General features: G+C 37.9%; 2 protein-coding genes and 2 pseudogenes across 3 annotated transcripts; 1 reads left to right on the plus strand and 3 right to left on the minus strand.

Annotated features, from left to right (window-relative positions):
* Positions 1-9,539: 9,539 nt before the first annotated feature.
* Positions 9,540-65,712, minus strand: SLCO1C1 (solute carrier organic anion transporter family member 1C1). The gene is made up of 16 exons (XM_008140474.3): positions 65,680-65,712; positions 55,497-55,632; positions 51,316-51,469; positions 50,094-50,235; positions 45,771-45,903; positions 42,485-42,606; positions 36,622-36,768; positions 35,931-36,029; positions 33,921-34,166; positions 32,706-32,870; positions 26,475-26,670; positions 22,197-22,362; positions 17,096-17,280; positions 13,332-13,396; positions 11,363-11,480; positions 9,540-9,816 (listed from the first exon to the last, which is right to left on the minus strand). The coding sequence occupies exons 3-16, from the start codon at positions 51,442-51,444 to the stop codon at positions 9,594-9,596; spliced, it is 2,136 nt and encodes a 711-aa protein (XP_008138696.2). The 5' UTR covers positions 51,445-51,469; positions 55,497-55,632; positions 65,680-65,712; the 3' UTR covers positions 9,540-9,593.
* Positions 65,713-79,293: 13,581 nt separating this feature from the next.
* Positions 79,294-339,468, minus strand: PDE3A (phosphodiesterase 3A). 2 transcript variants are annotated; one of them, XM_054719231.1, is made up of 16 exons: positions 338,512-339,468; positions 181,031-181,081; positions 122,045-122,302; positions 119,754-119,908; positions 117,050-117,165; positions 108,839-109,058; positions 105,603-105,688; positions 105,088-105,242; positions 103,076-103,213; positions 96,729-96,840; positions 91,710-91,823; positions 91,376-91,575; positions 89,635-89,838; positions 88,809-88,964; positions 86,354-86,612; positions 79,294-80,118 (listed from the first exon to the last, which is right to left on the minus strand). In XM_054719231.1, the coding sequence occupies exons 1-16, from the start codon at positions 339,466-339,468 to the stop codon at positions 79,877-79,879; spliced, it is 3,423 nt and encodes a 1,140-aa protein (XP_054575206.1). In that variant the 3' UTR covers positions 79,294-79,876. The 2 variants fall into 2 exon arrangements, with proteins under 2 accessions (XP_054575206.1, XP_054575207.1); XM_054719232.1 differs by lacking the exons at positions 105,603-105,688; positions 108,839-109,058.
* Positions 252,552-263,137, plus strand: LOC129149889 (melanoma inhibitory activity protein 2-like; annotated as a pseudogene).
* LOC129149817 (cysteine-rich PDZ-binding protein-like) lies at positions 284,785-285,093 on the minus strand (annotated as a pseudogene).
* Positions 339,469-576,716: the final 237,248 nt, after the last annotated feature.

The following is a 576,716-nucleotide window of genomic DNA, read 5'->3' on the forward strand; positions in this document are numbered from 1 at the left end:
GATTCCCTCTAGTAGGGTAAAGCGGGCGTGAGTGTAGGTGACGTCCCAGCCCAGATGGGGCACTTTCTGAATTCCAAACCCAGGTTGAGAACGGCAAAGACTCCATTTAAAAGTGTACAATAACAAGCAGTCATCACAAGCAGAACTGCAGTAAACTACACACTTTCGAAATGGCCAGGGTTCTGGCAAGGTGGTGTGGTTGTTGGTGTTGTTGTTTTTTAATGTGTGTTTCTGAATAAGGCAAAACAGATGCACTTGTCAGCCTCTTGAATACTTTTCTGTCTTGGGACTGGAATCTTTCACCACCAAAGTATTTTGTTTATGAAGCATGGAGTGTGTTCCAATCACATTGGCCTTAGGCATGAAATAAATCAATGCCTGGATTTTTAAAATATGGATTTAATCCAAGCCAGACCTGGCCTAAAGCACTGTAAAACCCAAGATGGAGTTTTACTGATGTTGGAGGATGAATGTTAGAAAACTCAATTTATTAAAGAGTCTTATGTGTAGGTGCACCTGAATGACCTTGGTAGTAAAGTCCAATTAATTGTAAATAATACCTTAATAACACCTTTCTATAAAGAGCCACTCATGTAACACTTTGGGTAGAAAGTTCATTAGCTTTTTGTCTGTGACATTTATGCACACACATTTTTTTAGGGATGTACTGATTCTTTCTTAATAGAGACGAAGCCTTCAACACCTCCAGTTACTGTCCTGCCTCTCTCAAATCTGGGATATTTTCTTCAGTCATTGGGTGTCTACTCTGTTCCAGGTTCATTACAGTGGGGATAACAACTATTTTTTGACACAGTCTAGAACTTGCAGACAATGAATAAATCAGTAAGAAGATATATATTAAGGAGATGATAACTGCTATTGAGAAAAATAAATAAAGTTAATGGGATAGAGAGAGGGACAGCACATGCTATTTTGAAGAGGGCTATCAGAAAAGAAAGGGTCTTCGAAAGGCTGATGTTTGAACAAAGGGGGAGTGAGGGATCAAGTGCTATGGGGCAAAATGTTGCAAGCAGAGGACTGAGGAAGTGCCAAGACTTTATATAGGGGTTGCTTGGTGTGCTGGGGAAACAGAAAGTAGACTGGAGTGGAGCAGAGTGAGTACAGGAGGAGTGGGAGGAAATGACATCAGCGAGTTAGCTGTGTTTCGATTAAGCAAGGCCTGGTAAGGCCATGGTAACATTTGATATATATAATTCCAAAAATTATGTGCTATATCATGTGAGCATTTGAATGCTTTATTGGAGTTCTTCAGACCAGTTTTTATTCTAGGTTAGTCTACCTTGAACTTCACAGGCCTTGATTTTCAACCTAGTGTGGTCAATGACAGGTCTCACTGGAGAGATCACAGGATAAGAAGTCAGGGCGTCCATCCAGCAATCGAAGCTTAACTAGTAAGTAATTTGTTTTTGTGGTCTAGGAAACTTTTCACTTCTGTAGTCTGGATCCTCTAACCTGTTAATTTACAACTTCTGAGATCTCCTGTGGGGTGATGCTCTGATCACTAGGACAGCAGGGACTCTGTGTGCCTCAGTTAGCGCAACTGTCATTATGGAGTTATTAGCAAGGTATGAACTACCAAACTTTTTTATTCACAAGTCAATCATTTTAGCCAGCCCTGGGGTTTTAAGAAAGTTTCAACCAGATAAGGCAAATGAACAATGGACTAAGACTCCTGCTCTGTCAATAGCTGATTCTCTGACCTTGGCAAGCCAGGCTAATTTATATAATCCTTTTATGGTCTCAGATTATCCACGTATAATCAGAAAAAAATATTGATCTTTTGGATTATATAGAGAATTGAGAGGAAAAAATGTATATGCTAAAATGCTTTATAGATTCTAAGAAGTATTCAAAAGTAAAGGATTATATAGAAATGCTGCAAGATAAAATATATATCTAAATTGAAATTGAGTCTTTCTGGAAAAAAAGTGATTTGTATAGTGCACCAATTATCCTAGAGACGTAGGTAACAGAAAACTGTTCTGCATTATTGGTTGTGTTTTTTAGTATATCCACAATTTCTAATGATTGAGAAAATCTTTAAAGCATTTAACCTATTTGAATTTCTAATTCCATTCCATTCCATTCCATTCCATTCCATTCCATTCCATTCCATTCCATTCCATTCCATTCCATTCCATTCTCTTCTTGCCAAATTCTTTCTGAAGTGAATTCAATAAAACATATAGAAATTTCAGGAATAATTACATCAGGTGCTTTAAAAAAATCCTATTCTCAATTCCTAAATGAAGTTTATTTTTCCCATATCACTAGTTCATTCATTTATTCAATACTGAGTTTGTCCTATGTGTGAGGTAATGTATAAGATAGTATAAACTGATAAGAGTCTCTATCATCAAGGTCTCCACTAGTATAGCACATAGTACTATCGAGGTGCTGTGAGGGTGAGATCCAGGGAAAGCTGGCTAGAGGTGGCTGAACTAGACTGTCAAGAAGGAGTAGTACTATGAAGCTGTACAAAAGAGGGGTCTCTTACCCTTTTAGGACAGCATAGATGGGCCTGGAAAATATTATGCTAAGTGAAATAAGCCAATCTGAGAAAGACAAATATCACATGATTTCACTTATTTGTGAAATCTAATGAACAGAATGAATTGACCAACAAAATAAGATCTGAATCATGAAGGCATGAAATAGACTGACATACCTCGATGTGGGCTTGGGGGGGATGACAAGGGATAACCCAAAGAACTTATATACTTACTAGAGGCCTGATGCATGAAATTTGTGCAAGAGTAGGCCTTCCTTCCCCCAGCTGCCGGCCCCGGCTTCCCTCTGGCACTTGGGCCCGGGCTTCCCTCGAAGCCCTGGCTTCGTCCAAAAGGTTGTCTGGAAGGACATCTGGAAGGACGTTTGGTCTAATTAGCATATTATGCTTTTATTATTATAGAGATGCATAGCCCATGGACACAGGCAATAGGGTAGTGAAGACATGGGCGGGGGGACTAAGGAGGCACTGGGAAAAGAGGGGTAAAGGGGTGAATGGGAGATATCTGTAATACTATCAACAATAAAAAGTATATATTAAAAAGGAGTAGCAGTCATCCAGGTCCTAGCCAAGGATGTGATGCTACTGCTCCGAGGAGCTAATTAGAAATGCAGAATCTCAGGCCTCAAATCGGAACTACTGAATCACATCTGCATTTTAAACCAGATCCCCACGTGATTCATAGACACAATAAAGTTTAAGAAGCCCTAAACTGGGTAAAAGGTGAAAGAAGGAAACAAGAAAAGTATTGTCTAGGTAGACATAGTAGCAGGTATGAATAGCAGCTTTAGGAAATTGCATGCATTACAATGTGGCCAGAGGATCCAGGTGAATAATTTGAATTTGGGGTGTTGTGGGAGATGGAGCTGAGGAGACTGTCAGAGACCAGATCCTGAAAGGTCACACTTTATCAAAGAATTCAGAGGTTTCCTGAAAATGTTGGGAGTTGCTGGGTGATTTGAATAGTAGAATGTCATTAGCAGATTAAAAAAAAAATGTTTTTATTGATTTCAGAGAGATGTAGGGAGAGGAAGAGAGGAATAGAAACATCAATGATAAGAGAGAATCATTGATTGGCTGCCTCCAACCTGGTCAAGCCCGCAACCTGGTCATGTGCCCTGACCTGGAACTGAACGGTAACCTTCTGGTTCATGGGTGGATGCTCAACCACTGAGCCACACTGTCAGGGCCATAAGCAGATTTTAACTATAGATACATGACATAAATATCACTGGGTTTTGTAATATACAAGAAAAAATGGGCAAAAAACGTATCAACTTTGAAAACTGAACTATAATAATAAAAGCACAATATGCTAATTAGACTGGATGGCTGAACGACCTTCTGGATGACCTTCCGGACGTAGCTGAGGCAGCTGCCATGGCTGTGAGGGCAAAGCCCCTTGCACGAATTTCATGCATTGGGCCTCTAGTATTCTTATAATATTGAGTCTTCTCATCAGGAATATAGTTTGTGTTCCTCAGTAAAATGTTATCTTTAAATATATATATACTAGAAGCCCATTGCACAAAGTTTCGTGCAAAAGACCTTCCTTCACCTGGCTGCTGCCTCAGTTTTCTGCCAGCACCAGTTTTCCTCTGGCCACCCGCCGATCAGAGCGCCTCCTGCCAGTGCCGCCGGTGGAGGAACTCGGGTGGCCGATCGCGCTGGCGGGAGAAACTCTGATTGGCGGGTGGCCAGAGGAAAACTGGTGCTGGCAGCCATGCAATCAGCCACCCCGAGTTCCACCACCGGGGGCGGCGGAAGGCGCCAGCACCAGTTTTCCTCTGGCCACCCGCCGATATATATAAATATATATAAATTATTTCTCATTCTAGTCCTCATAGTTGTGTTATTATAATTTGGAATGTATTGTTCTATTTTATTTTCTAAAAAGATTATTTAATATTTTTCATTCCATTTCATGTATAAGTATAACAGATTTAGCTAAGTAGTTAGTTGCTTAATGTTTATGTTGTAAATAGCATTCTTTACCAAAGTCTGGTTTAGTTTGTTCAGCAGGCTCTCTAGATGTTTCTCAGGAGGTGATGGGAGTACCTGTGAATAGTTATCATTTGACTCCTCCTTTTCAAAGTTGACACTTCTTTTTTTAAATTGAATTTATTGGTGTGACATTGGTTCACAAAACCATATAGGTTTCAAAAGCTGATAACTCTTATGTCATTTTTTTTTGTCTGTTATAAAACTCAGTGATATTTATATGTACCATATATTTTATGGTGTCTGGTCTTAAACCCTCAATAAATTTCCAAAAGGATAAATTGAGTAGGCTACACTACCACATTATAAATGTGAGTAATCTGAAAATTAAAAGATAAGCTTAAATTGAAATATTCACACATAGGGATATTTTAAATCATTCTCTTAGAGAAATAGGAATTTTGAAGCAAATAGGAAATCAAGTAGAAACAATTAGAAAAACATCATTGGTACTCCAGCATGGCAAACTTTTTGTGTTATAAACAAAGCTGCACGTTAAAGTATATTGTTTTCATTACTAAGCTAGAACATACAGTTATAAGAAAACAAATTAACATTTTAGGTAAATACTGTTTTAAGCACACCTCAAGGAAACAGAAGGAAGAAAATAATTAAAGCAAAAAATAATCAACAAAGAAACAGAATCCAAAAGCCATTTCTTTGAAAATTCCAATGATATATGTTTCTGATAAACATAATATACAAAAAAGATAAACCCAAGTATACAATATCCTCTTTCTCTATAAAAAAACATTTTAAAAAAGCAACATAACTAATCAAAACTTTTCAAGGTATTTCTTAAAAAGGTTGAAAACATTCTTTCAATTGTTAAAGGAACAGATAATTCCTATGCTATAAAATCTTTCTCAAAAACATTTAAAGAGAAATAGTTTTCTAGTTAATTTTATTAAACTGCATAATCCTGATACCAGAAGCCAATAAAGACTGCAAAATAATTAAAAAGGAGGATAAAATTGTGTTTTCCAAATACTTTCTTGCATTGAAAATTAATTAGATCCAAGACTTGCTAATAAAAAAGTGGATTTATTGCCAAATAAGTTTGAGGCACACATCCTCTTTAGGAGACTGTCATTGTATATCATCATAGTAAAGATTCCGAGAGATTCTGAAGTCATATGAGAGCATCATTAACGCAACATGTTCTAAAATTGTTTAAACATAAAACATATTTTACATCACATCTATTAACATTTAAATACATTAATATACCTCTATTGCCTGATTCAGAGGAGGTACTCCTTAATAAGTTTTTCCCCCCTCTCTTATTCATTCTTTTTTATGTCTTTTTTATTCATTTTTTCAATTGCATTTTACATTCAATACTCATTCTTTTTTCTAATGGTGAAGTTTTATGGCTTCAACGGTAGATGGAGTCAATCTTAATCATAACCATTCAGGCTTTTCCTAGATCTAACGTTTACAGGGTCGACTAAAAATTTTATCATTGTTTCAGGCCTTTCCTAGATCTAATGTTTACAGAGTTGACTAAAAATGTTATCATTGTTGACAATGTAAAAGTAAAGGTAGAACTAACAGAAAGAGGGAGATGAACACAAGTTTGGACACTCGGAGGTAAGAGAGGGAACTCTAAGAACTTTATTTTTTAAAGTGAGAAAACACATAGTACTTTTCATGCTTATTAAATAGGAAATGGATAGAGGTATTGATGTGACATTTGAAGAACTCATACTAGTGACCTCACTGTGTGCGGAAGATAACAGAGGAAGAACAACAAAGGATGAGTGACATTAGTTGTAATCTATCAGAATCAATAGATAGTGCCCAAAATTAATAAATCAGAAAATGGTATGTGCATATTATTTAAAGATATGTAAGTAACCATCAGAAAAAGCTAACAAACCAAACTGGTTAGAAGTAATTGCTTTTGAGGAATAGAGAAGTTGGGGTAAAGGACTGTTACTTTTCGTTTTAAATCTTTTTGTACCATTTGATTTCTTTTAAAACATGGGTATGTTTTAGTATGCTAAAACATTTCTAATGTAGATATATAAGATTAACACTTAGTAAACTTAGAGGAAGACAGCAAATTTGGATATAGATTAACATAGACAGAATGTGGCTATTTGGATGTGATAAACCTCAGTTTAAATCTTTGCTCTACCAACTACTAGAACTTGTTGACAGGACAGTCACTAAAACTCTCTAAGCCTCAGTTTCTTCCTCTGAAAACTCAGAAATTACTAGTATACCTAACACATAAGATTCTTTTTATCCTTGAAATTAAGATAATGTGTCTAACGCTCTCAGCACATCAGGAAAGTGCTTAATACTGTTTCATTGAAGAGTTGCTATAAAAATTATAAAAGCAATTATTATTCCCAAGAATATGTTAGAGTCAATTTATTCTTTCAGTCTCCCTTTATGGATAAGCATATACATATGTAATATTTAAGTGGAGATTTCTTAAATGCTAATGGTCACAAATGTTCCTCCAGCTGTTTTTAGAAGTTTCAGATGATTTGTTTTTATTACCTGCTTTAGAGGCATAATGATGTAATGGAAGAACCCAGCATTAGTTTGACTGCCTCCACCCTGGGCAAATCATTTAACCCAATTTAAGTCACTCCATTTATAAAATGATATTGCTGGAGCCTTATTTGTCTGAAGGTTGTAGTGAATCAGATGTTCATTTGAGGCGCTAGTCAACTCTAGGGACCATGGCTGTAGAAAAAGGAAATAAAGTGGCCCATTGAACATGGAGCAATTGTGGGATCCCACATGTCAGTCAAGGCCTGACCTCTAATGTTTGGCTCTGGGGCTGAGGGAATATTTCTGACCTCTGAAATGGGTTTGGTTTGTTAAAAAAAAAAAAATCATGTGCTTTCTGAGGCATAATAAGCCTGCTTGCTTCTGTCAGATGAATTTACTCATCTAAAACATCAAGGTCCCGTTCAGTAAATTCAATTCCCCTCTTAGGCCACATGACTGAGTTTAGAATATATTTAATTCCACTGGTGAATTAATGGTTATGCATAAAATATGCTTTCTTTTCATTGACATTCACTGCTTTTACGAAAAAATATCATTTGATCATCCTTTATGCCAATTTTTATTTTTTTAACTTATTCAGGAGTAAATTGGATAGAATCCTGTTTAGAAATTTACTTGCAAAGTAGTTATTTTGCAGGATATTGCTACAAAAAGCTTTGAAAAATAAAGAGGATGTGGGAGACAGGATGAGGAACCTGAATTTTAATTGCACCTCTACAAAGCAAACTCTTGACAAGTGTACTCACTCACCCATTCAGTAAATATTTGCTATGGGTAAGATTGATATTCAGATGACAAAAAGGATTCCTGCTTGCAAGTTATTAGGGCAACAGCCGGTGTGAGGTAGGCCTGCTGGAAATAAAACATAAGTCTATTTTCATCTTAAAAATAGTAAAAATATGAAAAAAACCCTTGCATCACCAATTAAAATAAAATGACAAAATTAATAAATATTTAAAGGATATTTTTCTGCTCTTCATCCCCAAACTTTCCATCTCCAGCTTTTTCCGTTCATATTCACAGGACTGGTATATAAAAGAAAAATTAAAAGACCGCAAGCTGTTTCGTTTGCATTTAATTCTCCCAGCGTGTGAGTAAGGCTACTGTGTTTTTGAGCTGGACCTTTTTGTTGGATTTAGGCTCCATGACACGCCTCAGAAAGACTCCTTGTTTATTGTTCTATTTGTTCTAAAGGCTGCTGAGACTTGTACAATTTCAAGACTCCACTGGGGTAGACTCCACGTTAAGGTCTGCTTTTCTTGGGAGGGCCAGGCCCTCTTGTGCAGTAGTGATGGAGAAAGGAAAACACAGCACAGAATTGAGCTCAAGATTAAAGATGGTGGACTGCCATGGCGACTATATCTAGTCAGAAAAGCACCCGGAAGCTGGCAAGGAGGAAATGCCTGGCTTGACTTTTTCATTTGCAGAGAAACAGAGAGCTCTCTGGCAGGCAGTACTGGCAGCAGCCCTCTGCCCAGAAGCCCTTAGGCCCTGTGATAGGCCAGGGAGTACACCAAAAAGAACCACACCAATCAACCCATCCCTCTGATTCCTGTTATAACGCCTACATTTACTGTACACTGTCAGAAATTCGACTTGCAAATATGTGTTAGGATGACATCATGTGCATAAGTCTGGAGCTGCTTACATACATTAAGATATGAGCAGGATTGTATTTAACATTATTTTTTAATTCATTGAATTCATAGAAGAACAATCAAGCATATGAATTTTAATTTGATTACTTTACAACCACGGTCACTTGAAATGTTGCACATAAAACACAGGTAATGAATGGTAGAAGAGCCAAGAATCCAAAATTTAAATCCCCCAAGATCATTTGCCTCTGTACACTTAAAAAATATATATATATATTTATTGATTTCAGAGAGAGATAGAAACATCAATGATGAGAGAATCATTGATCAGTTGCCTCCTGCATGTCCCCTACTGGGGATTGAGCCTGCAACCCAGGCATGTGCCCTTGACTGGAATCGAATCCAGGATCCTTCAGTTCGCAGGCTGATGCGCTATCCATGTAGTCAAACCATCCATTCCAAAAGAAAGGAGAAGCTTAAAATGAAATTTTCTTTTACATGTTTTGACTCCATCCAACATCATCATGATTAAGGTGATATTTGAAGGATGCCAAGATATGGTTCAAATTTTAACAGTATTCTCTTATCCTAGACAAGTATCTCCATTTAAAAATTACTTTGCACATAGCTATTACACTATGGGGACAATTGTTCTACTAGGAATATAGCTAATATGTTAATGGGTATAAGGTAAAATTAAGCAGAATGACTAACGAATATAAGCGATTTGTATACACATTAAAAAGTTTCACTTCATCATGTATATTTTCTATAATATGATAATTATATTCATTATCAGATGCATTATCAAATACTTAGGATAAAAAGCAAAGAAGACATTTTTAGAAAGGATAAAGAATGTTCATGTTGATTAAACTTTGCTTGCAGAATTTTCAGAAAATAGAAAAGTTGGCTCAAGGCATCATTTTTTTCTACAGCCGTGTTTCCTTGCCTGGCCAGCAGTTGGGCTGCAGTAAATGATCACTTGTAGTACAATTTTCCTTGCTGATTCTTGTAGTCACCATTGTTCTTTCTCTCTTAGTTCTGAAGATTCTGTGTTTTGAAACATACTTTTTCTTCAAAGTGAACAGTACTGCAATACTTAAGAAAATGGACATTATTCCCAGCAGGAGAGTTAGTCCCAGATACATGTGTCTAGAAGAAGACAGAATCTCAGTCTTAATTATTGTAACTATCCAACTTTAAATACAATGTGAAAGAAAGGTCATAATAGCATTTAATAAATATTAATACCAATGAAATCCATCAATATTCACAAAAATACCATGAGAATGGTTTTTTTTAAGAATGCAGATTCAGTCATTATAAAAGGCCTTTCTTTGAACATATGAGACTATTTAAGGCAGTATGCTTGCATCAAGTAACTTTTTAGTAGTATTGTCATTTTCAGTTACTACTAATTTCCTAATCATTTACATCCTCTCTGTCAATTAGTTCCTTAGACCATATCCCTATTTGCCAAAAACAGTGCCAATTTATTGCAGGGTTGTCCCAGGGCAATTTTTAATAGTGCCCCCTTTCACTCTCAAAAGTGTCTGGGTTGGAATAATAAATCACGTGGTTACTCTTGAACCTTGCCCAAAATTCACTTCTACAGAAAAATTGCAAAAAGCCACGTTAAGGGGGAATCAGAGCTCTCAGTAGAAAAATAATGGCATAAGAATAAACCAGGTGTTTAAATCTATTTCTTCCGTGAGAAGCTTGGAGTTCTACATTCTGTCATAAGACGTGAGGGTGTGGAAGGACAGGCTGAATGATCCATTCGATCACCTTGTACAGACACTCACAGTCTCTGATTGAATTACACTGTCTTTACATTGAAATGAATATAGCCTTAGCAAATGTGGGTGAAGCTGAACTCTACTTGCAGATCAGGTCCCTTTCAAAGACCAAAGTACATTCTCACATGACATCAAAGCCTGTTAAATCAAACAAACTTATTTAAGAGGATTGGCTCACACATCCAACTTCCAACTTCCATGGCTCAGCACCAGGTTTCTTTCTCTAGAAAATGCTCAGATTTTAAATCTTTAAAAAAAAAAAAATCCCTCTTGCTTCTAAGCCATTGAAGCATTGCTTTAAGCAATAAGGGGACTAAATGTTTGATGAATTGGACTGAATGACGCCATAGTGAAAAAGCCATGCCCCCCAGCCCCATACACACTCACACTCAAAGAGAAAACCTTTTACTTTTATGCATTTCAAGTACTGGAATAATTGAACATCAGTTTGGCAATAAAAGCCGGATAGATTTAGAGCCAAATCCAACTCTGGCCCAGGGGGATGATAGCTGACGTAAATGGGACAGTTTGGCTCAGTGTGAAAAAGAATGGAAATAAACCCAAAATATGACCTAAATTTAAATGCCTCTGAGTTTCAGGGAATTACTCATTTGTGTGCATAAAGTTTCAGAATTCTACTCTATTCTGGAATCTTATGTCATATTTTTTTTTTTAGTGATTACTCATTAAAAATTGCAAGTTAAGATTAGGAATGGGGAAAATTAAAAGTATAGCCAAGTAATTAAATGGTAATAGAATTATTCTGTAAAACAGGCTCCTTGATTAGGCTATCCTTTTTCTTACAAGCAGTGAAATGACATAAGGAAGTTAGTGCTGATTGCCTGTGCAGACCTGGGAGGTGATAGCAGTGAGATGTGGGAATGAGTTTGATACGGTACCTAAACGCATGTGAATCATAAAATCTGCAGGATCCTCTACTTCCACATCTTTTAAATCCCCATTTGAGGCACGAAGTGTCAATCAAAACTCCAAAATATACGGGAGCTGGGATGCCTGCTGTGAGAAAAACAAATAATTGCTGCCAAAAATATATGCACATTTTTTTGATTACCCTAAAAATGAATGACTATCTGGAACCACTTCCTTTCAGTCCATAAATTACTGCTTTGGAGATACCAGGGCATCTGAAAGTGACCAGAACATGCCACCCCCAACATGCCTCAGGTATAAAGATTATTTTGAGCTGGTTATTTTGAGACACAGAAACACAGGAAAAGCTCTGAAGATAGAGCACGTTTATTTTTTCCTTTTTAAAGGGAAATTTACATTTATAAGGAAATATCCATTTGTAAGGGTATCTCCCTTCCTAGGAAGATAGGAAGAACTCTAGAATCTAGAAAGAATCTAGTGATTCTATTATGCATAAAATCCCATAAACATGAAGAGCAATTTGTTAAATATAGCTAACAGCCAATTTGGATTATTTGGTGTTTTAAATAAAATTTCACTCTTTATATGTATTGTCCAATTTAATAGGTTATTTACTACTTAAAAATACTTAGGTGATATCTAACTTCAATTGCTCTCAATAATGTGAAGAAAGGCCAAAAAAATCCAAATGCTGGCAAACTTCTGTATATGTTTTAAAATTTTCATAATAGCAAATTTTCAAACATTCACAAAATTAGAGAGGATGATATAATAAACCCTCATGTGATATCAATAACTTCAACAAAGCTTAATATTTTATCATTAATGTGTAGCCTACCTCCAGACCCACATCTCCCCTAACCCCCCAAAACTTTTTTTGTAAATATTTTAAGAGAAGTCTCAGACATCATGTCAGTTCCCTTCTATGTCTTTCAGTATGTATCTTTAACTGATGACATTTTTAATCATACCCCTTTACAATAACTCTTTAATCTTATCAGAGATTTATATTCACGCTATATTTAAGTCAGATCAGACAGAGAAAGACAAATACTGTATGATCTCACAAGTGGAATCTAAAAACAACAACAAAAAACAAACAAACAAAAAATCCCCAAACTAGAAAAAGAGATCAGACTTGTGGTTATCAGAGGCAAAGATGGGGGAGGGGGTTGTTTCCCCAATTTTATCAGGATTATATTGTATCTTCATATATTATACCCACTTTATGTTAAGATTTATATAAACCAAAAAACAGACTTTTTTTTAAAGCTCTGAGTTTGTTTTTCTCCCTGGTAATTCTTTTCTGTTAAATTACAGAGAAGCATTTAGGATTGTTTCACTTCCTTCTTACTAAGAACAGAAAACTTATTTGACTCATTCACATTATTTCCTATGGGTTTTAATTAATGTATATTGAAAAATCTAGTAGTCAGAAAAAAGTTCCAAGTACATTTAAAAAACTGCTTTGATTGAATGATCTGATCTTTCTACCAAAATGATATATCCTAGCATTGAGAGTAGCCCAAAATAATTCCTTCCATTTTAATAACTGATAAAATTACATTTAGGCTTTAGCTTTTCTTATTGATTCACATTTTGGCTTTTCTCTCAGAGGGATCTTCCTATAACAGCAGAGTTTTTTGTTTGTTTGTTTGTTTTGTTTTGTTCACAATAGATCAATGCTGGAAGAGACAATATCGCTACACAAAAAATGGCATTATTCTCACAGTTTCATTTTATTATAACATGGGCCCAAGCACTGGCTCTCCATAGATACTTCTGAAACAAAGGAAGAGAGAAGTCAAGGAAAGAAAGAAGGGAAGGGAGGAAAAAAGGAAGAAAGAAAGTGAAAAGAATAGGGACCTAACCACCTATATCATTCAGTTATGTGTGATAATTCTGTAAAAATATTTAGAAAAATATTCCAAATACACTTGTGATGGCCACCATACTTAAAACAGAGATTATACTTACCAAGAACTCTTACTGCTAAGGTGTAGATACCCAAGGCAAAAGATTTAAGTTGTGGCTTAATGCACCTGAAAGCAAGAAAAGCACTATTACAAATATATATGTGTATTCCATTAAAGCAAGTAATAATAATAGTGACAATCTACTTAGCATATGTAAAGTGATACTAGAATTCAAGTAGCATTTATGGCGATCCCACTAGTGTCCTAGCATAGGGAAGGCAAATTAGGCAAATTTAAAGGCAATGCATCAAGGAGTTTATAGTTAACATTCCTAGAAGGTAAATCAGCCCTACATGATATTCAAATGGTGTTGGGTAAAGTAAAATCATGTTTAATCAGAAAAATAATAAAGACACAACCCCCCCCAAAAAACTTCTAAGATAGTTCAAGAATTTGAGGTAACAATAAGGACTTAATAACCTACAATTAGTTTTTGTGGTTTTGATCTAAAAGCAAAGGATCATATTGATCTGGATTGATACAATCACAATCACTGTGGCATGTATTTGTGCTCAAGAGTGGACACCTGAAATTTTCAGCCAAGGTCAAGAAAATCTAAAGTAACAAGAGCATCTTAATATGACTGAACAGCTTTAGCTGATTGGTCTGTGGTTTTTCATAGTAATAACAATTATATAATAACTATTGAGTGTTAACCATGGTACTAGGTTCTTTATATGTATAATTTCATTTAGTCTCTTCTTTAAAAGAGGCAAAACCCACAACTTTTCTCCTTCAATCCAAGGACATCCATCCATCTCCTCCTTACGTCAAAATACTGAGTGGTTCATTTGAGGAACTGGCAGTAAGGAAAACTCTTCCTCTAGTAGCCTGATTATTCGTTTAGCCCATTAACTACTTGGCACAGTATAAGAAGATGTTGAAGAAATAGCCACCCATGAAGAAAAATCCTGGCCTGAGAACTCTGGCTCAATGATTTCCCATCTTTTCGAACCCATGCTCCCATTTGAAAATGCAAATATCTCATGTTGTCTTTTCCAAAAAAACATTTGTAGATGTTAGGTCCTATTTTCTATTTATCTTTCTAAATCAATTTCTATAATATAAACTGCAGGAAATTAAAGATGTATACAATCCTTTTGATTAGTTTTATTTTATAAAAACTAAATATTCATTTTCCTATATATTAGTTAATGTAAAATATAAAATCATCTAATCTATCTCATTAAAGAATTGTTTCTAATAAAATTTGATTTTTTTTGTTTAATAATTGTATAAAATTTGTAATATTTTTAGGTTAGTTTGATTAATTGTATATTAGTAATATTTGCGAGGCTAATTAAATTAGGAAGAAAATTTTCTCACAGAATACTTGTTATAAAACATTTTAAAATTTGAATTTATGTACATTATAATGGAGATCTATGAGAGGAGAGTAAATAACAAGTGTTTAAGTATCTATATATATAAAAGGCTAATATGCAAAGTGTCCCCTCGGGACTTTTACTGGGAGACCAGGAGTTCAATTGCTCGCTATGATGTGTGCTGACCACCAGGGGGCACCCTGGAGAACTTCGTGCATCGGGCCTCTAGTAAATTATATTACAACAGAAAGAGAGTCAATAGGGAAGTTGAATGACGATATAAATTCAAAAAGAAAGAAATATGCAACATTTTGACTATTAAAAGATTTTTCATATGATTTTAACCCTTTGCACTTGCTTGCTTTTTTCTCGATTCCTTTATTCTAATGCTAACCGTGTCGAGTCACACTCGACATCCGAGTGCAAAAGGTTAAATTAGGTGATATTGGTTTTCTAATTCATGTTCTTTAGATCCCATTGGTTACATTTAACAGAGTGACCTACATTTAAAATCATTATATTTTTAAATGCAAATATTTACAATATACTGGAAATCAATGCTTAGTTACTATTTGAACTTATGATAATAAGCTAGAGGCCCGGTGCATGAAATTCATGCACTCAGGGGTGTCCCTTAGCCTGGCCTGCACCCTCTTACAGTCTGGGAGCCCATAGAGGATGTCTGACTGCCACAGAGGTGGGAGAGGCTCCCACCACTGCTGCTGCACTCACCAGCCATGAGCCTGACTTCTGGCTGAGTGGTGCTCCCCTGTGGGAGCACACTGACCACCAGGGAGAGCTCTTGCGTTGAGTGGGATTGACCCGAAACTGGCTCTCCAACATCCCCTGAAGGGTTCCGGGTTGCAAGAGGGTGCAGGCCAGGCTGAGGGACCCCACTGGTGCACAATTGGAACCGCGGAGGGACATGGGAGGTTGGCCAGCCAAGGAGGGACCGTGAGAGGGCTCCAGGGTGTGTCTGGCCCATCTCACTCAGTCCCAATTGGCCAGACCCCAGCAGCAAGCTAACCTACTGGTCAGAGCGTCTGCCCTCTGGTGGTCAGTGAACATCATAGCGAGTGGTTGAGCGACCTTAGCATATCATTAGCATATTATGCTTTTACTAGAGGCCCTGTGCACGAAATTCGTGCATGGGGGTGTGTGTCCCTCAGCCCAGCCTGCACCCTCTCCAATCTGGGACCCCTCGAGGGATGTCTGACTGCCCGTTTAGGCCCAATCCTACTGGATATCCCTCTCACAGTCCAGGACTGCTGGCTCCCAATTGCTCATCTGCCTGCCTTCCTGATTGCCTCTAACCGCTTCTGCCTGCCATCCTGATCACCCCCTAACCACTCCCCTGACAGCCTGATTGATGCCTAATTGCTCCCCTGCTGGCCTGATTGCCCCTAACTGCCCTCCCCTGCAGGCCTGGTCACCCCTAACTGCCCTCCCCTACAGGCCTGGTCCCTCCCCAACTGCCCTCCACTGCATGCCTGGTTCCCCCAACTGCTTTCCCCTGCAGGCCTGGGTCCCCCACAACTGCCCTTCCCTGCAGGCCCAGTCGCCCCCAACTTCCCTCTGCCAGCCTGGTCACCCCTAACTTCCCTCCCCTGCAGGCTTGATTGCCCCCAACTGCCCTCCCTTGCAGGCCTGGTCCCTCCCAACTGTCCTCCTTTGCTGGCCATCTTGTGGCAGCCATCTTGTGTCCACATGGGGCAGCCATCTTTGACCACATGGGGGCAGTCATCTTGTGTGTTGGAATGATGGTCAATTTGCATATTACGCTTTTATTAGATAGGATTGGTTAAAGGGATGACCAGATGACTGGATACTTAGCATATTAGGCTTTTATTATATAGGATTTTTTAGATGCCCACTTGAAATATGCAGAGGGGTGCACAGTATTAAAAATTATTTCAGGGTTTTAAAAGCAAAAATGTTTGGAGTCATTAGCACCATATTTGTGGATTAGAATCCATATACAAACACACACAGATATGCCAGTTAGAGTAATAACATATAGAAAAATAACCTACATATCAAAATAATAAATATAAAACATTGTGGTATTAGATGAGCCTTTAAAGAGTCATATAACTACTACCATTCATAATTCAGTGAAACCACATTTAATCTAAAACACATTTAGTCTATGCTGATTAATATCAACAGCATTAGAAATAGCAGACTATTGATTTAGTGGCTACAGTGATGCAGGCACTAACATTTCTTTCTAGACCAATGGTTTGCAAACATTTCTCACTCGGAAAACTTCTATTCAACCACATTTTTGTATAAGAACCTAATGTGGGAAAAGTATGAAAGTGGAAAGAGGATGTAGGATGTTTCCTGAGAGAGCTATAAGAAATCATGATGATTCCACTGTTCTAGATGACTACAGCATGTCTTATATTAAAATTGAGGAAGGAGAGTCAATGTTCACCTCAGAAGCAATATATATCCAGGTATGCCACCTAGAGATAAAGTATAGGACGTGATGACTGATATTACAAGGAAATACAGAAACATTTTGGGACATTCATTATCTTTTTGGCATCTGCCCACCATGCCTGAGGAATTTCCTGATATAGAGGATTCAATTCCCACACAGGTGCAGTTATGAAATATCTGTAACAAGACAGAGAAAAGTCCAATTACTGAAGTTAAACTTAAATAAAGTTAAAAATAAATATTTATTTAAAAAGTGTTTTCAGTATACAGATATTATGCAAACAATAGGGAAATATTCTTCTATTTTTCTGTGTTAGAATATATCAAACAAAGCAAAATTTACAGAGATAACATTTCATTATCCAGACAGCTGATGGTTGGTCTACAAACTACTGATCCTACAGAATTATCTCCCAGCAAATCCTACTAAATCCAATTGTACCTTATCTCCTTCTCTGCCACTTCCAAGTCTAAACCATCACTATTTCTTGCCTTGATTATCTCAATGGTCTCTTTATGCTCAACTTATGTCCACTCTTATCCAACTATTGTGTTTTCCACACAGTAACCGAAAGGAACCTTTAAAAAAAGGCAGTCAGATTGCATCATTGTTCTTAGCCTTCCAATGGCTTCTTATTATCCTACTAGAGGCCCGGTGCATGAAAATTCGTGCACTCGGGGGGGGGGGGGATCCCTCAGCCCGGCCTGCATCCTCTCACAATCTGGGACCCCTCAGGTAGGGTCCTTGGGCCTGGCCTAAGATCAGGGCCTATCAGGGCTTTCCTTCCTCTGGCTGCAGGCAGCTGGCCCACCCCCGCTGTTGCCACTGCTTGCCATCTGTGCAGTGATGCCCCCCACTACCCTGCCACCGGTGGCCTCCCTCTGCAGGCAACAGGTGTGATGTGAGATGGCTTGGCTGGCCTGAGCCTCCCTCTGTGGGGCGATCACTGGACAGCCGCACACCTGCCACAGAGTCACCGTTGGTGGCCTAAGCCTCCCTCTTTCTTTGCTGGGGGGCGGGGCCAGCCCTACAAGGGGTAATCTGCCTACCTGACCACCCCTAACTGCTTGCTGGGGGACAGGGCCAGCCCTAGGAGGGGCTGTCTGCCTACCTGATCGTCCTTAACCACTTGCCTGCCTACTTGATGACCCCTAATCACTGGTCTACCTGCCTGATCACCCCTAACCACTCTGCCTGCCTGCCTGATTACCGCTAACCACTGGCTTGGGGGTGGGGCCAGCCCAGCAAGGGGCCGTTTGCCTACCTGGTTGCCCCTAACCACTTGCCTGCCTACCTGATCACCCCTAACCGCTGGACTGCCTACCTAATCACCCCTAATCACTCTGCCTGCCTGTCTGATCGCCCCTAACCACTTGCGAGGGGCCGTGGTGGTTCTGGTCTCTGGTTGTTCCAGTCATTGCACTTATGGTGGCTAGCCTTTTATTATATGGGATATAATAAAAGGATAATATTCAAATCAACTGAACTGCGGAATGACTGGTTGCTATGACACGCACTGACCACCAGTGGTGGGAGCCTTTCCCTCCTCCGTGGCAGTGCTAAGGGTCTAACTACCGGTGGGGAGTGGGCCTAAGCCATCAGTCAGACATCCCCTGAGGGCTCCAGGACGGCAAGAGGGTGCAGGCCGGGCTGAGGGACCCCCACCCCCAGTGCACGAATCTCGTACTTGTATAAAATCCACAATCCTTAAAGTGGCTTATGCATGGTGTATGACTTAGCCCCTGGATCCCACTCAGAACTGACTGCTCAATGATTTTTCCCTTCTCCTCCTGCTTCAGCCACACACATGGGTTTCCATCATGCCCTTGTCAAGCCTCAAACCCGGCGAGTTTACCCATGCTTCCTTGCTGTTTTCTCTGCTGGGCAGCTCTTCTAGGTGGCTCCAGAGATGGTATATACACCGCAGATCTCTGCTCAGGTATTTCATTAAAGAGAGCTTCCATGATCACCCATTCAAAATAATACCCCCATCTTTCCACCCTTTTATCCTCACTCCTCTTTTCCTCACAGTGCTTATTGCTCCCTGTTAGAACATTATATAATCACTAGAAGCCCGGTGCACGAAATTCGTGCACGGCGGGGGGTTGTCCCTCAGCCCAGCCTGTACCCTCTCCAATCTGGGACTCCTGGAGGGATGTCCGACTGCCCGTTTAGGCCCGATCTTGGTGGGATTGGGCCTAAACGGGCAGTCGGACATCCCTCTCACAATCCAGGACTGCTGGCTCCCAACTGCTTGCCTGCCTGCCTTCCTGATTGCCCCTAACCGCTTCTGCCTGCCAGCCTGATCACCCCCTAACCACTCCACTGCCAGCCTGGTTGATGCTTAACTGCTCCCCTGCCAGCCCGTTTGTCCCCAACTTCCCTCCTCTGCCAGCCTGGTCACCCCTAACTGCCCTCTCCTGCAGGGTTGATCACCTCCAACTGCCCTCCCTTGCAGGCCGGGTGCCTCCCAACTGCCCTCTCCTGCTGGCCATCTTATAGTGGCCATCTTGTGTCCACATGGGGGCAGGATCTTTGACCACATGGGGGCAGCTATATTGTGTGTTGCAGTGATGATCAATCTGCATATAACTCTTATTAGATAGGATAGAGGCCTGGTGCACGGGTGGGGGCCAGCTGGTTTGCCCTAAAGGGTGTCCCGGATCAGGATGGGGGTTCCCTTGGGGCATGGGGCGGCCTGAGCGAGGGGCCTGTGGTGGTTTGCAGGCCGGCCACGCCCCCTGGCAACCCAAGCAGAGGCTCTGGTATCTGGGATTTATTTTCCTTCTACAATTGAAACTTTGTAGCCTGGAGCGGAGCCAAGCCTGCTGCTCCCTCTGGGGCGGCAGCCATTTCTGTGGCAGTTAATTCACCTTCTACAATTGAAACTTTGTAGCCTTGAGTGGGTGAGCCCGGCCAGGGTGTGGGGAAAGCTTTGCTTCCCCTGTTGCCGCCGGCAACCCTGGCCTGCTCTCTCAAGCTCCATTCTGCTGCCATTTGTTTGAATTTGTTTACCTTCTATAATTAAAACTTTGTAGCTTGATTGGAGGCTTAGGCCTGCAATGGCTATGGAAAGCTTGGTTTGCTCTGTTACCTGGGAAACCTTGCTCTCTGTGGCTGTAGCCTTCTTGGTTTGGGTTAATTTGCATACTCGCCCTGATTGGCTGGTGGGCGTGGCTTGGCTGGTGGGTGCGGCTTATGTAGCGGAGTGATGGTTAATTTGCATATTAGCATTTTATTAGAGAGGATTTATTTTTAACTATGTATCTTCACTAGAATGTCACCTTTGAAACTGTCTGCTTTGTCATCATTTCACATCTACAGCCCCAAATAGGTTCTTCAGCATTCAATAAAAATTTGTTAAATAAAGAGGCACAATTTGAGGATATGACATCATTTATAGTGGTTACTAGGAAAAAATCTTCTGAGAAATAAAACTCAACTTAATTGTGGACAGAAAAGCAACTTTAATAACCTCTCATCAGTTTATTTCTGTAAATTCATATATGAATGTATACATATAAGTTGTAATTTTTATCATAGAAAAGTTTGAATTTTTAGATAAACAGTAAAATAAAGATGGCATTTCCTTTTCAAAAAAGAGAAGTGATAGAGATTTTCTTAATGTCAGGTAAAAAGCTTTTTAATCTTGACTGTCTCTCACTAGATATGTGAGTTTTAGGCATCCCTTGTATTTCAGTGCCACAGTTCTCACATGAGGAAAACAAATAAAATAATACCCGTCTACTTGAGGAAATAATGTTTAAGTGCGAGTTTGTTTTTAAAACACCTTTCTTAGTCCCTGGCATGCAATGTCTTCAATAAATGAAGCACTAATTAAACAACTGCTTTTCCTGAAGCAGTTGTTTGCAAAAAGTAGTGGCTGAAAGAAAAAAAAAATTAAAAGGAAAGAAAGATGAAAAGGGAGGGAGGGTAAAAACTGAGATTTCAGAAGGGAGGGTAGTCTTACTATTGCTAGAGACCAATCCTTTATGTTCTGAATAAAATGTCAAAATAGCAATAACCAGAGAGGAAATCAAAGTGTTACCCTGTGACTGCAGAAGTGTTTGCCTAAGCATTCTCCTATTGTTGACAAGCATGTGTAAAAAATATATGTGTGTTTATTTTCAGCCCTCTAGGACTGTCAAATACAGGCAGATCTCATCAGCCACAGTACAAAGCCATCTGACCACTGTGCAGTATACACAGCGGATATGAGGAAGAGTTTGTGTTTGAGTAGGAATGTGAAGGTGTGACTAGGGGGATGAGTCTGTTAATAATGAAGTACATAAAACCCTTGATTTTCTATCTATAGTTCCAACCTCATCTTCCTCTTCCATCCTAGAGGAACCCTTCATTCCAGTCACCAACTCTTTATTACACAAATTGGCTTGATTTCTCAGGAGGAGCAGTCCCAGAAACATCAACCTTCTCAAAAACAGATTCCTGACCTTTGGGTCTAGACTTTGTAGGCTCGCCTTCCTAACACTGGCCTCTATTGGTCCCGTCCCTAAAACCATTGGTGGTGGGGTCAGCAGACATGGATCCCAATACAGATCTTATTATATGATCTTACGATTTATACTTTCTCATTCAAGAATAATATTCCTTAAAAGCAAAATGAGAGAATTAGACTACATAACTGCCAAGCTAATCCAGCCCATTCCATGATTTTAATTCTTAGCCTAATTCTTTCAACAGCTCTAGTTTCTTTATGATGATAATATTTCCTATCTCCACCCAAGAAAACAAGGGCATAGATAACAGATCTCAGTGAGGAGGTGGGTGGAGGGGACTGGAAGAGATTAACCAAGGAACATATACTCATAGCCCATGGACACAGACAATAGTTTGGGGAAGGCCTGGGGTGCGGGGTCGGGGGGCAAAATGGGGAAAAATGAAGGTCATCTGTAATACTGTCAACAATTTAAAAAAAATGAATTAAAAAAAAAAAACAAGGGCAGAGTAAGAGCCAGGATTCCTACCAGTGTGGTCTCGATCTGGGTTGGCCCCTGAGCCCTACCCCCGTAGACTTGTATAGTTACGTATTGTTTCAGGCCCATGGGTACACACTTTAGAGAAGATTCCTTACAATGGTTTTGCCACTCCTGGTGGAGGTTTGACAGCCAGCAAGACAAGCTGATGCATATGTGATTCCATTTTCACCACACATGGGTTCCCACTTTGTCTCTGAACATTTGCATCTTGAGTTGCAATCTGAAAAGAGAGCTCGTTCATGATAAGAGACAGGTTTGGTTCTGAAAAGAAATGTAACAGTATAAAATATTACCTCTTAGCAGACAGTACCCCAATATTTTAAAAAATCAATGTTCTGGAGTGATATAAATGGCACTGCCAACAACGTTTCCCTTTTGGAAAAGTAATTCTCATTAGAAATATTAGCTTCTGATCATTAAATGTGAGTCCAGCCACTATGAATAGCATTCTTTTGAAAGTTATCTATAGAGATTTTGAACTCTACATAATATGGTTTTTTATTAATGTCTATTGCCTCTAGAATCTTCTCATATATTTCTATGCAAAGATGTATGAAAATGGCTACAAGGCAGAAAAGTAAACTTTAGAGCAATTTATGATAGTACTTAAATGCATTGTAAATGGAGTGTGTGTAAATTTCCTTCAGGGTTGTTTAAACATCAGTAGAATTGGCATTGCTAATGGTATGGTGAAGAAAACAAGATTCGGGAAGTGAACATTTCAATAGACTTTTGACATCTGTAGGAGCTGCATATCTTATTAGTGTATATCTGACTAATAAATGCATGGCCAATTCATCTAACTTTTCTTTCTCCCACATATCCTCCCACCATTTGGAGCTCTTTCAAATCTTTTGACTTTATTTCACATGCTTTTTTAAATGACTTACCCATTCATTTATTCATAAAAAATTTATCGGAAGCCTTCCAAGCACTTGTTTTGGGAGAAGATGACTAAAAATATGAATGAGACAATCTCTGCCTCAAAAAGCTGGCTTTTTAAAAACAGTTAACATGACCTAATTTTTATTATCATCTCTTATTTTTTTCCCTCTCTTTTTTTCTCTCTCATTTATTGTATTTCCCCCTTAATCTCTCCCAGAATTCCTTCTCCCTCACTTCTATTTCTTCTCACTTGAATTACTGAATCCTTCTATACTTATTCTCCTTACCCTATTCATATCTCTTTATTCTTCTATGGGTATACTTATACAACGGTATGTCTCTTCTATCTGTTCCTTAATTAGCATCCATTGGCCCTTCATAATTCATTTCTTCCCCTCCCATTTTGAATTTACTTATTTGCTTATTCTCTTCCCCCCCCCATTTTTTTTTTACAAAAAAAAAAAAAAGATCAGAAACTTAAAAACTGTCATGTACACTCATTGATAACTATTTGTTTTATTCACTTCTATATCACTAACACCAAAAATAATTCCTGGTACATAGTAGGCTAAGAAACAAGATTTTGGTAAATCAGCCAATTAAAAAATGGTAATCTATTTTGGAGAAAGAATCAATCATTTTGACCCTTCCCTCTGAAAGCTATTTCCTCTAATAATTGTAATCATAATTTCTTAATGGATGTAATATTCTATCAAGTAGGATGGCTATGGATTTGGTCACTTCAAATGTAAAAAGAGAGACCTCTGAGATGTCTCAAACAAAATGAGTTTTTAACTAGATCTCCTGACAAGTCATACAGGAATATTTCATTCTATTCCCTTCCATAAGGCATCACTTGTTAACTGAGACTGTTCGGTAGTATCTGAAAGTATAAATATGTGCCTCTGAAAGCCCAGAATCAGGGACTATCAATCCAGAGATCACAGAAGGATGGAGCTGAAAGGAATCTGGTTGAGATCTAGGACAATTTCACTTTTGGCAGATCAGAAAGTCAGGTCCACAGTGGGCAGATAATTTGCTCAAATTCCAAGGTTTATTAGTGACAAATTACAACCCTTACAAGTCTCTGGATTCTAAATTCTTGTCTCACAATAGATTTATTCTCATTATTGCAAAAGCAGCTTTTTTTCCTTCCACTACCTCATCTAAAGGTTCTTGACAATGTTCCTATTGAGTGTGCAGAATCACAGTGATTCAGAGTGATCCCTAGGGAGAAGGTTGTATTTTATAAAGCCAATTATTTTATACTAGAGGCCCCATGCATGAAATTCGTGTACGGGGGAGAGGAGGAGGTCCCCTCAGCCCAGCCTGCACCTCTCGAATCCAGGATCCCTCTCACAATCCGATGGCTCCTAACTGCTCACCTGCCAGCCTGATCACCCCTAACCGTCTCTGCCTGTGTTTCTCCATCAAGATTACCCTAGGTGATAAATTTAACCTACCTTCATTAATCTATACTAATAAAAGGGTAATGTGAAAATTGGTCAGGATGCCCTCACAGTAATGACTGAACAGCAGGCTGCATGGGGCCACCAGGCTGGCAGGGGCTTAGTGAGGGGCGACTAGCCTTAAATGAAAAGTAATAGATTCCACTTTGGAGTATTTATCTGAAGAAAATGAGAACACATACTGTAAAAGATATAAGCACCCTTAAGTGTATGGCAACATTATTTACAATAGCCAAGATTTAGAATCAACTTAGATATCCATCGATAAATGAATGAATAAAAAGAATGTGAGATATATCGGAATGTTACTCAGTAATGAAAAAATAATGAAATCTGTCATGTCTGACAATGTGGATGGACCTACAGGGAATTGTGCTAAGTAAAATGAGTCAGACAGAGAAAATAAATACCATATGACTTTACTTGTATATGGAATCTAAAAAAAACCCAAACTCCATCAGAAACAAATGAACAAATAAAACAAAACAGAAATAGACTCATAGATGAGAGAACAAACTGATGGTTGACAGAGGGGAGGGAGGTAGGGAAATGGGTGAAAAAGGTGAAGGTGAAGGAGCATAAAAGGTAATAAATTTCCAGTGTTAAAATAAATAAGTCACAGAGATGTAATGTACAGCACAGGGAATATAGTCAATTATATAACTAGAGGCCCAATGCACAAAATTCATGCATGGAGGGGGTGTCCCTCAGCCCAGCCTGCACACTCTCCAATCTGGGACCCCTTGGGAGATGTCTGACTGCCAGTTTAGGCCAGATTCTAAACCAGCTGTCGGACATCCCTCTCACAATCTGGGGCTGCTGGCTCCCAACCACTCACCTGCTTGCCTATCTGAGGCCTGAGGTCCCCTGTCAAGCCCTGCCGGGTGGGGCGGGGGGTGCAACCGGAGGTCCCCGTCAAGCTCCGCCAGGTGAGGGGCAGCCTGATATCCCTGTCAAGCCCCACCAGGAGGGGGGTGTGGCCTGAGGTCCCCGTCAAGCCTTGCCAAGCGGGGGGCACAGCCTGAGATCCCCTGTCAAGCCCTGCTGGTGGGGGCCATGGCCTGTGGTCCCTTGCCTGGCCAGGTGCCATGCAGCCTCAGATCCCTGTTGTTCAGTTGTGATGTTACCGCGTCCTGGCTAATTTGCATATTCCTCTATTATATATATAGATGACTTTGTAGGGTGACAAATGCTTACTAGATTTACCATGGTGATCAAATCATAAGGTATATAAATGTTGAATCACTATGTTGTACACCTGAAAACATATACTATTGTATGTCTACTATACTTTTAATTTAAACAAAAGAGTGATAAACTCTGGAAGCCAAGAAACTCAATCCCCCACCCATCGGGATGGCATAGGTCTGAGAGTATCAATAAGTTCTCTTGGCCAACTGCAAAGAACTAAAGAGAGCTGCCATGTGGGTCACTGGGTTGAGGAACAGCATTGTCTCCTAAAACTTTACCTGGTTTGAGTACAACAGATACCCCAAAGGGTGGCATGGAGATGTTCCCAGTTATGGTCATAGAAAAAAATACAATTGTTTCCATGAATGGCATATATATTTTGTACTAGGCAATACTGACCACTTTTACATATGCTCTCTTGCTTAAGTCTTATAAAACCTTAAAAGGCAGTAATTACTTTTATTTTTAAATGGGAAAATTGAAGCTGGATTCTATTAAATAACCCATACAATGTCTTTCACTAAGAATGGGAAGAGGCAGGATTCAAGCCTTGAATTGTCCACTATCAGGTTGCTGCCCTAAAGTCAGAAGTAGGTTTGTCATTTTTTATATTTCTTTAAGACATTCAAATTCAAAAGAGATGACAGATTTTGGTGACAATTATAACTTTCATGTCATAAATATCATCAGTTATGGAACAATAGAACAATTATTCCCTTTCCATGGTGATGATGGTTAAAAATCAAATTATCTTATTATGAAACTCTATGAAAAATTAATTTGATTAAGCAAGCCAATCTCTTCAGATCATTTCATGAGTGAACATACCCTTGGTAGGAGACAGTTAATCCTGCCACATCAGAGTTTTCACAGCCCAGGGCAAATAGGGAAAGGAATAGGAGGTATCCAAGGACTGATGATCCCAGGTATATTTTTGCAGCTCCATATACACCGATTCTGAATTTTTTCATTACTATCCCTCCAGAGAATATTCCAAGGGCTACCGCAGGTATGTTGATGAGCCCTGAGGAATAAGAAAAAAAATGTATCTATCATTTTGTGAATCTCTGAAAGAAATCTGAGTACACCCACACAAACTTTCCAAGCGATTATACAAAACTGTGCAATAGTTCATGACATACTATCAGGTGACTTTGTCATTTTACGTTACAGAAATATTCATTTACTATCATCTGCTGGCACATATCAAGAGATTTTGATGAATGTCCAGATTATAGTTTCATGATAGCACAGTCTCAGAGTTCTGATTACACAGTGTCTAGCATAGGGTGTGAAATTGATTAATACTGAATGAATCAATGAATCAATGTGTTTCTGGTCTAATCTTAGGTCTAACAGGTACAGTCAAGTAGAAACTAGGTGACTATTAATGTTCTTTAAGGTTGTGCATAAAAAATAATAGGCACAGGGAATGCAGAGAGTTTTTTTTAAGTCTTTTTTCAATTTTCTGGCTCCCCTAAAATTTGTTTTCATTGAGGACCCAACTCTTAGCCTTTTAATTTGGTATCCTTTCTAACAAAACAATATTTATTTGATTACTTTTATATTTATTATTTGCTTATGATGTACCAGCCACTCAGTCAAGCATTCAATATTTTATCTATCACATTTACTCTTCACCATAACCTTAGGAGGTAGGGATATTATCATTTTCACTTTAGAGAGCAATTGGTTTGTGGTCATGGTGACAACAGGTTGGAATACTGGGTGTCTGATGTCAAGTTCTATGCTTTCAATCACTACGTTATACTGTCTCTCCTTCAAGAACCTCTTTGGTAATCAAACAAATGTGGCTTAAAAACTACATGAGGAAGAGGTCTAACAAAGTGGTTGAAAGCTTGGACTTTGGAGACCTAACTGCCTGGGTTTATACTTCAGTTCTACAGCCTAATGGCTGTGTAACTACAGGTGATTCCCTGAACTTCTCTAAACCTGTCTGCTTACCTAGAGTATGGAGCTAGTAATAGCGGTTGAATGACAGGAATGCTTTTAGCACAGTATCTGATACAAAATATTATTCCATTAAGTTCTTCGTATTCCAGTCTATCAGATTCACAAAGATAAAATACTGTGATGGGGGGAGTGGAACACCTCTCCGTCAGGAAAGAGAGAGAGAGGTGCCATGTTGGTTGGATTTAAATTGGGAAATAATGCTAGAGAACAGAAATCTGGCACTCAACAATCAACTATTTCTCTACTATTTTAGAATTTCTCTTCATATTGTGTACACACCAGTCATTGATGTCCACCTTACCTTGAGCTTTAGAGAGAAGGGCAGAAGCTTGTAGAAATCCCGGACAACAAAGGAGGTTTGAGCACAGCATCTGCTGTGGCGAACAATGATCACGAGTCTCCTGCCTCTGACTCACAACCCGATGAGACATCATTAAATCAAAATTACAATGAGAAGCAAACTAATTTGCCTTTTCCCCTTTCTTTCTTTTTAGATTTATATATTCAGTCTCCTAAATAATTTCCTTAGAGTCTAAAATATCCAATACGTAACAATCTTTGGCTATGTATTGTATCACTTTATTTTAAAAATCTTTTCATCATGTACTAATAGATAATAAGGGCATTTTATTTCATCTCTTTTGCTTTGATTGTACATTAAGTTAACATTAAAATGATCACATTAGAAATCAACCCACCTTGAAGGGGCATGATCATGAAATTAGTGAAACTGCAAAAAGAGGAGAGGTTAATTTTTGCTTCCCCAGCTGAACAGAGGTTTGTGAGTTTGGCAAAAGGCTGAGATGAGCATATGGGCCCCTCAAGAGCCAAACATGAGCTAAGAGGCACCTGATTATTATTTTTTTTAAAGAGAGCAGATAATATAAAATAATACACTAAACCTGGTTACTCATGACCCAAGTTAATAAATGCTAACATTTTCTCCCAATTTTTCTGATTGTTTAAATAGCGAATATATAAAGCTGATTCTCTGTTTCAGGTTATGTCTTCCTTCCCAAGAACTAAGTGCTGTCATGATTTGCTGTGTATTATTTAAGTCCCTATTTTTATACATACATAGGACTTGGTTTTGCATTATTTCTCACAGGCCCAAGATTGACACAAAAAGAGGGTATATTTTTATTCTCTCTCTCAATTCTATTCCTTGAAAGAGGTTTATGAAAAAAAACAAACAAACAAAAAACAAACAAACAAACAAACAAAAAAACACCTCCTGAAAACCAGGCTCTGAACAAAAACATTCAGAGAATGTGCTTAGGATTTTGTTTTATTTTGCAAAGTAAAGCTCACACCTGGGACATAAGGCATCATAGCATTAAGAATACCCATTGTTTCTAGCTCCATGATGGTGCTGGATTTCATTGACCTTTCCCTTCCCTATCTGACCTATCCCTTGAATTGAAATGGGGTTATTCTCAGGGTATTGCTCTCTCAATATGGATTGTTAAAAGTCAGGACTTTCATCTCTTAACTGACCTTTTAAAGGGCCAGGAAGTTCCATGTGCTCTCTTGCCTCCAAGTCCTTCTGCACAAAATATGTACTTTGTTGGATACAATGTCCTTCCAAAACCTGACCCCTCTTCTCATAATTTCATCTTTTAATACCTTTTTATACTTTTGCTCTTGACTTACCCTAGTAGTATCAATACCTTCTCCTAGAGATATTTTTCTGATTCCAAGATCAGGGTCTTTCTCAGGGAGGACTCTGGGCTTCGCCTAATTAGCCCTGTGGTACCTCCAGGAGACTCATCTGGAATCAGGGTGCACAAGATAGTCATCAAAAAACTATTTTCCCCCTTAGCCTGGGGCCCTTTGCAGGGTCCCATGGGCAGCAGCCTTGGTACTTATCACAATGACCTGTTAGCTTGTCTGGTTCACACTTCTCACCCTCCCATCTAACCTTCAAGGCAAGAACTGTGCTCATCATAGGATCCTGTGTTCCTTGCCCAGATAGTTTTCCACAAAGTAAAGTACTACATAAATAAACTTAGTTAAGTAAACTAAGTTTATTCATTTATCACATTTCTCTGGATAGGTTAACTCTCATATTTCAAGATGACTAAATTATAAAAGATTCCAAAAAAGATAAGTAGGACATTTCCAAATAGACTATCTGTTTGATTCACCCTTTCAAATTCCCTAGGCATCTATAAGCTGTCCATGCTGGACCAAGTTGATGGCAAATTTCTGGAATATCAGATAAGATGTACTTCTTGCCTCATAAAGCTTCTTTTCTTTCATCTTTGGTATTTTAAGTCATTTAATGAAATAGAACTTTTACTCTGATTTCATCATTACTCACTTTTCTTTTTATACTTACATCATACAATGTGTTGACTTTAAAATAGTTATCATCTAAATATTCTAAATGAAAATACTAGTTTCGATTTACACTAACATCTGCAATTTATTTCAAGTATTTTCTTTTGCATTAATATATTTACCCAATTAGTAAAGCTAAAAGAAATTTCAGCTAATTTGTTATTATTTCATCTCACCCATTCAGAATAAATACCTATTCTTTGTTCCTGGCCTAAATGAGAGTTATGAGAGATGTGTTAAATGTTTTGAGATGGTCAGTATAATTAACACATAAACTGGAAACTTTGATTCCCATACAGATGTATGATAGCCTTAGCCATTAAGATGAAATATTAATGAGTTATAATAACAGTACTTTGGGATGTTTTCAGAGCTTCTCTCCTAGTGAAGTAAAATTCATATTATATAATGGACCTTCACATGACTAATATTAGTATACATAAATATTAAGATTTGAATTTTACAGAAGAAAAATGCAAGAAAAAAATTATGGGACCTTTCACACTCTTACAGCCATTTGGGTGCAAAGAAGTAAAGCTAGCTATTATTCTTGGGCATAATAACATTCTTGGGTAGTTTTTCTCACAAATTAAGATTATTTTCCATCATTTCACAGATTTTTAATATATCTTTACCTAATTCTGGAACACATCATACTACAATTATTAAATTTGCTATGCTAGCTTAGTCACCAAAAATTAATGTTTTCTATTGTAAGCACCTTTCTCCAAGTAATTATATTAATTTTTCCCTTTCTGTGTGATGCCTCTAAGATTATCATTACCATTGATTATCTATTGTGTCTACTGGAAATTGTCTTATTTAATTTTAAAATTATAAGAAATTAAGCAAAAATGATTACTATCTGTGTATTAAGAAGGAGAATAAAAGATAAAATCATTTGCATGGATGTAACTTAATAGTAATAGAGAGACTTAAATGGAAAATTCAAATGTCTATTCAAATTTCTTTCAGCCAAAATTGCAATGGAAAATTTTTTAAAACCCACAGAATTAAAAAAAGTAAAATCATTTTATCACATACTCTCTACTCCTTGAATTTGAAACATTTTTGTTGTTTATTTTTCTTGCAAAATTAAAGTAGCTAACATGAAAAATGCTATTTTTAAACTTTAGAAAGAATATGGCGAACATACAAAAATATGTAGAACAAAAATAAATTATCATTGTAACAGCTAGCCTTTGAACACATAGGGAAATTTCAGTTTATTTTTTCCTCTGTGTCATGTCAAATGCCTTCTCTGAGAGTAGAGAAATAATGTGCTTTCTTCTTGCCTCTCCCATATTTCATCACAGAAAGGATCATTATCCATAGCCCAAAGGAAAAAATGAAGGAGAAAAGAGAAAGGAGTAAGTCAGAAGAGAAAAAATGTTATATGACAGCTATGTAGATTTATGGTGCATTTTATATTTTTAAATCTTTATTTAAACCAAATGATGTATTTATTTTCACCATTCTATAGATTATCAAAATAAGTGTTAATAAATAACAAAATAAAATTGAATAATAAAATAAAATTATATAATAATTGAATAATAAAATAAAATTGATTTGAACTGATTAATGTTGAAAGTAAAAGTTCTGTGATATAGCTTGAATACTTACATTTTAGAGGAAGAATAGTCTAAACAGAGTTTATTAGATTAGCATCTGCTAAGTGCCCATTATTCCAGATTGTTACATATAAATTATATAACTTAAAATAAGCTCAGGATTCCCCCCCCCCCCCCCCCCGCCGACTCCCAAGTTTTCTTTCAGAGACAGACATAGAACAATTCTTTAAATATTTTAAAAAGAGTCAGTTATTTTAAACTATTGGAGTCTCCTATCATAAGGGGTATGTTCAAAAAATAGAATATACTTTAAGCCTTGAAACAGTACCATTAAATTAAAACTAAAGTAACTAATCCAGGTTTTCAAAGTATCCAGTTACTTGCAGGGTGGTATTCATGTATTTGTAGATTCTGGTTCTTCATTCTCTTTTTTGCCCTTGATTATCTTATTATTTGACTATACTGCCATGCTAGACACATGGCCCCTTTAAATAACTCAAATGCCAGGAACCAGAAGTCTTTTGACCGAGCGAATACAAACTTTGTTTTGTAATACTCACCTTTAACTGAATAAATGCCCCCTTTTTACAACTGTAGAGAGTGTTCAGGTAAAATGTCCACTGTTATGAGATTTTGGGTGCACTTGAAAGACATCTGTCCATTAAGAATCTCCAAATAAAATGCATGTGATCTATGTGATATTTTCATGGTCATTCACCCATAGTTGTGAACAATTTTTTTGTTAGAAAGTTGTACCACAGACTATCTAAATATTTTATCTTGCTAGATTATTTTTACTCACTTTAAAAAAATATATATTTTATTGATTTTTTACAGGGGGAAGGGAGAGGGATAGAGAGTTAGAAACATCGATGAGAGAGAAACATCGATCAGCTGCCTCCTGCACACCCCCTACTGGGGATGTGCCCACAACCAAGGTACATGCCCTTGACCAGAATCGAACCTGGGACCTTTCAGTCCGCAAGCCGACACTCTATCCACTGAGCCAAACCAGTCAGGGCTTACTCACTATTTTTTAACTTCAGATCTAAAATACCACAAATTACCTTCAGTCTAAATATTGGAACATTTTTTTCTAAAGGTACTAAGAGTTAACAGGATGCAGCTGGTAGTACCTACTGGAAAGAATGAAGGAAGATGAGCATACCGATAACAAAGTTGGCCTTGGAAGAGGACTGCCCGTACTGTTGCTCAATGTACTTTGGTTTGTATGTCACCATGCCAAATAAAGAATTGAACTGAACGGTGCTTGCACACAAGTATAAGAAGTACACTGGATTTCCTAAAAGATTCTTCAGCGATGGAAGAAAATCTATAAGACAAAAACAACATGGAGTGATTAAAGACAGTCACACTTGGCAGAAGATAGAGCCATGGCAGCAGGGCTTAGGTGGCCGAGTCCCGTTGCCATAGTATCAGCTGCAGTTACAGTGTGGTAGACATTCACACTACACATAGCAAGTCATTGGCACGAGTCAAGGATGAGAGCTGGCCAGTTCAGAGCTAGACGTAGAGCATGCTTCTATGGGCAAAAAAATCTATATCATAGTGCGAGGTATAAGCCAGACAAAAACAGACTCCTCTAACTGAAGTGGGTAAAGGGCAAGAAGAATTAACTACTCCCTCACTAAGAGCAGGGAGTCACGAGCAGGACATCAAGAACTTCAGTTTTCTGGTCACTTCTTCAAATTTGGGTCATGGTCACAGGAAAAGGCATATGAACGTTGTCTCTATTTAATGTATGGGCTTTAGTTTAAGAAACGAACTTTGGCATGCTCCCTTCTTCCTATTATGTAGCCAAACAGTGAGAAAGACAAAGGCTTTCTAGAAATGCAAATATTGCTCACTGGGACCCTTCCAGGTCCATTGAGGGAAACTACTCTTGCTCATGGATACCCATTACCACGTGTGGGGAATTCACTAGAACATGTGTGGTTTTGCCGCACACCACACTTGCTCCTTTCATCACTGGTAGGAGACATGCACTGATACACATTTCTCAAATGAGTGGATGGCATCTGTTTTAAAGGCCGCAGCCCTGAAGATTCACTCTTTTTTTTCTGCCCACCCAGACTGGTATGAAACAGCAATCCTATTGTGGCAGTTGCAAGGTCTCCACTGAGGAGGTGTGTGGATGGATATGTCAGCAAGGAAGGTTACCACGACTTTGGGTCGTGTTCTTCCATTGTTTTCTAGTAATAATGCTGGCTTTTAAATCTTCATTTCTGATTCCTACATAGTTTCTCATTTTTTTTTTTTTTATGAACACATGAAGGGGAGATGGGGTATGACTTATACAACCCCTATAAAGTCAGAACAGGAAAACTGAAAATGTTTAAAAATCAAGGAGAATCTGGCTCACCTCTTGCCATTTCCATTATTTTCGCTTTTTCTCGATGGGGTGCTTGGTACTCTGTGTGATCCCCCATAATAAACGTGGATTTCTCAGAGGAGGAACTGGAATCCTCTTGACTTTGGGGTCTCAGGAGACTCTTTGGTAAACACCAGAAAGGCACAGCTGCGAGAAGACTTACGACGCCTGCAACTAGGTAACCAAGCCACCAGGCACCTACCCACTGGGGATCCTTTGGGGTAATGGTGATGTGATCTGAAAAAGAGACAGGATGGCTGAGTGGCGTATGCAGCAAAGCTAATATGTTGAAACAAGTCTCGTGTGTTTTTTTTTTTTGTTAGTTTGTTTTTAAATCCTAGCATCAGCTCAATCACATCAAAATACCTAATCATTCATGCATTACTTTTTCTAACCTGAACATTATTATCATGCTTTTTGAAGGAAGAGGGTAGGGCATGATGATTTATTTTGTTGTTCCTGAGATTATAAATATAGAGTCTAAATACTGGAAGGGAACCAGGGGGTTCTAAACTCTGCTCTGGGGTTTTGCAGAGGGACCCCTGGGCCTGTGGCAGGGGGAAAGTGACCTGTGAGGGAGAGTTAGGAGGGTCCAAAACCTTCTGCCAGCTATGCCACATCAGCACTATTTCCTGATGTACAAATGGAAGGTCTAAGATTTTACTCAAAGAAAAAGTTATATCCTGCACCCTGTGGCCCAAATCTAGTCTAAAGCGCTATAAATGTTATTTTCTAAATGGCGTTTAATAATACTTAGAGCTATTATAGCCCTGAAGCAAGATTTGCACATGTAAATAAAACTATATCATCTCATAGAAACTTTGTTTGACACCACTTCTTATTGGACTAAAATGTGGGAATTGATACAGTTTTTTAACCAGTTATTTTTCTTAAATATAAGAACCTATAAGACATATTACTATACTCTACCTGCACCACCCTCTATGAGAGCAACAAAAAAAGCACATGTCTTTTGACAACTAGGCTCAATAGCCACTACATTCTACTCGGTAAAATGTTTCTATAAGTTTATCGCTACATCTTCGTTGCTTCCCCTTAACCATTTTCCTCTGTACCACTTATCACACCTAGAATCCCTTGTCTATATCAGTCTCTGTGACTGGACTGTAAAATTCAAGGAGTCAATAAACTCAGCTATTTTGTTCACTGTGATAAAATCATACCTGGGATAAAGTAGATGTAAAGTAAAATTTGGAGGTTAATAAATTAACAAGTGAATAAATAGATAAAAATTTTGTAATATGCCTGCATTTTATTTGATTAAAGAAGAACAACTAGTACAAGAGTTTTGCATTCTATTTTAACACAATAACCTCAAAGTGCAATTCCAGAATTAAAAAAAAAAATAGCATACTTTTTCTAAGTGCTTCCTTGGAATTCTTTTAAAAAACAAAACACAGAAATACTATATGTTTCTAGGGGGTCCACCTCGCAAGGAAAGAAATAAACTAATAGCTATGGAAAAATGAGGACCACATTTATTCCCTACACAAGTACTCCCACAGAAGAAAAGCTAGTCTCATGACATCTGCCTCTGCCTAAGAAAGATTTGTACAGTAAAGAAGGGAATTTTGGTTGCCAGAAGACTTTCAATCCTTGGTTTTTCTGGCAAGTCAATAAACACATTATCAATTGGTGTAACTATAATAAATGTTGATACACCTGAATCCAACAAGAGCCAACAAGTAGCCACCATGTGTAGTCATAGCTATGATGGAGTGCGTTTGAACTGGCTAACCGAAGTGAAAAAGCATACACCTGAATAACTAACCATGGGTCATCCAGTTCTAATTTCCACCTATTTTTCATATTCCATTTATTAATGTGCATGATGATTCCATCAACAATAAATTTTTTCATGGCCTATTTTTATTTTATGAAAGATTACTATCCTATCATTTTATAAAATGTCAAATTGCTATCCCATTATAAAATTGCAGTAAAACAAGTGAACAAATAACAATACATTCATTCCCTTACCTAGGTTTACAAAGCCAATGTCAACATACAGTTTGGCACATAATGAGCCTAACAGGAAGCCAAAGATCGGCCCTATAATTGCCACCGTCTGCACACACCCTGTACCAAAAAAAAAAAAAAAAAAAAAATTAAAAACTTAAATAATAAGGTACCATTTCTTTGCTTTTGTAAATTAATAAATTTTTAAACAAGACATGTGGAATGAGATCTGGTTAGTAACTGAAAATATTTCATCAACTATTTATTTAAGTGTACTCAATTTGTCAATTTTCAACCTCATTGAATTAGGAAATAAGTTCTTAGCTTTGGAAGAAGAATGAACACTTATAAGCCATTAATTACCTCTTAGTGAGAAAATAACACGAGGACTGACTCTCTGATATATAAATATGTCACCTACATGCTTCTGCAGTCCATGAAGTCTGTGAAGATACTTACACAAGGTCATATATCATTGCCTTGGAGCTCAGTTATTTTCCTTTAATTTGATGTTCTTTCCCTAATGCAAGAGAGTCCTCTATTTGAAGTTTCTTTGCTATTCACATCCTGACTGTGGACTTCAGAAAGGTGTGAACTGAATAAAGGATTTGGGTATGAAGTAAAAAGCCTTCCACACCCAAGTTTAGTCTATAATGGAGTTGAGAAAACCAGGTACCCTGCTTTCGGAGAAGATAAATGAAGTGGGCATTACCAATATAGAAAGCCGCATTGTCTTCACTGGCAAAATCATCAAGGTAGGTGATGCCTAGGGGCTGAATAGGAGTTTCTCCAATTCCACGAAGAAGGTTCCCCAGGAAAACATAAACCCACATGGAGGAGCTGGTGTCGATTTCACATTCTTGAAAGGAAAGAAAAAAAAAAGAAAAGAAAAAAGAAAAAGAAAAAGAAAGGAAAGCAAACAAGATGAATGAAATAACGTTACAATTAAAAGTTAAATATTTATTCTGCTTTTCTACAAGTTGTCCTAAAATTGGATTAGAATGTAAAAGTAAAATAAGACAGACATAGTTTGAGAGGCTTGAGCAAGATTGGGAAATGTGTTTCATAACTTCAATAGTTTAGGTAGTGTGTAAGTCCCCCAGAGACTTCAATCAAGAAACCCTATTGCTTCTTGTTCCTGTTCCTTCCTTCTTATTTTCTCTCTCTCTTTTTTTTAATATATTTTATTGATTTTCCACAGAGAGGAAGAGAGAGGGATAGAGAGTTAGAAACATCGATGAGAGAGAAACATCGATCAGCTGCCTCTTGCACACGCCCCACCGGGGATGTGTCCACAACCAAGGTACATGCCCTTGACCGGAATCGAACCTGGGACCTTTCAGTCCGCAGGCCAACACTCTATCCACTGAGCCAAACCGATTTTGGCTTATTTTCTCTCTTTTTTTAAATTTCATACTTAAACTAAGTTCTTGGAATTCCTACACTCCAATAACCTTCAATATCCTCCTAAGACAAAACACAAAAATTTGAACAAAGACTTTTCTTGCTTTAACCTTTAAACTTTTTTATTTTTTTCCCTGCAGAAATCACTTGTAATTTTATTGCTGACGAAGTTTTATCTGAAATTCAAAATTTTAGATGGCTGAGACTTCAACTTTGGGCAGCCTATAATTATAATTGTTTGATAATGAATAACAATCTTTAGAGATCATGTTTAGAAAAATTAAAAACCCTATAAGCTTTAGTAGTATAGCTATTCCAACAAAAAGAACCTTGGATGTATTTTTAGAGTGAAATTCAAAGCTAACAATTTTCAATGCTTTCATAAAAGCCATGTCTTAATATGAATATGTGAAGTTGGACAATTACTCCCACATCATAAATGAAATATTCGTTCTAGAGTTTAGTCACTTTAATAGAAAGGATATTCACCACCTCCAACAATCACCACTCTGAATGCTCCCTTTCTGTGAGGCACTGGGCTAAGTGTTCTGTGGGCATTTTTAAATCGAATTCCCCTAAGAATCCTATGAGGTAGGAGTTATTTTCACATATTAGTAATCCTTAAAACTATTTCTGCAGGTAAAGCATGGGTTACAAAGAACTGGGGGGTTTCCAGCCAATGTGGCTCAGTGGTTGAGCATCAATCCAGGAACCAAGAGGTCAGGGTTTGATTCTCAGTCAGGGCACATGCCCAGGTTGTGGGCTTGATCCCCAGTAGGGGGCAAGCAGGAGGCAGCCAATTGATGATGTTCTTCTCTTATTGATGTTTCTATCTCTCTATCCCTCTCTCTTCCTCTCTCTCTAAAGTCAATAAAAAACATTTAAAAAAAGAACTGAGGTGAACGCTTTCATGTAGTTGAATCTGACTGCAAGACACAAAAGAACTCTGTGCAGTCACGGAGCTTCCTGTCTTGATTCTGCCACTTCTACAAATGTAGCCGAGGGACCCTGGGTTTTTCACTTAACTTCTCTAGATTTCACTTCCATTCCCCAAAATATATTTTCTGAATATACTGCCAGAATGGGAATTCCTTTACAAAAATTGATTCTAATGTCAATTCTAGCCCTAACATTTATTATTGTTGTTCTAAGAAGCTTGTTTGGTAAGTCTTACAGATAAATGTAGACACCTTAGATCTGTGCTTTCCAATATAGTAGCCACAAGCCACCTGAGGCTGAGAAGGCTAAAAAGGGCTAATTCCAATGTAACCCTGATATTTGGGGGCTAGCAATTGGAATCCATGCCAGCAAGCTCAGTGTACATTCTTGATAACCTATAATTAAGTCACTACCTCCTTCCCAGATACTGGTCTTGCAGAACCTGTTACAGAGGCCATAAAACTGTGAACAGTGCACTGCCCCGGAGGGAGGGTTATTAACGCTGGCGCCAGGCCAAACCATCAGATGTGGCCTGGAGACCCCCAACACCTGGGGGGCCTTCTTGCAAGGCCCGCGAAAAGGACAGGAAGCATAATCCATATTTGCAGGACAAAGACCACAGGGAGATATAAAGGAAAGCCCCCTGCATGTTTCTTCACTCAGATTTGCAAAGTTATTCCCTGAGTCCGCCGGCGTATTAAACAGTGTCCCTCCTTCTCTTTTAAAGCGTTGCTTGGTTTTCTTTGGTCTTCTGCAACAAGGCAATGGAAATTTAAATTAATTAAAATGACATAAAGGTAAAAATTCAGTGCTCAGTCACATTAGTTCTATTTCCAGTACCTAATAGTCACATGTGGCTAATGGCTACTGTATTGGACAGCGTAGATATAGAGAATTTTCATCACCACAGAGAGTTCCGTGGAACGCATCTGCTCTAGAGTATTATTGGGGGTGGGGAACAGGGTCATGTGTGTTGGGAAGAGTCCTACATTTGCCCCACTAGCATCTTCAGGATGAGCCTTGTGTTCATCATATCTAATGCCCACATATGTCTATGACTTTAAAGAATTGAGTTGTGAGTCTTATACTCTGTGTCTGACTTAATAACTTGTCTCTTTACATTAAAAACATTTTCATTCCCCATCTCTAAACCTTATGTTTCTTTTTTAACATTAAAGGTTTAAATATTTCCTAATAGGCTATATTGTCATTTATATCATGTCTCTTCCCTGATTATCTAAAACAAAAAACAAAATAAAGTATCTTCAATGACTGACCATGGTATGCAGATGAAAACTCAAACTCTTCAGCTCAGTTTCTTGTCTCTTTATGTGAACTAAATTTATTATCCATGATATTCTTTATGTCCAGCATGTCCTCCCTGACATTCTCTCCTCATATTTCCATATTTCTTTTAATCCTCTGCCCTTCCCCTTCATTCAAACAGCCAGACTGCTAGTGTTCACTGCCCAGAAAAGAGATATCTCAAAAGAAAGCATTAATAAGGACATTAGAGGAGTGAATGGGTTTTAAGATATAGATAAAAGATTTGGATGGGTAGAAGGTATATAAAAGGAATTCTTCCATACTTTGTAGAAATCGATTCCAATCTAGGAGTAGGGAGTGAGATGGGGGGTGTTGGGGAATAAGAGTTGACCTATTGATGCTGAAGGAGTAGGGAGGAAGGGGATGCCTTTGCAGTATCTCAGAGACAAACACCTGTGGGTAGCTTTTTGGATTCCATGAATGAGAAGAACCTGTGCCACCATGAGCAGGCAAAGTCCAGGGAGGTGGTAAGACCCCAAACATGAACTGGTTGCACAATGTAGCTAAGCATCCCCATCTTCAGCTCCTCACAGGGTTTCTACCATCTACATTAACACAGAAGAGATGATCCCCATGTTCCCAGGGGTGACTCATACATATCATTGCTGTATAGTGTGCATCAGCCACATGGAACTCTATTGTTCTAACAAAATTCCCCAACTCCTATCTTGTGTGGAAAGTAGAATTATATCCATGTTTCTAAGACAATCACTCCTGCAAAAGAGAGAGCTGCTGGGCTAAAAGAACACAGACATGGTCACAAGATAACCCCAAGGTGACATGTATGACCAAACACCATGGACAGAATGATTAGATGTCTAAGGGCACCAATAACACCAAACATCCTCTTCCCATAACTCCCCCTTTTACTATTATGTAACCTCCTTATAATGTAAGCAGCCCCTGGGGAAAAGGGTGAACATTAGGGGAAAATTGACTGAAATTAAGTTTTTGCCATTCTGATGAAGAGAGGCTGAACATAGAAATTAAATTGAGTTCTCAGGAAAAATATATTTCTTTCATATCTGAGCAATGGACTGAGATTTATAAATGCTAAACTAGCTTTACCCTAATTTCATGGCCTGCCTTATTTGAAACCTCCAGAAGGCTTTCCGCAGTCACCAGCAAGTAATGTTCCTTGTCCCATAAGATTTTATTGTCTACTAGAGGCCCGGTGCATGAATTCATGCACAGGTGGGGGTCCCTCAGCCTGGCTGGCGACCAGGCCTGCTGAGGGGAGGGACCGCGGGAGGTTGGCCGGGTGTGGGAGGTTGGCTGTGGGAATACACTGACCACCAGGGGGCAGCTCCTGCATTGAGTGTCTGGCCTCTGGTGGTCAGTGCCCATCATAGCTCCCGGCCAGTTATCTGGTTGTCTGGTCAGAATGGTCTCTTAGGCTCTTATATATATACTAGTGACCCGGTGCACGAAATTCATGCACATTTAAAGGGGATTAGAGGAAATAACTTAATATTACTATTTGGCCTTTCTCTATAATAGAAGTGTCAGAGATGAAAGAAAATTAGTAAAATGTATATGAAAACCTTCCTCCTGTCAGAGTCTGGGGCACACCATGGGACCCAGAGTCAAGTCCCCGCCCACCCACATGCACCTCAAAATCGTGTGAGACCCAGACCCAGCTGCCCCCCTCACCCCCCCCCCCCACACACATTTGGCTAGATCTAGACCCAGCCAGTCCCACCCTTGTCAAGCCCTGCCAGGCAGGGAATATAGCCTCAGTTCCCCTGGCCCAGTGCCAGGATGGGGGGAGTGGCCTGAGGTCCCCAGCCCAGACTGGGGTGGGGGGGTATGCCTTGAGGTCCTCCATCAGCCCCACCGGGTGGGGGACACGGCCTGAGATCCCCTGTCAAGCCCCGCTGGGTGGGGGGCATGGACTGAGGTCCCCCATCAAGCCCCGCCAGGTGGGGGTGGGGGGCAGGTGCAGCCTCAGGTCCCCCGGCCCAGCACCGGGAGGGGTGCACAGCCTCAGGTCCCCCGTCAAGCCCTGCAGGGCAGGGGGTGCGGTCTGAGGTCCCCCGGCCTGGTGCCTGGGTGGGGGTGTGTGGCCTGAGGTCCCCTGTCAAGCCCCACAGGGGCAGGGGAGGGCATAGCTTCAGGTCCCTGCTGATTGCTTGTTAAGGCTCCTTATGGGAACTTGGCCTCAGCTGTGGGTGCAGCCATCTTTGTGACAGAGTGATGGTCAATTAGCATATTCCCTCTTTATTAAATAGAATAGATGCATTTTCTTAGGATCTCATCATATACTGCTTCATATTCTAGGATTTTTTTATGGCACTATAACATCTCAGTCTAAGTAGTAAAGCTTTTTTGTTGTTGTTGTTAATTCTCTCCAGAGGATATCTTTCCATTGATTTTTAAAGAGAGTGGAAGGAAGGGGGAGAGACAGAAAGTGAGAAATATTGATTGGTTGCCTCCTGCATGCACCCCAACCAGGACCCGGGATGGAACCTGCAACCAGGTACATGCCCTTGACTGGAATTGAACTTGGGACCCTTCAGTCTGTGGACCGACACTCTATCCACTGAGCCAAACTGGCTAGGATGTAAGTAGTAAAGCTTTAGACAGCAAAAATTATATAGATATTTTGTCCATAATAAAGAACATATAGTCGTTTTAAAAAATTTTTATTGATTTTAGAGAGGAAGGGAGAGGGAAAGAGAGATAGAAACATTAATGATGAGAGAGAATCATTGATTGACTGCCTCCTGCATGCCCCCTACTTGGGATCAAGCCCACAACCCAGGCATGTGCCGTTGACTGGAATCGAACCTGGGACCCTTCAGTCCACAGGCTGATGCTCTATTCACTGAGCCAAACCAGGTAGGGCAAAGTCTTTTTTTTAAAAAGCTTGCCTAGTCCTTAAAGTAAAAACAAAATAATCTTACCATTATTTATTTTGGATTGTGATTTTTCCATAACCGAGGTTGTTAATTGACTGTTTGATTCCAGGAGACATGGAGAGGTGCTAAGAGTGGAATTGGAGAAAGAATACCTTTCATATCTGTACCTGTATAAAAAGAACATTTTCTTTACTACAGGCTCATTTAGCATCATGCAAAAAATATTGCATGTATACTACATGACTCATTAGGGTACTTGTTTGAGTTCTCAGCTATCCCTGAATCCCCAAACCAAACCAGTGTTTAATAGCAGAGTTTTCTGAATATACTTCCAGAAAATCCGGTACATAGGTGTTGTACCCTATTTGAACCCATCAATTATCCATTGTAATAAATAAAATAAAAGTAAGAATTATTCATAGAGGTTCATTTTAATATAAAATGACTGTAAATCACATGCTCTCTTGGTGGAAAAAATATGCCTATTGAAGTTGGTTAGATAAGGAGACAAAGAAGTAATGGACAGGGGACCCAGGGTATAAATGCTTTTAAAGGAGGGATTTTAGTTCTAAAATGGATTCAAACCATGGCTGACACAATCTTGATTCTGATGCCTGAAATTCTATAGTAGCTACGGAGAGCTATATCTCTACAGTGAGTATTGTAAATAGTTTCCTTGCTTTCAAGTTTGCTCCACCAGAGTTATTTTTCCAAGCAGTAGTCAATGTGACCCTTTAAAATATGTCAGATCATGCCCCTCTGCTCAAAACTCCCACTGGTTTCTCACGTCATTCCAGATGAAGCTAAAGATCCTGCAATTGTTTGCCATGTTACTACTCAAGATGTGGTGTGCAGACCAGCAGCATCAGCTGAGTCTCAAGTCTACATTTTACCAAGAGCCTCCAGCAAAATGTCCATCAAAGTTTGAGAAACAACCTTGACACCTTCACCCACTTTCTTCTGGCTTATCCTACTGGGTCACAAGGTTCCCTACAGTCCACCCACGCTCCCTCCTGCTGCAGAAACTTTGCATTCACTGCTCATTTTGCCTAGACTCTTCCTCCCCAGACATCTGTGTGGCTTTCCCTTTCATCTTTTTCAGTTGTTCCCAAATGTCACCATCTCAGTGAGCCATTCCCTGACAATCCTATGTTAAATAGCAACCTGCTACACACATACTCCTTCTGTGCCTTATTGGGTTTTCTCTAACATTATCTGACTTACTATATCATGATTTGTTGGTTCATTGTCTATTCCTCATAAGATTTATGGAAGCAGAGATTTTTCACTACTTTATCCTTATTTCCTAGAACAATAATCAATATATATTTCTTAAATTCCTGAGTTAGATGAAGCTAAACACAGCCTCTTGGGGGCAGGCCCTTACATACATAAAGCTAAACACAGCCTCTTGGGGGCAGGCCCTTAATAATTGGTATCCATGATTAATATTATTTGTTGGACATTAAGGGTATTGCTGCTAGGCAGACAGAGCATATATAGTAGGTAGTCTTTTGGAGAACAAAAATTATATTTGGACAAGTACCCAATAAGTGACTCATCCTGTAGAAGGTTGAAAACAAGTTATTGTAATAATCCCCAGTAGATAGCAAACTTCATGAAGTGTGTGCATGTTTTGTTTCTTTTTTTTTTTTTTTCTTCAGTGAAGTAGTCCCATTACCTGACACAGCACCAGGCAAATGGCAGACACTAAATAATGAATAAACAAGTATATCTTTCAACATGTAAAAGGTGGTGCATATGAATCTCTTTGTGTCCCTTTGTCAGCACTAGCCTGGCTGCCTGGCTGGCTTTCTCTTAGATACACTCCTCGCAGGTGGATTGGAGACCCATTTCCTCAGTCTCTTCCTTTGCCTCTTCCTTAGACATTGGCCCACATAAAACCTTTGTAGAACCTCAGTAATCCAAGGAAACTTCTGCCCCTCTGGAAAGGAGGCCCGAGATATGTCCAAAGAGCAGGCAGAAGCCCTGAAGCCATGAATCTCTCTCCAAGTAAAAGTGAAGGTAGAGGGAAACCGCCCAAACAGGTAGGAAAGATCCCACACAGAGGATTCCGTGCACCACCTGTACAGACTGGCCACAGAGGCCAAAATCTGACTCTAGGTATAGGAGTGACCTGGGAGTCTGAGGAAAAGTTTGGACCAGATCATTTCTAAGTCTCTCCAGCTCTAAAATGTCACAATGTATTGATCTACACTGGGCGATAATTAAAGTATTAATTGATATATAATTTTAAAATTATTCTCTTGTTTCTACACCTCTTGGAAGTCACTTCTCTCAGTCAGCAATAGGTAAGCACAGAGAAGGGAGGTAACATGGATATGCATAAAGAAGTCAGAATACATGTTTTAGGAGTTCAGTGCTATAATATAAAACACCTAAACAGGAGAAAGTCACCAGGCTTTTTAAGTCATGGCCCATAGCTCTAAAGTAAAAAAGTATAAACTATGTTCTTCTACCCTATAGGTTATCATAAGGATGGAATCTATACTAATAAAAGGCCTGTGGCCGTCATGCCGTAACGCCGTCATGACCAAACGAACAGCGGCTCTTGCGGCAGGCTGGGCAAGGCGCGAGCTACGAGCAGCGGAGAGCTACCAGCGGAGATGCGCGGGGCATGAGCTACAAGTGGGGATGGACGGGGTGGCCAGCTGAGGCAAGCGGAAGCAAGCTACTCGCGCAGGATTTTGTGCATGCTGGGACTCTAGTGATATAATAAAGATGAAAAACCTTTGGAACTACTAAAGTTGTATGCAGGTACTAACAAATGTACTAACAAAGTCCCAAAAGTAGATTTCAGAGTTCAAGGATACAGACATCCCACTTTTATTGAGGAAGTGCTATGAGGTAATATTTGTAAATTGAATACTCATTTTGAGTTGATAACATATCCTTATGTCAATGTCCTGCCAGTCAAGTGTATCATGATCCAGCATATTACCTGTAACACTCACTCATTTCCCACTCGACACCCACTTGACATTTATCACATAATATATTAATTTCTTTTTGTTTATATATTTTGCATCCACAGATAAATGAAAGCATTTGAATGAAGGCATATAAGTGAAAATTTCCCTTTAATTTTGTTGACATCAATACATAGTAGTGTATCAAGGTTTTTTTCTTACAGATTAAATTATAAGTAAAATTGCAAGTGCTCTGAAATTTTGCCCAAAGAGGATATAATAAAAATAGGATAGAATTTATCAGGGGCCATTTTATAACATTTAAATAATTAATTGTAACCATAAGAAGAGAAATGCAGCTGTTGGTTACAGCAAGAACAGGATGATTGCATTTGACTCACTGTTCCATGAAGAACTGAGGCAGTGCAATGAGCAACGTTCCGACTCCCATGATCAGGCAGCCCGCTCCAATTATTTTTGGCCTGTGAAGTCTGGCTCCAAAGTAGCTAACAAATGTTATAACTAAGAGATTTCCTTGGAAGAAAAGAATAAATGTTCACAAGTTAGAGAACTTAGAAAAAGTCAGCAGAATAACTAAACGAGGTTAAGTCAATGAATGAATGTCTATAGCAAGTCTAGCCATATTTTGTTGTGACTAAACTGTCTCCCACCATCATTCCTATCATTTGACTTTCTTTCCTTTAAACTGAGATGACTGTTGAAATTGTCTTTTTACTCATTACTTCAATCACCTTACCCCTTTGTCAGAATATTTTAATGACCAAGCCTTCTACTTCATTTTCACACACCCTAATGATTTGTCCTTTTAAAGTGTTTTATCATTAGTCAAATTGTAGAAGGCATCCTTCAGCTGTTCTCTTAAATTTTCTTTGCTGATTTGGAAGTAAACTTGATTATTGTTTCTTCATTTATTAAAGTTTTCTAATAAAACTTCTTATAGTTTCCCATTTGCTCTTGAAACACACATCACATATTCTTGCTTTAGCTGAATATAAACTAGTAAAAAAAAAAAAAGTAAAACAACTGCACCTCACTTTAAATGAAATCAAATTATAAAATTCATATTTTTACAAATGATATTTAGAATTTGTTTATATCCTTGTTACAAAAAGATAAGATTCAAAATAGAAGTACAAATTACACTACACAAACAACTGTAGGACCATATCAATTATATAACTTCCATGTATATTTATAATACAAATTTTATGAAATATAAAATCTCACAAATTATACACAGCAATCTCTTTATAAAAAAATAATTAAGAAATATTTTTTGAAGGTTGAATTAGGCCTTTCTAAAATGTCTCTGAAGACGCGTGTGATGATGAAGACAACTGACTAACCATGCTTTAGGGATGATGTCCTCGTGCTTTCCGCTGCACAAAATTCCTGGAACAAGGTGGTAAGAAATATAGAAATATTAAAAATGCAGAATCTCGGTAGCTCCTGACAGTTTCTGAGTCCACGGATCCAAGGGCAGGCCAAGAAATCTGCATTTTTAATCCTAGCTCAAATGTGTTGGTGAAGATGGTTCCTGGAACATATTTTGATAAACCACTGTTTGGAGTATTGGATATCAAGGGGCTTTAAAGTTTTAACTATTTGCATTTTGAATATTTAATTTCCTAAGTACTAGAGTGCTAGATAGAGCAAGAACTTAGCAATAATGCGGCACTTGATTGTGATAGCTGATGGGTCGCCTTGCATTAAAGTCCTTCTTGATGTTTCCAATTTTTTTTTTTAGCAAGAGTGTTTCCTTACATCTGCAAGCAATCATCTCATTTACTACTGTTTACTCACATTGCCAGCGTTAGTCAAGTGCAAAAAGAACAGCAATTTTTCTAGCCTTGAGGACAATAATGATAGTGAGAAAAGTAGATTACATAGTGGCTCCAGGCTTTATGGCTCTCAGAAGATTTAACTTCCTTTTAATTTTCATATTAAAAAATATTGAGTATGAGATTTCTCATTTGACATCTAAGTATTTAGTAGAGGAAATTTTGTGTTGCATATATTGCTAATTATGTCTATATTTTTGTTAAAGTGTCACAGTAAAATCAAAACAAACAAAAGTTTGTTTTTAGTGTATAAATAATGTGTCTCCCTACCTCACCTCCTCTTCCTACTTCCCACACCACCACCCTCACAATAGAGGACTCAATGTTTACAGTCTGTTTTGTGTTACATTAATGGGTATGCCAAATACTGCATGATATCATTTCAGAATCTGTGATACGTAGATGAGTCTTATGTTCTTTTACTTAGTATCCTTTCTGAATTCTCAGAAGATACACTTGAAGAATAAATGGTGATAAATGGTCTTTAAAAGATTGAATTGGATATCAAAATTCTTTCACATCTACCATCACTAGCCTCTCAAAAAACAGTTCCACAGAGTTTTAAAAATATGTTTTACCAAACTTTCAAGTAACAGATTCCACATACACACAGCATTTTAGATAATAGAAAACTCCTCAACTCACCTTACAAGACTAATATTTTTTGAAATCAAGGCTACACAAGAATAATAAAAGACCAAATATAGTTTATACCAGGAGTACGGAGGTATTACAAAAAAAGAAAATTAATAAATTAACTATGGTTATTTAACATATGTAGAAAAGCATTCAACCTAATTGGCCACTCATTTATAATAAGAAAAGAATATCTGAGCAAATTAACTTTTAAGGCATATATATGAAAACCACAATCAAACATATTGCTTATCTGTAAAATTTTAAAAGCATTTTTATTAAGGTCAGATATGAGAGAAGGATGCCCATTTTCACTGCTTTTATTCACCCTAATACTGAGGCCAAAGAAATAAGGCAAAACCAATAAATAACAGATCTATGAATTTAGAAGGAATAGTATTAATCACCTTATGTTTCAAACAATATAACTGTCTATTCAGGAAACTCTACACCATCTATGGACAATCAATTAAAATGAACAAAAATTAAACAAGGTTGCTGCATACAGATAACATTTAGAAATCAATGTTGTATTGAGATGGTCTAACCTACTGCACACCCAGGCTGTTTGGTGTGGCCTATTGCTCCTAGGCTACAAACCTACCCAGCAGGTTTTTGAAGGCTGAATTAGGCCTTTCTAAAATGTCTCTGAAGACGCGTGTGATGATGAAGACAACTGACTAACCATGCTTTAGGGATGATGTCCTCGTGCTTTCCTATACTGAATACTGTACTGTACTGAATACTGTACTGTACTGAATACTGTAGGCAGTTGTGACACAATGGTAAGTACTTGTGTATCTAAACACAGGAAAGGCACAGTAAAAACACACTATACCAGAGACAAAAGTGGTATAGGGTGCTTACCATAAATGGGAGCTTGAAGGACTAGAAGTTGTTTTGGGGAAGTTAGTGAGTTAGTTGTGAGTGAATGTGAAGGCCCAGGACATTGGTGTGCACTACTGTAGACTTCACAAACACTGTCCCACAATCCCTTCCCCAGCATCAGCATCACCTGGGGTTTCTTAGAAATGCAGAATCTTATTTCCCTTCCTACAGAATCAGTACCTGCATATTAACAAGCTGGCCTAGTCATGTGTATGAACATCACCATAGAATTAGCACTAAACTTAGACATTTCATTCTGGTAGAATGATGAAAGATTTAAGTAGCAAATGCCCAAAAGCAAGAGGTTAACTATTCATTCTTTTAATTCTTTCTATGATATTCAGAGTTAAAAACTGGAATATGTAGTATGAATTCAAAAAAGCAATTGTTGAAGAGTTAAAATATTCCTTCGCTGTCCTGAAAGTTATCAAGTGAAGCTGAAATTGTAGCCATTGAAGATTTTACTATAGCATATACGTATCTGAGTCCCAGTTGGCAGTAATAACCACAGAGCTACTATTCTCCATTAACAAAGAATTAATGCCTCTTAGTTGATCAATTCAAGAAGCTGACTAACTGGGATTATATCTCTTAAATTACTTCTAAAACTTTGACTAAACTCAATTGGTCTTTTCAAATTCTAAGAGGTTGTCTACAGTCAATTGCTAACTGAAGACACCTGAGTGTAGAATTTTTTTAAAAGTATATTTCTTTATTGATTTCAGAGGAAAAGGGCGAAGGAGAGAGAGATAGAAACATCAATGATGAGAGAGAATCATTGATCGGCTGCCTCCTGCACACCCCCTACTGGGGATCAAGCCCGCAACCCAGGCATGTGCCTTTGGCCGGAATCGAACCTGGGACCCTTAAGTCCGAAGGCTGATGCTCTATCCACTGGCCAAGCCGGATAGCTGAGTGTAGAATTTTATTATCTGCTTTGCTCTTCTAGTCTTGTCAACAGAATTCCTCTCTCTTCTTTCTAGGCTACTGGGCAGAAACCCCCTTTCATGGTTTAACTTCTTCTTCAATAATTACAATGATTTTTCATACAGCCCATTTGGATTCTTCTGAATTTTGAACCACGGAGCTTCCAGAATAAATGACTTCTGTAAAGACACTACCCACATACTTTTAAACTCAAAATACTGAGAGCATCTCACCCTCTCCTCCGGGAAAGTCTCTCACTCTGATTGAGAACTCTGAAATGGATGAGTCGTATAATATTGAACACCTGGAATATATTGCTGGTTGCTCAGAGAGAACAAATTACAGTGAAGATGTCCTTCACTCAGGCCTAGAAGACCTTGTGCTTAAAAGCCAGGCATCTGCAATACCTACCAATTTCAAAACTTCCATCAATAACTCCCACCAGGGAGGAAGGGATTTCAAACCTTCTCTCTATTTGAGTGATGGTGCTCTTCAGATAGCCTTCTGACAGTGCTTTGGCAAAGTAAACAAAAGATAAGGCACCTAAGAACACCTGGAAAATATGACAGGCCACATTTAATCTGACTCCAGCTTGATACACAATTGGAAACTTATTAAACAAATAAATGAACAAACAAACAAAACCCCAAACCAAGAACAATGTAGCAAGCTTGTTATCATCGAACATTTTATTCAAGCATTTCAGCCTCAAGCTCATGTAAATTTCTAAAAAAAAATTCAATTTCTTTTGGAAATAACAGATTTTTACTCAGAATGTAAGTTGAACTCCTTTTTCTCTCTCCTTTCTTCCTCCTTCCTCCAAAGGACATTGAAAAGAATTGTGGCTTTGAAAAGAAAATTTATTCTATGATAAAGCAAAGAGAGTTTGGAGCCATTCATAGAGAAGAAAATAAGAAACCATAAACCAAACACTTAACATCTTATCACAAATCTAGCACCCATGATTGTATGATTCATAGTGATGGTGCATAAATTTTTTTTGCTATCTGGCATATGTATTTTGCTAGACCCAGGGGTAGGATATCCATAGGGTAGGTTATCATTTATATCAAAAAGACATATTTGTTGGTGGATGTGTGGTACAAAGAAAGAATAGGAAGTTGGAGTAAAAAAAAAAAAAAAAAGCACCATTTAACCCTATCCCCTCCACTGACTATACCATGCAGCAAGAAAGGCCAAATTTTTTATTTTTAAAATGGGAATAAAGTAGATATTTCATAGATTAAATATTATAACTGTGCATAGTATAATATTTGGTATCTGGAACATGGTAGATATTTAGTAACTATTCGTTTCCCACCCCCCTTCTCTCACTTTCTCTCTCTCTCTGTCTCTCTCTTTCTGTTAAGAACGGGCATGCAAATGGGCCAGGAAAGTAGTACTTAGCAATTTAATCTACATGGTCAGGCAGAGATTTCTTTCACTACCTGGCATACTGTGATTTCAATAAATTGCATCTAAGGTCATTTTTAAAGAAGGAAACACATTTTTGCTTCTAGTTATATTGCATAGAAAAAAACGTTTCTGATCAGAGAGCCAAGAGTATCAACTCCATTTAATTTGCTGTTATTCTTCTGTTCACTATTTACAGTTTTTAGCATTTGATTGTTACCTTTAGTTCACCACAGCAGGGCTGTTTTTTCTCTGAGGAGGAATATTCTGTTTTGAAGGAAGGCCTCTCAACAGGTTGCATTGAATTTTTGCAGAATAACTGGATATTTTCTTTGGATGAAGTGTCCATTATGAAAATGTTCCTTGACTCTGATCTGTCAAAGTTGATTTTAAAAGTAAAAAACAAAAACATTTCATTCAAACCCGCACGGTTTATTGAATAATATTTTTATTTCACAATAGATCACAATTCTGCAGACATAATTTGACCTGAGAGTACCTTATTGTACCACAGTAAATTGGCAAAGTTTTTCAATTAAAATTGACCAGGATGTTGGATTAAATAATCCTGCTATCGGGAGTTGGGTGCCAGCATTTCTCTCCAGGTTAAGCCTCATTATGGCAAAGAATAAATTTAAATGTTGCCTTTGGAATAAATAATGAGGCAGAATTTTGCTAACTTTGTGGTCTTGCCAGCTTAAACTAGAAGCAGTCAGGAAAGGAAGAAGAGGAATTCGGTCATTTGAATATTGCTTCATTAGAATTAAGTCTTTAAAGCCTTTAAATCTATCCTCTTAAGCAGAAGAGTCCTAGAATACCACATTGTGACTTCTATAAGTCCCCAACATCCAAAGCCTTAAAACATGGAGGAAAAAAAATAAGAAAGGACCAATTTGTGTTATCATTTTAGTTTGACAAATAAGGAAATCACAGTAAAATTTGTATCTCAGATTTAATTAGGGTGAACGTAGTCTCTGGCCTCCCTTTCTGTGTTTAATTTCCCACCCTTCCTGTCCTTACCGAGTCTTGGACATGTTCACATACTCTGAACCTATATTATCCCTGTTCATATCAATATTTACATATCAGATGCCCCATTTCTTTAGGATTCCTCATGGCTCGCTCAGTGACTGCCTGAGAAAGAAATCTAAGTGAAAGAATTCAAAAATAAAATAATTTCTGAGTCACCCTAATGTTTATCAGAAGATGCATTGTATATTAATAGAGGTCTTACATATTTTCATCATTCTTACTAAAGAAATAAAGTTAGGGGCAAAGTTCCAAGTACTGTGGTAGAAATTTAGGTTTATTCTGCCAATATGCATGTTACTGAGTTAAATATCAAAAGAGAGACCTAAACAATTTGAAAGTGGAAGGGATTCCTCCAGGGAGTGTGAATTGAGTCGAGAAGTGTACAGCAAAGGCCTAGTTTTAAAGCAATAATTATTAAACTTTTAGATTACTTGATTTCATGAATGTGCATAACATTAACGTTCAAAATACAGACAAAGGAAAGTGAGTAAAACAGAAAAAGATTTAAAAATCCTAAAAACGAAAGTAAATGAAGAGGTGGCAATGCTAAACAAAATCAAAAGACAAAAACACAAGGATACAATATTAATAAGATGGAAATATTAGGAGTATAAAGCATAAAACTATGCACAATGTAAATAATTAAAATCTTGACCAAATGGATAACTTTCTAGCAAATATTAATTATCTGTATTGATATAAACCAGAAGAGGAAAATAGCAAAGGAAGCCTTAACAAAAATACTCTAAAACTAGCTCTTAAACAAAAATACTAAGGACAGATGATGTAATAGGAGTGTTTGCCAAGAGATGTCTTTCAAGGAAAGACAGCAAATAATGGAAACAGATGATAATAGTGTCCATTCACTTGACAAAGTTAAAATTATCTTTATAATAAAATTTCATTAAGATAGCACAAAAAGGAAAACTTCAGACCAAATCTAGACATGCTAAAATACAAAAAAAACAGTAAATTCAAATTAATTAATATTTTATAATTAATATCTAGTTTTAAAATGTAATAATATTAGGAACTATATTCACCTAAATCACCACATTAAAAATTCAAACATACATTGTACACCTTAAATATATACTTTTTATTTGGCAATCATACTTCAAGTTGTAAAAGGAGAATTAAAATAGAAAAATAATAAAATCTCAGTTGATGCAAAACATCAAGTAACAAAATTCAACATCATTTCTGATTTTAAAGACACATTCTAAGAAATTATAAATTGAAATTCTTCATATCAACTATCAGATAACAATAACCAACTTTATATGTTGATTGGATGACTGAAACTACTTTTCCAGAACAATATTTTTCAAAAACAATGAAAACAGGGTCTGGGGAAAAATGGGGTTATACAATGTTAAATAGGTTTCTTTAGTACAAAACTACTGAGTACCTTTAAGTAAAATCCTAGAGAAACCCATTGCTTATAATGATTAAATAAAACTAACTAAATGTCCAGTAAATTATGGTATACTTATGCAATGAAATCTTTTGAAGCCCTTAGAAATTAGTGTAAAGAAGTAAATATGTACATATAGAACTATTTTTCATTATAGAGTTGGTTTTAAAAATACATGCTCCGAAACAGTATAAACATTCTATTTTTATAAAAGAAACACCTATACATTCACATATACAGTATATGCATAGAAACCAAGCTTAAGAAATTCCATTAAGAAAATTTTAACACTCATTATTTCTGGTTGGTGATATTGTAGATGATCTTTAAAAATGTTTTGTGTGTCTATATTGTCTAAGTTTTCTATAACAAACACCAATTTTTTATATAAAAATACTTTAAAATAATAAAAATATCACCAAGCAAAAAAAAAAAAGTATGAACCTGAAAGGTTTTAAAATATAAAATAAATAATATTAAAAGTACAGTTTAAAATGCAGTCTTCTTCCAAGAACTAAACTATACAATTCAAACTGACCTACTGTTTTAGGAGTCCAGATATATTATTTCCCATCAGCCAGTGACTGGGAAATGAAAAGAAATTGTTTAATAAGAAAATTACTATCACTTACATATTGAATTCCCTATTCACATGGGTTTGAAAACATTAAAAGGGTTACATTTAGAATATAAATGCTGAGGAGAAAAAAACAACCATTTTGAAAAGAATATTAAAAACTTAAGACACCGAAATAGATCGTCTTCTTACATTTGGAGATGTTGACACAAAAATCTCTCTAACTAGTCTCCAGGAGTGATATCAAAACAAGAGAACTATAGTCATCCTCGTTGATGCTGTGTTAGGGCAAAATGATATCCCACTTAAAATACTGACACTGAATAGCTTTAGTAAAAATATAATTTTATTTTGATGGCTAATTTGCCCTATCATCATCTCAAGTACAGCATGTTTCAAGGAGCATGCGGTTTTCATCCCTCTGTGAAAAGAGGGGGAAGAAGCTCAATGACAGGAACAGAAAGATCCTTGGGGCCTGCAGGTGCTCGTTCTCTTTTGCTCTTGATTTGCTATTGCAGACGTAGAGCAACAGCACAGATATTTAGAAAAAATTGTACTTGGGAAATTCTTAATTGTTCTTCTACCACTTAGAGAGATTATTCCAGGAAAGGGGCATGGCAAAGTTCTCATCCAACACCATGGGTTAAAGTAGAACTTATTCTAGAGAGGGAAAAATTAACCAAGCAGAGTTTCTTCATTGTAGTTTGAAAGAAAAAAAAAAAAAGGAATTCCCTGTTCCCATAGGTTTGAAAATCAATCCTCTGGTCTTGAACGAGCTCAAGTGGCCTTAGAAGGTTATAGTTAGAGTACACAAATGCCCTGATCCGGTGACCCACCATCCAGCAATCAGCTTCCAAAGACTGCCCCAAGTCAGAAAGGCAGCCACTTCCCAACACTCTTCTCTCAGTCATCTCACAGGAAGATGGACACCAAGATCCCTCCCTTCAGGAATGTGTGTTCTCTAGAAAGCTGATCTCCCAATAAAAATAACTGTGTCAGATTCAGATTTAATAGGTACTGTTTATGTGCCAGGTGATTTATATATTTTTGGCTATTTTTTAAAACTACTGAACAAGTTTAGCATTATCATTCCCATTTCATAGAAAATGATATGGCCCAGAACAGTCAAACAGCTTGTCAAAAACTTCCCAAGTAATAAACATCAGAGTCAAAATGGGAACCTAGATCTGATGTGTCTGACTTCTTTAACCAGTCTCGTCTCCTGTTTCCACCAGCTTAACAAAGGGGCCCAACACCTTCCATGGAAAAGTGTTATAGATAAGACGCTATGCAGAACTCAAGGGTTAATTAACCTCTCCCCTGCGAGGATCCGAAGTGATAGTCACAAAACAGGAAGGCAGAAACCAAATCTTACCTGGAGGTGGAGATCAAAGACAGCCACTTCCTCTCAATGTGCTCAGCAAGAAGCTGGACCACACTCCACAGACTGAGAGAGCAGACTGGGGTGGATGGGACAACAGCTCTGAGGAGTTTTGCCAGGTGGGGAGAGCCTGGATGGATACAGACGGTGCAGATTAGGAGGGAGAAGAGATGAAGGGCATGGCCTCACCCCTGGGCAATCTCTTTTCTTTCCTCTTTCCTCTTGGCCTCTTTTCCCTGGCAGTCGGCAGAGAACAGGCCAGGCTGGCAGTGCCACTGACGTGCATCTCAGCTCCCAGGGCACAGAAAGAGCCGAAGCCTTTGAGCCATTTCTTTGCAATTTGCTGCAAGTTTAAGGCCACACGTGATAAAGCTTTCTTTATGGGAGAGAGTGAAAAAAAGAAAAGACCACTTGTGATCCTGCTTGCTGATTCCCAGAAAACACAACTCTGCAGGGGGCAGAGGGTAAGGGAACAGAAGCAGGAGGAGGGAAGGAAGTTTGTAACAAAGATCCCTCCTTCTCCTTCCAAGAAGTTTTTAAGCCAGCTGCTCCTTGAGGATATCACTGGGATCCTGTAAAAAAAAAAAAAAAAAAAAAAAAAAAGAAGAAGAAGAAGAAAAGAAAGGTGGGGGTGGGGAGCTCCTGGGCTAAATCTCTGCACGGTTCCTTTTCCCATTGGGAATCTAGAATCTACAGGTACTATATATCAGGTCAGGATCCAGACTCTGCAGAGTTTTCTTCAGAAAGAGTTAATTCTCAGAGACATGATCCGTTACTCACATCCACAATTTCTGAGTCTTAAAAATAGAAAAAAACAACCATTGAATTTTTGGCATTTAATTGTTTATCCTATCTAAATTCCAAGGAAAGATATAACTCCTTGCACTTAGAAATTCTACAATTGTAATAAACTCTTTTCCCAAGAGTACCATTATAGGGGATTTTGAGCAGCATTAGCTTGCACTTGGCTTATTACTAATGAATTTGCTATCAGAATTATCCAAGATGTACCATATTCTTAAGTGACTGTGACTGTGGCCTGGTCACTTAACTTTTCTAAGTCTCAACTTCCTCCTTTGTAAAGCAGACATTTTATTTTTTTTAAAAAAAGAGAGAGAGATTCACTGGATTATTTTAAGGATTAAATTATATCATGTATTCAAATATACGGTTGGGGGAAAGCCTAAATCTAGGATTGGTTCCGAAGAACTGACCTGTAGCCTTATTCAAGTTCATAAGAGCTTTAATAGGAGAAACTTACACAGACGGGCAAAGCAGCTGCTTGCTCCCAGGGGTAACCAGTGGGAAGAATCCACCGCCCGCCTCTCAGGACAGGGTCTCTCTTTTTTTTTTTAAAGTATATTTTATTGATTTTTTACAGAGAGGAAGAGAGAGGGATAGAGAGTTAGAAACATCGATGAGAGAGAAACATCGATCAGCTGCCTCTTGCACACCCCCTACTGGGGATGTGCCCGCAACCAAGGTACATGCTCTTGACCGGAATCGAACCTGGGACCCTTGAGTCCGCAGGCTGACGCTCTATCCACTGAGCCAAACCGGTTTCGGCAAGGGTCTCTTTTTTATAGGCATTAATTAGTAAAAGAATATGGTGGATAGTCACATAGACCACCAGAAAGAACAATGCATTTCTTCTTTGTTTATTTTTACTTTTGTACAATCGAGTGACCAGACATTGCATAACTTAAACAATGCATTTCTAAGTTAACAGATAACATCGCGCAGTTATTCACACTCTACACATTCATTAACCTCCTGGCTGGGGCCTGATGATTATCTTTGGGCAGCATTCCGCTTTCTGGGTAGTCAGCCAAAACTGAGGCCACAGAGAGTTAAACAGTCACAGAAAGTTAAACAGAGAGTCCAACATTTCCTAGACACCTTTGCTTCTGGAGCCATATTACATCTCTAAAGTGAGTTCCCCTACACTCCACTCCAGATTAATATGGATCCTTCCATTCTAAGCATCAACCTTCCACAAATTCCCTCGGAGCCTTTGCACCACAATGGTTTGGAGTCGGAAGGCACAGCAACAATATAATCCATAGATGCCCAGTATCATTAACAAACAAACAATAATAATGCTGAACAGAGCCCCCTTCCAAGGCAGGGACGAAGACTGAAGAGAGAACCAAGTGGACAGAGGATCAATTCCTAATTGCTGAATAGTTGAGATTTGGTTGGTCATTTGGGTCAGAGCAAGGGATATGTCATGATGATTATCAGGAATATATATACAATAATCAGTACGTATAAGAGCGCATGTTCCTCCCTGGGCAGCAGTAAGTATATCTAAAGCCATGTGGTCATGCAACACTATTTTTCTCATTTGTGTTGTTCTAAAAAATTTATAGCATACTTGGAACTATTTTTTAAATATATTTTATTGATTTTTTACAGAGAGGAAGGGAGAGGGATAGAGAGTTAGAAACATCAGTCAGCTGCCTCCTGCACACCCCCTATTGGGGATGTGCCCACAACCAAGGTACATGCCCTTGACTGGAATTGAACCTGGGACCCTTCAGTCCGCAGGCCGACGCTCTATCCACTGAGCCAAACTAGTTAGGGCCATAGTTGGAACTATTAAGGGCTTGGGCAGTATGATTAGCTAATGGGTAAGCTGCCATTCTAAACTAACAGCAGCTGAGATTGGGAAGAAAAATGATAAAAGATCTATGCACCATGCCGCACACTATGGCCAGAAAGACAAAGAAGTTACAGGCACAAGCAAATATTAATCATAAGCTTCAGGCAAAATACAGGCTTTTTTGTCATTTGCCTGGGAGTGGTTTCTGCCCTGGTTTACAATGCCACACTGAGTTCCCAGCAGGGGATGGGGCAGTTGGAGGCACTGAGTTAAGGGGGTGGAATGATAATACTCCAAACCATCATGCCCTTAGTGTTTGGTCTGATGGGTTCTGCACCACCAGCTGACAAGGGGTTACTGGAAGCAACCAAGGAGTTATCTGCATGTTAAGATTTTTTTCCCTCCCCATGGGCTCCAATGAGCCCTAACCATCTGGAGGGAATCTGCCACACCCAAGGTACTTTTAGGTGACTGGTCCCTGACCCTAGGTCATATGGATCCCTCAACAATATGGCATTATGTGGCCTCAGTTTCGGAGTCCATTCAGCAGTCAAGCTCTCCAACTGAATCCTCATTGTTGTCAGTGGTCTGCTGGTTAAGAGCTGATATAGAGTAGGACGTGCTTGTCTGGTGTAGCTATCGAGTTCCATCAGAGCTTCTGACAACCTATGCATCCAACCCTTAAAAGAATGGATTTCTCTTAGCAGAGCCTGTTTCAACAGTCTGTCTATCCCCTCCATCAATCCAGCGGCTTTAGGAGTGTAGGGCAGATGGAAGGGCCATATTATATCGATCTCATTTGGCCCATTCCTGCACCTGGTAGCCAGTGAAATTAGTGTCTTGGTTGATGTTTGTGGGCCGTCCAGAGGTAGCATACAGTTGCCTAAGTCTCTGCATGGTAGCCTTAAGGGTTGCTTTCTTACTAGGATATGCTTGCAACAGGCCAGTGGCAGTAGCAATGCACATCAATGTATATCTGCAGTTCTGAGACAGTGGCAAGGGTCCTATGTAGTCCACTTGCCATTGCATGGCTGGTGCTCCTGTCCAAGATGCTATCTGTCCAAGATGCTATGGCAATTGTCTCTTACATTCGAGAGGACAAGAAGAACTCTCCTGGCATGCCTCCTTACTATGCGCATGGGTGAGTTCACGCCCATTTGTTTGGCAATTTCCCAGAGTATGTACCCCCTTGTGGCTAGTCTTTAGATGTGGCCAGCAGGCCACTTCTTGAGGGTCACTGCTTTCCTCTATGTATCAGACCTGGGTCCACTGATCCACCTCCTGATTTTCTGGAAGGGATGTAACTGTGGGCCAGTACATGGTACTGAGACCTCCAAGCCTTTTGTCCTTTCCCAGATCTCATTCCACATTTCAGCTCCCATAAAGGGAGGTGCAGAACTTCCTAGCTGTCCTCTTTCCATTGTCGTATTCACAAGGTGAGGCCTTTGTAGACCGCCCAGCTATCAGTCACCAGAGTGATAGGGCTTGATTCATGTATTAGTATCATCCAAGTCGCTTGCAGCTCTGCCAATAAATTGCTTTGCTGGCTTCCTCCATCCAGCCATAGCATGTCTGTACTCAGCTGTATGGCCACTGCAGTCCAGTGGGGCAGACTGCCCTTAGCAGACCCATCTGTGTACCAGGCAGTGGCAGGGATTGGAGAAACGACTCTATTAAACTCCCAGTAGTCCACAGTCATCACCAGGACCCGCCTGGTGTACAGACTAACCAGACAGGTCTGCTAAAGGGATTCTGGGTGGGACGAATTATGCCCACTCTATATAGTTCTTTTATCATATAGGTGATCTCTGCATGCCCCCCAGGTAAGAAATACTGTCTCACCAATATAACCTGCCTCAGTGCAGGGAGCTTCACAGGTGTCCATTTCACCTTTCCCCTGAGCATGGGCTTCATTGCTCACATCCCCAAATAGAACTCTCTGATTGTTGTGGATATTTTACCTAATTGAGCTAAGATATTGATGCCCAATATATATTCAGGTAGGGGCAAGATAAACATCTGATAGGACCTCAGGGGCAACTGGCAATCTACCTGCAGAGCACGAATTGCTCCAGCTTTATGGAACTACCCCATAACCATCTACAGCAGTAACATAGCCTGTAAATGTATGGATATAACCATAGATCAGTGTGCATTCTGCTCCAGTATCTACCAGGACCAAGACTTCTATTTATTTTGTGGTGTCCAGTGGATTGTTAGCTCTATATGGGGCCTCTGATCCCCATTCACCATCCTTATCCCTAGTCCAGATTCTCAGGCTCCTTCCATCAAGGGGGAGCTGACAGCACCACCTGGTTCCCATGGTGCAGTTCCTGAAATTGCTGTTTAGGCTTGAGTTTCTGCCACAATTGTACCAAAACAGCTTTAGGCTGTTTGTCAATTTGTAACTGGACAACCAATGGGTCTGGGCTGCTTGTCACAACTTAAGCCAACTAAGCAGAGACAGGATTGAATCATATGTGAGTGTTTATTCCCATACTGCCAGCAGCATGGGAGAGCAGCAGGTCATCCATAAAAATCTGCTCTGCCCCTCTCCACAAGCCAGCTGCTTATATTGGGTAGAGGGACAAGGATTATATGGGAAAGTAGGCAAAGCATAATGGTTACTGGCAATGTGGGCTGGGGTATGGCAGAGGGCAGGTGCCTCCAGGTGTCTCAGGGACCAGATTACAGGCCATAGGGGCTTGTGATTGCAAAGGGCAGATGCCTCTGGGACCAGGTTGGTTCATCAACAAGGTTGGTAATCTACACAGTTCTCAGAAAAGGAGGATGGACTGCATTCCTATAGTAGCTCCCATGTTCCAGGGCATATAACGCTCAGCCAGGTTAGAATGTGCTTTCTCTAGTCAGCACAGAACAATCAGGTTAACAGAGCATGATGAATATGTCTTATAATTATAGTTAGTCCCCAATATTCTGTTTTTGCCCCTAGCATTCCCCACTGCTATTTCTATCATTTCATATATATGAGATTAGTTTTAGGTGAAAAGTCTCATCCTGCTGGACTGCCTTTGCTTCTGTCTTGAAAGTAGTTCATGAAGATGGAATACAGGAAATACAGTATCTAAAAAGAAGAAGACACTGAATGCAGCAGCAAGCAGTTAGACTGTAAAAATAAACAGGAGATAAGTCAGGTCAGATTCTATAGAACTGCCTCTCTGACCTGGCTCAGCTTTTGATTTGTCCCATGTATAGTCTGGAAGTGGCCTTCAGGGCTTTTACCATGCTACAAGTCAGCTGGGTCACTTCTACATTAAGGGAGCCTACCATCACCAGCACAACAAAAATGGTTGAAGCAATATATTCAGCAGAGCTCCAAGGTAGAGATCAGCAGTCTGGTGCCACAGCTGTGAGAAGGTCTCTTTTGGTCTGGATCCTGTGATATTTCTGGGGCATAAAGACAGTCAGTCATCCTAAGGAACAAGGCCTCCCTGTGCTACTGGCAGGGATATATGAATAAACAGTTACCCACATATCAGAAACTAAACCATTAGCAGCTTAGCATGTCCATTACTGTAAGGGAGGGTGAAATGATCAGAACATTTCATATTGTGATTATTGGATACTGAAAGACAATAACTAGAACAGCCAGTAAAGCTACTGCAGCAACCTTTAGAGATAACATCTCTGCACCCTTTTCCCGGACAGTGGGTCCCAATGCATAAAGGTCCTTGTATGTGACTTTCTTCCCCAGATGAATAGAATGAGTATAATTCTGTATATTAGCAATAGGTGTCCCAACTCTTGCTAGGCAGGATATAAAGGTCTGTTCTACATAGGTTCCTCTAAAAAGGCAAAAGTCAGAGATATTAAAAGTATTTCTTTTGCTAAATATACCCACATATTTTCATCTCTTCTGAATGCAATTGTCAAGAGTGCAATTATAACAAATGTTGCCTTAGAAAGATGCCCTTGAGGTATTCCTTGAGCCTGGTCACCCATTCTTCCCTTTCTGGCACCCTCTTCACACTGGAGTGATGGCCCTTGCTAGGCACCTGGGGCTTTCCACCCTGGTGACCTTCTGTACCTGGCCCATTGTCCTTGCTCTGCTCATGTCTGTCCAACTGCCTATCTCATCCCCCCTCAAGGATCTTGGCTCTGAATCCTTTCAGAGAAAAAGGGTTCAGGTCTCTTCTGTAGTTGCTTCATGCTGAGGAGGAACAAAGTTAACCTCCAGTGCCAAGAGATCCTTGCTCTTTGTCAGAGGAATGATGAAGCCTGGGCATGGAAAGAGGTGAAAATGGTGTCTAGAGGTGTATTCCCTGAGTATGAGTAGGGCTTATAACCTGGTAGGGCTTATAACTGTGTTATAAATTTTAGTATTATTGGGGCAAGAGCTAGAGATAAATCAGGAAATCCAGTTCAATTCATAGGTGAAAAACAAAGCTTAGAGTCTAATATTCACAACTGTGTGTTATAGAATCTACTGAACTCACTAGTCTACTGAAAAACAATCCTCCCCTCCCCCGCAAAAAAAAAAAATCACTCTCATTTTTATTAAGGAACCAAATTAAGACCAATTTATTTACTGTAGTAAGTCTAGTTTCAATTTGGCCTGATTGTTTTGCACGAACATAATAAGAATAGCAATTGATCATAGGCTTTTTTAAACATCTGCTTTGCTGGAATTTCATGATTGAATTTTAATTAGCCCCTCAGGGCAAAGAAGCTGAGCCACCTAGTTGCCATCAGGTTTTCCTGCAATACCTATAGACTTGGGTAAATTCCTCACATTCTTGAGGTTTTTACCTTGCCATCTCCCAGGAAAACAACCTTTGTTCTTTACCTGGAAGGACTGGCATGAACCACATGACCAAGCAAGGTACCAGCTATTTCTCCAAGGTGCTCTTATTGGCTTCAAAGTCAGTTTTCTGGTGACATCCAGAGTCTGGGTATGTCTCTCTAAGACATGATATTCCAGTCAAAGTCTTAGTTAATAAAACTACAGTTGGAAACTGATCTTGTTGAATTTATGGAAAGAAACATATTGCCATGACTCACTCATCAAGAACTGCCAAATTCTGGAGAGATCAAGTAGGGAGAAAAATATATAATTTACCAAATTGATTTAAGAAAAGAAACAAGTTTCTTTATGTTTGGAGAAAAGAAAAAAAGATGAAAAATCAGCAATACTTTCAACAAAAATTACAAAGACCATATAATTATTTTCAGTTCATGCAGTCCCATAATCCATTTTTTAAAATTTCTTTATTGATTAAAGTATCACATATTTGTCCTCAACCCCCATTCCCATCCCACACCCCTCCCCACACATGCCCCCACTCCCCTGTTGTCCTTAACCGCTGGTTAGGCTCATATGCTTGCACACAAGTCCTTTGGTTAATCTCTCCCCTTTACCCCCACCCTCCCCTACCCTCCCTCTGAGGCCCGACAGTCTGATCCATGCCTCCTTGTTTCTGGGTCTGTTCTTGTTCATCAGTCTATGTTGTTCATTATTTCCCCTAGATGAGTGAAATCATGTGCTATTAGAAATACACTTATAAGAACCGAAAATGAGACAAGCAATAATGGTTATGGTGACAGGCAAATGAATCAGTCTGTAGTGAGTTTCTTTCTAGGCCAACAGTTCTTTTGAGACCCAATTTCAATGTCCAACAGTTCCTTATGTGTACATGTCAGCACTGACATTACAGTTCTGGATGGTGAACAAATGGTGGTAATGCAGGTCCGACTCTCTCTGGTTTGGTCCTGGGCAACCTGCAGTGATGCACAGCTGCTAACTGCTAGTATCCCATAATCCATTTTTGGTTTTCCTGATTTTTCCTGCCAGTACTTCTATAAATCCAGATACTCTATAAGTGCTAATAATTTTTATCCAGTTCGAAGGGGATGATCTGATTTTTTTTATTATCAGATATATAATTTAAAATAAGTTGGATTTTTTTTCATGGATCCCTCAGAAGATGTAACACTTTTGCAAATGCTTTATACTTTAGATCCATTTATCTAATTAAATTTGTTATTCAGATAACCTATAATTTCCTTTTAAGATTTTCTTCACAATCTTGCTATAACTTCCACAAACTTTTCTTCAACTTTCACAAACCTTCTTATCCATCCAGGAAAAAATACACACAGCTTTATAACTCTTTTTCCTTCAAAATACATCTCTATGCCTTCTATTATCAAAACTACACAATTTCTTTCCAATTAGTATTCTTAACTTGCAGAAACCTTAATTTTTAGGTGAGAAGGAAATAATTAACATCCCTCATATTAGCAATACATTCAGATTTTTAAGAGATATATTTCAAATAAAGTATGATACACATTAATTAGCAGATTCAAATCCATCCTCTAGATTCTCTGTAATAAGAAGTCAAAAGTAGGCAAACTCAGATTGCTACTTCAGCATCCTGTTATTTTAAAATACCTAGATATTTAATAATTTTTATTATTTAACCCAGCAGAACTCCAGAGGTTTAAGTTACCAAAGACTTAACTATTTTTTTTCCTTTACAAAGTGGGAGTGGCCCCCTGCCTTTAGGGCATTTCTGCAGCTCCAGTCCTTCCAGGAGAAAAACTTGGGTGGGGAGGGGGGGGGGGATTAGAAGGTTTATTTCCCACATTTTTCTTTCTGAATAGACTGTAACAACATGAAATCTTGCATGTAAGAAGAGATCTTATCCTAATGCAAAACAGAAACAAACCTTAAAGTAAATAGATGAATACTCTTCAAAAGGAAGGACTGGTACATTAGCTTTAGACTCTTATCACACACTAAGCCAGCACAACAAATGACCTTTGGTCTGAGTAGCGCAAAGACAAACAGCAGAGACAGAGGATTCCCTCTGTGCATAAAACAGTTGTGAGAAGCAAATTAAGTCCCCAAAAGATAAAAAAAAAAGCAAGCGAAGAACATCTGTAACCAAAGTTACATTATACACAGACAAGAACTCTCACTAGCTAAGCATATGGGTGGCTGATGCCTTGAGAGGGAGAGCAGGGAGGGTCCCCAAGATCAAGAATTCTGGGAAGTTCCTGCAATCCCTGCCACAAATTCAGCCTGCCACAAGCAGCTGGGGCCCCCAGCAAAGTGGGATATGCCCGCATTTTTAAACAAATTAAACCAAACAACAGACACAAAATTACCATCAACAGAGACACTCTCATATATAATATTTATAAGTGTGCACAACAGACAGATAACCACTGTGGCTTACCTGCACAGCCAGACAGAATACCAGACAGAAGTCCACCACGCAGGGCCGTGTCTCGACCCTAAGTTGATCAGGCTTGGGTGTGGAGACCAGGCAAGAACGGTGAGAGGCTGCTTGCAACCAAGAGCTGATCAGGCTCACACCAGATTGGGGTGCAACAGACAACAGGCAACAGACAACAGATGCTCCTCGTTATAGAGTTATAGAACATTCAATTCAATTTAGGTCTTAGGTGAGATGACAGGGATTGCTGAGGCTGCAGCTGTGACTCAAAACAGGAAAATTCCTGGCAGCATTACAAATAAAAGATTCCAGGCCTCAGCCCCGGGAACCCCTGGTCCAGGCAGCAAGTGGGATCCCTGGTACTCACCCCAGAGGACTCTCTGCTTGTGGTCCCACCGGAGTAGCTAGAATATGTAACCAGACAACCAATGGGTCTAGGCTGCCTGTCACAACTTGAGCCAATTGAGCAGAGTCAGGGTTGAATCATATATGAGTGTTTATTCCAATACTGCCAGCAGTATGGCAGAGCAGCAGGTCATCCACGAAAATCTTCTCTGCTCATCCCCACAAGCCAACTCCTTATATTGGGTAAAGGGACCATGATTACACAGGAAAGTAGGAATTACAGGCATGAGAAAGTAGGCAAGGCATAATGGTTACAGGCAATGTGGGCTGGTGGTTGCAAAGGGCAGGTGCCCCCAGGTACCTCCATGACCAGATTACAGGCCATAGGGGCTTGTGATTGCAAAGGGCAGATGCCTCTGGGACCAGATTGGTTCATCAACATGGTTGGTAATCTACGCAGTTCTCAGAAAAGGAGGATGGACTGCATTCCTATGTTAGCTCTCATGTCCCAGGGCATACAACGCTCAGCCAGGTTAGAATGTGCTTTCTCTAGTCAGAACAGGACAATCAGGTTAACAGAGCATGATTAACATGACTTACAAATTATAGCTAGTCCCCAATATTCTATTTATGCCTCTACCAAATTCTCTCTAATGGCGTGCCACTTTCATTGACTCCAACTACAGTTGTTGGTGGGAGACCCTGACCAGGCCTTTCTCTCCGCACCTGCCACCCTTCTTGCCTATTGCCCAAATATTAGCTGATCTTCTGGCTCTCTTAGTTTCTCCTAAATCTGCAATAGCCTGGGCCACTTGGTTTACCGGTAGTCTAACCATGGGGTTCAGAATCAACACCAGAGGTCCATACCACTGATTGGGGGAAGACTGTAGTATAGTATCTTTCATGCCAAGGTAAATAGCTCATTATCAGACCCCCAGACATGCTGCACATAAATAACATTCTTTATTTCTAGCTCTCTAATCAATTCCTGAAGTTCTTCTATCTACCATCGGGGTGGGGAGAAGGGCAGGTCGCCCACAGTCGGCCAGGCTCCCCGGCATGCACCCAGAGATTTCTGCCCTTGCCAGGAGGACGCCTTTGGCACACAAGTACCATAAGCACAGCATCCAGACTCCTTTCTGCCTGTACCTGTTCCCTAACCCTCCTAACTCAGCTGAGGTGTGTTCCCTCACAGAAGCTAACTGGCGCCTCTCGCAGGGAGATGCCCTGTAGAGGGCCGCCTGGGAGGCACCTGGGCATTTCCTTAATTATCATCAGCTGAACTCAGGGTTTAGGCAGAACCACGATCTGGGAACATGCTTCCCCAATGAGGCCGGACATGTTAATCAGTTCTGACTTCATAGCAGCCCAGGTGCAAGCAGGGGCGGGTCTAGATATGTAAATCCAGTAATGCTGGGGCCTAGTTAAGAATGCAAATAAGCTCCTTTGATCCTAAGTTTTGGTGTTACTTCCTGGATTTTGGGGATATAAGATAAACCTGCTGGGTGGCTCAGGGTCGTCGTCATGCCGCCTCTCCATGAGAGAGGAAAGATGGCGTCCCACCCAGCCCCAGCTTCATGAATCTATTTTTGCGTCTTGTTTTCTTTATTTCTATTATTTCTCAATCCCTGGCCTGCCTCCATTTAGGACCGGTTCGTTCATCTCTCTTTCCGCGCGGGACGCGGAAAAGGGAGATCCCTGCCATGTTTGGCCCCCGCTGCTTCAGGTCCCCGCAATCCCCCAAGTTCACTCCCTGTGGCCATAGCTGCTCTGTCTTAAACTTGGTTATCAGTACTGATCGTGCTTGTAAGTCTGGTATCTCTGTCATGTCCTTCTGTTCCTCCTCCTCTGAGAGAAAGAAAGGGTTGAATCCTCCATGGGGTCCCATGTCTTGGGGTCCCAATTTGCCCTGACCAGGACCACCCAGACCTGGCTGCACAGCACCCAGTTTCTTTTCGCACCTCTACAGGCTAAGGTTCCTACCTTCTTGTCACCATCACGAAGGCGTGGTGAGAGCCCTTCAGCTGTAGCCAGGCGGGCTTCCCATTCTAACTACAAGTCCCCTTCTAAATGGCGATTCCTAGCGGCCAATGCTCATGCCTCTTCCCAAGAGAACCCCCAGGCACAAAGAAGGGGCCCAGCTACCAAGGCCACTGTGGCCTTAACATCTTTCTTTTCCTTATCTATCTTCAGCCTCCCCCATCACTCTGCCACTCAGGCAGGTGTCTTCAGCCCGTTCCTATACCCACGCAGTGGCCCCCAATGCTTGTGCCAACTGGGCCAAAGCATGAGTACTTGGCCATCCTGGGACTTCCCCCAGCAGAGCCTGTTCTCCCCTCATTTCCCCCTGGCTTTCGTGGGTTCCTTGGAATCCTGCTCACAGCAGCAATTGTTGGGGGGAAAGGCCCAAAAGTCTAAATTCAGGATCAATTCCAAGGAACTGACATGCAGCCTTATTCAAAGTCACAAGAGCTTTAATTGGAGAAACTTATATACACAGGCAAAGAGGCTGCTTGCTGCCAGTGCTGGCCAGTGGGAAGAATCTATCCCCTCCCAGGACAGGGTCTCATTTTTACAGGGGATAACAGTAAAAACATATGGTGGGTAGTCACATAGATCACTACAAAGAACAATGCACTTCTAAGTTAACAGATAACATCAGGCAGCTTTCCACACTCTATACATTCATTAACCTCCTTCCTAGGGCCTGACATTTACCTTTGGGCCGAATTCTGGCTTTCTGGGTAGTCAGTCAGACCTGAGGCTGCAGAGAGTTAAACAGGGAGTCCAACATTTCCCAGCCTTTACTGCTGGAGCCATATTACATCTCTAAAGTGAGTTCCCCTACAAATACATTGGAAATAACAAAGCATTAATGACTAGACAGTATTATCATTACATATATAACTTCAGTTCACATAATGGTTTGGATCATGAATCAATATTCAGATATTATTATAAGCATATTTACTATGAAAGAAAAAAAGGGTGCAAGGAAAATAAAGAAAATAATAGGCCTTACAATAAAGCAACGGTGTGTATCCAAACTCTGAATGACCAAATAATTTAGTTTAGCAATCAAACCAGCCTTTGCCATCAGGAATAGTGAGTAAACATCTGAATAGATTTTATACTTTCAATGTGTACAACAGGCGGCCACTGATGCATTAAAGGAGAGACAGTATTTATTAGCACAAAGTGCAAAGGGCCTATTTACCTTACAAAAAAACCAAAAACAAAAACAAAAACAAAATAGTGATTTTCCCCTGAGAGTGTAATTTGGTCTATTCCCAACTTGTTCAAATTCACTCTCTAAAAAGATGCCTTTTGGAGCTCTACTGTCTACAGTTAATGTTACTATTTTGACTAACATGATGCTTATTTTTCCACAATATTCAGAGCTTCTCATACATAGTCTTGTATTGGCTGTATCCCACTTTCATACTCTAGAATAGATCAAGGGTCAGCAAAGTTTTTCTGTAAAGGGTAAAACAGTAAATTTTTCAGGTTTTGCAGGCCATACAATCTCTGTCACAACCACACAACTGCCACTGAAGTGTGAAATTAACCATAAATCAGTTAACAGTAAATGACTGAGCTTCCTAAGTGTGCTATACCAAAGTACCATAAACTGTGAGACTTGAAATAACAGAACTTGATTATCTCACAGTTCTGAAAACTAGAAGTCCAAAATCAAGGTGTTGGCAGAACTATGCTCCCTTTGAAATTTGTAGGGAAGAATTTGTCCTTGCCTTTTCTACCTTCTGGTGCTTGCTGGCCATGGATGGCATTCCTTGGCTTGTAGATCCATCATTTCAATTTCTGCCTCTGTGGTCAAATGGCAATCTTCTCTCTGTGTATCTTTCCTATTCTTAAAAAGATACTAGTCATATGAATTAGGGCCCACTCTAATGACTTCATAGTAACTTGATTACATCTGCAAAAACCCTATTTCCAAATATGGCCACATTCACTGATACAGGGGATTAGGATTTTAACATATCTCTTTGGGGGGACATAATTCAACTCACAGCATTCATATACTCATTTTGCTCCTTACCTGAGTTGAGTTTCTTGTACTCATTTTATTATTTTTATTTTTTTCTTTATTGATTAAGGTGTTACATATGTGTCCTTATCCTTCCCTTGCCCTCCCACCCCTCCCATGCCCTCCTTCATCCCCCTGGTATCTGTGTCCATTGGTTATGCTTATATGCATGCATGCAAGTCCTTTGGTTTTACTCATTTTAATCACTCACTTCCATACTGCCTCAATTATCTTGCTTATCTAGCAATTTGTTGTTTTACTTTGGCAAACCACACCTGGGTTAAATCCAACTTTCTGTCAACTCCAGGTTTACATCTATGCTGTTTTAAATAGTTGAAGAACAACTCACTAGCATGCCCTCAGGGATTCTTTTGAACTTTTGACCACCAGCCTCACTGGCCCCTTACAGGCATTGTTACACCTAATACCTTTCAACAACCCAATCATTTCCCTCTCTCCTGAATGACTTCTCAAACTTTCAACATTTCTTCCCCAACTCTCATTACCAGCTGATGACTTCGCTAGGGAATTCAGTGATGAAATAGGAAAAAATCAGGAGAGAAATATCACAATTTGCCATCACCACATTTACTATACACCTATATGGATATTCATATTGTCTGTTTTCAAATATAGACGGGAAAACAGTAGTTTTTTGCCTTCCCACTCCACCACACCTGTTTTTATCAAAGACTTTCACATGATTAAATCTAATGATTAATTTCCAGACCTCAGTTTAATTGCTCTGTAATTAGCAGAAATAAAGGGTATTGATTGTGTCCTTCTCTTTGACCTACTTTCTTCATTCATTTTTCAGAACTCCACATTCCCTTAGTTTTCCTCCTGCCTCAGTGGTCATTTGCTCTGAGTCTTCATTGCTGGAGTCCCCCACAGTTCAGTCCTTGGAATCTCTTCTTTGCTCTATTTATACTTACTCCTTCAGTGACCTCAGCCAGTCTTAAAATATCATCTACAAGATGAATGAGGTTAAGAAAAACTTTGTAGTCTGAAATTTGAATTAGGCATTTTCCATCTGAATTAGGCATTTTCCATCTGAATTTCCATCTTTTCTCCGCACTGAAAAGATCTAGAAATAATGCCCAACCAAGTGCTGTACCAATAAGCACAACTAGCACTGAAATAGCATATGGCTTCTTCATATGTGACTGTTACCAAGTGCAGGGATATAAGATGAGCCTGGAATATTTTGTCATGTCAAGAAGCAATGAGACTGTGAAGTCCAGATTGTGCCCAAAAGACTTAGGAGACAACTTGAATAAGATCCTAAGAGTCAATTATAAGAAAGTTTGACTATCAATAAGAATAAGTATAATGGTTGAAATACATAGAATAAGTTCGTGAATTCATATAATAACAGTACAAAAAATCATATGGTCAACTTTGGATGTTTCTAAGGTGCCACTTCAATACATTTAAAACTGGTATTTACAGGAAAAAATTATGCATTTATCCTGCCTTTCCTATTCATTATGTTCATTAGATTATTAAAGCATGAAGACAAATTGCTCTCTAAAGTTGTTCAAACACTCAGAAGAAAAATAATTTTGAGTCTGTCCAACCAAATATCTCATGTATTGGATACCCATACACTAACTTTGAAGAATAAACTGTAGCATAGTCCTAAGAAACAAACAAAAGTAAAATGTGATTTCTACCCCAAGTTCCCAAGGAGTTAATTTTTCAAATATATTGATTTCCCCATTGTCTATGAGGCAAAATCCCAACTCCTAAGCCTCATAGTTGGGATAGTCAAAGCTCCCATCACTCTAGTCCCAAACTATCCCTCCACATATGACCATGGGAATAGAAGCTCTCAGGAGTCATTGGAAATTGTAGGAAGGCCAATGATTGTCACACCATCGGAGGCTGGGTACAACCACTATATTTGGAAATGAGAGGAAAGCATGCCTTCAAAAGGCTGGATGGAGGACTTGGGTTGTACAAAGGCTACATCAAACACGATACCACAGAATTATATTTATATTATACATATATTCACATCATAAATCCACATCCATCATTTGTGACACAAGTCTAATAATCTTGAGTATATTTTTACTGTAATATTAATATATAGAGAAAACCATGAGGCACTTCCAGTAAATCTGGCAAAAAAGGAGCATCATTATAGTGTCTAAGCTAAAAATGAATAAAAATAAATACAATTTATCTAATATTTTTTCTGTACAGATTCTACTTTTTACGAAACGTGTATCAGCCATTAACTATGTCACTAAACAAACAGTATTTATAATAAGATGATACAAATATTGCTACATATATTAGGTGCAAGAGACAGTTGAGAAGACAGATTTATTTTTTAATTGCCAAATGATTACTTAAGTCCAATGCCTCACTCTTAGGTTTTTAAAAGTTGATACATTTGGAATGGTATTAATAAACATATTCAGTTGTTAAAAGTCATGAGAATTACATTCTCATGTACAAATGACATCCCTTACACTGTTACTTTGGTTGGTCGTTATTTGAAAATATTGCTTTTTAGGAATACTAAATTAAGTTAATACTCTCTGGTTTGTAAATATCCTACAAATTCAAATATTTGAGACATGCTAATTTCAACTTTCCAATGACAGTTTTATGCCTGGAAGAGGTAACAACTGGTCACAACAATATGCCTCTTCAGGAATCAACATATTTTAACACCAAAAATTAAATCAAAGTAAGCAAATCAATCCAAACAAAAACAACTCTGGAGTGAAATTGAAATTCTTTCAGTTGCATATCCTAATGTCATTAGGGAAAGCCAGGGAGAATCTGATTTTCATCATTTTGCATTGACAGTTTCAGGATATTTATAAAAGCACCGATTTTCATTTTGTAATTTGCATGATAAAAATCTCTAGGAAGAAATAGCAGGGGATGATGGGTTCAGTGATATTTATTTGCAGTGCTTGTCAACTAATAAATTGTCCTGTTGTAACAAAAATGCTATGAGTTCTGTGAGAATATACCAAGAAACGAACTACACTAAAAAATGAAAACAAACAAACACCAGTGAAGCATACATAACATGGTAATAATCCCATGCAAATATTTTACAGAGTATTAAAAATAGCGATCTTTAAACTAATGAACAAATATATACTAAAGTTCAAGCCACTTCAATTCTACTAACAGGTAATATATAGATATGTTAGAGCTATTATTTAAAGATAGTAAGACTATAGTACTGGATTATGCTTATAATAGCTAAAGCAAAGTATCTGACAACATGGGTTTAAAATCATAAACATAATCAGTTAAATTTTAAAAGAAAGGTGATGGCAATTCTATCAGCAACGAGTTATATAAACGAAGAAAAGATCTTTAAGCAATTACTTTTAATTTCACATTGAACCACCTGAATAATTTGTTATTCAAGAGGAGCAAAATTACTACTATTAAAAAAAAATCCTTCTTTTCAAAAGTATTCAAGCAGCAGTGTCAAAGCTCCAAGGGCTAATTCACATTCTGAAACATGTGTAAGTGCTGATTGTAATAAATGAAGTCAGGGTTGAAATATGGATCCATTAGGCTATTAAGTCCCTTTACTCCAGAGTAACTAATAACTAACTAAATTGGTTGTCATAAAATTGAGAGGTGTACTGGGATGATCCTTGAAGTTTTATGTAGTGTTCACTCCCAATGCACAGTTCTGCCTTATTTTTTCTTTTTTTCACTTTTTAGTAAGATGGGCTGTCCAATAAAACTAGGTGTGCCACGTTAGAACTTGAGGTGAAAGGCAACCTCCTTATTACAGCAGAGGAGAATTTCTAATTATTTTTTTCTTTACTAACTTTGAGTTAGAGAAGTAAAATTGAGGAGAAGCCCTATTTTTTCCCCCTATGCCTTTGACTTTATTTTTTTTAGACGACAGGAAGAATTCCCTGATTCCCTGCTGTAGTTTCTGTTTCATTGGAAATAGGTATTTCTACTGACATTGAAAATTTAATTAAAGCATTAAAGCTTTACAAATATTTTTAAGTACTTTTCTATTTATAAATTTCAAATTCCAACCTACCATTTGATCACTCTTGGCACATGAATGCAGTGGGTGTGGTTTATTGACTGCTCAGTGTTTCATCTGTGGAAGTCAAGATTAATGAGATTTAATTTTCCTTGGTAATGAAGATAAGTATTTAGGTTTTAAATTGCAGTATAATTTAGTAAAATATAACCTCTATTAATATACCATTTATCTTAAAATAAGCTAAAACATGATTAAGTTGGTGGATAATACATTCTTTTTTCTTAGGGTAACACAGAACTCTGAGTATAATTTGTACACTTAATCTAATTAAATTATTGGGAGTAAATTTCTCTATCACATGTATTTATTAGACTCTTCATAAAACATTTTTCTTCCTGAGTTAAAGGACATTCGAAAAAAATAAATATTCATCTTTACAGTTTTCTGTTACATAATACTAGTTCTGATTACATCAAAATATTTAGCATCTCTATATCATGGAATGTCATTTTGTGGGTTTCATTTAAATTGAATAATAAATTAACAGCTTTGGTTAAAAATAAATCAAATTTAAATATTTTTGAAAGTACATTTGATAATTAAATATTACTATCTGTGAAGCACTTTTATTGCATTATTTGCATGACTAAAAATGATTTCTTGGTATGAAGCAATGAGGAAATCTGAACATGGACATGTTCAGTATTTCTTATCAATAAGGAGAAGGCTTTTCTTTTGTGCTCCACCACTCTTCAGTGAAGCAGAAATCCACAGATACCAACACCTGTCAAGGTACTCTACCTTAAAAGTATAATATGGAGAATTTGGATTCTTTTTAGAGCGTTAGGCATGTGTCAAAAGCTAATTTTGTTTTCCATCTATATATTATTTTTATATAGTTTATAGTCTTACCTGCATTCAAGTAATTTATATTGGATCAGTATTTTTAAAGCAAATTAACATTGAGTTCCAACAATAAAACAAATCCTTAATCTTCAGTTTGTATCTTCAAACATGTTGAGCAACAAAATGCCCAGTTATTGTTTTTGTCACCATTGTTAACCTGCTGTTCGAATGATTTGATAGTCTGAACATAAAGATAAGTTTAGGTAAGGTGAAAGAACCCTTAAGAAAAAAGCAGCAGCATTTTAGCAAATGAAATTGTCTAAAGTCCATGGTGCGTAACACAGACTGAAAAACATGTTTGTGTTCTTCTCTGTGGTTCTTTAGTGTGAAACATACAAATGCTTATGGAAACTCAATTTAAGTTCTTTATCTAATGCATGGTTAGTAGCTTAATTTACTCAGTGCTTATAGTTTAAGTAATTCGCCCCTAAATTTTCAATAGGAATTTGAATGTTTCCTAGAGGAACAAACTGATATGAATATAGGACTGAGCACTGGTATTATTTTCCTCTGATTAGAAATTCTAAGAATAATTAAGTTTTGGAATGCCTTTTGCCTAAAATGGCTAATCTGTCTCCTATTTTAAAGTTTTCATTTTGTTGAACAAATAAGAAAAATGAACGGACAACATCAGCAAGTTCACAGTTTTACCTCATGAAAAAAATCATGAGAGAAATGAACGAACTAGAACAATGGGCATAAAGTATTTTGCTGCTTGTTAGGAGAGAAGGTGAATGAAAGAAACCCAATTTGGTTCAAAGTATGTAGATACTTCAGCTATCAATTTTATAGAGTTCAGCTATTAGCACTTAAAATTTGATTGATTTTCCCCCGCAAGCATTACTAATAATCTCTAGAATAAGAAATATCTTGATTTACTCTAGACCAGTGGTCAGCAAACTCATTAGTCAACAGAGCCAAATATCAACAGTACAACAAAAGATTGAAATTTCTTTTGAGAGCCAAATTTTTGAAACTTAAACTTCTTCTAACGCCACTTCTTCAAAATAGACTCACCCAGGCCGTGGTATTTTGTGGAAGAGCCACACTCAAGGGGCCAAAGAGCTGCATGTGGCTCGCGAGCCGCAGTTTGCCGACCACTGCTCTAGACTATGAAAGTTTGCAGAACTCTGTTTTACTGGAGTCTTCTGACAGTTTAAAAGGCAGTTTACTTCTAAAATGGCATATAAACTAGAAAATGCATTAAGTAGAAATCAGGGTTTGGTTGGAAGAAAAGGATGATAAGACCCTTATTGTGGTTTTCATTATTTTAGAAATATTGAAAATGAGGACAGTGGAGATCCCCATACTGACACAGAAGCACCAAAAAGACCTTCCAAAGTAGAATAGATAATAATTTTTTGATTATTTGCTTCTCATTAATCAAAAATTGTTCATCACACAAATAGTTCACATTTGTAAAGCAGTTATTTCAAACTTTAAACTTTATTTACAATGATAATTTTCATATCTTTATTACTTAGAAAATAATTTATGTTTTTCCATCATTTAAACAAAGTATAGGCCTGAGACTCATGCCTTTTGCACAGCTTTTTACCTTCAAGGAAAGTTCTCTGGGAAAGTGACAGGGACATCAGGAAATCGCGAACTAAGAGTGGCAGGGGACATGAGGAAATCGCAATACATACATGTAATATGAACAGTCTACATGACATGCAACCCCTTTTCTACAGTTTTACTGGGATTGCAATGATTGGAACTTGTTCTGGAATCCCATCAAAATGGGCTGGACATAATTGGATATTCTGTTTTTAGAAAGTGGATATTTTCTTAAACATAATATGAAGAAATTCTTTGTCAGATGAAGACCAGTAGATATATCCCTGTACAGAGCTACTGTCTTCATCTTCTGCTGAGAACAAAACCAGGTGTGATGTAAATGAGAAAAAAATTATACTTGGAAAAAACACCCTAATGTGGTGTTTTCACCAAAGAAACAATATTTTAAAAGTTGGCTTAGATGACTGGAAAGACATTCTATCAGTGTGGTGGAAATAACACTGATAACACTCGTATTATTACACCTGGTCTTTTCCTCCATGGAGAACTACCACTAGCATCAAGGTCGTTAGTTCCAACCTTTTCTACCATTGGTTTCATGGCTGTCCATACAATTCTCTTTTCCCCTAAATGGGCCAGAAATTCCTTCATAGGAAAGACCTGAGTTTATCTAATGGCACCTGGAAATAGACTCATATAAAAATGTAACAAATTGCAACAAATACACTTCAAGGATCTGGAGTTGGAAATGAACACAATAATACTGCTGTCTCCAGGAGGGGGAGAACTTCACTAGCAGAAATTACTTTCTATGTCCTTAGGCATCCTTTGGGATGTACTGGGTGTGTATGAAAGCCACATACTTGATGAATCTCTGTTCCTTTATTTCAATTTATTTTTGAAGAAAAATGACCAGTCTGCCTAGACTGATAAACACAACTCTGGAATGAAGAGGTTCCAACTTGCTTTGGCCATCATTACTTCATGTACTTTAAAACAAAACAAACAAAACAGGCAGTTCACTAAGACCTGTGCTCTGGCCTTTGCTTGGGGTCAAGCAGCTTGGACGAAGCTGCTCATATAAGGTTACAGACTCACATCTGTTCTCCTGCCATTCTAATGGCTCCACACCTAGATTTTTCCTGGGCTTATATTTATTTTAGGAAAGTATGGCATTTGGAGAAGGGGGGGAAAGATTAGTTTGGTTAAGGAATTAGATTTAAGCGGTATGTGAGTATAAATCCTTTTTTTCCTTTCTCTTATTTGAAAGGGAAGGAGAATAGTTAAGTTCATTGGGGAAATGTACTGACTCAAAATAACTTTTGCAAACATAAAGGCACGTAGGCAATACTAAGAAAATAGAAAACTCAGTAAGTCTTAAACAATGAAGACAAAAAACAAAAAAACAACCCCCCCCCCCAAAAAAAAAAAACAACAACAAAAAAGCCCCAGCAAATATCGTCATTATTTAGAGTCTGCAACAATTTCATTCTTTCAATATTTTCATACTTATTCGGAAATCTGCCTTGAAACCATGTTATTTTTTATTGTATTATCTTTGCCTTGTTTGATAAATGTCATGAATTACTGTAAAATCATTGCTTTGGAAGGGAAAAATAATCATTTATGAGAAACAAAGGCATTTTTAATGTAAACACTCTTTTCTATGATGTCAGAGGAAATAAAAAGTAAAAAATCACAATCAAGACTTACTTAGGAGCTTGTTTAGGTGATGAGCAGGTCTGTCTATAGTACTGAAGGAAGAGTTATACCCAAAAAGTGTTGGGAAGAAATGGACACCAAAGATAAGCATTCGGTGTTGTTTAAAAAGTCTTTCACTTGGGAGTCATGGACCCAAAAGCTACCTAAAGGTTAGCAAAAGTTACTAGTGAAAAAACATTCTTGCAGCATCCTCATTTAATTGGCACAAAATAACTGCATCAGATTATCATTTATATCAGAGTAGGTAGAAGAGCGGCCGTCCAAAGACCTCCATGCAAATGAATCATCACTCTCTTCCTGGGCTTGGAGATAGCTTCAATGTATAAAAATGGTGATTGAAATGCAACTTTATAAAAATGTTCCATTTTCCCTTTTTTTTTTTTAAAAAAAAGTTTACTATCTACAGAAACAAAAAAATCTTTATATTTACATCAAGATAACTATTCATGGCAAATATAATAATATGAAATAAAATATTGAAAGTGAGTATCAACTTTTTAAATAGAGGTTTGGCTCACAGCATAAACAAGTGTAGATAAACAAACAAACCAAAAAAAAAAAAACAAAAAGACTTTCAATAACAGGCCCAGTCCCCCCAAACCCTTCCATATTCTTCCCTGCCAAAAGAAGCATGACAATGGGCCAGATTGCAGATAGAAGCTACCCCATCACACAGCGTGTGGAATACCACGACAGGGTTGGTCAGTGGGCCCTTTGCCACCCAAAAGCCAATCTTCAACAGCTGCCAAGAATCGGGCTTTCACTGTGTCAACCAACACCAAACCCTAGTTTGAAAGTTTCCCCATTCATCCCTCACACGGTTTCTGTTTGCCTTCCTTTCTTTTTCTACCATGCACAGTTTGTAGCAGATTAAGACATGGGGATCACTGTGAAGAGCAATTCCCAGGTCTTCTCTGGAAAACCTTTCAGAATTCTCACCTGATGAAAAGGCTGGACTCCAGCTTGTTCCTAGGTGTTTATGCATAAAGAATGCCATCCCCTTAATGGTGATTTGATCTTAGGTGAGTGACAGGCATACTCGCAGACAAACAGCCCCTACACATTCAGTAGGCCAGTAGATGGGAAAATGCCTCAGTTTTCCACAGTTAAGGCTGGTGATGGGGAGCGTCCAAGCGTTGTTTAGCATCACGTGGCCCTCTCACCCAGCCCGTGAACACCCCTCCCTCTGCAGAGGGACCTTTATTGTAGCTACATGGAGGAAGGCATTGGGAATGGCTGCCTCTCAAAGACACTCCAGGGCGAACTTCCCTCCGTTTGTTCACATGTGTTGAGTCATCTGCTGGTGGAATTCTATAAATTACTAACCACAAAAATCTCTCTTTACATGCACACTAACATCCATACCCACAAACACCCCATCAATCCTCTCTCTCAAACGTACGTACACACACACACACACACACACACACACACACACACACACACACACTCACACACACACGATGTTGGTAGGGTGTATAAGAATTCAAATAATTCTCTGGAACGTTCATCCCTCAGTCCTAAGAGCAAAAGCTTCTTAGTTGTAACCTACATTTGCTGCCCTGTTCCCTGCTAAGCCTCACCATTTCCTTCATTTTCCTTTATTTTTTCTTTTACGATTTATTATATCACAGTGACCACTATATATCTTAATATGAATGTTACTAAAATGTGGAGCCAGTACTTCTGGCTTTCAGTGTGTATGTGTGTGCGTGTGTGTGTGTGTGAATATGTTTTACTTGTATCTACGTGAGAGCTTATATACACACACACATATATATATTTCTTCCTTAAAAAAAAAAATCCTTAGAAGCTGGTGTTGCAAGGTGAAAGCTTCTCTGAGCAAGAGTTTTTAACCATGTACCTCACTGTAAAAATAAACACATAAAATGCGAAGACTCCCCAAATGCAATGGCCATTTGCCCATCTTCTCGTATTTCTACAGTGTTGTGTCTAAGTGTTGTGCTGGCTTGGAAAGAGTCTGTGACAAGTCACTGGGTTTCGAGGCAGAGCTCATTCTATCCACTGTCACTGGTTTGGCTGTGGGGCTGGGGTCTCCTCTTCTCTCAGCTTCCCCTTTTCTTCTTCTTCTTCCCTGATGGCCTGGATGTGTTCTGAGGAATGCTGTTGGGGAGACTGGTCCGAGGACTGGCTTTCGATTCCCGCCAACCGCTGCTCCTCTTCAATGACTTTCTTCCACATCGTGTGGTTCTGCACGAGGTGCTGAGTTATTTGGCAGCAGATTTTCCTCCTTTTGAAAGTTTTCTTTCCTGAGAAAACACCAAATGAGACTACTTATTTGTGTTCTGAATACAACAGTTATTTCTTTTCACATTATTGATGGGAATTAAGTACCAAATGGATACAGAAATCTATCACTGGACTTGTGTATGGTAATAATGTCATTTCCGGAATGGGGAGAGAAGAGGGAGATGGTGATCACCATTAATATAGCATCGGGGCAGGTCTCTGAATGGCAGTTGATATTTGTTAATGTCAATACAAGGTTCTGTTGGTATCTTGGTATTACTCCCACTCCTTCAGACTCTCAAGACTTTTCACCAAAAGATAACTAGCATAACTTCTTGCTATGCCTTCCTTTACTTTGTTAACCAGTTCAACTCACAAGAGTCCACACAACTGATGTCTTTAAAGATGGTTTTGATGTTACAGCTCTGCTTCATGTGCACTAATAAGTTAATTTCAAACTCCTCTCAAAGTTTTCCCACAAGCTGGCACAAGCACACTTTTGCAGTCTTCCTCCATCTGCAGGCTGCTTTCTATCTGCACGTACCTGCCCTCTTTTCTGTACATACACTGAACGCTTCTACTTCCTAGCTGGTACAGCCCCTCCTTCTGAAATGCTCTTCTCAGTCACTGAAAGTTCATGTCCATTTCTTATTTTGAAATCCAGTCCCATTTCATTGAATTCCTCTTCTAAGTAAAATCTTTCAACCTCTCTCTCTCTTAAACTCTCTTGTCACTCTCTCTATGCTTCTCACAGCAGATAGTTTCCTGTTTTTTTGTTTGTTTGTTTTTAATTTCTCATGATCATTATCTCTTTTTCTGGAAACTACACATTCAAAATCATTTAGAGAGAGTGACCCTTTCTTTCAGTTACATAGTTCTGGAAAAGGCGATCAAATTCAACTTCCCCACCCACTTCCGACAACATAGCTGTGTCCCGGTGATTGGCCAGTGCACAGGTATGGAACCCAATTCAGGCCTATCAGAGTCCTTCCCTGGGACTTTTACTATTGGTGCAGCGTGAGCATGAGGTCTGGGAGTCAGGACTGGAGATATTTTCTTCTCTGCTAATGTATTTGGAATGAAGTTAACATAGAGCAAGATTGAAAGAACAAGCCGTTAGGCAGATGAGTCAGAGATAAGAAGAGGAGCAAGTTAGCTCTAATACCAGCCACCATTATGTTTACATGAGCCAATAATTTCCCTTTTGTGTATATATTCATTTGATTGAAGTTTTGTCACTTGTATCAAAAACAACGTCCTAAATCCTCGAAGGCACTTATCTTATTCTCATAGATTCCAGCTCCTTTATTAGACTCCAGCCTCTCTGAGGCAGCCTTGTGAAGAACTGCACAGATCTTACACAGGGCAAGGCTCAGCAAATATGCATTTCATAAACAGATTACATTTACTGTGTCCAAACAATTTAATGTTTTCAATATGGAAGTACCGAAGACAATTTTCACAGCATTGCATGTCTTGATTGAAGAAACATAAGCTGTTTTAAATACTTTGCATTGATGCCATAATTTACTATTGAGGCTTCCAATTCCTTATGCATTTGTTCAGCACCTAATCTGTACTACGTGTGCCACTGTCTGGTGATTCACTGATAGACAAGATAGATATGATACATGCCAGCATGGAGCTTTTACTCTAGCGGGGATCTATAGAGTGAACAAGTATCTACAATTATATTGAGTTTTATAAAGTCTTTGAAAGGTAACAGACTGAGAGGGAAATGCCTCACCTGGGAGGATTCTGTATGATGACGGTAGCTTGGACTAAGATGGGGATAATGAAAATGAAGATAGATAAATGTGAGACATATTTGTGAAGCTCAATCAATACAACTTTGGCAACTGATTAGATGTAGGAAACAAGAGGGAGGAATCAAAGACAACCCTGAACTGTCTGGCCAGAGCAGCTGAGTAGATGGTGGTATGATGTCCTGGGAAAGGAAGCGTCAGAGGAGGAGCAGATTAGAGGGGTATATTGAACATAAAGTGTCGGAGACACCTACAAGAGGAGAGGTAAAGTAGGCAGTTGACCTTGAGCTGAGAAGAGAGGGCTGTTCTCTTCTAAGCTTCCAGAATATAATGTAAGTCTCAGTATTTTCATCTGGGTGACCATTTTAGACTCAGGTGAAGAATTTATAAATTAGGCTAAATCCTACCATTAGATTGTAAGCTTCCCTATGGAAAGAAGCAATTCCCCCCTTTTGTGTGTATATCCACAAAGCTCCAGCCTTTTGTAAGTATTCAGTAGAAGTTTAGCAAATGAATCGTTCTCTCCAGTTTCTGTTCCAACGTTGCAAGTAAATAATGAAGTATTGATAAGTGATAAAAATAGTATAATGATATGAAAAAGTGGTCCACAGGAAATTCTGATCTTCTTGAGACTATATCAAAGAATTAACAGTACAAGTTATCACATATTCAGATATTTGGGTTTCCTTAATGAAGTACTAATGATTTACAATATATATTCTGGAAGAAAGAAGAAGAAAAAGAGTAGGAAGAAGAAAAGGAGGAAGAGGAAGAAAAGGAGAAGGAGGACAAAATAGTCACAATAGCAAAAGAGAAAAAAATTAAAAAGTCAATTGCTATGAGATGTGCCAAAGGAACTAGCTGTCTTGGAGGTCATACACCAGAATTTTTGTGTAAGTGCTAATGATTGCTACAATGGTTTCATTTTAATATACCACAGGAATTTCTTGTACTTTATAGGACAAGATCAGTTTTTAAACCACAGTTCAGAAAAAGGACATGAAATAAAATAATCTTGAATTACTTTTGAACCATATAGACACATTAAAAAAACTGGTTAAATGCTTAAATGCTAGGGAGAATGGATACAGGCAGTCTTAAGCAAGAATTAAAAAAATATATATTTACTTTACTCATTATTTTATTTATGAAATGGACCCATCAATCAAACCTATATTGACCACCTACTTACTGACATACAGTTTTCTGGATGCTATGGAAACAATGACCAATTTGCCTCAGAGCTTATACAATCTATAGGCCAGAAAGCCAAGAAGACAAAAAAAATGAAATACACATGCTATATTTTATAACAGACATACTCATGTGACCAAGATGGCCTTAATGGTCCCCTCAGCTTGAATAAACTTTAGACAGGGTTTTTTCAAGTTTTATAAAGTAAATGCTCTAAGAAAAGGGAGGTGAGCTTCAAACTGCTACTTCTTTATCTGCCCCCTTGGAATATATATTTCCCAGCCTCTAGCCAGTTTTATAACTTGGGAACATCATCTCAAGGATCTGGGAGCCTAACTTCCATAAGCACCAGTTAGCAAACACACATGGCCTAAGTGAGCAACTCCCTCAAAGTTCCTCCATTCTCTGTCACTAGTGCATCCCAGCCCTTAAAAACTCTCCTGCCTTTGTTTCAAGAGAGGTGAGTTCAGTTTTTCTTCCTTATTGCAATGGTTTTGAATAATGTCTTCCTTGCCATTTTTGACCAGTGTGTAGTCCAGTTTATTTCTGACATGTCAAACCATAGTGAACGAAAGACTCAACTCGTGGGGAAACAGGTAAGATTTTTTTTCAAAGGAAATGACACCTTTGAATGAGATGTCAATGATGAGACTTACTACACTGGGTGAAGAAGGGGCTGGTAGCATTCTGGGAAGAATGAGGGGGCATGTCTAGGGGCCTGAAGCATGACATAGACTTCTTCATTTGAGAGCTTCTCAACAAGGGAGATTTATTAATAATAAAATAGATTAATGCATTAGATTTTAAAAAGCAAGTCTCTAAAATACTCCCCTATCAGAGCCATTTACTTGTCTATTTCTACCTTGTTTATGTTGTAGTTAAATCCAAATCAGTTCCTGCTGAGAAATTTTAAAAGGTTAACATGCTTTCTATGCTAACCTTTCGAATCAAGAGAGCTACAGATGGCCACTGGCTCAGCACAGGATTGCATCACGGGCATAGGAAACACCCTACCATGCAGGGTGATGATTCCATCCGAGATTTATACACATTCATGGCAGGCCATTCGCAGGGAAGGAGCTGACACAAAGCTCAACTTTTTTCCTTTCCTTTCAGGTCAGCCCCCGTGAGAGCAGCTTGTTCTCTTATTAATGCTGTTGAACATTAGCAGTAAACCTCTCTGGAATTAAACTGAATGAGGTGACGTAGAAGAAAGTTTGTACCAAATGAACTTGCGTAGATTAGAGTCTGCAGGTGGTCTAAAGCATGCTTGTATTGGGAGCCAAATTGTTCGGCACTGGAACCTCTTGAAAGGAGAACAAAGAGCCTTTCATTGCTCAAATTCTAAATGCAGCTTAGTACTTCATTAGAAACCTCTTAGTTCGCTGTAGGAATCTTTCAGATTTAATTATGAGGTAGGAAAAAGCCTTCTTTCCCTAGGATACCATATTGAAACATTTTATTCTATGTTTCCTGGGAGGTCTCCAAGTTTAACAAATTGCTGAAGTTATCAGTGCATATTTAATTTAAGTCTAAGTTTCAGGCTAACTCCAGCTACCCATCATAGTCGATATGAATTCTGAAATTAAAAGGACAAGAGGAAATACACATGGAGTTAAAAATGAGGAGACTTGGGATTCTTTTCTGATTCCGCAGAAAACATCTACACCTTGGAATGCTACTTAAATTTTTGAGCCTCAGTTTAGTCTTTTGTAAAAGGAGGCAGCTAAACTAGATGATCACTAGTTCTCCCATTTCTAAAATTCCATTATGTCTTGTCTTTCTCTGACTGGCTTATTAAATGTGGAATCTAATGAACAAAATAAACTGATGAACAAAATAGATCCAGAGACATAGAGGCATGGAACAGATAGTCGAAACTCAGAGGGAAGGCGGGGTAAGTAGGTGGGTGGGTGGGAAGAGATCAACCAAAGAACTTGTATGCATATATGCATAACCCATGGACACAGACAACAGTGTGATGAAGGCCTGGGGCAGGGTAGGATTCGGGTGGAAGAGGGCAGGAGAAATAGCAAAGAGCCTTTGTTGAGAATACTTCACAACATGAAAAAAAAATAATCTGTTTTTATAGTTAATTAAATGGATTAGATTGGGTGCACTGTGCAGTCCAAATCAATGGCCAGATCTGAGCACTTCTCCTTGTCCCTCTTGCCACTAACTCAGTCCAAAGCCCCAGATCTCTCTCGGGCAATTTCAACAGCCTCTTAACTCATCCCATTGCTCAGACCCCTTTTCCTACACCAAACTCAATAATTTACTCAGTACAGCAGCTGAAACAATGCAGTTGAAATGTGAGTTGAATCAACAAACACTTCTGCTCAAAACCTCTGATGGCTTCCCAACTCAGTCAGAGTAAAAGCCAAACTCCATACTGTGATCTAAGAGCCCTACCTTCAAACCTCACATCATACAGCCCCCACTCTTTGCCGCTGCTCTCCCAGCGCTCCTGATGTTCCTCACATCATACAGCCCCCATTCTCTGCTTCAGCCACCCAGAGCTCCGGATGCTCCTGGAACACCCAGCCGCACCCGCCTCCGGACCTTTACACGGCTGCTTTCGCGTTCTCTTGGAATGATCTTATCTCTATCTTTATGAGTTACTCCTGCACTTTTTTCAGGTCTGTAAAAAATTTTTTAAACATCTGTCTTTCTTATTTAGACCTTCCATGGCCACCCTATCTAAAATTTTAACCTTTTAATTTTAATTTCATATCCCCTTACCTTTTAAAAAGTTTTAACATTTATCAGTACTTAACATACTTTGATTTACTGATTTATCTTGCTTAATGTCTGCTGACCCCACTGGAATGTAGGTCTAAAGGGCAAGGATTTATTTATTCTTTTGTCTGATTTGTTCATAGCTCTGTCTGGAAGAATGGCTGCCATAGAGTAGGTGCTCAGTAAATTCCTGCTGAATGAATGAGTGATTACCATCTCCCATTGCTTTACATGGTCTCCCCCTTACCAAGCCAATAATAGCCTATAGTTTCTGTATATGGTACCTGATATTTCTTTTATCCTGAAATCGTTAAGATACTCTGAAGAATAGGCTTCCACTATTTAATTTAATTTTATTTTTTACTTCATGACAGAGAACATGTCTTTGTATAAACGTGGTATTATTATAGATCCCATAATCTCTAATTTCTCTTTTTATGAGATTGAAGGGGGTTATCCATAATCAAATGCAGCAGATGATATTTGGACTCAAAAGTATATAATTCATAAAAAGCAGATGATTCATCTGAACCTAGAAAAAGATTTTATAACTTACTTGGAGATTCATTATTTTCATAGGTTTCCTCTTCATTTGGTGCTTCTTCTTCCTCCTCCTCTTCTTCTGGGTCATCAGTATCTCCTGACTCATCACTGCCTTCCACCCATTTCCCTGGCATCAGTCCTGCTGAATCATAGGAGTTGCACAGAGGACCCACAATGTGAGAGATAAAGGATTCCTGAAGGTTGGCCAGCTGGGGAGCAGAACGGTCCATGAAGGGGCTTATTGGTAACCCAAGGCTGGCCTCTTCGTCACCCTAAAAATAGGAAGTTATCCGGAAAGGAAAGTTTAAAATACAAGTAAAGTCAACATTTGCTTAGCATCTAAAATTTGCAAATACACAACAACCCAGATATTCATGTGTGAATTCCCTCTTTATTGCTAAGAGATTCCACCCCAAAAGATACCACTATTTTGATCTTGAGGCTTTGGCTTTTGATCAAGGGGAACTATATAAGAAATGGTTTAATGTCTCAGCAGATAATATTTCTTATCACATTAGTCAGTGTGCCTTATATTAGAGTATAAATCCTATATAATAAAGAGGTAATATGCAAATTGACCCTCACACCCTCGCACAAGATGGCCACCCCCATGTGGTCAAAAATGGCTGCCCCTATGTGGTCAAAGATTACTGCCACAAGATGGCTGGCAGAAGAGAGTAGTTGTGGGCGTTCAGGCCAGCAGGGGAGGGCAGTTAGGGCTGACCAGGCCGGCAGGGGAGGGCAGTTAGGGGCAACCAGGTCAGCAGGGGAGGGCAGTTGGGAGAGATCGGGCCAGCAGGGGAGCAGTTAGGTGTTGATTGGGCTGGAAGGAGAGTGATTAGGAGCAATCAGGCAGGCAGGCAGGTAAGTGGTTGGGAGCCAGCAGTCCCGGAGGGATGTCCGACTGCCAGTTTAGGCTCTATCCCACAGGGGCCCGATCCCACTGGCAGTCAGACATTCCCTGAGGGGTCCCAGATTGGAGAGGATGCAGGCTGGGCTGAGGGACACCTCCCCCCATGCATGAATTTTGTGCACCGGGCCTCTAGTATATCATAAAAACCAATGCTGGAAATAATTATCAAGCAAATACATATTCTATCATGTTTTCCTTTTTTTGCCTGGGCTACCAGAAATCTTAAAATATGATAGTGTTCAATTAAAGTTGCTACCTTATCCTAGCTTTTGATTGAATTATATCTTCTGTGATTATATGATTTCTAGATTCTTATTTACCTATTTATATAATAGAATCATTCTATACATGTTTGTCTTTTGAACAGTTTCAAATCTTTCTGGAAAAAAAATCAGATTGTCAACCATAAAGAAATATACTAGTATATTTACAATGTTTATGCCTATGTAGTGGGGATTACTATAAGTGAATTTTCCTTTTTCTTTATAGTTTTCCTGTATTTCAATATTTCAGGATTGATTATGAATTAACCTCATTCCTAGCAAAGGCAGTACATTATTTTCTAGAAGCACAAACCTTTTATCGTATATATGAATCTTGTGAATAATACCTGTAAAAGTTCTTTCTAATCTCTCTAAATATGTCCAGACCATTTATTACTTGTTAAGGTGTCTCATCCTATTTTTGGATGCCTTTAGTAATGCAAATTTATTTCTGACATTGACCTGAAATCTATCTCCTCATAACTTCTATAAACTGGTTATATTCATACCCTTTTTAGGGTAGTAGAGAGGAATCTAATGTTTCTTATAAATCAGATTCTGTGTCAAGTATTTCATATAATATATCTTCTTTAATCTCCACAACTACTTCATGGTAAACCTAATCCTAAATTTGTATGTCAGTCTTTTAAGTATTTGAAGATAGTTATTATATCACCTTTATTCCCCCCAGGATTAATATCTTCAGTTCCTTTAATGTCTTCATGTGCTTTTATGTCACTGATCCCTGTACTTTATCCATGCTCCACTACCTCCAGATTCATTTTAAGACTAAACACAATATTTCCAGTATAATCTGGAAATGTGGAGGGTAATATGGGAAAGACCACTTATGTTTACATTTTGGTGATAGTTTTTTGGTAGTTTGCTAAACCTCACATTAACATGTCAAGTAAAATGCCTGTTTTTTAAGCCTTTTCATGCACTGTGGTTCTTAACTCTCTTAGAAAAGTAAACTTAATTTGTTATATATTCATATATTTAAACTTAAGTTGGCTTCTATTATAATGAATTTGTAAAAGGACAATATTTCAGTGGTCTTTCCCATGTCTCTATTACTTCAACATCTCTCAAAATACTTGCAAATAACTTTATCTTAGAGTTTTCATGGTTATAATTTAGTCCATTTTTGGTCATCTTTTTAATCCTGTGATTAAAATTGGCCAGTGCATTTTCTAATGTTAGGGTGAATATGAAATAGATTTATCACACTTAAAGCTTTTGGAAACTTTGCAGAATTTATGAGCAGCCTAAGCATGGATGAAATCAGTTACCTGTTCATAAAATTCACTGACAATACCCTCTGTCCACTGAAGATGGAGCTCTTTACTTTTAGCTGGCCCATTGATATCAGCCAACTTTATACACATTTGACAAACTAGTAGACGGTCGTTTTCATTGGTCCAATCTATTCCAACATCATCATTTACCTGTTTGAGAAACAAAGATGGATGTGTTTTACCTCAAGGAAAGCAAAAGTTGACTAGGAGAATAAACAATACAATATTTATTGTTTTTTTTTACCATGTGGAGATCAGAATGCCAAGTGATGAGAATTTTTTCAGCTATTTAAAATAATGTTACTGCCTTGCATAAATTAATAGTAAAATAGTTTATAAAAATAAAATAACAAATGATGAATAATTATTAATTATGCAGTTGAAAATAAATGCTATTTAAATTAGCATGTTATCTATTACTATTAAAATAATGTAGCTACAAATAAGAAATTTTCTTGAATTAAAATTTGAGCATTTATGTTTGACATATGAAATTTTGCTTCAGAGTTTTGACTTTTCTACTGCCAGATTACTTATGTTCATATATCACAGACATGGGAGCAAATTAAGTCAAACAAAAACACAATGACAGAATTTCATTATTTTCCTGTATCACAAAATATAATATAGACAGCACCCCAATGTCTCAAGTTCCTAGATTGGGACCAATGCCTATTTATCTGCTTCTAGTTAAACATTTTATTGCATTTCATTTTCACATTGGACATATAAGAGGTGATAGCAATGACTCTTCAATACTTCAGCCCCTTGACATCTTTCAGTGTGGCCATGAAATGAAGACTGGTATAAATCTAGTTACCTTGGCATTAAATTTGGCTACGAAGTCAAAGTGTTTCTTCAAGTCAGTGGCCAAAATTGCTTCAATGACAAGGAAACGGAAATGCTTAAATTCCACATGGTCAAGGTTAACTAAGAAGTTGTACTCTGGCCGGGACATGAAAAGGTTCCATGCAGCAGCTGCATGATGATTCTCCAGAACTGAGCGATCATTGTAGAGCACCGCCTAGGCAAACAAGTGAGAGAGGGAAGAGTTCAATTTTTTAAGTTAAAAAAAATTACAAAAACAGATGAGAATATGCAATGCTTTGGGAATTTTTTTTTCATGGAACACAAATATGTAGTTTTGTGACTGCTGGTTATTAAGAATCACTTATGCTGCACATTGACTGTTGATTACTCTTCTTGGTTAAATTTCTTCCTTTCCTTCTTTCTTTCCTTCCTTCTTTCTCTTTCTTTCTTCCTTCCTTCCTTCCTTCCTTCCTTCCTTCCTTCCTTCCTTCCTTCCTTTTTCTTTCTTTTTCTTTTTTTGGTGAAATAAAGGTTATGTACTTGAAACTTTATTCCAAACACTTCCAAGTGAGAGGCTTAGTGCTAGATTTTATTAGATTTCTTTGCAGGACACAGGAATTTAACCATAGAAATATGCAAATATATTAATATACCTGAGAGGTAACTCAGTTATTTTTGCATCTAGAATCAGAATGACTTCCTCTTAAACATATATCTAATAAAGAGGAATGAAATTCCTGACAAGCCCATAATTTAAAACATTCTCACCCCATGATCAACCATAGGAAATATCACCCTTTATCTAGTAATTGAAGGTAACAGTATCTACTTGTTTGCAATTCTCTAATAATGCCCAGAAAAGGCCCAGAAGAAGAGGAAGTTGCCTTAAAAAATGCTTGAAGACTGTGTGATAGAGGATAGAAAACAAAAGGCATTAGGACAGAAGAACATTATTACTGAGGTATAAAAATAGGACAATTTGAATAGTAAGAAGCAAGAGGATTTGCATGACTATACAAAAAATAATGCTTCTGTTTAATGAAATAAGTTAAAGTAGGTAGTCAGGGGAAAATACAGGATATTTTTATTTTATTTTAGAGTAAAAGAAAATTCTAGACTATAAAACAGGAAGAAGCTTACTGAGTTTATTTGAATAGCTAATGATAATTAGATACCTAGTGATTAATTTTGACTTACATGTAAATATATGCTAAGATGTGCTTTTTTAAAGTTACCATTTTGGAATGCTAGGTTCAGGAAAAAATTTCCCTCAAATGAAATAAATTGATTTTTAATTCCGACTAACCAATAAAATACCTTAAGAATCATAATTGTTGTAATAAAAATATATTTAGAAGGAATGGGATTTATATACAAAGAAGCCTTGCATTCTTAAAAGTCCAAAAAGATTTGGTTCTCTAATCTTTTCAGTAAGAGACTTCTGTACAAGTTGGATTTTTGTTTTTGAGGCAGTTCATAAACATGAATTCAAGTAGTTTTTCTTCCTTAGGAAAAAATTGAGAAGGGATCTCCACGGGTAATCAAGTTGTATACCTGCCATGAATAACTTGGAAAAAACCATGTTATCTTTTCAAAGTTAGCATGGTCTCTAAGAACTTTATGTCAGGGCCGAATATAGTTCAGCTCATATTTATTTGGTGCCTATTATAAATCAAATTTAAAATACTGATTTTTTTCCCCCCAGAGAAATCTCTCCATTGAATTATTTCTCCTAATCAAAATAGAATTACCTGAGGAGCACTAGTTGCCACCAGGAACGCGTTAGTCCTTCCTGGGTGGTCATAGTCATGCATGGCTGCAGCCACATACAGTGCCATCAACTCTAAGGCAGGAATATTTCCAGACAGACATCCGTATTTATCATCCGGCACATTATACATTTTTGAGAATACATATCCCATGTGTCCATGTGTAAATCCACTGTCAGAATCTGAAAAGAGAATATGAAAGTAATTGAGACTTTGAAAAAGAATTAAATGATATAATTTATCTTGATCTCCTCAAAAAAAAGTACCCTATTGTTGTCATAGCTCACAAGAGAGCACAGATGTCCTTAGCACGTACCTGAATCACTTGCTGATCCATGATCATTAATCACAGTTGAGAGGCCAGGGATAGGTTGCGTAGTAAGATACCAAACAGCATGTAAGACGTCAGTAGCATGGATTCTGTTATGATCTATATAACCAATGCAAAGGAACAGTCATTCATTTGTGAACTTTGGGGCCCAAGGACTAAGAGTGCCATCTACTGGATAAATAGTTTAGTTCTAACATTTTAATATACCAATGAATGTCGGCCAAACATTCTAGGACAAATACTCTTTGATTACTCTTCCATTATTCTGTAATATCTATAGTAACAATAAAAAACAACAACACTCAATATTCTTTATGTGTGCAGATGTCTAAAGTATAAAAATCTATATCCAAAGCATACCAGAAACCTAATGTATATAGGAAACTCACTATGTGAAACAACTGTAATGCTTACTCTCATACTTATTTCCATGCTTCTGTATAAGACTGGGCAGTAGATTAAAGAAAGACCCATGACATATTTTAACTGGTCAGACCAATGACCTATACCACTCAATATCTCATCTCTGATAAATTGCATCCAAATATGATCTGTGAATAGAATATAGCAGCATTCTTCTGTAATCAAACTTAAAATACTATAATAAAAGTGAATCCACAAAGCAAAATTAAAAACCAAGATCAGTAATATTCCCTGATGTAGAAATTCTGATTTGGGAATAAAGTTATAGGAAATACCTAAAAAGAAAAATAAATACCTCTTTGTACAGTAATGTAGGGAGTTAGGCCATTTAGAAGAATAAAAACTATGGGGAAACCAGAATTTAATAATGTCATTATCATAGGAAGGGAGGGGTCTAGTTCATATGTACAGTTTAGCTTCTGTTGAACAGTGACCAAAGGCCCAGTGCTCTCTTTGCTCGCCTTCTTTTTCTGGTGCAATTCTCCTAAGTTTTCTCTTGTTTATCTAGCCCTCATGATACTTCATTGGTATGCTTTATTATAAAGGTGCTTACTTTATACATTTTATTTTTGTTGACTGACCATGATACAGTTTCCTTCTCCAATACATTCATACACCATCTAATGCCAGGGATCTGTTCTAAGAAATGCATCACTAGGCAATTTTGTCATTGGGAACATCATAGCGTGCACTTACACAAACCTAGATGGTATACCTAGTACACACCTAGACTGTATGGTATGCCACCGTCATAAAGGCAGTCTGTCATTGACCAAAATGTTGCTTTTTGGCATATAACTATATAACATATTACATCTCTGAGTAATATTGAACAAATGAGGAGAAAACAGAAGAGAACAAAAATGTTAATGGGAATTTGAGAGAAAGACCTGTCCCCTGGTCAAAGAAGAAAGAAGAAACCATGACATCTGTGGTGTTGGCCGCACACAGGGGATGTAGGTAGATGGTGATTATTACCTACAATTCTAGGAACTCTTTGAGTAAATCTTTAGGTGATGTGGGTAATTCAGGTGAGGGGCTGGGTGAATGCTTGAGAAATGTCTTTATAAAAGCTTTGATAGTACAATTGTGAGAATTATAGAAGGAAACATATTTTATTTATTTATTTATTTATTTGTTAATCCTCACCTGAGGATATTTTTTTTATTGATTTTTAGAGAGTGGAAGGGACAGGAAGAGACAGAGAGAGAGAAACTTCAATGTGAGAGAGACACATGGATCATCTGCCTCCTGCACCAGCCCGGGCCAGGGATCGAGCCTCAACCAAGGTACGTGCTCTTGAATGGGAATCGAACTAGCGACCCTTCAGTCCGCAGGCCAATGCTCTGTCCACAACTGCTAAGGCATATTTTATTTTGTTATATTTTTAATCCTCACCTGAGGATATGCTTTTATTCATTTTAGAGAGAGAGGAAGGGAGGGAGGGGAGAGAGAGGGAGAGAAAGAGGAAAAGAGAGAGAGAGAGAAAGGGAGAGAGAGAGACATTGATGTGAGAGAGAAACACTGCTGTCCAATTGCCTCCTATATGGGACAATGCTCCAATCAACTGAGCCACTTGGCCAGGGCCGGAATGCATCTTAAGAGTATATGATATAGTAAGCTTGTAATTAATGTAAATATCGTTCACATAAAATAAATTATTGCTGTTAGAACAAAATGGTGAATTAGCACAGATCACCAGTTTTCTCTCGATGATTCCTGAGAATATAATGACGAAGTTAAAGTAAAAGCTATGCTAAGTCCTTGAGGAGGGAGAATGCAGTGATGACCCCGTAGTGGAAGAAGATGGCCTCTTGGCAGAGGGGGCGATGGCTAGGGGATGTGTTGGGAGAGAGCGTCTGAGAGTTCTTTTCCCTACTGCAAGCTGGGAAAATTACTGTGTACCAGTAATTACCATCACTATAGCTAGTCAAGAAAACTTGTGCATGCACCCAAAATTTCAGAGTGGAAGGGGGAAGTATTGGGGTATTGGTAGAGCCTGTTTGGGTTGAGAGATAGACAAAATCAGATACAGGGAAACTATTTTAAAATCTAGATTCTTTAAATTTTGGTAAGGGTTCTGGGTAAAAATTTAAAAGTTTTCATATTTTCTTTCTTGGAAAAAATTTAAAGTATACTTCAAAGTATAATAAAATTTAGTTTCTAAAATTTTAGGTCATTGTCATATTAAAGTTAATTTAACTCTATTTTGGTTACTCATGTTTTTTTCATTTAGTTACGGATTTATTTAGCTAGAGTCGTTAGAAATATAGTTCTCTAGCAGTAAATATTTAAAAAGTAGACATACAACAAAATTTTATGTATGACAATTATAATTAATGATAAACAATGCTTTTGATTAGTATAGATTTACAACCCTTCCACATGCAAGGTATTATTATTTAAATGTGATCACCAATCAAGCTAAAACTTTCTTGTGAGAAGATATAAATTCTCTTTACGAAAAGTGGGGCTTCTAATAGAACAAGCAGGTTTATTATAACACATTCTTTTCACATAGAATGAAGAACCCACTATTTCAGGGGGAAAAAAAAACCCATTTACTTATAACATATAAACATGTAATAAGAAAGTGTAAAAACTAATTTAAAAATTTAGAATTTAGAAACTTCTTTTTCCACTTAAGTATTTGTCAACTTTCCCTATGATTTAGTGGTATTCTACCTATAGAAACATTAGTAATTATTATGTCAATTGCTCAGTGGAACTTGCCTGAAGTGGACTATGTCATAAAACTATATTTGGAAATACAACATTAATTTGTAAAGTTAGTCTGGTAACTAGCTGTTGTTTAGTGTTTTCGGTGGCTTCCTTTCTATAAAAGTGTATTTATGTAACTAGTTAACCTTTGAGAAGTCACTAACACATGTCAATCACTGGCATCCAACCAGGGTGGGCCTTGGAAATATTACTAAGAGAGTAAGACTTATCTTTTTTTTTTTTTTTAAATACATTCCATCGATTCTTTACAGAGAGGAAGGGAGAGGGATAAAGAGTTAGAAACATCAATCAGCTGCCTCCTGCACACCCCCTACTGGGGATGTGCCTGCAACCAAGGTACATGCCCTTGACCGGAATCGAACCCGGGACCCTTCAGTCCGCAGATTGATGCTCTATCCACTGAGCCAAGATGCAGATTGATGCTCTTCAGTCTGCAGATTGATGCTCTATCCACTGGTTAGGGCAGCTAGATTTATCTTGAGATCCTTTCAAACTACCCCTTTCTCATTTCTCTCTTCCAACTTCATAGTCCCATTGACCAGACTTTCCCCACGGGCCCAATGCTCTTAAGTACCTCTCATACTCCCACTGCTCGTCTCTCTCCTAATCCCACACATCTAATTTGTAGTTTTAATTCTTCATTCTCCTTTGCTATCACACATCATCAGCTTTGCATTTTCATTCCAATGCAGCATGTGCATGGCATCTTGAAAAACGACACTTTAATAATGGGTCACTAGGTCAATGTATACCAGTTTCGGGAAATACCTGTGCTTTATCCTCTCCATATAACTTTTATTTACTTCAGCTCTTTGTAACTACAAAAAGACATGGGTTCTAAAGTCCAAGGTACATAAAAGCAAATTTAAAACTTAAAAGTTAAAATATGATTTAAACAACATATTTCTAAGGCATGTTCCAACCCATATATTATGTTTGACTATTTTTCTTGCTATGCTTTTATTTTCTAAAAGTACCACATGCTTTCTACATATTTCCACAAGTTCACTGATTAGATTTATGGACATTTTCTCCAGTTTCATGTATTTTTTAGCATGTAGAACAATTTTACTTACGTGTTCTGATGCTACCTGAAGTGCTACATATTAACAATATAATTGAACATCTCCTTTGTGTTCCAATGTCTCATGGTTGTAGATGACAAACTTTCCCTCAGAATATTCCAAGTTCATAAGCTTGAACACTGGTTGTGTCCTTTCCTTGGGTCTTCCCATTTATTTCACTTAAAAAAAATGTTTCTAATAACTGCTCCACAACTACTTCCAGATGTTTCTTCTTTTCTATTTTATTACTTAGACCATTATCCTACCGTCCCTCTACCCCAAACCAGGTTTACCTTATATGGAAAAACTTCAATAGTTAGTGATTTAACTTTGCAGTTCCCAGAATAAAAGTTGAATTCAGTCAATGAAAGGCATACATTGGAAAATGAGCAATACATTGAACATTTAATGATTTATTTAGCACACACTTAAGTGGCTCTTAGTATATGTAAGGAACTATTATAATTGTTTTAGAGGTATTACCTCATTTTATCCTCATATTAATTCTATGAAGCAGATATTATGATCCCATTTTACAGATTAAGAAATGAGGCATACAGAGGGTAAAAAAGACCCAGGTTCTCCTACATGTGATAAGTGAAGAGTCCAGGATTTTAACACAGGCTATTATATCCTAGACACCATATACCATGTGGCCATAGGGCAAGTTTACAATATGTAATTCTGTGCTGGCTGATAGTGATTCAATATACCATTAACCTTAGCAAATTATATGAATTTTTAAAGTATTATTTCACAAATAACTTAGACTTACAAGGAATTTCCCGGTATCCAATCTCCAAAGCATGAAAGTAATTCATAAATTCCCTAACTGGAATTTTGAAAGCTTCAAAGAGGCCCATGTCTTCAAAAAGTCTGTATGATACCTGTAAGACAGAAAGGCAAAGACTTAAAGCACATTCCTGAGTGTGTATTAGACATAAAAAGAAAAAAGTCATATTATTTATGTCCAACAGAAACAATTATTGGGAACAAGATATCAAATTGATATTGAAGGCCTTTATGTGCTTAGCCCTTGAAATACCTGAGCACAAGGAGGACATAATTTATTTTTAAAGATAGGGACATTCGCCCAAAAAACAACCAACACAGAACGCAGTATACACTATAGAAACATATCAAAAAATTAAATTGCATGTAATATCATTAACTGGAGAATAATATTTACTACATTTCTAATTATATAGTACATACTATAAATGCTAATAAAAGAATGAGACAGCTTAAATTTATTCAGGTTATATATATAACTATATATAACAATATATATAACTATACATAACTATATATAACTCTCTCTTTAGATATACATGTGTGTGTATATATATCTATATATATATCTATGTCTATATCGATATATAGACATAGATATATATATGTATAAAAGTTTTCCAGAGAATAAAGAATTCAGAGTTGTGTATTAGTGAAGAATAAGAAGAAATAATTATGAAAAAAGGGTTGCCTTGAGTAAAATATATAGAGAAAAAAGATTTATTCTATTCAAAATAACAATGTCTAAACTATTTTTTCTAGCTTGTCCTCTTTCTCCTGTGAATATCTATTATCCACCCAATTCCTTTCACAGCTCTAGTGACTCAAATTAAGTAAATGCCTTTGGATGTAACTGGCATTTTTGACATGCAAACAATGAAGAAAAAAGAATAAAGGGGCAGAAGAAGGTATTGGGGAGAGAAGTGGTTATTTTGGTGGCAGAGTGGAATACAACAGCATTTAGAGCAGCCTTACCTCATGTCACAAAGGCACAGTGTTGGGTATAATTGAGGAGATTAAAAATAATTTTTCATTATTTTAATCTGTATTCCTTCATAAAATTACCTTGGATTGTTTCCTCTAAAACTTTTAATATATGGCTCCATAGTTAAATTCATCTTTTGTTATTGACTTTAAATCAATTCAAATTCAGTAACATTTTAAAATTATATATTCAATGTTTGTCACTATGTGATATATATATATATATATATATATATATATATATATATATATATGTGTGTGTGTGTGTGTGTGTGTGTGTGTGTGTGTGTGTGTGTTGTGTGTATTCCTTAATGGAGCTAGTAGGGCAAGGTAGTAGACATAATAAGATAGCTATATAAACAGTAGACATAATAAGAAAGGTATATACTTTGACAGAAAGTCATAAGTTATATACAAAAAGAAAAAGGGGAGCAGGACAGGGATAGAGGACTAGAAATACAGAAAAGGTATAGAAGTGTTTTTTAAAGTATGAGGGCTAGGGTAAGCATATTCAGGTGACATTTGAGCAAAGAATTAAAAGACGTGTGAAGTAAGATACGTGGATATCTAAGGAAAGAGTTTCTCATGTAGAGTAAAAGCCAATGCAAAGGCCCGATGTATACTTGCAATATTCAAGAAACGGCAAGAAAGCCAGGATGGATAAAGCAAGAAGGCCAGCATGGAATGAAGATAGGAGTAGACTTTAAACTGGGATTGGTGCAATCTTGGTGTTTGACAGCCATATTGACCATTATAAGGATTTCACTCTGCATGAGGTAGGGAGCCATTGAAGCTGGAAAGTAACTTTATTTGACGTACGTTTTAGAAGGAGCACTGTACTTGCTGGTTGGGAACAGAATATAATGTATATCAATTCTGTGTTGGGTTTTCTCACTTTGAACAGCAAGTATATTTAATTTTTAGCCTTTTTCTGTGTAATATAACATCCCCACTTCCTCTCTTTAAAAAATGCAATAGATTCCTCAAAAAATTAAAAATGGAACTTCTATTTGACCTAGTAATCCCACTTCTAGGACTATATCCCAAGAAAACAGAAGCACCACTCAGAAAGGATATATGCACCCCTATTTTCACAGAAGCACAATTTACAATAGCTAAGATTTGGAAACAGCCTAAGTGCCCCTCAGCAGACGAGTGGATTAGAAAACTGTGGTACATCTACACTATACAATTCTACACTGCTGTAAGAAAGAAGGAATTCTGACCATTTGCAACAGTCTGGATGGAACTAGAGAGCATTATGCTAAGCAAAATAAGCCAGTCAGAGAAAGATAAGTACCACATGATCTCACTCATTTGTGGAATATAATGAACAACTTAAACTGATGAACAAATATAGAACCAGAGACATAGAAGCATCAAACAGACTGTACAACCTATGAGGGAAGGCAGGGGAGTGAGGGGGTAAGAGATCAACCAAAGGACTTGTAGGCATGCACATAAGCATAACCAATGGACACAGACAGTAGGGGGGTGAGAGCATGTGCTGGGGGGCGGGAGTGGCCGGGGAGAGGTCAACGGGGGAAAAAGGAGACTCATGTAATACTTTAAATAATAAGGAATTTTAAAAATGCAATAGAAAGTGAAGTTTATAGTTTCTGTAATATTTCAAGCCAGTTCTTCCTTTAGTTATTTCCCCTTTACTATTGCTTCATATAATATTTGAGTTCTTATTTATAAATACCTAATGGATTTATTTCTGCATATTACTTCAATAATAACACTAATAAAAATAACAGCTTCTATGCGTATATATACATATATATACACACATATATATATATACTTATATATTTGGCATTTAATAAGCGAGAAGCCTACTTTAAATAGTTTACATATATTAATTATTTACATGTAATTAATCCTCACAACACCTTCTGAGATAGATATTAATTATTAATATTTGAAAACAGGAGAAACTGAGGCACAGAGAGGTGAGTGACTTGTCCAAGATCACACAGTTGACACATTATCAGATCACACAGTTGACACATTACAAGCCAAGCGGTTTGGCTTCAGATTTTGTACTTTTAACAGCTTAAAATCCTACCACCAATATTTGAAATGCAATGATTTTAAAATTAAATTTTCCGTGGGGTGGGGGTGGGGCAATGGTTAAGATATGTACACATATAATACCTTAATTAAAAAAAATAAAAAAATTAAATTTTCCTATTATTCTTTTTTTTTAACATTTTAAAGATGAATTACAAAATTAAGACAACAGGATATTTTACAGTATGATTTTAAAACAGGTGAATTTTTACCAAGAAGCTGCTAAAAATCAACCAGCAATAATCCAAACTCATAAATAAATAGCACCATTAACCAGATAAGATATTGGTGACTGAGAAAAGTGAGCACCATTCCAAAATCTGAATAATGTCCTTTCAAATTTATTAAAATAAACATGATAATCATAAAAAAGACAGGCAGGCAGTATATTGAGACTGAGAAGTCATTTCCACTACACATATGTCTCTTTTAAAGTCTTTTGAAGTGAGACATTTTCTGTGAAGTTTCAGCCAAAAGGTGATTTCTTGGAATGTTCAAGTTAATTCATTTCAGCTGTCCTAAATTCTTACTAAGGTGAAAAAAAAATATGCCTTTCACACAGTGAAAATTTCATGATTTTTGTCCTTATAAACTCAAATCAAAGGGGGAAAAAACTCCCATCAAATTCTATTTAGCAGTGCAAATGAAGCTGCAATTCCAAAAAGTTTACTGTTTTGTAAGTTGAAAAAATAAAGTGACATAACAAGGATCATGCAGTTACCTATTTATTTTATTTTTGAAAGGAGTGAAAAATAACATTAATGGATTTTGTCAAAATCTAATTGTTAATCATGTCTAATCTTTCTGATGGCTACTCATATCCAAGACTCTTGGAAAACACTTGGTGGAAAAGCTGATCAAGATCCACCCTGCCATCCTCCAGCTCACAGAACTTTGAGGGGAGATGGGAAGCTGCAATGATGCCTGGTACACTGTCACTGGTGCTGTCAAACTGGCTGCTATCATAACCACCTTTCTATTGCTCACACTCTCCATATGAAGAAGTTAAAGATATAAATGAGTGGGTGTGTTTTATAGGAGGCTAAAAAGCAGTTGAAATAAAGGTAAAAAGCCTGGACTTCCAATACAATATATCTGCATTCAAATCATGAATCCAATATGCCCTCTATGACTGCAGATGAATAATATTTCCTCTTTGAAGTCTCAATTTCCTCTTCTGTAAAATAGAGATTTAAAAAAAAAAAATTCCTGCATCAAAGTTACTGAGAAAAGTAAACTGTAAGTTTCGGGGAGTCTGTGATGTATGTACAACACACAAAACAATGTGAGATTTTTCTCTCCACACCAGGGAACACTGTCTAGTAAAAGAGAGAACTCCTGGCCCACGGCCACGTTTTTCCGGTGGCACCATGACAGGCATATTTGCAGGAAAATCACTCCCTCAGAGTCATAGTCTGCCACAGGTTTCAGAAAGTGGAATACAAAACATCCCAGGGGGAGCCCTGATGCATGAGGCTAGGGTGGAGTGAAGTAAAACGGCTGCCCTGAGTACTATTCAGCCATAAGAAAAGATGAAACACTGCCATTTGTGATAACAGGGATGGACCTTGAGAATATCATGCTAAGTGAAACAAGTCTGTTGGAAAAAGAACCATATGATTTCACTCGTATGTGGGCTATAAAACTGAGACTCACAGACACAGACAATAGTATGGTGATTACCAGAAGAAAGGAGGGTGGGGGGCAGTGAAGGGTAAAGGCGACAAAATAAATGGGGGAGGGAAGATGCTTTGACTTTGGGTAGTGGACACACAATGCAATATACAGATCAGGTATCATAGAAATATACACTTGAAACCTATATCATGTTATTAACCAATGCCACCCCAATAAATTTAATTTTAATCATAACTTTTTTAATTAAAAAAAGAAAAAAAGTCTACCCTTAAGCCTGTCCTTAAGATCAGCTAGCATAAAAATTGTTGCTTAGCATGAGGAGAAAGGGAGAGAAGAATGGGGCTAATAACTCCCAAGAAAAGAATAAGGCCATTTTAGCCTCAATATGTGCATGGCCGTGATGAAGTATATCAGGGGCAACAATTGCATATTACATAGACATTGTAATTATTCTAAGTTTCATATTCCATCAATCATTTTTAGTATACTTCTCTTGTCTGTAGCATAAATTGTCATTTAATTTTGACAGACATCTCATTTTCCTGCTAGAACAGGAGTTCCTGTAAGGAAGAAACACATTTTTCTTCTTGAAGACCAGATTAGTGTTTGTTTGTGGAACTGAGCAATAGAGGTAAAGCCCCCTCTATCTTCTTCCTTCAAACTTTCATGGATCAGGAATCTTCATCCTGAAGTTCCACACTCAGATATTGGCTGAGAGGTCCAAGCAAAGCCTGTCTCCAACGTGTGGAGTAGAAATCAGTGTATCAACTGGTTTGTCTTCTGGTGTTTTTCAGGGAATGTTTGTGCAACAATAAATCAGGGTCCTGAATTCTCATCTAAGCCTTATATTAAGAAGTTTGGTAGTCTTTCATATCTGTGCTGTGATATTTATTTAATCTATCAGAGTTCACCTAAGACATTTTAAAATAAGGTAATAAGTGTTATTGTATCATCCTGTTTAATTAAGAGTATATATTTTGATATGTGTTCATTAATTGGGTGAACACATTGTTTTGTTTTGATTATTGAGAAAATTTTCATTCTTAATTTCTATATTTTTTTCCTCCCTCATAGAAACAAATATTTCTTTATTTGGGAAAATTTGAAAATAGTCTAGCTTGTGATGCATAAAGGTTGTTTCCATATTAAAATACAGAGAACTCTCTTTGAATGTTCATAGCACTGGAGGGGAAAATATTTATGCATATTATCTTAGTTTTTATAAGATAGAAACACTGTAAAATTAAAAAAGTTTAGAAAATAGTCAATGGAAAGAATTACAATAAATTAGTGTTTATGAATAGGCAGCTTTCTTTTTTTGAGGGCCTGTGTCAGTTTTTCTTCTGCTGAGTTCTATGAATTTTAGGTCATTTCTCCATCTTGCTTGTATATCCATCCCCCCACCCCCCAAAAATACATATTTTAATTGTAGAATACAGTATTTTACTCATTTGAAGTTCCAATTACTTTTGTTGACCCATGACCACCAAATCTATAGAACGTTGGGTACTAAAATTTCCTTTCTGTACTCACGACTCACCACTGGTATCACGTGTGTACAGAGCTTTAACCAACCAACCAAGAATTTCTTTTTTCCATATTTAAAGTCATAGGTATGAATTCATTTCTTACTTGACTAAGAATACGGCCACATTTTCTTCCTATTTTTTCCACCAAATCAAAAATTGGAAAATTCCAAGTATTTAGCTGCTCCATGATTGAGTCCAAGTTATCCATGACAAGAGGTTCAGGAGCAAGAATTGGTTTGTCCTGGAATAAAGATGAAAATATTTTAACAATATACAGTTTTTCTATAAAGCATTCATGCTTTAGTAAGTTCAATGCAACAACTGAGTTTATTTGAAATAAATGACTTAAAACTTCAGGGTGAATGGGTGATCTTTAAAAAAAAAAATCAAGATGAACAAGACATTGGCCCCTAAGTAAGGAGAAATGGTCCTGATGCTGTTTCAGACCATTAGTTTTGTATTAGTAGGTGCCTGCCTGTGCTGGTTCATACATGCTACAGAAAAAAAGAAAAGAAAGAAAAAGAAAGATGCTTCTTCCATAAGTTTACATAACTACTGTGGAGTTCCTAAGTAAAGAGTCAAGGGTTTCAGAACATTTGGAAATTGTATTACATTTATCTCTTTATATGTTTATGTAAAATTTTCTGGGTTGAACATTCCTAGCTCATATTGGACTCTTAAAGAAAACTCATGAGTGAGAAGGAGGCGTTAATGATCCCTACTGAAATTGGTCAAATTTGTACTACTGCTTCAAAATTAGGGTTAATCCTGCGGAATGACAACAGCCACATTTTTTCAGGATTTTAATTTAATTCATGTGATGTTCAGTCTCCAAAGAAACATGTACCATATGAATGTATAGACATTTTATAACTGAACCCTTGTGAGGACATTCCTAAGAATACATCTATCAAAAAAAAAGAAAGAAACAAAGAAAGAAAGATAATGCAGATAAAAAATGTAAATTATTTTGATTGAAAATCTCTTTGATTTAAAAGTATAAATGATAAATCAGGTTAAAGAAGAACGATAACAGCAGTAGTTGATAATCACATGACAGCCCACTATTTGCTACCATTTTCTGCCTCCCCAAAATTAACCCGACTCAAATATGCTTTAATCTTCTTTAAATAGATCACCTTAAACACACAAAGTAGGTCATTATTAAAGGATATTTTAATGGGTAGCAAGTGTCTATGTAAACCTGATTTAATACAAAAAAGAAAACAAATATTGACTCAGTTTCTAAATTATGGAGTTGCTAGAAATACACATGCACAAAACAACAACCAGCAGATGTCCTAGGACAACTAACACATTTCACTTTATTGAATAATTGATCTTTATAAAATACTAGAGGCCCGGTGCAGGAATTTGTGCACCTCGGCCTGGCCTGCAGGATCAGGCCAAAACCAGCTCTCTGACATCCCCTGAGGGGTTCCGGATTGCAAGAGGGCACATGCCAGGCCGAGGCACCCCACTGGTGCATGATAGGGGCTGGGGAGGATTGCAGGAGGTTGGCCAGCCGGGGAGAGACTGTGGGAGGGCTCCAGGGCTTTTCCTGCCTGTCTCGCTCAGTCCCCATCAGCTGGACCCCAGCAGCAAGCTAACCTACCAGAGCGTCTGCCCCCTGGTGGTCAGTGCACGTCATAGTGACTGGTCAACTGTCTGCCCCCTGGTGGTCAATGCACATCATAGAGAGTGGTTGAGGAGCCTTAGCATATCATTAACATATTAAGCATTGATTAGTTGAATGGACAACTGACGACTAGACACTTAGCATATTAGGCTTTTATTATATAGGATTATTTTACTGAATGAAGTAATTCATTTTTCTTATGCATATTTACACTTTTAGATTGGGTTAAGAAATAGCTATAATCATTTGTGGAGATGAATACTTATGTTTTTATTCACTAAGAAAATAAATTATTAAGCAATAAGACTTAAATAGGAAAAATTATATTCATATATATGGAGAAAGCTATAATACATCTAAAATCCAAATGAGATATTTCTGTAAACCTAATGATTCTTGGATCTATATCTAAGCCAATCCCTATAATAGAGTCCAATTTCTCACGTAAACAAATGAGATAAGTGATATGGGGCTACCAGGAACATCATGGTCTCAGGTGTGTAGGGGCTACTAGCCGAAGCTTTCCTCAGCGGCTCTGCTGGGCACTCGGTTTCATCTTCATTCTGTACAATATCACTGCTATCACTGTTGTTATTAGTTTCATAATCAGAGGTAACTTGAGCAGTGTCATCTGGAATTGAAAGAAATCAGTCTGTTATGAAACTTGTAACAAAAATGGGGTCCCATTTAAAGTGAATATTCCTAAAATGCTTGTGGTTAATACAGTGTTCAGAGAACTATTGCCTTCATGAGCCTTTACACACCAAGAATATAGGATCTGTTGGGTGTAGATATATAGAAACATTTTGGACAGCTTTGCACCAAGATTTTACCCATGATTAACTCAAGGTAGTCGAATTATGGATGATTTTGATTTCTTTTGTTGTTTTTAAAATTTCTCATCTAAAAACATCAGGAACATTTCACTTGTGATCAGAAGAAAGTAAAGCAATTTCCTTTTTTGAGGAAGAGAATTCAAATAAAGAATTACCCGTTCTGCTTGGTGTCCGAATGGCTGTACCACTTCTCTCCAGGGGCCCATCAGCAGGATTGCCTTGGGAATATGGCCTGCCACAGCTGAGAAATATTGGAACAGCTGTAAGTATATCCTCTTTTCAAAAAAATTATAGGCATACACCATCTATCTACATTGATAGATAGCAATAATCAAATATTTCTACCTTCTACTTGTTTGAGGGAGAAACTCATTTAGTTTTATACATGTATGCTGATAGGCAGTATATTGTTTTCTTTCTTGTGAGAACATGATCAATACAAAGGATCAGAAGCTTCATTTGACTCTCATCCTTTTCCATAGTCTAGACCATATTGGAAGTGAAACTACCAGCAAAATTTTGTTACATTATTCAGAGAATCCTGGGATAGTCTGATCTCCTTATATAGTAATGATTTTGGAGATGTCAATGTGTATTTGGTCAAAAATATCTCCCCCAATAGAATCCCTCTGGGCCTATGTAAAAACCTCACTATTAGATTTATTGTTATGGCTGAAGACATTTTATGTCCAAAGAGCCCTTTAAGAAAAGATTGTACATGTGGAAATAAAACAATAATATATGATTTTTTTGCCTCCAAAGTTAATTTTTTATTTTTTTTTTGCAGATGGATCAATTACCTGTTAAGGCCCTAAGGAAATGATGAAGGCTGAATGTAAAATGACAGCATAGGATTCAAATTGAGAAAAACAAACCAAGGAGGTACATTGTGGGTAACTGAGAAAAAGAAGATGTCTGAGAGGTGGTACCTTCAACTGAGGAGGTTGGAGGATATAGGATACTTTTGCTTTCTCAACCATTTTGACTGTATTATAAATTTAAAAAAATAACCTCACAAATGGCCTGGCAAATTTCCCCGCTCACTCATCTTGTTTAGAGACTTCATGGTTAGGTTTTAATTCTGTATTTTGCTTCTGAGTTCCTTCCTTTTGCCTAATATTACAAAGGATCTCAGAGGGCTTCTGTTTGTTATTTAACCACAGATTCACTCAAAAAATAAAAGAAGTGAGTGATAGTTTATACTTTAATATAATTAATATCTCTTCCCCCCCCCCTCCATTGTGCTTACACTCGTGGTACAGATAAACACTTTCTAGTTAGAAAGTCTTTTCATCCTAACTTAATTTACTTTTTGAGCCTTGAAGGTAAGTGGAAAAACATCGCACTCAAAATATTTCTAATTATGAAATCCCATCAGGGAATCAAAAGAAAATGACAGGGCCAAAGGAAAAAGAAAGTAGATGCCAATGATGTGCTTACATTGTCCAATGAAACTTAGTAGAAGCAGCGTTTATTAGTTTTAAATTTTTCATTGCAAGATAATACTTAAAAGGAACATTTAAATTAGTAGTTCAAACATACTACCTTTTATGCCAAAAAAACAGCTTGTTGCATAGACATTACAGCAGCCAAGAGACTGGGAAGCAACGCCAAACCCTTCGAGTTCAGCAGGGGAAACCACAATAATTAGTCGTGTGTTTCTGGAGCTCTCTGGGCCTACATGGGTGGCTGCCTTGAAGGCAATAATAAAACATGGTTTGAATTATAGATTTATAAAGCCCAAACAAATAAAACACACACTACTGGATTTATAAACATTACTGAACAAGTAGGCAGTGAAATTGCCTTGTTTTTCTCCAAAAGCTTTTTTATAAAAATCCCATTACATTCTTCCTGCGAGGAATACAACAAATAGACTGTGATGAGAAAAGCTATGTGAGCGGTAGATCTTTCCTGGCCATCTCTCTCCTTTCTTTAGGTGACTTATATCACACAAATCTGGAGGCCACAGCTGATGTCCTTGATGCTGATATCCCACGCGGCTTCTTCTTGGCTTAGGATGCATACCCCCGAAAATGTTTCTGAAGGATGCTCCACTAAACACTAGCTCCGTGGGCAATTATTGGGTGTTAACCTAGAGAAATTGGTTCTGTGGTTAAATAAACAGACAATTCTAGATGAAACAAAAATCAAGAGGTTTTCCTTTTGCAGGACTTCTCAGAGCTTTTGATAAAGTTATGCATGTTGTGAATCACTAAAAGGGAAATATGTATGTTTTACCACAGATCATGCTTTTTTTTTTGGTAGGGGGAAAAGATGGGATTAGTATCCTACAGAAATTATTTTATTTAAAAAGCTGTCATAGAGAAGGCGGCAGAATAACTTTTGGTCAGTAGAATAACTTTTTACTCTGGCCATGGCCAAACAAACAAACAAAAATGGTTTTTTTCCTTTAAAAATATTTATAAAGAGAAAGGAAATAAAAATAAAGGTTATAAAAAAACATTCATTTAATACAGAGTTTATAAACAAAGGATCTGAATATGAAATTTGTGAAGCTCAAAACTGAAAATATTGATCAAATCTGGGTCTGTTGAAACATGTGATATTAGAAGAGCAACATGTAACTAATTTATTCAAACGGTTATCCTCATTAACCTTAGAAAAGACATAGCATTTTATTCAAGACATTCCTGTGATTATACTTAGTTTAAAAACACTCAACTCCTTTCAACTGAATGAAATATTGTAAAGCTTTAAGTTCAATCGTTCAAGATGAAGCTATTTCTGAAGAAGAACACTATGTTAATCTGTAAGAGGAGATATTTCTGTCTTAGTGACAATGTTGACAAAATAATTACTCTTGCCATGCTAGGCCCTTTTTTTCTAACCCTCTAGGAAAAGACAACACTTCGCAAGTCTATTCCAATATGGTAGATCAGCACAAGCAATTGCTTGTTTGCATTCTGCGATCCCTGTGTTATTTGCACATTTTTAAAGTGTTAAAATGGGAATTGCAAACTTAAAATAAAATGCCTTTAAAATCAATATAAAACCCTCCCTGGAGAAGAAGTAAAAAAATATTCCAACATAATATCAAATTATATTAAATTACCTGACATGATTTTTAAAAACATATGCTTTATGTATGTTCTATCAGTAAGCAGACAAAATATACAACTAATTATTGCATCTCTCAAGATTAGCTGTACGACCCATATGGACTCTAAACTTTCTATTAGTAGAAAACCACTGAAAAATTAAGTTTCTATCATACCTTTTTCAACACAGATCACATTATCCTATACTTCCTTATCAACTACTCTGGCAAACATACACATAGCCATGTGGACTGCTGGTGAGTGTTCCTAAGAGGAGAAGTATTACTGGTTTCACTATTAAGCTCCAGTTAACAATATACAATTCTTACCTGCTACATATAACAGGTGGCGTCAGTATCTGAGGAGACAGGTCAGGGGCACTCTGAGTGTAAGTTAAGGCCCTGTGCGAACCTAGGCCTGGTTTGGCAGTTGTCTCGGCAGATTCTAGAAACTGAACTGTAGAAATTTTGCTGACTGGACTGCTGGCTGGAGTCCCTTGGAGAGGTGAGGAACAGGGCGATGAGAGAGGCGAAATTTTAGCGAGGGCACCTGAGAAGAAAAGAAATCATTAAGTCACAAGAAATGTCTTTGGAATTCAAACTTGCAACTCTTAAACTTCACCTTGGACTCCTTTGAACTCACTAAGAGCCCCACAAGTACTCGGGCCTTGGGCTGGCCTCCCCTGCATGCCACCATCTGGAGACAGGGTGGACGGGGTGTATGGACAGTGGGGGTATCTTCACAGCATGAAATAAAAGGAATGAATCATTGTGGAGACAATTGGTGGCAATGTTGGCAAATCCAGTGAAAGCCTTGGTGGCCTGGAGTAACTTCAAGACAGAAGAATATTATTTTTGTTTCTTGTCATTCTAACACGATGATAATGGTTAACATTTTCTCATGCTTGCCTTCTCTTCTGCTGTGAAGTTTTTAGCAGCAAGAGGATCGGGAATTATGTTAAATATTAACATGTCTGGAGCAGAGTTTGGCAGGCATACAATGGTTAAAATATGTAAATAAAGAAGATACATTCATCAGGCATTCAACTCTATTAACCATGGGCATTTTTAGCAAAATGTCTAGTTTGGGTGTGAAATTACTTTGATCAGAGTAATTTCTGAAGAAGACATTTAAAAATGTAATATGCTCCCTTTAAGATCAAACAATAGGCCTGAAGTTTAAACTTTAAGTGTGGGTATTTGTGGCAAACTGTTTATTCCCAGTTGTGAGAATTTTACAGAACACTGAATTAGATTTCCAATGTTTGAGTATAGGGACGATGTCTTTTGAATTTCCTCTCTCATGTAGGGGAAGCAGCCCGTGTTAAAATTGAAGAAAAGACAGAAATAGCTTCTGAACAACTACCTATTTACCAATGCTGAACAATCTACTGTAAAGCAAATGAAATGAAGTCGTTAAAAGTTGTTTCCGATTTCTCACCACTCCGGGGAAATGTACAGCCAGCAGCTCTCACATCATAATATGTGTGGTGAACTGGCAGCTGGCTTAGTCGGCTTCCCGTGTTTAGTTCTCCCAAATGTTTTGTTTGTCACACCCACAGTTTTCCTGGCCCACTGGAAGGAATATGAAGCTTGCTGAAGAGCTTTTGTAATTAAGGTATTTTTTTTTTATTTCTTTTGTTTTGTTTTAATATCGTACTCTTCCTTCGATTCAGTGTGGAGGCCTGCAACCCTTCCTAGTCCTTTTCTCAGTATTTCTATTGTTGATTCCTGATCAATAGATCAATCCTGGCCTTTATACCTAACTGAAACCTCTTAGACTCAGAGAGGTAAAATAACTTTCCCAGGGTCACAGTGTTAGTAAACAGGAGAATATGGAGTGGGGACAGTTATTCTTGTAAAAGGTGGCTTATTAGCCATACCTCTGTCAGAGACTGCCCACGGGAGAATGCATTACCTACTAGGCAACATTTGTATTGCTCTGTACAATTACAAGCTTTATGGTTTTAATTTTGATTTAGACTCTAGTGAAAAGGCTTAGCTATTTTAGCAAAGATATTGACAAACTTTCATATCACATCGTCTCTTAAGCCAAAAGAAAATTAAGTTCACTATATATTTATCTCAGAATTTCTCAACCAACCTATCATTGTGTGCAGCAAGTGTGTTACAGATACCTGTAAAGTATTAATGGTTGCAATTTTTTTTTAAAAAAAAACACACAACTTCATTTGGAGGCCCCAGAATAAATTTAATTTTTAATATTATCTCTAATATTAGACTTATATTGTAAATTATATTAAAATCTAATGTAATTAGATTTTCTTATTATAATTTTAGAAAATGCAGGAAATAAAAATTTCAACAAGCTCTAAATCCCTTCTCACTTCTCCACTGCTATATAACATCGTATTCACATTATTACACATATATGTAAAAAAAAGGTTGAAAAGGACTAGTTTAATTTAGACTATTTGTTAGATTGCTGGCTGACTAAGTCACCAGATATATAAGAAAAAAGCAGTATAAGCATTAAGGAGCTGGATGGGGGTGTGATGTGTTATGAAGGTTACATATTCCTTGCTCATTCAAGGAATACTGACTGCGAGCCCTGTTCCAGGGGCTGAGGAGGCAGTAGTGAACAAAAAATGCTCTATTTTTATGGAGCTTCCACTCTTTTGTAGGGAAACAAAAATTAAAAAGGAATTAGAAGAAGAAAAGGCCTTAAAAGAAGAGGAGGAAGGAGAAGAGGAGAAGGAAGGAAAAACAAGAAGGTTAAGAAAAAAAAAGGAAGAGGTATAGGAGGAAAAGGAAGACAAGAAAGTCAGGCAGTTTTAAGTAATAGAAAGAAAAATAATGCGGGGTAGAGGACAGAGGACAGAAATGCTCTCAGTGTAAAATTTCAACAGAGATCTAAATGTCTATTTAGACAAGCACCTGGGGAAGCATGTTCTAGAAAGAGGGACCTACCAGAGGATCAGTGTGGCTTCAGCTTAGCAAGGAGGAAGAAGAGGGGCAGGGAACGTGGCCAGAGAGGTTGCTGGGTAAGATGGTACAGAGCTGTGGGCCAAGGCAAGGGTTTAATTGCCGTCTCAAAGAAAGAGAGACTCCTGCTAGGCATTGCCTTAGACATTTCCTTCATTATTTTGTTAGGTAATTGTGAGTTTTTTGACAAGTTTCTACCACTTTTTTTACAAAGCCCGTGGAAACATTGCACATTTCTGTTTTGACACAGCGTACTCTCTGAAGGTCATTTACGAGAAGAGTGACTTTTTTTCATTGCTAATTTTTAGTAGATGCCAGCTGATGTTCTCAGAGAAATGAAATTCTCTCTTAAAAATCCACTCAACGATTAGAGTTCTTAGAACTCATGGATTAACTAAACTTAAAAAAAAAAATAAGCAGACCTTAAGACTCCACATTTACTGCCTAGGATGAAATTTAAAATAAACCTTGAAACAGAGGAGAAGCACTTTGCTTCTGCAGAGCTGAGAGTCTATGTATTTTGAATACAGCTAACAAGCAAGAGTCTTGGCAACAGCCCTGAAATGCAGGGATATTTTTATTCTGTAGGTGAGAAGATAAGGTATAAACATATAAATTCCTTTGTTTCCAAAACCGAACTACTATTTCTCACAGTGTGCATTATCTTAGTTTACTTAAAGTTTTAAAAACAGAAAGAGAATGCCATAGGAAATGGGCCCATGTTTACGTATTAGTTTTCAAGTAGATGGAAAGATATAAGTGAAGATAAAAACCAACTAATCTTTTTAGAAAGGAAAGACTACAAATGAAATTATTTCAGACACAGGAACTGGATACTCCAAGGAAATGGAAGAAAGACCCTTTTTTTTCAAGTTTTCAAGAACAGATTGTTTTTTAAGGTAGTTTAAGTGTAAACGGGTGTAATGTTAGTGAACTTCATAACATTTGAAATCGCATCCACCTTTATGTTGTACACTCACACTTCTACGCACACACAACCTGGTAAAGGGATGAGATAAATATGTATTTATTCAAATATGCTTATCTTCATTTATACTCAGCAATTTTAAGAGATTCCAGAAAAGAGACTTAGCTCAATAAATACTAATCCTTGAGTAACTGAAGCTGGTCTAATGTGAAATACTTAAAACATTAAAAAATAAAAAAAATTTAAGATATAACTTTAAAAAATTCTAAAATGCCAAGTCCTTTGAGTAATTCAGTCTGTAATTTCTTGCTCCCAAGAGCATGAAAAAATGTGTATCAAGACACAAGGAACTTTGGGCAATCAAAGGGAGATGATAAACAATACTGGAAGGAAATTATTTAAGTGAATCCATCTGTTTTGTGCTGTAAAACTCTCTCAGCTTAATTTTAATTGAACAAGAAAGGAACCAGCATGTCTGATAAATACATGCCTCTTTTCCCTGCCCACAGGCAAATGGACAATCCTAATAGTTTTCCAAAATAGAACATGTATCTAAAGTATAGAGAATGCAAAAATAAAAATCACAAAGTCATAATTTATCTCTCATTTCAAATTTTCTATAGGAAAAACTCAGTCTAGCTTACTTTATGATTACAGAGAGGTCTGTAATCATTAAAATAAGATTATAAGAATTTCATACGAATTATAAGAACCTGGGAAGGGACTACTATAAACACATTAAGTATGAAATAAGAGGAATTTTAAGAGCTCATTAATGACATAATGGCAGCTCTACATTGTCAGTGACTCATAAATAGAAAAGCAAGATTGAAAATGCAAATCATATTTGAATCTCATATTTTATGCTTTAATCAAGACTCCTCTGTGATTTCATCCATTTATTTTATATTAGTAACTGTAAATAACTGGTTGTGTTTCAGCTATTTAAATTAATGCAGACTGATCAAGCTAGAGGACACACTGTTGAAAGATTTGTGCAAAGCACAGATTTCATTAGTCCCCTCTAAAAACAGGTCACTTATTTTTCAGTGGTTCTATTTTCTACTTTTTGCTTGCATTCTCCTACCTCTTTTGCCCATTGGTTGGTATTTTCCTCCTTAGACTCTATTCACACTTCGATTCTATTTCCTTATATTCTTTGCCACATAAAGGGACTTTACCAGGTCCCTTTCTACATAGTTTAGTTAAAACCAGCTTGCGTCACAGTCAGTTATATCAAACATAACACACCTAGTTAGCTCAATCAACCCAATACCATCATTAAAAGGAAACAAGGATTTCAAAGCAGAAGGACCTATCTGATCAGGGAGAACTGTAATTGAATTTCAGGTCTCTGATTCTTGATGGATTTTTCCCCCCTTTTGGCAGACTTTCAGGGATTTTAGTTGAATTAAGCATGCTTAACATATAGGCTATTTTATAAACATTTAGCTCTGCGGTGATAGCAGTCTAGAGATGCCGCAATGCAAAGTCCTCTCCAAAGTAATCATGATAGAAATACCTTATGCTCTTTATGCCAAGAAGGGAAAGAGATGTTTGCCTTGGCTGTGGCTCTAATTTCTACCATCTGCCTTTGCAATATCTTACATGGACATTTTTTTCCTTTGACACTTGGCCCTTTCTTATTGAGAGTAGTCATAAGAATTGGGGAGCAGGACACAGGAAGATGAGGCTGTTCCTCATGTCTGTTCCCTCATTTGTTCTGTTATTTCCAGTGAAATCACTAACCATAACTTTCAGCTTCCTTTTCTTTCTTTTTATCGAGGTATAACAATGTAACAATATATTAGTTTCAGGAATACAACATAATGATTCAATTTCACCTTCTTGAGTTTATCATGTTGGTTACTGTGACTTTAATTTTATTACCTAAATGAAGAAAAATGAGAGACAGAAAACCAAATCATTCCATTATCTTGTACTCAGTCAAGGGCAGTGCCAAAATATTTTAATTTTAAATTGCCTCAATTTGTTGTTCTAATTTTTTTCCCCAGTATAAAGTCATTAAAACAAAATAAAGAATTTAGGATGAATTATGTGAGCTTGGAAAATTTCCTTGACATTTCTGTGTCTCAGTTTCCCCATCTGAATCCATTTCCTGAGCTACACAATAATGTAGAATACTTAAATTCATGTTTCATTTTTTGAGTAACATATTATTATTGTTCAATATTTTAATTCTATCTTTTAAAAATACCCAAAAATCTGGAAATGCTATTGTTTATGCATATGATGTTTGTTTGATGGACTCATGGTTTTCAAATTTATTTATTCACCATTTTTATTACATCTTAGACCTCTCTGCTATTACTTTTATTTCTAGACTTCATCCATCGTAAGTTCCTGTAGTTAAAATTTGGTAGTTGGTAAAGTTTTGACTTATTGGAAAATGTCTTTAGTTCACTCCTATTCTTGTGAGATAGATTTGACATACACACAATTATAGGTTGACTATTAGATTCTTTAAGAACTTTGAATAAAATATTCTGTGTTCTGATGCCCTTTATTCTAGAAAGTTCTGCTCTCAGACTGACTGCTTTTCTGGAAAAGGTTATTTGACTTCATCTGACTAACTTTAAATTTTATTTTTGCCTTTGATGCTGTGTCGTTTCAGAATGTTGTGTCCATGTGTGAATTTTTTCCCCTTTATTCCACTTTTCCTCAGAGTTTATGTCCCCTGTTCTCTACTACAACTATGATGATCTAATTAGAAAGTCTAATTCCTTTTCTTATATTCTTTAAAATCTTTTACATTTTCCAGTTTCTCACTTATGTTGCACTCTGGGTAATTTCTTCACATTTTCTGCCTCCCCGTTTATTAATTTCCCCTTGAATACTATATTACGTCACTTAACATATCGTATTACCTTGATTATGTCTTTAAAAGTTATGTTTAGATGACCTTCAATGATATCTTCTCCCATTGCTGTTATTTTTATAACCTGTATTTTTCTTTAAATATTTTAAAATTAAATGAAATATTTTAGCATTTAAGTATCTCCACCCTTTTAGAGATCTGTAAAGTTATTTTCTTTCCTTTTTCTCTAGCTCATGTTTCTTGTGTGCTTAGTGATCTTGGTTGCAAGTTCCGATTTGCTTGAATTTGATATGTTGAAATCATATGGCCCTTAACTGGTGATGCTTTCCTTCAAAAATTATTTGCACATATTTTTATAGGGAGCCTAGGGGTCCTCCTGACCTCTGACCACTTTAGTGCCTCTTTATAAGTCTCAGGTTTAATGTGAAGTGCTCACATCCAGTTACTTCACCTTGCTGGAGTCCCACCTGAGTCTCCACAACACTGAGCTAATCTGTATCTGCCCCCAAGGCAACCCAATTTAAGTATCTTCCCACCTTGCCTGTTCCTGGCCTAGATGAAAGCTCCAGTCTATTTCTCAGGCCATTAATGACCTAAGTTATAAGATTTAATGAACATTTTCAAAGAGCAGAGAGGACCAGATTAGTTTTTGGAAAACCAAATAACCTTTAATGGTTTCACTCAGTGATGCAATTCCAGTAAAAGTATACTTGCTGGAGAAAGTGTCTTCCTAACACCAAATAGTAGAGATTTAAGCAACGTTGGTGCTTAAATGGTTTCAAGAAATAGTCACCAATATAAAGGGGGTGATAAAAGGGAAAGAAATCACTAAATTTTCTTTCTAGATGTAAAAACAGACAACAGAAATGCTCCCTTAATTTGTGTCTCTTATACTTATGAGTATATTTCTGTTGGTCTCTTGAAATATCAGTGGGATGTGAGTATTACTTCGCTAACCCTCATAAAAACATTGTCATTCTGAGAACTTCTGCTTCTGGCTATGCTTCTGTAGTTTGTAGTAAATTTCTGTTGCTTTGACAACAAATAGAAATGCTGAATTAAAAAAAAAAAAAAAAAACCTATCAAGGTGAGACAACTAATTTGGAGGACTAGGATTCTAGAAAGAACAGATCCTTAGCAGTGTGACCAAAATCCCATGAACTGTTCTTCCTTTCAGAGCATTATTTACTAACAATTAACCTGGAGCAAAAGGCTGAGAACCCAGGCAGCAGGATGCAGCAATTAGAAAAACAAGCCAGCAGAGCTATTAGCAATGTCATGAGGCTGATGACACAAAAATTGGAGTTTGGGGCTATCAAGACAGGCAGAGTTTGAATGTCTTAACAGCCCAGTGAGAAGGGGGTGGTGAGTGACAACATAAAGTAAGAATTTCTTTGAAAAATTATAATATGTATAGTAAATAAAGCATTTCTTCAAACTCCTATAAATACCATACTCCTGAAAAATAAGTTTCTTTTAATAGCCACTAAGAATAAAATTGAAATTTCATAAGTACATTATTAGCTCTGATATTATAAGATGAAGCTTCCAGAGATTATCCTCAATGGTGATATGTGATTTCCTATTCATCCAATATGCTCAAGATAGAGTAACTGGTATAGCAACCTTGAAAGCATCTGTTTCATCATATAAAGTGGAAATTTAGGTAATTAATTGGTTATTGAGGTATTTTTCTTTTTACAAGAGTCAAACCAAATATACCCATGTGCAGAGCATCCTCTGAATCTTATTTAAACACTTAAGGCTTAGTTCTCTTGGTGACTGCACATTCAGTGAATACGAACTCTTCTCTCAGCAAGTCACTTACCTGGGCGACTTGGCTTTTTAGCTTTCACATAGTTAGCTGCAGAAACGGCATAGGATGAAGTGAAGGATCTGCTTTTGGTGAGGGTCATCATCGTGGGGTTATTCCAAGAGTCAGAGCTACCAGCACTATAAAGACAGAGCATAAAGAAGAATAAGTAAATTGTTCATCAACCATTGGGGCAGAACTTGCCAAAACCAAACCATCATTTCCATATTAGACTTGCCAATCTGAGTCATGGTCCAGGTTCAGTGATAGAATCACCTTGTCCAAATGACAAAATAGGGCAGCTAAGCTCAATCTCTGCTGTGTGGATTTAGCAGTCACTCATCAAGCATATGGGTTAACAAAAGCACAAAGATAACTTTCCTACTTATCCAATTACTAGGAATCAAACACCTCTTTCTATTTATAGAATTACTAGAGGCCCGGTGCACGAAATTCGTGCACGGAGGGGGGTTGTCCCTCAGCCCAGCCTGTACCCTCTCCAATCTGGGACCCCTCGAGGCATGTCCGACTGCCCATTTAGGCCCAATCCCAGTGGACATCCCTCTCACAATCCAGGACTGCTGGCTCCCAACTGCTTGCCTGCCTGCCTTCCTGATTGCACCTAACCGCTTCTGCCTGACAGCCTGATCACCCCCTAACCACTCCACTGCCAGCCTGTTTGCCCCCAACTTCCCTCCTCTGCCAGCCTGGTCACCCCTAACTGCCCTCTCCTGCAGGGTTGATCACCTTCAACTGCCCTCCCTTGCAGGCCTGGTCCTTCTCAACTGCCCTTCCTTGCAGGCCGGGTGCCTCCCAATTGCCCTCTCCTGCTGGTCATCTTGTGGTGGCCATCTTGTGTCCACATGGGTGCAGGATCTTTGACCACATGGGGGCAGCTATATTGTGTGTTGCAGTGATGATCAATCTGCATATTACTCTTTTATTAAATAGGATAGAGGCCTGGTACAGGGGTGGGGGCCAGCTGGTTTGCCCTGAAGGGTGTCCCGGATCAGGCGGGGGTTCCCTTGGGGCGTGGGTGGCCTGAGCGAGGGGCCTGTGGTGGTTTGCAGGCTGGCCACGCCCCCTGGCAACCCAAGTGGAGGGCCTGGTACTTGGAATTTATTTTCCTTCTACAATTGAAACTTTGTAGCCTGGAGTGGAGCCAAGCCTGGGGTTCCCTCCGAGGCTGGCAGCCATTTGTGTTGGGGTTATAATTGAAACTTTGTTGCCTTAAGCAGGTGGGCCCCGCCAGGGTGTGCGGAAAGCTTTGCTTCCCCTGTTGCTGGCGGCAACCCTGGCCTGCTCTCTCAAGCTCCATCCTGCCGCCATTTGTTTGAATTTGTTTACTTTCTATAATTGAAACTTTGTAGCTTGAGTGGAGGCTTAGGCCTGGCAGGGGCAGGCGGAAAGCTTGGCTTCCTCTGTTACCTAGGAAACCTTGTTCTCTGTGGCTGTAGCCATCTTGGTTTGGGTTAATTTGCATACTCGCTCCGATTGGATGGTGGGCGTGGCTTTTGGGTGTGTCAGAGGTATGGTCAATTTGCATATTTGTCTATTATTAGGTAGGATGTTCCTCATAGGTTTCCTGAAGACTTGACAAACTAACTACTTAAGATGCAGAAGGACTTACATGAATTGTGTTCTTTATTATTTATCATTCTTGGTATATCTAAATTAAAAAATTAAGTGCTTGTAAAATCACTCAAAAATAATATTTTTGCAATATTTCCTTGGGAAGGAAAAGGCCAGCAACAGGGATTTAGCCTACAATTTCTTCTAATGGTGATACCCTGGGGAAAAAAGGATGATGATCAAAATCTCCTTGTAAACATGCGAATGATGAACCTGCTGTTAAACACTATACTATTTACTAGGTGAAAGATAATGGATGGTGAGGTTCATTTAGGGAATGCTTTCTGCAGGACATCCTTGGTTTGTCTAGGTTATTATCTAATCTAATAATAGACAAATATGCAAATTGACCGCACCTTCGCTACACCTAAGCCACGCCCACCAGCCAAGCCACGCCCACCAACCAATCAGGACGAGTATGCAAATTGCCCCAACAAAGATGGCAGCTAATTTGCATATCAAGACAGCGTCCAAAGAAGCCAAGAGCTGCAGAAGGGAGTAAAACTTCGAAGAAGCAAGCAAGCCGGGGGGGGGGGGGGAGGAGAAGGGCGGGGCGGAGGCGGGGCTGGGGGCGAAGGGAAACACGGGCTGGCTGGAGGAGAAGGTGAGGCGGGTGACAATGGCGGGGCGGAGGCGGGGCCGGGGGCGAAGGGAAACGCGGGCGTGCTGGAGAAGGTGAGGCGGGTGACAAGGGAGGAACGGAGGCGGGGTAGAGTGCAGCAGGAAATCCTATTGCAGGATTTTTCCTGCAACGGGAAAGCTAGTTATAAATAAATCTGGAAATAATAACCTATTGGTAGAATAGAGAATGTTACATAGAAATGTAATGAATGGGATCTACATTTTGGAGATGTTCCAAACCAAAACTTAATCTGCACGCATTGCTCAAAACACAATGTAAGCCTAATTATCTGATGTTAATCCCTGTGCTCCTCTGCATTTAAACCATGCATACACTTTTTTTCATTTCCAAAGCTGGCCTCCAACCAACTGTAATTGGTTGGGCCTCTCTTCCCCTGTAATTTACAATTCCTGTTTGGTAAGTAACTTCTCTGAGAGATGTGAAACGAATAGGAGCATTGCTAACCTTGGTAAAGGTGCTTCATGCAGTTTGATGCTGGCGCTGCGATCCCGCCGTACTGGGGCCGGCTCCAAAGTGGGTAGACCTGTGGCTGAGGTGGTGGTTGTCCAAGTTGACGAAACTCGTCTCAACAAACCAGGGGGCAAGCTCCTTCTCAGGCGCTAGGAAGAAGGAGAGTTGATTTTATTGCCAAGCATATTTTCTACCACTAACCTCAATATCATACAATGGAAGAAAATGGCTTTTATTTGGAAGCAAACTTACTAAACTATATTGGTTGAATATCACCTGTCCAAAATGTGGGTACTCAGATATGCAATAAAAGACTCTGGTCAAAACAAATGAATACTATAAAATAACATTTTGGAACATTCACTTCAATGATTACATGAATATAGGATTATTGGAATGACAGTCAACTACTTTTGAGGTAATTTTATAGTTTTATTAGTTCAACAGAATTTATATACCTATACACACATGCCATTTTAGTTATTATGAGCAGATTTCCCTCAAAAGTCACTTTTTTGGGGCATGAATTAATTTATATCATCTTGCACAACAGTCTCTACACCAAAGTGTTTATTAATTTAATTTTAATTTCTTGATGTACAAATGACAGGACATAAGAGTAAAAGAGTGGCCCTAGAAGGTTTGGCTCAGCAGCCTGCAAACTGAAAGGTCCCAGGTTCAATTCCAGTCAAGGGCACATACCTGGGTTGTAGGCTTGATCCCCAGTGGGGAGCATGCAGGAGGCAGCCAATCAATGATTCTCTCTCATCATTGATGTCTCTATCTCTCTCTCCCTCTTCCTTCCTCTCTAAAATCAATAAAAAATATATTTTTTTAAAAAAGAGTAAGAGTGTAACATAAAATGCACCACCTCTTTGTGGTTAATGTCACTTAGACCTCAGGCCGATGGGTAACGTCATCAGTACCAATTCCTCCTAGTAGGAGACTTTGCTGGTTGACCTGCAACTTTCTCTTTATTATTTCTTCTCCTTTCATATCCTAAATGGGGTATGTGGCATCATCAGCACTGAGGCAAGATTCTGAGCTCACCAGGATGACCACCAGCATGGTAAAGAGGGTCTTCACCTTAAAAATTAAAGTGGAGATATTCTGCTACAACTGTAGCAGCTATTACAATGGGTAGGAGCTCAAACCATTGGTCTAATAGACCAATCGTGTAAGCACAGTTTATAAAGATGCAGTCTGCTCTCTTGAGGATTTAGACATTTCTGAGAAATGAAGTATATGCCTCTGATACTAAGCAGTTTTCCATGCCCCTGAAAGATCTTAATTTGCATCTTAGAAGGTAATTCAATAGCAAGACAAAAGGTCACCCACTGTAAATACCAGGATTGTTGCCTATAAATCTGTCCCTGACTTCATATCCATTTTGAGAGCTAAAGGAATCAGTTAATCTATCTCCATTCATGTCATGCTGAGCCATACCTTTCTCAGAGAAGTAGATGTTGGAAGGAAACTATGTAAACAGCTAATGGACAAGGTTGTGTAAAGAACACATCCCTGAGCCAAGAGACACAACAGCAGGAGCTTGCATGTTACTGATTGGTCACCAGTTCAAGAGAATGGCTGCTGGTTTCCCAAATAGATAAAGGTGCAGGCCGTACCAGGGACCACTTACATTCTGACTTATTCATTTTTTTTTAGTCTTTCATATGATTTGTTTTCGACTAAGGTGAGGTCTACACCACATTTAGGATCTATCCTTTGTAGCTTACTTCTATGAAATTCTTAGTATATCTTCTGTGTAAAAAGAAAAAAAAAATACAAAACATGAAGACCATTTTTTACTTTAAATAATCCAAAATCAACTAAAACTGTTCTGAGTTCAAATCTTACTGGGTTGGGAAAGCCATTAGAGTACAATGAAGGATACCATACGAAGAATGCAAAGGGTGGAGAAACGGCGTGTTTCAGAAGGCAATGGATTTTACACAGAAGCCACACCAGAATGGGAACAGGGACTTTTTGTTGCTGTTGTTCTGCTATAATCTTATCCCACTCAACAGGGCCTGGCATATAGAAGTAAAAACTTCTTGAAAGTCTGAATAAAAAAAAAGGTAAGGTAAAATGGTGAAATTTTAATTTACAGAAAGCAATCAAGTATAAGGACAGAAGTCTTCATGTTAAACTTTCATTACTCTGGTCACCAGGATCAAGACATTTCACTGAGACACTGACTTAAATTAGCATATGGGTTCCGAGAGAGAGACCTAGAGGAAAAAGAAAACGTTTAAGCTTCCCATGGGTGTGTCACTCCTACCTACCTTGGGAATAGCCAGCTTGTCTTTTTCGGAGCTTTCTTCAGAATCAGAACAGGTATAGTTTTCACTGAAGGAAACGACAGGATTCACTCGGGGCTTGTGAATGGCCTGGAAGGTGAGCTGGGTGCTGAGCAGGTTGCTCACGGCCCGCAAGGATGTGCACACATTGGGGGGCAGAGAAGGGTCTGCCAGGAGGTCGGTAATGAGGCCGTGAGCCTCGCCCATCACGGCAATGTCCACAGTGATACTGGTTCCTGAAGACTGAGGCACCAAACAAAGGAACAGTCAGATACGCAAAGGTCTGCATCTGAAGGCACAGGGAATGGATTGGGCTTGTTTGCTAAACGGACTGAATTGACTCTTTGGGGCTACAGGACAGTAACATTCAAAACACATTTCTGTTTCAAACTTTGCCAAAATTTGCCATAGCTTCCACCATGTTTGTGTTCATGGCACACTTTTTTTAATGCTAGAAATTTTTTTTGGGGGGGGGGAGGTAGAATACATTTAAAGAGATTAAACACATACACATTAATTTTTAAAAGGCACAAAATTTCAGAGAACCTGAGAAAGCTTCATATTCATTATTCCTTATGGAGAGCTCAACATTTTAATGTATATTATCTAGCAATTTCATTTTGGAAATAACATTGTTAATATACTATACGATTTTAATTTTAGTAATTTCTTTCTGAAAAGACAAAACTTTAGCTTTATTAAGATGTAATATTTTAGCCTAGTTTGTGGTACTTATTCAACTACTATTAGAGATAAGCACAAAAAGCAACTCAATTTGTGTTCAAATTCACAAATTGTCCCTCTTCCGGTGGATGGTAAGAATAGACATTTTAGTTCTAGAATTCTGCAATACATTTATCATATTTTGCCAAACTGCCTATCAGACTGAGAGCCATTTGTGTGGTGAAGGCCTGGGTGTGTGTGTGGGGGTGGGGGGATGGGCGGGTGGGTGGGGGGTGGAGAGGGTCCATAGGAAGAAAAAAGGGACATCTGTAATACTTTCAACAATAAAGATAAATTAAAAAAAAAGAGAAATTCGTGTGTTTTTTTCCACCCCTCACCCAAAGATATTTTCCATTGATTTTTAGAGAGAGTGGAAGGGAGAGGGAGAGACAGAGAGAGAATCATTGATGTAAGAGAGATACATCCATTGGTTGCCTTCTGCATGCACCCCAATCAAGACTGGGGATAGAGCCTGAAACTGAAGCACGTGCCCTTGACCAGGAATCGAACTCAAGACCCTTCAGTCCACAGGCTGACACTATCCACTGAGCCAAACTGGCTAGAGCAAAATTGTGCTTTAAATTTTAAAAAATTAAATTACAGTGTTCATTCAATATTATTTTTTACTAGTTTTAGGTGTACAACATAGTGGTTAGACAACTGCATACAAAGTGTTCCCCCTGATATTTCCAGTACCCAACTGGCACTATACATAGCTACTAGAATATTATTGACTACTAGAGGCCCGGTGCATGAATTCGTGCACCAGTGGGGTCGCTCGGCCTGGCCTGTGGGATCAGGCTGAAACCGGCTCTCTGACATCCCCCGAGGGGTCCCGGATTGTGAGAGGGTGCAGGCCAGGCTGAGCGACCCCACTGATGCACAATCGGGGCCAGGGAGAGATGAGGGAGGTTGGCCAGCCGGGGAAGGACCACAGGAGGGCTCCAGGGCATGTTCAGCCTGTCTCGCTCAGTCCCAATCAGCCAGACCCGAGCAGCAAGCTAACCTACCATTTGGAGCATCTTCCCCCTGGTGGTCAGTGCATGTCATAGCGACTGGTCGACGGATCAACTGTCTGCCCCCTGGTTGTCAGTGCATATCATAGCAACTGGTCGACCGGTTGACTGTCTACCCCCTGGTGGTCAGTGCATATCATAGCGAACAGTTGAGATGCCTTAGAATATTATTAGCATACTAGAGGCCCGGTGCACGAAATTCGTGCACGGAGGGGGGTTGTCCCTCAGCCCAGCCTGTACCCTCTCCAATCTGGGACCCCTCAGCCTGTACCCTCTCCAATATGGGACCCCTCAAGTTGGACATCCCTCTCACAATCCAGGACTGCTGGCTCCCAACTGCTTGCCTGCCTGCCTTCCTGATTGCCCCTAACCGCTTCTGCCTGCCAGGCTGATCACACCCTAACCACTCCCATGCCAGCCTGTTTGCCCCCAACTTCCCTCCTCTGCCGGCCTGGTCACCCCTAACTGCCCTCTCCTGCAGGGTTGATCACCTCCAACTGCCCTCCCTTGCAGGCCTGGTCCTTCTCAACTGCCCTCCCTTGCAGGCTGGGTGCCTCCCAATTGCCCTCTCCTGCTGGTCATCTTGTGGTGGCCATCTTGTGTCCACATGGGTGCAGGATCTTTGACCACGTGGGGGCAGCTATATTGTGTGTTGCAGTGAGGATCAATCTGCATATTACTCTTTTATTAGATAGGATAGAGGCCTGGTACAGGGGTGGGGGCCAGCTGGTTTGCCCTGAAGGGTGTCCTGGATCAGGTGGGGGTTCCCTTGGGGCGTGGGGTGGCCTGAGCGAGGGGCCTGTGGTGGTTTGCCCCCTGGCAACCCAAGTGGAGGCCCTGGTATCTGGAATTTATTTTCCTTCTACAATTGAAACTTTGTAGCCTGGAGCGAAGCCAAGCCTGGGGCTCCCTCTGAGGCCAGCAGCCATTTGTGTTGGGGTTATAATTGAAACTTTGTTGCCTTAAGCAGGTGGGCCCCGCCAGGGTGTGCGGAAAGCTTTGCTTCCCCTGTTGCCAGCAGCAACCCTGGCCTGCTCTCTCAAGCTCCATTCTGCTGCCATTTGTTTGAATTTACCTTCTATAATTGAAACTTTGTAGCTTGAGTGGAGGCTTAGGCCTGGCAAGGGCAGGCAGAAAGCTTGGCTTCCTCTTTTACCTAGGAAACCTTGCTCTCTGTGGCTGTAGCCATCTTGGTTTGGGTTAATTTGCATGCTCACTCTGATTGGATGGTGGGCGTGGTTTATGGGTGTGGCTTGTGGGTGTGTCGGAGGTATGGTCAATTTGCATAATTGTCTATTATTAGGTAGGATTACGCTTTGATTGGTTGAATGGCCAACTGGACGACCGAACACTTAGCATATTAGGCTTTTATTATATAGGATATTTTCTATGTTGTACTTTATATTCCCATGACCAGTTTGTAACTAACAATCTGTACTTCTCAATCTCTTTACCATTTTTACCCAGTTTCTCTAAACCCCTTCCCTCTGGCAACCATCAGTCTGTTCTTTGTATCTATGAGTCTGTTTCTGTTTTGTTTATTTATATTGTTCTTTAGATTCCACACATAAGTGAAATTATGTGGTATTTTTCTTTCTGTGACTGACTTATTTCACTGAGCATAACGCCTTCTAGATCCATCCATGCAGTCACAAATGGTAAGATTTTGTTCTTTTCATTGGCTACAACTGTATATATTATATATGTACAACAGCTTTTTTATCTACTTGTCTATTGATGGGCACTTGAGCTGCTTTTATATCTTTGCTATTGTAAATAATGCTTCAATGAACATAGGGGTGCATATATTCTTTCAAATTAGTGTTTGGGGTTCCTTTGGATATATACCCAGAAGTGGACTTGCTGGGTCATAAGGCAATTCCATTTTTAATTTTTTGAGGAACTTCCATACTGTTATCCACAGTGGCTGCCCCAGTCTGCATTCCCACCAACAGTTGCATTCCCTTTTCTCCACATCCTCACCAACACTTGTTGTGTGCTGATTTATTGATGATAGCTATTCTGATGGGTGTGAGGTGATATCTCATTGTGGTTTTAATTTGCATTTCTCTGATGATTAGTGGTATTGAGCATCTTTTCACATGTCTTAACTTCATTTTTTTAAAGTATATTTTTATTGATTTCAGACAGGAATGGAGAGGGAGAGAGAGAGATACATCAATGATGAGAGAGAATCATTGATCGGCTGCCTCCTGCATGCCCCACACTGGGGATCAAGCCTGCAACAGGGGCATGTGCCCTGACCGGGAATCAAACTGTGACCCCCCTGGTACACAGGTCGATGCTTAGCCACTGAGCCACGCTGGCTGGGCAAGAGAGAGAATCTTTGATCAGCTGCCTCCTGTACACCGTCTACTGGGGATGGAGCCCACAACCTGGGCATGTGCCCTGACCAGGAATCAAACCATGACTTCCTGGTGCATGGGTTGATGCTCAACCACTGAGCCACACTAGCCAGGCATTAACTTCATTTTTATAGTAAAAAATAACTTGGCAAAATCAGAATCAGATAGCTGGAACTTAGAAATGCTGGGCTGCAAACACAAGTACTCTCATGCTTCAGCTTAAGTGTTGAGCTAGTACACTGGAATAAATACTGAACCTTTTCATCTTAAGTTCTTATGTATACATACCTGTATCTAATGTCTTATTTAATCACTAGAGGCCTGGTGCATAAATTCATGCACATGTGGGGGAGGGCACCTCAGCTCAGCCTGTGTCCTCTCGCAGTCCAGAAACCCTCAAGGGTTGTCCGACTGATGGCTTAGGCCCGCTCCCCATGGGAAGCGGGCCTAAGCCGTCAGTTGGATATCCTTAGCGCTGCTGTGGAGGTGGGAGAGGCTTCGGCCACTGCTGCTGCGCTCGCCAGCCATGAGCCCAGCTTCTGGCTGAGTGACGCTCCCCCCCTGCCCGCCCCGCCCCCCATGGGAGCACACTGACCACCAGGAGGCAGCTCCTGCGTTGAGCACCTGCCCCCCTGGTGGTCAGTGCGTGTCATAGCAACCGGTTTTTCTGCCATTCAAGTTGCATATTAGCCTTTTATTATATAGGATTGGGCCATGTTTTTCTCTGTGTGTAGGCCTAAATATATATTATAAACCAGTAAAAAAATTTAGTGTAATAGAAACAGCATTAGGATGTATAATTATGTACATTTCGCTTATGTACCTATATTGTTAACTTCAAAAATGTCCACAAGAAATGCCAGTGAACTAGGTTAACATTCCCTTGCAGAAACATGAATTTTCAAATGCATTTCCAATTATTATGTTTCTGAAAAACTCAGTATGATCTTCTGAAAGAGTAATATTTATTCCTACCCATGTCATTCTAATAAAGTTGAACTAACAAGTTGCACACCTTCCCTAAAAAATTGAAAATTTAAGTCAAACTTTGTTTCTAGGATATACATTTGTAGACTTTCTGACACGGAAATTAGCAGCTTATGCTCTAATAATTAATATTTAGAGAGGTTTTCTCAAAATGTTCTCAGTATTTAAAACTTACAAATCTGAAAAAGTAGAGCATGTTCACTGATAGAATTTTTTTTTACTGATAGTTAGAATTATAATTTTTAAAATAAATTATTGTTGAGAGAACAGTGTTTTCATAATTCTTTAATTTTATATCTTTTAAAGTAATAGATACATTTCTTATATACTCAAAAACATTAAAAACTTCAAGCTAAAATAAAAACAGAACTAAAACCTCATCCTCATAAGTTAGTCACTGTTAACATAAAAATTTAGGAAATAAGCACATTACATATTTCAATAATACTTGTGCTAAAGACTTTGTGAAAGCAAAATTCTTCAAGTGAAGGAAAAAAAAAAAGCATCATTCAAGCCAATAAGAAGTGTTTAATCATATCGGAATTGGCTAAGAAACCAAAGTGAATACTTTTACCATGGAAACTCTCCCCGCTATTAGTAAGTCAGGTCTTTACTTTATTGGCTTATTGGTATAACAGTCAAAAGTTGTATCACACATAAGACGTTATCACCACTTTTTGGCTCAAATAGCCAGAGGCTTCAATGAAGCATGAAATCTAAAACCAACAATCAGATCCATCTGCCAAGGAACCGCCAAGACTAACCACACATAAAATTCTGCAAGCCTGGAAGACAGACTGGCCACTATTTCAGCAAATAGCAGGCAAATAACAAGGATGCAGGCATGTCTAGGGAGTCACCATGCAGGGATTTTAGGGGAGAAGAGCTTTGGTGGATGGCAGAATTTTCTCACATACGATGTATAACATGAAACAATGGAGTGACTCTCACAGAGGGCAGTCCCACACCTATTCAACTTTCAATAGTATCATTAAATTTCTAAGTATACCAAGTAATACTCAGAAATATTTCGTTTAACTTATGAAATCTTCGATAGTGATAACAAACACTCAAGGTAAAGTTTATACGAAAGTTACTTTAAAGGAAAGTCTTAAGCTAACAGCCTGAAATCATCTTTGAGTGCAGTAATGAACTATACTAAGCATAAAACCACAGTTGAGTCTTTTTATGGAGCAGATCAAACAAATCTTTTCCGTTAAAGAAAAAAGTAACCAAGCAATAGAAAACATTCTACTTCGCAGGCTCTCCTTATAATAGAAATATTTATATTTAACATTTAAGAAAATGCAAGTATAATTTCCCCAGACACTGTTTAAATAATAACCAAATTTGGGTTGCCACCTTTAAATAGAAAATCTGGAATTTAAGTCTGATAAACAGTGGAGGCAAGTGCAGTTTTATATATCAAACCAAAAATAACTGATTTTCTTGGCTTTACCATTGATTTCTGTTAAATTAAGTAGGGGAGATGCAACTGTAAAGATTCAAAAAGAAAATAATGTATCTGAAAGATTTTCAACTCAGAATGCTTCCAAGTGCCCAAGTCATTTCCACCATAAAAAACACACCTGGCACTAGGCAATGAAATGTAGGTGTGGTGGATGTAAGAAAGACAACTGAAAATTCAATATAGTGGACACATAGTTCACTTAGTTTAAAACCAATTTCAGTGAACAAATAGTCAAAGAGAAAGTCTTGGTTCTCCATCAAAACCTGCGTGAAAGTCTGCAGATTTACATATAAAAGACCTTTCGAGAGGTACAGGAAATATATGTCATTTTTATAACTCTCTGCTTTAAAAATTTCTTACAGTAACAGACCAACTACTGGTCTTGACTGGTATATGAATTAGTACTTGGGATGCAAAAAGATACAAGTGCATATTTTCATCATGTACATAATTTAGAAGGTTGTATATGTGAGAAGCTGGAGAGCCAAATGATAAAGAACTAGGATACCAGAGTGAAATTTTTATTCATTCATCAACATCAAATTTTTATTTTATGAGGTAATACATGGGACTTTTCAGAACACAGGATCTTCCTGTGTTCATATTTCAGATTTGAAATTTGGGATTTTAGAAAATTCATCGATATTCTTGTTTCTCTAAAAGGGGGCTAATAATAATAATACCTAATGTGTAGTATTATCGACGATTAAATGAGATCAGGCACATATAGAACTCAGAATAGTGCTTGGCCCATAGCATATGTTTGATAAATAACTATAGTCAACATTATTATTATTATCATTATTATTATTGCATTGAAAAAACTGTGTGTACAAAGAGATGCATATTGTGCTTGCATGTTTGTCTGTTACTTATACTGGGCCAGTAGTTTATAAATGAAGGCAGCATAGAGATATGATTTCACTACCAACAACAACAAAATAAAACCACAAAAACAGCCCTAGCCGGCTTGGCTCAGTGGATAGAGCGTCAGCCTGCGGACTGAAGGGTCCCAGGTTCGATTCCGGCCAAGGGCACATGCCTGGGTTGCGGGCTCAATCCCCAGTAGGGGGTGTGCAGGAGGCAGCCAATCAATGATTCTCTCTCATCATTGATGTTTCTATCTCTCTCTCCTTCTCCCTTCCTCTCTGAAATCAATAAAGAAATATACTTAAAAAAAAAACAACCACAAAAACAAATACTTTCACTTCTCATTCTAGGTAAACAAAGGCATAAAGATTATACTAGCTAATACTTCTGAGATTAAATTTAGTAATTGTACAGAAGTCCTGCTTTCAGTTAATATGGTTGATTGCACTGGCATGATTTATATAACACAGCATGTGAAAGGAATTTTAAAAGCAGGCATCTTTGCTCCATTGTTGGAAGTGATTTTTTTTTGTCTTTGTTTTTTTTTCTTTCTTTTTAGTCATCCTGGGAAGCACCCTGGGAGGCAAACAGCAGGAGAAGAACATTCTCAGGGTGAAAAGGGAATTGGGATAAGAGAGGAATAAACAGTGTAAGGGATGACACATAAAGGGAGAGAGTCACTGGGACTTTTATTACCCAACTTTGGTCCTCAGTGCTGGGAAAAGATGCCTGATGGGTTTTTGGGAGCTGGCTCCCCCTACATGTCTAAAGTAGTTTGCCACCACCCAGCACCCTCCACATCTTTCTCCGGGAGGCTGTCTCTGATATTAGGAAGAGTACTCTCTTGGTCTTTAATGTATTTAGAAGAAGAGCAGGATTCAAGAAATGATCTTTGGTGGGTTACTGGTTCTGACCTCAGAGCCAGCAAAATTGCATATGTGTTTATACTTTCATAGGACCCATTTATAATTTTAGACTTGAAGTTGGTTGGGAAATTTTTAAAAAATGAAATCATGTGAAAATCTTGCAGTAACTCATTGTAGGCTGAACCTTGGCTAGATGCCATCCTTAAGGAAGCAGATGTTTGCTTATTTTAATTTTCTGGCAGAGAATAGGAGTTTACATTTGGATTTTCTCCTTAAGATAATATGTATGTACAGTAGGAGAAAAACATATCGGGCCCTTCATCAAACCGCTTTCCACCAACACCGCTGCTGGCCCCATTTGAGACGTGAGACACAACAAACTCGAGCAGTTACCAGAATGCTTCACTCCCCTCTCTTTTGATGTTCAAAGAACATTCCATATCACCAAATGGGATGCTGTACATGGCCTTGTGTCCTTCTTTATTTCCCTATAGTCTATCTGCCAATAAGACAAAAATTATTAAAACTGTCCCTGTTTTCTAAGTACCTTCCAGACACTAGCAAATTCACCCAATAGCTTAAAAAATAATTATCACAGAACACTTATTATTTAAGAAATAAAACATACTTATTAAGTTATGTACTTTAGTAAACACCCATATCTCCGAGAAGATAACAGCTGCATTGACGTTCAAACTGGTTATCTCTGTTTCGAAAGATGAGATGGCAAAGCTATGAGGAGTTTAGGTAATAAGCTGTTCACACGGGTGTGCGTGCAAATGAAGGTGGAGAGGCTTGGTTTAGTACAAATTGCTGTGCAAATAAAAAGCATTATTATTTCTGCTGGTGGAAGAAATTGGATTTTCTGATCGAGTATCAGTTTGTAAACATTATAGGAAAATTAAGCACCTCTAAAATTAGTATGAACTTGCAAGTTGATAAATTTGATCGTCTTTTGTTTGTTACGTTTTCATAATTGCTAGTGAACTTGAGGTTTATATTTGCTTAGTCTAAAACCAATTTCAGCGAACAACAGATGGCAGTATTCTGCCTTTGTAAAGAACTCTAATTGTCTGAACATCTTTTTGAATGAGTGCTGCTCTCTCAGAATTTAGATTTTTTTTCACAGAAAAAAAAAAACAACACCTAAAAAAAGAATAATTTACATAAGACTATTGGTAGAAAGTAATAGAAGTGTTTAAATTGTGTTATGTCTCTCAGGATCACTGTTTAAGTGAAACTAGGATCACATTAGCAATAATTCCTCTAAGGAAACATTTCAGTTCTGTCACCTTTCTCAGTTTTCATAAGATACACATTGTAAGCATGACCTCTTTTCATGCACAACTTGATTTAAATTATTTTCCATATGTAATTACCTATCATAAAACAAAAATCATTAAAACATGCATTCTAACACAATGGTTTTGTGAGCTATCAGTGGCATTGGTTGTTTTTTTTTAATTTAATAAATCTTTATTGTTCAGATTATTACAATTGTTCCTCTTCCCCCCCCCCCCGCATAGCTCCCCTCCACCAGGTTCCTACCCCACCCTCTGCCCTTACCTCTCCCCACTGTTCTCATCCATAGGTGTACGCTTTTTGTCCAGTCTCTTCCTGCACCACCCACTCCCCTCCCCTTTTCCCCCAAGAATTGTCAGTCCACTCCCTTTCTATGCCCCTGATTCTATTATATTCACCAGTTTATTCTGTTCAATAGATTTTTTTATTCCCTTGGTTTTTAGATTCACTTGTTGATAGATACGCATTTGTTGTTCATAATTTTTAACTTTATCTTTTTCTTCTTCTTCCTCTTCTTAAAGAATACCTTTCAGCATTTCATATAATTCTGGTTTGGTGGTGATGAACTCCTTTAGATTTTTCTTATCTGTGAAGCTCTTTATCTGACCTTCAATTCTGAATGAAAGCTTTGCTGGGTAGAGTAATCTTGGTTGTAGGTTCTTGCTATTCATCACTTTGAATATTTCTTGCCATTCCCGTCTGGCCTGCATAGTTTCTGTTGAGAAATCAGCTGACAATCATATAGGTGCTCCCTTGTAGGTAACTAACTGTTTTTCTCTTGCTGCTTTTAATATTCTCTCTTTGTCTTTTGCTCTTGGCATTTTAATTATGATGTGTCTTGGTGTGGTCCTCTTTGGATTCCTTTTGTTTGGGGTTCTGTGTGCTTCCTGGACTTGTAAGTCTATTTCTTTCACCAGGTGGGGGAAGTTTTCTGTCACTATTTCTTCAAATAGGTTTTCAGTACCTTGCTCTCTCTCTTCTTCTGGCACCCCCATAATTCTGATGTTGGTACACTTGAAATTGTCCCAGAGGCTGCTTACACTATCTTCAACTTTTTGGATTCTTTTTTCTTTTTGCTTTTCTGGTTGAATGTTTTTTGCTTCTTTGTATTTCAAATCTTTGACTTGGTTCTTGCAATCCTCTAGTCTGCTTTTAGGTCTCTGTATAATATTTTTTATTTCAGTCAGTGTATGCTTAATTTCTAGTTGATCCTTTTTCATATCCTCGAGGGTCTTGTTAAATTTATCGGCCTTTTCTAGGAAATTCTTTAAAAATCTTATAACCGTGGTTTTGAACTCTATATCCAGTTGTTTACTTTCTTCCATTTCCTTCCTTTGTGACCTGCCTCATTGTCTCTGCATTTTGGCTGCTTCCCTGAGTTGATGGAGTGGCTTTGTGTGCTAGGTGTCCTAGCAGGGCCCAGTGGCTCAGCCTCCCCAGTTACCTGAGGTGGACACTCTTGGTGTGCCCCTTTGTGGGCTGTGTGTGCAGTCTTGTTGTAGTTAAGCCTAGATTATTGTTAGTATCATTGGGGGAAGTTGATCTCCAGGCCAATTGGCTGTGAGGATCAGCTGTGTCTCCACTGGGAGAGTTTCTGTGCTCAGCTTGGATGGGGTGGAGTCTCAGGGCTGAGCAGACAGCCTTGGTTTCCCATCAGCCCTGCTCTACAAGGCCCCTGTGTCTCAGTGTCCCACGGCAATGGCTGCACACACCTCTGAGAGAAGGCTTCCCTGAGTTTCGCCCGCTGCCAGACAGTCCAGTTTCTCCCTGAATGAGTCTGGGTACTCAAAGTCTCACCCGGAACTAGATTTCAGTGCAGTTGGGAGGTTTTGTTTCCCTCCCAAACGAGAAAGCTAGCCGCGCGCTTGCTGCCCGCCCTCTCCGAGCGCTGCGAGTAAGCCAGCCGTGTATTCAGCCACCTGTCCTTTCTGTGTGCGTGTGTCTCTGCACCTATCCTCCACAGCTCCTCTGGGTCTCAGTGTCCTTTTATCTTTCCTTCTAGTTGTAGAATTTCCACTCAGCCAGCTTTCTGGTGGTTCTGGATGATGTCTGCTCTGTCTTCCAGTTGCAGTTTTGAAATTGTTGTGCGAGGCAGCAGTATAGGTGTTTACCTATGGCACCATCTTGGTTTCTCCTAAAGGTTTTATCCACGTTGTGTCACTTATCACTAGAACTTTCCTACCTTGTGATCAGGGGGCACTTATCTATGCTACTGATTTGCATCTACTACTGCTGATCTGGGAGATCTCTGCCTGCCACAGTAGCAGCCAAACTGGTCTCCATGTGAATTCTCTTGGGGTATTCCTTGCTCCATACACTGAAAGCATCAACAACAAAACAAATGAAAAACCACGGGAACTGTAACTTCAGAGAAACCTTGCATCTCCGACCAGTTCTCCGATGTATTCATAGAACCTCTCTGTCATAGAACTTGTGACAGTTTTCAATTCAACTTATTGGATGAAAGTTTGTCTGCCTCTCTGAGGCTGAGAGTGGAAGGAGGACAAAAGCAATGCTAATTTTCATTCACCAGTTTACTCCGAGCGCCTCGCTTAGGATCTGGTACTTTTTAGACACTCAGTGATATTAGAAATGAGTGAAGTTATAAGAACTATACTCCCAACCTCCAAAGATAATTAAATTTCCTCTCTCCCATTCTTCACCTTAAAGAACTGTAAAAAAAAAAAAAATTATAGTGTCCAAGATATTTCCTTAAAACAAATAACTGAATTTTCTAAAAGTCACCCTAAAACATTTTAACCTTCTAGCACAATTTTCTGTTCTAATCTTAAACTTAAAATTAAAAAAAAATATTGAGAATAGTTACTGCAATACTAAAGTCATGAATAAAAATTATATTTAAGAAACTGATTTTAGAATAAGTACTATTCAGAAAATAGTGAAACTGCCAAGGAAAAGTAATAATACTGGTAAAAGAAAGCAACATTACACAGGGTTCTATAATTTGGTACATATATGAAAAGAGTAAGCAGAGAATTAGTGTATAATGAATGAATATCTTTTGGGAAAAGAGAAAATCCTAAAAGACTGGAGGTAGAGAGAGAATGGCCTTTGAGGACAAAGTTCAAGTGAAGTAGAGTACTTCAGGTAGAAAAGGATAGGTCTGAGTACAGAATAGTGCAATAAGTAATAATGCTGCACTGCATATTTGAAATGGTAAGAGAATAAATCTTAAACGTTTTTATCATAAAAAAATGTGTAAGTATGTATGGCGATGAATACCAACTAGACTTACTGTGCTGATCATTTCTCAATATACACAAACACTGAATGTTGCACATTGAAAACTACAATGTCATGTCAATTATCTATATATATAAAAGGCTAAGTGACCGTCCATCTGTCTGATTGTCCGACTGTCTGGTACATATGACATGCACTGGCAATTTAAAAATAAACGTTGACTCATGCATGCATAATACATATAAAGCTCTTTCTGGTACCAAATGCATGCATTTCGATCTGTCATTGTCAATCGTGAATTTGGTTGACACTTCTATTATAGAGAAAAGGCGAATAGGGATATTAAAATATTTCTTCTAATTAATTTTCTTTCAATGTGCACAAATCCATGCACCAGGCCAGTAGTATCTAAAAAAACACACCAAATTAAAAAAACACACAAAAAAAACAAAGGAAGAAAAGGACGTGTCTTGAGATGTTGGAGGGAATGTATCATGAGAGGAACATGAGCCAAATTCAAGAGCTTTAATGAATGACTCAAAGCAATGAGAACCCTCTGCAGGTAGTGACATTATCAATGAGTGCAGGAAGGAGTCAGGCTGCCTCTAAGTTAGGGATCACAGGGGAAAGGATAAGATTTGGTGTGGATGTTGAGATATTCACCTTTTAGTAGATATGTGATGTTCATGGAGTGATTCAAGATGAATTATCAGGAGAGACATCTGGACTGGAAATACACATTTGGGTATGAATGAGACAGATATGGCCATTTCAAAAGCACACTACCAGGGACATGTATAAAGAAAAAAGATATTGTGCTGAGGGCAGAACCATAATCAATACTGACATTTAAGGGATAGGGGAAAGAGAAAATCACAAAGAAAAATGAAAAGGGACAATTGAAAACTCTGAGTGTAGGATTGAATGGGCCATGGAAATGCTTTTGTCAAGATGGGATGAGTCACCAGCAGTGACCAATGAATTTGAGAGATTAATAAATTCTGAAAATATCTATTAGTTTAGTATTGGAAGGTCACTGGTAACATTGGAGAGTGCAGTGTCAGTGAAGTACGGAGGCTGGAAGTCACACTGCAATAAATAGAGCAGTGACAGAAAGTCATGACAATGGAGACAAATATTTGGTGAAAACTGGCTGTAAAATGGAAGATAGAAATATGTCAGTACCTAGAGGGAAAACAGGCTCTAAAGAGCTGGTGAGCAAGTGAGCAAGCCTAAATGTTAAAGGGGTATCCCACTAGGGTGGGGCATCTAAAATGCAATAAAGCCCATGGGATGCTCAGTAGATCAAGGTTCGAGAGAAGAAAGTAAACAGCGGATACCTTTCAGAATGGGGGGTACTTTTCCCATGATAATAGAGAGAAGGAAGAACATAGATATGCAGGTGAGAAGTTGGAGTTCTTAGATGTTGGCTTTTATTTACTCTGTAAATTAGTCATGAGTCCCTTGTTAAGAGAGTGATGCAGACAATGTTGAGATTAGAGATACAAAGGAGAATGACTGTCATAAAATTACACATGAAAAGGCAAGGGAGTGAAAACAGGAGGGTTCTGCCAGATAGGGGAGAAAGAAAACTGGATATTGGGACTGGAGATCCTGGTGAGGTGGAAAAACAGGTGCAGAGCAGGTGAGGGAAAGAGCAGAAAAGCATGAGGAAGCATGAAGTCAGAGTGGGTTGGGATGTCCACATGAGAAAAATGGATGTCGGATTCCATGTGTAGACTAGTCACTCAGGCATGGAAAGTTTCTGCTTTCTATTAGTAGAAAATAAGGTTGAAAAGGAAATATCAGTCCAGATTTAGATGCCCATGGATGAAAGACAGATTTTTCTAATTCTGTCATTTGGTAATTGAGTGATGAAGTTGTCTGAGAAGGAAGAGGATGCAATTGAACAGTGCCCAGTACTTGAGGAAGGTTAGGTGTAGCATGGAAGTCAGATTTGAACAAGGCTATCACAACAATAAATATGCAAAAGTAGGATACTTGCAGCATGAATGAACTGGCAGGGCAGAGCGAGAGTAACGTTAAGGAAAATCAATCTAATCTAATAATAGACAAATATGCAAATTGACCACACCTTCGCTACACCTAAGCCATGCCCACCAGCCAAGCCACGCCCACCAACCAATCAGGACGAGTATGCAAATTACCCCATCAAAGATGGCGGCTAATTTGCATATCAAGACAGCGTCGAAAGAAGCCAAGAGCTGCAGAAGGGAGTAAAGCTTCGAAGAAGCAAGCAAGCCGGGGGGGGGGGGGGGCAGGGGGGAGGGGAGGAGAAGGGAGGAGCGAAGTCAGGGCCGGGGGCGAAGGGAAACGCAGGCGGGCTGGCGGAGAAGGTGGGGCGGGCGACAAGGGCGGAGCGGAGGCGGGGTAGAGTGCAGCAGGAAATCCTATTGCAGGATTTTTCCTGCAACGGGAACGCTAGTTGTATTTATAAAGCGATTTGATATTGGGACATGAAAAAAATGCAATGTATTTATTCCCGTAACAGTCTTTCCTTATTACAGAAATCTTTTAAAGTGCCCTTGCCCTCACAAAATAAAACGAGGATTGTTCCCTTGTGAGTGCATAAAACCCATATTGGGTTTGCCAATGTGTAAGAAAATGTTCTCTTTTTGATATACTATGATCACAGCCCGCCAGAATGTAAACAACATAAAGGATGAGTAGATGCTCTAAATAACCACCAATTGTTTCATACAAATTAAACATTTCATAAATACATCTTGAAACTCAATAAATTCCAGTTCCTACAACTAATCAAAGATATCATAAATTAAGCAATGTTTCCAAAGTTATAAATAGATCAAATTTCAAAACACTAGCAAATCATTTTTTTGAACTTAGAATGCATTTTCCAAAGAAATAAAGCTATAAACTGATGAAATTCCTATGTTGCCCCACAAAAGCTTATACAATCACTTAATAATAGTTACAATAGCATTATTTCCATTGCAAATGCACTCTAAATCAATTACATTGCAATATTTTAAAGAATAAAAAGTATGATATAAATGGTGTGATTGAGAAAGGGAATATGAAGGCACTGGGAAACATCCATTTTGCCTCATTTACTCAACAAATATTAAGTGAACATATATGGGGTAGGTGGTACTGTCTAGACCCTAGGGCTACGAAGATGAATGAATCTGGGCTGCTGCCCTCAAGCAGCATGCAGTCTAGTGAAAGATGTTCTAGGGCAGGGGTCCTCAAACTTTTTAAACAGGGGTCCAGTTCACTGTCCCTCAGACCGTTGGAGTGCCGGACTATAGTTTAAAAAAAAACTATGAACAAATTCCTATGCACACTGCACACATCTCATTTTGAAGTAAAAAAACAAAATGGCAAAAACACCCGCATGTGGCCCACGGGCCGTAGTTTGAGGACGCCTGTTCTAGGGACTGAAAGGGATCAGAGAGTAAAAAAGGAAACTGAGGGAACCCTGTGGATCAGCAATTTTCAATCTTTTCCATCTCATGGCACACGTAAATTAATTACTAAAATTTGGTGGCACACCAATAAATACATTTTTTGTTGATGTGACAAAAAAAGGTATAATTTTGATTCACACTGCACAGCTATTGTTATGTTGGCTATTGTTATTGTTTTTTCTTTGACAATCTAAGGGAAAAAGAAGTCAGTGCCCTGACTAAATAGTCAGGTATTGCATGGTTTAAAAATTCTTGTGCACCCAGGTTGAAAACTGCTCTTGTGGATGTATCACTATGGCCTTAGGCTATGAAAAGAGTGAAAGAGGCTGTTTCTCAAAATGAACAGTTGTTTCTGAAAATGCAGGACTCAAAAACACCTGCACCCAGCCATGAAATTTTTTTCCACACAAACTTTGAAAATGGCTGCCCTGAACCAAGGTGCATCCATTCTCATCACATTCCCCATCCATAACTCTCCTCCAAGCAGGATTAAAGAAGAGGAGGATCAATTCTCCAGAGAGGAGAAGCATGAGAAAAGAGAGGGACTGGTGGCTAAGATACGCACCACTCAAATAGAGAAACCTCAGGTTTCTTAGCATTTCCCTCAAAGCCTTCAGCCCTTACAACTCGCACAGCTCCAACACCAGGTCTCAACGTGAAACATGGATTTCTGGGCTCTCCAGCTTCCAGTTTTCCCAATAAAGAGCAGGGAACTTGAGATCTCCTTGCCTCTCTGAGTACTTGAGCATCTGCTTTTTGCTAACTGGTTTTAAGAAATGAGGCAAGCTTATCTGTGAACAATTTTGCATACAGAGAAGATGTGTGTAAATATTAAAAGTCTGCAATATCACTTCTTGATTTTCCAGAAGGCAACTCACAGCTCTACAAATTACATTATGAAGGCAATGACTTTGAAAGTCTGAAATTAGTGCATAAAAAGTTAAGTAACTTGCCCAAAGTTACATAGATAAGAACTGGCAGAGGTAGAATCCAAACCCAGGCAGTCAGGACCTCCACTATTTATTACAATGCTAAACTTCCATCTGTATTTTGAGTAACTTTTCCTACATATGATCACTTACTTTAAAAAAAAAATTTTTTTAATTGATTTCAGAGAGGAAGGAAGAGCTAGAAAAGTCAATGATGAGAGAGAATCATTGATTGGCTGCCTCCTGCATGCCCCCCCACTGGGGATCAAGCCACAACCCAGGCATGTGCCCTTGACCAGAATTGAACCTGGGACCCTTCAGGCCACAGGCTGATGCTCTATTCACTGAGCCAAACCAACTAGGGTGATCACTTACTTTTAATGACATGAAAATCTTTGCCAATTTGCTACATGCTGTTAGTTTTGCAAACTCTTCCTTCAATTAATCTTTATCAACTTAGACTTTTTATTAAAGGGGAACTTATTAACATCATAAATAAGCTGAGAATTCATGGTATACTCCTTTCTTTCACATCTTCTTTGAAAATTAAATTAGACTCTTACTAAGTCTTAGAGAAGTTCTCTAAGTTTTCTCCATAAAAAAATTATTCTTTCTCCTGATTTCCTATGCTTAAGACAACCTCTTGTAATATTTGTTCCTGGAAGGAAAAACTAATGGGCTCTTATGGAGACTTCTGTTGCTAATAGAAAAGCATCTGTCTTCATTTTCTTTTTAGGTGGTAATGAAAATAAAATTTTATAATGTATCTGTCTACAAGCCTGAGTTAATTACTTCAGTTTAAGAAACTGGTTTCAGTTATAATGTTATTATATTCATAATATATGAGACATTTAGATAATAAATAAGATTATCTTCAGGTCAGCAGACCCCAGTGGCTCACCAAGATATCTAATAAGCAGATTTTGGGCAGGAACTTAAAGGGTTTGCATGAGAAGCATCTCAAATTGATACCCTACTGTTCACATTTAGCAACAGTGTTGGAGGAAATCAGGTAAGAAAATAAGTCATTTGGTTATAATAATGAGTCAATCAACATTTATGTCATAAATTTGTTTTCTTCTTTATGGACATAATTTTAGTTCCATCAGTGCTTCCTATGCCATTAGGATATCAATGATGGCATATTTAAGAAATACAAATGACCAACAATTTGTTGAGATTTCAGCGGAGATTTTTCAACACAAAGATGTATAATAAGAAGACAAAATAACTTCAGGAATTAAGATTAGTAGTATAATTTTAAAAGATTAATAAAATTGCTGAATAAAAATGTGGGCTATTCCCCCTCAGCCCTGCCCCCTCTGCCCTGCCCCCTCACCTCGGGGGATAAAGAGGAAAGATCTAAGGAGAAATTGGTAGTGAATTCCACTTTAGCTATCATTTCAGTCCACTGTAGTTGTTTCATAAGGAGATGAGAATGGAAATATGGTACAAGAAATTTAATTAAAGTTTCCCATAGAAACAAATAAGCAAGCATTACTGAAGCAAACAAACATAGAATAGAAGCAATGAAAACTTTCATGTGCTGATTCTGATGGCAAACAAACTGAAGACTAAAATGAATATATGTATATAGTGAGGTCTAACTAAAAATAGCCTCAAATTATCTCCCTGCTAATTTTACTAGTTCTAACAAATAATTTTAACTTAATATAGTGTCTCTGTCATGAGTGCCACCTTATGCTGGCCCGGAGATTATAAGTTTCTCAGATGTCCATCAAGCAGGTCTCGTGACTGTTGGATCAATTGCCCAGGTTTGGTACTTGTACTAGGGAATATTGTAGCATTTTGACATTAAGGTGAATATATCCAGAAATACTGTGAAATGCCACACTTCTGAACTCTCTTCAAACCATGTGCAGCGGATGTTGTGATTGACTTCTACAGCAATCATGCTGATTTCATCACCAAAGCCAGGTGTTTGGTCAAGGATGGGTAGGCCTTCGTCTACGTGAGTCAGTGAATGAGACATGAGAGGGGCTTTGCTTAGTGTTTCCAGGAGAGGAAATTCCTCCCACCAGAAGGAAACAGTGCTGCTGCTAACAGCCATCTCTGGCTCATGAGTGGAATCAGCTTTCGGACGAAGCCAATCCTGTAACAGTATCCAAAGAAGAGAGAACAGGAAAACCTAGGTCAACGACAACATTATTGAGCCCCTGAATTCACTGACCCTGAAGCCTTATTATTATGAGAGACAATAACATTGATAATAACACTTCTTTGGTGCCACAGCTAGTCTGAGTAAAGTTTTCTTTTGCTTCTGGTTGGAAATAACTAATAGGGCATACAATTTTACCAAATATATATGTAATTTGTAGATACATAAGTGGTAATAAAAATAAAATTTCACAATATAGCTGCTTACAAGTCTGGGTTAATCACTTGAGTTTAAGAAACTGGTTTCAGTGATTGTCTTATATTCAGAATGTTATGAGATGGTAAAATATATGATTATCCTGGGTTCAGCAGGTACCGGTAGCCCACGGAGAGCTATGAGACCACCATGTGCTCAGAGAGAGGAGCGTTGGCTAGTTTCACTCTAGACAAGTGAGTCACTTGTAACACCAGCACCCAGCACACTATCCATATCTGTACCTTAATTTCAAATTTCCACATGCCATGGACCTTCAAAGTGACTTGTAGTAACCAAAATGCCATTCATAATATCTTCCTGTGCAAACATACTCTACTACACATGTACAGATTTTATGAGCTTCTAAAAGATAAGAATCATTTTATATTTATTTTCTATTCCCACAGCAACTTTAATGATGCTCAGCAAAAACTGTGCCTAATTAGTTTAAATGAATTTTCTCTCTCCGGTTCTTCTTGGTGGAAAATATACAAAAATTATCTAATCCTCTACTGGAAATTTTAATTTATCTTTATATGAATATCTAAATATAGACAGGATTTCATAATTCTTTATATCCTCCCAATTGTTTCAGTGAAACATTCTTCTTTTTATTACCTGTCCCCTACCTCTGTATTTTTTATATGATTTTTTAATTGATTTCAGAGAGAGGAAGGGAGAGGGAGAGACAGAAACATCAATGATGAGAGATGTTTCTGCATGCCACCTGCTGGGGATCAAGCCCACAAACTGGGCACGTGCCCTGAACAGGAATTGAAACTTGATCTCCGGATTCATGGGTCGACGTTCAACCACTGAGCCACACTGGCTGGGCAACCTCTGTATTTGTAACCTCATCCTTCTAACATGGACAGCATATTTCTTTTTTTAATTTGTGCTTTTCTTATTTGCTCTATTTTTTCTCCCCTTCTCCCTCCTCTCAGCCTAAGAACATTGTTAGCATTTCCTCTGATAACAAAATTTAAAAGGAATAGATGGGTGCTATCTATTCCTTTTAAATTCTAACCTCTTAGGTCACTGGAAAGAGAGCTCTCTTCTCTCTTAACAGCCTTTTTAAAGGTATTTAAGCTTCCATTCCTGGCAGCCTAATTTAGGTATCTTCCAGATAACATAAAACTCCCTATATCAAATGCAATCAGTTTCTTAAATATCTAAGGACAAACCTGACACTGTCTTCCTTGGCCCAGAGCCACAGACTCTCTCGTCTTGGCTCTGCCCTGGCCTGGCTTTCTGACCCTCTGAGAAGTAACTCTGCTTTGCTGGCTCCTTTTCTCTCCTTAATTGTTACTCCTTTTTATTGTTTTGTTTTTTCTCTTCATCCTAATCTATGCCCTTCTCTTCCAGCTCTCACCTGTGTTTCAATGCATACCCACTAAGCTGGAGCTTTAACACTGACCATTTCTCAGCACTTGGGCCTGTGTTCTTATCTGGTCTGTGGACAGCGGCACTCCAGGTATCTCCTGGGTACTCAGGCACAACTTTCCCAAAGAGAATACTTCATCCCCACCTCCCGAACTCTTACTTTCCTCCTCTACTTCCTACCATTGCTGACAACAAAACCACTCACCAAAACTGATACCCTGACTTCCATCTAGTTACTGCATCTGGAAACTTTTGCTGGAGAGTCTCTGTCAATGACTTCTTCCTTTAAACGCCTTCATTCTTGCCTTAAGCCATCTCTCATTTCTTCACATGAGAATGGCTACAGTTTCTCCTAATTTTCTCCCACCACAAACTCAGTTTTTCCACAATGCACACTTATTATGCTGCTCTGTGATTTTCTTTGATGGTTTCCCAGAGGTACAAAACAAGATTCAACTCCTTGGCATGCTTTTGAGTGTCTTAATATGTAGCCTTTAACCCCCTTTTCCAGTTACATTTCCATACACCCCACTAATGTCTCCCCCTCCCCCAACTGTCCTGGATTATCTCCTCAAATATGCTATCATAACCCCATGTCTTTGCTTTTGGTGTTACTTCCACCCAGGACTTCATTTCTCTGGTGTATGGGTATAAACAACCAGAATCCAGCTTTGACGATCAAAAACATTTTAGCTTTATGCCCAGACTGACACCAAATTAATCACTTCAGCCTCAAAACCTTCCTAGTACTTTGTTCCAACATCTATCACCATATTGTGCTATTGCTAATTGTTTGTGACTGAATTCTGTGCCAGATTGTGAGTTTGAGGGTGATTTTTTTAAAAATAATCTAATACTCAGCATACTGTAAGAACTGAAGAAAAACCCACACCCAATTATTAAATAAACGAGTTTTTCCTTCTAACACAATATGCTGTTCTTACAAACAGTTCTAAAAGTTTGGAGAAGCTCTATCAATGTAATCAGTCTTGAAAGTATGCCTTCGCCTGGCTCTTCTAGTCAAACAAGACCCCCTTCAAGTCCTCACTACCTCCTACAGAATAGCATGCCACTTAAGGCGACCGTCTGCCTGCAATAAACACACTCACATGACTGGCAAACAGAGTGCCATGAGCAATGAATAAAAAGAGAACAGAAAGCAGAGGGAGAATGGACACATGTCATTGCGATGCTCTCCCTGATTTTCATTCGTCTTTGACTACGTGGCTCACTGCTTATTTTCAGGGCTCCTTTGTATGGTTAGTATGCTAGCATAGGTGCACACTTGACAGGAAGTGGCTTTCTTTGTAGTAATGGCTCATTTGCATTACTGGAAAGCACTAGGACATAGAAAGAAGATAATAAGAGCGAACGGATTTTAACCCATTGCTAAAATAGTAGTATGGTACTATATACAGTCTATGATTGCATACATTGTTTAAATTCCTTGTACTTAGTGAAAGTTGACCATCTATACCTTCAAAGAAAGGTAACTCTGGAGATGCACAGTCAATCTTTCTGCCTCCTTAAAGCAAATACTATCATTTGAGCTTCCCATTGTAATCAGCAAATAGCATTTTACATGCTTGCTCTTACAAGATGATATTCTCTCTTCTTTCAGATTTGGGAAGCTAAAAAAAAAAAAAGCCTCTTAGTTAAGACTTTAAATAGATAAGATTCACCATTTTCATAAATACAACCCACCTAAGATCGTGAATTGATTGCCTTTTTGCTTGAGTGAACTACTGGTATCTGTGCTGCAATGTTAGGCATAAACTGAAAATGCTATAATGAACATTATGCTTGCCATGAAGCATTTATTGTAGCAAGGAATATTAGAAAGGAAAACTGGAAAGGAAGAGCTTGCTTCAACGCCACTTAACTGCTCCTAACTAACCAACCTGAGTTTTCAAAAGAAGTTGGCAGATGAAGTCCTGACATTGAGAAGGACACAGGAAGCTTAGGGGAAGATGACAGTAACCATTAACATCATTTATGTCTCCTGACACTGAAATAACACTTCCCAAGCAAACTTCTGATACTAGTGTCTTCTCTGCCTACAAATCCACCGGAGTCCCACAGTTTTACTAGTAGACACACCAGTCTCCTTGTTTATAGGATACCCTACCTTCTTCTTTATTTAATCCTCACCCAAGGATATGTTTTTATTGATGTTTCAGAGAGAGGGAGAGAGAAAAACATTGATTGGTTGCTTCTCGCATATGCCTTGACTGGGAATCGAACCCACAACCTTTTGGTGTATGGGATAATACTCCAATCAACTGAACCACCCAGCCAGGGCCCCTATATTCTTCTTTAATGCACATTCGTTCCACAGTCTCCACATCCCTGCCAACTACTATCACATTTCTCTACCAAAATTCTGTAAAAGAACAGTTAGTATTCAGTGCCTTCATGTTCTTGCTTTCCATTCATATCCCAGTCCACTGAGCCGGGCTTCTAGAACAAAGACTTAGAATTACAGTAGGTTTTCATTACTAAACTCAAAGGATATTTTTCAGTCCCTGCATTACAGGACTTCTTCATAAAAGTTGACTGTATTGGTGACTCTCCTTTTCTGAAAACCTCCCTTACTTCAGGTACCTGGACATCAGGCCCTTCTAGCCCTTTTCCTGAACATTCTTTTACTTCAGAAATTTCCCCCTCACTATCCTTCACTCTTAGCATTTAAAAGCCATTTCCCCAGGTTTTACCTCTTAGCCCACTTCTCTTTTCACTCTCTAGACTCTCTCTAGATTTGTTCACACACTTTCATGAAAACTATACCATCACTTCCTAACCCATTTCCCATCCCAAACCTCTGCCCAGATCCTTACCTGTTACAAGACTCCTTGGAGACAAGCCCACCTTACCTGACTCTCCCAATGGGCTTACCTGACTATGGAAACGCAGTCTGTGCCTCCAATGCCACCAAACCATTCACTCTAGAAACCCTTCTTTCCCCTTCCTTCATTTCATTAATCACTGAACCCTGCCATTTTCACCTCTTATGTAACTTGTTCCCTTTTTTTTCATAACTACTGCTCCAAAAACACTTAATTACTGTTTTCCACATGCTACCTTTAATCACACATATATTGGCAAATGTAATTCCCCTGCCCTCCACCTCTCACTACCACCTTCATGTGGATTATTTCTACAACTCCATTACCACCTAATTCTTCCAAAAACACTTTCTCTGCCCCCCCCCCTGCCCCAAGCTGGGTTAGCTACCCATCATTTGTACTCCTAAAACACCCTACTTACATGTCAATCATTGCACTTAAATTGCAATGATTTGTTTGCATATCTTTCTTCATCACTAGGCTGTGTATTTTTTTAAACTTTTTCTTCGGTGTTTATCACAGTGTATGGTATCCATGAGGTGCACAAAAACTGTTACCAAATTAATAAGTGCATCCAGTCATTCACTGATTTGTTTGCCCAGGTAATCTCTCCTATTCCAAAAGAAAAATATGAGTGCTATAATCTGTTTAGCAATGATATTTCACAGGAAAAATGAGTACATGAACATTCTGGTTTATCTATCAGCCTCTCCTGAGATAAGTGAAAATGCATGTTCATTAAGACCTGAATTCTCCGGGTGAAGTTAGCATCCAGGCCGTAAGTCTGAGGAAGTAAATAACAGCTTTACCAGCCCTTCAGCTAGACTCATGGGACTCAGCCCAGAACAGCCTGTCGTCACTGCTGCCTCTGATCTCTAACAAGGCACATGTCTTGGCCACTTGCCTCAGGCATGTGAAGGTTATGTCTGTGTCAGGATGAAGGTGCCCCTGTGGTTACTCCCTTGGAAAACGTAACTGCGTTTAGGATCAAAGCACGGAGATACCAGGCCATAAAAAGTCGTATACCAACTGCTTCTGATTGAAAAATGATGTCACTGTAGTAAGAGTTGGATGGTGGTTTGAGTCTAAGATAGCTTGACAATTGATTATCCATGATACTACATTTGAAACAAAGTCAATCTAGATGTGGTTTCACACTGCCTCCGAGCTGTACCACTGCCCAATGTACACCAGATATTATATTACCGAGCAATTGAAAAAGTATTTCATAATTAAGGGAGATAACAAGACAGCATTTTTCATAGCCGATAAATGAATCATGAGTTTGCTGTTTCAGAACTTTGGTGGGGACAAACTTAATATGGCAAAAATGACCATCACCTGGAGTCCCATTCAGGAACATATTGTTTTAATTCTAGCCATGCTCAGGCAAACCTCAGCATGTTGGAATAGTGATAATAAATGATGACCATTATAATATCAACAATGGCAACACTTATGCCTGAGACAAGTGCTCTGTACTTTCAAAGTGGACCGGGAGCTGGGACATGCAAAGTAGGACACGGCTGTTAACAAGACAACTGTCCTTGGGGAAACAGGAAATGCAAGCCGTAACAGACCTACCGTGGCCTGCACACTTTGAGGGTGAGACCCGGGTACAGATACCCTGTGTGAAACATTTATGTATGAATACATTTATATTCTTGGTTCTGTCTGCAATACACTGTGGTGCTGCCTGGTGTTAGAAGTGGTGATTTATATTTCTAATCTTCCTTTTTTAATCCCCATCACACTGCCCATTTGGATTGTGCTTCCCAATACTCCCTTTTTCCTAAGGGTGATTCTTGAAAGTTGGTTTTGTGTTCCCGGTTCCTGACCTCAGGTTACCTCTCAGAGTTGCATCTTCTCATGAACACGAGGGCCGGACCATACCCATCCCAGGGCCCCTGTCCCCTGCAGCTGAGAGGGATCAGAGGAAGGAAACCGAAAGTTGCTTGAGATATTCATGAGCGTCACCATCACCTCCTAAATACCTCTAAACCCCGAAGAAGAACCAGGAAGTGAAATTAAAGTGAGATGAACACATTCCGCAGCAGTTCTACTCTTACTGTTTATATTTGGAAAATATGCATGGCCTAGCCTGTGTATGCATTTGGAACATGGAATGGTAAGAGTGCCTCTACTTGTTTGTTTCATTTGCAGCATAACGGGGCACACGGAACACTGCTCCACGTTTGTCTGTCTCTCGAGTCCATAGTCTTAACATCCACGTGATGTGTTGCCGCTGACAAGATGGCAAAAGAGTTTTCACTAGACCGAGATGATCTGTCCACACTGTGTTCTATTAGCACCGCTAGTGTAGGTGTAAGACTGAAGGTAGGTGGTATATAGAAGCTAATTTTTAAGCATGTCTAGTCCCCAGCCTCCAATCCCCTGGGTGTACTAGATGCTTCTCATTTTAGCATAAGACACAGACCTACTGCCATCAAAACTTCTATCACTGGACCTGGCTGGCATTGCTCAATGGTTAGAGCATCAGCCGGTGCACCAAAGGGTTGTGGATTCCAATCAAGGGTAAGTAGGCAACTGGGTTGCAGGTTTGATTCCCAGTCCCAGTTGGGGTGGGCGCAAAAGACAACCCATCGATATGTCTCTCTTACATCCACGTTTCTCTCGCTCTCCCCCTCTCTTCCACTCTCTCTAGAGATCAATGGAAAAAATATCCTCAGTTGAGGATTAGCAAAAATAACAACAAAACCCAAACCAAAATGAATGTATACCTCTTAAGTGTATCATATAACTTCAGGTAAGAACTAGGAAGAAAGTGACCTGGGGAACACAGCTCTCAGCTCAATCTTAAAATGTCAGATCATTTACCATAGGTAATATGAGTTACAGCAACAATGACAAAAACTCTCTGGTATAAGAATTGATTCCCTACCCCCCCCCCCCCCCGCCGCCTCACATTCGCTGTGGAAATTGATTCATCCAATTAACTGTCCAAGAAATAGGTACATTGTAAAAAGAATGTATTGGATAACCCAGTGGTCGGCAAACTCATTAGTCAACAGAGCCAAATATCAACAGTACAACGATTGAAATTTCTTTTGAGAGCCAAATTTTTTAAACTTAAACTTCTTCTAATGCCACTTCTTCAAAATAGACTCTCCCAGGCCATGGTATTTTGTGGAAGAGCCACACTCAAGGGGCCAAAGAGCCGCATGTGGCTCGCGAGCCGCAGTTTGCCGACCACTGGGATAACCCCATTAATTATTAAAAGTTTGTGAAATTCCAGGCATTCAAGTAAAGTAAAACTTGAAAACTTCTTGCAGCGGGAAGGGCTGAGGTATGGAAGGACGGGCCAGCCTGGCTCAAGAGCGTGGCCCTGGGGCCAGTTTCTGAGAGCAGCTCCAGGTATTTCAAAGTTCCTTTCTGTCTTCTACAAATCGACCCACAGTTTTTCTAAAAGTTCCTTTTTTTGTCCCTCCAAAGGGTGTGGGGATGACACGGTAGCAGGGGGCATGATGATGAGGTCATAGCCGTGTATATATGCACATGTCTGCTGTACATTGGTTATTTCTCAGTCCTGGGATCAATTCACAGACCCTGTGTTTTGCTTTGTTACATTTTAATAGCCCGTCGTTACCATTTTAGACCCTTCAGGTGTTTGAGTGTGTTTCCAAGGCTGGCAGGATCCACAAAGGACCTTCTGCAGAGAAGATTTTTGAACGATCCCATTATAGTCCTAATTGAAGCTGAGTCGTTCATGGCTCTCTGAAGCTGACAGTGAAACATGCCATCCTCTGGGCATGTGCCCCTTATCAGAGCCACTTAAGGTAACAGCATCCTACAAAAGGCCCTCTGGGTCTCTAAAGGCACAGAGCCCTCATTACTCCTACAGCCAGGGAGAGCTTTAGACCACTTCTGGGAATGCAAATGAATGAAACCCCATGTGACAGCTGTAATAAAAGGCGCCTGTCTTTTAGCAAGGCATTCAAATGCCATCTGGCAATTTCGTTGACGTCAGCAGGCATAGAAAAACAACTGCCCACTGCTTTCCTCATCATTCTCTTCCACCCCCAACTTTGCTCTCCCCTCCTCCCTGGCAAAAAGCTCCAACTTTTAGTTACGGAGGAGGACGGGAGCAAAGTAACCTTTAAAAAAGATGATCTCTACTGCTCGTCTGCTCCGAAACAGCTTTAGCATCAGAGCAGCCGTGGCATTCGGTCCTAGCTCTCCCCATTCCTGTTAGAGGTTGTATAGATCGTTACATTAAAGAGAAAATTTAAAAGCCTTTTCTATGTGTGTTTGAGAACTTGATGTACGTTTATTCCGAGACTAGAGGTGTTAAAGAAAACTATTAATGTGACTTTTGATTCCACACATGCTCTCTTTGATCGTTGCAAATAAACACCCGGTGTTATGCCGAGAGCAAGCCTGCAGCCCGAGGCTGAAAACACTGGCTTGAGAACTTACATGTCATACACATGTTTTTCAATAGTTCATTAGAAGCTTAGATGGACAGTTTTTTTTTCTATGTTGAAATCATATGATAACAGTTATCAAGTTATTTTGCTTTCGATATATTCCATGAAAAATGTGTATTTTAAAATTATTGAACAAAAAGCGAATAGATCACTTGAATGTTTGTACCCTCATCAAGGAAACAGCAGAATTATAGAAGAAACACCATCCAACACAAATTTCTTAGAGAAGTCCTAATTAAAAACAAACAAAAACCTCCTCTAGTATTTGCACATGGTATAGAAGGGCATAGAAGTTTTAAGTTATTATTACCTATATTGGCTTTTTTGATTTGCAAGGGGGAAGTTGAATACTGACAATACCTAATCTGTTCCTAGAAATAGCCAAGCTCCACTAAAAGTAAAGAGTAAAATGACCTCGTTAGAAGCTGATTCATCAGCCATTTTTCAGGCTCCGAAAGGATTACTTGTCAAGGGAAAAGAGTACACATTTGAATGAGATCCTACAATTTTATCCATATCACTGGTACCTGCTACTTACTGGTAGCTAGTCAGACCATTATCAGATGAAAATGATCTCTGAAAAACAATTTTATATATTAAATGAAGGGTGTCTATTAAGTAAATACTAGCCAATCTTTTGGTAATTGTTAGATGCATAGTTTCCGACCTAATTCTTTGCCTTTCTTAAAGTTTTGCTTTTTCCCTTCTTAAAAAATCTTAAACATTCTAATATGAAAAGGAACACTGAACACCATTATTTTCCAATTATACTTTCTCATGAAAATCCATTGCATAAATTAGGTGAGCAATTTTAATGTACATATATAACTATGTCACTTCTAGGCCAACTTTTTTTTTCAATAGCTCCCTCTTATCTATTAACCTTTTTTTTAAAAAAAATATTTTTTTATTGATTTCAGAGAAGAAGGGAGAGGGAGAGATAGAAACATCAATGATTGGCTGCCTCCTACACAACCCCCACTGGGCATCTGCAACCCGGGCATCTGCCCTGACTAGGAATCGAACCGTGATCTCCTGGTTCATAGGTTGACGTTCAACCAGTAAGCCATGCTGTCCATGCATAAATTCCCTATTCTTTATGGGTTAAATTGCAATTCCCATTCTCCAGGAGTGCTTTGTTGATCCATTTCTGCTCTGCATTACAAGTGCCCTGTACACATAGCCTTGTTTTAACTTCTAGAATTATAGAAGAAACACCATACAAATTGCAATAGTCTATGATAGTCTATGAACATTTCCTCATGAAACTGTGAACTCCGTTAAGATTAGGGTGCTATTATTCACCTTTGTATCTTCAGTGTCTAGTATGGTATTAAGTATTCAATAGATGGCTGGAGAATGAATGAAAGGAAAAAAAGAAAAGGCAAGACAAGCACAACAAGGAAAGAAAAATACATCAACCAAGTCACAACTGAAATGTCATTACTAAACAAACAAACAAACAAAAAAGGATAAAAAAGATAAATTATGGCTGAAGGAAAACAGCTAGGATTTATTGAACATTTACTATGTACCTAGTAGCATGCTAGGCATTTTCACATATCATCCCACTTCATGGTAAACAAAACCTGATAACTGGGTATTATTACCACTTATATATAAAACAATTAGATTCGGGAGGCTTTGAGAATTAATAGTTCCTCAGCTGGCAAATGGTGGTGGCAAAATGAAGTGCAGGTATGTGGACACTGTAACTTTACAAGATATTTAATAACCTTTGTTGTTTTGCTTCAAGCAGAAGGGGAGATGGGAAGAGAAGGCAAGAAAATGAATAACCTATTGTTGAAGTTGGGGTGAATCTTGAAAATTCTAATAATAAATCTATTATGACATAAGATAAAAACTCAACAAAGTAGACTTAAAAAATACCAACTCGAGGCTAAGTCTAAACTACACTTCAGTCCCAGGACTCCGCCTGGATTTGTTAACAGCTCTCTGGAACAAAAGGTCATTACTCGCTGCTGATTTAGAGACTACATCTTCACGGAACATATAAACTTAGCAAGTTTTTCAAAAACACCTGTCACTTGGTAACTACTACTTTTTTATGAGCTATGCATATTGGTTTTAAGAATGAAAAATAAGAAATCCAGGAGGCCCTGGTACAATTGGGCAAAGGAAAATATCAATTTAGCAACAGGAGAAAGAATGAGATCAAGGACCTATTAGTAGATTTGTTCTTCTAAGCTTTTACTAATGAGCCAAAAAGTCTAACACACTTTCTAGAAAGTGTTAAATAAAACAGAGGCAAAGAGTGTTCTGAGTGCCTTACCTAATTATAACTGCTTTTAAGTGAAAATTACTTTTCTTATAACAGAGAAATTGAGAGAACAGACTCCACAATTGTCTAGAATACAGTTCACATCTTTTTAGGAGAAGGAAAGCAAGGACACAAAAGATGAAAATTACCAGGGGAAAAAAAGCATTCTGAATTCGAATGGCACACTTGAGACAGATCATTTGACAGAACAGGCCTTAGCTTGTCTGAGAACTAGTCTGACTTTGAGTCAACATAAAACATCTCCTACTCATGATAACGATTTTTGGAGTTATTTCTAGGATTGTAAAGTAAAAAAGAACAATAAAACTTACACACCAGTCTTACAGTTGGTCTGCAAAACAGACTATTTTAATCAGAAGTCTGGCATTCTGCATCAAGTTATGAATACTGGTTGCTAACAAGGAACAATCAATATGTGTAAAGCCTGTTGAGGTGAAATAGGAGGTTCTGATATTGGGGAGTGATGCTGCTACACTTTATGTAGATGAAAACATTCTACAGACATAGGAAACTTAAGGATTTCATAATCATATTGCAGTAATTTCATGTTCCACTGCCTCTGATCAACAATTTGGGATTCTCAGTGGCCTCATGTACTACTTGGTGGAATTTCCTGGGCAACTGACCAAAATCTATAATTTTCTGACAAAACCATCATGTGATTTTGAGTTGATAATACTTTATCCCACTCATATGGAAGTTTCTAATGTGTAAGTATTCCAGAGTGTGGTTTTCCAGGATAGCTCTCAAAAGCAAATTTCTGTACCTGCTAAATCAGGGGGGTCATCATTTGACAAGGACACTGCCATCTGTGTGACCTTGATAACCAGGAAAGATCTTTCTTTGGACTGTCTTTTGTGAAAGCAGCAAGGCTTCTACCACTTCACAAAGTACACGGAGTGGCCAGATTATTATGTTCTCTGAACGCATAATAATTTGGCCACTCAGTGTAGAGCCTATATAATAAAAGGCTAATATGCAAATTGTCCCCTCGACCAGCAGGCAGACTGGCCAACAGCCCATGTCCCCTCCCCATGGCCATGTTGGCCGGACCCCACCCATGCACAAATTCATGCACCGGGTCTCTAATATATATATTATATAAATATTATGTCAACATAATATTTATATTTATATATTTATTTATATTTATATATACACATATACACTGAGTGGCCAGATTATTATGCGTTCAGAGATCATAATAATCTGGCCACTCAGTGTAGTCTCTTTTCTGCACCAGTCATCAGAACATTAGCTGAGAATGGCCTTCACTGATCAGTTCTACTTCTGTCCTCATCAGTCAAACCTAGTTCTCCAGTGAAGGTATGCTGCTTCCTAGTTCTCCAGTGAAGGTATGCTGCTCTACTGTTCTATGTTATACTAAAATTAATATATATCTCACACCATTTATGTTTTCTCCTAATATTTGTAGGCTATAAAAAGATGAAACCTGTTTTTTTTTCATTGATCAATGAAAACAAAGCAAAAAAAGATAATACTAGGAAATTAAAATAATATCAGCACTTATTCAAGGCTTATGTCAGGAACTAGTTTAAGCACTTATATGGAATATGCCATTCAGTCCTAATGTCATCTGGCAAGAAGGTACTGACATCATCAGTGTTTTATAGATGAGCTAGTAGAGTTTAAATAACCATCCCCAGGTCACACATGTAGTAACTGGTGAGGCAGGATGTGATCCCAGGCAGCCTCTGACTCCACACTCCGTGTTCTCTTAACCATTAACCTCTATACTGTCTCATTGATATCCATTTTGGAGACATTTTTATCAATCTTCTCATTCTTAATGAAATCACCATAGGAGTTAAAGTAAATTAAGCAACTACTTGAGGACAGCCTAAAAATCACTGGAAAAATTATATAGCTATACTTTCTGATCTCCTAACTCACAACCATTTATTTATCAAAACTACAGAAATATGGGAAACTATATATATAGTTTCTATATTCAAAACTGTAAACCATTAATGAGGCAAGGTAAGGGTGAGGGGAGTATTTCAGAATATGAATTTTGGGAGGAGCTAAGGTTGGTAAAATATAAATATATAATAAGCGAAAGCAAAAGCCAGTTTTTAGACAATGAAGGGGGAAGAATCAGGAAATAAGTCTGCAATTTTCAAACTGTTCTACAGAATTCAAGAGTTTCTTAGGAGGTAGTTTGTCAAGAATAGTTTAGTTTCAGCGATTACTAAAATTATCTTTTTCTCCCTCCACATATTAAATTGTGGGAGAATATTATTTATAAATGTACTTCCTCTATATCCTACCATGAACTTCACTCTACAACAGTGCACTTGTTTTCAAGTGCAATCAAGGGTCATATTGACATAAATATTTCCACTTACAGATAGACAAGAGCAAACACAAAAATGAAAAAGTTTACAGTCCCAAACATATTGCTACAAATATCAACATGTATATTTGCAATGAACATTGTTTCAGATTTTAGCTGTACCATGCATGGGTCACTGATGACAAACCATTTTAAGTTTCATAATTTACTATGTAAGTACATACATTACCACTATAATTTTATTACTTCAATATTCTGAAATATTTAAAAATAGAATTCAATAATTAATAATAATTCAGAATGTATTATTTATAAACTAACTATTTCTATCCAAATGATTTTCTTTTATCTCCCCTTTTTTTTTTTAAATAGCAGATCACAGAGGGATATTTCCATTGGGTCTTATTTTGGAGGGCGATATCTTTCGTAAAGATAGTTAGTGGCAGAATCAGAGAACAGAGACTTGCTAAGAGAATGAAAAATTAAAAAACTCCCCCAAACTAAATAATCCAAATACACATTTTTTAAATGTAGAATTAAATCTTTCAAAGGAGTTTTTCTTCTTTATCATATTAGTCAATAAAGCTATGCTCAATTTTAAAATTCTGGTATTTCAAAATTTTGCTTTATATTTTACACTTAGGAACATATCTATATGCTCAATTCCAAAGGAAGAAAAAGATTGCAAGTTCCATTATGCTGCTGTGCTTGCAATGTCTATGGATGTGTGTAGTTAATTGGTTAAGCAATAAAGTCTAACAGGAGGATAAAAGGCAATAGATGAGGTGGCAATAGACATATTTGGCTCTAAGCTATGAAACATGTTCTGCCTGGTTCCCCATAACTTTCTTATACAATGACCTGTATCAATATTAAATTTGTTGCTTGATGATCCTTTAGCAAAACCAAACCAAAGCCCAAACAAACAAACAAACAAACTTTACCTCAAGGACATAAAAGTATGAAAATATTGGGTAGTCAACTTTCCCTTTGGCATTATATATTTTACCTGCTATTCTGGTTCAATTTAATGTTTATCAGGGTGATAAACTATTTCTAGTTTGCCTTTATACTGCTGGCAATGAAGTCCAATATTATGAGTACCTTTCATAATTCTCAAAGTGAATTTAGAAAGAACTGTCTTTGCTATTTTTACCAAGCCCAAATTAGTTCATTGTAAGGAAGGTTGTTTGAAAATCTCAGTAATAAACAAACCTAGAGGCTGTAATTTTCTTGATAGTGGAACCCTCCATTTGCTTCTGAAAGCAGTAGGAGGGCATGTCATTCTTCTTCCCATTTATTATTCATATTTCATCACTATCTTTTATGTGCTACAGTAGTTTTGAAAACGCCAGGACCGAATTTAGGAGGTTAATTTGTACCATTAGCTGTCACTTTTAAGAAATGCTTGCTTATTTGCTTACTTGTCAGGAAAGCAATGTGCGAGTGTGTGGAGAGGGGGTGGAGGAGCATTACTTTAATACTAGACGGTGCATTTATTCCTCTGATTTTGCACACATTATTGCTCTTAGTGTCGCACACAAAAAAGCAAGATATAATTTGCAGTCTAGCTCCGTGATCAATCGAAATAGAAACAGAAAAGAATCAGAAAGCCCCTGCCTGTCAAAATACACACTAGTTCATTGATCGCTGTGATGGCAGCACTGAGTTGACCAAATACTTTTGGACCTTAGATTATTTTTAATATTACCAGTGTGGTTACAGAGCTGAATTCTGAAACGACCTTTTCTTCTCTCCTACCCCCAATTATCTTTTATTCATCCTTCCAAGCCACTAGCTCCTATGAAATTTTCCCTGAAGATACCAACCTACCCTGATTTTTTTTCCCTTCTCTAACTCACAACCACCACAGTCAATATTGGACCATTAAAATGTTATATTGTTTTCTTCATTTTTGTGTGCCTCTCATGTTGTTTGTTTTTAAACCAACATTTTTAAGTTTTGAGGAAAGGAGCCATATCTTTGAACCCCAGGAATTACTCACAACTCTTTGCTCCCTCTCCACAATCCCCTATCCCCAAACTATGAACTCATTGAAACGGGCATAGACATCCCCAAGAGGAGGCTTATTATGTGATGAATACAACATGGTGCAGGGAGTTTAATTTGTTTGAATAGAGACATCTGTAGTGCCAACTATGTAATTTTAATTAGTTATATTTCATTTTTATATTTACAAAATTTTTATCTAATATGCATGGTCTCATTTCTTGGTCCCAAATCATAGTTTCTTCAAGCTTTTGCAGTTTCCTCTGTGAATGAATAAACTTCCTTTTCAGTAGGTGCTCTTCTTCCTGTCAAAGAGGTCTTTGCCCACCCCATTTCTACTTGGCCCCTCAGTTGCTTTCTCTGAACTATAGATTAAGTCTGAGATCCTTTGATTTTTAACAAAGCATTACCTAAGGTGCAACTTTGAATCATCGTATATACTGCTAACTGCATAATAAAAAGCTATTCAGAAACTGGCACATAAAAGTGGGATGTTCCTGTAAGAATCCCCTAATATATGAGGCGATGGGTTGGGTATTTGGTGGTAGATGGTGCAGAACCTGCCCTTAGAGGCTGGAAAAAGGTGACAGAGAGAATGAACATATGGTAACACTGTTGTCTCCAGTATTGGTGAAGTTAGATGATGGACCTAATGAATTTGTAGCTCTAGCAGAGAGATTGGAAAACAGGATGTGAGTAGCATGTGTAGGTTACTGTGAGCTGTAGCATTGGAAAAAGTAGGACAGACAAGAAATATATGAGCCGCACACAGAGAAGAAGAAAAGAAAATAGAAAGTGACAAGGACAGGGAAGAGGCAACTGCTTCCATTCTCAAATGGCAAAAGAATAAATTGAGAAGGCACTGATCCCTAAATGCCTCTGACAACTTAGACTTCATAAGGATTATTCAAGAAAGGGTCATCACACCCACTGTTAAACCTCTGAATGGATTGAGATGCCTTAGAGCAAAATCAAATTAAGGTGTAGTACTCAAAATATCCTTTCAGTGGGGTAAAATAATGAAGGGAAAAGAGTCCTAGGATCCTTTTCTAATGGAAAATCTCTCAGGTATTCTCAACAAAGCCTGATAGTGTCATATTATCAGTAGCCAAATTAGGAGTGAGAAGCATAGGCCTAAAGGACAGAGCAAATCTAAGATGCTTTATTATTCAGAACAACAACTGTAGATGTAGTTATTAGCTATGAATGGGATGGATTTAAAGCAAGGAGCTATGTTTTTTGAGCCGGTTATACTACCAAAAACACCCAAAACATTTTTCAGTGCCTGATACAACCCTTCAACTCCTAAAGCTCTACAGGTAGGAAGTGATCACATAAAGGCACCCAAGGAAGCAGAACCAGGGTCTAATAAAAATGCATTTCTCCCCAGGATAAGAGACCTTAAAATTGCTTCCCAGGATGATTTTGGATTTGCTTCAGATTAATCATGCTGTGTGACTCCCTTACTTCCCTTTTCAAATATGCTGAGCCTCTCCGTTTCCAATGGTGTGTGAGTGTGTGTGTACCTGTGTACATATTAGTTGTGGGAGGATGGGAAGATGGATAACCTGTGTCTACATTTAGAGATCACTGGATCAATAGGAGCCACACCCAATTCTGATAAAGAAATTACTTCACATCACTCCCTGTTATGGGTTAAATTGTGTTTCCCCCAAATCCCTTTGTTAAAGTACTAACTCCAGTACCCCAGAATGTGGCATTATTTGGAGACGAGGTATTTAGGATAGCTGTAATACAATACAACTAATGTCCTTATAAAAAGGGGAAATTTGAGGACAGTATACACACAGGGAGAAAGCCATGTGAAGATGAAGCCAGAGATTGGGGGAGAGGGGGTTGCATCTACAAGCCAAGGAGGGATAAACATTGTCAGCACACCGACAGAAGTTAGGTAAAAAGGCTGGAACAAATTCTCTCTCACAGTCCTCATAAGGAACCAACCCTGTAGACACCTTGATCTTAGACGGCTTCCTTCCAGATCTGTGAAACAATATATTTATGTTTAAGCCACCTGTTTGTGGTACTTGGTAATGGCAGCCCTAGCACATTAACGCCATCCCTGATGAGAAAAAACATTATGTATCATGCAGACATTGACTAGATGGAACTTTTTGGTTGTTTCTCTTGAGAACGACATGAGTATATTTTTCTTTCCCTGAATTAAGATTCTGCTAGGCTTTTATACACAGTACCTTTACCTGGAAAGTTCTCCACACCCCTTCCCTTGATTAACTCCCGATCAGCTTTCAAGAGGCATTTCCTGACTATCTAGTATATTTATATACCTTTCTGATAGACTCCTATCATTCGCAGAGCATGCTGCCAATACAGTGCCAACCACACTTCATTGTATATGTTTCATCTAGTAGACTAAGAACAGGGTAGTTTTGTTTTTGTGATCCAATTTCTAGTGCTTAGCACAGTGTCTGCCCAGCAATAGGCACACAATGTTGAATGAATGGTTTAATAAATAATATGTAGTGTGTTTTTTCAGGTATGCAAGAATTATACTTACTGATCTTATTTTTAATAGCACTTAACACAAAGCAGACATTCAAATACGGTTTTCTGAATGGATACTTACAGGAATACTGTGTAGATGTGTGCTACAGCATTAATGTAAAAGATAAGCCTAACAAAAATTACAAAAAAACTAATTGTAAACTTAGGTATGACTCTGAAATCCAAAACTAGAAATTGGAAAGTATGCATTCATTTAATTTTTATCAACTTACTCTTTTCTTTTACTCCTTTGTATAATTCCATATTATTCGTGCTGGGTTGCCGAATCCTCTAACAAGGAGACATACTCCATTTGAAAAATGAGAAAGTCCATCTGTCCTATAATCACACATAACTAAAGAAGGATATATAATATTTTCACTATCAAGGCCTTCAGGTAAGTGACAAGAAAATTGTTTTCTACTTGACAAATTATGTTCTTGTGAATTTCCACAAATTGAGCATACCGAAAATGAAGACTGTCTAATCTCATTTCCACTGTAAATGACTGCTAATGCTGAGAGTCAGTTCCTCTGTTCTGTTTATTGCTAGTAGAGGATTCAGTCCTTTCATATTATGTAAGACTAAGGCAATCCTTATTTCCTGTTTTCCAGATATCTTCATGTGTCTGCCAAACTACTCTTCCCTGTTTTTAATTAGTTTGTATATAGTGCTGTCTTTATTTCAGGATGTTCATGTCTTTATTTTAGTCAATTTTATGTCTATTTCCTGTTAATCAAACATTCAGTAGACAATGTTAAAATGATAATATCTGAAAGAGTACTCACAATTCAATTAATACCTGAAAAAAAATTTTGTCCTCAAATTCCTAACTTCAGAATAAGGTAATATTTTACTCCAAAACTACATTTAGAAAATGTTTAAAGACTGAAATTTAAGTAATTTTCCCAGTAACATTAATTGTATGGATAAGCGTAGTGTAATAAAAAGTTCAAATTAATATGTGGCAATAGTTTTTCAGTATGAAAACTTTAATTTGTGAATATATACAAATTTTAGCTAATTTCTCTATTTTTATTCATTTGAGTTTCATTGTCTATTAAAAAAACCTCTTCCATCATCAATTGTATAAAAACAGTAGAATTGTCAGATTATAATTTGTAATTTGAGTTTGTTAGGTCAAATCAAGTACTCTGGGCTTAAAGCAGATAGGAGGGTGAAAGAAACAGCCTCTCAGTAAAAAATGTATAAGCAGCTCAATTTAATGGGATCTTGTGACATTTTATTAATCAGAATGAAGTAGAAAAAGAACAGTTGTCACAATGTTGGAAGTCTGTAGATCCCTTACACAATATGAGAGATTAATGTGTTATATATTAAATTACATGTTATTATTAAATTATATATTTAATTCTATAGTATATATTATTAAATTAAATTATATTGTATATTATAAAAATAGATATTAATTAAATTATATGTATTATTAAATTATCTATGTAGTAAGGATTCCCAAACACTCCCCATCTATCAGGCCACATTATTAATAGTAGACAGAACATGGTGATTTCTGAAGTTGCCTGGTTAATCTGACAGGTGTGAGGTGATACCTCATTGTCGTTTTAGTTTGTATCTCTCTGATGATCAGTGACTTGGAGCAGTTTTTCCTATGTCTCTTGAATCTGTATGTTCACTTTGGAAAAGCGCCTGTTTAGCTTCTTTGCCCATTTTTTTAAATTAGATTTTTTATCTTCATTTGTTACGTTTTATGAGTTCCTTCTATGTTTTGGATATTAACACCTTACCAGATGTATCATTGGCAAATATGTTCTCCCATACAGTGGGCTCCCTTTTCATTTTGTTGAAGGTTTCTTTTGATGTGCAGAAGCTTTTTATTTTGATGTAGTCCCATTAGTTTATTTTCTCCTTAGTTTCCCTTGCCCTAGGAGATATACTGGCAAACATATTGCTATGAGAGATGTCTGAGATTTTGCTGCCTATGTTTTCTTCTAGGATTTTTTATGATTTCATGACTTACATTTAAGTTTTTTATCCATTTTAGTTTATTCTTATGTATGCTGTAAGTTGGTGGCTAAGTTTCATTTTTTTTTTGGAAGCTTACTTAATGTAAATTCACATTTTGCTTGATGCCATGTAAATTTAAAAGTTAAAATCCAATTTTAGTGAGGATATCTTAGTTTCAATTTGTTTTATAAAACATAGGATGTAAAAATTAGTATTCCCATGGAAATATCTGAGAAATACTTTATGGATGGCATTTTATTCATTGCATAAATTACTTAAGAAGTAGGCATTGAAAAGCAGACAATTGATCTTACCTATGCAATCAGATGGACCTCAGTAAATAATACATTAAATGACACTTATAGAAACATGGACAAATTTATCTCCATTTGGGAGCTCAGTTATAATGCCATTTCTCCTACATTAAATAATTCTGTGTAATGAGAAGCATAATCCCTCTTTACCCCAATAAGATTGTGAGATCTCACGCTGACTTTGGAAAAGAAAGATATGAAAAGAAAATGCTACCAACTGATAATTAGGGACATATTGACAAGGTGGCCTCGTCAGTTGGTTCTCAGTGGCCCAGGGAAGATGAACAGTACGTGTTCTGCCGGATCAGATGGGAGAGAAGAGCTAAGTCCTTCACACCATACATAGTGCTTGAATAGCAGCAGATAGAGGAGATGGTGGTGGAGGCAGATGATGATGATGGTGAGAGGATGAGGATGGCTTCCCACTATCACTTCAGTGTGAGTATTTAGTCTTTTCCAGATGCCCTTTTTGATCAATTTATTGTATCCACAGAGCAAGCCTACAAAGTAAATTTTTTCTCATTTTCCAGATGAGAAAATGATGACTTCCAAAGATTAAGCATCTCATTAAAATGACATATATGTTTAATGGTGGAGTTGGGCTCTTTATAACTTCAAAGATCATTCCCTTCACCACCACAACCTGTCTTTCATTTCAGTGAGTGTGGAATCCTGCTGAACTATACTCTACAATTTGTAGCTCCATGAAATTCCAAGGAAACTTAATTATAACCTTTTGCTCTGACAGATGTGCAGCTTTAAGAAGACGAGGAGGAGTATGTTTTACCTCCGTGAGCTGCTGCTTGTTAAATCGGAGGTTGTAGCACTTCTAGAGGTCTTCCAAAGTTCATATTCAGAGGTAATTTCTACCCCATCATAAATAAACTAACCCCCTTAACAGTCCTGCTGTATACGTGGTAAAGTGGAAAGGTTAGAGAACTACTCAGGTTTGAAATAGAACGTCTTCATGCACTGTACGTAATAAGTCTAATTTATGCAAGGCAGGCTTGGCAGCAGGAAAAAAGTCATATATTTCTGTTGGCTGAAACCACCATTTTTTTGTCAGAAAAGTAACTCTGAAATGTTTATTTCTTGCACATTTACAAGACTGTTTGAAAAACCCACGACTCAAAGACTGACCTTGCAGTTATTTAGATTTCTGAGATTCTGAATTTATAACCTTCATCACTAGGGCTTATGTTACTAATTAAAATTAAGACTGCACAATTCATTAAATAAAAATAAGCTTATCTATTTTAAATGATGGCAATTAGCATAAAAACTGAATTGTTACCTTATCTGATAAAGTATTTTGATGCCCTCAGGATAAATCAGATATAAACATATTTGGTGAGAGCTAATATGTCATAGTAGACTCAAAAGCAGGACTAAGCATCAGACACATATGGGTTTGAACACAGTCTTAGCTCTTTCTAGCTCCGTCACCTTTGGCAAGTCATATAAACTATTTAAGTCTGTCTCCTCAGTTGTAAGTGTAAAATGTTATCCAGAATTCTAGAATATGAGATTTCAGGGGCAAAATTTGTCCTGTTTTCCATAGAACTGCCTTGCCACTAGCACTGTATACCACACACAGGAGGTACTCAAAAACTTTAGCTGAATAAATAATTATTGACCTTTCAGAATTGTTTTATAGATTAGAATAAATTATGTGAAAAGTACATAACACAATATCTGGCAAAAAATACATATTCAATGACTGTTATTTTTTTTCTCCTGTGGTTTAACTCAATATGTTTTTAATATTTTATTTCAAATCTTTTATGTTTGTTACAAGAAGCAAGGAGAAATTACTTATTAAGTATGGAAAAATTGCCATCAAAGTAAAAAAAAAAAAATGGAAAGGCACAAACGTCTCCAGTTAAGCATATAATTCAAGATGAACCAAAACCAAATTTTGGAAAGATTTATATGATTATAGATGTAGGATCACCATCTTGATTGGTAAGGATGGATTAGTACCAATCAATTCAATACAATATGGGAGGGGGGAAGATATTGCATACTAACATTTCTGAGTTTTTTTAATATTACATTTCTTGGGGTGACATTGGTTAATAGGAACTTATGTTTCAGGTATAAATTTCTATGCTACAAGGTATGTATATTGCACTGTGTGCCCACCACCCAAAGTCAAACCTTCTTCAGTCACCATATATTAGGTCTCCTCCACCCCCACCTCCCAACCCCCCTTCCCTCTGACAACCACCACCCTGCTGTTTGTGTCCACAAGTTTCAGTTTTATATCCCACATATGAGTGGAATCATATGGTTCTTAGCTTTGTCTGAGTGGCTTATTTCACTTAGCATAATATTCTCAAGGTCCACCCATGTTGTCACAATGGCAGTAATCCGTGTTTTCTCATGGCTGAGTTTTTACTTCATACATTTTACAGTTAGCTTCCAACTAAAGCATGAAATACATGCTTGAACTGCAGAATTGGAGTTCAGTGGCCATGGTGGTGAAAAGTCTTTTCCGAAATACTAAAATTACTTGCATATCTTAAAAATAAATGACTTGTCTGCTGAAGTTGTTATTCTTTCAACAGATATTTATTACTCTCTACTATGGTATCAGGATGTTATATATTTTTCTGTTCTACCATAAATTTTAACATTAAAAATCTTAAAAACTCTAAGTATGCAATCAACACAGAAGGAAAGTAGGAGAAAAATGCAGAAGGAAGAACACTGTCAGTCTTTACAGAAATGTAGATTTAGTACTAGATAAAGGTTATAAAGGTTCATGCACTTCAATCTTTTACTTTTGAGTGAAAAGATTGGGTTTCTATTTGGAAGTTTAGTGAGGATTTCTACACAAATAAAATATTTTATATAACATTTTAAGATAGTTTTGTAAGACCTTATAAGTAATTCTAAAACTTTGTCTGCAAAGGTGTGTGTGTGTGTGTGTGTTTCTGTCCCAAGTCATACTTTTGTTAAAAAATTAACATGAAAACTTACCTAAAAACATTTGAGAAATAATCTGAGCAAGTATTTTTTTTCCAAAGTAATTTTTCATTTTTATTTTTTAACATGTAAGGAACGGTATTCTTTTTTAAAAAAATATATTTTTTCATTGATTTCAGAGAGGAAGGGAGAGAGAGAGATAGAAACATCAATGATGAGAGAGAATCATTGATTGGCTGCCTCCTGCACAAACCCACAATCTGTGCCCCTGGCCGGAATTGAACCTGGGACTTTTTAGTCCACAGGCCAATGCTCTATCCACTGATCCAAACCAGCTAGGGCTGAACAAGTTTATCATAAACTTGATTTCTGTTACTTTCTGGATTTCTTGCTTTTAACTGTTTATCAACTTTCCTTTTTTAATATAACTCCCGTTGACAATCATTTTAGAACAATAAGGTTATTCAGACCTTTTACCAGAGTAGCTCTAAAATTTGCTAAATATTGTTACCATTTATAATCAATAATAAGATATTTTTTAAAGTTCAGACTTTGTTACAACAGTTTTCATTTCTTCAAAGTGTGCTTTCTGGAATAGTTACTGGAACTCCAGGTATTAAAGCAAGACCACACGGTAACCAAATTGTGAAGTAGGTTAAATCCAAGTCCTCTGCTCAGATTTCACACTGTTTGCCCCCATTCACTCATTCACTGGTTCATTGTTTCTTAAACAACTTCTGAGTTAACAGTTATTATGGGAGAATCAAACAAGACATAGATCCTGACTATAACAAGCTTTAGTCTTGAGAGAAATTTTGCATGCTATTCTAAGTTTTATGAAAAATGCACGATGGATAAAAAATGTGTTATGAGAACACAGTTTATGCTTAAATACAGTTGTTACTCAATGTTTTAACTGTATTGAAGAAGAATTTAAGAAGATAATAAGAGAAGAAGGTACTTGTTACAGGCAGAGAAAACACACTTTTAAAAGCACAGAAGAGTAAAATAACATGAGGTCCTCTAAGGTATAGAAAAGTTAATGTATTTTGGAGAGAGAGGGATGATGTTAGTAGAAAGCTAGGAGTCAGAAAATAAAGACTTTGTGTCACTTTCCTGAGAGTTAACCTGTGACACATTCAAGTTTAGGTTTTAGAATAAGCATATTGTTATGAGTGTAGATTTAAAGTGCTAAATATCATGCTAAGTGAAATAAGTCAGATGGAAAAAGTCAAGAGCCATATGATTTCACTCATATGTGGGATATAAAATTGAAAGCAACAAATGAACAAATAAGAGAAACAAACAAAACCTCATAGACACAGACAACAGTATGGTGGTTACAAGCCGTAAAAGGAGGTTGGAGGATGGTAGTAAAGGATAAATAAAGGGGTCAAATATATGGTGACAGAAGATGTGACTTTGGGAATTAAACACGCAATGCAATATACAGATGATGGATTATAAAATTGTACATTTAGTTAAATTTTTTTAAAAAGGGCTAACAGGGCAATGTATGCAACTGTGCATGTTGTGCACTGCACAATCTAGGGAGCATCCTCCATGCAGATTACAATATGAATGGCTCTCCTTAGAGTAAAATAAAATATTGCCCTGGTGTCAGAAGTGGGGAGAAGAGAATCCAGCTTCAACTCTCAAGTCTTTTCCTCATCTTTCAACTCTAGTACTCAGTACCTTGGTTTCTTTGCTCTACTGCTTCATAAAATATTATTCTCATTATGCTTCATTCTTACTAATAAGTGACCAATATCAATAACCAAATGAAAGCTTCTATAATTTATAAATGAACTAGAGGCCCAGTGCATGAAATTCGTGCACAGGTAGAGTCCCTAGGTCTGAATGGCGATCAAGGTCAATTGGGGCCGTCCGGCTGCCGGCCGGGCCTCCCTTCCCTGGCTGCTGCTGTCTGCCAGCTGGGGCCTTCCTCCATTCCACACCACCCCCTGGTGGTCAGCGTATGTCATAGTGAGCAATAGAACTCCCGGTCTCCCCGTCAAACTCCCAAGGGAACACTTTGCATATTAGCCTTTTCTATATGTAGATGAGCAAGAAGTAATAAAAATGGATGAAGCAATGTCATCCCAATAAATTTAATGAAATAATAAAATAAAACCTTCCAATATAAAAGAAATTAATCCTTATAATAATAATTTGTGAAGTTGCTTTATAGGAAAGGAACCTGAAGGTTAGTGATCTTAAACACCTTGTCCAACTTCACTCAGCTAAAAGTAGATAAACATGGGTTGAGCCATGGTCTGTGTGATATTAAAGTCTGTGCCATGTCTAGATTTGTCCCTCCTTCAAGTATTTGAAATTCTGATAGAGGAGGCCAACCACATACATTTAAATAAATTGCAAACACTGGCATAATAAAATGCAAAGTATTTACAGCAAAAAAAGAAAAATCAGTTCTAATTCTAGAATTTCAGGCAAAAGTGAGACAAAGGAGATTATTTTAGGCACTGAAATCTAATCACCATTTCCTTTTAGTCTTTGATGTAGTAATATGGACACTCTTCACATCATCTGGGAAAAGTCTCAAAAGGAAGATTTTCTAGCTCCATTTTAAACTTTTGGCAATTAAAATCTCTGATAAACTCCTCAGGTAATGTAGAATGGGTACTGCCAATCCCTGAGAACAACTGCTTCAAGAGTGATCATTCTATTCCATGTAGAATACAGTCTAGATCTGAGCTTAAAACTTAAGGTTTACCTGTATCTGAAAATTTCCATCGAGTGAAGAGCACAATTACAGGACTCTTCTCTGTGGCACACTCATTTAGGAGATTGAGATTTTAGTATCTTTGGCTACTCATCTCTGTTCAGCAACAATCGGGAAACACACTCTCATGTATCAGGCTCTCCTATTCTAACCGACTTTCCTATATAATCATCATTTAAATAACTTCATATTCAGGAAAACCATTGCCTTATTTTATTTTTATTTCTAAATCAGCTTGAATCACCAGAAATGTCTTCCCCACATGCAATCAAAATCTGAACCTGACTTGTATGTACCGCGTTCTATCCATTTGTCCCAAATAGTATCTTATAGGACTATGTATAGAAAAATATCTTACTTCCCTTCTATATCCAAACACTTTTGATGTCATCACTTATTTTTCCTCCCAGAATTGTTTCTTTCCTCCCACATTGTTTCTAAGCACGCTTATCTTCTGAATGAGTGCATTAGCTTTTCAATATCCATCTTGAAATCTGACATTCAGAATGGACTGCAACCATTCAGGTGTCATCTGGCCAGTGGAGATTTTGTTGAATTAATCTTTCCGCTCTGTTTACCATAAATACTACTGCTAATAAAGCCCAAGACAGTGTTTACTGTTAGAAAAGCCATATGATTTTGGGCTTGAAATCAACCCAGATCTTTAAGCCTTACTTTCTGTTTCTTCATTTGTTTATAAACAAATATGCAGATACTGTTCATGCTGGAATTTTATAAAAAATTTAGGTGCAAAACTTTATTTTCTCATTTTAAGTTTCATCATATTAAATATTTTAACTGGAGTTAAATGAGAATACATTCAATATCCTTATTGTATTATTTTAGACATTAACTACATATCCCATTTTTAAATGCTAAAATGTAAGTGTATGTTTTTTTGTCTATATTAGTCACCGACAAAAATGTTAAACCATAATCGGTTTTCCAATTCTTGTTTTAGTCTTTGATTCTAATCTGTAAAAACTATTCTACGTATGCAAATTGAAAACCCTTTAAGGTTATGAAAGAAGAGATGAATATATCTATAATCTTAACTCCCACATAAATGATCAAATAAACTTTTAAAATAAAAATACATAGAACATCTTAGTCTTTTAAGCTTTAAAATAACCACTAAATATTTATATGTATTGAAAATAACACTTTTAGGACACATTGGAGCAACAGATGAAAATACTAGCTTCCACTTTTACAGTTTCCTTACATGAAGCTGATTGTAAGAAGGTGATCTGGCGACCATTCCTAAAACATGATTTCAAAATATTTTAAATCTGGTTAACACAGCTAACCTTTTTGGAATAGAATATTTAATGTTAATAAAATTTCTTACATTCTTTTCTTAATATCTTGATAGTAAGAATTTTTATTTTATTATAGGGTATGCTTCTAACTACACTCATGTATTTATGTTGATTCATTTTGAGATACACACTTGTTAATATAGTAGTCATACACTAGCTTGTTGCAAATGGTATTAAAGTAGATATTACATGAGTAGATATTTATCAATATGCTCTGCTTTAAAAACAAACAAACATCTTGTTTATATCCCTGAAAAATCTTTTTTCATATTATCTAGTTCTTTTCCATATTCTATAAAATAATATTTCCATATTTTGAAAATTCCCACATCGTCAAATACCATGAAATAAATGGAACTAAACATATTTCTAATAAGAAAAAGGTATATATTGTGAAAAAAGTTTAATAAGAATATTTCCAAGCAATCATCTATCAATTAATAAAAAATTTGAATCAAACATAGTATAATGTTAATATTTATTAATTTTAGTGGGGAGAATATGGTTTTTATACACTGTTCACTGTACTTTGCTGCTTGTTTGAAATATTTTATAATGCAAAAAAAGTAAGGTTTCAACGTTTTTGTATTTAATGTAACATAATATCTCTTAATTCAGCTATGTACATAATATGTATAATACAGTTTTCATTATGAGAAAAAACTTCCTATACTGCATCTACCAATTAAAATTTTCATGACTACCAGTGCACAAAATGATAAAAATAAAATGTTCTTTAAACAATTGAGAGTCAGATACATTATTTATATTTCTATTATTCCTTATTAGTATTTGGTAGAAAGTCCCTCTAGATAAGAATAGTTAACATTTTTTTAAAAATATATTTTATTGATTTTTCACAGAGAGGAAGGGAGAGGGATAGAGAGTTAGAAACATCGATGAGAGAGAAACATCGATCAGCTGCCTCCTGCACACTCCCCACGGGGGATGTGCCCACAACCAAGGTACATGCCCTTGACCAGAATCGAACCTGGGACCCTTGAGTCCGCAGGCCGACGCTCTATCCACTGAGCCAAACTGGTCAGGGCAAGAATAGTTAACATTTTAAAGTAGTTTATAATGTCCAGAAAGCCCTTATAAGAGGGCTTAACAATAAGTGTGACCTGCTGCTTTGCTGAAAGTAAATCTAAATGCTTTTTTTATTCTTGCTATAAAGATTTGTCAGGAGGAAATAGTAACACCCATGATAAAATGAAAGCTTCCCTTATTCATGCATAGGCACAGAAACAAATTCAAGTCTAATGGAGTACATACAATGTAATCTTAGTGATGCATTTAAACATATAATGTTAAAGAAGATATTACTATTCCTTCTTATTTTAAGCTTGCACTGAGTAAGTAGCTATCTGTATTATAATAAGAAGAAAGAAAAAGAAAAGATGCTTTCTGAGGATATTTCAGTTTGGTATAATTATTTATCTTGTGAAGTTAAAATAATGCATTTTCCTCTCCTGTCTTTTTCCATAAACAAAAGCCACAGTGCCAAGACCCAAACATAAGAAATGGTAAAATTATATATTTTTCTTTTTTTTTGAACAGAAATAGCAATGCCAAGTTCAGTTTGTTCCATTGGTTTTAAGCCAAATAAATGGCAAAAAATAGTGAAAAGCCTGGTCTCATCATGTGTCATAGGTTTCTATTAAAGTCCTTATATAAATTTCAGATCCCTGTGCTGCGTGAGACACCATCACTCCTGTACTTAAAAAGCCCTTGTCATGAGAGCAAGGGACCAGAGGGAGGGAGGAGTCACAGTGGACTTGAGAATGAGAGGAACACATGTTCTTATATGGGAAACTATACGTTTAAATTCTACCTTCTTCTTAATTCATATCAACATGAGAAGTTTGCCTCATACCCTAATACCAGTTTAGAGTTCACCCTGTAATATGGCATTATAGATATTAAAATGAGGAGCTCTCACTTTACCTGTATACTTAAAAATAGAAAGCTCAAATGCAGAGAAATAGCATAAATAAAACAAAAGAAGCTTGCCCGCATTATTTATACTTTAGAAGTCACTTCACTAAGTCCTAGAAGGTTTCCACATTTCTATATTGATTAATAGAAACTTCTCCAAGACACACTGGTTCTTCAAAACTTACTTGAATAAATTAAACCCCAAATTTATAAATTCTAACATGTTTTCATGAATTTTACAAATATTTATTAGAAATCCACTCTGTGCTGGGTTGCCACCCTCAGCATAAAATAAAACCGACTACTGGAATTATACTATTTAGCAAAACTTAGTGAAAGTCATGTTCTATTTCTGTATCAAGAAGAAAACCAAAATGTCCTGGGATTAGCTTTCACAAACTTACTTGGTGCACTAGAATAGTTTTCAAAAATCATAAAGACCAAAAAATATAATAACCATGCATCATATGGTCACATTTTTGAAGTATGAGAGAATTGTCAACAAGTTATGGCAGAGAGTCACCCTAATCATAACCAGGAGTAATGAGCAGTAAAACTGGGTTTACGACATAACACATCGCCAAATCACGATGCTCAGAATCAAAGGGCTTTTATGTATGTTTCTAACTTTCTCAACATGGCCATGAAGGTCTTGTCTTTATCTTGCTTCATGAAGTCATCTTCTCTATTTACTAATCCTTTCCCCCTGAGGTCTCTTCTGTATTATCTTTGCTAGATAACTTCTGTTCATTCCCCTGCTCCCAATCCTGTGAGAACTAGAGCTTTTACATCTGTTTGCACTTCTCCATCTTCCTGAGTGATCAGGTTGGTTTACTTTTGAAATTTCTGCTCCATGTTTGTCTCATCCACAATCGCATTCTGAGATCTTTTTTTCCCTCCAAAACTTTTAAAATTGATCTTTTAAGTGTATATCACTGTCTAAACAACTTTCTGTGGACTTGGAGTTAAAATGATTTGAAAAGTGCATGGTTACAAAATTCTAAAATGGAAATAGTCGTAGAGTTCCAAGTATAAACTGTCACCCAGAAGCATTTAACGATGGGGCCACAGAATTCAGTAAGAAAACGATTTTGATTCAAGTCTGATAACTTGTAGACTTCGAATAAGAGCAAGCTTTAACTTATAACACTCAGAGTTTTCCAGAAATTGGTCACTGCATCAGGCATCACCACATAAAAGCAAAACAAAACAAAACAAAAACAGAAACACCTTTATGATCTGGAAAATCAAACCTGACAAGAAGCTTCATCTTTGTGATTTTTGAGATCATTTCAGTTCACTCATATCTCTAATGTTGTCCAGGATTTTGCTTTGTAATTATCAGTACCAGTCACTTTACTAATTTTCCCACAAGGGCTACATTCTACGCACAATAGGACAGTCATTTAATGCCGAAAATGGAACTGACAAGCAATCTTCATTCTCTAATGTAAAACTTTGTAAAAAATCAGATTTGATAATATAAAATCAAGTGGGGGATACCATTAAGTAACCTTTTATCTATCCTGTAGAATGAAAGTAAAGAAAAATCCCTATATCATAAATAAGACTGTTATATATTAGAAATGCATATTTTACATATATTACGGGACATATTACTAAGAAATTAAATAAATATATTCACTACCTCCAGATTTCTGAGTTGTACCAAGAAGGTAACAAAAACCTGCATCTTGGTGCTTTCTGGTAGTATATCAAAACGATGTCCACAGTTACCTTAACAGATCAACCACTTCCTATTTCCATTACCTTAATTTACCCCTTCCAGTTAACTGGCCTTCTAACTGTCATGGGACCTTCTTCACCTCACTTGACCTTCACCTGCCACTCTATCTGATAATTTGTTCTAGTCAGTATAGCCTAGTCTTAGATTTTTGTCTCTTATTAAAATCATGATATTCAGCACAATCTTTTTTCATAAGTTTTATCTATATTAGAATAAAAATTTTAAAATCTACCCCCAAATTTTCCTTTTAGAATATCTATATATATAAAAGCCTAATATGCAAAGTGTCTTCTCAGGAGTTCGACAGACCGGGCATTCCATTGCTCGCTATGACGTTCACTGACCACCAGGGGGTGGTGTGGAACAAAGAAAGGCCCTGGCTGGCAGCTGGGGAAGGGAGGCCCTGGCTGGCAGCCAGAAGCCACTAGGGACCCTACCCGTGCATAAATTTCGTGCACTGGGCCTCTAGTGGTTTTATAATTAATGAACAACAAGATCTTCCTGTATGCCAAAGACTACATAAAATCACCCACCACACAGTAAAAATTATTTCCTTTTGTCAGATATTGCAATTCAAAGATAAAGTGAATGTTTCAAGTTAGCATATCTTTCTTTTGTTATTCTAGCAAGTGGAAAGCAAAACTTAGAGCTGCAAGATCAGTTTCCAGAACGTCTATACTTTATAGGAACTTAAATGCAACATACTTTAAATGCAAAATACTTGCATTAATTTTCTTAATGTTTACATCAAAATATATTAAAAAGAATATAATTAAAGCTGCAAATGCAAAAGTGGTCAGAAACAACTTGTGGCTTATAGTGCTAGAATTATTATTATTTTTATTTTTTTCAGAGTATACTTCTGTGCACTTAGTAAATATGACTATTTCTTAAGCTATTTACCGCTCCTGCAGATAGATACTGGTCATCTACTAGGTGTACTGGTTAATGATGGAATTTTTTTAAATAGATGGAGTTACACATATGTTGATATATACGCGATTTGATATGTATGCTATTTTGTTGTATTGACAACAAGCTTCAAAACTGCATATGTCAAATTTTCTGAAGGTGTTAACATCATAGATATTTTTTACACTTAAAAATGTTGAATTTTGTGCCAAAAAAAAGAGCATTTGCGGGAAGTTTTAATTCATTACTTTATTTTGAAGAAAAGTGATGCTGAATACTTTGGGAAGCTTATGGTGAACATGCTCCATCTCAAGATACTTGTGAATGCTGGTTTAAATGCTTTAAAAGTGATGATTTTGATGTGAAAGACAAAGAATGTTCAGGTCAACCGAAAAAGTTTGAAGACCAACAATTACAAGCATTATTGGATGAAGATGCATGTCAAACTCAAAAACAACTTGCAGAAAGATTAAATGTTGCTCAGCAAACAATTTCCTATCGTTTACAAGCAATGGGAAAAATTTTAAAAGAAGGAAAATGGGTGCCACATCAACTGAACAAAAGACAAATGGAAAACCGAAAAGTCATCAGTAAAATGTTGCTTCAATGGCATGAAAGAAAGTCTTTTTTGCATCGAATTGTGACTGGCGATTAAAAGTGGATTTATTTTGAGAATCCCAAATGCACAAAATCATGGGTTGATCCAGGTCAACCATCAACATCGACTGCAAGGCCAAGAAAGAAGACAATGGAAAGAAGACAATGCTCTGTGTTTGATGGGATCTGGAAGGTGTGGTGTATTATGAGCTTCTAAAACCAGGTGAAACCATTAATACTGATCACTACTGACAACAAATAATCAATTTGAACAACGCTTTGATCATGAAATGACCAGAATGTTCCAGAAGACACGGCAAAGTAATTTTGCTTCATGATAACAAACTTAACATCACACACTTCAAAACCAGTTAAAGACACATTAAAAGATCTTGCCTGGGAAGTATTAACCCACCCGCCGTATTCACCAGACCTTGCTCCTTCAGATTACCACTTGTTCCGATCAATGGCACACACACTTTCTGAACAGCACTTCAAAACGTCCGAAAGAGTTGAAAATTGGGTCTCTGAATGGTTTGCCTCAAAACAAGAAAAGTTCTATTGGGACGGTATCCACAAATTACCTGAAAGATGGGGAAATGTGTAGCTAGCGATGGACATTAGTTTCAATAAGCACTTTTGATGTTTCTCTTGAAATTATTGTGTTTTCTTTGATTACAAAATCCACCATTATTAACCAGTACATCTAGTAGAATGCTTATTTCACTTCTTTGTTTTGTTTCATATAACGTACTGACTTGGCAAAAGCAAGCATAGGCAGTGCATGTATCATATTAAATGATATCCACAGTCCCCAAGAAAAAGTCATTCAATAAATATTAAACATGTTTACTAATCTATAAGCAAGGGGGTGCATAAATGCTAGTGGCAACTCTTGCTTTTATTTATGTGGAGTTGTTTGATTCCTGTTCATTGATGCGATTTTAGAGGGACCAGAGCCTTTAATAAAGAGTGATTTATTCAAGGTCATCCATCAGTTCACCTGAATCACGTGTTCTGTGCAACCACTTCCTGGGCAGAGTCACGTTCTCTCTTAGGCTGCTCCTCTGAATCACTTGAATGCTTCAAGTATGGAAAGAGTGCATTTTTCCTCCTAGTTTTCTAGGACATGTGTGTACTGTGAGTAAACTACCTCACAATGAAATGAATATGCTCTGTAAAATTACTGCTTGGTAGATATAAAGATGGAACCTGAAAGCTTGAAAGCATAAATGCTTGGAGAAGCATTTGTCTATATGAAGTGTCAAATCAATCAGTAAATATTTACTTATTATCTCCTATGTGAATGGCAAAGACAGTATGCTGTACTCTCAGTAGTTCTCAACCAGAAGCAATTTTTTTCTCCTCGGTACACTTGATAATGTCTGGAGATATTATTCATTATCACAACTGCAGGATGGGAAGTTTGCTGGTGGCATCTACTGGAGAGAGACCAGGATGCTTGAAAGGTAATAAACCCCTGGGTTCAGTTGTTAACGAGAAACACCATTTTCTCATCTCTGAGGACAAAGGCAAAGAGAAATGCCCTTGCATCTCTTGACATTGTGGATGCTATGGACATTTTCTAAAATATTCTTCCCAGGACAAGTTTTCCAAGACTGTGTCATGTAAAGTTTGTCAATGAAAATTAAAGACATAACACTAAATACAACTAGATTAAAAACAATTTCAGAGAATGAGGGGTGGATAGTAAATAAGATTGTCCAACAGTTAGATCTGCTTAATGGGTTAAATTAAAAATACCTAGAGTAGAATTGAATGAACAAGATGGGTATGGAATTTTTTTATTTACTTCATATAACATAGCAGAAGGTTGGGTTTTAACAAAAACAAATAACCAGGCAGAGCACGTATCATGTGAATGATGTCCAGAGTCCCCAACACAAGATGGTTTTTCAATAAGTATTAAACTACCAGGTCCTTCCTTTCCTGCCACTATTGTATGACATTACAAGGCCTCTCCTGAGATGTGTAAAGCCCAGATATATATCTGGTGTGTGATCCCTGTCCATACAAACAAAATTCAACCACATTTCGCAATGCAACAACCAAAAGAAAAAAATAAATAAACTTTCCTTGGAGAGTCACCATAAAATGAAATTATTATTGCAACAATTTCTAAACTAGTGGTAACAATTGTTAGGTTAATATATGAAAAAGTGAAAAAGGAGAAGGAAGTGCAAGTGAAAAGCACTATGTTTGTGGAAAAAGCTGCATCTAGGGCATGAATTATTCGGCATTTGAGAAATGTAATGATGGACTCCCATCCCACTCACATTAATCCTTGGAATACATTTCTGGGAAATCTGGGTGGTTGTATTTCTAAATGTATTAAATGCAGTTAACTTTGTTAAATATATATGGTGTTATTCTAGGTAAGTCTGGAAGGCATTTAAATTCCTCTTCACATTCTCCTATCAGAAACAAATTATTTAACCCAGGAAAGAACCGATCTGTCACCAAATTAGACAGACCACTAAGAGGCAAATCCTTAGGTTCATCAACTTTAGGAGCTAGTTATCAACAGACTCATTCTCTTGAATACACAAGGAGAAAGGATACTGAAGTATAATAACTCCCCATTGAAGTTCATCCTTGAGATTAAAAATAGTGCTGCAAAAGCTAACTTATTTAGGTAGGTGCTTCTATTTCTAGTTTTATTTGGAGACTCCAGTAGTACATGGTAGACAATGAAAGCCATGTTTTTTAAGCATAATGACAGCCTACTGTATCTAATAATATTTTCCCCACTAGAATGTTCAGCTATTTTCTTCTCTTGTGCAGGCAATAATTCAATGAAAAAGTTGTTTCTTCAATAAGAAGCCTTAAGTCTAGTTGATAAGGCCTGGCTGGTAGTCAGTAAGTCATCAATAATATACTAAATGACTAAAGAACCGACTAGTCTCTAACTATGGATAAATAAGGGCCAGCTGGTTCCTAGTACATTAAAATGTTAGGAAGTTTAGCCCTAACCGGTTTGGCTCAGTGGATAGAGCGTCAGCCTGTGGACTGAAGGGTCCCAGGTTCGATTCCGGTCTAGGGCATGTACCTTGGTTGCGGGCACATGCCCAGTTGGAGGCGTGCAGGAGGCAGCTGATCGATGTTTCTCTCTCATCGATGTTTCTAACTCTCTATCCCTCTCCCTTCCTCTCTAAAAAATCAATAAAATATTTTTAAAAAATGTTAGGAAGTTTACAAATTCACACTTTGAAGTAATTTTTCCTCACAAAGACCCTCAACTAAGTTATAAGTAAATTATTGGCTCTGTGGAACCTCCCCAACCCCCCAGCCCCAGCGCTTTTAGCTTTTCAAAGGAGAGAAATTTTCTACTGCCTCTCTCAACTTCCCACTGGAAAACTTTTCCTCAAGAATTTAAAAGAAAAAAAAAATTCCAACTAATTGCCTTCTGAGAATTTCTTCCCCTGACTTCATTTGGTATTACTGGGAATGCTGCCAGATGAAGGAGTTCTGCATGCTGCTGGAAGTTTATTTATCCTTTAGCATCTTCCCTAATTTGGATGATCTACTACTTGAAAGAACATTCTTTAAAAAAAAAAAAAAGAATCAGTCTGAGGGATGTGAGTGAGCTGACAAATTATGTCATGAAAATTATTGAGAATAGAGTAAATAAATGCATTTGAATTTAAATTCTTACTGAGTCGAAAGAATAATAAGCAATTAAATGTTAGCATTTATTTGAAGCAATATAAGTATTTTTTTAAATCAAAAGATTTGATATGAAAGGTACACCTGCGTATCCTCTGTGATAATGCACATATGATATAATTTAGGAGGATTAGGTCAAATCTGACAAAATCTCTTATTTAGTAAACATGTGGGGGGGAAGCCAAGAGAATCTTATTCTCTCCCGGTAATGATTATTTTTTTCTCTCACTTATTTTTTTCTTCATCCTCTGAACTTAGGCTGACTTTAGATAAAGTTATATGCTTTTGAAGGTCAACGTTGTTTAGTTCATTTTTGACTCCTCCAAGGCTCAAAAAATGCCTGGCACATATTGGTGTTTTTTTTTTTTTAATCAAGTAAAATAGGTTAAAATTTGCCTTGAAGTCCAACCCCTCACATCTGTAACAGCTGTCTGCTCTCTACTAGGTATTTCTTAATGATCGGACATCATGCCCCTATCACAGTTTGCTTATATATTTCATATCACATCTGCTAGTCTGAATTGCATGCAAATTATACACAAGGTGGGGCAAAAGGAGGTTTACAGTTGTGAGTCTGCAAAGAAGTTTATTCTTGCCATATTATTTATTAATTATTGTATTAGCTCCCATACCAACAACCGTGTTTAAGTATTGCTCTGTTTCCAACCATAACTTGTGAGCTTCCAGAAAGCAGTAACCTTGTTATTCAGTCTTTCTTCCAAGTTATATCTACAATAGTGCTCTACACACAGTCAGTGCTTAAAATCTGTCTTCACTGAAACTACACTGCGATGGAATTGGAGCAAGGCTTTGGGGTACTAATAACATATTAAGAGATCCATGTTCAAATTCCTGTCTGAAATTCCTTTGGAATTACTAAAAGACTTTAGATTAGACTTATGGTTCAAGGAAATATAGCAAGATTAAAAAAATCAATCATCTAAAACTCACATCAATGTATTTTTCCCCCCATGAAAATTACAATTAGATAAGAAGTTATTACTCAGTGCTTAATTTATTTATCTGAAATCCCCTCCCCCCAAAGTTTTTTGTTGTAGCTGTTATTGTTTTTATTTTTTGGTGAATGTTTTGCTTTTTACCTTGATAATTTTTTTTTTTCTGAGTTGAAGTAAAGTGAGGCAAAGGTGTACTACATTTGGAATAGTTATTTAGCTAGTTGAGAGGTCTAAGAAAGACCTTGATGCTGATAATAGTAATTCATGCAAGAATGTTCTAAGTGCTTTTGCTGTTTTGAACCATTTCAACCTTTCAAATATAATGAATGTTATTTATGAACATATTTTGTGAGTGTATGTGGAATTCTGAAGTTTTATAGCTATGTGCAATACACTGAATTTTTAAAAACTTTCATTCTGGGTTTTTTATGTATAACATTAACACAGTGTTGTACTTTTATAACAATTTTTTTCAATTTAGATTTACAAGCCAAACCTGAAGACAACTTATAGTCAAATAGGTCATAATAAGAGTAAATATTAAACACGTTTAACATAACATTACTTTGAAGGGACATGTCATGAGCAAGTAACTTGGCATGTTTGAATATCAACATGTCTTTGATGGCATTAACTAGAAACCATGGCAGCATTTCTTACTTGTGCTCATCTTTACTCTTTATTGCTTTAGAATCACAAAGTTTTTAACATACATTAATTTCATCATTTCATTAACGACTTTGCAGTAAATTCTGATTTAAAATTCTATATAATAAAAGCCTAATATGCTAAGTGTCCAGTCGTCTGGTCATCTGTTCAACCAAAAAGTAATATGCTAATATGTTAAGGCTGCTCAACTACTCGCTATGATGTGCACTTACCACCAGGGAGCAGTTGACCAGTCGACCAGTCACTATGACATGCACTGATCACCAGGGGGCAGACAGTCGACCAGTCACCATGATGTGCACTGACCACCAGGGGGCAGATGCTCTGACTGGTAGGTTAGCTTGCTGCTGGGGTCCGGCCAATCAGAATTGAGTGAGACAGTCCGGACACGCCCTGGAGCCCTCCTGCGGTCCCTTCCTGGCTGGCCAACCTCCTGCATCCCTCCCCAGCCCCGATCGTGCACCGGTGGGGTCCCTGGGCCTGGCCTGCACCCTCTTGCAATCCAGGACCCCTCGGGGGATGTCAGAGAGCCAGTTTCGGCCCGATTCTGCAGGCCAGTCTGAGGGACCCCAGTGGTGCACGAATTCGGGCATTGGGCCTCTAGTATTACTGATATGGACAGAGGGAGAGTTGCTGCCAGAGAAAATGGAGAAGGAGAAGTAAGAGGTAGGAAAAGCAAGGCATCCATTCTTCTGGGTAATACTAATGTAACTGGATTTACTAGTCAAATTGATAATGAACAAAAATAAAACCACAGCCATTATAACAACAACTGGAAACAATGGACTGACTTGGTTTTATTTTCCCAGGGGCCTAAATTAAATAGTTAACCATGCAAACTTAATCACTGCACAGGTCCACATCAGTGCTGTCAAACACCTGGGAGAATCTCACATTCCACAATGAACTTTCATAGACAGTATTGCCCATTCAACTCTCTTTTATCCATATTTCTTAGTGGCAAGTGCAAAATGTGAGCAGCAGAGGTAAACATGTCCCACCTACTTCATTTTCATTTGGCATGGTTATCATCAGATAAACACAGGCTGCTGTGAAATAAATAATTTTTATATTTCTTCACAAAATATCCTGGGAGGAGAGAGAATTTTCTGAAGCTAAAAACTCAGCCTTTTATTCTGTCAGGCAAAGTAATTATGGAAGAAAAACAAATCCACATTGTCTAATTAGGTCATTAAAAAGCATAAATGCGTCATGGAAGCTTTTCTCCTTGCCTAAGACATCAAGTAAGACAATGAAAACAGTCTGGTAATATAGAAAGGTTTAGAATTTGTTTCTTTTCAAAATAATAGGCCCTTTCATCTTTCTATTTCCCTACGATGAAGACAGTTAATTTACAGACAAAATCTGTAATTAGTTCAGGGTTTAGTCTGATTATATTTCAAAATATTTAACCAAACACAGGAAGATAGAGAAAAGAAGAAATACATAGAAAAATTATCAAAGGAAGTGAATAAAATCAAGAGAGTGAGTTGCTGATCAAAATGTGTTTGGCAGAGACAAGATGCGTACAAAATCTGCATTCATAAAAACACAGCCAATCTGGGATACCAGAAAGCTCTGAGGAGGAATACACTGGCCTCTGCTTTTGGGATTTGAAACCAGACTTTAATTATAGCTAACTTAAGCAAAAACAAATGCATGATTATTTTGCCTCTTCCTCTTTCTATTTCCTATTATTTGTTTGAGTTTTAGAAATCTCATGGTTCAAAGTGTTAAGAAATAAAATGCAAAAAAGAAACGGAAAAAGAAAATACCCTACCTGTGATCCTCTTGGCCCTCGTTTGTGGTCCCATTCTGAATGCCCCATGAGCTGTAAGATAATATAATAATTATAGTAAATTAAATTATACTTATTTTACATGGCAAATATTTTTACTGTTTCTTTAAAGAACAGGCTTTTGAAATGTATGTTTTAATAGTAATGTATTAAATAGTCATCATGAATAAATGAACATACATGAAGTAATAAACTTCTGGTTTAACAGGTAATATTTCAACTGCTAGTAGTTTTGAAGATATTTTAATATCACGTTGTGACAAAAAGAGTGTGCTAATGGATAGCTTTACAGCTCACTGTAAGGAATACCCTGAACAGACATTAAACCATGTTAAGCTTTATTTACATACTAGAGACTGGTGCATGAAATCGTCCAGTACACTCACTACTCATGAATAATCCTGCCACTAATAATCTAGCTCACTAATAAGGTAGACTATACATCATGTTTATATAGATTGTTATCTCCATATAACAGCATGACTTCAGTAGATGTAATGACAAAGAAACTATTCACAAAGCAACAAAAAATAATATACCTTAGAACATTATTTAAAAATGTTTTATAAGCATTTACAAAAAAATGGTGAAGAAGTCTGAATTCTAAAAAAATTTCAAGTGTTCAGTTCTACCTAAAGAAATTTACAGGTTTAACTCAATTTCAACCAAAAGCTAATTGTACTTTTCAAGAAAATTTAAAAAAATACCACAACAACCTAATTTTATCTGAGAGAAAAAACTTATGGGAATCAGAAAAATATTAGAAAATATAAAAATATCATAGTGGTCATTAAAATATATTATAATATTTACCTGAATTATGGGATAATGATTTAAGACTCAAAATATAAATGAATGAAATGTATTCATCTCATTTTTGTAATGAACTCAAGTACATGTAGCAAAAAATATGAAAAAGAAAACTAAAAAATCAATGGGTATTTGATGAGTTATTCAACAAATGAAATATTCAACAAATAATATATTATTTGGACTGAGCCTTATAAAATATAAACAAATATAAGTTCTAGACAGATAAAAATATTTAAATTTTAAAAAGATGAAACCATCAGTATAAAATAGAATAAAATCCAGGCATATACTACCTTAGAATGTAGAAGGATTTTCTAATTTATTAAAAAAACACAGAGGATCAATAGATCCACTATATAAAAATCTTCAAATGTTATCACAAATGCCACATTGATGAAATATCTGCAGTAAATGAATAATGTATTTCAGTATATTAAGAGTTCAGTATATTAAAAATTCAAATAAACATAATCCTAGTAGATAACGGGGAATTTACAGATAGGGACAATTTACAGGATAAATATTAATAGTCAGTAGACTCATGCTAAAAATGTAATTTTATTGGAAGTGAAAAAATTCCATATAAATATAGACTCATTTGCACCATCATTTACTACAAGATAAATTTGTTAATTAACAAACCAGGGCTTATAAAATAAACCTCCTAAAATTTACTCTAAATCTGACTTTTACCTTTGAAGCATAAAACAGTAAAATTGGCCAAAATGTATCTATCAGAGATAATTATTTTCCCAGAATTATATAAGAGAGAAATGGGAGAGATTTAGGATAAAGGACTATATCCTATTACTAGAGGCCCAATGCACAAAATTCGTGCAAGAGTAGGCCTTCCTTCCCCCAGGCTGCATGGATTTGTGCACATTGAAAGCAAATTAATAAGAAGGTGGCTGGTGGAGTGGGACTTGGCAAGACGGGTTGGACATGCCCTGGAGCCAATCTCCTGTGGTCCCTCCCTGGCTGGCCACACCTGGGGTGGTGCCACGGCTCAAAGGGCATCTGCAGAGTGAGCGGGGTCCCTCCAACAGGTGGAGACCATCAGCCTGGCGGAATGACGGGGCCCTGCAAGGAACTGGGCTCCTTCCTCTCTGGTTCCGGGGTGCGTCACCCAAGAACTGCTGCTGCCAAGTCACCGCAGCTCAGCAGCTCCTGCGTTGAGCGTCTGCCCCCTGGTGGTCATTGTGTGTCATACCTACCAGTGGGTTGGATGGTCGGATGGTCACTTAGCCTTTTATACATATAGATATTTTAATATCATTATTATATTACTAGAGGCCCAATGCATGAAATTCGTGCAAGAGTAGGCCTTCCTTCCCCTGGATGCTGGCACCAGCTTCCCTCTGGCACCTGGGACCAGGGCTTCCCTCTGGGACCCAGGCTTCTCTCCAGCCACCAGCAGGCACCCAGGACCCAGGCTTCCCTTGCAGCCCCGGCTTCGTCCGGAAGGTCATCTGGAAGGATGTCAGGTCTAATTATCATATTATGCTTTTATTATTATAGATGTTTTAATGATCTGAGTTGACCCAGCATGTGGTAATATTTTTAAATGTATACTATTACTACTTTCTTCAAAGGAATGCAAAGTTATAAAAATTTGTATGTTAAGTAAAATATAATCTAAAAAGGAATGAACTCTGAAATGATAAATGAGATACTGGAACGTTCTTATTCAACAGAAATCAATAAGGTATTTTTCCCTTTGCACTTGAGGAAATCACACAAGGGCTTTAACAGTTAAACTCTAGTTTGAATTAAAATAATTGAAGCCAAAAATCAGCATTAATTATTTCAGTTGGTGTATGTGGTTTGTTATATTATTTTCTGTAATATGTTTTTTAAATGCAAAGAAAGAGGTGGTGCAGCGGGCTGGATAGGATGTCAGGGTCCTCATACCTCTCCATACCTGGCACAGATGGGATGCTGGGTAGAGAGTGGGGAAGTGAGGATTCGCTTCATATTAGTACATGATAGCATATGAATATTTATCCTATTTGCATATGGAATTTATTTTGCTGTCATAAGAACACTGTTCTCAGAGCATGGACCAAAGACTAAAATAGGCAGAATGTTTTCAGTATTCCTTAAAAAAATATAAACTAATATAAAATAATATTAAATGTAAAAATATATATACTTTTGATTAAATGAAGAAAATGCTTAAGATGGTAAATTCTCTGTTATGTATATTTTGCCACAATAAAAAAATATAAATGCAAACAAAAGCTGTACCAGAAAAGAAAACCCTCATAGTGTGGTTAAACTGCCTGACTTATTTAATATGATAGATTATTTAAATTAAAATGAAGCATTTGGGAACTGGTACATATTTCTGTTAAAGCAGAACCACAGGGCTAGTGTTTTAGGAAGTACAGAGACGCTTCTCTATCCCCACTCCCTTGACTAATGATTAAGACAAATGAAAATAATTGGTCAGTTATAATTAACAGTAAAGAGGAGAGTTTGCACAAGGAAGTCAATGAATTTCAGAATTAAGCGCAAACTGAGGTCGATGTTGTATCAATGAGAAAGTCAAAACATCCTGTGAATCAAGCAGGTAGGATTAGTATTAAATTGCAGATGACCAAAGTAGTCATCTGACATTATCATGGGATTAGATAAAAGACATAAATGGGTCACGGACAATGAGGAACAGAAGTTGAAATTGTGGAATTATTATTTTCTTTTTGCAATTGAATTCATCTGGGCTAAGCTTTTAAGATCAACGAGTAGCAGCATGATATCTAGACAATTCTGGGAAAAGAGACAACATTTATTAACATGACACGATACTGTTTCTAGAGGAGGAATAGTTATTATTTTAAGATTAGTTATAGAAAGGTGCTAGAGATGTAAAAACAGGGGAGGGTACTGACACTGAGACTAGAAAAATTATTAAAAAAGAGAAAACTGAAATATATTCTGGTTGATAAAAAGTATATGGCTGCTTAATTCAGGAAGAAAAAAAAATGTTTGTCTCTCACCATCTATAAAAGATACTCTCATAGCTATTTAACTATGATTACTCCTCTGGGTAATGACATTTTAATAAGCATCTTACCAGAAGGTTTGGGGTATATAGGTCACCAAGGTTAGCCTATATATGGCAAACAAAAATCTTTCCATCTGAAGAAGAAATTCTCTTAAAAAAAACACACCAAAAAACAACAACAACAAAAAAACACACAAAAAAACAAAAACCAACAAACCAAAACCCACTATCTTTCCTCCCTTCCTCATCCCCCCTTTAATATCAGGATAGGCAAAAGGAAGACCCTTATAATTATTCATAGGAAACAAGTATACTTCCTTGAAAAGAAATATAATCTGTTATATAAAGCATTTTGAAAATCCTAACTTCCTTGACACTGTCATTTTTATCCTTATGGAATAAATTCTTCTCTCCCTCACTTTTATTTTTAATAATAAATTTCTACATCACAGCCTTCGGCTAACAGTATGTTACACAGTACCGAGTGCCAAGGAAAACAAAACTGCTGCCAGACGCAAAATTTAAAAAGTTCACAAGAGAAGCGGAGGAGAAGGCAGCATGGAAACAAAACGGTTCCATCCAAGCAGAGATATTTTTAATAATAGCATGAGAAACGAAGATAATTGAAAGTATGTTTCTGTAGGTAAAATATTTTCCTTCCTTGTTTATACAGTTTTCCCTCTGCTATTTTCTCCTTTGTTTGTTTGTTTGTTTGTTTGTATATATTATTTAAAAATGTCTCTTTATGGGCATCTTGGAAGAAAACATTTACCCTTGCTGTCATCGAAGAGATGAAAGCTGCAAGAGAACTATGACTAGTAAAAATTTATTCTTTGATGCACTTAAAAAAGCAAACGGTTTCAGATATGAAAAGGGGTAAGGATGTAGAGTGACGGTCACCACTCTTGTTCTCCCATTATTCTCAGGAAAACGATTCTCCTATTTCACGTGTGGAAAATTACTAAAACACCTTTTTGAAAATGTATAAAAATACATATAAAGATATAAAATTTCTCATACAACTCCCTCTTTTTATTTCATCCTATAATCAGTAAATAAACATTTATTGTATGACTATTATGTTCAAGAAACTGTTCTAGGCACAACCTATGCATATCAGTGAACAAACTAAGAGCCATCTCTGTTCTGCTGGCTCTTATAATTCTAGTGAAGGGAGAGCAAACATAAAGAAACAAACATAGAATGTACCAAGTGATGATAAAATTGTAAAGAAGCTTAAAGTAGGGGAATGGCGGGTAAGGGCTAGGAACAGAACTAATTTATATAAGTACTAGACCCCCGGTGCATGAAATTCGTGTACTTGGTATGTATGCGCGGGGAGGGAGGGGGTGGTTCCTTAGCCCGGCCTGTGCCCTCTCACAGTCCAGGAGCCCTTGGGGGATGTCTGACTGACATCTTAGGGAGCGGGCCTAAGCCAGCAGTAGGACATCCTTAGTGCTGCCACAGAGGTGGGAGAGGCTCCAGCCACCACCACTGCACTCACCAGCTGTGAGCTCAGCTTCTGGCTGAGCAGCATTCCCCCTGTGGGAGTGCACTGACCACCAGGGGGCAGCTCCTGCTGAATGTTTGCACCTTGGTGGTCAGTGCGCATCATAGCGACCAGTCATTCTGCTGTTCGGTTGATTTGCATATTAGCCTTTTATTATTTAGGATATCAGGGTAGTCCTTTCTGAAGGAGTGGTATTTTAGCAGGATATTGTATAAAGTGAGAGTGCCAGACATACAGATATCTGGAGAACAGATAGGCCAGGCTGAGCAAACAGAAGATGCAAAGACTGTGCGATGGGAGTAGGAATGATACTATTTTTAAGCCAAAATTTTAAAAAGGGCTGGGTCTTTTTAGCCATAGGTATATTATTATATATTTTGTATTTATTCCCTTTCACTGGTATAAAATTATCCAAAAGTGAATCATTAGCTCCACTAATTAAAAATTACAAAGTAGCCCTAACCAGTTTGGGTCAGTGGATAGAGCGTCGGCCTGCGGACTCAAGGGTCCCAGGTTCAATTCAGGTCAAGGGCATGTACCTTGGTTGCCAGCACATCCCCAGTAGGGGGCGTGTAGGAGGCAGCTGATCGACGTTTCTCTCTCATCGATGTTTCTAACTCTCTATCCCTCTCCCTTCCTCTCTGTAAAAAATCAATAAAATACATTTTTTAAAAATTACAAAGTACTTTCTAGCAATAAACTAATGGACCAGGGATTCTCCCTTCCTCAAACTCTTGCTCAATTTCATTCAATACAACAAGAATTTGTGGAGCATGGACCGCACTCCTTATATTAGTCATAGTTCACAGCACACTTTTGCTGGCCCTTTACATGTGTTTTGTTTTCAAAGTCATAAAATGTATCAGAGCAGAGGCTCGCTTTTAAGACCACTTACTATGCTATGCATGGAACTTTCAATTTGATAAGCAAATTACAGCTCCTTTGCCCCTGGCAGGCTCCCTTTGGATTCTTCCCTTGGCATACTTTTTTTTTTTTTTTTAATGTGTTTACTATGTATGTTTTCTCTTTCCAGAATTCCATGTGGAAAGATGGGTTTGGACTGCTCACTTCCCTGCCCACAGGGCTTACTGAATGGCAGTGCTCTGGCCTGGGAAGATCTGTGATTGACAGTTTGGGCCAGCTTAGCTCCTGTCTAGTCCTTGCAAGGGAATAGCTCTTAATCCTTGGTGTATTTTTCCTTTTTCCTCTTGTTATCCATGGGGCAAGAAGCCCAAACTGCATTGCACTCTGCACAAACTCGACACTGGAAGTCTGCATCAGGCTGAGGCCTTAGGCCAAAGGTGTTAACAGAATCCCTGAGGCTCCCACACATTGTCATCCAACCCTCCTGGGTTCTACACTGCGTGTGGCATTTGGCGCCTAGGAAGGCCTAATATAAATGGCACTGAAAAAGACTGAACCTCCTTTATAATGAAATTTATAAACTGGGAGACTCCATCAGCTTCCTTTGGGGAAACCAGATTATCAGCAGCCCACCATCACCACTGTCACTTTATCACATCACCCCAAACCCCAAATCCACCCCACTCTACAGGGCATCACGTGATGGGGATGTTACTGAAAATTTCATAAGGAAACAGGACATGGTTACATTACACAGAATAGCATGAAAAGCCACATAAATATTCATCATCAATCTCCGAGGGTGTTACAAAGCTTTTTGTTGTTGTTGTTTTGTTTTTTGGTGTTTTTGTTTGTTTTTTTGGTAGCCATCACCCCCTCTGCCCTTTCCTCTTGGGGTGGGGCAAGGAAGTAAGTCTTTCAGCTTTCTGATCCCAGCCTTTAATGCCTTGATAATCTTTCCCAGAATACAAATCTCTTTTTATCATTCTCAGAAAAATGTAGCTTTCTCCCATTATCCTCATCTTGAATCTTCAGACACATTGGCAGGAAAAAAAGAATTCTTTAGAATTGACTCTCCTTAGCAAGCATTGAGAGCCTGAAAACAGTAAAGCACTAAAACACTGAAATTAAAGGGTATGTTTTCCTTTCCATCCATGAGGCAGAGAATAAATCCCTGATACTGACTCTTAGGGTTCCAACCCAGCAGCCAGTAAAAAAATTTATAAATATTAGGGAATGAGAAAACTTCAAATAAGAGAGAAATCCAAATATGCTGGCGTTTGAAAGCCCAGCCTGTCTAGTGCAAGTTCTGCTTCTATTTCAGATAATGATGTTCCCACATTCCGGTTTAGAATGTTTCCATAATTCTATTTCTGTCCCTGTTATCATAATTACAATCATTACCCTAAACCTATATGTGGCCGCTGATGCTACAAAGCTTCCATTATTTTTACTTAAAATATCTTGACTATCTTGATTACATAGAATTTTTGTACTTTTATTGGTACTACTGATAATGTGATCACATCAGTCTTGTGTTGAAACACTGTGAGATACTTTATAGAGAAATGGTAATAGAGTCAAATAAGCTTGTGAAACTCTGCATAATATAATTACTCCTTGGATGGTCCCACATATTAGCACTGCTGACATTTGGGGGAGTCCTAAAGCAAAGGAACTTAATTCAACCAAATATTTCCAAAAGCACTTTGTTTCAAAATGAATGGTTTTCCATGGAACACATTTTGAGAAACATTTTTTGTACAGTTTTCTAAATGCTTTTCTTATCCGTTATTTTCTTTCATCATTATTGAAAAGATAGAGACACATGATCCTGATTTTATGGATATGAAAATGAATTAAAAGAGGTGAAATTGTAACATAACAAGCCAGTAGTTAAACATGGATTATGCTAAGTGAAATAGGCCAGTCAGAGAAAGACAAATGCCATATGATTTCACTCATATGTGGAATTTAATAAATAAAATAAACTGATGAACAAAATAGAAACAGACTCACAGATACAGAGAACAGACTGACAGCTGTTTTTTGCTTAATCCCTTCACCTTTTTTACCCAGCCCCTCAACTCCCTCAGAGGAGAGAGGGAGTTGAGGGGCTGGGTAAAAAAGGTGAAGGGATTAAGCAAAAAACAACAACTCCAAAACACCAAAAATAAATGAATAAATAAAAACAAAACAGACACATTCAACAGTATGGTGATTGCCAGAGGGAAAGGGGGTTAGGGGAAGGTAGAAGAGGGAAAAGGGGGAATTACTGGTGGCAGAAAGCAACTTGACTTTGGGTGGTGAGCACACGATACAGTATGCAGATGTGTTATAGAGTTGTACACTTGCAACCTGTATGGTTTTATTAACCAGTGTCACCCCAATAAACTGAATAAAAAATTAGGTCAGCTGGCTGCAAATCATATACTTTTTTCCCTACTGTACTACTTTTAACAATAAATAATTATTGAGTTCTAACCAAATATCACAAAAGTAGATTGGTAAGGAAAAAGAAAAAGACATGAGTTTTGGTTTGTGTTCATGGAACTCATGGTACTTAACATGATGGATTTATTTCTCAAAGATTCATGTCACTCTCTAGTCTCCACCTCCTTTAAAAAAAAAACTTTGGAATAAAATAAAATGTTAATTTTCCTAAAAATCCTATGTGAATACAAAAAATTAATAATCTTTTGAAATGATGGCTATGCAATAAGCTCAAAATGTATAGAATATTATGTCAGATGTATAGTTATGCTAAATTCTCTATTAGCACATCTCATAATACTCATTATTCATTCTGACATTCACCTGCTCAACATTCATACATACATTATTTTAACAAATATTTATTGGGTACCTACTATATATCTAGCTCTGTGCTCTATGTAAACATAACAATGTTGAGCTTGCCAGCCCACAGGCACCACAGGATTCTGAAGAACCTTCTGAGTCATTAATAAAGTGTGGCATAGTGGCTAAACTTGTGGGCTCTAGAGATCAGATTGACTGGTTCAAATTCCACCTTTGACAAGATTTTCAGTCTTGCTAGATATAGAACCTTGAACAATTAACTTAATTTCTCTTTGCTTTAGCTTCCACATCTCCAGGATTTAGGCAATAATAGCACCTAGTTCACATGGGTTTTGGCTGAATTAAATGAGACATTATATAAAGAAGACTTAGTCTAGTACCTAGTAATGCCTCATTAAATGTTAGCTATTATTTCTATCCCTGTTAATAATCACATACTATCTTCTAGTACTGTTGAATTCTAATTCTGTAAGAACAGTATAATTCACATGGTATCTTCGGTAACTTTTTATAAAGTTAGAATGGGAGAATCCCATTCTTTGACCATGCCAATACACAATTTACAAACTCTTATCAAATTTATAAGTAAAACAAAACCATGCATCATTATTCAGAGTAACATGTAACACATGTACATGACCATAAAGTCTACTGAGTCTATGGAGTCATATTCAGATTTATTTTCTGCATAACAATTGGAAAATCCAAATTTTAACATTACTAGGTAACCCTGGTAAAGAGAGGCATGTAAAAATGAGAAATCTTCCTGAGGCATAAAAAGTAGCAAAAGACAAAGTCAGAAATAGCAAATGTTTGAAAAAATAATCTGAGGGAAAAGCAATGTGAGAGTCTGTTCAACATGGAAAAGACCTGCATATTCAGGTGTGTCATCTATTGGAAACAAAACCAAATTCCAAAGCAATCGATAGGTCTGAAAAAATAAGCAAACAAACTAAACTACAAAAACAACAAAAAAAAAGAAACCACCCACAAAATCCATGTAAATGTTTCTAAAATAACCACAATAAAAATGGATAATTATATGATCCTATATAATAAAAGGCTAACATGCAAATTGCCTGAACAGCAGAACTACTGGTTGCTATGATGCACCCTGACCACCAGGGGGCAGATGCTCAACGCAGGAACTGCCCCCTGGTGGTCAGTGCTCTCCCACAGGAGGAGCAAGGCTCAGCCAGAAGCCGGGCTCACAGCTGGCGAGCACAGTGGTGGTGGCGGGAGCCTCTCCCACCTATGCAGCAGCGCTAAGGATGTCCACCAGTCAGACATCCCCCGAGGGCTCCTGGACTGCAAGAGGGTGCAGGCTGGGCTGAGGGACCCCACTGAGTGCACAGATGTTGTGCACTGGGCCTCTAGTATATAATAAACTAATTAATCAGCCATAAAAAAGATGAAATATTGCCATTTGCAACAACATGGATGGATCTTGGGGGCATTATGCCCAGTGAAATGAGTAACATGAAAAGAGACAAAAAACATATTATTTCACTTATATGTGGAATATAAAACAAAAGAACTAACAAAACAAACTCATAGATACAGACAACAGAATGGTAGTTACTAAAGGGGAAGAGGGGTAGCAGGAGGGCAAAGTGGATAAAGGGGGTCAAGTATAGTAGGGTAATGGATGGAAACTAGACTACTGGTGTGAGCACACAACAGAGTATACAGATATCAAATTATAACATAAACTTGAAATTTATATAATAATATTATTAACCAATTTTACCCCAATAAAAAAAGCTTTTAAGTTTTGAGCAGCAAAACAAAATGCAGTTTTCTTGTGAAATATTAAACAAACAGTTATGGCTTTAATTTATTCCCTCTATCAACTTTATTTCAGGTGAAACTCAAAACTCTGAGCAGAACTAAATGTGACTATACATGTATATTTCACAGTTTACTAAATTAATTCATTTATTATTTCTGCCAATTTGGGTAATTGAATAAAAGTCAATTAAAAATAAGGTCTCATTTACTATTTCTACCTCTTTACCTGTTGTTTTTAGAGTGGATCATGCTAACATTTCTGTTTCCCTATATATTCAGTTTCCTTTTATGCAATGCCACATGGAAGAACTCATTTAAGGCTATTTTCCCTAAGAAATTATTAAACCTCAGTCAAACTCACCGAGGCAACTTCATGGGAGTATCTATAAAATTGATATTTCCTTAGAAGAAAAATTGGAAATCACAGGGAAAATAATGAAATCCAGACATAGCCTCAGTTGTGGCAAAAGCTGTAATTCAACAAGATGTATGAGGTCTTGCATTTGGAAAGTTTTGAGTTTTTCTTTTTCTTTTTCTTTATCAAACATTCTCATATATTGCATATGGTGTAAACAACATGCAATTTCTTAAACTGTAGCATTACAATTAATAATGTGTGCTGAAAACAAGAAAATTACTTTGATTCTCAAATAGTATACATTTGTGGACTTATAAAAATATTACTACTGTTTATAAGCTGTTACATAGAGCAACAAAATGAACTAAATCAGAGGAAACCTCTCTACTTAAATCATCCTTTTTTTAGAAAAGGTCTTAAAAACCAATACTGTTCCTTTTAAAATTAAATCTCAATAATTCATCTGACTTAAGTTGAATCATCTTAAGTCTGATAAATGACATAAAATACTGATTTCATTTTTATACAATTTCCTCTTAATGTGAAGGTTACATTTTTCTAAAAAAGTCTTTTGTACTATTTTTAGTCTTATTTTATTCAATGCTTAGCCACGTTTTTTCAATAGTTGAAATTCATTTTAATATTGCATTTTCTTAAACTCAATATATCCAATACATTATCATTTCAACAGATAATCAATATTTTTTAAAAGGATAAATGAAATATTTTACATTCTGTCTTTCATACTTTGAAATCTGATGTAGGTGTAATTTTATACTTATCTTGATTAGGATAATAAACTTGAATTGGAAATAATTGCTCTGTAGTTAAATTTCAAAAACTTAGTGTTGAAAAAGTAGATTGATATACTCAAGCAATGTCAAACATACTTCAAAGTTTTCCAATAACAGAATCAAATGTTAGGTTTTATTTTCAAGAACCAAAAAAAAAAAAAAAAATGCTTTCTGTAAAATTTTAAAGTCTTATTTTATTCAGTGCTTATCCACGTTTATCATCAATGCCAAAATCTTCAGCAACATGACAAACTTCCATGCTTCTTTCCCCTCCATAAACAATTTCACTTGGGGGAGGAGTGAAAAAAGGACAGATTGACTAAAGCAGTGGTCGGCAAACTCATTAGTCAACAGAGCCAAATATCAACAGTACAACGATTGAAATTTCTTTTGAGAGCCAAATTTTTAAACTTAAACTTCTTCTAACGCCACTTCTTCAAAATAGACTCGCCCAGGCCGTGGTATTTTGTGGAAGAGCCACACTCAAGGGGCCAAAGAGCCGCATGTGGCTCGCGAGCCACAGTTTGCCGACCACGGGCATAAAGTGGCAGAGAACAGAATGTGCCACAACCCCATTCCCTTGGGTGTCTTCTTTCCTCTGAACTTGGTGTTGCCAAGATTACTTTACTTCCACTTTTTTTCAATTAGTGAGTTCTAACAAAACTTGTGCATTTTGTCCTCAGCTTCTTAAATGTTTCTGGGGATAATTTATTATAAGGCCTGGACATATTCTCTTAGCTCAAGGTTAAGATAAATTATATCTATGCCCCCAAATTCGATCCAGCCTCTCGATTCTCCTTCATGGCTTCAGAATCCATTTGATAAATTGAAAGTGATTTTATGAGTTTGTTTGTACTACAACTAGTGTTCTTTTGCGGGGGGGGGGGGGGGAGTTTCTTGGAAATTTATTTCCTTTATGGACATATTGCGTGGGACTCCAGGGATGAAGGAATATAAATTAGAATATGACATGATGTGGCAAGGAAAAGGGAAGTGGGAAAAACAGGGAAGCATATAGCATGCCCTGAAATTGTTTGTATTTTATTAACTGAGGTAGGTAGAATTGCAGGTGTAAAAGCATTACCATGTTCTTCTCTGTCTTTGTTCTTACCCTCAAGCACAGAGCTGAGGGACTTCTTTGCTTTGTTCTTCTCTTTTTTTAAAGCAACTAGTATGTACCAGAGCCTCTATTAAAGGCAAAACAAAAAGAACTTAAGTGAATCTGGAAAAAAGAAACACAAGGAAATAGAAAAATAGCTACTTAACAGTGGCTATTAGAAAACATCATTCTGGGTTCTAGAAGAGGAAGCTTGCTTGACAGATCAATTTAACACTGACCTTGTCAATTTGAAATCAATAATATACAGCGGATGGGACTCTTGCTTATTTGATTATGTGTCTACATTGCAAATTCCCTGGATTTTTTTCTTAAAGGAAGCATACAATTAAATGTTGTTGTTTTTCTTACTTCTAACCATGACTTGAAATATTAAGTGTTTCACCATGAGTGTTAGGGTGATTTTCTTGTTAGCCCTCATTTCTTCTTCTTCTTCTTTTTTTTTTTTGAAAGAGGAATGACTGCTCTTATGCTGTTTCTGGCTCCAGGGTATGTACAAAATGCCCTAGATAGTATCCTTAGAAGACAGCCAATTCAATTCTTAAGAATCAATAAATTACACAATGTCTAGTCTCAACTTGAAAAGCATAGCCAAACTGGACTGCCCAGCTTGAGTTTGTAATGATTTCCCTATTTCAAGTTATTATTATTATAAACTTAAAGAATATTTATTTTGTGCAAGTTCCCTATATTAAAAAAGTTCATTAACACTACAGACCTTTCAAATAATCCAGTTTATAACTTATTACACAAAGATACTTTTAACCTCAAAAGACAAAGTCAGTCAGAAGTGGGTCTCAGTATGCTATATATTCCATTCGTAAGTCAATATAAGAGATGTTTTAAAATTTGTTTAAAAATGGAATCCATTTAATTGGAAGATCTCTGATTTTCAGCCTCCCTCTTCCTTGCTGGTTTAACAATCCAGGTCTTGTTGTGCAAGATACTATACATGTTATATTTATTGAGTCTTTTTATAACATTGTAGATTCCAGACTGAAATTTCTTGAAATCAAATTCCAATTTCACGCTTACCAGCCCCATGAACCTGGTTAAGTTACTTTATCATTTCTAGGTTCAATTTCCTCATTTGTAAAATGTAGATAGTAATAATATTAGCTCCTTCGTATAATTTTATGAAGATAAGATAATCACTATAAAACCATTCAATAGCTTCTCATTTGTTTTACAATTAAATTCTAACTCACTGCAATAACCTACAAGGCTTTGATATTACTTATCCTGCCTGGAATAAATTTTCCCATTTCTTAATGCTATTAGCTCACTCTCATCATTCAGGTTTCATTTCAAATACCTTCTTAGAGACTTTCCATGACTGACCAATCATCCATCCATCCATCCATCCATCCATCCATCCATCCATCCATCCATCATCCATCCATTTGATCAACTAACCATTCATCCAATATAAACAAATACATACTGAGCACCTACCCTGGGCTGGGCTTGGTACTAGGTACTAAGTACTGGGGTTAGGGAGTAAACAAGAGGCCAGCCTTACCTTTATCTTCCCCCATTACTCTTCAGCATGACTGTCTGTTTCCTGCATTTATTGCAATCTAAAATGATTTTGTTTATTTCAGTACTGTTTATTGTCTGTTTCCCATTCTAGAAAATGAGCTTTAGAACAGCAGAAACCTTGTTGGTCTGATTTGCTATGTGCACTGTGCCTGACACCAATTAAGGGAATCAATAAACATTTGTTTAAAGAATGACTGACTGATTTATTCAGAAGAAAATTAAATAAGGGGACTCAACTAGTTAGGACTTTAGATAATGTGGAGTTGATTCAAATTATAATGAATAAAATGGATATGATTTTCATTTTTAAATTCTTGTGGCACCTCTTTTTTTTTTTTAAAGGATTTACTGTACTTATGCTAAGGGCTTGTTTTTCAAGCAGGATATTACAATATAATTTCCTGTATATATATATATATATATATATATATATATATATATATATATATATGTATATATAGTTAATCCTCTTTTGAGGATATTTTCCCCATTGATGTTTAGAGAGTAGAAGGTAGGGACAAATAGAGTATGAGAGAGAGAGAGAGAGAGAGAGAGAGAGAGAGAGAGAGAGAGAGAGAGAGAGAAACATCAATGTGAGAGAGACACATTGATTGGTTGCCTCCCACATGTGCCTCAACCAGGGCTGGGGAATACAGATTGGTGCAGCCTTTATGGAAAATAGTATGGAGGGTTTTCTCAAACAATTAAAAATGTAACTGCATTATGACCCAGCAATTTCTCTTCTGGGTATACACCCAAAGGAACCCAAAACACTAATTTAAAAGAATATATGCACCCTTATGTTTGTTGCAGCATTATTTACAATAGCCAAGCTATGGAAACGACCCAGGAGCCCACCAATAGACAACTGGATTAAAAAGCTGCGGTACGTATTTACAATGGAATATTACTCAGCCATAAAAAAGAACTTCATCTTACCATTGGCAACAGCATTGGTGAACTTAGAGTGTACTATGCTAACTGAAATAAGTCAGAGAAAAATAAATAACATATGATTTCACTTACATATGGAATCTAAAGAACAAGATAAATGAACAAAATAATTGCAAGTCTTACAGACACAGAAAACAGACTGATGATTGCCAGAAGGGTTGGGGGTTGGGGACTTGGGTGAAAATCTGAAAGGGTTAATAAGTACAAATTGGTAATTACAAAATAATCATGGGGATGTAAAGTACAGCATAGGGAGTATAGTAAAAAATATTGTAATAACTAAGTATGGTGCCAGGTGGTTACTGAAAGTATCGGGGGGAGCACTGTGCAAAGTGAAACACCTGAAACTAATAAGAAATAATATTAAATATAAACTGCAATTGAAGAACTAAAAGTTTTTTAAAAGAGTAGAAGACTCAGACATACATAAAAAAGTCGCAGTAAAAAGAAATAAACCTATTTAATAAAAGGGATCGACTACACTGGTTTATGTCTTTTGTTTTTCTGCCTTCCTATCTTCCTGCCTGGAAGAGGTACAGGATTCTGGAGATGAATTACCTCTGCCTCAACATCCTGAAGACATAGAAGTGTAATCATTGAATTCTAGTTGAGCAGACATGTACAAATGCAAAACAACTCTCTCTCCTGCCCTCTCCCCCTGTCCTCTCCCTCTCTGAGCATCAATAAAGACAGGAAACAAATATATAACAGTAAAGGCCTTGGAAATGGGTGAGAAACAGATCCACACACATTAACTGATCTGGATTCCCTTCAAGACAAAATCATAACATTCTAACTATATTGGTAGTATGTAAAGAAGCACTTTATTTCATTAGGTTGATTTTCATTATGTATATGTTCCATTTATCAAATTCAAACTCATGGATTAAACAAACATGGTAAAACTATATCGCACAAAAATTTGAACATGAATGTACATAGGCACATTTTGTTTTTATAACCGAAAAGTTGAAACAACTCAAATGCCCATTAATTAATCAATGGATAAATGAAATGTGGTATATCCGAACAATTTATTTGTCATCAAAAAGGAATAAAGTAGTGAAACATGATATAACATATATGAGCCTTCAAAATATTATACTAGGTAACAATAAAAAAAGACCACAAATAGTGTGATTCCTTTTATTTAAAATAGTCCAGAACAGGCAAATCTATAGAGACAGAAAATAGGTAAGTGGTTGGCTGGGACTAGAAGTGATAGGGAGGGAGGAAGGGGTGAGAAGTGATTGCAGATGGACATAGGTTTTCTTTTGGGGATGAAGAAAATATTCTGGAATGAGATAGTAATAATCCCATAACAGTGAAAAACAACATATATACACAACTCAATTATATTCTTTGAGTAAATTTTATGGTATATGAATTATACCCCAATAAAGCTGTTTTTGTAAAACAAGCACACACACACACACACCTTTATGCACACATACACTGAGTGGCCAGATTATTATGATCTCTGAACGCATAATAATCTGGCCACTCAGTGTATATCCTCTATAATAAAAGGCTAATATGCAAATTGTCCCCTTGACCAGGAGTTCGACCAGCAGGCAGGCTGGCCAACTGCCCATGTCTTCTCCCCCTGGCCAGGCTGGCCCGACCCCACCCATGCACAAATTCATGCACTGGGCCTCTAAAATATATATATATATATATATATATATATATATATATATATATATATACATATATACATATATACATACATATACATACACACACACACACACACACACACACACACACACACACTGAGTAGCAAGATTATTATGCATTCAGAGATCATAATAATCTGTGAACATCCCACACTAAAGTTGCTCCTTAAGAAAAATACAAAAACTGATAAGCATGAGATTCATCATCTCTATTTAAATTTGTGATGTGCTGTTGAAAACTTTGTGGAATAGCATAGGACATTAAAATTAACTTGTTTTTGTGTAAGCTATTTTAGCTGTATTAAACAGTAAAAACAAGCATGGTTTATTTCTAGTAGAAAGTGGTATTCGCGTAGTGATTGTTATTCCTATTACTAGCTACTTAGGAATCACGTAGGAAAATTTCCACTTACACTAATTCTACCTGCTGGTTATGAACCAAAGGGAGATTTCATAAGTGTGTATTTACATTGTTTTTATTCCTAAATTGGCTTCAGGAGTAATTCTCCATGGAAGAGATATAATATTTGGCATTTTTAGATTTGTTATTTTAAACTGTGGTTCACACAGTAGCGTTCATTTCCTCTTCTCTATGATCAACCCCCTCTCACAATATTTGAGTGTCCATTGCAGCACTAATATGGGCATTTAAAACTTATTTTTAATAATCTTCTTGAAATAATTCCTCAAATAATTGTTTTGACCAATATGTAACCTTCCATATATATTAACATCAGTAACCACAAAAGCCAATAGTATATACCAAGAACTCTTAGATGCTTTGTGTACAAGGAAGACAGAAATGGAATTTTGGCCATCTCATTTTAACAAAAGAGAAAGAAACATAAGCAAATTAAAATAGAATGTAAATTTGCATTTGTTTTTTCCTACTAATGGGTAAGTCCTTACTGGGTTCCAGGCATGCATTAAGTATTTTCTATGCATTATGCCAAGAAATCCTCAAAATAACCCTTGTGGAGTAATATAATTTCCCGGCATTTGTAAGTTATGGAACTGTGATATACAGAGAACTCTTTACCATCTGGAATCTCCCAAAAGTCTGCCTTTGAAACACTAGCTCTTACCCTCTACACTGTACCCCTACCACCCGCCACAACATATCAAGAATGAATTGGGTGCTAAGGAATGACAACTCTGGAAACCATGAGTTCTTCCCAGAGAGGCAGGGGATAACAATGAGAGCTGAGCTACAGATAGGTAAGATGTGACATTTGAGTTGGGTTTTAAGGTGTGTACAGGAGATTATTAGGGAGGGGGGGAAATACTAGGCAGGCTGGGATCAACATACAGGGTGGACAAAAGTAGATTTATAGTTGTGAGTATGCGAAACACAGTATATTCTTATATTATTATTTATTTTTGTATTCTATTTTTTTCCATACAAAAAAACTGTAAACCTACTTTTGTCCACCCTTGTGTATAGAACCTTGTACATGAAGTTAAAGGGTTCAGAATAGCCCTGGATGCTTAGCTCAGCTGGTTAGAGCATCTTCAGGATACACCAAAGTTGTGGGTTTGATCCCAAGTCAGAGCACATATAAGAATCAACCAATGAATGCATAAATAATTAAAACAACAAGTCTCTTTCCCTCTCCCTCTCCCTTTTTTTCTCCCTCTCCCTCTCTCTCTCTCTTTCTCCTTCCACCCCTCCCTCCCCCTCTCCATTCCCTTTTCTCTCTGAAATCAACAAATAAAAAATTTTTAAGGGTTCAGAATATATTTTAAAGGCAAAAGCAATAGCATTTTAAAATTAATAACTCATTCCTGTCTTCTTCCCACAAGGAAAGGTATAGTCCATTCAAGATACATTTGAATTGGGGTACAAACATCTCATCCTTTCACATTCAAAGATTAAGAACTTCTATCATCTCATCTGTGTTTTTACATGTACAACTGCATCAGCAGGTATGATTAATCAAAGAAAATCAAAGCCTAATACATTAGAAACCCAACAACAGGAGACAGAGAATTGACAACACAAAGCGGGTGTGTGTGGTGGAAATCTTACTCTTTCCTTCCTTTAAGCAGTAATTTAAATATCAACTGCAGCCTGAGCACCTTTAAAAGATCCTTGAGCCAAAAAATGAATCCCACAATCTAAAGTGGTCAAGAAGCACTCAGATTTCCATTTCTTTATTTACTCAGATTAGTGTAAAGACTTGTGCCACTCAGAACATTGCACTTAAAGTATGAATGTGAATATGAATGAGAAGATAAAATAAAATTAATCTCATAACATGTATTACTCATCAGAGGTAGGTCATACCCACCTCATTGATTGAAGAGGACCAAAAGGGTAGCTCTGGGAGAAGCAAAAAATGAAGGCCTTCAGAAAGCCAATGATACACTTACTTTGAAGAGGAGACCCATCCTATATAATAAAAGCCTAATATGCTAAGTGTCCGGTTGTCCAGTTGATTGTTCAACCAATCAAAGCGTAATATGCAAATGATATGCTAAGGCTACTCAACTGCTCAATATGATGTGCACTGACCACGAGGGGGCAGACAGCTGACTGGTCAACCAGTTGCTATGACATGCACTGACCACCAGCTGGCAGATGCTCTGACCAGTAGGTTAGCTTGCTTCTGGGGTTCAGCCGATTGGGACTGAGTGAGACAGGCCAGACACACCCTGGAGCCCTCCCATGGTCCTTCCCTGGCTGGCCAACCTCCCATGTCCCTCCCTGGCCCCCATTGTGCACCAGTGGGGGCCCTCAGCCTGGCCTGCCCCCTCTCACAATCTGGGACCCCTTGGGGGATGTCAGAGAACTGGTTTCGGCCCAATGGTGGAATGACTGGTCGCTACAATGCACACTGACCACCAGGGGGCCAGATGCTCAATGCAGGAGCTGTCCCCTGGTGGTCAGTATGCTCCCACAGGGGGAGCATCGCTCAGCCAGAAGCCAGGATCACGGCTGGCAAGCGCAGTTGCAGTGGTGGGAGCCTCTCCCAACTCCACAGCAGTGCTAAGGATGTCCGACTAACAGCTTAGTCCCGCTCCCTAAGCAGGCGTAAGCTGTTAGTCAGACATCCCCCGAGGGCTCCCAGACTGCGAGAGGGCACAGGCCGGGCTGAGGGACCTCCCCCGCTCCCACTGAGTGCACAAATTTCATGCACCAGGCCTCTATTATTACATATTTTCCATTCACTAATCTATATATATAAAAAACCAGTGACCCTAATAGCCATAAAGACTGGTCATTATGACGCCCACTGTGGCCAGTGAATAGCCCAATTAGGGGGCGGGGCTGGCTGGCCAATCTCCTGAATCCCCTCCCCCTGCCCAGCCTCACCCCAGATCAGCCCCCAACCCCAATCAGGGGCAGGGCCAACTAGACAACCACCCATGGCCCCTCCCCCAGACCGTTGGTCCCTGATTGGCACCCCCCACCCCATTCAGGGGCAGGGCTGGCCCACCACCCACAGCCCTTCCCCATTGCCGGCCCCACCCCCAATAGGCCCCCCAACCCTAATCGGGGGCAGGGCCCACTGTCCAATTGCCGGCAGCTCCTTTCCCCATCCAGCCCGGCCCTGATCGGACCCCGGTGGGGGCGGCCGGCCAGCCAACCTCCCGCTGCCAGCCGTACCCCACCCGTGCACAAATTCAAGCACCAGACTTCTAATTCAACAATAATGATGCACTTACTAACAGCCAGATGCTGGGTTATATAAGAAAGAAAAAAAGTGGAATGAGTATCTACTTTGAAGGAAGTCTTATTCAACAGAGGGAAAGAAAAGATTTAAATGAAGAATTAAAATATAATAATATAACCCTTTAAATATCTGTTCCTCAAAGACAAGAAAGGCTGCATAAATTGTTGAACATGTGTTTTGAAGGTTGAAGAGAGTTTTGTCAGAAAGAAATGGAGGGAGTGGAAGGGTGCAGAGAATCCTCCCTAATGGATGAAACATCAGCAATAAACACGCATTTTGTGCAAGTACATGGATTAGTTGTTCAGGAAAAGAAGACTAGTCCAACGATGGCCTCTACTTAGGACACACTTTAAAGCAGTGGCAAATTTTGAAGGGCCTACATGGCAGGCTAAAAACTTGAAAATTTACACCATACTTCTAAGACACCCATTGCTTTATTCAGATTTGTTCTTTAGAAAGATAGAAATTTAAAAAATATGTAATAGACTGGGGTCAGGTGAAGGTTGGAGCCTGCATGCAGGAAGACAAGTTCAGAAACAATTCTGTAATCTGGGCAAAAGATAAGGAGGATCTGAGCCAAGTCAGAGACAACAGAAATAGAGGAGGTAAAGGAGAGGGGGAGATGTCACTGCGGTGGAACTTCATTTACTTAAAAAAGACAAATTTGGGCAGTTTTAGAAGAAAGAAAATATTACTCACGATGTGTGCACTTTTCATATTATACTATAAACTAATGGCCTGGTGCACATTGAAAGGAAACTAATTAGAAAAAATATTTTAATATCGCTATTCATCCTTTCTCTATAATAGAAGTGTCAACCAAATTCATCATCAACAATGACAGATTGAAACACATGCATGTGATTGGTGCCAGTGAGAGCTTTATATGTAACATGCATGCACGAGTCAACTTAGCCTTTTATATATATAGAATAAACTTGCTTAATTAGATCTGCTTTCTGATTTAGCTAAACTTTTTCCAGCCCAGTGAAGCACCCCAACATCTCTTTCAGGTAATTGTCAGCAATACAGCAATAAATATCAACACAAAGCAGATTATTATTGTAGATCACACAGGGAGAACAAAGGGTAAAATATTTAACTGTAGCAGTGTTTGACTATATTCTGCACAGTGTGAAAACCTGAAGTCATTTTCAAGGTCCACCATTTCTTACTTCTTTTCAGTCCGGTCAAGTTTCTAAGCTTTCTAAATCTCCATTTTCTGGCTAATGAAAAGAAAATAGGATTCCACTGAGTCTCCTATCTACCTACTCCAGGACTTCTGTGAGGATCAAATGAGATGAGGCATGGGAAAACACTTCACAGACATTTGGTTAAAGTGTAAAATGTTTCCACCTGGCTATAAAGCAAGTCGTGTTTCTGGGCTGAAGAAATTCCAAGGAGACTAGTCGCTAGGGAAAGGAAGCTGGGCATTGCTATGTGGCATCATTACCCAGTGCCCACAGCCACCGTTTCCGGGCTGGGCTGGGGGCTGCATTTTGCACCATGGGGTCTTGGTAGCGTCGACTGCGATTTGGTGGGCTGTCGCTCTGGGGTGGTGGCGGAGCCTGTGTCCCACTTGGGGGAAGCCGAGTATTGCTTTGTGGGCACCAGGTCCGAAGTACCATTTCTCTGTAAATGGCCAGTGCGCATCATGGCAGCTCCTGCGTTGAGTGTCTGCCCCCTGGTGGTCAGTGCATGTCATAGCGACTGGTCAGACAGTCAGACAATTAGCACATTAGCCTTTTATATATAGATACCTATTTAAAAAAAATGAAAACTCCTTGATGGCAAGGTCTATTTGCCATCCACCAGGCCTAGCACTGTGCCTGGCACCTAGTAAATACTCCAGAACTAATGGGTTAATTAATTACTTAAATGTTGAAATCCCAAGGTAATGAGAGAGCATGGACAAAGGTGCCAATCCAATAAAAATAGTGGTATGGTAGTTACAGAATAGTCTCAGAAATGTAAAGTGCAACATAGGGAATGTAGTTAATAATATTGTAGTAACTATTTATGGGGCCAGATGAATACTTGAAATATCAGGGGAACCACTCTGTAAAGTACATGCTTGTCTGACCAATATACTGCACATCTGAAACCAATCCAGAATAATATTGAATGTAAACTATAGTTAAAAATAAAATGAAAATAAATCATTTTTAAAAAGAGAAAACAGTGGTATAGCTTAAGTTCTAGTTAATAACATAATTATAGTATGTTTGGAAGTTTCTTCAATGCAGCATGGGACCCTTAATAGGTTGTTTTAGGCGGATTTGGGTAACTTTCCATAAAAAAGAAACTAATACACAGAAACTTGACATCAATGAGCCTGCTCAACCTAAATGTTTGTCTCTCATGTCAGTATTGCTAATGTTCTCAATGAATGCCAGTCATTGACCTGTCATATCTAACCACATCAATGTTGTCAATCTTAATTTGTAAACTCAAGAGATAAGAGACTTTGTCTAACTTATTTTACACACAAAACAGCCCTGTTAGATTCCAAATAAATGCTGCTGATGTAGTGATTTTAAGTAATTACTAAAATATAATTTAAAAATGTTTAAGTATCTACATAGTATACACATGAACTACTCTGTCTTAAATAAGAATGTGACAATTGCCTAGTATCCTATCTTCATATTTGTTACCACCTATTTTGCTAATATTTGTCCTTTCTGTCCTATAAATCTATCATTTCCTTTTTATCTCTTTATATATAGGTTTAAAGATGACACTGCATGTGTAACTATTTTGTATTCAGAGAATATGTTAGTAAACAAATTAATTAAAAATAAAAATCTTTAAAGTTTCCAATGCACTTGCTTTATATATTGCTATTTGTATTTCAATGGCATATGTTGGTACTTAAAGTTATAAGTCTATCCACTTAGCAACCTCAGGGTGTAGATGTATCAGACTTGGGTATAGGATGCAAAATATTTTTTTTAAAAAGCTCTGATTTCATAGTCCCTAAAATTTAATTAAAAATAGAAGCCAAAGACATAGAATAAATAACTTAAAGATTATTAAGAATTTTCCTTTTAAATGAATCTGGTAATGGTCACTCTTATTCAATTAACTTCTTAGTTGTTTTAGAAAGTATGACTCTTGTCCAAATGTTAACAATTTCCCAATGTCTTAATTGACAATAATCCCTAATGAAGCTATACTTCACAAAGTTCAGATAAATTGCTATAGTGCAATTTTTTTTCCAATGGAACAAATTTCACACTAAGGTTTACATCTAGGCTCTGCTATATAAGTGAGTTTCAGAAATTTATTTCACTTCTCTGCGCTTCAGTTTCTAAGTGAAATTGCAGTAATTATTTATCTTACCCCTCCCATAGGAATTTTATAATGAAGCAAATGAGAGAACAAACGTAAAAGTGCTTTCTTACTGATGTAATGGTTGTGATTAGAAGAAACATAAATTGTGAAGCAATTTTTAAACTATTGACTATGCAACTTGTAAATTTAGTATGAGGTTCAGCATAAGAAATGGAGAATTTTCTGAAATTTATGATTACGTCTCTTCACATAAAATAAACATTATTGTGTTTATAATGATGGAATAAGAAAAGATAACTTCATAATGTACTGCAAACTTTCCTACAAAAATACATGTAGAAAACGTTTTCACAGAAATTCAGTTTTTTAACACAAAAGGCACAGGTTTTTCTGAGGTTACTAGAACAAATACTAGAGTAGTTTTGTTTTTGAATGTCAAAATAAATAGAAACCAATCCAATAGGAACTAAGAAGAGAGTTGCGTGGGTATCAGAAACATGTTCTGATAAGGAAAATCCTGTTGGCCTAGTTCTGGGTGACATTTCAAAGGATCAGTCCTCTGGATTATGATAAGGAAGAGTGATTTTTTTTTCTCTTTTGGCTGAACTCTGAACCAGACAACAATAAATCTCTTTTCATTCTCAGGATCCCAATTCTGATTTGCTATAAAGTTTTAATTAAATCCATCAGAACTTATGCTACATGGAGGTTTTTAAAAACATTGTTATTTTCTTTAAAATGAACAGAGCATAATTCTAATTAATGCACCCAAATGAGAAGGCTTGGGGGAGGATTTGATTGGTTGATGTTCCATTTTTTAATTTGTTGAGCTTAGTGAGGCATGTCCATTTCTCTTTTTTAATTTACTAATTAATTTTAACTTTAAAAGGGAGAATTATTTAAATGATATGTTTCCACAATTCTTTATAAAGTATATTTTAAGTCATTAATATTCATTTGCAGACTCATATTCAATCCTTGAAAATTTATATTTAATCTACTATTGGGTACTCAGATTAGATGTATCTCATAAAACTTATACTCTGCCTTTTATTTCCAGTTTCTGGAGAAGGGTGTGCCAATGAAATGCAGTAAAGTCCAGTTTACCCATTTAAAGACCCTCCTTCTAAATGAGGTCACATTCTGAGGTACTGGGGATTGGATGTCAATATATCTTTTTTTGGGGGGGTTGGGAAGAGGGAGAGATATAACTCAACACATAAAATATAGGTCTTAATTTTCTCAAATATAAAATTGGGAATATAGACTACCTAATGGGGCTCACCATGACTTATGAATGGTGCAAAATAAAAAAATATACTTGAAGTGGTCTTGGTAGCACCTGCTGAAGAAAAGAACCTGATCCGAGCTGTGCTGTCTCTTCCACTTTCCAGGGAAACCTGAGTAGAACCAGTTGTGCACAGTGATTGGCCACATGACTCCTCTGGCAGATTAGCTTTAGAGATTTACAACTCCTGGGTTAGATGATCTCCAAGACCTTTCTAGCCATGACTTTTATGCCTCTAGAACAGTTTCCAGACCCGCATTCTTATCTTATAGATGAAATCAACAAAATGTGACAAGCATGTGTCTTGACCAAGGATTTTTTTACCAATAATTTTTGACAAGAAAACCTAAGTAATCAGAAAAAAAAGATTGTTCCCATAACTCAGAGCACTTCCAGTATTATTCTTATTAATTCTTTTTCTAATGTTCTTCAATTTTTCAACACCAGTCTATTCTCAGCATATTCTATGTTTCTTCTATACATAGACACTTCTCAGCACATGCTCACTTTAGTAAATCAGAAGTGTCACAAAGCACCTAGTATTCCCTCAGTGTGACAATCCTGGCTCATCAGTCCTCTGCTCTATGTTCTATGGGAAGATCATGGATATCTCCCTGCCTCAGTTTTCTCAGCTGCCAAATGGGGATATTAATAAAAATATTATCAGGTATGTACAGTGAGCCTATCTTCTTTAGCAATAAGTTATTACTAAGTTATCATAGGTACAATAAGGTCTAGGAAGGTAATGGCCGTGTCAAAGATTTTTAACATTATAAATATCATCAAGAATACAAAGAATCAATAATAAAAGGAGCTGGATAATCCCAGTAGTAGAAGCAGCTTTCATTCATTTACCTTAGCTAGCCACTAGACGCAGCTTGTCTGTTGCTGTGCCTATAATTCAAAGTGTCATTATTCCTCCCAGGTGCTACCATCAGAAAAATTCACTACGTATTACTAAACACCAGTGTGTTAGTGCAGCTCCCCAAACGTGACCATCCTATATAATAAAAGCCTAATATGCAAATTGACCGAACGGTGGAATGACCAGTCGCTATGATGCGCACTGACCACCAGGGGGCAGACGCTCAATGCAGGAGCTGCCCCCAGCCCACAGGCCCCAGGCCAGCCAAGGCAGGTGCCTGCAGGGGGGCCCCCTGATCGCCTTGCCATTCACCCCACAGATCGGCCCTGATGGCAGCCAAGCCTACGGACCCTACTAGGGCCTCTAGTGTTCTTCATAATATTAGTAGCTGGGGTTTGAGAAGGGAATGAAAGGAAAGCAGGGCTGCAATGAAAAGACTGAGAAATACCAAATCAGATGTAAATTAATGTGACAACTTCCTCAGGTGCAAATTATTCCCAACCTAAATGTCCAGCAATTGAGAGTTACTACTCGCAATTAAAAAGAAGGACAACAATGACCAAAAGAGGACCTATCAAAATTGCCTGGGGAATTCCAAAGCCTCTGCACCCTTTGATCATCATTTTTAATCCTCCCCAGAAAGAGCTGGTTCATTCTCACAAATTCCCTCACTTTCCATCCGAGTCTGGCCTCAGAGAATCGAGCACTCCCAGCTGGGCAGGCAGAGCCTGAGAAAGTTTTGCGGGTTTCCCTTTTTTTTTTTTTTTAAAGTTATACAGACACACATAAAATGTCTGCTTCGACATTTTAGCCACCTCAACACATGAAATGATGGGGTTTAAACAGTAACATAACAATATAATGGGGGGGGGGGGAAGTCTTGCCCCTGGCATCAGGTATTATAAACATCAAGGAGTGCCAGTGTAAACCTTTATTCAAGAGACTGGGTTCTTTGTCAGGCAAGGCCTTTCTTCCAAAACATCCTTGCTGCCATATGTCTGCACTCCGCCAGCTGCAGATCTAATAAGAAAGTTCTTATTCATGTTGTATAATGTTTTACAGGTTTGCCACGGGGGTCACTGGCTGCGAGTTCTTTACGTCAGAGTCAAAACTCTAACAAACAGAGAGTGGGAAGATGCCAAGAAATGTAGGTTGGGAGGAGGGAGGATGGGGGGAAAAGAAAGGAAACAGCGCATCAAGCCCATGGCGTTTCTATTTATCTTGCACTCATTTAACGCCACAAGCGATCTTATTATTATTAGGGAAGAAAAAGAGAGGAAAGGGGGCAACTATTAGGTTGTACAAACACTACGATCAAATATAAGTCTAGAAATGTTTAACTAACTCCTGACTCACTCAGAAAGGGGAGATGCATTAATCTTTTCAGGTGCTTGATGGCTAGCTATTGAATTATGCTTCTGCTCTTGTTTTCATCGTGTTAAAAAATACTAAGAAAACAATGTCTCCCCATGATTCTAAAACATGAAGCTCTTATTAGGTCCATACTTTATTTCACTGAGGGGCTTGGATAGATCATCAATTACAAACACAATATTATCAATATAAACTCATAATGATGGAAAATGAGATATAAAAAGTAAAATAAATAAAACCAGTTATGACTGGCACTAAATGTTTTCTAAAATAAATGGAGATAGCTCTTACTGAATCTGCACTACTCCACATCCCACATGCCTTGTTATGAACTGATCAAGTGAATTTGTAGATTATTCATGAAATGCGGATCTCTGTGACCAGGTGCTTAGAGGTTTACAAGGCACGTTATACATGCTTGTATTACCATTTTTTCCCATGTTGACTTACTTTAATTGCAGCACTATATGTCTTTAGCAAATTTGACAGGAAAGCATATTTTCAAGTTAATTTTTAGATTCTGGATAAAGTTTAAAAATTTAATCACATGTAAATGAGTTATTTTTTCAAAAGATACAATGCAATCTCAATAAAAAGGAAGGATTGCTGGATTGTTAAAATACACAATTAAAAACCAATAAATAGGGGCCAATGGAGTTATTGACTAGAAGTCAATGTGAGAATGATAAATATCATTAGGAAGAAAAATAATTTTGTTGTGGAAAAATAGCACTAACTAAATAGAAGATAACTCATTTTTATTTAGGTGCCCAATCCAATGGGCAAAGGCAGTGAAGGTATGGAGCCATCATCAAGTGTGATATTCATGTCACAATAGAGATTTCAGACAATAATCTTTGCATGAGTTGAGAGGAGGAGAAAAGAGGCATCAGAATGTCCAAATAACTTTCAGGTAAATTTTATATTAGTGTTCAAAGCCTCATCAATTTCAAAATGAAATCCTAGAACAGGGGGGTATTTTATTTTACTCGGAAATATTATTATTATTTAATCCTTACTTATATGTATTTAGAGAAAGAGCAAAAATCTCCAAGTGGGAAAATTTTCTTTGGCTCTCAATACTGATAAGATAGCAATTTTTAGTAACTCATTTTCTTGTTTTGCAATCTTCTTACTTTGGTAACTCTCTCCCCTTATCTGTCTTTCAATCACTGATTCTCTCATACTCTCAGAAGTAGTCTTTAGTAAACTCAGCAGAGGGCTTGGAACCCCCCAAACACATAGTAATACTTTGCAAAGTCTGTCAAATTTTAATATCACCCTTCACTGAATTCAAATGCACTCAGGCAGCACTAATATTACATAACATATTAGCAAAAATCCTGTTAAGACTAAATCTTATATGGCTAGTGACTAGTGCTAAATTTTGAAATAATAACTGACTTTGAAGAGTCTTTGCTTAAAATAATTTCCACTTTGTTTCAATGGAAGCACCTTAGATATTCTAAAAGCACACAGTGATAAAGTGAAGCAGGTGATAGCAAAAAGGCTCATGATAAGTCAGGATGTTTACACTCAGAACAATTCAAAAAAGGAACAATCATGTTATTATTTTTTTTAAAGCAACTTTTAGTCCTTCAAATTCCATCTGGTAGGCCACATTAGAGTCTCGAATGTAAAATTCAACATAATGATGAGAATAAAAACAATGAACACTTAAGTAATGATTGCTATATAGCATGCTTTTCAAAACATGCTGTACAGGTGAACTAATTTAGTCTTCACAAGTACCCTGTGAGGTTGGTATATTATCCTTCCCTTTATACAGATAAGAAAACTGAGGTAGACTAACTTGCTCAATGGTCCAGAGGCGCTCTGTAGCTCCATTCTCCTAACCACCAGATTGCACTACACAGAGGTTACCTCTGAGGATGAGGAAGGGGGTGTGATAGATTAGGAATCCACAGGGGCCTTACCAGATTCTAGAGTCTTTGCCTTCAAAATACATCGTAATTCTCACCACACCTCAACTCATTAAAATCTCTAACCTAGTTACTGCAAAGCCTGACTCCCAGACATTCTGACAGTTGCTTCCTCACATCATTCAAATGTTCCAACAGTTCCTCAAAGAGGCCTCCCCTGACCACACCAGTGCACCCTTTTCCACTCTACCCTGTTCCCCTACTGTATTTTCTTCCTAGCACTCAGTGTTCCTTGATGTTTTTCATCATTTGCTTATTGACTGCCTTTCTGCAGTAGTTCTCAAACTCTCCCAATCACCAGGAAGGCCTGTTAAAGACAGATGACTGGACTTTCCCATCAGAGTTTCAGATTCAGTAGGTCTGAATGGTGCCTGAAAATCTGTAGTTATGACAGTTCCCAAATAATGCTGATATTCCTGATCCAGGAATCGCAGTTTGAAAACCACTGTCTTACAAAGTCTAAGCTCCTGGAGAGCAGGGCTGTTTTTCCCCCCTAAAGAAATGTATTCTGTTTTACCCACTGGCTTTATTTAGCTTACCAAACAACAACAAAACAACAACAAAAAACAACAGTGCAGATAAGACACTTTCAAAGTGGGAGCCCTTCTTCCTTTCCAAAGACAAGCGCTCTGAAAGCTGTTTATACTAATTGACTGGAAGAAGAAGACAAAATTAGGAATGGAGCCATGGCATTTCATAAAAAAGATCACCACTACATCCCCAGCACATGGGAGGGCACCTGGCCTCGCACACATGGATGATGCTCAATAACACTGATTGAACAAATGAATGAATAATTTTGGAATAAGCCTGTCATAATGCAGTAGATATTTCCATAGGCATCAGATTCTAAATAATTTATACCAAAACATTTATAAAACAAAGTATAGTATAAGTACACATGTACATCTTTTTAAAATGGACTATCCATCCAATTGAAAATCAGGGTATTATCAATCATTATTAAATGCATGGATAACCAAGAGAGAGATACATGTTCAATAATCACTAGTTCACATTTGGGTACTCAACTTATGGAAACTCACTTCTCCAAGTGATTAGCTGAAATGCCTGCTTGCATTCCTAACATCTATGGTTTTCTAGATATTTAAGAAATTTTTCCCTATTGCTCACATCATCACTCCTCTAGTCTAACATAAATTCTTATCCCTTAGCAGCTAGATTGTGCAGAAGTTCTTGGCACCCAATGCTGTATACACATTTCAAAACCGTGCCTGCCTGTTTCCTCTCTGTCGAGCCAGCCTGTTTCTAGACAGCTGCAGATTAATCTGATGCTTATGAGCCCAAGAAAAGGGTTCTAGAGAGACAGCCAGGAGTTGGGCAAGGAAAGCATTTGAAGCAGGGGAAGAAATTTACCAAACAAAAAGGAAAGGAAAAACATGCCTCTACACTTGGAACAAAGTATGCTTTCATCTGCATGAGGAGCCATGCTTTAGTCCAAGCTGTGAGTAGACATGAAAAAAATGCTCCATCAGGGAGGTAGGGAAGGGGATGTACCATGAGTCAAGGTTTCTCTCAATCTCAGATCATCAACCCTCTTTGTAGCATGAGTCTCATGGTTTACTAAGCACAAAGTAGAAAACTCCTCGCCGCACAAAACACATGCTAGAACTTCTTAGAACAACATTTGGCTCTGGTTTCTGCTTGCCTGACTCTGACCCCATTCCTCATTTTGCCATGGGGCTGAGAGCTGACGGTGGATGGTTTTGAGCACATGAAGTCAGGAAGCAGCAAGGGGATCAACAAAGTTTGGGCAAACCCTTGAAATGACTTGGCAACTTGATCAGATACCTGTTGAGTTGTTACTTTATGTTTTCATAAACATACATTAAAACAAATCAATGATCAAAAACCAAAATATGGCAAAAGCTTTCCACTGGCAGATGCAAATTACTTTTTAAAAATCTACATGTGTCTCTTGGCTGACTATACATGATGAATTTTTACTCCTATGCTGGCTGATCGCCAGAATACACGAGAGTAGAACTCCGCCACTTCCCAGCAACTGTGTATTCAGGAAATAATAAAGCCAATTTGAATACAAGTTCAAGTCAAACAATTAGCCAAGTCTGCTGTTGATTTTAGCTCCTAAATGTCTTTAGGAACCATGATGTCACTGTCTAGTCTAAAACTAACCCATCCAAGGCTCCCCGTGACTTACAGAAAAAATTCTAGTGTAGTTACCATGGCACCGATGGTTTTTCATGATCTCATGCCTCTACTCTACCTCTTCAGTCACGTCTCTTTGTATCATGTGCTTCAGTGGTATTGTGCTACCTGACTTCTCCAAACATGTTGCGTTGTTCATTACTGATGCCAGTGACTTCCAGTGCAATGCATGGGCTTTGGTGTGGAACAGACCCGGGTTCAAAGGTTGGCACCTTCACTGAAAAACAAAGTTACCTTGGGCAAGTGGCTTAAACTCTGAGTCTTAGCTTTACTGTCACTAAAATGAGGATAAGGACACGCATCTCGGAGGAGCCCTGTGAGAACTGAAGTGAGGTAATGCCTCTGACATTCCCAGTGAAGTCTTTGGACCACAGCAAGCCTTATCTTCCTAACTCACCCTATTGCCTGCTCTCCTTGTCTTTCAAAACCTGCCTTCAAAGTCATCTCCTTGGTGCAGCCTTCTTTGCTTATATCCACTCTTTTATCCTCAGCCAGACAAAAATCACATCTTCTTCCTTTGCTATTCAAAACTATAATGTGCCTATACATTATTTATTTCCATTTTTTTATGATGTAGCACATTTCTTTCATTCCATCTTCATTAACCAGATTTATAAAGGCATGTACAGTGCCTAAATTACCTTTGTGTTCCAAATATTTAAATTAATATTGCTATAAAGTAAGTACTCAATAAATATAGAACGAATCCATATATAGAGAGAGAACAAAGGGAGAATTCACATAAGTTCTATTGGAACAGAGTAAAAAATGATTTTTACAAGGTAAAATTACTATCCTTCATTAGTGTAGATATTAAAATTTAACACATACATGCCTATTTTACCAGAATAAAGATGACTGCATGCCAGGCATTGAGATATGCAAATGAATAAGATATTCCCTTGAGCAGTGGCACAGCTCACAGGGTGGCCAAGGATGTTCAATGCGCAGTTCCAGGGGCCACCATTCACAATTTGGTCACTCCAGATGTGGTGTAAGAGGAATCTCCTGACTCAGTAACATGTACTTACTTAAGAGAAATAATAACCGTCTCTATAAGTATCAGAAAGTCAAGGTCTGCCCCACAGAAAGCCACCTTTCTAAATTACAATGCTAAACATAGACATAGCTTTCTACCTTCATAAAGAAGCTGGTTACTACTCCTAGAGTTATGAGAAAGTGAACATTACATTTTCGTCTAGAGCGACACAGTCCAATCCAGAAGCTACCTGCCAGATGTGCAAATGACATTAAATTAAGTGAAGTTAATTAAATAAAAGTAAAAGTCGATTCCACAGTTGCACTAGCTACATTTCATGTGCTCTCTAGCTACACGTAACTAAGTAGCTTCAAGACTGAACCACATAGACATAAAAGATTCCCTGCTATTTTGTTATTACTTGCTTCTTGCTCTTTCTGCCTTGAATATTTTTTTTGCTCTCCCCCTCCCCCTTACCCATGCCTTTCTGACTACCTTTTTGAAAACACAATTCAAAGCATTACCACTTCCACTTCCTTAAGCAGTTTTCTAGGCTCCCCCCTATTTCAAGGCTGCAACTGTTTAAACACCATGTACTTACCTTTTTTATTACACTAAAAAAAAATATCTATAATTACTTGTTTAGACATCTAGCCTCTTATGGAGTTGTGAGCTACTTGAAGTCACAATTCAAAACATCTTATAAGGCAAAAATTAGTGCCTCCCTTAAGATCTAAACCATGGTTCTCATCATGTCCCCATGTAAGTTCAATGAATGATCTGGCTCTTTCAAAAACCAGAAGGGTCCCAAGGATGACAGTAGACAACAAGCAGCAGCCCCAGCTGTGGTGGCCGTGACAGATGTTGTATCGTTGATGAAATGTGAGCTAAGGTACATGGCACATGGCCTTTGGTCAGGGGGATGAGTTCTTTCCTATCCATATCAGAAAAGAGAATCAGAAACAATTTGCAATCACAGGTAATGTATTAAAGTATACGTTTACAGTTGCCCTGACACCATGTTAACTCTCCCCTCCCTCTGTCATTATATAGTCTGCAGTGTCAGAACTGTCTGGATATCTTGCAGAATACCACATTGGTCCACTGTATCATGCTAATCAAGCCCCATGTGCAAGATGTGGCCACCATGTTGGAGGCCTTGTTAGATATACAGGTTCCAGAATGTAGAATATAAACCTTATTATAAAAAAAAGAAATTATTCCAATTTTTCGAGGCCTGTTATGTATGTTTGAGTTCAGCTCCACTAAATATTTAAGCACAGAAAATACATTTAAACAATGCAAACATTATACGATTATAACTCTTTTAGTGTCTAGAAATTTTGCATAAAAAGCCAGAAAAAAAATTATATAAATATTTATCACTTGACATGCCAAATATTCTTAAGTGTAAAGGCTCTTCTATTATCATTATCAAGTAATTCCCAAAACAAGTAGCAAACTGACATATGAAACAAGAAATGGTATCCTAGAATCTTCCCCAATAACATTCACACCATTAGAGGGACACATAGTGTAAGTGAGATACAAAGTGTTTTCAGAAATATTACTCAGATTATTTTTCTCTCAATCCTCACAGTTTATACTTTCTGTTGCCAATGCTTTCCATCATATACATATTGAACTGTGATACTGATTCATGTTGTTTGGTAGACATTAACTATTTCATCAAATTCCCTATTTTCTCCAGTCTTACTTCTCTCAAATATTTGTGTTAACAGTTTACCAATTTGCATTTCAAAAATATATTAAATAAATGTATAAAGCAAGCAACACATTTGAAATGTTTTATCAACATTTAGAATAAGTAAATATTAATATTTAAAATGCTCATGAGAAGATAATTCACAAGAAAATACAAATAGTTAATAAACATGAAATGTCCAGTTTCATAATAAAATAACTGTGAATTGAATAAACAAACTATTCTTTCCCGCTATCAAATTTGTGAGTATCTCAGCTATATCTCCCAATTCCAGTAACTGTGAAATAAATTGAGCATTACAGTAATGATTTTTGAAAGGGGCAGAAACATGAGATTTTTATTTTTTATTCTATTCATTTCTGGATTTCTGAAGCTTCACTAAAAAGAAGAAAAGATGATTTACCAGAAGGAAACATTAAATGCCACCTAGTAACAAAATAATCAGCAGACATAAAATCATCAGTTCAGGATCACACATTATAAAACAATGGCGAGGGCTGAAATACCTGTTGGGGTTGTCACAGTGCCAAAAAGCCTTCTCAAAATAGGTTTCCTACAACTTACTCATATCCAATTTTTTAAGGGAAAAAATACTATTTATTTAGTTGAAAATTAAGCTATAAAAGCAAATACTTCCAGGATAAACAGTTCACACAAAGACATAAATGATAGATTGTTTCTGGAAAAGAGGGATTAATGAGAGGAACAGAAGGTAATGCGGTAGGCACCCGAAAAAGACAAGGTAGACTCTCTGGAAGGTGGAAAAACAGATGGGAAACTAGACTCCCAGAATAGTAACGAGGGGCTTTGATACCTAAAAGTGTGTTTTATGTATCGACTCTAAAAGGCACTTGCCCAGAATATCATGGCATGGTTCTGGCCCAAAAGGAAGCAGCTGTGGACACAAATGTGGTCTTGCTCTATTATTCAACTCCCCCACTGAATAGAAGCAGGTTAATACAGTTTTAATGGTGGCAGATTAGGTATTTGGCCTGTCTGTTAGATGTAATTGAATCTGAGTTTTTGAGAACAGCTCTTGATGACGCACAAAGTCACAAATCCAACATAAGAAGGGCAGTTTAAGGTCTGGTGACAGGATGCAAGTGTACGAGCAGAAAATGAGTGGAAAATGCTGGGTACATGTAAGGAAGACATATGTAGATAAATAATGATGGAATTTTATATTTTGATTTGGAGATATAATTCCTAATCTTGAAAGGATGGCTTCTTCAAAGAATAAAATGAATGCCCACATTTATGGATTTTGGATGCATAAGAAAAACAATTGCTGGGCTAAAAGAAAATGGGGAGAAAATCAAGATCATTTTTGTGGGTATTGACTCCATTATTAATTATTTTAAAGTATTCAGGTTGATACAATAATCAGGTTGATAAAATAAACTGATGATCCCAATGAGATTTTTATGTGGCTGAAACGGTAATTAATCTCATGTAGTCCATTTCCAAAGCCAGTTTCATATCTTAATTGCTTAATATATGTTGATTCTCAGTTGTTTCCCAAATGGCAAATTGACTACCTTAATTGCTATTTTTTCTAAACTGGTTCCTTTTAAATAAATAGTATGGGAGATATGTAAAAAAAATAAATAAATCTAGAAATGCATTCTTCTGATTTAATTTTTTGCTAATCTAATTCATTCTATGAATATCTTTTGAGCATCCATTATGTGCCAGACACTTTCTAAATGCTTTGGAAATATTGGTGAACAAAAAAGTAGATCCACCATCATGGTGCTTCAATTTTAGTGCAAGAGAAACATAATAAATAATAAATGTATATAATAATAATAAATGTATATAAAATTAGTAATAAGTGCTCTTGCAGGAAGAGAAAGTAAGATAAAAGGGATTGGTAGTAGGGAGTGGGGGTAGGGGCTTCAATTTGAAATGGGCTTGGGAGGCGGTCAGGCTAATCAGCATCGGGAAGGCAACACTGGATTAAATATTTGAAGACACAGGCACTAAGAAAATGCGCTACAAGGATATCTAAGTAGAGAGTGTTCCAGGCTGAGAGAAGAGCCAGTGCAAATGCTCTCAATGAGTAGCTGAAACAAAGTGAGGACACAGGCAACTGGAGATGAGGTAATCCTATTATAATAAAAGGCTAATATGCAAATCAACCAAACAGCAGAACGACCGATTGCTATGCTGTGCACTGACCACCAGGGGGCAGACGCTCAACGCAGGAGCTGCTCCCTGGTGATCAGTGCACTTCCACAGGGTAAGTGCCGCTCGACCAGAAGCCCTGAGCCGGGCTCATAGCTGGTGAGCGCAGCAGCGGTGGCGGGAGCCTCTCCTGCCTCCATGGCAGTGCTAAGGATGTCTGACTGCCGGCTTAGGCCCGCTTCCTGGGATAGTGGGCCTAAGCCATCAGTTGGACATCCCCTGAGGGCTTCCGGACTGTGAGGGCACAGGCTGGGCTGAGGGACACCCTCCCCCACCCCAGTGCACAAATTTTGTGCACCAGGCCTCTAGTGTCAAACATAAAGGAGCTCAATGACATCAGACCTTGCAGGTTGTTAGAAGGTCTTTGACTTTTCCTCTGTCATTGGAGGATTTTGAGCAGAAGAGTAACATTAACTGATATAATCTGAAGTCACTCAGGAAAGCAGAGAGAACTGCTGAGAAGTTTCTGTAGTAATTAGTACCAGGCATGATGTTAGCTTGACTACGGTTGTTGTGGTACAGGTAGTGAGAAGTACTCAGGTTCAGGATTATTTGGCAAGTAGAACTAACTGAACTTGCAGGTAGATTGGGTGTGATGTAAAGAGAACGAGGGGAGGCATAGATGCCCCCAGGACCTTTGACAGAGCCCCTGGAAGCCTGGAGTCACCATCAGCTGGGATTAGGAAAGTTATAGGAGGAGCCAGTTGGAGGCAACGATTGGGAGTTCCATGTGGAACACATAGGGTTTGAGACGTGTTGAAAGGTCATTTATTGCAGCTGTATATATGAGTCTGGAATTCAAGAGAGGGGTTGAAGCAGGAGATATAAATCAGTCTGAGACTTATTTTCTAGTTATCAGAACAAGGGAAGCACAGCACTAATTGGTCACTTAATACGTGCCCTGCACTGTACCATAAACTTCACATTCTTTATATCATTTAATTCTTGTAACTCCCCTACTTTTCTGACTATACACTTTTTCAGGCTAGCAAATTAAATTGAGAAAACCTACGCTACTACTTGAGACTAACCAATTTTCCTTATGGCAACGAATTTTGGAAGAGGCAGAACTTGGAATCATGCATAACGCTTTTCCATTAGCTATAGAAAGGCCCAGTGCAAATAGGAATGGAGCTTACATTCTGGCTATGATCAAGGAAAAAAAGCAATCCAAAAAGCGGATGCAGAATGGGGCACAAATATCCCTTAGTATTCTAATAAATACCCTTAGTGATGTGAATTAAGTTTAAAAGTAAACTTAATAATCCTTTCTTTAAAAAAGAATGAAACTAAAGTCTTTTAGGATTTGAATCAAAATGTTTAAAACATTTTAGTTTGTTTCTTTATTTTATTTTTTCCCATCACCATTTATCCCCTCTATTCCACCCCCCACTCTCCACAATCATATTGTTATCCATGTCCATGAGTTCTCTCTTTTTTGTTTGCTTATTTCTTAAGTAAATTATATTCTTGAATAATCACCTATTTCTCACAAGTCACTTTATTTTCATGTGGCAACATAAGCCAAATTGTGTGCACATATGTGGAAAATCAAATAACCTATTTCTTCAAAACAGAACATAAAAGTAATGGCTTATTCATTTGATGCCATATTTAAAAAATAGTAAAATTCTCTCTCTTCCCAATCATCAGTCTTTAAAAAGTTTATATACAGATCTTCTCATACAGTTAACTAGATAAGAGTATCAAATACCATTTCTGAAGATATTTAGGAACCGAATTGGAAATTCTACTGTAAAATTATAAACATACTATAAAAACACAAAGTAAAAAATTGAACTACATAATTGCTTATTACAAACTAAATGTAACTTTGACAAATGGTTTCCAAACTTTCCTCTAAGCTGATTAATAAAAATGCTTCAAATACTCATGTGTACATTAAATATACAAGACCTAAGACTGTAACATCATAACCTATGTGCTCTTTATTCATGATGAAGATTCAGAAATAGAATTTTTAAAATTATACAGTGTATGTTTTTTAATCCTGTATATATGTACATATATAGTATGCACATTATAATATAAACAATGTATAAATACCTAGTTTATGAATTTACAATATAACTTTCAAGAAAATAATTGTAAATGTAAATATTCGCATGGGTTATGGTTTCATAGGAGAGGTTAACTCACAGAACAAACATTGACTTAGCATTAGCATTTACAAAATAAACTTGTGGAGAACTCCTATTTATTTAACCTGCTCTGCACACACATATACATTTATAGTCCCCATAACTTCTAGACCTGTAGCTACTATATATTAGCTTGTACACTTTAGGACTTACTAAATACTTTTCAAATAGATAACCATTGTTCACTGAAACCCACTGGGGGGTGCCTTAGCAGACACTGGAATGTGTATGGGGGAGGGGGGCGGACTAACCAATGAACTGTTGCCTCTCATCTTCCTGTTCAAACAGCGCAGCTCTTCATACATTTGTTTTGTATATGGCAACTCCATGTGATATTTTCTTGCAAAAAGGCTTCTCTTGCTTACAACGTAACGGGAAACCACTGTCCTAGAGACTTCTTAATTAAAAATAGAATTATTGAGGCATTGAAGTTTCACATTTATGTAACAGAACTACAGAAAGAAACGTGGACCATGGATGAATATTATTTTCCCAAAAGAAACAAGGCAAAAGAAATCTGCTTTGTATAATTGACCAAAAGTTTAACATTCGAAGCAGTACTAAGTATTGGCTTTACAAAATGCTGAGTTACTTTCAGTAATGTGCTGAGATTTACCATGGTGCATGTTTCCATCGAAGTAAATAAAACACTGCAGTACAAAAGGGCCCTTTACGAAGGCCAGGAGAAATACTACAGATGGAAAGAGAACTCTACACTTTACAGGACACTTTCATTGAGATCTTACCGGTTCTGGAAGCTGAGTAAGAGAGATTTAATTATCATATGCAATTTATACGTGAGCAAAGGAGCTGCAGCGGCCAAAAGTGACTCACACAGGGTTGCAAAGTTGTCAGCAGGAAAGAAGGCGTCTCTTAAGTCCAGTTCTATGAAATCAGCCATGTATGACATGGAATCCTGACACTGTGCGATGAACTTGTAATGTGTTATGAATTTATTGTATTTGGAACTCAAGTGATAGTTCACCAATATGGAGCTACAGAGAATAATTGCTGATTATACATTTGTAATAAAATCTAAACCTAAAGAATGGAGTTCTTTCTTTTGAGCTAAAACCTCAGACAGGTGGCCAAAGCACCTGCATTTGCCAACCAAGGATGAATATCCCTGTGCAGGTACAAGGAAAAGACCTCTGATGCTTCAGCCTCTGGCATATATACTCAGTGTTCTGGGCAGAATAGTAGCCCCCAGAGATGTTAATGTTCTAATCTCCCGAAGCTGTGAAGATGCTGCCTTTTACTTGGCGAAAGCAATTCCGCAGATGTGATTATGGACCTTGAGATAAGGAGATAATTCCGGATTATCAGGCAGATCCAGTGTAATCACAGGGTCTTATAATATCGAAGCGGGAGAATCAGAGTTAGCAGTCGATGTGAAGACGGAAGAGTTCAGAGCGATGGAACCTAAGGACTCCACTTTACCTCTGCTTGCTTTAAAAGTGGGGGGAAAGGGCCATAAGGAAACTGGGCAGCTTCCAGAAGCTAGAAAAAGAAAGGAAATAGATCCTGCCTGGAACCTAGAGAAAAGAATGCAGCCCCGCCACACCTTAATTTTAACCCAGAGTGATTCATGTCATATTTCTGACCTACAGAACTGCAAAATAATAACTGTTAATGCCATATTTGTGAAAATTTTTTAATAGCAGCAATAGGAAATTTATGCACTCAACTGATAAGACATGTTTTCTTTATAAATAGAGATTTTAAAATTCATCCAAGAAATATTTACTGAAAGTCTAAGATGTGCCAGGGCAAAGGACCTGGGATTAAAAGAAAACTAAGATACACTCTCTGGATTCAGGAATGAACAGTGTTTCCATGTGTAAGAACTGGTTTGTATGTATAAGTTTCGACAGGTACAGAAATGTTTATCTACATGCAGGGTGTCAACAGAGGAACGGAGGAGGAGGAAGAGAAGGAAGGATTTTTAGAATTGATTTTAAGCCAATTGTACGAATGAGGAAACTGTAGTCCTCTGGGCCATTCATAAAGTTTGGCAATCACTTTCTCAGCTCCAACTAGTACTTCTTTTGCTTAATTAATAAAGTGGAAGCAACTTTAAGACTTTCTCCTAAGTGGCCCCTTTATTTATAGAAAAATATTTCAATATTTAAATAGTGGATTCCATTTTTTTTTTATTTAAATAATGCTCACACAGTGCCAACTATCTAGAAGACTTGGGATTTTATATTACTTAATGTTAAGGTAAATTTTCCTTTCATTATATATAGTTCAATCTAGACAAGTTATACTTCTGGGGTTAACAGGCAATAAAAACTTTATCAATTGTCTCAGAATCACAATAATTTTTTTTTAAATCTTATTAGGATATTTCCTAAAGTACATCCTCTTCATGGAACTGCCACGGGCAATTTTCATTATAGGAACGTAAGAGACCTCTTGAGAAGGAAGATCTAAAAATAGTTTCCATTATAGAATAAGTGCCCATCTCAACATGTGACATGAAGAACCATATAACGCTAAAACCTTCCAACAGTGTGGCCAGGACAATTCAAGAACAGTGTTTCTTCATGGAGCTTCTCTTCTCTTACATTTCCTGGACCCATCCTCTTGCCAGTGGCAAGGTTGCTACTGATGACATAGTAGCAATATGAATGGTTCTCCTCTGGAACCCTTCCCACCTTCTCTGTCACTTTCATATACACCTGTACCCTACATAAAAAAATCCAGCAGTGATGATTAAAAATTTTGTCCTTGCATAGAAAGCCCAACTCACTGAGAGATAGAGTTATGTTCAGAGCCAATTCCCCCTCTTTTGTTTTTTTGTTTTTATTTTCTCCAATAGAGCAAAGCAAATCAAATTTTTATAAAGTACTTATGTCAGGCACTCAATTTTGAATGAATTCCAACTGAATGTAGACATACCTGATCAAGAAAAATCCAAAATAAATTATAAATTATTTGTATGGCTCGAAAATGACTTTGGCCCATGAAGTAGTAGAGATAATTTGGTGTACACCAAAGTACGTAAGGATATTGGGAATCAGAGCCACCTTGTCAGATCTCTGAGGATCAGGTTTATTTGTTTGTTTGGGCAGGTGAAAGTGGTTCTATTATGATGACCTGAAAGGCCAACAGGATTTAACAAGCATAATTCTAAGTAGCCAAAGATGCCTTCAGCTGTGGTAAAGGGGTTGCCCACCTATACCACAAATGGCAAAGACAGCTTTGGGCTTTGAATGTCATAGGTTTGTGAGTTTATCAATTCATCACTTCATTTACTCATCTATTTATTCATCTGTCTATTCGTTCGTTAAATATATCCAGCACTCAGTAATAGGCATTCAGCTATTGCTTCCCTCCCAACTGACAAGACAGTTGCCGTGGGTCAGCCCAGCACATGCTCTCTACAGTAGCTAAGACAGAAACAGTCCCCACTTCTCACCACTGACTGGATCCAGTCCGCAGGAAAGAGGTCAGAACCCTGGCACAGGTTTCACCTCTGCTTATTTTTATGGGCGTTAAGAGTGCCAAAGCGGGGGGGGGGGGGGTGGGGGCGTATCTGAAGCAAATGCAAGGTATAATTGTAGTCTGGTGACATAATGAGGATAAAAATGGCACAATTTATTTTAACATGCAGAATTCCCTTGGTGCATAACAGAAATACAACAGACCAAAATTTTCATCTTGACAGAAAAATGCCTATAAAGTTATGCTCTCGTCTTTGTTTTAATGATCAGTTAAATGTTGTCCATTTGGCTTCTTATCAAATAAACCCAATTAAAAACTTACCGGGCACTCCAATACAATGCTGATGGGAGTATAAACTGGTACAATATTCTTGGAAAGCAATTTGGCAATATGTACAGGAAGTTTTAAAGTATTCATACCATTTGGCCTAGTAATTCCACTTCTAGGAATATTTTGTAAAGAGATTTGCAACTTGAGGTTTTTAAAGACATTTTAAAATCTCATTATTACTTGTAGTAGGGAATATTAGGAAACCACACAAATGTCTAATAGGAGAATAAGTTATGTCACAGCCATAAAGTAAATTTAATGACCATTAAAAATGTTTTGGATCACTTAATACAAAAAAAATTCTGGTGAAACAGATTTAAGTTTGAGGGATATTCAAAATTAAATATACAGAATTATTCCATCCATGTAAAATATAGATACTAAATGACGAGACATATAAAACTAAATACTTAACTTAGATATATAAGATTATTATTATTTTTATTGATTTCAGAGAGAATCATTAATCAGCTGCCTCCTGCACACCCCACACTGGCGATTGAGCCCACAACCTGGGCATGTGCCCATAGGTCGATGCTCAACTGCTGAGCCATGCCGACTGGACTCTTCTTACAGACTTTAACACATGCTATGATAATCTATGTCTTTGGGTTTAGGCTTGAACATTTATCCCTGGAACCTAGCATAACATCCAATCAAATTTGAAATACTTTCATAACCAGATTTTGGATTTATTTATCTAGTTTTATAAGCTCTAAATTTAATTTTAGTAAAAGTGCAATAAAGTATTATATAGTAAACATTAGTGAAATGACAACCATGGGATTTGACAACACTACCACTGACTGCTCCTTTAAAGAAATTTGGTATACCTATAGAATAACCCTCTTAGGATAGAGAACCCACTTTGTAGTTAAACTTTGATTTTAAAATTTTGATTATAAAGCTTTCTTATAAAGTATGGATCATCATCCTATAACATCAAGGTCTAAACAATGTGCTATATATTAATACTATTGGATTGCAAAAAAAAAATCTTGAATAGGAAAATAGTAAAGAATTATTAAATTATTATTCCTCCTATTGCTGGTAAGGTGCTAAAGACATTGGATACTAGCTCTTCAGATGGAATGAGAACCAAAAGAAAGAAACATTTAATATTATACTTTTAATGCTATACTCCAGAGTTTAATAATGATAGAATTTTAAGTTTCCTTTGGGACATTAGTGATATACTGTATAATAAGTATGCTTCAAATTTATCAAATCTGCATGATCCAACTATATAAGCATTATTTTATAGGGAATTGAAGTTTAAGTCACAACCCAACCTCATTACGCATGCACTGCTCTGCTTAGTCACAATGCAAACAAGCCTTATATTTTCCTTTTTGCACTGCAAACAACATTCCCACACTTCTTGTCCAGTGCTCACAGCAAGTTCCGCATAGTATCATGGCCTCTAGGAAGGAAATGGAATTCAATTTTAACAATTCTGTCTCATAGCTATTCAAATATTCAAGGATAACTGCTGTCATTTTTCCGAAAAGTAAACATATTTTCCAATCTGTCCTTTTAAATGGTAATTGATAACAGACATCTACATAATTCAAGCAATGTTTTATATTAGCACCTAACATCAAATTAACCACTGCCATTCAATGGAAGAAGTCATAAGAGACCAATCTTTCTCTTTCAATCCTTTCAGTCCCTCTCAATGTGAAATGTGAAATGCATCAATTGCACATGTGATATTTCCTAACAGCCAAAACTAACTCACAAGGAAATAACACAAACCCAGAATCCTCCTACCTCTAGGTACAGAAAGCCTCCAGATGTCACTCAAATCTAACTTTCCTACCAAGGATTTGCTAATGAATGACTGCCAGCAATGAATATACCATGGCCCCAAATCCTTCCGCCTCAATGACGTCAAGACCTCAAACATGTGGGAAAAATCCAGGTCATTCATTATTGGAGCGTAAATGTTAACAATCAATGTCTCCAAGCCATAGACGTTATTCTGGCCTAAGACCCATCTGTCATCAGCATCTAAATCAGTGAACAGAACATTATTTTCACATCTGTTTTTACTAGAATAAAGCTAAATAGTGTATAGGTGAAGCAAGAATTAGCATTAACTATAAATTTTAAGTTAATGCTAAATCTTGTGATTACATGTGATTGCATATAAAACAGTTCAATTAAACAATAAAACACTTAGGCACAAATTATTTCCCTTCCTCTATAGAAATTGAGAGCTACACACTGACTTTCCATTCTTCCAATATAGAATATTCATAGGAAAAAAAGTCTTATTTTCATGACTATAATAATTTACTTTTACTCAAAACAACATTTTTGAATCAAAATGATACGTCGTCTCTGGCAAAAAATAGCCATCACCTTGCTCATATTATTAGAGAATGACTGCCGAGTTCGCTAGCTATTTTTCTGACTATTTTTCTGACTTAGATTGCAGCCACTCATAATCTCCAGCAGGAATTTTCTGTATTGATTGTTTTAATAAAAATGAATGCATCCCTTCTCTTGCACATGCATTCACATAAAAATTAAATACAAAAATCCTTATAAAGAAAATAAATGACCAAAAGAAAATAACTGTGAGTAGAAAACAATTATACTTAAAAGCAAACACAAAATGACTTCATTTTTAAAAGCCATATTCAGATTCAGAATATATAGCTGAATTTAAAATACTGTATTTAGAAGAGAATCATTTTAATGATTCCCAAAGAATTATTAAATTATTCCTTGAAGAATATTTAGTTCAATATTTACTAAAATATAAACTACCACCTTGAACCCTGGATACTTCAGGACAAAATGTGATTAAACACTGGGAATGACATTTTGCATTCAGTGCTAAAGAAGCTATTTCTCTCAAAAGCTTGTTCCTTCCCTTTTATTTAATGGGAATAACAACAAAGATGCATTTTTTAAGTGGTGATTAAAATTTAAAATTTTTCTCATTTTTAAATAGAAGCTTTAGGAGGTAAAATTTAAGAATTTGTGTTCACCAGCACTGTACAATATTCCTGCATGTATTTCTCAGGTAGTGTGACTGGTATCAACAATTTAAGCAAGAAAAACTTCAGACTCCAAAATCAGGATTAAACTGATCAAGCAGAGGGTGGGGGCAGAGTGCAAGGAAGAGGGAAAGGGTGATTGGAAGAGAGGAAAGTAAAGAAGTGATATTTTGCCCTCCTCCCAGAGTAAAGGAAAGAGAGTGTAGGAGGTGGTTGGTTTTGGTTTTGCGCTTTTGTTTTCAAGTGTTTATGCATTTCATAATGCCCGTGGTAACTAAGTGTCTAACAGTAAGGTCAATGGGAAGGAATACACATGTTCTATATTTGGTTATATTAATTTTAGGAGGAAAACTGTAAAAAATAACTCTAATTGTGAAAGTAAAATAAATATGAATATAAGCTACATGGAAAATTTGTGGAAGACTTTGAAGTGGGTCAAAGATAAGATAAAATAAAATCATTTAGTGGGTGTCCTGACCTACTCACATATCCTGATTATCTCTGACTTTCATTGTCTTTGAGCCATTTTACAACTCCATAAATAACAGAAAACTGGTAGCAAGGCAAAAAAAGCTGTGTCCAATGGAATGCAATTGATCCTTGCCCTGTGGATATTAACCAGCATCTTTTAAAAATTCATTTCATCATTCTTTATCTAACTATAAATGTGTGATACTTTGACTTCTTTGAATCAGTTGCAACATCTTATCAGTTCCTTCATTAATCAGTTAAATAAAGTATTTGGCAAATTTTCATTTTATATTTTTTACAAGTCAAATTTACTTTTAGCTCTACACATAGGCATGTGCTCACATGGGGGTGACCAATATAATTTATGATCTACATTTGTGGTTAGATTGCAAGTTCTTTTTCCCATATAGTTTTCTGTATTTTCCAAAATTTGTTTAATAAACATGGATTACTTCAATAATTAGAAAAATAATGTTAAAAAAACTTAAAAAAAAAACCTGAAAATCCTCTGAGAGCTTCTACACTTATTTCTAACTCTCAAACAAACATATGTTTTTAATTTCTGTGATTAGGTGACCCACTGAAAAACAGCCAGTTTCCAAAACACCATGTTGATCATATTTTCATTTTTAAAAACATGAGGAACATATAGACTAGGAACTAAGAATTGCTAATTCCAATGAATGTGTCACTTTATCAATGTAAATGGCAGAGCAATGTATTTTTAAAGGCCTGTCGAATACAGGCTAAATCAAGAATTTAGACTTGTAATATTTAAAAAAAGAATAAACTATACCTTGGATTTTGTTTAGAGAAACAGTTAAATACCACTAAAACCATAAGCAGTGAGGCAAAGTCCTTAATCTAGTTGTTCAGGGCATGATCACCTCAGTTGTTCCAAAGAGCTCATCTACATTCCTCAGAGTTTTTCTTTTCTGGCTAACTTAGATAAAAATAAATCTTTGTATTCAATAGCCTGCCATATCATAAAAGAACACAGATGTACTTAAGTTAGTAATCTATACTAATAAAAGGGTAATATGCTAATTAGACCAGGTCAATCAGACATCTTCCGGACATCCGACTTCTTCCAGACAGTTTGGGGGGAATCAGGCCAGCAGGGGGGCACTTAGGGGATGACCAGGCTGGCAGGAGGGCAGTTAGGGGGCGACCAGGCCAGCAGGGGAGCAGTTTCGGGGTGACCAGGCCGGCAGAGGACCAATTAGGGGGTGATCAGGCTGGCAAACAGAGGCAGGTAGGGGCGATCAGGCAGACAGTAGAGTGGTTAGATTGTGAGAGGGATGTCCGACTGCCCACAGGGATGGGGCCTAAACCGGCAATCGGACATCCCACAAGGGGTCCCAGATTGGAGAGGGTGCAGGGCAGGCTGAGCGCCCCCCCCCTCCGCCATGTATGAATTTCGTGCACTGGGCCTCTAGTAAGTAATGATACTTAAAAGTAAAGTAAATAGGTAAGTACACAAAGGAAAGTAATTATCACAGGTTAGAAGGACACTGGTTTTGTAGTGAATGCAGATATGTGAATCCTTATAATTTGCTAGTTTTCAAAAAATATCAATATCAGCACATAGATGACAGAAACTAGGTAGCATCATTATGCATTATTATGAAAATTCAACCCATTTTCCCAGTAAATAAATCAATATCCCTTTGTGGGGTAAGAAGCTTTCCTCTACCCTTCTAGGTTCTTCCACCTGGTCTAATCAAATTTACATCAGAGAAAATAACAAAATTTCATTACACACATACATATGGGAACCCCACATACCTACATGAAAGAGTCCGAGACCCCACATGCATTAGAGGCTCAGTGACAGAAAGGAAAAATGAGGTTCATGTGAGCTAAGAAGGAAGTAAGGCACCTTGGGGCTTCAGAAGATAAGGCCATTCACAGTCTGATAAGAAAAGCAGATGTTCAGTAATTAGATGTTTGTCTTACCCCACAGATAGGTCATAAAAAGTTATCTCTAGTAATAACTCCTATTATGGGCAAGGCCCCAAATTTAAATTCTTTAAGGAAGAGATAAAAGTTTCCCATGAGCTCTCAGGGTCTCGATTGCCTTCAGCTTAAAATAATTCACATGCCAAAGTGGCACATTTTGGGGAGGCCTCTTCTGAACCCGTCAACTTGAATGAACTTTTTGTCTTATCCTGAGCCCCAGAATAAAAATGTGCTCTGAAAACTTATTAGAAATTAATCACAAAGGAACAAACCAGTGTTTCAATCATTGTTATGGGTTGAATCATGTACCCCCCTTCACACATGCACCACACACAAATTAAACCTAACCCCCTGTGCCTGTAAGTGTGACCTTATTTGGAAAGAGGGTCTTTGCAGATGACCATGTTAAGATGAGGTCATTAGGTGGGCCCTAATCCCACTATGACTTGATTCTTATAAAAAGGGGGAAATTTGGACGAAAGAGGTCATTAGGTGGGCCCTAATCCCACTATGACTTGATTCTTATAAAAAGGGGGAAATTTGGACGAAGAAGCACATCTGCAGAGTGAAGATGACGTGAAGACACAGGGAGAATACCATTTGCAAACAAGGAATGCCTGAGACCACCAGAAGCTAGGAGAGAGCATGGAGCAGATCCTTCCATCAAGACTACCAGAAGAGGCCAACCCTGCAGACACCTTGATCTTGGACTTCTATTCCTCCAGAACTGTGAGACAATACATTGCTATTGTTCAAGTCACTCATTCTGTGGTAGTTTGTTACAGAAGTCCCAGGAAACTAATACAAAAAATGACATTTAATTGATTTCACATGCTACTTATGATCATAATGTAATATGCTGAATCTTTGTTATTCCTTAAGCACATTAATAATGACTGACCAAAATATTTTCTCAAGACTCATTATTTCTCCTCCACTCATCCTCCAGAATACACACACACACACACACACACACACACACACACACACACCAAGGAAAAGGGCAAAAAAAAAATATTTGAATTGAATACAAAAATTCTTAAAATACAAATTACCGCAGACTGTTCTAGTCATTGTGTATCAATCATTATTAATGATGTTCCATTAATTATGATGTTCCAATGTGAAACACCAGATGTTTCACATTTAACTGCCATATTTTTAAATATTAAGAGCATGTCGCAGTCATGATTTATCTTATATATCATAAAAAATAGAATTGAGACAATGGAATAAAGAACAAAAGGTTGAAGGCAAGGCAGAAAGTTAAAACAAAGTTGAGTAAAATGTTTTATGAAATGTTTATTAAACTAAACAGAGCTCATTATCCATTAATAAATACCAATTTGTTAGAAAGAACAACATAGAGTGAGAAAGAATAGCACATGGAGGTACACAGAGAAATCCCTCTCTTGCAGAGATCAGAGATAAGCTAAAAAATATCACATTTTCCTCTTACTCAAAAGACTAGAAAGTATAAATAAAATTTTCATTGGCTTGTAAGAACATACAAAGATACTGGTATATCTACCTCAGTTAATTATGAGTGGGTTATTGTTTAATAAGCAAAATTTTAAATGTCAAATAAAACACTATACAAAAATTAGAACAGACTTTGCAATGGAGTTATATAATATACTATGCCAATACCATTAAGCATAAAATACTTTTGAGTGATAAAAAGCCTCAAGGTAATTACAATAACTAGTTCACTGCTAATTTTAGGCCTGGGCAATAGCTAGATAACTAAGAGGGGCTATGGTTTGGAGTGAGGGATAAATTCACATTTATTACAAAATTCTGTCTGCATTACCTACTATATACTGAAATTAAGAAGTATCTAGCTAACATTTAACAAGATTTTAATATAAGGAGATATTTTACAATACTCAATTAAAAAAGGCATAATTAAAAAAAGAATCCTAGCTAAATTGAGACAAGTGGGTATGTGAAGAGTGAAGAAAGAGATGACCTAAGTTTATTTCATCAGAGGTACTAATATACATTCAGAGCTATCTTGACAATATTTGCATGAAAGATTAAGAGTATTATACATTTTTAAATCAAGTTTTTTAATATCTATGCATCTGTATTCACACTTCTATTTAGAGGATGAAAGTCTATGAGAAGTAAAATATGTTAAAACTGGACAGATATTACATGATATAAAAATAATGCTTAACTTTCCTCCAATTTTTTCCTCTGGGTTTAAAAGAGATTAAATATTAAGGCATGGAAAAAAGATGACTTCTCCATAGCAACTAAGCCAGAAAGTAGATTTTAAAATAATATTGTAGAAACAGTGGAATATAAAGATATGAGAGGACAACATGTGTTTTGCATTTTAATCTAATCAAACACATCAAAATGCAACTATCTCTATGTATTGAAAAGTCAAAGTTCTAATTCAAGCAACAAGTACATTGTACTGGGTTATTCTTAAAGCAGGTAGCATTTAAAAGTAATATGTCATTGTTTTTCTCATTTTCAAGTCATTTGTCAAAATTTTCTCTAGTTTACAGTGTCTTGGGACTTTTGAGACGAAGACTGATAGCTGGTCATCAAATCTCTTTGTTCATGTGATTTGTAAAAGATGGGTGTGAAAAGTAGTACTATCAAGGTAGGAAATACAACTTTCACATTTTTCAAAAATAATCAAGCAGAAACTTTTCTTCACCTCACTCCTACTTCATATCGGACTTTGCACTTTCTAGGAAAAAGAAATCAGGGCTTTCCCTTCCACAGAAACATGAAACATTGCTTTTGAAAGACTGGAAGCAACCGGACTAAAAACTAAGCAATTGTTGCCAATTAAATCTGTAGTACAGCTGCACCCATTTAAAAAGAGCAGCTGTTGAAGAAATAAAAGTACATTCTCTGCATCAAACTATAAAACATTAAAAAACACAGTGACATTTGATTAAATGGGTATTTATTAGAGACAGCCCCATATGGCTTTCACACAGATGCTTTTACATAAACACCAGCTTCTCCTTTCACACTAGAAGTTGAGCAGTGCTTGTCTCTGAAACAGACACACTTAGCTCCACTTCTGTCTTGGAGAAACAATTTTTATTTTAAAGTGCACTATATCCAGGCCGGCTTGAGGATGCATAACTAGGCTCTAACGTTTTGCATTTTTCCACTCTGGGTGCCAGAATCTGCTCTCTTCATCTAAAACTCAACTTTCTTGTCCTCAACTTGTACTGGATATTCTCTTTTCCGTGTGCTCCCGAGTAAAGCATTATCTGCTCCTTTAAGAAAATGCCTATAGAAATACCTATAGAAATAGAGAGAATGTTTCTATGTCATGGCTTTCTGGTCAGTTATTTTGAAAGAAAAATATTTGGGCTTCTGTATGGGTAAGAAACATTTTTCTAGGATCAGGATTTACTGATGTTTTTGTTTTACAGGGCAGAAACACACACACACATGAGCAAAGCATAAATTTAGTTACTAAAATCATAATTTTTTTTTCCAGTTAAATGATCAATCACACAGTCATGAGAGTTAAACTAACAAGGGGAAATAATGAAGTGCTTTCCATACTTGTTAAGAGAAAAGTCACTGTGGGAGCTTGTTAAACACATACGTATATTTACCAAATCACTTCCCTAGAGATTCTGGATCAATTGTTTAAGCGAAGAGTCTGGGTCAAGTTTGTGAGATTTAAGAAGAGATCCTGTGAGCAACAAATGGGATTCATTTTAATATTTTAAAAAGATAGAAACAAGGATTAAACTGTTTCTTGAATTTTTTTTGGAGGGGCGGGGGGAGGGGCTGTTTCATTATGTTACTTTCCATGGAACTCGCAAGGACTAGGTTCCAGGTGTCCCAGGTTCGGTTGGGCTTAGATTAATGTCGTAAAGGTATTTTTATCCAGGTGACCAAGACTGGTTGATTAACAAATCATCAGTCAATGCAGTTGAGTCATGTAGAGAATCATTTAAGCAAATTAAATGTACATAAAATAAATATTTCATTTTAACTTGAAATACTCATTATTTATACATTCATCCCCAATCTTTCTCTGAAGGACAAGTCCCTACAAGGTGTTGGATTCCTACCTGGTTTTCCATGTCACCATTAAGAGAAAGATAATTCAAACATCTGTAATGCAGCGAGGTTATTTGACCTTTCCAGTTCCCCAAATATTTCACAATTCTGTCACTACACCTAGTTTAACATACATGCCATATCCACGGTATCTGCATCAAGCCATCCAATAAAGCATTTAACCAAGTTTTCATAAAAACAGAAACAATATTAGGCTGCTTATATCTCAACAGTTAATAGAATTTTTAATTATGTTATTACAATAGTTAAGTTTAAGTGGGCACAAACACAATTTATGCTATAATAAGTATAAATTTGGGAACAAACACATTAATGTATATCAGTTGCTGGTGTTGTGTTTGTTTGTTTTGTTTTTTGTGGTTTTTTTTTTAAGAGAGACTGGAGAGCACTGGTTAGATAACTGGTTAAGGGGAGGTCAATGAAGAGAATTTCTCCTATGCTTTCATTTCATAACTTGAATGATATTCTGTCTTCACTATCATTGTTAGTTTTGTTTGGTTAACTTCTCCCCTGGAACTTATCTTTATTATGTTCTTATCTTAAGTTATGGAAAATGTTATTCACAAATATTCTTCTCTTTCCTGCCCTCCCATGGTTTTTAAGTTGAGTAGAATAGCTTCTGGGCAAGTCATGGCCAAAAAAAGAAGAAGATGAATATGAAGATGAAGATGAAGAAGAAGATGAAGAAGAAGAAATGTTATCCAAAGTAAACAACAGAGGAGGGAAACTTCTCTCCATGAGATGAAAATGGTCAGTCTAGTTAAGGAAATTTATTCCTAATAGACTTGCAATTAATCAAGGCATTTCTTTAATAATAACATCACTGTTAATTTTGCAAATGCTTTATCTTATTTGAGAAACAAAACTATTAGAAAACATAATTAATCATGTTAAAATACATAATGCCTAGTACATACAAGAGATCACCCATAGCCAGAATAATTTTAAAATCATGAATGCTATACTACGTGTCTGAGAAAGAAGTTAAAGAAATAACTGTAAAAGCTCTGTTATATAGCAACAAAATATTATATAAGCTGGAAGATGTTCTATTGCTTTGACTTGAGCTTTATCCTGTGATTTTTTTCTACAATTAACTGTGTCATTTTATAGCAGTGACACTAATTGCCAAATCCCTCTTATTGCTTGGCCGCTGACACATCTCCAAGAAGACCCCAAATTATATGCACGTTCTCTTCAAAGATAGTGGAAAATTTGGCTTCCAAATTCTTAAATGAGGCCAGAAAGCTAGAGCAAGAACTTCCTGGACAGATTTATTCATCTTCATTGCCATCCCCATGGCCAAAAGAAAACATTTTCTCAGATACTTGCTTTTGTCAAAGGTGGTGAAAAGAACTCAGAATTTGATGATTAAATCTTGACAAGCTAAGCCTTTTAATCACTTGGAGATGTCAGGTTTAGATAATCTACCTTTCTGGTTTTTCTCTCTAACTGTACTAGCATGAATCAATGTCATCCCAATAAATTTAATACAAAAAGGAAAAAAAGATTTTATTGTATAATGTTCAACTATTAACATGCAAAAGAATTTCAAGTAATGGGGACACTCTCCTAAGCAATTCCAGCTGCAGAAGTCTGTGATCCAAGTGTCCTCAGTGTAATTTGAATCACTTTCCAACCCCAGTTTTTGCCATGCTGGCCCCAGGAAAGCATTTTATAAATGTGCTCATCTTTGATCATGAGCTCATAGGACTAAGACTTAGATAATATGAGGAGCAACCAAAATATTTTCCTTCAGTGAGACTCCTTTTCCTTAACTTCCTTTTAACTCCCAGCACAGGGTAATTTTTCAATTCGAGGCCTCAATAACAGAGGCAAGAGATGTGTCGTAACATATCACAGGAGAATAAATGGAGAGAAACAAGTAGAAATATACATCAACTTTAGCACCGAGCAAGGAGAAGGAGTGGCAAAAAGGTCTTCTGAAGACAGTATAATCACCTTATACCCATAAAAAAGAGAAGATTCCATCAGTATGCAAACGTTTAGAACATCTTGCACTGATATACTTCGTACAGAGAAAAATGATTTATTCAATGTTTTTAAACTTAACTGTGTCAGCTATCTCTGGAAAAAAAAAAGTTTTAAAAGATATTTAGAACTAAAGAGACCATAGCTCCGTTGTTACCCCTGAGAAATACTGTAGTATTACCTGAAAAATCATAAATCAATCCAGCTAATTGCCATTTTTTCTAAGCAAAAGTATAGGTAAGAAACCTAGCCATGAGAAATTGTGAGTTTTAATAAGTGTTGAAAATGTCACAAGAAAATATTTTCAAATTTAGTGTAATTACTATAACCTCTTTTTGTTAAAATGGTGAGGGGAATGCATGAGAAAATAATCCAACTAACCAAAAAAATCTAGACAAAAATGCATGTACCTAAAAATGATTTGGGGTTCATAGTAAAAGAGCAACTTTTTTTAGTATTTTTTTTTTGCATTAAAAATATTGAAAAACAGCCCATAAAATACTGGCATCTTCCTGGTGTTTATAAGGATTTTGTAATATACAATTATCCCATCAAAATGTGTTCTGTTTACAAAGGAAAAAGTGTAATTTAAATTATATTTCAAAATAGGTAGTCTATTTGGATAAAAAGTATTATTTCCTGGAAATGTTTACAATTATAAGAAACTTTTACATAATTACATTTACGAGCAATTTTTTATTTTGTGGACTATATCCAATATAGATTGAGTTGTTAATGAGTGTCAAGCACTGTGTTAGATACTGAAAATACCAACAAGAAAACAAGAATAAGAGTAACCAGAGACTCACTGAAGGTAGTTTGTGTAGGGGGTAGAGTTATGGGCTCTGGGTCCAGAACTTATCAGTCATGTGATATAACCTACATGTTTCCAGATCTTGGTAGGATGAAGGTATATGAAATGTAAACGACCGCCTAGAGGGTGTTTATGTCTGATCAAAGCTATCACTATATTTATTTCCTCAGTATCCTCTTTGGAACCAATGTTCCTTCCAGTTTAGCAGATTGTCTCCCAACATGGCTCCCTGGTTGGTTCCACATGGGCCAAGATGTCAATGGGAATAAACCACCCTTATTCCTAAGAGCACTTTCACATAAAAATGTACATGAAGAACAATTCCTAAAGTTAATTACCCCTCTCTCACAGTTGTTATTATGAACATCACATTTGATGTCAGACTATTTTGGAGGAACATGAGTCATCTGCGGAACCTTAAAGCCTTACCCATTTTATTTATTTGTTTTTAATTAATTATTTGAGAAATGAGTACTTCCGATATTTCAAGAAGCCAATTTGTGGCTTCTGGCAGGAGATTAGATCCGCAGAGAACTGCTTCCCCTGGTGACAAAAAAGACAGGCAAGCTGTTGGAGCAGATGAATCATGAAAAGACTTTTTAAGCTCCATTTTTGGTTGTTACAAAGGAAGGGGCGTGTGTGTGTGATGTTTTTTAAAAAGGATCCAGTGGCTGTTTAAGGGTCTCATTCCCAAGGCTAACATACTCACAGGCAGAGAAAAAGAAATCTTCCTAAGTGTCTTCCTCTTACACATAAGAGAGTTTCTTTAAATCAGGAATACTGTAATTACTTTAAAATATAAAACTCTTACACTCCCTTGTAAGCTCTCTAGCACATTGAATTACACATGATTCTGCATGGGACTGTAAATCGTGACATGTGCAAAGGCTATAAGGTACGACAGACTTGAGAATGAAGGAATGTGCATTCCTTATATATGGAGCAAAAATACATATTTGCTTATTCTTGGCAAAATATTTAAAAACTAGGCTTTTGGACTACTCAACAATGTATGGCATCTCTTCAGGTAGAATTTAGTTGACATTACTCTATTTGGTAACTTAATTCATAGCATGTTTAAGGCACTTTAGCTCAATAGTCATAATTATATATTAATGTGCTATGAACTAGCCAAAAAAAAAAAAATAAAGGTTCAAGCTGTTTTATAAGCCTTTTTGTTACAATTCAATGAAACAAAGTTTTACATATGAAACGAATTCCCTCAGTGGAAAATTACATTGTTCCTCCTCCTCTTGAACCTCAGAGTCAAGTAAAGAAAGTGCTGGTAACAAAATTTAATGAAATTTTTAAAAAAGCATTATTTTTTCCAGTTTCTGTAAAGCTCTATTTCTCTTAGGAACATTTAAGGCTAAAAAGAGATATTAACTTATCTCATCAATCCTAAACTCAAATTTTGTATAGTTTTTAAAAACAGATTATATCAAATCAAGAGGGAAAAAAGTTAAAATATTAGAAATAAGAATAAGTCTGAAAAGTAAATTTTGTACTAGAAACAATCCCTCTATGAGGTAATTATCAGGTTTCAACATTAATAGTAGGAAGTAACTTTTATTTAATACCAAATACTTTGGTATCAATCTATAAACAAAAAAAAAAATAGATGTACAAGTTAATTTCTATCTGCAAGATGGAGAAGCTTGTATAAAAACTTTTCTAAGTGTCATATAATTTTGAAAACATGAAATATATATTTTAAAGTTATGTGTAAACAAGCAGGAGAAATATTTCAATTTTGTTTTAATTATCAAGGTGCTGGTTTAAAAAAAAACAGCCCACAAAGAATAACATATGTGGATGTTAATTCCAGCTCAAATGATTTAACCTCTACAAACCTCCAACTCCTTAAAAAGGGGGTGGGGGAGAGGAGTTAACAAAGCAGGTTGGAATCCCTTCTTACTTGCAAACTATATGAAAATTATCATGACTATTAAGATTATAAATTTGCTGGCATATGGTATTGTTTGCTATGGCAATTTTTAAAATGGGGAAAAGAGGTATTTATAGTGGAAATATTAAACTCATACTTTTTTTGGGTAGTAACTCCAGACTTCAAAGACAATTCCTAATCAAATGTATAGAACCATTTTGCTCCAACGAAGTATCAAATGGACTTTGAAATTCTTGAAAATGCCAGAAATACGTGCCCCCCCCCCCCCCCACACACACACACACTTACTGGTAAGAAAGTGCTCACCAAGTGTTTGCAGAAGAGAGAACTATCCTCAAAATGTGGCTCAGCAGTGATTCTATGGGTGGAATGAGGGATTGATGCACCTGTGCTAAATTCCTGGACAGCATTAGAAGACAAGTCAATTTCTCTTTTCTTTTTCTTTTTCTTTTTTTTTCTTTTCTCATAATCAACAGTGGCCCTGCTATACCAGACAAACAAATGCTCAGTTGCCATTTCATTGCTGATGGTAGAAACAAATACAGGGCATTCAGCAATTATATTCTTAATAATTATAAATGTATAGTTTAATAAGTACTGACATTTTCAGCCCACAGTTTCAAAACAATTTGATGGGGTTTTCCAAGGTTTATAATTTTGTTGACATATCTTCTTACTCTTTGGGGAAGGACTTTTCATTTAAACCTCAAGGCACTGGCTTAAATTCCTGTGGACCCAAGCATATGTTCAAGAGACTCACAGTCAATCCATCTTGGACAATTTAGATAATCACATGGAATGAATTCCCCTTCGGTGCCAACTGTATTCTCTTGCAGTAGGTTCACAAGATACATGATGCCAAGAGATGGAAGATGGTAGTCCATGATCAAGACGAACTAGTGATCTAAAACTTGCCTTTAAGTTTCCATTTTTAGGGCAGAAATATCATTGAATTACTCATATACTCAGTCAAGTTTCTCTGAATGCTTCTTGAGATTTTTATATTAATTATTTTGTATGCCAATCATAGAAGAGCAGACAATCTCCACTTATTGGGATCACAACATTCATCAAATCTGTCTCACAAAACTCAAATATGACATAATCAAATATCATATAGCATAACATATGTATCATTTTTTTCTCCCCTTTACTACTTGGCACTGATGTTACTAAGGTATTGATTTTTCCCAGTCTAAAGACATTACAAATCAATTATAAGTATGTGATATTAGTATTTTGCTTGTCAATAATAGCAATGCTGTGATGGTATTTTTCTAAATATTTTTGCAGACTTCAAAATAAGAATAAAAGCCAAAAAAGAACAAACTTTTTTTATAGACAAAAAAAGACAATAAATTAGATAAAATTCAAGTTATTAAAGCAAAGACATCCAAGTTCAGAAATACACCTAATTTTAAACTCCATAACTTCAAGCCTAAGCTTAAATACAAACTGAAGCATTTGAACAATTCTTGTGCATATGGTTTCTTGGCTGTGAATCTCTTCACTCATTTCTACATCCATGCTTATCTACCACCAGCCTCTTGCATTCCCCACCAATGGTTCCAAGAACATCTGCTTTTCAGCTTCTTCCTTTATTAAGAGTAGAGTCTGTGTCTTCAGCCCACTTAAATCCCAATTTATTTTCAGAAACACAAAACCAAAGTCCTTTCCTTTGTTCATTACATACCAAGCAAGCTTAACATTAATGAATCATTTAATTGGGCAAAGAGGTTGCAAAAGGTCTTTGCATCATGCTTCCCTCCTTGACTTAGATCCTTCCATAGAACAGGACTCACATGGAAAAGCAGGTGTGAGCTCACCAAGGGCACTCGGCCCAAGAATTTGAACATTTTATTGATTTCAATGTGGCAAAAAGGAGAGGAGAGTAGGAAAATGAAATATATATATATATATATATATATATATATATATATATATAATACTTTCCCTACATATAGCAAAAGAGGTGGATGAAAGTAACAGGGAACCTTGCCTCATCATTAAACAGCATCAATAGTAAGCTAAAGAGATTTCTTAACAAATAATTAGGCTAATCTAGCCTGGGAAGACTCAGCAGTCACAGCACCCCCACATCTACATCCAAAAGAAAAACAAAACATAAATTCATTTGCTGTGGTAGGCTGGATACTAACCCCAAAGATATCCACATCCTAATCCCTGAAACCTGGGAATGTTATCCCATATGGCAAAAGGGACTTTGCAGATACGATTAAAGATTAGGATTAAAGATTTTGAGATGGTGAGATTATCCTGGATTATCTGAGTGGTCCTAAAAGTCATCACAAGGGTCCTTATAAGAGGAGGGGGGAGCAAAAGAAAACCTAAGAACAATAGTGGCAGAGGCAATGAGAGGAGTGAGAACACTAAGCTGATGGTCTGAGGATGCAGAAAGAGGCCAGAGCCAAGGAATGCATATCTAGACACTGGAAAATATATTCTTCCCCCTAAAACCTCTGGAGGGAGAAACGCCTGCTGAAACCTGTATTTTGCACCAGTGAAACTGATTTCATACTTCTGACCTCCAGAATTGTCAGAGATTAAATGTGCGTGGTCTTAAGCTACCTAGTTTGTAGCTATTTGTTATAGCAGTCATAAGAAACGAATACAATTACAATTTAAAATAATCATCAAATGATCACCTTAAGGATAATGAAAATTCAAGAAAATACTAAGAAAAAACACCCATGACATACATAGCTGACAAAAGATACATGTTCAAAGTATATAAGGAATTCCTATGAAAAAATAAGAGGACAGATGTCTAATAATAAAGTGGCCAAAGAGGCATTTCATGAATGGCTCCTAAATATATGAAAAGAGGTTCAACTTCATTATCAATCAAGTACATGAAAATTAAAACCATAGTAAATTCCATTTGATACCCATAAGACTGGTTGGTGTGTAAAACAATGAGAATTCATACAATCTCTTAGGGAGAGTGTATATTGATTGTTGCATCCACTTTGGAGTGTTTTATTTTGGAGAGTTGAACAAGTACTTACCCAGCAAGTCACTCCCAGGTTTACACCTTGAAGATATATATACCTGTACGTGTGCACTAGAGGCCACATTCTATTTTATGCATATTGTTAGTAATATTAAAAAATATGAGGAAAATCCAAAAGCACATCAAACAACAATGGATAAATATGTTGTGGTACAGCAGCTTCAGACAATGAATTAATAAGTAGTGGGAAAAGAATGAACTACAGTAAGTCCTCACTTAAAGTCTCACTCGTTTCTTGTAAACTGCAATCTTAAGCAAAACAATGTATAGAAAAATCAATTTCACCACGGGGCAAGTGATACTAACAAGAGTTAAGTCCCTATAATAGATTTCTTGTCACAAAAACGTCACCAAGCTTCTAAGTAAAGAGCTCAAATACTTCCAATATTAAGCACTGAAATAAATGTGAGCTATACATTTATGTGAAGATGAATAAAAACAAGTAAGATGACTTTTTTCCAACCTGCTTATTCCAGTGTAGGGTCAAGGGTGGCCAAAGCCTCTCCTAGCAGCTCCGGGTGTCAGGTGGGAACCAACCCTTGTCGGGATGCCTTTCCCAGGACACACACTCACACCCACACCCACACTCACTCAGGACAATGTAGACGCAGTGATTCACCTAACATGCATATATTTGGGATGTGGGAGGAAACCAGAGTATGGGAGAAAACCCATGCAGACAAGGGAGCATGTACAACATCTACACAGACAGTAGCCCTGGTCAACAATCTTATTTCCCCCTCATCAACATTTTAATGAAATTGTGTTTATCAAAATGACGTATTCAAGGACCTGATCTATAGTAATAAACATCAACATAGTTGAATCTCAAAAAGTTGGGTGAAAAAAGTCATGGAAAAAATAAACACAGTATAATTCCAATATTACAAGTCAAAAATATGCAAAAATAAACATTATATATTTAAAAGATTCTTCCTATTCAAAAAAGCAGAATTATTATTTTTACAAAATTCAAGATATGGATGAACTGTGTAAGGAAGAAAGGAGGATTGGATCATGGCAGTGTCTCCAGAGAGCTAAAAAAAAGACACACCAGTAGTAACGATCTGTTTCTTAAGCTGAACAGTAGAGTTCAGCTACTCTTCAATCAGTTTGCTACTCTTCAATCTGTACATCTATCATACACTCTCTTTCACGTGCATCATAGTCCCAATTAAAAGGTTTTATCTACAAAAGTTCAATGCTATAACTCACCAGAACTGGGATAACACCAACTTAGACACTATTTCTAAGATCTATCTCCCTATTTGAATTTTTTGTTACTGATTACTGAAAAAAAAAAAAAATGAAATGCCTTACAACTAAACTACTTGTAAGATCACACACAACAAGCTTGTGCTGAGTGTCACTTAAAATATGTTAACACATTTACAAGGTTTACCGTGTTGGTAAATAATCTTTTCAAATTTATTTTAAAAAGAGAATCTATATACACTTTTTAATATATTTAGATATTTAGTTGCATTTGTTCCCAAAACTTTTGCCTTTTAATCCAAGCCAAATTTTACAATTTCTCAAAACCAGATTAAGTTACACATTCCAACATCTAAAAAATTTCAGAGGGAATCCTGATAAGATTTAGACTTTAAACCACTCTTTATTTTTTTCTCAGGATATGGAGAGTCACTCACTACTTACTGTTTTTCTGAGACATGGTTCTTAAGATGAGTTGCAGCTGTGATCTTGTGGTCATTTTGATTAATAAAACCCCTGAGGGACTCGGAGAGAGAGATTTAACAACCAAAGAGTGCAGGATTTTATATCTAACTGAACAGTTGCACCTTTAGTAAAAAGGGAAAAGAAAATGGTCCCTCACTTCAAGTTTCCAGAATTTCCCACTGATTGGGGTTTGCAGTGGCAGTGGAGGGAGGAGCTGAAGCTGCTGGAAGGTACAAAGGCGAACCCCCCTTAAACTTGACCCAAAGAGACCAATTATCAGGCAGCAGAGATTTTCCACTAAATACTCTGGGAAAAAAAAAAAAATGAAAGAAAAATACATTCCATTAGCTCAACTTGTTAAAAACACTGAATTGCTTTATGCAACTGCTAAGGAGCTCCTTCTTGGTTGTTTTTTCTCAACCATTTTCCTAGGAAATATGTTACTAGTAAAAATTCAGCCTCCTGAGCCCAATTCTGATCAGAATCTCTGAGGGTGATACCAAAGAACCACCTAGGTTATGCTGACATGCATTAAGTTGTATGATTCTACAAGGGACTATAGACCTTACGTCGGTAGAGATGTATCTGTCTCTTTCAGTGTTAACTCAGGTTCACCAATATGAACACAAGGGCTGTTTATGGTCCACACCTTCTCTGACTAATCATGTCAGTGTCACCCTGCTCCACACATGTTCTAAACGTAACCTTCTCCCTTACATCCTGAGTGCCAAGTACCGGAGCCTGCAAGCATATAACAATATTCAATTTTTTTTATTTTTTTAATGACAAGACCAGAAAGATAGCCTTAAGAGGAATATATATCACATATCAAATATTATTTTGGTATAAAGTCTAAAATTCTTTACTTCTTTGAAATGTGCAGCTTTAAATAATATGAATTTATCTAGAATTCAAAAACCTAGAATATGCGCAGGCTTTTTACCTTTGCAGTCCTTATTCTAGGGTTTTCAGTACTGAAGAACTTGAGGCAATAGAAGACAGATGGATTTGTCGCTCATAAACTAGTAATGTTGCTCTGGAAAGGAGAGCCCAGAGGAAAGAGAGAGTATGACCACACTCTACCTCCGGAAACGGGGACTCCTGGAGACGCAGCACACAGGGAAGGAGATTAACGTAGGCCAGCGGTTCTCTCCTTGGGCCGCATGTTAGACTCATGTGGGAAGCACTTTCAAAACACCAACCTCTGACCCTACACAGGATTTAATGGATCCAGGAGGGAACCTTGCATCAGTCATTCAAAAGTTCCAAAGGAAATTTTAGTGTCCAGGCAGGGTTGTAAAACACTTGTAGGCAAATTAAAGATTACATTGTTCTCTACCTACACGCACACCACAAAATCCTATGGCGCTATTAAAGAATTCAAATGCTAGATTGCTCTCCAGATCCGTTGGCTCAGTTTCCATGGTAAAGTCTGGTAATCTGCCATAGCAAAATAACACAGACTGGGTGGCCTAAACAGCAAATTCATTGTCTCACAGTTCTGGAGCCTAAAAATTCAAGGTCAAGGTGCCAACATGGTCAGTGTCTGGTGAAAGCCCTTTCCTGGGGTTGCAGATGGCCAGCTTCTTGCTGTGGCTTCACTTGGTGTTCGAGGGGATAATCTGAGCTTCATAAGCAGATGGCCCTAGGTTCATCCCCTAATAATAGTGGTCATACTTGAAACCAGAAAAGGTCCCTGAATGTCAGCCAACTTAGACATCATCAATTCTTACTTCCCTCTGTTCCACTGAGCTGAGATAGAGCCTCAGGGCCCTTCTTAACACCATGTTCCTAATCAAGTAGAAACAACACTCAAGATGAAACCCATTTTCCATCACTATTCTAAATACTTCTAAATACTACTATCTTATGCCATGAAGTCCATCAACAAATGTATTCATTTCATTAGAAAAAGCTTTAGTATATATTTGTAAAAGAGTACCCTAATATGTAAGAAAAATAATGGATGTTGCTAAATGATTACTGCTAAGCAAGTCAGAAAACACACACAACACAAAACAATCTGAGTTTTGTTAACACATGTATTAGACATAGAACAAATCAAGAAAATGATTAATTTTCCAGCTTTACTGAAATATAATCGACATAACATTGTGTAAGTTTAAGGTATACAACATGTTGATTTGAGAGACTTATATGTTGTGAAATGATTACTACAGTAGTTAACAGTTTCATTACCTCACATAATTATCATTTCCCTTTTTTAATGAGAATATTTAAGATCTACTCTCTTAGCAACTTTCAAGACTTTAATACAGCATTATTAACTATTAGAGGTCCAATGCACGAAATTCGTGCATGGTGGTGGGGGGCGGGTGTTCCTCAGCCCAGCCTGCACCCTCTCCAATCTGGGATCCCTCTCACAATCCAGGACTGCTGGCTCCCAATGACTCGCCTGCCTGCCTGCCTGATTGCCCCTAACTGCTTCTGCCTGCCAGCCTGATCACCCCCTAACCACTCCCCTGCCAGGCTGATTGATGCCTAACTGCACCCCTGCCGGCCTGATTGCCCCTAACTGCCCTCCCATGCAGGCCTGGTCACCCTTAACTGCCCTCTCCTGCAGGCCTGGTCCCCACCACTGCCCTCCCCTGCAGGCCTGGTCCCCCCCAATTGCCCTCCCCTGCAGGCCTGGTCCCCCCCAACTGCCCTCTCCTGCAGGCCTGGGTCTCCCCCAACTGTCTTCCCCTGCAGGCCTGGTCGCCCCCAACTGCCCTCCTCTGCTGGCCCAGTCACCCCTAACTGCCCTCCCCTGCAGGCCTGTTTGCCCCCAACTGCCCTCCCTTTCAAGCCTGGACCCTCCCAACTGCCCTCCCCTGCTGGACTGATCACCCACAACTGCCCTCCCCTGCCAGCCATCTTGTGGTGGCCATCTTGTGTCCACATGGGGGTGGCCATCTTTGACCACATGGTGGTGGCCATCTTGTGTGTTGGAGTGATGATCAATTTGCATATTACCTCTTTATTATATAGGATAACACCATGCTGTGCATTTGATTTCCAGAAGTTGTTCATCATGTAACTGAAAAGGTGTCCCCTTTCATCACCATTCCCCTCATTCCCTAGGACTGGCAACCACCATCCTATTCTCTGTTTCTATGAGTTTGACTTTTTTGTGAGGTACCACATATACTAGTAAGTGATACCTTACAGCATTTATCTTTCTCTATCTGACATTGCACTTAAGCATAGGGCCCTCAAAACCCATCCAAGTTGTTACAAATGTCATAAATTGCCTTCTTTCCCAAGGCTGAACAATATTCCACTGTGCATATACACTACATCTTCTTTATACATTCATCCATAGATAAACACTTAGGCTGTTTTCATATCTTGGCTATTGTGAAGAATACTACAATGAATATGGGACTGCAGATATCATTTCTAAAACCCGATTTCATTTTCTTTGGATATATATCCAGAAATGGGATTGCTAGATTATACGATAGTTCTATTTTAATTCTTTGAGAAACCTCCACACTGTTTTCCACAGTGACTGTACCGATTTACATTCTCACCAACAGTACATGAAGGTACCCTTTTCTCTATATCCTCACCAATATTTATCTCTTTCCCTTTTGATGACACCATCTTAACAGGTGTGAGTTGATATCTCATAGTGTTGTTGTTTTTTATTGTTGACAGCATTACAGATGTCCCCTATTCCACCCCCTCCACCCAGCCCTAGCCTCACCCTAGGCCTTCCCTACACTATTGTCTGTGCCCATGGGTTATGCATATAATGCATATAAGTTCTTTGGTTAATCTCTTCTCACCCTCCCAGCTCTCTCCAACTTCTCTCTGAGATTCCACATTCTGTTCCCTGCTTCCATGTCTCTGGATCTATTTTGTTCATCAGTTTATTTTGTTCATTAGATTCTACATATGAGTGAGATTATGTGATACTCTTTGGCTTATTTCACCTAGCATAATACTCTTAAATTATATTATTTGCTTTATTGCTATTGAGTTGTATGAATTCTTTATATATTTTAGATTTAACGTCTTATCAGATATATGATTTGCAACTATTTTCTACCATTCTTTAAGTTGCCTTTTCATTTTGTTGATGGTTTGTTTTACTGTGCAGAAGCTTTTTAGTTCGATGTAATCCTACTTTTTCATTTTTGTTTTTGCTTCTTGTGCTTTCGTTGTCATATCCAAACAATTGTTGCCAGGAGAAAGAGATTAAATTTAAGATATGTTTTCCAAGAAGAGGTAGGGATGGAATCAAATTTAGAAGAGAAGACACAATTTTCCAAAGTCATTTTTGGCAAAGAAAGTCATTTAGAGTTCCCTGAAAGCCCATAAAAGAACAGTTGTCCCATGGGAATATCTATTTTGTCTGCCTTCATTCTCCACACTGACATTTAACTTCAGAATTATTTACAATTAGAGCACTGTTAAGCTGCATTAAATAATTTTCTCTGTTTTGATAACCTAAGTAACTTACTATTTCCCTACTTCTTCCACACAATATGAACTTTCATATCTCATCAAAAATATGTGTTGTGTTGTGTTTAAAACTATTACGCTTCTCTAGACATTATTCAGTATGCAATATCTTTTTAAAACATATAAAAGCACCTGTGTTTACTAAAAGGAAATGTTACATGTTTCTAAACTGGAAAAGTTCCTAAATAATTATTATCACCAACACAGCATTTGAATTAATTTATCAAATTCTGAAAGAGTCTATCAGTTTCTCAGATGAACCAGCACCCTGCCGAAGTATGCTTCAGGAAAGTGACTTTGAAAACAATGGGAAAGACTGGAGGGGAGCGAGAGGCTAGAAACAGACCATGACCAGCAGCGAGGTGGGAGATGACTAAATGGGCCCAGGCTGTGGGAATAGAGCGAAGTTGACAGATAGGAACAGACAGGACATACAACATAGTAAAAGTGAGTAATGAAGTTCAAAGGGCAGGCACAAATGGATCTTGGATGTCACACTCAGGTAACTAGAAGGATACTGGTTGTTGGGGGAGCTAGAAAAACCTGAAAATTTCAGTCACTCCACACTTCAAGAATGGCTTGGAAGCCATTCAGGGTTAAGTATGAACATATGTCTCAAAATCTGCCCCAAAGATAAAAATTAAAAATAACAAGGGGAATGGTGCGAAGTGATCTCTGCCTCCTCGTGCTTTGTGAGTCATGATTTTCAAGCCAACCATCACTGGGTTCTGAAATGCAGAGAAGTGCCCGTGAGCTCCCAGGCTTTGGACTTGGCTTCCCAGTTCAGTGTGGAATTGTGAGGGCTTGAAAAATTAGACCACGTTAGCGATACATGGACTTACTAAGTGGCAGCCTCAGAGTGTGCAAAATAAACTGTGTAGTGACCTCTCCTCTGGGGTCATTTAACAAAAAGGCTCCTGCCAGTGAAGACATCTGAAACTTGGAGAGGGTGCTTTGTGGTTCTTCCACCCTTTGTGTAGGGAAGTCCTACTAAATCCAATTACGGTGTTTGCCAATCCATGACTACCATGCAGTGAACAAACACTTCTCAGGCACTCGTGTCTAATTCCTCTCAACAGCAGTTAGGTTAAAAGTCATAACAGAAACAGAAAATAATCCCCTGAAGTCTAGCATGTCTGAAGCTGCATAATGGTGGAAGTGGAAGTGCAGGCAAGACCATCAGTACAACCTGAAACATTAGGCAGGCCTTGCTGTCAGGGTAACTTGAGCTGTCTCTTGCATCTTTATATACAACTACTAGAGGCCCGGTGCATGAAAACTCATGCACTGGAAGGGGGTTCCCTCAGCCCGGCCTGCCCTTTCTCACAGTCCGGGAGCCCTCAGGGCGGGAGGCGACCCAGCAATCAGGGGAAGGCGATGCCCCCATCACACCTTTGCTGCTGCCACTGCTGGCAGCACAAGCCTCGGCCGGCCCTGGTTACCTGAGCCTTGGGTGGCCCTGGGCGGCTGGGCAGCTGCCATCTGAGGCTTGCCTGGGCCTCAGGCATCGGCTGGGCAGCTGACATCTGAGGCTTGTCTGTGCCTTGGGCCAGCCCTGGGCGGCTGGGGGGCTGAGGGTGGGTCCGGCTACACTGAGTGCCTGCCACCTCCCCGGCGGGGCTGAACAGACTGGGGGACTCCGGCAGGGTTGAGGGAACTGGGTGCCACCATCTTGTGGCTATGGGCCCTGCCATCTTTGTGACGGCGTGATGGTCAATTTACACATTCCCTCTTTATTAGATAGGATAGTTCACACAAACTTAGTAGGTGTCTAATGCCATGCCAGACAACTTATTATTATCGTTTCATTTAAGGTTTACAGTCACTATTGATAGATCCACGTTATAGGGACAATTTTACTGATGATCAAATAAGATCCAGAGAAATTAAATAACTTGCCCCAGATCAAAGGCTAGTGCAGGACTCAGTCATCTACCTCTTTAATTTCCAGACAAAAGGCTAATGATAATAAGACTAGACGCAAATGCAAAACATATAATATTTAACATTAAAATAAAAGAAAGCAAGATTCTGAGATAGCTCAGAGTATAAAAGGGAATACTCAGAACTTGATAGCAAATGAAAAAATAAATACCATAATTAATTTATAAATAGAGTTCAATCCTAGTAAAAACAATGTTGCTATCTTAAAAACTAAACAATGCAACTTACTTTACTTAAGCTTAAAAGACAAAAATCACAAAGCAGGTTACAAGAAGCAGACTTGCTATTAATTTAAATGAGTGTTTAAAGAAATGTTCTTATCCATTGAACAACATTCCACTGTTTAGCTCAAACATTCAGATTTAAAGTGGATATCCTAACAACACATAAGAAATACAGTCCAAAATCTAGGAAAAGATGCCAGAAGTTGCACTTTCAATCCTTTTAAGAAAGTATCGCATACTTTAAAAAGTAAATCACAAAAGAGAGCTTTTTAAAAATTCTGTTTTATATAATCAAGAGTAATAATTCCTTTTTATAAAACATTTAATGCTAAAGCATTTAGTTCTATGGTGTGATGGAAAAAGTACCAGGCAGGAACCTAGGAAATCACTGTACAAAGCTTTGGGGCCTGGGTGTCCTCTGCTTTTTAAAAAGGGGTTGGGTTAACCTATCTTTATCATTCATTCATTACAGAATTAAAGATTCCTAGACACACAAACAAAAGAAGAGTGGAGTTATCACTGATCTCCTTTCTTTTATCTTCTTTCTTAGAGAAGCCTTTCCAGAGATTTCATATACTGCATTTATAATTTATTGTTTCAACCAACTCTATCTGCTATTTCTCAAATTGGAATTTTCTAAAGGATGAAAACAACCAATAACTTAGAATTTATGTTTACCAGCTGTCCTCCTTTACTCCCAATTAGATAAAAATCGAGTGTACTTATAAAAATAATACACTGGTCAAGTAGTTCACCAACCAAGAAAAAACTTTGGAAGTCATATTTAACAAAGGCTGCCCACCCAACAATGAGAAAAACAAAGAAGTAGCCAAAAAGCTAATAAAATTTGTGTTTATTTCTGTAATTTTTGAACTCAACTCTGGAGTTCATAGGACGATTTATTTTTTTGCCCTTATAACCACGTGATGGGAAACACACACTTTAGATTTCATTTTAGCATTCAAACTAGAAATGAGTGATGGAAAAAGACAGGTTCCTTTAGTAATTGGAGCAGGTGACAACTTCTAAGGAGGAGAAAAGTAAGAAACAAGTTATCCTAAAATTCAAATTTTATCTGTCACACACAAAGCCACATTCAGGTAATTGTTCATAGATTAAGTCATTTCCATATTCAGAATGAATTTGTCTACAGCATCAGCTACACACACACACACACACACACACATACACACACACACACAACACACAAAAAAAAAAAACACAGAGCCAGAAACACAAAAATAGACAAAATGGCCCCTTACTATGAGACATTTTAAAATAACGTACCAGTCATTATTTAGTCTTAAAGCTACACTAAAAAAAAAAAATCCACATTCACAATATTACTCATGGTCATGCATCATATCACATACGGTCACCTAAATGCAACTCAGAGCACCTTGCTCCATGGGTCACCAACTGGTACCTTTACATCTCTTCCACCACCTCCTCATTTTATTGAAACAGATGCAAATTATTGCTTCCCAGTAAGAATTCTTAATTATTAGAGCTTTTAATGGCTGACATGCTTTATAAAAAAATTTAAAACCCAACGTACTTGCTTGTATCACAGAACTAGCTCTGTTCCCAGATCCTAACTGTCGGTGCCAAGTGTTTGTGTTCCACAGAAGCATCCTGTGTCTCTGCCTGACTTCCATGAGTTTGGCCGTCAGGACCTGGAAGGGGAACCATTTCCACGTTGCGCAACACAGTTCAGTGTACTGGACAAAGGGTGGGGGCTCTGGACTCCCAGGGACTCTTTGAATGGATCCCTAGGGAACCTGCTTTTCAAGAGGCAAAAGAGAGAAAAATAAGTGGACCAGAGGGTCAGGTTTTAACCTGCTGACTTAGTTCATTGGCTCTTCACACTCAGGAATGGCCCCTAAACAGCTTCCATACAAACACAGCTTCCTATTGATCCAAAATCTCACGAGGGGGGATCTAAGATGAGTAATGTTTTTGGCACATATTTGTATTAATTATACTACTTCCTTCTTCTGGAACACTGGTTTTGATATAGTCTCTCAACTTCTAAGAAGTAAGAATCATTTGTCCTATTTGCTTTCCCCATTTTATCCATCTCTAGGATGTTCAACTTGTATAGTTCCTATTTTATTCAGGATGTGCTAGCATTTTAAATAAAAGTACTAGTGATATTTAAATTCTAGAATATGTAAGTAGTTAGCTTGGGAAGCTGATATAAAGGGGATCACATCAGAGTTGTAGGCATGTGTTAGGCTACAACTTAATATGAACTAACATAAAGGGCACTCTGTTCTTGAAATGCATATACCGTAGAAATGGAAAAAATGGCATACTAATGAAGAGAATAAATGTGTAAAGCAACCTCCAGTTTCACCGACTTTTATCTTCAGAAAGGAAGTTTTGATGAACTAAGAAAAACACAGAATTTTTATAAGCTATATGTAACTTCATATCTCTAAAAAAAACAAAAATAAATAAATAGGGTATAAGGAACCTAAGAAACAGAAGTAAACAGTTATGTACAAAGAGCTTGTACTCTATGACTAATCCTCTAATTTCATTTTAGGATTATTTTATATTCTTGTGTCATTAGCTGCTTCTTAACTGATAATACTGAGATTTTCTTAGTAGTATAAATAAAGTCTGATATTTCATAGGTTCATAACATGGTGAGAGTGTTTCTCCTAAAATATTTGATTTTCTCTCTGTAAGGTAAGGTTTGATGGCAATTAGTTATATCTGGAAAGCTTTAGAAAAATGATTTCAAAGGCAGGAACTCATTCACTCAAGACAAATTAATGTCTGTGCCCATATGTCTCTTTTTATTCAACATCAGATCAGCCATTTACAGGCCTGAGCCAGTCTTTAAGAACAAAGAAAATTTGCATCACACACTGTCCAGTTATACTGGCACCTCAGGACACATACAAAAACAAACAGTCTTTGCCCCTCCTCCCCAGCTCCCTGCAGCTCCTGGCCTAAACCAAACAGCAGGTGGGCCTGCAAGGAGAGGGCAAGTCACAGGCTCTTGAGGGGTCTGGCTTGTTCCTTCGGACCACCTGGACACAAAGGTAACATAGGGATCGGACCTAGGCTCCCCAACAGGCAGCACGGACACTTGAGACCTGCTGACACCATTTCCTCCATCAACTCCGTGCCGTCAGCTCTGTAGTGGTCTGGTCCAGTTGCCTGGTGCCAGTTTGGGTTCTGATGGAAGCTGAGTGTTCTCTACCACTTTCTCTTGGCTCAGTCAGGCCCTGGCTGAGCCATGTATCTAAGGAGCCCAGAACTGCCCCTCAGCTGTACTTGGGGCTGGTCCTGGAAAAACTACCAGGGTTGTGGCAGCATTTCCTGGAAATATTAGAAAAGGTCCTAATTCTAATGGTTTTCCATGGGAATCGCTGATAGGTGCATCTATTGTTGAACTGTGTGCTGTTTTCTGGTTTTTATGGAGAAGTTTTCGATCAATTACAAACCAGTTTTATGTGGCAAGAGAGGAAAAATTTGCTGTAGCACTTTCTACATGAATGGAAGAAAGATGTAAACTACTTGAAAAATTTAACCTCGTACAAAAGCAGTATGAAGACTTAGTCATGACAGGATTCCAGCTTTGAAGAGGAGTCAACAGAAGCTCAAAGTTTGCAGGCAATCTGTGAAAAGCTGAACAGTTCCAAATCTGCATTTGAGGAGGAAATACTCTTTCTAGAGAAAAGAGTTAAAAGAAGAGAAATTGAAACATTCTGAACAAGATAAATTGACGGTGGATAATTAAAAAAGGATACAGGCCGTAGGAGATGAATCAAAATCACTCAAATCACATGTCACTGAAGCCAAATGACAGCCTTCAAGATATTTCAAATGAATGAAGACCCTCTTCAGATAGCTTTACATAAGCTTTGAGTGAAAATTTCTAACTTCAGGAAAGCTGGAAAGAACTTTTACAAGAAGTTGAATGGAAAGAACAAGTGAGTGAGCTCAATAAACAGAAAATAACATTTGAAGACTCCAAAGTATATGTGGAACAAGCTCTATATATGATAAAGAAAAACAGATAAACTCTGGCTGAGTGCTTGCTAAAGATGCAATAATGTGCTGCTCTGCATGGAGAAGATTTAAATATATATTTTATTGATTTTTTTACAGAGAGGAAGAGAGAGGGATAGAGAGTTAGAGAGACACATCGATCAGCTGCCTCTTGCACACCCTCTACTGGGGATGTGCCCACAACCAAGGTACATGCCCCTGACCGGAATCGAACCTGGGACCCTTGAGTCCGCAGGCCGACGCTCTATCCACTGAGCCAAACCGGTTTCAGCTGCATGGAGAAGATTTAATGGGTGATAACTTGGATTTGGAAAGAAGAATGATTCAGAAAATGATAACCAAAGGGAGCTTTGAAGAAGCAAATTGATACTGCTAAGTTAAAGGCATCTTTAAAAACCCTAGAAGAAGAAAGAAACTAAATTTACACTTGGTTATCTGAAGTAGATAAAACAAAGGAAGAGCTCACAGAGTGTATTAAAAATCTCTAGACTGAACAAGCATCTTTGCAGTCAGAAAATGAACATTTTGAAAATGAGAATCATGAACTAAAGCAGAAATTTAAAGGAAGGACTGAACTGTATCAAGAAAAGAAATTTACACTTTGGAGAAAATTAATAGAAGAAAATTACCAGTTAGAGCAGCAATTTTCAACTGGTATACTGTGACACACTGGTGTGCCGCAAGAATTTTTTTAAACATGCAATACCTGACTATTTAGTCAGGGGCACTGGCCTCTTTTCCTTTGGACTGTTAAAAAAAAAAATGACAATAGCCAACACAATATCCATCCAGTGTGAATGCCCTGTCTTGAAACATAAATAAATAAGTCATATAACAGAGTTGCATCTAATTGGTTAATTCTTGGTACCGAAACCCTAATATATAAGTATAGGCACCTGATTTTTTTAAAGTCACTTTGGAGAAAAAAGGGTAGGTAATTACTACTACTATTTTTTTTTTAATCTATCAAAATTATACCTTTTTTTTTTCCATATCGGCAAGAAATATATTTTTTGGTGTGCCGCAGAATTTTTGTGATTAGTTTAAGTGTGCCATGAGATTAAAAAAAAAATGTTGAAAATTGCTGGGTTAGAGAAACAGGAGAAACTTTCTAAAGCATATGAAGAGATCAGCCTGGCAGCTAAAGAGCTGGAGAAAGTGAGCCAAAGGTCTTGAAGAAGAAATGGAGAGAACCATTCATTCTTATCAAGGGCAGATTATTTCCCATGAGAAAAAAGCACATGATAATTGGTTGGCAGCTTGGACTGCTGAAAGAAACCTCAATGATTTAAATAAAGAAAAATCTTACGAAAGACAAAAACTTAACTGAAACAGGATTTACATGTGAACTTTTAGGAAAAGTTCCTTGTGCACTTGATCTTCCAAATACATTTGGCGGAGAGCACTCCCATGTGGTCCCTCACCAGCTGGTTCAACTTTTATCTGAAGGGAGAACTTTCCTGTTTAAAGGGTCTGCTCAGACTTTCACCTTTGTTTCCACGGGGAGGAGGAAGAGGGGAGGAGGAAGAAGTTCGAAAGGCCCAGGGAATCCTCTAGACCAGTGGTTCTCAACCTTCCTAATGCTGCGACCCTTTAATACAGTTCCTCATGTTGTGGTGACCCCCAACCATAAAATTATTTTCGTTGCTACTTCATAACTGTAATTTTGCTACTGTTATGAATCGTAATGTAAATATCTGATATGCAGGATGTCTTAGGCGACCCCTGTGAAAGGGTCGTTCGACCCCCAAAGGGGTCGAGACCCACAGGTTGAGAACCGCTGCTGTAGAGCCTAAGACCATAGGAAAACACAGATATTTACATTACAATTCATTTACACTAGCAAAATTACAGTTATGAAGTAGCAACGAAAATAATTTTATGGTTGGGGGTCACCACAACATGAGGAACTGTATTAAAGAGTCGAGGCATTAGAAAGGTTGAGAACTATTGCTCTAGACCATCCGATTACTAAAGAAGAGTAGCCAAGCTGTGATAGGCTATTGTCATTTCCTCACAGGAAATTTTCTGACACTAAGTCCCTTTCAACTCCATGGGAACAAAGTCATAGGACAAAAATTCCTCCAGCAGGCCAACCTTATCTGATCTAGCTCCTCCCCCACAAAGACAAGGACTTAGAATTTTTCATTTCTTTTTAAAGACTTGTTTGGCATTGATAATAATCAGCTAGTTATTTCCCCTTTTGCTTTAAGATCTACTGACATTCAAAAAAGGCATTGGTCTTTTCATCCACAAAAATGGGTGAAGTAGAGGTGAATTAGATACCACGGCAGTGTTTAGGAGAGCTGTTATTACACTGAGGTCTTAAACTTTCCTAGACTGGAAATTTGAACCATGTTCTTAAATATCTACAGCCTTTGTGAAGTTATCAAGGCATACTTCCAAATACTACAATTTTGCCGATATATTGGAAAGGATTAAAAGATAAATACTTGATGTTAACAGCGAGTTTCAGAAAATGGAAACACCATTCTGAAGGTCACTAGGCTTCTCACCTGCTCATCCTTCACACTCGTAACTCAGCATAAGTTACAATTTGTTTTCTACCTTGAATGTGTTCTCTAAGTTGCAAGGCAGAGTTCCCACACACCCAAGTAAACCCACTCAACCTTTGTTTAGCACCAGATTGTTGCTATGCTACAATTCTTACCCCCTTAATAAGACCTGATCAGCTCAACATTTTGACATGCATCTCCCTTTGACATAAAAGTACATTTGATGTATTTATCAAAATAATGACATATGCCTGCACTGGCCCATTGATAATTTATGTGCTACATCTTCTTCTAAAGATCATGCTTGTCCTCTGAGAGGTCTCATCTTGGTCAGGATAAAGTCCAAAGACCTCAACATGGCCTCCAGGGGCCTCCATGGTGTGTCACACTGTCTCCTCTATGACCTCTTGTCAATTTGTTCCCCTACTCTGCCCTCACCAATGATATTTACATTTGCCATCTTCTCTGCCTGGAATGAATTCCCCCAAATTTGCATGCACATGGCTTATACCCTTGAAAAAAGGAGATGTCCCCTTATCAGTTCAAGCTCCCTTAGCCATCTTACATTAAGTAGTACTTATGGTCCATATCCACATACCGATTCCACTCAGATATTGGTCCATACTTATGGTCCATATCCACAACACTTATTCCACTGAGATATTTATCTGTTTGAATGAAATTTCAAGTGAACAGAAATCTATCAATTGTTAACTGGTATCCTAAATGCTTAAAATAGTCTGGCACATAGTATGCACGCAATGCATATTCACTCAAAGAGAGGATTGATGGTCCTTAAAACGTTTTGACAGACTAAGAAGAGAACAAGGTTGAAAAAGTTGGAGTCCAAAACTCAAATTCAACAACTCCAAGGACACTCCCTCTGCCACTCACCGATCTCATTCCCTGCCTTACCCAAATATGAGATTAGTTCAGGCAATTAACCCTCTTGGGAAGAGTTGGGTTAAAGATCATAGTTCACAAGCAAAGTGATGAGGCTGGAGGAGAGCAGAGAATAATGATCCTCCCTCGCCTCATCTCAAATCACTCAACACTGCACAGGACACTATTCCTCAGTAGGCACTTAATAATAAATGACTGCCAGAAAGCATGACCATTTTTATTTTACTGAAGAGGGAAAAAATAAAGGGAGATGACACTTTCTCATGATTTGAAATGATCCGATTGGACAAAGGCAGAAGGCAGACAGTTGTAGGAGAAGCAGGCTCTCCAAATTCTCACAAAATACAAATGCTTTGTCATACTTTAGATGGGAAGGGTTTCCTTTCAGACATGTGGGTGAGAAAGGGAGGAGGGGGAAATGCTCAGATGATGCTATTTTGAAGCTATTTGGTAAGAATGGCTATTTTCCCTGTGATATTCTTGAACCACCAAATGTCATGTTTCCATGCTTGCTATCTGGATGCTATCAAAGGCACTACTCTGAGGTGAGAGAGGGGGTCACGTGCTCATCTTCTCACATGCTGCTACCGCTGCTGGTTTTTTTAAAAGCTCTGTGACCTAGAAAGGAGATGTACGGTATGAATGATGCACGGACTGCAGAGAGCATTGAGCGTCATCAGTCTATTTATACCTCCAGGAAGAAAAAAATGAGTACAGGCCAATGACTCTATACTCCGTGGACGGGGTATGCAAAGATCATCTGGAAGAAACAATAAACATAGTAAGAGAAGTATTTTTGTCACTGAGTGAGGAATAAAAGGTGAGGCCATATTCCCATTTCCTTGGTCTTTCCAAAATTCGGTTTGCTTTTAAAGAATTCCTAGTTGATTCCTGATGTTTCCCACTCCGGTGTAAAGCAGTCGGAGTCCCAGTTAAAGGCACTACCACCCACATTTTAAAAACTGGCTTCATTCCACGTATGCATACATACTCACATGTGGCTGTAATCTGCAGCCATTTGGACACGCTATAAATTTGGAGGGAACGTTTTTCAGGCTTAACAAAGTATTTGGAAAAGCCTTATAGATACTTGTGTGAGTTAACTCAGAAAAAAAAGGGGGGGAAATGAGAAGATTTACATGGATTTGCACAATATGGTAGAAATTTTTTTTCCCCTCCAAGGTATGTGGTGAGCTTCTCTTAAATGGTGAACTATTTCCAGGACTAGGCAGCGGAATGCACCCAGGTACAGCTGTTAACACTTATTCCTGCATCACTGGAGAATTTAATGCCAGTCTTTACCTCTAGACTTCTAGTAGTTGTTTCTAATATAAACAGAATAGTGTGGGGCCCAATGGAAGTGATGCTGTGGAACCGACCCATGTATGTGTGTGATGCCTGCCAGCTTGATTTGCTTTCGGAGTTATTTTACTAGCAGTGGTGATGGGTTTGCTGACAACTGGCAAGAGTATGAGGTGTTTTCTAAGGCTCAAGATTAGGTGTTTCCTAGTGTGAAATTTATTGATCCTCAGAGGCTCAAACCCCGTCCTGGATTCTTTCACAGAACACAAACTGATTTACTCTGAACATACCCAAGTTCATAATAGAAACACTCCCTGTTTTTATTACTATCCAGGTCTCCTCTTCCCATCTGAGGCTGCAAATGTAAGACATGCTTCACCCTTTCCCTACATTTGCTGTAATCACCTTTGATGTTAGTTCATGGAGCACCGTCATTTCATCACATTCACTTCTTCCAGGGCCTGACCTATAAAGGGGTTGAGGCTGTGTCTTGAATTGTTCAAACCAAAGGGAATTAATGCTTTACTTCTTTATTTTTGTTGTTGTTAATTGTCTCCCAAGGGTATTTTTCCATTTATTTTTAGAGAGAGTGGAAGAAAGAAGGAGGGGGGGGAGGGGAGAGAGAGAGAAAGGGAGAGAGAGAAAGAGGGAGTGAGAGAGACAGAGAGAAACATCGATGTGAGAGAGACACATCAATCGGTTCCTTTCCACATGAGCCCCGACCAGGGTATCGAGCCTGCAATCAAGGTACGTGCCCTTGACCGGAATTGAACCCGGAACCCTTCAGTCCGTGGGCCGACACTCTATCCACTGAGCCAAACAGTCTAGGGCTATTTCTTTAATTTTGAACACTCACAAGGCAATTTAGAGCTTATATATGTCCATAATTTGTTGTCAAGTTAATGATATTCTTAATCTTGCTGCAACATGTAGGAAATAGTGACTGATGCATAAAGTCGATGAATTTAAACAGAATAGAAACTTATCTGATGGACTAGACTCCTCAGAATGTAAATGGGCTGATGAAAAACAGTACCACCAACTGGTTTGGTTTGTTTCTGTGTTTTGGCAAGAGCTTGTCAGTTTAAGAGGTGTGACTACTTGTTGTTCACGTGTATTCATTGCCAGAAAGGAAAAGTGGGCAGTGTAAAACCCTATCAGGAAAAAGACATTATTTAATGCACAGAGAAAACTGATATTAATGATGGAGAGGTTGGCACCTGCTAGGCAAGGGGAACAGAGAAAGCGGGACAGAAATAAAAACTCAGCTACAGGTGCCTTAAACTAATTAATACTTGATAAATACGTGCTGGTTCATTTTACAGTAGGAAGGAATGGAACTATGAGATGCGTCATCTTTGAAACCTCCTCTACATGACCACACTGCTGAAAAAAGGAACTTAATTTTCATGGACAAGCGGCAGTGGCAATCAGGAGCACTCACAGCCGCCGCTGCCATGTGGGGAGTACAGGCCGCCCTCCGCCAGGCCCCACCTTCCCCACCCCCATCCCCAATGCTGCAAGTCTCCGCCCACCCACCCCTGCTGCGCACGCAGCCTGCTTACCAGTCGTTACGTGACAGCGTCCCTACCAATTTGCATATTACCCTATTATTAGATACTTGATCACACTGAATAATCACTATTCATCCAGAAAATAATATTTCCTAAGAAGCTTATATCAGCATATAATTCTAGTTTAATTCTATTCTTAATTTCTCCTCTCACCCACATTCTCTTACATACCTATGCAGGTAGTAAAGTTCCTATATCCAAGTTAGGGGGAGGATCACAGTGATACAGTTTAGATATATCCACAATAGGATAGAGTAATATTTGTCTCCAAGACTAGATTTATATTAAATGTGCCTCAAATAAATTTCTATATAACTTATTCTTGCCAAAGGAAACTTAAAAACAGCAATTAGTGTTGACAAGTGCTGACATCTGGAAATAGACCCCAGAAGAGTAAATATTAAGAAGATTTTTAAAATAAAATTCAATACACCTATAGAGTAGTAATTCAATGTGAAGTTTTGTCTCATTCAAATTCTGCTCATTGCCTTTGAGGAATTCTGAGTAGCATTCATAGCCTCCTTCACCTAATAAGAGGATGCTTCAAACATCTGATATAATAAAAGGCTAATATACAAATCGACCGAACAACAGAACAACCAGTTGTTATGACACACACTGACCACTAGGAGGCAGACACTCAATGCAGAAGCTGCCCCGGGTGGTCAGTGCACTCCCACAGGGGGAGTGCTGCTCAGCCAGAAGCCAGGCTCATGGCTGGTGAGTGCAGCGGTGGTGGCAGGAGCCTCTCCCACCTCCATGGCAGCACTAAGGATGTCCAACAGTTGGACATCCCCTGAGGACTCCCAGTCTGTGAGAGGGTGCAGGCCGGGCTGAGAGACCACCCCCAATGCCGAGTTCATAAATTTTGTGCACCAGGCCTCTAGTGACATGTAATCCAAGGATAACTCGACCTATTTGCTGTGACACTGCCTTTTTCTATGACACCATCAATGGACAAGATGGTTTTAATCCATGCTTTTGTTCCCCAGCCACTAAGTGCTTACATTTACTGAGTTAAGTTTAAGCATATGTTTTAAATTCAGTGTTTTAAGCTGACATGCTGATTTCAAAAGACACATAATCATATTTTAAGGATTTTTATAAGATTTCCAAACTGCTAGATTTGATTACAGTTTTACAAACTGCTAATGAACATACATTTCAAAAGAATTGACCCACGATTTCACATATTTAACATCCAGCAGTGCTGTTGACTAAATATTTCCATTTGTCCTCCACATGGGAGGATTGCATTCCCCTGCCTCCTGGACATTTAGTGAGGCCATGTGAGGTCAATGAAATGTATTCACACAAATGTCATGCATCACCCACTGGATAGAAGGTGCTCAGAGCCAGTGTGTGATGTACCATGTTCTCTTCCCCTGTTCAGGAGACTGGGGAAGCATGTGTCAAATGGAGCTTCCTTCTGAAGTAAGTGTGATATGCCCAGTCTTCCTGCCAAGCCACAAAATCCTCTTTGTAATAAGCCATTAATATTTTTGTGTGGTTGTTGTTATTGCAACCTAACTTAGCCTATCCTGACTACTTCATATACCTGGTTGTGACTGTAAGGCACACACTGAAAAATTTGGGGAAAAAAAGAAAGAATTTTTAAAGCCATTTTAATATGGAATGTGTAATGTCAACAGTTAAATTCCATTTGCATGTCTGGAAATAAATTTTGAAATTTTATGTGAACTATGGATGAAAAGGGGTATGGTAATAAATAATGAATTCCTAACTGAGCAGGTCCTGGTGGGTAGTCACACCCCAGGCCTATAACTTCTTTAGTGAGAGGTTTTTAAGCCAGTCCTATCCATTGTCCTTATGAATCTAGGATAACACATCTTTGAATTGCCAGAAGTAATACCCTTCAAAGGCATAACCACCCCCTCAGGAGAGCACCTAATCTTAACTATCCTATAATCCAATCCCCACCTTGCTTTCTCCCTTCTTCATGTAATTTCCCTTATGTTGTCTCCTTAATTTCAAATGCATAAAAGAAACTGCAAAACTATTATTCTCCAGAGCATTTGAGATCTTGCTTCTGGGAAATTGTCATCAGTTTTGGCTCAAATAAACTCTTAAAAAATTCTCTACAGGTTTGGATGTTTCTACATCGATAGAACTAAAGGGTCAACAAGTGGTTCAATAAGTAACAATAAATAAGAAAGGCAAAAGGGGATGGGGATCCCGGGGTGAGGAAAAAGTCCTCAAGATGGACACACTAATCTAGGGAAGGTAGAAGAGTGAGAAGACAAAAGGGATTTAAGAGAATGGAAAATAGTTCCAAAAGAAGCTATAGAGCTTGGCAGGGCCTGTACACCATGGGAAGGAGGAGGACACATGCTGTAGACCCGGTAACTTTGCAAGGTTATAAGTAGCTGCACTATACAATCAGATCTATAGTCCTGAAAGGTTTCTCTCTGTAGTTTGGAGGCAGGTTGAAGAGAGGAATGAGTGGAAATAGGAGGGTGAAATGAAACAAAAAGAGTCATTGGGAGGAACACATTACTCATCCTGCTCAAAAACATCCCATGAGTGACCACAGCTTATGGAATGAAATGTCCATCATTCTCTGTGGGACCAAAGGTCCTCCAACTTTAAGAAATAGAGGCTAGTGGTCAAGACCCCAATCTCTGGCTACAAGTTCAACTTCTGACAGATACTAGTTGTATCGATGCCCTGGTTTCTTTATCCATAAATTCTATTTGTTGAGTTTATCATGAAGATTTAAATAAGATAATAAATGTGAAATGGTTACTGGAGGAAAATATGCCTTGTCTCCCCTTGTTGCTAGTGGGGATGGGGTCCTGGTGATATCCCGAGAAAAGGAATTTTCTGAGACTCACACAGGAGGATGCAGGCTATTTCCATGGAATTACATCCCTGGGTTTCCAAAGTCTCATTTCCCTTAGTCCAGTGGTTGGCAAACTCATTAGTCAACAGAGCCAAATATCAACAGTACAACGATTGAAATTTCTTTTGAGAGCCAAATTTTTTAAACTTAAACTTCTTCTAACGCCACTTCTTCAAAATAGACTTGCCCAGGCCGTGGTATTTTGTGGAAGAGCCACACTCAGGAGGCCAAAGAGTTGCATATGGCTCATGAGCCACAGTTTGCCGACCACGGCCTTAGTCCAATCAGAGAAGAATTATAGCTGGGGTTTCAATAGCGCTAAAATCAGAGCCAGTATCCAGAATTTTCATTCCCTGTTGCAGCAGGGTCCCATGCAGCACCAAGCTAGCTACAGTCCATCAGTCCATTGTGCATGGGGTCCACATGGAGAATGCCAGGGAACAAGAGAGCACACCCCGAGCAACAAGAGTCCCAAGAGCCCCGAAAGCAAAAGAGATAGAACTTCTTTGTGTAGAGGACTATATATTCCAAAATGTTAGCGCCCTTGCAGTGATCACGCTCATTCTGTCCAATGACTTCTGTTCCCAGGTGTGACTGGCAGTGAGCACCTTCTCTAGTCACCCCAACTTTACTGGGCATGCGTCTATCTTCCCTTCATTGGATCCCTCCCCCAGTGTTTTGCAGGGAAGATGCCTATAATGTCTGGCCTTCCTTTTGCTTCTTTCTTTTTATTAATAACTACCTAATTACAACGGTATCAAAATATTTATTTTAGAAAAGTATCTGGCTCTTAGTAAGGGTTTACTAGTTAATCTAGGGCATTCTATGACCCACAGCATAAGTAAGCCATTATCTTCCAATACTACTTTTTTTTTTTTCATTCTTCCTCAACTAAGGATGTTGCCTTTGATTGATCTTTCCCTAGTCTCCACCTGCTCAAATTCTACTCGCCCTTCAGGATCCAGCTCAAATGCCATATACTCCACAAAGACTTTTCTGAATGCTCCCCACCACTCAGTAAGTAATATCTTCCAATTCTGAACTATAAGGTATTTTCCAACTGTTTCACAGCACTTGGTTAAAAATTATCTATGGGATAAAAAATAAAAATAAAGCTTATTCTTCTCAACTATACTGTATTTTCCTTAGTCAGTGTTACTTCTTATCTATCCATGTATATTTCCAACAGTACTTCCTTGCAATGCTTTGAATATACTGATCTTCATTGTTGAATATTTTAAGACATTAGATCCAATTCTAACATATAGCCTGATAAAATATATAATCTATACTAATAAAAGGGCAATATGCAAATTGGTCAGGACGCCCTCACAGTAACAACTGAACAATAGGCTGCGTGGGGTGACCAGGCCAGCAGGGGGGTCCACGAGGGGCGACCAGGCTGGCAGGGGGGGTAGTTGGGGGTGCCCATGCCAACAGGGGGGGAAGTTGGGGGTATCCAGGCCAGGAGGGGGTAGTTGGGGGTGACCAGGCCAGCAGGGGGGGCAGTAGGGGGTGACCAGGCCGGCAGGGGGGCAGTAGGGGGCAACCAGGCCAGCAGGGGGGGAGTTAGGGGTGATTAGGCTGGCAGGGGGCGGTCAGTTGGAGGCGATCAGCCTGGCAGGCAGAGGCAGTTAGGGGTGATCAGGCTGGCAGGAGGGACAGTTAGGGGCAATCAGGCAGGCAGGCAGGTGAGCAGTTAGGAGCCAGTGGCCCAGGATTGTGAGAGGGATGTCCGACTGCTGGTTTAGGCCTGATCCCCGAGATTGGGCTAAATCAGCAGTTGGACATCCCCCAAGGGGTCCCGGATTGGAGAGGGTGCAGGCTGGGCTGGGCTGAGGGGACTACCCCCACCCCTGTGCACGAATTTCATGCACCGGATCTCTAGTCCTATATAATAAAAGGCTAATATGCAAATCGACCAAACTGCAGAATGACCGGTTGCTATGACACTCACTGACCACCAGGGGGCAGAAGCTCAACACAGAAGCTGCCTTTTGGTAGTCAGTGTGCTCCCACAGGGGGAGCACCGCTCAGCCAGAAGCCAGGCTTATGGCTGGCATGCACAGTGGTGGTGGCAGGAGACTCTCCTGCCTCTGTGGCAGGGCTAAGGATGTCTGACTGACGGCTTAGGCCCGCTCCCTTCAGGGAGCGGGCCTAAGCCGTCAGTCAGATATTTTCCGAGGGCTCCTGGACTGTGAGAGGGCATTTCATGCACCGGGCCTCTAGTATGTAATATTTTTATTCATAAGGTTCAGAAACACCTATTTCACAAAACTGGACATTTTCTCTTCCTTTTATCTATAAACTAGCTTTCCCGTTGCAGGAAAATTCCTGCAATGGGATTTCCTGCTGCACTCTACCCCGCCTCCGTTCCTCCCTTGCCTTCTCCTCCGGCCCTCCCGCATTTCCCTTCGCCCCCGGCCCCGCCTCCGCTCCGCCTTTATCACCCGCCTCACCTTCTCCTCCAGCCCGCCCGCATTTCCCTTTGCTCCGCCATTGTCGCCCGCCTCCGCCCCGCCCCCCCTCACCTTCTCCTCCGGCCCGCCTGCTTTTCCCTTCGCCCCCGGCCCCGCCTCCGCCCCCGGCCCCGCCTCCGCCCCGCCCTTGCCGCCCACCTCGCCTTCTCCACCGCCCGCCCGCGTTTCCCTTCGCCCCCGGCCCCGCCTCCGCCCCGCCTTTATCACCCGCCTCACCTTCTCCTCCAGCCCGCCCGTGTTTCCCTTCGGCCCCGGCCCCGCCTCCGCTCTGCCCTTGCCGCCGGCCCCGCCTTCTCCTCCAGCCCGCCTTCGTTTCCCTTCGCCCAAGGCCCTGACTTCGCTCCTCCCTTCTCTCCCCCCGCCCCCCTGGCTTGCTTGCTTCTTCGAAGCTTTACTCCCCTTTGCAGCTCTTGGCTTCTTTCGACACTGTCTTGATATGCAAATCAGCCGCCATCTTTGTTGGGGCAATTTGCATACTCGTCCTGATTGGTTGGTGGGCGTGGCTTGGCTGGTGGGCGTGGCTTAGGTGTAGCGAAGGTGCGGTCAATTTGCATATTTGTCTATTATTAGATTAGATAATCAAAGATTAGATAGGTCAAATGATTGTTCTCAAATCCCATGGCATGTTGATGAGACATCCCAAAAGAAAATTTATAATCTCTGATTAAAAAAAAAAAAAAAAGCCTAGCTCTTATTTCCAGCAGCAGAAAGAGGGGGGGAAAAACTAATCTTCCACAACTGGTCAGATAGCATTCCTTCTCTCCCATAACCATAAAGATGTCACCAGGCAGACAGGTATCCTTGTAAACAGATGGCCATTGAAAAACACTTTGTTTTTCACCCAGATTCCACCAACAAGTAAACCTAGCATTCCCTGAGGCCCTTTGTCTTGGCTGTAGTAAAAAGCATGCATGCAAGAAGTTATGTAAGTGAGGGGACTTATTAAGAGATGATTTGCTCTTGAAAAGCAACCCTCCCAGTAGTCTGATCATTGTAGCCTGAAAAACTTAGGGCCCAGCCCAGGTTTCTTTGACTAAGTGATCAAATAAAATTCAAAGGGCCTTAGGAACAGTTCTTGCTTAACCACCTGACTGTAACTTTTCTGAATTAGACTTTGACCTTTAATCTCTACTCCATGAATTTTTTTAGAGTCAGTCGAGAGCAACCTGTAGAATAATGGAGCTACCCTACCAATTTATTTTCCATTATAAATTACTATGGAATTAAAATCTTTTGGAGGGAAAAACTTAAAAATGAAATTCTAAAACATAAATACCAAGGAGTATCATACACAGAGTGCATCACTTTAACTTTTCATTCCTCACTACAAATGTTAACTAATACATTTTTATTAGGTTTTCTTCCAATATTACTGTAAAAATTAAATGATCAAGTGATGATGGAAATAATTTTTGCTTTTATAAATGTAAAGAATCAATACTGTGAGTATAATAAAATTTCATGTTTCTCCTTTTTCTATTGACTAGAAGATAAATTGATAAAAATAGATGAAATTCATATTAGATGTCATGTATGATTGTTAGGACAAAAATAAATTTTTCCGATCTTGTCTTGGTCTCTCTCAACAATTAAATTTTACTGTTTTCAACCCTTTCTTTGCAAAATTACCTGAGATGGATGAGACTTTTAAAGTCTTATTTTCATGTTATGGACATTATAGAAAAACTGCATTCTGAAACTTACATGAAGTTTTCAATTTTTGTTATTCTGAAGCTGACTTAAAGACAGAACATACTAGGCGGCAAGAGAATCCAAGAATCAGGGGTCTGGCTCGGTGATTAAAAGCAGTTACTGCACAGGAGGCAAGGCACAACATCTCTGGCCTGTAGCTGTGTTGCCAGAAGCACACTATCTCAGAGCATACCCTATCTTAGGAAGATATGACAGAAGCTAAATTACTCCAACATTTCTACATTACTAGTATAGTATGTGTCTCAATGCACACCATATTTTTTCCGTTCTATATTTTGCATTTTTTTAAAATGAATGACTTTTGAGCCACATTTTCTTATATCACTAACGTGCTAAGTGCAATGTCAACATCTGAGAATAATTATTTATGTGTATTCACATAACCTTGGAATGCTGAGAAATATAGTTGGCTTAAGACACACAGCATCGCAGTCATGACAACTCCGCCTTAGCATTATATACGGCAGGCTTCTTTAAGAGAGAAAATATTATGTGGTAAAGCCTTCCTCAAAAGCTGGTTGTGCTGAAGATAAATTGGAAGTTTAGGAGGCCGGACACCTGTGGATAGTTAGGAGCTTCCTTAAAAGAGGACCAAGAGGAACTTGATGAACGATGGAGAAAATGAACCTAATTCTTTCCAGGGACATTCTCTACGTCCAAGAATAGGAAGCCTTCATTACTAGCTGGAATCAGCTATAGGAAGTCAAGAAAAGTTTCAATGTTAGCAATACCCTTGCATGGGCCTGCTCAGGAAGACAATTATAATGAACTTGAAAATTCGTGCAAGAGTAGGCCTTCCTTCCCTGGCTGCCAACACCGGCTTCCCTCCAGCACCTGGGACCCGGGCTTCCCTCCTCCAGCCACCAGCAGGCACCCGGATCCCAGGCTGGCTTCCCTCGGGCCACCCGCAGGCATCTGTGACCTGGGCTGGCTTCTCTCCTGGCTTTGTCAGGAAGGACGTCCAGAATGATGTCTGGAAGACGTCCAGTCTAATTAGCATAGTACCCTTTTATTATTATAGATTATTTGATTTGATTGGTGGTCTTACTGTGGAAAGCATTTTTTTTCAGTACATAAAAAGTGGACTAGCTAATCCGGGGGAGCGGGGGGGGGGGGGGGCGTAAATCAACAACATATTGCTAACCTTCAACTTAGTTTATTTCCAACTTTTGAGCTATGGTCAAAAGAAAGTTCAACATGATAAAATGTACACTGTGTGAGTACAAGTGTCTACTTTCTCTCTATTCCATCGCCTAAAATATTGCAAGCACATAATATGGACACATTACTCACCCAACACTATCAATTTTTGTTTGTAGAGTCCAGAGGTGGAGTCCATACTCAAAGGGATCACACAGCATTTAGCTCCAAAAATACCTTAAATTTTACCCAGAACCCATGGCAGGCGTGGGGAAAAGGGGGGGAGGGGAAGAGGAGAAAAAGGAGTGAAGTCACGACTCTTAGAATTACAGAGAAGGAAAAATTAAAAATTATTTCATCTATCCTTCAAAGAAAAGCTAAACTCTGGTAAGGCTGGAAGAGAGTTGCTTTGCAATCACATAGAAGAGGTTTGAGTATTAGATACAGAATCTGAAAAAGTAGTTCTTGTTTTCAAATATGCATGTGATCTTCATTGAGAATTTAAGCCACTCTTGGTCTCAATCGGCTCCCTTCTTCCCCTGTATAATACAATAAGATCTTTCTGACAGAATACCCTGAGCCCCTGAGAATATGTGCCTCATGGAACTCAGAACAGGCAGAGCAAAGCAGCCCTTACTGTCCTCAGAGAGCAAAGGTGACCAGAACCAGAATCCCAGAGATGAAATCATATATATCTCTTGATAAACTCCCAGTTCCTCTGACTAAATATTTCCCTCAATCCCAGATACTATAACTGTCAGTCATTTTTGGTCTGTTATTCCAATATGAAAAGTCTGACTTTAGCACCATAAAAGTCTTGGGAAAAAAACATTTTTGAACACTGGTGGGCTCATGGGACTGATAATGGAATATGAACCTTTCACCCTAAAATGGATCCTTGGGAACAGAAAGCAGCATATTTTTTTAGTATAACCCTCCTGTGCCCCTCATTCCCCCAGGTGGTGCTAAAACATTCAGCAGCTGCTGGTTGTCAGTGTTCCTGCAACATCCTGACGTCTGTGGAATGATCAGGGTAGATTTGAAAATGTCAGCCCCAGGGCTTCAGAAAATGTGCATATACTGTAATCACCTGGGGATTTGCAAAAATGCAGATCTTGATTCAGTAATCTAGTGTGAGGCCTGAATTCTGCATTTCTAGCAGCTCCCAGGTAATGCTGACACATGAATCTTCCTTTGAGAGGCAAGGATCTATTCTACCTTAGCTCACAGAATCTAACTTTCAGGTCACCACAAACATTCCTCTGCTCCAAGAATCATTATCATGCCCAATACCAGAAATAACGCGCACACACACACACACACACACACACACACACACACACCACATGGGAGAAAAATTCCGGTTTCTCTTATTTTACTTGTTTGTCCAGATCCAACATTGTATTGTACCAAGAGTGGTTAGACCATCTTGGGGAGTCTATAATCTGACCATTTCTAGCTTTTTACCTACACTAGAATATAAAAGAATCTATACATTTGTCATGTGGTCCTCAAATATAATTACTATGTCAGAAAAAGAGAAAACAGATCAATCAAGTTAAGCAACTTATTCATGGCATCTCATAACTAGGTGTCAGATTCAGGAATCACACTCACATTTTGTGACACGTCCCCCTCCCCAACCAAATGGTGCCTTTCACAATCACCCACCTTCTCCAACCACCCAGACAATTTTCTCTGATGTCTGTTACACTATTGCTCCCTTGGTTATATAACAAACAAATAAACAATATCAATGTCATATGGGGTTGCTTGGGGTTCACTATTTCAGAACATGCTGTATCCCAAATGAATTTCTTTTTAATCTGGAAGAGAAGCCTAAATTCTTCTGGATGACACATAGCTGAGGAGAAGATTTAGGATTCTCAAGATGATTCAACAAGAGAGAGATATTTTTGATCAATCTGAATACAAATGCTCATTACAGATCATTAGTGTGATGAATTAAGTAAAAATGCTCCACTATCAAGAATCAGTGGCTCCACAGTAACAAGGAAAGCAACTGGGATTCCCTATGACAGAGTGTGACAAGCACCGCCTGGCTGTCTGGAGCCTGAGTCCAAGAGCCCCGGGCCATTTCTGCTTGGTTTGCTGCTCTACTCCAGCTCCCAGAAAAATGCCTGGTATGTAGACGGTGCTCCCTAAATACTTTTTAAATCAAATCAAGCCTGGGCGTCTTATACCACTATACTATATAATAAATATCAAACTCTGCTTGAAAGTGATACCCTCATTTCTTTCTAAGTGGATTATTTTTCACATCAATTATGAATTAAAACGTGTTTTAAAATCATTAATCCTCGAGAAAACCAAAGATGCTCTCGTCTTCACCAAATGACTAAACACGACTCTTTAGTATCTGAAAGATATAAACCCAATGCAATAAATTCCACACTACCTCAATACCCTATAGAATCAAACAGAGAAAGACCATCACTGGCATGCATTTATTTCAACCCTACTGTTCACGATATTGTGGGAATCTAGTTTCTGATTTTCCTTCAGATCTTGGTTCAACCTGCACTGCATGAAAAAAGTCTACCATGGGTTCTTCACAGCACCACATACCTCCCTTTCTTAAACATCAGATACTTGGACATGCGTTTACTTTAACTCTTTCTGCCACTAGACTACGCTCCGTCTGAGCACAGGGATTGTCTGCTTTTGCTGTCAAGTGCATCCATTGAACCTGCCCTCTCATGCGCCTCACCAGGTCTAGGAGTTACTAAAAAGTAGTAAATATCCTCTAAAGACAATGGATTCTAAATACCCTCTCTGGCTCTATCCTCACCTAAAGAAAGATGAGAGTAGAGGTTACTTGGTAAGTCTCTACAGAAGTACAATACAGCACACAGATTCAAAGCCTCTAGGAAATTTCAATGGAAACACATTGTAAATTTACATCACAAATGCATGCTCCCCTCCTGGTCCATACATTTGGGGCACATGCTGTACTCATGAGGAAAAATGGCTTACAGATACTCAAGGCTGTAATAAGAGAAAGAAAGTCAGCTGAAATGCAGAAAAAGGAAAATGTCACTTCAATATGCATGTCTTGATTTAATGAATCAACTAAGATGAAGCACTTTAGTGATCTTTTAAAAGAATATCAAGGTTACACATTATTTTTAACAATGTGTGAGTCATCAGAAACACCGAGTCTAAGGAAGAACCATGCAAATTCAAGTTAAATGAGAACTGAGCTCAGAGTGGAAAAAAAAACAACTGATCACCTAATCCTATCTAATAAAGAGGGAATATGCTAATTGATCATCATACCCTCACAAAGAAGGCGGTGCCCACAGCCAATGAGGGAATATGCTAATTGACTGCCATGTCCTCAAATATGGCAGCACCCACAGCCACAAGATGGCGGTGCCCAGTCCCCTCAGCCCCGCCGGGGCGGCAGGCACCCAGCACGGCCGACCTGACCCCAGGCAGGTCTGGCAGCTCCGCGCGCCTGCCTCCAGAGTCCCCCAGTCCCCTCAGGCCCCCAGCCACCCAGGGCCAGTCCAAGGTGCAGGCAAGCCTCGGATGTTGGCTGCCCAGCCACCCAGGGCCGGCCCAAGGCGCAGGCAAGCCTCAGATGTTGGCTGCCCAGCCACCCAGGGCCGGCCCAAGGTGCAGGCAAGCCTCAGATGGCAGCTGCCCAACCGATTCCCGAGGCACAGGCAAGCCTCGGACAGTGGCTGCCCAACCACCCAGGGCTGCCAGAGGCTCAGGTAACCAGGGCCGGCCGAGGCATGCACTTCCAGCAGTGGCAGCAGCAGAGGTGTGATAGGGGCATTGCCTTCCCCTGATCACCGGGTCGCCTTCCGCCCCTGAGGGCTCTCAGACTGTGAGAGGGGGTAGGCTGGGCTGAGACACCCACCTCCATTGCATGAATTTTCATGCACCGGGCCTCTAGTATTTCTATAAGAAGTTCTGATCTCAAAATTGGTCAGAGTGGAGGAAGACAACTATAAAGCATTGTGAGCATCCAGAAATTTCACCTTCGCATGCCCTTTGCCCCCAACCTATGAAAATTTCAGTATCTGTGATGACTGTAAACAGAGGTCTATAAATAATGAATTTGAAGTCAAAATTGTGACAGAAGACATCTAGTTTATCTATGTAAACTAAAAAATGCCTTTTCTCAACCTCACTTAAATTACAGTCTGTGTATTTTAATTTTTGCTGTTCTTACAAATACTTAGTCCTGGGGACTGCTAGGATAGTCCTGCCTCATTCTTCATCTCATCATTTTCACACTTTGACATGAGCCCATCAGCTATATTGCTATCCACAGAGAAAGACAAAGTCAAAAGATTTCCAGGGACAATGGAGCCAGAACCCACGGATGAACTCAAGCCTGAGACCTTCTAGATTTCCATTTGTGGGACAAAATACTTCCGTTTTTTCATGTATATCATTTTCAATGGGGTTTTTATCTCTGTACACAAAAGCATACTAATATATATGTTTTCTTTATTTAATAACCATTCACCTAAATTTCAAGAACAATTTTAACTAGCAAATGAAGTGGTACAAAATTGAACATTGCTTTTGGAATACAGTACAGGTTTTTTTTAAAAAACTGTGGCTCAGATAGTAGGCTAAATAAACTAAGGATTTAGCCATCTGAATTTTTATGATGATCGGGGAAAAGGTCAGAGGAGACAAAATCATTTATGTTCTTCCTTTTCTTCTTTAAAAATTTTCCCAGCATTTTCTATATTCCCAGAAACAATGAGACTTTGATAAACGTTGGAAGAGTAAATTCTTCACTTTTTGTCACAGAAAAGAGTGCCTTAGTGTCTGGTGAGCTGGGAAATTGGATAGATGCACATCTATGGGACTTTGGTCTTAGCTTGTTCATCTAACCACCTTAGGTCTTAGCTTGCTCATCTATAAATAACATTTTCTAGTTTGAATGTTTCATCTGCATTGGCACATTATCACTGCTTTTTGTAAAAGATTTATAAAGGGGAAAACTCATACTCTAAATGATTGTGCATTTTAAAAGTGCTTACAGATTAATACTTGAAGTCAGATCATCAGTCCACTCAATCTCATTTATCTTAAATTTTTACTTTAACTTTCAGAAACTCATGAATGTTACAGCAGTTGCATGACGCATTAGCAAACTAATGTGTAAAATGACCACATTTTCTTTCAAAAGGTTTATACACAACTGAAAATATAAAGCACATAGGTTTTCTTTGATTTCATGATTTTATTAGTTTGTTTTATGCTCTTCAACTAAATTTTAAAAACCTGAAATATAAACTAATACCATGAAAAATGTGAAGATATTATAGCTACATGTATGCCTAAAAAGCAGTGGTGTTTTACTATACCCTGACCAGCCACACTATCTGAAAGGCAGTGGCCTAACACTTAACCCATCTGATTGAAATTAATCCTCATAGCAACTCAAATGACCCCATTTTAGACAAAAAGAAATAGTCTCAGAAGAGCTAAGTAAATTATTTTAAGATCATGGAGATAGTAAAAGTTTTTCATATCCTCCATTATTTAAGAGCATCCTCACCCTCTCAAATGATTGAGGAAACCCCCCACCCCCACCCCACACATGCACACGCACAGCAAAACAAGATTTTAGTGAACAACAAAAAATCATCTTCTAAACCTTAATGGAGAAACTGTTTTCAGAAGTTATGATAAAACTTCTTCTGGGGGGATTCATTCATTATTGCTTATATAAGACTAGTACCTTATAGTATACTAGAGGCCCAGTGCATGAAATTCGTGCACAGGTAGGGTCCCTAGGCCTGGCTGGTGATCAGGGCTGATGGGGGCCTTCTGGCTGCCTGCCGGGGCCTTCCTTCCCTGGCTGCCGACTGGGGCCTTCCTTCATTCCATGCCACCCTCTGGTGGTCAGTGCACATCATAGTGAATGATAGAACTCCTAGTCTCCTGGTCAAACTCCCACAGGAACATTTTGCATATTAGCCTTTTATATATAGAGATATTTAGAGCCAGACTTAGCTATACAGAGAATCTCTCTTTAGCCTCATTTCATTCAATATCCTTTATTTTCAAAACAAAAAATCAGTCTACCTGTTTTAGATAAAATTCTAGAATGGCAAACAAATATGCACATTTTTATATCAGGCTGTTTCCTTCCAAATGAAACAATCTAAGGGAGATGTTATTACTCTCTGAAAACTAAAAGGATAGAATAGAGATGTTAAAAAAAATATTCCAATGAACCCAAATAATCCAGTATTATGGCAGTAATTGCAGCACAGAATGAGTGACTTCTTTGAGCTGAGGGGTAAGCCAGCAGCAATCCTGGATTTGAGGTAGTTTCCCCACTAAATGTATCCCTCTCCACAGAGCCACAGGAGAAAGAGGACATACATATGTCATCTTCATTACAACATATTCTTTCAAATTCAATGAAATAGTGTGTATATATATACATTAAAAGTAGGGAATGGTGGAAGGGACTCAGGCAGCATTCAATGCTTATATACCTAACAGGGAACTACTGATGTCAAAGTACCATATTTCAGAATAAAACGCTAAATTTCTATGCAGTAACCCATTTCAATTTTGCTCACTTCCATGGATTTGAATATCTTCCTCTCCAGTCAAGTGCTTTCCTTTTGCTGCCATGGACCCTTACCCTCAAAGAAAGAACTTAAAAACTGGGTAATTTATCTCCAAAACAAAACGTGCCATTTTCCTTCAGACAAAATAAAAACTTACTAAAAACACAGACGCTCATTTAAGGCGGGCATGGTGTTTACCAAGGCCAGGGGGATTATATCAAAATTAATAATATTAGCAAAAACTTCCTTGATTAAAAAAAAAGAAAAACCTTCCTAAAGGATGCAGTGTGTGAATTTGCTCTACTGGGAACCATGAGGGCTTCCTTCCTCCTTAGGAGAGGTACCCCCTTGGCCAAGTAGAGAACAAGGTGGAGTGTTCATCTGTTACATTCAAAGCTTTATTGAGTGCAGTTGTCTTCACAGAGGTTTCTGTGCACATGAACTCTGGTGTATTAGGAGAGACAGCAAAAAAAAAACACAAGCCTTAAAGGAATCTCTTCTCAGTATAACATTTAAATTTTAGTCATGAAAGTTTCCAATTTTATTCTTTGTATCACCTACTCATTGGTATGAATAACATCCTCTAAATTTTCAGCAAGATCTCCCTCTTCTACTTCCTATCTTTTAAAGCAGTTTTTCAGAACTTTTGCCCAAGGAAGTAGATTAACCAAATTATATCAGTGTAGGGTTTACTTCAACTCCCCCCAAATCAGGACGATGAGGGGTCCAAAAAGCCTCTCACTGTATTTTTGCAATCCCTTCAACTAAAACACAGGTGTGTTTTCTGCTCCCTTTCAGATAATTTGCAATATTCATAAAGAAGGAATAAAAGCAGGTGAGAAGAGTAGTTTGGCAGTTAACCACACTTTCAATGAACAGGCCAGGCCCTATTACTGTTATCTCTCAGACAGACTTGGAAATTTTCAAGACTGTAATGTGATGCCTGCCAGGCCCATTAGAGGGTGCTACAGGGAACATAAGTGTGCTGACAAATGGTATTTAGATGAGCCACTGACAGAAAATGCAAGTGACCCAAGAATATTAATGCAGTGCATAAAATGCCTGGAGCCATCAAAATCTTAACTCCAAAGCACCATAGACCACCATATTCCCGGATGGCCAACAGCCATTTTTGTCCCCTATTCTTTGTTAGTGCTTAGGCCTGGGGAGACTATGGGGCACCCCTTCTTAGGAAAGCAGTGCCGTAAATTGCTCACTAGGGTTTGGAACACCTGGATGCTGACAGTTTCCTGGCAGCTTTGGATGCTTCTCAAACTATGTGAGATGAGGCCACCAAGTGCCTAAGATAAGTTACATAAGTGTTCACGGAAGAAATCCAGAGTGACATTAGTAGTGGGAATGGGTGGCATTAGTAGTTGAAATCTTGACATACAGGAATTATTATGAATTTCCTCCTATATTAGTAAGTAGTTCTCCTGTGTGAAATGCTTAAATATTTAGAAAACAAAATTTTAAACTAATAGCATTTTTAAGTTTCCATAATTGAAATGATTTAACCAAGTTCTCCTTTCCAAGCATTGAAATCAGACCTGGTGTTAGAGATGAAATGCTCGCATCATCTTCCAAAGCAATCAGTCTCTACCTTCTACTGGCATTTAAGCAAAAGGTCATCGTCCTAAACAGTACATAAACTTTTCCATTAAAAAAAAAACCCAACACAGATTCTTGGTAATAGCCAAGGAATTATATCATTTCAAAATAAATCACACTATCACTTCTCCAAAAATTATAATAATCTTTACTTTTCTGTTTCTTTGATTTTCTTGAAGGTGAAAGTTGCCTCACTTGAAAGCAAATAACTTGAGGCCTAATAAATTGTCTATGGAGTTCTGATTACCACATATGGGTATGCTGAAATTAACTCCTGAGCCCAGCCAGTGTGGCTCAGTGGTTGAGCATCGACCCATGAACCTAGAGGTCACCGGTTCGATTCCTGGTCAGGACACATGCCCAGGTTTCGGGCTCAAGCCCCAGTAGGGGCATGCAGGAAGCAGCAGATCAATAATCATCGATGTTTCTATATTTTTCTCTCTCTAAAGTCAATAAAAATATATTTTTAAAAATTATCTCATTATTTTAGCAGAACTTTAACAAACAGCTTAAAATATTGAGATGATTTAAATAATTACTTCCTTTTACTCTTTCAGAAGTTGTGTTATATTTATATTTAATCCTGCACTATACACTATGCTAAGTGCTTTACATACACTATCTCTGATTCTCACAAAACATCACAACAAGGCCATTATAATCAGTTTACATTTTATAAACAAAGAATCCAGGGCTTTGAAGGTTAAATGGCCTGCTCAAGGTCACAATTCTAGTAACTAATAGAGCCAAAATTCACTTCTGTCTCAACTAAAGCCCAAATACAAACCCACACTCTAGCCACTCTAACATTTTTGCCACTCGTCACGTAAGCACAAACACAAACATTACCCTTGAATAATATTAGTCACTAAATTGGAGTCATAGATACTACTAATAATGATACTTCCTTCTCCAAGTTTTGAAAGTTTTGTTTTATAGACTTTTTATGGCTTAAAAGATCAAAGTTTGCCACGTATTTTATTACTGCACACTGGGTCTGATCACCTGCCTGCCTGAGAAAAGCACTAGACCACAGAAGCAGAAAAACGGGGCCATGAGCACTCCTGGCCACTATCTGTATGATCCGGGGCAAGTCTCCAAGTTCCTCTGTGACAAACATCTCTGATTTACAAATGACATCTATAATCACCCTCGAGATGTTTGCAGCTGTCTTATGATTCTGATAGCATGCCCAACACTTCACACAACTGCACTCCCAGAAGCCACAATTAGAACAGGTATGGCATTTTTGTTGCAGGGCTAACAGAAATGAAAAAAGTGAGAGGCCCTTTCTTTGGACGAGGTAAAAAAAAAAAAAAAAAAAAAAAAGTGAGAATTCAGTGCGTTATTTAAAAAAATGAAAAATGGCACTAAGGCCACAATTTATGGAAAGCAATTCAGATTCTATGAGGTCATAAAATTCTAATCTGAGATTTATGTTTGATTATATTTTCAAAACACATGCAATAGATGGTCTTTTAAAGAGCAGGGTCAATACTGGTTTCTGTGATGTCAAGTGATTTGATTCTCTTCTGTTAGGGGCAAACATCTCAGGATAAAATGCCAGAAAGGTTATCCTGGCTTCAAATATTATGATAAACTTTGAAAGACAATGAGACAATGCACTAAGCTAAATATATATTTCATTTTTAAATATATTTAATATGTGTAAGCACAGAGCACCTGAGAGGAGTTCCTTTTATTAAGTGCCATTCTACAAATATGTTTACTTGAGAAAGCAACACCAGCAAACGGTTAAATACCATATGCTACAAGTCATGGAAAACAGAGTTTAACTACAGTTCACATAAGACAGAGCTCAAAAGAAGGTTATTTTGAAAATGCACCCAAATAAATTTTAAGACAGTTGAGGGCATTCTGTAGTTCAAACTTACAACTAGACAGCAAAATATGCAGTAGATGTTGGCATTTGAGTGCTTGGTGGGTGCCAGAAAAATATAAAGAATCATAGTCTACGGAATGGATTTGATTCTTCAGTATTTGAAAAAAAATGAGAAACTGAAATAATGGACATAAAAAAAATCAACAATAACAACTACAAAAAGTAAATACACTCTTTCCAATGGTCAAATCTAAACATATTCACTTTCTCTTTTATAAGCCTTCTCTCCCAAAGTGTTTTGCATGTAGTAGGTGCTCAGTAAAGTGTTCATTCAGTAATCCCTATCTTTGCATTTAAAGTGAACCCATTACATTAGTTAGGATAGAGAGTCTTCTCACCCTACTGGGTAAGTAGGCTAAAAATTGTTCTTGGCTTGAGAAAGTGCTTCTAAGACACAGATGTGAACAATACAATATTTACAACTAAACAGTCTTCCATTCAAAATGTTCTTTACCTCAGAAGGCCCATAGCTCTAGTCTCTCAAATTTTTAACCATTTTTTTCAAAAAGGCTATAGGTTGCAGTACTCTACCAAGGAACAGTTTTAGACAAGGTTGAAGTAAAATAAAACAATGTTAAAATGTAACCATTTGAAGAAAAAAGAAAGAAATCATAAGTCAAACCATGTCTGCTATTTTTCTGACCTAAATTCAACAAAGGCAATATGAAGCAATAAACCTTAACTATACTTAAAATCATTACTTAATAACATATTAATTCATAATATCAACTAAAATTCATGTGGCAGAATTATAAGAGGGTAGGAAATGGAGAGGTTCATAACATCAATGTTACTTAGAGTTAACAGATTTCACAAAATCCCAGTTATAATATCCTATCTAATAAAAGAGTAATATGCAGATTGACCATCACTCCAACATACAAGATGGCTGCCCCCATGTAGTCAAAGATCCTGCCCCCATGTGGACACAAGATGGCCACCACAAGATGGCCAGCAGGGGAGGGCAGTTGGGAAGGACTAGGCTGGCAGAGGAGGGAAGTTGGGGGTGACTGGGCATGCAGGGAAGGGCAGATGGGGGTGACCCAGGCCTGCAGTGGAGAGCAGTTGGGGGGGGACCAGGCCTGCAGAGGAGGGCAGTTAGGGGCAACCAGGCCTGCAGGGGATGGCAGTTAGGGGTGACCAGGCCTGCAGGGGACAGCAGTTAGGGGCAAACAGGCTGGCAGGGGAGCAGTTAGGCATCAATCAGGCTGGCAGGGGAGTGGTTAGGGGGTGATCAGGTTGGCAGGCAGAAGTGGTTAGGGGTAATCAGGAAGGCAGGCAGGTGAGCAGTTGGGAGCCAGCAGTCCTGGATTGTGAGAGGGATATCTGACTGCCCGTTTAGGCCTGATTTCACTGGGATCGGACCTAAATGGGCAGTCAGACATCCCTTGAGGGGTCCCAGATTGGAGAGGGTGCAGGCTGGGCTGAGGGACCCGTGCACAAATTTTGTGCACCAGGCCTCTAGTTTCCCTAATAATCTTTATTTTTATAGATTTTATTATATTAATACAAGTTTTTTAAAGAAAATATCCCAGTAATAAAACCCCTTTTGATGGAATTCATTCAAATACTTTTGAAGTACAGGAACAGAGAAAACAATTTGCAGTCTAAACCCTTGGATGCACAATAACCTCACTACTACTGCACAGACCTGGTCCTCTGAACATCAAAAAATTAAAAAACAAAAAAACAAAAAAAACACTAAAATCTCCAAAATTTACAGATTGCAATTACTATACATATTAATTACATCCCTCTTTAATTTCACCCATATTGAAGAAAAAAAGATAAAATATGTATCAAAATTGAAATAACATCCAAACAGGAGTTTGATTTGTGGTGTTTCTTCATAATTTAACAGATTACAACAGAAAGCAAAAGTTCAATGTGGAGGACCTGAACTAGACAGTCAATCACCACCTGGTGGTCAGCGCACGTCTAACTCCCCATAGGTTGAACTCCCGCCAGGAGGGACAATTTGCATGTTAGCCTTTTATTATGTAGGGTATTTGTTTATATAAAAAATTCTTAATAACTCACTAAGCCTATGTTAGAAGAATTTGTGAAATTTTGGAAATCACCATACCACCCAGAGTTCCTTATTCCCACCCTTAAATAAGACTTTAAAACCAGTCTGAGTAAAAGTGAACCAATGATATAGACTTTTGACTCCTTTCATTATAGAATGTAGACAATAGCACCCCAAATCTAATCTTAACCATCCTCTCAATAATATAACAGCCTTAGGACCTTAATGAATTTTCCAGGGATCTTCACCGGCTAAGCCCAATCCTATCTAATAAAGATGGAATATGCTAATTGACCGTCACACCCTTACAAAGATGGCGGCACCCACAGCCAATAAGGAGGGAATATGCTAACTGACTGCCACACCCTCAAAGATGGCAGTGCCCATAGCCACAAGATGGTGGCGCCCAGTCCCCTCAGCCTCCCAGCTGCCCAGGCCCAGCCCAAGGTGTAGGCAAGCTGCTGATGGAGGCTGCCCAGGGCCACCCGAGGCTTAGGTAAGCAGTGCCGGCAGCGCAGCAGCAGAGGTGTGATGGGGTGTCACCATCCCCTGATCGCTGGGTTGCCTCCCGCCCCTGAGGGCTCCTGGACTGTGAGAGGGGGCAGGCCGGGCTGAGGAACCCCCCCTCCAGTGCATGAATTTTCATGCACCAGGCCTCCAGTGAGTATATAAATACATAAATTTGATTTTATTGAATGTGAGTAATTGAACCTAATCTTCAACCACATACAGAAAGTCTAACAGCAAGACCCAGCATCAGTCCCATTATTAGGGAGAACAACAAACCATTCCCATTAATAGACTAACTGTTATAAAGTCTCCCCCATAATATGGGGTTAAAAGTTGCATATAACTTTCATGATATTGATTCTACTTTTGCTTTCTAGAGCAATATACAAGTGTGACCACTTTTCTTAGTGGCAACCTTGTAACTGATTGGAGACAGGTGTTTTCGTTCCCCTTTAGTCTTCTCCAGGCAACATGGTCCCACTTCCTCTGTTTCCTACCCCATTTCCAGACTCCTAGCACTACAGTTTGTCAATGTCTTTTCTAAAATTATGGTGTCTTGGACAGAACACAATATTCCAACTGTGATCTGGCCAGAGTTAAGTACGTCAAAGATATTACTTCCCATGGTGTGGACACTCTATTTCTATTTATACTGCCTTAGAAAGTCTTAAAGAGGTTTTTTTTCTTTCTTTTTTTTCCTTTTTCTTTTTCTTTTAAGCAGCTGCATCATTCAGTTGGCTCATATTAAATTTGTAGTCAAGTAAAACCTCCAGATGTTTTTTAAAAACTAAAAGTTTTCATATTCAGTTTTCACTCGGAGCCAGCAACCACTTACTTAAGTAACAGGCAGAGAATTCAGATGTGGAGCTGCCTGAGAGAGGGATACATACCTGGGACCCTCCACCATTATTTTGTAACACAGTCTCTTCTAGTTGGCACTGTCATTGCAAAAAGCTTCATAAAGAGAATTAAGCAGTTTGTCTTTGGGAAAGTCTTTAATATTCAAATATATATTTATCTATAGTATTGCTTATGTCATATTTAAAATATGCTGGTAACTATTCTGAGGGCTTTAAAAAATATAAGGTCATCTTATCTGGATATCATCTCTGTGAAATAGATATTATTATTATTATTATTATTATTATTATAAACAATTACCAAATGAAGAAACTGAAATGCAGGCAATTTAAGTAACTTGCCCCAAATAGCACAGCCAGTAAGAAGCATTGCCAGGATTCAAAACCAGGGAATCTGGAGCAAGTTTTGGGCTCGTAGTTATTAGATTATGCTGCCTCTTGACCCTAAAATACGTGCTTGGAAAAACAGGCACTGTGTCAGCCACTTGGGAAACAAACAAAATAATATATCATCATCATCATACTTCTATGCTTGTCTTCGTTCCACTAAGTAGATAACAGATAGATAAATACATAAATAGAACTATTATAAGCATCACAAAAAAAAGTCATAGACATTCTGAGGATAACTTCATATTTTTGAACCCAAAATACGAAGATCATTTTAGGGCTGATGAAAGGATTACAAAATTTAATACCTGTAAAGTGAACCAATAATGTCTGTCCACCCTTGAGTGCTAGCTCTATTTAAATATCCATTTTATAAACATATTTATTCATACAAATATGCATATATGTAAACTCATATTTATTAATCACAAAGTTCCCAGGGCAAGAGAGTAAACTTTTAATTAAATAGCAATGAGACTTCATTTTAAAGAGTGAAATATTCTCTTAAATATAGAAGAAAAGCACGGTGAGAATTAAAGCAGGCAGGATATCTGAAACACTAAATGATGAAAAAAAAAAAATCACTCAACTTCTTTAGCATCCATCTTCTAGTGGAAAGAACTCCACTATTTTCATGTACATCAGCAACATGTTCGGGAATTAAAGAAAAAACTATTCTGAAAAACATGAATTACCACCAGACATTACTGCTTACCCAAACCAATTCAGACACTTGATATTTTTGGTAACCCATATATGTTCCTGCTAATCCAAGGTTATCTTAAACATGTTTTTTTTTTTTTTTTTTTTTTGTCAGTTTTTTCCAAATGAGACAAGACTCCATAGACTGTCATTTTAGCCTCAGGCTAAGGGTTACATACCAATAAAACTAGAAGCATCTCATCACTGGAATTTCCTCATTTGGCTTTGAAGCTTGGTTGCTGTGATGTGCAGAGAGAGAGAAAAGGACACGACTGCCCCGATATACAGAATTCAGGAAGGAGTTCTACTGTCATTACACCATGATCCACTGTCTTAAGATGGCTGTGTGTTTGTTGGTATTGTTTTTTAAATTATAATAATTCTTACTATTCATCAAAGTTTGTCATTGGCTCTTTGGTTTATTCTACAGTGAGTGTCAGTGATGAAAACTTTGCTTCCTTTTATGATTTTCCAATAAATAGATATTCTGCCATGTATATGTGGCAGTTTCAATGTAAATCATTCATAAGACAGCTGTGAACATTATTCCACACCACCACCCAAACAATTTTTGTTTTGTATGAACAGGAGCACTGCATTGTTAATTCATCTGTGAATTTATGTTAGTGATTTGCAATAATAGAATTTTCTAATAAAATAAACTCATAAATATATGTTCAAATTCGTAGCTTAGAAAGTCGCCATCATATATACTCCACTACATCTATTTATATTTATTGAACTAGGTTCCTACCGAAATGGAAACTTGCTAGGAAAAGCGGGGAGAAAAAGAGACAGAAAGTGGGAGGTCTACTGTTGTCAATTATCCCCCCAAATACAAAAGGGACAAGATGCTTTGTGGCAGCTCATGTCTCCATTAACACCACTTTTTTCTTTCTTATTGCCACCATTACCCATCCTGACAACTAAGAATTGACGACCTTTTTTCATAGGCATTCAATAATACAGCAAGAAATAATATCATTACTACAATAGTAGTAATCCACGCAAGTGTTCTTTATTGTAAGAATTTCAAGCAAAAAAATTATTTATCCTTTAGAAGTTTCACTTTGGTAATACCTATTTTCTCAATTCAAAAAAATGCAAAAATCCAAATTTTTTAAACAGTTAACACTTTATTTCCCTAATTTTAAAATAAAAGTACAATTATCTATGCCATGTATATCATCATGTTATCTAATCTACAAACTTTATAGTGATAAGTATTTATACACACTGTACTGGGCAACAGGAAATACTTTTTTGGTTTCCCCTAGCAGCTGTAGGTTTCCAATGCCAAGTCCTGAACCTCTGAACATATATTTAGGAATCAAAATGTTTGCTTTGGGGGGAGGGAAAATTAAAGACATTTCATTTTTGCTTCAAAGAGTTTTCCCAAGGATTGGTGACTCATTTCCATTACATATCATCATGATGAACACTGTTCTCCTGGCTTTCATAATAGTGTGAATTCAAGGTCATGCGTGTAACATATACTTTCCTGAGATCCAGCATATTCATTTGGATATATATGGGGTGTACCTTGTGTTCTTATTCTGACTTGAAAGGTATTAGCACTATGGTTTCAAGAACAATTTTTTTAATCATAAATACAATTTATGTGTGATTTGCGTCTGGGCTAATTTCTAAGGGACCATTCAGTAATAATGGTCTCACCTAAATACCCTGTGAGGCTGCAATTAATTAAGGGACTGCTGATTCTAAGAACTAGGCAACCAACAAGGGCATGAGGGGAAAATTATAAGTCTGGATGCCAAGTTCTGAGCAAATATCAACAATCCCCTTTTCACTTTTGCAAATATATATATATATATAAACTAGAGGGAGAGGATAATAAGAATTATATGAATAATGTTAAATAAAACGTATATACAGCCCGGCCAGTTTGGCTTAGTGGTTGAGTATCAACCTATGAACCAGGAGGTCACAGCTAGATTCCAGGTCAGGGCACATGCCCAGGTTGTGGGCTTGATCCCCAGTTAAGGGGTATGCAAAAGACAGCTGATCAATGATTCTCTCTCATCACTGATGTTTCTATCTCTCCCTCCCTCTCCCTTCCTCTCAGAAATATACAGTTGTTATTAAATTTGCCTCTTACTCTAGTTCAATAAGATGCTTGTAAGGCAGAATAATTATATAGTTGATATTCAGAACCTCTAGAGAGCAAAGAATGAATCAACTTCCCTGGTTTAAACTTGTCTTAAAACGTATTATTTTGTAACTTGAACATCTATGATATGCCTTGAAAATGTAAAGCAGAAAGGAAAATCAAAGAGGAAGCAAGAAACTTCATCATTATATCTAGACAGACGTTTGCTTGTAGTCTTTGGTATCCAAACTCTTTCTTCCACACATTGCACAGATGCCCGTTTTGTAAGCACAGCCCTGGCGGTAATTAGAACCGGGTTGGTGCACAGAATTTTTACAAATTCTGCAAGTGGAGATTTCTTCTTTTCATATGGATCGAATCTTGGTTTCTTTGAGATCAAAGCTTTATTTTCATTCAGCTTTCTTCCACCACTTTCTGTGGTATGTAGCCCTTGTACCGTCTTTCCATGTATCTGGAGTGTTAACAGTACCGAGTCTCTTTTCACATTTTTCGCACACCATCCTTCTGCGATGGGTCCCTTAGCCGCAGTAGCAGCAGCAGCAGCTTGAAAACATCCAAAAAATCCAATACTTTCTACTTGTATTTTGCATCATCTCTCACCAACTTCAACCTCACTGGAAGATGCTGCTACTTCTTCACCCTGACACTAAACACAACAACCGCACTCACACCCTGATTCTCACTCAGTTACATGTACTACTAATCTTTCCGCATCTCGAGCACCCAAGTGAATGAAAAACCCACCTTCTACCCCTACCTTTACCACCACTAGCCTTTACCTTGGAAAGTGAGTTCAGGCAGAAGTACTTATTATCGCAGCCAGAGGGCCCTGCAAACCACCAGGAGGCCTCAAGAGGAGTAAGGGCTGTGGTTGGCCCCTTGTTACAAAGGGAATCAAACTTTCAGGAGACACAAAGTGTAAGTGGCAGAGCAAAACACAGATCAGCCACTCACCAGTGCTAAAACCTCATGCATGAGAGTCTCCTTCACCTTTATAATTATTTCTAAGCCAGAATTAATGATTCTGAAAGTCTGTTTTTGAAGGAACACCTTTGTTTGTCCAGGTGCACGAAGCAGTTTCCCTGTGCCACAGAAAAAACAAGTTCAAGGCACTATGAAAAGTGTGCACTTAAAACGATCGCTTTAATCTCAGCTGTACGTGCACTGTGAAACATTTCAGGATTGTCTCAAGGAAGAAGTCAACCAAGGCAGATATGTGCGTGTACAATGTGTCTGTGAGAGGGAGAGGGGGAGATAGGGGGAAAAACTGAGTTCCTAACAAAGTAATATCTAATTGCCGTTATTTTTTATAACAATCAAATCTATGACAATACAAAGCTTTATAAGGCTTTATATTAAATGTGTTTGTATTTCCTTTGTATATTTTGAGAGTACGCATCCTTTACTAAAAATGTGATAAACATGTATAAATACATTTTGAAAAATGAAAGGTCACAGTTTGTGCAGAGATCTGAATCTAGAGAATGGAATTATAATTTGGTATGGAATAAAACCAGCATAACTAAAATCAACCCAGCCTTCATTGGCTACATATTCCAGTGATTTGTAGTATTCCAAATGTAATTATCATGCAACTGAAATTTGACACTGTTACATAACTATTATAACAAATTAGGTAAAAGTACCAATATTGCAAATTGAGTTATCAAAAAATATAAGGTGTATGTCTATATTCTGATAATCACACTATAAAAGACAATAAATTTCTAAAAGGTAAATACCAGAATATTAAATCAAATTTCAAAAGTCTATAGCAATTTTAACTGCATAACCTTTACAGTTTTAAGAATTGTCTCCAAGGCAAGAGATTGATATGCCTTTTAGAATTCACATATTCCTAAATATAGAAAAATATTCATATATGTCTTTACTTTGGGACCATTTAGCAAAATTTGCCTGCTTTTATTTTCTTACTAGAGGCCCAATGCACGAAATTCATGTAAGAATAGGCCTTCCTTCCCTCGGCTGCCGGCACCAGATTCCCTCCGGCACCCGGGACCCAGGCTTCCCTCACAGCCCCAGCTTCATCCAGAAGAACGTCCAGTCTAATTAGCATATTATACTTTTATTATTATAGATAGGGAGAAGGAGACCATATAGCATTGGTAAATGGGTTATTCTCTAGCATTCACCTAAGGCTAGATGGAGCCATTGTCAGGTCATTCTATATAATTTTTAGAACATGACTTTGTTGGAAATAAGTCTTTATTAAATTATGTGGAATTGTTTTTCTGCAGAATCATATTTTCTAAAACAGAACTTTACATATATTATAATGGATGCCCTCAGTGGTAACATGAAATAGAATAAAATTTATTTTTATTCAAAGGTATTAGCTCCATACATAATCTAAAAGTTAAATTAAAATTCTTTCTTCTGAAAAGACTTCTAATTATCAAAGAGGCACTTCGGGAGCTGGGTTGTCATTTTAAGACACTAGACAGCAAGTTAATGCGACCCTAAAATTTAAAAATAAATACAGCAATAGCTCTAAAAAAAAAAAAAAGGCAAGTAAAAGCAAGTTGAGACTTTGCTATTATTGTTATTTAGGAAATTTATACTATCATATTAGCAAAACTTCATAATTTAGGTGGGAAGAGAAAATATATTTATGATACCATCTGAGCCAAGTTATCCGAAGACTGGCTATTCTCAGAGCGTGGATTTTTCCAAATATTTGCCCACTCTTGACTTTATGTTGCTCATTACCAATCTATGTTTTTAGGACTTCAAAGGCCAGCTATTCCAAGGAGCAAGAAGCTAGACAGACATGAAACCTGAATGCCACTCTTAGGAACACAGAGTGCTCTGGCCCAGCCACAAAACCAGGCCTCATTTCACCTCTCCCACTTCCTGTTAATAGCAAAGGTTAGAAACAGATTCTGTTCCCAAGCACAAAAGTCAGCATGTCTTTTTTTTTAATTTTATTACCAATAAAACTTGAAGCAGAACACACAAGTACAAATGTTTTATGCTGTTTTCTTATTCTATACTAGAGTTATAAACTCTTAAGATGGATAGCAATGTAATTGTTAAATTCTACAGATTAACTTGGTTGCAATTAAAGCAACAATCATCATCACCCATAGAAAATTCTCACAATCTTGAGTTGTCCGGTGAGAATATAGATTTAACTCTTATAAATACATGTATAAGAACATAAATTTGATCATCAAAGTTAGAGCTATTATTAGTATAAAATGTTTTCTGAACAACAAAATATGAAATTATACTTATACAAAGGCAAAATAAATTATTAAAAAAAGTCAACTTTGGGGAAAATAATACTAGAAAAGTCAACTTTGGAGAAATAAAAGTAGAAAAGTATGGAAACATATATGTCTAAAAATCAATGCCATAATATTTTAAGGTGGGTAATTTGATAATTAGACAATATCTGGATGAGAGAGGTACATATAAATTTATCTAAAATAACTATTTTATTTAATTTGTCATCACTATTATGACTTTACCATTTTAAAATCCTCTATTTTATCCCCACCAAACTGTGTTTCTGCTCTTACTTAAACACCTCCCTCTCCCTGCCAAGCCCATGATCAGGAAAAGCATTTCTATTTTTGCTCTAGTTCTACTACTTGGGATAATATGGGAAAAGCATCTAACATTCCCCTCCCCTTATTTCTAGTAAAGTACAGTCCAATGCCTGTCAGATTTAGGGCACATGAATAGAGGGTGAGATCACTTTATTGACTGATAACATCTGGAATCTGATAACAAAGTGAAATAACTTACCCTTAAACCAGAAGTATCAGAAGGTTATATTACTAGAGATAAACCTGATGTTCACCCACCATGGGGACTTTATTAGTTTAGCACTGTGTAGCCAACCCTTCAGGGATTCTGCTCCATGCTATAGAGAAAGTAAGGTTTATGCTAGCACCTTTGCAGTACTTTTGAAAACTCCTGTAACCCAGCCGTTGCCTGGGGTCTCCCTGGTCTTTGGTACAAGTAAAATTGCCTTGAATGCCCCCAAATTCCATTTAGTAAAAGTTCCTGACCCAACCTTTATTCTTGGCCAAAATTCCTGCTACTTGTAATTATCAGTTGAGTTTTCATTCTCCTTGGATGCTAGTTTATTCCCTCTATCCACAACATGTGAACCTTGGCATGAAGCTCAGACCATTCTCACACATTAAAAATAATGGAAAACTTGGAAGCAAGCATTCATGAATTTCCGAGATTTGACTGAGTGTGGAGGATAGAGATATGGGGGGTTTACAAGTAAGAGTCACACTACAGTTGACTGCCAACTCCTGGTCCCCTGTACTTTCTCTTTCCCATACCCTTTTGCAACTTGCCAAAAAGATTAAAAACATCTTCTCTTTGTTTCACAGATATTTTCTCTTCTCTGAAGCCCTGACTGCATGATAGCCAACCCTTTTGGGAATGGGTAGAATGAGAAGGGAGTAATGTCCTCATTATACCTGTAACAATATCTAAATATTTTTCCATACTTTTCTAAAGGTAATTTTGGTAACAGCTGTAAAGTAGGTTAAACTCACTTCACTTGACTAAAAAAAAAAAAGTCCCTAAAATTATCCTCATGCCACTCTTTTTCTTTATTAATTAAGTTTAATTAGAGGCTTAATTTTAATTTTAAATAAGTTATTTATTAAGTATGGTACTTAGTATATAATGAATGTTAAAAATAAATAAATATAACATTTCTGTTTTATTATAAAATAAACAAAAACATATGCCTTTCTTGTCAAACCTGACATTTTAAAATGCATCCTTTGTATTAAATAACAAAGTTTCACTTGCTATAAGAGACATATCATATGATCTCACTCATATGTGGACTCTAAGTAACAAAATAAACTGATGAACAAATAGATCCAGAGACAGAAGCATGGAACAAATTGTCAAATCTCAGAGGGAAGGTGGGCGTGGGTGGGCGGGTGGGAAGGGTCAACCAAAGAACTTGTATGCATATGTGCACAACCCATGGGCACAGACAATAGGGTGGTGGAGGCCTGGGGCAGGGGGGCAGTGGCAAGCTAGAAGGGGTCAATGGGGGAGAGCTGGGGGACATATGTAATACTTTCAATAATAAAGATTAAAAAGAAACAAAATAAATAAAATAAAAGTATTCTTAAATTATATATAAAAAAAGAGAGAGACATGAAAAAGTCACCTGTGGTGTACAATTCGTCCTTATAGCAACCCCAAAGGAGATGTCACAAAGCACTTTTTATTGATTTCAGAGAGAGAAAAGGAGAAATATCGATTGATCGGTTACCTTTCGCATATGCCCGGACTGGGGATTGAACCCAAAACCTGAATGTATGCCCTGACCAGAATCAAACCTGTGACCCTTGAATACATAGGACAATACTCCAACCAGCTGAGCCACACTGGCCAGGCCAGAACACTTGGTTTCTTTAATCTATTATACCTTAGATAGATGTATCTATCCATGTATCTGAAAAAATAATCATAAAGGCAAATAAGGGCATATTAAAAATATTTGAGGCACTTGGGTAGAGGGGGGCAAAGAGGAGAAAAATACCACCAACAATAAAACATGTTTTAAATATATTTACTTCAGTATCAGTTATACTGACAGAACCTGGAGATAGCTGACAAGTCCAACAAGAGAGAAATGCTCAAATAACATATGACACACGCATACACAAAATATTAAGTGTGCAAGTAATGGAAGTGATACAAGTATACAAGTGATAAAAGTCTTAATAATTTTAATGTTGTAGAAAACAGTAAGAAAATAGTATTAATTAAAAATATAGAAAATCAATCCATATTACAGGATAATCCTCATTGTGTAGACTATAAAAAAACATTGAAAAACTAATGGGAGAAATTGATAAACTATTAGTCATGATTATTTTCATTTTTTATTGTCTATTTCAGAAAGAATTTAAGCTGATGCATCATTTAAAAATGTAACTACATTAAATAAAATTTAAACAAATTGGATGAGGCAAGTGGATCACCAGAAAATAAGAACAGGAATGCCAAAGTGCAGCCAGGGGTGAGATGAGTTCACAAGATCATCCCGTCCAGTTTGCTGTTCGGGATTCAGTTAGGCCACACTGAGCGCTCATAGGCAACACAGTCAGTCATCTGATGCACAGTCCTCAAAGCAGCAATTGCACTTAGCCTTTATTGAGTGCCTGTTATGTGCCACTTTGTGCTCAGCAATTCACTTGTATTATCTAATTTTATCCTCCCAACATATCTAAAGTTGGTATTATCTTCCTCCCCATTTGACAAAAGGAGAAATTGAGACAGGGTAGATAGACTAATATAAACTCAACTAGTGAGAGGCAGTGCGATAAGTAGTCATAAGCCAATTTCTAATCCAAAGGTCTGTGGTAAGGACCCATTACAGGGAGGCCCTGAAGACCTTTTTGGACCATCCCAGATTCTCTACATGTGAAAACTAGAATAGCTCAGTAAAACAGAGGATGGACTTAGAGGTCAGGCTACCAGGAATTTAAGTCGAGACTCTCCCACCTCTTAGTTTTACATTATTTATAATTAAGAATTCAATTATGAATACTTGATATAATTGTTGTTGTTGTAAATAGAAAATACATATTAAAGACATATTTTATATTAACATGTTAGTTTTGTATATAAAAACTAAGAGACAATATAGGTATAAATTGCCTACAACATATAATAAGCACTCTGTAAATATCAGCTTTTATATCCTGCAGTTTTCATATTAAATTGTTTTATAAATCTGAACTAGTATCTCTCTTCATAACACTGTGGAGTAAATGCATACTTCCAGAACTTTAGTAGGACAGTCACAATGCTTTAATTGCCTAATGAGCCATAACACCATTTGGAAGCAGTTCTGGCTGGAACTGGGTAGATGAACTCAGAAATTCTAGATGTCTCTTCAAGTTCAAACAACCTTTATCAGACAAAAGTCCATATCCTTAGCATCTACACCATAACCTTTATGAATGAATTGCTACCATAGAAAATAAAAAGGTCAAATTTTATCTCTCAAGCTTATGGTTTGTACTAAAATTTGGCAGTAATTTTAAATATACCAGTATCCTAAGATAAAACTTGTGTCTTATGAAGGGTTCCAAATAAGCCAATTTAAAAAATTCAGAGTAAAACAAAAAAGAAAAGTATATTATTCTAATATCAGACTTAAAAAGTCCTTTTTATATAATAGTACTTTTTGTACTGCTGATTTATTTTCTCAAAAATGTATACTGGTCCTAAAAGTTAAGGTCTGACACATAAATGTCACATAAATAACTGTTAGCCTATGACACATCAAGTATAGAGGAGAAGTTAAAATAAACGTATCTACTCACAATCTGTCAATGTCCATGTTATAGCCTGAATTCTAGTTGCAGGAACAAAGTTCTCACACTGTATACACATTACATACACTTTGGTTAAGGTTTACACCATCATTTGTAAAATGATGTATTTCTGCCTTCAATAAAAATAACTAAATTTATTCCATTAATAAGACACATTAATAAGGAAAAATCATAATAGCTCACCTTATATACTTTGAATATAAAATTAAGAGGGTATGCATGTGAATTTAAGTTATTTTACAGCTATACAAAGTATCTATTCCTTAGAGGAGGGAGGGAAGGGCCTTTGTAAGTGAGAAGTGACCATGCATAATCCATAGTGCATATTCATACCCATATATGTATGAAGTACCTAAGAAGAATTTTCACATGTTCTAAAGAAATTACCTAGAAAATTAAAATTTAGAAATCAGATACAGTGTCTTCAACCATATATAATAAAAGGGTAATATGCAAATAGACCAAATGGCAGAACAACTGAACAACCAATCAAAGCATAATATGCTAATGATATGCTAAGGCTGCTTAACCGCTCGCTAGGATGTACACTGACCACCAGGGGGCAGATGCTCTGACCGGTAGATTAGCTTGCTGCTGAGATCCTGCCAATCAGGACTGAGCAAGATGGGCCAGACACGGCCTGGAGCACTCCCGTGGTCCCTCCCTGGCCTGATCATGCACCAGTGGGGTCCCTCAGCTTGGCCTGTGCCCTCAGGTAACCCAGAACCCCTCGGGGGATGTCGGAGAGCTGGTTTCAGCCCCATCCCGCAGGCTACTCCCCTTGGGAGGGTGCCAGATGCAGGGCTCATGGCTGGTGAGCGCTGCTGTGGCAGCACGACCCTCTCCTGATTGGGACTGATTGGATATGAGCCCACGGCAGGCACAGTGGGGCCAGGATGAGTAGGAGCAGCAGGTAGGAGCTGCAGGAGGCATTGGACTGCAGGTTTCGGCCTGATCCCTGCAGGCCGCCCAGAGGGACCCCACTGGTACAAGAATTCGTACACCAGGCCTCTAGTTCTTTCATAATTTTAGAGGACTTTAAGAGGTAATGGAGGCATTCAGAGAAAGCCTTAAAAAGATGCAACTGAAATACACACCAATATAGAATTAAGTTGTTTTACATAGCATGTGCAAGAGTACTTCTAAATTTGGAAGAAAACCTATAACTTTACAAAATGTTATTTATTCTACTATTCCTGGTACATAGTGGCTACTTAATAAGTGCTTTTTGAATGTTTAATTCTGGCCTTATTTTATCACACATGCACACTCTCACACACACAAAGGTGGGTTGTATGCATTTATTCTTAAATTTATAAATTTAATTTATGTATTACTCATTCATTATCTCATTTATTGATTGAGCCATTATTTATTCTTCCTTGAATACCTAAAATGTATGAAATAGCTCTTGGGAACAAGGACAATAAAGATAGCTCATAAGAAAACAACTTAATTTAGTTGTCAATTACCCTGCATAGCAAAATGAACCTAATGGTAGTTTGTTTATGATAATCTAGACCACTCAATATCATATCCTTAAATTCAAAGGTGCTAATGTTCAGAACTAGAATGTCTGTCTTTCTTAAGTCCCCTAATCCTGATATGTTCACCCATGGTTTCAGCTAGATCTATTCATCAACTTGGGAAATGTCCCTGCAACTAAAGTTCATGCTTGCACTATGAATATTGAGCCAAAGATGCATACCTCAGAATTAGCAATCTAGCCCTCATCAGCTTGGCTCAGTGGATAGAGTGTTGGCCTGTGGACTGAAGGGTCCGCAATCCAGAACCCCTTGGGAAATGTCAGAGAGCCAGTTTCAGCCCGATCCCGCAGGCCACTCCCGAATCCAGTCAAGGGCATGTACCTTGGTTGCGGGCACATCCCCAGTAGGGGGTGTGCAGGAGGCAGCTGATCAATGTTTCTAACTCTCTATCCCTCTCCCTTCCCCTCTGTAAAAAAATCAATAAAATATATTTTTTTAAAAAGAATTAGCAATCTTGGTTTTCTGTATCTAAACGAAACAGTCTCAGGGCCCATTATGAGTAGTATCAAATCTATCAAAAATAACACCTTTTGAATCAGAGCTTCAAATGGCAGGTAGTTACTACTACACTTTATAAATGAGGAGGTTAAGAAAAATAAAAGAAGAAGAAAATGAGTATCACACATCCAGGATCACAAGCTAGTGTGTCTGAGTTTGGACTAAACCCCACTTCTGTCTAACACTGAAGCCCATGCTGCCCCTTCGTGTCCCCAGCTCTGCTGTCCTAAGTGTAATCAGTCAGCATGTTACCAAAGAATGAAGAATTACACACGAAGGCCAAAGGCTTATTGAGAGGGAACTGAATACTGCCTCATAAAATGATCACCTTGTTTGGGAGTAAAATAAGCATAATCACCGCTCTGGGAAACCTGATGGATTGTAGCTTGGCCATAACCACAATTCATACACACATGTTTTATCTGTCAAATTAAGGATCGATGCCAAATGAGAGCCAAAAAAGGAGCGTGGGAAAGCCTGAGGTTTGGGGTAAGGGTTAGGGAAACAGCTGCTACAGGCATGATACGAAAAGAAAGAAAACAGCAAGAGAAATTAGCAACAAATAAGATAACTAGCTCTGAATTCTGTGATTCAAAAAGAAGGTCTTTAAAAATAAAAGATATTTTTGAGGGTTAAAAAATATGCTATTATTTTATCAGCAATCTTGTAAGGTTTGATCTTTAGGATCAAATAGTAATAAATATTTTATAACCAGAATATTATATTTGACATACTATGTCTAATAATGATGTATATTTGCTTATGACCCAATTTTTTAAATTGCTCTTAAAAATAATGACTGTCTTCAGTTCAAACCATGACAAAAGAGACTTATTAAAGGAAAATAACAATAACTTGACATAATTGTGTTTCTACTTTTTGTAAATAGCTTACTTGGCCGAGAAGAAAATGGATGGATAAATGAGTCCCCAACTTTAAAGAATTTAAATTCTCAGAAGTATGCAGGTTTTTCATTAAGCCAATTGTATCTATTTTTTTGCCAGGCACTGTGTTTCTCTGGATTCAGTGAATGATTAGATGAGAAAGAGAAGCTGTCCACAGGAAACCCAGAAGTCTAGTAAGAGAAACCAATAAGGCCTATGAAAGGAAGTCCATGATTCTCTAAGCACAGAGAAACACCAGGCTGAGCAACTAGGAAAAACAACTTATAGGCAATGTCCAGGAAATTATTTTATTTGATATTTTTTATAAGCAGCAGAGACAACATATATACTTAAATTTGATTACTTAAGAGGTATCTTAAACTTTACTGCCACCAAAGAGGATATGACTAAACATTCTATATAATCAAAGAGAAACATGTAAATTGACCGTACCTACGCTACGCTCACCAGCCAATCAGGGGTGAGTATGCAAATTAACCCGACAAAGATGGTGGGTTAATTTGCATACACAGGCACCCAGGGGGAGAGCAGAGTGGGAGAGCTGGCGGTTTGGAGGACTTGGCAGAGCAGAGCAGGAGGCAGTGGGATGGAGACAGAGCAGGAAGGGAAAACCCAGAGCGAGGGGAGCACCAGGAATTCTGGGAGTAGTAGTCTTGTTGGTAGCCCCAGGACCAGAAGCAGAAGCCCAGAGTGTGGGGAGCACCAGGAATTTTGGGAATCATAGTTCTGATGGCAGACGGATCTCCTAGACACTAGAGCAAAGTGAGCCTGGAGCAAATTACTGTTGTGGTGGGAGATGGAGGGAAAGCAAAGGTGAGAGACATAAATAAAATCAGAGTATCTAGAAAAAATTAAAGGGAAGATATCCTAAAACTTCCAGGAAATCTCCACCAATGAAGCAAAGAAAAAAGAAATGCCTCTATTATTCTGTAAGTAGCAAACCAAAGTGGGTTGAGGTCTCAGACAATTCGCTCACATGATGGCAAAGACAGAAACTCCCAGATTGGACAGGGCTCCCCTGCGGGCTCCCAGATTGGAGAGGGTGCAGGTCGGGCTGAGGGACCCACCCCCCATGCACGAATCTTCGTGCACCTGGCCCCTAGTAGGAAATATTTTATTACATCCCTTCAATTTATAATTCAATGCAAACAAAATACCAATAAGAGGCTGAACTGGATTTTATAAACCTACATTAGAAGGTACACTTGGGAGACTTTATACGTGACACAGAAAATCACTGAGTCTAATAAGATCTCATTTGATTCATCTTTATTTTTACTCTATCGGATTGGATTAGGTATGAGATATTTCCTGTTATATGATTTTAAATCTACAGTTGTTGGCCCTAAATGCACCTCTGTTCTGTTGCTTGATATCCATATTCTCAAGAGCGCTTCCTTTCTACAAACCCCCAAGAAATTTTGTCTACTTCCATGGTCTTCCCGGACATACATAGAAAGGATTCCAAAATCTGTACTCCCTGCCAAGACTCGTGTCTCATCTACTGCCTAATAGCAGTTATTTTCTGAACCCTTCCTTGGAGGTCTTACAGGAATATCCTATCTACTAAAGAGGGAATATGCTAATTGACCTCACGCTGTTGCAAAGATGGTGCCACCCACAGCCAAAAAGGAGGGAATATGCTAATTGACTGCGACCCTCAAAGATGGTGGTGCCCACAGCCAATAAGGAGGAAATATGCTCATTGACTGTCCCGCCCTCAAAGATGACAGTACCCACAGCCAATAAGAAGGGAATATGCTAATTGACTGCCACTCCCTCAAAGATGGTGGCAACCAGTCCCCTCAGCCCCACCAGGGCAGCAGGCACACGGCAAGGCCGGGCCCGCCTTCAGGCGGGCCCAGCTGCTCCACACACCTACCTCCAGAGTCCCCAGTCTCCTCAGCCCCGCAGCCGCCCAGGGCTGGCCTGAGGTGCAGGCAAGCCTCGGATGGTGGCTGCCCAGCCTTCCAGGGCTGCCCAAGGCTCAGGTAACCAGGGCCAGCTGAGGCTTGCACTGCCAACAGTGGCAGCAGCAGAGGTGTGATGGGGCATCGCCTTCCCCTGATCATGGGGTCGCCTCCTGCCCCTGAGGGCTCCCGGACTGTGAGAGGGAGCAGGCTGGGCTGAGGGACCCCTACTCCAGGGCATGAATTTTCATGCACTGGGCCTCTAGTAATATATATAACAAATAATATATATATACCAAAGAACCACTTTCCCAAAGGCTTTCACCAGCCCCATAAACAAGGTATACTTCCCTTGCTATTCTCTCCCTCAGCAATCAGTATCCCACATCCCTTTAATCATATTCGCATACGTATATTTAATTGATATATTCCTACTAGACTATAATCACAAGGTCAGGGTGATGTTGGTTTCTTCATTACTTTATTCCAGCAGAAGACACAATTGGTGTTTCAATGCAATATTACTGAACTTATTATAAAATATCTGCTGTATGCCCCATTGTGATATGAGCTAATATATTTATAAACCTCAAACTTGCACCTTCTCACTCTAATTATAGTATTTCATGTCTTGCAGCTAGTATGATGTGGTTCAATGTTAATAGAAAGAAGGGAAATTGGGGCCAAACTGATAAGGGCACCCCTCTGAGTTGGAGGAAAAAGATGGGTGTAAATCATCCTCCCCACTCAATGACCTTGAGTTTGAGTTTCAGAAAAGGACTAAAGAAGTTAAGAAAGACAGTGTGGTTCAAAAGAAACAAAAGAACTGAACAATATTCTTTACACAATAACCCATATTCCACCTATGTACGAGGCCCAACATTTCAAATGCTATAACAGCAATCTATGTCTTTCTGCCAACACTGAACTCAGGTGGATTTTTTTTTGGTAGTTTCCCCCCCCCCCTTTCACGGATATGTATTTAATTACCTATAGATATATCAGATACTTCTCATTTTGGAATGATGCTAGGCTAAATATAGATTGCATTAAATAAGATACGTATGTGCTACTCAGGAGGAAAAAAAAAAAGAACACTAGTAATTTTCTTAAATGTTTTCAAACTTAAAAGCATATGCAAGTAAATTAAGGGTGGGTGGTTCAGAAACAACAGTGGAATAGAAAATTACTCACATTGTGAAAGCTTTTATGGAAGGTCTATAATTTATTCTATTATTGTACTATTAACATAAATATGCCACTAACACAAGTATTTATTGCCTACTTAATGCATACTTGCACTTTGCTTGTTAATGTGGAGCTATATAAAACAAGCATTCGTTTTCAAGAAATGCAATCTAGTTAGGAAACTACTAACTAGTAGAACATAGTCTATAGTGATAGGGTTTAAGAATCAGACTGTGACTATGAACTATATATAGGGCTGTAACAGTTGTGAAATTTTCATAAAGAAGGTGAGCTGTACAGAATGCATGGTACTTGGATAGGTCATGAGAAGAATTAAAGGTTAAGAGAGGAAAAGACAAGCATAATCATTGAATTTTTTTGAAGTAAAATAACTATCTGACTGAAATGAAGACTTAGCTAATAATGGTGGTACATGAATTAAAGTACATGGTAATGAGATAATTAAAAGAAAGACTTTAACTAGATCATGAAGAATTCAAAGACTAAATAGAAGAACCTAGACTAGACAAGAAATATGAGGTGAGGAAATGTAATGTTTTTAGCAAGAAGAGGGCTATGCAAGGCCTATATGTTGTACCAACCACACCTGGGGCTCCATTCATGTTAGACCTATGGGCAATAACTGGATAAAAGCCATGATTTTAAAGATCACTTGTGCATTGTAGATTATGCTTGCAAGAAGGGAGAGAATCTCTGGAGACTTAAGACATCATTTCAGTAACTCAGGTATAAAGTGATAAAGGCTTGGACCCTTGGTTGTCAAAGAGAAGATAAAGAAGAAAGAAAAAAGGTAAATCACAAAATAATACCAACATAAGAAATGCCAAAATTCTGACATATGCTACAACATGAATGAATTTGAGGGCATTATACTAAATGAAATAAGACAGTCACAAGAAGACAAATACTACATGAATCCACTTATATAAGGTATCTAGAGTAGTCAAATTCAGGAACACAGAAGGTAGATTTATAGTTACTAGGGACTGGGAAATGTGAGGAATGGGGAGTTATTGTCTAATGCGTGCAGCATTTCAGTTTTTCAAGATGAAAAGTGTTCCACAGACCGGATGATAATGGTGGTTGCCCAACAATGTGAATATACTTATTATCACCAAACTGTACATTTAAAAATGGTTAAGATGTAAATTTTTTGTTATGCACATTATACCACAACTTAAAGTAATAATTTTAAAAAAAGAAAGGCAAAATCTTCATTCAGAATAAAATTAAGGGAAGAATGAGAAAAGAATTCCAAATTAATCTTAGATCACTACCTTGGAAGGGAGGGAAGTTGAAATAAAGTAGATCTAGCCTGACAGAGGAGAAGAAAACCAATTGTCAAATATGTTAGATAGTCACATCTAAGTGGAAATGTTTCATAGGCAGCTGGAGGCAACAGATAGGGGCTCTGTGGATAAAACAGGAAATATGCTGGTTTTTATTTTAGTGTCACCATTTAGGGGGAAAGGGACAGGCATGTTACATTCTGAGCCCCAAATCTTAATAGAGACATTTTTACAATATAGCATTGTCAATAATTTTTTAAAAAGAAAAATAGCCCATCCGGCATGGCTCATGGTTGAGCATCAACCTATGAACCTGGAGGTCACAGCTCAATTCCCAGTCAGGGTTGCAGGCTCAATCCCCGGTTTGGGGGGGGGGGGGGGGCGCGGGGCGTGCAGGAGGCAGCAGATCAATGATTCTCTCTCATCATTGATGTTTCTATTTCTCTCTCCCTTCCTCTCTGAAATAAAAAGATACTTTTTTAAAAAAGAAAGAAAAATAAATAAAATATAGTTTTGTCAAAATATTTCTTTACATTTTGATATCCTTGAATTGGGTTGGTCTTAAAATGAACAGCATCTTTTGATGGAAAACCGTAGTTGCAATTACAGGAGCAAACTCAATATGGGTTAGGGCAGAGTTATCCATAGACTGCAGGGCAGGAACCTAGTGAGCCTCAGGAAAGAAGTGAAACCAGAATCATGAAAGTCCTGAGGTGATGAGATCCCTCTTCCTTTCCCCCATGCCCCACATCTGCTTCATTCTTTCCACAATTTGCCTTTATATGCTCATTAACTCTATAGCCGAGTTGGAACCGGGCTTTTGCATTTTGAAAAAGACTGACTTAACTCACACTTGACCCCAATATCAAATCCCTGGATCAGAATGTCTTTGCTCAGCTTGAGTCTGAGTACAGTTAAGACTGTAGGGTCACAGCAACCAACTGTGGCTTCCAGAAGATGGCTACAGTAAGTACAGACCAATACCTCAGTGGGAATCAACTACAGTTGCATTCCAGGGAAGAGGAAACACGTCAACAGATGTGAAAACCAAGTCAGACAAAGAGCAACTGAATTGGTGGACATCTTTAGTCAGGGGAGAAGACTTGAGAGTGCTAAGAGGTAATAGTTTCACTATAATGGTTTTTCACTACTTAAACTTATTGTGTAGGATAGAAAATAAATATGAAAAAAGAGTTTGAGGTTACAACAGGTAGTTTTTGACTCAACATAATAACCATTCTAACTATAGCAGTGTTTTATTACATGTTTTATATATGAGATAATCTATTTCTATTATTACTCAATAAAACTACAGAGCTAGGATTTAAATTTTCATTTAATAGATGGAAAACCAAAGCTAAGAAATGCACTGACTTGCCCAATATCAAACAGTTATTAAGTAGCAGAACTATAATTTGCAACAATGTTCATTTGGATCCAAAGTCCTTCTCTTTCTTTTCTTTTCTTCTTTCCAGTTTTATTAACATTTGATTGACTAATAGAAATTGTATATATTTAAGTTGTGCATTGTCATGTTTTGATATATGCATACATCATAAAATTATTACCATGACCAACTAATTAATATATCACCTCACCACCATTTTTCCCCCTTCTCTTTCTAATGCACCCATTGATTTAAATGTGGTGTGCTCAATGTAATTTGAGGTATTCAAATACTGGCTAAATAAATATTTGTCACAGAAATGCTAAAGGAATAATTATTGTTTTGGGTGGGAAACTTATCTCACCTCTCTGATGATTTCTAACTGTAATAATTCATAGCTTTACTGTTTTGGATTCAGTGATTTTATTTCAAAAGCATTCATTACAAGCAAAGATAAATACTTTTCTCATCTATTAAAGATTTTGTGATATCGATGATTTTCAAAAAGAAAATGTTCTAAATTTTTGCATTAAAATTGTAGGTAAGATGTCTTTAAAAAAAGAGAGAGAGACAGATCTGGTTCATCTTTAAGAAAACCAATAATAGTACATATCATCAAATCTGAAAATGTTTGGGGTTTTTTTCTAGGAAGAGTTGTAGAAATAACCAGTTAGTGAAATAGCTAAAATAGAGGTTTTTAAAAGTACAAACTATTCAAAGTAAAATGTTGTTTGTATCTTCAAGACAGGTCATTAGCTTACAAACATAATACCCATTAAGACCTCAAATAATCTAGTAAATATTACTTTAAAGCTTCAGATTTCAGGTGCATTGGCCCAAGAACCTAGAATAGGTGAAGAGGATGAGGAAAAGGCTAAAGTTTTGGGCTCACCTCCACTGCCTTCAATAGCATGATCAGGTTTCTCTGTTTCTTTGTTTCAATCTACCCATTTAACTGGATTTGCCTAGTATTTCTTATGAAACAAAAATTCCATTTCCAGAAGGAGAAAGGGAGGGAGAAGAGCAGGGGAACAAAGAAAAATATGTCACATTTTTAGAGCTTTCTCAATGGATTCATCATTCCACTTTGAGAAACTATAGAGCAGAAACAGTAAATGTACACATAATTAATGCTGTCATAGGCTTAAAATTTTTCATGGCATTTAGAAAAGTCTGTTGAAAGACATGAGAAATGTGTTTAATGAGATAAAAATTATGATAAGAGATAATGGTAATTACATAATCATTTAAGCTTATATATTTTTCATTAAAACTCACTTGTATAACTTACAGAGCACAGACACTGAAAATTTGAAAAGAAAATTATGAATAGGGAAAAATAGAGCAGATTTTACATTAAAATAATGATTTATAAATCCATTTAATCTTTGAAATAAAAAATGACCCTTCTTTAAAGAAACCCTTTAATGAAAGCTATCCTCAAATTAAAGTTAGCTTGAGCCAATATTTTACAAAGAAAAAATGTTGACCCAATAATGATGGTTTTCTCACATCTTTAGTGCCAAACACCAGTGTAAATACTAGAAATACAACACCTTTAAGAATACCAACTTTATAATATCAGTGCTGGAAGTTACCCATTGTCTACACTATCATGAAAGTGCAGCAGGGAACACAGAAGGCTGTTGGACCTTGGGCTTTAACAAGGGCTAAAAGCTATGCACTGATTGTTCTGTAGAGACAATGGTGGCTCAAGGCAATTCTCTAACCTGATAACCTTTTACTGTTTACCAACCCTACCTTTGATATGTGTGTTTGCTTTGCTAAAGGGCAAATGTGTATTCTAGTAAATAAAAAGCTATGGGTCCAGAGATTCGGGGAACCTCTCTACTAGAGAGTAAGGTTTCCACCTGGCTCCCCCCATGCCTTCTAAATTTATATTTTTTGTCTAGTGTATCTGTTTATGTGCAGCCACTTCTCCAGATCCTGAATCCTCGCTGCAAAATGTTGCGGCATATCAGTTTTCATTTAAGGTAAACAGGTCCTATACCACTATTTTCTGAAGGAAGACAGACAGATACACATGTTTAAATTAATTTTACTCATCCATACTCATAGATTTCTAAAATGTTGTTTTATATATATATATATATATATATATATATATATGACATTTCTAGTAAGTTTTATTTGTAAGAAAATATATTTTACTCAATTCAGTACAAGAGGAGTCTGAAACATAATGCAATGCCACAAAACAATGAAAAACTTTTATATATACTAGTTGCTTTTCTTCATGTAGTTACTAGGGTATAGATATAATGCTAGATAAATAGTCAATTAGAATTAATTTTAAATGATTATAAGTTTATAAATATGAACTTGCAACTCCAAATTTAAGTGTTCCAAAATCAATTAAAAATATAATTCCAAACAATTGGATCTTTAAATTGTAAGGAATTGTGGAAGTCTGCTATGTCTTCCATCTTCTATTTAGTATAATAAATTAGGCTCAGTAACACCACCAACCCCTTTCCTTAGCTGGTAATCTTGGTAACCAGCTACATTATATAACAACAGACCTCATTTTGCTAGAGTTAGAGCTACTACCTTATAGACTAAGAATACTTATATAAAGACATGTCAAATTGATTCTATCTGCTGCCTCGATTGCCTTTCTAAAAATTTACTCATTCAATGAGTATAACTACTTAGTTGCAAAAAGAAAGTTTTTAGTGAATACATATTTTAAGCCCAACTATGTATCACCTATGAGGAAAAGGAAGTAATATTAAATGTCTGCTATGTGCCTGGCACATTTGTAAATGCTGTGAACAAATTATCTTAAAATTATGTAATAAACTTATGAGGTAGGAATTGTTATCCCGATTAAACAGATGAAGAAAAAGACTCAGAGCTGCTAAGTACCTTCCCCCTAAATCATACAGCTGGCAATCAACATCTGCCTTGATCGTAAACTATGTGTTATACCACTGTGACTCCTGACTCCATATAGTTAAGACAGTATGTCTATAATGTGATCAAGGAAATGAACCAGAGTAAGAAAATGCTAACCTGTGAGGTGCTATGTAGGAAGAGGTCAAGTGAATGAGAAGAAGCTGTACAGGTTCAGAAGGTTCTGTGAAAGAATGGGTCTGGAAATAGTACATAAAGGATGAACAAGATTTTAGTAAGTGCAGAAGAAAAACTAGGTCTAGAAGAACTAGAGCAGTGCTAGTTCCTACCACCCCCCAATTTATAAGCTACACATATCGATAACCAATGGTGTTTGGCAAGTAGCCAACAGCCCAAGGAATATGAATCATGCTTCATCAGGAAAATAATTTGGATATACACAAATAAGGTAATTGAGGATGACAGGTCAAAGAGTTAAACCTTTAAGAATGGCTATTTCCATAAGAGAAACATTAAAGACATATAAAAGAGAAATACTACAGTTCATAAGAGATATACTAGATAAGGACAAACTGAGTTAGAATTGCTAGTCCTATTCAATATATTTATTTTATAATCAATAATCAATGCAAATTTTTAATGAAGGTGGGAAGGAAACTGGTGGGCTCATGGGAAATGGGAAATGGCAAGGGGGCATACACAAAAAAGCTATGAGAGACATGGATAGACCTACAAATAGACCCTATGTAACAGAATCAACAATCTATATATACAAAAGGCTAAGTGACCGTCCAACTGGTAGCTATGATGTGCAATGACCACCAGGGGGCACTCAATGCAGGAACCAGAGAGAAGGGAGCCCGATTCTGGGGTGCATCACCCGAGAACTGCCCTCTCGCAATCCGGGATCCCTTAGGAGATGTCAAAGAGCTGTTTCAGCCTGATCCCCACAGGCCAGGCTGAGGGACCCCTCCTGCCTGAGGGACTCCTCTCACTCCGCAGATGGCCTTCGAGCTGTGGCTCTGCCCCAGGTGTGGCCAGCCAGGAGGGACCGCAGGAGGTTGGCTCCAGGGCGTGTCCGGCCAGTCCTGCCCAGTCCCGCCCCACCGACCGCCTTCTAATTAATTTCTTTTTAATGTGCACGAATCCATGCACTAGGGCACTAGTATACATATAACAAAAATGGAGAGAAAATGCTAAGCGGATGGGGAAGGATTAATAAGAAGTAGTAGTTTAAGTAGCATGAATTACACTTCCTATTTCTCTTTTTCCATGTCCTCTTCCACTTCTCCCTCTGTCACACCTAATTCAAAGCTTTATAAAGAAAAGCTGATCTTATATTTATTCTCTGAACAAAACAGTTTGTAAAAATAAATGTTTGGGAAAGATATAAACGAAGCCCTCAGAAAACCTCATATTTGAGTCAGGAAGCAGTTGAGAAAGAACCCTTAACAATTGATTTTTTTGTCAGGCATTAGCCAGTAAACAAATGCACATTTTAAGAAAGGAGCAGTGCTAGTTCCTACCACCCCCCAATTTATAAGCTACACATATCGATAACCAATGGTGTTTGGCAAGTAGCCAACAGCCCAAGGAATATGAATCATGCTTCATCAGGAAAATAATTTGGATATACACAAATAAGGTAATTGAGGATGACAGGTCAAAGAGTTAAACCTTTAAGAATGGCTATTTCCATAAGAGAAACATTAAAGACATATAAAAGAGAAATACTACAGTTCATAAGAGATATACTAGATAAGGACAAACTGAGTTAGAATTGCTAGTCCTATTCAATATATTTATTTTATAATCAATAATCAATGCAAATTTTTAATGCGTACCCTACCATGTACATAATAATTTGGTTAGGCTCAATTCAGGATAAAGAAAAAAGTTAAGAGATGTGGTTCCTACCCTTAAAGAAATTACACTATTATATTTTTAACTTGTAAATTACCGAAGTTGTCTTGTTTCTTTTTCGTACCTACAATTATATGGCTTTCTACATATGCATCGTTTGATTAACTCCAGTTCCCAATTATTTTTAAGCTGAATGCAGTTCCATTGTAATTAAGTCACTTTTGCAAAAATTTAACTCAGTAATAGAGCAAGAGAAAATATTTCCCCCTGTAATAAAGTTATAAACCAAGTGAACTTATTAAAAGGAACAAAATATTTTATTAAAATATCAATGATCGTTAAGAAAATAACACATTCCTATTAATATGGCATGGTTTCTCTATTTTAGTTTCTCCCAAATTCTAACAATAGAATGCTCAAAAGCTGCCCGACATTTTTCTGTCTTGTAAATTATTCTTTTCCAGGAGTGAGGCCAAATGATTTCACTTTGGATATGCAAACTTACCTGCCAAAGAAAAATTCCATGAAGAGCCCTTGAAGGGAAATACTTCATTAGTGAACCTCCTGTCTGCACTGTGTTTCTGCCATCTGAGCCAACCCTTATAAAGGAGTTTCTGAAATCCTATTTCAACCAATAGGACTGAGGCTTTCCCCATTCCATCAGAGCTGTACAGCTCTGACCAATCAGAGTGCCTCTATTCTAACCAATTAGGACTGTCTTTTGAACCAATCAAACCGCAAGGATTCAGGGTCTTCACTGGCATGAGGAAGAACAATCAGGAACCTGGGGTAGGGACTCCTGTCCATGTAAGCCAGCTCCCCTCTGGCTCAGAAGCATACTTTCCCTTTTCATGGAAGGCTGCAGATTGCTTCTCCCCACTGGTCTAAAACACTGGGGAGACATGTTTCACAATCAGCTGTGTCACACTAAATCAAGTTTCTGTCTTCACTGCATCCCAATTAGGAATTACTGTTGGCATTGAATTGGTGCCAATGATCATCAGTTGACAATAACACACACACACACACACACACACACACACACACACACGTATACATATATATATATATATATATATATATATATATATATATATATATGTGAGATTAAATGTAAATGCCCCCCTAAAAATTTTAAATAAAAATTTTAACTAATAGTTTGAATTTTTTTAAATTTAAAGCTCAGATTTGAACTAGCCCTGACATAAAAATAATGTTATTTTTTTATCTTATAAAGAAGACAAAATTTAGGTTGTCATACTTCTAAATCTCCTTCTTTCCAAAGAATTATCATTTTGAGCATTCTGACGTTAAGTGTCTTCATTTCCTTTAGGAAGCAATTCCAACAAATTCTTCCATTCATAACACAGGTGTAAATCTAGCTGTAATAGGGCAAAGGCCCCTAAATGGTAAATACAATTGTGGAGCCAAATCCTAAACTCTATCCTACATAGGAAAAACATATTGTCACCCTCAGGCCTCCACCTAGAGCTCACTGATTATAAGTGTGAATAAATAAGACTCGTAAAGAGAGTAATTAAGTGCTCTCCCTCCAAACTTAACAATTCTTCCTTACAACAGAATCAATGATATATGCTAAACACTTTGAATAGCTAACTATCCAAAGGGAGGGAATAAAAATTTAAAGAGGCATACATAACAGTATGGAAGCATCGAAGATTGAGCCATTCAGCATCAGGAAACTAACTCTAAACATTTTAACGGTCTCTAAGGATGTTATTGTACTGCTGCATTTTAAAATAATTCAAGTTGAATGAAGACCTTGAGCTCCAAGAAAATCTTAAAGTCTGTGTACTATGTACACACCCACACACTAAGAAAATGAAATAAATTTAGTTACCAATTTAGCAGCAACAATAAAAATCCATGGAATGGCATTCCTTAAGAGAAAAATAAGATGTTATTATGTGAGTGGGAGTTACATATTATTTCTCTATTACTTTATAATTCTCTTTCAACAAATAGTTCTCATTAATATAAAAAATTTTATCCTTTTGTGAGCTTTAAATATAACCTTTACTGGTTCAAAAGTTTATATTTCTCAGAAACGTGTGCTGACTTAAAGTACCACACTATAAATCGTTTAACTCTGAGAGCTCAGAGTTAGGATTAGATCAACATAAATCAGTGCCTCTGGAAAGTTTTTCTCTTACAACTAGTATATAGACCTATTTTTTCAAACTAGCATCAGGAAATAATTTTTAACAATACTATAGAACTAAAGAAAAAAAATAAAAATTTGATTTTATAAAAAAAATACTCTGTAAATGATTGGTTCAAAATGTTTAATGTGTTTATAATAGAAAGCATAAATCTCTATTCATAAATTTCTCCCTTAAAATAAAATACTTTTCAAAATCACTGTACTTAAAAATAAAAATACCAATGTGTGGAACCCACCTCCAGACCATCGGATATCAGATCAGCATCTTAGTTTTTTGTTTTTGTTGTTTTTTTTTTTTGGGGGGGGGGTGATTTTATCTTTAATTCCCTTAAGGTGAGTCCAAGGTACAAACAGGGTTCAGAACCTTAAATTCCGTTGTCCTGGAGATCCTTTTATCTCTACACTGCTTACCTCAGAGTCCCATCTCACCACTCACCAGGAGCAGAATTGCTTACAAAGCTCCATAGACATTTCCCAACCCTATCTCCATAAACTTCCAAACGTCATGTACAAAATAGGGGTAACCACCAAATTCCACACTTTGGCATCAGATTTAAGGAGAAATATACACTTAAGATGATAGTCTGAAAATTTCCAAGTACTATATATATGTAAATTATAATATCTCCTTCACCCAAAGACATCTATTGACCATCCACATGGCACTATGATAAACAATGTAGAGCAAAGGAAATGTGGGCCAATTATGTATATGCAGACCTCCCTCAAAGACCTCACCTTTACTTATAAAAATATTCACAATCCAAGATGGAAAGTATAAGTGTCATAGGAGAGTAACAGATAGAGTGCTATGGAGATGCAGAGAAAGGAAGAAGTACTTCCAAATGGGATGATCAAAAAATGCATCATGAAGCAGGTAGAAGATGGGGAGATTTATTCACAATGGTTGGAGATCAGGATAGAGATCTCCAGGGAGCAATGATGCAGTCACTGAAATAGAAAATCAAGGAATAGAGGTGTGCCTATGGGAAAACAGAGAGAGAGGGAGAACAGCCAAGTGAGTGAGCACACTAGAAGCAATTAAAATTAGTTAGAAAATCGATGTGACAAGAGAAGTAGCCATTTGAAAAGGTCCAGAGTAGAAAAGGCAGATGAGAGAGAGTCATGGATCCCAAATTAAGAGGTGTTCATTTTATATGAAAGGATCGACGTGATTTTATGTTAGCATTCAACAAAACTGTCATGGTGAGAGTTGTACATGGGGAAGGCACAATGCAGTAGTGCCGGGGATGAGTTAATATTGAGAAAGCATGGGAGCAGGAAGACCAGCTGGGAACCTCCCACAATAGTCCATTCAACCATGAGGTGCCCAGGCCATAAACTAGGACAGGGAAAGTAGAAAAGGAAGGGCTTGACAAAATAATGATCACTCTGGAGAAAGTTATATCCTGTAAATTCCGGTGATGCTTTTGCTATCTAGTGCAATGGAAACAGGAAGCCTTCAGAGGCAGACAGATCTGGACTCAAACCCAGGCTCTGCATCTGATAAACAATGGCATCTTGGCTTAGTTACTTAATCTCCTTGAGCTTCAGACAGGAATAATAATATATAAACGTTGATGGTGCTGCGAGAATTAGTTGTGATATCTGGAGAATGTTTAGCATATCCGGGGGATATTAGCAATAGACAAAAAAAGAGAAACAACAATGTGGATTAAAATATTAACAACGTCAAGTCAAAATGGGCTTTTATAACAAAGAGCTCAGCAGTTCCAGTCCACGTTCATCAGTGTCTGGCTGTGCTGCTCCTTCAGACAGCAGGAGTCTCAAGGCTTTTCACTCTCCAGTATCTCTCTGGCTTCAGGTAGTAATTCCTTATTTTAAAAATAGAGTGCAGTGGGTGGGGTGTGTGCCAGAACACAGAAATAGACCTCCAGAAGGTAAAATGACGCCTGAAGCCTTAGCTCCTGATCTCATACACATTTGGGACTGAGAAGGGGTCAGTGTTCAAGTATCTGCTAATGGATGTGTCATACTAACAGTGGACATAATAGGACTGAGGGAAAACTGTGCAGATGTGCAAGCAGGGCGTTCGCACAAAGCTTTTAAACTAGAAGAATGGATGTGCTCCTTCCTCCCTCCAATTCAGTCATTCTTAAACAAAAATTTGCCTCATTTGGAATGACTAGATTGAAATTTAATATGAATATAGAATTGAGTGTTTAAAGCAACATTCAAAAATGTTGTAAAGGGTTTGGCAAATATGGCGAAACCATCCTACAACAGTTCGAACTCAGAATATTGGTATACTTGTGTGATAGGTGAAAAAAACCCACACAAACTTATCTCCTCCTTTTTGAAACAAAGTAGTGAAAGGAAAGCATTGAATGTTCTTAAAACAAATGTGTTATTTCTGCCCCCAGTTTTGTTATTTTCTAAGAGGTTTCATTGCCTCTCTAGTAGAAAACAACTAAGATCACAGTACTTTTTAGCTTTAATAATCAATTCTTTAGCAGTATGAATCCTATATGTAATGACCAGCCAAGCAATAAAATTTCAATTCCAATCCAAAATGTACAGGTCATAATTAATGTTCTAAAACTATCTCACATATGCCCTTTATTCTCTTCCTGTAATTTCTCCTCTTTCCAGGTGATTGATTAGGGTTAGTTTGGGGAAAATGTCCTAGTTAAATAAATGCAGTTAAGTCACCCACATTTGCTGCAACTCATTTGTCAATTTGGTGGTATTTTATAAAAGGTTTACATTACTGTCATTTTAATTAATATAAAAATATTATTTGTACAACCATGTTATTATTCAAAAAGTAGAAGCAATCCAAGTATTCATCAATGAATAAACAAATGTGATCTATGCATACAATGGAGCATTATTCATTGTTAAAAAAAGAAATCCTGACACATGCTACAACATGAGTGAATCTTGAAGATAAGACTATACGTTAAGTGAAATAAACCAGTCAAAAAAAGGACAAATATTGTATGATTCCACTTAGAAGAGGTACCTAAGGTAGTTAAATTCATAGTAGGCGAAGAGAATGTTGGCTACCAGGGACTGGAGGGAGGTGGGAATGAGGAGGAGTTATTATATCTTGTGTTCAGAGTTTCAGTTTGGAAAGATGAAAACATTCTGGAGATGGATGGTGGTGATGGCTGCATAACAATGTGAAGGTTCTTAATGACACTGAACTGTACATTTATATATGTTTCAGTGGTAGATTTTATGTTATGTATATGTTACAACAATTTTTAAAAATAAAATTATCCTCTGGCACTAAAACTTCTTAAAGATATTGGAGTTTTTGGAGTAAATGAGTAAATAGAAATTCTGGCTCCAGAATAATATATCCGATCATTGATGCTAAACAAACTTGTCCACATGCTTATTTTCATTCATTTAATTTGTGTATTTAAGAATCATTTTTCTCAGAGACTAGAAGGAAGACCACTAAACTAAATCCCTCTTAACCAGGCTATATCATTTGAGGGGATGCTGACATGTAGGCTAATATATAAGTACATTTACTTAGATAGCCCCCTTTTCATTTTTGTGAAAACATTAGCCTTTTTAACTCAGAAACTCATTATGGATATTCAAAAAAGTATTGGCAAGGTGATCAGGATTAAAGTTTTGGAGGTGAACATGAATGAATCAGCTGATGATAGGAAGTGAGATACCTGAGAAGTCTAAATTGAGAAAATGAAAATAAGGTATTGTTATTAGCATATTATCACTAAAGATTAAAACAAAAACAAAAACAACCTGAAATAATGGCAAAAGTTGAGCAAATGGAACCTGCTGTTTCTCCACCAGAATAACACTTAAGTTCTTCCTCCCGGGAATGCCCCTATTTCTCCACCAAAAGGCCGCCAGGTATTTTTCTACTTTACTTTAAGTTGGCTTAGCCTTATGGATTAGCCATTTGGAAATAAAGGTCAGAGTTTCTGCTCTGGTAAAAAATAAAAATAAAAATAAAATAAAAAAGTTAAACTGAATTGAATAGAAATTGACATTTGGAAATAAAGGTCAGAGTTTCTGCTCTGGTAAAAAATAAAAATTAAAAATAAAATAAAAAAGTTAGACTGAATTGAATAGAAATTGACAGCACTCCAGGAACAAAAAGGGGGGGGGGGGGCATTCTCATGGACAAATGGAGATCAGTATGTTTCTATAAAATGAATTAAAGAATCAATGAAATTCAATATGTATCCACCAAATCCTCTACTTGTTTTAAGCCTCCCTAATCAGTATGTCATAAAAAACCCTTCCTTTACTCATTTGCAGTCTGCTTTTTTTTTTTTTTTTTTCAGAATTCTTAAAATTAGCCTAGTTGGCATTTAGGAAAATGGCTGATTCTCCTTTTGATTAAATTGCTTATTTTTATAATTTTGAATTAATGAATATAGTTTATAGATCAACTTTAAAATAAATGCCCAGAATGCAATTATTTACAGTTTGAATTTAAAAGAAAATCTTTACTTTGTTCAAGTATAATGGTACAGTATAAATAGTGTTTGGGAAATATTTTTTTTAAAGATGTTTTGGGGGTTTTTTGGTATCAGACACTAAATTAAACTCTTTTATTTTTATTGTTGACACTATTACAGATGTCCCTCATCTATCTCCCCATTGATTGGCTGCCTCCTGCATGTCCCATACTGGGGAATAAGCCTGCAACCAAGCATGTGCCTGACCTGGAATCCAACTGTTGACCTCTTGGTACATGGGTCAATGTTCAAGCACTGAGCAACACTGGCTGGCCAGAAAATATTTTAAAGTATCATTTGAATATACCATTTGAATCCAATTCTGATTTTGCTAATTATACTATATGAACTATATTAACTTGATAGTTTATTATCATATACTATATATCTTACTTTATTCAATTATCCTTACATAATGTATTACTATATTAAGTTAATAAATCATTGTTGTATGACTATAAGGGAAACAGCTGCCTTGAAATGCATTGTAAATATAAGTCTTCAAAGGCACCAATGGGACTCGAAATCTTTCTTGAAATGAGCCCAACTTCCTAATCATAGCCAAAGGCCAAGAAGGTATTTAAAAACATATGACATTGTCATGACACACATATCACAGTGCTTGGCATTGTATATGTGCAAAATTTGAGGCTATGATTTACTGGTAGACTATCTAGAGACATTAACTCACTGTGCCTCAGTTTCCTCAGCTGTAAAATGGGAATAATGGTACCAACCTAAAAAATTAGTAATAAGCATTAAATGCATTCATAACTATAAAGTTCTTAGAATTTGGTCTGGCTTAGAGTAAGCAATACACAATCCTATATAATAAAGAGGTAATATTCAAATTAACCCTCACACCCTCACAAGATGGCTGCCTACGACCAGGCTGGCAGGGGGGTTAGTGAGGGATGACCAAACGACTGAACAAGCAGGCTGCGTGGGGTTACCAGGCTGGTAGGCGGGCTAGTGAGGGACAACCAAACGACTGAACAAGCAGGCTGCGTGGGGCAACCAGGCCGGCAGGGGGGTTAGTGAGGGATGACCAGGCTGGCAGGGGGGGCAGTTAGGGGTGACCAGGCCAGTGGGGGGGGGTGTAGTTGGGGGCGACCAGGCTGGCAGGGAGGCAATTGGGGGTGATTAGGCTGGCGGGGGAGAGGGGGCAGTAAGGTGTGACCAGGTCAGCGGGGAGGCAGTTAGAAGCGAGCAGGTCAGCAGGGAGGGGGCAGTTTGGGGCAACCTGGCCTGCAGTGGGGGGAAGTTAGGGGCGACCAGGCCGGCAGGGGAGGCAGTTAGGGGTGATCAGGCTGGCATGCAGAGGCAGTCGGGGTGATCAGGTCAGCGGGAGGGGGGCAGTTAGGGGCAATCCAGGCAGGCAGGCAGGCAGGTGAGCAGTTAGGAGCCAGCCGTCCCGGATTGTGAGAGGGATGGCCCCAGGATCGGGCCTAAACGGCAGTCGGTCATCCCCCAAGGGGTCCAAGATTGGAGAGGGTTCAGGCTGGGCTGAGGGGAACCCCTCACCCCGTGCACAAATTTCATACACCAGGCCTCTAGTATTTAATAATAGTTGTTATTATTAGCATCATCATCACTTCAGTTGATTCCTATGGGGTATTTTAAAAACACAAACCCATCTTACCTAATAATAGATAAACATGTAAATTGACCGTACCTCCGCTATGCCACCAGCCAATCAGGAGTAATATGCAAATTAACCCAACAAAGATGGAGGTTAATTTGCATACACAGGCACCGAGTGACGGGGGTGGGACGCTTGTGTCGTTGCCACGGCAACGACACAGGCATTCTGCCCCACCCCCGGTCTCTCAGGGCCTCTGGGTAGCATGGGAAGGCAGGTCCAGAGTGGAAAGAGGCGGCTCTGGGGCCTGATCGGAAAGGGGCTGGGCTGGAGTGGAAAGGCGGTGCCGGCAGCCAGGGAAAGGAAAGCCCATTCTAGCATGAATCTTCGTGCATCAGGCTTTGTTTTTATATAACAAACCTAAATGTTAGAGATCAAGCATTACAATTAACCCAAAGCCACACAGTTAAGACATGGCAGAGCAGGGATTTGACTAATTCTAGGCTTTCTGACCACTTTATAGTGGCCAATATTCTTCTTAAAATATGGCAAGCAGAATTGGTCACAATGCTACAAATGCAGAATTCTGGAAAATTATGCTGCCAAGACCGAGTCTAAGAGGCAGTCAACTCACTGAACTTGCAGCCATCCCACCTTACGTATTAATTCTTCCTTAAACAGGAATTAATGATCCAAACTCTGTCATCATGAAATTCTACAATTATTTCTAAAACTAAATAGAAATTTACAATTTTACTGTTAAATTTAATATTCTTAATTTCTGCCCACAGTTCAAATCTATGCACATTTTGATATCTATATCCAGTCCTCCAAAGCATTATCTCTCTATGCCTTCCCATTTTTTAAAACCAGAAATTTAATAAATATGCTTCTATTTTTATTCTAGTTCTTAATAAACTGTTGAAGAGGACCTGGGCAAGGAAAGAGTCCTGGCTTTGAAGAGTCAAGTTATAAATTCTCCTGTCCTTTTCTTTCCTCACCACCCAGACCAAATTTCACTGGCTTCAGTGACAGCACCACATGCCAACATAGGAGATAAAGGCATCAATATGACCAACTTTATCATGCCAGTAAAATTTTAATGGGTTCCACAGCTTAACCACTTTAAGAAAGGTGACTAAAAAGGGAAACCAACTAAAAGAGATAAACTAGCATAAAGGGTAACTATTAATTAGAAAAGGAATGTTTTAACAAGTGTATTTTTCAACATTTGTACTGGGAAAATATGAGGGTTTTGTTGTAATTTTTTTGGGGGGGTAATGTTTTTCTTAATTACAAAAGTAATATAGGCTTTTGGAAAAATATTTAAATAATCAGAAGAATATAAAATTATTTTAAAGATCCTTTTTTTTCTTTTGAAAAACCCTATTGGTAATTTCTGTTACTAATTTGGCATTTTTTAATGTTAGTTTCCTGTCTTAAAGATTACATTTTTATAGATTTCCCTGGGTTGCCAAATATCCTTTTCCAGTTCTTCAGATAAAGATATAAAGATAGATAGATATATTTAAAGACTACATTGCTTCCTTAAATAGCAGAGAAATCCTTATATTTCATTCAATAAATTCACCTCTATGATAGTATTTCTACCATCTCACTCTATATGACCATATAAATACTTCACCATTTATATCAAATTATATTTTAGGTATGGTAACAGTGGCTACCATTCATTGGACATGTAATATTTTCCAGATTATAAACATAATTTTATTTACCAGAGCAAGACTGTAAGGTGAAATTTATTATCCACATTTTATAAATGAATACATTCAGTCTCAGAGGGATTAATCATTTTACCCAAAGCCAGACAGCTAATAAGTGGGTGGAGTGAAGATTAAAACACAAACCTGATAATAAATCTTGCATCTTAATCACTTCACTGTACTTGAATCCCTCCATCAATGGATCCTGCTATTTGTATTTTCACACTTAGAATAAGAAAATAGCTTGTTTCCATTCATTTCATCCTCCTTCCCATATAGAGATTTAATAAAAATAAATGCACAATCCTCTCAAGTTTTCTCAACCTTGGCACCACTGACATTTTGGGTCAGATAATTCTTTGGGGGATTATCCTATGCATTATTCCTGGTCTCTACCTACTACTTGTACCTTGAGAGCACTCCCCGCTCCCCCCGCAAGTCCTGAAAACTAAAAATATCTTCAGAGTTTGCCAAAAGTCCCATGGGGGCAAAATTAGCTCCAGTTGATAACAATGCAATACTCTGTTTTAAACTTTGGAAACACAGAGTACGCAAAACAAAACAAAACAACTACCTCAAGGTCTGGTATATTTTATTTACATTTTAAAATAATATTTTCTTCTATAGAGATTACAATTATAGAGTTTGGATCTTCTGGAAGAATATGTAAAGTTCTACACAATTGCAATGCTTTTCTGAGAGCTCATGTATTATACATGATCAAATTCAACTAAATTAGATAAAAATGTTACAGATGCAACTCTTTAGGAAACTAGCAGTCCATTTCATTTCAATTCTTGATGCAATAAATCTTCATTCATTGCCCAAATGCCACAAAGAGGTTCCTTATTTATCTGAACTCATGAAAAAGTCACACCATCTTTAATTCACAGATATCCTTTTAGAATGTTCAGTGTTCTAGTTACTCACTTCCCCATTTTTTCATGATTTCCCTATAACTCATAAACTATAGAAAGTAAATAATAAAGCATAACTTTATGGGAAAAATTATGAGATGGTCTACTGTTCAAGGTTAGAAAACCAGTCATAAAACTCAAAAGTAAAACCCAAATGACTGTAAACATCGAGGCAAATACTGCCTCTTACAAGAATATTTCACTGGTGTCAAATGAAAACTTCTGAAAAGGCCCTTCCTCTAAGGTGTATTTATTTAAATCTCTCCTAACAGGAACTTTGTACAGGGAAGTAAATGTTCATTTGGTCCACAGATTAGGTTCATGTCCTTCCTAGGTCAAGTTTATGAAGCTGTGATTTGTAAACTTTCTTCCCCCTCCTTTAACATACCTGATGGATGTGATACACTCATCAGTTACTGTGGCTCACTGCAACATTGATTCAGGACGTGGGGAGGTCTAACTAGAGAGCGTACCGGAACCAAGGGCAGGTTAGAATTTGAAAAAGCTTCCTATGTGATAAACACCTTTGCAGAAGACAAAGAACCACTGTACTGGCATCTCAAAAGAGTTCCCCCAGGATGTAAAGTTCATTTCGCCACTGATGGTGCCATCTTATGTTCATAATATTTCCAAAGTCCCCATAATTTGGTATATCAAACCTCAAACCTCGCTTTTCCAACTACATTTTAGACCAATATGGAAGTGACAGTTATAAATTTGTCAATCGTTTTAGTATCTGTATTAAGTATGAAATCATGGGCAAATTGTTAACCAAGGAGAATCTAAGGCATTATTAAATTTACTGTAGATTTTTACTAGTGTTAAAGGTCTACTTTGATTAAAGAGAAAGTAGACAAATGGAACTGGTTTAATTCTCTAAAACTCAACCAAGTTTTATACGCATAATGTTTCTTCCTCCCACTTTTCACCACTCGTCACACATAAATCACCAGGAGATATTTAATAGAGCATAAATCTTGGCTTTCTTCCTGTTTCAACTATACCAAACAGGAGCAGAAGGTCCAAAGTACTAAAAACGCAGTAGACAGACAGACAGAGCTTAGTGTTAACTCATGTGAAAGTCTTCAAAGCTTTAGCTGATCAAATATTAAAAATTAAATGTAATTCCATAATTTTATAATTACTTTGCTGACCAAAAAAAAAAAATGCAAATGCAATCTTAGTACATTAGAGTCTTACTATTTAGATTAGTGATTTGTAATGTGATAGAATCCCACACACCCTGCCTGCTCACCCACATTTTGATACAGTTTAGGTTTGGGATTGATGCTTAGGTGAATGTATGTTGAAAAAAATAAAAAAAATTATTTTATACAAAAAAGGGTGATAGTTACACTCTGTTTTGTTCCACTTAGACTGTATCTAAATTACTATACCAGGTTCTGGACTTCAAAATTTCAAAAGATCACCATTTCTCTCTCTCTCTCTCTCTCTCTCTCTCTCTCTCTCTCTCTCTCTCTCTCTCTCTCCTCACACACACACACACACACACACACACACACACACACACACACACAGATGGGGGGTGTTAAAGGGAAAGGTAGAGAGATACAGAAATATAGGAAGAGGAAGAGGTAGAGGAAGAGGGAGAGTGGAAATGTGTGGAAGGGAACTTGGCTCCCTGTCATGGTAGCGATTAAACAAAAGTTGAATGAGGACCATTTGTCAGGGAGTTCATATATTAGCTCTACCTTTAATTTCCCACCAACCCTATGATGTAAAAAAACCCTATGATGTAAAGCAGTATTGCTTTCTAAGAAAAGAAATATAAATAAGAAAAAGTGTCCTCTAAAAATCCACTATGAACTATAGAGACAAGTTTAGAAGAATACTGAAAGCAATGAAGATTTTACCAGATGAAAATCTGTAACACGTGGACAAAGGATAGACATCATACTGCATTTATAGAAATTTGACCTAGAATGCACAGCCCAATTTATACAGATACACACACATATACATATATGTAATATATGTTTGTAAAGAAAAATCATTTATATATATTTATATATATGTAGACAAACCATTGTAAGATCTAGAAAAACCAAAGTGAAACGCAATATGATAACTTTACAAAAGTTAACAGCTCTAGACTGCCTAGATTGCTCAACTGATAAAGTAATTTTTAACTAGTCATATGATCCAGCATTCATTTGTTCAAGGATAAGAATTCTGTCCTTTAACTTTTAAAACGTGATTAGGGATTATGACAGTACCTCACCTAAGAGATTCTCAGATGGTTACACAGAAGCCACAGTCTCTACTAACTCCAGTTGGAATACTTCATTGGTAAAAACAGCACCAAGAGTACAAAGTTGTCTGCCCTGCAAGATTTAGGACCCTAATCTTAAATAAGGTGATAGTCTTTATACTTATTTAAAAAGCCTGCAACTTTTCTGTGCTTGCAGTTACAGACCAGCCACAGAAGCTTCTGGATCCAGAAAGCATGTAGATAGTGAGTAAGGAAACACGGTGAGCAACCGCAACTCAGATATTAAAATACAAGAGGCCTGATGCACGAAATTCGTGCAAGAGTTGGCCTTCCTTTCCCTGGCTGCCAGCACCAGCTTCCCTCTGGCTGCCAGCAGGTACCCAGGACCCGGGCTTCCCTTGCAGCACTGGCTTCGTCTGGAAGGACATCTGGCCTAATTAGCATATTACGCTTTTATTATTATAGATTTTTTGTGAATAAATGAAATTGGGCTCCTTCAAGCACACATGGCCACATGAGGTGCGTAAGTCACACACAGAGTATGTCTAAAATCCTCCGTTCCTTGCTCTGAACCTAAAACAAACCAAAGCTGATCCTCTGATATTTTTTTCTCAAAAAACAGCATCCCAATCTTTCCAGTTGTGTAGATCCATGACTTTAAGGACGTTCATGCACTTTGTTAATCTTTTCCACCATCAATCCCTGGCAAATCCTATGGATTGCAGCTCTTCATTTTTTCTTAAATCATCTTTCCTGTCCACCACCGCTGTCCTAATAAATCTTCAGTGTCCAGGACTTTCACCATAGCTTCTTAAATGTCTCCTGTGTCCAGTGTGCTCTTCATCTATGTCCAGTGTACTCTTGGTCCACTGCTCTCAAAATTATATTGCATCTGTTCACATCACCCTCTGGTTAAAATTTTTAATAACTTTTGGTGCAGACAGAACAATGTGCATATTCCTCAATCTAATCTTAAGACACTCTGGTTTTCATTCCCCACCCCCAACCTTCTCTGTCTTATCATATATATATATAGCAAAGGTAGATATTTATTGAAGGAGAAAGGGAAAGATTCTCACAGCACACACTCCCACGTGGGGGGGAGGAAAGAGTCCCCTCTGTCTTCTCTCTTAAAAATTTCCCACCACCCCACCTCTTTCCTGACCACAAACACTGAGCTACCTGTTCCACGGGTCATTTCCAGAACATATCCCTCCACACCTAGCATCCAACTCCACACACATTTTACCCGTTCTCTCCCTCCTTCCCTCTGGACCTCATGCCCACAAGAGCAATAGAGGAAAACATTCTCTTAAAGATACATTCTTATTTTTTTCCTTTTTTAGATATATTCCTCACATTGCACCAAATTGATTACAGTCAGCTTACTATTAACATAAACACATGGGGGAAAAGTTAAACATAAATCAAAAAGAGAAGTCAGAAAGGAAAGGAAGAAAGAATTTTACCAGAAGTTCATGTGAAGAGGATGACGGTATTCAGGCATTAAATTTAGTTATGACCTTTCTGGGGACCAAAGTTCTCATGACTTATCTGTGTTTCAAAGCATTTATCACTTGGCACTGTAATCATTTGTTCATGTACTATCTTTACTATAAGCTCCAGGAGGGGGTGCAAGGCCCATCCATTTTAAACCCTCCCCCCAACAATCCCACCCTCTCTGGTGAGCTGTGGGCACTCTTCAAACATTCTGGAATAAAAATAATGAACAGTGTACGTTTTCCAAGAATTCCCACAATCCAGAGATTCCCCAGTTGCAGTGCAGAAGCCAACCATGCTAAAGGTGACCTTCCCACTAAAAACAAGAAGCATTCACCAGTAACTACTGGAACTCTGGTCTTCCTCACAGTTGAGTTCCCTAGTGTAAATTAAACACCTGACGTTCTGATTGATGAGTTATAGTTTTATCATCAGCAAGGGATACTCTGTGGTTCTGTGGGAAAAGTGCATCTCTGAAAGGCTGGGAACTAGATTCCAGCCAAATGCAGACTCCAGTGCCAGTCCTCTCATGGTTCCACCCCTGCCCTTCCCTCCCCCCACCAGCTCCCACCAATCCATACAGACAGTTGGCAGAGAAATGCCTACCAGTTTCTGTCACTTCAAATCAACCATCACAAACATAATCTGCTAATTCTCCTCGGATAGTAAAAAGAGAGTGGAATGCTTGAGTAAAGGTTACTTTTTGTTGTTGTTTAACTACCATCTCTGATTCTATATTTACTTCTGGAAATATTGGGCGGGGAGAGGTTAAGTGAGACCACGGTCATTTTAGTGCTTTTTTTCCCCCTTAGGTAGATACAGAAACTGGCTTAATATTTTCAAATTTATTTCCACCAAAATTTGTAGTTCTTCAAATGAGAAAGCATGTTAATAATCCTAGATGTGGAAGTAATTTTTCAAATATTACTTCTTTCATCCCCTATTCATTTATTTAAACAAGCAACAGCAAATGGAAAAATACCAAGTTCCCTAGTCTTATGCAGAAAATTCAAAGAGTAATCAACAAGATCCAGAGAAGCAAAACTGAAATTATTCAATATTGTACAAACTCAGATGCAGAAAAAAGCAAAATATTGAAATAACTTATAATATTGCTGCATGAACTATAGATAAAATTTAAAATTATTATAAATTTAATATGCCTATATTTTTTATAGACTATGCATAAAATATTAGAAAAATTATACTATGTATTTAATAACTATGGTACACAGAATTCTTTCAGGCAAGAAAAAAGTATTTTTAAATATTCATTACTTTAAAAACCAATCATTACAAACTTGATTTTGATTTCTAATCCCCAGGCCAATAATCAGTGAGATAGGCTCCATATCTTCCTTATAGATGTTTTATAAAGAATTTTCTCTCTTGCGCTAGCCAGTTTGGCTCAGTGGATAGAGCTTTGGCCTGCAGACTGAAGGGTCCCAGGTTCGATTCCTGTCAAGGACAAATGCCTGGTTGCAGGCTCAATCCCTAGTAGGGGGTGTGAAGGAGGTAGCCGATCAATATTTCTCTCTTATCATCGATGTTTCTATCTCTCTCCCTCTCTCTTTCTCTCTGAAATCAATAAAAAATGTATATTTTTTAAAAGAATTTTCTCTCTTTGGTAGAACATGATTTGTTTTCATGTCAGTCATGGTGCTATAGTTCTGTTGCTACCTTTTAACCAAAAATAGGCCCAAATCCTTTGTAACATATGCACATATTTCAGCACATGTGTATGCATATGTTTTCATAAAACTATACTTTCAGGTAATGTTACAAGATTCATGTATATGCCAATCTATAGTTGTGGAGACCCATTTGGGGGATCATGTACCAGTTGAACCTCCAACATTTTAAGAAACTTAAGCTTGTACAGCCATCTGGGTGAAGAATTAGGCATGCAGAAAGATTTTACTTCAGAAGGTATTTTGCCCAGTACTGAAGATCACATTATCATTCATAAAAGCACCTGGAGTTGCTGTTTCCATTTCTGCAAGTTCAACAACTACTAGAGAAGTGGCCAACAAAATGGTCTATGAACATATCCAGAGGAACAATGTCAAATGACTATATTTCATCATAAAGTTTTGTTTTCCTGATAAAATATGTGTACAGATTGGAAAACTTAAGGAAATACAGAAAAAAAATACAAAAGTATATAAAAATCACCATGATACCCTCATACAAACAACAAACATTTTGACAACTTTCCTTTCTTCTATGCATTTCATTTTTGAAGGTGATAGATAGCATGCTGTGTCCTCAGTTTTGTTTCTCGGATGTACCTCTCCATTAATCAAAGTATTTTCTTATGTGGTTAAACACTCTTCATTTAGCATTCTATAAAAGTCCTTATCTTTTGTTGCTCTCAAGCAGTATATAAAATACCTCATCATCACATATTAACCACAGTGTAGAGTTAGCAAACTCTGTGAAGTTACAGTGCAATCAAGCTATCATAATTTAAATATTTATATAGCACCTAACACTGAAGTGCTCTGTAGGTTGACAAATGGTCTGATTTAATATGAAAACAAAATAGAAGTGTTTCCTCTATAGGAAGGTCTGGGATGCATTGGCATCATGCCTTTAGATAAAAATGGGATTTGTCAGACTAATAAAAAGAGAAAAGTTTAAATTTTCTTTGAACAGTCTAATGGTTTTGCTATATCAGAGCTTAAGGTTTTAGAGCATGAGCTATAAATACATCTGAAAAAAACACACTAGAATGTACTAAACATTTATTTTATTAAAATTTGTTTTAAAATAAAAAGACATTATATAAGAGTGAAATTTCAAAACCAATTTTATCATACCAACTGTTATAATACTCTAACAAACTTACACCTTTTGAAGAGTTAAAGATACTTTGTTAGAATCTGTCTCAGTGTAAGGAGATCTGATGGCTTTCCAGAAAGTCAGGCCCACACTTTGTATGTCCTCTGGAAGGCAAAGGCAGAAGATAACACTGCGGGGGTAGTCAACCCATACAGATTTTTTAAAAGCAAGTAAAATAAATAAATAAATATCCTTAAAATTAGACTCCTAAACAAAAGAGAAAATATTAAAGGAACTCTCTTGCTATTCTAAAATATATATTTACAACCTTCCCACAAACACTACCTCTTGGTCTAATTCCCAATCCTCCCTGGATTATTGCAAAACAGTCTTCTATTCTAACTGGTCTCTCTTCTTCCATCCTAGCACCTCTGCTCACTCAACACAGAGGGATGGAGAGATTCTATTCAACATACGTCTAATTATATCCTTTCTCTACTTAAAACCCTTCCATGGCTTCCCATTTTGCTTGGGGCAACAGTCCTGCAATGACTCCCATGGCCTACTGATCTGCTGAACCTCTCCCATCACCTCTCTGACATCTCCTCCTAGATCACAGAGTGAAATCCAGAGACCTTTCCATGACCACACTGGAAAAAAAGATGATTACTGCAGGCAGAATTTCTAAATTGAAACCAGTAGAGTAGGATGATACAGGAGTCCTGCTCCTGCTGAGGTCAAACCAATAACACTTCAGACTAGACTGAAGGTTATTCAATAAGTGGAGAAATCTGAAAGAAATGCAGTCTGAGTATGGAGGCTACAGGTAGCTGGTTAAAAGAGGAGGGTCTAGAAGAATCTACTTATGTGATGAAGTAAACAATCACTACCTTCTACTGAGGACCACCACCAGGCCAGGACTGTACTAGTTGCTTTCCCATGGACTTTACGCAAGAAGTCCCTGTTATGTGAGAATAATGGTATCATTGGCAAATAATGAGAAAAGGAAGGGTATGACTAGAATTTTACCATAAAAAATAAAACTGAAAATTCTTTAAAAGAAAAGTTTTTCAAATCAAAATATGCATAATAATGGCAGAGGGAGCACAAATCATGTTTCAGATAGGGTTTTTTAAGATCTGATTCCACAACTTACTCTCAACAGCATCATCAGCCGTTTTTCACAAACATGTCCAAGACTCCATCAATTTTTCTAAATATCTCCCTGCATCCCTTTTTACTCACATCTTCTTTTGAAGGACCTGTGAACATCTTTGTCAGGCTTTTCTCTTCCCACTGTTAACTTGTCTGGCTTTCTATGCTCATTTGTCAGTGGCTTTGATTGTAACTTAAGCAACTTTCTAAGATTTTAATTAACTTCCAGAAGACAAGCATAGTTTGTAAGACTTTCAAGTACGTATTTTTATCAAATACAAAATTATTTTGGCATTGTTTTACATTGTGCTTTCTGACATTTAGCCTACCACATTCAATGATATGGCCCTAATAGGTAGCAATAAATACTATTCTTAATGTTTAAGAAGAACTGATATCCATTATTTTTATTAATTTAATCTTCACGCCTTTAAGAAGTGAGATATAATATTCCTATGTTATACGTGAGATTATTAAAGTTCAGAAAGTTGAACAAACTTGCATACATTACAAAGCCTTGCCCTGACTGTCTCAGTTCAGTGCCTTATATTCTTTCTACTTAACATTTGTATAGCAATTTGTTTTTATGTAAACTTCATAACAGCAATATGATATAATTAGACAAATTGCTATTCCTATTTTACAGAAAAATAAAACTGATATGATGAATAGTCAAAGAACTTCTCTGAGGTATACACAATGGGGAAATCAAAGTAAAAATTTTATGAATGGCATAGGTTCATGATTCCTCTGTGTATGAATGTATTTATGTGTGTATATAAATGCATTGTTTTCCCATGATACTGAGCCAACCACTTTTTAACTATATGTTTAATCAGATTATAAAAGTCAGAACTTGCTGTCCAGTTTTAGTAGACATATAGTTGTAGTTCCTGCTTCTCCACTAAGGCACCTAAAATACCCCTTAACCCTTTAGATTTCTGGGCTTTACTCTACATATAACTAAATCAGAATATCAGACCACAGGTCCTAGGAATTTGCATCTTACTAGGCTTCCTACATGATTTTTATTCATACTAAAATTTGAGAACTATAGAATGCAGTTCAATTTAGGAAGTGCCAGATAATGTGTAATCATAAGTAGGTGAGGTCAGGCTACTCCCTCACAAATTTTGAAAGCATCTGAAGGAAGTCTATTAACCTACTACTAAGAGGCATTTATTGTTAGAATTCATAAACAATAGTTTGATGATCATCACATTATATTTATATCAGATTATTTAGCACCAGGGAAAAAGAAGATAAGAATCTAGGCAAATTGAAATACCTAGAAGGAAACAAAGAATGAATGTGAAAGAGTCCTAGATCTTAAATAAGATACATTTACTTGCTGACATTTTTAGTCAGTCTGGTCACATAAGCAGTAAAAGTTTACACAAGCTTGCCATAAAGGTACATTTATAAGTCCAAGTGATAAATGGACTAAAGAATCTAAATAATAAAGAGCTAATATGCAAATGGTTGTGACTCCCTCACATGTAACGACCGATCAGCAGGAGGCTGCGTGCGAAGCCAGCACAGGTGGGTGGGGACTTGTGTGAGGCTCACGTCGCCACCCTGGGGACGTGAGGCTTCCATCCCCGCCCCTGGCGCCGGCCCCAGGGAAGTGAGGCTCGCAGAGGCCTACCTCTTTGGGGCGATGGATTGTGGGGCTCCTGCACTGTGATAGGGCAGAGGCCAGGCTGGGGGAACCCCCTCCCCGAGTGCACGAATTTCATGTACCGGGCCACTAGTTAAAGTATAAGAATCAATGTCTTGGAGAGTATTGAATGTCAGGAAAGTTCGTGAATAGCATGAAAAACAATGTAAGTGTTTTTGGTCTAAAAACAGATCCTGAGCCAATGCATGGCTAGACTACCTGCCCAGTGTCCAGGAGTGACTCTTTCAGGCTCTTCCCCTCTTTCTCACCCATAAGGAGATCTAAGTTAAAAGTGCACCATAAGACCATACAATAAATTTTCTTTTAAAATACAGAGAAATTAGTTTTGATTTTAATCTAGTCTTCTTTCTGCAGAGTAAAATACTAGCATTAATTTCTTTCGCAAATTTATTACGGGCTAAAATTGATTTCTGAATGCCACATTGTTTTTCAGATAACTTACTAGTAATCAGTGTTCAGCGATATCTGTATCCAACATTCCCAACCGAATTCTCACACTTTTCATTTAGAACTAGTTAACTCCTTGCAGAAGTTGAACTGAAAACTTTAAAAGATTTAGTCATTCTCTAAAAGAGTTAAGATGATCCAATCCCAATTATTATTCAAGTAAAAAGGAATAAAGAGAAGCAAACAAAGGATAACTGTGCTATTACTTAGGCCCTGTTTATCTAGCCAAAACAAATCATTAAGAGTAAAAACAGCCCTAACTGGTTTGACTCAGTGGATAGAGCGTCGGCCTGCAGACTGAAGGGTCCCAAGTTCGATTCCAGTCAAGGGCATGTACCTTGGTTGCGGGCACATCCACAGTAGGGGGCGTGCAGGAGGCAGCTGATCGATGTTTCTCTCTCATTGATGTTTCTAACTATCCCTTTCCCTTCCTCTCTGTAAAAATCAATAAAATATTTTTTTTAAAAAAAGAGTAAAAACAGACACTGTTCAAGATGATACAGACACACAGTTAGCTTTCCCAGCCCGAAATGAAAATACACTTTAAAAAGGTTTTGCTTCTAAATTTTGTATTAAAATGTCAAATAAATTTATAAATGGCTTGTTTATAAGAATATATTTTAATTATCTCAAAATATAAATTAATTTGTAACTAATTTCTCACTTTGCAATATATTTTTTCAAATGGAAACAATATTCAGATTTTTACAATTATATATTCCAAAAAATCTCAAACTCTGAAAAGTGTTTAGTAATGGCAACCTTTCTAAAATATCTACCATTTAACTTCCAAAGATGAAAAAGAGAAAACCACATCTCTATAAAAGTAAGTTGAAAATAACTTTTTTATCTAAACACTGTACTCCCAATTTATCTAAAGGCATGTTAACTTGCCCAACATACTAAAAAAAAAAAAAAAAAAATACTCTTATTTCAGTGAGAGGATCTGACAATATCACCATTAAGTATTAAAACCACAGCAACAAATATTCTTATTTGACTTAAAATGTTCTATTTTAGCAAGTAAAGTTCTGTTAAAACCTAGATGGACCAAGAAATTGACAGAATAAACTAAAACTTGTCATTTTAATAAAACCTTGTAAATTGCTGATTTTGATTTTTCAGTTCATCAGGACTCTGAAATTACACTACCAAACCTCTAGAATATTCAATACAGTTCCAGTAGGATGACAGTTAGAGGACATCTTAAATAAGTTAATCTCACAAAGTCATTTCTGAAAGCAACTGGCTCAAAATATATTTGGTAATTAATGAGCACAATTATAAGATAAAATACAGACAGTATTTACATTAGCCTTTTCAGGAAATACAGCTATTCACTAAGAACCTTCATTGAAGAACACTTGCCAGCACTTTGTAGAAAGTGGTGGGAACAAATGAAGTCAAAGTTTATTCATTCTCAATTTGCTAGTTGAACTAAAAAAGAGATACAATTTTATTTTTCTAAAATATATACCTTAATTTCAGTGATCTTTCTAACATTTACACTACAGTGATCTTGTGGTAGCTTTGGTTGGTTATTTTCAGTTGGGAGTGAGCTAAAAATAAATATCTAGGACTCATGCTGAATGTGGGATTTCCTACCAGTAAGGGCACAGCAAATTCAGCCTTTTATCTGACACATGCAAGAGAATATTTTTAAAGCAACAAAAATATATTTAAAATGTAAGCTCATAAACTAGTTAGCAGACTATTTCTTTTCTTCTCTCTCTACAGAAGTTTACTTAAATTGGTTTAATCACTAGCCCAGTCTCTGAAGATTAGGTAGATAAATATTTCAGATTAAAAGTCATTTATTTCTTTTCCATCCATTTACCCTGCCAGCCAGCACCTACAATGAGCAAGGCATTGGGCCAGAATTTTCTAAAGGAAATACTCTGGCTGAGACAAGGAGGCTAATAAGTTTGATTCCTTTTATAATGAAAGCTGTATGATCTGAATCTTGTTTCCTTAGTTTCTGAGCCTAGAAAGTAAATTTTCAAGGTAGCATAGGCAACTCAACAGGTTCTCTCCTTTCCAAACTTTCTAAAGACTGATGCTTAGCCGGGACCTCTAAATACTAACTCCCAAAACAAGGGGATGTTTCATATCACAAGGACAAACACTGCTTCCCAAGGAACATTTCCTAAGCAGAACTGTTCATTTGAATCTCCAAAATACTTAATTTTTAAATAAGAACTATTTCCTTTATTTGTCTTCACACTAGTTTAAAAATGTCCTAGGGACTCTGACTCCACATGAGTTGCCATAAAATAAAACATCCTCCCAAAATTGTATTTCTATGACTTCAAATTTCCATTAGGTTTATTTAAGTGGATTATACCTGGAGAGGAAGGAACACTTGCCACAGACATAGCATATGTTCAGTTATTTAAGCTTACTTCAGAAGATGGAAAATTTTAATTAAAATCCTATTAAATCAAAACCACAACCTTCTTGCATAAAATTATTTTAATACTCTGACAAGGTACTGTGGGGTGTGGGGGATAGAAAGGCATTCCTTAAATTTTTAAATACTCTATAAGCAAGAAGAATCTGTTAGGTTAAAATGGAAAGAAAATAAGGTTAAAATGGAAGGAAAATGAATTTAAATGAATATATATATAGCATACATATAGATATAAGACCAACCACTATATTAATTTAGAGCAGTTTCAAAATTAGCCAGGACAAATGACTAGTTACTTTCAAATACATACTATTTCAAGTAATAGTTATGATTAATATGGTATTTTATTCTTCAACTTGCTACTTTAAGAAGTCTACTTAAGCCAACTTTACTTTAACCAAATGTGCTTCTTTGTATACTATGATTCTATTGCCTTTTGTTTTTTCCAGATTATTTCCTAAGTGATATGTGAAAATCTGTTTACCTCACTATTTTTATTTAGAAATGCAAAGATAAATATGTCTTGCTTTACAAAGGGGGACATTTATAAATCAAGTCACTATAAGCATCACACAGCTATAAATAATATGCACAAAATAAATGCATACTTTAAAAATCATTCTATATATTTATGTATGTAAACAAAAAATGCCATATATAAATTAATTATCGTAAACCTCAAAATTCTCAATATAACATAGGAACTTTGCCTAGTAACTTAATGAATTCGTAGAGTTTGGGGAGAGGAAATGGAAGAAAAGTGACATTTAATAGTTATTGTCTTTTTTATTTGTACTTTTTTCTGAGTTTGCCCTGAAGTTTGAAATCACATAGAGCTCCAAAGACACCTAATCTCAATTCCTGGTTTAAAAATTCCACTCTACTGCCTGGTCAGTGTGGCTCAGTGGTTAAGTGTTGGCCTATGAAACAGGAGGACTCAGTTCGATTCATCAGGGCAAGTGCCCGGGTTGTGGGCTTGATCCCTAGTGTGGGGCATGCAGGAGGCAGCCGATCAATGATTCTCTCTCATCATTGATGTTTCTGTCTCTCTCCCCCTCTCCCTTCTTCTCTGAAATCAATTAAAAAAAATCTATATATATTTAAATTTCACTCTATCAAAATCTCCAGTCCTCTCTACACACAAAATGGAACCATTTTCATTTTCTATATCCATGAGAGTGGTGTTTACATAAGAAACAGTAAAAAGTCATCTGTTATATTTTTCATCCATTAAAGTTACTAGAAGGTTTGTCACTTTAGTTTCCTAAGTTACAAAGATAAGGATCTGCACTATAAACATAAGCACTTTCATTTCTAAAGAGACATTAGATAACCCAATTGCAGACTAATTACCGTGAACATGACGAATCACATGTTCACACTGTATACATAAGTAATCCCTGTTAAGAATCAATCTCTGGAAGGCAAATTCAAAATTAGCTGTATAGGCGGGGGGCAGGGGCCGGGGCAGGCTGGAAGGGATTAATGGAGGGGAAAAGGGTACATCTGCATTACTTTCAACAATAAAAATAAATTTTTCAAAAAAGTAACTGGAAAACTTGATACTGTGTTATAAATCAGCTTACCATAAAGATTTCTGATTAAGGACTCAGTTAAACTCCCACTCCAATACAAGAATCATATTTTAAAAATATGTGCAATAATAGGAATTGAAGAAAAGAGGGAAAACAGACTTGCCAAGTATTAGGGTAGTTAGTAGTACAAAAATGAGCTATCAATATTACATATAAATTTGAATGACTGCATATTAAGTGCTATCATTAAACCTACATAGATTTTCCCATTGTACCTGAAGAGGTGACATTCGTTTTCAAGTACTTCATTTGTTTAAATACAGTGTATAGCTGCATTGTCCATTAAGGCAGCCATTAGCCAATGTACCTATTGAGTAGTGTAAATGGGACTACACCAAACTGGTGTGTGCTGTAAGTGTAAAACACGTACTAGATGTTGACATTTCGACTTAGTACAAAACACGGAATGCAAAAATGTCTTGATTTTTTTATATTTGTTTTATGTTCACATGATGTAATGTATTAAATTAAACATTATTATTATGAATTTCACCTGTTTCTTTTTACTTTTTTATGTAGCTATTAGAAAATATGAAGTTAAACATATGGCTCGTGTTGCTATTTCCATTGGACAGCGCTTACCTATAACATTTACAGGACTGTTTTCTTCAAAGCCACTGGGTGACACTGTTCCCCCACTAAACTGATACAATCAACGCAACTTCCTGGCAGAGGAAAAGTCTCACATGTACACAGGCATGCACTCTTGCACACGTGTGCATTAATATACACACAAATACGCACACACCAACAGACGTTATGTTGTCCTTATGACTACTCATATTCTTATGATGAAAGAACATAACTACACTTACGTAATTTTATTACTATCCTAGCAGGACTGACTATACTTAAAATCTTAATAATCATTTAAATTCAATAATAAATAAAAGTTCTAATCAAATCAAACAGGTAGAAGTTGTTTAGTTTGTGACTTTTCCCAAACAGCTTTCTGCCTTCTAAATGGTAATGTTCTTCATAACCTCCTCTAATATTATATCTTATTTACTTGTATTTTAATGGATTCTCAAGTAAACCGTGCAAAATAATTTAGGTGAACAAAAACAACCAGCTGCTTATGCTAACAAAGTAATGTTTTACTGATCTGCAGATTAATTTTGCCTTGAATTTTGAATCCTGAACATTGTTAAATCAGCTATTGCAAAACTAAAATGAAAACAAAATTCAATATGTAAGCCACCATTGCATATTTTTCTTTGATAAGATAGAAAAAGACTCCACAAACTTAGACTTTGCATTCCAATTGATATTCATTCATGGGATGCAAAGTCCTGAATAATACATCCCAGGGGCTGCCTGGCATTTGATGACCAGAAAGTACATGGTAAGGGCTCAAGAGTTTTGTGTTATCTGTGTATCCAATGGGTTTTACTCAATCTTCTAATTCTGAATGGGGATTTAGAGTTGGCTCCAGGTGTAAAATCATAAATGATACATAGGCTTAAAATGACCAGTCTGAACCCTTTTCTACTGTATTTCCCCAGCAACGTATTCAAGTCCTAGAGAATTGGATAAAAGCCAACATTTTGCCTCACCCTGGCTACACACATTTAGCAGCTTCCCCCTCAGTTTCCTTCTCTCTAAAATCAGACTAATTCTAGTCTCCCAACTATGGCCTGCACAGACTTAATCAGTTTCAGATTTCATTGCAACAAGTTACTTACAGCCATAAACCATCTCAAGATATGAAAATGAACAACCATTGTACTATAATGAAGTATAACATGTCCTAAATCCTATAATATTCTACCTCTATTTCAGAACTACTATAAGTGTATACTAAATTAATTTCCATTTCAAAGAAAAAATTATCCCTATCATTAAAATGTAAAGTTGCTCAAAATCTAAAACATTTATGTTTAAGCATTATGTGTTGAGGACTTCCTGAAAAATCTATGACACTATATAAACTTTATCCCCAGAAAAATGAACAGATTAAAGTTTGCATACATTTTCAGAGAAGAGATGGATGGTTCTGGATCTACATTGAAAATCTGCCTTATGCTATTATATGCATTCCTTCAACATGTATCTCAGGGGTCGTTTAGATATTTTATTGAGATTTCTCCTTTTCTATGTTGACATCTCATTTTCATAACTAGGCTCTGAGCTCTGGAAAGATAGTTGCTATACATAGGTGTCTGTGTATAATTTCTATGGTTTTTAGTATAAGGCCTAATGCACAGATAAAATGTGTTGATATGACATTTGATAGGTTTACTGACCAAATAATAACATCAGCTAAGGATAGCATCTTCTTTTAAAACAATAGTATACCTGTATGGTGAATACATATGGCCAACTAATATTTTTGACATCTGTTATCCAACAGATCTTTCTTTTAATTACCACTTAAGTACATATTTAAGATTGTTTTGCCCTAGAGCAGTGATGGGCAACCTTTTGAGCTTGGTGTGTCAAACTTCGCCAAAAAACTGAGCATAACTCGGGTAGTGTGTCACTTTGAGGAAAAAACTAACTCCAAGACACTAGTCGCAAACGTTTCATCCTCAGGAGCAGCTAATGTTTCATCCTCGGCATGTGGCCGCGTGTCATCAGAAATGGCTACGCGTGTCAGTGCTGACACGCGTGTCATAGGTTCGCCATCACTGCCCTAGAGATTAAACCTATGTATTTGATGTTGACAACAGTGCAAACATGCATCTCAGTTCAAAGTTAAGACAATTCCACTGGGTAGCCTGGGGAGGGGGAGAGGGAAAGAGGGGCGAGGAACCTTCCTTTAAAAAAATACCACCGATAGTGAAAGGTATCTACACTAATAAAAGAGAAAGACGCAAATTGACCATACCTTCGCGACACACACCAGCCAATCAGGAGTATGCAAATTAACCCAACAAAGATGGCGGGTTAATTTGCATACACAGGCACCAACGGCCGGGGGGCAGGGCAGGACGCAGGTGTTCCGCACCTCCCCAGCAGCTCCGGGCCTCTGGGCAGCATGGGAAGGCAGAAAGGTGGCTCCACCATAACGAAGGCAGTGCTGGCAGCCAGGGGAAGGAAGGCCCATTCTTGCACAAATCTGCATGCATCGGGCCTCTAGTATACAATAATTACTAAAAGCATTTACATTTCTATGTAAAGAAAATAATGTTCATTTGAGTATTAACAGAGCACATCTTTAGGTACAAGAATATGGAGATATCTGAACCTTCTGGAGTTCATTCTAAATTATCTGATAGAGCTTTACTGAAAACATATATGTTGAAAAATATATAAATTAAGTTTTCAATCTCATATATTTGAGGTTTCTCATAGAAGATATAATTATAAATATCACACAGAGAACAGGAAAGAGAAAGACTTCGTGGAATAGGAGACACATGGCCAACTAAATAATTCATAAATGTGCAGGGTTATGCCTACTTTTGCTAAGCTAAAGAAACCTGCCCTGTGCAAGGCACTGCTTCAGTGTGTCAGAATCTCTTAAGATTCCACCTGATACAATAGTTGCATTGATTACCTTCATCCATGAGATTATATCTCTCAACAATAAGGTCTTCTGAAAAATACAACTCCTACCATAAATCCAAGATAAACTCATTTTTGATAGATTGAATAACACAAGTTTTCAATGAGGTCCACATACATTCTACTGGGCTGTTACTGGCACAAACCGTATTAACCTCAAATCTTATTATATATAGGCATATTTCTCATTTTGAGGCCCATACACATTTTACTTCAACATAATAAATAAAACTTATTTAACACTGAAGTGAAATTAAATGTGGTCAAGTCTTTATTCAACTATAGTCCCGAAGAAATTATTCTCAGAGCTGTATTCCTAATAGAATACAACAAATTCACACAAATGTCACTGCAGATATAATGAATGTTTTTTCATGCCAGTGTCACTCACCCTGGCCTGCCTGCACCCCCTCCCCCAGACTTTTCAAAATGTATTTCATACACAGAGTCACTGTTCTGGTTGTTTATTTAATTAACATGACAGCCCAGCATACACAGCATTTCTTTCAGTTCTACAGTTTTAACTTTTTACACTTTAGACTCAATACAGAAAGAGTAAAATTACTGTTTGACTGCTTCCAACCTCTGTAAATTTATATAGATTCACTAACTATTTCTGTCAGTTAAAACGGTTTTTCAGTATGCTTTAAATATCTGTATTCACAAAGTAAAATCACAATTTTGTCCCCCCACACACACAAAAAAAATTATTTTCCCTCACCTTTCCCAAGGGATAAGAAAATCTTGTTTTTCCTTTTTAATGTTTTCAGAAGTTGACATTAATTAATTTTAATTCTGTCAGCAGGTCATAAATAATCTATATTGTTCTTTGTATCAGCTGAGCTGTACTACTATACATATACTATCTAGTCATATAATTAATTAAAAACCCATGATTGTTTCTGAAATGTATTCAATTAGGAATATATATTTTACTAAAATGTATTTAGGAATTTAAAGGATAATATATTCTATACTTCCAGAAGAAATACTTCAATATTTCATAACTGTACTATAAACACAAGTACGTTATACTTTTCACCAAAGACATAATGAGGCCTACCATCAAAAAACATACCTATTTCTCCTATTTTTGTTTTACTGTTTTTTGGTGTTTACTTTTATGCTTAGAATATCTTTCTTATGTCAATGATGAAAAACTTGATTCCACCTTTGATAACCACCAAACTCCATTACATTTCTACTTACAACAATCCTTTTTTTGCCAAAGATGTTTGAGAGGTTTAGGGAAATACTCATGGGAAATAATTTTTATTTTTAATTACATAATATATAGTAAATAGCTGCACATTTCTGACTGATATTGTATCCATCACAAAGAAATTTGTAATTAAATGGTACAAATGCATTAATGAAGAGAGCCATATGCCTTCTGTTTATTTTATGTGAAACCATCGGCAAAATTATTACATTCTTCTTAACATGTAACTGAATAAAATGGCATTGGTTTAGAATCTTTCAAAAATGTACCTGTAAGGCGGTCACTGTAATCAGAGAGGAATGACTAGGCAACTGTGTCCTTTGATGTATAAAGAGACTAGAGAGACACCCCTTTAAATACAATTTCCAAATGGTAAACATTGCATAATTAAAATTTCATGTTGAAACATATCATACTTATCAATCATATAATATCTAATCATACAAGACATTCTAGGTACCTCTATATAGGGTAACTTAAAAGAGACATGCCTGCTCTTGAATGTGAACATCCACTTAGAAAAGATACATACACCTTAAGGGAAACATCTGCCTTCTTAATGCTGCAAACAAAAAAGTACTGTTGGACACGCTGATCTACAAAATCATCCTCAGTCCTGAACTAAAAGCCCCGCAAATGTTACAAACTTAGTCTGTTCTTTACTGAGGGTAAAGAGACAGACCTTCACTTGCATTCATTCACAGCCAGTGCTGGGTAGATACAGTGACTGAGACTAGACCTATGTCTCCTTTCTTTGCTTGAAGTTATCTTTATCATCAGTACTATAAAACTCAATTCCATGTGTAATATTCAATCTATAGACAATTATGGTTCAGGAAGGAAAAAAGGAAGGGCAGGAGGGAGGGAGGGAAGGAAATATATCTGACAGTTGGTTTGTCTTATGAGAATTTTATCACCTATTCTCCTTGACCTTTCAGAAATGAGTCATTGAAGAGAGAGAGAGAGTTCATAAGCAGGTGGCTACTATCATTCATATGCAGAAGAAAAGGCTGAAATTCTCTCACCATTAAACCTCACAGTGAGCAAAGTCCAAATACATTCTCAAGAGGCCTCTGCTAGACTCTGTGCTTTGTCTTTATACCTGTACTTAAAATCCACTTGTTGCCTGAGTATGGTCTTGAATTGAGAGTAGACAGTCTTTCAGAAAAGAAACTCCTAATCAGGTAGCATTCAGGTGAGTGTTATACATGGGTTTGGTAATTATTTTGATTGTTGAAAAAGCATGCAGAGGACAGTGGTACACTTTGCACCCTTACCCAGAAGTTTGTTTCCTTGTGATAAAACAGATAAGCCATTTCCTACATGGCTCCTGAACTTTTCACAGTTATGCTAATGTGTGAGATATTGCCCTCTCTCAGAAGATACTGTTCCATGTTAGTTGCCACCCACGCTCAGCAGCAACTTTAATGGGTCATATATATAAACTAGTCTTCAGGAACACGAACCACTCACCCATGCCCTCATTAAAATGTCAGGATCTAAATTTCTGCTAAATGTAGCCTTGTTTTTCCATCAACCATAAGAAATAAAGTCTCTCACTTTAGAATATTCTTCATAAACACAACCTTTAAAAACATAGTAACCAAAGAAAATGGCCAAAATAGATTACGAATCTGCGTTTTCAACAGCATTAATCAGCAAAATATTTAAAAATGCAATGCTCGGTTATTTCTATGCAGATTATTCAAATTTTCCATGTATCAATTCAAACCAGAGTAAACCAATAAAAATCTGTCTGTGGGTTAATTAACACCGCTGGCTAATTCATCTAAACATCTTCTTATCTTAAATTCACCCTTAACTCTTTAAGTTCTAAAAGTTAATGTGAAATTCAGAAATTTCATTTTAGAGGTTAAATTATACAAATCTGAAGTTGAGTTATTTATGATTAAGTCACGGATTTGCCTTAGAAATTACAGTTCAATTTTGTAGTGATCAGATCACATTTCCCTGTAACTCAAAGAAAAGTATGTTCTAAACATATTTAAACTAGTAGTATTTTCATTTAAAGAACATTCTCTCCTATAACAGGGGGAAAAAATGTGCTTTCCTGCGAATTGCTTTAAATTATCTTAAATGTAGCTTACTTTATTCTGGTGATTTCAAAATTTTTACCAACACTAAGTATCAGTCAGTGCCCTGTTTTTAACTTGACTCTTAAAGCTTCACTTTTAAAACTTCACTCTTATGTTTAAACCCACAAAATATTTGCTTTATCTAAACAAAAAAGCTAAATAAGTACATTTGTTTTAAAGTAAACACAGAGGCTATGATGCTGGCATCCATTCTGCTAAATAATGTCAAACAATCACATTCTGTGTAATCAACTCCATTTCAGAAACAAACTAGCCACCCACACCATATGGTGACTGCTATTTCTTAGAAGTACCTAAATGATTATCTACAGAATAACCTAAAAAGACAAAGCTTACCATATCCTAGGATATCCTCTACCACCCCAAAGTTGCCCTAATAGTGCCATAAGTAGGCACACATTTAAATGGGAAAAGTGTAAATTTCCACTTGCTGTTCATAACCAGCTTCCGCTGCCCCAAGTGTCAAGTCTTCTTGGGATAGAGAAGTGAACACATAAGTATTTCTTTTCATATATAATTTGAATTTAACATTAGATTTGTGGGTTTTTCTATGTCCATTATAGCAACTATATTCCATGATCTTAAAAAGCCTAATGATAATAAGGAGATTCACCTCCCAAATTCACTGAAATTTGTCTAGGACAACTTCACTCACAAATCTGGATTCCTCCTCCTCCTTCTTTCTGAAAGATTTATATCACCAGCAATCTTAGAAATGCCTTCCTGAATTAGTTTCCTATATAACCTGTATACATTTATTTGAATTTCTAAATACCCACTTAAGTATGTAGGTACCGAGGAGAAATGTTGTTTTTTAGTGGACACTAACGGCACAGTTCACGATTTTGATAAATTCTGAAGATCAGATATATCGATTGCTCCCAAAATCCAAGTTTACAATTAGGCTACAAAACACATTAGCATGGAATAGCATATGTCCCCAAATTACATTGAAAAAAACAAACTGGGCACCACCAGATGCAGTCTCTTCAAGTAAAACTTACTGCAAAACCAGAGTCTGTGTGTGTGTCAATACCTCACCTTCAAACACTCCTTGATTTACTTTAGAATCTTTCTTTGCCGACTTCCATAAATGTTTACCTGTCACCGTAGAATTAAAATTTTTATGAAAAGAAGTGGAAGGAAATCTAGTAAAATCCACGTGTTGAAAAAAATCGCCCACTGCTGGAATACTGAACTTAATTAGAACATGCCTGCTCAAGTAGGAAAGTCTGAGGGTACTTAAAAGTGTAGGGAAGCCATACACCAGGTGTAGCAGATCTAAAAAGCTGGCCCAGCTGGGGAAGACCCTGCAAACGCCATCTGGTTTTATTACCTATTCGTATTCTTGCTGCCCGGGTTATAAAATGCTGTCTGAGGAGGGGAGTAAAAGTCGCTCCTCTTCTCTTGTCTTAAGTTGAACCACTTTCCGAGGCTCCCTCTCCTTAAGTTCCCAGCGCTGGGATTCCCTCCACCTCGCGCCTCCCCAAACGTTCCAAGTTTCCCCGAGAGGCGACAGGGCACCCGCCAGGGCTTACCTGTTCCCTCGGTATGCAAGGCAGGGACGTCCTCCGATGGGACTTGCCGCCGCAGCCCGACATCTCGGCGGACACCACGGAGCTGGATCGCCTCCTCCTCCTGAACACCGGGATCTCGTCTTTGGTCCCAGCAATCAGCTGGGACGCCAACTGCTCCCTCGTGGCCGCTCCCGCGGACTGCGGCAAGCTCTGCTCCGCGTACCTGGCCAGGAGTATCCCCAGCACGCCGGCCAAGTACGCCAGGTAAGGTCTCCAGGCGACCTTGAACCTCTCTAAGGAAATGAGGGACACGATCCTGACCGCGCTAGTCAAGGCGATCATGAGGACGCCCAGCCTCAGCCTCAGCACCAGCCATGTCGCGGCGGCCAAGCAGCTGAGCACCACCCCAGCGGCGGGGAGCGAGAGTAAGTGATCCTCCCCGACGCCCAGCCCGATCTGGACGAGCGCTTCCCCCCCGCAGCAGGCGGCCAGCAGCGCGACGGCCAGAGGCAGGCGCACCCCGGCGCGCAGGAGGTACAAGCCCATCCAGAAGAAGGCACACAGGAGACTGAAGAGCAGCGCCGTGGGCTGCAGCCAGGGGCTGAGCGGCGCGCCGCCCCCGGGAGCACCTCCCCGAGGCCCCGGGAAGACGCCCCCTTCTGCTCCTGCGGCCGCTTCCTCCTCCTCCTCCGCCGCCGCCGCCTCCTGGCTCTGCTCTAGGTCACAGCCGCTCTCCCCGCGGACCAGCCTCACCAGCAGCGCCAGCAGGAAGGACAGGGACCCCGCGCACAGCGCGGAGGAAAGTTTCCGCGAGCGCCCCAGCGGCCGCCGCACCGGGTCTCCCCAGCAGCCGCGGCAGCTGGGGTCTCCCCGCGGCGATGCGGGGCCCGCGCGCCCTGGGCCGGCCGCGGGGGTGGGACTCACCCCGCCGTGGCCCGGCTGGTCATTGATTCGGGCGGCCTCGCCGGGGACTGCCATGGTGCGTCCTCTCCACGGACTCTCCACCTTCCCCCCACCCCCCCCCCCGCCCCGCGCCCTCCCGCGCGCCCACCCCGACACACGCACACTCCCTCTCTCTTTCCAGTCCCACCCTCGGGATCCCTCCTCTCCCCAGGCCCGCGAGCCACTGAAAGTTTCAGCTTTCGAATAACTCCTGGAGAACACTGGATGCTCCAACCAGACTCTCTCGCCTGCAAGTTAAAAGCTAGCACAGCCAGAAACACACTTCCTCTTTTTCTCTCTTTGAAACGCTTTTAAAAACGATCCGTTCCACCCCCACGCCGACTGATACCCTCCGGGGTCTCCTGCCACTTCGGGATGTTAAAGGTCGCCCCAAAGCATCGGGCGCCAGGGGGCCGCAGACGCTGGAGGAGCCGGGGGCGAAGGGCAGGCTCCGGGCCATCCCGGGCGCAGCTCAGCGCGGCGCGGCAGCGCGCCCGGCCCGCCCGCGGCAGACGGCGGTCCCCCTTCTCTTCCTTCCTGCGGCTCTTGCTCTATCACTCCTTCTTTCTCCCCGGCCGAGCCTCCCCGGCCAGGCCCCAGCAAGCGAACCGCCATTCCCAGGGGCCGAAAGCAAAGCCTCCCCTGCGTCTGTCGGTCCAGTTCATGGCAAAGGGTGGAAAAAAATGTAAAGGGGGGAGGGGTGGGGGGGAAGATGAGAAATAACCAAGAAGTTGCTGAGCCCCGTCGGAGGGAGACGCAGTTCAGGAGACGAGCGGCTGCCGCCGCCAGAGAAGGGAGGGAGGGAGAGCGAGTGGGAGAGGAAGGGAGGGTGGGAGGAAAGGGAAGGTGAGAGGGAGAATGAGATTTTCTCTCTCTCTCTCTCTCTCTCTCTCCCCACCCCCTCCCGCCCCTCACTTTCTTTTCTGTGCGAAGTCGGTTGTACTTTGCAGTTTTGCGGAGGGAAAGGAATGAAGATCACTGGTTAAAACTGTACGAAAGAGCGGGCAACTGGAGTGATCGACAATTCCTCTTTCTTTCTTTAAGGCAACTCCCTAGGAAAGCTTTCCCAGCCTGGCTCCCGCCCTCTTCCCCGAAGGAGGCGCTGCTCTCAGCTCCCCCTCCGTGACCAGGAGCGGGCCCGCACCTCCAGCACCCTGGAGAAAGGGTTGCTGATGGGGTCCGCCGCCCAGCTCGGACTGCAGCAGTGGCTCTCGGGGTGCTGCGGCGGGCCCTCAGGCTGAGCTTTCTCGGAAAAGAAGGGTTGTGCGCGGCTCCTTGGCAGGCGATGGGAATCAACATACTTCCTAGTGTCATTAAAAATGACAGCTACATCTCCTGTCTGAGGGATTCAAAGATGCTAAGTAGGTTCTCCAGTCAGTTACAACAGCTCCAAGGTGTTTGCTTTTTGGTGTTGTCCTGAGCCGTTCCTGATGGTTTCAATGCCCGAAAATTTCAGCAAGTTACTTAGACCGTATTAGCATTATTAAAGAGAAGGGGGAGGGGCATCCATATTTCAAAAATTGTTACTTAAAAAAAAAAATCTATTGTCTACGACTATCAGTCAACAGTTGTTAGTGGTGGATGGTAAATTGCCCTGAGGTTAAGTGGCCCTAGCCTCCAGAAGGTTTACAAAGTTAGGGAGCCCAAATGGTCAGAAAGTAATAGAAAGCAATCTCAAGGGGAATTGGTGAGGACAGGCAGGTTAACATTAGGAAAGATTTTAGAAGACTATGTAGCCTTGTGAAATACTATGTCTACCATGAAGGAAGCTTATGAGAAAAAAAATCAGACTCTAGTCATTAATGTTTAGAGGGTGTACTGTTCATGTACTGTAGTAATGTAGTATTGAGAAGCTTAAGGGAAACTTTAAAGCTAACTTTTTTGCAGATTATGAAAAATAATTCAATATCTGTTCAACAGACTTTTAAAAATCCACCAGTATTGGGGGCTAGTTTCTTTTTACACTTAAAACAAGAATGTGAGAGTCCACTCCTGTTCACTTTTATTTATTTTTTATTTTTTTAAAATATATTTTATTGATTTTTTTTAAGAGAGGAAGGGCGAGGGATAGAGAGTTAGAACATCGATGAGAAAGAAACATCGATCAGCTGCCTCCGGCACACTCCCCACTGGGGATGTGCCCACAACCAAGGTACGTGCCTTTGACCTGAATCAAACCTGGGACCCTTCAGTCCTAAGGCTGATGCTCTGTCCACTGAGCCAAACCGGTTAGGGCCTGTTCATTTTTAATGACTACTTTACTGATGTCACTTGCCCTCAATAATGACAATATCAATAAGAATCCAGTTTTGTCTTATTTGTCTTGACATGCCAGGTTAAAGACTATTTATAGCCTGGAGTGTTTGGATAATTTGTTTAACATGCCACTATATATTTTTTTAAATGTAAAAATGAGGCAATATAAAGGAAAGCCAAGGGAGATTCTTGAGATAAAATAAATTCTCAGGGGTAGGGGAGAAGATGGCTTAAGCCTTAAACTTAGCTTCATGGGAAGCAGCCTGCTCTAGTTAGAGGCAGATATTAATATTAATATTATGACACAAACGGATATGAGGAGCTGTGATGACACAGCTTATCCCTTTAGATGCCCAGAATTGTGCTACCACATGGAGAACAAGTTGGGCAGCTAGTCAATGGCAGTGAGCACCATCTGTTTAATAATTAAGGTAACAGGAGCAGCAAAGTCTTTGCCAAAGACAAATGAGCCCCCTAGCATGCACACATACTTTTTTGAGTTTCCTTTTTAGACATATGATTCATATGCCAAAGCCTACCTGGGACACTTCAGAGTGAAAAAACAAAATCTCTATCCCATATAATAAAAGGCTAATATGCAAATTGTCCCCTCTACCTGGAGTTCAACCCTGAGTTTGACTAGGGGGTGGGGCCGGCTGGCCAACCGCCCGAGGCCCCTCCCCCTGGCCAGTCCGCCCAATCGGCCCGTATCAGGGCAGGCCAGCCAGACCCCACCAGTGCATGAATTCATGCACCGGGCCTCTAGTTATTTTATTAAGTCCTAAGTTAAAGACAATCTCCACATGTTTTTACATATAATTGGTCAAGTGGCCAGACCCTTCAAAATCTTATATAGAAGACTCTGTTGCTCAGAGTGGACCAATAGGTAAAATCAGGCAAACAAAATGTTGCTTTTTAAATAATGGCTATATAAAATACTCATTTATAAGATAAATATACCATATTTTCCATCATATAAGATGACTTTTTAACCCAGGAAAATCTTCTATATGCCCAGTCGTCTTATACTCCGGAAAATACGGTACATTTTAGAAACTGCATTAATTCTCAGATGAAAGTCCACAATCCACAGCAGTTTTCTGATAACAGAGAAAACGCAATTTAAACATATGCATCTGAGTAGCAAGTTAGCTGAGAAAGCCAGAATTCGGACCTGTCTGAATGTAAATTACCAACTAAAGACTCATACCTAACATCATAATATATGATATATAGTCTCCAATTACAGGGTAAAAGGCCGTTTGCTAAGGAGGCAAGATATCACAAGCTATGAAAGCTGGGGAACAAAGTACCTGAGTCAAACAAAAGAACATGAATGCATTTATTGTATATCTGTTTATTGATATTTATACATTTATTGGGTATATGCTACATAAAAATACAAAATGTAATAAATAGTGTGAATAATAAGAGCTTTAAAATTGCTTGTATTACTATTTTAAAGAGTGTTATTATGCCGAAACCGGTTTGGCTCAATGGATAGAGCGTCGGTCTGCGGACTGAAAGGTCCCAGGTTCGATTCCGGTCAAGGGCATGTACATTGGCTGCGGGCACATCCCTGGTGGGGGGTGTGCAGGAGGCAGCTGGTCGATGATTCTCTCTCATCAATGTTTCTAGCTCTCTATCCCTCTCCCTTCCTCTCTGTAAAAAATCAATAAAATATATTAAAAAAAAAAAAGAGTGTTATTATAATAAACTAGAAGTCTGGTGCACGACATTCATGCATTGGGCTGAGGGGTCCCTCAATCCAGCCTGCACCCTCCGCAGTCCGGGACCCCTTGGGGGATGTCCGCCTGCTGGCAGTGGAACATCCCCCAAGGAGTCCTTAATGCTGCCACGGAGGCTGGAGAGGCTTCCACTGCCACCACCCCTGCGCTCGCCAGCCGTGAGCACGGCTTCTGGCTGAGCGGCACTCCCCCTGTGGGAGCACACTGACTACCAGGGTGCAGCTCCTGCATTGAGCATCTGCCCCCTGGTGGTCAGTGTGTGTCATAGCGACCGGTCGTTTTGCCGTTCGGTCAATTTGCATATTAGGGTTTTATTATATAGGACTAGAGGCCCGGTGTACAAATTTGTGCACGGGTGGGGTCCCTCGGCCTGGCTGGAGATCAAGGCCTATCAGGGGGGCTGGCCAGCCAGAGGGAGGGACCCTAGGAGGTTGGCCGGCCAGCCCCCTGATCAGGGCCTATGGGGCAGGGCAGGTGGCAGGGGGGAGGGGCCACAGAGGTTGGCTGTGGGAGCACACTGATCACCAGGGGGCAGCTACTGCATTGAGCGTCTGTCCCCTGGTGGTCAGTACGCATCATAGCAACTGGTTGACCAGTCGTTCCCATCATTCAGTCATAACAGTTGCTTAGGCTTTTATATATATAGACTATTTGATTTCTCTGCTTAGCACCATCATCATGGCAAGTTTAATGAACTTTTTCTGGGGTGATTCAGCCTTGAAATGTGTCAGATCCATCATTATGAATAGTAATATTTAATTGTATCTATAGAAGTAAATGGTGGTGGGAGGATGAGGGTTGGACTGAATGTGAACTGATTTCTGTTCAATAATAATTACTTTTAAAATAATCTCAAAATAGAAACTATGTTGGCCAATGCCTGAGAGTAATAAAGACTTTCTCTTGTGTCTTATTTTTTAAGAGCCAGACAATGATAGTATACAAAATCAAATAAATTAAATATTTTGTTGTCGGGCGGAAAAGGTGGGCAGGAAGCATGCAATTGGGGAAGAGTTGGTGAGAATTTTCAGTAACATCATCTTCATGAGTGCTTTATAGCCCATATATACTATAGTCTACAAAAATGGGCCTCTTTATTAATAGAACACTTCAAGTGCTATTTCATGAAGAGAAATGGATTTTACTAAACTATGAAAGGAATAAGTAATAGTATTTAAAAAATCTACTTGGGGGGAGAGGGGGAGAAGTAGAAGAATGAAAACACAGTGCCTGCCAAGTAAATTACTGATAAATTGTCTAAGACCCAGCTCTTACTGATTGCATGAGCAAATATCTCACTTCTACAGCTGCTACTAATGTGCGGACCATTCTAAAATATTGGAACTTAAGGATGATTTGTGTTTTCAATTAGAGCATATTTATAGAGACACATTTGAGGGTTACTTGATAGAGAGGAAAGTGCAATGGTACACTATTTCTTTCGACATTCCAACACCACTGAACTTTAAAGTTAGTTTTTATTTCACCATCAGAAATTACAATAGCACCAAAACTATTACTTGCTGTGCATGTGCTAGCAGGATGCCAGGATAAAATTTATATGTAGCCCAGAAGCATCTTTGATCTATAAAATTAATCCTCTTTTATATGAAACCTACCAGTGTATCTAAAGGTTAATCAAGTGTTTTGAGCTTCCTTATCATCTTAGAGGAAATTATCCTCAGCCAAATATCTAGAATTAGGGAATTAATGAAAGAAGAGATAAAAATAAAAAAAAAGAATGTGGATAATTTAGTCATTGAACGCCTATCCTGAATAACCCAGCATCTACTGCTCATTTCCTTTAAAACTAACCTAAGGAGAAAGTACATTTAAAAATAGAATAAAATTATAAAGTGGATTCAAAATTTACTCATAAAAATAAAAACTTATATAATTTTGCAAATATTCTAATACAACATCTATAGCAAGCTCTGTCATTTTTAAATAAATTTATATTTATTATTTATTTAATCTTCAAAATATATGTGATATCAATGAAACATATTATCATCCCTATTTTACACAAAGGGGGGAAAAAAAAACAAGACCCAGAGAGATGAATTTGCTCATAAATCAGCAAAGACAATAGAATCCAACTCTCCTGTTTCCTGATTCCAGGACTGGTTATTAATGGATACAAAATATCATTCCGCAATATAATTTCACTCTAACAGAATTTAGAAGTCACCTTCTGTTTTTGACCTGATCAAAATTCTTACAGCTTAAAAATTTTGGAAATTCCACTACATTTAAAAAAATTTGACTGAAGTATAATTCACATACCATAAAATTTACCCCTTTAAATTAAGTGTAAAATTTAGTGGTTTTCAGTGTATTCACCAAGTTGTGCAACCATCACTACTATTGAATTCCAGAGCATTTTCATGGAAACTCTATTCCCATTAGTAGTCACTCCTCATTCCCCAGTCCCTCCAGCCCTAGGCAGCTACTAATCTACTTCCATCTCTATGGATTTACTTGTACTGAACATTTCATATAAATGAAACCATATAATATGGCCTTTTGTGTCTAACTCCTTCCACTTAGCATGTTTCCAGTGTTCATCAATTTTTTAGCAAGTGTCAATACTCATTTCTTTCTATGGTTGAATAATACTACATTGAATGGATATATCATTATAAGAGTTCTTTATATATTCTGGAAACAAGTACCTTATCAGAGATGATTTGCAAATGTTGTCTCCCATTCTATGGGTTGTCTTGACACTTTCTTGATGAAATAGTTTGAAGCATAAAATTTTAAGTTTCCATGAAAGCCAATTTATATATATACATTTTTTGTTTCTTGTGCTTTTGGTATTATATCTAAGAAACCATTGTAAAAATCCAAGGACATGAAGATTTCATCTTGTTTTCTTCTAAGCACTTTATAGTTTTAGTTCTTACATTTTGGTCATTGATGCATTTTGAATTAATTTTTGCATATGGTGTGAAGTTGGGGTCCAATTTCTTTCTTTTGTATGTGGATGTCTAGCTATTCTAACACAATTGGTTGCAAGTTTATTTTTTCCACCCTGGCTAGTGAGGATTAACAACAACAAAAAAAGATTATTAAATTTATTAAATTAGGAAAAAATAATTTAATAAGCCAAATTTACCAAGAGACAGATAAGAGAGTTCTTAATCTTAGAAACTTTCTCCATTATACAACAACTAGAGGCCTGGTACACGAATTCATGCACCAGTCGGGTCCCTCAAACTGGCCTGCACTCTCTTGCAATCCAGGACCCTTCAGGCTGAAATCAGCAGTCCGACATCCCCTGAGGGATGTAGTAGTGCATGAAGCGGCAGGGGCCAGGGAGGAGCCCGAGCCCGGGCCGGGCACTGTGCTGCTCCTGCTCAGTAGCGGTGCTGCAGAGGTGGGAGAGGCTCGCGCCGCCACAGCTGCACTTGCCAGCCGTGAGCCCAGGGTCTGGCACCCATTGGTCAGCTAAGCGGCGCTCCCACTGTGGGAGTGCACTGACCACCAGGAGGCAGCTCCTGCATTGAGTGTCTGCCCCCTGGTGGTCAGTGCATGTCATAGCGACTGGTCGATCGGTCGTTTGGTCACTTAGGTTTTTATATATATAGACTAGAGGCCTGATGCACAAAATTTGTACATGGGGGGGGGGGGCCCTCAGTCCACCCTGTACCCTCTCCAATCCAGGACCCCACGGGGATATCCGACTGCTGGTTTAGGCCTGATCCTGGGGATCGGGCCTAAACCGGCATTCGGACATCCCTTTCACAATCCAGGACCACTGGCTCCTAACTGCTTACCTGCCTGCCTGCCTGATCACCCCTAACTGCTCCCCCTGTCAGCCTGATCACCCCTAACTGCTCCCCTGCTGGCCTGGTCGCCCCCAACTGCTCCCCCCCTGCCACCCTAGTTGCCCCACGCAGCCTGCTGTTCAGTCGTTTGGTCATCCCTCACTAACCCTCCTGCCGGCCTTGTCGCCCCACGCAGCCTGCTGTTCAGTTGTCCATCTGGTTGTTTCGGTCGTGACAGCCCTTGGCTTTTTATATATTAGGATTATATTGAAATAAAACTGGAGGGGCGGGGAGAGAAAGCACTGGGGGAAAAAAAATCTGCCTCTTCTCACATATATTTCTCGGTTCTGTTTTGGAGAAATGTAAAATATGATGTTGCTACTTTTTAGAGACATTTAAAATATTTGAAATCTTTATGAAACCTTATTTACTTCAAGAGAGGAATTCCCAGTTTGTAGAACAATTTATTCACCAACATGAATTTTGGTCCTTCAATATCCTTGTAGCCTTCATGCCTGCTTGTCAGCACCATTCTGGAATGCTGACTTTTGCTGATGCAGAAGAGAACAAAACTATTGCATTACTTCCTATGATCATGGATACATATTTATATTAATGGAATCCTAAAACTCTGTTTACTGTGTGTTTCCATGTTGTTGTTGCTCACAATTGTAGGAAAAGGGCAGACCACTCCAGATTGCTATGTGGCAGGTTTAATAAGAGAGGGAACTTACATACAAGGCTTCTCTTGAGTGGCCACAATGGTAAAATTTATACAGCGGACTTGACTGAATTCAGTCATGTATACCATCCAGATGACCCCAACAACACTTTGTCTCTAAGCCTGTGTCTTTGGAGCAATTGCTAGTGTAGGGAAGAAGGAAGGCAACTAGAAGGTATATCCCAGGACAAGAGTGAGAAGCCTCTGATGCCTGGGTGTAGCTCCCAGGTCAATCAAAAATAACATCCTATCAATGACTTCCTCCATTGGTAATTCATTTAAACTACCAGAATTCTAAAAAATTGCAGCAAGAGATAGCCCTCTCCTGATGTATTATGATTCTTTCATTGTATACTTTAGTAAAAAACAGGGTCTTATAGGTAAAGCAGCATTGCCAGAAAGGTTTTGGGAGCTTATAAAGTATATTTTGGTAGAATACTAATCAGCAATTAAAAGGGAAAACTACTGATACATACACATTAACTTGGATACATTTCCAGGGAATTATGCTGAGTGAAAAAAGGTTGGCAGAGGTCAGGGAGTGGGTCATGTGGGAAGGAAGTGTGTGTGTCTATAAAAGCACAGCTGGAGGGATCCTTGCTGTGCAGAATCTGCTCTGTGTATCAATGATAATATCCTGCATGTGATATTGTACTATAGTTTTTCAAGATATTATCTTGGGGGAACTCATAAGTCTCTCTGAATTATTTCTTACAACAGTATACGGATCTCCAATATAAAAAGAAAACACGTATTTTACAGGTTCTCTGTCACTAGTAAAGGGGGCAATCAATATCTCTTTCTGTGCTTAGGTATGCCATTTAAAAAACTTAGTGCTTTTCTCTGTACTGTTTGCATATTGGAATTATTTTAATGTTTGGTTGATTTGTTTTGAAATAATTGCTATATATCATGTAAATAAAATAAATGTATAACTAAAAATATATAGAAAATAAAATAAAATCTTTTGGCTATTATAAAGTACTTTGTCTTAAAGATTACTTATACGTATTTAAGTATAGTTTTATGGTTTGCTTTCAAAGATGATTTCTTAACATGGTTCACTATGAACTATATGAAATGGGTGAAGCAGATGATAGCATCCTGATTGGATAAATATAAAAATAGAGGCACAGATATTTCAGATGACTCACTTAAAATACTCTATAGTTTAGTCTAGATTCCAGGTCTGTTGGTGCCATAATCCAGCAATTTTGAAGTTTTCATCTTTAAGTAAATGTAGCTAAAGAATGTTGGCATTTGACTAGTTATCCTATACTTCTTCCACTTACAATGTTCTTTTTATTTGCAGTTACATTCAATCTTACAGAATCCAGGACTATTTGTCTCTTAAATTCTTGCCTCCCCCAAAGCATTAGCCCCCAAAGGGCAATCTTATTTATGACTATAGCATATCTGGTTGGCTTGAACACAATAACTATGTTGTAAGAGTATAGCAAAAGTTTTTAAATACAGCATTAAAAAATAATTACCTAACTCTAGAAACTGTAGGAAAGAAGTAATCCGTGTCTACAGATAACTCCTATTTATTCTTAAAGACTTAAACTCAAATACAAAAAGCTAGTATGGAGTTCAAAAAAACAGGCATTGTCTGAGCTTCTCAATATAATCAATATCTTGCATTCAGGTACCAAGAAAGAAGTGCCATGTTAGTCAATCTGAGTTGTTCTCTGCCTGAAACTGTGGGGCATTTTTTTCGTCCTACTGGAACCACAGAGCTATGGTAACTTTCCACAGAAATGGCAAATTACATACAGAGCTTAGGCTCAATGATTTCCTTTAACCAAAATCTAGAAATGGGGCATTTTGAGCTCAGTAAGAATAGTAAGTGATGCATGGAAGAAAGCAGTGTGGTTCTCCTTTCACCCCAAAAAAGAAGTGACTCTAAATAGATCCAAAAGAATGTGTAAGTTTCCTCTGATAATCACTCTCCTCTCTCTGCCCTAATCTCTATATAGAGTTTGTTTTTTTGTCTTTTGTTTATGTTCTAAGGACCTAGTTCACTTACAACGAAAAATACCTTTGAAACTCTTGCTCTAATTTTTATAATTATAACTAATGCATTACATGTAAAATTATGGGTGACACATAACTGAAAGTGCTCTGGAAGGTATAGGTGACATATAGCTAAACAGAGTCAGGAAAAGCTTTCCGATTATTCGAAATTAAGATAGTTATCATTAACTGTGTATCTTAGTCCATTTCCTAGCCCAAATACCAATTATTCAAAGGGTTGAAAAATATTAGCAGAAATATATTTTTTACTTTGAAAGCCCAGATAAAATCCTTAAAATATAAGAAATTTCACCACCATATATAAATAACGGAGCAGTTCCTTAAATTAATCCTAATTATATAAGCTGATTAAGAAAGGGGATTTATTTCTCATCCACAAATACATGTATACCCCAATAAGAAAGTTACTCAAACAGGTGTTTTGTTTTGCTGCTTCATCAAAGAAGAGTTTGGGATAAAATCTTAAAGCAATCTATCAGAATTTTCTCCCATAGAAATGTGAAATCGTCTTCCTGAAATTTTCACGTGTATTCTTTTTCTAGAAATTACTAAGAAGCCAATACGGCTACCCAGCTGGAAGCAGGCTGTAGAACACCAGGATATATCCTTAACCTTATAAAAATGCCCTGGAATTTTTAATGAGCAGAAGTGGTTAGAACCTCAGTCACACATCTCATTCAATAGGTGGTTCTCCTGCACCACAGTGCTCCCTAACGCAGGGCTGGCAGTTGGCTGCGGACCACCTTGGGATGGAAGAGGGCCACCTACTGAATCACCGCCACCACATCCTGCAGCATCTCCCATCCAAGTCCTCCCTGGGCCCACCCCTGCGGAGCTCCCCAGGCCTGAAGAGATCACAGCGTTAGAGCGTTTCATTACAGATTTTAAATGTCCAGTCTCTGGTTTTCATGTTGCATTTCAAGATCAACATCCTTATTAGCAGAAGTACATTTTTTTACTTTAAAATTTTATATAACACCTCTTCCACTAAGAAATTCAAAGCAGGTTACTGAACTTCATTACCACACAGGCACAAATCCTCACAACACCTCCATGAAGGAGGTGTTAGAGAGGAAGAGAGAGGTCACCATCACCTCCTCTTACAAAAGCCCAATCCTTAATAATTAATGAATGAAAAGGCATCTTAAATCCAGTGGTCACCGGGAGTAATTGGCATATATTTTCTCAGCTGCCTCTAAATTAAAATGGTAATAATTTAACCAATATATCTGGGCTGTCAGCTAAAATAAGTTCCCTCTTGCACCCAAGCAGTAGAACTAAGTGGGATCTGAACAGACTACTCTCTGTTACCAGTTGATTGCAGAAAACTCACACGTTGGGCTCAGTAACTGAGTACCTCAAGTCCTGCTCTCATTTATAACTGCCTTTCTCTGTTATCCCTGAAGAGCTCCTGAAAATTGAAAGGGCATGGATTGTATTTGTTTTGCTCTATTTCCTTTCCTCTGGACTCTGGCCTTCCTTGTGTTAAAAAAAAAAAAAAAATGGTGTCCAAATGGTAACATAAAATAAAGGATAAAATAAAATAAGGAATACTTTGAGTGATAGAAGCAGTAGAGAGTAGAGTCCAGATATCAAAACAAGATATGTGTCATTAATGTCTAGTTCATAGTATAGCACAGCAGTTCTCTGCCTCATATCTAATGCCTCTCCAGTGTGTGGGTTTTATCGCCACACTATCAAGCAAGCAGTCCTCAAACACCAGCTGGGTGTCCTACAATTCAATTCAATTCTGACATGTCTACTTAGAGAAAGTATTAGATCCCACAGGTTAAGGGTTCAGTCCTACAAAGCATCCTCCACCCCCCACTATAGACACCAGGTGAAAGCCCAGTTTATTCCCTGTGCTTCTGACCAACCAGCTATAGATAAAAGGTTTCAAACTACTTCCTTCTCAGAATCAAGCTATTTGTGAGAGAGGCTCACAGAACTCAGAGAAACATTTTACTTATTAGTTAACCAATTTATTACAAAAGGATATAACTCAAGAATCGTCAAATGGAAGAAATGCACAGGGTGAGGTATGTGGAAAGAGCCAGAGCTTCCATACTCTCTAGGAGTGCACTACTGTGCCCTACTCTCCATGTGTTCCCCAACCTGAAAACTCTCCAAACCCCCTGCTTAGGGTTTTCATGGAGGCTTCATTAAGTAGGCATGATTGATTAAATCCTTGGCCACCGGTTACTGATTCAACCTCCAGGCCCTCTTTGCTCCCTGGAGGTCCAGGAGGTGAGACTGAAAGTTCCAATCCTGTAATCACTTGGTTGGTTCTCCTGACAACCAGCCCCCTCCAAGGTGCTTTCCAAAAGTCACCTTATTAACATAACAAAAGACTCCCTTATTGCTCTCAACACAGGAAATCCAAGAGTGTTAGGGACTCTGTACCAGAAATAGGATGAACACTAATTATATCTTTCATATTATAAATGACAACAGCCCTGACTTATAACAAATACTTTGTGGTATCAATATTCATTCCCCTACCCCTCCATTGTACACACCACTAACTTCTTATTGCTAAGATATGCCTGGGGACTTTTTCACACATACTGTAGCAAACCAGAAGATGCTAGCCTGTCGGAATGTTAGAGTGAGCTCCTAAGGAAGGGTGCAGACAGATTGGGAAGGGAAGGTTGGTTGGGGCAGAGCCTCCACTTGGGCACAGTCAGGATTTCACTACACCGAAAACTTTGCTGCTGCCTAGACATTGGGCATCTCATGCCAGTAGGCCAGTAAAGAAAGAAAGGAGTTGCAACATTGGTTATCATGAGGATATAGCATTGCTACTGCATAACAGCAGGAAGGAATATGATCAGAACTCAAGGAATTCACATGGGATAATCTGACAAAAAATCAAGGCAGTTTAGGTCTCAGAGCCCTCATGGATCTAGGTCTGTGATCCACCAGGCAAGAAACTTAGGCCAGTCCTGGCTGGTATGACTCAAAAAGTTGCTGCTTCGATTTCTGGTCAGGGCACATGCCCAGGTTATGGGCTTGATCACCAGTAGGGGGCATGCAGGAGGCAGTTGATCTATGTTTCTCTCTCTCTCCCTTCCTCTCTCTCTAAAATCAGTTTTAAAAAACAACAACCCCAAATACCTCTATTAAATACAAAAAGAAATAGGCCAGCAGAAGTGCTAGCTGAGGGGGAGGAGATTCTAGAATGGGTGGTAGAAGAAGAGCTTTGTTTTAGAAAGTGTGTGAATGTGTATGGAGAGGGGGGAGGGGGGAAAGAGAGCAAGAGAGAGGGAGAGAGAGAGAGAGAGCGAGAGAGAGAGAGAGGTTGAATCAGTAACAGGTAAGGTAACAGATTGATTTCAAGCCTTCAAGCAGGGTAGGAGCAGGGTAGGAGTGGATCTGGGTGGTGCAAGAGGTAAACTATAGCAGATGTTAGCATCCCACTCATCAGCACTCACTCTCCCTGAAAATGCCTACAGACTCTTTTTATAAGCACATGTGCCTACCTGCATGGGGTGTTTCTTTAGCCACAAGTCCATGCTTGACCAACACATGAGACAGGCCAGAGGTACTGGAAAACTAATGTCCCTGGGAGTAGCCCTCAATCAATAACAAATGGGAACAATAAGTTAACAATACATTAACACCATCTTCCTGACGCCTCAGGTGAGCTAGTTGGTAGAGAGTCTCTGAAGCTCCCAATTAGATTGAGCTTCAGCTGCCTATTGATGGGAACCTGCTATTTAATGCACCTGCTTTCTTTCCTTTCTTTTCTTGTCTCACTTCCCCACTCCCTCACCAGTGCATCCTGAGGATTATTTCCCAAATAAACATCTTACTTTCAAATCCTTGGGTTCACTTCTTGGGTTTCCTAACCTGAGGCAGTCACCTTTACTTTACTAAAATTAAAGTAAATTTTTCTACTAGGAAATCTATATAATTTCCCAGTTTTAATATAGAGGACAGCTCACACCTGTTATGATGGCTATTATAAAAAAAATAGACAAGCATTATTCACAATAATCAAGGTCAGAAACAACTTAAATGTCTATAGATGGAGGAATAGATAAAGAAAATAGGGTAATATATACAATAGAATATTATTCCACCTTTAAAAGAAGTTATTCCTGTCATAGGTGACAACATGGATGAACCTGAAGAGCATTATGTTAAGTGCAATAAGCCAGACAGAGAAAGACCAATACTGTGTAGTACCAGTATGTGAAATCTAAAAAAAAAAGAGTGGAACTCAGAAACAGAAAAGGTTGGTCAAAGGGTACAAACTTGCAGTTATAAGATGAATAAGGTCTGAGGATCTAATGTATAACATGATGACTATATTTGATAACATTGTGTAATACAATTGAAATTTGCTAAGAGAAGAGAACTTAAATGTTCTTATCAAATAAAGGGGAGGGGGGTCAAATATATGAAATGATGGAAGTGTTAATTAACTCAGTGGGAGAATTTCACAAGATATACATATATCAAATCATCAAGTTGTACACTTTAAATATACTTTTATTTGTCAGTTATACTTCAATAAAGTGAAAAATATAAAGAAAAATTTTATATGATAACTTAATATGTATTTCAATATGAAAATTATCAGGTATTTGCACTTAAGAAGATAATGAGCCTGGCTGGCATGGCTTAGTGGTTGAGCATCGACTTATGAACCAGGAATTCACGGTTCAATTCCCAATCAGGGCACATGCCCAGGTTGCAGGCTGGATCCCCAGTGTGGGGCGTGTAGGAGGCAGCCGACCAATGATTCTCTCTCATCATTGATGTTTCTATCTCTCTCTCCCTCCCCTTCCTCTCTGAAATCAATAAAAATATATCTAAAAAAAGAAGATAATAAAATTTTACCTATGATATCAATTGACATGAATCTCATGAAAGATAAATGCAGACTGACAAAGATGTAATTTATTGGATGTTCAAATATCATGAAAATGTTTCCTGAAATGGTAGACAAGTTGCATAAAATATAGTCTTCCCAGTTTGAGCAGAGTAATTGCAGTTAAACTGGAATAAAAAGGGAAAAAGAATTTTTAATATCTTCTTACTGTATCAATTGAGGAGACCTAGAGGGTTCAGATCACAGACAACACTACAACAAATCTACTGCTTTATGTACGATCACTAGTTCACAAGCTGGACTAGCTGTGTGCTGGAGTGGGCTGGTGCTGGTCTCCAAGAGCTCACTATATCATCTCTCCTCAACTCTATGGAGATCATGTTGGTAGCGTGGAAATCTGCAAACAATAACAAATCAGTTTTCTGCCTCCCCCTGACCCTCACCCCATCACCCACCATCCTCCCCCCACCCCCCACACCCACACACACACACAAATACCAGTTGTTAAACATTTATTAGCACACCACTGGCCATTATGCTTGCTAACCTGGTGTAGGGGACAGATATTAAGTGGAGAAAAAAAACATCTCATTATCAGAAACTTTGGGAAGAAAGATGACAAAATAGAGCAAGTGCCAGATATTGGCTTCTGTTTCTCTTAATCTGTTGTTGAGCTTTAAGTGCAGTGACTGAGAATGGCTATAAATGTTAACAATAGGGATAGCTTTCTCCCCATGTAGTAATAAGAGGTTTTAGGCCCAAGGAGAGTGACAGGCTTCAGCTGGGAGCCAGGCTAAGGAGAGATAGCTCCGAGGCATTTGTGGATATTGGATATATCTATCAAGATGAGGCCATGTTTCTGGTTTCCCTTGGCTTGTGTCTGGTGTTTAGGGGTCCCTGTAGTTCCGACATGCTTTAATATATGCCTAAAATACTATATGGGACCACTTACCCCTCAGATTTCTCAACTCTAAAAGGCAGATTGGATGGTACTTCCCAATGGTCTCAGAGACCAGATGTCTGGAAGATATCATGTGGATCTGAGAAATCTTCCTCCCTAATGACAAGAAAAGATAGTAAGCTGGTCTCATATACATTTTATGGGAACAAACAGACAAGAATAAAATCTGAAAGGCTGAGTAATTACCTAAGAAAATGCAGCCATCAAAATTTATTATTGAAATCAGCCATCAAAGGGAGTTGAAATTTAGAAAAAAATGAATCTTCTGCTTTGAATGGAAGGAGACACAAATATTGTCCATTGGTAAGTCTACAATGTTCACACTCTCTGGTATGTCTGTGTGTGGCGTGGACAGGTATGACCAGGAACAATGCAGTCTTTGATACAATAAAGAAGCTACATTTGGCTTGCACAACCATATTGAAGAGCAAATGCTTTTGTGACCTGATTACAGAAGGAAGAACTTGCTAACAATTAAAGGCATTTGAAAAGGAAAAGATCAGCTTTGAGAGTGAGTGATGGTCCTTCACCAGGGTGTTTTAAGTGAGGATAGACAATCTGTTAGGAAGATTTACCAGCATCAGCCATGAAGCATGGAAAAGATGAGGAGTGGGGGTGAAGGTGGCACTCAAATGGAACCCAGAGAGAAGCATTCAGTAGATAAAAGGGAGAAAGTTAAAATAAAGGAATCAATGGTCAATTCAGGGTTTATCAAAGTTGAATTCAATAGACAGAGCACTCTAATACCCAAAGTAAATTCTAAGGAAACTCCAAAACTCCTAATAATGGAAAAGAAAGTGAAATACTGCTTATGTAGGTCTGGAATAGCTGTTACTTTAAAGGCTGTGGGTTGTGGACCTCGGTGTGTTTCTGAACCTTTGACCCATCAATCTCTTTAATGTCTACCGATGTCATTCCTCAACCATCATGTCTCAGTCTCTCCCCCTCTACAGTGCTCCTCCAGTCAATAAAATACTTTACCTACTATCTTGGATCTTGATCTCCTTCTTTAAGTTTCTGCACTTTGGTCACCTTGCTCCTCCCTGGCCACATTTTGGGGGATTGTCTTAGCTCAGGCTGCTGTAACAAAAGTACCATTGACTGGGTGGTTTAAACAACAAACATTTATTTCTCACAGTCCTGGTAGCTGGAAGTCCAAGATCAAGGCATAGCTGTTTTGGGACCTGGTGAGAGCCACCTTCTTGGCTACAGATGGCTGACTTCCTCTGTGTCCTTACATGGCAAAGGGGTGGAGAGAACTCTGAAGTCTCCCTGTGGTCCTAATCATGATGGTTCCACCCTCATAATCCAAATAACTCTCAAAGACCTCACCACCTAATACTATCACAGTGGGAATTAAGAGCTCAACATATGATTTGGGGGAAATATATATATATATATATATATATATTTTTTTAAATATATTTTATTGATTTTTTTACAGAGAGGAAGGGAAAGGGATAGAGAGTCAGAAACATCAACGAGAGAGAAACATTGATCAGCTGCCTCCTGCACACTCCCCACTGGGGAGGTGCCTGCAACCAAGGTACATGCCCTTGACCGGAATCGAATCTGGGACCCTTCAGTCTGCAGGAGGACACTCTATCCACCGAGCCAAACCGGTTAGGGCAGGGGAAATATATTTTTATGTCCTGCCTCCAGTTAGTACCTTTTTCTAAAGGAAGAAATTATGCAAAATATTATTGTGACTAGGCACAAACCTCAGGCAAACACCTAAGTGCATAAATTATAAACATTTCAAAGAAGAAAACAGCATAAAATATTCAGTTATAGAAGTTATCTTTTTACTTGAAAAATAGCATGGTTTAAAATAAACAAATGTTTTTCTTACGAAATCTACCAAAATACCCAAATTATATTAAGAAACATTCGTCAAAATAACAACAATGGTAGGTTAAAGGAGTATACATCTGTGCTAAAGTAAGTAAAGAACTACAGATTACTAAAGAGAAATTATGTCCCCTGCCCCAAATGACCTGAAAATTTCAAGTAGGCTGGAAATAAAATATTGTCTAATTTTCCAGTCTCAAATTTTGAACTCATGAATTCTCACTGAAACTTTATTTTTAATCATATTTCTCTGATCTCAAATCAAGCCTTCTTAGAAAAGATATTTTAAATATTCCAGAAGAAATGAACAATTCTTCACCTGAGTGTTTATTTCTTTCTTCTTGGACCGTGGCCTGAATTTGGTTTGGGAAAGAGGCACAGTTCAGATTTTTCCACAGGCCTTCTTGACCTACACAAGTCGGCTTGCTATAAACCAAACCCCTGCAGCTTTCCTATCCTGGCAAAGCTGGGAAAGCCATAAATATTTTTGGCAAAGCAGATCCTAAAATAAGACAAGGTTTTTTATTTCAAGATCACATAACATTGGTCAAAGTGGCATATTGAGGCAACTAGCTGAAACATATTTTTAAAGCAAATATGCAGCAATATAGAAATATTTCTCAAACTAATCCATGTCAAGGATCTAGTTGAAGTTTTAGAACCCTGGGCTATATAGAATGCATTGTTTCAGGTGGAGATTATAAACATCACTCGATTATGAGATGAAAGGAAAAGGGGTTGATGTGCCATTAGCCACTCAGAAACGGAGCTGACACCTAGTCAGCCTTGAAGTCTCAGAAGCTTAAGAATGCCCCCTGACCAGTGGTTTCCAAACTTCAGTGTATTTCAGAACCAATTAGGGGACTTGGCTGGGTCTTAGCCCCAGAGTTTCTTATTCACTAGGTCAAAAGGTGTACTGGAGCCCTAACTGGTTTGGCTCAGTGGATAGAGCATCGGGCTGTGGACTGGAAGGTCCCAGGTTCGATTCCGGTCATGGGCATGTGCTTTGGTTGCGGGCACATCCCCAGTAGGAGGTGTGCAAGAGGCAGCTGATTGATGTTTCTCTTTCATCGATGTTTCTAATTCTCTATCCCTCTCCCTTCCTCTCTGTAAAAAATCAATAAAATTATGTATTAAAAAAAATAAAAAGGTATACTGGAATTTTTTCTTTCTAACAAATTGCCTGCTATTGCTGATTCTGGCGGCTCCTGGACACACTTTGAGAACTATTGCATTAGACTGACTTGGACATCATAGCAACTCTTCAGAGGGACGACAACCTCAGGGCCACATCCATGCTGCAATTTCATATAATGTTTACTTGTGCTAAATTCACTAAAATCTTGCAGCAGTCACTTACTTGGTGTTGATATTCACTTTGTTGAGTGATAATCATTAAGTTCAGAATTTGAAAGGTAACTGGGAGAAGTCAGAGTAAAAAGCCAATCACAAACCCAGGACTCATATTTATTTATTCTCCAAAGGTTTCATTACCACCTCCAAATCTACTGAATTGCAAAGGTTTCATTACCACCCCCAAATCTACTACCACCCCCAAATCTACTGAACCATAATTGATAATTAGTTTGCATTGAAAAGAGTTGGTTCTTATTCACATACTTTTTTTCTCAGAGTGGTCCCATATTCTTAGCTACTCCATTGGGTTAACTATAAATGGAGCACTATGATACAGTACAATATATTTTTTGAATGTCATATTACTTCACATAAGAAACAAGATAAGGTAATATATGCCAACATAATATAATTTTTAATGTACTTGGGCAGTAAGTACTGGGGTAGCTTGTAATGTTTTCCCTACCCTTCCGGTAAGAGAATTCCATATTCCAGACCTTTGCTGTGTGCTTGCCTTTATCAGCTGAGAATAGACCACTTCCTACCAGGTGATACTTCCTTTGGCCATGTGACTTGCTTTGACCAATACATACAAGCAGAAGTAGTCCATGCAGGGAAGGGTTTCCACCAGCATCCTTCTAGCTCCCATTAAATGGACATTTCCTGAGTAAAGGCCTTGTTGTTGAATGTAGATGATATGGACCAGAGACCCGGCTGACATGTATCATCATAAAAGAGAAATGAACCTTTGTGTTTTCATCTGAGAATTGGGTTTTTTAGGAGGGGTATTTTTCCATTGAGATTTGGAGTTTATTTGATACAACATGTAACTTAGCAAAAGTACAACATGACTATGTACAACATGTAAAATAAGAGAGACCCTTTAGTGTCCCCCTTTATTGAGAAAGTATCATGAAGAATATGGAAAGGATGGGTGGAATTTACATAGTTTCATTTGCAATTGATAAATCTGAGATCCAGAGAGGTTAAATGATTTGCCTCAGGTTACACACTTAGTAAATGGACTGCTATTATTTTCAAGAGAAAGGAAGATAGTTAATAATAATTGTGCTAGGCAATGGGCCAGTCTGTAGAATTCACTGGCGCCTCACAGACAGACATTAGAGTTCTATATTGAAGTTCTAAAATTAATCTGTTAGAAACTGGTTGCCTCAAATTGAAAACTGAGTTCACTTAATCAGCTAGGCCAGTGGTCAGCAAACTGCGGCTCACGAGCCACATGTGGCTCTTTGGCCCCTTGAGTGTGGCTCTTCCACAAAATACCACGTGCAGGCGCGCACGTACAGTGCGATTGAAACTTCGTGGCCCATGCGCAGAAGTCAGTTTTCGGCTCTAAAAAGAAATTTCAATTGTTGTACTGTTGATATTTGGCTCTGTTGACTAATGAGTTTGCCGACCACTGAGCTAGACTCTTCATCATAAATAGGTGTGGGAGATGATACATAGGCCTGCAGTGAGGTCCCAGCAACTAATACCCACATAATCAATGTGAAGATGAATACAACAGGTTGCTGCCAAAAAACATTTGAATTATGTAACAAGCTTCCTGCAATCTAATTCCTTGTCCACAAAAAAAAAAAAAAAAAAAAAAATGTCTGATATTTGTACCCTCATGTGTAGCTCGCTTGGGGGTAAAGAATATGCTGGTCAACTGAGGTGACTATCCAGTTCTGTTGTATTTTTCATTGTATAGTAGCATCGCCTTTCTTTTTTTTTTTGCCCAGCATCTTTCTTACTTTCTAATATTACATAGCATTTCCTTTGAGCAATAATCCTTCCTCTCAAGTCACACAATCAAGGTGGAGTTGACTTCACATTCAGCTTCAGGGCTGGCCAGCACGAATCAGCACATCCGGGTCTCTCTGGTATGTGACCCTGTGGGGGTCATGACAACATTCAGGATAGTTGGGAAAGAGAGGAGCTCCCTTCCCCTAGCTGTGAAGTCTGGAGCTGCAATGATAAGTATATAATCAAGAAAAGAGATCATGTCTGCAAATGAATCCAACATATGGAAGGAAACCAATCCAAGATGGAGAACCAGGTAATTTCGTATTATTTAAGCCTCCACATCAAGCCAACCAAACCTCCAGACTTTTTTGGTTATTTAAATCAATGAATATCCTTCGTGCTTAAGCCAGCTTCACATTGGGGTTTTTGTCATTTGAGCCCAAGTTCTAAGTTTTAACACAGTAAACTAATAAAGCTGGCATTTTTCAGTCTCTTATGAGTTCAGAAAATGCAAGTTAACCTCCCTGACATTCACAGACTCTGGGTGACTGACATGATTATTTTGGCTAGGATGTCAACCTATGAGCCTAGGTAACCTGACCAAGGAAATGTCACCTCTAAAGCTTATTAACTGCCAGTTATTTTTCTCTCTTTTTAAAATATATACTTTTTTATTAATTTCAGAGTGGAAGGGAGAGGGAGAGAGAGATAGAAATATCAATAATGAGAGAGAATCATTGATCGACTGCCTCCTGCATTCCTCCCCCCTTCCCCCCACCCCCTTCCCCCCCCTTCCCCCCCCCCCCCCCCCCCCCGCCGGCTTACTGGGGATCAAGCCCGCAACTTAGGCATGTGCCCTGACTGGGAATCGAACCAGTGAACTCCTGGTTCAGAGGTTGATGCTTAACCACTGAGCCACACCGGCCTGGCTGTTTTTCTCTTTTAATTCCAAAGCTTTTTCAAGCATCCAACCTCATCGTTTCAATGTGTACACGTTATTAAGTAGCTTTATCTGGTTTTATTTTATAGATAAACTTAAAAGAGAACATTCTCTTATTTCATTATGTCTGGGGTTAAATCAGCAGGTACTTAGTGAAGAGCCATGTTTGCTCAGCCAGGTGTTAAGTGTGCATTGTATCCTGTTAGAGTATGTTTTCTTATAACAATCCTCTATTTTTAAAATGCTGCCCTGCTATGTTCAACATAGGAGCCAGAATCATTCCTGCAAATTACTAGGTTCAGATTTCTATAATTAATGTTACCTAGAGGGTTTATCTCAAGATGCAAATTAAAAAGTATTAAAGAAGAATGGAATTACAGTTTACTTACATGTACGGATAAGTAGATGTAACAAGCTAGAGATAACATTGAGTAGAACTTGAGAATTATTTTCCAATTTTGTATTATTAGCTCCGTGAGACTAGTGAAGTGTCTTTATTCGTCTGCTATTAATTGGTCAGCCAAAACCTCTTTTTTACACCCCCTCGCCCTTCTATCCTGGGATAATCACTTCTTTGTATCAAATCCCTCATTACTAATAGCAGAAACGTCTTAGTTTCTATCTTTGGTTGATTTTCTGATTGTAATGTAGAGTCTTCATAAACTGTATGTAGTTCCGTGTGAAGGCTGTTCCACTCCTTGCTGTCAGCTAACTGGCTACTGTTAGTATTTATGATACTGGGACTGGCTTCTGTCTCCAGTCGAGCCGCCCGACAACTTTCTGTCTTCTCTGAGTGCTCTTTGTCTGCTGCCTCTGTGTTCTGCCAACGCCGTCACAGTTGCAAGGACGGGCTGTATATTCTACGGCTTTTGGCCGGGAGAATGAATTCCAGCTTCAGTGCAAGTTGAAAACGAATCCCCCGCTCGGCCAAAGACACGGACTCCAGTATACTTCCTGTGTACCCCATTAAAAACCCCTTTGGCCGCCGCAGCCTGCAGTTTTACAGTGGAACCGTTTCATGCTTAATAACATATTCTACACTAGGCACCGTGGGAAATGCAAAGGTCTGGGGCCATGATCCCCACCTGGAGAAGTGCAAACTCCTGCACTGGAGACAGCATTTGTATGTTATGTACACACAAACACAAAAGCGTGTGCGTGCTCACGCATGCCCCTACCTTGAAAATAATACACCACAACATATATACAAGTGAAAAAATTATGGCATTGATAGTTTATGGGTGAGGAGAAATCAAGGAAATTTTAATTAGCCCGAAAGACTTTTGGACAAAGCTGAACTTGAACAGGGTTTGGGGGGCCAGAGGGGGCTGAATAATTCTGTGACTTGAAAAATCTGGGCTGGTCAAAGGAAAGATGCTCTGAGTTGAGTACTAATATCAACTTAGTTAAAAAACCTGGTGCTACAATTGCTTCTTATAATGTAGGCCACACGTGTATATACTGAATTACTCCCCTTGTAACTGCTTATTTTGGCCTCTAAAAGCTCCATCCTATGTCTTTTTTTGACTCCCCTTTGGTGACATATATTTAAACAAGTTTCTAAGATTGTATTTGTTGAAATCTTACAGAACGGTGTCATGCATTTTAAAACTGATTATCCTTGGATGAAAAACCACCAGCACTTTCTAAAAGTTTCAAAAAAAGTTCTTGTTTAAGAGTAATCAGCTAAGCAATTCTATCAGTTTTCTAAGTGAATCTGTAAGTGTGTAGTTTTCTTGGTTTATTAACTGATCTGTTTGTTAAAAGCCTTTATTATACATCTAGTCATTCTGTAAATATTTCTCTAATGATTTTAAAATAAATAAAACCCAAACTTTGTCTTTGAGCACCAATAAAATCAGGAATGCATCAAAGCAAGAAATTCAAAGTACAGCTCGATGTGACCACGAGAGAGCTCCACTGTTCACAGGCATTGGAAAATGATCCTGGGAAGGTGTAATATTTATATGTCAAGTCTATCTGACCGCAGCTTTAGATCATATTTGGAAAAAAAAATTACAGCCAGTTGCCACTGATTTTTTTGAAATGTGTTCATTTACTTTATTAGTTCTTTGGACTTATTTATAAATATTTTTTTGTATCATACTAGGTCACTTTTAAAAGTGAGAATATCTCAAGGGTTTGTTTTATAGTAGTACAAATAAAACAAACACAACTTATACAATTTACTTAAATAGAAGTATTCTACTTGTAAAGTCTAAAAGTAGTACTTTATATTTCATGATTTTAACACAGCAGCCTGATCGTACTTGGCCAAATGCCCTTATTAAAAAACAGCACTGTGAGGGGGGTCAAGGGTGAACTTGCTACTCACTGAATCTAGAAATGACTAACTATTCATCATGCTGAAGGAACTCTCCCACAAGTCGGTAACATAAATTTATTTTACCCATTTGGTCCTGATTTCAGCATCAGCCTCTTCCTCCTTTCTCACGGATGCAAAACTGTAAATGAGTCATGGTTGGATGATTCTTATGAGAATTATTTTTTTCTTAATAAAAATGAAGGCCAAGGATAGCCTTGTGCTTTCCATCTAAAGTTCACAAAGTTTTAGCTGAGATACTCTTACTGAATAAGTTACTTTTCATTGACTATAATTCAGGACATTTTTATTTTTAAAACATACTTTCCAGAAAAATATCTGATATATTCCTGCCTCTATTATGAACAGGATAAAGCAAATTTAACTATTTTTCTTCCTTTGCTTCCATAGTTACAGCACCACTCATATGTATAAAGAGAATGTCTAATAATATTTTCTACCTAATTAGAGATTATTTTAGCAAACTAAAATACTGGTTTGGGATACTGATTAGCATTCAAATGTAAAAATTTTTGTACATGCAATCATTGTGGTTCAACATCACCTCTGATATTCTGAAACAAATGAAGCAAAATGTTCATGTAAAACTTATTAAGTTAAAAGTGCTGGTCCTATCATTATTGGTAAGTATGATCAACTGTGTAATAGATCTGGACATCTTTAAGAGATACATAAAAATATACCAGTCAAGTTAATTGATAAACCCATTCTTTTAAAAAGTTTATTTAAATTGGCATATAACAGTTTAGTAGTTTCATGTGTACAACATAATGATTTTATATATATATATATATATATATATATATATAATATATGCAAGATGATCACCACAATAAGCCTAGTTAACCTTCATCACCACACATAGTTATAATTTTTTTTCTTATGTTGAGAACTTTTAAGGTTTGCTCTCTTAGCAACTTTTAAATATACAATAAAGTATTATTAACCATAGTCACTATGCTATACATTATATCCCAATGACTTATTTATTTTATAACTGGAAATTTGCACCTTTTGATCATCTTCACCCATTTCACATACTCCCCCATACCTACCTCTGTCAATCATCAATCTATTTGCTGTATCTATGAGTTCAGTTTTTTTTTTTTTTAGATTCCATTTATAAGTGAAATCATATGGTATTTGCCTTTTTCTCTCTGATTTATTTCACTTAGCATAATGCCCTCAAGGTCCATCCATGTTGTAGCAAATGACAAAATTTCCTTATTATGACTGAATAATATTCCATTGTGCATATATATAGATGACTGATAGATGACTGATAGATGATAGATAGATAGATAGATAGATAGATAGATAGATAGATAGATAATAGATAGACAGATCACATTTTCTTTATTCATTCATCCATCAATGAACACTTAGGTTGCTTAAAATTTCTTTTGAAAATGAGTACTTACATTTGCTTTATAGTTAGTGTATACTTACCTGATTTATACCAAGTACTCTAAAAGATACTACTTAAAGATAAAGTTGATGGTAAACAATAGCATCCTAATATATAAAAAGCCAGGGGCCGTCACAACCGAAACAACCTGACAGATGACCAAATAGCAGGTTGCATGGGCGACAAGGCTGGCAGGGGGGTTAATGAGGGATGACCAAACGACTGAACAGCAGGCTGCGTGGGGTGACCAGGCCAGCAGGGGGGGCAGTTGGGGGCGTCCAGGCCAGCAGGGGGGTCAGTCAGGGAAGACCAGGCTGGCAGAGGGAGGCAGTTGGGGGCAACCAGGCCAGGAGGGGGACAGTTGGGAGCAACCAGGCCAGCAGGGGGGGCAGTAAGGGGCGACCAGGCTGGCAGGGGAGGGGGGCAGTGAGGGGCAACCAGGCTCACGGGGGGTGGGCAGTTAGGGGTGATCAGGCCAGCAGGCAGAGACAGGGGTGATCAGGCTGGCAGGGGGGGCAGTTAGGGGCAATCAGGCAGGCAGGTGAGCAGTTAGGAACTAGCGGTCCTGGATAGTGAGAAGGATGTCTGACAGCCGGTTTAGGCCCGATCCCTGGATCGGGCCTAAACCGGCTGTCGGACATCCCCTGAGGGATCCCAGATTGGAGAATTCTGTGCAGGCTGGGCTGAGGGGACCCCCCACTCCTGTGCATGAATTTCGTGCACTGGGCCTCTAGTCTATAATAATGAAAGCATAATATGCTAATTAGAGTAGACGTTCTTCCAGACAAGCTGGGGCTATGAGGCAAGTCCGGGTCCCAGGTGCTGCCAGTGGCCAGAGGGAAGCAAGCCTGGGTACCAGGTGCCAGAGGGAAGCCGGAGATGGCAGCCAGGGGAAGGAAGGCCTACTCTTGTATGAATTTTATGCATTGGGCCTCTAGTTTATGTAATAATTACCAAATAAAATGCAATTACAAATTTTGCCATAATGACTGAATGTTGGCCACTGATCCATATAACTGAAAATTATAAGATGAAGTATAACAAAGAGACAGCTTCATGAATGATCTCATTCATGTGCTCAGCATCAAGGGCAAGTCAAGATCAATGTGTCTACCTCTTTTGACTCTGTCAGTAAGCCCACTAAGTAATGGCTTTCCTGAGAAGGCCCTTATGATATCCACCCCATGGTGTTATTCCTATGGTTATGTTACATTACCTGGCAACAGGGTTTTTGCAGATGTGATTAAGGTTACTAATCAGTTGAAATTAACATAGAAAGATAATTCAGTCAGACCTAACCTAATCATATGAACCCTTTAAAAGTAGAACTTTTTCTCTAGCTGGTAGCAGAAGAGGAAGTCAGAGATTTCAAGTATAAGTAGTATTTGACATGCCATTGCTGACTTAAAGATGAATGTGGCCATGTGAAAAGGACTTCAATGTGTCCTCCAGTTGCTGAAAGTATCTCCAGCCAATAGCCAGAAAGAAAATGAAAACCTCAGTCATGCTATTGCAAAGAACTAGATTCTGCCAACATCAAAATAAGCTTGGAAGATCATTTTGTCCCAGAGCTTTCAGATGAGTATTTAGCCCAATTGATACACAAATTTTAGGCTTGTGATACCCTAAGCAGAGAACCCAGTTACATTGTAATGACCATCAGATCTACAGAACGGTGAGATGATAGATAAATGTTACATTAAGCTGCCAAGTTTGTGGTAATTTATTATGCAACTACAGAAAATTAATAAACACATGAATCCTCGTTGCCCATTTCACAAATACTTATCACAACATGAATAAGTAGTGTGAAGTGTATGAAAATAAAACAACCCTTCATGCCTTGGATATTTTTTCCCTGGAACTTGCTATTAAATTCTTCTATCAGAAAGCTTCAAAGATTTGGAGACACAAGGTCATATTCTGGAGATAATTTTGAAGTGGAAGAAAATCTCATTTTATTAGATGTACTGTATATGGAATCCACAAGAGAACCATACCTAGAGTCCACATCCCTCTTTCCGCTCTGACCATGGTTAAAACTTAATACGCACTGCTTTCAGAGTAGCAGACGTCCAGTTTTTCTAAGCACTGCCTTGCATTGATAGATCCTTTTCTATCTAAAAGAAAAGCACTTGTGAACATATTGACTGCAATCCTCTCCTGGAGAGAGGGCAGCTTACTTTATATCACCTGCAGAGGCTTTGGAATGAAAGCATAATCATTTGTTTTGAGATTCTGAATCCCAGGTGCCAGGTCTGAGGGTTTTCACCCTGGATTGGCTGGCCTTTGGGAGCAGGAAAACAGAAAGAGGAAATGCCCATGTTTGAGCTGGCATGTGCCACGCAGTCTTCCTCCAGCAATGACAAGTCCCTGCTGTGGGAAACCTGCAAGTTGTACAGTTTGTCTGTGGGTATTCCCAGAGGCCAAGTAACTGCAGTTGCACAGGCAATATTTAAAAACTAGAGACAATATGAAAACATTTACAAACACCCACACACATTCTTGAAAATCAGCACGTCTTATTAAGCTCTGATTCCTAAAACTCTATGTTTAAAAAAATCAGGTGGATATTTGAGTACATCTTTAAATGTTTGTTATTATATTGCAATATATCAGGGGGTGTTATGCAGCATATTTTAAAAAGGTTACCTGTTTATTTTTTTAGACAGAATTAAATAAAGGTAACACGTATTTTAGTAATTTATTAAAGTAAAACCTTCCCCTCCATTCTTTTTTTTTTTTTAAGGTCTAGATACATCACTCTCAATTTTTCCCATGAGTATAAAGCAATGTATGTGAGACAGAAGTAATTATGAGTAGGTATTTGGTACCTGGACACAGCAGTTTTAGCCTTCTGAAACAAAATAAATCTGAGGACTTGCTCTGCTTTTTAAATGGCATGTTTTTAAGTGCATACATTATGGCTGATGTATAGAAACATGCCTAGTTACAGACATGATATATACACAGATGCTCCTCACTTTGTGTGATGACTGTGCTCAAGAAAAGCTGTATATATGTCAGTTTATAAAACTGAAACATTTAGAAACACACTAGGGAAGATTTCTATTTCAAGAAACCCTATATTAATACATTTTTATAACAGAAATAATCATTGCCAGAAATTATCTGTTTTGAAAATAATGTGCCTGGCATATAATAAGTATTAAATCAGTAGAGAGAGTTAAAATCAAATTTAAGAAACAGGACTTTGAAAGCAGAAAAAAGTTTTAGGAAAAATTGCACTCAATACTATTAACACAGTGTAATTAGTTTTACTCTTTATTCAAGGGGATATATATATATATATGTTTTTTTTCACTGACTAATCTCTCTATTCAAGGTTGACCAACTTAAAATCTGGAATCTTTAGCAGGAATACTTAGTCCTTGTCAGCTCTAATTATGCTGAGTTGAAAGATAAACAAGAAAAAGGGTAATATGTTTATTTAGATCTAACCAGAGAGTTAAAGCAGAAATTTTTCTAAATTACTCATGTGATGAAGCCTAAAATAAACTCTGTGGTGTTTTTTAAAGTGTATGTAACACATATTTGTAATTATATTATTCCATTTTTATTTAGAAATTTGCTTTGCCTAAAAAATTAGGCCAATCTGTGTGTATTCATTATGTATTGCTGCTATAACAAATTACCACAACTTTTGTGGCAGAAATCAACTCAAATGTATTATCCAACAGTTCTGGAGGTTATTTACACTGGCTAAGTCATGATGTCAGCAGGGCAGGTTCCTCCGGGCGTCTCTAAGAGAAAATCCCTTCCCTTGCCTTTTCTAACTTCTACAGGCTGCCTGCCTTTCTTGGTTCTTGGCGTCCTTCCAGCAATTCCATCTCTTCAACCTCTTCTTCCATCATCATATCTCTTCTCTTTACTCTGACTCTTCTGCCTCCCCTTTGTAAGGACCCTTGTGATTACATTGGGCCCACCCAGATAATCCTGGATAATCTTCCCACCTCAAGAGCCTTAACTTAATCACATCTGCTAAATTCCCTTTGCTATGTAAGGTAGTATATTCACAGTTCCAGGAACTAGAACCTAAACAACTTGAGGTTGAAGGGGGCATTATTCTGTCTACCACACTGTGTGAGAAGCTCATTTTAGCATATTAATATCCAATTTGCTACTCTGTCTCTCCTTTCCAATGCACAATTATTTATTTCTCACCTTTGGAATTAAAATTAAACTGTAAGAATGTTTATCAACTGTTTATTGACCGCGTTCCATCTACCAGGTACTATGCCAAGTGCTTTGTGTGTAACTACATATTTATTTAATCCTTATAATAAATTCATATTGTTAATTTTATCTCATTGTACACATAAAGAGATTGTAACACAAGAGTGTTAAATTACTTGTTTGAGATTCTAAAGCCAGCAACTGCCAAGGCCAGGATGACTCCAGAGCTTATGCTCTTAACCCTTTTATTTTACCCACCCTCTTACAAAACATTAGCAAACAATGTACATGATTTCCGTATGCAAATTAAAATATGCTTATAATGCATTACACTCTACCAACTAAGATGTAGTCCCATTGAAACCAGGCACTCAAGTTAAGGTGATGCCCCTGCATGAGAGTACAACCGGAATTAAAATGATTAAGTCAACTCTCTGTAGTTTAACTTGAGCATTAATATACGAGAAGTGGAGATTCTGGACGCCACTTTTCCTTTTACTTGTAGGTGGGTGTTTGTGCGTGTGTTGGGGGTGGGTTGGTCGGACCTGAGTATCAGTTTAATTAAGTACAAATTAAGTAGTGTTTGGGGGAAATAAAAATCAGAAAATTTGCCTTTCCCAGGATGCACCTGAGGGCAGCAGCACTGTCAGCAAATAGGCCATCAACCACCTCTCATCCAACTGCAGCCCATAAGTGTTACATTTCTAAATTTCATTAGCAAAAATCACTTCTTCCTTATTTTTTTTACCAATATTATATTTTAATAATTTAAATAAATATATATATATATTTATTTCTTATATGTAGACTAGAGGCCCATTGCACGATATTCGTGCAAGAATAGGCCTTCCTTCCCCTGGCTTCACTCCCAGCTGCCTGGGAGCTGGCAAGTCCTCTCTTCTGTCTGGAGCACCACTCCAGTAGCTCCCTCTGCCGCCCCCCTTCCCCTCATAGCAGGTTTCACACCGCCCCTTGCCTACACATGCAAATTAACCTCCATCTTTGTTGGGTTAATTTGCATACTCACTCTGATTGGCTGTGGGCGTAGCGGAGTGATGGTTAATTTGCATGTTTCTCTTTTATTAGGTAAGATTATTAAAGTTCCATGGAAATCAGAACCACATCTGTGTTATTCATTGTTCTATGACAGCAAGTAATAGAGTGTATGGTACATAGTGGATGGTATTCTATATTTATGGATAGATGGACAAAAAGAAAAATAAAAGGAAGGGAGAGAAGAAGGAAGAACTGAAAAAAGAAGGGCCAATCACTAGTTTGAACCTAAATAGAAAATGGTGTGATGAGACAGACAGGAAAATTAAAATGAGGCAAAAGTAGTCAGGCTACCTCCCAAGTTCGGGGCCATAAGCCAGCCACAAGGCAGGCAAGGTCCAGAAGGCAAACACCCATTGTTTTAACTCCCTTTATAAGGAACCTGGCCCATCCTGTTCAGAGTGGAGTTGACTTCACAAAACATTTTGCTGGCTTCACAGGACAAGAGAAAAATAAAATTTTGAAATGGAACTTTGGGATAAAAAAGGCACTGTGGGGAAGTTAGGGCAGAAGAACAGCATTGAATAAATGTTTTAAACTTTCGATATAATAGTTATTATGGTAATTGTTTAGTCACCCCTCCCTCTACCCACCCCTCCCCAACACAACATTAAAGGTTGCCAATTTAAGAACATGGATTGTGTTTTTTATCTGTGAAATTCAGAATTTAATAAATATTTAACAACTGATTCATGGCGAAAATGGATGAAGGCCATAATGGAAACAAGCCAGGAAATATGAGCACAGAACCTCAGAGCAGCAGCTTCCTCACTGAAGTCATCAAGATAATCATCACAGAGAATAGGGCTTGGCCTAAGTCTTGGAAGATGAGAGGTTTCCCAGGCTAAGAAAGAGGAAGGAGTATTCTTCTCTGATGAAGTAGATTGTGCAATGGAGGGAAGGCTTGAAAGAGAACAAAGTGTATTCTGAGAACTGCATGTAATTTGGGTATGGAGAGAGTGCATAGTAAGAAAATGTGTAAAAAGGCTGGTGATAAGTGACAAGAAAAAGGCTCAAGAGTTTGAGTCTTATGCTAAATGATTGGGGGAATATTTAAGGTTAATTCAGCAGCCAACATGAGTGGATCACTTCCCCCCAGCTATGTAGCAATTGAATTGTAAGGGAGTTGAGGATGGGGTTTCTTGTACATTAAGAGAGAGGGAATTGCAAAAGTTTGGGCTAAAAAATTATGAGCGCCCAAGCCAATGCACTTGCACAGAGAATTTAGAGATGACGGTGGTTAAGTTGAAAGGTAAGACAGAGTTACTGATGTCTCTCACACTTCAAACTGGGATGTCTGTCTAGGTGATGCTGTTATCGTTGCAATTAGCTAGTTAAAAATAAAAGAAGAGAGCAAAGGGGAGGCCAGACATTATAAACATAGTCATTTGGGCAGCTTCATCCTCCCCAGGGAACCACCCGTCCATTCCCTGCAGATCAATGGGAGAAGGGATCAAACAAAGGGAGAGATGGGCACAGGCACAGTGCATTTGGGGGTGATGGAGGGAAGGTGCTTGACTGTCACTCTAGCCAGGGGAACAATGGATTGGCCAAGGGCTGGACCCTATCAGAAGCACTCAAAACCTTGGAAAGTTAAAATCCCCAAAGAGTTACCTCTCTCTTGCTTGCTCTTAGACTTCTATTTGCTTAGTGCTTGCTCTCTCTTGCTCTGTTACCCACATTAGCACAAGCATTCAGGTTTTCTCTCTCCATAGCCATGTGGCCTTAAGCAGCCACATAGCCCATGGCTTTCTTGACCCCCACATGCAATAGAAAGCAGCTGGGAACACGAGCTAAGCTAGCCAGATGCTGGACTGTACTTTAATATGGAACAGAAATTCTGGGCAGTGGCCTTTATTCTGGCCCTGCTGAAGACATGATTGGACTTCTTGCATGGCAAGAGAGACAGAGATGGGACCTTGGAGGGGAACCCCCTTGATTTTGCATCATCAATAAAGTTTACCACGAAATCCCATCCTCTTGTGGGAACTCATGGAATTATGTTCCTCACGGCACCCCAAGAACTCCACCTGCACCAATAACAATGCCATTCACCAAGTCAGGTGAGAAAGAGGTGGAAGAGACTGGAGATGCAGGTGAGTGAGTGAAAAGTATAGGTCAGTATATTGACGTTGAGGAGTTGCTGGAAAATAATAACAAACAGCATTACTAACTGCTAGCTTTCTGCCAGGCTCTTTCTCAATGTTGGCATGTAACTGTGAACTCCAAATGAGATGATGTATGTAAACACTTTTGGGAAAAGCACGAAGAGCAACATGAATGTGTGGATTAGTATTTGTTCTCTTTTCTATTTTTACCATATATAGAGAGTAAGGCACCAGAATTTTTTTCTCTTGTCTCTTTGTTTCTCAGCAACAATAAAAATCACATTGTAAAAAAACTTGATAAGATAACAAATCAACAAAATGTCCTTTATTGCACTTTTTCAAAAGTGACTTCATGGGACTGTGTTTTAAAATGCTTCTAAAATAATGCCTTCTTATATAGCCAGTCTCATGAATTGAAAACATGTTGCTATTTTAAAATATTTTATTAATTCATAGGCAAAATATCTGAGTAAAAATTTTAAATTACTACCTCTTACTTTAGCTTATTTCTCCTAAGCGTGAATCTCTTTCCATGGGTGCACAGTTGACTAATAGCTGCCCATCAACACTAAGTACTCCAGCTATTGCCCTATTCAAAAAAATCAGAGTCTTTGTAGCATGAATAGGCATCATCTCACCAGTTCACATTTGCACTTTTATATGTCTTTCAGTCTCACCACAGCATGATTAGCTTTTGGTGTTTCGTAGAACAGAACATACCCTTTTAGAACTGCTGTATTTTTGTGTTATCCTGATAAACTACTCATTGAAGTAAAACTGCTATATTGGGTAAACTGTTTACCATGGAATGAGGAATTCTATAGCATAAAAAACGCTGTTGAATTATAAATGAGATAATTAATACAAAAACAATGAATTCAACATTTTTTTAAAATATATTTTATTGATTTTTTACAGAGAGGAAGGGAGAGGGATAGAGAGCTAGAAACATCGATGAGAGAGAAACATCGACCAGCTGCCTCCTGCACACCCCCCACCGGGGATGTGCCCGCAACCAATGTACATGCCCTTGACCGGAATCGAACCTGGGACCCTTCAGTCCGCAGACCGACGCTCTATCCACTGAGCCAAACCGGTTTCGGCTCAACATTTTTCTTATCCGAGGGCAAAGGGCCATGAAAATCCACTAATGCAGCAAATAAAATTATCTTGGGCAATCTTGTCCTCAGAATAAAATAAAATGGAAGAAAAGACTAGTAATATGGATTTAAGAATTAAGAAACTGTAGATTATAGCTAACCAAATGTATTATTATTTGGGCAGTGTAGAGTAGTGGAATGAATTCTAAATTTAGAATGGAGGACCTAGGTTGGCGTGCTGCTCTGTTGCTGGTATGACTTTGGAACTCTCCATAATCCTCAGTTTCCCAATCAGTGCTCTATGGAATGTATTTTGCACACATTAAATAGGCATTCTAAGTTACCATTATTACTATGAACACTGAAAACTAGTATGATATATATCATGTTTAAAAATTACTCCTAATAGTATAAACTCTTTGTTAACGTTTTTTTACTGAAAATGACTAAAATGAGACCATCTTTTCTAAAATGCATCAGTGTCACTAATTTTTATCAGAATGATAGCAATGGCATACCAAATGCAAATTTTTACTTCATAATATAATAAATTCTAATGAAATATGATAATAATGGCATTGACCCTACAGTTATAAAGTTTTCTTTATTTTATCATATGAATTAATGGGGAAAAATAAATCTTGTCAGATAAGACTTCTTTGGCTATCTTAATTAAATAAAACTCCCAACATTCTCTTTTCCAAAACAATTTTCATTCTTAGCAATTTTCACTACCTTAAATACCATATAAATTGATTATTTATACATTTTCTGTCTCATTCCACTAGAGTGCAAACCCCAGGAGAGCAGAGACTTTAATTTGATATTGTGTTCCCATGATCTAGACCAGTCACTGACACAGAGGAAGTCCTCAATAAATATTTGTTGGATTAATGAATTTCATTCTGCTAGATATTGCATAATTTTAGTGTGTTTTCTTATTTAATTCTCCTAATAACCCTTTGAATTAGATAATAATAGTAGAAAAATACTTAAATAATGTGTTCTAGATGCAAGGCACTATTGTCAGGACTTTACTCAGATACATAATTTTCTTTTCATAGGACCATAAAGTCTTCTCATTTTATAGATAAGGCAATGGAGGCACAGGGAAGTGTAATGACATGTCCAAAGTCATTTATCTAGAGTGGCTGAAACCTGATTTTTTTATGGTAATGCGGTGTTTTATTTATTCCATCCATTAATAGCTAATATTTCTATCTCTATCTCTATCTCTATCTCTATCTCTATCTCTATCTCTATCTCTATCTCTATCTCTTTCTCTCTCTCTCTCTCTCTCTCTCTCTCTCTCTCTCTCTCTCTCTAGCTCTAGCTCTAGCTCTCTCTTTATCTCCCTTTCCTCTCTCTGTGTGAAATCAATGAAAAATATGTCCTTGGGTGAGGATTAAAAAAACATACATAGTGCCCTGACTGGTTTGGCTCAGTGGATAGAGTGTTGGCCTGCGGACTGAAGGGTCCCAGAGTTGATTCTAGTCAAGGGCATGTACCTTGGTTGTGGGCACATCCCCACTAGGGGCTGTGCAGGAGGCAGCTGATCGATGTTTCTCTCTCATCGATGTTTATAACTCTCTATTTCTCTCCCTTCCTCTGTGTAAAAAAATCAATAAAATATATTGGGGGGGGGAGGGGAACATATATAGTATACTATCAGGAAAAATAAAACACACCAGGATTGAGGAAATAGAGAAACTACTTTTGATAGAGTGGTCTGAGCAAGCTCCTTTGAAAAGGGGACACACAACAAACAGTTTGGATGGAGTAAGGGACTCATCTGTAAGAATATCTTGGAGAAGTGTATGGAGTGTATTGTAGATGAAAACAAGCTCTCCCTGTATGAGAAATGGCACGAGGGACAGTGTGACCAAAGGGAGTGAGAGAGCAAGGAATGAAGAGAGACAGTCATTGAGGTGTCTAGGAGTTGGATTAACCTGGCTTTGAATTTTGCAAATGAGTATAATGTGCAAGGAAGAATCCAATCAACAGACCAAAATGATGAAAAATTCCTGATGTCAGAAAACAAATGGAAGCTGATTGTAAAGAAACCTGTAAGGTGGAAGATGTATGTGATCTGAAGAAAAACCAGAGTATGTAAGTTGAATGCATTCTAGAGATCGGCTGTACAACATAGTGCTATACATAACAATACAACAATACTTACCACAAAATAGGTATTCTAAACACACACACCCACACACAAACGTAGGGAAATTTTTAGAAGTGGTGGATATGCTTAGTACCTTGATAGTGGTGATGGTATCATAGATGTATTAATATGTGCAAATTCATCATAATTTATACATTAAAATTGTCTATAAAATATATCACAATAAAGCTTATAAAAAAGAAAAAAGAGAGAGACCTGAAAAGTGAAGCAGATATAATTTCCTGGACAGAGATATCAGAAAAGAAAAAACAAAGCAGTTCAAACATTTACAGCAAGAGTAAATAGTGCCATGAAGAAGCTCCTGTATTAGAATCCACAAATGCAAAAGAACCAGACCATGGAAATTAATTAACAGCTCCTTTCTGATCACCTGAGAGCACTGTGTCCTGTCCTCTCTTCCACTGCCTGTGTATTCAGCATAGCTGGCACTGATTGCTTTTGGCTGAGGCTAAAACTTTAAGAACTTAATATCTAAATAAAGTGGGGTTACAACTCCTAGAATCTGGATCTGAGAGAAATACAAAGGGGAACTTGAGGCATGTCAGAGCTGTCATTGGAGATATAAGAGAGGGGGGAACGAAAATATACCAAGAGACCTAAGCATAAAATACACCCTCACCCTCCACTATCAGCATAAAACCTTCCTTATGTAGAACATTATAAAGGGGATTAGCCAAATTATCTCCTTGCCCACATATCCTTCAGGTTGTCTTCATTTCTGATACACATCGTCTATTTACACAGAGCTCTGAGTCAGCCTCCCATCCATAACTCTGAGAGACAGACAGGGGGTAGGGGATGGAGAAAGTGCTAAAATATTTCAGAGAAAAAGAAACAATAAGGAATAAAAGTAAACTAACATCAGATTTCTCATCAGCAATCCCTTCTGCTAGCAGATAATGAAATTATGTCTTCAAAATTGTGATGGGAAATTTATTGTGATCTGCTTTTACATTTCCAAACTGTCAAGTATTAATTAATCCTATATAATAAAAGCCTAATATGCTGAGTGTCCAGTGGTCTGTTCAATCAAAGCATAATATGCTAATGATATGCTAAGGCTGCTCAACCACTTGCTATGACGTGCACTGACCACCAGGGGGCAGGCAGTTGACCCGTAGACCAGTCGCTATGATAACCATGGGGCAGACATTCAGACTGGTAGGTTAGCTTGCTCCTGGGGTTCAGCCGATCAGGACTGAGCAAAATGGGCCAGACATGCCCTGGAGCCCTCCCACGGTCTCCCTGGCTGGCCAACCTCCCACATCCCTCCCTGGCCCCGATCGTGCACCGGTGGGGTCCCTCCGCCTGGCCTGAGCCCTCTCGCAATCATGGACCCCTCGGGAGATGTCGGAGAGCCGGTTTCAGCCCGATCCCACAGGCCAGGCTGAGGGACCCCACTGGTGCACGAATTTGTGCACCAGGCCTCTAGTATAAAATAAAGGCTTTTGTTCATATTCAAGGACCAAAAGAAAAAACTCTTCACTTATTTCCCTATATTAAAACATGGTCAAAGGACCTGAATAGACACCTCAAAGAGGAAATACAGATGGTAAATAGACATATGAAAAAATTCTCAACATCACTAATCATCAGAGAGATGCAAATTAAAACTACAATGAGTTATCACCTCACAAACCGCATCAATAAATCAACAAACAACAAGGTCTGGCAAAGATGTAGAGAAAAGGAAACCCTAGTGCACTGCTGGTGGAAATGCAGACTGGTACAGCCACTATGGAAAATGGAGTTTCCTCAAAAAATTAAAAATAGAACTGCCATTTGACCCAGTGATCCTACTTCTGGGAATATATCCTAAGAATCCCAAAACACCAATCAGGAACCCCTATGTTCATAGCAATGTTATTTACAATAGCTAAGATCTGAAAACAGCCCAAATGCTCCTCAGCAGATGAGTGGATAAAAAAAGCTGTGGTACATTTACATAATGAAATATTACGTAGCTGTAAAAAAGAAAGAACTCTTACCATTTGCAACAGCATGGATGGATCTGGAGAGTATTAGGCTAAGTGAAATAAGCCAGTCAGAGAAAGATAAGTACCATATGATCTCACTTATATGTGGTATTTAATGAACAAAATAAACTGACAAACAAAATATGTCCAGAGTCATGGATATATGGAATAGAATGACAGATCTTAAAGGGAAGGGGGTGGGAGAAACTTGAAGAGATTAACCAAAGAATATATATGCACATATGAATAACCCATGGACACAGACTTCAGAGTGGAAAAGACCTAGGGGGAGGGGGAGACAGGTGTGAGGCGGAGGAGGTCAGTGGGAGGGAAAAGTAGGACATCTATAATATTTGCAACAATAAATTAAAAAATGGTAAGAAACTAAAGCAGAATTATAAAGAATCTTCAGAAATAAGATAATATGGTATATAATATTGACAAGTGAATTTGTCCATAAAAATCTAAGATGATAGAAAAAAATAAAAGGAAATTTATTGGCTTTGATGACTGTTCTTTTTTTCAAGTGACCCAGATTTAAAGATATGGTATTCTATTTCCTTTTCTCTGAGTCCAATCATAGTAATAAATTCTGATGTGAATGTATATAATCATGACATTATAAATGACATTTGGACTTAGTATTTCAAATCAACTTATAGAAAAAGCTGAGAAAATATTGTATTTACTTAGTTCTTCATTATTTTAACATTTTATTTTAAATTAACTTCAATTACTAAGTAAGCTTATAAACTTTTATCATAAAATAATCTAATAAAAATCACCAGGTGAAATATCAAACAGAGGAAACAGGTTAGAGACTAATTTGATTTCCAATAAATTTTAATATCAAACTTGATGGACCTAAAATAAGAAAAATGGTTATAAAAATAGATGAAGAATAAAAATCATGTATTGCTCATAATGCTAAACTCTGACAAGATAACTAGCAGTGGTGCCCTCCAACAATATTTGCATGTTATTATGTGCTTTCACTACTTTTATAAAATATAAAATTATTTTTAAGTTTAACTATTTGTATTATTCATTTCTGGTCCTCTTGCAACAAACCTCAAATTTTAAGAAAACTGCTTAATCAGCCCTTCATCTTCTCAATAAGAATCAAATGGGTCTTGTGTACTTACTAACACAATAAATGTTGGTAAAAGCTAACTGTGCTGACAACATTGTATTTTTTGACAAATGTTCTAAACCAGAAATCAAAAACTGATAGTCCAGGCAAGGTTGGGTTGGCAAAAATATTTTATTTAGCCATCAGAGATTTTGCTTGCTTATGTGTTTCTAACTGAAATGTTGCTAACATTTAAAAATTCTCATGAAATGCCATATTGCTGGCACACCTTGAGAACTCAAAAAGCTTTACAAAGTGATCTGCAGGGCTTGCTCCTGGAAACAATCAACTGGAACCCACAGAGTCAAACCCAAAGGGTTGGGGCCAGTGACAACATTTAACTTCCTACCTTTAGAGTTTCTGAGTCAGTAGTCTGGGGTGGGACCAAAGAATGTCTCCTTCTAACCAATTCCCAGCTGGTGATGCTGCTGCAGGCAGGGGACTGCACCTAAGAACCATCGGATTAGGCTGCGTTCTCCATCACCACTACCCTAGCCTTTCTGATCACTCACTTGTGTTACCTACCTGGCCACTATTTAAGTTTGTGCTTCTTGCTTTAAATCTTACTTGCAATTATTTTACCAATTAAAGGCAGGATTTTTCATTTGGAAAAAGCCCATCTTTCACAAGTAAGAGGAACTGCCACACATGGGGTCATATGTGAACAATTGATGTAAAAGTAGCCTTTGTTTTTTGGAAGCATTTTTATTAACAGAATAAAAGTTACTAAACATAATAAAAGTACTCCATCAACTCTCTTGTATATACCCTGGGCAATTATTTTTTACTTAAGCTAACTATGTCAGGCTGGAGTTGCAGATGCACTTGGATTTCTCCTCTTACTAGCAATTGTGCCTTGGGTGACAAACTACATTTGCCGATGGCTCAACTTCCTGAACCACAGAAATGAGGATGGAATATAGAGACGCCTTTCTTTAATGATGCTGGTGAGGGTGACCTGAGCTGATGCCCACAGAGCTCTCAGCTCACAGGGTGACCTGAGCTGATGCCCACAGAGCTTCCATAAGAATGCACAGTACCCATCATGCAACCATGAAACTGACAATTCTGATAAAGGTCATGTTATCCAATATCAGTTGTTTGTGTGTTTTTTTTGTGTGTGTGTGTTTTTTTTGGGGGAGGAGGGGTTTGGACATGTTAGCAAATGTGCATTTTTATGTAATAGTATTACCAAGTGTTATTAAACTTGCTTTGTACAAAAGAATTTCTGAGTTTCTTGGTTTGCCAGAGGCAGATTTCACACTGAACTAGGTAATTTCAGTAATGGTGGGGAACTCCATTACATACAAATAGTAGTATTGCATAATAGAGTTATGTAAAGAATCAGAAAAAAAATGGGAAATATCAGTAATAGAAAACAGAGGTGGGTATAAAGCAATACAAATAACGTTGGTGACTACTATTTTACATCACCAAGGTTAAACTTTATGAACAGCCAAACTTCTCTCTGTTTGACTATTTCTGGCAGAGACATTCTTGAGAAAGCAAATGTGCCAGCCAAGCCTCATAGGTGTTCAGTAATTGGCTAGGATATTTCTATGACATGATAACAGACATTGGGATAATTAATAATACCTAGATGTTTCAATTGTTTTCTAGACACAGACATATTGTGTGAAAAGAAAATTTTTTTTAAAAAGTGGAAGTGGGCAGGAACACAGAAGATGAAGGCATACATGAAGTATTTGAGTCCACGAAGCATAAATGAGTTCAATCCTGACATGATCTCTCACAATTTATAAGATATAGGGAATATGCTAAATAGTATTATTATTAGAGCACCCTTCTTAAAGACCTTTAAAATATTTTCAATCTCATTATGTATGTAAGTATTGACTAGAGACACTGCATTTGGCTTCTCAATGGCATTTTTCAAAACAAAAGTAATAATAATAAAAGTCACCTTTGTATTTGCACATTTTCCCACTCTGCTGTGTTTAGAAAAAAAAAAACATTTCAAGTTTATTCAGCAAAATATTAATGTTTAGTGTTTCAGCAATATAATTATGTGGGTTGTGTGGAATAATGAAAGAACACACCATTCTGGGGATATTTTCCTCTTTCTGGATCTGAATAGTACTTGAGCAGGGCATAAAGATCATAAGAATCACTTTGCAACTAATTTAGTCACCCGTTGGGAAATTCTGATGAAGCTAAGTGCTTATTTTTACCCAGTGCTGAATATAGAATGTAAATGAGAAGCTCCCTATTAGATATATGGAAACAAACAGCAGATAAGAAAATAGTCCAAGTATCAGAAGACCTGAGTTGTATCCTTGGTTCTAGTATACAATCTATGTGACCTCAGTAAGTTATTTTATCTCTATAGACCTTAGTTTAATCTCAATGAAATGAGGGTTTTTAAAAAAGTGATTTTTAAAGACCCTTTCAGTACTAAAATTTTTGACACTAAGGACATCAATTATTTTCAACAAGATTTCATCAATTATTTTAACACATTGCACATATGTAATGATGATGGCTGGCATCTCTAAAACTAAGTTATTTACTTAGAAAAAAAATTAATCTTCTTCGCATTTCTAACTTAAGAGGATAGAATTACCTTTAAATGATAGCAAATGGTGGTAGTTTTCATCAAGGTATAGTTCTTTCACTATTTAAAATAGTGAATGGGGCAGAGATTGTGGTAAAAAGAACCTAGTATGCTTATTTATTAACATAGTATACAGAATTGTTACTCCTAGCCCAGTCTTATTCCACTTCATCAGCTACTCATAGTGGACTCCTAGGAGCCTGAGGCATATACTGAATGTGACCCTGGCAGTAAGGCACAAGTAGTTCCACTGGGGGTCCTACACTTGCTTGGGCCTTCAAGACCAGGCCTTGGAGGTGCTATTTCAAACTGCACATCACCACCGTTAGTGGGCTGTGAAATAAATTTAGTGGGTTATAACAATATTTGAAAATCAAATAGAATAAAATAGAATAAAAAATATCAAAGGACAGCCCTGGCCCGTGTGGCTTATTTGGTTAGGTGTTGTCCCATGCACCAGGAGGTTGCCAGTTTGATTCCAAGTCAAGGGCACATGCCTAGTTGGACTTGATCCCTAGTAGGGGGAGTGCAGGAGGCAGGCAATCCATGTTGTGCTTTCATATCAATGTTTCACTTTCCCTCACCCTCTCCCTTTCTCTCTCTCTAACAGTCAATAAACTATTAAATATTGTTATAAAATATTATAGTACACTACACATAGTAAAGGAATATTTAATTTTGCAAAACATTTTTTCCAATATTGCACATGAGTGTTTATGTAGGGAATGGTACAGAGGATGACAATATTTCTTAATATGGATCTCAGTTCAAATAGTTTCTTAAGGACTAAATGGCATTGAACACATCTGAGCTAGTGAGTAAATAAATACAAGATGAGATAGTATCTAATTCATGATAGTCAGTTTGAGTTCCATACTTCCCTAATTCACTCATTCACTTAACAGCCGAACCTAGTAGCAAGACAGAAACTCTCAAAAAAAAAAAAAGAAAGTGAATTAGTTCAGTTTGGACAGGCTGAGATTTAGGTATCTGTGGGACATCCAGAGTTAAACAAGATGGTACTGTACTTCAGGCTGAAAACATGATGGAGACATGAAGGAGAAATTAGGGTTATAAGAGCCCCCCCCCAAAAAAAAAAATCAGGGTAAAAGTATCATTTTGGCTCTACCAAGGTACAATTACATGCATCCACATATAATAATGGGAAATTTAGCCACAGAAAAGAAATATGTCATTTTCTAATCAGAACACAAAGTCAACATTATAACAAACTCTGATTTAGTTAGCATACTTTATTAGCTACTTTCAAGTTTTGTAAAAATCCAATAGCGCACATGATCAAAACTTAATTTGGAAAGCAAGTGCTACATTGATCTAAGGCTAGAATGAAATAGAATTTATTTGTTTATGAAAAGTTTCTCATAATTTCAGTTTGTTTTGCATTGTGAAATCAATACCAAGTTCATTTGATTCAGAAATTGAGTACTGAAATTACTATTTAAGATGATATGGAAGAATTAAATAAGAACTCAAAGTTGCTATCAATTTCCTTCTGTTCCTCAGTTTTAAGTGCCTATCATATTTAATTTATTTGCTGGTATTTATTTTTTAAGGGTGGTGCTTTTGTTGTTTTTAATAAGAGAGGTTTCTATAAAAGCTTATGAGGTTTTATATAAAAGAAATGTTTTGTTCTTTTTATCCTACACTCAGAAAGAGGAAGAAGAAAAACAAAAGAGTAGAATAAAATCTGGCTTAATTTAAGCTCAGGCTAAACTTTCAAAACTACAAGGTATTAAATATGGTTATTAAATTAAATAGAAATGTTAAAACTTCTTGACTTATGCAAATATGCCATATGTGCTAATTTTTTTAATCCACCCCAGCTAGACATCAATTTTTTAAAAGGGAGTTTAACAAAAAAACAAACAATGGGAAATTTTTAGCTTGGTTAGATAATCAACTGCTTGCAAATCATTCATTTCTGTCACCAAAGGGAAAGGGGAGTTCGCTTTAGTACTGCATGCTGCTAATATGCTTCCTCCAGTCTATCCCACATACTTTAACCCAAATTGCTCATACTACTACACAGAAATGTCACAGAAAGTCCGTGAGAGCTAATTTTTATGGATTTGCATGAAAAGCTTGAAACCAGAAAAAAGTTTCTCCCTATTGTGCTCCCTCACTAGATTACTTTCAGAACTTTATGACTATAAAAAGAAACCTCAACATGGGCTTTTGAACATACAATTGCCTGCTACACTGTGGCTATTTGTTGATTAGTATAAAAGGTGTCAGGTGATTTTAGTTCTAAAATATGTAAGTGATGTAAAAATGCTTAAACTGCTTTCTTTTGTATGCAGAGTAACTCATATTTAAAATAAATTTTTTCTGTCTAATGGCTATTATATTTACATTAGACATATGCAAAATAATAATTGAAACCCATAATTTGTTCATTAAATACATGGGCCAGATATTTAGATTTAAACAAGTTCTTAAGTTTATTAGCACTTAGTTTATTTCACAGAATGCAAGAGTATTTAAAGATCTAGACCCGCCACATTTTACAGATGAAAAAAACTGAGATCCATGAAAGGCGGTAACTTACTGTTGGTCCTATAACTTATGAGGTGACAAGAGCCAGAATTTTACCCTATGTTCGTGGCCTCCCAATTCAATGATCTTTGACCTGATTTCATCAAGAATGTAGAACACATGGGAGGATAATACTCTTTCTTTCCCTGAGTATTAGTAAAAAAGAGTGGAGGTCATTTTGGTCCTCAACTGTTATTTCTCCGGGAAAATGATTTCCACCGGAATTAAAAATTTAAATAAATATAAATTCTTTACACATATGCTTCCAGTGGAACAGTTATGGACTGCTCTTACACAGTCCTGGTCTAGCAGAAAAGCATCAACAAAGGCTAGAGATACTATAAATTAAGTGAACATCTTTCAGTGACTAAATGGGCACCAAGAAATGAGGAAGATTAACTATGTTTGAATCCATTATATTGTGCATGTGGCTAATGCTTGATAATGATTGAGTCACTTTATGATGAAAATACTGGGCGTGTTCCTCTCCCACCTTACCAACAAAATAACACAAATGTCATTAAATATGTGTGGAAGCATTTCATTGTTGTTTCTCTTTCCTACTAGATTGCAAGTTTCAGGGACATGGAAACCATGCTTGTTTTATTTATCATTACAACTCCAGTACCAAGTAGAGTGTCCCATTTATGAAAAATTATGTCAAATGTATGAATATACAGGAGATCCGTGTAGTAACAGGAATAGGGGATATAGATCATTGCTGCTCTCTTCTATTCTCATAAGCCTAAATTCCTAAATTTATACTCAGCCTGAACCCTGGGAAAGATATAATTTTATACAATGGTACTTTTACTAGTACTGGGTTAGCAGGCAAGTCTAGACTATGCTGATTATTGGGTGATATAATTAATTTCCTTGGGCCTTAGTTTTCTCATCTATATAATGGGGATAATATTCTCCATAGTTCCCTCTCAGGGTTCTAGTGAGGATAAAATAAAACGATGGTATGTAGAAATTACTAGTATATTCAGCTATTTAGCCACCACCACATCGTGGGAGTCACTCTGGGAAGCTGCTTTTATCCCATCTCTGCATATACATTTGTCACATGCACAGAAGGTTTTTAACCAGGAACTATTTCAATGGCAATGGCAATGCCTGCTTGAGTCTCTCATGTAAATAAAGTATTAAGAAGGAAAGCAAGTGTATTACTTTAAAATTATGTTTCTTATAGGGAGTGGCTCTAGGGTCAAGCCTCAGGCTGACCTGTGGCAGGGCCATAAACAAGTCCCAGCCTGGAGGGCAGAGCTCTCCTAGCATAATTAAGCCTGACCTTGTAGCCCTCCCTAATTCCTTCCTAAGTAGCTAATGGGCTGTGGGAGGTGCAGCAAGTGTTGCCAAAACAAGAACATTTGTATACATGTTAATCTACCCTTGTTTTAATCAGACTATAAAATAAAGTATCAGCTTGCAGGCTGGGTCTTTTGTGTCCTCATCCAAGCACAGGAGGTCCACCGAGCCCCAGCTATATTCCCTTGTCTGTCTTTTCTTCAATCCTTCACTGCCCCTCCTCAGGTTCACCCTTGGCCATGCTGATGCAGCACAGTTTCTAATGAATGAAATAGTTTACTTTTAGGAGTTTCCAAAAGGAAATTTCAATAGTGTATTATTGATTCATTGCCTTTTCGTGGATTTTATTTCTAGTGATGCTAAATTTGTATATGATGACAATGAAGTTTGAATCTTTCGGGCTTGTTCTGTGATGTTTCTTTGAACATAAATTAACATCCCAGAGAAAATGCATTTTGTCTTCTGTTTACAGGGATCATGAAGTTTTTTCTAGGAATTTACTTAATTCTAACTACTTGTTTTGAAGCCTATAAATGTGCCTGCATTACATTCAGAATGCACTTGTGTGATCTCATAAAAATGCTAATTCTGATTCTTCTTCAGACAGAAACTCACCACTACCATCTATACACACATAGCAACAAAGTGGTGAATGTGATGATAATGAAAATCTATACATATAAAAGCCAAGTGACCGGAATGGCCGGTCACTATGATGCGCACTGTAGCCGGCCAACTGGCCCGATCGGGGGTGGGGCCAGCTGGCCAACCTCCCATGGCCCCTCCTCCTGGCCAGCTCTGCCCTGATCAGCCCCACCCATTCTGATTGGGGGGCAGGGCCAGCTGGCCAACCTCCCATGGCCCCTCCCCCTGGCCAGTTCTGCCCTGATCAGCCCCACCTATTCTGATTGGAGGCGGGGCCAGCAGCCAACCTTCTGAGGCCCTTACCCACCTCCTGCTGGCCCGCCCCAATCGGCCCCAATCGGGTGGGCCGGCCAGACCCCATCCATGCACAAATTCATGCACCAGGCCTCTAGTTGATCCATACAATGGCATCATCTAGCCTTAGTGCAAGTCAGATAATATAGGTTTAATAAATGAATAGATAAAAGTCTCCAATTTAAACTTCTTATAACTTAAAATCTACTTATTGAAACATCATTAGTTCTGCCATTAGCTTTTCTGCTGATTTTCTTAAAGTTCGGCTTCAGTCATGTGGCCTCCCTACTCATAATCTTTCCATGGCTCCCCATTACCTACTAAATCATAGACAGACTACTGACTGTGGTGTTATAGGGCCTTCCCTATGAGACCTGTCTGGTTTTATTCAGCTTTATTTCTTGCACTAGCATACTTGCTCATAACTGCCACAAAGGTGGGCAAATGAAGTGGGTGGTGTTTTCTGCCCCAGAGCAGAGAGCAAGTCCATCTACCAGGAGCTAAAACTGAATGTTTTCATGCCATGAATCCTCTTTGGACTCTTAGAAATAACAGCACCCCCCGTCTTACACTGTCAAAACAATTCAACCCTCAGAGATTCTCTTTTCTTCCTGATCAGCCCTTGTTTTAAGTCTTGTCCCTGATGGTGCTCACTGAGAGCTTTCAAACTCAGCTGGGCTACTGGACTTTTGCCTTTGGAAGCATGCCCTGCCCCTGTGTTGACACCATGGCATCTATCCATTTCTGACTACTGGTCTTTGCTCTCAGATTTCCTTTTGGCAATTGTGTTATTCCTCCAGCGTGGGCCGATCCTGACTTCAGTCTTCATGCGACGTTGCCCCATCTGTCATTCAGTCATCCTCTACGCCCTTCTTGGCTTCGGCTGCTATTGACCCAGTCTCATACCTTCAGGTGGAGGTTGGAAACACTCCTCTGGGACTTGGCAGCCAGTCGTCACACTACACCATATGTTGTAGCCAAACGAGCCTAGTCATCTAGTCTGGTGGCTGCCTCGAATTTCTTTCCTCCTGCTAGAGTTTTAAAGAATTGGAAGGTGCTATCTGTCCTTCGAGTTCTACCCTAAATGTCATCTTTTCTGTGAAGCTTTCTTTATCTGACTCCCCTAGGCAAAATTAAACAGTTCTCTCTCAGTACGCCCATAGTACTTTTTGTTTATGTGATTTTGTAATAATCTTATCATTTTTAAGATTAATAATTCCAAACCAAGCAAATGTGTCTGCCTTATGGCCCAGCTCAAATACTACTCTTTGTATCTCTCTTTGACATTCTCCCTACTCACAGCAGAGGAAATAATTCCTTTCCCTGTTTCCTTGACACGCATGACATATCTAAGTTCCTCAATGGCAGGAATATATTTTATTCTTTTTTGTATTGCCTAGACCCAGCTCAGTGAGTTGTCAATAGGTTTCTGTAAAATTTCACTGTTGACATGAACTTTTACCTATGTTATTCTATTTAATCCTCACAATGACAAATAAGAAAAAAAGAACAGCTATTATCCTCATGAGAAGATAAAACCAAGACTCTGAGAAGTTAATCAATTTAGTCCACTTTTATGTATAACCAGAACTAGGTTCTAACAGACTTTAAGTCTAATTAATTTAATATTATTCATTTATTCATTCATTCTTTTGAAACTCTGAGTTCCAGAGTTTCAAAGGTAAATGAAATAGGATCTTTCCCTAAGAGGACTCATCCAATGGTAAAGATTAAAAAAATAAACATATAATATAGTTTGATACATGCTTTTATAGAAAAATTTAGGATTGTATCTGAACATATATGTGAGTATATATCCAGATTATATGGGGGTAGAGAAGGGCCTGGAAACAGTTTTTATATGGAATTAATCCTAAATTGGATCTTAGTGGATAAGGAGCAGCCAGTCAAATAAATAAATGGGAGAAAGACATTTCTAGACAGGAAGAAGACATGCACAAAGCTATGGAATTGTGAGAAGATATGGCCCCTCCAGGGAGCTGCAAGCACATTAGAATGGCAGCTGTGCAGAGAGTATGAGGAATGGCCAGGCAGAGGGTTGACACACTTCCTGGAAGAGATGGTGTATAAATAACAAAGAGAGCGTCAAAGCAGAATTTCTCAACTCTTATTTGGCTTCCCTGTTCTCCATGAAGGGTAATGACATTTAAAAAAAAAAGAAAGAAAGAAAAGAAAGAAACAAAGCCATCTTAGTCATCATCAAGTTTTAAAACTGAAAGTAAGTATGGAAATAGGGAAAGAGATCATGCACATTAGCTATTTCAAATGACTTAAAATCATCAGATCCAGCCAGAATGTATCAGGGGGATGGATGAACTAAAAAGAGGGTGCATCCCCAGAATTCCCCTCCCACCTCCAATGACTACATAAAATGTGATGAGCCACCTTCATGATGTATTTTGAAAGGAATTACTTAGACTTTATCTCCAGTCTTCTCACAGCTTTCTTGTTAAAGACACAAATTCAATTAGAAATGACTTACTTGTTAGTTTTAGGATTTGTTTCTTAGCATCATGTGGTAGGCAAGATAGTATCTCTTCAAAGATGTCTATGTCCTAATCCTGAGAACCTGTGAATGTGTTACTTTGAATGGCAGAAGAGATTTTGAAGCTATGATGAAATTAAAGATCTTAAAATGAGAGGTTATTTTGGGTTACCTTGGTGGGCCTAGTGTAATCACAATGGTTCTCAGAAGGGAATGGGGGAGGCAGGAGAGTCAGAGTCCGTGAAGGAGAGGTGACCACGGAAGCCGGGAAGAGCAATGCACTTGCTAGCTTGGGCGATGAAACACGGGCAGCCTCTGGAAAGTAGAAAAGTGAAGGAAAATGATTCTCCCCCAAAACCCTCCTCTCTCCTCTAGCACTTGGGAACTTCCAGGGGTTTTAGAAACTCTTGGGCTAGGAACCAGGACAAAGACCGAATATATATTTCTTATTAGATTCAAAGTCACACATTTACAGTGTGTGTAACAGTTTATTCATCCTCATTGTTGTATAGTGTTCTATTTCATGAGTGTATTACAATTTATTTATTTATCCCTTACATTTTTAAGGGACATGGAGGTTGTGCCCAATACTCAGAATAATACCATATAAACATTCTTCATATGCCTTTTGGTAATCTTATGTGCATATTTTTAAAATATATTTTATTGATTTTTTACAGAGAGGAAGGGAGAGGGAGAGAGGGCCAGAAACATCGATGAGAGAGAAATATCAATCAGCTGCCTCCTGCACATCCCCTTCTGGGGATGTGCCCGCAACCAAGGTACATGCCCTTGACCAGAATCAAACCTGGGACCCTTGAGTCGGCAGGCCAATGCTCTCTCCACTGAGCCAAACCGGTTAGAGCTTATGTACATATTTTTTATAGGCCTATAACTATGAGCAGAACCGCTGAGTCATGGGATGATCATATATTCAAATTTTGTAGACACAGTCATATCAGCATAATAACACTTTGGTCAATGATGGACCACACATATGATGGTGGTCTCATAAGACTATAATAGAGCTGAAAAATTCCTATCACATAGTGATGCTGCAGCCTAACATCATAATGCAACACATTATGGAACAGTAATGTCCTAGGCCTTCACATTCATGCACCACTCATGCACTGACTCACCTGGAGAAACTTCTAGTACTGAAAGCTCAATTAATGGTAAATGCTCCAAGCGTGTAACTTTTTTTAAAAAAAATCTTTTATACCATAGCCTTATTGTACCTTTTCTATATTTATATACATTTAGATACCCAAATACTACTATATTATAGTTGCCTACAGTATTCAGTACAGTAACATGTTGTACAGGTTTGTATGCTAACAGCAATATGCTATAACATATAGCCTTGGTGTGTATAATTACACTCTATGATGTTCTATAAGGACGAAATCATCTAATGTTGCATTTCTCAGAATGTATCCCTGTCATTAAGCAAGGCATGACTACACTACCAGTTTTCCAAAGAATTTGTACCAATTTATAATAGCAATGGTGGTGAATGTGATTTCAGATTACTTCATATCCATACTAACATTTAGTAATTACATTTTTTAATAAAACGTAACTATCTGGTAGTAACATCGTGTAATTTGTTTTGCTATTCATTCTTATTACTATGATCTATAATGAGACTGATAGCCTTCTCATATATGTGTAGGTTTCTTTTATGATATTCCTTTACCCTAATGATTCACAAGAGTTCTTTCCACGTTCTGGATGTATGGATATTAATCCTTTGTTGGTCATTTGTGTATTAAAAAAAAATACTGTCACTTTTTCTGTGGCTTGCCATTTTACCTTCTAATGGTGTCTTTGGATTAACACAGCAGTCAAATTTATTGATTTGTTTCATATTTGTGGTTTTCTGTCCTATTTAAGAAATATTAAATACCTCAAATCCATGGAAATTTTCTCCATATTCCTTCTAAAAATTATTTCACTATCGACTTTTAAATGTTAACCCACACTGTTTTATTTTTTGCTGTAAAAGTATCTATTTGATCCAACAGCATTAATTAAAAATAATTTTCCTTACCTGCTGCACTAAATGTCATTTTTATCATAAAACAACGGATTGTAGATAATAGCTCTATTTCTAATGACTTTCTTTTCTGTTCTTTTGTGCATTTGTGTATTCCCTTGCATGAGTACCACATTATCTTAATTACCACAGTTTTTAAATAAGTCTTAATGTATGGTTGTGTAAAGACTCCAGCTTCATTCTTTGTCCTCGAGATCACTTAGTAATACTTGGTCTGCAATTTTACATGTTAGAACTTTTCATCATATTCCATATTTATATCATATTCTTTGCTCTAGTTCTCATCTTTTTGTTCTCTGTGTTTAGCCAAATCCATTTTACTGCCTTGTCCTTTAGTTTACCGACCTCTATTCTGTTGTCTTAAATCTGGTATTAGATTAATCCATTGAGTTCTAAATACAATTTTAGAAATCTAGAATCTTCATCTGATTTATTTAGCAATAAACTCCAACTTGTTTAGGAACATTCTCTCTTTTCAATTATATTCTTGAATATGCTATTCACCATTACTTTAAAATCCGGGTCTTATGACTCCAACAGCTGTTTCCATTGTTTGTTTTTCTCTTTGTCCTATTTCTAAATGTGTCTGGCTTTTTTAAATTAAAAAAAAAAATGAATATAAAAATTTGGGAGGATCATGATGTTACCTCTGGCCAGACAAGGTTCACTTTTATATTTAATAGAGAGAGTGGGAGCAGGACACCTTCACCCCTTCATCCAATTCCGGACTGGACCTGACCCAAAGTGAGAGTTTTTACCTTGGCATGTCCTACACGATTTGTTTTTCCACTCATCGCTGAAAATTCTCTTCTGTTTTTAAAAAAATTCCGACTGTCAGGCTAACTTCTCTGTACCTCCTTTCTTACTATGATATTTTCAAAATGCCTTGCTTGGCATCCTAGAGCTCCCTTTTTCTTTTCTCTAGCCCTGGGAGATTGCCAAATTCCCTGATGGCTCTCTGTTACCATCCCTGACATTGTATCAGGTCAGTAGTTGTAATATTCCCCAAACAGAAGACACTTGCTATTTGCAGCCTTATCTCTTCACCTCTTTGTGCTTTGTGGTTTCCTGCTCTCTGGGGGTGTATATACATAAATACCATATTATATCTTATTTTTTTAGTTGCTCTTGGCAGAGGCATTGCTCTGCTACAAAATAACTCCACAAAAGCTAAATGTATAGGTCACTATCTGAATAATATTTAATATCAATAAACAAAGAAAATAAATAAAATAATTTAGCTAAAGTGACATTCTTAGGGGAAATTATTGGAAAGTTCACACATTGCTTTTCAATACTGTCAGATGCCTGCAGAAGTATATATATATATATATATAAAAAAGAGGTAGCAGTTACTAGAATACAGAAGGTATTTTCCCAGTAGTCAGAAAGAACATAACCTAGCCGGTGTGGCTCAGTGGTTGAGCATTGATCTATGAACCAGGAGGTCACAGTTCAATTCTTAGTCAGGGTACATGCCCAGGTTGTGGGTTTGATCCCCAGTAGGGAGGGGGTGTACAGGAGGCAACCAATCAATGTCTTGTCTACACTGATGTTTCTCTCTCTCTCCCTCTCTTTTACTCTCTCTCTCTCAAAAAATCAATAATAAAAAAATCTTTTAAACACACTATCTCATGAAAAACTTGTTTTAGCTACATAAGTGTATTTGCATGTGTGCACATGCATGCTAGGTCACACATTAGTTATCTATTGCTGTGTAACAAATTATGCCAAACCTTAGTGGATTAAAATAGCCTCATATATTATCTTACGGTTTCTGAGCCAGAAATCTGGGCATGGCTTGCCTTTGCCCTCTGACTCTGGGTCTCTCACAAGGCTGCAGTTATCTTGAGGCTTGGCTGGAAATATTCAATTCCTAGCCCACTCACTTGGTTGTTGGCAGGATTCTGTTACTTCTAGGCTGTTGGATTGAGGTCTCAGTTTCTCACACATGTTGGCTGGAGGCCTCCTTCTGCTTCTTGCCACATGGGCAACCCCACAGAGCATCTCACAGCATGGCATCTTGCTTCATAGAGCAAATGAGAGGATGTCAGCTATCAGCACAAGAGAGGGCCAGCAAGATGGAAGTCATCGTCTTCTGTAACCTAATCACAGAAGTGACATCTTACTACTTGCATATTCTATTTGCCAGAAGCCAGTTACTAGGTCTAGCCCACATTCGGAGTAGAGGACTCCACATAGGCATGAATTCTAGGAGGTAGGTATCTCTGAAATTCATACCAGAAGCTGCCTAACACGAGCAGGCTGTAGTTATTAAGTATTGCATGCATTGCTTCCCTTGGGTGTGCATGACTAATCCTAGGAAGGTATACAAAAATGGTTCTTTCACTGATAGAAAGTTGGTGTAGAGAAGTCTCACTATCCTTTCCTAAAATTCTTAAAGTCTGGGTCCTTTCCCCACTGCTCTGCTAATCATAATTGACATTTCTAGCATAATATATACAATATGTCAGGCACTCTTCCAAACATCTTACAAATATTTTAGCTCATTTAATCTTCCAGAGTACCGATGAGACAGGTAGTGTTAGTAATCATCTTTCAGATGAAGAAACTAATGCACAGACAGGTACAAAGTTACTGAGGGGCAGAGCTGGGGCTTGAACTTAGCAGCTTGGTTCCAGAGAAAAGGCTCTTACTCACAATGTATAAGATAAAGTCTCCCACTGAATCTCATAAAAGCTAAGCCCAGTGACTCTTCTCCTTCTCACCTTCTTTTTCTTTCTGCAGTATTTGTTCAGTGGACAACCTGAAATTTCCTGGCATTTGCATTTCCTGTGACTTTCAGAACACCACACTATCATGACTATATATCAATGATTCTTTTCCCTGATATTAGATCATGGTATATATGCCGCTTGACTCTTCTCTTCAATTTTAAGCCACTTACAGCTATCGATCAGTTATACTTCTCTGTGGAGTTGGTAGAGTGCATAATAATAATTGATTTACTAACTGTAGAAACATTCAATGTAGACTGAACATAGGAATTGTGCTCTCACTGTGTGATTCACTCAACAATAGCATTGGAGCAGCTATTCTGTATCAAGTACTGTTCTCAGTTCTGGGTAAACAACAAAAGACAAACTAGAAAAAAACTCTTAGCAATCGTGAAGCTTATAGTCTACTCACATGAGTTTAAAAGAAATGAATAAAAGAAATGTGTTCAGGCCTGGCCAGCGTGGCTCACTGGTTGAGCGTTGACCTATGAACCTGGAGGTCATGATTCCATTCCTGGTCAGGGCACATGCCCAGCTTGCAGGCTCGATTCCCAGTGGGGGACGTGCAGGAGGCGCCAATCAATGATTCTCTCTCATCATCAATGTTTCTATCACTCCCTCTCCCTTCCTCTCTGAAATCAATAAAAACATATTTTTTTGTAAAAAGAAATGTGTTCAGATTAGCTTGCCTCAATGTATATCTGAATGCTAAGTAGTCATTTATCTATATAATAGAGGAATATGCAAATTAGCTGGGACACCATAACATCACGACCAAACAGCAGGGATCTGAGGCTGCATGGTGCCTGACCAGGGCAAGGGACCTCAGGCTGCGCCCCCCGCCCAGGCGCCAGGCCTGGAGACCTAGGCCATGCCCCCCGTCCCAGCGCTGGGCCAGGGAACCTCAGGCCGTGCCCCCACCTGGCGGGGCTTGACAGGGGACCTCAGGCCATGACCCCACCCAGCAGGGCTTAACGGGGACCTCAGGCCGCACCCCTTGCCTGGCGGGGCTTGATGGGGGACATCAGGCTGTGCCCCTTGCCCACTGGGGCTTGACGGGGGACCTTAGGCCAAGCTCCCCACCCCATTGCCGGGCTGGGGGACCTCAGGCTGTTCCCCCTGCCTGGCAGAGATTGATGGGGGACCTCAGGCTGCTCCCCCTACCTGGCAAGGCTTGACGGGGGACCTCAGGCCACAGCCCTCGCCCAGCAGGGCTTGACAGGAGACCTCAAGCGGTGCCCCCCCCCCCCTGCCCCAGTGCTGGGCCAAGGGACATCAGGCCATGACCCCCGCCTGGCGGGTCTTGACGGGGACCTGAGACTGCGCCCCCCCACCTGGCGCTGGGCCGGGGGAACTGAGGCTGCGCCCCCCGCCCGGCACCAGGCTTGGGGACCTGAGGTTGCGCCCCCTGCCCCGAGGGGTTTGACAGGGGTGGGGCAGGCCGGGTCTGGGTCTCTGTGTTTTTGAAGCACGTGCAGGTGGTGTGCCCCAGACTCTGACAGGAGGGAGATTTTCATATACATTTTACTAATTTTCTTTCATCTCTGACACTTCCATTATAGTGAAAGGGCAAATAGCACTATTAAAATATTTCCTCTAATTAATTCCCTTTTAATGTGCACAAATTTCGTGCACTGGGCCACTAGTTAATACATAAGTCACCAAAGGTATGGTTGTTAGTGTAAATCAGAACAGAATTTTGTTGTCTTTACTTACATTTAATACCATGAAATTCCTTTCCAGTAAGGTTCTGTGCCTCCGTGAATGTTCAAAACTGTTCTAGACATTGATATTACACCAAAAAGAGGCTGAAAGGACTCTCATTTTCATCCTTGGTTAAAATGCTTGTATTGCCTCCTTTACAAATAATAAAAGATAGAGCTTAATGTAATAATTTTCTTTCCAGAAGAATTCAGAGCCTGTTTTCTTATTCGGTCTCTCAGTTTCTCAGGTTTCCTGAATTCCCAAAAATCTATTTTCACATGCAATACTTAGCTTCTGGGCCATAATGGTTTCCTCAGCCATCTCCCCTCCCCATTTCTTTCTATTTCACTGATTCTTAAAGACACCCTGTTGCCTCACTCAGCTGCTCTCAGTTTCAACCATCACAGCGCATTCTGAAATCACTCATTATAATAGTCCAGAAATATGTCATAAATTAGGATTCTATTGTGGCTTAATAATTAGTTGCAACCAAAGAAAGAATCTCACACCAGATGAGGAAAAGCATTTTAACCCTGCCAAGGCGCCTACTTTCTTATTCATTTGCAAAATTTCTCAGTTTTTTTGTTTTGTTTGTTTGTTTCTTTTGTCTGAAAGGTGATTACCAAATCTTACAGGGTCTAGTCTATACAGTTCACTGGGAGCATCATGAGACTGCAATTACCCTTATGTGATTTGTTTCTCATCATATCTGTGCCAAGTAACATTTCTGGGACATCAGAAGTACCGAAGTTACTCAGGTCCTTTATAAATTAGGAAAGTATCTTTGTTGCCACCCACTCTGTGAGCGTGTCTTTAACAAAGGCTACCAGTTTTTCAAATAATGTGTTCTCCCAAAGATCACATCTCGTTTTGGGTGACAAATGCTTCTGTAGGCACTGGGGAAATCAGAGTGGAGACAGTCATTATAGATATTTTTTTCCCACTAATTCAGACAATTGAATGTATTAATAGGGATAGAGGAACATTTTAATGAGAGCTGTGCTCACTGTACAGCAATGAACAAAATGCTTATATTTTGTATATGTGGAAGACAAATTACAAGATTTTTCTGTTATAGGTTTATTTATAAAAAATGGGCAGCATTTGAAATATTAAAAGAGAAGCCCTGGCTGGTTTGGCTCAGCAGATAGAGCATCAGCCTGCGGACTGAAGGGTCCCAGGTTCGATTCCAGCCAAGGGCACATGCCTGGGTTGTGGGCTCAATCCCCAGTAGGGGGTGTGCAGGAGGCAGCCAATCAATGATTCTCTCTCATCACTGATGTTGCTATCTCTCTATCCCTCTCCCTTCCTCTCTAAAATCAATAAAAAAATTAAAAAAAAGAGAAGTTGAAATTAGAATTATTTTCAGATATATTTGCTTTTTTTGTGTTTATATTCAATGATTTTGCCATTTGTCAATATTTTCCTGTAACAAGCAGATCTATATTTAAGATCATTTAAATCTTAAATACTTTCTAGATTGAGGACTTTAAGTAAAAATATTGAATTCATATTTTAATGTTTGTCAGTTATCAAATATGTTTCAGGTGTCTCGAGTTCATTCGAATTTAGTCAATATTATAAATTACAAACTTACATCTGGATGAATATAAAACCAGTTACTAGCATACATATACTTTTATAAACTGACTATTTTGTTCCTGAGAATAAGAAAACTTTATTTTATTAGTCGTGATGAAGTTAATGAGAAACCATGGTCTAGTTTGGATATTTACTTTTCCTAACCCCTAAAATCTCTTTGTTTATAATTTAGATAAGTTAACTCCACTGAAAAAACTGACTTGGAAACACTATATCACTTAGCATGTGGTATTAAAAGAAGAGACACAAAAGAATTTGATGAAGTGTTATAAAAATATTTTCCCATTTATTTTGCTCAAATTACTGTACCCTTTTAAAGAAAAATATATAATAAAATGAACTTTATGAATTTATATAAACGTATGTTCTCTGGCGATCTATATTAGACCTTTATTTCAAGCATATTTTAGAGAATATAAAAATAAATGTGGTTGCCCTAGCTGGTTTGGCTCAGTGGACTGAGTGTCAGCCCTCAGACTAAAAGGTCACGGGTTTGATTCCGATCAAGGGCATAATCCCCAGCCCTAGTTTTTGGCACATGCAGAAGGCAACCAATCAATGTGTCTCTCTCACATCGATGTTTCTCTCTCTTTCCATCTCTTCCTCCATTCCACTCTCTTTAAAAATCAATAGAAAAATATCCTCAGATGAGGATTAACAAATAATAAATAAAAAATAAATGTGGTCCACAGTCCTTTGATTCTACACACAAAATAAATCTGAATTCTCCTCCCTTTGCTGTTCCACTGTCATTAGTTTTCTCTATATTCACTGATGCTCTTTCAGGGTCCTCTGAAATCTTTCCCTCTTCCCTGCCTTTTTTTTTTTTTAACTAAATAAAAATAGGCAGTACTATCTTCTAGAAGAATATTTATGGTCAGTAAGTTTCCAAATTTCTATGAACATTCCCATGTTTTTCTTAGGGTTCCACTGTTAGTGATGTCCACACAGTACACACCATATTAAGAGAAGCCAGGGAAGAGAGAGAGTATTTCTTGGCTGGCTTCAGAACAATTTTCCTTGAATTCATTTTTCTTTTTACTTACTGTAATCGATAACACATGACCACTGTTTTACTGTGGGCTTCAGATTTGAACTGTCGCTTACCCTAACATTAAATGAAAAATCTTTGTAAATATCAAGACAATTGAAAACAAGAGGCTAAGGAGGTGTCACAACTCAAAAACTAACCCAAGATTGACTAGACTAGACAGCTACCTCAGGAGTTTGCCTTGCAATTGAGTAGTTCCTAATGGTTTCATGAATACACAAGATCTAGACTGAAGCTTTAATAGTTAGACAGAGTTTATCAAGATTTAGGACAGACTCGTAATAACCAAATCTTAAAGAGATTGATTTATAAACAAAAATACAATTAATGTAGAGTAGGACTATTGAGAGAAAGATCTGTTTCCCCCTCTTTATCTTGTCAAAATGAAGTTTCTATATTTCTCTTAACAAGAGTAATATATAAATATTGATGTTGTGTGTAGAATGGTGTCCCCCCCACCCCCAAATTCAAATGTTAAAGTTCCAACCCCAGTACCACAGAACATGACTCTATTTGGAGATAGGGTCTTGGAGAGGTAATTAAGTTAAAGTGAGGTCATTCTGGTGTGTCCTAATGCAATATGATTGATATCCTTATAACAAGAGGAACTTTGCACTCAGAGGGAAAGCAATGTGAAGACAACAGGGAGAAAACAGCCATCTACAAGCCAAGGAGAGAGGCCTCAGAAGAAATCAACTGTGCTGACAACTTCATCTCAGACTTCTGACCTCCAGAATTGTGAGAAAAGAAATGTCTGTTGTTTAAGTCAACCAGTTTGTGATGTTTTGTGATAGTAAACGTAGCAAGCAAATTCAATTGTGTAAAAAAAATTTAGAAACAAAAAATAGACAATGGCAATAAAGAATACATACAATTCCCCCCAACTCACAGTTATAATATTGAAGTATGCCCTCTTATATATTTTTGGGTGTATATATATGACTGTTTTTTAAAAATGCAATTTTATTAGATATAATTTATAACTTTCTTTCTCACCATCTCTATGCCTGTAGAATGCCTTTAATAGCTGGATAATATTTCATTATATGGTATTACTTTTTATTGCTTAGCCAAGCCTTTGGTAGTGAACATTTAAGTTGTTTTTGAACATTTTTACTCTTATATAAACAGTCTTTGGTTGAAAGCCCAGTTCCACAACTTTATGACTATGTGGATTTAGATCATTTAATTGGTAATAAATTGGGGGAATAAAAAAAACAAGTTCATTAAGATGATGGACTATCAGTTCTGAAATATATGGACAAAATCGCATAATTGAGTTTAGTATTTTTCTTTTAAAAACATACTCAATTAGCTGATTAAAATCTTTAGCACCATACCATGAATCCGGGTCATGTTGATAATACTCTTTGCCAAAGCCTGATTGCTTGCACATTATTTCAGGGTTTATATCTTACTTTATATTTCAGGGTCCTCGTCACTCAAAAAATGTAAAACAGGCAGTTGGTAAATTATTAATTCCATTTTTCAGTGTAGGCTTCACCTAAAAATTTTCCTTGGATCCAGCATACTAATAATATATGAGCACTCATACAACTTAACCTTTAAATTTGGTCTAGAATCACAGGCATCTATCTTGATATAAGTTAAATATGTTCCAGTTCTTTTTCACATTAGCAAAAAGATTGGCCAATAAAGGAAGGAATGAGCAATAAAAAAGTAAAAGTAGTTGAAATTTTTATTGATATGTGTATATTACAAATACTCATCACATCCTTAAGTAGCTTTAGCTTGGCTAGTATAATTTTTTTTCCATTTATCTTATTTTACATTTGGAGATTACTTAAAATCAATTGGTATTTTTGTTTCATTCTCCTAAAGCAAAATTATGTCTAAGTGACCTTCTAGTTAATTATAAAAAGGAGAAGATATTCAGCAGTATATTTTGTGGTATATACAAAAGACAAGAATAACTTATTTTTATAAATATACTTTTTAGGACAAAATGAGCTTTTTAACTTAAAATAAGCTATACAAAACAAATTGTAATACTTTCAAACAAGGCAACTTGTATGCTCAATACAAACAAAATTGATGTAAATACTAATATTCCATGACTATCCTACTTACAGGGGGCAGGTTTTGGAGTATTTACATGACTTAAGGAATTAAACTGTTTTTTACAAATATAAATGGAATGTACCCTATATATGTTCTTGTTCAATTAACCTCAACCTTTGGTTTTTACTTGAAAGGGATAAAAGCACATAAGATGGTCCCCAATTTATAGTGGTTTGATTTATGATTTTTTTCAATTTAGGATAGTACAAAAGTGATACTCATTCAGTAGAAATTGTACTTTGAATTTTTAATATTGATCTTTGCCAGGGGCTATCAATATGCAGGACTATACTGTCCCATGATGCTGGGCAGGGGTAACAAGCTGCAGATCCCAGTGAGGCACACAATCCTACCTAAATAATAGACAAATATGCAAATTGACCATACCTCCGACACGCCCACAAGCCACGCCCACAAGCCAATCAGCGAGTATGCAAATTAACCCAACCAAGATGGCTACAGCCACAGAGAGCAAGGTTTCCTAGGTAACAGAGGAAGCCAAGCTTTCCGCCTGCCCTTGCCAGGCCTAAGCCTCCACTCAAGCTACAAAGTTTCAATTATAGAAGGTAAACAAATTCAAACAGAAATGGCGGCAGAATGGAGCTTGAGAGAGCAGGCCAGCGTTGCCCCCGGCAACAGGGGAGGCAAAGCTTTCCGCACACCCTGGCTGGGCCCACCTGCTTAAGGCTACAAAGTTTCAATTATAACCCCAACAGAAATGGCTGCTGGCTGCAGAGGGAGCCCCAGGCTTGGCTCCACTCCAGGTTACAAAGTTTCAATTGTAGAAGGAAAATAAATTCCAGATACCAGGGCCTCCTCTTGGGTTGCCAGGGGGCGTGGCCAGCCTGCAAACAACCACAGGCCCCTCGCTCAGGCCACCCATGCCCCAAGGGAACCCCACCCTGATCAGGGACACCCTTCAGGGCAAACTACCCCTGTACCAGGCCTCTATCCTATCTAATAAAAGAGTAATATGCAGATTGATCATCACTGCAACACACAATATAGCTACCCCCATGTGGTCAAAGATCCTGCCCCCATGGGGACACAAGATGGCCACCATAAGATGGCCAGCAGGAGAGGGCAGTTGGGAGGCACCCGGCCTGCAAGGGAGGGCAGTTGAGAAGGACCAGGCCTGCAAGGGAGGGCAGTTGGAGGTGATCAACCCTGCAGGAGAGGGCAGTTAGGGGTGACCAGGCTGGGAGAGGAGGGAAGTTGGGGGCAAACAGGCTGGCAGCAGAGTGGTTAGGGGGTGATCAGGCTGGCAGGCAGAAGCGGTTAGGGGCAATCAGGAAGGCAGGAAGGCAAGCAGTTGGGAGCCAGCAGTCCTGGATTGTGAGAAGGACATCCCTCCAGGGATCCCAGATTAGAGAGAATACAGGCTGGGCTGAGGGACAACCCTCCTCTGTGCACAAATTTTGTGCACCGGGCCTCTAGTCTTTAAATTACTGACACTCTTCAGTGTACTGTGCTGCCAGCCTTTTTTTGGGGGGTTGGGGGGGAGGATATTATGTTCATTTAAAGCAGCACATTTAAAGTAGACTAGGCTAAGTTATGATGCTGGGTAGATTAGGTGTATTAAATGCATTTTCAACTTACAATCTTTCCAATTTATGACGGGATTATCAGTCTCATCATAAGTCAAGGAACCAGAGAGTTTGCTTTCTTCAGCTATTTAGGAAGAGTGTGGTGTTTGATGTCACACTGAGAGCAAAACACTGAAGATCACCGAATGCTTCCTTCAAGAAATTAAGTTTCAATTTTAGGTATCAACCACAAGGTAAAATGTGGTAGATGCTTACAAATTCAGGACTGAGGATTTGATCAGGCTTGAAAAAAATGAAAGAAACATTGGACAACACAGAATTATCTCCAATACATGTTGTGCAAAATATAATTAATTTCATTAATAGAATCTATTTTCATTTATTTCTAATTTCTTTCAATGACACACTCTGTGATGTCAGGACAAGACTAAAAATAGGGTTCAAGTTAATTACTCTAGTCACTAGGCATTACTGAGATTAACTCAGCTTTGCTCTTGCTGGCAGAATTGCACTAGGATTTTTATTTTACTAGTTATAATAGATGCTCATTGCTAAAAAAAAAAAAAAAAAAAAAAAGCCAACAGTTCAAAAAATGGAAAGAAGAAAGTAAGAGTCACAGAAATCCCACTACCTAGAGGTAGCCTCTATGGACACACTGAGGAAAAATCTTTCTGCATATATGTAAATACAAAAATAGGTATGTAGTCTTATAAATGGGACAGAGCATGTGGGTTAAAATTATAGGCTTTTAGAAGTACCCACTCATGGGGTATTATAAGAAACTAAAGGCCTGATGCATAAAAGTTGTGCACAGGTAGGGTCCCTAGGCCTGGTCAGTGATCAGGGACGATCTGGGCCTTCCAGCTGCCATCCAGGGCCTTACTTCCCCGCTGCCAACTGCTGGGTGGGGCCTTCCTTCGTTCCACGCTGCCCCCTGGTGGTCAGTGCACATCATAGCGAGCAATCAAACTCCTGGTCTCCTGGTCGAACTCCTGAGGGGACACTTTGTATATTAGCCTTTTATATCTATACTAGGAGCCCAGCGTGCGAAATCATGTGGCCCCACCCACCCACCAGCCTCCCTGCCTTGACACCTGAACCTCTCCACACAGAGCTCCAGTGTGCCTGGCCCAGCCCCCGACCCCTCTGGCCTTCTCTGGCTGCTTCAAGCCCCACCCTCAGTCCCTTGCATCACCTCGGGCTGGTCCCGCCTTTTCTGGGCGCCTCTCCAGTTCCACCCCATCTCCAGAGCAATGTGGTGGCTCCGCCCCATTATGGTGCCAGAGGAGAGCATGGAAGCCTCCCGCCTGCTGTGCTGTGCTCTTTACCCTGGCAGGTGGGCGGCAGGCACTCTGAGTGCGAGCAGTGGGTGGCGAAGGACTGGTAAGTGGGGCGCTACGGGATCTCACCCCTGCCCGCCCCAGCATGGGATGGTCCCACCTCCTCCGGGTGCCTCCCCACTTCCGCCCTATCTCCGGAGCAACACCCTGCTGTGCACACGCAGGCAGCCTCCTGTGATCAGTTGTTACGTATTACAGCGTCCCTACCATTAGCATATTAGCTATTTATTATTATGATAAATGAGTGAATAAACTAAGAATTGTACCTGGAACATAGTAAATACTCCAAAATACTTGCTATCTATAATAATAAAAGCGTAATATGCTAATTAGACCGGAAAGCTGAATGACTTTCCAGATGTCATTCTGGATGTCCTTGCTGATGAAGCCGTGGCAGCGGGGGGCTGAGGCAGAGGTGGTTAGGGGCGATCGGGCAGGCAGGCAAGAAGTTAGGGGTGATCAGGCAAGCAGGTAGAGGGGTTAGGGGCAATCAGGCAGGCAGGCAGAGGGGTTAGGGGTGATCAGGTAGGCAGGAGAGTGGTTAGGGGCAATCAGGCAGGCAGGTGAGTGATTAGGGGCAATCAGGCAGGCAGGCAGAGGGGTTAGGGGTGATCAGATAGGCAGGAGAGTGGTTAGGGGCAACCAGGCAGGCAGGTGAGTGGTTAGGGGCAATCAGGCAGGCAGGCAAGTGAGAGGTTAGGAGCCAGTGGTCCCGGATTGTGAGAGGGTGCAGGCCGGGCTGAGGGATTACCCCCTTCACCCCCTGTGTACGAATTTCATGCACCAGGCCTCTAGTTATTATATATAGATACATAGGGTCTAAGGGTCAAATGTTTGCAACCTATAAACTAAATCTAAAAAAAACAAAAAAACACCTTTAAAATATATAAATGTAATATTTAAACTATTTTGTGAATAAATATGGGTGTAACTCATTATATTTACCTGAGTCAAAGGATAAAAGGGTGGTGAAGAGAATCATCTATATACATGTATGTCAGAGTGCTAGATTTTCTGGGAGACAGGTATATTCTTATGCATTCTTAGGTGCTTATTCCATTTAAAGAAAACACACACATTAAATTAAAAAGAATATTACTGGCATCCTGGCTTCAGGGCCTGTGTTTTTAATCTACCATGGCACTATAAACAGAAATTATAATGATAATTAAATAAAGATAACAACAGTCATTAGTTGTTATACTAATAACAACTACTTGTAATACTACTTGACAGATGCCTTACTCTTCAGCGGGCACTGTTACATGCATGTTACATGCATTAATTAATTTAATTCTCAAGACCCCATAAAATAGGAACTATTATCTCTATTTAAAAAAATGAGGGCCCAGCTCATGTGGCTCAGCGACTGAGTGCTGACCCTGGAACCAGGAGGTGGCTGGTTCGAATCCTGGTCAGGGCACATGCCTGGGTTTTGGGCTCAATCCCCAGTAGGGGGCATGCAGGAGGCAGCTGATCACTGAGGTACCTTTCTTATCAATGTTTCTATCTCTCTATCCCTTTCACTTCCTCTCTCTCTAAAACCAATAAAAATATATATTTTTAAAAATGAGGAAACTCTGGCATGACAGTATAAAGAGTTTTGCAAAACTTTTCCCCATCAAAAATTGCATAAAAATACAACCACTTAAAGCCTCTGGAAATGGTCCTAAAAGAATATAGCAAATGAATAAACATTATTTTAAAAAGTCTATAAAATTCTGTAAAAAGAAGCAAGAATATGTGGCATTTGAACCATTCCCTCACACTGCCCTCCCAGCTCAGCAAGGCAAAGACTCCTCTACAGACTGGAGCAGTCAAGTGTACAGGGCTCCTCTCCCTACAGCCTGAAGTTAGAGGGCTTTCTTTCAGGGAGGAAGAGACTGTCATTTTCATCCTGCCCCCAGCTACTTTCCTAGGGCTAAATTTCAAGTGAGTGTTGTCATGAGGTTGGGGTCTGCCTCCTTTTGCCCAGCCCATGCTCCTGGAATGGAGGCTCTATTTTGGGTTCAGTGCCCCTGAGGATACTGAGTCCCTATCACCCTTGTTCAAGCACATGAGGTGGTGGTTTAATGCCAGAGCAGGCAAACTGAGAAGACCTCAAGCTATTGCCCTTTCTCCACCTAGTACTCAGCAACTAAATAATAACACCCCAACTAAAAAATTGGCCAAGAGGTAGAAAGTACTGATACAGCTACAGCATGGATGAATCTTGGAAACATTGTGCTAAGTGAAAAAAGCTAGTCATAAAAGGCCACATATTTTATGATTCCATTCTTATGAAATGTCCAGAATGGAGATATCTATAGAGCTGTGACCTCTGAAAGGGTTATTATTAGAGCCCTTCTTCGGGCAAGTACTTATCACGTGGCAGCTTTATTTACTTACAACTTCCTTCACTGAAGTATTACAGGGTTGCCAAGTCACAATGAAATGATTTCTGCAACTGACTATGAAAACAAACACATCTTATATAATAAAGAAGTAATATGCAAATTGACCATTACAGCCTCACACAAGATGGCTGCCCCCATGTGGTCACAAGATGGCCAACCCCATGTGGTCATAAGATGGCCACCCCCATGTGGTCATAGATGGCCACCACAAGATGGCTGACAGGGGAGGGCAGTTGTGGGTGAACCAGGCCAGTAGGGGGGGGGGGGCAGTTGGGAGGGACCAGGCCTGCAGGGGAGGGCAGTTAGGGGTGACCAGGCTGGCAAGGGAGGGCAGTTGGGGGCGACCAGGCCTGCACTGGAGGGCAGTTGGGGGGAACCAGGCCTGCAGGGGAGGGCAGTTGGGGGTGACCAGGACAGCAGGGGAGGGCAGTTAGGGTGACCAGGCCTGCAGGGGAGGGCAGTTGAGGGGACCAGGCCTGCAGGGGAGGGCAGTTGGGAAGGACCAGGCCTGCAGTGGAGGGCAGTTGGGGTGACCAGGCCAGCAGGAGAGGGCAGTTATGGGCGACCAGGCCTTCAGGGGTGGGCAGTTGGGAGAGATCAGGCTGGCAGGGGAGCAGTTAGGTATTCATCAGGCTGGCAGGGGAGTGGTTAGGGGATGATCAGGCTGGCAGGCAGAAGCAGTTAGGGGCAATCAGGAAGGCAGGCAGGTGAGCAGTTGGGAGCCAGCAGTTCTGGATTGTGAGAGGGATGTCTAACTGCTGGTTTAGGCCCGATCCCTATGGACAGTTGGACATCCCCCAAGGTGTTCCAGATTGGAGAGGGTGCAGGCTGGTCTGAGGGACACCCCCCGCCCCAGTGCATGAATTTTGTGCACCAGGCCTCTAGTATTCTTATAATAAGAACATGTTAACAATGAGAAACATTTAGTTACTTTATGTATTAATGATTTTTGTAGAAATTACAAATTTTCTGCTTTTTTGAACAAAGTGAACAGAATGTAATACTTTTGTGCATCATTATTATGATGGATGGTGGTAGAATTCTCTAATAAGGCAGGGGTGCCCTCAGGGGGTCATTGAGATATTCTAGGTTTCTTGCTTATATATTAAATGGCCCTGAGGCCTTTCAAGTTATTATGTCTGGTTTCAAGAAACAATTTTCCAATATCTTACTCATTTTCAGACTGCTATACTTTCAGCTATTATACTTTTTTGTTTGTTTGTTTTTACTATGTCATTCCACTATTGGGTACTGAAAGATTAAAAACATAACATTTTATGATTTTGAGTAATGGGCCTTAACTTTAGTACATGGTTTTTATGTCATTTATGTAGTTCACTCAGTTACCTTTCCCTTTTTTTTACAGAATTCCTTCTGAAATTTTTGATAGGTCAGCCTTCCAGGTAAAATGAATTTTGCTTTTTGTTATGCAGCATTGATCAATTGACATTTTCAGGAATAGAGTGTCTCAAGGTAGCAATTACTTGTCAGAGACACTTCTGAATAGGTCTAGTTTTACATAGTTTATAATTCTGTTTTCAGCCACTTACAAGTATTTAGTCTCTGGGGTATGGACTGGCATTAACCAAACACCTGATTTAATTATGTCCTACATAATTTAATATATTTAACACACTTTATGAAATAGTACAATGCACAAGACGATGTGGTAGTCATGGGGAATGCAATACCCTCCTGAAATCCATATTAAAAAAGGAAAAAAGGGCTTTCAAGTATTTATCTACAGAGTACAACTTTATAGCACTCAGTACACTTATGCTTGCTTCACAGGGCTCTAGGACCACAGTAGCTGAAAAACAAATAATTAATCGGAAAGTTTTCTGATGTTCACCGAATCAGGGAAAGTGACCTCTATAGTTTCCTGGGGTCATTTATCCAAACTAGAACTTATCCTAGTGCTGCTTCTTTCAAGGAACTATAAAACAATTAGAATGCCCTGTGTATGTTTTTTTCTTTTACTTATTAGTTCATTTGCTTATCAACTTACTCAACACAGGCCACCATATATTGATGTGTAATTTTTGTAATGCCCATGCCCAAAGATGATAAGACAAAGGACAATTAGGTCCTGAAATTAGCCAGTACTCTGTTCACTAAGCTTTTCTTGTAAGACTATAATCCCTGTGCTGGGCATATTTTCCCAATTCGTCTGCTCTGAGGGGATGCTTTTAAAAAATCTGTCTTCTCAGAGGTCTGTTTGTGCAAGCTGCACTCCTGTGCTTGCACTTAGATATAAATAAGATATGGTCTTACCCTTAAATTAGCTTGAAATGTAGCAATATTTGATATATTATTTCTCTTATTTATACAATGTAGAATAATCTGCCCCAATTTGGCTGTTTTTATTCAGTCTTCCTTATCCATTATCAAAAGTTTCAAAAATTCCATGAATTCATTAATTTTAATAGGTTGCAGATAGATGACAACCTTTTCTATATGAGTCCCATTCTACACTGTTTTTTAAAAATTTATCATTATTGTTGAAAGTATTACAGATGTCCCCTTTTTTCCCCATTGACCCCCTCTCATCCCCCCTCCTCAGGCCTTCACCACACTATTGTCTGTGCCCATGGGTAATGCATATATGCATATAAGTTCTTTAGTTAATCTCTCTCCACCCCACCCCCACCCCTGCTTTCCCTCTGAGATTCATCAGTTCCATGCTTCTATGCTTCTGGATCTATTTTGTTCAGCAGTTTATTCCACTCATTATGTTATTTCACTTTCTAATTTAAGAAGCTCTCTTAGTTTTCATCACTGGAAAATTTTGTTTCACTATCTTTAAAACTCTATACATCTGTGCTTCTCATTTCATGATATTGCTAAGAGAAATATGACCCAAATCACATATCTATACATATTATCTAGACACATTATATTTAAATATAACAAACATAATCTATATACACATAATTTATATTATATGTAAATATTATATGTAATAACTATTATACGTTTATACTCCAAAATAATTACATTAAAAGCAATGTTTGTGATTTGTATCAAACTACATACTTTTCCCTTTGTTGGTATAACACATTTAATACCTTGGCAATATTACTAGGACCTTATATGAACAAGATGATGGCATAACTGATTAATATGCATTAAGTCATTTAACCTTAATATCAATGTACAATAAATAGCTATTAATACAATTCATACCAAGTAAGATTTATACCAATTCTTCTTCATTCTTTTAAAAAATATTTTTGTTTTTATTAATTTCAGAGAGGAAGGGAGAAAGGGAGAGAGAGAAACATCAATGATGAGAGAAAGTCATTGATTGGCTGCTCCTGCATGCCCCCCACTGGGGAGCGAGCAGGCAACCCAGGCATGTGCCCTGCCTGGGAATTGAACCATGACCTCCTGGTTCATAGGTTGACACTCAACCACTGAGCCACACCAGGCTGGCTCTTCTGTCTTATTCCTTCTGTAGCTTAGCAGAACTTAGTAACACACCAGAGCTACTTAGAAAAATCCTCGGCACATGGATCTATTCGAAAATGAGATGCAATTGTACTATTTTACTTAAAATATTTATTTTCATTACAAAGATTACTTGCATATTGCAAAAGCAAGGAGGCAATATATTTTGGTCCTGAATTCAGAAATAAAATATGAATCCTATTCTTTAGTTAATTGTTATCATTTGTTAAAATTGTTGCTAAACGACTATATTCACAAAAAGATGTTGCAAATAAATTTGACTATGTAGTAATACTCCCTAGTGGAAAGTTATGCATTTTTATTTTATGAAAACTTTGGCTTAATGTGTATAAATATTTGGAAATATTCTTCTATCACACCTTTTAAGCCAAGATTGCAATCACCACCATCTTAAAATAATCACCAAATCCTGCTGGGTTGCTAATACCCTTTTGGATAGCCAGAACGCCTTTCGCTAGGATATACAAGGTGGGGGCAAAGTAGGTGTACAGTTGTGAGTACACAAAACACAGAGTTTATTCTAGTATTATTATTAATTGTATTTATTTTCCATATGAACAACTGTAAACCTACTTTTGCTCCACCCTGTATTTATCACTTAAAATCTGAAAACCCCGGATCCCACTTATAGTGCTACTTTGAGTATCACACACCTCATTAAGTTAGTTTTCTTGCATTCTTTGGTCTTACAGCAGAAGCTAATAAATTGTATCTTCATCAGTTTCACTGTCCTTTGGTCACTTAAAGCCTATGGGAGATTATTAACAGACATGTGATGTTTTAGGGTCTAGTTCTCCTGTCACTAGAAGGAAGGATCAAATATTTCATACTGGTGATGTGACATGTTCTAACAGATGGTGCCTTCTTCCTTCTGCAGATGCTTCTGATTTAATTCGTGTATTAGGATAATCTGATATTCGGTGTTCTAATGATGGGGATGTCAGAAATTCTTTCTGAAGTTGGGAGATGAAAGCCTAAAAGACTGGTTTTAATCTCTAGGTTTATTTACCAGAGGAGGAAATTATTGAAAAAAAATACATTCTGCTCATCATTTTCACACCCTATATAGTCTTTGGAAACAGAATGAGAAAACACTTTCAGTTTTGCTAATACCCTGAATCTGTTCTTAGATGTTAACAAGCAAGATGTGGGATATAAAAGCATAGAACTGCTAACACAGGGTCAAGGTCCTTAATAGCAAATGAATGGCTGGAACAAAGCTTCCTAAGCCGTGTTTATTCAACGTCGAATCTTCCAGCGTACAGGCAGCACCTTCTTACAGGGTCATCTGCAGCCCAGATGCTGGAACAATCAACATCTCAGAGCACATTTGCCCGGGATTCTGGGTTCGAAAAGACTCTGATATATGTGAAGCACCGGTACTATTCTCTGCCTCAACCAACGGGGACGAGAGGGAGGACACCGTTGGTTGCACAATAAGATTTTTCCATGAGAAGAGAGGATGAAGATAGAAAAGGCAAAAATGGGTCAGCCAAGGTGAAGGACAGGGAAGTGATCGATGGTTTCTTACCCATCTCTCTATCCAATCCATAGCTATGACTTAAAGGGGAAACTGAACTTCGTGTGCACAAGTAAATGTAGATTGACTCTGTGGAATTATGCCTCAGTTCTGTTAGTTATTGGCTGTGTAAACTTAGGAGAGTCACTCAACTCCACACACCCTGAGGTTCCTCACTTCCATTTTTAAGATTTAGAAGTTAATATTTTAAAATCAGTACATTCTCATGGTTGCCAGGAGGGAGGGAAGTGGAGGGACCGGATAAAGAGGTGAAGGGATTAAGAAGCACAAATTGGTGGTTACGAAATAGTCACAAAGATGGAAAGTACAAAACAGGGAAAGGAATATAGCTAATAATAGTGTAATAACTATGTATATGGAGCCAGGTGGGTACTGAAAATATCGGAGGGAAAACTTTGTAAAGTATATGAGTATCTAACCACTAGGCTGTGCACCTGAAATTAATACAAGATAATACTGAACGTATATTGTAACTTAAAAATAAAATAAAATGAATAAAATCAGTTTATTCTAACCACTGACACATACATGCGTAACACATTTCCAAGAGGTAGCGACTGCTAAGACCGAGTATATCCTTTCGTTTCCTCATTTATAAACTGGAGATAAAAATAAGTGTATCTTACTGCTTGTAAGAATAAAAGGAAATAAAATATGTAAGATGCCTAGAACATTGGGAAGTCTTCTTTGTCTTTCTCCTCTGTGCTTCTCCTTCTTTCCCATTGTACTGGCTCCACTTAATCTGATGCTTGTTCATATTCAGGCCAATTTTTCAGTCCATAGGCTATTTATTGTGTTAGTCAGCTATTGCCAAAAACAACCCCAGATTTCGGTGTCTTCTTACCACAAACATTTATTCCTACTTTGTGGGTCTGTGGGTGATTTCTGCTAAGGGGTCTGCCGGTTGGCTGGATTTGGCTGTCTCAGTCTACAGCTGGGTCAGGTTTCCTTACATTTCACTTATTGTTGGACCCAAGCAAAGTAGCCACAGCTACAGGGGCATTTTCACAGGGGATAAAAGGGGGCAACTGAAAACATATGATGCCTAATTTTGAGAAAGACAAATATATAAAACAAGGGCTTAAAATACATTTTTGATATAGTGAAAGGTGTGTCTCTCCTTGTCCCCTCTTTTTTACCCAACCCCCAAGAAATTTTTATGTACTATGTTTCACTTCTCTATGATGCTTTGTTCCTGGGCCTTCTTTGAGGGAACAAATAGAAGTGCTCAGGTCTATCCTAAGACTGATGTCAGTGGAGAACAGGAGCTGCTTGGACAGACAAGTAAACACTAAGTTAAATATGAAAGATGAGTAAAATGGTGTCAAGGATAACAGTGAGATTTCTAAAGTGGAAGGACTGCCACTGAAGCAAAATAAGACATAGGGGAGAAGTGGAGGCTTGGGTAAAAAAGGAATGAATGAAGGTGAGTGGTAGGAATAGTGTGGTCCCAAACAATGCTAGAAATGAAGAAGGTAGAGTGATGAGGAGACACATGCTAGTCAAAGGAGGAGGAGGAGGAGTTTGAGCTTGGATTGCTTCAACAAATATTGATTCTTTTTCTCTTCAACTTCCAAAAGCAGACAATACAAAGGATGGGAGAATCAATGATAATATGTACAGATTATCAAAAAGAAAGGATTAGAAATTTTTAAAAACTTGTATTGAACTGCCATTCCCAATTTGAAGAACAATTTGATTTGTTATGATCTTTTATCTCACACCTATTGAGAAATAGCTTAGGGAAATTAGCATGGACTCTTCCTCTATCTTCTGCTGCCTCATGACTTAATGGCCACCATGATTAAAAAAATAACTTTCCCAGTTGTGTGACCAAAATAGTAATGATGGCATTCTTTTTTTCTTTCCAAATTTGTCAAAAACATCTAAATATCTCATTAAAATATGCCTTTCCCCCATATGACCACTTCCCATTCTCCTGGAAAAGTCAGTTTCATCTGGAGATATTTTATGTAATCAATAGTCTATGAATAACATTTCAAAACAGTGTATTTTGAATTACATTGTTTTAGTAAATTTTAGATATGTTACACACACACACACACACACACACACACACACACACACACACACTGTCCTTAAAATGCAATTTCAATTAAAAAGAGGTAAAGGTAAATTAACAAATTGGATGTTAGAAGGCTGATTCCCTTCCAGAATTACTTGAGGAATAGATAAAAGAAATGTGAATCATTCTTGGCATTACAACTAGCTCTGTTGTCAATCTTCCATTGCACTGTGAAGGCCTGCCTTATTTAAGATATTTTTTCTAACATTACAAATTTACTAGAGTTTTCTCTACTTCTATCCGTTAATTTCCTTCATCTCACATTTAGTCAGGTAATCTTGATGATTACAGTCTATGGTATTTTTTAAAAAGACTACCCACCAAAAATGTAAAATAATTATTTGCTTTTACTTTATGTAATATATATATATATATATATATAGATAGATAGATAGATAGATAGATATAGATAGATAGATAGATAGATAGATATAGATAGATATATATAGATATGACCATATTGCTCATAAACTGATCCAAAGAAAGACATTTCTAGTTTGGAAAGCTCTGTAGGAGTATTTTTATGTAAATGAAATAGAGTGTGGAGCCAAATGGCTCTCTCTAGGGTAGGAAAACTTTTAAAACTTATTTAGTCTACTCATCTTATTTCCACTTAAACTTTGTCACCCTAGTTGAAAGAAATGTAAGATTCAGCATTATAAGAAAGCATCTTTCAAAGGACTTATAGCCCATGGACTTCTTTAGATGAGGGGAATATCAGAGGAGGTTATGTGAAGGAAAGAAAAATCATGAATATTTCTCAGATTTAATTATTTCAAACCCATTTTACTTACAGAGAATTTCTTTAAAACCAACCTTAACTTAACTTTCATGTAGAACAATTGAAGTTACAATTTCTCACTGAATTAGATGTTACTTTTAGGATTAATTTAGTGTGTTTTGTAATCAAGCAATTTTAGGAGTTACCTGTGATCAGTTATGAGTATTCAAAAATTACTCAGAAAGAGTATTCAGTGAGATGATGCCTATTACTCCCAACACTAGAGGAGAAAATATTACCCACTAGTTCATCTTCAAATTGGGTAAGCTGCTAGACCAAAACCACAAGTACAAGTGGGACTTGTGAGTATGACTGATGAAAACAAGAAAAACCATCAATCATTTTTATTAGAAAAAGAAAGTATAATTTCTGAAACAAGTATTGGTTATTTCTTCACAGGCATTAATCAAGAACAGTAAGTAATTTTTCTGTAGCTTATTTACCATTATATGCATTCAGAATTATACTCAATAAAATACCCAGATTACAAAATAGGTATAATGCTCCCAGGTTTTTAGAGATGTTAAATATCAGAAATAGTAAATAATATTTTATTTCTATAATCCTGTATAGCTTTTAAAGGCTTAACATACATTATCACATTTAACCCTTGAAATAAATTCTTTCAGATAAAATTATTATAAACTCTGCTCAGAGAGGTATTGGGACTATTCCAAATACTTAACTAGCAGAAGTTATTTGATTCTAGGGTTTCATATATCAAAAAACAGTGCTAGTTCTGATAACACTCTGCATTCCCAATTTTATGAACACACGTTTTCATTAACCACAAATAAGTAGTTTACAAAAGATAACCATAAAACCATGATAATTTATACTTGGTAGTTAAAATTAAACCTAGTAGTTAGTTTTTGTACCCTTATTGCTCAAGAACATACAGTCAACATATCATAAATAAATTTTTCTGTAATATTTTAAAAAATCATTAGTATTTAATCTGCACCTAATTATCTAATTACAGTTCAAGCTATCAAATATGTAGTGATGCAGGATAAGTAAATATAATGTTTCATGCATTTATTTAGCACACATGCATTTCTCATAATCTGTACAATAATTCTGTATTAAATGCTGGGGATATAAAGTTCATTCAGAAATTGGCCTTTCTCTTAAGGAGCTTATAGTCTTTGGGAAGAAAGGCAAGTAGAACAAAGATTACAATAGTCAGATTAGTGTTCACAGAGATAGTCACTGTGTCATTGGTGCATAGAAAAGAAGTGATAAATTGTACTAGAATTGAGACAGATTCATTGAGAAAAGAGAAGACGGAGGCAGAGTGATTAGCAGGGAGCTCCAAAACAGGATGGCTTTTTCCAGAACATCCAGGTACACTTAATCATGTCATCTGTTGTTGGGTGGGGCTTTTCCTTGGCTCTGGAATCAGCCAATCATGTCCATTCTAACAATGAAGTATTGAGTTAAAAAGAAGAAAAATGGAAAGATGAGCAAGGAGAAGTTGGGAGTGCAGTGCTCATAGGAACATTTTCCTTACCTTTGGGGAAGAAAGGGAGAATAGTCCCTCTCCTTCAACAGAAAAAAAGTCCATTGAAAAGACGATCCAAGATCATTTGCAGATTTAGGATCTCCTGACAACAAGAAGAGACTGGTATCTCAGGGCTTGTTGGGACACGCGTGTAGGCTGTGGACTTGTTGATTTCCCCACTTGTGGCTCCTTGAATACCCCCAAGAACAAGTGAATGGGAGGAAGATGCTAGGGAATGGGGCAGGGAGGTGGGCAGCGTGGAAAAGCCTCCGTCAATCATTTGGCATCATAAGAATGTGTGAGCTGCTGTGGATAAATGAAACACTGTGGAAGACAGATTGGGTCATCTGTCCAGCACCGGACCAACAGAGCAAAATGTTAGGAGGAGAAGGCCCAAGTAACAAGAGGCTGGTGTTGTCCTGACAAATGTGGGTACAAGAGACCAAGGTGGAGCTGGCTGTCTCACAGCTGGGAATTGTCAAATTAGAAGGCTCCCAGGAGGGGCTGCTGAAGGGTTCAATCATTTGGATTTCAATCAAAGAGAGGCCCGGATGGACTGTCAATGTTAGCCAGGGAAGCAGTGCCCACCAACAGGAAACTACAAAAGTGTCCCATAAGGAAGAGAGACTAATTTTACCTTCTTCCTACCTCCCTCAGCACACTAGGGGAGGAGTTGAAGCCAGGAAACAGAAAAAAAAGGAAGTGACTCCGAGCAGACATATGGCTTCCACTTTTCACTCTACAGTGAGGGAGTGAGAAGGGGAGTTAAAGAGCACATCACCCTCCCTAAGACACAAAAGTGATGGGCCCTGGAGGGGAAGTAAGAGAGATGAAAAGTGCATGAGTTCTGACTTCTAGATGGAAAGATTTCAAATAATCAAAAGTGTATTAAAGAAGTTAGTATACCTGTGTTTTGAAATGTCCTATCCAGTGAGCTAGGAAAGTTTGACGTAGAATAGTTGAGGAGGGTGATTGGAGAAAGCAAAATTTGATTCACATGATGACCCCACTAAACACTGAATTATGAGCTTGTTACAGCGAGATGAATGGAGAAGAGCAGGAGATGAGCTTAGAGAGGTAGGCAAGACGTAGGACAATGAAGGCTATAAGCTAAGGTGTTAGAACTTTGGACTAAAAGCTATGGGGAGAGCCACTTAAAAATTCTACCTCTATGGGGAGGTGATATAATCAGAGTGTAAAAGCTATCCTTTGGCAGCAGAGGAAAGACAGTTGACAGGAAAGCCAAGCTCATCTAGTTTAGGCAAGTAAAAAATACAACAAATAAAACACTGTTTTGTTAGCAAATGCTGAGGTCACTCAAAACAAAATGCAATGTTTTCTTCTCAGTGAAATAAAGGAGCACAGATCTAATGACAAAATAGTTCCTTAAGTCTTCAATGCCTATTTCAATAAAATATGCTTATATTTTTCAACAACTATTATTTGGTATGTTATGTAACTGGCTTACATTCAATGCCTTAAAAAAAATCAATGGCTATGTGAAATACTGAAGCCAAAGAAGACATCACTTCAAAAAACTGAGACCACTAATCCTTGTACAATGCTGTATGTTTTTAGCATCATTACCCTAAAGCCACTTAGAATGCTAAACTGAGTCAATCTCTCTAAATTCCATCTTTTACCCCTCCACTAACCTAAAAAATATTCAATAGAATGAAGTTGATACTTTAGAGAGAACATTTCCCAGTGATGTTTCCAAAATTTCATTAATAGTATGGTTAGAGTTAAAAATGTTTCTGAAAGCTGAATGCCTAGTAGAAAAACCATTTCTAATCAACCTTGCAGAACATGGACATTTTTATCTCATTAGCTAGTCACTGGAAGCTAAAAACTGAACCTGGATCCAATTTTTTGACTTTAGGGAAAGTAGAATATGTTAGCAAAAATTTGACTGGGGAAAAATTGGGGGGGGGGGAGATTTTAACCCTGCACATTTACGAAAACATATGACTGAGCCTATTATATGCAGTGTGTGTGTGTTTCACTAACAGTGCCTTAAATTAGGAGACAGGAGAGGAAGAGGAAAAGTACACGCAGCTAGCCCAGTAACTGACTGTTTCATTTAAGCTCCCTTGCCTGGAGCAACTGTAATACAAGAAGGTGAGACATGCTTATCTTTCTTTTCATCTAACTTTTTTCTTTTCCAAATAGCTAAACCAAGTGTAAGTTTGCTTGCTCGAATGTATAAAATTCTTTCTCAGATTTCCAACATATTAATGTACTACTCCAACATATCACTTCCTTTGTAGGAACTAATTTGATTTGTCAAGTAAAAGGAACCCAATCAGCTGGTTTTAGGAAAAGAGTTTCTAGAAATAAGCACCATGGTTTCGAAAGCACCCTCATAAATTGAAAGTTCCATTTTCATTGCTGAGACCTGGCCCTGGTGTACTATAATGAGAGTTTTCTTTTTGTCAATTCTGCACTTTTTTTTTTTTCCATTGGGGTGGAGTTAGAATGAAAACCATTTATGCACCTTTATTATATTGACCCTCCTTCTCTTGTAACAGCTAAAAGCACCCCTTCCATAGACTACTGTTCCAAGAGTAGGAAAGCCTATGAGAAGGTGATGGTCCATTTGCACCCCACAATTTTGAAGACTTGAGAAAAACATTAAGGAGAATCATAGAGAAGAGAGGTGATGATGAAGTGAAAGAAGAGGACAGGATGGAACAAGAAATGTCAAATGGGACATGTCAAAGAAGGCCTACTGTGAACAAACTCAGATGCATAAAGTTACTTAAAAATAAAGTTTTCTCTTTGCTTTCCTGTTACTATGTCATCTTACAAGTTTTACTAGAGATTTTTTATTCTGGACGGTAGCTTTGTGCTTTTAAATGCAAGAAAGAGATTGCATTATAGTTTTGTTTATTAAGAGAGTATAGCGACTTTTAGCTTTTAGAATGCCAAATGTTCTTAACCACTGTTTATTCATTCAGTCATATATCCATTTCTTCAATAAAAATTATTGAGTAAATTATGTTCTAGGAATAGTTCTAGATACTCAGAGTACAACTGTGAATCAAACAAAGACTCCCTGCCCTCAAAGAGCTTGTTTCTTATGGGAAGGGGAGGGAGACAAAAAACACATATGAACAAAATAGATAGATAATTACTAGAGGATTTCATCTATATATATAAAAGCCTAAGCGACTATTATGACTGGATGACTGGCCGGTAGCTATAATGTGCACTGACCACCAGGGGGCAGATGCTCAATGCAGGAGCAGCCCCCTGATGGTCAGTGAGCTCCCACAGCCAACTTCCCTCAGCCAGCCAACCTCCTGCGATCCCTCCCCTCAGCTGGCCAGCCCAATCAGCCCTGATCTCCAGCCAGGTCGATGGACCTCACCCATGCACGAATTCGTGCACCAGGCCTCTAGTTATAAAATAAATGGACAACTCACTTCCTTTCTATTTCACATGCATTGAGAATAAATATGTCTAAGGAGTGAAGGAAATAAAGTGTATAGTACTATACAATGAAGAGACTAAGAGTTGCTCCTAAAGACTTTGTCATTGAGTGAATGAGATACAACAGGAAAATAAGTAAATGTTATAAAAGGCAGACTATTCTAAGTGGTTTTAAAAAAAAGTATTATAAAGGGCTTTAAGGGACTCTGGGGAGGGAATATTTTATTTAAATAAATGAGACAACAAGAAATGAGGAAATGGAATATTCCATCAGAGAAAGGAAGTGCTAATTTTAAAGAGCTTTAAATAATAGATGTGACAAGTTGTGCTTAAAGAAAATATTTCAACTGTGTAATAAAAATACATTTCCCAAGTTGAAAAAATATATTTTAAAAATCTGGCTGATTTCAAACTTCAAAGAATGAAAGCTCGGAGCTTTGACTAATCCAAAAGGAATATTTATGTAAGGTTTTATAAACGTCCAGTATCCTTGTTTTGAGACTACTTCCTTTCTGTTATGTACCTTCTACTTTTACTGTTGGTATCATTTGGCAACCATGGTTTTGTGAAGTGTAAATTAAAATTAAAATGTAATTTTCTTAGTCAGCTTAGAAGTTGTTTCATTTGTTAGTGAAATCACTTTTGAAATACAGGGTACTATTAAGTAAAGGTGGAGATTGTGTTAAAACTGCCAATCAAATAAAAAACTAAGGTCTAAGAGGATAAATTATCAGCAAAACACCCAAAAACAAAGGCCTCCATGTTAGGTTGATGTTTTCTTAAGAGTTCCAAGGAAAGGTGAATTCACTCTGATTTTCTAAAGAAATGGGTCTTACCTGTTTTTTTTTTTCTAAGCAACAGATGGATAAACATGGAAAGTCATTGAAGTGACTACATGTGCACAGGAAGAGAACAGAAACACTTTTTGATTCTAGGAGGCAACAAATAAGGCAATAAATACTAGGCCAATACAAAAATGGTATTGAGTATTAACAGTTAACTTTTATATTATGCTTCACAGTTTAGAAATGTTTTCCCCCTATCGCAGTTATTTAACTCAAAATAACTCTGTACTTTCATCAATCATTAATTAGCTATTATTCACTCACAATTCATAAAATGGGCTCAACTGTCACCTGTGGCTAAATCTTGAACCATGTTTCTTATTTTTTTTTTTTTTTTAGTTATCTTCTTGGGATGGGAAGATGAAAAGAAACCCATATAATGCCTCATCTATAAAATTTGATACCATGCAATGATATGGAGTACTCAGGACAAAAGTCACTCATCCTAGGTCTTCTCTGGTTAGACACAATGTGTTTTTTGTTTTTGTTTGTTTTTTTACATTGGAGGCAAAATACCAGCAAATCCATTACTCATTTGTTCATTCAGTCCTTCATTTGTAAAATTTTTGTCAACTGCAAACTCTGTGCCAGGTGATGGAGACACAAAATTAAATGTCATGGTTCTCTTCCTCAAGGAACTCATGGATTAGGTGGGAAGACACACAAGTAATTATGTACAATGGAATAAGATGATGTGGGAATGTAGAGGAGGAAATTTCTTTAAAAATTTCACAAGAAAAGAAACATTTGAGTTGCAAAGAAAGGAGCAGGGAAATAGCAGGGATAAAATCAAAGAAACAAGTTGTGTTTGGGAATGGTGAGAGTTCAATGTAATCAGCCCTAAGTATATTTGAGGGTACAGAGGAAAGTCATACTGGGAAAATTGATCAAAGCCAGATAATAAAAGGTTTTTGTACTGTATTAAAAGGAGTATACACATCATCACTAGGCATGAGCCAAAATATTGAGGTTGTGAGTTGGCATTAGATTTACACTCTAGATGGTAAGTTAGAGGATGGACTAGGGGTAAGAAAGAGAGACCAGAACATGGTTTGAAGATAAGAAACTTTGATGATTCTAGCCTGGGAAACAGAGTAAGTTTTAAAGTCATTAATTGAGGCAATAAATATAAAAACATAACAGATTTTAGAAAAAGAAAAAAAGTGATCATATTGAATTTGAGATTGATGGAACCTTCAGGTAGAGATGTCTAACAGGTGAAATAAGAGACTAGAAACCGTTACTACATTATCTATCCCACCACAAGTTGTGGAATATTTTTATTAATACAAAGAAAATTTTTTTATTTATTTTTGCTTTTCAAATCAGTTTATTTTAAATTTGGGTTTATATAATAATTGGAACAGAACATATGAATGACCTCTTTGTAGACAATTTAGGGAACTTGTTAAAATGAATAGAAAATATTGAACTTCAGTTTTAAAAATAATTATGTACAAAATTGGAGCTTTCTGGTCTTTAAGAAAATAGCTGAAATATTTGAAACAACTAAGTCCTCTGTAAAACCCATCCATACTTCTTAATAATTTTTCAAATAAGTTTGATCCAAGTGGTTTGAGATGGTGACTTCAAGTTCCTAGACTGGACTCCCATCAGTTAGTAAAGACCAAGGGACTGCATTTTGCAAAACAGTCCTTCTGTTGGGACCTTATGTTTTTCTTTGCCTTTACTCTCTGGAATTTTATCCCAACTACTGTACTCTCTGTACCATAAAAACTTACTCAGTCGTTCGGTTGTTTAAAAGGGTTACATTAGTGTTGGATATATTCAATTATTTTTCCAGAAACTACTGAAACTACAGTAATGATAAACTGAATGTTAAGAATTCTTTTGGTTTCTCTGAAGGGATTATATTAATCTTGTAAACTATATGTTGAGAAAGTTTTATATGCAGGTTAAATATCGGTCACCTATCAAGTTAGAGTGATAATCTCTCATTTGATGGTTTATATGTACTTAGGAAAATAATTTTCTTACATTTTAAAATATACTGTAGAATTCCTGAGCCACTGGCAAACATTGAAAACTGGGTTCTCAGCTAACTGTTCCATACTTCACTGAGAAAATTGTGATAGTAGCTGGAGCTGAAGTCTCAAGTACAAATTATTGGGTTTGCCAAGTTGGTAAAATTTAACCAAAAAGATTCCCATGACAAAATCCCACCCTACAGGATATCATTGTTAAGTGTAATATATATATTTTTAAAACATATTTTTATTGATTTCAGAGAGGAAGGGAAAGGGAGAGAGAGATAGACACATCAATGAATGGGAATCATTGATCAGCTGCCTCCTGCATGCCCTACACTAGGGATCCTTGGCCCGACAGGGAATCTAAAGGTGACCTCATGGTTCATAGGTTGATGCTCAACCAGTGAGCCATGCAGACCAGGCCATTAACTGTAATATTTAATTAAATATAAGTTTAAGAGAATGAAAATACAAGCCATAGTTGCCGAAACCGGTTTGGCTCAGTGGATAGAGCATCGGCCTGCGGACTGGAAGGTCTCAGGTTCGATTCCGGTCAAGGGCATATACCTTGGTTGCGGGCACATCCCCAGTAGGGGGTGTGCAGGAGGCAGCTGGTCGATGTTTCTCTCTCATCGACATTTCTAGCTCTCTATCCCTCTCCCTTCCTATCTGTAAAAATCAATAAAATATATTTAAAAAAAAAAGAAAAGAAAATACAAGCCATAGACTTAGAGAAAATATCTGTGAACCATGTATTTGATAAAGGCTTATATCCAGATAGACAAAAAACTGTTAAAGATCAACAATAAGGAAATATCCCGATTTAAAAAATGGATAAAATATCTGAACAGACACTTCACCAAAGAAGATAAACAGATCACAATAAGCATATGAAAAGATGCTTAATATCATATGTCATTAGGGAAGTGCAGAGTAAAACAATGAAAATCACTATACACATAAATCACTACACACCTATTAAAATGGCTTAAATTCAAACACTGACAATACCAAATGGTAGCAAGGATGTGGAGTAGCAGGAACTCTCATTCATTGGTGGAGGAATGCAAAATGATAGAGCCATTTTGGAAAGCATTTTGGCAGTTTCTTATAAAACTAAACATGTCTTACCATACAACCCAGCAATCACATTTGCAGATATTTATTTATCTAATGTAGTCAAAAGTTTATATCCACATAAAAGCCTGCACGCGGATGTTTATAGCACTCTATTTATAATTGCCCAAACTTGGAGGCAACCAAGATGTCAATGCTCAACCTCTGAACCACACCGGCCGAGTTATACCATATTTTGAAAGCTGCTCTCTCCTCAGATTTTAAACATATGGGATTTCCCTCCCCCCATCCTACTACTCTGATTATTCTGGTAATAATTCCCAGACCTCCCCCGACTCTCAGATTGCTGTGCTCCGAGTATACGAGGGAGAATAAGACAGGTTCCTGGGGACTCACAATCTAGTGGAACTCAGGATCAACTGGCCTATCCGCTCTAAGAAGAGGCAAAAGCAAAGCACTAAGGGGGAACTGATGCTGGCTTAATAAATATGTGGGAGTGGGTAACAAGGGATCAGGGAATAGCAAATGCAAAGTCATGGTAGAAATAATCTATGACATGTCAGATACTGGATGAAAAGCTCAGCGAGGCTAGAGTTTAAAGGTAGATACAACATGGAAGATCAAGAGAGCTGAAAAGTAGACTGAAGACTGATCAAGTCACTTTATTAAAAGAGTCCCTACACCTGTTAGACCTATATATACCCTAAAGGCCAAACCACTGTCAGATAAAGTCCTTTCCTGTGTGTCTTGTTGAATTCCCTGAGTAAGCCTCTTATTATCTTGGCCTCTTTGTCACTATGGCATACTTTATTTTGGATAGCGTTCTTTCTCCACGGGACTCTTCTGCTCTTTATGTCATTCTGTTCTGGGAAGGCCCTGTCTTTTCCTCTATGTCTTTCCAAGTCCTGACCATTCTTATGGTCCAGGTAAAGTCATTCTTCTATTATTCCTTTAAAAATAACTTCTCAGAACTCTTACTGCAAATTAGGGAAGTTCTCTTCTGAGTCAGAAAACTGCTCCTTTTGGCTACTAAAAAGGATCAGAGTAAAAGTCTGCTACCCACAGTCATTTTACTTGGTATTCTTCAATTTGTTCTTCCAGACCTTAAAAAAAAAGAAAGCAAAGTGGAGATGTTCACATCTTTTCTAAGAACTTTCCTCAATTACTTTCTTTTCCCCTTCAAATTAGTAACATAGTAGTCCCCCCTTATCTGTGGTTTCACTGTCCAAGGTTTCCGTTACCACAGTCAACCACAGTCCAAAAATGTTAAATGAAAGTTCTACAAATAAACAATTCATAAGATTTAATTTGCTCGCCATTTGAGTAGCATGATGAAATCTCTGGCCATCCTGCTCCATCTTGCTCCATCCTGCCCTGGATGTGAATCATCCCTTTGTCCAGCGTCTCCATGCTGTGTACGCTCCCTGCCTATTAGTCACTCAGTAGCCACCTCGGTTAACAGATGGGCTGGCAGGGCTGTGTTCAGGTAACTCTTATTTTACTTACTAATGACCCAAAGCACAAGAGCAGTGATGCTGGCAATTTGGATATGCCAAAGAGAAGCCATAAGTGCTTCCTGTAAGTGAAAGGTATGTAGACACAGGAAAAAATGTAGCACCTATATACTAGTATAGGGTTCAGTACTATCTGAGGTTTCAGGATTCCACTGTGGGTCTTGGAACATATCCCCCATGAATAAGGGGGATGACTTACTATCTTGCCATCTAGAAGGACTTATATTTCTTTTAGTTCTTTCACGACTCTAAGGTCAAGCTTCCTTGAGTACTGATTGAGTACGAATGGAATTTATACATGTTCCCTCCTGACTTCCTAGGCTTGATTTGGAAGCTGATCCCAAAGTGCAAGCTCCTCCCAGAGATTCTCCATGTTCCAGTGCAATGTTCTCAAGAGAACGCTGCTCCTCTCCCACAAACTATAGCAGAAATATGAGTAAGGGATTGGCCATAATTTCTTGCTCTGTTTTTCTGCTATGTGAAAAGTAAACTTACAGATGCATGTTTTACGAATATTTCAAAGTAAGAAATTCTGATATATTAAACACTTCACAGGGAATGTCCTGGTAAATACATCCCACGTCCTGGCATTACTTTCCTCTCCTTAGTTATTTACTTATTTGTAGAACAACCTCTTGATTCAGATTTCCTAAGGACAGATTATTTCACAAAGTCTGATTATTCCAGGTAGAAAAACACTATCTGGTACTATAGCCACTAAGTCGTGTGTGGCTATTGAGAACTTTAAAGATAAGGTAACATACAGATGACCAATCGACTTATTGAAAGATGCCCAACATCACTAATCATCAGAGAAATACAAATCCAAACCACCTCAGCCCTGTGAGAATAGCCATTATCAAAATTGGTATAGCCACTATGGAAAACTGTATGGCGGTATCTCAAAAAATTAAAAATAGCCTGGCCAGGGTGGGTCAGTGGTTGAGTGTTGACCCATGAACCAAGAAGTCACTGGTCCGATTCTCAGTCAGGGTGCATGCCCAGGTTGCAGGCTCAATCCCCAGTAGGGGGCATGCAGGAGGCAGGTGATTGATGAGGTATCTCTTATCAGTGTTTCTTTCTCTCCCTCCCTTCCTCTCTCTCTAGAAATCAATAAAAACATATTTAAAAATTAAAAATAGAACTTCCACATGACCCAGAAACTCCACTTCTGAGTATTTATGCAAAGAAAACCAAAACCCTGATTCGACAAGAGATATACAGCCCTATGTTTCCTGTAGCGTTATTTACAACAGGCACGATATGGAAGCAACCTAGGGGTCCATCCATAGGTGAATGAACACAGAAGATGTGGAATAGATACAATATAAGCAAAGGAATATTACTCAGCAGTAAAAAAAGGTTGAAACTTTGCCATTTGCGGCACTATGGATGGACCTGGAAGGTATTATACAAGTGAAAAAAGTCAGACAGAGAAAGGCAAATACTGTACAATTTCACTTAGATGTGGCATCTAAAATAACAAGTGAACAAACAACACAACATAAATAGACTCATAGATATAGAGAACAAACTGATGGTTGCCAGAGGAAAAGTGGGTAGAGGGAATGAGTTTAAAAAGTGAAGGGGAATAAGAGGTACAAAATATCAGTTATAAAATAAGCAAGGATGTAGTGTACAGCACAGGGAATGTAATCAACAATATCATAATGACTTTGCATGTTTGACAGATGGTTATTAGATTATATTGTAAAGTATATAATGTTGAATCCCTGTGTTGTATACCTGAAACTAATATAATATTGTATGCCAACTATACTTTAATATAAAAATTTTTAAAAATACAACACAAAGCAATCCAAAAAAAAACTAAAAATGGCTACCAGTAATAATAAAAATTATTGATTTTGTTTTACTAATCAAAGAAAAAACAACAAAAGAAAAACTAAAATAAAATCATGTCCATAGTCAAAAGAAATTACTTATAAGATTTTAATCTGTATATGCTTTATCTGGTGTTTAAACAGAAATTTTCTTCCAAATAAAAATAGATGGCACTCAAAAAAAAGTGGCTAGTCAAAACTGAGTTTTGCTTTAAGTGAAAAAGATCTACCAAGTTGTAATGACTTAGCACATACATGCATACCCACAAAATAATAATTTATACATTGATAGCATATTGCAATGGTAATATTTTATATACATTGAATTAAATAATTTATAATATTGAAATTAACTTAACCTGTTTGTTTTTACTTATTTTAATGTGGTTATTAAAAATATATGTCTAGCTTGCTATAGTTCTATATATATAATTCTACTGGACATTACTTGTCTCAAATAATGAGGAAGTCACTTGTGAGAGATGGGCTCGTGGAGAAGTTGTAGGGAGAGAAAATAAAGCCTCAATAGGAAAGTTTGTGGTGCTCTTTGGCATTCCAATTCCAGCAGAAAAGGGCCTGGGGTAGATTTTTCTTTTCTTTTTTTTATATCACAGTCAAGTTGAAGGCATGGGTACTCTAAGTCTCATCCTGTTATGGGTACACTTGATCAGTGTGAAATCACAGAATTAAAAAAATTTCTCCCTATTATTACAATTAAGCTATAACTACACACCTGTATAGCTTCAAAAAGCAAATTTTACTTCCCACAGATAATATCCTATAAACCAAGTGCCACACACCCAAATGCTTATTGGGGTTGGATGGGTAACTTAAATGAGTCAGTGGACCAGGTGAGATCCTTGGTAAACCGGAGAACACATTTTACATTGGAAGCAAGCAGCTGGTGCACAGCTCCAGCCAACTGTCTCCATGTGAGAATGTTGGCCCTGTTGTTGCCTGATCTTCTGATATTTTTAGAGAAACTAGAAATCCAAATTTTTATGTGACCTTTCATCCTTTAATCTTTTAATAATGGCTGCCACGTACAACCCCTATCGGATCCCTTTATACTTTGGCTTATAAATCTGTAATCTGTGGCCTAAATTTAGAGAAAAAGAATGATTTTCTAAATAGTTCCATAATTTCTCAATTTGCAACAAAGTTTCACTCACGATGGAATCAGTGTAAATATAAGGGTGTAGGGCATGTGTCTTTCCTTCATCTTTAACTCTTTTAGACTTGGACATTTTAAGAACAGTTAGACATCAATAAGTGGTAGTTTGTTATAGTTATATATTTTCTAAGTTTTAATTTTCATACATAAAATATTTCAGGCATTCAACAAAATTAGAGGAAATAATATAATGAATGATCAGTACTCATCATCACCCCGTATAAGACATACATCTTGACAAATGAGTAAATTGGTACAACCCTACGAAGGTCATTTGGTAATATTTATGAAAATTAGAATGTGTCTGTTCTTTGTTACCACAATTTCACTCTCTGAGCCTCTCCTCAATAACATTCAATGACACTAAGCACTACTTCTGCCCTAAGTTATTAGTATCCTGAATTTTAGTGTTCAAAATTCCAAGATTATGCCTTTATATTTTTTATATATATCCATAAACAATGTAATATATTTATATTTTAATATTTGAGATATGTTACATGATAAAATTTCTTCGGAAAATTTTCTTCTAAGGGTCCTGTGTCTCTTCTCATCTGGTTGTGTTGTATGTACCATTTCTGCACTTCATCTCCCTGCTGAGACTATTGATTTTGGTCCTCAACATTATGTTTTGTGAGATTTATCTATTTGTTGCATGCATGTCTAGGTCATTTAACAGCGATAGAGAATTCCACTATAGGAATAAAATAATGTTTGTAGCCATTCGTCTGTGAAGGACCTGTAAGCCTTTCCAATTCTTCTTCACTACAAACAATCCTAAAACAGTCTTTTACACCCTTCCTTCTGCACAAATGGCAGATTTTTTAAGGCAATGATACTCAAAGTGAGTTCCCAGACCAGCAGCACTGGCATTACCTGGGAACATGTTGGGAATGCAATTTCTTGGGTCCTACCATAATGGAATTGGAAATTTTGGGGAAAGAGCTGAGCGATCTGTTTTAAAATGCCCTGCTCATGATTCTGCCTCGCATTCAATTTTAAGAATCACAGCTCGGAGGTATAAACCTAGGAGTTGTGTTGCTGGCTCATGGAGTATATTTATATTTATTTATCTTCTATAATTGAAACTTTGTAGTCCTGAGCAGAGGCCAGGGCCGGCCAGGGTGAGTGGGAAGCTTGGCTTCCTCCATCACTGGGGACAACCCAAGCCTCCTGCTTGCTCCAGCTCCGTGGCTGCTGCCATCTTGGTTGGGTTAATTTGCATACTCGCTCTGATTGGCTGGTGTGCATAGCGGAGGTATAGTCAATTTGCATGTTTCTCTTTTATTAGATTGGATAGCCATTCTGACAGGTGTGAGATGCTACCGCATTGTCATTTTGATTTGCATCTCTCAGATGATTAGTGACTTTGAGCATGTTTTCATATGTCTCTTGGCCTTCCTTCTGTCTTCTTTCCAAAAGTATCTATTTAGGTCCATTGCCCATTTTTTTATTGGGTTGTTTATCTTCCTTTTGTTAAGTTGTATTGTTCTAATTCTTTCTGGCTCTGTCACAAAATAGCATCCTATGACATGGAGCACCTCCTTCAGGTCTTTGTTCAAACGTCAGTTTCTCGGAGAAACCTGTGCCCTGGTCAATTTATTTGAAACTGATACTTATTTTTCACTCCCAATTCAGGGATCACCAGTTTCCCTTTTCTTTTACAGAGAGATGTGTGTATCTTCATTCATGTATGTTGCATTAAAAACAGATTCAATTTTTAATAAAAATCATTTCCATGTGAAGATATAAATACACACATTTACTAAATAGAAGCTTCATGAGAGTAGGATGTTTTGTTTGTTTTTCATTTTTTGTCCACTGCTATATTTCCAAGTATCTAGAACAATGTCTGGTACATAGAATAATTCAATGAGTATTTTTAAGTGAAAAAATATACTTTTTCATGGAACCCAAGAAGGCTTAGAATGTCAAACTGTAAACCCAATCAGATTATATTTTCAGGTGAAATGAAAAGACTGAGCTGAAATTTGTAACTTGAAAAGTTTACATTTTATAATTTATTTGATAACTATCCACTTTTTACAGAAATGTTAATGAGAAAGTCAGTTCCAAAACTGGACCAGCCTAGAAGTACAAGAAAAAGGGGGCATTAGAGGAAGAGCAAGGGTGAAGATCAACAACAAAAGCAATATAAATGAACGTCCATGATCATCAACTAAAATATCAACAGTGTGTTAAGTACTTTGTTGAGAATTCCATTTTTCTAAATGTCCTCATCTAGACAAAAATATATTCACCATGTGTATACATATGAGTACACTATAGCTCATTTTTAGTTTTAACTAGAGATATTTGAGAAAGGGGGATGTTCCAGCATGTTTGAAGACCTCATTGCGGGATGTCCTCCCCTGGAATCCTGAATCACTATTTTTATTAAGAGTTTCACTCAGTTCTGCTCTGAGTTGTAAGTCAAGTTAACAAAAGCTTGATTCCCTCCTGAAGATTTGCTAACTTCTCTCTCGCTAGATGGCTTTTAGAACCTGGGTGACCTTCCTATGCTGATCTTTGATGATCCTCAGATGCATTGCTGCCTTGCTCTTTAGCCTTCTTTTGTGCTGTCTGTCATCCTGCTAAAGGAGATTCTCCACAGATCCATCCCTAAACAAATATCTTTTAATAATTGCATCCAGAAATAGAATTGAAATACTATTTATGAGAACAATTAAGCAAAAACTTCATAAAATAGAAACCTAAAAAATGCACACTTTGTATATGACAATCTTCTTTGTTGTTATTGTTTTAATAATTGTCCCACCTGCCTTATCAATTGTGAGTCATGATTGTCACCTGTGTATGTATAGTGCCTGGCCAAGTGCCTTGTTATATAGTTATTGTTTTTAATATCATGCCTCATTAAAGAAAACAATGTTTTATAACTGGGCCAGCTTATATATATGATTAATGAATGTGAAATATATATAAAATATATGTTTCGAATATAATTAATGAATGCTTGTTGACTAATAGAATGAATAGTTATTTTATAAAGTTGTTCTTTTTCTCTTATAACCCAGTTGCCTCTTCTTTTTCAGCTTTCAGGTATCACTCCTCACTTTACCATAAACAGCATCAGTAACTGGATGTCTGGTCTTGGAACACTTTCTCCTCCCTAGGTGTTTCTAGAATCACTGAGGAATGTTGACAGGTTCCAGAATAATTCTAGTTATCACTGTTACCCAATGTTTTGTTGCTTATGGCAGACTTTGTCTACTCTCTCCTCTGGATCTTCTTGGACAGTCTATATATTAGTTGTACTAGTTAATAATGGAGTTACACATATGTTGATATATATGCTATTTGATATGTATGCTATTTTGTTGTATTGACAACAAGCTTCAAAACTTCATATGTCAAATTTTCTGAAGGTGATAACATCATAGATATTTTTATGCTTAAAAATGTCGAATTTCATGCCAAAAATAAGAGCATTTGTGGGAAGATTTAATTCATTACTTTATTTTGAAGAAAAGTGCTGCTGAATACTTCAGGAAGCTTATGGTGAACATGCTCCATCTCAAGATACTTGTGAATGCTGGTTTAAACACTTTAAAAGTGATGATTTCAATGTGAAAGACAAAGAATGTCCAGGTCAATTTGAACCACGCTTTGATCGTAAAACGATCAGAATGGGCCAGAAGACACGGCAAAGTAATTTTGCTTCATAATAACGCACCATCACACACTTTAAAACCAGTTAAAGACACATTAGAAGATCTTGTCTGGGAAGTATTAACCCACCCGCCATATTCACCAGACCTTACTCCTTCAGATTACCACTTGTTCCGATTGATGGCACATGCACTTTCTGAGAAGCACTTCAAAACATAGGAAGAAGTGGAAAATTGGGTCTCTGAATGGTTTGCCTCAAAACAAGAAAAGTCCTATTGGGACGGTATCCACAAATTACCTGAAAGATGAGGGAAATGTGCAGCTAGCGATGGACATTACTTTGAATAAAGCACTTTTGATGTTTCTCTTGAAATTATTGTGTTTTCTTTGATTACAAAATCCACCATTATTAACCGGTATACCTAGTACTTGTTCCCTTAAGCAGTTGCTGCTCTCCACTTTGGTACTTCACTCAAAGCAACTCCCCACAGCACAGCTAAGACCAGCCAACATGATTTAACAAAATTTTACTAAAGGTTTGGGTAGGAAAAAAAGAATACAGTGACAACACACACACACACATACACACAAAAAACACTTGAAACTGGATTAAACATGTAAGATCTCTCAGAATTCTTAGGCCAGGCTACTTCACAGGTACTCTTAGACAATTCTCAACTGATCTAGCTTCCACCCAACTATTATATTACAAGGACCAGCACATCTCCCTCCCTATATCTTCCTACCAGGGAATCCAAACAACCACTCTCAGATGCCCCCCAAAAATGTATGTGGGGATATTTCTGGCAACTCTTTCCGGAGTAAAAATAACCTTCTACAAGTATTATTCTCCAAAGAATAGGATTTTATTGTCTTAAACCATCCATTCCAGAATAGAATATTGTTTCTACCTTTACATAACCTAAAGGGCAATTAACAACAAAAGAAAACCCAACCCCCCACCCCAAAGAATGTATTACTCTCCTATGAGAAAAACTGCTTCTAGCTTTGAATAACATGGATTTGTATTCTATTCCTCCCCCCCCACACACACACTCATACCCACATATACAGTATATTAAAGTCATTGATATGAACAAAGGATAAAGACTGGTTTATTGTACACCTAGATCAATAATATACAGTTTGATCATGTGGGGCATGCCCTTCCAGTCTATTAAGATATATTTTAGTCATATTTTTTAAATACTAGTATAAGTAGCAAATCCTCTTAAAGAAATCAAAGCATTATATAATTTTAACTGAGGTTGGGAGTTTAGAGGCAATTCACATTCAAGAATTTTAGATTTCCCATCTAAACCCAATCTTAGGGAATTAAAATTCATTGGCTCAGAGGAGTCTAGCAAGCCACACAGAAATCTTTTCAATTTAGAATGGCTGTCCTAAGAATAGGACTGCCTCTTACAGAGGACAATTTAGAATTAAAAAAATATCATTGGCTTTTGGCAAAGTCTTATTTCTAAGAAAAGAAAAAGTGAAATAGCTTGAATGTGTGTATGCATGTGTTTTAAAAGTAATGCTGATGAGCCAAAAAGTTAATTTATTGTAAATATTTTGAATAATTTTTCCTACTCAGATTTTGTTTAAAAGGAAAATACATTTTTAAATAGTCTTTCATGACATTTGAAAGAGAAGTTTTAAACCATTCTCCTGTGTTTATTCTGTTTAATCAACTATGCTGTTCCATTTATACTCTAATCTAAATGTTCGTGCATTAAATCTTAATAGCAATTTCTAAATAATTGTGTGACATGAAACCTGTCCTGACCACTTTAGCAAGGCAGAGATAAGTTTCAAATAAAAGAGGATAAAAGTTGGAGGAGGAAGAATATTTTGTGAAGGTATCATTAACTTGGATTTTGCTATATAGGAGTCACTTTCCTCCCCCACCCTCTGGATATAAAAGAAGTGAGTTAGAGGTTTGAGATTCTCCTTCCTATGGAAATTTGAGTACAACTTTATTTTCACTGCGATTTAGAGATGCCAAGCAGAAAGACTGATGACTATTAACAAGGAGATGGTAGCTAAGTATGAAAGCCAGAGAACTGCTCTGCTCTGTCAGGCTGTGGTAACTTTCACTGAGCTCCTTATCACCTGTGTTGGGAGGATGGACACAGCAGAATGGCAGATGTGGGGGTTGCACCATTCCAACGACGTTTCAAAACTCAGCCATAGTTGTCCTGTTGAGTGAAGGCCATGGCCCTGATGGATAAAACCTGAGACCCTGAAACATAAAGTATAGACATCTGGATGGATTCCCTTGAGGACGTGGACTCTGCAACTCTCCCTGAACCCTCTTGGCTTGTAGAAGAAGTAACTCATCCTTCTTAGGCAAGAGCTAGAATATGCTGCAGAAGCTTCCCTATGAAGCAACAGGGTGTCCCTGAGAATTTGCTCCAACATCCTTTCCTGGCTGCTAGGATGAAAATTAGGATCCACACAGCTGGCATGGCTCAGTGGTTGAGCATTGACCTATGAACCCGGAGATCATGGTTTGATTCCGAGTTAGGGCACATGCCCAGGTTTCGGGCTCAACCCCCAGGGGGGCAGTGTGCAGGAGATGGCCGATCAATGATTCTCTCTCATCATTGATGTTTCTCTCTCTCTCTCTCCCTTTCTCTTTGAAATCAATAAAAAATATATAAATAACAAAAATAGAAAACTAGGATTCAATTGCAGCATATTCTGACAGGGGACATGCTAGGCCTCAGAAGAAAAGAAAACATAGCTAGATGATGATAGATAGATAGATAGATAGATAGATAGATAGATAGATAGATAGATGATAGATAGATGATAGATAGATAGATGACAGACTGATAGATATGCAAGAATGTAACAGTGAGTCCTGTGAATACTCCTGGGATTGGATTCTGATGGTGCTTGATAAAGGGAGATAGAATATAAAACTAAATAAGCAAGAATTTCTTACTTAAGGGAATTTTTTTGAGACATGGGACTTAATGCCCTAGCTAGGATCTCTGAAGATGGGGCAAACTCACTGCCAGCTCTTAAAAGTCAGGAAAACATGATAGTAAAACTCTAAGCAAAATAGGAATGCCTGAATTGTTCTAGAAGATTATGTAGGAAGGGGAAAAAGGCTGAGATAAATGGAAATGCTGCAATGAATATCTTCTGCAAGGCTGGAAAGTCATCTGAGGATTATGTTCCATTAGAGGCCCAATGCACGAAGATTCATGCAAGAATGGGCCTTCCTTCCACCGGCTGCTGGCAGCGCATTCACTCTGGCCGGAGCTGCCTTTCTGCCTTCCCACGCTGCCCAGAGGCCCGGAGCAGCTGGGATGGTGCCATGGTGACGACACAAGCGTCCCACCCCGCCCCCAGCCGCTCAGCGCCTGTGTATGCAAATTAACCCACCATCTTTGTTGAGTTAATTTGCATACTCACTCCTGATTGGCTGTCGTGAAGGTATAGTCAATTAGTATGTTACTCTTTTATTAGGTAGATGAAAGGGCTCAGAGGACCATGCATTCCACAAGGCCATCAGCCAGGCACTGGCATGAGGGCACAGACATCACTAAGAAGTTTGGTGGTTCTCCTTTACAAGCTGGAAATGACAGGAGAGGAGACATTCACAGGGCTGGGCTCATTAACATCCATAAGGATGCTGTTGGAGCTCCCATATCCCAATAATAGAGACCAGGTGGCAGGGCTTAACTACAAAAAGCTACGAGGCTGCAATTACAAGGATGACCAGAAAGTCAGAGAATGAGCTGAGGAGGAGCCAGGCAGGCTTGACCCCAAAGGAACTATATATATGATTAATAAAGTATGGTATCCCTATGAGAAAAAGGGCACCCAGCAAAGTTTCTGCTCAAAATCAATAACAACAACAAAAGACCAACAATGGAGGGATAGGAAGCTGAAGAAAATTGCCCAAATAAAATTTCACAACTCTGCTTGGTCATCAGATCTGAGATGATTTTCATATTTAAAATCCATTGTCTGGGTTCTAGGGATACTTAGGAGGAAAGATCCTCTAAAATCATGGCAAGTATATCTGCTGTGGTAATTCCATAAGTGAAAGTTCCTTTCCCAAAGGGGCCTATGGTTAGTCACTCGGGTGAACCACCAGACATTTCAAGAACTCTGGGATACTGAACACCAGTTAACTTGCTGTCTTCAACCCTATGCAGCCCCGGAATCCAGCAACTATCTCAAGGAGAAAATCAGCCACATAATTGCTGCATTACAAATCTAAGTCTCTCTGTTTAGTCCCTGCAGTGTTCATTTTCTCAGCAGCCTCTGATATTGACAAACACATCATCATTGTATCTGGCTCTCCGAGTTGTTCTTAATAAGAGCCCTGGTCCACCACAAGTTATTCCATCCCCTTTATGATAAAGTCTCATTCAGCATTTTACCATCTTCTGGAATAGTGTAATTATTCTCCTATTCTCCTTTTCAACAAATAACTACTCAATGGCTAGTATAGCACAGTATAAGATTAGAATCAGGATAAATATTAAAAATCTACCATATAGAAAAGAGAAGGAAATATTTGGTATTTATGGATATCATGTCCCCAGTGCCCTTTATACTCCAAGTCCAGACAATACTTCCTTCTCCTCCTCCCTCATCTCAGTAGTCACAGCCTAATCCCTACAATTTGCTTTAAGACTATCAAGTTTAATTCTATTATTTCTGTTATCTATGTTCACATCAGTCACAAGAAGCCCTTGACTCCTACGTTATTACCCATCTCTGAGACCCCAAATCCATGCTCTGTTTATCCCCTAACCTAACCTCGTCTCCTGTCATTCTTCAATTCTTGAAATTCTACTAGGCCCTCTGAACTAAATGGTTAGTCATCATAAAAATACCCTATATCTTCAAATACAGTAAGTCCTCACTTAAAGGTGTCAATAGGTTCTTGGAACTGCAGAAAAATGGCGTATAGCAAAATCAATTTTGTCATAGGCTAATGGATATAAAGAAGAGTTCAGTTCCTACAGCATCTCATCAACCTTATAATAAAACAAAGCTGAAGGAAACATTATCTGAGGACCTACTATGTGTCAGTGAGGTTTCCCTTCACCTTTTTACTCCCACAGTGAAATGCCTCTTCCCTGGGGACATAGATTCCCACTCAGACCCCTAACAGCAGCTGGTTTCTGTCCCCACAGTCCTAGTACCCCCAGGTGTGGAGGGTGGTGGGTGCTCTGCCAATGGCAATTTTTATCCATTCTCCCTCTCTCTTCCCTAAACCCACCCAAATTAGAATTTCATGACATCAGCATATGCAACTTCCTCCCCTCCTTATTACAGTCATCTCAGTTTCTGACCAATTTCTCTGCTCCTACTGAAATATAAGATATTATGTGTGAGGCATCCCACATCCCTGAGTTTTAAACTGCACACACACGCACAGACACACACTAGCACTCCATGCTGCTTTAGCTTGACTCGTTGTTGTTATCCCTATTTGATATTGTATCCATTTAATTTTTTGTTTATTCTCTCTTTCTACTGTAGAATGTACCATACTATGAGCAAAGAATTTCTGTCTTGTTTACTATTATATGTCCTGTATTTAGAACCAGAACTAACACATGGTAGGCACTTGAGAAAATTTAATTATTGATAAAAGGAATTAACAAATCCTTAGAGATATAAAGCCATTTTGGGTGTATCCAAAGAGAGATACACCACTGGTAAGCCTAGTAGTGAACAGATGAATTTGACATGATGTACATATTTAAATTTAAAAAAAAATTCTCAGATCATATTTTCCCAGGGAAGCCTTTTGAGAGGGGGTATGCTCTCTCTTTTTTAAATCGATGGATCTCATAGACAAGCTGATAAGTTGCAGCTTTACAATTCTAACTACAAACTAATGTTGTCTATTCAGTTTGCATGTCTTTGTATTCATTAATAAGCTCTCTCTTCATCTGTAAATGTTAAGTTGTTTTTCATTCATTCAGCAGCTATTTATTTTCCAGGCACTGTGCTGGTTGTTGGGGACAGAGGGTTTCTCCTCTCAGGAAACTTACAATTAATTGTGTTTTTTCTTCAGTGTCTAACAGCACCTTTTAACCACAGCGTTACCAATGTCACATGAAGTTACGTGGTTATTTGTGGAAATCCTGACACATATGTCCTTGGCCTTAGGTGCTTTAGGTCTAGCCTAAAATAAACACCCAAAAACATAGCCTAATGTAAATGCATTTGACAAGGATGGCCTGAATTCTATTTCCCATGATGTGATTAACCTTTGTAGGAGGTCAGAGTGTCTCCCTGGCCTCAGTTTCTTTATCTATAAGAAAAAGTTAACAATCCCTATTCGATGTAAACATTACTATGAGGATGACATAATAGTTGATAAAATGTTTTTGAAAACTTAATGTACTGCTTACATTATTATCTCAATTGGGAGATGACACTGTGTGACGTGACAAAGGCCAAGCTTTGGAAGGAGACAGGTTGAGGGCCAAATCCTAACCTTAGCACTCAACAGCAGATGGAAGCAAAGACATTTAATTTATAAAGTTAACGTGGGAATTAGAATTGACATATTTTAAAAGCACAGCACCTAGCAGAGGATGGAGAGCACAGTAAATGCCATTGTCAGCTCTTTATTTACTGTCAGATTTTCTCCCACGTTTTTTTACATACCTCAATTTTTAAACCTGTAGAATGGGGGAAGTATATTATACTGGACTCTTTCAAAACACTTCTTCAGAAGCACTGCATTATCAACAGATTGTAATTCCCAGGCAAAAGCCACTATTATCCCATCCTGGAGGGCAGCGTTTTGATGTTTTTTTATTAGATTTCTGCATGGTCAACACTGAAGGGAGAGACAGAAAAATCACATTCAGGAAAAGCTCTTCAGGGCAGAACACCAGAGGAAAATAAGAATAATGAGGAAATACAAAGTGTAAAGTAAACCACGGCAAAGGGCCAAGAATATTCATGCAAAGGGAGGCTGGAGACAATCAGCTCTCACGTCCCTCCAGCTTCCAGCTCCTTTCAAAAGGCAGGAGACAAAGAACACTCTGCTCCGGCAGTTTTGAAAAGTCAAAGTCAAACAAGCCCCCTCACTTCCACTGTCCTTAAAGGACGTGCCTTCACACTTCACTGTTGGCCTCAGATCACCGGCTCTGTGGACATCCTCTAGTCACACAGTGGAGCTGTTTACACTTGGCGGAAAGTTCAACTCTATTCTTCATTCATCTAGTGTCAAGGTTATTCTCCTAAGCAAATGAAAGTAGAATAATGAAATTTTCAAGTCATTTTTTTTCACAGCTGGGTTGTGTAGGCTTTGTGCCTTCACTGGAAATTCCCAGAACTAGGAGGGTTCTCTCTTTCTTTCTCACCTAAAATAAAAGCTTTATATAATAACAGCTAGGAATTAGCTGATGTTTTGGCACACTCTGAACCTGTGTTATAACATTATTGCATTCTGCTTCTACACTAGTGATTCTTTATATATTTTTAAGGCCTGGAACCAATACTCTGTTCCCAGACCTATCATTTAATGCTTTAGAAACAAAGTGACCTACTTTATAAACCAATCAACAAACTCAGTTGCATCACCTACTTGAGAATTTGTTAATTTCATGGCACTTCACCTTTAAACCAATGTGTGAAGATTTAGGTCACATTTTGATAATCCAGTCCACAGAAGCCTAGCTTCTTTTTATTCTCTGGTTATATCTGAACATTCAAGAGTATAATAAGGAGTCATACTATTCTATATCATGAGCTCAAAATGTAATTCATTGTTGTAAAACTAAAATTTTACTGATGCTCTTCTGAATTATATAATCACCTTGAAACAGTACCACAAAAAAAGGATCAGAAACATAGCTGACAGATTAGATAGATGATAGACAGATAAATAGATTAGATATATGATAGATAGATAATTAGATAGATATATAGTCAGGTAGGGAAGTAGGTAGATAAAAATATTTTTAATATTGCAAAAAGATGGCCCATTCCCTGCTCAAGGCGAGCAGTTTATGATCACAAGAAGTGGGAACTATTGATTCCTGATACATGGCATTTGGTATTGGTCAGTAGGTAAGTTTTGATATTTAAGTTTGGTTTTGTTCTTTGCCTGGTTACTTTAGGGGTTTGCCCATACACTAGTCATTTGCTGCCAGTCAGATGCTTACTTGTCTTAGTTGGTTGATTCAGAGCTAAACAAACAGGTTTCCCTGCTGTCTTCCACCTCTTGCCCTGTCTTTGTGGTCAGTGACCTTTGAGCCAATCAATCTTTCCTTCAGAGTCATGGCTTTCTATATCTAGTTACCATATTTAAAACCTATGTACATACTTTGGGGCAAGATAAAGTTTTCTAAAAGAGGGGTGCTCGTGAAATGTTTTCTCGGTGGGACAGCAGGAAAGCTATGATTTTCTAGCCAGTACAGAAGCATCACAAGTAATGGAGACTTTTCCTCTGCTGGTTTCAGAGAGGAAGACTAAGGATCTGAGTTTCCTTTGTCTGGCTGTGATCACTCACAAATTGTTAATGGCCTGAGGCACTCATACATTTCAGGGAGCTCTCCAGCCTTCTCTTGAACTAATTCCTTCCAGAGCCTCCGTTCAAGTGTGACTCATCACTTTACAAAGCCACTGCCTCTCTCCACTTCTCCTGCCAAATGTGGAGGGCACGTCTTTCCCACTGGATTCCTGCCATTTCTTTCATACATTTGACGTAATCCTTTTTCCCATTGTTTTTGTGCTCAGGCTGTGCAGAACTGCAGGCAAAAACAGTAGAACAGAATCTAAAAACCTAGAAGACAATGCTAAGATGTTTTCTGTTACCCTGGGGTATTCTTTGGTCATGAAAATATCTATTAGTTTTTGATTAGGGAGTTTCAGTTTAGTTCTGTTTCTGTATATGTTTGCTTTGGTGGAAGAGTAGGGTGTTATATGACTTCATATGATTTAGAAAAGAAGAAGAAATTAGAGGAAATGTTAACAATATAGTAAGATATGCCCAGCCGGCATGGCTTAGTGGTTGAGTGTTGACCTATGTACCAGAAGGTCACAGTTTGATTCCTGGTCATGGCATATGCCTGGGTTGCAGGCTCAATCCTCAGTGAGGGGCATGCAGGAGGCAGCCAATCAATGATTCTCTCTCATCATTGATGTTTCCATCTCTCTCTCCCTCTCCATTCCTCTCTGAAAGCAATAAAAATATATTAACGTATATATAACACAAGATACACTGAAAAAGTAAAGAAAATTTTAGTTTTATTTTAACAGTACAGAGGTCTTTTATTTTAATTTTTTACACCTATATTGCCGTGAATTTGTAGGGAATGGGTTCCAGCAGTTCAGGCTCCTTCCCATTGGTTCTCACAAACTGTGCTTCTCTGGGTGGAGCAGGCTGGCACATGAGATGAACCCACGTACCTTTCTCTCTGGCTTATTTTTCTGATCATTTTCCTTCACACATTTCAGGAAGCTATCTCAGTTCTTAGAGTACGTAATAAGCTCAACATGTACATTAATTCTCTTGGCAAGAATCTTGCCCTTAACTTTTTTGTCTACAGCAATGCCATCACATACTGGGTGACACTGTAGACTCTTCCAGTTTTGCCATGTAATGTCTGTGAGGCCTTTCTTTTTTATCAGTGCCCATTCCCTTGATGTCAACAGTATCACCTTTCTTGTAGATCGGCATGTACTAGTACGTGGCCAGGGGAACAGCTCCATGCTTTCTAAAAGGCCTACAGAACATGCAGCGGGTGCCTCTCCTATTTCCCTTCGTGTTAGTCATTTTGGCGAATTATTGGAAGAGGGCAATTCTGGCCGGAAAAAAAAACCACATTTTAATCAAAAAATAATTGAACATTTTAGTCAAATTTACCATCTAAGCAGACTCGAGGCCTTATTAGAGATTTCATGGCAACAGAAATACTCATCACATCCAACTCTGCCTGCACTTCCATCCATTAATTATCCTCACTCTTCTCAGTAGTGTCAACTCTTTCCTTTCATCTGGCATCTTTCCCTTAATCTATAAACAGGCTCAAATCTCTCCCATTTTAGGAAGCAGTACTTCCTCAACACTGCCTCCAGTCTAGCACCTTCTCTGTTTTAGATGTTTCATAATAGCTCAACTTCTGGAATTAGCAATCTATATAAACTATCTCTACTTTCTAATATTTAGTTCTTACCCTTATTGATTACTATCCCTCCATTATTGCTATTCCAAAGTGAGCTTCTACATTGCTAATTCCAATTTTATCAGTCAGTACTCCTGGATACAAGTGACTGAAAAGTCAATTCAAGCTGGGTTAAAGAAAAGTTATTCGTATTATTATGGTCATTATTATTATTTAGCTCATTTACCTAAAAGAGTCTGTAGAGCTAACTTCAGGTCCAGCTAACCCAGGACTCACTGTCACATTTCTGACTCCGTTTCCCTCTATTATGGCTTTCTTTCTTGGCCAGTCCCTGCTTTATGGTGGCAAAGGTGACATGGACCTCTAGACTCATATTCTCAATGCTCTAAATCTAGCAGGAGGGAGGGGGAGAGAAAGTTTGTTTTATTATATCTCCCATGTAACTTTCAGGGTTAACTTTGGTAGACTCAGAGCAAGTTACATACCCACTGCTAAATCAAGCAGTCCCCGGGGCTGCAACATTATGATAGATTAAGACCTGTGTCATATTAACTTTGGAATCAAACATGACTTTGAATTTCAGCTCTAATAGTGTTTATTAGTAGTAAAACTATAACTACACTTTATAGGTAACATCTTTTCATCATAACTACCATGTAAGTTACATGTTAGACATTATGAAGATGATAGATGCTCGAATAGTTTAAGTAATTGTTTCAACTCTAGAAATTAACAAAAAAGATCTAGGATCTGAACTCAAGTTTGGTTGGTTTCAAAACTGTGCTCTGTCCACTGCTTATGCTGAGATACTGTACCTAAAGCACTCATCCATCACAGAGCTGGCACAGGCTTAACTAAAGCAGTTCCTTTTCTTTTCTCTGCATGTGCTATTCTGATCACATCCTGACTCTTGAATATTTTGTCTTAAAGGACCCACCATAACCTGGCCCCCGCCTACTTTAATACTTTCATCTCTAACCATTTTTTCCCAGGTCCTTCTGAATCATTGTTCATTCCTTCAACATACCAGGTTCCCCCTATTTGTTTGAAATTTGCAATATAAAATATATTCATTTCTGTCTGGCTTCCTCTCCTCATGGCAAATTATTCATTTTGCAGTCTGACCTCAAGTATATACTTTCTTCTGTGTTCCCCTGCAGTCCATGCACACTCCTATTATGGAAATCATTTAATTATATTGTAGAAGTCCCTATACGGTTTCCCATTATGCTGTGAAATCTTCAGGCCAAGGCCATGGATCAGCTCATTTTCTCTTCATATCCCCAGTGACACAGTGAAGGTGTTATACAAATGTTTATTGAGTGAATACATGTAGACACAAAGAAATGATTTCCTTTCTCCCAGATTGGCTCAAACTCCCATTCCAAGCATAAACTTCGTTAGTCACAAGAAAAACAAACCCCCTTTTCCTTCCACCCAGTTGATATTGATATAACTTCCTTAAATAATCTTCATTTTGTGCTCATTCCTCTAACTCTATCGCTGGAGCTACAGCTTTAGTCTCGATCTTCACCATGGCCTGGATTATTGAAAGAGTCTCCCTTGCTTCTACATGGACCTCTTTACAAACCACCTTCCACATGGATGCAAGGATGATATTACTAAAATAAACCAAAAAATCCTTCTATAAATTTCTATTCTCTTGAGCACAAACTTGAGACTTTTAAAATGACAAAGCTTTTCAAAACTGCCTTTGTCTAACTCTTTGGTGCCTTTCTCTTTACTATCCCCACATTCACATCTTATATCCCAGCCATGCCAAAACTACTTAAGCCATCCTGCATGCATCTATCATGTCAAGTCTCTTCATTTTTCTTATGCTGCCGCTTTTATCTGGAACATTCCCTCACTATGTCCACTTGGCAAGTACAAGCTCATAATCATCATGACCATGATTTTATCTGTGAAGACTTGCCAGGTAACCCTACCTATAACTAACTGCCTCATTCTTTTTTCCCTAGAGGTATATACTTTTATTTAAAAAACTACAAACCTTTAATGCAACTCTTGTATTTATTTATTTTATTTTTCCCACTCAATGGTGAACCCCTTGATAACAGGGACTGTGTCTTATTCATCTCTTGTTCCCTGGCACCTAGCCCAGTGCTCAGAACATAACTATTTGGTGGTTCAACTGAAAAAAAAAGGAAGAAAAGGCAAAAATACAGAAAGGAATATCTCCTTTCACTTTAGTTTCATGCCTCTGAGATGCAAATCCCTAAAGAGAAAAATATCTGGAAGAATAAAAAAGAGAAGACTCTTGTCTAAATCAAAATTGCTTTTGCAACAACAGCTTCTGTTGCAATATAGTGAAGTATATATGTGCATGGATTATTTGGTCTGGAGTTTTCTCTTGCAAGATTTTAATTCTCCCAGAAATAGCTTTTCCTTTAACTGACTTAGAAAAACCATTGACAATTGCTAGGGAATAATATCCAAGAAGTTTAAATTCTTATTCTGAGCGCTAACAAATTTTTTTTTGAATAAATGAACTATTTTTGTTAAGTATATATTTTCCTCCCCTAATAGTTGTCTTGATTCCTAATGAAAAACAGGTACAAACTTATCAAAAAACATTTTATCTTAAAGTAGATACTTATTATTTTACTATTTCTTCAATTTATGTTTTGTTTCTAACGCTAGTATGTGCTTATTAAATGAATTTCTGTCTTCCTTAGTTTTACTTCTCTCTTCTTTCCTTTTCTTCAAAATATATGAACAAGTAGTTTAACAAATACCTCCAGTTTCTGCCTACCAAGTATCTTAATGCCTTGCTATCAGTATAAAGTTTGATACCTTCTTCTACTGAAATTGCACCAGCAAAACAAATAAAAAACCTTCCATAGTACTTATTGAAAAATCATTATTGTGGAAGATTTATGAAATTCTTGCTAATGACCCTCAAGTCAACAAGTTGTATGGCTTTTTTTTCCTTGTTTTTCACATCTTTTTATTGTATTTAACACTATTGAATTTATTTTCTAGAAAATCTTTGTTCTTTAGCATTAGTGATGCTGCTTTCTTGGTTGATGACAGACTGTCCATGATTGTTAATTGGGAGAATGCCTTTGAGGACTGACTCTATTCCTCCTGGCCTGAAGAATTTAATTTGACCATTGATGCTAAACCCAGAATCCCAGGGATCAGAGAGACAAAGGGTACGTTAAATTCTGTTGAGTGGCTTCACAAGGAAGTAGAGCTCCCTACTCAGATACTGAACCTTAAAGCATCAAAAGGTCACTCGGATATTTGGGGACTGAACAAACTTTATTCTTTTATTCTGCTTTATTCTCTCTTGTAGTCTTTTGTTGTTGTTGTTGAATGAGAGATCACGAGGAAACCATGTAAATTTACTATTTCTCATTTGAAAAAATCATGATGCTCCTTAGAAGCAAAATTAAGTCAGTTTTATATATTTCTATATATTTTTTAAAGAAAATCCTCTGAAATAAAGCATATGTATTACATGTATATAAACATATATAAATGCATAGATTATTATTTATGGGCCTATAGTAGTAATCAAAACACATATTTTAAAACACATTATATTTTAAGTTTTTTGAGTTAATTTTTGAAATGATCACAATCAAAAGATATGTGATATCTATGTTACACACACACACACACACACACACACACACACATCTATATATGCCAAATGATTTTAGGATAGTTTAAAAATCTGAAATACAAAATATATTAAGTATTATAGCTATAAAATGGTGTTAAGTATATATAAGCAATTCAAAATAGAAAATTAGAAATACTTATCTTGGGAACACTTCTAATCATTTCCAGATCAAATTGAGTTTTGCTCAAATAAACTCTTTAAACTTAAAAAAACAGAAATATTTATCTATTTTGTTCCAATTGCTAATATATCCAATCAATTAAATTTTTTAAATTTCAAACATAACATTTCTTATTCCCTGGTTGTCTCACTACTGAAACATTGGGGAAGTGTCATGAAGTAATTTTTTAGACTATTTGGTATTCTGTAGACTAAAAAAATCTGTTACACTGAATTTAAACATTTTGAAACTTTGTTTATGTTAAAATGATTTACCACTGAAGCTTTATGTGTTCTTATCTCTCAAATCTCCTCCAGCAAAGCAAATCCTTTGGTTTAAACCTCATAGTTGTAAATGTACCTGTGATATTCTTTTAAAAGTGCTTCCAAACATGGTTAATCTTAAAATTTTACTTTTCATGTAATTTGGCTTCAAATGCTAACAAAAGAGACTGTTTTACTTATACTGGAAGCTAATGGCTAGAAACTCCACTTATTAACTTGAGTACAAATAAGTAATTGTGCATTCAATTTCACACACTCAAAGAAAAAATAGAGGCAGGAAGAATTATCAACATGAAATTAGAGCTAAATTTCACATAGAAACATTGCTAGTTCTCTGTGAAAATCCACTTCTAAAATGAATGTAACAACAGAACACAAATCCACACATTAATATGAATATTCACTGATAGAACACATTCCCAATTTAGTTTTAAAGGAACCATGGGGAGCACTTTATTGGCTTATGAGTAAAAGTAATAGATAGGGCCGTTTATTATTTTGGAGCATACAGAACATAATCTGAAATTGCAGTGTTTTTATGATTTCAGCAAAGACAAAGTATGCCCTATGTGTATCTCATGGTGACTTGGAGTAGGGCCAAAGTACACAGCACTGGAGTTCTGAGAGTTAAATCATCATATACTATCAACCTGAACAACACACAGTGATTCAAGTCATTTGCCCTGAAAGCAATTTAGAAAGAAATTCAAGTAAGGCTGGCTAGAACAAGTCCATCACTGTTTTTAGAAAAGTAAGAATGTGGGAATTTAGTTTTTCAGAGGGACTCTGAAGTATACATGTAAACAAATGCAGTGTCTAATTATTAAAAATAAGTTTATTTAATAATAGATCAGTTAGGTCTTTTAGAGGTAAGTTTTATGCCATATATTTAAAACACTTATTTCTAACTTAGTAAAAAGCAACATAAAACCATCCAACTTAGTCAATCCTTAACACCAAAATAAGATGAATGCTGAAAAACCTTACTTCATATTTTTAAAATACTTTATAAATTTAAATTCATCTTTAAATAGAATTCAGTTTTGTTCAGAAAGTCTGAGAAGTATTGGCTTAATAACTATATTTTAAGTCAGTTAATGGGGAGCAACTGGAACATGCTACATATGGCTGATGGTAGTCAAATAAATGTACCTATTAAAAAATACATGTACCTATAGCTGTGAGGGATCTTGTTATTCATCAGTGAAAAAACCCTTTTACAACTACATTTGATTCTCCACAATTATTCATGCTAAAAACCATCCAAACCAAAAGTGGACAAATATTTTCATCCTGTATTAAGCAATATTATAAAGGCCTGGGCTTGATAATGAAGTGAAAAACATTTACTGGCATACCAAGGTGGTGTAAAAACAGCAATAACTTTGACAACAAAAAGCTTAGTCAATTCATAGGAACAGTCATTTTCTGCATTAAAGATGAAATCAATATTGCCGTAAAAATCATCAGAAGATGCTGCAACCTAAAATGGTATTTACCTTAAAATTTATACAATAGAAAGCATTTCTGGTGAGGAGAATTTAATCTATACCAATGTGCATAATGGTATAAATTAGAAATATAAGGCCTATTAAATATTCAACTCCATTTAATTGCTAAAACTGTACCTCTGAAGAAGCTAAATACTACAAATATTTGTTGAAATCTATGGTATTTACCTAGTTTAAATGAATCAACCACTAGTTAGAATCCATTTCAATTTATCTTATTTATTTGGGGGAAAAACAAATGTTGTGGGATGATTACACAATTTATATCAATCCCTTCAAACCACCTACTAGTGATAACCTTGGGCTTTAACCTGAGGCTTTACCCTTTGATAAATAAGATGCTAATTTTTACAGGCTTTTTGAATGACAACGTCTGAGAACCACTGAGAAAAAGTTTTACTTTATAATGCTAGAACTGCAAAGCAGATAGAGAAATGTGCTTTATTTATTTCAGTGACAGAATGCAAAGAGCACATAGATCTAAAGAGCTGTAGGATTTGGGCTACAAAGACAGGCTCCTGTGCCTTTTGACAGTTATACTTGAAGTATTGATACAATATTTAGAAATGTTGTCACACTTTCTAAAATACTGATTATATGTATATAGAAAATGGTTTAAAGCCCAATTTCATGGTTCTTAAAAAATAGGGAGAGGGAATAAAAGCTAATATCCTGGAATATAATCATGGGTCCCTATAATTTAAAGACACTTCTACACTTGCCTTGGTTGATGACTAGCTGTGAAGCTGGAAAAATTGTTAAACTATTTAACTGCCAGGTTCTTGAATTTAACTTCATTCAACATGTGATGTAAAGATAAATTAGAAATATATAGTTAGTGTGTTACAATTCTCAAGAAATGGTCTGTGTGAAATGCTATAGAAATTAAGGATAAGAAAATGGTTAATATGTTAGGACAAAAACATATTGACAGCAATACTTTTAAAACAGTAGAAATACCTCCAAAAAACAAAGCATGCATTTCAGCCAAATAGATATATTTTTAGAGAATTATGGAAGAAGACTTAAGGTTTTGATATTGGTGTTATGACCATATTTTCTTTAATGGTATTTGTTAAAGATTTTAAAAAATACATAGAAATGAACACTTGGACACTGAAAACTAAAATATGTACATAATTCTGGGTGAAAGTAAAGATAGATACCTCATTCATGAGTCAAAAGGTTTAACATTAATATGTCAGGTCCCCTGAAATTGACCTATAATTCACAATCATATCAAAATCTCAACAAAATTTTTCCTTTTATCTTTTATTATATTTTTTTGCTGGGATTTAACAAACATTATAAAACTTACATGGAAATATAAAGAACATGAAATAGCCAAAACAACTTGAAAAAGAACAAAATTGACGCACTCAGACTACCTGATTTCAAAACTTATTATGAAGCTATGATAACCTAAGATACGGTAATTTAAGTATGGCATTGGCATCAAGCAAACAAATATATCAATGGAGCAGAGTAGACTATCCATAAATAGACCCATACTTTTATAAATAAATGGTTTTTAACAAAGATGCAAAGGCAATTAGATTTTTCAACAAATAAGCAACATTTGAAAATCCATATGCAAGAAAATGAACTTTGATTCATATCTGGCACCATCAAAAAATGAACTCAAAATGGATCATAGACTTAAATGTAAAACCTAAAAAACTATAAAATTTCTATGAGAAAATTTTGTAATCTTGGGTTATCAAAGATTCCTTTGGACACCAAAAGCCTAATCCACATAAGAACTGATAAATTGAGCTTAAAATTAGGAACTTCTCTTTTGTGACCTAATGAAGCTGACAGGTTAGGACGTCAGATCAGCAATTTAAGGGAAAAGATAAAAATAAAATAGTGGATGCCTAATGTAAGCTGACTACATGTGTCCTTTGTCAGAATATTCCCATAACCCAGAGATAAAAATTGAGAGGACTTAAAAGTCTGGAGCTACTAACTGCCATGTTTCCCACCATGAGTATAAGAATAGAGACAGAGTAAGTCAGATGTGTCTAGCGAGGCAGAACCATGGGCTGGAGGGAAAGCATTACCAGCAATGCTCTCCAGTTTCCCTTGTTATTAAGGTCTAGCTGTCTTAATGTTTTTCTCAAAGTGAAGTTGAAAAAACTTTCTTGGATACCAAGAGCTTACATTTTTTGCTGAAGCTACTTTGAGTTATAATTTTTAAAAATTGCAAAATTTTTATAAATTTAATGAGATACTTAATATGAAAGAAAAATGCATTAACAAACATTCCCTAGGGTATTAAATAACCATATAGCTATAATAATTAAAGAAGTATGATTGTAAAGGTGGAATATATATACAGATTAATATGAGTATTCAAAGACCAGAATCATACCAAGTATATATCAATGAGAAAGAATAAATTCTTCATAAAATGCTACTGTATCAAGTGCCTCCTTAATTGAAAAACAATTACATCCAACATCTTCTTGAAATCTGGTACTAACATACATTTTAGATGCATTAAAATTTTTACTATGAAGAAATTACTATAAAAGTACTAGAAGAAAATATAACTGAGTACTTACGTTAAAATATGGCAAGTCCTTTTAAGCATGAGGATATAGCTAAGAACAAGAAAGAAAACTTGGTTTGAATTTGACACATTCAATTTCTAAAAGGCTGACCTAAAATATAAGCTTTCACATAAAAAATATTGAAAAAAGATATAAGAGCAAATGTCCTTGATATATAAATGCTTTTAAAAAAATAAAAATAAAAAAGACAAACATATATAGAGCAAATTGGGCTAAGCACACGAGGAGGCAACTTCATGAATAAATGAACAACTTCACAAATAAATGAAAAGAAATCTCCAATAAACTCATGGCAAAATAGCAAAATTTGTCAATAATAAAAGAATACACTTTAAAAGGTGATATAATTTTTCACTGTGAGAATGACAAAGATGAACAAATGATTAAATGCAATATTGGTGAGGGCATAGATATTCTTACATGTTCTTTTCTTAGCAATAAATTCACATTTCTTTCTTGGAGAGCAAATCTATAACTTAAAACTTAAAATGTATTTAGATGCTTTGATTCAGTTACTCAACTTCTAGGAATTTAATGGAAATAAAATATTGTGTAGGTCCCTAAGCATAGAGGGACTAGGAGATTCACCAGAAACTTTTTTAAAAATACAGAATCAAAAACTAAAATAACTGCACAAATGCAGAGGATTTGTTAAATGAATTATGACAAAAACATTAAAAGTGCTAATTCAGATATATATTTATTGACAGAGGAATACATAATTTATATATTGTTAATTTAAAATGGAAATTTATAGAACAGTATACTCTTTTACTTTTAGCAATATATACATAGGTATATATAATATTTCATATCCTAAGATTTTAAAGAAACAAGGAAAACCCCTTTTCAGGCTAGAAGGTTCATGGCAAATATTCAAGTGGTCTCAGTTTCTACTGAGTGCATACAAACAGTTTTATTACTAACATTTCTATTACACAGAGAAGTGCACCTGTTCATTCATCTTAATTCTGATGAATTAGTTGCTGACCTAAGTAAGAGATGTTAAGCCCTGTGTCAAAATTAAGAGTCTAGAGAACTGGCATATCTGTATTTGAGAATGGCAAACCTTTTCTACATTATCCCATCTGCTCTGACAGGCTCTGTTAAGTCTCAGACTTAAGTCTTTCTAAGTCAGCTAAGAGGATTAAAATATGGACACAGAAACATTAGCACCCAGCCCTGGGTTTAAAATATCATGCAGGACCAGGAATCATTGGCTCGTTTGCAGCTACTCCTTGCTACCACTTACTTTTCCCAATCAGGGGGAAACAGAAGGCGCAACTCCACAAACAACTGCCACACCTTCCTTTAAGACTGCAACTAAAGCCAGTGAGGCCAGATGGCTTTAGAGGCATGGCAGGCAAGGCTCCCCTACTAATTTTCCTCATCCATCTCCAAACTGTAAACCTCTCTATTTTTCTTCTCCTGTGGTTTAATGCTCATTGGTTCTGGACTTCCTTTCCCCCCACTCAAATTTCCACTCTATTACTTCTCTGAGACCCTTGATTTTATGGTCTTGAACTTGGAATTTGTGAAAAACAAATTCCCATCTTCACTATCTTCACCATCTTCACCAAATAGTCCCTTTTCTTCCTTGTCAACAGAAACCTTTCTCTGCCAGGCACAGCTGCCATAGAAGCAGATACGCAGCACTGGGCCCCCTTCAAAAACTTACTGACCAGCTGAAGGAAGTGTGGGGAGACTCCATCTACAGCTGTCAGATCCTTTCTGGTGGGCCACAGGTGAAGGGCCTCCTAGTCTAAATCATGTGATTGGGGGGGGGGGGGGGCAGGCTGGAAACTAAGCAAGGTAATGGTATAAAGGAAAGCTATTTAAGGCCTGGGGCAAGGGGCAGGGTTGGACTAGAAGAGGTCAATGTGGGGAAAAGGGGACATATTTAATACTTTCAACAACAGGGATTTTTAAAAAGAAAGAAAGAAAGCTATTTTGACCCAAAGATGGTATATTATGACGGGCAATACTCACTCAAGTGTTCCCTACAGAGTTAAGATTATGTCAGCTCTATCTTGCAATGTAACTTCTTCCTCTGGCAAATATGGCTTCTTCCCCCTTCCCTTCACAAGTGTTGATTCCTAATAAACAACTTGCCTTTGAACTCCATCTCAATGTCTGCTTCCAGAGACCCCACAACCTGTGATCATTGGTATTGGTAGTGGTCCAGCAAGCAAGCAATAAGGTGGGATTTGGGAACTGACATTGAGGAGTTTGATGGCAGATGGAACATAGCCCCTTGCCCAAAGTAGACATCCAATTGTTAGAATTGTCACTGGTGGTGAATTGGAAAGCTACCAGTGGAAGAGGCAGCAAATCTGGTTAGAATATATATTCTAATATAGATATTCATATGTATGTACTAGTATATACATATATTCATATATATTCATATATATTCATATATATACACACACATATATATATATGTAAATATATATATATATGTATATATGCTTAAGGTAAGGTGACCAGATTTTAACATTGGTAAAGTGGGACACCATTGACCAGAAGGGGGGGGGGTGTTCTTGATTAAAAATTTGGTCTATATGGAGCAACAAAAATTTTCATAGAACGCAAAAATAGTATTGTAATATATTTTTTTAATTTCAACATAAGTACAATTTACAAATATAATAAATAAAAAATTATGTATAGTATTATTTTATTCTTTGGCATATTTCTCATTTGAGTGAATTTTTTTTAGTAGATTGCTGTCGTTGTTTAAAAGGTCATGAATTTGCTGTAACGTAAGTCGTGTCACTTTCAAGGCCGGCACTAGACTTTTTGCCGCCACTATCCTATCTAATAAAAGAGTAATATACAGATTGATCATCACTGCAACACACAATATAGCTGCCCCCATGTGGTCAAAGATCAGACCCCATGTGGACAGAAGATGGCCACCACAAGATGGCCAGCAGGAGAGGGCAGTTGGGAGGCACCCGGCCTGCAAGGGAGGGCAGTTGTGAGGGACCAGACATGCAAGGGAGGGCAGTTGAGAGGGACCAGGCTTGCAAGGGAGGACAGTTGGAGGTGATCAACCCTGCAGGAGAGGGCAGTTAGGGGTGATCTGGCTGGCAGAGGAGGGAAGTTGGGGGCAAACAGGCTGGCAGGGGAGCAGTTAAGCATCAACCAGGCTGGCAGCAGAGTGGTTAGGGGGTGATCAGGCTGGCAGGCAGAAGCGGTTAGGGGCAATCAGGAAGGCAGGCAGGCAAGCAGTTGGGAGCCAGTAGTCCTGGATTGTGAGAGGGATGTCCGACTGCCCGTTTAGGCCCGATCCTGGTGGGATCGGGCCTAAACGGGATGTCGGACATCCCTCCAGGAGTCCCAGATTGGAGAGGGTACAGGCTGGGCTGAGGGACAACCCCCCGCCGTGCACGAATTTCGTGCACCGGGCTTCTAGTAAAATATAAATAATACGAGTACTGTCTGCTAAATTCAAGAAAATTTATGTATTTATGAAATAAATAAATAAATTACTTACCTAAATTATCTGAATAGCTGATTTGTAATGACATCATTTGTTTAACTAGCTTACTAGCACGCAGTATGATGTGTATCGTCTGAGAGATAGTTACAAAATGTTTTCGTCGTTGCCAATCCCAAAAATGCCATTGTTCATTAAGTCCAAACAATGGTGGTCGAATTCTAACAACTGATCAACAATGCAAACTTTGATAAGCAGTTCTCAATAATCAGTTCTCAACAATTATTTGTTATTATTAAAGTTTAACATTATAAAATTAACAAAAATAATATAAAACTCATATCCTGGCTAAATAGCCACATGGCCTCTAAAAACCGTATATTCCCTTCCCATTCTCCCGCCGTTCCCTAGCTTGTTGTGCATTCTTTCCAAAAATCGGGACTTTTTTAAAACGCCGCCGGACAAGGGACAAATTGTTAAAAATCGGGACTGTCCCACCAAAAGCAGGACGTCTGGTCACCTTAGCTTAAGGGCAATGATGAATTTTCTGGCCAAGTGTTCAGGTACATTGAAGGGAAAAGTCAAGAAAATCAAGACATGGAGGTGTCCTGATTAGCAGGGGTAATTGATCCTGTTCATTAGGGGGAGAAAGAGTGCTGCAATACAGTGAAGGCAGGGAGGAGGATGTGTGTAATCCAGATGATCCATGTGGTACCTCTTTATACTTCTTTGCCCAATTGTGAATGTAAATGGACAAATACAGTGAACCTGGCCTGAGAAAGGCATAATGACATGAAGCTCAGGCCCCAGAGATTAGTATGGTCTGAGTCATGCCACCAAGTAAGCCAGCAAGGACAAGCTGATGGTGAGGAAAATGTAGAATTAGTAATGAATGAGTGAGACAATAAGTATAGAAAGCAGCCCTGAAATCAAATGTAGCAACAAAGACTGTGGTTTGTCTCACTTCCTCCTTCCTTTATATTTGTTCTTAAAAGAGTTATCCACTGGAATTCTGGAAGAGCTGCTCCCTGAACTTATATGGAGAAGATTTATATTGCACAAAGGGTGGACTGTGGTAGACCAGATGTACTGCCGGATTCTCTTTCAAGGAAGTCCTTAAGTTGCCCTGTTGAAGAGAGTATGGGCAGCAGTCTCCAGTTACAGCTCCTTTGGAGATAGCCTTGGTCAAAGGGCTGCCTTGCCTAAGTCATCTTCTTCCCAGGATTTCCCACCTTTGGAGACTGAGTGAAGTTGAGTGAGACCTGGCCATTTCAGGGCATACCCCAAGAGGCAACTCATTCCAGAGTTCCTGCCTAGGTTGGTAGAGGTTTTGTTGGGCCTGCATCAGAGTTCCAACTTCTCTGCCCAATCCTACTTTATCTCCTCTCCCTTTAAAGGTATTAATCCCTAATACAATCTTGTACCTCAAAGTCTATCTCAATGTCTGGTTCACCTCCCAAGCTACACCACCACCAGTTAGGGAATTCACATGGAGGCTCTCTCTTCTTTCTGAATGCTGCTATGTCTCTGCACCTGGTATCAGTGTCTTGGTGGCTTCTGCAACAAGGTAGAGAACTTTATCGGTCAAAATTCAGGAGAGCTGCCTATTAACATAGTTGCACTAAGAATGAGAGAAGCATTATGTTTTGCAAGGTCAGGACGTGCTGTTGGGAGGATGATGAGTCTTCAGAACGTTGGATGCTTGAGTGCAATAATGTGTCTATACTTGAGGAAAATGCAGAAATAAATGTTGGCCAGGGAAAATGAGGGGATTTTTTTTTTTTTTTTTTTACTGGTTCATTTGAGTGTGAAAATGAAAGACAGTGATGTAGTTGTGTCTAAAAAAAAGAGTTACTTTGTGTAGTATGTTACCTGCTCCCTTAAAATATCTACCTTAAAGACTGATATTCTTCAAGGATTCTGAAATTAATTTGGTCTTCTTTTTAATGTGTCTCCATCTGAAGACTGGACATTGAGGGTGCCTAGGTTTACCCAGGTTACCCCTGAGGACTTATCATCGAAGATTTCATAGATGCACTTAAGTACTCAGCTCTAACTCAGATTAAAATATTCATGCTAGGTTGAATAGGAGTAAATTTCCATGATTTTCAAGCTAGAGGAGAATGTGTACAAATAGACCCAAACTATACTAGTATGGTTCCTGAAATACACAGAAAATCATTGTGGAGGTCTTGCTGTAGTCTGAGTTACAATTTCACAATGCCTAGTTCTGAATTGGTTGTTATGGAGGGAAAACTAGACATATAGCATTATATGGATTCACTGAATTGAGGAAAAATGAAAGATTTCCTCATTACATTATCATCTAGAAGTTGCTTTACAATCTAACTGCAAGAGCCTCCCAAGAATACAACTAGAAGGATGTAAGGGGACATAAGGCAGGCTAGGAGCAGACGTAACCAGGTTTGTAGAATTTGTAATAGAAAACTGAGGGGCTTCTCTTTTGATATAGCTCCTATTTATTGCACACTAAAAAGTAAGTGCCAATAGTGAGTACTCAGATATCTGAAAATTGTAAAATAATTTAACAATTTTTATCCATGATGTAGAAGGTACAAATCATATGCTGAGCATGATGGGGGGGGAAAGAGGGTCACAGATTTGAAGAAAGTATAAAATTTCAATGTAATTCTTTCAAATTTCCTGGCCTGGTTCCAATCATTCCATGGAACATTAACTCCTCTGCATTTTCCTCTTGTATACCTGGCCACTCTGGGAAGCAAGATCCCACTCCCAGCATTGATGTGCTGTGAAGAGGCAGTGGTGTGAAAAGGCAGAGTCTCAGGGGATCCAGTTAGGTTCGACTTGGGTGTCAAAGCCCCTATGGCTCCCACCTTGGTGGGAATGATAGAAGCTGTACCAAAGCTCACACCCAACCCAGAGAGGCTGTGACAGGTGGCAACGTTAGTAGATAAGGCAAATAGGAAGACAGCTGGAGCGCTCTACTGAGCAAGTGGCTAGGACTCAAGGAACAATGGGTCAAAGCAAATCTGTGAAGATGTAAAAAAAGAAAAAGATCTAAAACATTGTCTTGTTGAATTCAGCCATTCAACCAAGTCTGATATAACCATACAATGTCCCCTAATGGTGTTAGAGAGAAAAGCAGATGGTAGGTCCATTAGAGAAGTGAAGCTTAACACTCCATGATTATTCCTGTTCTATAGATGTGCTCATGCAGGTAGCAGCATAGAAATAGTTGCAGCTAGGAACTCTGTTATTCATTAATTTAGGACAAGATTGGGAGTAGAATCAACAGCGGTCTGGTCCTACAAAAGTTGAAGTGCGGTGGATGGAACACATAATTCAAAGGAATAGTAATCAAGAGTGGATTTAGACAATCTCACAACTTCTTTCCAAATGTTAGGTGGGGGTAGAGGGGAGGATAATCTTTTGCTCGAAGTTAAAATAGCAATAAGAATCTCTTACTCATCTGTCTGCACATGCTCCTAGTCCTAAGTTATTTTATCTCTGAACCTTTCTCCTTCTCTGTAGAGAGACTTTTTTATATGGGGAGAGAAGGGAAAGAAAAGTCCTGTCCTCCAGTTTATACTCCATTAAATAGTGTAATTTGAACTTGTAAGCTAAGTATATGGTACCTGGTGGTCTGTCTGTCTCTAAAGCAGATGATTATTTATCTCCCCCCTCCCCGCCCCCTAGATTGGGAACACAAGCTACCTCAGGTTGAGTAAGACCCAGTACAACGGTGAATACTCTGAACATGGCCAAGTACAAGAATTTGATCCCAGCCACCATCTCTCTTCAATCTACCCTATTATTTCTCTTCACTCCTGTTCCACAGCTTCTACATGTGCAATTGATATTTGAGGGACAATGCAAAATTTATTTATTCCTATTAATTACATCTTTCTAATGCAGATAAAGCATTCCGTTCCTTGGATACTATCATATTTACTAGCTCACTCAGCCATGTGTCATTTGTAAATCTTAACCTAGATACTCTCTTCCAGAGAAAGATTTATAAGAAGTCTGCCTAGAGGAAGTGAGATGCTCCAGATGACCTTTGCAAGTCCCGGCCAGGCTTATGTTTTGAATTTTCCATAACATTTCATTATGTAAAACAGACCCATTAGCTGTGTTTACTCAGGCACATGGAGAAAGACTGAGACAATTACCTAAAAATCCACTGTGACTTTTCAGTAAATGTTATTAAAGAAAAAGTGGGAAATGGGGCTTGAATTACCCAGGGTGTTTATTTCCATTGATCAAAGTCACAAAATAATTACCTCATTTCACTGTGCTTGATTACTCGTAAGTTCATGGCAGATTTTATCTTAGGACCTAAAGAAAGGAAAATATGGTGAAACTACATTGAAACTGACAGAGCAGAATGCTGTCATTAAGGTTCTTATTTAAAGTGAAAGAACACCTCCTCCATAAAGTCAGAATTGTTGAAAGTGTAAGTTAGATTAATGAGGAAAAATAGTGAATACTGATCAAGAAATGATAGTAAAAATGTAATATTTTAGACCAAAATATTACTACTTAATATCATAATATAATGAAAAGGTTTCTGTTAGTTCTTAGAATAAAGCTCCTAATGTTGAGCTTTATAGAAGTCATGAACCAGGGGTAAATAATAGGTAAGATACTCTCTAGACGGTGCTACAAAGATTAGGAGAAAGAGACATTTTTAAATTACTTAAAATGATCACAAATTTGCATGTGCATTTAAAATTCACTTAGGAAAACATAAGCTAATTTTCATGATGGAAATAAAGAAAAGAAAAGAACTACTAAAAAAAATAAACTATTCTGATTCAAGACAGTGATTTTAAAATGAAACCTAACTTTTCCTTTCCCTTGGTTGATGGAGAAGTATCAAGTCACAAACCAGGCTCATCATAATTTTCTATATATGGGACTAGTGAGGCTATTTACTTTCTGCCAAAGATCAGGAAACATTCCAAGGCAATGAGATGTTTTAATCTGTGAAACATTATCTCAGGGGAAACGGTAGAATCCCCTTCACTGGTCACTCATTGTTTATTTAAAAAGTAGGGTGGATAAAATATGATAAGACTTATCATGGGAAGCAAATCTTTTTTAAAGGAAGAGGTAAGAGCAGAAGATAAAAAAGGAAACAACCTCTGCTCACTGCCCACTCTGGGAACAAGGCATTTTTACACGCTGATTTCATATCTACAGCCACTCTGGGAAAGGATGTCAGGAACATTTTACAGATGAGAAAGCTGGAAAACTGAAGCTAAGAGTAGCTTGCTGAAGTCAAGAATAGTGAGTGACAAAGCTGGGAACTTGAGCCCAGGTCTCTTTTACCCTGTGATGGTTCATTTAAAATATCAAGTTGACTAGGGCATGGGATGACCAGATAATTGGGTTAAATATTCTGGGTGAGTCTGTGAGGGTGTTTCTGGAGGAGATTAACATTTTATTTCATAGACTGAGGAAATCTGATTGCCCTCCCCAGTGTGGGTGGACTCCATCCAATCTGTCTGAAGCCTGAATAGAATAAAAGGAGGAGAAAAGATTTGTTCACTCCAACTATTTTTGAAAAGGGATGTGAGTTTTCTGCACTTGAACTGACCTTACACCCTAGGTTTTCTTGAGTGTCCAGTCTACAGAAGGCAGATCATGAAACTTTTCAGCCTCTATTATCAAGTGAGCCAATTCCTCATAATAAGCCATGCATGTGTGTGTGTATAATTTTATATGTAATTTATATTATATTACATGTTATAATATAAAGTATAATCTCATATTGGTTTTGTTTTTCTGGGGCATCCTGACTAATATCTATCCTTAGGCCCATACTCTTCTGTTTCAAGAAAGAAGGTATGTTAAAGTGACCATCACAGAAAAGTCAAGTATCATATTTACTAGCTCTCCTTGATTAGGCACACAGTCTTTTCCTATCTTGCCATGTGTGATTACACTCTATGTTCAGACATGAACTTGTAAGGATAGGAAAAACAAGCTTACCATAGCAAAACAAGATTATCTTATCATCATGTTTGAAAATTAGGAGATTAATGAAAACTATCAAGAGTCCGGTTGCAATAACATCATAAGAATGAAAGCCAGATAGCTTGAGACTTAATAAAGCACGATGGAACCCCAAAGCAACTACCATCAACAATTCATCCAATCTGCACACTTGTCAGAATTCTGTTTCTCTCACGGTGGCAGCAGGAAATGTAGATCACAATTTCAAGAAGAATAAAAAAGAGTAAGTGTTATGAGAGGGAAGAAAGATTATGGAAAGAAGCATTCTTTTCAAACAAAATGGTATCTCAAATGTTTATAGGTTGAAGAGAATCAAGATAAAAAAAGAAATGAAAGAGTCAAAGATAAGATTAGATAATTAACAGTTAACAATAATAGTTACTTATTATTATTAATTAAAATTACTGAGGCAAAATTTGAAGAAATAGAAGTCAGAGGAAGTAGAAATAACTCATTTTGGAAAAAAGATAAAAGAAGGCAGAGATGTGAGTAAACACAGAGCCCACTGCAGTAGTTATTTCTAGGAAATTAGGAAGATATCAGCTGTGAATAAGTGGGCTATGCTTAGGCGCTTGAATAAAGCAGAAGAGCCCAGCTGATGAGCTCAGTGGTTGAGCATTGACCTCTGAACCAGGAGGTTCCATTCCCTGTTAGGGCACATGCCTGGGTTGCAGGCTTGATCCTCAGTGTGGGGTGTGCAAGGGGCAGCCAATCGATGAGTCTCTCTCATCACTGATGTTTCTATCTCTCTCTCCCTCTCCCTTCCTCTCTGAAATCAATAAAAATATATTAAAAAATAAATAAAGCAGAATAGGTTAGAATGTATAATGTATGCACTGAAAAAGGAACAGGAATGGCAAGGAATTGGATTGGGAAAGAGGAAAAGGATTGCAGAGCATCCCTAGGCAATTTGAGATAGAACTAAATGGCCTGCTTAGGTGATGTTTGCTACCAACCATCAGCGCCTTGGGAGGAGAAAGGAGGTGGTTTGGTTTTGCCTAGACCAATGATTGAAAGGGCAAGACATGTGATCAAAATAGCCAAGGTACAAGTGAGAATGGAGTTGAAATGGAAATTCAAGAAGCTTAAGCTGGGTAGTGAAACACGTGAATATAATTTTGGAACTGACATTCTTGGAAATGAATGAGAAATCAAAGTCTAGAGGTGGACATGAAATGGAGAGAAGCTCAGTAGAAGTAGAGTAATGGCAAAGACAGAAACGTAAGAGGCCAGAATTTCAGATGTTAAAACTTGTTTAAATTACTTTTGGATAATAATGAGTTTAACGTGTAGCCAAATATGTGGGTTACTAATATGAAGAGGAAGCAACAACCACTAAAAGACAGAAGGTCACGGGAATGACAGGCATTGGCCTTAAATAAATTATTTGCAGACACACTAAAAGCTACCCAGAATGAGGATCACAATGATTTAGCTGTTCAAGACCCTGAGAAATCAGGGAGGCAGCACATGAATCACTGATTAAGATGAGTCCGGTAAATGGCAGTTGTCACCAAATGTTATGGGTTTTATAGATTAGAGAATGGTCATTGAGAGTAACAAACAGTCCCCAAAAGGTGGTATAATCAGGTGAAGTCCAAGTACCAGTTTAATGAAAACGGTAGGCTATTTAAAGAAAAAAAGGAAAAAAAAAAAAAAAAAGAAGACTGAGATGGAAGAGAAAATTGATTGCCAGCAAAGTGGCAGTTTCCAAAAGCACTGGGAAAAATGGTTAAAGGGCTTAGGGTGAGGAGCCACCAGAGAAGAAATGAGACTGAGGTTAAGCTAATTGCAATAAGGCTTTGGAAGAGCAGGATTTGAGAGCGGGGGTTGTACCATGGATTGGGATTACAGAGACAAAGAAGGATGCCAAATTCTGGAGGTAGAAAATCATTTTGGAAACAAATTTTGTATCCAGCCCCAAAGCAGAATAATTATCTGGTATTTCTAAAATTTTACTGAGATCCAAAAAGACATGCAAAATAATGGATTAGAAAAAATTTAAAGTTAAAATAAAAAATTTATTAAATAAGCAAATATATGAATTTATGAAATGAAAGAACACCTTGAGTACCAAGCAGAATCAACCTAAGATATCCTCTCAAAGACTTCAGAAATGAAGAAAGAATTCTTAAGAAAGCCCGAGAGGATATACTAAGTCACTTATAAAGGGGAAAACAGCCGGGCCTTGTGTTTCTCCATCACAATATTTAAGGCTGTAGAACAACAAATATCTTGAATACAAGATATTCAAGAAAATAAAGTTTACACAAAGGTTGTAATACATAGCCAAATGATCTCCCAAAAGTTGCATACAAAAACTCAGGAAATATTGTTTTCCTGAGTAAGTACTTGAGAAGTACTTCAGCAGTCAAGAGACAAATAGAAAACTATGGCAAAGAAACTGGCAATAAGCACGAAGGTTAAAACAGACGTAGGGTTTGGAGTGACAGAACAAAAATGTAACTGTGCTCTGGAAATGCAGAAATAATGGACTAGTGAAAATTTGACAGGAAAGAGGCAAAGTAGGTTTCCTGATGACCTCATCTGTAATCTCTGGAGTCAAAGGATAACATTTAATGCTGGCAGATCAATTAATAGAGGTTTAAGCATGTTTAACTGTACAAAAGTAAATACAAAGACAGATAGCACTGTTGACTAAAGTGAGCTGGTGGCGAGTGCGAGCGAGAAGTGGATATATGTTAATTTTATCCTTGCTTACACTGGAAAGCTAACAAAACTGGCTATAGAAACATTATTAGACCAGTGATTCTCAGAGTGTTGTCTGTGAACATCTGAGGGTTCAAACAAGGCTTTGAGGAGGTTCATGAGATCAAAAATATTTTCTTTATAATACTAAGATGCTATTTGCCCTTTTCACCATGCAGACATTTGTCCTGGTGCTGCCAAACAATAATGGGTAAAATTGTTTGCATTTTAGAATAAATCAAAGTGATGATACCTAACTGTAGTAGTAGTCATTACATTCGTCACTGTCATACATTTTCAAAAAAATATTTTTAGATTTACTTAAGTATGACCTTGCTGAAGCGGTGAAAATACTTCATTTTATTATACCTTGACCCTGAAAGACATCTTTTTTATTAAAATTCCTTATAACAAAATAGAAGGTACATACAGTTTCTGGGCATACCAGAGAGTGATGATTGTCTCAGAAAAGCATGTGTGCAATTGTTACAGCTATGAGTGGAATCAGCTGCTTTTTTCCCATGAAACACCATTTTTACTTGAAAAAGATAATTGACAACCTATGGTTAATCTGATTTTTAGTACTTAGCAGACATGTTCTTGAAAATGAACAAAGTAAGCTTATCACTTCAAGAAAAAACACTGAAAAGCAAAAACAGGAATTGTATTTGCTAGTTTGAGCTTGACAGCATTTTAATACTTAAAGATTTTTCTGATGGGAACTGATAATACTAAATGTGTCTTTTATGTTATTTGATAAAATGTGTTCATATTTGAAATCTATGTAAGTCAGTGAGCCAATGTATTTCAAATGACCAATACATGATTTTCCAAAAGCATGGCCTGGCAAAATATCTATGTGAAGTACAAAACAGATATGAACACAACAGAATACCAAAATTCTACTGATATGGTTTAAGGTTCCACACTGAGGTTAATATTTTAAAAACTACTATTTGTGGAGTTTTAGTGAAGTGTCAAGGAGGATATTGACACTTTTATGAAAAATATATTAAAATTCTCAGTACTTTCCAATGATATATTTGGGTGAAACCATATTTCCTACATACACTTCAATAAAAACAATATACCATAACAGATAGAATGCAAAAGCATATATGAGACTCCAGCTGTGTTCTATTAAGCCAGACATTAAAATGATTTGCAAAATGTTTAACAATGCCAGTCTTCTTATGAGTAATTTTTGTTTTGAAAATATATTTTATAAATGTGTATGATATTTTTGTTAACATGAAATGGCAATAAGTGTTAAGCTTATTTTTAAATAAAATAAATAATTTAAAAAATATCTCAGCTCTAATTTCTAATACAGGAAATATTAGTAAATATAGTTGACATAAATATGAGTCTGTTGTTCTCCATAATTTTTAAGATTGTAAGCAAGTTTTGAGACCAAAAAAAAAGTTGAGAACTGCAACATTAGTTTGACAATTAAAACTTCATCTTGGAAATAATTCTTTAAATTGTATGATTAAGCATGCTAACATCAATCTGATAAAATGTTTCTTAAATATGTCTAAAACCCTGCATTATGTATTTGCGGGATACAGAATTCTGGGGAAACACTGTGCCACCTCCCTGGCTTTCATCATTTCTGGTAAAAAAAAGTCACCGTCATTGACTTCATTTTTCCCTTATAAAGTTTTATTTTGCCATTTTTTTCTTTGTCTTTAATGTTCACAAGTTTGATTCTGTGTCTTGGTATGGACTTCTTTGAGCTTTACCCTATTTGGATTTCATACTGCTTCCTGATTCTGTCGGTCTCTGTCTTTTGTTAAATTTGGAAAGTTTTCAGCTGTTATTTCTTGAAGTACTTTTTATTCCTGCCTTCTTTCCCCTCTCTTTCCAGAACCCCAATAACATGAATGTCAAATATTTTACGACAGTCTCACAGGTCCCCAAGACTCTGTTAGTCCTTTTTTCAGTCTATTTTCTCTCTCTTGTTCAAACTAATTCCTATTGTTCAATATTGAACTTCACATATTCTTTCCTAGCCTCTTCTTTCTGTTATTGAGCCCATCCATTGAGTTTTTATTTTTATTATTATTTTATTATTTTTTAAAGATATATTTTATTAATTTCAGAGAGGAAGGGAGAGGGAGAGAGAGAGATAGAAATATCAATGATGAGAGAGAATCATCGATTGGCTGCCTCTTGCACAACCCCCACTGGGGATCGAGTCTGAAACCCAGGCATGTGCCCTTGACTGGAATAGAACCTGCCCTTCAGTCTGCAGGCTGACACTCTATCCACTGAGTCAAACCAGCTAGAGCCCACTGAGTTTTTAATTTCAGTTATCATATTATTCAGTTCAAAATTTTTCATTTGGCTCTTCTTTATGTCTTCTATTTCATGGCTGAAATGTTCTATTTCATACTGAGACTTTATTTTTTTTATTAGTTTAAAACATGACCATAATTACTTGGTGAAGCATTTTTATAATGGATACTGTAAAATGTTTGTCAGATAGATAATTGTAACATTGCTGTCATCTCAGTGTTGCCTTTTTTATTTGAGTTGAGATTTTTCTGGTTTTTAGTATAAAGTGATTTTTTTTATTGTAATATGGACAGAGAACTCCTCAAGAACATTGTAAGCCCCAAGTGGAAAAAAAAAAAAGAAACTGTGACAAGCCAACTTTTTCTTTATCCTTTTTCAAGTGATGACCTGTCTCTGGGCATGGCTTTTTCAAACTATTTTCTTTACTTCATCATGCCAAAGTAGTTTAATTATTTCTAATTCTCAGATGGTTTTTTTCTTCAACAATATCCACTGAAGGTAAGTAGAACCACTATAAGTTTTAATATATAGAAGGTTAAACTTCCTTGGTCTTTATGTAATACCTCTAGAATGCCATTTGTCAGCAACTTAGAGTCAAACTGTTCTGTGTAGTAATGCATGCACGCAGTCTAAAGCATAACAAATATTTCTGATACAAACAGCACAAGCACAGCTGATACTTCCCCAATATCCAGTTTGCTCCCCACAATTAACCTCTAGGTCAGGTGTCTTTATTTCAGGTTGCACAGGAGCTTATGAGGCTCGGCAGGGTGAATCATTTAAAAAGGCCATGTTAAGGCCTTCTTATATCAGAACTCATACACCAACAACTTTCCTAGGTATTGCTTTATTCTTTGTGTGTGTATGTTTTTGTTGTTTTTTTATTGATTTCAGAGAGGAAAGGGAGAGAGAGAGAGAGAGAGAGAGAGAGAGAGAGAGAGAGAGAGAGAGAGAGACATCAATGATGAGAATCATTGATTGGCTGCCTCCTGCACGCCCCTCACTGGGGATCAAGCCCGCACCCCGGGCATGTGCCCTTGACCGGAATCAAACCCAGGACCCTTCAGTCTGCAAGCCAATGCTCTATCCACTGAGCCAAACCAGCTAGGGCTGTGTGTGTTTTTAAATCTTTGTTCACATTGAGACCTAATATCTCACACTCAATTCAGTCTCATATGTAGACCATGCAGCTGATTTTTATCTTTTAACTTATACCAGTAAGGAAATAATTTCTTAAATAAGTAATCAACAGGTCATTGTTACTTGTTCCTCCCTGGAATCAGAGGCAATCTGCCATCTCTTCCGCAGCTTTGCAGAGGTCCTGAGAACTGGAGCTATGATTTATTTCTGAGCTCCCAGAATTACATATCCTTGAACTTTAAAGATTACTATTATTTTCCTTTCTCAGTCATGAGCTGAAGCCTGTAGCCCCAAAATATAACTTATAATTTTTCAAACCCTGCACTGGAATTATTGAACAAGCACAGGAAGTTCAATATCAATTTGGCTGGGAGAAGTAAAAAAATTTCTATTTGCTATACACATTGATTTGCGGTATGCAATAGATTCCAGGAATAATCACAGGATTTGTTTGATGAAAGCTATGACAACAAAATGGAATATTGACTTAGGCTACCTCAGGGCCATTTTTCATTTATACATCCAATAAGTATTTATTGAGTGTATGCAAAGCCCCCAAATTATGCTGAATGTAGTACAAAACAAAACCTAATAACACGTGATGCCTACCAGAGGAATGTGGTGAGAGCATTGAGCTGGATATTAGAAAATCTAAGTAAAAAACCTACTGCAAGTAACTGCTGTGTGATCTTGGTTGAGTCATTAATCTCTCTAATCCTTTTTCCTCAGCTATTAAGTGACTTAAATTATATCTTCTTTCAGATCTCTTTCAATTGTGTGGTCTGTAACTGACAAAGTTGAAAAATACAGATGTCACCTAACCCTCCAGACAAGATGTGAGTAGAATTCCAAAGTTAAAAGAAAAATCAGAGGACTCACTTTTAATATTTTCTGATAAATTACTTGATCCTCTGAAATGTTTGTCTTCCTTTTAGAAGTCATCCCCTTAAACCAAAAGAGACTTAAGCCTCTTTTGATACAGATCTTTACAACATATAATTGCACGAGAGGTGGATATTAAGGTACCATAATCATGACTGTTCTAAAAAGACTGATAAAAATGAACCAGTAACAACAACAAACTGCTCACCACCTTCTCTATTAACAAGATAGCTTGGTTTTTATCTATGTTACATTGTATTTCCCTTCTTTCTTTGGCAATACAATTGTTTTGTCAGTCCATGTCTCTATTTTATACCACTAACATCTGTTGGCACCTGAGTCCACATTTGGAATTGTCTCATCTCCATGTCCAATAAGTCATTTTTAATAATAGATGTTATTAATAAGCTTAAATAGTAGTTTGGTCATAAAGATCATCTATAGCCTTTAGCTAAGATACATTCTTAATATTTCTCATTTGGAATTTCTCACAGTTTCTGTGCTTTTACTCTAAATCTTTCAAACCAATTTTCATTTTTTATTTTTATTTTATTTTGAGTTGTATATAGGATATTAAATACTCTGTTAAAGAAGCTGTGTTGTCAATCACTTTTTAAATTCCTGAAGTGCTTTCTGTTCCACATATAGTACTAATGACAAGATCAAGTCTTACTTGAATCATGAGCATTTTGATTCCAAGTAAAAATGTTTATCCATAAAATCTGCCCAACACAAATATAAAGTGATATATCAAGATCATTGACTCAATAAAATATACTTCTATTCCCAAAGAGATAATTTGTTAGAGGGGTTCCTACTCCACAGACAGCAGAGTTTATAAGAATAGGCCAAAACATCAGCAAAGTGTATGATTTTATCTACAAGAAAGAAGGAATAAACTAGCCCTATAATTACAGTCATGAAGAACTAGGACTTCAGTCATGTTAATCCTTTCCTGAGTCATTGAAGAAATCAAGGAGACGCTGGGAAGTAGATTGTAGCCAGAACAGAGGAGAAGTAATTTTAAGCAAATAGTTTATTAACAAAAGTAAAAAATTATGTTAGGAATGAGTCTGAAGATATTGCTTTGAGGAATGTTATTGTTCAGACTATGCATTTTAAAATACATCCTGGTGGGCTAGAAGGGGTCAATGGGGGGGAAAGGAGACATATGTAATACTTTCAACAATAAAGATTTAAAAATAAAATAAAAACAGAAAAAAAAAGAAAAAAATACATCCTTGTCTACATACACACTCACAGACATATGGGCATTGTTCTCGGAAATTGTTTGATATGCCAGTCTCATCCTGGGCTCTTCTTTCTCTCTGTATTTAAGCAAACCATAAAGTAGAATCCTTTTGCTTCACTTTTCCTCCTTTGGTTGCACCTTCAATATATTAAGAACAAAAACATAAAGTCCAGAGTTTATTTCCTTTTACACTTGAAGTGACTCCTTCCTCATACAGACTATAAAACTAAATGAAACAGGGAAAGAAAATAGACGAATCCTTTCATTTTAAAAATTCAATTGCTTACCAACTCACATTTTCTAGTAATATAAAGGAGATCTTACATTCCAGTTGTAAAGATGTATATTTGCTTTAACATAGCAAATGATCTTGCTGATACCTAGTATAACTATCACCAATCCTATCTAATAAAAGGGTGATATGCAAATTGACCATCACTCCAATACACAAGATGGCCGCCCCCAAGTGGTCAAAGATGGTTGTCCCATGTGGACACAAGATGGTTGCCACAAGATGGCCATCAGGGGAGGGCAGTTGGGAGGGACCAGGCCTGCATGGGAGGCAGTTGGGGTGGACCAGGCCTGCAGGGCAGGGCAGTTGGGGGCAATCAGGCCTGTAGGGGATGGCAGTTAGGGGTGACCGGGCTGGCAGAGGAGGGCAGTTGGGCAGAACCAGGCCTGCAGGGGAGAGAAGTTGGGAGGGACAAGGCTTGCAGGGGAGGGCAGTTGGGGGGGACCAAGCCTGCAGGGGAGGGCAGTTAGGGGCATCCAGGCTGGCAAGGGAAGGCAGTTAGGGGTGACTGGGCCAGCAGGGGAGGACAGTTAGGGGTAACCAGGTCAGCAGGGGAGGGCAGTTAGGGGTGACCAGGCTGGCAGGGGAGGTCAGTTAGGGGTGACCAGGCTGGCAGGGGAGGGCAGTTAGGGGTAATCAGGAAGGGGAGCAGTTAGGCATCGATCAGGCTGGCAGGGGAGTGGTTGGGGGTGGTCAGGCTGGTAGGCAGAAGCAATTAGGGGCAATCAGGTAGGCAGGCAAGTGAGCGGTTGGGAGCCTGTAGTCCTGGATTTTGAGAGGGATGTCTGACTGCCTGGTGGGGTCAGGCCTACAGGGGCAGTCGGGCATCCTTCGAGGGGTCCCAGATTGGAGATGGTGCAGGCTGAGCTGAGGGACACTCCCTCCCCCCACCCCCCATGCATGAATTTCATGCACCGGGCCTCTAGTATAAAATAAATGACAGCCCAGTCAGTATTGCTCAGTGGTTGAGCATCGATACTTGAACCAAGAGGTCCCTGGTTTGATTCCTAGGTCAGAACACAAGCCGGGTTTGCTAGCTCAATCCCCAGTAGGAAGTGAGTGGGAGGCAGCCAATTGATGTTTCTCTCTCATCGATGGTAGCAACTACCTAGATGGTTGTGTGATTCACTGAGTTAGATGGAAAATATGATGAATTCTGCTTTGTACATACTGAGTTTGAGGTTTCTGTAAACTAAGCCCAAATGTCCGATAGACAGGTGAACTCATGAGTCTGTTGCTCTGAGCCAGAGATACCCATTTGGGAGTCAGCAGCAGCATAGGGGTAGTAATTGAGATATGGGTGTGAAAAACTTAATGCAAGGAAAATTTGGAGAAAAGATTGCTTTAGAATAAAAGTAAATAATAGCAGTTAAATGCCATAGAAAGGCCAAATATCTGGCACTGCACAGAAAAGAGAAATGAGAGGAATGAGAAAACGCAGGCAAAAAAGAAAGAGCATTTCAGAGGACAGAGTGGCTTGTATGTCTAAGGGTGATGAGATTTCACATAGGATAAGAAGGCCCTTTTGCATTAGTAACTAGAAGTGTTTGATGAGAATTCTGAGTACAATTTTAGTGGAAAATGAGAAGCTTATTCCTAAAAGGTCTTTATATTAGTATGATTAATAGTATTTTTTAATATATTTTTACTGATTTCAGCAAGGAAGGGAGAGGGAGAGAGAGATAAAAACATCAATGATGAGAGGGAATCATTGATTGACTACCTCTTGCATGTTTCACACTGGGGGTGGAGACTGTAACCTGGACATATGCCCTTGACTGGAATCGAACCTGGGACCCTTCAGTCCGCAGGCCAATGCACTATCTACTAAGCAAAACCAGCTTGGGCAGTGGTCGGCAAACACATTAGTCAACAGAGCCAAATATCAACAATACAACGATTGAAATTTCTTTTGAGAGCCAAATTTTTTAAACTTAAACTTCTTCTAATGCCACTTCTTCAAAATAGACTCGCCCAGGCCGTGAAATTTTGTGAAAGAGCCACACACAAGGGGCCAAAGAGCTGCATGTGGCTTGTGAGCCGCAGTTTGCCGACCACGGAGCTAGGGCAATTAATAGTGTTTTTTAAATTAAAGTTAACCTTGAAAGAGAATTTAATTGCCTAAACCTGCTTAACATGAAATTATTCTGCAAGGGGAAGAATTAGGCAATATTGTAAACTTTGCTTAAGTTTGAGTGTTTCTATATACTTAAGCACAGTAAATGGGCAATTCAAACAAGGTCAAGGGACACAACATATTTTTAAGAATCAGACCACAGGTATTGAAATCTATTTCACGTGGTGCTACATTTATACAATGGACTACTATGCTGCTATAAAAAATAAAAATAAAAAACAACAACACACACACACAAAAAAACACACCAGGATCTCTTTCCTTTGAGACAACATGGAGGGACACGGAGAGTATTATACTAAGCAAAATAAGCCAGTTAGAGTAAGACAAATATCACATGATCTCACGTATATGTAGAATATAATGAACAAAATAAACTGACGAACAAACTAGATCCAGAGCACAGAAGCATGGAACAGACTATTGAATCTCAGAGGGAAGGGGGCAGGAAGAGATTAACCAGAGAACTTATATACATACTAGTGGCCCGGTGCATGAAATTCATGCACATTAAAAGGGAATTAAGTAGAGGAAATATTTTAATAATGCTATTTGCCCTTTCTCTATAATAGAAGTGTCAGAGATGAAAGAAAATTAGTAAAACGTATAGGAAAATCTCCCACCTGTCAGAGTCTGAGGCATACCGCAGGACCCAGAGTCAAGTCCCCGCCCACCCACATGTGCCTTGAAATCACTCGAGACCCAGACCCGGCTGGCCCCACCCCTGTCAAGCCCCGCAGGGTGGGGGTGCAGCCTCAGGTCTCCCGTCAAGCCCTGCCAGGCAGGGGGTGTGGCCTCAGGTCCCCCAGCTCAGCCTCAGGTCCCCAGGTCCCGGCGCAAGGGCGTGAGGGTGCGAGGGTGTGACGACCATTTGCATATTAGCTCTTTATTATATAGGATATGTATAACCCATGGACACAGACAAGAGTGTGGTAGGCCTGGGGTCGGGGTGGAGGGGCAGGTGAGGGGTAGAGGAGGTAAATGAAGGGGGGAGGGGACATTTGTAATACTTTCAACAATAAAGACAAATTTTTAAAAAATAAATTTATTAAACATGTTGGTTTGAAAGAAGTGACAGAAAGCTGAGTGTCTGAGTGTACCTGACTCAGATAGAGGCTGTGTTCATGACTGATTTCCCCTGGTATCCTTCTGGAGCTGTTGATTAAACAATAGAATGTCCACCACTGAAGAACTAAACCTTTTGATAAACTGACATAGTTTAAGCCCCACAATGTAGGAAACCTTTTTTTCTGCCAAGGGCCATTTGGGTACTTATAACATCATTTGAGGGCCATACAAAATTATCAACTTAAAAATTAGCCTGCTGTATTTCATCAAAGGTTTAACTCAACCCTAATGCTTGGCAGGGCCAGAGCAAATGATTTTGCGGGTCATATAGGGCCCAAGGGATGGACGTTCCCCACCCCTGGAAGGGAACCAACATAGAAATTATGTAAGCATAAATCACAACAAAATATTCAGGCCATAGGAAAATGTGAAAAAGTGCTCAATTCTCTTTATCATAATCCTGATAAGAACAGGATAAAAAGAAAGGGGGAGAGGGGAAAGATGAAGGAAGAAAGGAAGATAGCAAGAAGGAAAAAGAAAGAACACTACAAACCAATCTCACTAATAAATGTATTAGATTATAGAATTCTGCATTGTAGCAGAATAATGTTCCAAGATAAAGGTCTATTTTGGGAATTCTAGAATAGTTCAATATTAAGAAAGCTATTAATATATCCAATCACGTTAAAAAGAAAAGTTGGAATATAATTATGTTAATATAAGCTAAAACTTAATTGCTAATATAAGCAGCCATTTTTACTAAAATGTCATAAACTATAAATAGAAGGATTAAGTTTAATAGAGAAAAGCCTAGCTAACAAATAAGGCAACCACCAGCCTAAGTGAAGTTACATTAAGACCATTTTCATTAGATGCAGGGAAAAATATACAGACATGCTTCCTATTATCATCATTATTTAAACTTTTGGGGAGGTTTTACTGAATGCAATAAATGAGGAAATTTTAATAATTAATATAAATATTGGAAAAGTGAGGTACAATAATTTGTTTTGCTGATTGTATAATTACATATTTAAAAATCTAATAAATGATATATTTAATGAAATAATTTGGTAAGGTGTTTGGATACAATATAAATATATAAAAATAGCTTTTCCATTTTAGCAATAGCTATTTTGAAAAGTATAAATTGTAAATATATTCCAATATAGTGCTGCCAAAAGAAAAATATGAAGTCTTATTGAAGGGCATTAAATATGATCTTAACAAAAGAAAATATGTTCTGGGAACAAGACAGGGATGCCCTCTTTCACCACTCCTGTTTGACGTAGTACTGGAAGTGATAGCCATAGCAATCAGACAAGAAGAAGAAATAAAAGGCATCCAAATTGGATAAGAAGAAGTAAAATTGACATTATTCACAGATGACATGATATTGTACATCGAAAACCCTAAAGACTCCATCAAAGAACTATTAGACTTAATAAATGAATTTGGCAATGTAGCAGGATACAAAATCTATGGCTTTTTTATACACCAGTAATGAACTCACAGAAAGAGAAACTAAAAAAACAATCTCATTTACCATTGCAACAAAAAAAATCAAGTCCAAAACCCAGGCATATGCCCTGACCAAGAATTGAACTGTGACCTCCTGATTCATAGGTTGACACTCAACCACTGAGCCACACTGGCCAGGCAGATAAAATTATCTTGAGGAGAAATTTGCCATATCAGTCAACAGAGATGAAGCTAATATAATCACAAATGAATATATGAAAGGTTACATGTGAAAAATAAGTTATATATTAATGATGATGACATGATTGGACATTTTTTAAATCTACCTTATGTCCTATTTAAGAAAAATTCCAGCCCAGCCAGTGTGGCTCAGTGGTTGAGCATTGACCTATGAACCAAGAGTTCACAGTTCGATTCCTGGTCATTGCACATGCCCAGGGCGTGGGCTCAATCCCCAGTAAGGGGTGTGTAGGAGGCAGCAGATAGATGTTTCCATCTTTATCCCTCTCCCTCTCTCTCTAAAATCAATAAAAACATATTTTTAAAAAACTTTGGAGAGATATTGTAAGAAAGAGAAAAAATGTAGTTTAAGCACACTCATGAACATAGGCCCCATGAAATAAATATGTGAACACACTACAAGCTGCATCTATCACAATATGAGAAAAAGAGAGAGAGAGAGAGAGAGAGAGAGAGAGAGAGAGAGAGAGAGAGAGAGAGAGAGAGAAGAAAGAGATAGAAGCTGAGTCCTTGATTGCAACAATGAGTAACTATACCAGTCTTGGATTGTCTACTTAGGGATTTTTTTATACACTTATAAAAAAAATTTTTTATACACTTATAAAATTAAATTTAACACTTACCCATTTAACCAGTCTTAGGTTTGCCATTATATGCCAAACTTATTTACTATCACCTACATAAACCTCAATCTAAGCATCTAACTACTACCTCCTATATCCCCAATACCCCAATTCAAACAATGGTTCACCACAACTTTGAATGTAACCCATTAACTTGGTCATCTTTGCACTACTAAGGCCTCACTTCCTGTTGTCCTTCAATATTGTCATTTTCTTGTGTGTAATCTCAACTCTTTGATGTCCATCCTCTACCGCACTTACCTGACAAAACCACAACTCTAGTGAGGTTAAATTTCTGCATGCTTCATGACTGTACATGAGTGATTCATATGGTTGATTAAAAACCAACCAGATTGCTAACCCATCTCATTTTAAACCCCAAATCATGAGCCTTTGCAATTCCCAGAAAGAAAACTTACCACATTTTCTCATCAGTTGATTCTGTCCTCCTCCATGGTGCTAGTTTCACTGCTATTGTTCTATTTTCAAAGAGCCAGTTTTTCTCCCTGCCCTCCTTACTCTCATAGAAGCAATCAGAAGATAACGCCCTCATCTTCTCCCACTCAATTAACCAACTTCACTGAACTACAATTGTATAAACTCTGTCTTGCTACCAGTTACAGGAATGGTAAAAGAACATCACAGTATCCCTGGTCAAAATCAAAACCAGGAAGATGCTTAGAAAACGTGTACTACAGCAGTGTTTCCCAAAGTGTGATGTGCAGACCAATGGCATCAGCGTTACCTGGGAACCTGCTACAAATGCAAATTTCCATCCTATTGAATCAAAAACTCTGGAGGGTGGTGCCCAGCTGTGCTTATCAAGCCCTCCAGGTGATTCTGACTTGCCCTAGTTTTGAGAACCACTGGTCTAGAATATACTGATCTAATCATGTTGTTTTAATTCTTGCTCAAAACAGAGAAGAGTACAATAACTATTTTTTATTATTAAGGGAGTAGAAAGAGGGAAGAGAAGGGCATTTAAGCACACAGGTGTTTTTTTTTAAGAACTTCACGGAAGTTCCATTGCTTCTAGGTTCTAGTCCATTATTTTTCTACATGAAATTGAAGCCCAGTAATGTGCCCAAGTTCATGTAGATAGCTCTGATTCTGCCCTTTAATAAATTATGTGAAATGGGCAAATCAATTAACTTCCTCCTAAAATAGAATGCTAATCTCTACTGTGCTGTATTAATTTCCTAGGGCTGCCATAACAAATTACCACAAAGTAAGTGGCTTTCAACAACAGCAATTTATTCTCTCATACTTGCGGAGGTCAGAATTCAAAATCTAGGTGTGTCAGCAGGTTGGTAACCTATGGAGGTTCTGAGAGAGACTGTGTTCCACATCTCTCTTGGCTTCTGTGGGTTACTGGCAATGCTTGGTGTTCTTGGCTCATAGATGTATCACTCCAATCTGTGACCCCATCCTCTGTGGCATTCTCCCTCACATATCTATCTCTGTGTCCAGCTTTTCCTTTTCTTGAAATCCTGCCATTTGAGACGACCTGGATGGACCTTGATGGCATTATGCTAAGTGGAATGAGTCATAAAATGAAAAATACTATGAAAAATATATAGAATGAAAAATATAATGCTTATATGTGGAATCTAAAAAAGCCTAACTCATAGAAACAGAGAGCAGAGGGACTGGAGGCTGTGGGGAATGAGGAGATGCTGGTCTAGTTCTAGTAAAGATGAATAAGTTTTTAGGATCTAATGTGTAGCATGATGATTACAGTTAATACTATATTATATACTTGAAGTTGCCAAGAGAGTAGATCTTAAATGTTCTCAGCATGTGTGCATGGGCAAATACACACTACACACACACACACACACACACACACACACACACACACACACACACACTCACACACACACACACAAACATAATTATGGGACATAATGGAGATGTTAGCTAATGCTGTGGTAAAAATCATTTTGAAATATACAGGTATATCAAATGCACACTTTGTACACCTTAATCTTATAAAATATTGTATATCAATTATATCTCAAAAAAGCTGAAAAAAAAAACCTCTACTTTTCTTCTTCTTATAAGAATATCAGTGATTTTATTAAGGCCAACCCTAAAACAGTATACCCCATCCTAACTTGATTACCTCTGCAAAGACCTTATTTTCAAGTAAGGTCACATTCACCCGTACTAGGGTTAGGATTTGAACATATCTTCGGGGGGAAATGGGAAATCAACTCATCCCAGTACCCCTTTCCACCTTCCAAAGACTATGGAAGGGGAAAATGAAGTAAAGAATTTGTACCATCCAACAATGAGAAATTCAAAGTTCTCCCCATACAATGTGCTGCTGACCCTCTACGAAGCACAAACTCACAGCATCCATGGTGCTTAAGACTACTGCCTATCACCTCAGCCCACCCTTTCTGAGAAAGGTACCTGCTTGCCGTTCACCAGCCACTTCCAGCACCTACTGGACTTGCTGGGTCAAGGAGGCCAATTCCTGAAATCTGCCTTCAAGTCTGCCAATGTGAGATGTCCCATGCCTTCCCACATCTGCCAGGCCACAGCTTAATTCTACACCTAAAGGGGAAGTAAAATGACATAAATTAATATAATTTCATTTTTAATGTACATAAACTTTAGTGCTCTCAGTGAGAGCAATGTAGTATGAATATGTTAGTATGATTAATGATCCTTATTTTACTTCATAATGTGGCTGACCAAGCACTTCTGCTCAGACTGAAAACAGCAGAAGCTCTGCTATTATCTTCTTTGCTTGTTCTTACATTATTCATTTTTTTCCAATCCATTGTTTCTTTGCAGAAATCACTTAGAACCGCTTGCCAATTTGGGGGAGGGTTCGAATAATGAAGACTAGATAACTATAATCTATAAATCCACTTCACCAATCACAGGTAAATTGTGATACACTATCAACAGCCTTCATGTATAAAATTTCTGCCTTTCTTTCAGGATATGTATTAGTAAATGTATATTATATGTGATTGTCTCATGGATATCCAAGTAAAGAAACCAAGATCAATTCATAAATTTTAATATTAGTAAAATAATATTTTAGAACAAATATTATATAACTAGCATTAGATTGACATTCCAACATTTTCTTAATTCTTCAATGGCCCATTGTACATACCCATTTTGAGAAAACAATTCTTGGACACTTCAACATTCATCTGAAAGAAGCATCTAATAACATGTGCTTTCAGTTCCTCTATGTTCTCCTATCTTCTGAGTCAGCCTCTCTTGCCTTTTTTTTTTTTCGTCATCAACACTTAACATCTGACCTCAAGCTTCCATGCTTCTAGGTTGCTGGCTCAACTACCCCTTTACTAGTAAACATAATCTCATAGAGATACCCACTCTCGTTATCCTTACATACCACCTCTTCACTTCCTTCTCAATCTAGTATAAAAGAGGCAACAAAGTGCATGAGTAAAATATAAGATTCTAGAGTCAGACAGACCTGAAAGTGTGACATAGAGTTGCTTTACCTCTCTGAGCTGCAGTCTCTCCAACATGAAAAGTGGAGATAAAAACAGTAGCTGCCCTAGTCTCCTTGGAAATCTAATCTAATAATAGACAAATATGCAAATTGACTGCACCTTCGCTACACATAAGCCACGCCCACCAGCCAAGCCACGCCAACCAACCAATCAGGATGAGTATGCAAATTACCCCAACAAAGATGGCGGCTAATTTACATAACAAGACAGCGTCGAAAGAAGCCAGGAGCTGCAGAAGGGAGTAAAGCTTCAAAGAAGCAAGCAAGCCGGGGGGGGGGGGGAGGGGGGAGGAGAAGGGAGGAGGCTGGAGGAGAAGGCGGGACGGGCGACAAGGGCAGAGCGGAGGCGGGGTAGAGTGCTGCAGGAAATCCTATTGCAGGATTTTTCCTGCAACGGGAACGCTACTATTAAATAAAATAAGTTATTCAACAGACTTATGGTATTATAAAGGTCAGTGAATTGTATGAAATGTTACTGAGTGGCCAAGGTGGATGAAGTCTGAATATCCACGAAATTTAGCAGCATAAAGAAGTAAATGTGGTATAGTATTATCATCATCATGCCTGTTGATGTCTTGGTGTTGGTTTATTACTGTCTGGACTCTGTATCATCCTATCACATCTGAACATGAAAACATCTTCCAAATGCTCACAATTTGCTATTATCTGTCATCCTTAAATTCGGTCATTCCATTATTGATCCCTAGTACTTCTTTAGATCTTGATGATGTCTCCTTTGTACCTATTACTAACTCCCAGCTTCACAACTGAGATCTCAATTCGGATAGTATCAATGGTTCAGTGCTAAAGATAATGGGGCAGCAAAACTAAAGAAGAAATGTAGGGGAGTTGGCTGGAGTACTATATATCCTAAAGTCTAGCTCCAGACGTGCTATTGTAATATACTATTTTCAAAATTGGAATTGAGCATCATGAAATACTCTGATTTAGAAAGTAATAGATTTTGTAGTAGAAAACTAAGGTGGGGGCTTGGAAATGCTTCCACATTTCTGCCTGAATCAGGCAATCACCAGCTGGACAGCAAAGCATGCTCTGTAGTCACCGTCAAGCAGTGCCTGTGGTATCTTGGGTCTAAATCATCTGTAGCTAGCCAAGTTCTTTTTAAGGAAAAAACTTCATTTTTAAATTTATTTGTTGTTGTTAATCCTCACCTGAGGGTATTTTTCCACTGATTTTTTTTAGGGAGAGTGGAAGAGAGAGGGAAAGACAGAGAGAAACATCGATGGGAGAGAAACACATCGATTGGTTGCTTCCTGCACAAATCCCAGACCTGGGCCCAGGCCAGGGAGGAGCCTGCAACGAGGTACATGCCCTTGACCAGAATCGAACCCAGGAGCCTTTGGTCCTCAGGCTGACACTCTAGCCACTGAACCAAACCGGCTGGGGTCATTTTTGAATTTTTGCCTAGCATGCACTCAAGGCTTGATTTTTGAGTGCATGGTCTTGCTAAAAATGTAGACACATGACTTAAGCCATCATTTTCAGTGACACTTTCATGTATACATATATATTCCTGAAGTCTCTATAGCTTATGGATTACAAAACTGGAACAATTGGAGCAGAAATTACCAGAGCATACAGAAAAGTTTCTCCCCCAACTATGCTCATTCCTCTGGTTTCCAGACAGTTCTTGTCCATATACATCCTATCCAAGATTGTTTCCCCTCAAATGGGGAAGCCTTATAAGTCAGGTAGCATTTCTCTGAAACCAGTCATTCTTTCCAAAAATTCTAGAGATGAGCTAAAACTGATGGAAGCCAAACTTGTGCTTAAAAGGCAATGGCTCTTATACCTTCAGTACACAAACTATCAATCTTCGAAGTTTATTGGGAACTTAATATTTTATATTACTAGAACCCAGAATAGAATTCTGAGCACTTAAATTGGGCTTCTAGGATTCTATTAGAGGATAATTTATATTTGAAGCATTCTAGGACATTTAATCTTATAAACTTCAAAGCCAAGAAATTGTTCTTAGTATTTACAGTTGGGAAAAATATGTAAAAATGGTAATAAAAAGGAAATATTCTGTTTATGCCTTCTTTGGGATTACGTATAGAGTTACATTTTTGATAGTCTGCCAAGAATTTCAAAATCTTGGCTGTATATATCAAAGGTCCCCCATGTGTTTATTACTTCAGACACCCAATTTCCCTCAACCTGAAGCAGAGACTGAGCTCCATAATTTCTCGTGTGCAACATGCATATCAAGTTAGCATGGCTAAAGCTGAACCAGGAATCTTTATGATTTCTCAGCTCTTTAGTTTTCTCAAACACCAGACAGACATAACCATTTTAGAAGACAATTCTGCTTTAGAAAAAATGACTAATTATGAACCCAAATTGTCCTTTTGAAAAGTAGGATATGGTGTAGAGAGAAAGCTGAAAGAAGTAATGTTTGTCAGTTCTCACAATATGGGCAGACATTTTTATGCAGTTGCTTTGCAATTCCTTGCTTTGTCACCTCTTTATTAAATTTTAGGCTCCAGAGCTATGGAGCAAATACTTCTAAGAGATTAGCTACTGCTGACCAAAACAGGAATACTGTGCTTTGTGGACTGTTTATTCTAAGTATGTTTATGCATTCCAGTATTATGCTGTACTTTTAAAACATGCAACATATTCAATACATCTTAAATGTGTTCTCTTTAATGAGTTAGAATGCCTTTAAATCCTCCAGTGGCATGAATCACAGTAAGAAGTACCTAACCAAAGAGAAGAAATGTGCATAAACTTCATTCAAGCAGGTTTTGCAAGAAAGGCCAACATATTATTTAGGTATTGCAAGTGAAAAAAACAAACATTATTTTTAAAAAATTTGCCTATAAATGTAAAATGCAAAACTATAATATTCCTGGAAGACAACATAGGAGAAAGTCTAGATGATCCAGAGTATGCCACTAACTTTTTACAAATTTAAAATTTTTTAAAATATATATATTTACATATATATATATATGTATATATATATATACATATACATATATATGTATATATATATATATATATATATATATATATATATATATATATTTATTTAATTCAGAGAGGAAGGGAGAGGGCAAGAGAGAGATAGAAACATCTATGATTAGAGATAATCATTGATCAGACACCTTCTACATGCCCCCCACCGGAGATTGAGCCTGCAATCCTATCTGTAAAAGGCAATGTCAAGAAAATGAGAAGACAAGCCACAGATTGGAAAAGCACATTTGGAGAAAACACATCTGATAAAAGACAGCCATCCAAAATATACAAAGAACTTTGAACAATCAAAAATAAAAAAGCAAACAACCCAATTAAAAAATGGATCAAAGACTTTAACAGACTTCTCACGGAAGAATATATACGAATGGCAAATAAGCATATGAAAAGATACTCCACTTCATACGTGATCAGGGAAATGCAAATTAAAACAACAATAAGATACCACTGCGTACCTATTAGAATGCCTAAAATTTGAAACACTGACAACACCAACTGCTGGCAAGGATGTGAAGCAATAGGAACTCTAATTCATGGCTGTGGGAATGCAAAATGGTACAGCCATTTTGTAAGACAGTTTTTTGGTTTCTTACAAAATTCAACATACCCTTACTATATGATCTAGCAATCACACTCCTTGGTATTTACCCAAGGAGTTGAAAACATGTTCACACAAAAACCTGCACATGGATATTTATAGCTGCTTGTTCATAATTGGCAAAACTTGGAAGCAACCATGATGTCCTTCAGTAGGTAAAAGGATAAATAAACTGTGGCACATCCAGATAATGGAATATTATTCAGCGATAAAAAGAAATGAACTATCAAGCTATGAAAAGACACGGACAAACCTTAAATGCATTACTAAATGAAAGAAGTCAATATAAAAAGGCCACATAACGTATAAATCCAACGACATTTGACCCTTGAACAATGCTGGGATTTGGGATGGCGACTCCTGAGAATTAGGAAATCCATATATAGCTTTTGACTCTACAGTGGGTCCTTCACATCTGCAGATTCAACCAACCAAAATGGGAAACAGTATTTTCTATCCAGGGTTGGGGATCTACAGTAGGAAAACTGTGGCTGAGAATGTGAAAATGTGTTTTTAATCTGCAGTTGGTATAATCAATCCATGGATGCAAAATCCTCAAATACAAAGTGCCCAATGTATTTATTGAAAAACATTCATGTGTAAGTCGACTTGTGCAGTTCAAAACCATGTTGTTCAAGGGTTAGCTGCATATGTTATTCTGGAAAAGGCAAAACTATGGAGACAGTAAAAATATCTATGGTTACCAGGAATGGGATAAAAGGGGAGAGATGAATAGGCGCAGCTCAGGGGATTTTTAGGGCAGTGAAAATACTTTACTGTCTATATCTATAGTAATAGATATATGTCATTACATTTGTCCAAACCCATAGAACGTACAACACCATTCTAATGTCAACTATGGACATTGGATGATAATGATGTATTAATGTAGGTTCACCAATTGTAACAAATGTACCACTCTGACAGAAGATTCTGATAATGGGGGAGGCTGTGCATGCATCAGGGCAGGGGATAATATGGGAAATCTTTGTGCCTTCATCTTAATTTTGCTGTGAATCAAAAGCTGCTCTAAAAAAGTCATTAAAATAATAAGAAAATTATTTTCAAAAAATGAAACAAGAATAAGGGGAAAATAAGTAAGTGTTCTAACATAATTCCTAACAAAATTCAAAGTGATAAGCTTTACTCCTGTATCTTCAGTCTTCCCTTCCCCTCATTGACATAGAGACTACATTTCCTGGATTTTCATGCAAGGGGATGGGGCAAGCCTGAGATTCTGCATTTCTCACAAGTTCCAGGTCATGCTCATGCTGCTGGTGGATGGACCACATTTTGAATAGCTAGACTGAGTTTTTAAGGGATCATATTACAGTCATGAGTGCAGCATAGGGACTTGTTTGGTCACCCTCCTTGACAACCAGAAATAGTTACTGGGGGCCCGGCCTGAGTGGCTCAGTGGATGAGCATTGACCTATGAACCAGGAGGTCACGGTTCGATTCCTGGTCAGAGCTCAGTCCTCAATGTGGGACATGCAGGAGGCAGCCAATCAATGATTCCCTCTCATCATCGATGTTTCTATCTCTCTCCCCCTCTCCCTTCCTCTCTGAAATCAATAAAAAACATATTTAAAATAAAAAGAAATAGTTGCTGGGTGAGCTGAAGAAAAAACAATTGCTAGGAGAAGGACCAGAATTTAAATATATGTATCTGCCAAATATGTTAAGGCAATATTAGGACTAACAAGAGAACTATAGGTGGAAATGGAACTGGCATGAATGTAAGTAGTACAGGATAATTAATGTCTACTGACTAGCTCAACGACTTTGATAAGATACCTAACTTGTGTGGAGCTTCATTTATTTAGCTTTCAAATTAATAGGTTGCACTTATGTAAGTCTTGGTCACAGGGCAAAAGCAAATGGGGGGTGGGGGAGGTGTGAAGAGCTGAGGATGTGTCAGGATGTGGGGTACCAAGAAGGATTGGGGAGAAGAGCACGGTCATAGCCAAAGGTTTAGTATAACTGTCAAATCCAGAGAATGAGGCCGAGGTTGAAATAGGGCAGTGAAAAATGAAGTTTAAGACCAAGACAGAGAGTGGGAGAAGGTAGTAGTTATAAAAAATTAGCTCAAGGGAGATAATTAAAAATAAATTCTGTGAATTATAAATAAGGACCAGAGAGGCCTGTCTATGGATGCCTACAGCAGTATCATATCATATCAGCTTCAAGTAGAGGTATCAGGCTGAATCAGACGAATCTTTCAAATCCCTCCTGGTTCTACAATTCTATAACCAATGTTTCCCTTTTTCTTCTTCCAGGCCTTTCCTTGGAATCAGCTTGGTCCATCTGCCCCATGAGTTCCCAACCCGAGAGTATTCTCAACCTCTCTATGGATACTTAAAAGGTCATTCTCAATAATCCTTTTTTTGTCTTTTATCAACCTAGCTTCTTACATTTATTTTGCTTTGCTTTTAACACACATTCCATCTTCCCTTGTAGCAATAGTACATTAGTCCTTGTTCTACTTTATAGTTTAACATTTTTCACCACCACATTATTCTATTCCTTTGAATTTCCTTTGGAAGCAATTTTAGTGGTATATGTAATTATATTCTTTAAAACTCTTGTTTTCTTATCCATTAAGAAAAAGTCACATTATAATAGTTTTCTATGTATTTTTTAATTGGGTTGATTTTTTTCCCCTACTCAGTAGTGTTCTGATTAAGTCAATAAATTTAAGTACACAGCCTATTACCAGCTTGAGAACTGTTATTCTTTGATGGCTAGTGTCCAGAAAGCTATGAAGTAACTTGATATTTAGTTACTGTTTTCAACTCTCTAAGACACAGCACTTTTGTTTCATGAACCATAAGCAAATACTTTTTAAAACACTAAACATATGTTCTTCAAAGACTCTATAGCAGAAATAGATATGCCTTACAAGTGGAAATGCAGAAATAACTCCATCTTTATAAATATATGCTATTAAAATGACACATTCAAATACTATCTCTTTGGATGAATGTTTACATTACCCAAAATTGTATCAATGTCTGAACTTTCCAACACTTGTAATTGACAAAGAAACTCACTGAAATCCCCTCCTACCAACCATTAGTGCTAAAGATATGATCAAGGGAGACATTTAAAAAGATAAACAATACATGAAACACGATCCACCAGGACAAAGGAACATAAGCTTTCGTTTCTTGTAATTCATTTTTTTTCCCCTTTCAAAGAAAAGTGCTCCTCCTATCAGCTCTCACAATATGGACAGACCTTTCTCTTCAGCTCCTGGCAATCCATTTCTAATTCTCCATCTCTGTCTTAAATTTTAGATTCAAGAGCTTTGTCACACACACTCAGAAGCCTAGCTCCTGCTGAACAAAACAGAAATATTATGCTCTGTGGGTCTGGGATCATCACGTGTTCTCAAGACCACCTGCTTCAGAATCTCCTAAAAGCATGGTAAGAATTAAAATACCTGTGGTCCCCTAGATCCACTCAATCAGAATTTTGGCTGATGGAACATAAGAATGTATTTTTTTACACTACTTCTGGGTATTCTTAGAAACACTGCAGATTGAGATACACTGTCCTGGAGCAAAAAGTCTGAAATAGCCATTTCCAAACATTTTTTTCTGATTTAAAAGAGTTACCTCTCTTGTCTCTTCTCTTTGCTAAACCATGAATGAGATTTGATTAATGAGAAGAACAATTATCCTGCAGGACCATGAGCCATTTCTACTTTCTCTTACCTTTTCTTAATTCAGCTCATGAAGCATGCTCCACAACAGTGCCCCAAGTTACAAATACAGTACCTAAATGGAGGGCACATTTACACACCTAGCATCATCAGGTTTGCTTAAAGTCATTTCTCCCAGACATTTCTCATAACACTATGCATTGGGCAGTAGGACTTCAGAGGGAACTTCTAGAGCAAACTTCCACCTACTTTTTTGTTTCTTCTGGGTTGTCCCAGCTTACCTCTTTCCTCTTCTCTTATCCTGAAGAACAGAAAAATAGCTACATGTACCCACACCTCCTTTTACTTCTCTTCGTGAATTTCTCCACCGCTATATCCACTGGGATATGCATGCTATCGCCAGCCCCCTAAATACTTAAGAAACATAATGAGTTATGTTATTTCTTATTTCAGAATGAGTTTTATTACAAAAAATATTGCCTTTTCAAGAGATGCTGAGTTCTTCCTAGGTTCTTGACCATCAGTAAGTGTGGTAGTGCATACATGCACAAAACCCAAGTTCGGAAAACATAATTCTCCTGTATATCAGAGCCCTGGTGTTCTGATTTCTTTAAATTTAAAAGTTTTACTGGAGTGTGGGCTGCCTTTACTTTCAATTAGTGTCCCCTTCTATTTAATTTTTGCTGTTTCTTCTTGATTCACTAAATCTGTCTTTCAAAGCTCACTGTATTTCTAGAATACAGATTAAATTATGACAAAATTCAAGTCCATATTTTCCTTTATTCTCTATTATCTCTTAGGCCCTGAAAAGCATATCATGGGGGAAAGAAAACTGTGGCCCAAAATGCCCAAGTTTTAGTGATGAATCCAGGGCCTCCACATGCAGCCAGGCTGGCCAAACACACCCAACATTATAAAGAAGCCCTGAGCTGTCAATCACGTAGATGGAGGGGCCCTCCTTGACTCCATGACTTATTAGCACATAATATACTAGAGGCCCGGTGCACGGATTCGGGCAGCAGTGGGGTCCCTCAGCCTGGCCTGCGCCCTCTTGCAATCAGGGACCCCTCAGGGGATGTCAGATAGCCGGTTTTGGCCCGATCCCCACAGGCCCTATCCAAACAGGAGGGAGCCCAATCCTGAGCATTGAGCATCTGTCCCCTGGTGGTCAGTACACATCATAGTGACCGGTTGTTCGTTCATTCAGTCACTTAGGCTTTTATATAGATGACAATTGCACCGTCCTAGTAGTAATCAGTGCTTCACAGTGAAGTTGTATTGTGAAAGCATTTTATAAGTTAGATGTCCTGTATAAATGCATTAAGACTTTACCTATGATAATCTCAATTTCAAATAGCTTAAGTTAAATATGTAGTATTTTTTTAATATTCCTTTTCTTTAAAACTGCCACTGTATTTCCTGACATTTAAACTCAATATCTAACCCTGACTGGGTGACTCAGTTGGTTGGAGTGTCATCCTATACACCAAAAGGTTGTGGGTTCGATTCCAGTTGGGGCATGTATGGGAGGCAACTAATCGATGTTTCTCACACCAATGTTTCTCTCTCTCTTTCTCTCCTTTCCTCTCTCTCTAAAAACTCAATAAAAAAACATCCTCGGGTGAGGATTAAATTCCGTATGCAGCCTCAATCAATAGATATGGATGTGTTTTAGATCCCTGAGTCACCTAATACCTAAGTGCTCTGAACAGGTGTCTGCTAAGAAACATATAATCCATTTAGTAGAGGCCTATAATACTCATTTGTTTTCACAGATGGTGTTGGATTATTAAAGTGGAAATATGCCAAGAAGTTTTTAGAGTATCTTTCCATTTGAGCTGGACTTTGCATTATTTAAAGCTATGATAATTTACCTTAGCTTTAATCCTCTCGTCGTTTAGTCTGACCAAATCCATTATTTTCTATGTCTCCTAAATTTCAGTTTTCCTGTTACTAACCCCTGCATCCTACAGAAAGTTTCAGAGGGAAAAAATGTGTCATTCACCTTCAGTGTGTTTAGTTTGTAGCCAGATCCTTTTTCTTTTCAGAGGGAAGGGAATGAGCACTAGTGGGCTGAAAAAGAGTCAGGAAAAACAAATAATGGTAAATCTACTACTGACTGTTTGACCCTGGGAAGTCATTTAATTTCTCTTATCTCAGGTTGGTCGTCTGTTAAATGTTGACATAAAAACATTCAAACTTGTAAAGAATTTTTGTCAGTTTATTTGAGCCAAACTGTCGACAATTGCAGGGAAGCAGAATCTCTAAGTACTGGGATAATGCTCCTGAGAATAGCAGTTTTTCACCTTGTTTTTATACATTACAATCAAAGGAGGAGATGTACATAGGTTACATGAAATCCATTGGGGATAGATTAGGGAGGCGGGAGAAAGCAAAGCGGGAATACCTCTGAATTGGATAAAAAGTAGGGAATACATCTGGATTGGATAAAAAGTAAAATGAGAGACACATACTTCCTTTACTTAGGTGGGTACAATCATTAACAGTCAACAATTAGCATGATAGCAACAACAATGAAGGAATTTATGGCCTCAGTCCTGGTGCCCAGGGGCTATTTGGTTGTGCCCTGAGGGGTCTGGAAACAGGGAAGTTACAAGTTACCCTGACATTTCACAAGGATGATGTTATCTTAGATGAAAAAAAGACAACAGGCTCAGTTAAGGTAAAGACTGACCTTTATCAGGGAAGACAATGTCCTGGGTCATGACTACCCACTATCAATGGCTTTTAAAGTTTTAATTTCAGACCATCCTTTGTGGTTACCTTAGGTCTTTGAGATTGCAAGACTGCCATGCAGGCCTTCCCTGAATTTGTCAGATTAGTATGTGGCCCTATTTTTCATCTTCATAAATAAGGTAATACAATTATTCAAACTACTGTTTTTTAACCGCAAACAAGTATTGAAGTGGTTCAGGATTTGTTTGTTTATTTTTTGAGAAATAATTTAATCCAAAATATTATCATTGTTTACCTCACATACACAATATCTACCACTGGTCTTTTAGTTAATGGTGGTGGCAGTGTTGTAGAATTAAAAGATTTAGAGTTGGACAGTGAATTCAGCTCTTTCACTTAGCTCAGTGATCTTGAGCAAATTACACTTGCATTTCCTTGGCTGCCTAGAATCTGAGCTACTTTTGTATATCTAGACAATTCCCCATCACATGTATTTTATTGAACTATTTCTCACTATAAAACCTGAAAAGACCAAAAGCCCACTCCTCTCTCTATCTGCTCCGCCTCCCACTCTCAGCAAGCAGGGTGTTGTCACAAAGCCCAGGCTTCCCCAGATGGATACTTACATCCGAGACTCTGGACTTAGATGGACTGAAATAGGTAGAGAGAGTAGAATTTACTTTGTCAATGGGAATTGCAATAATGCTACGATCAGTGGGGACGGAAGCTCCAGGAGTTTCAGTTTGGCTATAGCCCTTAGTTAAGGTGACCAGATTTTAACATTGGTAAAGGGGACACCATTGACCAGGAGGGGGTGGGGGTGGGGGGGGGTTCTTTTTTTTTTTAAAATATATTTTATTGATTTTTTACAGAGAGGAAGAGAGAGGGATACAGAGTTAGAAACATCGATGAGAGAGAAACATCGAAAAGCTACCTCTTGCACACCCCCTACTGGGGATGTGCCCGCAACCAAGGTACATGCCCTTGACCTGAATCGAACCTGGGACCCTTGAGTCCTCAGGCCGACGCTCTATCCACTGAGCCAAACCGGTTTTGGCCGGGGGGGGGGGGGGGGGGGGGGGGGGGGGTTCTTGATTAAAAATTTGGTCTATATTGTAATCGCTTTTGGTTTTTTTAATAAAAGGAAATTCACTTCTTAGATCATCGTTGAATTTGCATCCTCTTTTCTTACTCATTATGTTAAAAATCTAAAAAAAATAATTTAAAATTATATTATAAATTATTATATACATATTGCTTAAAAACACAGTAATTAGGTACATAATTACATGAACATATTTTATTGTTAGTTTATAAATTAAATTAATTTGATTGTTATAAAGTAACTATATTTTAAAAATTATTTTAATCCTATATTTCTTTCTAAATAATAACAATACTAACTTGTATTATTTTTCCTCTGAATTTGCGGTAACGTAAGTTGTAAGTGTCACTTTCAAGGCCGGCGCTAGACTTTTTGCCGCCACTATAAAATATAAATAATACGAGTACGGTCTGCTAAATTCAAGAAAATTTATGTATTTATGAAATAAATAAATAAATGACTCACCTAAATTATCTGAATAGCTGATTTGTAATGACATCACTTGTTTAACTAGCTTACTAGCACGCAGTATGATGTGTATCGTCTGAGAGACAGTTACAAAATGTTTTCGTCGTTGCCAATCCCAAAAAATGCCATTGTTCATTAAGTCCAAACAATGGTGGTCGAATTCTAACAACTGATCAACAATGCGAACTTTGATAAGCAGTTCTCGATAATCAGTTCTCAACAATTATTTGTTATTATTAAAGTTTAACATTATAAAATTAACAAAAATAATATAAAACTCATATCCTGGCTAAATAGCTACATGGCCGCCGAAAACCGTATATTCCCTTCCCGTTCTCCCGCCGTTCCCTAGCTTGTCGTGCATTCTTTCCAAAAATCGGGACTTTTTTAAAACTCCGCGGGATGCGGGACAAATTGTTAAAAATCGGGACTGTCCGCCAAAAGCGGGACGTCTGGTCACCTTACCCTTAGTACATTGGTCGAGATACTAATGTAGGGATTCAGCTGATTGTTAATAATATCTATCTCAACTTCATACTGAGGAACTGAGAAAATACAAAAGATGGTATTAGGGTATGATATTTCATATCAGAATTCCATTTGAAGCATAGTAAAACAACTCTGTTTTGTAAAAAACTGCTGTTTGAAATTTCTACTAGACATAGAAGGTTCTTTGTTCTGTGAATTAATTCTGCTGTTGGCTTCAGTAAAAAACGCTTGCTCTAATGATAGGGAAAATAAGCTTAACTGTCTGACCTTGCAAGCCACTCCCCTGCCATCCCTGGCTACCCCACATACCAGGTGTCTTTTAGTTTTCAGTGCTCAAGGCTACTGAACTGTGTTGTACTCTCAAGGCTGCAGGTTTCCTGAGAGATATCTGCTAAGCATACATAAGGCTCTTTTGAAAAATTGCAAAAGGGACCGGAAGTCCCATATTTAGGAGACAAAGACAATAGAAACGTATAAAGGGAAAACTTCCTCCATGATTTGCTCAGACTCTGGAAGCATTCCTCTGAGCTGATAGCGTAATAAAAGACTCCAAATTAATTGGCTTATTGAGGCATCCTATATTCAGCTCGCTGATTTACAATCTATACTAATAAAAGAGTAATATGCTAATTAGATCAGACATCTTCCAGACAAAGCCACGGTGGCAGGGGCCAAGGCAGAGGCAGTTAGGGGTGATCAGGCCAGCAGGGGAGAGCAGTTAGGGGTAATCAGGCCGGCAGGGGAGAGCAGTTAGGGGCAATCAGGCAGGCAGGCAGAGTGGTTAGGTGCAATCAGGCAGGTAGGTAGAGTGGTTAGATGGTTAGGCAGACAGGCAGAGTGGTTAGGGGCAATCAGGCAGGCAGGTAGAGGGGTTGGGGTGATCAGTCAGTCAGGCAGAGTGGTTAGGGATGATCAGGCAGGCATGCAGGTGAGCGGTTAGGAGCCAGTGGTCCCAGATTGTGAGAGGGATGTCTGACTGCCAGTTTATATCCAATCCCTGCAGGATCCCGGATTGGAGAGGGTGCAGGCCAGGCTGAGGGACCCCCACCCTGTGCACAAATTTCATGCACCGGGCCTCTAGTATAACATATTTAGCATGTGACACCATAAAAACTAGATTTAGCACAGCCTGAGTGGCCCAGTGGTTGAGCATTGACCTATGAACCAAAAGGTTATGGTTTGATTCCCAATCAGGGCACATGCCCAGGTTGTGGGTTCAATCTCCAGTATGGGTCGTGCAGGATGCAGCCGATCAATGATCCTCTGTCATCATTGAAGTTTCTATCTCTCTCACTCTCTCCCTTCCTCTCTGAAATCAATAAAAATATATTTAAAAAACACACACACAATTAGATTTTAGCTCAGAGCTGGTACCAATTAAATCCAAAAAGATCTGTGTGCTGTTTATTGTTTTTAGAAGCTTTGCTAGTATTCAGGGCAGACTAGAGGACTATTTGCACTAAGGACTTACAACCACACTCTATTGTCCTTCCTCAAACCAGTTAGCCTCCCCTCAGGTGACACTGGATCTGTAAAAGGGCTGTCATCAAGTTACAGTAATTTTCCTCTCACTGTGAGAATCTTCTCCAGGCAAAACAACTTATCACAAAGTATTTTGAATGAACCCCCAAGGAAAAATACATGTTTCTAATGTGCTGAAGTTTAATTGTCTAAAATTAATTAAAATCTCAAGCACATGCAAATACTAAATAAGTACATATCACTTAAATAGAAAATATTAAACCTGTCATTTTTATTACCAAAAATTCACTACATGAGGCCCATTTTATAGTTGAAGAAAGAGGAAGCAACCAGTATCCCTAATGAATGCTAACCCAGAATTCAAAACATGTGGTTCTTTAATTTAAAATATGTTTACTCTAGAAATAAAATCCCAAAGGTGCCAATATAAAAAGATACTTTTATTTCTTCCATATTAGAAAGCTTAATAAATGTCTGATTTTAGAAATAATTTTACTCCTTTTAAAAATGTATACATTTTTTAAAATGTATATTTTTAAAAGAAAGTATTTAAAATGCATAATGCCATATGCAAAATATATTTCATCCACAGATCATATTACGAAGAACTTTTCTCTTAACCTAAAAATTATTCTAATAAATATTTAAAAACTTTAGCCAAAATTCTAACAATCAGGCTTATGATAAGACTATGATAATTAAGATAATGGTGGGCCTACAAACAGAAAAATTAACCAATAGAGAGAATATAGAAGCCCAGAAATAGAACTATTCCAGTATGGAAATTTGGTATATACAAAGGTGAGAAAGCGAGGAACTATTCAATAAATGAAGCTGAAAAAAAAAGTTATCCACATGAAAAAAAAGGTCTAATTTTATCCCTACCACATGCCATAATAATTTTTTAAAATTCTAAATGGAATAAGAATTGACAATATAAAAACAAAAATATTACACACCTAGAAGATGATAGAGGTGAATATTTAAGACCTTGCATTAGGAAAATATTTCTCAATTTGCAAAAAAACAAATACAAAGAAAACTTAATTTTAGTGTATCAAAATTAAGAAATTGTGTTCATCCAAAACACTATAAGGAAAGTGGAGATAAGGGACGGAGGAGGACTATAATCCTGAAGATTTGTACATTTGCAACAACAAAAAATTACTATAAATGAAATATCTTTTAAAACTTATTAATATAGTAATAAGACAAACAGAAAATGTATAGAAAAATATATAACAGACATTTATTGAAGACATTCAATATGAACAATAAATATAGTTAATATTATCTGTGGTCAATGAAATGCAGCAATGAACGTCTCCTGAGGGACAGGATACATAAACTGAGTCCTGAGAGTAAATGTTATTCTCCATCAGGGAAAAGAATGTTGTCAGCACAGGGAGAAGCATGTGAAAGGAGAGAGAACACAATACATTTGGAGAAGTGAAAATATTTCAATATTGCAAGAGATAAATTATTAAATGTGGTCTTGGAGTGATAAACCTAGATCGTAACATGGAAATCTCATAGGAAATGCTAAGGAATTTCAAAGTTAGCCTGAGGCGGTATTAAAGGAATATAAGTTGGGACATGACCTGAGAAGATATGCATTTTAGAAATGTGACAGCATGGGGCATGACATGCTATCCTCTCCTTACTCGAGTGAGACCCATGCCGCACTAGGAGCACAAGGGACTCATGAATCATAGCAAACAGTCACATGCATACATAGGAGATGAAGTCAAGTAGAGAAATGAACACCCAAAACTCATAAATGATGTACAGGGAGCCAGAAACCAAATACCAACACACAATGACTACTTAAAAAATAGAAGATCCAAAAGTGAAGGATAAAAGTAAAAGAAGCCTGAGTGAGGGGCACAAAGGAAGAACACTGACATTGACAGAGGCTTTATAAAAACACTAGAGGCCCATTGCATGAAGATTTGTGCAATAGGCCTTCCTTCCCCTAGCTGCCGGCACTGGTTTTCCTCCAGCACCAGGGACCGAGACCTTCGCTCTGGCCGCCACCTTCCATCTTCACTCCAGCTGGAGTCTTCTCTCCGGCCGGCTGGAGTCTTTGCTCAGGCCAGAGCCTTCAGTCTTCTCTGCTTGGGACTGGAGCACCGCTCCTGTAGCTCCCTCTGCCCCCCACTAGCTCCCTCTGTCCCCCTCATAGCAGGCATCCAGCCCCGCCCTGCTGTTCCATGCCTGTGTATGCAAATTAACCTTCCATCTTTGTTGGGGTAATTTGCATACTCACTCCTGATTGGCTGGTGGGTGTCACAAAGGTATGGTCAATTTGCATATTTCTCTTTTATCAGTGTAGATTAGAATTAAGGAAAATTGGCAGAGTATTCATCAGTAATCTTAGGGAGGATAATTTCAGTAGAGCTGCACCACAATTCTATCGGGTTTCCTTTAAATGAATTGTTAAGCTACTTTTTGGAAATTGTCCATTTAGTTCCTATTATGTAACCTTAACTCCTCAATCAATTAAAAACATGAATTATATTTCCATTCCCAAGATGCCAAATGAGCTGAATGCTAATGCTTACAATTCAGGGTTGTCTATGAAACAGTTGTGATTCCTTGAAACCTATAGTAGTGGTTACTCCACATAATGAGTTTAAAACAAAACAAAACTTTTATGGAAAACTCCAAAGTAATCATTCAAGTGCATCATAAATTTTAATAACACTGGAAGCTTTTAATAAAATAATGTTAATTTCCCTAAAGCTATTCCCAGCAACGGTGCTGACATCACATCTAATTATAACCAAAGTAGAGTATGTTAGGAGTCAGAGGCTAAAATCCAAAATGTGAAGAATGAGAATATATAAAATTGCAGCAATAAGTACTTAGGAGGGTGATTAATGGAGCATCACTTTCTGTCCACTACTGTGGCAAATCTCTTCCCAATGACACTGGGTCCTTCTGATTCTATACCAATTGTTTCCTGATATCCATCAATGCCAGTCATTTATATTATTTTTTTCCTTTGTATTTTTTTATTATTGATTTTTAGAGAGAGAGAGAGAGAGAAACATTGATGTGAAAACAAAACATCCATTGGCTGCCTCCCACATGCCCCCTACCAGGGATGGAGTCCACCACCCAGGCATGTGCCCTGACAAGGAACCAAATCAGCAACCTTGAGTGAATAGGATGACACTCAACCAACTGAGCCACACTGGCCAGGGCTCCACTTGGTATTTTTAAAGTACTAATCTTAAGAAAAAGTGGAATGAAGAGTCATTTGCTCTTGTTTTCTTTTTATTTTTAAAAAAATATATTTTATTGATTTTTTTTACAGGGAGGAAGGGAGAGGGATAGAGAGTTAGAAACATCGATGAGAGAGAAACATCAATCAGCTGCCTCCTGCACACTCCCTACTGGGTATGTGCCCACAACCAAGGTACATGCCCTTGACCAAAATCAAATCTGGGACCCTTGAGTCCGCAGGCTGACGCTCTATCCACTGAGCCAAACTGGATAGGGCTGCTCTTGTTTTCATGTTAGCAAATTCAAAACATCAAGTGCCAGCTCTGAGCATTATTATGAACACCACATTAAGTATACTAAATGTCAAACCAATTATATTGAAGTACTCATCAAGTTATAATTTTCTGAATTTCAGTAAAATTGGAGTTCTAAGATTGCATATGCATATAATTATCAGTTCAGTCATATGTTCATTTAGTCAATCAATCAGTCATACTTAGAACATTTACTGAGCACGTATTATGTGCTAGATCTTGTTCCAGATGCAGGGACTAGTGTGAAGAAAACAGGTAAACTCTTACTCTAAATGAACATTCTAGGTTGATTTATATAATAGTCCATTCCATGAAATAAGACAAATTCATTGTGTATAACATTTTGCTCCTTTTGAAGAGAAGGCAGTGTACTTTGGAAGCTTCAGAAAGTAGGCCCAGCCAGCGTGGCTTAGAAGTTGAGCATCCACCTATGAACCAGGCCTCATGGTTCTATTCCCAGTCAGGGCACATGCCTGGATTTCAGGCACAATCCCCAGTAGGGGGCGTGAAGGAGGCAGCCAATCAATGATACTGTCTCATCATTGATGTTCCTATCTCTTCTCCCTCTCCTTTCCTCTCTAAAATCAATAAAAAAAATATTTTTTAAAGAAAGCTTTAGAGATTAGTTGTGATATATTTTTTTCTCTTCCCAAATACATTTTAAATGTTTATCATCTCTCTCTGACAAAGAAATGAAATAATGGCTTCTCTTTTGAAGGCAAAAAAAAAATCTGTAATATAATTTACTTTATTGCTCACATGAAAGAATTATAACAACAGACAGGATGTTTTATAAAAAGCATTTTAAAGAAATTATCATTTCAAATTTGGAATCTGTCAACCAAACACTTGCACCAGTCACCTGCACATTTAAAGACTCAATAATTTCTAGATGTGTCTCACTTAGACTAATAATGTAAGACGAAGTACAAGTCAACTCATGTTTTGCAACTTTCATGGCTCACTTCTAATGCCCTTGTTCTGCTTACATATTTTGAAGAACTGTTCATCGTTTTGCATGCTCAGAAGTAGTGTCACATAAAGACATCACAGAATTGAGAGGTTTTCACAACTCTTTTACTACTTCACAAAACAGTTTCCCTTATAAATTCAAACAACATCCATAATAATAAGTGTATAAACTTCTGTGCTTTTCTTGAAATTCCACAGGTTTTTCATTAAAATTCCCACTATGTCAAGACTCTGTTGCAGGCCAGGCCCTATATCTCTCTGATTGTGACTTGTTGCAGAGAAGCTTGTATACTCTTATGTAAATTGATCCAGTCATGATTTCTACTTTAATGAAAAGTAAGCACTTCGTTTAAATTTTAAAATATATTTTGATATTTTCAGTGGGTCCCATATACACTTAAGTTACTCTTTTCCTTACTTTTCTCATAATGTATCAATAAATAAGCTAAGGAAAAAGTAATCTCATTTACTACATTTGATGATAGTCTTATATTTTTTATTTAGTATTGAATGTATTCCCTTTTGTAGAGACCTACCTATAATTCTTCTTTGTCTTTCCTTCTAATTTAATCAAGCAATAGATAAATCAACATTTATTAGCCCCTATTCGGTTTAGGCACTATTCAATATTAACAGGGGACAAAATAAACAAAAATCCCTGCCCTCATAGAGCTCTCATGCCCTCTTAATATTAAACAATTTTTAAGAAAATAATTGTTGAGCTATAAAATTCAGTTATACTCTTTTCTTCAACCTTTTCTGAGTAAAGTTTCAATTCTTTGGTAATCACATCTTTCCCTCAAAATATACTTTAAAATCACAATAATTCAAAGTGCATGTCATATCTTCCCTGTATTCTAAATTTTTTCAGGGCTTTCTTTTCAATTAGAAATAATTGTGTTATAAATATCTCTTCTTATATCTAATTTGATTTTTGGTAAAACAATTGACACAAATAGCAAAATGTTCTATAGTTTTACCATTAAAATATAAATATCAATATATTTTAAAACTTGATACTGTACCATTTTAGGTTTTGAACATTGAGATAATTTGGGTTGATATTTTTTAGGACAGAGATCTCAAATTGTTCCCCAATATACATTTCTCTCTGTCTTCCTTCATAATTGCACCTTTCAAGAACATACACAAGACACTGAAGCTTCATCAGCCATATTAGATCATGGGGTCGAAGCTACATGGTAACTGTGGCCCAACAGCAAGATAGAAGACACCCGGACCCCTGATGATTATGAAGCCATCATATCAACCCTGGACAGGTAACACTCGATTCTGTTTGCCTGAGAGAGAAACTTCTGTGTCATTTAAGATACTGTTTTTGGAGATTTTTGGTTGTTGCAGACAAACCTAATCCTAACTGACACATAGTCCATAAATTATTTTCATAAATTTAACAATATGTTCAATGCTAAGATCCTGTATAATTCTTACCATTCTGGTTATTTCTTGAAGATGGTGAAATTTTCAGGTATAGTCACATGAGTATTATTGGAAACACCATGATTCACTAGTCCAAATCTTAAGAGACTTTTCTGAAAAATAAAAACAAAAACATTTGTTTTGATATTATTTTCACATAATCACAGATACATAGAAACCACATCGACAATGGCAAACATAACAAGTGACTCATGATGATAAAAATATCTGTACAAAGAAAGGCAAAACTACAAGGTAAGACACAAATACTTTGGTACAGGCAGCCAACACCATCTAGGCAGGAAAAGGGCACTACTTAGGTGTTTGATTAGTTGAGTCGCATTAAATTGTCCATAAGCTTTACTTGTTTTTAGCAAATAGGATGTTAAAAAAAATGTTCACTTTATAAAATCACAGTAAAAAGACAACTGCAGCCCTAACTGGTTTGGCTAAGTGGATAGAGCGTTGGCCTTCGGACTGAAGGGTCCCAGGTTCGATTCCGGTCAAGGGCATGTACCTTGGTTGCAGGCACATCCCCATTGGGAGGTGTGCAGGAGTCAACTGATCGATGTTTCTCTCTCATCGATGTTTCTAACTCTCTATCCCTCTCCCTTCCTCTCTGTAAAAAATCAATAATAATAAAAAAAGACAACTGCAACTTGTATTTCACAATTTGTATAACTCAACTGATGTCACTTTCCTCAGAGTAAATTCTGCCTCCCTTCTGGGAAATCAGGATTCACATATTTTCTAGTCTTTTTTTCCTTCTGCTTGATGCTATCTTATGCATGAAATTATACAGAGGGCTCACCTTCATTTTCTAACCAAGATTTCATACATTAAAAATCAGATCCATCATATGTCACACAACTATCATATGACACTGATTATTTTTCCAAATTCCAAATATTTACAGTCACTGCTTAATTGTCAGAGAGCATGTTAATTCAGGGTGGTTAACATTACTAGAACTGCTACATCATTTAATTGGTAACACTATAGATTTACAAGCAAAAGCAGGCCTTGCATGGAGACATCAAGTCTACAATAAAATAAATAAGAGAAAGCTAAACCATCATGTTTTAAAAGCTGATGTCAGAAATGTATCATTTAGTTAAAATAAACTACTATGAAATTATCCTTTAAAACATGTAAATAAAGAGCCAAGCACCTAAAAGCAAACACATCTAGATGAAAGAGTTTATATTCTGTTGGATTGTAGAATTACATAACACAAAGACTCAAAATATAAAACAATTGTTCCTAAAACAATTATGAAATATTTACACCATCTCTAAGGGAATGGATGGAATATAAACAAAGTACACTATTTCAGAGAGCTTCAAAGAACAGGTCTATTATGGCAGTTAATTTACTTCTGAAACTCTGAGGAAATTATAAATCTAATGTAGAAGTTATGGTACTTGACTAATCAAACCCAGAAGTTATTCTATCAATTTGATTATTAATAACAACAAAACTGTTCAAGAGCTTCACATAGAGAAATATGCTTTTAGTTCTGATGCCACTGAGCAAAAGTATAGCTTCAACATTGTTTTTTTCAGCAAGACAACATAAAGTTCAAGTTACATATTAAATCTCCCTTTCTCCTCAAAATTTTGGATTTTAATAGACTGCTAAACAGCATAGCAAAGGTCAGACCCTAATATCACATCAGATAACAATATGATCAGAAACTCATTTATACTATAAATGCAAAATATTACAATTTTCCTGATTTTATTTGTTTTGTACCATTATAATTAACTAGAGGCCTGGTGCACAGATTCATGCACCAGTGGGGTCCCTTGGTGTGGCCAGCAGGGATCAGGCCAAAACCAGCAGTCCAACATCCCCCGAAGAATGTAGTAGTGCACGAAGGAGCAGGCAGCCATGGAGGAGCCTGAGCCTGGCGGAGCACCACGCCACTCCTGCTCATCCCAGCCCCACTTCACCTGCCGCCATCATTCAGCAGGCTTGCTATCACTCCTCTGTGGTTTCCGTGCACCTGTCTTAGGGCAATACTGGCATGCCCATTACTGAAAAGCAGCCATGGGTTCATGCCCAGTCAGTCCCGATGCCGGTTCCGATCCCAGTCTGGGTCTGGATAGGGAGGGGCGCACAGGGTGAGTGTTCACAGGGGCGAGGTTCATGCCACCACAGCTGTGCTCACCAGCTGTGAACCAAGCGTCTGGCTCCCTTCGGTCAGCTGAGCAGCACTCCCACTTTGGGAGCACACTGACCACCAGGGGGCAGCTCCGACATTGAGCATCTGCCCCCTGGTGGTCAGTGCATGTCATAGCAACCAGTCGAACAACTGAATGGTCGAACAGTCGCTTAGGCTTTTATATATATAGACTAGAGGCCCGGTACATGAAAATTCATGCACTGGAGGGGGGGTCCCTCAGTCCGGCCTGCCCCCTCTCACAGTCCGGGAGCCCTCAGGGGCGGGAGGCGACCCAGCAATCAGGGGAAGGTGATGCCCCCCTCACACCTCTTCTGCTGCCACTGCTGGCAGCGCAAGCCTCAGCCAGCCCTGGTTACCTGAGCCTCGGGTGGCCCTGGGCGGCTGGGCAGCTGCCATTCAAGGCTTGCCTGTGCCTAGGGCTGGCCCTGGGTGGCTGGGGGGCTGAGGGGACTGGGGGACTCTGGAGGCAGGCGCGCAGAGCAGCCGGGCCTGCCTGGGGGTGGGCCCAGCCTTGTTGCGTGCCTGCCGCCCCAGCAGGGCTGAGGGAACTGGGCGCCACCATCTTGTGGCTGTGGGCGTCGCCATCTTTGAGGGCAGGGCAGTCAATTAGCATATTCCCTCCTTATTGGCTGTGGGCGCCACCATCTTTGTGACAGTGTGAGGGTCAATTAGCATATTCCCTCTTTATTAGATAGGCTGTTTTTTTTTTTTTTTTAATTTAGCAGTGTTATGTGTACAATGCAGTACAGAGGGCAGTATGGTATTGTGGCTGAGTGGTTAGTCGGACTGTCCTGGGTTCAGATCTAGGTTGTGTGCCATCTGTATGATCTTGAGCAAATTGCTCATCTCCACTTGCCTTCATTTTTAAAATGAGAAGAATAATATGCTCTTTACTTCAGAAGGCCATGGGAGGAGTAACTTGTAAGGCTCAGAGTTTCAAATGAGAAGTGGACACAATAGTCCAAATCTAGCCTCATTTACACCCTCTTTTATGTCTCTGAGCCCAAGGAATAAAAAACAAGAACACACATTTCTGGATGAATTGCTACCTTCTTCCTTCTCTTCATCCACCAGCGTTCTTGATACAGTGAAAGGAAACTTAGGGAATTTGAAAAATCTTATTTTCCATGTCAGAATCTATTACATCATCCTACTTGCAATAACATGTCTTAATCTTCTCCAGGTTTGATGAATTCTTGAGCCAACTAGAATAAATGTCCTACACTTAGAAACCAAAAAAGAACACATATTTGAATTTTTCAAAGTATTACCTCCATCACAACAGTAAAGAAAGAAAAGCTGAGTAATTGAGTTGGAAGGATAGGAGGTAAAGTTGCTATGCTTCTGAAAGGAAACCCAGTCAAACCATGGTTAGGAAATGGTATTATCTGGATCGAAAGCCCTTACCAAGCTGACCTTGGCAGACAGTTTGTCAGTCCTTTATAGATCTGTCAGTCTCTGCTGCACACTTTGCTTTATAGTTGGTGTCTCTACTCCTCCTCTAGCCAAAAAGGAGGGAAGTGCTGAAAAATCTATAAAGAAAGTCTATTTGGCAATTAGAAAGATTCCCTGTGATGTGGCCATGGAGGATCTCATCAGTTCTTCAGGGTTTCCTCCCATTATATTGGAAGAGTGTTCAAAACATTGATTTTTTTTAATTTTAAAAATTAATTCCACTTTAGATTCTCTATTACCATGAGCTTTACTACTATTTATGTAGAATTAACATCTGGTTGCAAACAGCAGCCTCATTGACTTAACCTCATATGGCCTTACATGACTGACAGGAGGCTCATTTATACCAATAGTTCTTTATTCTCTTTGAGGATTATCAAAGATTTATTAATTCAATCTAAAAAAAATGCAATCAATAATCACACTTTTTAAATACCCTCTAAAAATCAATTACTTCATTTTTTATTATTAAACCAATTAAGCCATGAAAAATGTTCATCTTGATCATTTCTTAGTAGTTAACATACTTTAAGAAGCTGATTTTGGGCTTTCACCTGTCTTTTGTGATATGCAGAACATTAATTTCTAACTTGGTGTTCCATGTATTAATCCTCATATATAATGGTAGAGGTATATACATTACATATTAAAATGAATTTTAAATTGTGAAATTAAGCTTTTAAAATTTGTATATTGCCACAGTAAAATGTTTATTTTGGCCAATGGAGCAGTTCCAAAATGATAAGAGCATTTAGCTTTTAAGCAAACCAAATCTTGTAAGGAATGCTAATACTATTATCTTCCAGCTTCCTGGAAACCATAGGGCTTTAGCCTCCGTTTTCAGATTAAAGTGATAGTTTCTTAAGAATTATTCTTTTTTTAAAAATCTTTATTGTTGAAAATATTGCAGATGCCCCCTTTCCCCCCAATGACCTCTTCTACAGGGTCAGGAAGTCTTTTCCCAGAGAGTTGATGGTTTTAGAGAGGAGGAGGATTTAGATGAAGAAAAGAGGTGTTGGGAGGAAGTGGTGTTTCAGGCAAAAGCAAAAGTGTGTGGGCAGCAATAAAAGCTTGAGACACATCCTATATAATAAAAGGCTAATATGCAAATCGACCAAATGGTGGAACAAACAGTCTCTATGACGCACAATGACCACTAGGGGGCAGACACTCAACGCTGGAGCCGAACCCTGGTGGTCAGTGTGCTCCCACAGGGGGACCACCACTCAGCCAGAAGCCCTGAGATGGGCTCAAGGCTGTCAAACGCAGCAGCGGTGGCGGGAGCCTCTCCCGCCTCTGCAGCAGCGCTAAGGATGTCCAACTGCCCGCTTAGGTGATGCCCCCATCACACCTCTGCTGCTGGGAGCCCTAAGCGGACAGTCAGACATCCCATGAGGGCTCCCAGACTGCGAGAGGGCGCAGGCTGGGCTGAGGGACCCCCCACCCCCCAAGTGCACGAATTTCATGCACTGGGCCTCTAGTGTTGATTATAAAGAAGCACAAGTACTTCTGTAAATCTATGCCAAAGATGTACATGGAGAAATAAAGGATAGTGAGCAAAACAGGCAAAAGCCTAATCCAAAGATATTAAGAGGTATGCCAGAATTTTAACTGCATCCTGAACTTTCCTTAAAAAGTTTAGTAAGGTAAAGAACGTAGAGAAATGAAATGGTCAATGTGCTTTAGAAAGATGTGTAGAGATGACTGATCATAGAACCTGAATGGGAGACATTTCTTTGAGTAGTACCTGTCCTGAGCAGAGGTAGGAGAGTGCGTGAGAAAGCACAGCTGACTGATGCTATAGAGTGAAAATCTGGAGCAAGTCCAAGCCCTCAAGAACTAAAAAATAGACCCAGAGACAGAGAAGCATCAAACAGACCATCAAACTTTAGAGGGAAGGCAAGGGAGGGTATGTGTGTGTGTGTGTGTGGTGGGGTGGGGGGGGGGAAGGGAGGGAGTGGGGTGGATAGGAGATCAACCAAAGGACTTGTATGCATGCATAGAAGCATAACCAATGGACACAGACACTAGGGAGTTGAGGGCATGTGCTGAGGGGTGGGAGGGGTCAGGGAGGGGTCAATGGGGGAAAAAGAAGACATATGTAATACTTTAAACAATAAAGAAGTAAAAAAAAATTAAAAAATATAATCACACACAAAAAAATACTGAACTAGAAAAAAAAAAGAACTATTTTATTCAGTAACTTGTAAAACAGGTACTCCATTATGTTCAGAGAATGTAGAAACAACTAAAATAGGCTCCCCTTTCTCAAGAAAGGTAGAAAGCAATGTAGTGGGTGCAGGGAGAGTGCTGTACTCATAATATTGCGACAAGAAGAGGGGCCCCTAACCTTCCCAGAGACACAGGCAGTTTTTCCAAAAGAGCTGACTCTAAGTCTCAGAAGAATCTCCTGAGATTCACAAGATCAAAGGGATTAATCAGACACAGGATAATCTGAAGGAAGAAAATGTTCTCTCTAAAGGAGATAGTTTAGGGAAGTGAGAATTTATATTGACTCTGCATAGCCAAGCAGAGAGGTGATTAGGGACTGAACCAGGACAGTGATTGTAGGGATAGAAAATAAAAAGAAAAACCAGGTTTATAAAATGTTTAGGCAGTATTAGCAGGAGTTGGCTATTATTTAGATGTGCGCAGTGGTGGGGGGGTACTACTCACAACATTTCTAACACCAAATGTGTGGTTTTCCTCCCACACCCATCAATTCCCCAGTGCTCTGAACACTAGCTGGGTGTCCTATAATTTAATTCTGACACTAACAACCCAAAATTAGTGCAGACCCCACAGGTTAAGGGCTCAGTCCCATAACACTGTCCCCCTACTGCAGACACCAGTCATGAGTTCAGGCTTCCCATACTTCTGACTCATCAGCTATATATTAGGGGTTCCTACAACCTCCTCCCCACATTAGGTAATTTCCTAGAATAATTCAGGAAAATAGTTTACTTACTATTACCAGTTAATTATAAAGGATACAACTCAGGAATGGCCAAATGGAAGAGATGCACAGACAAGACATGGGACACAAAACTTCCAAGTCCTCTCTGAACATTCCACCCTCCCAGCACATGACGTGTTCAGCAAACCAGAAGCTCTTTGAACCCTGTTCTATGGAGGTTCCATTATGTAGTCATTACACATTGGTGATTAACTCATTCTCTAACGCTCTCCTTTACCCAAGGTGGTACAGAGGGTGGGGGAAGGCTGAAAGTCCCAAATCTCCAAACACATAGTTGGTTCCTCTGGCAACTGGCCCCCATCCTGAAGCTATCTTGCGGCCCACCAAGAGTCATCTCACAAGCATAAATTCAGGTATGGTTGCAAGGGGTTATAATAACAAAGACACTCCTTTCACCCCTATCACTCAGGAAGTTCCAAGAGTTTTAGGAGCTCTGTACCTGGAACCAGAGAGTAAGACTAAATATGTATTTCTTATTATATCACAATATCACACAGGGATGGGGAAAGAGAAGATTTCTTTTCCATTTTACCTCTTTCACTCAGTGCCAACAACCACTAATAATTTCACAAGCTATTCAGTTAAGCTATTTTTTCTCCCCACGCTGCAATGTAGAAAGAGGACCTGTTGTCTAAATCTATAATCATTGCAAATTTATGTATCTATAGCCACATTAATGTTTAATTTGGTTCCAAAACAGATATATTGGAATCCCAGCATAACTTCAGTTGTTCAAAGATGGCTCTATGCATAATGGTGGTCACACATGCCCCCTTGTCAAACAACTATTTACCATTAACTTGATATATCATATATAAGGCATAAAGATATCTCCTTTCTGAGATTAATTTCAAGGCACTCCACTATGGAATTTTAGGGTTGAAAAGCATCTTCATGGTTATAAAACCCAAGCAAATATTTGGAATATTCTCTGCAATTTAATATCTATCCACATTTTTCATCAGATCAATAGGCTAGAGAAAAAAGAACTACCTGCTTTGATAAGTTTATCTTCAATTCCTGAGTTTGAGAAATAAGATTTTGAGAAGCTAGGGAACAAAAATATATGACTACTGATTTCACAGTCATTTGTACTTTCAAATACATCTTCCTATTTCGTCAAGCAACTATCAAAGAACATATATGCATAGCCCATGGACACAGACAACAGTGTGGTGAAGGCTGGGTGAAGGTGAGCAAAGTTAGGGAAAATGGGAAACATCTGTAATAGTGACAACAATTTAAAAAAAGATCAATACTGAAATAAAATTAGTCACTTTTTTGCTTTTACTTTGCCTAGATTTTTTTGACAGGGAAAAAGATGTAGCCTAAAAGGAATAAAAATGAGAATGAATGGGTGAAGTGGAAATGTACCAGTCATGGGGAATGAGATTGTTCTAGCAGAAACAATGAGAATGACTGCCATATAGTTTATGAACTAGAAAGTTACACATTATCTCATTAAAATTCATATTTAATACTGAGAACATTCAGAGTTCTCAATCTCAAAGCCCTAACTCCAGAGGTAGAATTAGCGTGGTTAAAAAAAAAAAAAAAACAATGTGAAAATTATAATTTATCAACTATATATAAGACAGATGAAACCTAATTTTGCTTCCTAGAAAATGATTGGTTAGAATGGTCCTTCTTTAAGAGTTCAAAGGAATCTCTAAATATAGAGTTACATGAGTTCATTCAACTTAGAAAATATATATACACACACGCACACTTCACTCATATATATATACACACACGCCAAACCAAATTTATTGCCTTTATTTTTTGGAACAAGAAAAAAGGCTTTACATGTTGAAACAAAAGGAAAATGACAAGTCATTTTCAGTATTTGATAAGCTAATCATGACTTAAATTCATGATTATAAATGCAAGATGTCTTTTTAATGCTGTAAATCTGAAATAAGAGATCAGCTAATGACCAATGGCTGGATAAAAATCATAAATGGGATGACAGCCTAAGACCAGATGCCTGTGAATAAATAATAATTTAATACCACATATTTTGCTTATTTTAATGTTGTATTTTACTTACTTTCCAAAATATTGCATTCATTCAATGACTATGTGAAGACCTGCTGTGGCTTATTGTTCTATTTGTAGCAAGTTCACAGTTATAAATAGGTGCCAACATCGAATCTCTCCCTAAAAGATTTTGTTCCTCTCCTGCTGAGCTTGTTGGTGGTGGTTGCTGAAATTAATAAATGTTCACCACATTCAGTAACATTTTCCACATTTCTAGACAAAGGAATGTATAGCATATGCATTCACTTCTCCTTAAAAACACAATTTTTACAGTTTTTGTTTCCAGAGAATACAGAGTACGTTTGTTTTTAAGAAGAATTAATGAAATAAGAAAACGATTGCTTCACTGAGTAGTGTAGCCTCAATGTCATGGATAATCTAGAGAGCAACTTCAGTGACGTACTTCTCTTTCCACTGGGGCCTGTTCCAATTAACAGGAAATCTCCTCTCCCGTAAAGCTCTCTTTACCCAGCTACCGAGTACTTAATGAGAACTCCACTGCCTGCTCTCGCCTGGTCTAATAGGCTTTCAGGACAAATTCCCACGCTTTTGCTATTTTAAATGTTGACTTTGTAATGACTTTTTGGATACATATTGTTAAATGATAGCCTTAGTTATTTCTACCTGTTTAGTGGAAAAGGGGGAAATTATTCTAAACACGTAACTTTCTGACTTCTTCTTACTGTTCTCTGCAGGTCTCTGTTTTATTCATCTGCCCTGTCTCCACTCAAGGGCAAGGGCCATATTTATAGTTTTTCATTGCACTATAACTAAAATATATTTCAAACCATAATTCATTTGTTTACTACTTTTTCTGGAGATTTTATAGATTTATTTAGATATGTTCATATTACACCAATTTACTCATGTTAATGCAGACAGTAGTGATTTTATAATGTGCCAAATAGCTAATTAATTAAGGTTTCCTAAGATTGACACTCGGGAATTGTATTTCTTTAAATATTAGTCTACAGAGATGGCTTGTGAAATTAGATTGGAGACATACTAATTAGTGTTCATCAATAAAATAATCTTATTAACCTTAATTCTTCTCCAATTATTCAATATTTCATTAGGTAACTTGGTTACTGTATCTATTCCTAATGAAACTCAACTGATAGCTCTCTCAATTTGACTTGATTTCTTCAATAGCTTGCCCAAGGTCATGCAGCCAACAACAACTAGAAGTGGACTCAGATCTGTATAACAAAAGGGCTTGTACTTTTCATACTAAGCAGAATTATATCAATTCTTTGTGCCCCCACCTCCACCCATGACCTGCTTCTTTTCCTGTAATTTATACGTAAGTAAGTAGCGAACTACTCTACCAAGTCAGACCTCCAGAAGCCATCTAAGACTGCTCCCTCTTCCAGAAACCATTTATAATTGGTCATTAAGATCAGCAGTTTACCCCTTTTAACATTCCTGGCACCTGACTTTTTCCATTTCTACTTCTACTGTCTTACATCAATTTCTTATCTTTCTCCCAAAGTAAAGTGTTTCTCTTCCTCTCAGAACTCCATATCATAGATACATTTTCTATAAGGTAAAACTAACTTCACACACACACCACCAGCAGGCCCAGCACCACCACCACTATCATCATCACCATAAAATTCTTGAGTGTCATCTAACAAGATCAAGTTCAAGTTCACTTTATTGTTCTTTGATCCAATCCCTGCCTATCTCCTGCTAGTCCTTCCTGACATTCCACACTTTATTATCTGGTCATTTTTAACCACCCACTCTTCCCTGAATATGTCAAGGGTTTTTACATTTCTGCAACTTTGTTCAGCTACATCATTATCTGAATGAGCTTTGCTTCCCCCAATCTCTTCAGGTCAAATGGTGCTTCCTCTGTGAAGCCTTTTAAGAGTCTCTCCTTTATGGACATGGTAATGGACTGTCCAACACTAATCCCACCCCAATTATTGGCTTAAATTGGGATAATCTCATTCCTCTATTCTATATGGTTTCAGGATGGTGTATGATACAATTCCAGCCAAATTTAGTTCCCCTAATACTTTACAAGATTGACACCTTTTACAAAAACTTTAAATTCTTTAATGGCAAGGAATCTATGCCATTCATCTTTGTAGTGGTCATATATGTAACTACTAGAGGCCCAGTGCATGATTGAATCATGCACGTTTAGGGTCCCCTACACGCTTTCGCTTTTCGCGGTGGAGCTGGGTGCCTGTCTGCTGGTGCACCAGGCCTTTCAGAAGCCTCCGGCTTGGCGGAGGCTTCTGAAAGGCCTGGTGCCGGAGCAGATAGGCACCCAGATCCCCCACTTTTGATGGTCAGCGGCCACTGAGGGGGGCTACTCTGCTGTTGAGAGGCGCAGGGGGCGGGACTCCCGCTCCCTGCGCCTCTCAACGGCCGCTGAGGGGGGCTGCTGCGGACACCTAGCTACCCTGCCGTTGAGAGGCGCAGCTGGGTGTCCGCAGCAGGCCCCCACAGCGGCCGCAGATCTGGCCGTTGAGAGGCGCCTCTCAACAACAGGGTAGCCCCCCTAAGTGGCAGCAGATCCGTGCCTCTCAATGGCCGGATAGGCCACCCCGAGTCCCGGCCCCCAGCCTCCCGCCGCCCACTTGTGGGCGTAATGGAGTGATGGTAATTTACATGTTACTCTATTATTAGATAGATTATATAGTAGGCACAATCATATATGTAATTTTTAATATAGTAGGCACAGTCGTTTAGAAAGCAGAATCATATTTGCATTTGTCATGTAATAAACTGCCATGTAGAAGACTCGATTATAGTAGCAACTGTCATGTAGTAGGTTCTTAAATGTTGACATAATAAGTTGATATTAGCAGTATTTACATAACAATTCATGTAAAGATATGAGTTACTTTTAACATTTTTTTCAGCATAATGAACTTTAACCACACTATGACCACAGTTGGTTTTCTCTTAGTGACTTTATTCAACATTTTCAAGTTCTTAAAACTATTTGTGGTAAACTTATTTTTCAGACAACCCTGTCCATAAAAAGATCCCCCTCATCATATGCCATTATACTGTTTTTGTTCTCATGAAATTCTATAGTTTAATCAGATTTTGTCATCTTTGCTTCAGTGTATTTTTATAGCTTTATTGAGGTATAATTGATATACAAAAATACTGTGCATGTTTAATGTATACAATTTGATGAGTTTAAACATGAGCATACACAGATGATATCACCACAACCCAGGTAATAAGCATATCCGTCACCTCCAAAGTTTCCTTGAGTCCCTTTGTTTTTGTTTTTTTTGTGGTAAAAGCACTCAACATGAATTCTGAACATGAGGCTACTCTTAACAAATTTTTAAGTGCACAATATTGTTTTGTTAACTACAGGCACTATGTTGAACAGCATTTCTCGAACTTATTTATTTTGTGTAACTATAACTTTATAATCTTTAAATAACAACTTCTATTTCTCCTTCCTCCCATCTTCTGGGAACCACCATTTTATATTTTGCTTCTATAAGCTTGACCATTTTTTAAATTTTTTTTATTTTATATTTATTTTTATTTTAGAGAGAGGGAGAGAGAAAGAGGCATAGAAACATCAATGATCAGAGAATCATCAATCAGCTGCCTCCGGCACGCCCCCTGCTGGCAATCAAGCGTGGAACCTGAGGCATGTGTCCTGACTGGAAATCCAACTGTGATTTCCTGGTTCATAGGTCAATGCTCAACCACTGAACCACACCAGCTGGGCTTTAAGTTTGACTATTTTAAACATTTCATATAAGTGGAATCATGTGTTATTTGTTTCTCTGTGACTGACTTATTTCACTTAGCATAATGCTAAATTGGAAGCCTTGTACACTGTAAGTGGGAATATAAAATGATACAGCCAATATGAAAAACAGTATGGAGTATCCTCAAAAAATTAAAAACAGAACTACCCTATGATCTAGCAATCTCATTTCTGGGCATATATTCAAAAGAATAGAAATCGGGATCTCAAAAAGATATCTGTATTTCCATGTTCATTACAGCACTATTCACAATAGCCAAGATACAGAAACAACCCAGATGTCCATTGACAAGTAAATGGATAAAGAAAATGTTATCTATACATACTATGGAATATTATTCAGCCTTAAAACACAAAACCTTACCATTTGCAACAATATGGATGGACTTGGGAGGTATTATGCTTCAGTATATTCTTTAAAAATCTGAGTTGACATTATGTTGCCCCTTTTCAGTGAATGTGGAACTCTAGCTACTGCAGTGCCTACCTGGCACAATGATACTGCCCTAAACATTCACTCATTCAAACAATAGTTTTTGAGTGCCAAAAGTTGTTTACTTGCCAGGGATGATGGAGATGCACAGATGGCGTTTTGGTTCTCTAATTTCTTAGAGAAGATGAGAAAGAAATAGAACAGTGTGACATTAGTAAAACCACACACATATTGGAGGTCACCATAGCTAGAGTCAAACCTTGGTCTAACTTTTCTAACCACCAGACCTTGAGCAAGTTGCATCACATATGTGAGAGCCTCAGCTTCTGCATTTGCAATCTGGGGTAGACTGTAGGGTTATTACAAGATTATATGTCTGTGAAAAGTATTTTTTATTGTGCCTGATCTTTAATAAGGAATCAACAAGCAATAGCATTACCATGGAAGTATTGACAGGCAGTCACGTGGCACAGGAAGAGAATGGTCAAGGCGGGAATAAGAAGGCTTCCTGGAGGGAGTATCACAATTGAAAAGTTAGTGGAGTTTTCTAGGCAGACAAGGGAGGAGGGACATTCATGTGGATAAAGCAACATGAGCAGAGGCATAGATACTCACATGAGTGGGGAGCAGACAATAGTTTGGTATTATCAGCATTTATGTCAGCAAATGGGCTGAGTTCTAGTACCTATTGCTGGGCATTTATATGGGTCACTTAATAAAAAATTAGATAAGGTTTATGAATTATTCAGGAAGTTGACAGTGATCTGTGTGCAATACCCAGGCTTCAAATATATAGAAAAGATGGAATGCTATCATCTCTCAAGATGAGCCACCTCATGTGAAGTTCTGTGTCATATCAGCCAATGTACCCTTTTTAGACTTCAAGACCAAGTGCTGACTCGCTTGGTTTATTTTCCTATTTCTTGCTCAGTCTCCAGTCTTGTCCTCTCCAATATATTCTCCACTGCAACCAGAGCAGCCCACCAATCCAAGCAATTTGGACCACACTATTTAAAATCTTTTAATGGTTTCTCTTTATTTAAAAAATAAAATTTAAATTTCTTGGTCTGGCAAAAGTGATCTCTGAGGCCTATTCTTCACACACCCCTACAGCCATAAATACTTCCACCTTTTCCTGCTTCTGCACTTTACAAATAAGAAACACCAAAGTGCTTAAGGTTCCCTGCATACACCTGACTCTTTTAAACTTTATGCATTTCCTCATTTCTGCCTTTGTTTTTTCATCATCAGCCTAACATTCTTCAAGACACATTCAGATGTCTTTTCTTTCCCTGATAACCAGCTTGGATTGAATGCTCCAACTCTGTCCTCCTTACAACTTATATCCAAGTGACTTGTTTTTATTTGTCCCATTAAAATGCAATTTCCTAAAATAAAGATCCAGCATCTTAATCATTTTTTAAATAATCCCAGCACAATTACTGCTACATGGCACCTAAACAATATGCCTGTTGAATTAACTTGGAATGTAAATAATTATTCAACATAGAGTTCCCAGAAGGTCATCTTATTACTAATTTCTAGGCTTCTGAGTGGAAAGTATTTTGCTTTGGACATATACATGTATGGCAGCAGTGTATATCTATAACTTCCAGGTCCCTGGCTTTTTCCTACTAAGTTGGCATACAATAGGTTAACACTGGACATTGTTGTTGCTTTTGAGTCCATTGATTATGGCTAATGGGAAGTGGAGAGAAACCCCTTTGTTTACAACTAATCTTATATAATAAAAGCCTAACATCCTAAGTGTCCGGTTGTCTGGTCATCTGTTCAATCAATCAAAGCGTAATATGCTAGTGATATGCTAAGGCCACTCAACTGCTTGCTATGACATGCACTGACCACAGGGGGCAGACAGTCGACCAGTCGCTATGACATACACTGACCAGCAGGGGGCAGACGCTCCAACTGGTAGGTTAGCTTGCTGCTGGGGTCGGGCCAATCAGGACTGAGTGAGATAGGCCAGACATACCCTGGAGCCCTCCCGCAGCTCCTCCCTAGCTAGCCAACCTCCCGCCTCCCTCCTCGGCCCCTATTGTGCACCCATGGGGTCCCTCAGCCTGGTCTGCGCCCTCTCCCAATCCAAGACCCCTTGGGGGATGTCATAGAGCCAGTTTCAGCTCAATCCTGCTGGACAGGCTGAGGGACCCCTCTGGTGCACGAATTTGTGCACTGGACCTCTAGTCATATTATAAAACATTTCAATACCAAAGGTTTTTCACACATATTAAAATGCTTATATGCCAGACATAGGAGCCTTGAGCAATCTCACCAAATGGCAGCCTTGCTTAGTAACTGCTATGGTCCTTTTCTTCTTTTAATACCATTTGTTTTTTGGGGGGAAAAAAAATAAGTTCTGAGGTCTCCCTGTTGCATTTGCACCTTATTACCTGCTGAGAAGGCAAGTGCACCATGCCTTTATCACAATTTGACCTGCAATCCTGATACAATGCTAGGAATTTGTTGATAGAGTTGGGCAGTGGTCCATCCAGAAAGTCTAACTATGATCTTGGCAACAAATATTATATGAAGAAGCTAAAAGTTTTGCTTCATAATCACTTTTGCCTCCAGGGCTCTAGCAACTCTGTATTTACCTTCATTTTTCTTCCATCTGCATAAGAGTTTAACTGCTGCCACCAAATCAGCCTGATCCAATTCGAGTCAGAGCCATTTTTCTTTTTTATCCAACAGCTTTCCAGGGAACTGCATGCTGAGAGGCCAAGTTCACTCACTCTCCTTAGTTTTCAAACTTCTGAAAGTCACCCGAGTTTTTCTTTCTTTGTTACCTTAATGCTTCCATGTGTGGTTGTCTGACTCTCTGTATGTATGCATGTATGTATGTATGCATGTATGTATGTAGGTGTGTGTGTGGTAATGTACATTTCTGAACAAAATTAAGACCACCACTAGTATCTCTTCCCTGAGAAAATAGTGATATCAGAAATGCCATCTAGACCAGAGGGAAGAAGATAATTACCTATTGAGTTTAACCACAGGCTTGTCTACCCCTTGTTCTTTTCTTAGGATGGAGGAAGATATGCGAATAGTATTCCTCCAAAAATTATACACAAGTTCTTCCATCTCTAAATGAGGACTTCAGCTTCCAATATGGGAATTTCCTCAAACTGCCCATTGTCATATTTCCCCTTCAGATACAGCCTTATTTCTACAGCTTCCCTTAAAGCTATTCAATGTTATAAATATTTCATTATTTGTAACCAATATAACTTTAACTTTTTTTGTGTGATAATTTTTAGGTGAATACTTGCTTTGAAATCAGAAAGAACTGAGTCTAAATACCAGGTCTGCACTGAAATTTATTAACAGTAAATGATAATACTAACCTCAAATTCCTTCAAGGAATAAAGGACAGAATACACCAAATAATACCTGGAACATAGCAGTATATTAGATGTTATACCATCTATAATATGCCTTTTCCTTAAAAGGGATTATGAGGATACTCTTTGGGGTTTTTTTAGTCATAAAACATAACAGCAAGTGAGTTTTATTCATGAGGGGAAATGTTTCCTTGACTCTTAAGTGTCCTGGGGATTCTAAGCAATTATAAAAGATGCAGCAAGAGCCTCTTCATGGTCTTGCAGTCACTGCCGCTGAGTAGGGTATGTAGCCAGAAGTCTGGTCTAAGTGGTGAAGAAACAGCCTTTGGATCTAGGCTGACGCTTATAGCCATCTGATCTTGGGCAAAGAACTTCAGCTCTCACATGTTTTAATTTCCTCATCTCTCAATTTGTTTCTGCCTCATTGGTTTTGTTTTTGACTCATTGTTAGGAAGATTTAAAGAGTTAAGACATTAAAGTATGCCTGGAACATGGAACACTTTTAATACAATGCTAAATATTATAATTATAATCCAATAAGACCACTAAGGCAAAAGATGAACAGGGAGTAAAAAATAAAGGTGTCAAATGGACCCACTCTCGACCTGAAAGTATTTACCTGGACCTGAGCACCAAGTCTATTAAGAATGATTATGTGCCTGGTTAGCATGGCTCAGCGGTTGACCTATGAACCAGGAGGTCACGGTTCGATTCCAGGTCATGCCCTGTTGCAGGTTTGATCCCCAGTGTGGTGTGTGCAGGAGGCAACCAATCAATGATTTTCTCTCATCAATGATGTTTCCATCTCTCTCTCCCTCTGAAATCAATGATTATTATGTACTTTCGACATGACTTATTTGGAACCAACTTATCCTTATACCTCAGCAGCTAACTTCAGTTTTACTTAAGAGAACCAACAGTCAGGCAAAATTTAAAGGAACTGACCGAGACCGAGCTGAAGGCTCTCAAGATCCCACTGCAGGGTAAGATTTATTTGAAATGAATGTGGTGTCTCGATTCAGATCTCTAAGTTTGGATTTCGACAACAGTTGGTAGTAATTCTATGGTCTCCTTTTCATGTCCTAATTATATTTTTAAATCATTTTATTATGCCTTTTAATACATAAGCCCTTGTTCACCCCCATGTCCCTACAGAGAAGGTATTCTCATGGAGGTTATGAGAAGGTTGGTCAGGAGGGCAAAACATTTCCTGATAAAAGCTGTTTCTAAGATATATAAATAGAAGCTTTTCCAGGGCTGCAGCTTGATGCTATATTGGGAATCATGTAACATTTACAATATTCTTCCATGCAAGACAATTTTGTGCTAAAGCATTGCTAAAGAATACAGTGCCTTTAGAGTTCACTATATGTAATATTAAAAAGTAGTGGCAAATCCAATCTCCTATCTTAATCCTCACCTGTTATTATGGTAAGTAGCTTCCTGGCTGTCTGCTTTATCCAGCTAGCATTGGAGTCTTTTTCCCATTAGAAGTAGATAGTGAAAATTCCTCTCAGAATTCCATTTATTTGGTCTGTAGCTACTGTGATAGAATTTAAACTTTTTGAAAAATAGGGTAAAATCATATACTTAAGCTTTTTTTAATGGAAAAAATAGATTTAATTCAAAAGGGAAAAATAATTGAAATATCTAAAACTATATCATGCATTGATCTAAAAACTTTCATGAAGAGCTAGTAAAAATGCCTAAAATTCTAAATTTAGATACTCATTTTAATATATGAGTTTACTGAAAATATTTACTCATTGCTTTTCTAAGCAAAACCTGTATATCTTAGTATCTTAGTTTTTTCACATAAATTCTACATTACGTTTGACATTTTAAAAATATTTCTAGGAAGAAATCATAATTCATATGTAAAACAGATGTACATGATTAAGATGTTTGTGAAGCTCTTTAGTTAAAATAATCTTATAACTTTGAATACTGATGTCACTATTGGCATATTTTCTTAACGTTCTGAATCTCATCAACCTGTTTTAGAATTATAAATAATTCTTAACTGGACGATGAAGAAAAAGAGCAGCAATATGATGCAATATATCAACCTGAGGATCAACGATGAACATAGAACTATCGACAAAATTCTTCTCAAAGACATCAAAGAGTTTACAAGGTACCCCAGGATTTGACGAATCAAGATTTGAAAGAAGACAAGAAGTCAGACATATAAATTCAGGCACTCATAATATATTTGCCCTAAGAATATTAGTCATTCCTGTAGGAGAAGTTGAAAGGCTGAGCAATGCTTTTGATGGCCTTGTGAGAATGGGGACATAGAACTCAAAATCTTACTAGAAAAGGAAGCATTGATAATTTTACCCATTACAAAGGTTTATACCCATAGTTCGCTGGAAGTAAGCAAGCCCTCTCTTGAACATAAGCCTACTATCATCTGTAGGCCAAGGAAGTTCAACCTTTGAACTTTATTTAAAGTAATTTTGGACAGGTAGGTCCTCTATGTGTCTTGAAAAAGCAAAGGAAAATCCTCTATTAAGAAAAACATATGAAAATAATCAAATGTTTTTTCAAACAATTTTTAATATAATATCACCAAGTCAAATAAAATCAGATGCACAAGGAAAGGTAATATTAAGGAAAGGCACAATAGACAAAGAGCCTTGCTAGGATTGAGGATTTTCCTGCTCTGCGTAGGCAGAAGAACTAAATCACAGTCCACTCACTTCTGAATGTAGTTCCCAGGTATGCCTGACCAAAAACCTGGCCAGAACACCTGGAAGTTGCATAACCCAGCAATGCTTGAGCAGAGAATCCATCAGGCAGAGCTGATTACCTGCAAAGCAAAGCCAGTGGCCCTGTTCAGCCAGGGAACTAGTGGCCTGGGTTGGCTAGAGTCCAGACCACAAAGAGCCTTCCTGGCCTTGGAACTGGTCCTCCTGCTCTGACTGGGCAGGGAAACTAATTTGTAGCCCTGTCCATTGCTGAATACAGTTTCCAGCCTGTCCAACCAGGGAACCTAACCAGAGCACACAGGAAGCTGCATACCCTTTCCAGTAGCCCTGTTTACAATGGCACTTGAACAGAGAGCATAGCCTGTGGCTTTTCGCATCTACAGAGCAAAACCAATGTCCCTGTCTGGCCAGGGAATTCAGTACGTGGCCTTGCCTGTTTCAAGTCCCCAACCAATGAGCTATGCAGGTCCTGGGCCCATCCTGCTGCTTCCACCAGGGCTAGAAGGCTAATTCATAGCCCCACTTACTGCTGAGTATGGTACCCAGTCCAAATTGTCTAATAAGTCTGATCATAGAACCCAAACAACCCATCTTTCAGCCTCACTTTTTCAGGGAAGGAAGTCAACAGTCCTATCCAAATGTTCCAAGTCAGAGGCAGTTCCCTCCACTGTTACCCCCAGAGCTCCTAAGAGTGACCTCATCCAAAAATAGACTCTTGCAACAAGTCCCACCTGCCCAAGGACATTTCTAACAGACATGTCTAAAAACCAAAACTGAGCTAACTAATGAAGAATTGCCTCTGCTGAAGCAAACCTGTAAAGTCTTAAAGAAGAGACCACTTACTCAAATGTGCATATACCAATGTAAGGAATCAAGAATCACAAAAATCAGGTAAACATGACACCACCAAAGGAAACTGATAAAGTTGCAATAACTGAACCTTAAAGAATGGAGATCTGTGAACTATTAAACAAAGAATTCTCAAAGAAGTTCAGAAAACTACAACACAGAGACAACTAAATAAAACTAGGAAAACAATACATAAACAAATGAGAAGTTCAACAAAAATATAGAAAACATAAAAAAAAACAACTATCATAGAGCTGAAAAATACAGCAACTGAACTGAAGAATTCAATAGAGAGCTTCAAAGGACTCTACAATACAGAAGAAAGAATAAGTGATCCAGATGATATGACATCTAAAACTAGTCAGATAAACAAAAGAAAAAGAGGATGAAAAAGAGTAAAGAAAGCCCTTTGGACTTCATGGACACAATCAAAAGAAATAATATTCATATTATCATAATTCCAGAGGAGAAGAGAAATAAAAAAAGACAGAAGAGAAAGAAAAAGGGACAGAAAGTATATTTAAATCAATAATGGCTGAAAATTTACCAAACCTGGGGAAAGAAATGGCTATCCAGATCCATGAGGGACAAAGAACCCCAAATAGGTTGAATCCAAATAGGGCTACTACATAATCAATTGTCAAAAGCCAAAGATAAAGAAATAATTTTGAAGGCAGCAAGAGAAATTGCATACAAGACAAATGAAAACATAATATATTATACCAAAACTTATGGTATGCAGCAAAAGTAGTTCTAACAAGAAATTTCAAATGTCTACATAAACAACGTAAGTCTACACCTTACAGAACTAAGAAAAGAAAAACAAACTGAGCTCAAAGTTAGCAGAAGGAAGGAAATAAAATGTTTAGAGCAGAAATTAATGAAATAAAGCAGAAAAACACTAGAAAAGATTAACAAAATTAAAAGTTGTCTTCTTTGAAAAGGTAAACAAAATTGACAAACCCTTGGCTAGACTAATCAAGGAGAAAAAGAGAAGACACAAATCAATAAAATTATACAGTCATGCACTTCTTAACAACAGAGATACATTCTGAGAAATGCCTTGTTAGGTAATTTTGGCATTGTATGAAACCAGAGAATATACTTACACAAACCTAGATGACATAGCTTACTACACATTTAGGCTATCAGGTATTACAATCATATATATGGTCCATCATTGACCAAAATGTCATTATATAGCACATGATTGTAAATAAAATAAGAACCTTATAACCAATACCACATAAATACAAAGGATCATAGGAAGTTACTATAAACAACTATACACCAACAAATGGGATAAGCTAGAAGAAATGGAAAAATTCTTAGAAGTATAAAATATATAAAGACTGAATCAGAAGAACTAGAAAATCTGAACAGACCAATTATTAGAAAGGATATTTAATCAGTAATAACAAAAAAACTCCCAACAATGAAAATCCCAGGACCAAAAGGCTTCACTGGTAAAATTTACCAAACATTTAAGGAAGAATTAACACCGATCCTTCTAAAACTCTTACCCCGCTCCCCCAAAAAAATCAAACAGGAGGGACCACTCCTAAACTCATTTTACAATGCCAGCATTACCCTGATACCAAAGCCAGAAAGCTACAAGTAAATAAAACTACAGGCCAATATCCCTGGTGAATATAAATGCAAAACTGTTCAGTAAAACTAATTTGGCAGCAATTAAAAAGATCATTCACCATGCCCACTCTCACCACTCTTATTCAATATAATACTGGAAATGATACCCAGTACTAGATGAAGAAATAAAAGGCATCAGAATTGAAAAAGAAAGAAAGAAAGAAGAAAGAAAGAAAGAAAGAAAGAAAGAAAGAAAGAAAGAAAGAAAGAAAGAAAGATTATTTCCTTTTGCAGATGACTTGATTTTATATATAGAAAATCCCAGACTATAACCCCCAAAAACAGTTAGATGTAATCAACAAATTTAATAAAATTACAGAATAAAAACTTAACATACAAAAATCAAGTGTTTCTATACACTAACAATGAATTATCTGAAAAGAAATAAAGAAAACAATCCTGTTTACAATAGCATCAAAAGCCGTAAAATACTTAGAAATAAATTTCACCAAGGAGGTGAAAAAAACTCTACACTGAAAACTACAAAACATTGATGAAAGAAATCAAAGAAGACACAAATAAATGCAAAAGTCTTTAGAGTTCATGTGCTTGAGAGAAATGAATATTGTTAAAATGCCCATACTACCCAAATGACTTATGGATTCAATGCAGTCCCTATCAATATTCCGATAGCATTTTTTTTTTACAGAAAGAGAAAAACAACCTAAAATTCATAAGACTCTGAATAGCCAAAGCAATCTTGAGAAAGAAGAACAAAGCTGGAGGCATCACACTTCTGATTTAAAACTATATTTCAAACTACAGTAATCACAACAATATGGCACTGGCATAAAAATAAACACATAGACCAATGAAACAAAATCAAGAATCCATAAATACACTCATAAATACAGGGTCAACTAATATTTGACAAAAGAGCCAAAAATTACTCAATGGATAAAATACATTCTCTCCAATAAATGGTACGTATTGGTAAAAGCAGATATTTACATGCAAAAGAAAAAATGAAACCAAATCCCTATCTTACATCACTTACAAAAATTAACTCAAGTGGATTAAAGACATAAATATAATATCTAAAACTACAAAACTCCTAGAAGAAAGCATAAGAAAAAAATATCCTTGCAATTATTGGTTTGGGCAATTATTTTTTGAATATGACACCAAAAGCAAAAGCAACAAATGCAAAAAATAAACAAGTGGGGCTACATCAAACTAAAAAGCTTCTGTGTAGTGAAATAAATAATCAACAAAATAAAAAGCAACCTATGAAATGGGAGAAAATATTTGTAGGCTATACATTCGATAGGCAGTTAATACCTAAAACGTATAAGGAACTCATACAACTCAATGGCAAAAACAAATAATCCAATTAAAAAATGGGAAAAGAGCCTCCATAGACTTCCTTCCAAAGAAGATACTCAGATAGCTAACAAGTACATGAAAAGTACTCAACATCATTAATCATCAAGAAAATGCAAATGCTATATCACATCCCACCAGGCAGGATGGCTATTATAAAAAGGTAAGAGATAAGTAATGATGAGGATGTGGAGAAAAGAGAATACTGCATTGCTGATGAGGTTGTAAACCAGGACACCTACTATTGAAAACAATAGGGAAGTTCCTAAAAAACTTAGAAATAGAACTACCTTATGAGTCAGCAATCACACTTCTAATTATATATTCAAAGGAAATAAAGTCACAATTTTAAAGAAACATATCTACCCTCGTGTTCATTCCAGCATCATTTACAATAGCTAAGACATGGAAACAGCCTAAATGTCCTGCTATAGATGAATGGATGGAGAAAAAAATAAAATGGAATATTATTCAACCATAAAAATGAAGCAAATTCTGCCAGTTTTGATACCATGGATAAATCATGAGAGAATTATGCTAACTGAAATAAATCTGACAAAGTAGGACAAATGCTATATGAGCTCACTTATATATGGAACCAAAAAACAAACAAACAAATAAATTCTGAATATGAGAGAAGGTTGATAGTTGCCAGGGGCAGGATATAAGGGAAAGGGGATAAGTGAAGGTAATCAAAGGTTTCAAACTTCCATTTATAATGTGAATAAAGTATGAAATGTACAGCATGGTGACTAAGGTTAACACCACAGTATTGTATACTTGAAAGCTTAAAGGAGCAGATCTTAAAAATTCTCATCACACACACATAAAAAATGATAACTATGTAATGTGATGGATGTGTTAACTAAAGTTATCAAGGTAATCATTTCAAAACATCTACATATATGAGATCATCACATTGTAGACCTTAAACTTATATAAAGTCTAATCGTTCAACAGACACATGTGGCACATGGCCAATGTATTATACAGCACAGGTATAAACACTAAAAGATGGGTTTTGTGGGAAGGATAAGCAGATTTTGCATATGGAATAATGTAAATAATTGTAGCCGCAGAACAAATTATAGTATTTTAAATAGGGCCACAAATATTTTGCAGCTTCTCCCAGTAAGTACTTGAATCTATTTCCCCACTCCTTAAAACTAGGCTCATCTTTTGACTTGCTTTGACCAACAAGATGTAATAAAAGTGCTTTTGTATGAATTCCACAGCCTAATCCTCAAAATTACTTTAGTTTTTTCTTCACAGCCTTGGAAAATATCTTTGCTGTTTAAGGAGGCCTGGAACTAACTGCAATCTGAAAATGGGAAATTTCATAGATCACTGATCATAGGCAAGAGCCAACACTGAGACTCTAAACACGAGACTGAGGTCATTTTAGATGCCCCCACAAACATCACCAATGAAGACGCCAGATGACTGCTGATGCACTAGCAAGCCCAAGTGAGACTAGTAAAACTGCCTAACTATCCCTGTTATCATTTGTCCTCTCTGCCCAGTTGATATTTTCCAAACAGCCTCTTTACTACCTATTGGCACTTATATGGCAAAGACACAACTCTAAGGCTCCTACTTTCCAACATTCATTATGGAAAGAGGTATTCTATCTCTCTGTTCTCAGTCTTACATTCCAAAATTTAATAAGAAATGCTGTCTAGTTCTCTAACTTTCCCTTTCCCTCCATCGTCTAGCACTCTTAGCTTATATGATGGTGGGATAGGCAGCTGCTTCTGCTCAACCACTTATTTTCCCTATTTTTTCCTGTCTCACAGCTACTCAGTGAGAACCTTCCTTTGAGCAACGTCCAGATGGTGAGAATGGGGTTGGATTACAAGTTTAAAGTATACAAATGAGGGTGGAGGTGGAATGAGAAATAGATTACTTGCACATTATTCTAACATATTCCTCTGTCCAGATAAATTGCAACTAGATGGTCAATAAGGTAGCTTATAACTCTCATATGCATTGCCAAACTTTTCAGAATTGAATGCATGGTAAATACCAAATATGAAATTTTAATTTGTTAATTGAGCCAATACATTCATTCAGTTAGAATCCATGCCCTTTAAATGTTTGACTTTAGTCTCCTGAGAGGAAGGTTATACCTTCAATTCTTTTGAAGTCAATGAGCATGAATAGTTCTCTAAATAGTTACATAGACTACAGTGCCTATTAGATAATCCTCTGCTCAGAGACAAATGGAAAAGAGGATGTGGGAGAGGAGGAGAGTTCCTATGCACTTCACATCCATGAAAACACATTCTTAGTTCCTTTCTGGCTGTAAATAGAGAATCATGCCCAGCAGTTATGAATCTGTAATTTTAGATACTTTGATTAATTCAATGGAACAAAAACTATAGTCTATAATCTACTTCAATCAAAGAGGTTTTATAGCTCACTGATTTTCTAAAATATCCTCATAAATAGATTCTTTTAGTGTTATTACAAGACTTTGATTGTTAGACATTGATATAGTAGATGTGAAAATCGGGGCAAGCCCTGGAATGTTGATCCAGCATGAAACATAAATCAGATATCATTCAGTATGTAAATGATTAAATATATTAATTCTCTACCTATTTTTGAAGTTATAACGTGATTAGAGATGGCAAGAGTTCGGATTAATCTAAAGAGCAGCATTGTTCAAAATCCAAATTATTAACTAGTTATCTCTTTCAGACTCTTAATCAAAACTTTGAGGCAAAATAATAAAATGTTTTTGGCAATTTTATAAAATAAATATATGACATATTTTTTATAAATATATAACATATTTTGGGCAATTTTATAAAAATATATATATAACATGTATGTCAAAGTTCACAAAATTAGGAAAACCTGCTATGTAATTCTAGAGAGACAAAAAGTAGAATGGCATTGGAAAGTATGGGACACACTTAGAAGGCTCCAATAAAAATTGTGAATAAACCTTTATGATTTTGGAGACCGAATTTCAAAGTCTAATTAACTATTTTAGATCATTAACTTCACTTAGTAAATTACTATTAGCAAAAAAGTAATAATTCAGATGTATGAGCATCTAATAACAATGTATACATTGCAAATGACACTGTTTCTAAGAAAAAATGCCTCCGAAGAGGAGGAAATGAAAACAATCCTCAGTGTAAATTTCATTTGTTGCATTTGTCTCCTCACTCAGTTAATTTTTCCTTTCTGCATGCAGATATTTAATTTCATCAAATCAGATCAGTTTCCCCAGTATACTAGTACTAGATTTTGGTTTCAAATAATACTGGATTTCATGGAACCAATGACTATAAACGGGCACAATAAAGTACCAGGACTTCTCAGAGAAACACTAAAGTAAAATGTAAATGACAAATACAATTATTTTGCTTTTACATATCAAATCATTTCCTCAATCCAGATTGTTATTACAAAACTTCTGATTAAAATTTATTATATTAGTTATTTTGTTGAAAATATTTATTGAGCTGACTTTTCTTTGGGACAAAATCACTCCCTAATAATAAACATAACAGTTCTGAAAAGTGGAGTTCCAGTATCTTGAGACAGATAACATGCTTCTTGAAGGATTAACTTAAATCCTAAGAAAACACAAACATATAAATGCAGAGATTTTCATTGCATGTAAATTAAGAAGAGTACTTTGGAGGCTTGGTACAGAAAAAAAAAAAAAAAAACAGGTTAAGAAATATCCTTTCAGTTGGAAAGAATAATAGGCATTCAAAAACTACTAATGGTCATTTAAAGACAAGTATTATATGATATCTATTTGACCATAGTCATTGGAATGTTTTTAAAAATTGGGAATTTTTGTGGTGAGAACTTTAATATCTATTCTCTCCACAAGCTCAATTTTAAAAATAATTTTAAAGTTAAAAAATTGGGAAATTAAAAAACACAATATGTAAACATTTTAATGCATATACAGGGGTAGGAAAAAGTAGGTTTACAGTTGTTTATATGGAAACATATATAAGACAAGAATAAATAATAATACAAGAATAAACCGTGTATTTCATGTACCCACCACTATGAGCATACTTTTGCCTCCCCATATGTACTTCCCCTCTGACTCAAAGCTGGCTGACTCTCTGCCCTAGATCTTGTATATCCCTGCATTTACAAAATGCCTTCACGCTGAATGTCCTTGGTTCAGAATCTCATGTATGAAGTCAATGAAGTTACTTACTCAACCTGTGGTCAGGATGCCAATTCACTTCATATTCTCAGGAACCTTATTTTATCTGTTACAAAATCATTCTCCAACATCTTCAACATTTTTATTTACCCAGCCAGGCTGGCACCTGTAATCATCCTGTGAGGAGCAGGGCCTTCATAGGAAGAGCACTGGCTGTGTTCCCAAGGCATCGGCAATTTCCCCAGGATCTACTTCCCACAGTCCACTTTAATGCCTTCCAGGGCAGCTTTATTTACTCTGTTTTTATCCGATTGCTTTGAATCAGGAGTCTCCTTTCAGATTCATTAAAATTGAAATCCTGCCTGCCTTTGATTTTTTTCTCCCCCTCTCTGGAGACTCACCTTTGTTCTAAAGCTCAGAAGCTAGGCCTGTCCATCCCTCACCCAGCTGGCTACTTCCTGATTCTTGTACCCACCACATGGCCTGGTCTTATTGGCCCTTACTTATCACATATGGCATCAGCCCAAACTGAATATTTTCTTACAGTTTTTAAACACACTCATGTCTGCCCTTTCAAAAAAAAATTCCCATTACTTATCCTAAATCTTTCTGTAGTCTCAATCCCTCTCTCTCCTTCAGTTTTTGATTAGATTCCTTGAAAATGTAGTCTACCCTCATTCTCTACTTCTTACCTCGCAACTTCCAGACTACTGGCTTCTGTTCCCAGTAGCACACTGAACTTGCTCCTGCTAAGAATGCCATCAGCCTAATCACTAACATCAATGGATGCTCTTCTGATTTTATTTTAATTCATCTCCTTGTAGCCTGAGCATCTATAAATGTTCCTTCTTTCTCGGATATCTCTCCTATAATATGTGTGGCACTTCTTTCTTATGACTTCCTGGGGCGGGGGATGGATAAAATGGTCTCAAATATGCAAAAAGCATGAAAAAATATACATATGAATCTTCATATGAATTATAATATCTAGCTTCTTAGTTGTATCCAGTATTAAGTACAAGCAGCACAAAACTGTATATACATGCTGTATTTGGTGTTCAATATCTCCTTGCTCAACTTTACTGGAGGGGTGCTGACTGAAGGGGCCAAGAGTTATCCCAAGTTGGCTGTAATTCTTGAGGGCGCAGAAGATGGTCTGGAGCCTAATCCAGATTTACAGCTTTTACCGGATAAGTTGTGCCAAAGCTTCTCTACCTAGGAGGTCACCTATGTAGAACTGAGGTTCTTCTTTAGCTGAGGCACAAATGGTCCCCTAAATTTTCCTAGGGGGAAAATTAAGGGGTGGGGGAAATGGGAAAATAGATGAAAAGTGAGACAGATTCAAGTTTTTGTTTCCAGGGGAGCTTTCAGAGCAGTTGCTGAGACCCAGGGGTAAAATCTGGCTGGGTGAGGAGGGCTTTCTAACAATACAATGCCCTGCCCCTAGGACAGTATAGTGAAAGTCAGAACCTTCTCATAGAAGTTTCTTTCACTTCAACAAATAATCACTGACTGCCCACTATGTGCCAAGCATTCTGTTGTGTGATGAGAACACAGGGATAAGGAGGGCATTGGTTCTGTCCTCAAGGAGTAGCGACCCAGTGAATAGCCAGTTTCATCAGGTGAGCATCAGAGAACCACCATAAAACACCTTATTAGGTAGGCTCTCCCCTTCCTCCTCTGCTGCATTCACCAACCCATGTCGGCGGAATCCCGAATTTCACTCTTCAGCCCTCCTACCATCCTACTTATACCTGCACTTCTGAACTCCCATAATGACACCTTGAATCAAGATTTTACTACTCTCTTCAGTTTGTCAAAGGAATTCCCAGTGAATTTATTATAGGGACTATCAGTGCATCTCCTGCGTTCCTCTTTGAGATACACTGCTTCAGCTGGATAAAACATTGGCAGGGTCTTTTGGCTCATTCTATGTTATCCACATTCTGTTCCTTTTGTAAGTATTCCTGCTGTGTTGGGATTTTAGTTGTTGAGAGGACGACCAGATTGAATCAAAACAATTATGCAATAATGTGCATGCCAAGGTTTCCTGGCACCACCTACCAGAAATTCTGCCATGTTAAAGTGTATCGCCCAAATATTTGATTTACATTCAACTTGTCCCAAGGTATTGCTAAGAATAGGAATAAATATATAGCGTGTTTGTTCAGAGTATTAAGCCACATAGCCAAATTTGGACTGGTTAATGTTGTATCTCCCTCATGAATAGAGAATATGGAATTAAAACATGACTAGCATGGAGGACAGAATGACTCAGAAACCTAAGAATAGCCAAATCATGTGGAAAGACCCAAAGGCTGCTTTGCAATGAACTGCATCGGCCTGACTCACAAAACCAACAAATTGTATTATTTCGATCTATGCAAAATAGCATTTCAACAGCATTTTATCTGTATATTTAATTCTGCCTTGAGTTAGTGTGGGTTTGCCCTCGTAGTGAGACAATTCATAGGTTCAAAGGTGTACTTCTAGTTCAAAAAATAAAGTTAACCTGGTTTGTTTTATTTCTATCATATCATAAATTAATAACTTGGGCTGTTTGACATTGTTTTTTGAATAGATTTGACAATACACTTTGGTTAAACCACATGTTCTTCAAAGATCTAGGTGATACTAACCACTAAAGCATTGAGGAAAGATTATATGAGAGCCTCTGACATTGTGGGAGGTCCAGTGTTGCCCTAGGTAAGCTCCTCATCTAGGATTCTGGGAATAATCAGACCCTCTAAATAGAGCATTTCTTCTACTTCAGTGTTATGAGCCACCTTATTGGGATCTAATTGGGAACAGAACTGTGAATACTCTCAGAGGACACACTCCCTACTACTCTCATAACCACATTCATCACTGATAAACCATCAAGGAAAAACCTTAAGACAAGGTCACTGGAAGCGAGTGTCATCCCACAGCAGCCACCTTTTGTCAGCCATCCTCATCCCCACCCCACTGAGCCCTCTGGAATTCCCACACTTCTGTCAGCAAACAAGCCTATGTACTGAGTCTCTTCCATGAAAGTCTTTGCAACTCCTTGACTTAATTAAAACCTGGGTCTCATCATGGGCTCATCTCCCCTGCAGCCCTTTCAGTTGGAGGTTGTTGTTGTTTTTTCTCACAAGTGGTATTGGTAGCTTCACCATCCACCATCACCATTTCCACATGACTTTGTCTGTATAACCCCTGCTTCTTTTGGTTTCATGCCATCTGGAGAAAACACTCCATCCCCTTTGTTCCTGCTAGTATGACTTGGGAGTCATCTCTGACTCTTCTTCCTCTTATTATATGCCACCACTTAATACATTAAAAATTTTCCCCCTTCCACCAAAATATTTCTTAATCCATGCAGTTCACATTTTCACTGCCATTGGCCTAGTCTAAGTCACCACCATCCCTTTCTAGATTTTTCTATGAGCCTTTTCAACTGAGCTGCCTGTTCAGAAAACGGTTTCATGGACCTGTGTTTTGTTTAAAACTCTGCTTGTTGCACTCTTGAAATTTTAACTGATTTTTTATCAAACGGTTCACATTTTCATTTTAAACTGGGTCTCACAAATTAGGTAGCCCGTCCTATTTCTATTTGTAGACTCACTTCTTTTTACTCACTCCACACTAAAAATGTCAGGGCATTATTTTTGCTATGTAAATCACGACGCTCCCCTGTTTAAAATACATCGATGGCTTTCCACTGCGTTACAGTCCTCACTCATGTCATGGTCTACAAAGACCTACCTGACTGGGTTGCAGGCCTCCCTTTCCCACTTCATCACTCTCACTCACTGAAGTTTCAGGCACACTGGCATCTTTCACTTTCTTTTACACAGGGGTTTCTTTCCTGCCTCAGGTCCTTTGCACAGGCTGTTTGCTCTCTCTGAAACACTCTTTCCAGCGCTACATCCTTCTCATTCCTCAAGACTGAGCTTAAATAGCATTGTATGTTGTCAGGATGTGCTAATTGCCATGACAAATCTAAATCCCATCGGCTTCTCAAAAACAAGTCCATGCCTCAGTCATGTTACAGTCTAATCATCTGGTGTTTGGTTTCCAACATTTAGTCTTCCAACTGAGGATTCAGGGACCTGCCCTTTTCAGTATAGTGGCTACTTCACTTTCTAAGGCCTCAGATTCCATCACCAGATCTGCTGCATCCAGCAGAGAGAAGAAGGAAGCATATGTAGAGCATGTCAGTAAAGATTTGGCACAAGGCCTTAAAGAGGGGTTTGCCAATTTTGCCCACATTCCCTTGACCCCATTTAAGAGAAAGAACAATGATCAAAACAGATTAATTTCTTGTTCTCCAGGAGCTTATATTCTAGATTTTTTTTACGGTGGTAAAAATTTAAATATAAAATTTGTTAGGTGGTTATAAATACTAAGAAGAAAAATAAATTAAAGTAAGAGAATATAAAATGACACGGGTGGAGAGTAGTTATTATATAAATTGGGAGGAGGGAACTCTGTCCTAAATGAAAGAAGAAAATGGGCCATTTTACCACCTGGAGAAAGGAGAGACACAGAACAGCAAGTGGAATGAACCTGAGTAAGGGATGTGCTCAGTGGAGACCAGTTGGCTGAATATAAGTGGGAGCAATATCAAGAAGGACTGTGTAATGTCTTATGAATTTTGCATTTTATTCTGGGAGACATAGGAAGCCAACGTTGAAATTTGTGAGGGAAATGGCATGATCTATTATTTTTAAAAGATACCTCTAGCTGTTTTGTGCAGAAAGAATTGGAAAGTAAGGGGTTAAAGGTGAGCTGCATCGGTAAATGGTAGAGATGAGATGGTGGTGGCTAAAAAGAAAAGTACCAGGGAAGGTGTTGAGAAGTGATCAGATTTGGGGTGTACCTAGGTTAAAACAGTAGATTTACTGATTAATTGGAAATGGTGTGCAAGAGAAATGTATTTGCTATTCTTTTAATTAATTTTTTATTTTGTTTTAATTACAGCTTATATTCAACATTATTTTGTACTAGGGGCCCAGTGCACGAATTCGTGCACCTTGAAAGGAACTCTGGGCTGCGAGGCTATGGTGGGCACAGGGACAGGTCTCGGCCCATCCTCCGCGCCCCCACCTGGCCCCTCCCACCACAGCCCCTGGTCCTCTCTCTGCCGGCAACCCTGCTCCCACCACCACCGCTCCCACGTGCTGACGGCATCAACCCCGCTTGCACCTGCTGATGGCTCAGAGCAATTGGGGCCAGCACCAGCAGCGAGTGTGAGAGGCAGCTGCTGCCCTGATCACCCATCAGGAGCAGGGGGAGGTGAAGCCCTTAGGGGTGATCAGGACCAGCGCTGGGCATCGGCAGCGGGTGCGAACCACGACTTTGACGCAGGCAGTGGGGGCAAGCGGGGCCATCGCCAATAGCAGGTATGAGTGTCGGGTGGGACCGCGGCATGCGAGAGCAAAGAATTTTCAGTAACCACCAGAGGCTTGCCCAATGACAGCGAAAAGTGCCCCACCTTGGTCTGGTGCCCCTGCTCACCTGCTCCACCATCCCACTGCAGCCACTGCCCACCATGTTCTGCGCTCTGCCGCCTGCTGCCAACACCCACCATGTTCCGCGCATGCCCCCTGGTGGTCAGCGCATGTCATAGCGACCAGTTGTTTGGTTGTTCAATTGTTCCTCCGTTTGGTCTATTTGCATATTAGGGTTTTATATATATAGATTAGCTTTAGGTGTACAGCATACTGGTTAGATAATCATATACTTTACAAAGTGTTTCCTTTGATATTTCAGTACCCACTTAACACCATACAGAGTTATTAGAATATTATTGATAAAAAAAGAGAAATGGCCCTGGGAAGTAAGTGGACATGTTGCAGAGTTTTATGTTTTGTGTGTATTTGTTGTTGTTTTTTTTAATATATTTTTTATTGATTTCAGAGAGGAAGGAAGAAGGTGAGAGAGAGAGAAACATCAATGATGAGAGAGAATCATTGATTGGCTGCCTCCTGCATGCCCCCACTGGGGATCGAGCCTGCAACCAGGCATTCCTTGACCAGAATTGAACCTGGGACCCTTCAGTCAGCAGGCCAATGCTCTATCCACTGAGTCAAACCAGCCAGGGCCAGAGTTTTATGTTTTGGTACATTTGCCTGTTCTGAGCGTAGAGCAAAAAGCTGGGGATCTAGTGCCCCTGCTAAGAGATAGGTGAACCATCAGAACTTAAGCCCAAAGGGATAGAGAGATATAAACTACAGACTTGAGGAGTGAGGCTTCCAGTGAGAAAGAAGGGGCAGAGAGCAATATCTACACTCTGCTGGTTTGTCCTTCATGACTTGAATTGATTTCTGTAGCTATGTGAGGAAAGGAGTCTAAGAAGACAAGCTAAATATCTTGGAAAAGAAGATAGAGTACTTGGCAGTCTCACTATACTAGGAGACAGGGATTTGAGTTCTGGACACACAGGGAGATAGGCACCCAGGTGAGCATTCTGGGCTCTCAATCAGAATCTCGTGGGACCTGCACCATGGAAATAGAGGTGAAAGAGATCTAGAAAGTGATAAAAAAAAAAAAAGCTGCAATCCAGCCTAGAATTTATTTCTGATTGGATTGAGGAGATGGGTTCCAACTCTTTCTGTGGGTCTTGATGATTTTTTATAAATTAACTTTATTAAGGTTTAATTTGCATATAGCAAAATATATCCATTTCACATGTACAGTTTGATGAGTTTTGACAAATGAATACACTCAAGTTATTGCCGCCAGAATTAAGGTACAGGATATTTCCACTCTACTAAACAGCTAATTTCTCATGGCCCCATTAGTCAATCCTCTTCTTTTTGTTAATCCTCACTGGAGGATATTTGTTTCCTTTGATCTTTAAAGAAAGTGGACAGGAGGGAGGAATGGGGAGAGAGAGAGCAAGAAACATTGATGTGAGAGAGACACATCCATTGGTTGCCTCATGCATGTGCTCTGACTGGGGTGGTGATCAAACCTACAACTCAAGTACATGCCCCCGACCAAGAATAAAACTCCCAACCCTTCGGTGTGTGGGTAGATGCTCTAACCACTTAGCAAAATTGGTCAGGGTATAATCCTCTCCTTAATCCTGTTTAATATCCTATCTGTTTATTATCCTATATAATAAGAGAGGAATATGCTAATTATCTGTTATGCCCTGAGGCATAACGACCAACCGAGTAATGACCTGATCACGGATCTGCAGGAGGGTGGGCCATCAAACTACAAGTGGGCGGCAGAGAGCTACAGGATGGGGCAGGGCAGGAAGTAAGCGGGAGGTGGAGAGCTACAGGAGGGGGCAGGGCAGCAAGCTATGAGGGAGGCAAGGAGAGCTACAGGAGGGCGGCAGTGAGCTATTGGCGCACAGATTTGTGCGCAGGGCTACTAGTATAGTATAGTGTCATGAATAGAAGCAAATCTATGGAGCCAGACTACCTTGGTTCAAAAATGGAGATCATAATAGTAACTTCCTGTTGGAGTTGTTATGAGACAAATTAACACCTACTAGTAAAGTACTTATAACTGTTCCTAGCACATACTAAGTGCTATATAATCATTAGCTGAGATCCTAGAGAAAAGAGCTACCACTCTTCACTCTTCATCTAACAATGTTTAGAGACCTATTGTTAGATGAAGAAGGCATGATGATAGGACGGACCACTACTTTCTCTGTGTATTATTTTCCATTTACAATTGAACAGAAAATATATTTATGAAAGCAACTTCAAATTATTAAGTATATTAGAATATTCAACTGAAGGTTTAATAATATAATTTCATTTCCTTTACAAAGGCAAGAATGTGTATCTTTTGGAGAATCAGGACAATTAAGAGAACACATTTATTACAAAAAGAGGGAAAATAGTTTGCATCATTTAACACATTTGGTAACAAATAAAACCTCTATTGGTTTTAGTAATATGGTACCTGTTAAGCAATAATAACAGTAATATTATCGACTTCCAATTCTTATGGTCCATGCTCATTAGCAAATAAGGAAGCATCATTAATATAAGGTGCTCTTAAATATCTTCATATTTATGCCCTGGATAAGTGAATTAAATAATTCAAGGAGACAGAAATTCCAACTCATTTCTTCTGAGTAGAAACTACTCAGTGAAAAGGCATTTTAAAATCAAATGCATATCTAGAATAAAATCAAGTATAAATGATGAATTTTTTTACAAAAGAAAATAAAATGTTTAGTGGCTTATTTTGCTTTAAATTGATTTTTTTTTCTCTAACAACTGCAGTTCCGGTTACAATTAATTCTCTAAATTATGTTTAAATGGTGTACATAAATATCATCTGACAGTTTTATATTTAACTTCCATGGTTCAGAAAAAGAATCTTAATTCATAATCAAGATAACCTAGAAACTAAATTAAAATCTTGATATAAGTAGGAGAAAATGTGTAATTAGTATGGCATATAAAGTATCAACAACAATAGATTATGGTTTTAACTGAATATTTCAATCTGAAAGTTGTTTTTGAAGATATCTATCAATGCCAAAACTTTAACGATGTCAAAATTTAAATTTATATTTACCACTTGTCCCTACATGTACAAAATTAGAAAATATTTGAATAAAAAGGGCAAAAAAACAAATCAACAAGATTTTTTAAGTAAACAGTGGTTAGATTAAGACATCATAAAATTACCTCTTTTACTTACTTTTTTCCCATGATATTACAGAGATAAAATAGCAATTAAAGCATTGCGTTTTCCTTTAACCACCTTAGAACTAAGACAAAGGTCATTTTATATCAAAACATATTCATGACCATCTTTATGGCAGAAATTAAAGAGTCTTAAAAGACATAGTAACAAACCACAATGCAGGGACTTTATTTTGTCCTATTTTAAATAAATAATCTGAAAATAAAACTGAGAAATGTAAGCTGCATATTTAATAATCCTAGCAAACTAATGTTATTTTTAAACTTCAATGATAAAATTATGGTATTTTTTTAAAAAATCTTTGTCTTTTAGAGATATATAATGAAATATTTACAGAAGAAACAAGATAATATCAAGGATTCAATATAATGTGGACAGGAGGAGGTAAGTGGTTGACAGAACAATAGTCACGTAAAGATAATTGGTGAAGCTGTACAAAGATTACACTGCATTCATTCTCCAATTCTCTTCTTTTGCACATGTTTGAGATGATTTCCCATAATGAAACATGTTTTTTAAAGTTTTACTAATTGCTGTTTTAGAGAAAATTCACTCTAATTGCATAAAAACAGGAGGACAATAAAGATATTTGGGGTTAATATTTATTACCCCCTTCATTTAGAGTACTTAAGCATTAATTCATTAAGTGTGAAATAAGACATGATTGGGTTTATGCCACTTCATTAAAAATATTGCATTAAAATAAGATCATGGAAAGAGATTAGAATATTATGTATCCTTTATGTTTATTTTTGGCTTCTCCAAAGATTGTAATAAATCTAAGGCCCCTCAATTTGCAAGTTTAATGACATTACTTAAAATAGAAGGTAGGGAAGTTAGAAAAGATGGTGAGCTCTCAGAAAGCCCTAATATACTCTGACTCTATCACAGACCTGTAACTAGTATTCTTTATTGTTATTCTCGATTTTCTGATGTTGGCACCAGTTGGTAATTTTTTTCTTCAAACTCTTTAAACACAGATTTTAAAATGTGTTGCTTTGTAGTGAATTGTGTGTCAAGTTAACCTGATAAAACTAAATGTCATATGCTTTAGTGTGCAAACACCATTGTCCTTAGAGTTTAAATGTATGCCTTTAAAATAATACAAGCAGTGCCTCTAAGACGCTTATAAACTGTTATATATCGTTTGAGGTGACCGTAATAGGACCACATGTCTTCCCAACCTCCTGGTAATCACACCTACAAGCTTTAAGACACTTTGGCTTACTTGGTAGGTGAAGAAGTTGAGAAATTATTTTCCTTTTGTCATGAGTTCCCAAATTCTATACTTCGATGGTTCATTTTGAAGGTTCCACAATTACTATCTCAGATCCAGTCAGATTTTTGCATGAAAGAAACCAGTACACTCATTTCCCTTCAAACACTTTGATGCCATATGAGAGAAAGTTACATTTTGCAAAAGTTTATCACAGTAAATTCAAGTGGCTGTATTGACATAAAACCCAGACATCCAGATCAAAAGTGAAAAATCCAATAAATCATTGAATGTTTCTATACAAGACTTAATTAGTTAAAAATACATTTCTATTATATGTATTTTCAAATATGAAACCAGAACTCAAGAAACAAAATCCTGATTTTTTTTCTTATGATCTATTTAAGGATAGGCAAATAGACATAAAATGATCATTGGAATACTAATTGACTTTTGTACCAAAGGACATGAATATGAACATATCAGGCAGACAAAAAGCATAGACTTTTTTAATGCATTAAGTTTTTCCAGTGCTTTTGTTTTTAGAGGAATTAGCTAAAATAACTCCTCTGATAAAATATTTCAAAACTAATGCTTCTCTGTATCTTCTGGAATAATGGTTTCCTATTTAATGATAATGAGCTCCTGAACTGGCATAAATTCTTAATGTTAAATGCAATAAAAAACACATTTGCTAGACATTATTGGAAAGCCTTTAATATAATTGCTTTAATCGTGTTAACAGTAAATACCTTCAGAGTGTTTTTCCAATATAAGTTAACAACAGAAGAGCTGACAGGAGATGTAAATTGTAATATTCTGGTCTTTAAAAATACATTCTTTAAAAGTCAATATATTTCTCCAATTTAGATGGTGCCAGTTTGGTTTCCAGTGATAAGGTAACTATTTAAAAGAGGTGAGTTATAATAAATAGGCAAAAATCCCCAAATCCCAAAACACATGTAAGGGTGGGCACCAACATAGCTTTAGATGGACATCTTTAGGTGTGATAACAACATTCATTTTCTTAAATGGTTTTATTAGCTTCACCTATTTGTACTACTTAATATATAATGGCAAGGGACAATTGCCAACAATTAGCTTCTGGAAAGTGGCCAATCTATCCATATTGAACTGATGTTTGCCCTGACAGAGTTCCCAAGGCTTGTTAAATAAAATAAAATAAAAACATGAATAAAAACATGAAAATGTTGCTATGAGGCATTTGTAAGACACCATGAGCAGCATATGATCAGAAGGCTCTCTTTGAGTCATCTGAACACAGAAAGTCTCAAACTGCACAGGAAAACAAGTACCGGCTGAACAAGCCCAGTAACAGACCGGTCTGAACTGGGACAAATCAGAAATGGGTTTTCTCATTTATTTATCCTATCTAATAAAAGAATAATATGCAGATTGATCATCACTGCAACACACAATATAGCTGCCCCCATGTGGTCAAAGATCCTGCCCCCATGTGGACACAAGATGGCCACCACAAGATGGCCAGCAGGAGAGGGCAGTTGGGAGGCACCCAGCCTGCAAGGGAGGGCAGTTGAGAGGGACCAAGCCTGCAAGGGAGGGCAGTTGGAGGTGATCAACCCTGCAGGAGAGGGCAGTTAGGGGTGACCAGGCCGGTAGAGGAGGGAAGTTGGGGGCAAACAGGCTGGCAGCAGAGTGGTTAGGGGGTGATCAGGCTGGCAGGCAGAAGCGGTTAGGGGCAATCAGGAAGGCAGGCAGGCAAGCAGTTGGGAGCCAGCAGTCCTGGATTGTGAGAGGGATGTCCGACTGCCTGTTTAGGGATCCAACCGATCCAACTGCCCACCGGGATCGGGCCTAAATGGGCAGTCGGACATCCCTCCAGGGGTCCCAGATTGGAGAGGGTACAGGCTGGGCTGAGGGACAACCCCCCTCCGTGCACGAATTTCGTGCACCGGGCCTCTAATATATTTATATTTATTTATTTATCTTCATGTGAGGATATGTTTTTATTGATTTGAGAGAGAGAAAAGGAGAGGGAGGGAGGGAGAGAGGGAGGGAGGGAGAGAGAGACAGAGAGAGAGAGAGAGAGAGAGAGAGAGAGAGAGAGAGAGAGAGAGATTGATGTGAGAGAGAAAAATCCTTCGGTTGCCTTCCGTACATGCCCAAACATGGGTCAAACCTACAACCTGGGTTCATTCCCTAATGGGAATGTTACCCATTGCCCTTTGGTTCATGGGGTGATGCTCCAAACAACTGAGCCGCACTGGCCAGGGTGGGTTTCCTCTCTTTGATCAGAGAAAACATGCAGAGAGATAAAATGACTGCAGCACACATGCCTTTACCTCCTCAGCAACTTATTTAGATTATGTATATGGATTGAAGCTCATTAAAAGGTATGTGTGCTATTTGAGGCTCTGGAGTCAAAGAGATCTGAGTCTGAATTCTAGTTCTGCCACTTGCAAACTGTTAGAAATGACCTTTTCAAGTCCCAGTTTCATGACTGATAAAATGAGAACCATCGTTGTAATTAATTTATCAGTTGTTGTAAGAAATAAAATAATGTACATTAAATTACATCTACTGTTCTTCGAAGGGCTCAATAATTATTAACTACTATTTATCAGTCATACATATGATTTCCAGATTGAGCAAAATAAAACAAGCAAGATACCCAGTTAAATTTAATTTCACATAAACAATGACTACTTGCTTAGTGTAAGTATGTCCCACATAATATTTGGAACATACTTATTCTTTAAAAAGTATTCATTATTTATCTGAAATTGAAATTTATCTGGGCATCCTTTATTTTATCTGGTAACCCCATGCATACATATATACAGTGAAGAAAATTCACTTATCTCTTACTTAGTCAGAAACCTATTGGTAAATAAGAGATCTAAGTCAAGCAAAACATACACATTAGCATTCCTTCTCATTACTTATAGAAATATTCCCTAAGTAGTCTTGACTCAGTGTCTGTGCACCTTAACTATGGATTTTAAAGTTTATTTTCTGATTAAGAGATGCTTGTCTTGGAAAATTATACTTATAAAAACCATCAAAGTATTCTTGTTGTGGAAAAGCTGCAGGCCTTCGGAAAGAACTTTAGCACAAACAACTGCTGCTGGCTATAAGCTCTCCCAGCCAGGCCTTCCCTGAGCCCCTGGCTTTATCTCCTGCTTGGCTCTGTCAGCTTGTGACCCAGACTGAGCCATGGACTTTGGCTCTCCCATTGGTATCACTTGTGCTACCCCACCATCTGGCCCCAGTCCCATCCCTGATTCTGGTTCAAGTACATGGACTGTGCTTTGGAATGCTGTCCATGTTTTCTCAGCACTTCCACCCCTGCTTTGTTCCTGGCTTGACTTTGCACCCTCATCTCAGTGCCAATATCTTGCACAAGTCCGTTTTGCTATGTTACCAACACAGAAACTGTTTTCTAACCCAAACAGATTAGACTCTACAAATTAGTGAAAGAGCCAGATATAACAGGAACACTGATAGCAGTGAGAAATGATGGTTAGCCACCTGACAGCAGTGATATGCTGCGATCATAGTGTGCCATGGGTTGAGAATTTACTGCTCACCAGTCACTGTGTTAGACACCTAGCGACACTGTCTCTTTTCAACCTCTTCCAAGTAGACAAGACTGTACCCATTTACAGATGAAGAAAGTGAGATCACACTGCTAGTATGTTCAAAGCTGGAACTGAATACATCTCTCACATGCTTTTGACCACAAAGGACTACCTGCTCAGCAAAAGCGAACATAGAAAAGAAAATTAAGTGTCAGGACCCAAAAAAGAACTATAGTCTTAGGCCACTGATGCAGGTGCAAATGGTGACAATTTGTCTGTGATCTATACTGTATATTAGTATGCATTGTAGTATTATAGTCTTGGGCCCAGATGGCCCTCCACTGTTATAATGCAAGTCAATGCAATATTTAACTTTGAAGGTAGAATCATCACAAAGGTTTAATTTTTCAGAGAGACAGGATAGTAAGGTGATTAAACAAGTTTTGGAATGGGGTTGTCAGAGGACCTGTTTGAATCCTGGCTTCACCACTTCCCTCCAGTTTATGAGAACTTGACTAAGTTCCTGGACTACATGAGGCCTCAGGTTATTTTGTAAAATAATGGTGATAGTGCCTATCTCATAGGTTGGGAGTGAGGACTAAATGGAGTGCAGATGGTACGTTTAGCTCAGTGCCGGATATACCACAATTACGGGAAGATGTTAGTTAAAAGAACACAAGGAACCCCAGCCGATGTTGCTCAGTGGTTGAGCCTCGACCCATGAAAGAGAAGGTCACGGTTCGATTCCCAGTCAGGGCATGTGTGATCCCCTTTCCACGTTTCGTGTGGTTCAGGGTTCCGGTTCAGGGTTCGAGTTCTGGAGAAGGGCCGCACACAAATGAAAAGAGACTTGAAGAAACTTAATTTGGCGATATGGGGGGCCAGACGGTAGTCCAACTCTAGTGGGAGAACTACCCACTGCTCTGGCCCTGCTATCCCTTTTATTGAGGCTATGGGGAAACACCCATAGCGCTTAGGCAGGAAATAACAGAAATTTACATAGGACAAACAGAGGTGGAGGCTGCTTCAGCTAACAATGTCTCAACTAAAGGGTGAGTGGTTAGAGCAATTAATGTTGTTGACAGCCTTCCTGGCTTCCTGTCCACATCTTTCCATTAGTGAAACAGTAATTGGTTTCCGGCAAGGGCACATACCTGGGTTGCAGGCTTGATCCCCAGTAGGGGGCATGCAGGAGGTAGTTGATCGATGATTTTCTCTCATAACTGATGTTTCTATCTCTCCCTCTCCCTTCCTCTCTCTGAAATCAATAAAAACATGTTTTTTAAAAAAGATCATTATGTTAAAAAAAGAATACAAGGAAATATGTAGTATGTTTTAGGTTTTTCTTCCAAAAAAAGAAAAGGCAAAGCTCTTCTTAAGAGGATCAGATAACTGAAAAAGCCAGTTATTCAGAATGACTCAATGATTCATATCTTATGGTTCCCCAAGAGCAAAAAAGTATATGTATATACACATATATATGTTTGTATACACCCATATAGAGCCATGTAAAATGCTAACCTTCCTTCAACTAATTTAAGATCCCAAACAATCTTATAGCCCTAAGACTGAACCTTTTAGAATCCAAGGAACTGCTGTCTAAGTGTGGGCACCTGTGTCTGTACTGTACCTCTAAAGTCTCTACATACCCTTACTCTATGTATATCTTTATCTATATCTACTAGAAGCCCGGTGCACCAATTCATGCACCAGTGGGGGCCCTTGGCCTGGCCTGTGGGATCAGGCCAAAACTGGCTCTCCGACATCCCCCAAGGGGTCCTGGATTGCAAGAGGGCACAGACCAGGCCAAGGGACACCACCAGTGCACAATTGGGGCCGGGGAGGGATGCAGGAGGTTGGCCAGCCAGGGAGAGACCGCAGGAGGGCTCCAGGGCATGTCCAGCCCGTCTTGCTCAGTCCCGATCAGCTGGACCCCAGCAGCAAGCTAACCTACCAGTAGGAGCATCTGCCCCCTGGTGGTCAGTGCACATCATAGTGAGCTATTGAGTGGCCTTAGCATATCATTAGCATATTATGCTTTGATTGGCTGAACAGATGACTGGATGATTGGACACTTAGCATATTAGGCTTTTATTATATAGGATACTCACATACTGATATTAGTATAGATATAGAGCTAGAGATACAGATACAGATACAGATATCTATGGGGGGTGGGGAGTAGGTTTACAGTTGTTCATATGGAAAATAATATAGTAATTAATAACTAATAATACAAGAATAAACTGTTTCATATATTCACAATAATAAACCTACTTTTGCCCCACTCTGTACTATACCTATAATTATGTACTGCAGACTTATTCATCATTTGCTAATTTAAAAGACACACAACCAAACAAGAAAAAGATCTACTAGTATGATCCAGAATGAAATTATGTCTAGAATATAATAATTAACATGCAACTATCCCTCACCCTCAGGAGTCGTCATTTTATAAGTGACTATAGGCTCAGTGCATGAAATTCATGCACGGGTAGGGTCCCTAGGCCTGGCTGGAGATCAGGGCCAATTGGGGCCTTCCTTCCCCCTGATGCCAGCTGCCAGCCAGGGCCAATTGGGGCCTTCTTTCCCCTGGCTGCCAGCCGGGCTTTCCTTTGTTCCATGCTACCCCCGGTGGCCAGCACACATCATAGTGAGCGGCCAAACTCCCTGTCGGTCAAACTCCCAAGGGAGTTTGTAATAATTTACATATTAGCCTTTTATTATATAGGATGAATACCAGAGTTAAAAGTGGTAAAGAAAAGATAAAAAGTTGTATCTGGAACATTCTCCTTTGTGCTGCATTTAGAGTCACCCTGTGTGGTCTCCACATCTGGATTTGTTTGAGAGATACTGCAAGCATCTGGGAGGGCAGCCGTGGCGGGTAGAACAGCAGTTGGCATGGAGACTGGAGATTTGGATTGTAATCCTAGTTCCACCATGCCCTGGCTAAGCCTCTTAAAACCACAGAGTTTCAGTTTCCTCACTGTAAACTGTGAGTAATACCACCTACATCAGAGGACCGTTGCTATAAAAAAAGGTTTTGTGTACTAAAGCTCTTAACTCAATGTTTGGCACACAGTAGGCATGTAACTGTTAAACGATGTGGTTGAGAAAGGTCCACTCTGCCTTTGCTCTTCTAGAAAGAGTAAGTGCAGAGTGACTGTTCTTAGAGGATTCACCCAGTAATTTCAATTAAAAAAAAAATCTAAGAAATCTTTCTGAAAATTTTGCAGGTTTACAACATCAAATGTGGTAAATACCATTTCAATAATTGGGAACTTATAGATTTAAACCTTTTAATACTTAACCCCTGTCTAGTTTAAACCAGTTGCTGAATATAAATTAGTAAAGTATTAAGGTCATAGAAAATCTTTCCAGTACAATTTTTTAAAGTGTGTGTAGGAATGAATGTACTTAATACCACTGAACTATGCATTTAAAAATGGTTAAGATGGTAAATTTTATGTCATATGTACTTTACCACAATGGAAAAAGTAGGAAGAGAACAATGTGTGTAGGAATATGACATGGGAAGGGCTACTGCTACATATCCAGGGAGGGGAAAAAAAGAGGTGTTTTTTTGTGTGTGGTGGTTTTGTTTTATTTCTTTCCTCTGTTTAAAATATTTAAATTTAAAGCTTTAAAAATATATAAGACTAAAAGTTCTTATTATATACATTTTTATTTTAGCAATATCATATGGGAACAGTAGAGAGAGTCAGAGTACAAACTGATAGTTTTATACATGAATGAATTCCCAAATACCTGCCTATAATATCGCATGATTAAACCTTCTGCAACAGAGATCTACTGAATTGAAACCTTTCAGACTATCTGAGGTAGTGCCCAGGGGATTGTTACCTAGCCAGCTGGGTACTGGATCGCAGCTTTAGTCTAACTACCAAGGCAGGAGACTAGGACAGGTTTGAGTGCTAACTTAGTTAGTATTTCTTTTGTGAGTCATCATCTTAAATGCAAATACTACTTGTGTATGTATGTTACAGTCATGGGATAGAAGTAACCTGAACTTGAGATTTAAGTTCCAGTCCTATCAATGTTTTTCTTCTGAGATTAGATAAAGAAAATATAGAGAGAAGTTAATATTCATGAGCTATGCTCTTTGGAAACTGAAATTGTGGCCAATTATACAGATTTTATTATCATTATTTACCAATAAGGATAGTACAGTAACTACCATTTATTACATGAGTTCTATGTAATAAATGGTAGTTACTGTAATTGTGCAAAATTCTGTTCAAGATTCATCTCACAAAATTTTCATAATCACTTGTTGAAATAGATAATTGCGCCCATATTATAGGCAATAAAATAAAATTTTAGAGAGATACAATAACTTGCTTAAGATCACACAGCTCAGGAGAATACTCAAGTTCATTTGCTACCAAAGACTGTGGTATCAACTACTTCATCTAACTGCCATATTATATTTGTTTTACATGATGGAAATTATCAAGTTATCCAGATATTTTTAAATACTTGATGCTTTTATTTAGATATTTCATCTATGACAACCACAAAATAAAGTATTGATATACATACACAGTAGAGTGTGATTAATTAAAGGAGTCATATTTCCATCAAGTTTAAAACACTTATAAATTATTACTTTACATTTATTTTTAATTTTAATAGGAAAGCAGCATGCAGAAATAATGACAGAATTAGAATTTAAACTTAGTCTGTATCTCTCAAGAGAGAGAGAGAGAGAGAGAGAGAGAGAGACTCTCTCTAACTTAAAGATTCCCTAGACATCAATAACAAAAAGATAACCCATTAGAACACTGGACAAAGTATACAAACATGTCAATCACAGAAAGAAAAAAAAAAGGCATTGGCCAAATATATGCTAATGTAATCAATTTTATTAAATTGAATATTATTTAAATGCCCATCGTAATAAAATGCTTAAACATAAGTTTATCTGGAACACTACATAGTCCTTTAAATGAATGACAGAGATTGACATTAAAGTGATGAAGATCTGGAAGAATATTTGCCAAACTGGTTTGCCCCAGAAACAGACTGGGTCAGAGACTCTGACATCATTGGCGAGAGGGTGGGAAAGGTAATGTGCATGCCAAACAAAGAATGTACTTTTATTTTTTACTGCTTGACTTTTTAAAAATGACTAGAATGTATTGCTCTTGAATTTAAAAAATACATATTAAAACATTACTTGACTAAGAAAAAAATGAGTTAAACATCTAATTGCATTCTAACTATATCATGAAGAACTGAAAAACATGAGAGGGGAAGTAGGAGGAGACATAAAAAACAAAGAGAAATTGAAACATTTACTACATTATCCATACTAATTATTTTGGAATCTTCCTTTAACATAAAATCTACACATTTACATTTTCATATATATAATACTATAATAATGCCACCTATATGTTTTATGTCATTTCACAGCTCATAAAATACTCTTGACATAATGTATGGGTTGAGGGTACACCCCCCCTGCCAAAGACAAGTTCTTGTCCTGGTGCCTGGAAACTGTGAATGTTATCTTATGTGGAAAAGAGTTTTTATAGCCCATCCAGCAAGGCTCAGTGGTTGAGCATCAGCCCATGAACCAGGACATCAGCGTTCAATTCCCTGCCAGGGCACAAGCCCAGGTTGTAGGCTCGATCCCCCAGTAGACGGTGTGCAAGAGGCAGCTGATTGATGATTCTCTCATTACTTCCTCTCTCTAAAATCAATTCTATATAATAAAAGGTTAATATGCAAATCGACTGAACGGTGGAATGACCAGTCACTACAATGTGCACTGACCACCAGGGGACAGACGCTCAATACAGGAGCTGCCCTTGGTGGTCAGTGCGCTCCCACAGAGGGAGCACTCAGCCAGAAGCCGGGCTCATGGCTGGCAAGCGCAGTGGTGGTGGCGGGAGCTTCTCCCACTTCCGCTGCAGGTGGGCGGTAAGGAGCGAGGGGTCCTGGACTGGGAGAGGGATGTCCAACTGTCAGATGTAAGCTGGCAGTCGTACATCCCCCAAAGGGTCCCAGACTGTGAGAGGGTGCAGGCCGGGTTGAGAAAATCCCACCCCAGTGCATGATTTTGTGCATCAGGCCTCTAGTATCCTTATAATAGAAAGGCAGAGGAAGGTTTAAGACAAACAGAAGAGGAGGCAATGTGACTACAGAGGCAAAGATTGCAGTGATGCAGCCACAAATCAAGGAATGCTAAAAGCCCTCAGAAGCTAAAACATGCTAGGAATGGATTCTTCCCTAGAACCCAATACCAAAACCACCCAAAACCTTATAAAAAAAACTTTAGACCAACATCACTTATAAATGTAGATACAAAAATCCTCAACAAAACACTAGGAAACCACATCTAGCAGCATATAAAAAAGATTATAAAACATGACCCAGTGGGATTTATCACAGTGATAAAAGATTAGTTCAACATATGAAAATTGATCACTGTAATATACTATTTAAATAGAATAAAAGAAAAAAAACACATGACCATCTCAATAGACACGGGAAAAAACATTAGACAAAATTCCACACCCCTTCATGATGTAAGAACTCAACAAACTAGGAATACACCCTCAATCTGATAAAGGCCATATATGAAAAACCCACATTTAGCATTATACTTAATGATAAAAAATTATAACTCCCCCCCTCCAAGATCAAGAACAAGATGAAACATCTACTTTCTCTCTGTTTCAATTCAACATTGTACTAGTGATTATAGCCAAAGCAAATTAGGCAAGAAAATGAAATTGAAAGTATCCAGATTGGAAAAGAAGAAGTAAATGTATCTCTATTTGCAGATGGCATCACCTGCATATAAAAAATCCTAAGCAACACATACACACACACACACACACACACACAAATGTTAGAGCTAATAAGCAGGTTCACCAAGTTTGCAGGTTAAAGATCAATATATAAAAATTAGTTGCTTCTCTATATTCTGGTATAACTTATCCAAAAATAATATTAATAAAACAATTCCTTTTACAATAGCCTCAAAATAATAAAATGCCTAGACATAAATTTAACCAATAAAGTGAAATATTTTTACATTAAAAACTACAAAAAAATTTTGAAAAAAATATAGAAGACCTGAAAGAATAGAAAGACATTCCTTGCATATGGAATGGAGATGATATTAAGATAGCAATGCTTTCCAAATTGGTCTACAGATTCAGCGCAATCCTCATTAGAGAATTAGCACTTTACAGTTTCAAAACTTAGGACAAAGCTACAGTAATCAAGACAGTGTGGTACAGGCATAAGGACGGACATATAAACCAATGTAATAGAACAGAGAGTCTGGGAATAATCCCTTACATCTTTGGTCAATAGATTTTAATGAGGATACCAAGACAATTCAATGGGTAAAGTACAGTCTTTTCAAAAGTGGTGCTGAGACCACTAGATACTCACACACAAAAGAACGAATCTGTAACCCCTACATCACAATGCTGGTATATACAAAAATTAACTCCAAGTGGATCAAAGACCTAAATGTGATATAAAACTTTTAGAAGAAAGTATAATGGGAAAGCTTTATGTTATTGCATTAGGCAGTGGTTTCTTAGCTATGACAACTAAAGTGCAAAGAAAAATAGATAAGTAAGACTTTCCAAAAAGCAAATACTTTTGTGCATTTAAGGACACTACTGAGAAAGTGAAAAGAATAGGAGAAATTATTACAAATCTGAATAAGACTCTAAAATCCAGAATACATAAACTTCCATACAACTCAACAATAAAAAGATACCCAATTGAAAAACAAAACAAACAAAAAAATAAAAACAGGCAAAGAATGTAAAGAGATACTTCTCCTAAGATGTACAAATGGCTAATAAGCATATAAATAGTTGTTGAACATCATTAAGTGATAGAGATATTCAAATCAAAAACACAATGTATACCATTTCACACACAGTTGGATGGTAATAACAACAACAAATGGAAAATAAAAAGTATTGGTGAAGAGAGGTGAAGAAATCCATACATTGCTGATAAGAATATAAATTAGTATAGCTATTTTGGACAAAAATTTGACAGCTCCTCAAAAATTTAAATTCAAGGTTACCATTCCTACTATATAAACAAGAGAATTGAAAACATATTTTCACGCAAGAACTACTTGCACATGAATATTCATAGTAGCATTATTCCCAATAGCCAAAAAATGCAAACAACCCAAATGTCCATCAACTGTTGAATGGATAAACAATATGTTTTATATTCAAACAACAGATTATATTCAAATTAATAAACCCTGAGACATGCTACAACATGGATGGACTTTGAAAACATCCTGGGATGGACTTTGAAAACATTCTGATAAGTGAAAGAAATCAGACACAAAAGGCCACATATTGTATGATTCTATTTATATAAAATATCCTGAATAGGCAAATCCATAGAGATAAAAAGTAGATTAATAGTTGCCACAGGCTAGGAGGAAGGGGAAAGATTGCTAAATAGGTATGGGTTTCTTTTTAGGGTGATAAAAATGTTTCAGAATTAGATAGTATTGATGGTTGCACAACCTCATGAATATAAGGCCACTGAAATGTAAATTTAAAATGGTTAGTTTTATAATATGTGAATTATATCACAATAAATAATTTCTTTAAATAAGTAATTTAAATAAATAAAACAAAAATAAAAGCTAAATCTTTCCTCCCGTTACAATGGCTGTATTTTAAAAAAAATTACCCCAAAATGTGGTAGCAGAAAACCATTTGATGTGGTCATAGAGTTTGAAAAGCCTAGAGCAAGATGGCTTCTCTCTTCTCTTTGACATCTGGGACCTCAGTTGGAAGGCTCCAAGGGGATAAAATCATCTGTAGACACCCTCACTCATATGTCTGGCAGTGGATGTTTGGCTGTGGGCTGAGACCTTTGCTGGGAGTGTTAACTAGAACACTCTCTTATGGTCTGGGTTTTCTCACAGCATGGTGGCTGGGTTCCAAGGACAAGTGTCTCCATAGAGAAAGAAGAGAGAGCCAGGTGGAAGCTGTTTCACCTTTTATGACCCAGCCTCTCAGAAGTCACTCAGTCACCTCCAGCACCACAACCCCTTAGAAGCAAGTCCCTAAGATTACTAGTAGTCTGCAGTCAGTGGTGGGAATAAAGAACTCACCCCTCCTGGGAAAAATGCCAATGCCACATTTAAAAAAAAACCATAGGGATAGGATATTGGGAAATAAAATCTACCATACTCTTTAATAATAATATCCCCCTGGGGAAATAGTATAATCTACCCCATGTAAATTTTGCAAAATAAAACTCCTGATATTCTATATATAAGCCACTAGACTTAATAAAAACAACATGAAACAATTTCTCCAACAACAGCACATTAAATAAACAGGCATTTAAAAGCTGTATTTAGCCGAAACTGGTTTGGCTCAGTGGATAGAGCGTCGGCCTGCGGACTGAAAGGTCCCGGGTTCGATTCCGGTCAAGGGCATGTACCTTGGTTGCGGGCACATCTATGCAGGAGGCAGCTGATCGATGTTTCTCTCACATCGATGTTTCTGACTCTCTATCACTCTCCCTTCCTCTCTGTAAAAAATCAATAAAATATAAAAAATAGAAAAGAAAACCTAAATTATCTTATAAAAAAATAATAAATAAATAAATAAGTAAATAAATAAATAAATAAAAGCTGTATTTATTTTGAACACTTTTCTATGGTTTACCTATTTAGTCAATCACTCATTCATTTATTCATCCATCGAACAGAAGCTTATTATAGTCAAGTGTTCTTTTAGGCTCTGGGATGCCTGAGTGAGCAAGAAAAGACACATAGCACCTAGCCTTAGAGGGAAAGAATAATTATTATGGAATCACATAAATGTGCTAAGAGTACAAATACAGTGTTGTAGAGGCATAGCTTAGTGTCTGCTCAGACTACCCAGATGTGTAAATAGCCATAGTGTGATTTGTGGTTTATTAGGCATCTATATATACCAAAGCCTAAGCAACTGTTACAACCAAATGACTGGAATGACCACAAAAACTGACCAGTCGCTATGACACGCACTGACCACCAGGGGGCAGACGCTCAATGCAGGAGCTGACCCCTGGTGGTCAGTGCGCTCCCACAGCCAGCCTCCTGTGGCCCTGTCCCTCCCACCAGCCAACCTCCTGCTGCCCCTCCCCCTTCCCGGCCAGCTCCCCCCCCCATCGCAAACCTCCCATGGTCCCTCCCCCTGGCTGGCCAACCTCCCGCGACCACTCCCCCCAACCTCCCATGGCCCCTCCTCCCAACCATGGCTCCCCCATGGCCCCGATTGGGGGGCTGGCCAGCCAACCACCCGGGGCCCCTCCTCCCACCAGCTGGCCCCCCTGATAGGCCCAATCGGGGTCTGGCTGGCCAACCTCCCATGGTCCCTCCTCTAGCCAGCCAGCCCCCACTTAGGCCTCCATCGCTGGCCAGGCCGAGGGACCCCACCTGTGCACAAATTCGTGCACCAGGCCTCTAGTTAATGATAAGTAACTTGATCCAGAAGAAACACATTAATTGCTGAAAAGGAAACCTCTCCACAAATGAAGGAAGATAAACATCAAAGAAAGACTGCCCTAGCCAGTTTGGCTCAGTGGATAGAGTATTGACCTGCGGACTGAAGGGTCCCAGATTTGATTCTGGTCAAGGGCATGTACCTCAGTTGCAGGCTCCTGGCCCTGGTTGGGGGCATGTGGGAGACAACCAATTGATGTGTCTCTCTCACATCGGTGTTCCTCTCTGTGTCTCCTTCTCCCTTCCACTCTCTCTCAAAATCAGTGGAAAATGTATCCTCAGGTGAGGAATAAAAAAAAAAAGATAAAGATAAAATAAAGACTTGGACAATTTAAAAACTTAACTAGAGAGTAGAACAGTATAATTCAGTGGTAGAATTTACATTCCCTTATTCTCTCAACTTCCATTCCCAGTCTCTAGTCCCCAATAGAACAAGCTAGTGGGGTAGAATTAAGAATTTCAGTAATTATTCAATGACCTCCCATCAACTTTTCAAATCCTAAGGACACTGAACATACTATTTTTTAATGACCCACATAATCATTTTATTTTTTTTCACATCACTATGTCCATATCCATAGAGTTAATATTTTTATTAAATTTGTCACCTCTCATTTTGCTTAACCAAAGTACAGAAAATGCAGTTTAACTAGTCATTTCCAGAAAATTCCACGGTCTGTAGTCACAGTGATGTTACGTTGACATTTTCTATAGAACACTTTGAATGGAACTGGGTTTTTTCTCCCCAAGCCTTAAGTATTTGAGATAACAGAATCTGAGAGTAGTGACCATGTAATGATAGCTTTATGTGGTTGAAATTCAATCCATTTCTCATGTCACATAAAAGAGACAGGACACTAACCAATCCACCAGAGAACAGAACCGACATCTGTAAGTTTCCCAGCCCGACCGAGATTGTCTATCCCTAGAAAAGAAGCCTGCAGCCTTGTGAAATGTCAGCTGGCCAGAAGCAACTCCTGCCATTTTGAACATAAGAATATAAACAACCACACCAAGCAGGCAGTTTAGTCTCGTTTGGAAAGCACAGGATTACATGTAATTTTCAGTGTAGCTAAAATCTTTTGGAGTAAACTAACATTTTCTTTTCAAAAGTGAGGGAAATAGTTTAGGAAAGGTCTTTCTGCAAGCTCACCTGCTTAAAATAATTAAGTGTAAATTTATTCCTTCTGTCTCAAATACAGCCCCACCCGATTCTGCCCCGCCCTCTCTCCAACCTCACATGAGCTCTAGTCATTTCTTCCATTTCCAGTTTCATTTCCAACATTAGACTATAAGCTCCATGAGGGAAAGAACTGGGTCCTACCATCCTTATACACTGGTATCTGGCATGTAGTGGGCACCTGAAGAATGTTTGATGAAAGAAAGACAGAAGGGAGGGACGGAGAGAGGGATTGATTTTGAAGACTGAAGCAAGATTGGCAAAGACAGAAAATAGATTCTGAACAATATTTTAAATGTTTCACTTGGATTTGTTTTGATCTTATACTCTGACTTTTATAGAAACTAGAATAGGGGAAAATTATTTGGGCAAAAAATGCAATAGGATCCCAAGTCAAATTTATAGAAAATATTCCTTTATTAACTTTTGGTCGAGAATATGTTTGTATATTTTCAGAAAACAACTCCGAGGCCATGTGGATTCCAGCAACAGAGAGGAATCTACAGGACTACTCCAGCCATGAAGACAGAAGAGAAGCAGTCCAGAGATGGAAGACGCTGATGTGGTCTTCCCATACTAGCAGGTAGCAGCTGTGCATCACTGCAGGTTGCCCAGGACCAAACCAGAGAGAGTCAGACCTGCATTACCACCATTTGTCCACCATCCAGAACTATAATGTCAGTGCTGACATGTACACATAAGGAACTGTTGGACATTGAAATTGGGACTCAAAAGAACTGTTGGCCCAGAAAGAAACTCACTACAGACTGATTCATTTGCCTGTCACCATAACCATTATTGCTTGTCTCATTTTCGGTTCTTATAAGTGTATTTCTAATAGCACATGACCTCACTCATCTAGGGGAAATAATGAACAACATAGACTGATGAACAAGAACAGACCCAGAAACAAGGAGGCATGGATCAGACTGTCAGGCCTCAGAGGGAGGGTAGAGGAGGGTGGGGGTAAAGGGGAGAGATCAACCAAAGGACTTGTGTGCAAGCATATGAGCCTAACTAGCAGTTAAGGGCAACAAGGGTATGGGGGCATGTGTGGGGAGGGGTGTGGGATGGGGATGGGGGGTGAGGACAAATATGTGATACCTTAATCAATAAAATAAAAAAAAAAGAAACTAGAATAAGAGTCTCATTTTCTCTCACATATTTTATTTTCCCTGAACTACATCTGATTTACAAAGACTGTGCAGCATATTTAAGCTTTGTGGCTGCTTGTTGATGCTTCTGGGAAGTAGGGGCAGAACAACATTCTGAGATTTTACTCACAGATTCTTGTTTTTTTCTGCATTTCCTCAGGATTTGTCATATGGGGAGTTAAAGGTAATTAAGAAGGGCAAAGCACAAAACAGCCCATACATTTTATTACAATCTTTCTCAGAACTTCAGTTAACATATTTAATGGTGCCATCTTTATTAGTCACCATAAAAAAGAGGTACCTTGAAAAAGAAATGATGTTATTGTGGTCTTATCATTGCATTACCACAAAGAACTCAACAGTGTTACTGTGAAAGCCAACAATCATTACCATAGTGGCTGTCTTTGCAACTGAACGCACAGTACTTAAAAAAAAAAAGTAGTCAGGCTTCTGAGATTCAAAATTTGTCCCTGGAAACTGTATGATTTCTTTGTTGATATCTACCATTGCAAAAATATATATATTTTCAACACAAATATTATGGAATGACTTCCGAATAGAATTTACTTACACTGATAGAAAAGCTTCCATAATTATGTGTCTTCACTTGATGCCAACCTATTAAGATATATCTGGACACAGAAATCTGGAAAGAAGGCTGTTCTTATTTTTTTTTAAATCTTTTTATTGATTTCAGAGAGAGGAAAGAAGAGGGAGAGATAGAAAAATCCGTCAGAGAGAAAACACCAATTGGTCTCAGGGGCCGACGCTGAACCAACTTAGCCACACCAGCCGGGCAAGGCTGCTCTTAATTTTTCTGTTAGAAATATGGATAAATTATCTGAACTTGTATTTGAGAATTAAACCAAATTGGAACTTCTTCCGTATTTTGGAGAGGAAATATATCCTCAGATGTATTCATAAGGATGAGTGACACCTTTTCACCTCTTAAAGACTGGGAGCCATAGAGATATTTACTTGAGCTGAGTGCTGATGGTAGCCCTCAACCCTAAAAAGTCATGCCAGTTCTTGTCATGAGTTTGCAGGTTTCAAAGGACCACTGCAAAAACCACCTGCAAAACCTCTGCCTCAAGTAGAAACGCCAGTCTGATGTCGAGATTCATTAAAAGGTACTATGAATGATTATGTGGTATAGAGTGCATCACATGTTATGGCGAAAGTGATTTCCATTGTTGTTATTCCCCGAGGTAGTTCACACAAAAGGCACACTTCAATCTTAAAAGACACATAACTATGAAAAAATATATATGTAATATCTATAAAACATTTAGATTCTAGAAGAATTATTCTAGCTTGCAAATAGAAAATTAAAGAGGTTTCACATTTTTCATCCACAATTTGCTTCTGAGGAACCTAAGGAAAGACAGCATATTAAATTTCCCAAACACAGTATCATAACATATGGTTTTTTAAAATAATAAGCCATAGCTAAACAGAATGTGAACGCTGTTATTTGTTCCATTACACTGGCTCCTCTAAATTTGACTTCGAATGTTCTTAGGGAGATCTGACACATAATACTTTCTAAATCTTGTTATTCTGTGATTTGGGATGCAAAATAGAATTGAGCTCAAATACTTGATATGACTTTTATGGGGATATACTTTATATTCCAAAGAAAGGCAACACATTTACCATAAAGCGTAACTACCATCAAGAACCATACCCTTAAAAATATGTCAGCCTGGAGATTACTATGCTAAGTGAAATAAGTCAGTCAGAGAAAGACAAATACCATATGATCTCACTTATATGTGGAATCTAATGAACAAAATAAACTGGCAAACAAAATAGAAACAGAGGCATGAATGAATGGAACAGAATGACAGCTGTCAGAGGGGAGGGTGAAGAGGAGGATTGGATGAAAGAAGGTGAAGGGAGAAGCCAAAAATAGGTATAACACATAGACACAGATAACAGTGTGGTGATAGCCAGAGGGAAAGGGGGGGGTGGGAGCTAGATGGAGGTGGGCAAACGGGATGGGGATGGGAAATGGGGCATCTGTAATAGTGTCAACAATAAAAACAAAGTTTTATTGTTTATCCAGGGAATTCCTGTTCTGTTCTCAGGGAAGAGGGCCTAAGATGAAAGAACATTCTTAATAAATAAGGGAAGACAGAAGAAACCTAGCAAGCAATTATTTTTTTTACTTTTGCAAATATTAAATTTTTATCTCTCCAAAAGTGTTCTACACTTATTAAGGGAAGCATTTATGTTAGATAGAGCTCAAGGCCATATGGTAAGAATCACAGTAAGTGCCCAATAAGTTTGTAATTAATTGCCAGGTACATGAAACAGGTTGAAGGCATAGGATTCAAGTTATGTTGGTATCCTATATGGTTGGATCGTGTAATTAAAACCAGTGGGTACTAATCTTAGAATCTGCAGACCTTGCAGAAACCTCCTTATAAATTACACTAGGCAAATGTGATGGTCCAATTCATCATGGATATGTGGCTAGGGTTTTATTAAAGACTCTTATTTTGCGTTGTCATAGAATTTTTAGATTTTGTTTAATTTATTTTTACATACCCAAATAAAGTAAAAACTGATTTGCAAAGCCAACGTGAAGGAGAAAATTGGATATTGCAAATTGTGCTCTTTTGATGGCTAAGTCCTGTTTTTCTGGATAGTTGGTTCTTAGTGATCCAGACTCTCTTCATAGTAGCCTTTACAGTCATGATTGCTATCCGAATAACTACAGTTCACTACAGTAGCTCCCTCTTAGCCACCGTTTCACTGCCTGTGGTGTCAGTTACCTTGGTTCTAAAATATTAAATGGAAAATTGCAGAAATAAACAATTCATAGATTAAATGTTGTGTCGTCCCACTTTATCCCACCAGGGATATAAATTATCCCTTTGCTCAGTGTATCCATGCTGCAGTCACTATCTACCTGTCAGACACTTAGTCACTTAGTTATCAGACAGACTGGCATGGTATTTTAGTGCTTGTGTTCAAGTAACCCTTATTTTACTTAATAATGGTCCCAAAGCCATTCACATAACTAACTTCCATTACATTATATTGTTATAATTATCCTATTTTATTAGTTATTATTATTAATCTCTTCTTGTGTTTAATTTATAAATTAAACTTTATCATAGGTATGTATGTGCATGTGTATATAGATTTGGGACTATCCACAGTTTCAGGCATCCACTAGAGGTCTTGGAACATATCTCCCATGGATAAAGGGAGGGGGATTGTGCTACTGTATAACCAAGCACATTTAAATATTGTATTTATTTAAATATTGAATCCCTGAAAAGAAACATTCTGGATGGAGAATTTATTCAATTAACAATTTAAATTTTAAGGATTCTAAAAAAGTCTCTCAGAGCATGAAAATATGAAAGGGCTTTTATAAAAGTTCCATTTCTCCTACATAATCATACATAGTGTGTAATCTGATCATAGTGTTTCCCAACCAGATAAATAAGATGACAAATAGGGTCAACTTATAGCTTTTTGATCAGTTTTGAGGGGCTCAAAGAAATTATTCTATACGTTAACATTTTGTAAATAAAAAAACTAAAGCACAGATAGATATTCCTCAATAAATGCTCGGAAATCACATGCAGAGAAAGGCAGGCTGGGAACTTTTGAGTCCTAAATCACATCTTGAATTATTACTAATTCCTGTTCTAGCCAGTTTCCTGTTTTTTTTTTATTACCATTCTTTATTTTAGATTGAGTTGAATTACTTCTCACGTTGTTTTCAGTGATTTATTTTCTATTACAATTAGATGTAGTGATTAAAATGTTTTATAATCTTGTATTTTCTGTGCACAAGGATAACATCTAGATAGACTCTCTCTTCCCACACTCTATTCTTTAAGTAAATAGAACAGAATGGTCACAAAAAATTATCTTTTCTTCCCCAAGTTTGAGTTGACCAAGAATGACCATGATATCCCAGGAAGGCAAAAATACTGCAGGGTCATTTTTTTGTTTTGTTTTGTTTTCCCCTTTCCTCAATAAGCAGTCATTTGGCAACATAACAAAAATCTTATTGGAAAACTATAGTTTAGTGTTATCAGTGTTATCACATATATTCCATGACAGAGAACAGAACAATAATTTCCTGCCAAGCAAAAGCCATAAATTATACTTCCAATCCTTCCCTTATTTTGAAAGGTCTCTAAATACCATGCATTGGGCTATCAAGGAACAAAAATCCAGGAAACATAAAGGTCACCTGACTCTTCTACTTTAGAAAGGCTTTGTCCAATATAGTCAAGAAAACTAAATCTTAAAACTTTTAAAAACCTTAATACTTTTTAAGGCATATTTATTTATTTCTATTTTATATTTTGTTCATGTATATAGCATAGTGGTTAGATAATTATGTAACTTACAAAGTGATCCCCCTGATAATTCTAGTTCCCAACTGGCATCATACAGAGTAATTACAATATTATTGACTATATTCTCTATGCTGTACTTTACTAGTACTCATTACTATTTTGTAACTTCTTTCTCCCTTCACCTTTTTATACTTTTTATAACTACATCTTATAACTGTGGTGTTAGGACCCACAGACTTCCATATATTGTAATTGTATAGAATAATGCAATTTAAAGCAAATTGTGACATGGCTTGAATGTGCATACATTCTTCTGTAACAGAGCAAATGAATTAATTTAATCTGTGGTTGTGATTAGTGGAATTAAGCTGTCTAAAAATTACACAGTATTAAATATTTATTTTATACTAGAGGCCCGGTTGCATGAAATCCATGCACGGGGGAGGGAGGAAGTCCCCTCAGCCCAGCCTACACCCTCTCCAATCCGGGACCCCTCGTGAGATGTCTGGCTGTCGGTTTAGGCCCAATCCCCAAGGGGTCCCAAATTGCAAGAGGGTGCAGGCCGGGCTGAGGGGACCCCCCACTTGCACGAATTCGTGCACCAGGCCTCTAGTAGATAAATAACAAAGGACAGATGATAGGTGAATGGTAATTAATGTGTGTTTGTGGTAGGCACCCTCTTGCTCTCCATTTCTCAAATGCTTTCCTGACCCTATTACCTCTCCAGTTCATGTCTGTTTTCCTTAATTAAGCTGTGAGGTCCAGACACATCATCAGTGATCAGTCAATATGTGTTTATTGTGTGAATGAAAAATAATCAGTAGAAACAAGAAAAACATAGATGCTCTTAAATAAATATCTGTTAAATACAATGAATTTATAAAGCGAGAAAAACAATGATCCTGGACACTCCACAAGATAACTTTTTCCATGACCAAACTACAGATGGGATGCAGTTTGGATCGTGGAGTATTTAATTACATAAAGAGTCACATAGAGCAACTAAAAAAAAAAAAAATAGAGATTTCTACGAATTCCAAATTTTCTCCTCAGTCACACAACTTCTAACAAGCTCTGGGAAAAAGAAAAGAAACCACAGCTAGCAACTGTGTTTGCCAGAGTTATTTCTACTAAGTATATATGATGACTTTAAACAAATCACTGTAGAAAAGGGCTAAACTCTTTTTTACCTTGAGTTCAAACACATGTCATTTAAAATGATAACACATGAGCTTTAGTAACAGTGATGAAAGACACAAATTTATCTATTTAAAAGGAATCGAGAAACAAAATAGAGGTATAGACAAATTAAGATTACATATATGTGGAGCCAGGCCTCAAAGCCTGCTGACTCTGATCTACTGCCAACATCGTTCCTTTTTTTTTTTTTTTCTCAGAAAATGGTAGCCAATAATTTTGCACTTTATATATAACTATCTGGAGATAGATATTCATATGTATATGAATCAGGTTTTATATTTCCTACAATTAATACTTCTCTGCTTTACCATAAAACCCTCATAAAATTTTAGTCTCTTATTCTACACACTGAATATTTGCAGTGAGACTAGTAGAGATTTATAAAAGTAATTTTTTAAAAATTTATCTTTATTGTTGAAAGCATTACAGATGTCCCCTTTTTTTCCCACTGACCCACTCCACCCCCCCCCCCCCAGGCCTTTACCACACTATTGCCTGTGTCCATGGGTTATGCATATATGCATACAAGTTCTTTGGTTAATCTTCTCTCACCCACCCACCCCTACCTTCCCTCTGAGATTCATCAATTTATAAAAGTAATTTTTAAATTCACAAATAAGGAAGGGAGTTTAGAATCAGCCATTAAGGAAGGAAACAGAGAAAAATTGACTTTCTGTTTAATTTCATCAGTCAAGTCACTCAGAATCATCAGACCATTTTTGTGCAAACTTTCAACTCCATCTAAGTAAAAACAAATCTAAAGTTCCAAATTCAAGAAAATGTTCTTTACACTAAGTGTGAATGACAATCACAACCTCTTCTAGAAAGAAACAGTTGAAGAAAAACTAGTTTCTATTCATCCTTAAAAAATGCCCCTCAGAATGAAAAGAATTACAAATGTCCAGGAACTGCTTGTCTCCTACACACTTGGTTCCTGTGCTCGTTGGCTGGCTGATTACTGGTAGGAACTGATGGGGGGATGTGGTAAACCAACCTGCAGAGCCCTTTGTGAAGGGAATTAATGGTATGAAAACACAGCAATTAACATTAAGTCTCTCGTAATTAACCAGAAATAGACCAGACTGTTCAATTTATTCAGATTTCAGGGAAGAAAAGTCACAGATGTACATTAATGGGTCCACCCAGAAAACATTTTTGCTTTTTTTTTTTTTTAAATATATTTTATTGGTTTTTTACGGAGAGGAAGGAAGAGGGATAGAGAGTTAGAAACATCGATGAGAGAGAAACATTGATCAGCTGCCTCCTGCACACCTCCTACTGGGGATGTGCCTGCAACAAAGGTACATGCCCTTGACCGGAATCGAACCTGGGACCCTTCAGTCCGCAGGCCGACACTCTATCCACTGAGCCAAACCGGTTTCGGCCATTTTTGCTTTTTAAAAAAAAAAAATAATGTTTGGCTGGTGCCTTGAAAAAAAAAAAAAGTGTTTGACCAAAGTGTTGGTTGGAGTCAGTGACATCCTGTAGACAGCCTCTACATATAAGGGTGTGACACAGTAGCCAACTATGGAGTGATTTGCAAGAGATCTCAGCTGGCTGAATTCTGCTCGGGTAGTTTCAGTGCAATGAATGAAATGTGTTCATCTTGAAAATATTCACCTGTAAAATAAAAATTCCCTTCCTGTTTTATTTTGAAATATGCATTTCAGCTGTTAGAATGCCATTACAGTCAATGAATGTTTGCTTACCTAATTAGTTTTATGAAGCAAGTATTCTCCAGATGTTGCTTTAATGCTCTAAGCTCTCCACAAAGTACTGGACATAGAAGACAAGCTTCTTTTGTACTAGAAATGTCATGTCTTTATTTCCCCGTGTAACATCAACGTTAAGTAAAGTATCTTTTTTTTTTTTTAATATATTTTGTTGATTTTTTACAGAGAGGAAGAGAGAGGGATAGAGAGTTAGAAACATCGATGAGAGAGAAACATCAACCAGCTGCCTCCTGCACACCCCCTACTGGGGATGTGCCCGCAACCAAGGTACATGCCCTTGACCGGAATCGAACCTGGGACCTTTCAGTCCGCAGGCCGACGCTCCATCCACTGAGCCAAACGGGCCAGGGCTAAGTAAAGTATCTTAATATGCATGTACATTACCAAAGAGATTACTGTTACAGTACATCCTCGGGTAGTTATCATATGTTCTCACAAACTTATATGTGCAGGTGAACGATTATCTCTGTAATTTCTCCAGAAGTGTGTAAACCTAAAATTGCACTACAAAACAAGAGCCTCCCTATAGGGATGAATATTTTGTAAGGTTAAACAAATGTTGTACACCTGAAGCTAATATTGTATGTCAACTGTAAATGAAAAATAAATTACAAAAATAGAGCTTCTGACATTTCAAGAGACTCTTTTTTGCCTCAAGAATTATTATCTGATTTCAGCCAACTGTGACTTTATATTTTTCTCAAGCTTCTGGTATGCCACCTAAATTAGTTTTTACTTCCACTTATCGAGTCTGGTGGCTATGTCCTTTTCAAAGTTAATTATGTTCCTATTGTTTTTCCCCAGTCCTACCATCACTCCTATTGGAATTTTTATCATTTCATAGCCAAGATCTGGAAAGAGCCCAATTGCCCATCAGCAGATAACTGGAATAAAAAAGCTGTGGTACAGCCCAGCCTATGTGGCTCAGTGGTTGAGCATCAACCTATGAACCAGGAGGTCTTGGTTCCCAACCACCAGTCAAGAATACTCCTTTCAATGGTTGAATTTGCAGATGTAAAACCTGAGGATATGGAGGACCAACTGTATATTGAAAAATAATCCACACATATGTGGACCCATGCAGTTCAAAACTTTACTGTTCAAGTGTCAACTGTATACACATCATAATAAAAAAAAATCCCCATCACAAATATCTTTACACACAGAAGATTTCCACCATTACCATTCATCATAAAATAAAAATTATCAAAATTACATTGGATTTGATAATAATATGAAAGAGTATTTTTAATACATCCTGACATGGATATTGTTCCTCTTCTTCCCTGTTTCCTTTCTTCTGGTAAGAGTATTTTGACTTTCCTATGGGAATGAGTCATTTGTTTGAGGTTGACATCATATGGCTGGATAAGCTAGACCTGCCTACACTTGAAAAGCCCCTAAATAGACTAAATGGAAAATTCATATGTCCTGCAATGTTGCAACAGGTAAAGGAGCATACACATAAGGCCTGTGGTAATGGTTTGGTGAGGAGGCTTTTGTGCCTTACACGCTAGTAGAAGTGGGTTCCGAGCTCTCTGATAAGCCTTCTCACCGGAGGAAAGATAAAAGTCTTGGAAGCCTCTTTGTTCAGGGGTCCTCTCACCTGGTATATTTCTCCTATTACATGAGCTACCAGCTATTATCACCATCTTGAGCTGATCAGAACAAGAAAAGGCAGACAAACTCATTCAGATATATCCCCTGACCACTGAAATATTCAAGGATTGTGATGGCACTCGAGTCAGGTCAGTTAAGCCACAATCACAGGACTACTTCTGGGAATGTCAGCAAAGAAACGCTTTCTTTCCTTTGGTATTGTAACACCGCAACAATGTATATGGGGTAAGTAGCTATCCTTTTTCTAAACGTGGGAAGATCTTTTCTGAAAATAAAGCTCATGGAGAAGAAAGCAAAACCGAGACCAAGAGAAGGAGATACTGGAGGATGCTGTTGGAAGACAAATGTATGGATCAGCCATATCTAAAGTCATATCCACTGCCTGGAAGTTTTTGGTCACGTTAAGCTCAAGACTGAATTAAGTTTCTGCCACTTGCAAACCTCAAAATCCCTAATTCACTTATATAACTTTATCAAGAATTAAATCTGGAACTCACAACAAATAAAACACAAGTTGAGTATCTTTATTTTAAATGTGCATGTGTTCTTTTATTTGGGGGATATAACACACTTTAATAGCAGAGAAATGAAGGCTTCCGTGTAACCGCTCATGAGAATAGATCCTGATCTGAGCAAACACTTTTTTGGGTACACTGACCTCATTTCCAGTCTGTTCTTTCCTTTCATTTAGTCTTTCCCATTACTTACTCTGGGGGGGCGCCGAGGGACATGCTGGACACATGAAAAAGACAGGAAAAAGTGATCGAGACCATATCTTCTCACCTCCAAACAAGTACTTTTATTTTCATACTTGTCATGTTGAGTGTGTTTGTTAATGCAAGTTTATTAACAAAGTGTATTTTCAAGTTTAGGAACTGTGTTTAGGAATAGAAAACTGTCTTCTTCTCTCCAAATACACATTTCAGCATTTTTTTTTTTAATTCTTTCACTAAATAATTTGAAACCTCCTGAAAGAAGAGAATCTTGGGCAGCAACACAACTGACAGATTTCAGGGTTGTATTTCCGCCCTGAGGAAAAGGTGTGGGAGACACCCTTTCCCTAGGCTACAAAGCTCCTACACTGTGGGATTATGTCACTTCAAACTCTAGTGAAGGGTTCCATTAGCTCCAGGGAGCAGAAAAAAATGCAAAGCAATATCACTGTGATCCTCTGCTGTGCACTTCTTTTTGTCCACACACTCAGATATAAAAGAGCTCCCAAAGACACATAAGGAAGCCACAGAAGCAGACACTCTATGTTTTGTAAAGCAGTAAGTAATGACAATATGAGCCATTTCCCTCTCACCACAAATATACCACCGTGATTCTTAAAATGCCATGCTATCCGTGACTCCCTAGCCAGTGACAGCTAAGTGGAAGGGTGAATGGCAGTCCTTTAAGCTGAGAGCAGGGTGAAGTTGAATAAATGCCAGTTTCAGCAGTAGAAATTTAGATAAAATGGCAAAAGAGAGAATGGATAAATTCATTTTGTGAATTCTGGACACTTGAATGTGTTCAGGGAAGTTGTAAAATCTTTTCTCCAGGAGATGTTTCGAAATGAAAATACCGTCTGCCATATGCTTGCCTTCCGGCAGAGAAAGGACTAGATACATATTTTAAAACCATTTGCAGCTCTATGTCCCAGTCATTGCTAAAATGAAGAAAAAGAGCTGCTGTTGACTGAACCAGCATGTTTTTCTCTGACTCATTCACATTATGTGGAATTGGCTCAAAGAAGAGAACAGATGTGGGTCATCAGGGTGCATTCGGGCTGATCGAAGGAAGCTAATCTTCTATACTCTGCACTTGCAGATGTGGGGTAATGTCTAACATTTAACACTTCACAACAATAGGAAAACAAGTAGTGAAATGCGCAGGAAAAACATGTTTTTAACCTTTTTTGTATCACTTTGAATGTAAAGCATGTCTAGTGAAAATATATTTCAGACACAGCTTTATCAAGTGCCATTTTGCAATAAGTCAGAGCAAGCAATAAATTGAATATTCTTTTCCTTCTCCCCAATAAGGCTGACTCTCTAGTGTTTGCATTCCTCAGCCATGAACTACTAACTCCTGTTATTTTTGTTTTCCAAGAGAGAATTAATCTGAAAGTATAATTTCTTTTTCTTGAAGATATTCTGCTCACTTTCTGGCTGTCTACAGATAAGCTGTGTATCTGCATTGATGAAAACCAGATTGCTCAACTACTGATGAAATGTTGATGGTACCACAGAAAGCTGCACATACAAAACTCAGAATTCCTAGCAACGCACAGGCCTTTGGCTATTTGCATTCGTGGACGTTAGGAGGGTAGTCTCATATTGTCTTACATTGCCTTGAGAAGCATGGTCTAGCTCGAAGTACAGCCAATGTCATACTAAAACACACTGAAAGGAGTACAGACCCCCAGATTTTCATGATTTAAGGCTAAATTCAATCCTTGGAGATGTTTGCATAACTCTTGTTTAAAATGAATAGAGGGTGCAAAAAAAAACAAAAAAAACAAACACACAAAGATTTAGGATTAACCTTACCCAGCTCAGAAGTTCAGAGATGGCTCTTTAATAGATGATTACTTAGAAAACTTTCTCTGATATGGGCAAAAATACCTAGACTGCTTTTCTGGTGAAAGTTGGGGAAGTCGAAGAGGAAAGCCAGTTCATATTGGCTGAGCAAAATTGTGCTCGGCATTGCAGAAGAGGGTTTGGCTACTGCGATGCTCAGTTATGTTGTTGTTGCTGCTGCTGTTGTTATCCATCATAGACTAGTCATAACAACCTTATGAAGTAGACATTTGTACTTTATTTTTTACAAAGGAATAAAATGAATGTTTGAGGAGTTAAGTAACTTTTCTGAAGTCATACAGAGAGTAATTATCAGAGTCAGAATTTATACTCAAGCCAATATACCTTCCAGAACTCACGTTCTTTCAACTAAGACGTGCAAGTCACTTGTCACAAGCACCAGGGGACTGACCCAGGAGAAAAAGTTGTAAATACCTGAGGATCTGCCCAAAAGGTGAGACCTCCCACCAGCTAGTCGCCAACACTATGCTGCCCCGTGGATATGTGCTCCGAGGTAAATAGAAATTAAAACCTAAAGGGGAAAAAAAGTAAGGAAGGTCGAAAAATATAGGTCCTTAGATCAGTCAACTCTCTTACTAATTGCAATCAGAGCTCCAAATAAATTTCTCCAGCCTCAATCCTGTGTGAAAGAACAGAAATAAGTCCTATGAAGTTATCTATTATATACTAACTAGTCCATTTTAATCTTTCAATATATCACATAATTATTACATACTTAGTTTATGGTTAAAAAAAAAAAAAACACTCTTCTTTCGCTCTCCTTGGTTCTCATACTTTCTTTTTCTGAAAAATGTGGGCTGTCATACAAGAAACCACCACACTGTTGATCATAAATTAGAAAATTGAAGGTTTATTCAAAAGCACTAGTTTTACAAATCTGGGCCAAGAATTTATAAGGTGTAGACTTTTCTGACACCTGACAGCTTGGATTACTCTGATTTTTTTGACACAGAAGTATCAAGAGATTAGTTTTCTGGCCCTTCTACATAAGACTTTGCCAAACCCACAATATGTAGAAACCTATCAATGTGATAAATAATGTGAAAAACAAATTCTAGGAAAGGGATTAAATTTGGTGGAGACTTCCTTCAAATGGCCAAGTTCATCTTTCTCAAAAGAAGCAGAGGAAGCTGCTAATGTTGCCTTGGAAAATTTGAAAGTGAAATATGTTCACCTCTGTTTACTTACCCAAATATCTCAACTTAGTGAAAGCAATGAATTCAAAACATCCTGTGATTGAAAGGGCAGGGTGTGTGTGGTGTTTTTTCTTTTTCAGTTACTTTTGTCAACTAATTAAAAACAGAAAATTCGTATTACAAGTCATAAACAGGAGTGATATAAGACGTTTTCCCCAAGAAATGACAAAAAGACTATAAACAAATGCGAAAAATGACACTGGGGAAATGGAAACAAAAATTTAGGTCACAAAAAAGTGGTTTTTTAGCAAAATAACATTTCAGGACATTTCAGGACTAAGCAGCAGCTGTGACTTTCTCCCCTAAATAACATAGTAGTTCAGAGCACAGGTTCAGCAACTTTTTAGCTATGTCACCTTAAGTAAATTACTTCACCTCTTTGCATCTTATTTCTTTCCCAACATTATAATTGTACCTATCTCAAATGTTGTTGTAAATATTAAATAATTTTATACTTGTAAGGCTTGGAGAATCTTGCCTGATACATAAAAATATTTACTACATAATTTCCAAATGTCACCACTGTATTAAACTCTTAAACTTAAATGTGAAAGAAATCCACTACATTTAGAAGATTGCTTTTAAGTATTTAATCCCATTTTTTCTACATTTCCATGTAATATTGGGAAAGAAGAGAAAATACTATACATCCAGGCTTGCTATCTATCTTTCAGTATTTTGCTCATTTCTGACTTTCTTATATTTATTTTAGAAGAACTCTGGCCCTCAAAGTGCTATAGTAATGAGCAGCAGGTAAACTGGACCCTATATCTCTCAGAACTTTTTCATTCTTTTATCTCATTAAAAGGTAGTACATGTTCTTATCCTGTATAATAAAACCCTAATATGCAAGTTGACTGAACGGCAGAATGACCGGTCACTATGACACACACTGACCACCAGGAGGCAGATGCTCAATGCAGGAGCTGCCCCCTGGTGGTCAGTGCGCTCCCACGGGGGGGGGGGGGGGGGTTCAGGAGTGCCACTCAGCCAGAAGCAGGGCTCAGGGCTGGCAAGCACAGTGGCAGTGGTGGGAGCCTCTCCTGCCTCCGCTGCAGGCAGGCAGTAAGAAGTGAGGGTCCCGGACTGCGAGAGGGATGTCTGATCCTCAGGGGGGATTGGGCCTAAGCCAGCAGGCGGACATCCCCTGAGGGGTCCTGGACTGAGAAAGGATGCAGGCTGGGCTGAGGGCCCCCCACTCCCAGGTGGCTCTATGGTAGAGCCAGGATTGAGAACACTGGGTCTAGAAAAATGTTTGTCAAGGAAGATGGGTGCTGACTCAGATTCATCTGGGAAGCTTTTCCAAATTCTCCTAATGCTACAAACAAGGTTAGATGATGTGCTGGGAAGGGAGTGAAAATGGAGTTTTTAAGCGTTTCTCAAAATTAGTCTTGGAATCACATCAGTCAAAATTACTTTATACAGGTATTGGCAAATAATTGTAAACATACAAATAATTGTAAACCTACTTTGCCACCCCTATATGCATTAAAAATGAAGACCATTTGCCTCACCCAGGACCTACAAAGTCTCAGATGATTTACACAACATAACAAAACTTTAAAATATTGCTCTAAGGATAAGAAGAGGCAGGTTTTAATGTTTCCTTCCAGATTAGAAGTTTCCCTGGAACCTCACAATAAATACGTATAATAGTAATTGGTTAGTTCCGTGGTCGGCAAACTGCGGCTCGCGAGCCACATGCGGCTCTTTGGCCCCTTGAGTGTGGCTCTTCCACGAAATACCACGGCCTGGGCGAGTCTATTTTGAAGAAGTGGCGTTAGAAGAGGTTTAAGTTTAAAACATTTGGCTCTCAAAAGAAATTTCAGTCGTTGTACTGTTGATATTTGGCTCTGTTGACTAATGAGTTTGCCGACCACTGGGTTAGTTCAAAGTTCCGTTGCCCCAGTCCTAAACAGGTGAAAGGGGAACCTATAAAAGGAGGAAGGCGGGAAGGAAGGGGCAGATGGGGGAAGGAAGAGGGAGTGCTGACATAGACTCCTCTCTCCTCACCAGACCCGTAAGCACCCAGCTGCTCCTCCTTTCGTTTCCCTGACACAGGGGCGGAATGTGTTCTGCTGATGCACATTTCTACCGCACCAAGCAGCCTCTGCTCGCAGCTGGGCTGGCTGCTGTCTCAACACAGAAAACGTGAGAGAGCAAAAGAATTTTACAAGGCAACATTATTCTTTACTGTCTCCCTCTCAACGTGGACTGGAAAGCCATATGTGGGGAAAGATGAGGATGCATGATTATATAACGCAGGGAAAACAACAGAGGTGAATAAAGTGAAATGTTTAGAAAGACAACTGACTATTGAGAGAGACTGTCCTTTGGGAAGTGGTGATCTAATTATTCAAACCCTAACACCGTATTTCTTGTATATGTTACCATGCTATTGATGATGATTTCAAACACTATTTTCTGGGTATTTCCCCAAAAAACAAAAATGAACAAGAGCCTTCACATCACTTTGGAAAGATAAAAGACTGTCTACGGTGTTATCAGCCATCATCACTGTCTATATGGCTTGTCAGAGTGTACAGTTTCGCCCCTGGAACTAAGGGTCTCCTGATGCCTTGCACCAAGGGGAACCCCCAGCTCTGTTAGCTGGCACGTTTAGGTGAGTCCCTTGGCTGATGTTACTTCCCATCAGCCCACAGCCTGGTTGTGCTTTGGAAGCTTTTGACAATGCTGCATATTGCTGGGGTCAGCAAACACACAAAAGGTATCAGTTCTACTTGGTGAAATCTGCCACGAGTTTTATGTCCCAGCATAAGATTTCTAATGAGATTCTCAAATAACTAAGGACTTTCTAAGATACAGATATTATATCAATGATTAGTGATACACCCTTCTAAGCAACTTTTTCCTCCATGTGTGCTGCATATGGTCACTCCAACTCCTGAACAATTAAAATTTAGAATGAAAACATGTAAAGTTTTGAAAATTCATCTAAGCATCTCATAAAGTTGTAAAGTCAAAGGATACTCCCTGTGACTTATTCTTAAAGTAAGAGGAAATTGAAAGAGGTTGTTTTTCTCCTTTATCTGAAGTAACCAGAGGGCTTAATTTTTATTAACTTATCAGAGTTATTAATATTGTTCTTATCTAAAATAAAACTGATTCTGAAAAGATTGCATACTCTTATGTTGTGTTTATTGCTTAGCATCACAAAAATTATACTATACCTAGATTCCCCATCCTTTCAATAGCCTAGTCCATTGTTTGTCACTATGATTCTGAAAAATGTATGGAAACTTCTGGAAAGCATGAACAGTCTGGATTTATATGTGTAGAAACCAAGAGAGAATAAAAAAAAAGAAGACAGTGAGCTGGCACACTTTCCTTGAGCATAAGATTTAAGAAAATAGCAGTTCGTATCTGTATCAAGAAAGGATGATTTGCAAAAACCGGTTTGGCTCAGTGGATAGAGCGTCGGTCTGCGGACTGGAAGGTCCCAGGTTTGATTCCGGTCAAGGGCATGTACATTGGTTGCGGGCACATCCCCTGATGGGGGGTGTGCAGGAGGCAGCTGGTCAATGTCTCTCTCTCATCGATGTTTCTAGCTCTCTATCCCTCTCCTTTCCTCTCTGTGAAAAATCAATAAAATATATTTAAAAAAAAAAAAAAAAGAAAGAAAGGATGATTTGCAAATCCAGAAGTTCAGTTTTTACTGCATTTTATAGAAGAATTTCTTTCTTTCTTTGAAAAAGACCATAGATTCTGACTGCACTTATCACAATGGAAAAATATTACTTGAGTCTCCAACCTACCACATATATATTGAAGTGAAATTTATACATTTTTGTGTAGACTCAAAAGCACTACATTTGCTTACATGCACTCATGAATTTCATGGGTGAAAAAATTAGTAATAAAATATTACAAGTGAAATAGCTAAATGGTAAAGTGGCAAACATGATAATAACAAATGCATGTAAGGGGAAAGAAAAAGTCTTTAATTTTCAGCGCAAAGTACACATACATAATGCATGATATAGGAAAAGACAATCCACATTTTTTAATGATGAGACACAATAAATACATATTATATTTTCTCCTATATTATTTTTTGGTTATTTATTGCCATTTTAGCCATGAAATATAGTATTAAAAGTTACTATTACTAAAAACAAATAATTTCAAATTGATTAAACTAATTATTGGGAATAGAATAAAGGATTTGTGTGTGTGTGTGTGTGTGTGTGTGTGTGTGTGTGTGTGTGTTTAAACCAATTATATGAATTAGTATCTTATCTTTAAGAGAGAAACAGATTACAAACCAAAGAAATGGAGGAGAACAGGCGACTGGACATAGAGTTCAAAACCACGGTTATAAGGTTTTTCAAGAATTTCATGGAAAAGGCCGATAAATTCAATGAGACCCTTGAGGATATGAAAAAGGACCAACTAGAAATTAAACATACACTGACTGAGATAAAAAAATATTATACAGAGACCCAAAAGCAGACTAGAAGATTGCAAGAATCAACTCAAAGATTTGGAATACAAAGAGGCCAAGGACACTCCTCCAGAGAAGCATGAAGAGAAGAGAATTCAGAAAGTTGAAGATAGTGTAAGAAGCCTCTGGGACAACTTCAAGCGAACCAACATCAGAATTATGGGGGTACCAGAAGAAGAGAGAGAGCAAGATGCTGAAAACCTATTTGAAGAAATAATGAACGAAAACTTCCCCCACCTGATGAAAGAAATAGACTTACGAGTCCAGGAAGCGCACAGAACCCCAAACAAAAGGAATCCAAAGAGGACCACACCAAGACACATCATAATTAAAATGCCAAGAGCAAAAGACAAAGAGAGAATCTTACAAGCAGCAAGAGAAAAACAGTTAGTTACCTACAAGGGAGCTCCCATACGATTATCAGCTAATTTCTCAACAGAAACCATGCAGGCCAGACGGGAGTGGCAAGAAATATTCAAAGTGATGAATAGCAGGAACCTACAACCAAGACTACTCTACCCAGCAAAGTTATCATTCAGAATTGAAGGGCAGATAAAGAGCTTCACAAATAAGAAAAAGCTAAAGGAGTTCATCACCACCATTATATGAAATGCTGAAAGGTATTCTTTAAAAAGAGGAAAAAGAAGAAGAAAGATAAAAAATTATGAACAACAAATACATATCTATCAACAAGTGAATCTAAAAGTCAAGTGAATTAAAAATCTGAGGAACAGAATAAACTGGTGAACTTAATAGAATCAGAGGCATAGAATGGGAGTGGATTGATAATTCTCAGGGGGAAAGGGGTGTCTGTGTGGGGAGTACGGGAAGAGACTGGACAAAAATCATACACCTATGGATAAGGACAGTGTGGGGGGGGGAGGTAGGGGCAGAGGGGGTGGGAACTGGGTGGTGGGGAGATATGTGGGGAAAAAGGAGAAACAATTGTAATCTGAACAATAAAGATTCATTAAAATAAAAAAAATTAAAAAAAAGAGAGAATTTCTAAATAGTGGATGGAATCAATATATTGCTCCAGGGAAGCAATCCTTAAAATATCTTCTGCAGACCCTTGAGGGTATCTGAGAACTCTTCAAGGGTTTGTGAGGTCAAAACTATTTTAATAATTATACCAAGTGTGATTTACCTCTTTCATTATGTTGACAAAACTAATGATGCAAAAGCCAAGGTAAGCAAACCTGCTAGTCACTAAATAGGACCACTGCACTAAATAGCCTCAGCACTAAATAGGACCATTGCACCAAACATTATCTCTATATACTTTCAATTTTTCAAACTGTCTCAATTAAGAAATCCCTTGATGAAACAGTAAAAATTAGTAGTTTTTTTTAAATCTTGACCCTTTAGTCTACATTTTTTTATAGTCTATGTGATGGGATAGCAAATACACTGCATGTGAATTCAGTAAGATCTCCAATCAATGGGATGCTCTGATGATACCAAGAGATTAACATCCTATATAATAAAAGCCTAATATGCAAATAGACCAAACGGCAGAACAACCAGTTGATATGATGTGCACTGACCACCAGGGGGCAGATGCTCAATGCAGGAGCTGCCCCCAGCCCGCAGGCCCCAGGCCAGCCAAAGCAGGTGCCAGCAGCCCACCTCCCCCCATCACCCTGCTGGTCACCCTGCAGAGGGAGACAACCACTCGTGGTGGGGGCGGGGCCGGCGAGTGGGCGACACCAGGCCAGCCAAGGCGGGTGTCAGCGGGGGCTCCCCATCCACCCTGCCGGTTGTCCCACAGATCAGCCCTGATCACCGGCCAGGCCTAGGGACCCTACCTGTGCACAAATTTCATGTACTGGGCCTCTAGTTATAATATAAAACAACTCTTTTAATTACCTACAGGATATGGTAGCCTAATCTTGAAAATATTTGCTCTGGAAGAAGACCAGACAGTTCAGTTGACCACAATGTATGATAAGGCTACAAAGAACCCAGAAATGTACTGTAAGTTTAGATAAACTGATACAGAATCTGAATCCAGGTATTGATGGAGGTGGGGAGGAATCATCCCACTGTAATTTCCAAAGTCAGATTATATGTGGAGAATAGTCTGAATGTACCACTAAAGAGGGTCACTGACAAACTGAACTTTATTTCCAAGAGGTTTAATGGACTAATGAATGTCTGGAGATCCAAACTCTGTGTATTCATGGCTATTTAGTCTAAAGAATAAAAGAATAATCAAGCTAATTATCTATAAATATTTGAAGACCTGTCTTATGAAGAGTTTATTCTGAGTTTTCAACACAGTGAACAAGGACCACTGAAGATACAAAGAACCTTCCCTAATAAAGCCAGCCATCTCACCATGAAGCATCAATGTCTGTCACTGGAACTATCTAATCAGAAGCTAGATGATCAAGTTCAGGTCCTATACAAGGATATCTTCATTTGGTGGACTTGCTTTTTCTAAGATCTCTACAATTTCATACTATGATTTTATATAGTTGACAATATCTGAAGGCATCTAACTGTGTAGTCAGCAAGTTTGTATGGCTCAGACATAGTCCTCTTTACTATTTTGTCCAGATAAATCAATAAAAGTTGAGGATATAGCTGAATTATTTGGGTAATAGCAGCTATGGAAACATATCAAAAAGGTAGGGAAATAATCACAATTTCAAATTTACAATAAAAGGCCACGTTATTTATAGACGCATAAGTGAATCTGGTTATCACAGTAATAAGAGGTTAACCAAGAATCGGTAATATAGCCCTGAAGGTGGAGAACAAAAGCACCATGTAATACAGACTGCCAGAAACTAATTTTATTAGAGCAAAATTCTATTTGAGTTCTATACATCTGCCTTTTCCTCCTCTGGGTCTCACAATCCTAATTATGATAGACACATAAAGGCAACCTGGTCCAAATGTCAATTTTATTAGCAGTCTGTATTTCTGGGATTTATGAAGAAAGGATTAGTGAGGATGGTTGAGAAAGGCCAGAATTTATTAACACAAAATACACACTGCAATCTCCAGGGGAGTTCTGGCATATATTCCCCAGTCATTCTCATGTACAGAATCAGCAGAAGCCTTTAGTCAGAGGGATTCAGGTTCTGTTCTCTGGGTAAGTTTTAGAGGCCTCTCTTTGGCTGTTCTTGTGTGGTAATCCTCTTCTGTGTGCCTGGTGCAATTCTTGTCCCTGGTTGGTCTTGTCTGTAATAACATTTGCTCCTTTCAGTACACTTATTACTGTGAGAGGAACCCCTACTCTGTTGATATGCTTACTTAAAAGTTAACTTTATATGCAAATTACTATATAGCAACTACAAAGCATTCTTTGCTTGTCACCTAAATGATTTGCAAATGTCTGTGCTTTCTTATAGTATTGCTTGTCATCTTGAAGTGGCTTTTCTTTAATTAGCCCAGTGGTACATCCCTGTTTCATAACATAGGTGTCCTTTCTTTCCTGCAAGCAATATTCACATTTTCTCCAGGTTCTTCATGCACTCATCCTGCTGACCACCCTGTTCTAAGGATGATCTATATTCTATTCCCTTCAATGAGAAACCCTCTGATTGGGGCGGGGGGCACGTTGGGGCAGAAAGGAGACCTCCACTAGACTTAGTCAGAAACTACATGACATTGTTTGTATTATCCATTAATTGCCCCCCTTGGTGGTATTGACTCAGTGTTGGGGTCATTTTCACTGTAACTTCTTCAAATCCTATGTTCTATGTTCTACTCACTACACAAACATGAAAATAGAAGGTATAAATAGAAAGAAACTTTGTGATAATAGTTTACATTTTTTCATACTGTTTTTTTGTTTTGTTTTGTTTTTGGTAATATGATCCTCCACAACCCCTGCACATGGAATCATGACCTCCCGGCTCACAGTCAATGCTCAACCACTGAGCCACACAGGCCAGGCAATCCTACATAGCCAGTGTATTATATCAGTTGGCTGGTAAGCATTTTGACATAGAAATTCCACTTTATCAAAGTTTGACAGTTGCTTTGGCTTGGAAATCATTTTTCCTTAAGAACCACCTAACTTTTCACCTGGCCGTGACAAAGGAAATCTGACCATGCAATCTGCTGCCACTTCTCTATTATCACTGAGCCCCAAGCTCGGTCCCCTGGATGACTCTGGTGAGAGGGATACAGAAACAGGTGGTCCCATTTCTTCTGCCAGGCTACCCAGAATCTGTTTTTTCTGAGAATAAGTGTAGTTAATTTACCATACTCAAGTACTCTGTAACTCTACTCTGAGTTCAGTCGAGTTTTTTCAGAAGGCTGTCATGACAACCAAAATTGCATTTATGGTTTTCTAGGGAGAAATGCACTGTTTTAAAATAATTGCTTTACAAGTAATCTTTTAATGTACAATTATCCATAAATTGATGACTATATTTATATATACATTTTTCAAAACTATACATGCACTACAGACATTCTACAATATGTATTTTATTTTACTGCTGGAGGGAACTTGATATCATTTTTCCTATCTGTATGTAACTAACATCAAAATATTTTGAATAAAAGCAATGTAGGTCCATATGCTTTATGACTAAAAACAATAGGATACCGAGTATTGTGTATATGTTCAACTTGTTTTCCTCAACTTGCCTTGACTCATAAAAACTATTTTCATTCTGTACTAAGAGTGTTGGGCACCAGAAAAGCAAACTACAACTGGATTTGATTCATGACTGTTTGGGCTCTGGGAACAGAGACGTTCTGGCCCTGGTCCACAGTTGGGACAGGTGATCTATTACTTCTCTGCAATAGCCAATCTGACCCAAACAATATCTGATTGTTGAAAAGGTAGCCATTTACGCACTTTGAATGGGAAACCCGGCAGACTTAGATTCAGGTCACAAAAGTCATTTGGAGTTCTACTTTTTCTCTGAGATTTACAGAGAGCTGCTAAAGAGCACAACTCTGCACAAAGTGTCTTTGTTTTAAGATTTTATAGATTTGCTGTACGCAATATCAAAATACCCTTTATAGGTAGCCAGGAATTTTGCAAATTATGTTTATATTATGGTTCTGTTCAATTTTTGAAAACAACATGGTCTAAACATACCTAGTTGGTATAATGAGAGTTAAGAGAGGAGAATCTAAGGAATGTGGTTTTTCTCAAAACTAACTGAGCAGTGAAGTCAAAATACACAGTGTTGAAAAATCTTCTGTAAACTAATAACAACAGCTTCCTAATAAATGGCTTTCGTTGGGAAGGAGTGAATGCCTGCCTGCACAGGCTCACCACATTGGCAAGTCGACCTCATGTTAAGTCAAAGGAAACTCAACAATGTTATCTAAAGCATACAAAGGGCATAAACTGATATAATGTTAAATCGACTGTGTAAATATTCTTAAGATGATATTATTTAAAAACCAAATGTTTTCTTTTGTCTAAACCATGAAATATGGAAATTGTGTAGCTTTGCCATTTCCTTTCAGACTGTTTAGGACTCAGACTACTTTTATTTCCTGTGTTTTTTTTTCTTCTTCTAATATGAACTGTAGAAATATAAGCATAAATCTAAAAGAAGAAAAAAATAGGCTCTGGTCTCACTCAATGTGTATTATGTTTTAGCTGAAATCAGGTGTATGTGTTGAAAACTAACAGGAGGTTTCCATCTCAGGAGGAACATGGTGTTTCTTTGGACTTTGAATTACATAACATGACAAAGGACTTCTTTTTCCTAGTTATTTCATAACTACATTTACCAGCAAACATCAGCTACTATTCAGTTTTTTCTTATATATGAAATTATGGAAGTTACCAAAAATTAAATATTAAACTTCGATCTCAAATATACATTGACAGAACAAAATTTTGTAGACAATATAAGTTACAGTTCTGCAGTGTTGGACAAAAGTAGGTTTACAGTAGTGAGTTTGCAAAACACAGAGTTTATTCTTATATTATTATTTATGAATTATTGTATTATTTTTCATACAAACAACTGTAAATCTACTTTTACCCCACCCTGTATATCATTAAAATTTAATGGCAATTCAAACAGAAAAAATATAAACTATGTTGCTCATGATTATAATTATAGTATTAGACAGAAATTCACTAGGGGATAAGAACCTTCATAGTTTGAAAACCAGCCACAACTTGTGGGAGGTGGGTGTTATGCTTTTATTAGCAGATAAGCATAACTAAACTATGTCTGTAGGACCATGGCCAGCTCAGTGATATTTACTTCCATCTTTACATCACTACAAGAGCTTACCTACACTGTGTTAGGCAGCACAAACCTAGAAATTCTGATATTACCAACCATGAAGGGTTAACATGGCATCAAATCAAACTGGCATAGATCCAAGATTTACTGCCTCACTTATACAACACAGCTCTTTATAAGTCTTGACATTTTAACCACTAATGTTATCAGAGCAGGGGCTGGAGTACCTACAATATCCCGAGAAAAAGAATTTTCTGAGACTCACATAGGAGGATGCAATATAGTAGAAAGTAGAAAGCTTTATTTTTATAGAATTACACCCCTGGGTTTCAAAAGTCTCATTTCCCTGAGTGCAGTCATAGAAGAAGTACAGCGGGGTTTCAGTAGAGCTAAAATCAAAGCCAGTGTCCAGAGTTTCCTTTCCATGGTGGAGCTAGGTCCAGTACACATCAGGCCAGCTACAGTCCATCAGCCCATTATGTGTGGGGTCAACATCGCCGTGGGCCATATGGCAAATGCAAGAGAGCACACTCCGAGCAACAAGAGTCCTAAGAGCACAGAGGATAAGCTCCTTTGTTGAGCGGATGATGTATTCCAAATCTTTATGCCCTTGTAGTGGCCATGCCCATTCTGGCCAACTTTCTCTGTCCCCAGGTGTGATTGACAGACCAAGTATCTTCCCTAATCATCCCAACTTTACTGGGCATGCTTCTACCTTCCCTTTGTCCAGTCCCTTTTCCCTAATGGACCTTATATAATTATTAGAGGCCCGATGCACGAAATTCGTGCAAGGGCCTTAACCCCGGCTCCCACCTGCTGCCGCCGTGGGGGCCTCTGCCTTCTCTGCCACGGCCCCTGTCCACTGTGGCTTTGTCTGGAAGGAAGGACATCCAGAAGGATGTCTGGTCTAATTAGCATATTATGCTTTAATTATTATGGATAATAAAGGAAAGTTGAACAACAAAATTTTTAAATGTATGTATTTTTTATATAATTACACATATATAATTTATATATATATATACATATATATATATATGTTTGCCTAGCACTATATGTCTAGCAATATATTGACACATTAATACTTAAAGATTAAAGTGACTTGTGCAAGTTTACCCAGCTAATTGGTGAAAAAGCTTGGAATCAAAACTCTGTTGAACTCCAAAGTATGTTTCCTTTTTTTAAAAAAAAGATATATATTTTTATTGATTTCAAAGAGGAATGGAGAGGGTGAGAGAGACCGAAACATCAATGATGAGAGAGAATCATGGGCTGCCTCCTGCACACACCCTACTGGGATCAAGCCCACAACCCAGGCATGTGCCCTTGACTGGAATCAAACCCGGGACCCTCCAGTCCTTAGGCTGTCGCTCTGTCCACTGAGCCAAACCAGCTAGGGCCAAAGTATGTTTTCTTAACTATTTTTGTATTAACTTATTTACTCCTTGTTCAATTTTTATTACTATGTGACAGAAAAAAATTATTAGTTTTCAATTACAGTTTACATTCAATATTATCCTGTGTTAGTTTCAGATATACAGCATAGTAGTTAGACGATCAAATACCCACCTGGCCCCATACATAGTTATTACAATATTATTGACTATAGTCCCTATGCTGTAATTTACATCTCTGTGACTCTTCTGTACTACAAATTTGTACTTCTTAACACCTTTACCTTTTTCACCCAGCCCCTAAACCCTGACCCTCTGTCAACCATCAGTCTGTTCTCTGTATCTATGAGTCTGTAGGAATTATTAATGCTCCCATTTTAAAAAACAGGAAAGAGAGGAATAAAGAGTTAAATAACTTGCCCAACTCCTCAGTAGAGGAGAAGTAATTTGGCCCAACAGGCCAAATTCAGAGCCTGTAGTCTTAACTTTTACATTATGCTACTTCTCTTGAGATACCTATTAATAGGGCTTAGTATTTCACTTACTTAGAAATAAGGCAAAGAAGGGGAAGAAGGTGGGTGTGACTGGATAAAGAAGGTGATGGGATTAGCTAAAGAACATATATACATACCCCATGGACTCAGACCACAGTGTGGTAAAGGCCAAGAGCGTGGGTGGCTGGAGGTGGGCAAAGGGGGGGAAGGGAAAAGGGGGGAAATACCTGCAATAATGTCAACATTAAAATTTTTTAATAAAAATAAAATTAAATAAGACAAAGGAAATATAAAGGTAAAACTGAGTTTTGAAGTTAAGAAAATGATTTTCACGGCCTCCTCTGGCTCAAAATGTTTACATAGATTTAGAGTCAGATAAATTGTGGTAAAACCATGGCTTAGCTGCTTGTTAGCTGGACTATCCTTGAGCAGACCTTGCTCCTCATTTGTGAAATGGCACAATAATTCTTTCTTCACAATACAGTTATGGGCCTTAGAGGAGAGAATGTCTGTAAATGCTTTATTGTATAATGCTTGCTCACCTTATATGCCCAGCACCATATCTGGCACAGAGTGGACAATATAAACATTTGTGTAATGTACATATTAGTTGACTAAATATTTACTTGATTGATGGACTGATAAATTAATGGAAATTAACCACCCAATTCCAATGATCCTTCTCTCTTTATTCTGACTCATCTCTAGTCTGTGATTTCAAATTTGAACACATTTTCTTTCTAGCATGCATACATTAGTAGGTTAAAAATGAGGTGGTGGGAATTTAGAAAAAGTAAGATTAAGGCAAGTCTAATACATATAGAATTGTATGCTTCTAATCATACAATTACCTTTTTAAGACTTCCTAGAGCAGAAAGACTGGTTTCAACAAATTAACTCTTTCCTTCTGCCAAACCAAAAAATAATCTAAAACACTTGATTGTGCCACACTCTTTGGCTCGACGTAGATTCATATTCTTAATAAAAAGGAAGTAAAAAAAATAATAAAATTCTGAATTATTAAATTCCTTAATTCCATTCATTTTTGCTCACTAACAATTTTAAACCAAGTTTTCAGTGACCAAATATAGTAAATATCAACAAATAAATCTACAGTCTTTAGGTGGAATTCAGAAAAATTAACACAAATTGAATGAAATATTGGGAAACTTACCTTCAATTGACCAAAAAAAACAAGAGTAAATACAGCACTTTGATCACCAAGCAAAAAATCCAAAATATTATTTTACCACAGCAATTATTAAAATTATCTGATTTTTTTCAGATTAGAGAAAGTTTCCTAAAGAATATTTTTTAAATGATGTACTCACACTCATATATTGGTAAATTGTAAAGTGCCTTCACATTTTCTACATTTCTCCTTGTATCCTCCCCCATTCACACTGGCATATAAAGTTTTTATTCCTGTCAATTCCAGACAATAATTTTTAAGGCATATGTATGGCAATATCACTCTGAGAGGGGGACAAAATATGTTCATAAACTGTACCTGCACATGCCATAAAAATAATGCCACCATCCACCAACAGGAACCCACATTTGTATAAGTTTGTGGCATTTTCTACATTAAAAAAAAATAGTCTAATCTTTCACAGAAAGCAAAACACTTCTCTCTCTCTCTCTCTCTCTCTCTCTCTCTCTCTCTCTCTCTCTCTCTCTCTGGAATAACCATCTTTCGATGAAGCAGCAGCTCATTTTTTTTTCTTTTTTTTTCAGAGAGTAATACCCTTAATAAGGGCCTTTTTGTTATTAAAGACTTACTAAGCTTTAAATATTGATGTTATTATTTCTCTTGTCTTGAGAATTGGAAATGTGTCTAGTCCAGCCCAATTGAGGAGGGGAGCCTTTCAGAGTTTGCTCTGCTCTAAGTGGTAGCTTAGTCTCCTTGCCCTCGTCTCCAACTTTGTGGTAGTAAAATCCATTACATAAACCAACCAATTAGCATTTTTTAAGAATAAAAATAAAAATAGACACTCTCAAGTGGTCTCTGAAATAGAAAGTAGCAAAAAGAAAGAAAACAAAAATGAAGGAAGCTTTTCAGGAAGAAATTAAGAAATGTATTTCCACATTCCGTCCCTCCTACTTCTGTGGCTACTCCTGGGTATATTCTTGGATACTCAGAAGAAGCTTTCTAGTCCATGATCATGCTGATATTTCCTCTAGGGAAGGAAAAATGGTCCACAAGCAGTGCATTAACCAAAAAGGGAAACATCTGTTTGGAGCATGGAGCAATTTATTGCCTGAATTCTAAATACCGTGACTATAGCTGAGATGCTCCGTATGATGCTGCGAGTCTCATCAGAGCACAAGGCAAGGAAAATTGGTCTTCACATGAGCACTCCCCTGGGACTTAACTGGATTAGAATATAGATTATGTTTGTCAGTTAGATAAAGGTCATTTCATTAATAGTACAGAAAATTTGAGAGTAAAAACAGCATTTAATGGTAGGAAGGATATGGTTAAAATGTTAAATTTTATGTCATGTATACTTTGCCACACACACAAAAATATTAAGATGAATGAAAAAAAAAAACACAAGATACCTACTATTCTCTACATTTTGAATTCTAAAATAAGCATCAAAAACCCCAAATCTGAATATCACCAAAGTAAATCCAACTTAAAGGATGCTTTTGCTATGAAATTGTCTCCTTGACTTTTACTAACAAGCCAAGAGGCCTTTTGTTTACAGTAATAACATTTTTAAAGTTTGGCCTTTTAAAGGGCTAGCATTGCATCCTAAGTCAATGCTCATTGAGAGGGTTTTCAATGTACCGGTATACAAATATGTGAAGATCTAAGATTAGATGTGGTATTGGGTATGTAAAATACAGCAGAGTAATATTGTAATAACTATGTGTGTTATTGGATGGGCAGTGGGGGAGATTAAGCCTGCAGGGGAGGGCAGCTAGGGGTGACCAGGCCAGCAGAGGAGAGAAGT

The sequence above is a fragment of the Eptesicus fuscus genome, chromosome 7, assembly GCF_027574615.1.
Source record: "Eptesicus fuscus isolate TK198812 chromosome 7, DD_ASM_mEF_20220401, whole genome shotgun sequence".
In the NCBI taxonomy this organism is placed as follows: Eukaryota; Metazoa; Chordata; class Mammalia; order Chiroptera; family Vespertilionidae; genus Eptesicus; species Eptesicus fuscus.

Bases quoted from the DNA above. Each gene is read 5' to 3' on its own strand.
- SLCO1C1 (XM_008140474.3), bottom strand. From the start codon at position 51,444: ATGGACACTTCATCCAAAGAAAATATCCAGTTATTCTGCAAAAATTCA. The intron at 45,904-50,093 runs GTAGGTATTGCA...TTTTCTTCCAAG, and splicing joins TGATGGAAGTTTTGAAATTG to GAAATCTCTTAGTTATAACA. The intron at 36,030-36,621 runs GTAATGCCCACT...TTTTTGGTACAG, and splicing joins CAATGCGGCTTTCTATATTG to GGTGTGTGCAGACGGTGGCA.
- PDE3A (XM_054719231.1), bottom strand. From the start codon at position 339,468: ATGGCAGTCCCCGGCGAGGCCGCCCGAATCAATGACCAGCCGGGCCAC. The intron at 109,059-117,049 runs GTAAGTGACTTG...TTTTCTTCTCAG, and splicing joins TAAAAAGCCAAGTCGCCCAG to GTGCCCTCGCTAAAATTTCG. The intron at 91,824-96,728 runs GTAAGTCTAAGT...TTGGTTATATAG, and splicing joins TGGATACCGGGAAATTCCTT to ATCATAACAGAATCCATGCT.